This window comes from Channa argus, unplaced genomic scaffold (genome assembly GCF_033026475.1).
Source record: "Channa argus isolate prfri unplaced genomic scaffold, Channa argus male v1.0 Contig032, whole genome shotgun sequence".
NCBI lineage: Eukaryota > Metazoa > Chordata > Actinopteri > Anabantiformes > Channidae > Channa > Channa argus.
The window spans coordinates 1-461000 of NW_027125251.1; the positions used below are offsets into that span (position 1 = coordinate 1).

General features: G+C 42.2%; 366 pseudogenes; all 366 read left to right on the forward strand.

The window, feature by feature from the left end:
• Positions 1-3: 3 nt before the first annotated feature.
• On the forward strand, positions 4-122 carry LOC137116996 (5S ribosomal RNA; annotated as a pseudogene).
• An 857-nt stretch (positions 123-979) lies between these two features.
• LOC137117046 (5S ribosomal RNA) lies at positions 980-1088 on the forward strand (annotated as a pseudogene).
• A 1579-nt stretch (positions 1089-2667) lies between these two features.
• LOC137116845 (5S ribosomal RNA) lies at positions 2668-2786 on the forward strand (annotated as a pseudogene).
• An 856-nt stretch (positions 2787-3642) lies between these two features.
• On the forward strand, positions 3643-3761 carry LOC137116933 (5S ribosomal RNA; annotated as a pseudogene).
• Positions 3762-4628: 867 nt separating this feature from the next.
• On the forward strand, positions 4629-4747 carry LOC137116997 (5S ribosomal RNA; annotated as a pseudogene).
• Positions 4748-5614: 867 nt separating this feature from the next.
• On the forward strand, positions 5615-5733 carry LOC137116932 (5S ribosomal RNA; annotated as a pseudogene).
• Positions 5734-6600: 867 nt separating this feature from the next.
• On the forward strand, positions 6601-6719 carry LOC137116856 (5S ribosomal RNA; annotated as a pseudogene).
• Positions 6720-7576: 857 nt separating this feature from the next.
• Positions 7577-7695, forward strand: LOC137116935 (5S ribosomal RNA; annotated as a pseudogene).
• An 867-nt stretch (positions 7696-8562) lies between these two features.
• LOC137116939 (5S ribosomal RNA) lies at positions 8563-8681 on the forward strand (annotated as a pseudogene).
• A 7908-nt stretch (positions 8682-16589) lies between these two features.
• On the forward strand, positions 16590-16708 carry LOC137116972 (5S ribosomal RNA; annotated as a pseudogene).
• A 9525-nt stretch (positions 16709-26233) lies between these two features.
• LOC137116986 (5S ribosomal RNA) lies at positions 26234-26352 on the forward strand (annotated as a pseudogene).
• Positions 26353-27209: 857 nt separating this feature from the next.
• On the forward strand, positions 27210-27328 carry LOC137117012 (5S ribosomal RNA; annotated as a pseudogene).
• Positions 27329-28185: 857 nt separating this feature from the next.
• On the forward strand, positions 28186-28314 carry LOC137117034 (5S ribosomal RNA; annotated as a pseudogene).
• Positions 28315-29181: 867 nt separating this feature from the next.
• LOC137117026 (5S ribosomal RNA) lies at positions 29182-29299 on the forward strand (annotated as a pseudogene).
• An 857-nt stretch (positions 29300-30156) lies between these two features.
• Positions 30157-30275, forward strand: LOC137116806 (5S ribosomal RNA; annotated as a pseudogene).
• Positions 30276-31132: 857 nt separating this feature from the next.
• On the forward strand, positions 31133-31251 carry LOC137116807 (5S ribosomal RNA; annotated as a pseudogene).
• Positions 31252-32108: 857 nt separating this feature from the next.
• On the forward strand, positions 32109-32227 carry LOC137116917 (5S ribosomal RNA; annotated as a pseudogene).
• An 857-nt stretch (positions 32228-33084) lies between these two features.
• LOC137117021 (5S ribosomal RNA) lies at positions 33085-33203 on the forward strand (annotated as a pseudogene).
• A 251-nt stretch (positions 33204-33454) lies between these two features.
• On the forward strand, positions 33455-33573 carry LOC137117027 (5S ribosomal RNA; annotated as a pseudogene).
• Positions 33574-41139: 7566 nt separating this feature from the next.
• On the forward strand, positions 41140-41258 carry LOC137116975 (5S ribosomal RNA; annotated as a pseudogene).
• A 251-nt stretch (positions 41259-41509) lies between these two features.
• Positions 41510-41628, forward strand: LOC137116964 (5S ribosomal RNA; annotated as a pseudogene).
• Positions 41629-42495: 867 nt separating this feature from the next.
• LOC137116867 (5S ribosomal RNA) lies at positions 42496-42614 on the forward strand (annotated as a pseudogene).
• A 1823-nt stretch (positions 42615-44437) lies between these two features.
• LOC137116878 (5S ribosomal RNA) lies at positions 44438-44556 on the forward strand (annotated as a pseudogene).
• A 616-nt stretch (positions 44557-45172) lies between these two features.
• On the forward strand, positions 45173-45291 carry LOC137116909 (5S ribosomal RNA; annotated as a pseudogene).
• An 836-nt stretch (positions 45292-46127) lies between these two features.
• On the forward strand, positions 46128-46246 carry LOC137116821 (5S ribosomal RNA; annotated as a pseudogene).
• A 1822-nt stretch (positions 46247-48068) lies between these two features.
• LOC137116881 (5S ribosomal RNA) lies at positions 48069-48187 on the forward strand (annotated as a pseudogene).
• Positions 48188-48803: 616 nt separating this feature from the next.
• LOC137117023 (5S ribosomal RNA) lies at positions 48804-48922 on the forward strand (annotated as a pseudogene).
• A 1824-nt stretch (positions 48923-50746) lies between these two features.
• Positions 50747-50865, forward strand: LOC137116823 (5S ribosomal RNA; annotated as a pseudogene).
• Positions 50866-51701: 836 nt separating this feature from the next.
• Positions 51702-51820, forward strand: LOC137116979 (5S ribosomal RNA; annotated as a pseudogene).
• An 867-nt stretch (positions 51821-52687) lies between these two features.
• Positions 52688-52806, forward strand: LOC137116889 (5S ribosomal RNA; annotated as a pseudogene).
• Positions 52807-54367: 1561 nt separating this feature from the next.
• Positions 54368-54476, forward strand: LOC137117047 (5S ribosomal RNA; annotated as a pseudogene).
• Positions 54477-56309: 1833 nt separating this feature from the next.
• On the forward strand, positions 56310-56428 carry LOC137116822 (5S ribosomal RNA; annotated as a pseudogene).
• Positions 56429-57285: 857 nt separating this feature from the next.
• On the forward strand, positions 57286-57404 carry LOC137116819 (5S ribosomal RNA; annotated as a pseudogene).
• An 865-nt stretch (positions 57405-58269) lies between these two features.
• On the forward strand, positions 58270-58388 carry LOC137116951 (5S ribosomal RNA; annotated as a pseudogene).
• Positions 58389-65475: 7087 nt separating this feature from the next.
• LOC137116900 (5S ribosomal RNA) lies at positions 65476-65594 on the forward strand (annotated as a pseudogene).
• Positions 65595-66461: 867 nt separating this feature from the next.
• LOC137117006 (5S ribosomal RNA) lies at positions 66462-66580 on the forward strand (annotated as a pseudogene).
• An 867-nt stretch (positions 66581-67447) lies between these two features.
• Positions 67448-67566, forward strand: LOC137116825 (5S ribosomal RNA; annotated as a pseudogene).
• Positions 67567-68423: 857 nt separating this feature from the next.
• LOC137116941 (5S ribosomal RNA) lies at positions 68424-68542 on the forward strand (annotated as a pseudogene).
• An 846-nt stretch (positions 68543-69388) lies between these two features.
• LOC137116991 (5S ribosomal RNA) lies at positions 69389-69507 on the forward strand (annotated as a pseudogene).
• An 867-nt stretch (positions 69508-70374) lies between these two features.
• On the forward strand, positions 70375-70493 carry LOC137116902 (5S ribosomal RNA; annotated as a pseudogene).
• An 867-nt stretch (positions 70494-71360) lies between these two features.
• On the forward strand, positions 71361-71479 carry LOC137116896 (5S ribosomal RNA; annotated as a pseudogene).
• Positions 71480-72336: 857 nt separating this feature from the next.
• Positions 72337-72455, forward strand: LOC137116826 (5S ribosomal RNA; annotated as a pseudogene).
• An 867-nt stretch (positions 72456-73322) lies between these two features.
• On the forward strand, positions 73323-73441 carry LOC137116944 (5S ribosomal RNA; annotated as a pseudogene).
• Positions 73442-74308: 867 nt separating this feature from the next.
• LOC137116911 (5S ribosomal RNA) lies at positions 74309-74427 on the forward strand (annotated as a pseudogene).
• Positions 74428-75284: 857 nt separating this feature from the next.
• Positions 75285-75403, forward strand: LOC137116827 (5S ribosomal RNA; annotated as a pseudogene).
• Positions 75404-76260: 857 nt separating this feature from the next.
• LOC137116942 (5S ribosomal RNA) lies at positions 76261-76379 on the forward strand (annotated as a pseudogene).
• An 846-nt stretch (positions 76380-77225) lies between these two features.
• On the forward strand, positions 77226-77344 carry LOC137116992 (5S ribosomal RNA; annotated as a pseudogene).
• An 867-nt stretch (positions 77345-78211) lies between these two features.
• Positions 78212-78330, forward strand: LOC137116903 (5S ribosomal RNA; annotated as a pseudogene).
• An 867-nt stretch (positions 78331-79197) lies between these two features.
• LOC137116923 (5S ribosomal RNA) lies at positions 79198-79316 on the forward strand (annotated as a pseudogene).
• Positions 79317-80173: 857 nt separating this feature from the next.
• Positions 80174-80292, forward strand: LOC137116828 (5S ribosomal RNA; annotated as a pseudogene).
• An 867-nt stretch (positions 80293-81159) lies between these two features.
• Positions 81160-81278, forward strand: LOC137116946 (5S ribosomal RNA; annotated as a pseudogene).
• An 867-nt stretch (positions 81279-82145) lies between these two features.
• On the forward strand, positions 82146-82264 carry LOC137116934 (5S ribosomal RNA; annotated as a pseudogene).
• An 857-nt stretch (positions 82265-83121) lies between these two features.
• On the forward strand, positions 83122-83240 carry LOC137116829 (5S ribosomal RNA; annotated as a pseudogene).
• Positions 83241-84097: 857 nt separating this feature from the next.
• LOC137116947 (5S ribosomal RNA) lies at positions 84098-84216 on the forward strand (annotated as a pseudogene).
• An 867-nt stretch (positions 84217-85083) lies between these two features.
• Positions 85084-85202, forward strand: LOC137116945 (5S ribosomal RNA; annotated as a pseudogene).
• Positions 85203-86059: 857 nt separating this feature from the next.
• LOC137116830 (5S ribosomal RNA) lies at positions 86060-86178 on the forward strand (annotated as a pseudogene).
• An 857-nt stretch (positions 86179-87035) lies between these two features.
• LOC137116956 (5S ribosomal RNA) lies at positions 87036-87154 on the forward strand (annotated as a pseudogene).
• An 857-nt stretch (positions 87155-88011) lies between these two features.
• LOC137116831 (5S ribosomal RNA) lies at positions 88012-88130 on the forward strand (annotated as a pseudogene).
• An 857-nt stretch (positions 88131-88987) lies between these two features.
• LOC137116967 (5S ribosomal RNA) lies at positions 88988-89106 on the forward strand (annotated as a pseudogene).
• An 867-nt stretch (positions 89107-89973) lies between these two features.
• LOC137116832 (5S ribosomal RNA) lies at positions 89974-90092 on the forward strand (annotated as a pseudogene).
• An 857-nt stretch (positions 90093-90949) lies between these two features.
• LOC137116833 (5S ribosomal RNA) lies at positions 90950-91068 on the forward strand (annotated as a pseudogene).
• An 867-nt stretch (positions 91069-91935) lies between these two features.
• Positions 91936-92054, forward strand: LOC137116978 (5S ribosomal RNA; annotated as a pseudogene).
• An 857-nt stretch (positions 92055-92911) lies between these two features.
• LOC137116835 (5S ribosomal RNA) lies at positions 92912-93030 on the forward strand (annotated as a pseudogene).
• Positions 93031-93887: 857 nt separating this feature from the next.
• LOC137116836 (5S ribosomal RNA) lies at positions 93888-94006 on the forward strand (annotated as a pseudogene).
• An 867-nt stretch (positions 94007-94873) lies between these two features.
• On the forward strand, positions 94874-94992 carry LOC137116990 (5S ribosomal RNA; annotated as a pseudogene).
• An 867-nt stretch (positions 94993-95859) lies between these two features.
• LOC137117002 (5S ribosomal RNA) lies at positions 95860-95978 on the forward strand (annotated as a pseudogene).
• An 857-nt stretch (positions 95979-96835) lies between these two features.
• Positions 96836-96954, forward strand: LOC137116837 (5S ribosomal RNA; annotated as a pseudogene).
• An 865-nt stretch (positions 96955-97819) lies between these two features.
• On the forward strand, positions 97820-97938 carry LOC137116952 (5S ribosomal RNA; annotated as a pseudogene).
• Positions 97939-105025: 7087 nt separating this feature from the next.
• LOC137117013 (5S ribosomal RNA) lies at positions 105026-105144 on the forward strand (annotated as a pseudogene).
• An 867-nt stretch (positions 105145-106011) lies between these two features.
• On the forward strand, positions 106012-106130 carry LOC137117025 (5S ribosomal RNA; annotated as a pseudogene).
• An 867-nt stretch (positions 106131-106997) lies between these two features.
• Positions 106998-107116, forward strand: LOC137117038 (5S ribosomal RNA; annotated as a pseudogene).
• Positions 107117-107983: 867 nt separating this feature from the next.
• LOC137117050 (5S ribosomal RNA) lies at positions 107984-108102 on the forward strand (annotated as a pseudogene).
• An 854-nt stretch (positions 108103-108956) lies between these two features.
• On the forward strand, positions 108957-109075 carry LOC137116838 (5S ribosomal RNA; annotated as a pseudogene).
• An 857-nt stretch (positions 109076-109932) lies between these two features.
• On the forward strand, positions 109933-110051 carry LOC137116959 (5S ribosomal RNA; annotated as a pseudogene).
• Positions 110052-110897: 846 nt separating this feature from the next.
• On the forward strand, positions 110898-111016 carry LOC137116993 (5S ribosomal RNA; annotated as a pseudogene).
• Positions 111017-111883: 867 nt separating this feature from the next.
• LOC137117052 (5S ribosomal RNA) lies at positions 111884-112002 on the forward strand (annotated as a pseudogene).
• An 856-nt stretch (positions 112003-112858) lies between these two features.
• On the forward strand, positions 112859-112977 carry LOC137116839 (5S ribosomal RNA; annotated as a pseudogene).
• An 867-nt stretch (positions 112978-113844) lies between these two features.
• LOC137117003 (5S ribosomal RNA) lies at positions 113845-113963 on the forward strand (annotated as a pseudogene).
• Positions 113964-114830: 867 nt separating this feature from the next.
• Positions 114831-114949, forward strand: LOC137117053 (5S ribosomal RNA; annotated as a pseudogene).
• An 857-nt stretch (positions 114950-115806) lies between these two features.
• LOC137116840 (5S ribosomal RNA) lies at positions 115807-115925 on the forward strand (annotated as a pseudogene).
• An 857-nt stretch (positions 115926-116782) lies between these two features.
• On the forward strand, positions 116783-116901 carry LOC137117032 (5S ribosomal RNA; annotated as a pseudogene).
• An 867-nt stretch (positions 116902-117768) lies between these two features.
• LOC137116841 (5S ribosomal RNA) lies at positions 117769-117887 on the forward strand (annotated as a pseudogene).
• An 857-nt stretch (positions 117888-118744) lies between these two features.
• LOC137117054 (5S ribosomal RNA) lies at positions 118745-118863 on the forward strand (annotated as a pseudogene).
• An 867-nt stretch (positions 118864-119730) lies between these two features.
• LOC137117055 (5S ribosomal RNA) lies at positions 119731-119849 on the forward strand (annotated as a pseudogene).
• Positions 119850-120716: 867 nt separating this feature from the next.
• On the forward strand, positions 120717-120835 carry LOC137117056 (5S ribosomal RNA; annotated as a pseudogene).
• An 867-nt stretch (positions 120836-121702) lies between these two features.
• LOC137117057 (5S ribosomal RNA) lies at positions 121703-121821 on the forward strand (annotated as a pseudogene).
• An 857-nt stretch (positions 121822-122678) lies between these two features.
• LOC137116842 (5S ribosomal RNA) lies at positions 122679-122797 on the forward strand (annotated as a pseudogene).
• Positions 122798-123654: 857 nt separating this feature from the next.
• On the forward strand, positions 123655-123773 carry LOC137116971 (5S ribosomal RNA; annotated as a pseudogene).
• Positions 123774-124640: 867 nt separating this feature from the next.
• On the forward strand, positions 124641-124759 carry LOC137117058 (5S ribosomal RNA; annotated as a pseudogene).
• An 857-nt stretch (positions 124760-125616) lies between these two features.
• On the forward strand, positions 125617-125735 carry LOC137116843 (5S ribosomal RNA; annotated as a pseudogene).
• Positions 125736-126592: 857 nt separating this feature from the next.
• LOC137117059 (5S ribosomal RNA) lies at positions 126593-126711 on the forward strand (annotated as a pseudogene).
• An 857-nt stretch (positions 126712-127568) lies between these two features.
• On the forward strand, positions 127569-127687 carry LOC137117062 (5S ribosomal RNA; annotated as a pseudogene).
• Positions 127688-128544: 857 nt separating this feature from the next.
• LOC137116948 (5S ribosomal RNA) lies at positions 128545-128663 on the forward strand (annotated as a pseudogene).
• An 867-nt stretch (positions 128664-129530) lies between these two features.
• On the forward strand, positions 129531-129649 carry LOC137117063 (5S ribosomal RNA; annotated as a pseudogene).
• An 857-nt stretch (positions 129650-130506) lies between these two features.
• LOC137116844 (5S ribosomal RNA) lies at positions 130507-130625 on the forward strand (annotated as a pseudogene).
• Positions 130626-131482: 857 nt separating this feature from the next.
• Positions 131483-131601, forward strand: LOC137117064 (5S ribosomal RNA; annotated as a pseudogene).
• An 867-nt stretch (positions 131602-132468) lies between these two features.
• On the forward strand, positions 132469-132587 carry LOC137117065 (5S ribosomal RNA; annotated as a pseudogene).
• Positions 132588-133454: 867 nt separating this feature from the next.
• LOC137117066 (5S ribosomal RNA) lies at positions 133455-133573 on the forward strand (annotated as a pseudogene).
• Positions 133574-134440: 867 nt separating this feature from the next.
• LOC137116693 (5S ribosomal RNA) lies at positions 134441-134559 on the forward strand (annotated as a pseudogene).
• Positions 134560-135416: 857 nt separating this feature from the next.
• Positions 135417-135535, forward strand: LOC137116846 (5S ribosomal RNA; annotated as a pseudogene).
• An 857-nt stretch (positions 135536-136392) lies between these two features.
• LOC137116960 (5S ribosomal RNA) lies at positions 136393-136511 on the forward strand (annotated as a pseudogene).
• Positions 136512-137357: 846 nt separating this feature from the next.
• LOC137116994 (5S ribosomal RNA) lies at positions 137358-137476 on the forward strand (annotated as a pseudogene).
• Positions 137477-138343: 867 nt separating this feature from the next.
• Positions 138344-138462, forward strand: LOC137116694 (5S ribosomal RNA; annotated as a pseudogene).
• Positions 138463-139318: 856 nt separating this feature from the next.
• Positions 139319-139437, forward strand: LOC137116847 (5S ribosomal RNA; annotated as a pseudogene).
• An 867-nt stretch (positions 139438-140304) lies between these two features.
• Positions 140305-140423, forward strand: LOC137117004 (5S ribosomal RNA; annotated as a pseudogene).
• Positions 140424-141290: 867 nt separating this feature from the next.
• LOC137116695 (5S ribosomal RNA) lies at positions 141291-141409 on the forward strand (annotated as a pseudogene).
• Positions 141410-142276: 867 nt separating this feature from the next.
• LOC137116696 (5S ribosomal RNA) lies at positions 142277-142395 on the forward strand (annotated as a pseudogene).
• An 857-nt stretch (positions 142396-143252) lies between these two features.
• Positions 143253-143371, forward strand: LOC137116921 (5S ribosomal RNA; annotated as a pseudogene).
• Positions 143372-144228: 857 nt separating this feature from the next.
• Positions 144229-144347, forward strand: LOC137117061 (5S ribosomal RNA; annotated as a pseudogene).
• Positions 144348-145214: 867 nt separating this feature from the next.
• Positions 145215-145333, forward strand: LOC137116697 (5S ribosomal RNA; annotated as a pseudogene).
• Positions 145334-146191: 858 nt separating this feature from the next.
• Positions 146192-146310, forward strand: LOC137116848 (5S ribosomal RNA; annotated as a pseudogene).
• An 857-nt stretch (positions 146311-147167) lies between these two features.
• Positions 147168-147286, forward strand: LOC137116699 (5S ribosomal RNA; annotated as a pseudogene).
• Positions 147287-148143: 857 nt separating this feature from the next.
• LOC137116700 (5S ribosomal RNA) lies at positions 148144-148262 on the forward strand (annotated as a pseudogene).
• An 858-nt stretch (positions 148263-149120) lies between these two features.
• LOC137116701 (5S ribosomal RNA) lies at positions 149121-149239 on the forward strand (annotated as a pseudogene).
• Positions 149240-150096: 857 nt separating this feature from the next.
• Positions 150097-150215, forward strand: LOC137116949 (5S ribosomal RNA; annotated as a pseudogene).
• Positions 150216-151082: 867 nt separating this feature from the next.
• Positions 151083-151201, forward strand: LOC137116702 (5S ribosomal RNA; annotated as a pseudogene).
• Positions 151202-152058: 857 nt separating this feature from the next.
• Positions 152059-152177, forward strand: LOC137116849 (5S ribosomal RNA; annotated as a pseudogene).
• An 857-nt stretch (positions 152178-153034) lies between these two features.
• Positions 153035-153153, forward strand: LOC137116703 (5S ribosomal RNA; annotated as a pseudogene).
• An 867-nt stretch (positions 153154-154020) lies between these two features.
• LOC137116704 (5S ribosomal RNA) lies at positions 154021-154139 on the forward strand (annotated as a pseudogene).
• An 867-nt stretch (positions 154140-155006) lies between these two features.
• Positions 155007-155125, forward strand: LOC137116705 (5S ribosomal RNA; annotated as a pseudogene).
• Positions 155126-155992: 867 nt separating this feature from the next.
• LOC137116706 (5S ribosomal RNA) lies at positions 155993-156111 on the forward strand (annotated as a pseudogene).
• Positions 156112-156968: 857 nt separating this feature from the next.
• On the forward strand, positions 156969-157087 carry LOC137116850 (5S ribosomal RNA; annotated as a pseudogene).
• Positions 157088-157944: 857 nt separating this feature from the next.
• LOC137116961 (5S ribosomal RNA) lies at positions 157945-158063 on the forward strand (annotated as a pseudogene).
• An 846-nt stretch (positions 158064-158909) lies between these two features.
• Positions 158910-159028, forward strand: LOC137116995 (5S ribosomal RNA; annotated as a pseudogene).
• Positions 159029-159895: 867 nt separating this feature from the next.
• LOC137116931 (5S ribosomal RNA) lies at positions 159896-160014 on the forward strand (annotated as a pseudogene).
• An 856-nt stretch (positions 160015-160870) lies between these two features.
• On the forward strand, positions 160871-160989 carry LOC137116851 (5S ribosomal RNA; annotated as a pseudogene).
• Positions 160990-161856: 867 nt separating this feature from the next.
• On the forward strand, positions 161857-161975 carry LOC137117005 (5S ribosomal RNA; annotated as a pseudogene).
• An 867-nt stretch (positions 161976-162842) lies between these two features.
• On the forward strand, positions 162843-162961 carry LOC137116707 (5S ribosomal RNA; annotated as a pseudogene).
• An 867-nt stretch (positions 162962-163828) lies between these two features.
• LOC137116708 (5S ribosomal RNA) lies at positions 163829-163947 on the forward strand (annotated as a pseudogene).
• Positions 163948-164804: 857 nt separating this feature from the next.
• LOC137116922 (5S ribosomal RNA) lies at positions 164805-164923 on the forward strand (annotated as a pseudogene).
• Positions 164924-165780: 857 nt separating this feature from the next.
• Positions 165781-165899, forward strand: LOC137116698 (5S ribosomal RNA; annotated as a pseudogene).
• Positions 165900-166766: 867 nt separating this feature from the next.
• LOC137116710 (5S ribosomal RNA) lies at positions 166767-166885 on the forward strand (annotated as a pseudogene).
• An 858-nt stretch (positions 166886-167743) lies between these two features.
• On the forward strand, positions 167744-167862 carry LOC137116709 (5S ribosomal RNA; annotated as a pseudogene).
• Positions 167863-168729: 867 nt separating this feature from the next.
• LOC137116711 (5S ribosomal RNA) lies at positions 168730-168848 on the forward strand (annotated as a pseudogene).
• Positions 168849-169706: 858 nt separating this feature from the next.
• Positions 169707-169825, forward strand: LOC137116852 (5S ribosomal RNA; annotated as a pseudogene).
• An 857-nt stretch (positions 169826-170682) lies between these two features.
• Positions 170683-170801, forward strand: LOC137116720 (5S ribosomal RNA; annotated as a pseudogene).
• An 857-nt stretch (positions 170802-171658) lies between these two features.
• Positions 171659-171777, forward strand: LOC137116712 (5S ribosomal RNA; annotated as a pseudogene).
• An 867-nt stretch (positions 171778-172644) lies between these two features.
• On the forward strand, positions 172645-172763 carry LOC137116713 (5S ribosomal RNA; annotated as a pseudogene).
• An 867-nt stretch (positions 172764-173630) lies between these two features.
• On the forward strand, positions 173631-173749 carry LOC137116714 (5S ribosomal RNA; annotated as a pseudogene).
• Positions 173750-174606: 857 nt separating this feature from the next.
• LOC137116853 (5S ribosomal RNA) lies at positions 174607-174725 on the forward strand (annotated as a pseudogene).
• Positions 174726-175582: 857 nt separating this feature from the next.
• Positions 175583-175701, forward strand: LOC137116955 (5S ribosomal RNA; annotated as a pseudogene).
• An 856-nt stretch (positions 175702-176557) lies between these two features.
• Positions 176558-176686, forward strand: LOC137117031 (5S ribosomal RNA; annotated as a pseudogene).
• An 867-nt stretch (positions 176687-177553) lies between these two features.
• On the forward strand, positions 177554-177672 carry LOC137116963 (5S ribosomal RNA; annotated as a pseudogene).
• A 619-nt stretch (positions 177673-178291) lies between these two features.
• On the forward strand, positions 178292-178410 carry LOC137116966 (5S ribosomal RNA; annotated as a pseudogene).
• Positions 178411-179268: 858 nt separating this feature from the next.
• LOC137117036 (5S ribosomal RNA) lies at positions 179269-179397 on the forward strand (annotated as a pseudogene).
• Positions 179398-180264: 867 nt separating this feature from the next.
• LOC137116731 (5S ribosomal RNA) lies at positions 180265-180383 on the forward strand (annotated as a pseudogene).
• Positions 180384-187332: 6949 nt separating this feature from the next.
• On the forward strand, positions 187333-187451 carry LOC137116928 (5S ribosomal RNA; annotated as a pseudogene).
• Positions 187452-189265: 1814 nt separating this feature from the next.
• On the forward strand, positions 189266-189384 carry LOC137116887 (5S ribosomal RNA; annotated as a pseudogene).
• A 595-nt stretch (positions 189385-189979) lies between these two features.
• On the forward strand, positions 189980-190098 carry LOC137116854 (5S ribosomal RNA; annotated as a pseudogene).
• An 867-nt stretch (positions 190099-190965) lies between these two features.
• Positions 190966-191084, forward strand: LOC137116893 (5S ribosomal RNA; annotated as a pseudogene).
• A 595-nt stretch (positions 191085-191679) lies between these two features.
• LOC137117045 (5S ribosomal RNA) lies at positions 191680-191788 on the forward strand (annotated as a pseudogene).
• Positions 191789-192656: 868 nt separating this feature from the next.
• Positions 192657-192765, forward strand: LOC137117048 (5S ribosomal RNA; annotated as a pseudogene).
• An 857-nt stretch (positions 192766-193622) lies between these two features.
• LOC137117049 (5S ribosomal RNA) lies at positions 193623-193731 on the forward strand (annotated as a pseudogene).
• Positions 193732-194598: 867 nt separating this feature from the next.
• LOC137116834 (5S ribosomal RNA) lies at positions 194599-194717 on the forward strand (annotated as a pseudogene).
• Positions 194718-195574: 857 nt separating this feature from the next.
• LOC137116820 (5S ribosomal RNA) lies at positions 195575-195693 on the forward strand (annotated as a pseudogene).
• Positions 195694-196558: 865 nt separating this feature from the next.
• On the forward strand, positions 196559-196677 carry LOC137116953 (5S ribosomal RNA; annotated as a pseudogene).
• Positions 196678-203764: 7087 nt separating this feature from the next.
• LOC137116981 (5S ribosomal RNA) lies at positions 203765-203883 on the forward strand (annotated as a pseudogene).
• Positions 203884-204750: 867 nt separating this feature from the next.
• LOC137116954 (5S ribosomal RNA) lies at positions 204751-204869 on the forward strand (annotated as a pseudogene).
• Positions 204870-205736: 867 nt separating this feature from the next.
• Positions 205737-205855, forward strand: LOC137116855 (5S ribosomal RNA; annotated as a pseudogene).
• Positions 205856-206712: 857 nt separating this feature from the next.
• LOC137116943 (5S ribosomal RNA) lies at positions 206713-206831 on the forward strand (annotated as a pseudogene).
• Positions 206832-207677: 846 nt separating this feature from the next.
• LOC137116970 (5S ribosomal RNA) lies at positions 207678-207796 on the forward strand (annotated as a pseudogene).
• An 857-nt stretch (positions 207797-208653) lies between these two features.
• LOC137116715 (5S ribosomal RNA) lies at positions 208654-208772 on the forward strand (annotated as a pseudogene).
• Positions 208773-209639: 867 nt separating this feature from the next.
• Positions 209640-209758, forward strand: LOC137116716 (5S ribosomal RNA; annotated as a pseudogene).
• An 857-nt stretch (positions 209759-210615) lies between these two features.
• On the forward strand, positions 210616-210734 carry LOC137116920 (5S ribosomal RNA; annotated as a pseudogene).
• Positions 210735-211601: 867 nt separating this feature from the next.
• LOC137116950 (5S ribosomal RNA) lies at positions 211602-211720 on the forward strand (annotated as a pseudogene).
• Positions 211721-212587: 867 nt separating this feature from the next.
• LOC137116717 (5S ribosomal RNA) lies at positions 212588-212706 on the forward strand (annotated as a pseudogene).
• An 857-nt stretch (positions 212707-213563) lies between these two features.
• Positions 213564-213682, forward strand: LOC137116857 (5S ribosomal RNA; annotated as a pseudogene).
• An 857-nt stretch (positions 213683-214539) lies between these two features.
• LOC137116742 (5S ribosomal RNA) lies at positions 214540-214658 on the forward strand (annotated as a pseudogene).
• Positions 214659-215525: 867 nt separating this feature from the next.
• On the forward strand, positions 215526-215644 carry LOC137116718 (5S ribosomal RNA; annotated as a pseudogene).
• Positions 215645-216501: 857 nt separating this feature from the next.
• On the forward strand, positions 216502-216620 carry LOC137116858 (5S ribosomal RNA; annotated as a pseudogene).
• Positions 216621-217477: 857 nt separating this feature from the next.
• LOC137116859 (5S ribosomal RNA) lies at positions 217478-217596 on the forward strand (annotated as a pseudogene).
• Positions 217597-218453: 857 nt separating this feature from the next.
• Positions 218454-218572, forward strand: LOC137116753 (5S ribosomal RNA; annotated as a pseudogene).
• Positions 218573-219439: 867 nt separating this feature from the next.
• On the forward strand, positions 219440-219558 carry LOC137116895 (5S ribosomal RNA; annotated as a pseudogene).
• An 857-nt stretch (positions 219559-220415) lies between these two features.
• LOC137116765 (5S ribosomal RNA) lies at positions 220416-220534 on the forward strand (annotated as a pseudogene).
• Positions 220535-221391: 857 nt separating this feature from the next.
• On the forward strand, positions 221392-221510 carry LOC137116719 (5S ribosomal RNA; annotated as a pseudogene).
• An 868-nt stretch (positions 221511-222378) lies between these two features.
• LOC137116918 (5S ribosomal RNA) lies at positions 222379-222497 on the forward strand (annotated as a pseudogene).
• An 867-nt stretch (positions 222498-223364) lies between these two features.
• LOC137116940 (5S ribosomal RNA) lies at positions 223365-223483 on the forward strand (annotated as a pseudogene).
• An 867-nt stretch (positions 223484-224350) lies between these two features.
• LOC137116721 (5S ribosomal RNA) lies at positions 224351-224469 on the forward strand (annotated as a pseudogene).
• Positions 224470-225326: 857 nt separating this feature from the next.
• LOC137116860 (5S ribosomal RNA) lies at positions 225327-225445 on the forward strand (annotated as a pseudogene).
• An 857-nt stretch (positions 225446-226302) lies between these two features.
• LOC137116777 (5S ribosomal RNA) lies at positions 226303-226421 on the forward strand (annotated as a pseudogene).
• An 867-nt stretch (positions 226422-227288) lies between these two features.
• Positions 227289-227407, forward strand: LOC137116722 (5S ribosomal RNA; annotated as a pseudogene).
• An 868-nt stretch (positions 227408-228275) lies between these two features.
• LOC137116723 (5S ribosomal RNA) lies at positions 228276-228394 on the forward strand (annotated as a pseudogene).
• Positions 228395-229261: 867 nt separating this feature from the next.
• On the forward strand, positions 229262-229380 carry LOC137116724 (5S ribosomal RNA; annotated as a pseudogene).
• An 867-nt stretch (positions 229381-230247) lies between these two features.
• Positions 230248-230366, forward strand: LOC137116725 (5S ribosomal RNA; annotated as a pseudogene).
• An 857-nt stretch (positions 230367-231223) lies between these two features.
• LOC137116888 (5S ribosomal RNA) lies at positions 231224-231342 on the forward strand (annotated as a pseudogene).
• An 867-nt stretch (positions 231343-232209) lies between these two features.
• Positions 232210-232328, forward strand: LOC137116726 (5S ribosomal RNA; annotated as a pseudogene).
• An 867-nt stretch (positions 232329-233195) lies between these two features.
• Positions 233196-233314, forward strand: LOC137116727 (5S ribosomal RNA; annotated as a pseudogene).
• An 867-nt stretch (positions 233315-234181) lies between these two features.
• On the forward strand, positions 234182-234300 carry LOC137116728 (5S ribosomal RNA; annotated as a pseudogene).
• Positions 234301-235157: 857 nt separating this feature from the next.
• LOC137116729 (5S ribosomal RNA) lies at positions 235158-235276 on the forward strand (annotated as a pseudogene).
• An 857-nt stretch (positions 235277-236133) lies between these two features.
• LOC137116788 (5S ribosomal RNA) lies at positions 236134-236252 on the forward strand (annotated as a pseudogene).
• An 867-nt stretch (positions 236253-237119) lies between these two features.
• LOC137116861 (5S ribosomal RNA) lies at positions 237120-237238 on the forward strand (annotated as a pseudogene).
• Positions 237239-238095: 857 nt separating this feature from the next.
• On the forward strand, positions 238096-238214 carry LOC137116730 (5S ribosomal RNA; annotated as a pseudogene).
• An 868-nt stretch (positions 238215-239082) lies between these two features.
• LOC137116732 (5S ribosomal RNA) lies at positions 239083-239201 on the forward strand (annotated as a pseudogene).
• Positions 239202-240068: 867 nt separating this feature from the next.
• On the forward strand, positions 240069-240187 carry LOC137116733 (5S ribosomal RNA; annotated as a pseudogene).
• An 867-nt stretch (positions 240188-241054) lies between these two features.
• Positions 241055-241173, forward strand: LOC137116734 (5S ribosomal RNA; annotated as a pseudogene).
• Positions 241174-242030: 857 nt separating this feature from the next.
• On the forward strand, positions 242031-242149 carry LOC137116735 (5S ribosomal RNA; annotated as a pseudogene).
• An 867-nt stretch (positions 242150-243016) lies between these two features.
• LOC137116862 (5S ribosomal RNA) lies at positions 243017-243135 on the forward strand (annotated as a pseudogene).
• An 857-nt stretch (positions 243136-243992) lies between these two features.
• Positions 243993-244111, forward strand: LOC137116736 (5S ribosomal RNA; annotated as a pseudogene).
• Positions 244112-244978: 867 nt separating this feature from the next.
• LOC137116863 (5S ribosomal RNA) lies at positions 244979-245097 on the forward strand (annotated as a pseudogene).
• Positions 245098-245951: 854 nt separating this feature from the next.
• On the forward strand, positions 245952-246070 carry LOC137116799 (5S ribosomal RNA; annotated as a pseudogene).
• Positions 246071-246927: 857 nt separating this feature from the next.
• LOC137116864 (5S ribosomal RNA) lies at positions 246928-247046 on the forward strand (annotated as a pseudogene).
• An 857-nt stretch (positions 247047-247903) lies between these two features.
• Positions 247904-248022, forward strand: LOC137116811 (5S ribosomal RNA; annotated as a pseudogene).
• Positions 248023-248879: 857 nt separating this feature from the next.
• Positions 248880-248998, forward strand: LOC137116865 (5S ribosomal RNA; annotated as a pseudogene).
• An 857-nt stretch (positions 248999-249855) lies between these two features.
• On the forward strand, positions 249856-249974 carry LOC137116737 (5S ribosomal RNA; annotated as a pseudogene).
• An 868-nt stretch (positions 249975-250842) lies between these two features.
• LOC137116738 (5S ribosomal RNA) lies at positions 250843-250961 on the forward strand (annotated as a pseudogene).
• An 867-nt stretch (positions 250962-251828) lies between these two features.
• On the forward strand, positions 251829-251947 carry LOC137116739 (5S ribosomal RNA; annotated as a pseudogene).
• Positions 251948-252814: 867 nt separating this feature from the next.
• Positions 252815-252933, forward strand: LOC137116740 (5S ribosomal RNA; annotated as a pseudogene).
• Positions 252934-253800: 867 nt separating this feature from the next.
• LOC137116741 (5S ribosomal RNA) lies at positions 253801-253919 on the forward strand (annotated as a pseudogene).
• An 857-nt stretch (positions 253920-254776) lies between these two features.
• LOC137116743 (5S ribosomal RNA) lies at positions 254777-254895 on the forward strand (annotated as a pseudogene).
• Positions 254896-255762: 867 nt separating this feature from the next.
• Positions 255763-255881, forward strand: LOC137116866 (5S ribosomal RNA; annotated as a pseudogene).
• An 857-nt stretch (positions 255882-256738) lies between these two features.
• Positions 256739-256857, forward strand: LOC137116744 (5S ribosomal RNA; annotated as a pseudogene).
• Positions 256858-257724: 867 nt separating this feature from the next.
• LOC137116745 (5S ribosomal RNA) lies at positions 257725-257843 on the forward strand (annotated as a pseudogene).
• An 867-nt stretch (positions 257844-258710) lies between these two features.
• Positions 258711-258829, forward strand: LOC137116746 (5S ribosomal RNA; annotated as a pseudogene).
• Positions 258830-259686: 857 nt separating this feature from the next.
• LOC137117051 (5S ribosomal RNA) lies at positions 259687-259795 on the forward strand (annotated as a pseudogene).
• An 867-nt stretch (positions 259796-260662) lies between these two features.
• LOC137116747 (5S ribosomal RNA) lies at positions 260663-260781 on the forward strand (annotated as a pseudogene).
• An 867-nt stretch (positions 260782-261648) lies between these two features.
• On the forward strand, positions 261649-261767 carry LOC137116748 (5S ribosomal RNA; annotated as a pseudogene).
• Positions 261768-262624: 857 nt separating this feature from the next.
• Positions 262625-262733, forward strand: LOC137117041 (5S ribosomal RNA; annotated as a pseudogene).
• Positions 262734-263600: 867 nt separating this feature from the next.
• LOC137116868 (5S ribosomal RNA) lies at positions 263601-263719 on the forward strand (annotated as a pseudogene).
• An 857-nt stretch (positions 263720-264576) lies between these two features.
• LOC137117015 (5S ribosomal RNA) lies at positions 264577-264695 on the forward strand (annotated as a pseudogene).
• An 857-nt stretch (positions 264696-265552) lies between these two features.
• On the forward strand, positions 265553-265671 carry LOC137116924 (5S ribosomal RNA; annotated as a pseudogene).
• Positions 265672-266528: 857 nt separating this feature from the next.
• On the forward strand, positions 266529-266647 carry LOC137116749 (5S ribosomal RNA; annotated as a pseudogene).
• An 867-nt stretch (positions 266648-267514) lies between these two features.
• On the forward strand, positions 267515-267633 carry LOC137116750 (5S ribosomal RNA; annotated as a pseudogene).
• An 867-nt stretch (positions 267634-268500) lies between these two features.
• On the forward strand, positions 268501-268619 carry LOC137116751 (5S ribosomal RNA; annotated as a pseudogene).
• An 867-nt stretch (positions 268620-269486) lies between these two features.
• LOC137116752 (5S ribosomal RNA) lies at positions 269487-269605 on the forward strand (annotated as a pseudogene).
• Positions 269606-270462: 857 nt separating this feature from the next.
• Positions 270463-270581, forward strand: LOC137116754 (5S ribosomal RNA; annotated as a pseudogene).
• Positions 270582-271448: 867 nt separating this feature from the next.
• LOC137116869 (5S ribosomal RNA) lies at positions 271449-271567 on the forward strand (annotated as a pseudogene).
• Positions 271568-272424: 857 nt separating this feature from the next.
• LOC137116890 (5S ribosomal RNA) lies at positions 272425-272543 on the forward strand (annotated as a pseudogene).
• An 867-nt stretch (positions 272544-273410) lies between these two features.
• Positions 273411-273519, forward strand: LOC137117042 (5S ribosomal RNA; annotated as a pseudogene).
• Positions 273520-274386: 867 nt separating this feature from the next.
• LOC137116870 (5S ribosomal RNA) lies at positions 274387-274505 on the forward strand (annotated as a pseudogene).
• An 857-nt stretch (positions 274506-275362) lies between these two features.
• Positions 275363-275481, forward strand: LOC137117016 (5S ribosomal RNA; annotated as a pseudogene).
• Positions 275482-276338: 857 nt separating this feature from the next.
• LOC137116925 (5S ribosomal RNA) lies at positions 276339-276457 on the forward strand (annotated as a pseudogene).
• Positions 276458-277313: 856 nt separating this feature from the next.
• On the forward strand, positions 277314-277442 carry LOC137117033 (5S ribosomal RNA; annotated as a pseudogene).
• An 867-nt stretch (positions 277443-278309) lies between these two features.
• On the forward strand, positions 278310-278438 carry LOC137117008 (5S ribosomal RNA; annotated as a pseudogene).
• A 251-nt stretch (positions 278439-278689) lies between these two features.
• Positions 278690-278808, forward strand: LOC137116968 (5S ribosomal RNA; annotated as a pseudogene).
• Positions 278809-279675: 867 nt separating this feature from the next.
• Positions 279676-279794, forward strand: LOC137116871 (5S ribosomal RNA; annotated as a pseudogene).
• An 857-nt stretch (positions 279795-280651) lies between these two features.
• Positions 280652-280770, forward strand: LOC137116755 (5S ribosomal RNA; annotated as a pseudogene).
• An 867-nt stretch (positions 280771-281637) lies between these two features.
• Positions 281638-281756, forward strand: LOC137116756 (5S ribosomal RNA; annotated as a pseudogene).
• Positions 281757-282613: 857 nt separating this feature from the next.
• On the forward strand, positions 282614-282722 carry LOC137117043 (5S ribosomal RNA; annotated as a pseudogene).
• An 867-nt stretch (positions 282723-283589) lies between these two features.
• LOC137116757 (5S ribosomal RNA) lies at positions 283590-283708 on the forward strand (annotated as a pseudogene).
• Positions 283709-284575: 867 nt separating this feature from the next.
• Positions 284576-284694, forward strand: LOC137116758 (5S ribosomal RNA; annotated as a pseudogene).
• An 867-nt stretch (positions 284695-285561) lies between these two features.
• On the forward strand, positions 285562-285680 carry LOC137116759 (5S ribosomal RNA; annotated as a pseudogene).
• An 857-nt stretch (positions 285681-286537) lies between these two features.
• Positions 286538-286656, forward strand: LOC137116760 (5S ribosomal RNA; annotated as a pseudogene).
• An 867-nt stretch (positions 286657-287523) lies between these two features.
• On the forward strand, positions 287524-287642 carry LOC137116761 (5S ribosomal RNA; annotated as a pseudogene).
• Positions 287643-288509: 867 nt separating this feature from the next.
• LOC137116763 (5S ribosomal RNA) lies at positions 288510-288628 on the forward strand (annotated as a pseudogene).
• An 857-nt stretch (positions 288629-289485) lies between these two features.
• On the forward strand, positions 289486-289604 carry LOC137116882 (5S ribosomal RNA; annotated as a pseudogene).
• An 857-nt stretch (positions 289605-290461) lies between these two features.
• Positions 290462-290580, forward strand: LOC137116764 (5S ribosomal RNA; annotated as a pseudogene).
• Positions 290581-291447: 867 nt separating this feature from the next.
• LOC137116766 (5S ribosomal RNA) lies at positions 291448-291566 on the forward strand (annotated as a pseudogene).
• Positions 291567-292423: 857 nt separating this feature from the next.
• LOC137116767 (5S ribosomal RNA) lies at positions 292424-292542 on the forward strand (annotated as a pseudogene).
• Positions 292543-293409: 867 nt separating this feature from the next.
• Positions 293410-293528, forward strand: LOC137116768 (5S ribosomal RNA; annotated as a pseudogene).
• An 867-nt stretch (positions 293529-294395) lies between these two features.
• Positions 294396-294514, forward strand: LOC137116769 (5S ribosomal RNA; annotated as a pseudogene).
• Positions 294515-295381: 867 nt separating this feature from the next.
• LOC137116770 (5S ribosomal RNA) lies at positions 295382-295500 on the forward strand (annotated as a pseudogene).
• An 857-nt stretch (positions 295501-296357) lies between these two features.
• On the forward strand, positions 296358-296476 carry LOC137116872 (5S ribosomal RNA; annotated as a pseudogene).
• An 857-nt stretch (positions 296477-297333) lies between these two features.
• On the forward strand, positions 297334-297462 carry LOC137117039 (5S ribosomal RNA; annotated as a pseudogene).
• An 867-nt stretch (positions 297463-298329) lies between these two features.
• On the forward strand, positions 298330-298458 carry LOC137117009 (5S ribosomal RNA; annotated as a pseudogene).
• A 251-nt stretch (positions 298459-298709) lies between these two features.
• On the forward strand, positions 298710-298828 carry LOC137116969 (5S ribosomal RNA; annotated as a pseudogene).
• An 858-nt stretch (positions 298829-299686) lies between these two features.
• On the forward strand, positions 299687-299815 carry LOC137117037 (5S ribosomal RNA; annotated as a pseudogene).
• Positions 299816-300682: 867 nt separating this feature from the next.
• On the forward strand, positions 300683-300801 carry LOC137117010 (5S ribosomal RNA; annotated as a pseudogene).
• A 620-nt stretch (positions 300802-301421) lies between these two features.
• LOC137116926 (5S ribosomal RNA) lies at positions 301422-301540 on the forward strand (annotated as a pseudogene).
• An 856-nt stretch (positions 301541-302396) lies between these two features.
• LOC137116904 (5S ribosomal RNA) lies at positions 302397-302515 on the forward strand (annotated as a pseudogene).
• Positions 302516-303382: 867 nt separating this feature from the next.
• LOC137117040 (5S ribosomal RNA) lies at positions 303383-303511 on the forward strand (annotated as a pseudogene).
• Positions 303512-304378: 867 nt separating this feature from the next.
• LOC137117011 (5S ribosomal RNA) lies at positions 304379-304497 on the forward strand (annotated as a pseudogene).
• Positions 304498-305116: 619 nt separating this feature from the next.
• LOC137116927 (5S ribosomal RNA) lies at positions 305117-305235 on the forward strand (annotated as a pseudogene).
• Positions 305236-306092: 857 nt separating this feature from the next.
• LOC137116886 (5S ribosomal RNA) lies at positions 306093-306211 on the forward strand (annotated as a pseudogene).
• An 867-nt stretch (positions 306212-307078) lies between these two features.
• On the forward strand, positions 307079-307197 carry LOC137116873 (5S ribosomal RNA; annotated as a pseudogene).
• Positions 307198-308054: 857 nt separating this feature from the next.
• On the forward strand, positions 308055-308173 carry LOC137116771 (5S ribosomal RNA; annotated as a pseudogene).
• Positions 308174-309040: 867 nt separating this feature from the next.
• LOC137116772 (5S ribosomal RNA) lies at positions 309041-309159 on the forward strand (annotated as a pseudogene).
• An 867-nt stretch (positions 309160-310026) lies between these two features.
• Positions 310027-310145, forward strand: LOC137116774 (5S ribosomal RNA; annotated as a pseudogene).
• An 857-nt stretch (positions 310146-311002) lies between these two features.
• Positions 311003-311121, forward strand: LOC137116874 (5S ribosomal RNA; annotated as a pseudogene).
• An 857-nt stretch (positions 311122-311978) lies between these two features.
• Positions 311979-312097, forward strand: LOC137116983 (5S ribosomal RNA; annotated as a pseudogene).
• Positions 312098-312964: 867 nt separating this feature from the next.
• On the forward strand, positions 312965-313083 carry LOC137116775 (5S ribosomal RNA; annotated as a pseudogene).
• Positions 313084-313950: 867 nt separating this feature from the next.
• On the forward strand, positions 313951-314069 carry LOC137116875 (5S ribosomal RNA; annotated as a pseudogene).
• An 857-nt stretch (positions 314070-314926) lies between these two features.
• On the forward strand, positions 314927-315045 carry LOC137116929 (5S ribosomal RNA; annotated as a pseudogene).
• An 867-nt stretch (positions 315046-315912) lies between these two features.
• LOC137116876 (5S ribosomal RNA) lies at positions 315913-316031 on the forward strand (annotated as a pseudogene).
• Positions 316032-316888: 857 nt separating this feature from the next.
• Positions 316889-317007, forward strand: LOC137116776 (5S ribosomal RNA; annotated as a pseudogene).
• An 867-nt stretch (positions 317008-317874) lies between these two features.
• LOC137116778 (5S ribosomal RNA) lies at positions 317875-317993 on the forward strand (annotated as a pseudogene).
• An 857-nt stretch (positions 317994-318850) lies between these two features.
• On the forward strand, positions 318851-318969 carry LOC137116779 (5S ribosomal RNA; annotated as a pseudogene).
• Positions 318970-319836: 867 nt separating this feature from the next.
• Positions 319837-319955, forward strand: LOC137116780 (5S ribosomal RNA; annotated as a pseudogene).
• Positions 319956-320822: 867 nt separating this feature from the next.
• LOC137116781 (5S ribosomal RNA) lies at positions 320823-320941 on the forward strand (annotated as a pseudogene).
• Positions 320942-321798: 857 nt separating this feature from the next.
• On the forward strand, positions 321799-321917 carry LOC137116877 (5S ribosomal RNA; annotated as a pseudogene).
• Positions 321918-322774: 857 nt separating this feature from the next.
• On the forward strand, positions 322775-322893 carry LOC137116984 (5S ribosomal RNA; annotated as a pseudogene).
• Positions 322894-323760: 867 nt separating this feature from the next.
• On the forward strand, positions 323761-323879 carry LOC137116782 (5S ribosomal RNA; annotated as a pseudogene).
• An 867-nt stretch (positions 323880-324746) lies between these two features.
• Positions 324747-324865, forward strand: LOC137116879 (5S ribosomal RNA; annotated as a pseudogene).
• Positions 324866-325722: 857 nt separating this feature from the next.
• On the forward strand, positions 325723-325841 carry LOC137116930 (5S ribosomal RNA; annotated as a pseudogene).
• An 867-nt stretch (positions 325842-326708) lies between these two features.
• On the forward strand, positions 326709-326827 carry LOC137116880 (5S ribosomal RNA; annotated as a pseudogene).
• An 857-nt stretch (positions 326828-327684) lies between these two features.
• On the forward strand, positions 327685-327803 carry LOC137116919 (5S ribosomal RNA; annotated as a pseudogene).
• An 867-nt stretch (positions 327804-328670) lies between these two features.
• On the forward strand, positions 328671-328789 carry LOC137116783 (5S ribosomal RNA; annotated as a pseudogene).
• Positions 328790-329656: 867 nt separating this feature from the next.
• On the forward strand, positions 329657-329775 carry LOC137116784 (5S ribosomal RNA; annotated as a pseudogene).
• An 857-nt stretch (positions 329776-330632) lies between these two features.
• LOC137116936 (5S ribosomal RNA) lies at positions 330633-330751 on the forward strand (annotated as a pseudogene).
• An 867-nt stretch (positions 330752-331618) lies between these two features.
• On the forward strand, positions 331619-331737 carry LOC137116998 (5S ribosomal RNA; annotated as a pseudogene).
• Positions 331738-334028: 2291 nt separating this feature from the next.
• Positions 334029-334147, forward strand: LOC137116785 (5S ribosomal RNA; annotated as a pseudogene).
• Positions 334148-335002: 855 nt separating this feature from the next.
• LOC137116937 (5S ribosomal RNA) lies at positions 335003-335121 on the forward strand (annotated as a pseudogene).
• An 867-nt stretch (positions 335122-335988) lies between these two features.
• Positions 335989-336107, forward strand: LOC137116999 (5S ribosomal RNA; annotated as a pseudogene).
• A 2291-nt stretch (positions 336108-338398) lies between these two features.
• LOC137116786 (5S ribosomal RNA) lies at positions 338399-338517 on the forward strand (annotated as a pseudogene).
• An 855-nt stretch (positions 338518-339372) lies between these two features.
• LOC137116938 (5S ribosomal RNA) lies at positions 339373-339491 on the forward strand (annotated as a pseudogene).
• An 867-nt stretch (positions 339492-340358) lies between these two features.
• LOC137117000 (5S ribosomal RNA) lies at positions 340359-340477 on the forward strand (annotated as a pseudogene).
• A 2280-nt stretch (positions 340478-342757) lies between these two features.
• On the forward strand, positions 342758-342876 carry LOC137116787 (5S ribosomal RNA; annotated as a pseudogene).
• A 7861-nt stretch (positions 342877-350737) lies between these two features.
• Positions 350738-350856, forward strand: LOC137116973 (5S ribosomal RNA; annotated as a pseudogene).
• Positions 350857-357946: 7090 nt separating this feature from the next.
• Positions 357947-358065, forward strand: LOC137116987 (5S ribosomal RNA; annotated as a pseudogene).
• An 867-nt stretch (positions 358066-358932) lies between these two features.
• On the forward strand, positions 358933-359051 carry LOC137116692 (5S ribosomal RNA; annotated as a pseudogene).
• An 8007-nt stretch (positions 359052-367058) lies between these two features.
• LOC137116974 (5S ribosomal RNA) lies at positions 367059-367177 on the forward strand (annotated as a pseudogene).
• A 7965-nt stretch (positions 367178-375142) lies between these two features.
• Positions 375143-375261, forward strand: LOC137116805 (5S ribosomal RNA; annotated as a pseudogene).
• An 867-nt stretch (positions 375262-376128) lies between these two features.
• On the forward strand, positions 376129-376247 carry LOC137116962 (5S ribosomal RNA; annotated as a pseudogene).
• A 251-nt stretch (positions 376248-376498) lies between these two features.
• Positions 376499-376617, forward strand: LOC137117024 (5S ribosomal RNA; annotated as a pseudogene).
• A 14401-nt stretch (positions 376618-391018) lies between these two features.
• On the forward strand, positions 391019-391137 carry LOC137116884 (5S ribosomal RNA; annotated as a pseudogene).
• Positions 391138-391994: 857 nt separating this feature from the next.
• On the forward strand, positions 391995-392113 carry LOC137117014 (5S ribosomal RNA; annotated as a pseudogene).
• Positions 392114-392970: 857 nt separating this feature from the next.
• Positions 392971-393099, forward strand: LOC137117035 (5S ribosomal RNA; annotated as a pseudogene).
• Positions 393100-393966: 867 nt separating this feature from the next.
• On the forward strand, positions 393967-394085 carry LOC137117007 (5S ribosomal RNA; annotated as a pseudogene).
• Positions 394086-394953: 868 nt separating this feature from the next.
• LOC137116910 (5S ribosomal RNA) lies at positions 394954-395072 on the forward strand (annotated as a pseudogene).
• Positions 395073-395939: 867 nt separating this feature from the next.
• On the forward strand, positions 395940-396058 carry LOC137116789 (5S ribosomal RNA; annotated as a pseudogene).
• An 857-nt stretch (positions 396059-396915) lies between these two features.
• On the forward strand, positions 396916-397034 carry LOC137116790 (5S ribosomal RNA; annotated as a pseudogene).
• Positions 397035-397891: 857 nt separating this feature from the next.
• Positions 397892-398010, forward strand: LOC137117022 (5S ribosomal RNA; annotated as a pseudogene).
• Positions 398011-398261: 251 nt separating this feature from the next.
• Positions 398262-398380, forward strand: LOC137117029 (5S ribosomal RNA; annotated as a pseudogene).
• Positions 398381-404989: 6609 nt separating this feature from the next.
• LOC137116965 (5S ribosomal RNA) lies at positions 404990-405108 on the forward strand (annotated as a pseudogene).
• An 868-nt stretch (positions 405109-405976) lies between these two features.
• On the forward strand, positions 405977-406095 carry LOC137116912 (5S ribosomal RNA; annotated as a pseudogene).
• Positions 406096-406962: 867 nt separating this feature from the next.
• LOC137116791 (5S ribosomal RNA) lies at positions 406963-407081 on the forward strand (annotated as a pseudogene).
• An 857-nt stretch (positions 407082-407938) lies between these two features.
• Positions 407939-408057, forward strand: LOC137116808 (5S ribosomal RNA; annotated as a pseudogene).
• An 857-nt stretch (positions 408058-408914) lies between these two features.
• LOC137116883 (5S ribosomal RNA) lies at positions 408915-409033 on the forward strand (annotated as a pseudogene).
• An 857-nt stretch (positions 409034-409890) lies between these two features.
• On the forward strand, positions 409891-410009 carry LOC137116892 (5S ribosomal RNA; annotated as a pseudogene).
• Positions 410010-410866: 857 nt separating this feature from the next.
• LOC137116792 (5S ribosomal RNA) lies at positions 410867-410985 on the forward strand (annotated as a pseudogene).
• Positions 410986-411842: 857 nt separating this feature from the next.
• LOC137116913 (5S ribosomal RNA) lies at positions 411843-411961 on the forward strand (annotated as a pseudogene).
• An 867-nt stretch (positions 411962-412828) lies between these two features.
• LOC137116809 (5S ribosomal RNA) lies at positions 412829-412947 on the forward strand (annotated as a pseudogene).
• An 857-nt stretch (positions 412948-413804) lies between these two features.
• Positions 413805-413923, forward strand: LOC137116793 (5S ribosomal RNA; annotated as a pseudogene).
• Positions 413924-414780: 857 nt separating this feature from the next.
• On the forward strand, positions 414781-414899 carry LOC137116810 (5S ribosomal RNA; annotated as a pseudogene).
• An 857-nt stretch (positions 414900-415756) lies between these two features.
• LOC137116905 (5S ribosomal RNA) lies at positions 415757-415875 on the forward strand (annotated as a pseudogene).
• An 857-nt stretch (positions 415876-416732) lies between these two features.
• On the forward strand, positions 416733-416851 carry LOC137116794 (5S ribosomal RNA; annotated as a pseudogene).
• An 857-nt stretch (positions 416852-417708) lies between these two features.
• LOC137116897 (5S ribosomal RNA) lies at positions 417709-417827 on the forward strand (annotated as a pseudogene).
• An 857-nt stretch (positions 417828-418684) lies between these two features.
• Positions 418685-418803, forward strand: LOC137116916 (5S ribosomal RNA; annotated as a pseudogene).
• An 857-nt stretch (positions 418804-419660) lies between these two features.
• LOC137116901 (5S ribosomal RNA) lies at positions 419661-419779 on the forward strand (annotated as a pseudogene).
• Positions 419780-420636: 857 nt separating this feature from the next.
• LOC137116812 (5S ribosomal RNA) lies at positions 420637-420755 on the forward strand (annotated as a pseudogene).
• An 867-nt stretch (positions 420756-421622) lies between these two features.
• LOC137116795 (5S ribosomal RNA) lies at positions 421623-421741 on the forward strand (annotated as a pseudogene).
• An 857-nt stretch (positions 421742-422598) lies between these two features.
• LOC137116813 (5S ribosomal RNA) lies at positions 422599-422717 on the forward strand (annotated as a pseudogene).
• Positions 422718-423574: 857 nt separating this feature from the next.
• LOC137116894 (5S ribosomal RNA) lies at positions 423575-423693 on the forward strand (annotated as a pseudogene).
• Positions 423694-424550: 857 nt separating this feature from the next.
• LOC137116985 (5S ribosomal RNA) lies at positions 424551-424669 on the forward strand (annotated as a pseudogene).
• An 857-nt stretch (positions 424670-425526) lies between these two features.
• LOC137116814 (5S ribosomal RNA) lies at positions 425527-425645 on the forward strand (annotated as a pseudogene).
• An 857-nt stretch (positions 425646-426502) lies between these two features.
• On the forward strand, positions 426503-426621 carry LOC137116796 (5S ribosomal RNA; annotated as a pseudogene).
• An 857-nt stretch (positions 426622-427478) lies between these two features.
• Positions 427479-427597, forward strand: LOC137116815 (5S ribosomal RNA; annotated as a pseudogene).
• An 857-nt stretch (positions 427598-428454) lies between these two features.
• LOC137116906 (5S ribosomal RNA) lies at positions 428455-428573 on the forward strand (annotated as a pseudogene).
• An 857-nt stretch (positions 428574-429430) lies between these two features.
• LOC137116898 (5S ribosomal RNA) lies at positions 429431-429549 on the forward strand (annotated as a pseudogene).
• Positions 429550-430406: 857 nt separating this feature from the next.
• On the forward strand, positions 430407-430525 carry LOC137116797 (5S ribosomal RNA; annotated as a pseudogene).
• Positions 430526-431392: 867 nt separating this feature from the next.
• On the forward strand, positions 431393-431511 carry LOC137116914 (5S ribosomal RNA; annotated as a pseudogene).
• Positions 431512-432368: 857 nt separating this feature from the next.
• On the forward strand, positions 432369-432487 carry LOC137116957 (5S ribosomal RNA; annotated as a pseudogene).
• Positions 432488-433354: 867 nt separating this feature from the next.
• On the forward strand, positions 433355-433473 carry LOC137116798 (5S ribosomal RNA; annotated as a pseudogene).
• Positions 433474-433724: 251 nt separating this feature from the next.
• LOC137117019 (5S ribosomal RNA) lies at positions 433725-433843 on the forward strand (annotated as a pseudogene).
• An 867-nt stretch (positions 433844-434710) lies between these two features.
• LOC137116977 (5S ribosomal RNA) lies at positions 434711-434829 on the forward strand (annotated as a pseudogene).
• An 856-nt stretch (positions 434830-435685) lies between these two features.
• Positions 435686-435804, forward strand: LOC137116816 (5S ribosomal RNA; annotated as a pseudogene).
• An 857-nt stretch (positions 435805-436661) lies between these two features.
• Positions 436662-436780, forward strand: LOC137116817 (5S ribosomal RNA; annotated as a pseudogene).
• Positions 436781-437637: 857 nt separating this feature from the next.
• Positions 437638-437756, forward strand: LOC137116907 (5S ribosomal RNA; annotated as a pseudogene).
• Positions 437757-438613: 857 nt separating this feature from the next.
• Positions 438614-438732, forward strand: LOC137116899 (5S ribosomal RNA; annotated as a pseudogene).
• An 857-nt stretch (positions 438733-439589) lies between these two features.
• LOC137116800 (5S ribosomal RNA) lies at positions 439590-439708 on the forward strand (annotated as a pseudogene).
• Positions 439709-440575: 867 nt separating this feature from the next.
• LOC137116915 (5S ribosomal RNA) lies at positions 440576-440694 on the forward strand (annotated as a pseudogene).
• Positions 440695-441551: 857 nt separating this feature from the next.
• LOC137116958 (5S ribosomal RNA) lies at positions 441552-441670 on the forward strand (annotated as a pseudogene).
• A 251-nt stretch (positions 441671-441921) lies between these two features.
• On the forward strand, positions 441922-442040 carry LOC137117020 (5S ribosomal RNA; annotated as a pseudogene).
• An 867-nt stretch (positions 442041-442907) lies between these two features.
• LOC137116908 (5S ribosomal RNA) lies at positions 442908-443026 on the forward strand (annotated as a pseudogene).
• An 857-nt stretch (positions 443027-443883) lies between these two features.
• LOC137116976 (5S ribosomal RNA) lies at positions 443884-444002 on the forward strand (annotated as a pseudogene).
• A 251-nt stretch (positions 444003-444253) lies between these two features.
• LOC137117030 (5S ribosomal RNA) lies at positions 444254-444372 on the forward strand (annotated as a pseudogene).
• Positions 444373-450964: 6592 nt separating this feature from the next.
• Positions 450965-451083, forward strand: LOC137116988 (5S ribosomal RNA; annotated as a pseudogene).
• Positions 451084-451951: 868 nt separating this feature from the next.
• On the forward strand, positions 451952-452070 carry LOC137116801 (5S ribosomal RNA; annotated as a pseudogene).
• Positions 452071-452937: 867 nt separating this feature from the next.
• LOC137116982 (5S ribosomal RNA) lies at positions 452938-453056 on the forward strand (annotated as a pseudogene).
• Positions 453057-453923: 867 nt separating this feature from the next.
• Positions 453924-454042, forward strand: LOC137116802 (5S ribosomal RNA; annotated as a pseudogene).
• Positions 454043-454899: 857 nt separating this feature from the next.
• On the forward strand, positions 454900-455018 carry LOC137116803 (5S ribosomal RNA; annotated as a pseudogene).
• A 251-nt stretch (positions 455019-455269) lies between these two features.
• LOC137116885 (5S ribosomal RNA) lies at positions 455270-455388 on the forward strand (annotated as a pseudogene).
• Positions 455389-456244: 856 nt separating this feature from the next.
• LOC137117018 (5S ribosomal RNA) lies at positions 456245-456363 on the forward strand (annotated as a pseudogene).
• An 867-nt stretch (positions 456364-457230) lies between these two features.
• On the forward strand, positions 457231-457349 carry LOC137116891 (5S ribosomal RNA; annotated as a pseudogene).
• Positions 457350-458216: 867 nt separating this feature from the next.
• LOC137116804 (5S ribosomal RNA) lies at positions 458217-458335 on the forward strand (annotated as a pseudogene).
• A 1196-nt stretch (positions 458336-459531) lies between these two features.
• LOC137116989 (5S ribosomal RNA) lies at positions 459532-459650 on the forward strand (annotated as a pseudogene).
• Positions 459651-460518: 868 nt separating this feature from the next.
• LOC137116818 (5S ribosomal RNA) lies at positions 460519-460637 on the forward strand (annotated as a pseudogene).
• The last annotated feature ends 363 nt before the right edge of the window (positions 460638-461000 follow it).

The following is a 461000-nucleotide window of genomic DNA, read 5'->3' on the forward strand; positions in this document are numbered from 1 at the left end:
GCAGCTTACGGCCACACAGCTCTCTAAGCGCCCGATCTCGTCCGATCTCGGCAGCCAAATAGAGCCGGGCCTGGTTAGTACTTGGTAGGAAGACTGCCTGGGAATACCAGGTGCTGTAAGCTTTTTTTCTTGGGTTTACGGGCAGCACAAGCTGGTGTTACTGCCTATTTATTCATAGAAATTGTTCTATATTTTCATCAAATTTTGTTCTTTCATTGCTGTTTTGCTACTTTATTGGTTTGTCAACCATCGTGCTTCATTACTAGTAGACCATGTTACGGTCCTGGCCATATGTGTTGTTTTTGATTTGTTGTTCTTATAGGTGCCCTGCCTGATTGGCCGGATTGAGGGGCAGTACAGGAAGCTGATTGGTCCATCCTACACTTCCTGGAGTTTTAAAAGTACGGTTCCCAACAGCTAGCGAGGCTCTTTCTGGCAGCAGCACCTGTTTGCTGTTCTTAGTTTCCAAACCTTATTTAGCATTTTTGAATTGTTAGGTTTTGTGCCGTGGTTTTGTTTATAAATTGTATATTTTGTAAATAGTATTAAATCTGTAGGGGTGAACAGCCATTTTCTTTGGACTGTTTTCACATTAGGGAGTTAGGGTTAGCGACTGTCTTTTGGATTGTTTATTTCTATCAGGCTAGCTAGCACTTTCTGTGGGAAATGGCTTATTTTGTTTATTATGTTGGCCTTGGTTCGCCCTGAGTTGTAGTGTCATGTTTTGTTTGACACTTTCTTTCGTTTAAAATAAATATCATTCTGTTGGAACATCTCGATACTGGAGTTTGGTTTGGGGATCGGAGAGGGAACATGCTAATTTATCTTTGTATGTTGCACCCTGACTCCCTGGACAGGGGCGTAACAGACCAGTACAGATATAGTACTTTGTACTTTGCCACATTTATCTTCTTCTTAGCAAGTGTCATGCATTCTGCTTCTCCAGCGTTTTTAAGAGCTGTTGATGATGTCAAATGCAGCTTACGGCCACACCGCTCTCTAAGCGCCCGATCTCGGCAGCCAAATAGAGCCGGGCCTGGTTAGTACTTGGTAGGAAGACCGCCTGGGAATACCAGGTGCTGTAAACTTTTTTACTTGGGTTTACGGGCAGCACAAACTGGTGTTACTGCCTATTTATTCATAGAAATTGTTGTATATTTTCATCAAATTTTGTTCTTTCATTGCTGTTTTGCTACTTTATTGGTTTGTCAACCATCGTGCTTCATTACTAGTAGACCATGTTACGGTCCTGGCCATATCTGTTGTTTTTATTTTGTCGTTCTTATAGGTGCCCTGCCTGATTGGCCGGATTGAGGGGCAGTACAGGAAGCTGATTGGTCCATCCTACACTTCCTGGAGTTTTAAAAGTACGGTTCCCAACAACTAGCGAGGCTCCTTCTGGCATCAGCACCTGTTTGCTGTTCTTGGTTTCCAAACCTTATTTAGCATTTTTGAATTGTTAGGTTTTGTGCCGTGGTTTTGTTTATAAATTGTATATTTTGTAAATAGTATTAAATTTGTAGGGGTGAACAGCCATTTTCTTTTGATTGTTTTCTCTTTTTTTCACATTAGGGAGTTAGGGTTAGCGACTGTCTTTTGGATTGTTTATTTCTATCAGGCTAGCTAGCACTTTCTGTGGGAAATGGCTTATTTTGTTTATTATGTTGGCCTTGGTTCGCCCTGAGTTGTAGTTTCATGTTTTGTTTGACACTTTCTTTCGTTTAAAATAAATATCATTCTTTTGGAACATCTCGATACTGGATTTTGGTTTGGGGATCGGAGAGGGAACATGCTAATTTATCTTTGTATGTTGCACCCTGACCCCCTGGACAGGGGCGTAACAGACCAGTACAGTTATAGTAATATCAAATTTCATCAAATTTTGTTCTTTCATTGCTGTTTTGCTACTTTATTGGTTTGTCAACCATCGTGCTTCATTACTAGTAGACCATGTTACGGTCCTGGCCATATGTGTTGTTTTTATTTTGTTGTTCTTATAGGTGCCCTGCCTGATTGGCTGGGTTGGGGGGCAGTACAGGAAGCTGATTGGTCCATCCTACACTTCCTGGAGTTTTAAAAGTACGGTTCCCAACAGCTAGCGAGGCTCTTTCTGGCAGCAACACCTGTTTGCTGTTCTTGGTTTCCAAACCTTATTTAGCATTTTTGAATTGTTAGGTTTTGTGCCGTGGTTTTGTTTATAAATTGTATATTTTGTAATTCGTATTAAATCTGTAGGGGTGAACAGCCATTTTCTTTTGATTGTTTTCTCTTGTTTTCACATTAGGGAGTTAGGGTTAGCGACTGTCTTTTGGTTTGTTTATTTCTATCAGGCTAGCTAGCACTTTCTGTGGGAAATGGCTTATTTTGTTTATTATGTTGGCCTTGGTTCGCCCTGAGTTGTAGTGTCATGTTTTGTTTGACACTTTCTTTCGTTTAAAATAAATATCATTCTGTTGGAACATCTCGATCCTGGATTTTGGTTTGGGGATCGGAGAGGGAACATGCTAATTTATCTTTGTATGTTGCACCCTGACCCCCTGGACAGGGGCGTAACAGACCAGTACAGTTATAGTACTTTGTACTTTGCCACATTTATTTTCTTCTTAGCAAGTGTCATGCATTCTGCTTCTCCAGCGTTTTTAAGAGCTGTTGATGATGTCAAATGCAGCTTACGGCCACACCGCTCTCTAAGCGCCCGATCTCGTCCGATCTCGGCAGCCAAATAGAGCCGGGCCTGGTTAGTACTTGGTAGGAAGACCGCCTGGGAATACCAGGTGCTGTAAGCTTTTTTGCTTGGGTTTACGGGCAGCACAAGCTGGTGTTACTGCCTATTTATTCATAGAAATTGTGCTATATTTTCATCAAATTTTGTTCTTTCATTGCTGTTTTGCTACTTTATTGGTTTTTCAACCATCGTGCTTCATTACTAGTAGACCATGTTATGGTCCTGGCCATATGTGTTGTTTTTATTTTGTTGTTCTTATAGGTGCCCTGCCTGATTGGCCGGATTGGGGGGCAGTACAGGAAGCTGATTGGTCCATCCTACACTTCCTGGAGTTTTAAAAGTACGGTTCCCAACAGCTAGCGAGGCTCTTTCTGGCAGTAACACCTGTTTGCTGTTCTTGGTTTCCAAACCTTATTTAGCATTTTTGAATTGTTAGGTTTTATGCCGTGGTTTTGTTTATAAATTGTATATTTTGTAAATAGTATTAAATCTGTAGGGGTGAACTGCCATTTTCTTTGGATTGTTTTCACTTTGGGAGTTAGGGTTAGCGACTGTCTTTTGGTTTGTTTATTTCTGTCAGGCTAGCTAGCACTTTCTGTGGGAAATGGCTTATTTTGTTTATTATGTTGGCCTTGGTTCGCTCTGAGTTGTAGTGTCATGTTTTGTTTGACACTTTCTTTCGTTTAAAATAAATATCATTCTGTTGGAACATCTCGATCCTGGATTTTGGTTTGGGGATCGGAGAGGGAACATGCTAATTTATCTTTGTATGTTGCACCCTGACCCCCTTGACAGGGGCGTAACAGACCAGTACAGTTATAGTACTTTGTACTTTGCCACATTTATCTTCTTCTTAGCAAGTGTCATGCATTCTGCTTCTCCAGCGTTTTTAAGAGCTGTTGACGATGTCAAATGCAGCTTACGGCCACACCGCTCTCTAAGCGCCCGATCTCGTCCGATCTTGGCAGCCAAATAGAGCCGGGCCTGGTTAGTACTTGGTAGGAAGACCGCGTGGGAATACCAGGTGCTGTAAGCTTTTTTGCTTGGGTTTACGGGCAGCACAAGCTGGTGTTACTGCCTATTTATTCATAGAAATTGTTCTATATTTTCATCAAATTTTGTTCTTTCATTTCTGTTTTGCTACTTTATTGGTTTGTCAACCATCGTGCTTCATTACTAGTAGACCATGTTACGGTCCTGGCCATATGTGTTGTTTTTATTTTCTTGTTCTTATAGGTGCCCTGCCTGATTGGCCGGATTGGGGGGCAGTACAGGAAGCTGATTGGTCCATCCTACACTTCCTGGAGTTTTAAAAGTACGGTTCCCAACAGCTAGCGAGGCTCTTTCTGGCAGCAGCACCTGTTTGCTGTTCTTGGTTTCCAAACTTTATTTAGCATTTTTGAATTGTTAGGTTTTATGCCGTGGTTTTGTTTATAAATTGTATATTTTGTAAATAGTATTAAATCTGTAGGGGTGAACAGCCATTTTCTTTTGATTGTTTTCTCTTGTTTTCACATTAGGGAGTTAGGGTTAGCGACTGTCTTTTGGATTGTTTATTTCTATCAGGCTAGCTAGCACTTTCTGTGGGAAATGGCTTAATTTGTTTATTATGTTGGCCTTGGTTCGCCCTGAGTTGTAGTGTCATGTTTTGTTTGACACTTTCTTTCGTTTAAAATAAATATCATTCTGTTGGAACATCTCGATACTGGATTTTGGTTTGGGGATCGGAGAGGGAACATGCTAATTTATCTTTGTATGTTGCACCCTGACCCCCTAGACAGGGGCGTAACAGACCAGTACAGTTATAGTACTTTGTACATTGCCACATTTATCTTCTTCTTAGCAAGTGTCATGCATTCTGCTTCTCCAGCGTTTTTAAGAGCTGTTGATGATGTCAAATGCAGCTTACGGCCACACAGCTCTCTAAGCGCCCGATCTCGTCCGATCTCGGCAGCCAAATAGAGCCGGGCCTGGTTAGTACTTGGTAGGAAGACTGCCTGGGAATACCAGGTGCTGTAAGCTTTTTTTCTTGGGTTTACGGGCAGCACAAGCTGGTGTTACTGCCTATTTATTCATAGAAATTGTTCTATATTTTCATCAAATTTTGTTCTTTCATTGCTGTTTTGCTACTTTATTGGTTTTTCAACCATCGTGCTTCATTACTAGTAGACCATGTTACGGTCCTGGCCATATGTGTTGTTTTTATTTTGTTGTTCTTATAGGTGCCCTGCCTGATTGGCCGGGTTGGGGGGCAGTACAGGAAGCTGATTGGTCCATCCTACACTTCCTGGAGTTTTAAAAGTACGGTTCCCAACAGCTAGCGAGGCTCTTTCTGGCAGCAACACCTGTTTGCTGTTCTTGGTTTCCAAACCTTATTTAGCATTCTTGAATTGTTAGGTTTTGTGCCGTGGTTTTGTTTATAAATTGTATATTTTGTAATTCGTATTAAATCTGTAGGGGTGAACAGCCATTTTCTTTTGATTGTTTTCTCTTGTTTTCACATTAGGGAGTTAGGGTTAGCGACTGTCTTTTGGTTTGTTTATTTCTATCAGGCTAGCTAGCACTTTCTGTGGGAAATGGCTTATTTTGTTTATTATGTTGGCCTTGGTTCGCCCTGAGTTGTAGTGTCATGTTTTGTTTGACACTTTCTTTCGTTTAAAATAAATATCATTCTGTTGGAACATCTCGATCCTGGATTTTGGTTTGGGGATCGGAGAGGGAACATGCTAATTTATCTTTGTATGTTGCACCCTGACCCCCTGGACAGGGGCGTAACAGACCAGTACAGTTATAGTACTTTGTACTTTGCCACATTTATTTTCTTCTTAGCAAGTGTCATGCATTCTGCTTCTCCAGCGTTTTTAAGAGCTGTTGATGATGTCAAATGCAGCTTACGGCCACACCGCTCTCTAAGCGCCCGATCTTGTCCGATCTCGGCAGCCAAATAGAGCCGGGCCTGGTTAGTACTTGGTAGGAAGACCGCCTGGGAATACCAGGTGCTGTAAGCTTTTTTGCTTGGGTTTACGGGCAGCACAAGCTGGTGTTACTGCCTATTTATTCATAGAAATTGTGCTATATTTTCATCAAATTTTGTTCTTTCATTGCTGTTTTGCTACTTTATTGGTTTTTCAACCATCGTGCTTCATTACTAGTAGACCATGTTACGGTCCTGGCCATATGTGTTGTTTTTATTTTGTTGTTCTTATAGGTGCCCTGCCTGATTGGCCGGATTGGGGGGCAGTACAGGAAGCTGATTGGTCCATCCTACACTTCCTGGAGTTTTAAAAGTACGGTTCCCAACAGCTAGCGAGGCTCTTTCTGGCAGTAACACCTGTTTGCTGTTCTTGGTTTCCAAACCTTATTTAGCATTTTTGAATTGTTAGGTTTTGTGCCGTGGTTTTGTTTATAAATTGTATATTTTGTAATTCGTATTAAATCTGTAGGGGTGAACAGCCATTTTCTTTTGATTGTTTTCTCTTGTTTTCACATTAGGGAGTTAGGGTTAGCGACTGTCTTTTGGTTTGTTTATTTCTATCAGGCTAGCTAGCACTTTCTGTGGGAAATGGCTTATTTTGTTTATTATGTTGGCCTTGGTTCGCCCTGAGTTGTAGTGTCATGTTTTGTTTGACACTTTCTTTCGTTTAAAATAAATATCATTCTGTTGGAACATCTCGATACTGGATTTTGGTTTGGGGATCGGAGAGGGAACATGCTAATTTATCTTTGTATGTTGCACCCTGACCCCCTGGACAGGGGCGTAACAGACCAGTACAGTTATAGTACTTTGTACTTTGCCACATTTATCTTCTTCTTAGCAAGTGTCATGCATTCTGCTTCTCCAGCGTTTTTAAGAGCTGTTGACGATGTCAAATGCAGCTTACGGCCACACCGCTCTCTAAGCGCCCGATCTCGTCCGATCTCGGCAGCCAAATAGAGCCGGGCCTGGTTAGTACTTGGTAGGAAGACCGCCTGGGAATACCAGGTGCTGTAAGCTTTTTTGCTTGGGTTTACGGGCAGCACAAGCTGGTGTTACTGCCTATTTATTCATAGAAATTGTTCTATATTTTCATCAAATTTTGTTCTTTCATTGCTGTTTTGCTACTTTATTGGTTTTTCAACCATCGTGCTTCATTACTAGTAGACCATGTTACGGTCCTGGCCATATGTGTTGTTTTTATTTTCTCGTTCTTATAGGTGCCCTGCCTGATTGGCCGGATTGAGGGGCAGTACAGGAAGCTGATTGGTCCATCCTACACTTCCTGGAGTTTTAAAAGTACGGTTCCCAACAGCTAGCGAGGCTCTTTCTGGCAGCAGCACCTGTTTGCTGTTCTTGGTTTCCAAACCTTATTTAGCATTTTTGAATTGTTAGGTTTTATGCCGTGGTTTTGTTTATAAATTGTATATTTTGTAAATAGTATTAAATCTGTAGGGGTGAACTGCCATTTTCTTTGGATTGTTTTCACATTTGGGAGTTAGGGTTAGCGACTGTCTTTTGGTTTGTTTATTTCTATCAGGCTAGCTAGCACTTTCTGTGGGAAATGGCTTATTTTGTTTATTATGTTGGCCTTGGTTCGCCCTGAGTTGTAGTGTCATGTTTTGTTTGACACTTTCTTTCGTTTAAAATAAATATCATTCTGTTGGAACATCTCGATCCTGGATTTTGGTTTGGGGATCGGAGAGGGAACATGCTAATTTATCTTTGTATGTTGCACCCTGACCCCCTTGACAGGGGCGTAACAGACCAGTACAGTTATAGTACTTTGTACTTTGCCACATTTATCTTCTTCTTAGCAAGTGTCATGCATTCTGCTTCTCCAGCGTTTTTAAGAGCTGTTGACGATGTCAAATGCAGCTTACGGCCACACCGCTCTCTAAGCGCCCGATCTCGTCCGATCTTGGCAGCCAAATAGAGCCGGGCCTGGTTAGTACTTGGTAGGAAGACCGCGTGGGAATACCAGGTGCTGTAAGCTTTTTTGCTTGGGTTTACGGGCAGCACAAGCTGGTGTTACTGCCTATTTATTCATAGAAATTGTTCTATATTTTCATCAAATTTTGTTCTTTCATTACTGTTTTGCTACTTTATTGGTTTGTCAACCATCGTGCTTCATTACTAGTAGACCATGTTACGGTCCTGGCCATATGTGTTGTTTTTATTTTCTTGTTCTTATAGGTGCCCTGCCTGATTGGCCGGATTGGGGGGCAGTACAGGAAGCTGATTGGTCCATCCTACACTTCCTGGAGTTTTAAAAGTACGGTTCCCAACAGCTAGCGAGGCTCTTTCTGGCAGCAGCACCTGTTTGCTGTTCTTGGTTTCCAAACTTTATTTAGCATTTTTGAATTTTTAGGTTTTATGCCGTGGTTTTGTTTATAAATTGTATATTTTGTAAATAGTATTAAATCTGTAGGGGTGAACAGCCATTTTCTTTTGATTGTTTTCTCTTGTTTTCACATTAGGGAGTTAGGGTTAGCGACTGTCTTTTGGATTGTTTATTTCTATCAGGCTAGCTAGCACTTTCTGTGGGAAATGGCTTATTTTGTTTATTATGTTGGCCTTGGTTCGCCCTGAGTTGTAGTGTCATGTTTTGTTTGACACTTTCTTTCGTTTAAAATAAATATCATTCTGTTGGAACATCTCGATACTGGATTTTGGTTTGGGGATCGGAGAGGGAACATGCTAATTTATCTTTGTATGTTGCACCCTGACCCCCTAGACAGGGGCGTAACAGACCAGTACAGTTATAGTACTTTGTACTTTGCCACATTTATCTTCTTCTTAGCAAGTGTCATGCATTCTGCTTCTCCAGCGTTTTTAAGAGCTGTTGATGATGTCAAATGCAGCTTACGGCCACACCGCTCTCTAAGCGCCCGATCTCGTCCGACCTCGGCAGCCAAATTGAGCCGGGCCTGGTTAGTACTTGGTAGGAAGACCGCCTGGGAATACCAGGTGCTGTAAGCTTTTTTGCTTGGGTTTACGGGCAGCACAAGCTGGTGTTACTGCCTATTTATTCATAGAAATTGTGCTATATTTTCATCAAATTTTGTTCTTTCATTGCTGTTTTGCTACTTGATTGGTTTGCCAACCATCGTGCTTCATTACTAGTAGACCATGTTACGGTCCTGGCCATATGTGTTGTTTTTATTTTCTTGTTCTTATAGGTGGCCTGCCTGATTGGCCAGATTTGGGGGAAGTACAGGAAGCTGATTGGTCCATCCTACACTTCCTGGAGTTTTAAAAGTACGGTTCCCAACAGCTAGCGAGGCTCTTTCTGGAATCAGCACCTGTTTGCTGTTCTTGGTTTCCAAACCTTATTTAGCATTTTTGAATTGTTAGGTTTTGTGCCGTGGTTTTGTTTATAAATTGTATATTTTGTAAATAGTATTAAATCTGTAGGGGTGAACTGCCATTTTCTTTGGACTGTTTTCACATTAGGGAGTTAGGGTTAGCGACTGTCTTTTGGTTTGTTTATTTCTATCAGGCTAGCTAGCACTTTCTGTGGGAAATGGCTTATTTTGTTTATTATGTTGGCCTTGGTTCGCCCTGAGTTGTGTCATTTTTTGTTTGACACTTTCTTTCGTTTAAAATAAATATCATTCTGTTGGAACATCTCGATCCTGGATTTTGGTTTGGGGATCAGAGAGGGAACATACTAATTTATCTTTGTATGTTGCACCCTGAACCCCTAGACAGGGGCGTAACAGACCAGTACAGTTATAGTACTTTGTACTTTGCCACATTTATCTTCTTCTTAGCAAGTGTCATGCATTCTGCTTCTCCAGCGTTTTTAAGAGCTGTTGATGATGTCAAATGCAGCTTACGGCCACACCGCTCTCTAAGCGCCCGATTGGAGGAGGACAGGGGTATGGTCTTTCTGAGTCAGTGTGCTTTCAGGAAGGGACACGTATGTGAGCTGCTTCGCGTTTGACGTGCATTTTTCGTTTTCGTATTAGTGTTTTGCCTATCCAGTGTAGTGCGTTTGAGTTTGTATTCATTATTTTTATGAAACCCCCCGGCGGAGTTTCTCCGTTCGGGGGCGCCTTTATTTTTTGTGGTTTTTCTAGTTTTTGAACTTTTTTGGGTTTTCTTTTTCGCGCGATTTCTGATAGACTGCTCATAATGGAGAACGGCAGAGGCATGCGAGAAGAAGAAGCCTGTTTAACAGTGGCTGGAAAGAGTGGAAGGAGAAGAATGGATACGGAGAAAATTGGCGTCTATGGGGAAAGCGCATGGAGAGGGAATGAGCTGGAGCTGGCGGAGGAGACGAGGAAGTCGCTGAATAAGGGTGTCAAGCAGATTGAGAAAAGAATGGAGATTGCAAAGGAGCGGCCTGGACGGAGAATGGAGAATGACTGTTTGGCGGCAGATGAGAGACAACAGGGAGAACGGGTAAGCACGCGATCGGAGCCGGGTGGAGCGACAGAGACACGGAAAGAAATGCGGTATGATAGGGACTTGACTGTATTGGCTGAGGTGGTGGGAGAAGAGAAAGTTAAGACAATGGAACTGCTGAGAGCAATGCGTGATGTGTGTGGAGGCATCGTTGCATTGCGTGAGACGGGGCCGAATAAATATGAGGTGACGGTCAAGAGCGAAGCTGGAAAGAAAAGACTTTTAGATGGATTTAAAGTGGGTAGAGCAGTGGTGATGGTGAAAACTTTAGTTATCGATGAATTGGTGGTGTCATTTTTGAATTTGCCTGCCTATATTGCGGATGAGGACATTTTAGAAAAACTGGATGTGTGGGGAGTGAGAGCAATCTCTCCTATTAAAAGACGGTTGTGGCCTGGGACTGACGTGGCGGACGGAACAAGATATGTAAAAGTTAAATTTAATGAAACTGTGCAGTCATTACCATATTCCTCGAAATTTATGACGGCCACAGGGCCAGAATACTTCAGAGTTATTCATAATAATCAAGTTAAAGTGTGTAGGATGTGTTTACAGCCTGGGCATATAGTTAGAGATTGCCCAGATTTCACATGCTTTAAATGCAATAAACAGGGTCATTATGCACGTGAGTGTGATGCCTGGGTGCACAGGTGTGTTGCGTGCCATGCCCCAGCGGAGCAATGTAATTGCCATAATGCAGGTGAAGGGGAAGGGGAGGTAGACCGGGACTCCATCTCTGATGATGAGTGGAGTAATGTCAGGCCTGCAGAGGAGCCAGCCCTGGGTAGCAAGACAGAGAGTGGGAATGAGCTTGGAGATGAGGTGGTGTCACAGAGTGCTGACTTGTTGGTGCAAGAGGGCATAAGAAATGAGGGGGTCGATGAGCTAGGATCCAGTATGGATCATGTGCTGGCGGACTGGAGCGGGGATGCGGCGAGTCGCCCTGAAGGGGGCTGGCTAGGCTCACCACGGCCTGAGCCGAATGAGCCTCACTCTCAAAATGAAATAGAGTCCACCACTCGAATACCCACTTCTGATGTAGCCCTGCTGGCTCCCCAGGCTAGTAGCGTGGACTCAGATTTAGAGATGGATGTCCAATGGGTAAAACGGGTCAGGAAGAGGGCACAGCAGGGTAAGCCAAGTGGAACTGAGGGAGGGTATAGAAATAAAGGTAAGAAATATGCCAAAAAATGACAGGGCCGATTTTAGTTTTTTTTCTGGGAATGCTGCTTCTCTCTCAAAATTTGAATGGTCTTAAAAACTTTGAGAAAATTGAACAGCTTTGCGGGAAAATGCTGTGTGACATCCTGTGCGTCCAGGAATGCAGGTGGACCTCTGAGACAATAAAAAGCATAAAGTGCTTTTGGAGAGGGGATCTTTTTTATTCTCTCTCCCCAGACAAAACTGCAGGGGTAGCAATCTTTGTAAAGCCTGGATTGTTTGAGAGTGTCCTGCAAATTTCTAAGGATGATCAGGGAAGGCTACTGGTGATTGATGTAATTGAACAGAGTCAGAGATATAGAATTGTGAATTTATATGGGCCAAATAGGGAAGGAGAGAGGAGGGTTTTTTTCAGGCGCTGTAAAAGATGGACAGATGATCGCTCGGTGGTGATAGGGGACTGGAATTTGACACTGGCTAGGATAGATGTGGGTGTCAACAATAAATTTAAGAATGACACTAGTAGGTCGGCTGTGTTTGAATGGATGGAAGAGTGTGACTTGATGGATGCATGGAGAGTACTGAACCCCGGTACCCGTGCGTATTCGCGCAGGCAAGTGGTGTTGGGCAGGCTGAAACAATCTAGAATAGATTTGTGCTTGCTAGCGTCAGGTTTGGTTACGGTTTTAAATAACTGTAAATATGAGTTTTGCACTTGGAGTGATCATGCCTCTCTGAGAGTGGCTCTAGGGGAGGGCAGGGTGCAGAGGAATGGGGGCTTGTGGTGCTTTAATTCAAGCCTCTTAGAGGATGGATTTTTTAGAGCAAAAATGGAGTCTTTTCTCTCTGCTCTATGTGATCAAAGTGAGTTTGTGGTTGACATCATTGAGTGGTGGGAGCGCACTAAGTTAAAAATGAAGAAGCGCTGCATCGCATTGAGCAGAGAGAAAAGACAAAGAGAGAAAAGAGAGGAGGATGAGCAGAGGGACCGCCTGAAAAAGGAGCTTGAGTTGGTTGAGGCTGGGTGTGGACATCCGTTGGAGACGTATCTTGTGCTGAGGGAGCAGTTGAGACAGCTGGATGAGAGAAAATGCGGGGGTGCAATGATCCGCAGCAAAGCGCAGCATATGTTGAAAGGTGAGCGCTGTACTGCATTTTTTCTGGGTTTGGAAAAGAGGAAACAGACCAAAACATATATTTCTGAAATAAAGGACTCGGAGGGTAACACACATACTGATTCAGTGGATATTTTACAAACCGTGCAAGATTTCTATTCCAATTTGTTTAGTAGGCAAAAGATATCACAGATAAAGTTAAATCAAGTACTTGGGAAAATTAGCTGCTCCCTCAGTCACGAGGATGCGGCTTTGTGTGATGAAAACATCCAGCTGGAAGAAGTGAAAGAGGCAATCTTAGCCCTGAATACATCAAGGAGCCCAGGTTCGGACGGTCTCTAAGCTGAATTCTATCAGCATTTCAGTTACCTGCTTGCCCCTGTCCTCTGCAGACTGTTTTTGGCCATACAGGAGGAGGGCAGGTGCGCAGAGTCCTTCATGAGGGGAGTGATCACTCTAGTGTATAAAAATAAAGGGGAAAAATCTGACCTAGCAAACTATAGACCAATTAGCCTGCTCAACACTGACTATAAGATCCTGACTAAGGTACTGGGTTTTAGGCTCAAAGGAGTGATCGGCTCGATAATTGGGCCTACCCAGACTTACAGTATTCCTGGGAGGGATATTGCTGACTGCATCCTGTCAACAAAGTTGTCTTTTGAAAATCTAATGATGACAGGGGGCATATACCTCAGTGTTGACTTGGAGAAGGCATTTGACAGGGTCAGTCATGAGTTTCTCTTTGGATGTCTGGGGGTTTTTGGGTTCGGCCCAATTTTTCGAGAATGGGTGAAGTTGTTGTACAGCCGGGCTACTAGTGTCGTGAAATGTAACGGCCTCTTAACAGATCCTTTCCCCCTAGAGAGATCAGTAAGGCAGGGATGTCCGCTGTCTGCTATGCTATATGCAATTGTAGCAGAGCCTCTTGCACAATCCATTATAACCGATCCGCTTATCAAGGGGATAACATCTCCCAAAGGTAATGAGTTCAAAATAGCTCAGTATGCGGATGATATAAGTATTATGGTTAAGGATGGTGAGAGTTTACAACAGGTGCTAAAGCACCTTGAAGCATATGAGCAGGCGGCGGGAGCGCGAGTTAATAGGGAGAAATCCAGCCTTATTTGTGGGCCCGGGTCTGCTCTAGGGGATGTGGGTCTGAATTTTAAAAGGGGTGAGACTGAGGTCAAGCTACTTGGGATATATATTTGTCCTCAGCCGCTGGTCAGCGTCCGCAAAACCTGGGAGGAGAGGCTCGCGTGGTGTAGGTCCAGGCTTGGGCTGTGGAAGATGAGAGGTCTTGGGCTGAAGGGAAGAGTGGTCATTATAAACTCCATAATAGTGCCGGGGCTGGTCTATGCCATGCAGGTCTGTCACCTGCCGGGCGATGTACTGTCCGGGCTGTGCAGCGCTATCAGCGGTTTCTTGTGGAAAGGCAAGGCCTTCACTATTGCTCACAAGACACTAGTTGGGCCATACGCAAAAGGGGGTTTGAATCTCTGTGATTTGAAAACCAAATTAATATCTTTAAGACTGAAACTTTTTAAAAAATGGCTATATGATAAGACAGATTATATTTGGAAGGACTACTTGGACGCAGAGATAAGGAGGAGGGGTGCGTGTGGGGAGTACAATTTATGCAGCAGTGCGCTGGCACGGCCTGTGGCAGATGCAGACCCACTTTTCCAGGAGGCCGCTGAGGCGTGGGTTCAGGTCTTGCCACATCTAGAGTGCAAATTGATTTCGAAAGTAGATGTACTTAAGCAACCAATCTTTGGTAACCCGCGTCTCGGTGGCCGGGAGAGATTCCTGGTTAGCCGGGGGGCCTTAAATGGGGTGTTTCACCAAATTGGGGATGTTCTGGACCAGACAGGGGCCTTAAACCCTCTGGAAGTCCTTAAAAAAGTAAGAAGGACAGGTGTGAACATCAGATGGGCCAAGGTGTTACATTTCTGTACAGATATCTGTCAGAGAATGCCACTGGAATGGAGGGAGAAGTTGCAGGAAGCAGATGGTGAGCTGGTGGGGGATGGCAGAATTGATTTTTCACTCTCCTGTGATCTCAAAAATAGGGATTTCAAAGATTTACAGTCAAAATTTTGGTACAAGGTTCTAACTGACAAGATATTCAAACAGCCCACAGCAAACTCCTCATGGTCGCATGTGTTCCCTACCCGACCCACTTCTACAATCTGGACTAATATGCATGATAAATGGCTCCCCCCTGCGATAGCTAATACAAATTTCAGACTGCGTCACAGGAGAGTGCTTGTCTCTGTCGTCCTACACCAGATCAGTAAGCACACATATGTGAGAACATGTGCGGTCTGCGGGATGGAGGATGAGGATTTTAATCACTTGTTGTTGTGCTGTGCGGTCACACAAAAATTCAGGAATTGGGTAAAAAGTTTATTAAGAAATAAGTGTAAGGTGACTGGTTTGGAAGGTGAGGCATGGGATTGGGTGTGGTGTTTTGGGTTAGACAAGGGACATACAAAAATAAATGTGGGGTTAGTGAATTTCTTGTTGAGTGTAGCTCGTCATGTTGTGTATATAGCCAGGAATTATGCATTGTATGAAGGGAAAAAGATGAAGAGGGTGTTGATTTTTCAAAATATGGTGTCACATTATTTGAGTATTCTGTTTTCGGTTGATAATGAGGGGTTTCTCATTAAATGGGGGGTAAAAAATGATTTATGTGTGTTAGATGGGGAGGGTAGATTGCACTTTGATTTTGGGTGAATTTTATTGACCTATTATTGTATATGTATTTGTATGTATGTATGTGTGTGTGTATATATATTTATATATATATAAATATATATATATATGGGTATGTGTATGTGTATATGAATGTATATGTGTATAATGTATGTGTGTGTGTGTTTGTATATATGTTTGTATGTATATATGTATATATATAGATATGGATGTATATAGAGAGGTATATGTGTGTAAAAGTATGGGTGTATATATATAGATCTATATATATATATAGATATATAGATCTATATATATATAGATATATATAGATAGATAGATATATGACAGGTTTACAATGTGTGGTTATGGTTATCCCCCTATATTTATAAATATATGTATTTACATTAGAGAAATAGATCTTGCTTTAAGTTGTTTAATTTAGTTGAAAGGCCTATGGATGTAATGTTTTGTTTACTTATCTCTGTATATACCTAATTTCTTTTTGTAAAGTGTATTTTTGATAATAAAAAGATAAAAAAAAAAAAAAAAAAGAAGCGCCCGATCTCGGCCGATCTCGGCAGAAAATAGGGCCGGGCCTTGTTAGTACTTGGTAGGAAAACCGCCTGGGAATACCAGGTGCTGTAAGCTTTTTTGCTTGGGTTTACGGGCAGCACAAGCTGGTGTTACTGCCTATTTATTCATAGAAATTGTTCTATATTTTCATCAAATTTTGTTTTTTCATTGCTGTTTTGCTACTTTATTGGTTTGTCAATCATCGTGCTTCATTACTAGTAGACCATGTTACAGTCCTGGCCATATGTGTTGTTTTTATTTAGTTGTTCTTATAGGTGCCCTGCCTGATTGGCCAGATTGGGGGGCAGTGCAGGAAGCTGATTGGTGCATCCTACACTTCCTGGAGTTTTAAAAGTACGGTTCCCAACAGCTAGCGAGGCTCTTTCTGGCAACAGCACCTGTTTGCTGTTCTTGGTTTCCAAACCTTATTTAGCATTTTTGAATGGTTAGGTTTTGTGCTGTGGTTTTGTTTATAAATTGTATATTTTGTCAATAGTATTAAATCTGTAGGGGTGAACTGCCTTTTTCTTTGGACTGTTTTCACATTAGGGAGTTAGGGTTAGCGACTGTCTTTTGGTTTGTTTATTTCTATCAGGCTAGCTAGCACTTTCTGTGGGAAATGGCTTATTTTGTTTATTATGTTGGCCTTGGTTCGCCCTGAGTTGTAGTGTCATGTTTTGTTTGACACTTTCTTTCGTTTAAAATAAATATCAGTCTGTTGGAACATCTCGATCCTGGATTTTGGTTTGGGGATCGGAGAGGGAACATGCTAATTTATCTTTGTATGTTGCACCCTGACCCCCTAGACAGGGGCGTAACAGACCAGTACAGTTATAGTACTTTGCCACATTTATTTTCTTCTTAGCAAGTGTCATGCATTCTGCTTCTCCAGCGTTTTTAAGAGCTGTTGATGATGTCAAATGCAGCTTACGGCCACACCGCTCTCTAAGCGCCCGATCTCGTCCGATCACGGCAGCCAAATAGAGCCGGGCCTGGTTAGTACTTGGTAGGAAGACCGCCTGGGAATTCCAGGTGCTGTAAGCTTTTTTGCTTGGGTTTACAGGCAGCACAAGCTGGTGCTACTGCCTATTTATTCATAGAAATTGTTCTATATTTTCATCCAATTTTGTTCTTTCATTGCTGTTTTGCTACTTTATTGGTTTGTCAACCATCGTGCTTCTTTACTACTAGACCAGTACCGTTTTAGTACTTTGCCACATTTATCTTCTTCTTAGCGAGTGTCATGCTTTCCACTTCTCCAGCTGTTGCAATGATATTTCCATGATGAACTGAGTTGTTCTGGGTCAAATATGAAGGCAAACCCACTTTCCTTTCAGTATTTTTCTGCATTTAGCAGAAACAATCATATGTGCTCATTCGGCTTGAAAATGGTTTTAAGCGCATAAAAACTTACACTCTTGATTTCTGGCTAAATAAAAGCTGTAGCAATGATATTTCCATGATGAACTGAGTTGTTCTGGGTCAAATATGAAGGCAAACCCACTTTCCTTTCAGTATTTTGCTGCATTTGGCAGAAACAAGCATATTTGCTCATTCGGCCAGAAAATTATTTTAAGCGCATAAAAACTTCCACTCTTGATTTCTGGCTAAATAAAAGCTGTTATGATATTGCGATGCTGAACTGAGTTGTTATGGGTCAATTATGAAGGCAAACCCACTTTCCTTTCAGTATTTTGCTGCAATTGGCAGAAATCAGCTCATTCGGCTTGAAAATGCTTTTAAGCGCATAACAACTTCCACTCTTGATTTCTGGCTAAAAAAAAGCTGTAGCAATGATATTTCCATGCTGAACTGAGTTGTTCTGGGTCAAATATGAAGGCAAACCCACTTTCCTTTCAGTATTTTGTGTCACGTTTAGGTTAAGGGATGGACCCAAGAGAAGAGACAGAGCGAGGGTTTGCAAAATAAGGGGCTTTTATTGAAAGAGATGTAAAAGATGAACAGGACCAGCACACGAAAGGAGTTAACTTGAAAACAAGAGGGGAACCGAATTACCAGAAATAAACACAGCTCGGGCTCAGGGGACAAGTTAGAGAAAGAAGAAGAAAGAACTAACAGAGGCTACTGGGTAAATCAGGCACAGATAAACGTTAAACCACAAGAGCACATTAATACAAGGACTAAAGGCAGGCAGTCACAAACAAACTCAACATAAGGCACCGGCAAACCTAAACATGAAAGAAACCCGGATAAAACAAGCGGAGAAAAACTATGGACTAGACCAAAATACTGAATTAAACAAAAGGCAAAACCTCAGACCAAAACCACACAGGAAACAGAGTCCAGGATACCAAAGTCCAAGATGGAGGAGTCCAGATTTCCCAAGAGTTCGAGGAACGTAAGTTTCAGGCTTTACCAAAAGTCCAGAGTCTACTGTGGAGTTGGTGAGGGTATTAATGACAACAATGATGCCCGCGATGAAGACAGTGACCACAATAGCAGAGACCACATTAACAATGACGAGGATCTGGCAGGGGAGTGAAGGGAAGACTGAATTTAAATAGAGGGTGGAACAGGTGCAAACAATGAGGGACAACGAGGGCAAAGCTGGGGAAAAGAACCAAGGACAGGAAGTAAGGAGAAGGGGCCACAAAATAAAAGTCCAGGGACAGGAAGTGCAACAAGATCCTGACATTTTGCTGCAATTGGCAGAAATCAGCTCATTCGGCCTGAAGATGCTTTTAAGCACATAAAAACTTACACTTTTGATTTCTGGCTAAATAAAAGCTGTAGCAATGATATTTCCATGCTGAACTGAGTTGTTCTGGGTCAAATATGAAGGCAAACCCACTTTCCTTTCAGTATTTTGCTGCATTTAGCAGAAACAATCATATGTGCTCATTCGGCTTGAAAATGGTTTTAAGCGCATAAAAACTTACACTCTTGATTTCTGGCTAAATAAAAGCTGTAGCAATGATATTTCCATGATGAACTGAGTTGTTCTGGGTCAAATATGAAGGCAAACCCACTTTCCTTTCAGTATTTTGCTGCATTTGGCAGAAACAAGCATATTTGCTCATTCGGCCAGAAAATGCTTTTAAGCGCATAAAAACGTACACTCTTGATTTCTGGCTAAATAAAAGCTGTTGCAATGATATTTCCATGATGAACTGAGTTGTTCTGGGTCAAATATGAAGGCAAACCCACTTTCCTTTCAGTGTTTTGCTGCAATTGGCAGAAATCAGCTCATTCGGCCTGAAAATGCTTTTAAGCACATAAAAACTTACACTTTTGATTTCTGGCTAAATAAAAGCTGTAGCAATGATATTTCCATGCTGAACTGAGTTGTTCTGGGTCAAAAATAAAGGCAAACCCACTTTCCTTTCAGTATTTTGCTGCATTTGGCAGAAACAAGCATATTTGCTAATTAGGCCTGAATTTGCTTTTAAGCGCATAAAAACTTACACTCTTGATTTCTGGCTAAATAAAAGCTGTAGCAATGATATTTCCATGCTGAACTGAGTTGTTCTGGGTCAAATATGAAGGCAAACCCACTTTCCTTTGAGTATTTTGCTGCATTTGGCAGAAACAATCATATTTGCTCATTCGGCCAGAAAATTATTTTAAGCGCATAAAAACTTACACTCTTGATTTCTGGCTAAGTAAAAGCTGTTGTTATGATATTGCGATGCTGAACTGAGTTGTTCTGGGTCAAATATGAAGGTAAACCCACTTCCCTTTCAGTATTTTGCTGCAATTGGCAGAAATCAGCTCATTCGGCCTGAAAATGCTTTTAAGCGCATAAAAACTTACACTCTTGATTTCTGGCTAAATAAAAGCTGTAGCAATGATATTTCCATGCTGAACTGAGTTGTTCTGGGTCAAAAATGAAGGCAAACCCACTTTCCTTTCAGTATTTTGCTGCAATTGGCAGAAATCAGCTCATTCGGCCTGAAAATGCTTTTAAGCGCATAAAAACTTACACTCTTGATTTCTGGCTAAATAAAAGCTGTTGCAATGATATTTCCATGCTGAACTGAGTTGTTCTGCGTCAAATATGAAGGCAAACCCACTTTCCTTTCAGTATTTTGCTGCAATTGGCAGAAATCAGCTCATTCGGCCTGAAAATGCTTTTAAGCGCATAAAAACTTACACTCTTGATTTCTGTCTAAATAAAAGCTGTTGCAATGATATTTCCATGATGAACTGAGTTGTTCTGTGTCAAATATAAAGCCAAACCCACTTTCCTTTCAGTATTTTGCTGCAATTGGCAGAAATCAGCTCATTCGGCCTGAAAATGCTTTTAAGCGCATAAAAACGTACACTCTTGATTTCTGGCTAAATAAAAGCTGTAGCAATGATATTTCCATGCTGAACTGAGTTGTTCTGGCTCAAATATGAAGGCAAACCCACTTTCCTTTGAGTGTTTTGCTGCAATTGGCAGAAATCAGCTCATTCGGCCTGAAGATGCTTTTAAGCACATAAAAACTTACACTTTTGAATTCTGGCTAAATAAAAGCTGTAGCAATGATATTTCCATGCTGAACTGAGTTGTTCTGGGTCAAATATGAAGGCAAACCCACTTTCCTTTCAGTATTTTGCTGCATTTGGCAGAAACAAGCATATTTGCTCATTCGGCCTGAAAATGCTTTTAAGCACATAAAAACTTACACTCTTGATTTCTGGCTACATAAAAGATGTTGCGATGATATTTCCATGCTGAACTGAGTTGTTCTGGGTCAAATATGAAGGCAAACCCACTTTCCTTTCAGTATTTTGCTGCATTTGGCAGAAACAAGCTCATTCGGCCTGAAAATGCTTTTAAGCGCATAAAAACTTACACTCTTAATTTCTGAATAAATAAAAGCTGTTGCATGATATTTCCATGCTGAACTGAGTTGTTCTGGGTCAAAAATAAAGGCAAACCCACTTTCCTTTCAGTAATTTGCTACATTTGGCAGAAACAAGCATATTTGCACATTCGGCCTGAAAATGCTTTTAAGCGCATAAAATCTTACACTCTTGATTTCTGGCTAAATAAAACCTGTTGCAATGATATTTCCATGCTGAACTGAGTTGTTCGCGGTCAAATATGAAGGCGAACCCACTTTCCTTTTAGTATTTTGCTGCATTTGGCAGAAACAAGCATATTTGCACATTCGGCCTGAAAATGCTTTTAAGCGCAGAAACACTTCCACTCTTGATTTCTGGCTACATAAAATATGTTGCAATGATATTTCCATGCTGAACTGAGTTGTTCTGGCTCAAATATGAAGGCAAACCCACTTTCCTTTCAGTATTTTGCTGCATTTGGCAGAAATCAGCTCATTCGGCCTGAAAATGCTTTTAAGCGCATAAAAACTTACACTCTTGATTTCTGGCTGAATAAAAGCTGTTGCAATGATATTTCCATGCTGAACTGAGTTGTTCTGGCTCAAATATGAAGGCAAACCCACTTTCCTTTCAGTATTTTACTGCATTTGGCAGAAATCAGCTCATTCGGCCTGAAAATGCTTTTAAGCGCATAAAAACTTACACTCTTGATTTCTGGCTGAATAAAAGCTGTTGCAATGATGTTTCCATGCTGAACTGAGTTGTTCTGGGTCAAATATGAAGGCAAACCCACTTTCCTTTCAGTATTTTGCTGCATTTGGCAGAAACAGGCATATTTGCTCATTCGGCCTGAAAATGCTTTTAAGTGCATAAAAACTTACACTCTTGATTTCTGGCTAAATAAAAGCTGTTGCAATGATATTTCCATGCTGAACTGAGTTGTTCTGGCTCAAATATGAAGGCAAACCCACTTTCCTTTGAGTGTTTTGCTGCAATTGGCAGAAATCAGCTCATTCGGCCTGAAGATGCTTTTAAGCACATAAAAACTTACACTTTTGATTTCTGGCTAAATAAAAGCTGTAGCAATGATATTTCCATGCTGAACTGAGTTGTTCTGGGTCAAATATGAAGGCAAACCCACTTTCCTTTCAGTATTTTGCTGCATTTGGCAGAAACAAGCATATTTGCTCATTCGGCCTGAAAATGCTTTTAAGCACATAAAAACTTACACTCTTGATTTCTGGCTACATAAAAGATGTTGCGATGATATTTCCATGCTGAACTGAGTTGTTCTGGGTCAAATATGAAGGCAAACCCACTTTCCTTTCAGTATTTTGCTGCATTTGGCAGAAACAAGCTCATTCGGCCTGAAAATGCTTTTAAGCACATAAAAACTTACACTCTTAATTTCTGAATAAATAAAAGCTGTTGCATGATATTTCCATGCTGAACTGAGTTGTTCTGGGTCAAAAATAAAGGCAAACCCACTTTCCTTTCAGTATTTTGCTGCATTTGGCAGAAACAGGCATATTTGCTCATTTGGCCTGAAAATGCTTTTAAGCGCATAAAAACGTACACTCTTGATTTCTGGCTAAATAAAAGCTGTTGCTATGATATTGCGATGCTGAACTGAGTTGTTCTGGGTCAAATATGAAGGCAAACCCACTTTCCTTTCAGTATTTTGCTGCATTTGGCAGAAACAAGCATATTTGCTCATTCGGCCTGAAAATGCTTTTAAGCGCATAAAAACTTACACTCTTGATTTCTGGCTACATAAAAGATGTTGCGATGATATTTCCATGATGAACTGAGTTGTTCTAGGTCAAATATGAAAGCAAACCCACTTTCCTTTCAGTATTTTGCTGCATTTGGCAGAAACAAGCATATTTGCTAATTCGGCCTGAAAATGCTTTTAAGCGCATAAAAACTTCCACTCTTGATTTCTGGCTAAATAAAAGCTGTAGCAATGATATTTCCATGCTGAACTGAGTTTTTCTGGGTCAAAAATGAAGGCAAACCCACTTTCTTTTCAGTATTTTCCTGCAATTGGCAGAAATCAGCTCATTTGGCCTGAAAATGCTTTTAAGCACATAAAAACTTACACTCTTGATTTCTGGCTAAATAAAAGCTGTTGCAATGATATTTCCATGCTGAACTGAGTTGTTCTGGCTTAAATATGAAGGAAAACCCACTTTCCTTTCAGTATTTTGCTGCATTTGGCAGAAATCAGCTCATTCGGCCTGAAAATGCTTTTAAGCGCATAAAAACTTCCACTCTTGATTTCTGGCTAAATAAAAGCTGTAGCAATGATATTTCCATGCTGAACTGAGTTTTTCTGGGTCAAAAATGAAGGCAAACCCACTTTCCTTTCAGTATTTTCCTGCAATTGGCAGAAATCAGCTCATTCGGCCTGAAAATGCTTTTAAGCGCATAAAAACTTACACTCTTGATTATCTGGCTACATAAAAGATGTTGCGATGATATTTCCATGATGAACTGAGTTGTTCTAGGTCAAATATGAAAGCAAACCCACTTTCCTTTCAGTATTTTGCTGCATTTGGCAGAAACAAGCATATTTGTTGATTCGGCCTTCTTCTTCTTTTCCTTTCGGCTGCTCCCTTTCAGGGGTCGCCACAGCGAATCATGTGCCTCCATCTAACTCTGTCCTCTACATCCTCTTCTCTCACACCAACTAACTTCATGTCCTCCCTCACTACATCCATAAATCTCCTCTTTGGTCTTCCTCTAGACCTCCTGCCTGGCAGCTCCAACCTCAGCATCCTTCTACCGATATATTCACAGTTTCTCCTCTGAACATGTCCAAACCACCTCAATCTGGCCTCTCTGACTTTATCTCCAAAACATCTAACATGAGCTGTCCCTCTGATGTACTCACTCCTGATCCTGTCCATCCTCGTCACTCCCAAAGAGAACCTCAACATCTTAAGCTCTGCTACCTCCAGCTCTGCCTCCTGTCTTTTCTTCAGTGCCACTGTCTCTAAGCCGAACAACATTGCTGGTCTCACCACCGTCTTGAACACCTTTCCTTTCATTCTCGCTGAGACTCTTTTATCACACAACACACCTGACACTTTTCTCCACCACTCCATTCTGTCTTGCTGCGGCTAAGCTTCATTCCTCTGTTTTCCAGAGCAGACCTCCACCACTCTAGATTTTCCTCCACCTGCTCCCTGCTCTCACTACAAATAACAATGTCATCTGCAAACATCATAGTCCAGGGAGATTCTTGTCTAATCTCATCTGTCAGTCTGTCCATCACCAGAGCAAACAAGAAGGGGCTCAAAGCCGATCCTTGATGCAGACCCACCTCCACCTTGAACTCCTCTGTCACACCTACAGCACCTCACCACTGTCTTACAGCTCTCATACATGTCCTGCACCACTCTAACATACCTCTGACACTCCAGACGTCCTCATACAATACCACAGCTCCTCTCTCGGCACCCTGTCATACGCTTTCTCTAAATCTACGCAGACACAATGCAACTCCCTATGACCCTCTCTGTACTTCTCCATCAGCGTCCTCAAAGCAAATACTGCATCTGTTGTACTCTTTCTAGGCATGAAACCATATTGCTGCTCACAAATACTCACCTCTGCCCTTAGCCGAGCTTCCACTACTCTTTCCCATAACTTCATTGTGTGACTCATCAGCTTTATTCCTCTGTAGTTGCCACAGCTCTGCACATCTCCCTTGTTCTTAAAAATTGGTACCAGTACACTTTTCCTCCAGTCCTCTGGCATCCTCTCACTCTCCAAGATCTTGTTAAAAAAACTAGTCAAAAACTCTACTGCCGCCTCTCCTAGACACTTCCATACCTCCACAGGTATGTCATCAGGACCAACTGCCTTTCCACTCTTCATCCTCTTCAATGTCCTCCTCACTTCACTCTTACTAATCTTTGCTACTTCCTGCTCCACAACAGTCACCTCTTCTACTCTTCGTTCCCTTTCATTTTCCTCGTTCATCAACTCTTCAAAGTACTCCTTCCATCTTCCCATCACACTCCTGGCACCTGTCAATACATTTCCATCCTTATCTTTAATCACCCTAACCTGCTGCACATCCTTTCCATCTCTATCTCTTTGTCTGGCCAACCTGTACAAATCCACCTCTCCCTCTTTAGTGTCCAACCTAGCATACAAGTCCTCATATGCTCTTTGTTTGGCCTGTGCCACCTCTATCTTCACCTTACGCTGTATCTCCCTGTACTCCTGTCTACTCTCTTCAGTCCTCTCAGTGTCCCACTTCTTCTTAGCTAACCTCTTTCTCTGTATACACTCCTGAACTTCCTCGTTCCACCACCAAGTCTCCTTGTCCGCTTTCCTCTTTCCAGATGACACACCGAGTACCCTCCTACCTGTCTCCCTGATCAAATTAGCTGTAGTAGTCCAGTCATCTGGAAGCACCTCTAAACCACCCAGAGTCTGTCTCAGCTCCTCCCTGAAAACTAAACGACATTCTTCCTTTTTCAACTTCCACCACTTTGTCCGCTGCTCTGCCTTAGTCCTCCTTATCTTCCTCACCACCAGCATCATTTTACACACCACCATCCTGTGTTGTCTGGCTACACTCTCCCCTACCAATGCTTTACAGTCACTGATCTCTTTCAGATTACAACGTCTACACAAGATGTAGTCTACCTGAGTGCTTCTCCCTCCGCTCTTGTACGTCACCCTATGTTCCTGCCTCTTCTGAAAGAAAGTGTTTACTACAGCCATTTCCATCCTCTTTGCAAAGTCAACCACCATCTGACCTTCTGCGTTCCTGTCCTGAACACCAAACCTGCCCATAACAGTCTTATCACCTCTGTTCCCTTCACCTACATGCCCATTGAAATCTGCACCAATGACAACTCTCTCACCTCTGGGGATGCTCTGCATCACTTCATCTAACTCACTCCAGAATTTCTCCTTCTCTTCTAACTCACATCCTACCTGTGGGGCATAACCACTCACAACATTGAACATCACCCCTTCAACTTCCAGCTTCAGACTCATCAACCTGTCTGATACTCTTTTCACCTCTAGAACATTCCTCACAAAATCCTCTTTCAATATAACTCCTACTCCATTTCTCTTCCTATCTGACCCATGGTAAAACAACTTGAACCCTGCTCCTAAGCTTCTAGCCTTGCTACCTTTCCACCTGGTCTCCTGGACACACAGTATGTCCACCTTCCTTCTCTGCATCATGTCGATCAACTCCCTAGCCTTCCCTGTCATAGTACCAACATTCAAAGTCCCTACTGTCAGTCCTACATTCTTAGCTTTCCTCTTCTCTCTTTGCCTACGAACACACCTTCCTCCTCTTCTTCTTCGTCTTCGACCAACAGTAGTCCAATTTCCACCGGTACCCTGTAGGTCAACAGCACAGTTGGTTAGCGACTGTCTTTTGGTTTGTTTATTTCTATCAGGCTAGCTAGCACTTTCTGTGGGAAATGGCTTATTTTGTTTATTATGTTGGCCTTGGTTCGCCCTGAGTTGTAGTGTCATGTTTTGTTTGACACTTTCTTTCGTTTAAAATAAATATCATTCTGTTGGAACATCTCGATCCTGGATTTTGGTTTGGGGATCGGAGAGGGAACATGCTAATTTATCTTTGTATGTTGCACCCTGACCCCCTAGACAGGGGCGTAACAGACCTGTACAGTTATAGTACTTTGTACTTTGCAACATTTATCTTCTTCTTAGCAAGTGTCATGCATTCTGCTTCTCCAGCGTTTTTAAGAGCTGTTGATGATGTCAAATGCAGCTTACGGCCACACCGCTCTCTAAGCGCCCGATCACGTCCGATCTCGGCAGCCAAATAGAGCCGGGCCTGGTTAGTACTTGGTAGGAAGACAGCCTGGGAATACCAGGTGCTGTAAGCTTTTTTGCTTGGGTTTACGGGCAGCACAAGCTGGTGTTACTGCCTATTTATTCATAGAAATTGTTCTATATTTTCATCAAATTTTGTTCTTTCATTGCTGTTTTGCTACTTTATTGGTTTGTCAACCATCGTGCTTCATTACTAGTAGACCATGTTACGGTCCTGGCCATATGTGTTGTTTTTATTTTGTTGTTCTTATAGGTGCCCTGCCTGATTGGCCGGATTGGGGGGCAGTACAGGAAGCTGATTGGTCCATCCTACACTTCCTGGAGTTTTAAAAGTACGGTTCCCAACAGCTAGCGAGGCTCTTTCTGGCAGCAGCACCTGTTTGCTGTTCTTGGTTTCCAAACCTTATTTAGCATTTTTGAATTGTTAGGTTTTATGCCGTGGTTTTGTTTATAAATTGTATATTTTGTAAATAGTATTAAATCTGTAGGGGTGAACTGCCATTTTCTTTGGACTGTTTTCACATTAGGGAGTTAGGGTTAGCGACTGTCTTTTGGTTTGTTTATTTCTATCAGGCTAGCTAGCACTTTCTGTGGGAAATGGCTTATTTTGTTTATTATGTTGGCCTTGGTTCGCCCTGAGTTGTAGTGTCATGTTTTGTTTGATACTTTCTTTCGTTTAAAATAAATATCATTCTGTTGGAACATCTCGATCCTGGATTTTGGTTTGGGGATCGGAGAGGGAACATGCTAATTTATCTTTGTATGTTGCACCCTGACCCCCTAGACAGGGGCGTAACAGACCAGTACAATTATAGTACTTTGTACTTTGCCACATTTATCTTCTTCTTAGCAAGTGTCATGCATTCTGCTTCTCCAGCGTTTTTAAGAGCTGTTGATGATGTCAAATGCAGCTTACGGCCACACCGCTCTCTAAGCGCCCGATCTCGTCCGATCTCGGCAGCCAAATAGAGCCGGGCCTGGTTAGTACTTGGTAGGAAGACCGCCTGGGAATACCACATGCTGTAAGCTTCTTTGCTTGGGTTTACGGGCAGCACAAGCTGGTGTTACTGCCTATTTATTCATAGAAATTGTTCTATATTTTCATCAAATTTTGTTCTTTCATTGCTGTTTTGCTACTTTATTGGTTTGTCAACCATCGTGCTTCATTACTAGTAGACCATGTTACGGTCCTGGCCATATGTGTTGTTTTTATTTTGTTGTTCTTATAGGTGCCCTGCCTGATTGGCCGGATTGGGGGGCAGTACAGGAAGCTGATTGGTCCATCCTACACTTCCTGGAGTTTTAAAAGTACGGTTCCCAACAGCTAGCGAGGCTCTTTCTGGCATCAGCACCTGTTTGCTGTTCTTGGTTTCCAAACCTTATTTAGCATTTTTGAATTGTTAGGTTTTATGCCGTGGTTTTGTTTATAAATTGTATATTTTGTAAATAGTATTAAATCTGTAGGGGTGAACTGCCATTTTCTTTGGATTGTTTTCACATTAGGGAGTTAGGGTTAGCGACTGTCTTTTGGTTTGTTTATTTCTATCAGGCTAGCTAGCACTTTCTGTGGGAAATGGCTTATTTTGTTTATTATGTTGGCCTTGGTTCGCCCTGAGTTGTAGTGTCATGTTTTGTTTGACACTTTCTTTCGTTTAAAATAAATATCATTCTGTTGGAACATCTCAATCCTGGATTTTGGTTTGGGGATCGGAGAGGGAACATGCTAATTTATCTTTGTATGTTTCACCCTGACCCCCTAGACAGGGGCGTAACAGACCAGTACAGTCATAGTACTTTGTACTTTGCCACATTTATCTTCTTCTTAACAAGTGTCATGCATTCTGCTTCTCTAGCGTTTTTGAGAGCTGTTGATGATGTCAAATGCAGCTTACGGCCACCCCGCTCTCTAAGCGCCCGATCTCGCCCGATCTCGTCCGATCTCGGCAGCCAAATAGGGCCGGGCCTGGTTAGTACTTGGTAGGAAGACCGCCTGGGAATACCAGGTGCTGTAAGCTTTTTTGCTTGGGTTTACGGGCAGCACAAGCTGGTGTTACTGCCTATTTATTCATAGAAATTGTTCTATATTTTCATCAAATTTTGTTCTTTCATTGCTGTTTTGCTACTTTATTGGTTTGTCAACCATCGTGCTTCATTACTAATAGACCATGTTACCGTCCTGGCCATATGTGTTGTTTTTATTTTCTTGTTCTTATAGGTGCCCTGCCTGATTGGCCGGATTTGGGGGAAGTACAGGAAGCTGATTGGTCCATCCTACACTTCCTGGAGTTTTAAAAGTACGGTTCCCAACAGCTAGCGAGGCTCTTTCTGGCAGCAGCACCTGTTTGCTGTTCTTGCTTTCCAAACCTTATTTAGCATTTTTGAATTGTTTGGTTTTGTGCCGTGGTTTTGTTTATAAATTGTATATTTTGTAAATAGTATTAAATCTGTAGGGGTGGACTGCCATTTTCTTTTGATTGTTTTCTCTTGTTTTCACATTAGGGAGTTAGGGTTAGCGACTGTCTTTTGGTTTGTTTATTTCTATCAGGCTAGCTAGCACTTTCTGTGGGAAATGGCTTATTTTGTTTATTATGTTGGCCTTGGTTCGCCCTGAGTTGTAGTGTCATGTTTTGATTGACACTTTCTTTCGTTTAAAATAAATATCATTCTGTTGGAACATCTCGATCCTGGATTTTGGTTTGGGGATCGGAGAGGGAACATGCTAATTTATCTTTGTATGTTGCACCCTGAGCCCTTAGACAGGGGCGTAACCGACCAGTACAGTTATAGTACTTTGTACTTTGCCACATTTATCTTCTTCTTAGCAAGTGTCATGCATTCTGCTTCTCCAGCGTTTTTAAGAGCTGTTGATGATGTCAAATGCAGCTTACGGCCACACCGCTCTCTGAGCGCCCGATCTCGTCCGATCTCGGCAGCCAAATAGGGCCGGGCCTGGTTAGTACTTGTAGGAAGACCGCCTGGGAATACATGGTGCTGTAAGCTTTTTTGCTTGGGTTTACGGGCAGCACAAGCTGGTGTTACTGCCTATTTATTCATAGAAATTGTCCTATATTTTCATCAAATTTTGTTCTTTCATTGCTGTTTTGCTACTTTATTGGTTTGCCAACCATCGTGCTTCATTACTAGTAGACCATGTTACGGTCCTGGCCATATGTGTTGTTTTTATTTTCTTGTTCTTATAGGTGCCCTGCCTGATTGGCCGGATTTGGGGGCAGTACAGGAAGCTGATTGGTCCATCCTACACTTCCTGGAGTTTTAAAAGTACGGTTCCCAACAGCTAGCGAGGCTCTTTCTGGCATCAGCACCTGTTTGCTGTTCTTGGTTTCCAAATCTTATTTAGCATTTTTGAATTGTTAGGTTTTGTGCCGTGGTTTTGTTTTTAAATTGTATATTTTGTAAATAGTATTAAATCTGTAGGGGTGGACTGCCATTTTCTTTGGACTGTTTTCACATTAGGGAGTTAGGGTTAGCGACTGTCTTTTGGTTTGTTTATTTCTATCAGGCTAGCTAGCACTTTCTGTGGGAAATGGCTTATTTTGTTTATTATGTTGGCCTTGGTTCGCCCTGAGTTGTAGTGTCATGTTTTGTTTGACACTTTCTTTCGTTTAAAATAAATATCATTCTGTTGGAACATCTCGATCCTGGATTTTGGTTTGGGGATCGGAGAGGGAACATGCTAATTTATCTTTGTATGTTGCACCCTGAGCCCCTAGACAGGGGCGTAACAGACCAGTACAGTTATAGTACTTTGTACTTTGCCACATTTATCTTCTTCTTAGCAAGTGTCATGCATTCTGCTTCTCCAGCGTTTTTAAGAGCTGTTGATGATGTCAAATGCAGCTTACGGCCACACCGCTCTTTAAGCGCCCGATCTCGTCCGATCTCGGCAGCCAAATAGGGCCGGGCCTGGTTAGTACTTGGTAGGAAGACCGCCTGGGAATACCAGGTGCTGTAAGCTTTTTTGCTTGGGTTTACGGGCAGCACAAGCTGGTGTTACTGCCTATTTATTCATAGAAATTGTTCTATATTTTCATCAAATTTTGTTCTTTCATTGCTGTTTTGCTACTTTATTGGTTTGCCAACCATCGTGCTTCATTACTAGTAGACCATGTTACGGTCCTGGCCATATGTGTTGTTTTTATTTTCTTGTTCTTATAGGTGCCCTGCCTGATTGGCCGGATTTGGGGGAAGTACAGGAAGCTGATTGGTCCATCCTACACTTCCTGGAGTTTTAAAAGTACGGTTCCCAACAGCTAGCGAGGCTCTTTCTGGCATCAGCACCTGTTTGCTGTTCTTGGTTTCCAAACCTTATTTAGCATTTTTGAATTCTTAGGTTTTGTGCCGTGGTTTTGTTTATAAATTGTATATTTTGTAAATAGTATTAAATCTGTAGGGGTGAACTGCCATTTTCTTTGGACTGTTTTCACATTAGGGAGTTAGGGTTAGCGACTGTCTTTTGGTTTGTTTATTTCTATCAGGCTAGCTAGCGCTTTCTGTGGGAAATGGCTTATTTTGTTTATTATGTTGGCCTTGGTTCGCCCTGAGTTGTAGTGTCATGTTTTGTTTGACACTTTCTTTCGTTTAAAATAAATATCATTCTGTTGGAACATCTCGATCCTGGATTTTGGTTTGGGGATCGGAGAGGGAACATGCAAATTTATCTTTGTATGTTGCACCCTGAGCCCCTAGACAGGGGCGTAACAGACCAGTACAGTTATAGTACTTTGTACTTTGCCACATTTATCTTCTTCTTAGCAAGTGTCATGCATTCTGCTTCTCCAGCGTTTTTAAGAGCTGTTGATGATGTCAAATGCAGCTTACGGCCACACCGCTCTTTAAGCGCCCGATCTCGTCCGATCTCGGCAGCCAAATAGGGCCGGGCCTGGTTAGTACTTGGTAGGAAGACCGCCTGGGAATACCAGGTGCTGTAAGCTTTTTTGCTTGGGTTTACGGGCAGCACAAGCTGGTGTTACTGCCTATTTATTCATAGAAATTGTTCTATATTTTCATCAAATTTTGTTCTTTCATTGCTGTTTTGCTACTTTATTGGTTTGCCAACCATCGTGCTTCATTACTAGTAGACCATGTTACGGTCCTGGCCATATGTGTTGTTTTTATTTTCTTGTTCTTATAGGTGCCCTGCCTGATTGGCCGGATTTGGGGGAAGTACAGGAAGCTGATTGGTCCATCCTACACTTCCTGGAGTTTTAAAAGTACGGTTCCCAACAGCTAGCGAGGCTCTTTCTGGCATCAGCACCTGTTTGCTGTTCTTGGTTTCCAAACCTTATTTAGCATTTTTGAATTGTTAGGTTTTGTGCCGTGGTTTTGTTTATAAATTGTATATTTTGTAAATAGTATTAAATCTGTAGGGGTGAACTGCCATTTTCTTTGGACTGTTTTCACATTAGGGAGTTAGGGTTAGCGACTGTCTTTTGGTTTGTTTATTTCTATCAGGCTAGCTAGCGCTTTCTGTGGGAAATGGCTTATTTTGTTTATTATGTTGGCCTTGGTTCGCCCTGAGTTGTAGTGTCATGTTTTGTTTGACACTTTCTTTCGTTTAAAATAAATATCATTCTGTTGGAACATCTCGATCCTGGATTTTGGTTTGGGGATCGGAGAGGGAACATGCAAATTTATCTTTGTATGTTTCACCCTGACCCCCTAGACAGGGGCGTAAAAGACCAGTACAGTTATAGTACTTTGTACTTTGCCACATTTATCTTCTTCTTAGCAAGTGTCATGCATTCTGCTTCTCCAGCGTTTTTAAGAGCTGTTGATGATGTCAAATGCAGCTTACGGCCACACCGCTCTCTAAGCGCCCGATCTCGTCCGATCTCGGCAGCCAAATAGAGCCGGGCCTGGTTAGTACTTGGTAGGAAGACCACCTGGGAATACCAGGTGCTGTAAGCTTTTTTGCTTGGGTTTACGGGCAGCACAAGCTGGTGTTACTGCCTATTTATTCATAGAAATTGTTCTATATTTTCATCAAATTTTGTTCTTTCATTGCTGTTTTGCTACTTTATTGGTTTGCCAACCATCGTGCTTCATTACTAGTAGACCATGTTACGGTCCTGGCCATATGTGTTGTTTTTATTTTCTTGTTCTTATAGGTGCCCTGCCTGATTGGCCGGATTTGGGGGAAGTACAGGAAGCTGATTGGTCCATCCTACACTTCCTGGAGTTTTAAAAGTACGGTTCCCAACAGCTAGCGAGGCTCTTTCTGGCATCAGCACCTGTTTGCTGTTCTTGGTTTCCAAACCTTATTTAGCATTTTTGAATTGTTAGGTTTTGTGCCGTGGTTTTGTTTATAAATTGTATATTTTGTAAATAGTATTAAATCTGTAGGGGTGAACTGCCATTTTCTTTGGACTGTTTTCACATTAGGGAGTTAGGGTTAGCGACTGTCTTTTGGTTTGTCTATTTCTATCAGGCTACCTAGCGCTTTCTGTGGGAAATGGCTTATTTTGTTTATTATGTTGGCCTTGGTTCGGCCTGAGTTGTAGTGTCATGTTTTGTTTGACACTTTCTTTCGTTTAAAATAAATATCATTCTGTTGGAACATCTCAATCCTGGATTTTGGTTTGAGGATCGGAGAGGGAACATGCAAATTTATCTTTGTATGTTTCACCCTGACCCCCTAGACAGGGGCGTAACAGACCAGTACAGTTATAGTACTTTGTACTTTGCCACATTTATCTTCTTCTTAGCAAGTGTCATGCATTCTGCTTCTCCAGCGTTTTTAAGAGCTGTTGATGATGTCAAATGCAGCTTACGGCCACACCGCTCTCTAAGCGCCCGATCACGTCCGATCTCGGCAGCCAAATAGAGCCGGGCCTGGTTAGTACATGGTAGGAAGACAGCCTGGGAATACCAGGTGCTGTAAGCTTTTTTGCTTGGGTTTACGGGCAGCACAAGCTGGTGTTACTGCCTATTTATTCATAGAAATTGTTCTATATTTTCATCAAATTTTGTTATTTCATTGCTGTTTTGCTACTTTATTGGTTTGTCAACCATCATGCTTCTTTACTACTAGACCAGTACCGTTTTAGTACTTTGCCACATTTATCTTCTTCTTAGCGAGTGTCATGCATTCTGCTTCTCCAGCGTTTTTAGGAGCTGTTGATGATGTCAAATGCAGCTTACGGCCACACCGCTCTCTAAGCGCCCGATCTCGTCCGATCTCGGCAGCCAAATAAGGCCGGGCCTAGTTAGTACTTGGTTCGAAGACCGCCTGGGAATACCAGGTGCTGTAAGCTTTTTTGCTTGGGTTTACGGGCAGCACAAGCTGGTGTTACTGCCTATTTATTCATAGAAATTGTTCCATATTTTCATCAAATTTTGTTCTTTCATTGCTATTTTGATACTTTATTGGTTTGTCAACCATCGTGCTTCATTACTAGTAGACCATGTTACGGTCCTGGCCATATGTGTTTTTTTTTTTTTGTTGTTCTTATAGGTGCCCTGCCTGATTGGCCGGATTGGGGGGCAGTACAGGAAGCTGATTGGTCCATCCTACACTTCCTGGAGTTTTAAAAGTATGGTTCCCAACAGCTAGCGAGGCTCTTTCTGGCAGCAGCACCTGTTTGCTGTTTTTGGTTCCCAAACCTGGTTGCAGACAGAGGTGTGGTTTCTCTCTAGAGCGAGCAGTGACGGACCCGCGCATGAGCCTGTTTTGGCGGGCTTTTTCAGTTTGCTTGTGTTTTTTGTCGTAATTTAACTAAATAGTATAGAGATTTCGATTTTGTTTATGTTACTAATCCCCCCGGCGGATTTGCTCCGTTCGGGGGCGCTTTCATTTTGCCTTTTTCTTTTTTATTTTATTTTGGTTTTGTTTTTTTGCCGAGTGTTACTCGATTCGCCAAGCTACGTAAAATGGAGAATGGCGGAGAAAGACGAGGTAAATTGACGGAGGACGCTGTGAAAATTGTGGCTCCTACCATGAGATGTCGGGGGGAAACGGCAATGCCAGCCGAAATAGAGTACGGAGCGGGAGCAACCAAACGCCAGGCCGTGGAGCAGGGAGAGAAGAGAAATGGCGGGCAAGTTCCGGGCTTGTCAATGCAGAGGATTACTTCAGCAAAGAGGACGGGGAAAGGAGTGGATTTGGTCGGAGAGCAGCGGCAGAATAGGTTGGAGATTGATGGCATTTGTGTGGATGGAAAACATCAGGAGGAACGGGCGAGGATGCAGACGGAGATGAGCGGAAGACGGGAGACAATGAGAGAAAAAAGGTACGAAAAAGATTTGACTGTATTGGCAGAGGTGGTTGGTGAAGAGAAGGTGAAAACGATGGAACTGTTACGAGCAATACGTGATGTGTGTGGAGGCATAGTTGCGCTGCGTGAGACCGGATCGAATAAATATGAGGTGACGGTAAAAAGTGAAGCTGGAAAGAAAAGGCTACTGGATGGATTTAAAGTTGGTAAAGCGGTGGTAATGGTAAAAACATTAGCAATTGATGAACTGGTGGTGTCTTTTTTGAATTTGCCGGCGTATATAACGGACGAGGAAATTATGGAAAAACTGGACGTGTGGGGAGTGAGAGCGATCTCGCCTATTAAAAGGAGGATGTGGCCCGGGACTGATGTGGCGGACGGTACAAGATATATGAAGGTAAAGTTTAATGAAACTGTGCAGTCACTGCCCTACTCAGCGAAATTCATGACAGCTAATGGTCCGGAGTATTTTAGAGTAATTCACAATAATCAAGTGAAAGTTTGTCGGATGTGCTTACAGCCGGGACACATCGTGAGGGACTGTCCGGATTTCACCTGTTTTAAATGTAATAAACAGGGACATTATGCACGTGAGTGTGATGCCAGGATGCACAGATGTATGGAATGTCATAGCTCCACAGAGGAATGTCAATGTAAAAATATAGATGAAGGGAATGGGGAGGGTAGCAGGGAATCCATCTCCGAGGATGACAGGAGTGAGGTTAGACCTGTAGAGGAGCCAGAGCTGAATATGGGCAGCGAGAGTGAACAGGAGGATGAGGTGGTGTTGGAGACGCAGGGCGGTGACCTGCCTGTGCGGGAGGAACATGGGAGTGAAAGAGAGGATGTGTTGGGATCTAGTATGGATCAAGTGCTGGCAGAGTGGAGCGGGGATAGGGCGGGTCACCCTGAAGGGGGTTGGCTGAGCCCATCTTGGCTCGCTTCACAGAAGGTCCCCTCTCATAATGGAATACCACCCGCCCCTAGAGAGGAAGACTCGGATGCTGCCCTGCTGGCTCCCCAGGCTGACAGTATAGAGTCAGATTCGGAGATGGATGTTCAGCAGATAAAGCAGGTTAGAAAACGTCCACAGCAAGAGAAATCAGGGAGGAGTGAGGGAGGGAATAGAGGCAAAGGGAAAAAACAGCTTAGGAAATGACCTTTTTAATCGGTGTTTACTTGATAATGCTGCTTCAATCGCAAAATTTAAACGGGTTAACAAATATTGGGAAAATAGAGCAACTCTGTGGAGAAATGGCATGCGACATCTTGTGTGTCCAGGAATGTAGGTGGTCCATGGACAAAATAGACACTATAAAATCTTTTTGGAGAGGGGAGCTCTTTTACTCCCTCTCCTCAAACAAAACTGCTGGAGTGGCAATTTTTGTAAAGCCGGGTGTGTGTGAGAGTATTGTGGAGATTTTTAAGGATGGACAGGGTAGACTAATTGTTATTGATATAATACATTATAATAAAAAATATAGAATTCTGAATTTGTACGGTCCGAACAGTGAACCTGAAAGGAGAGGTTTCTTTGAGCGCTGCAAAAGGTGGACAGATGATCGCTCGGTAGTGATAGGAGATTGGAATGTTGCTCTGACTAAGGCGGACGTAGGAGTTAATAATAAATTTAAACAAGACATTAGTAGATCGGCTGTTTTTGTATGGATGGATGAGTGTGATTTGATAGATGCGTGGAGAGTGCTGAACCCCGGCACCCGGGCGTATTCGCGCAGGCAAGTGGTATTGGGCAGGCTAAAGCAATCCAGGATTGACCTGTGTTTGTTGGCGTCGAGTTTGGTGCAAGAATTAAATGAGTGTAAATATTGTTTTTGTTCCTGGAGTGATCATGCCTGTTTAAAGGTGACTCTAGGGGAGGGTGGTATGCAAAGGAATGGGGGCCTGTGGTGTTTTAACACTTCCCTCCTTGAAGATCAAGTTTTTAAAGATAAAATGAAGTCTTTTCTCTCTGCTCTATGTGATGAGAGTGATTATGTCGTGGATATCATTGAGTGGTGGGAGCGCACCAAATTTAAAATTAAAAAGCGTTGTATCGCTCTGAGCAGAGAGAAGAGGCTGAGGGAAAAGACAGAGGAGGCTGAGCTGAGACATCATCTAAAAGAGGAGCTTGAGCTTATTGAGGCTGAGTGTGACCGTCCCTTGGATGTCTATCTTGGATTGAGGGAGCAGCTGAGACGGTTAGATGAGAGAAAATGCAGAGGCGCAATGATCCGCAGTAAAGCACAACACATGTTGAAAGGGGAGCGCTGTACTGCTTTTTTTCTAGGTTTGGAAAAAAGGAAACAGGCAAAAACATACATACCAGAAATAAAAGACCTTGATGGAAACACACATACTGATATAGTGGATATTTTACAAGCAATACAAGACTACTACGCTAATTTGTTTAGCAAACAACATATTAAAAAAGCACAAATGGGCACAGTATTAGGAAAAATTGGCTGCTCCCTCAGTCACGAGGATGCGGCTCTGTGTGATGGTGACATTCAGATTGAAGAAGTGAGAGCAGCGATTGGAAGCCTTAATACATCTAAAAGCCCGGGTGTGGATGGTCTCTCAGCTGAGTTTTACCAACATTTCAGCAACATACTGGCCCCCGTCCTCTGCAGGCTATACTCTGCCATGCAGGAGGAGAACAGGTGCGCGGAGTCTTTTTTAAGGGGTGTGATCACTCTAGTTTATAAAAACAAAGGCGCCAGAGATGACCTGGCAAATTATAGGCCAATTAGTCTGCTCAATACTGACTATAAGATCCTCGCTAAGGTGCTAGGGTTCAGGCTTAAGGGAGTGATTGGCTCGATAGTTGGGCCTACCCAGACTTACAGCATTCCGGGGAGGGATATCGCTGACTGCATTTTGTCAACAAAATTCTCATTGGAGAATTTAATGGCTACAGGAGGTATATACCTTAATGTAGATCTAGAGAAGGCATTTGACAGAGTGAGTCACGATTTTCTCTTCGAGTGTCTGGGGGTTTTTGGGTTCGGCCCAACTTTTCGAGGGTGGATGAAGTTACTGTACAGCCGAGCTACTAGTGTCGTGAAGTGCAATGGCTTCGTGACAGATCCCGTCCCCTTAGAAAGATCAGTGAGACAGGGGTGCCCCCTATCAGCTATGCTCTATGCAATAGTGGCAGAACCTCTAGCACAGTCAATTATATCTGACTCTCAAATAATTGGGATCACGTCGCCCAGAGGAACTGATTTCAAAATAGCACAATATGCAGATGATATTAACATCATGGTCAGGGATGGGGATAGTTTGCGAAGGGTTTTGCAACATCTAGATGCATATGAGCAAGCTGCGGGAGCACGGGTAAATAAGGACAAATCGAGTTTGATCCTGGGGCCTGGTACTGTTCTTGGGGAGGAAGGCCAGCATTTTAAAAGGGGCGGGCCTGAGGTTAAAGTACTTGGTGTATATTTGGGCTCACAACCAGAAGACAGCAGTCGTAGATCCTGGGAAGAGCAGGTTGCGGGGTGTAGATCAAGGCTCGCACTGTGGAGAATGAGGGGATTAGGTTTAAAAGGGAAAATCACTGTAATAAATGCAGTAATTGTGCCGAGACTTGTCTACACCATGCAGGTTTGTCACCTGCCGAGTGATGTACTGGTACGCCTGAGCAGCGCTATTGAGGATTTTCTATGGAAGGGGAGAGCAATGAAAATTGCACATAAGACACTGGTCGGGCCGTACAAAAAGGGGGGACTCAAACTGTGTAATTTAAAAGCAAAATTGAAGTCATTAAGAATAAAACTGTTTAAGAAAATGCTGAGCCAGAAAACTAAAAACATATGGGAGGATTATTTGTATGATGATGTACTGAAAAGAGGTATGTGCGGCTTTTACAATCTATGTAGCGTCACACTCGGCCGGCCTATTGTGGGAACATGTCCACTCTTCCAGGAGGCGGCTGAGGCATGGGTGGAAATCCTGCCCCAGTTGGAGTGTGTAATTACATCAAAACAAAGTGTGTTAAACCAGCCCATCTTTGGGAACCCCTGCCTCAGCGGCCGAGAGGGATGTAAGGCCGGTCGGGGCATCTTGACTGAGGCGCTACATCAGATTAAAGATGTTTTAGACCAGACAGGGGCTCCTAGCCCTCTTGCGGTATTTAGTAAAATTAGGATGAAAGGGTTTAATATAAAAAAGGCTAGAGTTGTTCGATTTTGTGATGATTTATTAGAGCGAATGCCGCAAGAGTGGAAAGAGTGGTTGTCGGAAGTGGATGAGGATCGGGTGGAGGACGACGAGCTGGATTTTGCTCTGACCTGTGACGTCAAAAACAGAAAACTGCAAGATTTACAATCAAAATTTTGGTATAGGGTTTTAATTAACAAAATATTCCAAGAACCTACAGCAAACACTGCATGGTCTCATCTCTTTCTTACCCGTCCCGTCTCTGAAATTTGGTCAAATATACACAGTAAGTGGCTTCCCCCTGCAATAGCAAACTCAAACTTCCTGCTGCGTCACAGAAGGGTGCTGGTTTCTGTCGTCCTTCACCAGATAAGTAAAAGCACGTATGCGAGAACCTGTCCGGTCTGTAGGGTGGAAGATGAAGATTTTAACCACTTTATGCTATACTGTACAGTCACACGGGATTTCAGGGACTGGGTTAAAACGTTGTTAATCAATAAGTGTAAACTGCCTAAGTTAGAAGGGGAAGCATGGGACTGGGTGTGGTGCTTTGGGAAACAAAAAGGTGATAAAAGATGTAATGTTGGTTTAATCAATTTTTTATTGAGTGTAGCACGTCATGTGTTGTATGTTGGTAGAAATTATGCTTTGTATGGGGGGAAAAGGACAAACAGGGTGGGTTTTTTTCAAAATATGGTGACACATTACATGAGAATTCTGTTTTCAGTGGATGAGGATGAGTTTATAGCTAGGTGGGGGGCAAGGAATGATTTATGTGAGCTGGATGGGGAGGGTAGATTGCACTTCGATTTTGGGTGAATTTATTTAACCTTGTAGTATATGGGCGTATATATTTAAGAATGTATGTGTGTATGTAGGTGTATGTATATATGTATATATATGTGTGTATGTATATATATGTATGTATACATGTATATATGTGCATACAAATATGTGGAAAAAAGGGGAAGAGGCTTGCTTTGCTTTAATTTGTTTGATTTACTGTTAAAAAGACGAATGAATTTACTCTTTTTCTTTATGTTTCTCTGTATATAGTTAATTTTTATTTTGTAAAGTGTATTTTTGATAATAAAAAGATAAAAAAAAAAAAAAAAAAAAAAAAAAAAAAATAAGCGCCCGATCTCGTCCGATCTCGGCAGCCAAATAGAGCCGGGCCTGGTTAGTACTTGGTAGGAAGACCGCCTGGGAATACCAGGTGCTGTAAGCTTTTTTGCTTGGGTTTACGGGCAGCACAAGCTGGTGTTACTGCCTATTTATTCATAGAAATTGTTCTATATTTTCATCAAATTTTGTTCTTTCATTGCTGTTTTGCTGCTTTATTGGTTTGTCAACCATCGTGCTTCTTTACTACTAGACCGGTACCGTTTTAGTACTTTGCCACATGTATCTTCTTCTTAGCGAATGTCATGCATTCTGCTTCTCCAGCGTTTTTAGGAGCTGTTGATGATATCAAATGCAGCTTACGGCCACACTGCTCTCGAAGCGCCCGATCTCGGCAGCCAAATAGGGCCGGGCCTTGTTAGTACTTGGTAGGAAGACCGCCTGGGAATACCAGGTGCTGTAAGCTTTTTTGCTTAGGTTTACGGGCAGCACAAGCTGGTGTTACTGCCTATTTATTCATAGAAATTGTTCTATATTTTCATCAAATTTTGTTCTTTCATTGCTGTTTTGCTACATTATTGGTTTGTCAACCATCGTGCTTCATTACTAGTAGACCATGTTACGGTCCTGGCCATATGTGTTGTTTTTATTTTCTTGTTCTTATAGGTGCCCTGCCTGATTGGCCGGATTGGGAGGCAGTACAGGAAGCTGATTGGTCCATCCTACACTTCCTGGAGTTTTAAAAGTACGGTTCCCAACAGCTAGCAAGGCTCTTTCTGGCAGCAGCACCTGTTTGCTGTTCTTGGTTTCCAAACCTTATTTAGCATTTTTGAATTGTTAGGTTTTGTGCCGTGGTTTTGTTTATAAATTGTATATTTTGTAAATAGTATTAGATCTGTAGGGGTGAACTACCATTTTCTTTGGACTGTTTTCACATTTGGGAGTTAGGGTTAGCGACTGTCTTTTGGTTTGTTTATTTCTATCGGGCTAGCTAGCACTTTCTGTGGGAAATGGCAAATTTTGTTTATTATGTTGGCCTTGGTTCGCCCTGAGTTGTAGTGTCATGTTTTATTTGACACTTTCTTTCGTTTAAAATAAATATCATTCCGTTGGAACATCTCGATCCTGGATTTTGGTTTGGGGATCAGAGAGGGAACATGCTAATTTATCTTTGTATGTTGCACCCTGAGCCCCTAGACAGGGGCGTAACAGACCAGTACAGTTATAGTACTTTGTACTTTGCCACATTTATCTTCTTCTTAGCAAGTGTCATGCATTCTGCTTCTCCAGCGTTTTTAAGAGCTGTTGATGATGTCAAATGCAGCTTACGGCCACACCGCTCTCTAAGCGCCCGATCTCGTCTGATCTCGGCAGCCAAATAGAGCCAGGCCTGGTTAGTACTTGGTAGGAAGACCGTCTGGGAATACCAGGTGCTGTAAGCTTTTTTGCTTGGGTTTACGGGCAGCACAAGCTGGTGTTACTGCCTATTTATTCATAGAAATTGTTCTATATTTTCATCAAATTTTGTTCTTTCATTGCTGTTTTGCTGTTTTATTGGTTTGTCAACCATCGTGCTTCTTTACTACTAGACCGGTACCGTTTTAGTACTTTGCCACATTTATCTTCTTCTTAGCGAGTGTCATGCATTCTGCTTCTCCAGCGTTTTTAGGAGCTGTTGATGATATCAAATGCAGCTTACGGCCACACCGCTCTCGAAGCGCCCGATCTCGTCCGATCTCGGCAGCCAAATAGGGCCGGGCCTTGTTAGTACTTGGTAGGAAGACCGCCTGGGAATACCAGGTGCTGTAAGCTTTTTTGCTTGGGTTTACGGGCAGCACAAGCTGGTGTTACTGCCAATTTATTCATAGAAATTGTTCTATATTTTCATCAAATTTTGTTCTTTCATTGCGGTTTTGCTACTTTATTGGTTTGTCAACCATTGTGCTTCATTACTAGTAGACCATGTTACGGTCCTGGCCATATGTGTTGTTTTTATTTTGTTGTTCTTATAGGTGCCCTGCCTGATTGGCCGGATTGGGGGGCAGTACAGGAAGCTGATTGGTCCATCCTACACTTCCTGGAGTTTTAAAAGTACGGTTCCCAACAGCTAGCGAGGCTCTTTCTGGCAGCAGCACCTGTTTGCTGTTCTTGGTTTCCAAACCTTATTTAGCATTTTTTAATTGTTAGGTTTTGTGCCGTGGTTTTGTTTATAAATTGTATATTTTGTAAATAGTATTAGATCTGTAGGGGTGAACTGCCATTTTCTTTTGATTGTTTTCTCTTGTTTTCACATTAGGGAGTTAGGGTTAGCGACTGTCTTTTTGTTTGTTTATTTCTATCAGGCTAGCTAGCACTTTCTGTGGGAAATGGCTTATTTTGTTTATTATGTTGGCCTTGGTTCGCCCTGAGTTGTAGTGTCATGTTTTGTTTGACACTTTCTTTCGTTTAAAATAAATATCATTCTGTTGGAACATCTCGATCCTGGATTTTGGTTTGGGGATCAGAGAGGGAACATGCTAATTTATCTTTGTATGTTGCACCCTGAACCCCTAGACAGGGGCGTAACAGACCAGTACAGTTATAGTACTTTGTACTTTGCCACATTTATCTTCTTCTTAGCAAGTGTCATGCATTCTGCTTCTCCAGCGTTTTTAAGAGCTGTTGATGATGTCAAATGCAGCTTACGGCCACACCGCTCTCTAAGCGCCCGATCTCGTCCGATCTCGGCAGCCAAATAGAGCCGGGCCTGGTTAGTACTTGGTAGGAAGACCGCCTGGGAATACCAGGTGCTGTAAGCTTTTTTGCTTGGGTTTACGGGCAGCACAAGCTGGTGTTACTGCCTATTTATTCATAGAAATTGTTCTATATTTTCATCAAATTTTGTTCTTTCATTGCTGTTTTGCTACTTTATTGGTTTGTCAACCATCGTCCTTCATTACTAGTAGACCATGTTACGGTCCTGGCCATATGTGTTGTTTTTATTTTGTTGTTCTTATAGGTGCCCTGCCTGATTGGCCGGATTGGGGGGCAGTACAGGAAGCTGATTGGTCCATCCTACACTTCCTGGAGTTTTAAAAGTACGGTTCCCAACAGCTAGCAAGGCTCTTTCTGGCAGCAGCACCTGTTTGCTGTTCTTGGTTTCCAAACCTTATTTAGCATTTTTGAATTGTTAGGTTTTGTGCCGTGGTTTTGTTTATAAATTGTATATTTTGTAAATAGTATTAAATCTTTAGGGGTGAACAGCCATTTTCTTTTGATTGTTTTCTCTTGTTTTCACATTAGGAAGTTAGGGTTAGCGACTGTCTTTTGGTTTGTTTATTTCTATCAGGCTAGCTAGCACTTTCTATGGGAAATGGCTTATTTTGTTTATTATGTTGGCCTTGGTTCGCCCTGAGTTGTAGTGTCATGTTTTGTTTGACACTTTCTTTCGTTTAAAATAAATATCATTCTGTTGGAACATCTCGATCCTGGATTTTGGTTTGGGGATCGGAGAGGGAACATGCTAATTTATCTTTGTATGTTGCACCCTGACCCCCTGGACAGGGGCGTAACAGACCAGTACAGTTATAGTACTTTGTACTTTGCCACATTTATCTTCTTCTTAGCAAGTTTCATGCATTCTGCTTCTCCAACGTTTTTATGCAGCTTACGGCCACACCGCTCTCTAAGCGCCCGATCTCGGCAGCCAAATAGAGCCGGGCCTGGTTAGTACTTGGTAGGAAGACTGCCTGGGAATAAAAGGTGCTGTAAGCTTTTTTGCTTGGGTTTACGGGCAGCACAAGCTGGTGTTACTGCCTATTTATTCATAGAAATTGTTCTATATTTTCATCAAATTTTGTTCTTTCATTGCTGTTTTGCTACATTATTGGTTTGTCAACCATCGTGCTTCATTACTAGTAGACCATGTTACGGTCCTGGCCATATGTGTTGTTTTTATTTTGTTGTTCTTATAGGTGCCCTGCCTGATTGGCCGGATTGAGGGGCAGTACAGGAAGCTGATTGGTCCATCCTACACTTCCTGGAGTTTTAAAAGTACAGTTCCCAACAGCTAGCGAGGCTCTTTCTGGCAGCAGCACCTGTTTGCTGTTCTTGGTTTCCAAACCTTATTTAGCATTTTTGAATTGTTAGGTTTTGTGCCGTGGTTTTGTTTATAAATTGTATATTTTTGTAAATAGTATTAAATCTGTAGGGGTGAACAGCCATTTTCTTTTGATTGTTTTCTCTTGTTTTCACATTAGGGAGTTAGGGTTAGCGACTGTCTTTTGGTTTGTTTATTTCTATCAGGCTAGCTAGCACTTTCTGTGGGAAATGGCTTATTTTGTTTATTATGTTGGCCTTGGTTCGCCCTGAGTTGTAGTGTCATGTTTTGTTTGACACTTTCTTTCGTTTAAAATAAATATCATTCTGTTGGAACATCTCGATCCTGGATTTTGGTTTGGGGATTGGAGAGGGAACATGCTAATTTATCTTTGTATGTTGCACCCTGACCCCCTGGACAGGGGCGTAACAGAGCAGTACAGTTATAGTACTTTGTACTTTGCCACATTTATCTTCTTCTTAGCAAGTTTCATGCATTCTGCTTCTCCAAAGTTTTTAAGAGCTGTTGATGATGTCAAATGCAGCTTACGGCCACACCGCTCTCTAAGCGCCCGATCTCGTCCGATCTCGGCAGCCAAATAGAGCCGGGCCTGGTTAGTACTTGGTAGGAAGACCGCCTGGGAATACCAGGTGCTGTAAGCTTTCTTGCTTGGGTTTACGGGCAGCACAAGCTGGTGTTACTGCCTATTTATTCATAGAAATTGTTCTATATTTTCATCAAATTTTGTTCTTTCATTGCTGTTTTGCTACTTTATTGGTTTCTCAACCATCGTGCTTCATTACTAGTAGACCATGTTAAATAAATTGTATATTTTGTAAATAGTATTAAATCTGTAGGGGTGAACTGCCATTTTCTTGGACTGTTTTCACATTAGGGAGTTAGGGTTAGCGACTGTCTTTTGGTTTGTTTATTTCTATCAGGCTAGCTAGCACTTTCTGTGGGAAATGGCTTATTTTGTTTATTATGTTGGCCTTGGTTCGCCCTGAGTTGTAGTGTCATGTTTTGTTTGACACTTTCTTTCGTTTAAAATAAATATCATTCTGTTGGAACATCTCGATCCTGGATTTTGGTTTGGGGATTGGAGAGGGAACATGCTAATTTATCTTTGTATGTTGCACCCTGACCCCCTGGACAGGGGCGTAACAGACCAGTACAGTTATAGTACTTTGTACTTTGCCACATTTATCTTCTTCTTAGCAAGTTTCATGCATTCTGCTTCTCCAACGTTTTTAAGAGCTGTTGATGATGTCAAATGCAGCTTACGGCCACACCGCTCTCTAAGCGCCCGATCTCGTCCGATCTCGGCAGCCAAATAGAGCCGGGCCTGGTTAGTACTTGGTAGGAAGACCGCCTGGGAATACCAGGTGCTGTAAACTTTTTTGCTTGGGTTTACGGGCAGCACAAGCTGGTGTTACTGCCTATTTATTCATAGAAATTGTTGTATATTTTCATCAAATTTTGTTCTTTCATTACTGTTTTGCTACTTTATTGGTTTGTCAACCATCGTGCTTCATTACTAGTAGACCATGTTACGGTCCTGGCCATATGTGTTGTTTTTGATTTGTTGTTCTTATAGGTGCCCTGCCTGATTGGCCGGATTGAGGGGCAGTACAGGAAGCTGATTGGTCCATCCTACACTTCCTGGATTTTTAAAAGTACGGTTCCCAACAGCTAGCGAGGCTCTTTCTGGCACCAGCACCTGTTTGCTGTTCTTGGTTTCCAAACCTTATTTAGCATTTTTGAATTGTTAGGTTTTGTGCCGTGGTTTTGTTTATAAATTGTATATTTTGTAAATAGTATTAAATCTGTAGGGGTGAACAGCCATTTTCTTTGGACTGTTTTCACATTAGGGAGTTAGGGTTAGCGACTGTCTTTTGGATTGTTTATTTCTATCAGGCTAGCTAGCACTTTCTGTGGGAAATGGCTTATTTTGTTTATTATGTTGGCCTTGGTTCGCCCTGAGTTGTAGTGTCATGTTTTGTTTGACACTTTCTTTCGTTTAAAATAAATATCATTCTGTTGGAACATCTCGATACTGGAGTTTGGTTTGGGGATCGGAGAGGGAACATGCTAATTTATCTTTGTATGTTGCACCCTGACCCCCTGGACAGGGGCGTAACAGACCAGTACAGTTTTAGTACTTTGTACTTTGCCACATTTATCTTCTTCTTAGCAAGTTTCATGCATTCTGCTTCTCCAACGTTTTTATGCAGCTTACGGCCACACCGCTCTCTAAGCGCCCGATCTCGTCCGATCTCGGCAGCCAAATAGAGCCGGGCCTGGTTAGTACTTGGTAGGAAGACCGCGTGGGAATACCAGGTGCTGTAAGCTTTTTTGCTTGGGTTTACGGGCAGCACAAGCTGGCGTTACTGCCTATTTATTCATAGAAATTGTTCTATATATTCATCAAATTTTGTTCTTTCATTACTGTTTTGCTACTTTATTGGTTTGTCAACCATCGTGCTTCATTACTAGTAGACCATGTTACGGTCCTGGCCATATGTGTTGTTTTTATTTTCTTGTTCTTATAGGTGCCCTGCCTGATTGGCCGGATTGGGGGGCAGTACAGGAAGCTGATTGGTCCATCCTACACTTCCTGGAGTTTTAAAAGTACGGTTCCCAACAGCTAGCAAGGCTCTTTCTGGCAGCAGCACCTGTTTGCTGTTCTTGGTTTCCAAACCTTATTTAGCATTTTTGAATTGTTAGGTTTTGTGCCGTGGTTTTGTTTATAAATTGTATATTTTGTAAATAGTATTAAATCTTTAGGGGTGAACAGCCATTTTCTTTTGATTGTTTTCTCTTGTTTTCACATTAGGGAGTTAGGGTTAGCGACTGTCTTTTGGTTTGTTTATTTCTATCAGGCTAGCTAGCACTTTCTGTGGGAAATGGCTTATTTTGTTTATTATGTTGGCCTTGGTTCGCCCTGAGTTGTAGTGTCATGTTTTGTTTGACACTTTCTTTCGTTTAAAATAAATATCATTCTGTTGGAACATCTCGATACTGGATTTTGGTTTGGGGATTGGAGAGGGAACATGCTAATTTATCTTTGTATATTGCACCCTGACCCCCTGGACAGGGGCGTAACAGACCAGTACAGTTATAGTACTTTGTACTTTGCCACATTTATCTTCTTCTTAGCAAGTTTCATGCATTCTGCTTCTCCAACGTTTTTATGCAGCTTACGGCCACACCGCTCTCTAAGCGCCCGATCTCGGCAGCCAAATAGAGCCGGGCCTGGTTAGTACTTGGTAGGAAGACTGCCTGGGAATAAAAGGTGCTGTAAGCTTTTTTGCTTGGGTTTACGGGCAGCACAAGCTGGTGTTACTGCCTATTTATTCATAGAAATTGTTCTATATTTTCATCAAATTTTGTTCTTTCATTGCTGTTTTGCTACATTATTGGTTTGTCAACCATCGTGCTTCATTACTAGTAGACCATGTTACGGTCCTGGCCATATGTGTTGTTTTTATTTTCTTGTTCTTATAGGTGCCCTGCCTGATTGGCCGGATTGGGGGGCAGTACAGGAAGCTGATTGGTCCATCCTACACTTCCTGGAGTTTTAAAAGTACGGTTCCCAACAGCTAGCAAGGCTCTTTCTGGCAGCAGCACCTGTTTGCTGTTCTTGGTTTCCAAACCTTATTTAGCATTTTTGAATTGTTAGGTTTTGTGCCGTGGTTTTGTTTATAAATTGTATATTTTGTAAATAGTATTAAATCTTTAGGGGTGAACAGCCATTTTCTTTTGATTGTTTTCTCTTGTTTTCACATTAGGGAGTTAGGGTTAGCGACTGTCTTTTGGTTTGTTTATTTCTATCAGGCTAGCTAGCACTTTCTGTGGGAAATGGCTTATTTTGTTTATTATGTTGGCCTTGGTTCGCCCTGAGTTGTAGTGTCATGTTTTGTTTGACACTTTCTTTCGTTTAAAATAAATATCATTCTGTTGGAACATCTCGATACTGGAGTTTGGTTTGGGGATCGGAGAGGGAACATGCTAATTTACCTTTTTATGTTGCACCCTGACCCCCTGGACAGGGGCGTAACAGACCAGTACAGTTATAGTACTTTGTACTTTGCCACATTTATCTTCTTCTTAGCAAGTGTCATGCATTCTGCTTCTCCAGCGTTTTTAAGAGCTGTTGATGATGTCAAATGCAGCTTACGGCCACACCGCTCTCTAAGCGCCCGATCTCGTCCGATCTCGGCAGCCAAATAGAGCCGGGCCTGGTTAGTACTTTGTAGGAAGACCGCCTGGGAATACCAGGTGCTGTAAGCTTTTTTGCTTGGGTTTACGGGCAGCACAAGCTGGTGTTACTGCCTATTTATTCATAGAATTTGTTCTATATTTTCATCAAATTTTGTTCTTTCATTGCTGTTTTGCTACTTTATTGGTTTCTCAACCATCGTGCTTCATTACTAGTAGACCATGTTAAATAAATTGTATATTTTGTAAATAGTATTAAATCTGTAGGGGTGAACTGCCATTTTCTTGGACTGTTTTCACATTAGGGAGTAAGGGTTAGCGACTGTCTTTTGGTTTGTTTATTTCTATCAGGCTAGCTAGCACTTTCTATGGGAAATGGCTTATTTTGTTTATTATGTTGGCCTTGGTTCGCCCTGAGTTGTAGTGTCATGTTTTGTTTGACACTTTCTTTCGTTTAAAATAAATATCATTCTGTTGGAACATCTCGATCCTGGATTTTGGTTTGGGGATCGGAGAGGGAACATGCTAATTTATCTTTGTATGTTGCACCCTGACCCCCTGGACAGGGGCGTAACAGACCAGTACAGTTATAGTACTTTGTACTTTGCCACATTTATCTTCGTCTTAGCAAGTTTCATGCATTCTGCTTCTCCAACGTTTTTAAGAGCTGTTGATGATGTCAAATGCAGCTTACGGCCACACCGCTCTCTAAGCGCCCGATCTCGTCCGATCTCGGCAGCCAAATAGAGCCGGGCCTGGTTAGTACTTGGTAGGAAGACTGCCTGGGAATAAAAGGTGCTGTAAGCTTTTTTGCTTGGGTTTACGGGCAGCACAAGCTGGTGTTACTGCCTATTTATTCAAAGAAATTGTTCTATATTTTCATCAAATTTTGTTCTTTCATTGCTGTTTTGCTACATTATTGGTTTGTCAACCATCGTGCTTCATTACTAGTAGACCATGTTACGGTCCTGGCCATATGTGTTGTTTTTATTTTGTTGTTCTTATAGGTGCCCTGCCTGATTGGCCGGATTGAGGGGCAGTACAGGAAGCTGATTGGTCCATCCTACACTTCCTGGAGTTTTAAAAGTACAGTTCCCAACAGCTAGCGAGGCTCTTTCTGGCAGCAGCACCTGTTTGCTGTTCTTGGTTTCCAAACCTTATTTAGCATTTTTGAATTGTTAGGTTTTGTGCCGTGGTTTTGTTTATAAATTGTATATTTTTGTAAATAGTATTAAATCTGTAGGGGTGAACAGCCATTTTCTTTTGATTGTTTTCTCTTGTTTTCACATTAGGGAGTTAGGGTTAGCGACTGTCTTTTGGTTTGTTTATTTCTATCAGGCTAGCTAGCACTTTCTATGGGAAATGGCTTATTTTGTTTATTATGTTGGCCTTGGTTTGCCCTGAGTTGTAGTGTCATGTTTTGTTTGACACTTTCTTTCGTTTAAAATAAATATCATTCTGTTGGAACATCTCGATCCTGGATTTTGGTTTGGGGATTGGAGAGGGAACATGCTAATTTATCTTTGTATATTGCACCCTGACCCCCTGGACAGGGGCGTAACAGACCAGTACAGTTATAGTACTTTGTACTTTGCCACATTTATCTTCTTCTTAGCAAGTTTCATGCATTCTGCTTCTCCAACGTTTTTATGCAGCTTACGGCCACACCGCTCTCTAAGCGCCCGATCTCGGCAGCCAAATAGAGCCGGGCCTGGTTAGTACTTGGTAGGAAGACTGCCTGGGAATAAAAGGTGCTGTAAGCTTTTTTGCTTGGGTTTACGGGCAGCACAAGCTGGTGTTACTGCCTATTTATTCATAGAAATTGTTCTATATTTTCATCAAATTTTGTTCTTTCATTGCTGTTTTGCTACATTATTGGTTTGTCAACCATCGTGCTTCATTACTAGTAGACCATGTTACGGTCCTGGCCATATGTGTTGTTTTTATTTTGTTGTTCTTATAGGTGCCCTGCCTGATTGGCCGGATTGAGGGGCAGTACAGGAAGCTGATTGGTCCATCCTACACTTCCTGGAGTTTTAAAAGTACAGTTCCCAACAGCTAGCGAGGCTCTTTCTGGCAGCAGCACCTGTTTGCTGTTCTTGGTTTCCAAACCTTATTTAGCATTTTTGAATTGTTAGGTTTTGTGCCGTGGTTTTGTTTATAAATTGTATATTTTTGTAAATAGTATTAAATCTGTAGGGGTGAACAGCCATTTTCTTTTGATTGTTTTCTCTTGTTTTCACATTAGGGAGTTAGGGTTAGCGACTGTCTTTTGGTTTGTTTATTTCTATCAGGCTAGCTAGCACTTTCTGTGGGAAATGGCTTATTTTGTTTATTATGTTGGCCTTGGTTCGCCCTGAGTTGTAGTGTCATGTTTTGTTTGACACTTTCTTTCGTTTAAAATAAATATCATTCTGTTGGAACATCTCGATCCTGGATTTTGGTTTGGGGATTGGAGAGGGAACATGCTAATTTATCTTTGTATATTGCACCCTGACCCCCTGGACAGGGGCGTAACAGACCAGTACAGTTATAGTACTTTGTACTTTGCCACATTTATCTTCTTCTTAGCAAGTTTCATGCATTCTGCTTCTCCAACGTTTTTAAGAGCTGTTGATGATGTCAAATGCAGCTTACGGCCACACCGCTCTCTAAGCGCCCGATCTCGTCCGATCTCGGCAGCCAAATAGAGCCGGGCCTGGTTAGTACTTGGTAGGAAGACCGCGTGGGAATACCAGGTGCTGTAAGCTTTTTTGCTTGGGTTTACGGGCAGCACAAGCTGGTGTTACTGCCTATTTATTCATAGAAATTGTTCTATATTTTCGTCAAATTTTGTTCTTTCATTACTGTTTTGCTACTTTATTGGTTTGTCAACCATCGTGCTTCATTACTAGTAGACCATGTTACGGTCCTGGCCATATGTGTTGTTTTTATTTTCTTGTTCTTATAGGTGCCCTGCCTGATTGGCCGGATTGGGGGGCAGTACAGGAAGCTGATTGGTCCATCCTACACTTCCTGGAGTTTTAAAAGTACGGTTCCCAACAGCTAGCGAGGCTCTTTCTGGCAGCAGCACCTGTTTGCTGTTCTTGGTTTCCAAACTTTATTTAGCATTTTTGAATTGTTAGGTTTTATGCCGTGGTTTTGTTTATAAATTGTATATTTTGTAAATAGTATTAAATCTGTAGGGGTGAACTGCCATTTTCTTTGGATTGTTTTCACATTAGGGAGTTAGGGTTAGCGACTGTCTTTTGGTTTGTTTATTTCTATCAGGCTAGCTAGCACTTTCTATGGGAAATGGCTTATTTTGTTTATTATGTTGGCCTTGGTTCGCCCTGAGTTGTAGTGTCATGTTTTGTTTGACACTTTCTTTCGTTTAAAATAAATATCATTCTGTTGGAACATCTCGATCCTGGATTTTGGTTTGGGGATCGGAGAGGGAACATGCTAATTTATCTTTGTATGTTGCACCCTGACCCCCTGGACAGGGGCGTAACAGACCAGTACAGTTATAGTACTTTGTACTTTGCCACATTTATCTTCTTCTTAGCAAGTTTCATGCATTCTGCTTCTCCAACGTTTTTATGCAGCTTACGGCCACACAGCTCTCTAAGCGCCCGATCTCGTCCGATCTCGGCAGCCAAATAGAGCCGGGCCTGGTTAGTACTTGGTCGGAAGACCGCGTGGGAATACCAGGTGCTGTAAGCTTTTTTGCTTGGGTTTACGGGCAGCACAAGCTGGTGTTACTGCCTATTTATTCATAGAAATTGTTCTATATTTTCATCAAATTTTGTTCTTTCATTACTGTTTTGCTACTTTATTGGTTTGTCAACCATCGTGCTTCATTGCTAGTAGACCATGTTACGGTCCTGGCCATATGTGTTGTTTTTATTTTCTTGTTCTTATAGGTGCCCTGCCTGATTGGCCGGATTGGGGGGCAGTACAGGAAGCTGATTGGTCCATCCTACACTTCCTGGAGTTTTAAAAGTACGGTTCCCAACAGCTAGCAAGGCTCTTTCTGGCAGCAGCACCTGTTTGCAATTCTTGGTTTCCAAACTTTATTTAGCATTTTTGAATTGTTAGGTTTTATGCCGTGGTTTTGTTTATAAATTGTATATTTTGTAAATAGTATTAAATCTGTAGGGGTGAACTGCCATTTTCTTTTGATTGTTTTCTCTTGTTTTCACATTAGGGAGTTAGGGTTAGCGACTGTCTTTTGGTTTGTTTATTTCTATCAGGCTAGCTAGCACTTTCTGTGGGAAATGGCTTATTTTGTTTATTATGTTGGCCTTGGTTCGCCCTGAGTTGTAGTGTCATGTTTTGTTTGACACTTTCTTTCGTTTAAAATAAATATCATTCTGTTGGAACATCTCGATACTGGAGTTTGGTTTGGGGATCGGAGAGGGAACATGCTAATTTATCTTTGTATGTTGCACCCTGACCCCCTGGACAGGGGCGTAACAGACCAGTACAGTTATAGTACTTTGTACTTTGCCACATTTATCTTCTTCTTAGCAAGTGTCATGCATTCTGCTTCTCCAGCGTTTTTAAGAGCTGTTGATGATGTCAAATGCAGCTTACGGCCACACCGCTCTCTAAGCGCCCGATCTCGTCCGATCTCGGCAGCCAAATAGAGCCGGGCCTGGTTAGTACTTGGTAGGAAGACCGCCTGGGAATACCAGGTGCTGTAAGCTTTTTTGCTTGGGTTTACGGGCAGCACAAGCTGGTGTTACTGCCTATTTATTCATAGAAATTGTTCTATATTTTCATCAAATTTTGTTCTTTCATTGCTGTTTTGCTACTTTATTGGTTTCTCAACCATCGTGCTTCATTACTAGTAGACCATGTTAAATAAATTGTATATTTTGTAAATAGTATTAAATCTGTAGGGGTGAACTGCCATTTTCTTGGACTGTTTTCACATTAGGGAGTAAGGGTTAGCGACTGTCTTTTGGTTTGTTTATTTCTATCAGGCTAGCTAGCACTTTCTATGGGAAATGGCTTTTTTTGTTTATTATGTTGGCCTTGGTTCGCCCTGAGTTGTAGTGTCATGTTTTGTTTGACACTTTCTTTCGTTTAAAATAAATATCATTCTGTTGGAACATCTCGATCCTGGATTTTGGTTTGGGGATCGGAGAGGGAACATGCTAATTTATCTTTGTATGTTGCACCCTGACCCCCTGGACAGGGGCGTAACAGACCAGTACAGTTATAGTACTTTGTACTTTGCCACATTTATCTTCTTCTTAGCAAGTTTCATGCATTCTGCTTCTCCAACGTTTTTATGCAGCTTACGGCCACACCGCTCTCTAAGCGCCCGATCTCGGCAGCCAAATAGAGCCGGGCCTGGTTAGTACTTGGTAGGAAGACTGCCTGGGAATAAAAGGTGCTGTAAGCTTTTTTGCTTGGGTTTACGGGCAGCACAAGCTGGTGTTACTGCCTATTTATTCATAGTAATTGTTCTATATTTTCTTCAAATTTTGTTCTTTCATTGCTGTTTTGCTACATTATTGGTTTGTCAACCATCGTGCTTCATTACTAGTAGACCATGTTACGGTCCTGGCCATATGTGTTGTTTTTATTTTGTTGTTCTTATAGGTGCCCTGCCTGATTGGCCGGATTGAGGGGCAGTACAGGAAGCTGATTGGTCCATCCTACACTTCCTGGAGTTTTAAAAGTACAGTTCCCAACAGCTAGCGAGGCTCTTTCTGGCAGCAGCACCTGTTTGCTGTTCTTGGTTTCCAAACCTTATTTAGCATTTTTGAATTGTTAGGTTTTGTGCCGTGGTTTTGTTTATAAATTGTATATTTTGTAAATAGTATTAAATCTGTAGGGGTGAACTGCCATTTTCTTTGGATTGTTTTCACATTTGGGAGTTAGGGTTAGCGACTGTCTTTTGGTTTGTTTATTTCTATCAGGCTAGCTAGCACTTTCTGTGGGAAATGGCTTATTTTGTTTATTATGTTGGCCTTGGTTCGCCCTGAGTTGTAGTGTCATGTTTTGTTTGACACTTTCTTTCGTTTAAAATAAATATCATTCTGTTGGAACATCTCGATCCTGGATTTTGGTTTGGGGATCGGAGAGGGAACATGCTAATTTATCTTTGTATGTTGCACCCTGACCCCCTAGACAGGGGCGTAACAGACCAGTACAGTTATAGTACTTTGTACTTTGCCACATTTATCTTCTTCTTAGCAAGTGTCATGCATTCTGCTTCTCCAGCATTTTTAAGAGCTGTTGATGATGTCAAATGCAGCTTACGGCCACACCGCTCTCTAAGCGCCCGATCTCGGCAGCCAAATAGAGCCGGGCCTGGTTAGTACTTGGTAGGAAGACCGCCTGGGAATACCAGGTGCTGTAAACTTTTTTGCTTGGGTTTACGGGCAGCACAAGCTGGTGTTACTGCCTATTTATTCATAGAAATTGTTGTATATTTTCATCAAATTTTGTTCTTTCATTACTGTTTTGCTACTTTATTGGTTTGTCAACCATCGTGCTTCATTACTAGTAGACCATGTTACGGTCCTGGCCATATGTGTTGTTTTTGATTTGTTGTTCTTATAGGTGCCCTGCCTGATTGGCCGGATTGAGGGGCAGTACAGGAAGCTGATTGGTCCATCCTACACTTCCTGGATTTTTAAAAGTACGGTTCCCAACAGCTAGCGAGGCTCTTTCTGGCAGCAGCACCTGTTTGCTGTTCTTGGTTTCCAAACCTTATTTAGCATTTTTGAATTGTTAGGTTTTGTGCCGTGGTTTTGTTTATAAATTGTATATTTTGTAAATAGTATTAAATCTGTAGGGGTGAACAGCCTTTTTCTTTGGACTGTTTTCACATTAGGGAGTTAGGGTTAGCGACTGTCTTTTGGTTTGTTTATTTCTATCAGGCTAGCTAGCACTTTCTGTGGGAAATGGCTTATTTTGTTTATTATGTTGGCCTTGGTTCGCCCTGAGTTGTAGTGTCATGTTTTGTTTGACACTTTCTTTCGTTTAAAATAAATATCATTCTGTTGGAACATCTCGATCCTGGATTTTGGTTTGGGGATCGGAGAGGGAACATGCTAATTTATCTTTGTATGTTGCACCCTGACCCCCTAGACAGGGGCGTAACAGACCAGTACAGTTATAGTACTTTGTACTTTGCCACATTTATCTTCTTCTTAGCAAGTGTCATGCATTCTGCTTCTCCAGCATTTTTAAGAGCTGTTGATGATGTCAAATGCAACTTACGGCCACACCGCTCTCTAAGCGCCCGATCTCGGCAGCCAAATAGAGCAGGTCCTGGATAGTACTTGGTAGGAAGACCGCCTGGGAATACCAGGTGCTGTAAGCTTTTTTGCTTGGGTTTACGGGCAGCACAAGCTGGTGTTACTGCCTATTTATTCATAGAAATTGTTCTATATTTTCATCAAATTTTGTTCTTTCATTGCTGTTTTGCTACATTATTGGTTTGTCAACCACCGTGCTTCATTACTAGTAGACCATGTTACGGTCCTGGCCATATGTATTGTTTTTATTTTGTTGTTCTTATAGGTGCCCTGCCTGATTGGCCGGATTGAGGGGCAGTACAGGAAGCTGATTGGTCCATCCTACACTTCCTGGAGTTTTAAAAGTACGGTTCCCAACAGCTAGCGAGGCTCTTTCTGGCAGCAGCACCTGTTTGCTGTTCTTGGTTTCCAAACCTTATTTAGCATTTTTGAATTGTTAGGTTTTGTGCCGTGGTTTTGTTTATAAATTGTATATTTTGTAAATAGTATTAAATGTGTAGGGGTGAACAGCCATTTTCTTTTGATTGTTTTCTCTTGTTTTCACATTAGGGAGTTAGGGTTAGCGACTGTCTTTTGGTTTGTTTATTTCTATCAGGCTAGCTAGCACTTTCTGTGGAAAATGGCTTATTTTGTTTATTATGTTGGCCTTGGTTCGCCCTGAGTTGTAGTGTCATGTTTTGTTTGAGACTTTCTTTCGTTTAAAATAAATATCATTCTGTTGGAACATCTCGATCCTGGATTTTGGTTTGGGGATTGGAGAGGGAACATGCTAATTTATCTTTGTATGTTGCACCCTGACCCCCTGGACAGGGGCGTAACAGACCAGTACAGTTATAGTACTTTGTACTTTGCCACATTTATCTTCTTCTTAGCAAGTTTCATGCATTCTGCTTCTCCAACGTTTTTAAGAGCTGTTGATGATGTCAAATGCAGCTTACGGCCACACCGCTCTCTAAGCGCCCGATCTCGTCCGATCTCGGCAGCCAAATAGAGTCGGGCCTGGTTAGTACTTGGTAGGAAGACCGCGTGGGAATACCAGGTGCTGTAAGCTTTTTTGCTTGGGTTTACGGGCAGCACAAGCTGGTGTTACTGCCTATTTATTCATAGAAATTGTTCTATATTTTCATCAAATTTTGTTCTTTCATTACTGTTTTGCTACTTTATTGGTTTGTCAACCATCGTGCTTCATTACTAGTAGACCATGTTACGGTCCTGGCCATATGTGTTGTTTTTATTTTCTTGTTCTTATAGGTGCCCTGCCTGATTGGCCGGATTGGGGGGCAGTACAGGAAGCTGATTGGTCCATCTTACACTTCCTGGAGTTTTAAAAGTACGGTTCCCAAAAGCTAGCGAGGCTCTTTCTGGCAGCAGCACCTGTTTGCTGTTCTTGGTTTCCAAACTTTATTTAGCATTTTTGAATTGTTAGGTTTTATGCCGTGGTTTTGTTTATAAATTGTATATTTTGTAAATAGTATTAAATCTGTAGGGGTGAACTGCCATTTTCTTTGGATTGTTTTCACATTAGGGAGTTAGGGTTAGCGACTGTCTTTTGGTTTGTTTATTTCTATCAGGATAGCTAGCACTTTCTGTGGAAAATGGCTTATTTTGTTTATTATGTTGGCCTTGGTTCGCCCTGAGTTGTAGTGTCATGTTTTGTTTGACACTTTCTTTCGTTTAAAATAAATATCATTCTGTTGGAACATCTCGATCCTGGATTTTGGTTTGGGGATCGGAGAGGGAACATGCTAATTTATCTTTGTATGTTGCACCCTGACCCCCTGGACAGGGGCGTAACAGACCAGTACAGTTATAGTACTTTGTACTTTGCCACATTTATCTTCTTCTTAGCAAGTGTCATGCATTCTGCTTCTCCAGCGTTTTTAAGAGCTGTTGATGATGTCAAATGCAGCTTACGGCCACACCGCTCTCTAAGCGCCCGATCTCGTCCGATCTCGGCAGCCAAATAGAGCCGGGCCTGGTTAGTACTTGGTAGGAAGACCACGTGGGAATACCAGGTGCTGTAAGCTTTTTTGCTTGGGTTTACGGGCAGCACAAGCTGGTGTTACTGCCTATTTATTCATAGAAATTGTTCTATATTTTCATCAAATTTTGTTCTTTCATTACTGTTTTGCTACTTTATTGGTTTGTCAACCATCGTGCTTCATTACTAGTAGACCATGTTACGGTCCTGGCCATATGTTTTTTTTATTTTCTTGTTCTTATAGGTGCCCTGCCTGATTGGCCGGATTGGGGGGCAGTACAGGAAGCTGATTGGTCCATCCTACACTTCCTGGAGTTTTAAAAGTACGGTTCCCAACAGCTAGCGAGGCTCTTTCTGGCAGCAGCACCTGTTTGCTGTTCTTGGTTTCCAAACTTTATTTAGCATTTTTGAATTGTTAGGTTTTATGCCGTGGTTTTGTTTATAAATTGAATATTTTGTAAATAGTATTAAATCTGTAGGGGTGAACAGCCATTTTCTTTTGATTGTTTTCTCTTGTTTTCACATTAGGGAGTTAGGGTTAGCGACTGTCTTTTGGTTTGTTTATTTCTATCAGGCTAGCTAGCACTTTCTGTGGGAAATGGCTTATTTTGTTTATTATGTTGGCCTTGGTTCGCCCTGAGTTGTAGTGTCATGTTTTGTTTGACACTTTCTTACGTTTAAAATAAATATCATTCTGTTGGAACATCTCGATCCTGGATTTTGGTTTGGGGATCGGAGAGGGAACATGCTAATTTATCTTTGTATGTTGCAACCTGACCCCCTAGACAGGGGCGTAACAGACCAGTACAGTTATAGTACTTTATACTTTGCCACATTTATCTTCTTCTTAGCAAGTGTCATGCATTCTGCTTCTCCAGCGTTTTTAAGAGCTGTTGATGATGTCAAATGCAGCTTGCGGCCACACCGCTCTCTAAGCGCCCGATCTCGTCCGATCTCGGCAGCCAAATAGAGCCGGGCCTGGTTAGTACTTGGTAGGAAGACCGCCTGGGAATACCAGGTGCTGTAAACTTTTTTGCTTGGGTTTACGGGCAGCACAAGCTGGTGTTACTGCCTATTTATTCATAGAAATTGTTCTATATTTTCATCAAATTTTGTTCTTTCATTGCTGTTTTGCTACTTTATTGGTTTTTCAACCATCGTGCTTCATTACTAGTAGACCATGTTACGGTCCTGGCCATATGTGTTGTTTTTATTTTCTCGTTCTTATAGGTGCCCTGCCTGATTGGCCGGATTGAGGGGCAGTACAGGAAGCTGATTGGTCCATCCTACACTTCCTGGAGTTTTAAAAGTACGGTTCCCAACAGCTAGCGAGGCTCTTTCTGGCAGCAGCACCTGTTTGCTGTTGGTTGGGGGAGGAGGTGTGTTCTTTTTGAGAGTGTGCTGCAGGAAGCAGACCTGTGTGAGAGCTGCTGATTTTTTGGTTTGTGCTTTTTTTCTTGCTCTTCTTTTCCCCATACTAAATAGTGGTTTTTGGTTTTTGGCTTTTTGTTTTTTATCCCCCCGGCGGATTTCTGTCCGTACGGGGGCGCCTTTAGTTGGCTTCCATGCCTTATTTTTTTCTATCATTGTTTTTCTCGGCCAATGTCGGCACTTCCTGGTTTTTGTTTGAGAAATGAGAGGAGTTTTTCTTCACTGGAAAAATCAAGAGAGATGAAAGGAATAAGAGGAAATCTGATAGAGAACTGCAAGATGGTGGAAACTGGAGAACAACACCGTGATGTGGAAGATGGGGGAAGGAGGACGGCTGCAGGGGATACTGTGAGACCATGCGCCAGCAAAAGCACAGAACGGCTGCCGGAGAAGGCGTGGATTGTTGGGGAAAGGCAGAAGAGATGGCCGGCTGTTGGAGGTAATGCAGTTGCTGGAAAACAACATGAAGAGATGGCAAGAATAAAAGGAGAGATGAGCGGAAGACGAGAAGCGAGAAAGGAAACAAGGTATGAGAAAGAGTTGACTGTTTTGGCAGAAGTAATAGGGGAAGAGCGGCTAAAAACTATGGAACTATTACGAGCCATAAGAGAGGTGTGTGGCGGAATTGGGGCACTGAGAGAGACAGGACCAAATAAATTTGAAGTGACTGTGAAGAATGAAGCTGGGAAAAAGAGACTGTTGGATGGACTAAAAGTGGGGAGAGCAGTAGTGATGGTAAAGTCTTTGGCAATAGATGAGTTGGTGGTTTCCTTCTTAAACTTACCAGCTTATATTTCTGATGAAGAAATACTAGAGAAGCTTGATGTTTGGGGAGTAACAGCAATCTCCCCAATAAAAAGGAGACTGTGGCCAGGAACTGATGTGGCTGATGGCACCAGATATCTAAAAGTTAAGTTCAATGAGACTGTGCAATCACTGCCTTACTCCGCAAAGTTTATGACAGCAACTGGCCCAGAGTATTTCAGGGTAATGCATAATAATCAAGTTAAGGTATGCAGGATGTGTCTACAGCCTGGGCATATCGTCAGAGATTGCCCAGATTTCACTTGTTTTAAGTGTAACAGACAGGGTCATTATGCGAGGGAGTGTGATGCCCAGGAGCATAGATGTGACTCATGCCATAGTCCACAGGAGGAATGTGTGTGTCAAAACAATGCAATAGAGTCTGGAGAGGGGCACAGGGGACTGATCCCCAATGAGGATGCTGGAATAAGGCCTCCAGAGGAGGTAGGACTGGATCTTGACAGTGAAGGAGCAAGTGAATATGAGGAGGGGGGAGGAGAGTTAATGGAGACTCAGGCCAGTGAACTGGTCCTTTCAGAGAATAAAAAGGAAAACAATGTGAATGAGATTGGGTCAAGTCTGGATCTAGTGTTGGCGGAGTGGAGTGGAGAAGTAGCCAGTCACCCTGAAGAGGGCGAGAGGGGTATGCTTCAGGCTCCTCTGTCTAGACTTCCAATTCAAGGTGAGCCATTACCTGACCCCAGAGGTATTGCTCTAGAAATTGCTGTATCGACTCCTCAGGCTGACGGTGATGAATCAGAGGCAGAGATGGACTTTCAGCAAGTAAGGCACATGAGGAAAAGAGGACAAAAGAAGTCCGGGGAAAGTGTGGCAGAGGGCAAAGGGAAAGGGAAGAAACAGGCCAGAGATAGATGACCCCCTTTTGTGTGATCCTTTTCATGCATCTCCAGTCCCAAAACCTAAACGGCCTAGGAAAGGTATGGAAAATTAAAAGACTGTGTGAAGACATGGACTGTGACATCCTGTGCGTCCAGGAATGTAGATGGACTATGGAAAAAATAGACAAAATAAATACTTTTTGGAGAGGGGATTTGTTTTATTCCCTCTCTGCTGACAAAACCGCAGGTGTAGCAGTATTTGTAAAGCCAGGTGTTTTTGAGAATGTGACAGAGGTTTTTAAGGATAACCAAGGGAGACTGTTGGTTCTAGATACTGTATATCACAATAGAAACTACAGAATTCTAAATCTATATGGCCCAAACAGTGAGGGTGAAAGGAGGGTTTTTTTTGGCCGCTGTAAAAGGTGGACGGACGATCGCTCGGTAGTGGTGGGGGACTGGAATGTTGCTCTAACTGGGCTGGATGTGAGTGCAAACAACGTTTTCAAAACAGACACTAGTAGATCGGCTGTTTTTCAGTGGATGACTGAGGGTGATTTGATTGATGCTTGGAGAGTTCTGAACCCTGGCACCCGTGCGTATTCGCGCAGGCAAGTAGTATTGGGCAAACTAAAGCAGTCTAGGATAGACCTGTGTTTGCTGGCGTCGGGCTTGATTCCTATGTTAAAAAAGTGTGAATATAATTTCTGCACATGGAGTGATCATGCCTCGCTGAATGTGACTCTTGGGGAGGGTAGCATGCAGAGGAATGGAGGGGTGTGGTGTTTTAACTCAGCCCTCCTGGAGGATTCATTTTTTAAAGATAAAATGAAGTCTTTTCTCTCTGCTCTGTGTGAAGAAAGTGAATTTGTAGTAGATATCATTGAGTGGTGGGAGCACGCCAAGTTTAAAATTAGGAGGCGCTGCATTGCACTGAGCAGAGAGAAAAGGCTAAGGGAAAGAGCTAAGGAGGCTGAGTTGAGACACCGTCTGAAAAGGGAAATTGAGCTTGTTGAAGCTGGGCATGGCCATCCCCTGGATGGCTATCTTGGACTGAGAGAGCAACTAGCACGCCTAGATGAGGAAAAATGTAAAGGGGCAGTGATCCGCAGCAAAATACAACATGTAGTGGAGGGAGAGCGCTGTACAGCATACTTTTTGGGCTTAGAAAAGAGAAGGCAGACCAAAACATACATAACAGAAATACAGGATTCTGAAGGCAATACACACACCGATTTAGTAGATATATTACAAACTATACAGGATTTTTACTCTAATCTTTTCAGTAAACAAAATATAGGAAAAGCACAAAGAGATAAAATACTTGGTAATGTCGGCTGCTCTCTCGGTCCTGAGGACGCGGCTATGTGTGATGGCGACCTCCACCCGGAGGAAATCAGTGCAGCCATTGCTGAAATGCATAGAGCTAGAAGCCCGGGTCTGGACGGCCTCTCGGCAGAGTTCTATCAGTCCTATAAGGATTTGCTATCTCCGGTCCTCTGTAGGTTGTTCTCTGCCATGCAAACGGAGAACAGATGTGCGGAGTCTTTCGTGAGAGGCGTGATCACTCTGGTTTACAAGAATAAGGGAGCCAGGACCGACTTGGGGAATTATAGGCCCATTAGTTTGCTCAATACTGACTACAAGATCCTGGCTAAGGTGCTGGCGTCCAGACTCAAAAGAGTGATTGGGTCGATAGTTGGGCCTACCCAGACTTATAGCATTCCGGGGAGGGATATTGCTGATTGTATCCTGTCAACCAGATTCTCATTTCAACAGCTAATGGCCACAGGTGGCATCTACTTGAGTGTGGACCTAGAGAAGGCGTTTGACAGGGTGAGTCACGAGTTCCTCTTTGAGTGTCTGGGGGTTTTTGGGTTCGGCCCAACTTTTCGAGCATGGGTGGAGCTGTTGTATGGCCGAGCTACTAGTGTTGTCAAATGTAATGGCTTCCTGACTGATCCCTTCCCTTTGGAGAGGTCGGTTAGGCAGGGGTGCCCCCTGTCGGCTATGCTTTATGCAATAGTGGCCGAGCCCCTAGCGAAATTAATCTTAAGCGATACAAAAATAAATGGAATACAATCACCGACTGGCTCAGACTTTCGAATTGCACAATATGCAGATGATATTAACATAATGGTTAAAGATAGGAACAGCTTGCAACGGGTGCTCGGTCACCTAACTGCATATGAGCATGCCACAGGGGCGCGAGTCAATAACAATAAATCTAAACTAATTCTTGGCCCTGGGACTGATCTAGGTGGTGAGGGGCAGGGGTTCAAAATGGGAGAGGAGGAGTTTAAACTCCTGGGAGTCTACATGGGACCTCAAATGGAGGCAAGCATTCGAAGAACCTGGTTGGAGCATATTGCGTGGTGTAGATCTAGGCTCGGACTGTGGAAGATGAGAGGGTTGGGTTTGAGAGGGAAGGTAATAATAGTGAATTCTGTAATAGTACCGAGGCTGGTTTACGCCATGCAAGTCTGTCACCTGCCGGGCGATTTGTTGGTCCTCCTGAGCAGAGCCATAGAAGACTTCCTGTGGAAAGGAAGAGCGATGATGATTGCACATAATACACTGGTTGGGCCATATAAAAAAGGTGGGTTACAGCTGTGTGATTTAAAAACAAAAATTAAATCACTTAGAATTAAGCTATATAAGAAGCTTTTGGACAAGTCAGCATGTGGTATATGGCAGGACTATATGTGGTTAGACATAAGGAATAGGGGGACGGGTGGGATTTTCAACCTGTGCAGCGTCGAGCTGGCGCGGCATGTGCCCGGAGCGTGCATGCTATTCCAGGAGGCGGCAGAGGCATGGGCTGATGTCCTGCCTCACCTGCAGTGCATGGTGACTAATAAGTGGGATGTGTTGAACCAACCCATCTTTGGAAATCCCTGCCTGCAGGGTCGGGCAGGCCTCCTGAAGAACCGGGGTGTGCTGGGGAAAGCGGTGCAACAGGTGAGAGATCTTTTAAACCAAGACGGGGTGTTTGATGAGGATGAGGTGTTTTTTAGAGCGAAAGGAAAAGGATACAAAATCTCAAGGTCAGTTATCCGGGAATTAGGGAGAGAATTCCATCAGGGGTGGCCACAGAGATGGAGAGAAGTTTTACAGGGGACACAAGATGGTCTGGGGGGAGGGGATGGAATTGTTTTCACCTTGTCATGTGATATAAAGAACAGGAATCTGATAGAATTACCTACTAAATTCTGGTACTCAGTCCTATTAAAGAATATATTCAAACAACCTGCAGCCAACACAGCGTGGAGCCAGATTTTTCCCTCCCGTTCCATTACTGATATATGGGAAAATGTATACATGCACTGGATGACGCCAGCCATTGCTAACACAAATTTTCTGTTGATGCACAGAAGAGTGTTGGTGTCTGTCGTCCTCCACCGAATTAATTGTGATATACATTCAAGAACGTGTGCGGTGTGTGAATGGGAGGATGAAGACTTTGATCATCTTATGCTGCATTGTAGGGTAGCACGGGTTTTTAGAGATTGGGTGAGGACAGTTCTAACTGAGAAATGTAAAGTGATCGGGTTGGAAGGAGTGAAATGGAGCTGGGTGTGGTGTTTTGGGGTTGAGAAAACGGAAAAAGGCATAAACCTGGATATGGTGAATTTGGTATTGAGTGTGGCGCGTCATGTTTTATATATTGCAAGAAACCATGCACTTTTTGGGGGTAAAATAATAAGTAGAACGGCACTGTGTAAGAATTTGGTTAAATGCTATTTGAAAATCTTTTATGAAGCGGATAAGGATGGTTTTGAAAGAAGGTGGGGGGCGAAGAATGATCTATGTGGTGTAGATAGAGAAGGGCGGATGGTGGTGGATTTTGGTTAATGGTAGGTTGGGATAAAATGGGTAGGGGTTTACTCCTGTTTGGGTCTTTTTGTGTTTAATATGTGTGTATAATTTGAGATGTTTTTTCATAATTTTGTTCTGTTTTGAAATGGGAAATGAATATACAAATGTAAAATATGTATGTTATTTTCTGATTTTAAGCACCTTTGTATTTGTCTTCACCAAAATGTAAAAGAGTATTTTTGATAATAAAAAGAGAAAAAAAAAAAAAATAAGCGCCCGATCTCGTCCGATCTCGGCAGCCAAATAGAGCCGGGCCTGGTTAGTACTTGGTAGGAAGACCGCCTGGGAATACCAGGTGCTGTAAGCTTTTTTGCTTGGGTTTACGGGCAGCACAAGCTGGTGTTACTGCCTATTTATTCATAGAAATTGTTCTATATTTTCATCAAATTTTGTTCTTTCATTGCTGTTTTGCTACTTTATTGGTTTGTCAACCATCGTGCTTCATTACTAGTAGACCATGTTACGGTCCTGGCCATATGTGTTGTTTTTATTTTGTTGTTCTTATAGGTGCCCTGCCTGATTGGCCGGATTGGGGGGCAGTACAGGAAGCTGATTGGTCCATCCTACACTTCCTGGAGTTTTAAAAGTACGGTTCCCAACAGCTAGCGAGGCTCTTTCTGGCAGCAGCACCTGTTTGCTGTTCTTGGTTTCCAAACTTTATTTAGCATTTTTGAATTGTTAGGTTTTATGCCGTCGTTTTGTTTATAAATTGTATATTTTGTAAATAGTATTAAATCTGTAGGGGTGAACTGCCATTTTCTTTGGATTGTTTTCACATTTGGGAGTTAGGGTTAGCGACTGTCTTTTGGTTTGTTTATTTCTATCAGGCTAGCTAGCACTTTCTGTGGGAAATGGCTTATTTTGTTTATTATGTTGGCCTTGGTTCGCCCTGAGTTGTAGTGTCATGTTTTGTTTGACACTTTCTTTCGTTTAAAATGAATATCATTCTGTTGGAACATCTCGATCCTGGATTTTGGTTTGGGGATCGGAGAGGGAACATGCTAATTTATCTTTGTATGTTGCACCCTGACCCCCTGGACAGGGGCGTAACAGACCAGTACAGTTATAGTACTTTGTACTTTGCCACATTTATCTTCTTCTTAGCAAGTGTCATGCCTTCTGCTTCTCCAGCGTTTTTAAGAGCTGTTGATGATGTCAAATGCAGCTTACGGCCACACCGCTCTCTAAGCGCCCGATCTCGTCCGATCTCGGCAGCCAAATAGAGCCGGGCCTGGTTAGTACTTGGTAGGAAGACCGCCTGGGAATACCAGGTGCTGTAAGCTTTTTTGCTTGGGTTTACGGGCAGCACAAGCTGGTGTTACTGCCTATTTATTCATAGAAATTGTTCTATATTTTCATCAAATTTTGTTCTTTCATTGCTGTTTTGCTACTTTATTGGTTTGTCAACCATCGTGCTTCATTACTAGTAGACCATGTTACGGTCCTGGCCATATGTGTTGTTTTTATTTTCTCATTCTTATAGGTGCCCTGCCTGATTGGCCGGATTGAGGGGCAGTACAGGAAGCTGATTGGTCCATCCTACACTTCCTGGAGTTTTAAAAGTACGGTTCCCAACAGCTAGCGAGGCTCTTTCTGGCAGCAGCACCTGTTTGCTGTTCTTGGTTTCCAAACCTTATTTAGCATTTTTGAATTCTTAGGTTTTGTGCCGTGGTTTTGTTTATAAATTGTATATTTTGTAATTCGTATTAAATCTGTAGGGGTGAACAGCCATTTTCTTTTGATTGTTTTCTCTTGTTTTCACATTAGGGAGTTAGGGTTAGCGACTGTCTTTTGGATTGTTTATTTCTATCAGGCTAGCTAGCACTTTCTGTGGGAAATGGCTTATTTTGTTTATTATGTTGGCCTTGGTTTGCCCTGAGTTGTAGTGTCATGTTTTGTTTGACACTTTCTTTCGTTTAAAATAAATATCATTCTGTTGGAACATCTCGATACTGGAGTTTGGTTTGGGGATCGGAGAGGGAACATGCTAATTTATCTTTGTATGTTGCACCCTGACCCCCTGGACAGGGGCGTAACAGACCAGTACAGTTATAGTACTTTGTACTTTGCCACATTTATCTTCTTCTTAGCAAGTGTCATGCATTCTGCTTCTCCAGCGTTTTTAAGAGCTGTTGATGATGTCAAATGCAGCTTACGGCCACACCGCTCTCTAAGCGCCCGATCTCGTCCGATCTCCGCAGCCAAATAGAGCCGGGCCTGGTTAGTACATGGTAGGAAGACCGCCTGGGAATACCAGGTGCTGTAAGCTTTTTTGCTTGGGTTTACGGGCAGCACAAGCTGGTGTTACTGCCTATTTATTCATAGAAATTGTTCTATATTTTCATCAAATTTTGTTCTTTCATTGCTGTTTTGCTACTTTATTGGTTTTTCAACCATCGTGCTTCATTACTAGTAGACCATGTTACGGTCCTGGCCATATGTGTTGTTTTTATTTTCTCGTTCTTATAGGTGCCCTGCCTGATTGGCCGGATTGAGGGGCAGTACAGGAAGCTGATTGGTCCATCCTACACTTCCTGGAGTTTTAAAAGTACGGTTCCCAACAGCTAGCGAGGCTCTTTCTGGCAGCAGCACCTGTTTGCTGTTCTTGGTTTCCAAACCTTATTTAGCATTTTTGAATTCTTAGGTTTTGTGCCGTGGTTTTGTTTATAAATTGTATATTTTGTAATTCGTATTAAATCTGTAGGGGTGAACAGCCATTTTCTTTTGATTGTTTTCTCTTGTTTTCACATTAGGGAGTTAGGGTTAGCGACTGTCTTTTGGTTTGTTTATTTCTATCAGGCTAGCTAGCACTTTCTGTGGGAAATGGCTTATTTTGTTTATTATGTTGGCCTTGGTTCGCCCTGAGTTGTAGTGTCATGTTTTGTTTGACACTTTCTTTCGTTTAAAATAAATATCATTCTGTTGGAACATCTCGATACTGGAGTTTGGTTTGGGGATCGGAGAGGGAACATGCTAATTTATCTTTGTATGTTGCACCCTGACCCCCTGGACAGGGGCGTAACAGACCAGTACAGTTATAGTACTTTGTACTTTGCCACATTTATCTTCGTCTTAGCAAGTTTCATGCATTCTGCTTCTCCAACGTTTTTAAGAGCTGTTGATGATGTCAAATGCAGCTTACGGCCACACCGCTCTCTAAGCGCCCGATCTCGTCCGATCTCGGCAGCCAAATAGAGCCGGGCCTGGTTAGTACTTGGTAGGAAGACCGCGTGGGAATACCAGGTGCTGTAAGCTTTTTTGCTTGGGTTTACGGGCAGCACAAGCTGGTGTTACTGCCTATTTATTCATAGAAATTGTTCTATATTTTCATCAAATTTTGTTCTTTCATTACTGTTTTGCTACTTTATTGGTTTGTCAACCATCGTGCTTCATTACTAGTAGACCATGTTACGGTCCTGGCCATATGTGTTGTTTTTGATATGTTGTTCTTATAGGTGCCCTGCCTGATTGGCCGGATTGAGGGGCAGTACAGGAAGCTGATTGGTCCATCCTACACTTCCTGGAGTTTTAAAAGTACGGTTCCCAACAGCTAGCGAGGCTCTTTCTGGCAGTAACACCTGTTTGCTGTTCTTGGTTTCCAAACCTTATTTAGCATTTTTGAATTGTTAGGTTTTGTGCCGTGGTTTTGTTTATAAATTGTATATTTTGTAAATAGTATTAAATCTGTAGGGGTGAACAGCCATTTTCTTTGGACTGTTTTCACATTAGGGAGTTAGGGTTAGCGACTGTCTTTTGGTTTGTTTATTTCTATCAGGCTAGCTAGCACTTTCTGTGGGAAATGGCTTATTTTGTTTATTATGTTGGCCTTGGTTCGCCCTGAGTTGTAGTGTCATGTTTTGTTTGACACTTTCTTTCGTTTAAAATGAATATCATTCTGTTGGAACATCTCGATCCTGGATTTTGGTTTGGGGATCGGAGAGGGAACATGCTAATTTATCTTTGTATGTTGCACCCTGACCCCCTGGACAGGGGCGTAACAGACCAGTACAGTTATAGTACTTTGTACTTTGCCACATTTATCTTCTTCTTAGCAAGTGTCATGCCTTCTGCTTCTCCAGCGTTTTTAAGAGCTGTTGATGATGTCAAATGCAGCTTACGGCCACACCGCTCTCTAAGCGCCCGATCTCGTCCGATCTCGGCAGCCAAATAGAGCCGGGCCTGGTTAGTACTTGGTAGGAAGACCGCCTGGGGATACCAGGTGCTGTAAGCTTTTTTGCTTGGGTTTACGGGCAGCACAAGCTTGTGTTACTGCCTATTTATTCATAGAAATTGTTCTATATTTTCATCAAATTTTGTTCTTTCATTGCTGTTTTGCTACTTTATTGGTTTGTCAACCATCGTGCTTCATTACTAGTAGACCATGTTACGGTCCTGGCCATATGTGTTGTTTTTATTTTCTCATTCTTATAGGTGCCCTGCCTGATTGGCCGGATTGAGGGGCAGTACAGGAAGCTGATTGGTCCATCCTACACTTCCTGGAGTTTTAAAAGTACGGTTCCCAACAGCTAGCGAGGCTCTTTCTGGCAGCAGCACCTGTTTGCTGTTCTTGGTTTCCAAACCTTATTTAGCATTTTTGAATTCTTAGGTTTTGTGCCGTGGTTTTGTTTATAAATTGTATATTTTGTAATTCGTATTAAATCTGTAGGGGTGAACAGCCATTTTCTTTTGATTGTTTTCTCTTGTTTTCACATTAGGGAGTTAGGGTTAGCGACTGTCTTTTGGTTTGTTTATTTCTATCAGGCTAGCTAGCACTTTCTGTGGGAAATGGCTTATTTTGTTTATTATGTTGGCCTTGGTTCGCCCTGAGTTGTAGTGTCATGTTTTGTTTGACACTTTCTTTCGTTTAAAATAAATATCATTCTGTTGGAACATCTCGATCCTGGATTTTGGTTTGGGGATCGGAGAGGGAACATGCTAATTTATCTTTGTATGTTGCACCCTGACCCCCTGGACAGGGGCGTAACAGACCAGTACAGTTATAGTACTTTGTACTTTGCCACATTTATCTTCTTCTTAGCAAGTTTCATGCATTCTGCTTCTCCAACGTTTTTATGCAGCTTACGGCCACACAGCTCTCTAAGCGCCCGATCTCGTCCGATCTCGGCAGCCAAATAGAGCCGGGCCTGGTTAGTACTTGGTAGGAAGGCCGCCTGGGAATACCAGGTGCTGTAAGCTTTTTTGCTTGGGTTTACGGGCAGCACAAGCTGGTGTTACTGCCTATTTATTCATAGAAATTGTTCTATATTTTCATCAAATTTTGTTCTTTCATTGCTGTTTTGCTACTTTATTGGTTTGTCAACCATCGTGCTTCATTACTAGTAGACCATGTTACGGTCCTGGCCATATGTGTTGTTTTTATTTTGTTGTTCTTATAGGTGCCCTGCCTGATTGGCCGGATTGGGGGGCAGTACAGGAAGCTGATTGGTCCATCCTACACTTCCTGGAGTTTTAAAAGTACGGTTCCCAACAGCTAGCGAGGCTCTTTCTGGCAGCAGCACCTGTTTGCTGTTCTTGGTTTCCAAACTTTATTTAGCATTTTTGAATTGTTAGGTTTTATGCCGTGGTTTTGTTTATAAATTGTATATTTTGTAAATAGTATTAAATCTGTAGGGGTGAACAGCCATTTTCTTTTGATTGTTTTCTCTTGTTTTCACATTAGGGAGTTAGGGTTAGCGACTGTCTTTTGGTTTGTTTATTTCTATCAGGCTAGCTAGCACTTTCTGTGGGAAATGGCTTATTTTGTTTATTATGTTGGCCTTGGTTCGCCCTGAGTTGTAGTGTCATGTTTTGTTTGACACTTTCTTTCGTTTAAAATAAATATCATTCTGTTGGAACATCTCGGTCCTGGATTTTGGTTTGGGGATCGGAGAGGGAACATGCTAATTTATCTTTGTATGTTGCACCCTGACCCCCTGGACAGGGGCGTAACAGACCAGTACAGTTATAGTACTTTGTACTTTGCCACATTTATCTTCTTCTTAGCAAGTGTCATGCATTCTGCTTCTCCAGCGTTTTTAAGAGCTGTTGATGATGTCAAATGCAGCTTACGGCCACACCGCTCTCTAAGCGCCCGATCTCGTCCGATCTCGGCAGCCAAATAGAGCCGGGCCTGGTTAGTACTTGGTAGGAAGGCCGCCTGGGAATACCAGGTGCTGTAAGCTTTTTTGCTTGGGTTTACGGGCAGCACAAGCTGGTGTTACTGCCTATTTATTCATAGAAATTGTTCTATATTTTCATCAAATTTTGTTCTTTCATTGCTGTTTTGCTACTTTATTGGTTTGTCAACCATCGTGCTTCATTACTAGTAGACCATGTTACGGTCCTGGCCATATGTGTTGTTTTTATTTTGTTGTTCTTATAGGTGCCCTGCCTGATTGGCCGGATTGGGGGGCAGTACAGGAAGCTGATTGGTCCATCCTACACTTCCTGGAGTTTTAAAAGTACGGTTCCCAACAGCTAGCGAGGCTCTTTCTGGCAGCAGCACCTGTTTGCTGTTCTTGGTTTCCAAACTTTATTTAGCATTTTTGAATTGTTAGGTTTTATGCCGTGGTTTTGTTTATAAATTGTATATTTTGTAATTCGTATTAAATCTGTAGGGGTGAACAGCCATTTTCTTTTGATTGTTTTCTCTTGTTTTCACATTAGGGAGTTAGGGTTAGCGACTGTCTTTTGGTTTGTTTATTTCTATCAGGCTAGCTAGCACTTTCTGTGGGAAATGGCTTATTTTGTTTATTATGTTGGCCTTGGTTCGCCCTGAGTTGTAGTGTCATGTTTTGTTTGACACTTTCTTTCGTTTAAAATAAATATCATTCTGTTGGAACATCTCGGTCCTGGATTTTGGTTTGGGGATCGGAGAGGGAACATGCTAATTTATCTTTGTATGTTGCACCCTGACCCCCTGGACAGGGGCGTAACAGACCAGTACAGTTATAGTACTTTGTACTTTGCCACATTTATCTTCTTCTTAGCAAGTGTCATGCATTCTGCTTCTCCAGCGTTTTTAAGAGCTGTTGATGATGTCAAATGCAGCTTACGGCCACACCGCTCTCTAAGCGCCTGATCTCGTCCGATCTCGGCAGCCAAATAGAGCCGGGCCTGGTTAGTACTTGGTAGGAAGACCGCCTGGGAATACCAGGTGCTGTAAGCTTTTTTGCTTGGGTTTACGGGCAGCACAAGCTGGTGTTACTGCCTATTTATTCATAGAAATTGTTCTATATTTTCATCAAATTTTGTTCTTTCATTGCTGTTTTGCTACTTTATTGGTTTGTCAACCATCGTGCTTCATTACTAGTAGACCATGTTACGGTCCTGGCCATATGTGTTGTTTTTATTTTGTTGTTCTTATAGGTGCCCTGCCTGATTGGCCGGATTGGGGGGCAATACAGGAAGCTGATTGGTCCATCCTACACTTCCTGGAGTTTTAAAAGTACGGTTCCCAACAGCTAGCGAGGCTCTTTCTGGCAGCAGCACCTGTTTGCTGTTCTTGGTTTCCAAACTTTATTTAGCATTTTTGAATTGTTAGGTTTTATGCCGTGGTTTTGTTTATAAATTGTATATTTTGTAAATAGTATTAAATCTGTAGGGGTGAACTGCCATTTTCTTTGGATTGTTTTCACATTTGGGAGTTAGGGTTAGCGACTGTCTTTTGGTTTGTTTATTTCTATCAGGCTAGCTAGCACTTTCTGTGGGAAATGGCTTATTTTGTTTATTATGTTGGCCTTGGTTCGCCCTGAGTTGTAGTGTCATGTTTTGTTTGACACTTTCTTTCGTTTAAAATGAATATCATTCTGTTGGAACATCTCGATCCTGGATTTTGGTTTGGGGATCGGAGAGGGAACATGCTAATTTATCTTTGTATGTTGCACCCTGACCCCCTGGACAGGGGCGTAACAGACCAGTACAGTTATAGTACTTTGTACTTTGCCACATTTATCTTCTTCTTAGCAAGTGTCATGCATTCTGCTTCTCCAGCGTTTTTAAGAGCTGTTGATGATGTCAAATGCAGCTTACGGCCACACCGCTCTCTAAGCGCCCGATCTCGTCCGATCTCGGCAGCCAAATAGAGCCGGGCCTGGTTAGTACTTGGTAGGAAGACCGCGTGGGAATACCAGGTGCTGTAAGCTTTTTTGCTTGGGTTTACGGGCAGCACAAGCTGGTGTTACTGCCTATTTATTCATAGAAATTGTTCTATATTTTCATCAAATTTTGTTCTTTCATTGCTGTTTTGCTACTTTATTGGTTTGTCAACCATCGTGCTTCATTACTAGTAGACCATGTTACGGTCCTGGCCATATGTGTTGTTTTTATTTTCTCGTTCTTATAGGTGCCCTGCCTGATTGGCCGGATTGAGGGGCAGTACAGGAAGCTGATTGGTCCATCCTACACTTCCTGGAGTTTTAAAAGTACGGTTCCCAACAGCTAGCGAGGCTCTTTCTGGCAGCAGCACCTGTTTGCTATTCTTGGTTTCCAAACCTTATTTAGCATTTTTGAATTCTTAGGTTTTGTGCCGTGGTTTTGTTTATAAATTGTATATTTTGTAATTCGTATTAAATCTGTAGGGGTGAACAGCCATTTTCTTTTGATTGTTTTCTCTTGTTTTCACATTAGGGAGTTAGGGTTAGCGACTGTCTTTTGGTTTGTTTATTTCTATCAGGCTAGCTAGCACTTTCTGTGGGAAATGGCTTATTTTGTTTATTATGTTGGCCTTGGTTCGCCCTGAGTTGTAGTGTCATGTTTTGTTTGACACTTTCTTTCGTTTAAAATAAATATCATTCTGTTGGAACATCTCGATCCTGGATTTTGGTTTGGGGATCGGAGAGGGAACATGCTAATTTATCTTTGTATGTTGCACCCTGACCCCCTGGACAGGGGCGTAACAGACCAGTACAGTTATAGTACTTTGTACTTTGCCACATTTGTCTTTTTCTTAGCAAGTGTCATGCATTCTGCTTCTCCAGTGTTTTTAAGAGCTGTTGATGATGTCAAATGCAGCTTACGGCCACACCGCTCTCTAAGCGCCCAATCTCGTCCGATCTCGGCAGCCAAATAGAGCCGGGCCTGGTTAGTACTTGGTAGGAAGACCACCTGGGAATACCAGGTGCTGTAAGCTTTTTTGCTTGGGTTTACGGGCAGCACAAGCCGGTGTTACTGCCTATTTATTCATAGAAATTGTTCTATATTTTCATCAAATTTTGTTCTTTCATTGCTGTTTTGCTACTTTATTGGTTTTTCAACCATCGTGCTTCATTACTAGTAGACCATGTTACGGTCCTGGCCATATGTGTTGTTTTTATTTTCTCGTTCTTATAGGTGCCCTGCCTGATTGGCCGGATTGAGGGGCAGTACAGGAAGCTGATTGGTCCATCCTACACTTCCTGGAGTTTTAAAAGTACGGTTCCCAACAGCTAGCGAGGCTCTTTCTGGCAGTAACACCTGTTTGCTGTTCTTGGTTTCCAAACCTTATTTAGCATTTTTGAATTGTTAGGTTTTGTGCCGTGGTTTTGTTTATAAATTGTATATTTTGTAATTCGTATTAAATCTGTAGGGGTGAACAGCCATTTTCTTTTGATTGTTTTCTCTTGTTTTCACATTAGGGAGTTAGGGTTAGCGACTGTCTTTTGGTTTGTTTATTTCTATCAGGCTAGCTAGCACTTTCTGTGGGAAATGGCTTATTTTGTTTATTATGTTAGCCTTGGTTCGCCCTGAGTTGTAGTGTCATGTTTTGTTTGACACTTTCTTTCGTTTAAAATAAATATCATTCTGTTGGAACATCTCGGTCCTGGATTTTGGTTTGGGGATCGGAGAGGGAACATGCTAATTTATCTTTGTATGTTGCACCCTGACCCCCTGGACAGGGGCGTAACAGACCAGTACAGTTATAGTACTTTGTACTTTGCCACATTTATCTTCTTCTTAGCAAGTGTCATGCATTCTGCTTCTCCAGCGTTTTTAAGAGCTGTTGATGATATCAAATGCAGCTTACGGCCACACCGCTCTCTAAGCGCCCGATCTCGTCCGATCTCGGCAGCCAAATAGAGCCGGGCCTGGTTAGTACTTGGTAGGAAGACCGCCTGGGAATACCAGGTGCTGTAAGCTTTTTTGCTTGGGTTTACGGGCAGCACAAGCTGGTGTTACTGCCTATTTATTCATAGAAATTGTTCTTTATTTTCATCAAATTTTGTTCTTTCATTGCTGTTTTGCTACTTTATTGGTTTTTCAACCATCGTGCTTCATTACTAGTAGACCATGTTACGGTCCTGGCCATATGTGTTGTTTTTATTTTGTTGTTCTTATAGGTGCCCTGCCTGATTGGCCGGATTGGGGGGCAGTACAGGAAGCTGATTGGTCCATCCTACACTTCCTGGAGTTTTAAAAGTACGGTTCCCAACAGCTAGCGAGGCTCTTTCTGGCAGCAGCACCTGTTTGCTGTTCTTGGTTTCCAAACTTTATTTAGCATTTTTGAATTGTTAGGTTTTATGCCGTGGTTTTGTTTATAAATTGTATATTTTGTAAATAGTATTAAATCTGTAGGGGTGAACAGCCATTTTCTTTGGACTGTTTTCACATTAGGGAGTTAGGGTTAGCGACTGTGTTTTGGTTTGTTTATTTCTATCAGGCTAGCTAGCACTTTCTGTGGGAAATGGCTTATTTTGTTTATTATGTTGGCCTTGGTTCGCCCTGAGTTGTAGTGTCATGTTTTGTTTGACACTTTCTTTCGTTTAAAATAAATATCATTCTGTTGGAACATCTCGATACTGGAGTTTGGTTTGGGGATCGGAGAGGGAACATGCTAATTTATCTTTGTATGTTGCACCCTGACCCCCTGGACAGGGGCGTAACAGACCAGTACAGTTATAGTACTTTGTACTTTGCCACATTTATCTTCGTCTTAGCAAGTTTCATGCATTCTGCTTCTCCAACGTTTTTAAGAGCTGTTGATGATGTCAAATGCAGCTTACGGCCACACCGCTCTCTAAGCGCCCGATCTCGTCCGATCTCGGCAGCCAAATAGAGCCGGGCCTGGTTAGTACTTGGTAGGAAGACCGCGTGGGAATACCAGGTGCTGTAAGCTTTTTTGCTTGGGTTTACGGGCAGCACAAGCTGGTGTTACTGCCTATTTATTCATAGAAATTGTTCTATATTTTCATCAAATTTTGTTCTTTCATTACTGTTTTGCTACTTTATTGGTTTGTCAACCATCGTGCTTCATTACTAGTAGACCATGTTACGGTCCTGGCCATATGTGTTGTTTTTGATATGTTGTTCTTATAGGTGCCCTGCCTGATTGGCCGGATTGAGGGGCAGTACAGGAAGCTGATTGGTCCATCCTACACTTCCTGGAGTTTTAAAAGTACGGTTCCCAACAGCTAGCGAGGCTCTTTCTGGCAGTAACACCTGTTTGCTGTTCTTGGTTTCCAAACCTTATTTAGCATTTTTGAATTGTTAGGTTTTGTGCCGTGGTTTTGTTTATAAATTGTATATTTTGTAAATAGTATTAAATCTGTAGGGGTGAACAGCCATTTTCTTTGGACCGTTTTCACATTAGGGAGTTAGGGTTAGCGACTGTCTTTTGGTTTGTTTATTTCTATCAGGCTAGCTAGCACTTTCTGTGGGAAATGGCTTATTTTGTTTATTATGTTGGCCTTGGTTCGCCCTGAGTTGTAGTGTCATGTTTTGTTTGACACTTTCTTTCGTTTAAAATGAATATCATTCTGTTGGAACATCTCGATCCTGGATTTTGGTTTGGGGATCGGAGAGGGAACATGCTAATTTATCTTTGTATGTTGCACCCTGACCCCCTGGACAGGGACGTAACAGACCAGTACAGTTATAGTACTTTGTACTTTGCCACATTTATCTTCTTCTTAGCAAGTGTCATGCCTTCTGCTTCTCCAGCGTTTTTAAGAGCTGTTGATGATGTCAAATGCAGCTTACGGCCACACCGCTCTCTAAGCGCCCGATCTCGTCCGATCTCGGCAGCCAAATAGAGCCGGGCCTGGTTAGTACTTGGTAGGAAGACCGCCTGGGGATACCAGGTGCTGTAAGCTTTTTTGCTTGGGTTTACGGGCAGCACAAGCTGGTGTTACTGCCTATTTATTCATAGAAATTGTTCTATATTTTCATCAAATTTTGTTCTTTCATTGCTGTTTTGCTACTTTATTGGTTTGTCAACCATCGTGCTTCATTACTAGTAGACCATGTTACGGTCCTGGCCATATGTGTTGTTTTTATTTTCTCATTCTTATAGGTGCCCTGCCTGATTGGACGGATTGAGGGGCAGTACAGGAAGCTGATTGGTCCATCCTACACTTCCTGGAGTTTTAAAAGTACGGTTCCCAACAGCTAGCGAGGCTCTTTCTGGCAGCAGCACCTGTTTGCTGTTCTTGGTTTCCAAACCTTATTTAGCATTTTTGAATTCTTAGGTTTTGTGCCGTGGTTTTGTTTATAAATTGTATATTTTGTAATTCGTATTAAATCTGTAGGGGTGAACAGCCATTTTCTTTTGATTGTTTTCTCTTGTTTTCACATTAGGGAGTTAGGGTTAGCGACTGTCTTTTGGTTTGTTTATTTCTATCAGGCTAGCTAGCACTTTCTGTGGGAAATGGCTTATTTTGTTTATTATGTTGGCCTTGGTTCGCCCTGAGTTGTAGTGTCATGTTTTGTTTGACACTTTCTTTCGTTTAAAATAAATATCATTCTGTTGGAACATCTCGATCCTGGATTTTGGTTTGGGGATCGGAGAGGGAACATGCTAATTTATCTTTGTATGTTGCACCCTGACCCCCTGGACAGGGGCGTAACAGACCAGTACAGTTATAGTACTTTGTACTTTGCCACATTTATCTTCTTCTTAGCAAGTTTCATGCATTCTGCTTCTCCAACGTTTTTATGCAGCTTACGGCCACACAGCTCTCTAAGCGCCCGATCTCGTCCGATCTCGGCAGCCAAATAGAGCCGGGCCTGGTTAGTACTTGGTAGGAAGGCCGCCTGGGAATACCAGGTGCTGTAAGCTTTTTTGCTTGGGTTTACGGGCAGCACAAGCTGGTGTTACTGCCTATTTATTCATAGAAATTGTTCTATATTTTCATCAAATTTTGTTCTTTCATTGCTGTTTTGCTACTTTATTGGTTTGTCAACCATCGTGCTTCATTACTAGTAGACCATGTTACGGTCCTGGCCATATGTGTTGTTTTTATTTTGTTGTTCTTATAGGTGCCCTGCCTGATTGGCCGGATTGGGGGGCAGTACAGGAAGCTGATTGGTCCATCCTACACTTCCTGGAGTTTTAAAAGTACGGTTCCCAACAGCTAGCGAGGCTCTTTCTGGCAGCAGCACCTGTTTGCTGTTCTTGGTTTCCAAACTTTATTTAGCATTTTTGAATTGTTAGGTTTTATGCCGTGGTTTTGTTTATAAATTGTATATTTTGTAAATAGTATTAAATCTGTAGGGGTGAACAGCCATTTTCTTTTGATTGTTTTCTCTTGTTTTCACATTAGGGAGTTAGGGTTAGCGACTGTCTTTTGGTTTGTTTATTTCTATCAGGCTAGCTAGCACTTTCTGTGGGAAATGGCTTATTTTGTTTATTATGTTGGCCTTGGTTCGCCCTGAGTTGTAGTGTCATGTTTTGTTTGACACTTTCTTTCGTTTAAAATAAATATCATTCTGTTGGAACATCTCGGTCCTGGATTTTGGTTTGGGGATCGGAGAGGGAACATGCTAATTTATCTTTGTATGTTGCACCCTGACCCCCTGGACAGGGGCGTAACAGACCAGTACAGTTATAGTACTTTGTACTTTGCCACATTTATCTTCTTCTTAGCAAGTGTCATGCCTTCTGCTTCTCCAGCGTTTTTAAGAGCTGTTGATGATGTCAAATGCAGCTTACGGCCACACCGCTCTCTAAGCGCCCGATCTCGTCCGATCTCGGCAGCCAAATAGAGCCGGGCCTGGTTAGTACTTGGTAGGAAGGCCGCCTGGGAATACCAGGTGCTGTAAGCTTTTTTGCTTGGGTTTACGGGCAGCACAAGCTGGTGTTACTGCCTATTTATTCATAGAAATTGTTCTATATTTTCATCAAATTTTGTTCTTTCATTGCTGTTTTGCTACTTTATTGGTTTGTCAACCATCGTGCTTCATTACTAGTAGACCATGTTACGGTCCTGGCCATATGTGTTGTTTTTATTTTGTTGTTCTTATAGGTGCCCTGCCTGATTGGCCGGATTGGGGGGCAGTACAGGAAGCTGATTGGTCCATCCTACACTTCCTGGAGTTTTAAAAGTACGGTTCCCAACAGCTAGCGAGGCTCTTTCTGGCAGCAGCACCTGTTTGCTGTTCTTGGTTTCCAAACTTTATTTAGCATTTTTGAATTGTTAGGTTTTATGCCGTGGTTTTGTTTATAAATTGTATATTTTGTAATTCGTATTAAATCTGTAGGGGTGAACAGCCATTTTCTTTTGATTGTTTTCTCTTGTTTTCACATTAGGGAGTTAGGGTTAGCGACTGTCTTTTGGTTTGTTTATTTCTATCAGGCTAGCTAGCACTTTCTGTGGGAAATGGCTTATTTTGTTTATTATGTTGGCCTTGGTTCGCCCTGAGTTGTAGTGTCATGTTTTGTTTGACACTTTCTTTCGTTTAAAATAAATATCATTCTGTTGGAACATCTCGGTCCTGGATTTTGGTTTGGGGATCGGAGAGGGAACATGCTAATTTATCTTTGTATGTTGCACCCTGACCCCCTGGACAGGGGCGTAACAGACCAGTACAGTTATAGTACTTTGTACTTTGCCACATTTATCTTCTTCTTAGCAAGTGTCATGCATTCTGCTTCTCCAGCGTTTTTAAGAGCTGTTGATGATGTCAAATGCAGCTTACGGCCACACCGCTCTCTAAGCGCCCGATCTCGTCCGATCTCGGCAGCCAAATAGAGCCGGGCCTGGTTAGTACTTGGTAGGAAGACCGCCTGGGAATACCAGGTGCTGTAAGCTTTTTTGCTTGGGTTTACGGGCAGCACAAGCTGGTGTTACTGCCTATTTATTCATAGAAATTGTTCTATATTTTCATCAAATTTTGTTCTTTCATTGCTGTTTTGCTACTTTATTGGTTTGTCAACCATCGTGCTTCATTACTAGTAGACCATGTTACGGTCCTGGCCATATGTGTTGTTTTTATTTTGTTGTTCTTATAGGTGCCCTGCCTGATTGGCCGGATTGGGGGGCAATACAGGAAGCTGATTGGTCCATCCTACACTTCCTGGAGTTTTAAAAGTACGGTTCCCAACAGCTAGCGAGGCTCTTTCTGGCAGCAGCACCTGTTTGCTGTTCTTGGTTTCCAAACTTTATTTAGCATTTTTGAATTGTTAGGTTTTATGCCGTGGTTTTGTTTATAAATTGTATATTTTGTAAATAGTATTAAATCTGTAGGGGTGAACTGCCATTTTCTTTGGATTGTTTTCACATTTGGGAGTTAGGGTTAGCGACTGTCTTTTGGTTTGTTTATTTCTATCAGGCTAGCTAGCACTTTCTGTGGGAAATGGCTTATTTTGTTTATTATGTTGGCCTTGGTTCGCCCTGAGTTGTAGTGTCATGTTTTGTTTGACACTTTCTTTCGTTTAAAATGAATATCATTCTGTTGGAACATCTCGATCCTGGATTTTGGTTTGGGGATCGGAGAGGGAACATGCTAATTTATCTTTGTATGTTGCACCCTGACCCCCTGGACAGGGGCGTAACAGACCAGTACAGTTATAGTACTTTGTACTTTGCCACATTTATCTTCTTCTTAGCAAGTGTCATGCATTCTGCTTCTCCAGCGTTTTTAAGAGCTGTTGATGATGTCAAATGCAGCTTACGGCCACACCGCTCTCTAAGCGCCCGATCTCGTCCGATCTCGGCAGCCAAATAGAGCCGGGCCTGGTTAGTACTTGGTAGGAAGACCGCGTGGGAATACCAGGTGCTGTAAGCTTTTTTGCTTGGGTTTACGGGCAGCACAAGCTGGTGTTACTGCCTATTTATTCATAGAAATTGTTCTATATTTTCATCAAATTTTGTTCTTTCATTGCTGTTTTGCTACTTTATTGGTTTGTCAACCATCGTGCTTCATTACTAGTAGACCATGTTACGGTCCTGGCCATATGTGTTGTTTTTATTTTCTCGTTCTTATAGGTGCCCTGCCTGATTGGCCGGATTGAGGGGCAGTACAGGAAGCTGATTGGTCCATCCTACACTTCCTGGAGTTTTAAAAGTACGGTTCCCAACAGCTAGCGAGGCTCTTTCTGGCAGCAGCACCTGTTTGCTATTCTTGGTTTCCAAACCTTATTTAGCATTTTTGAATTCTTAGGTTTTGTGCCGTGGTTTTGTTTATAAATTGTATATTTTGTAATTCGTATTAAATCTGTAGGGGTGAACAGCCATTTTCTTTTGATTGTTTTCTCTTGTTTTCACATTAGGGAGTTAGGGTTAGCGACTGTCTTTTGGTTTGTTTATTTCTATCAGGCTAGCTAGCACTTTCTGTGGGAAATGGCTTATTTTGTTTATTATGTTGGCCTTGGTTCGCCCTGAGTTGTAGTGTCATGTTTTGTTTGACACTTTCTTTCGTTTAAAATAAATATCATTCTCTTGGAACATCTCGATCCTGGATTTTGGTTTGGGGATCGGAGAGGGAACATGCTAATTTATCTTTGTATGTTGCACCCTGACCCCCTGGACAGGGGCGTAACAGACCAGTACAGTTATAGTACTTTGTACTTTGCCACATTTGTCTTTTTCTTAGCAAGTGTCATGCATTCTGCTTCTCCAGTGTTTTTAAGAGCTGTTGATGATGTCAAATGCAGCTTACGGCCACACCGCTCTCTAAGCGCCCAATCTCGTCCGATCTCGGCAGCCAAATAGAGCCGGGCCTGGTTAGTACTTGGTAGGAAGACCACCTGGGAATACCAGGTGCTGTAAGCTTTTTTGCTTGGGTTTACGGGCAGCACAAGCTGGTGTTACTGCCTATTTATTCATAGAAATTGTTCTATATTTTCATCAAATTTTGTTCTTTCATTGCTGTTTTGCTACTTTATTGGTTTTTCAACCATCGTGCTTCATTACTAGTAGACCATGTTACGGTCCTGGCCATATGTGTTGTTTTTATTTTCTCGTTCTTATAGGTGCCCTGCCTGATTGGCCGGATTGAGGGGCAGTACAGGAAGCTGATTGGTCCATCCTACACTTCCTGGAGTTTTAAAAGTACGGTTCCCAACAGCTAGCGAGGCTCTTTCTGGCAGTAACACCTGTTTGCTGTTCTTGGTTTCCAAACCTTATTTAGCATTTTTGAATTGTTAGGTTTTGTGCCGTGGTTTTGTTTATAAATTGTATATTTTGTAATTCGTATTAAATCTGTAGGGGTGAACAGCCATTTTCTTTTGATTGTTTTCTCTTGTTTTCACATTAGGGAGTTAGGGTTAGCGACTGTCTTTTGGTTTGTTTATTTCTATCAGGCTAGCTAGCACTTTCTGTGGGAAATGGCTTATTTTGTTTATTATGTTAGCCTTGGTTCGCCCTGAGTTGTAGTGTCATGTTTTGTTTGACACTTTCTTTCGTTTAAAATAAATATCATTCTGTTGGAACATCTCGGTCCTGGATTTTGGTTTGGGGATCGGAGAGGGAACATGCTAATTTATCTTTGTATGTTGCACCCTGACCCCCTGGACAGGGGCGTAACAGACCAGTACAGTTATAGTACTTTGTACTTTGCCACATTTATCTTCTTCTTAGCAAGTGTCATGCATTCTGCTTCTCCAGCGTTTTTAAGAGCTGTTGATGATATCAAATGCAGCTTACGGCCACACCGCTCTCTAAGCGCCCGATCTCGTCCGATCTCGGCAGCCAAATAGAGCCGGGCCTGGTTAGTACTTGGTAGGAAGACCGCCTGGGAATACCAGGTGCTGTAAGCTTTTTTGCTTGGGTTTACGGGCAGCACAAGCTGGTGTTACTGCCTATTTATTCATAGAAATTGTTCTTTATTTTCATCAAATTTTGTTCTTTCATTGCTGTTTTGCTACTTTATTGGTTTTTCAACCATCGTGCTTCATTACTAGTAGACCATGTTACGGTCCTGGCCATATGTGTTGTTTTTATTTTGTTGTTCTTATAGGTGCCCTGCCTGATTGGCCGGATTGGGGGGCAGTACAGGAAGCTGATTGGTCCATCCTACACTTCCTGGAGTTTTAAAAGTACGGTTCCCAACAGCTAGCGAGGCTCTTTCTGGCAGCAGCACCTGTTTGCTGTTCTTGGTTTCCAAACTTTATTTAGCATTTTTGAATTGTTAGGTTTTATGCCGTGGTTTTGTTTATAAATTGTATATTTTGTAAATAGTATTAAATCTGTAGGGGTGAACAGCCATTTTCTTTGGACTGTTTTCACATTAGGGAGTTAGGGTTAGCGACTGTGTTTTGGTTTGTTTATTTCTATAAGGCTAGCTAGCACTTTCTGTGGGAAATGGCTTATTTTGTTTATTATGTTGGCCTTGGTTCGCCCTGAGTTGTAGTGTCATGTTTTGTTTGACACTTTCTTTCGTTTAAAATAAATATCATTCTGTTGGAACATCTCGATCCTGGATTTTGGTTTGGGGATCGGAGAGGGAACATGCTAATTTATCTTTGTATGTTGCACCCTGACCCCCTGGACAGGGGCGTAACAGACCAGTACAGTTATAGTACTTTGTACTTTGCCACATTTATCTTCGTCTTAGCAAGTTTCATGCATTCTGCTTCTCCAACGTTTTTAAGAGCTGTTGATGATGTCAAATGCAGCTTACGGCCACACCGCTCTCTAAGCGCCCGATCTCGTCCGATCTCGGCAGCCAAATAGAGCCGGGCCTGGTTAGTACTTGGTAGGAAGACCGCGTGGGAATACCAGGTGCTGTAAGCTTTTTTGCTTGGGTTTACGGGCAGCACAAGCTGGTGTTACTGCCTATTTATTCATAGAAATTGTTCTATATTTTCATCAAATTTTGTTCTTTCATTACTGTTTTGCTACTTTATTGGTTTGTCAACCATCGTGCTTCATTACTAGTAGACCATGTTACGGTCCTGGCCATATGTGTTGTTTTTGATATGTTGTTCTTATAGGTGCCCTGCCTGATTGGCCGGATTGAGGGGCAGTACAGGAAGCTGATTGGTCCATCCTACACTTCCTGGAGTTTTAAAAGTACGGTTCCCAACAGCTAGCGAGGCTCTTTCTGGCAGCAGCACCTGTTTGCTGTTCTTGGTTTCCAAACCTTATTTAGCATTTTTGAATTGTTAGGTTTTGTGCCGTGGTTTTGTTTATAAATTGTATATTTTGTAAATAGTATTAAATCTGTAGGGGTGAACAGCCATTTTCTTTGGACTGTTTTCACATTAGGGAGTTAGGGTTAGCGACTGTCTTTTGGTTTGTTTATTTCTATCAGGCTAGCTAGCACTTTCTGTGGGAAATGGCTTATTTTGTTTATTATGTTGGCCTTGGTTCGCCCTGAGTTGTAGTGTCATGTTTTGTTTGACACTTTCTTTCGTTTAAAATAAATATCATTCTGTTGGAACATCTCGATCCTGGATTTTGGTTTGGGGATCGGAGAGGGAACATGCTAATTTATCTTTGTATGTTGCACCCTGACCCCCTGGACAGGGGCGTAACAGACCAGTACAGTTATAGTACTTTGTACTTTGCCACATTTGTCTTCTTCTTAGCAAGTGTCATGCTTTCTGCTTCTCCAGTGTTTTTAAGAGCTGTTGATGATGTCAAATGCAGCTTACGGCCACACCGCTCTCTAAGCGCCCAATCTCGTCCGATCTCGGCAGCCAAATAGAGCCGGGCCTGGTTAGTACTTGGTAGGAAGACCACCTGGGAATACCAGGTGCTGTAAGCTTTTTTGCTTGGGTTTACGGGCAGCACAAGCTGGTGTTACTGCCTATTTATTCATAGAAATTGTTCTATATTTTCATCAAATTTTGTTCTTTCATTGCTGTTTTGCTACTTTATTGGTTTTTCAACCATCGTGCTTCATTACTAGTAGACCATGTTACGGTCCTGGCCATATGTGTTGTTTTTATTTTCTCGTTCTTATAGGTGCCCTGCCTGATTGGCCGGATTGAGGGGCAGTACAGGAAGCTGATTGGTCCATCCTACACTTCCTGGAGTTTTAAAAGTACGGTTCCCAACAGCTAGCGAGGCTCTTTCTGGCAGTAACACCTGTTTGCTGTTCTTGGTTTCCAAACCTTATTTAGCATTTTTGAATTGTTAGGTTTTGTGCCGTGGTTTTGTTTATAAATTGTATATTTTGTAATTCGTATTAAATCTGTAGGGGTGAACAGCCATTTTCTTTTGATTGTTTTCTCTTGTTTTCACATTAGGGAGTTAGGGTTAGCGACTGTCTTTTGGTTTGTTTATTTCTATCAGGCTAGCTAGCACTTTCTGTGGGAAATGGCTTATTTTGTTTATTATGTTGGCCTTGGTTCGCCCTGAGTTGTAGTGTCATGTTTTGTTTGACACTTTCTTTCGTTTAAAATAAATATCATTCTGTTGGAACATCTCGGTCCTGGATTTTGGTTTGGGGATCGGAGAGGGAACATGCTAATTTATCTTTGTATGTTGCACCCTGACCCCCTGGACAGGGGCGTAACAGACCAGTACAGTTATAGTACTTTGTACTTTGCCACATTTATCTTCTTCTTAGCAAATGTCATGCATTCTGCTTCTCCAGCGTTTTTAAGAGCTGTTGATGATGTCAAATGCAGCTTACGGCCACACCGCTCTCTAAGCGCCCGATCTCGTCCGATCTCGGCAGCCAAATAGAGCCGGGCCTGGTTAGTACTTGGTAGGAAGACCGCCTGGGAATACCAGGTGCTGTAAGCTTTTTTGCTTGGGTTTACGGGCAGCACAAGCTGGTGTTACTGCCTATTTATTCATAGAAATTGTTCTTTATTTTCATCAAATTTTGTTCTTTCATTGCTGTTTTGCTACTTTATTGGTTTTTCAACCATCGTGCTTCATTACTAGTAGACCATGTTACGGTCCTGGCCATATGTGTTGTTTTTATTTTGTTGTTCTTATAGGTGCCCTGCCTGATTGGCCGGATTGGGGGGCAGTACAGGAAGCTGATTGGTCCATCCTACACTTCCTGGAGTTTTAAAAGTACGGTTCCCAACAGCTAGCGAGGCTCTTTCTGGCAGCAGCACCTGTTTGCTGTTCTTGGTTTCCAAACTTTATTTAGCATTTTTGAATTGTTAGGTTTTATGCCGTGGTTTTGTTTATAAATTGTATATTTTGTAAATAGTATTAAATCTGTAGGGGTGAACAGCCATTTTCTTTGGACTGTTTTCACATTAGGGAGTTAGGGTTAGCGACTGTGTTTTGGTTTGTTTATTTCTATCAGGCTAGCTAGCACTTTCTGTGGGAAATGGCTTATTTTGTTTATTATGTTGGCCTTGGTTCGCCCTGAGTTGTAGTGTCATGTTTTGTTTGACACTTTCTTTCGTTTAAAATAAATATCATTCTGTTGGAACATCTCGATCCTGGATTTTGGTTTGGGGATCGGAGAGGGAACATGCTAATTTATCTTTGTATGTTGCACCCTGACCCCCTGGACAGGGGCGTAACAGACCAGTACAGTTATAGTACTTTGTACTTTGCCACATTTATCTTCGTCTTAGCAAGTTTCATGCATTCTGCTTCTCCAACGTTTTTAAGAGCTGTTGATGATGTCAAATGCAGCTTACGGCCACACCGCTCTCTAAGCGCCCGATCTCGTCCGATCTCGGCAGCCAAATAGAGCCGGGCCTGGTTAGTACTTGGTAGGAAGACCGCGTGGGAATACCAGGTGCTGTAAGCTTTTTTGCTTGGGTTTACGGGCAGCACAAGCTGGTGTTACTGCCTATTTATTCATAGAAATTGTTCTATATTTTCATCAAATTTTGTTCTTTCATTACTGTTTTGCTACTTTATTGGTTTGTCAACCATCGTGCTTCATTACTAGTAGACCATGTTACGGTCCTGGCCATATGTGTTGTTTTTGATATGTTGTTCTTATAGGTGCCCTGCCTGATTGGCCGGATTGAGGGGCAGTACAGGAAGCTGATTGGTCCATCCTACACTTCCTGGAGTTTTAAAAGTACGGTTCCCAACAGCTAGCGAGGCTCTTTCTGGCAGCAGCACCTGTTTGCTGTTCTTGGTTTCCAAACCTTATTTAGCATTTTTGAATTGTTAGGTTTTGTGCCGTTGTTTTGTTTATAAATTGTATATTTTGTAAATAGTATTAAATCTGTAGGGGTGAACAGCCATTTTCTTTGGACTGTTTTCACATTAGGGAGTTAGGGTTAGCGACTGTCTTTTGGTTTGTTTATTTCTATCAGGCTAGCTAGCACTTTCTGTGGGAAATGGCTTATTTTGTTTATTATGTTGGCCTTGGTTCGCCCTGAGTTGTAGTGTCATGTTTTGTTTGACACTTTCTTTCGTTTAAAATAAATATCATTCTGTTGGAACATCTCGGTCCTGGATTTTGGTTTGGGGATCGGAGAGGGAACATGCTAATTTATCTTTGTATGTTGCACCCTGACCCCCTGGACAGGGGCGTAACAGACCAGTACAGTTATAGTACTTTGTACTTTGCCACATTTATCTTCTTCTTAGCAAGTGTCATGCATTCTGCTTCTCCAGCGTTTTTAAGAGCTGTTGATGATGTCAAATGCAGCTTACGGCCACACCGCTCTCTAAGCGCCCGATCTCGTCCGATCTCGGCAGCCAAATAGAGCCGGGCCTGGTTAGTACTTGGTAGGAAGACCGCCTGGGAATACCAGGTGCTGTAAGCTTTTTTGCTTGGGTTTACGGGCAGCACAAGCTGGTGTTACTGCCTATTTATTCATAGAAATTGTTCTTTATTTTCATCAAATTTTGTTCTTTCATTGCTGTTTTGCTACTTTATTGGTTTTTCAACCATCGTGCTTCATTACTAGTAGACCATGTTACGGTCCTGGCCATATGTGTTGTTTTTATTTTGTTGTTCTTATAGGTGCCCTGCCTGATTGGCCGGATTGGGGGGCAGTACAGGAAGCTGATTGGTCCATCCTACACTTCCTGGAGTTTTAAAAGTACGGTTCCCAACAGCTAGCGAGGCTCTTTCTGGCAGCAGCACCTGTTTGCTGTTCTTGGTTTCCAAACTTTATTTAGCATTTTTGAATTGTTAGGTTTTATGCCGTGGTTTTGTTTATAAATTGTATATTTTGTAAATAGTATTAAATCTGTAGGGGTGAACAGCCATTTTCTTTGGACTGTTTTCACATTAGGGAGTTAGGGTTAGCGACTGTGTTTTGGTTTGTTTATTTCTATCAGGCTAGCTAGCACTTTCTGTGGGAAATGGCTTATTTTGTTTATTATGTTGGCCTTGGTTCGCCCTGAGTTGTAGTGTCATGTTTTGTTTGACACTTTCTTTCGTTTAAAATAAATATCATTCTGTTGGAACATCTCGATCCTGGATTTTGGTTTGGGGATCGGAGAGGGAACATGCTAATTTATCTTTGTATGTTGCACCCTGACCCCCTGGACAGGGGCGTAACAGACCAGTACAGTTATAGTACTTTGTACTTTGCCACATTTATCTTCGTCTTAGCAAGTTTCATGCATTCTGCTTCTCCAACGTTTTTAAGAGCTGTTGATGATGTCAAATGCAGCTTACGGCCACACCGCTCTCTAAGCGCCCGATCTCGTCCGATCTCGGCAGCCAAATAGAGCCGGGCCTGGTTAGTACTTGGTAGGAAGACCGCGTGGGAATACCAGGTGCTGTAAGCTTTTTTGCTTGGGTTTACGGGCAGCACAAGCTGGTGTTACTGCCTATTTATTCATAGAAATTGTTCTATATTTTCATCAAATTTTGTTCTTTCATTACTGTTTTGCTACTTTATTGGTTTGTCAACCATCGTGCTTCATTACTAGTAGACCATGTTACGGTCCTGGCCATATGTGTTGTTTTTATTTTGTTGTTCTTATAGGTGCCCTGCCTGATTGGCCGGATTGGGGGGCAGTACAGGAAGCTGATTGGTCCATCCTACACTTCCTGGAGTTTTAAAAGTACGGTTCCCAACAGCTAGCGAGGCTCTTTCTGGCAGCAGCACCTGTTTGCTGTTCTTGGTTTCCAAACTTTATTTAGCATTTTTGAATTGTTAGGTTTTATGCCGTCGTTTTGTTTATAAATTGTATATTTTGTAAATAGTATTAAATCTGTAGGGGTGAACTGCCATTTTCTTTGGATTGTTTTCACATTTGGGAGTTAGGGTTAGCGACTGTCTTTTGGTTTGTTTATTTCTATCAGGCTAGCTAGCACTTTCTGTGGGAAATGGCTTATTTTGTTTATTATGTTGGCCTTGGTTCGCCCTGAGTTGTAGTGTCATGTTTTGTTTGACACTTTCTTTCGTTTAAAATAAATATCATTCTGTTGGAACATCTCGATCCTGGATTTTGGTTTGGGGATCGGAGAGGGAACATGCTAATTTATCTTTGTATGTTGCACCCTGACCCCCTGGACAGGGGCGTAACAGACCAGTACAGTTATAGTACTTTGTACTTTGCCACATTTATCTTCTTCTTAGCAAGTGTCATGCATTCTGCTTCTCCAGCGTTTTTAAGAGCTGTTGATGATGTCAAATGCAGCTTACGGCCACACCGCTCTCTAAGCGCCCGATCTCGTCCGATCTCGGCAGCCAAATAGAGCCGGGCCTGGTTAGTACTTGGTAGGAAGACCGCCTGGGAATACCAGGTGCTGTAAGCTTTTTTGCTTGGGTTTACGGGCAGCACAAGCTGGTGTTACTGCCTATTTATTCATAGAAATTGTTCTATATTTTCATCAAATTTTGTTCTTTCATTGCTGTTTTGCTACTTTATTGGTTTTTCAACCATCGTGCTTCATTACTAGTAGACCATGTTACGGTCCTGGCCATATGTGTTGTTTTTGATTTGTTGTTCTTATAGGTGCCCTGCCTGATTGGCCGGATTGGGGGGCAGTACAGGAAGCTGATTGGTCCATCCTACACTTCCTGGAGTTTTAAAAGTACGGTTCCCAACAGCTAGCGAGGCTCTTTCTGGCAGCAGCACCTGTTTGCTGTTCTTGGTTTCCAAACCTTATTTAGCATTTTTGATTTGTTAGGTTTTTTGCCGTGGTTTTGTTTATAAATTGTATATTTTGTAATTCGTATTAAATCTGTAGGGGTGAACAGCCATTTTCTTTTGATTGTTTTCTCTTGTTTTCACATTAGGGAGTTAGGGTTAGCGACTGTCTTTTGGTTTGTTTATTTCTATCAGGCTAGCTAGCACTTTCTGTGGGAAATGGCTTATTTTGTTTATTATGTTGGCCTTGGTTCGCCCTGAGTTGTAGTGTCATGTTTTGTTTGACACTTTCTTTCGTTTAAAATAAATATCATTCTGTTGGAACATCTCGATCCTGGATTTTGGTTTGGGGATCGGAGAGGGAACATGCTAATTTATCTTTGTATGTTGCACCCTGACCTCCTGGACAGGGGCGTAACAGACCAGTACAGTTATAGTACTTTGTACTTTGCCACATTTATCTTCGTCTTAGCAAGTTTCATGCATTCTGCTTCTCCAACGTTTTTAAGAGCTGTTGATGATGTCAAATGCAGCTTACGGCCACACCGCTCTCTAAGCGCCCGATCTCGTCCGATCTCGGCAGCCAAATAGAGCCGGGCCTGGTTAGTACTTGGTAGGAAGACCGCGTGGGAATACCAGGTGCTGTAAGCTTTTTTGCTTGGGTTTACGGGCAGCACAAGCTGGTGTTACTGCCTATTTATTCATAGAAATTGTTCTATATTTTCATCAAATTTTGTTCTTTCATTACTGTTTTGCTACTTTATTGGTTTGTCAACCATCGTGCTTCATTACTAGTAGACCATGTTACGGTCCTGGCCATATGTGTTGTTTTTGATATGTTGTTCTTATAGGTGCCCTGCCTGATTGGCCGGATTGAGGGGCAGTACAGGAAGCTGATTGGTCCATCCTACACTTCCTGGAGTTTTAAAAGTACGGTTCCCAACAGCTAGCGAGGCTCTTTCTGGCAGTAACACCTGTTTGCTGTTCTTGGTTTCCAAACCTTATTTAGCATTTTTGAATTGTTAGGTTTTGTGCCGTGGTTTTGTTTATAAATTGTATATTTTGTAAATAGTATTAAATCTGTAGGGGTGAACAGCCATTTTCTTTGGACTGTTTTCACATTAGGGAGTTAGGGTTAGCGACTGTCTTTTGGTTTGTTTATTTCTATCAGGCTAGCTAGCACTTTCTGTGGGAAATGGCTTATTTTGTTTATTATGTTGGCCTTGGTTCGCCCTGAGTTGTAGTGTCATGTTTTGTTTGACACATTCTTTCGTTTAAAATGAATATCATTCTGTTGGAACATCTCGATCCTGGATTTTGGTTTGGGGATCGGAGAGGGAACATGCTAATTTATCTTTGTATGTTGCACCCTGACCCCCTGGACAGGGGCGTAACAGACCAGTACAGTTATAGTACTTTGTACTTTGCCACATTTATCTTCTTCTTAGCAAGTGTCATGCATTCTGCTTCTCCAGCGTTTTTAAGAGCTGTTGATGATGTCAAATGCAGCTTACGGCCACACCGCTCTCTAAGCGCCCGATCTCGTCCGATCTCGGCAGCCAAATAGAGCCGGGCCTGGTTAGTACTTGGTAGGAAGACCGCGTGGGAATACCAGGTGCTGTAAGCTTTTTTGCTTGGGTTTACGGGCAGCACAAGCTGGTGTTACTGCCTATTTATTCATAGAAATTGTTCTATATTTTCATCAAATTTTGTTCTTTCATTGCTGTTTTGCTACTTTATTGGTTTGTCAACCATCGTGCTTCATTACTAGTAGACCATGTTACGGTCCTGGCCATATGTGTTGTTTTTATTTTCTCGTTCTTATAGGTGCCCTGCCTGATTGGCCGGATTGAGGGGCAGTACAGGAAGCTGATTGGTCCATCCTACACTTCCTTGAGTTTTAAAAGTACGGTTCCCAACAGCTAGCGAGGCTCTTTCTGGCAGCAGCACCTGTTTGCTATTCTTGGTTTCCAAACCTTATTTAGCATTTTTGAATTCTTAGGTTTTGTGCCGTGGTTTTGTTTATAAATTGTATATTTTGTAATTCGTATTAAATCTGTAGGGGTGAACACCCATTTTCTTTTGATTGTTTTCTCTTGTTTTCACATTAGGGAGTTAGGGTTAGCGACTGTCTTTTGGTTTGTTTATTTCTATCAGGCTAGCTAGCACTTTCTGTGGGAAATGGCTTATTTTGTTTATTATGTTGGCCTTGGTTCGCCCTGAGTTGTAGTGTCATGTTTTGTTTGACACTTTCTTTCGTTTAAAATAAATATCATTCTGTTGGAACATCTCGGTCCTGGATTTTGGTTTGGGGATCGGAGAGGGAACATGCTAATTTATCTTTGTATGTTGCACCCTGACCCCCTGGACAGGGGCGTAACAGACCAGTACAGTTATAGTACTTTGTACTTTGCCACATTTATCTTCTTCTTAGCAAGTGTCATGCATTCTGCTTCTCCAGCGTTTTTAAGAGCTGTTGATGATGTCAAATGCAGCTTACGGCCACACCGCTCTCTAAGCGCCCGATCTCGTCCGATCTCGGCAGCCAAATAGAGCCGGGCCTGGTTAGTACTTGGTAGGAAGACCGCCTGGGAATACCAGGTGCTGTAAGCTTTTTTGCTTGGGTTTACGGGCAGCACAAGCTGGTGTTACTGCCTATTTATTCATAGAAATTGTTCTATATTTTCATCAAATTTTGTTCTTTCATTGCTGTTTTGCTACTTTATTGGTTTTTCAACCATCGTGCTTCATTACTAGTAGACCATGTTACGGTCCTGGCCATATGTGTTGTTTTTATTTTGTTGTTCTTATAGGTGCCCTGCCTGATTGGCCGGATTGGGGGGCAGTACAGGAAGCTGATTGGTCCATCCTACACTTCCTGGAGTTTTAAAAGTACGGTTCCCAACAGCTAGCGAGGCTCTTTCTGGCAGCAGCACCTGTTTGCTGTTCTTGGTTTCCAAACTTTATTTAGCATTTTTGAATTGTTAGGTTTTATGCCGTGGTTTTGTTTATAAATTGTATATTTTGTAAATAGTATTAAATCTGTAGGGGTGAACAGCCATTTTCTTTGGACTGTTTTCACATTAGGGAGTTAGGGTTAGCGACTGTGTTTTGGTTTGTTTATTTCTATCAGGCTAGCTAGCACTTTCTGTGGGAAATGGCTTATTTTGTTTATTATGTTGGCCTTGGTTCGCCCTGAGTTGTAGTGTCATGTTTTGTTTGACACTTTCTTTCGTTTAAAATAAATATCATTCTGTTGGAACATCTCGATCCTGGATTTTGGTTTGGGGATCGGAGAGGGAACATGCTAATTTATCTTTGTATGTTGCACCCTGACCTCCTGGACAGGGGCGTAACAGACCAGTACAGTTATAGTACTTTGTACTTTGCCACATTTATCTTCGTCTTAGCAAGTTTCATGCATTCTGCTTCTCCAACGTTTTTAAGAGCTGTTGATGATGTCAAATGCAGCTTACGGCCACACCGCTCTCTAAGCGCCCGATCTCGTCCGATCTCGGCAGCCAAATAGAGCCGGGCCTGGTTAGTACTTGGTAGGAAGACCGCGTGGGAATACCAGGTGCTGTAAGCTTTTTTGCTTGGGTTTACGGGCAGCACAAGCTGGTGTTACTGCCTATTTATTCATAGAAATTGTTCTATATTTTCATCAAATTTTGTTCTTTCATTACTGTTTTGCTACTTTATTGGTTTGTCAACCATCGTGCTTCATTACTAGTAGACCATGTTACGGTCCTGGCCATATGTGTTGTTTTTGATATGTTGTTCTTATAGGTGCCCTGCCTGATTGGCCGGATTGAGGGGCAGTACAGGAAGCTGATTGGTCCATCCTACACTTCCTGGAGTTTTAAAAGTACGGTTCCCAACAGCTAGCGAGGCTCTTTCTGGCAGTAACACCTGTTTGCTGTTCTTGGTTTCCAAACCTTATTTAGCATTTTTGAATTGTTAGGTTTTGTGCCGTGGTTTTGTTTATAAATTGTATATTTTGTAAATAGTATTAAATCTGTAGGGGTGAACAGCCATTTTCTTTGGACTGTTTTCACATTAGGGAGTTAGGGTTAGCGACTGTCTTTTGGTTTGTTTATTTCTATCAGGCTAGCTAGCACTTTCTGTGGGAAATGGCTTATTTTGTTTATTATGTTGGCCTTGGTTCGCCCTGAGTTGTAGTGTCATGTTTTGTTTGACACATTCTTTCGTTTAAAATGAATATCATTCTGTTGGAACATCTCGATCCTGGATTTTGGTTTGGGGATCGGAGAGGGAACATGCTAATTTATCTTTGTATGTTGCACCCTGACCCCCTGGACAGGGGCGTAACAGACCAGTACAGTTATAGTACTTTGTACTTTGCCACATTTATCTTCTTCTTAGCAAGTGTCATGCATTCTGCTTCTCCAGCGTTTTTAAGAGCTGTTGATGATGTCAAATGCAGCTTACGGCCACACCGCTCTCTAAGCGCCCGATCTCGTCCGATCTCGGCAGCCAAATAGAGCCGGGCCTGGTTAGTACTTGGTAGGAAGACCGCGTGGGAATACCAGGTGCTGTAAGCTTTTTTGCTTGGGTTTACGGGCAGCACAAGCTGGTGTTACTGCCTATTTATTCATAGAAATTGTTCTATATTTTCATCAAATTTTGTTCTTTCATTGCTGTTTTGCTACTTTATTGGTTTGTCAACCATCGTGCTTCATTACTAGTAGACCATGTTACGGTCCTGGCCATATGTGTTGTTTTTATTTTCTCGTTCTTATAGGTGCCCTGCCTGATTGGCCGGATTGAGGGGCAGTACAGGAAGCTGATTGGTCCATCCTACACTTCCTTGAGTTTTAAAAGTACGGTTCCCAACAGCTAGCGAGGCTCTTTCTGGCAGCAGCACCTGTTTGCTATTCTTGGTTTCCAAACCTTATTTAGCATTTTTGAATTCTTAGGTTTTGTGCCGTGGTTTTGTTTATAAATTGTATATTTTGTAATTCGTATTAAATCTGTAGGGGTGAACACCCATTTTCTTTTGATTGTTTTCTCTTGTTTTCACATTAGGGAGTTAGGGTTAGCGACTGTCTTTTGGTTTGTTTATTTCTATCAGGCTAGCTAGCACTTTCTGTGGGAAATGGCTTATTTTGTTTATTATGTTGGCCTTGGTTCGCCCTGAGTTGTAGTGTCATGTTTTGTTTGACACTTTCTTTCGTTTAAAATAAATATCATTCTGTTGGAACATCTCGATCCTGGATTTTGGTTTGGGGATCGGAGAGGGAACATGCTAATTTATCTTTGTATGTTGCACCCTGACCCCCTGGACAGGGGCGTAACAGACCAGTACAGTTATAGTACTTTGTACTTTGCCACATTTATCTTCTTCTTAGCAAGTGTCATGCAATCTGCTTCTCCAGCGTTTTTAAGAGCTGTTGATGATGTCAAATGCAGCTTACGGCCACACCGCTCTCTAAGCGCCCGATCTCGTCCGATCTCGGCAGCCAAATAGAGCCGGGCCTGGTTAGTACTTGGTAGGAAGACCGCCTGGGAATACCAGGTGCTGTAAGCTTTTTTGCTTGGGTTTACGGGCAGCACAAGCTGGTGTTACTGCCTATTTATTCATAGAAATTGTTCTATATTTTCATCAAATTTTGTTCTTTCATTGCTGTTTTGCTACTTTATTGGTTTTTCAACCATCGTGCTTCATTACTAGTAGACCATGTTACGGTCCTGGCCATATGTGTTGTTTTTATTTTCTCGTTCTTATAGGTGCCCTGCCTGATTGGCCGGATTGAGGGGCAGTACAGGAAGCTGATTGGTCCATCCTACACTTCCTGGAGTTTTAAAAGTACGGTTCCCAACAGCTAGCGAGGCTCTTTCTGGCAGCAGCACCTGTTTGCTGTTCTTGGTTTCCAAACCTTATTTAGCATTTTTGAATTGTTAGGTTTTGTGCCGTGGTTTTGTTTATAAATTGTATATTTTGTAATTCGTATTAAATCTGTAGGGGTGAACAGCCATTTTCTTTTGATTGTTTTCTCTTGTTTTCACATTAGGGAGTTAGGGTTAGCGACTGTCTTTTGGTTTGTTTATTTCTATCAGGCTAGCTAGCACTTTCTGTGGGAAATGGCTTATTTTGTTTATTATGTTGGCCTTGGTTCGCCCTGAGTTGTAGTGTCATGTTTTGTTTGACACTTTCTTTCGTTTAAAATAAATATCATTCTGTTGGAACATCTCGGTCCTGGATTTTGGTTTAGGGATCGGAGAGGGAACATGCTAATTTATCTTTGTATGTTGCACCCTGACCCCCTGGACAGGGGCGTAACAGACCAGTACAGTTATAGTACTTTGTACTTTGCCACATTTATCTTCTTCTTAGCAAGTGTCATGCATTCTGCTTCTCCAGCGTTTTTAAGAGCTGTTGATGATGTCAAATGCAGCTTACGGCCACACCGCTCTCTAAGCGCCCGATCTCGTCCGATCTCGGCAGCCAAATAGAGCCGGGCCTGGTTAGTACTTGGTAGGAAGACCGCCTGGGAATACCAGGTGCTGTAAGCTTTTTTGCTTGGGTTTACGGGCAGCACAAGCTGGTGTTACTGCCTATTTATTCATAGAAATTGTTCTATATTTTCATCAAATTTTGTTCTTTCATTGCTGTTTTGCTACTTTATTGGTTTTTCAACCATCGTGCTTCATTACTAGTAGACCATGTTACGGTCCTGGCCATATGTGATGTTTTTATTTTGTTGTTCTTATAGGTGCCCTGCCTGATTGGCCGGATTGGGGGGCAGTACAGGAAGCTGATTGGTCCATCCTACACTTCCTGGAGTTTTAAAAGTACGGTTCCCAACAGCTAGCGAGGCTCTTTCTGGCAGCAGCACCTGTTTGCTGTTCTTGGTTTCCAAACTTTATTTAGCATTTTTGAATTGTTAGGTTTTATGCCGTGGTTTTGTTTATAAATTGTATATTTTGTAAATAGTATTAAATCTGTAGGGGTGAACAGCCATTTTCTTTGGACTGTTTTCACATTAGGGAGTTAGGGTTAGCGACTGTGTTTTGGTTTGTTTATTTCTATCAGGCTAGCTAGCACTTTCTGTGGGAAATGGCTTATTTTGTTTATTATGTTGGCCTTGGTTCGCCCTGAGTTGTAGTGTCATGTTTTGTTTGACACTTTCTTTCGTTTAAAATAAATATCATTCTGTTGGAACATCTCGATCCTGGATTTTGGTTTGGGGATCGGAGAGGGAACATGCTAATTTATCTTTGTATGTTGCACCCTGACCCCCTGGACAGGGGCGTAACAGACCAGTACAGTTATAGTACTTTGTACTTTGCCACATTTATCTTCGTCTTAGCAAGTTTCATGCATTCTGCTTCTCCAACGTTTTTAAGAGCTGTTGATGATGTCAAATGCAGCTTACGGCCACACCGCTCTCTAAGCGCCCGATCTCGTCCGATCTCGGCAGCCAAATAGAGCCGGGCCTGGTTAGTACTTGGTAGGAAGACCGCGTGGGAATACCAGGTGCTGTAAGCTTTTTTGCTTGGGTTTACGGGCAGCACAAGCTGGTGTTACTGCCTATTTATTCATAGAAATTGTTCTATATTTTCATCAAATTTTGTTCTTTCATTACTGTTTTGCTACTTTATTGGTTTGTCAACCATCGTGCTTCATTACTAGTAGACCATGTTACGGTCCTGGCCATATGTTTTTTTTATTTTCTTGTTCTTATAGGTGCCCTGCCTGATTGGCCGGATTGGGGGGCAGTACAGGAAGCTGATTGGTCCATCCTACACTTCCTGGAGTTTTAAAAGTACGGTTCCCAACAGCTAGCGAGGCTCTTTCTGGCAGCAGCACCTGTTTGCTGTTCTTGGTTTCCAAACTTTATTTAGCATTTTTGAATTGTTAGGTTTTATGCCGTGGTTTTGTTTATAAATTGAATATTTTGTAAATAGTATTAAATCTGTAGGGGTGAACAGCCATTTTCTTTTGATTGTTTTCTCTTGTTTTCACATTAGGGAGTTAGGGTTAGCGACTGTCTTTTGGTTTGTTTATTTCTATCAGGCTAGCTAGCACTTTCTGTGGGAAATGGCTTATTTTGTTTATTATGTTGGCCTTGGTTCGCCCTGAGTTGTAGTGTCATGTTTTGTTTGACACTTTCTTACGTTTAAAATAAATATCATTCTGTTGGAACATCTCGATCCTGGATTTTGGTTTGGGGATCGGAGAGGGAACATGCTAATTTATCTTTGTATGTTGCAACCTGACCCCCTAGACAGGGGCGTAACAGACCAGTACAGTTATAGTACTTTATACTTTGCCACATTTATCTTCTTCTTAGCAAGTGTCATGCATTCTGCTTCTCCAGCGTTTTTAAGAGCTGTTGATGATGTCAAATGCAGCTTGCGGCCACACCGCTCTCTAAGCGCCCGATCTCGTCCGATCTCGGCAGCCAAATAGAGCCGGGCCTGGTTAGTACTTGGTAGGAAGACCGCCTGGGAATACCAGGTGCTGTAAACTTTTTTGCTTGGGTTTACGGGCAGCACAAGCTGGTGTTACTGCCTATTTATTCATAGAAATTGTTCTATATTTTCATCAAATTTTGTTCTTTCATTGCTGTTTTGCTACTTTATTGGTTTTTCAACCATCGTGCTTCATTACTAGTAGACCATGTTACGGTCCTGGCCATATGTGTTGTTTTTATTTTCTCGTTCTTATAGGTGCCCTGCCTGATTGGCCGGATTGAGGGGCAGTACAGGAAGCTGATTGGTCCATCCTACACTTCCTGGAGTTTTAAAAGTACGGTTCCCAACAGCTAGCGAGGCTCTTTCTGGCAGCAGCACCTGTTTGCTGTTGGTTGGGGGAGGAGGTGTGTTCTTTTTGAGATTGTGCTGCAGGAAGCAGACCTGTGTGAGAGCTGCTGATTTTTTGGTTTGTGCTTTTTTTCTTGCTCTTCTTTTCCCCATACTAAATAGTGGTTTTTGGTTTTTGGCTTTTTGTTTTTTATCCCCCCGGCGGATTTCTGTCCGTACGGGGGCGCCTTTAGTTGGCTTCCATGCCTTATTTTTTTCTATCATTGTTTTTCTCGGCCAATGTCGGCACTTCCTGGTTTTTGTTTGAGAAATGAGAGGAGTTTTTCTTCACTGGAAAAATCAAGAGAGATGAAAGGAATAAGAGGAAATCTGATAGAGAACTGCAAGATGGTGGAAACTGGAGAACAACACCGTGATGTGGAAGATGGGGGAAGGAGGACGGCTGCAGGGGATACTGTGAGACCATGCGCCAGCAAAAGCACAGAACGGCTGCCGGAGAAGGCGTGGATTGTTGGGGAAAGGCAGAAGAGATGGCCGGCTGTTGGAGGTAATGCAGTTGCTGGAAAACAACATGAAGAGATGGCAAGAATAAAAGGAGAGATGAGCGGAAGACGAGAAGCGAGAAAGGAAACAAGGTATGAGAAAGAGTTGACTGTTTTGGCAGAAGTAATAGGGGAAGAGCGGCTAAAAACTATGGAACTATTACGAGCCATAAGAGAGGTGTGTGGCGGAATTGGGGCACTGAGAGAGACAGGACCAAATAAATTTGAAGTGACTGTGAAGAATGAAGCTGGGAAAAAGAGACTGTTGGATGGACTAAAAGTGGGGAGAGCAGTAGTGATGGTAAAGTCTTTGGCAATAGATGAGTTGGTGGTTTCCTTCTTAAACTTACCAGCTTATATTTCTGATGAAGAAATACTAGAGAAGCTTGATGTTTGGGGAGTAACAGCAATCTCCCCAATAAAAAGGAGACTGTGGCCAGGAACTGATGTGGCTGATGGCACCAGATATCTAAAAGTTAAGTTCAATGAGACTGTGCAATCACTGCCTTACTCCGCAAAGTTTATGACAGCAACTGGCCCAGAGTATTTCAGGGTAATGCATAATAATCAAGTTAAGGTATGCAGGATGTGTCTACAGCCTGGGCATATCGTCAGAGATTGCCCAGATTTCACTTGTTTTAAGTGTAACAGACAGGGTCATTATGCGAGGGAGTGTGATGCCCAGGAGCATAGATGTGACTCATGCCATAGTCCACAGGAGGAATGTGTGTGTCAAAACAATGCAATAGAGTCTGGAGAGGGGCACAGGGGACTGATCCCCAATGAGGATGCTGGAATAAGGCCTCCAGAGGAGGTAGGACTGGATCTTGACAGTGAAGGAGCAAGTGAATATGAGGAGGGGGGAGGAGAGTTAATGGAGACTCAGGCCAGTGAACTGGTCCTTTCAGAGAATAAAAAGGAAAACAATGTGAATGAGATTGGGTCAAGTCTGGATCTAGTGTTGGCGGAGTGGAGTGGAGAAGTAGCCAGTCACCCTGAAGAGGGCGAGAGGGGTATGCTTCAGGCTCCTCTGTCTAGACTTCCAATTCAAGGTGAGCCATTACCTGACCCCAGAGGTATTGCTCTAGAAATTGCTGTATCGACTCCTCAGGCTGACGGTGATGAATCAGAGGCAGAGATGGACTTTCAGCAAGTAAGGCACATGAGGAAAAGAGGACAAAAGAAGTCCGGGGAAAGTGTGGCAGAGGGCAAAGGGAAAGGGAAGAAACAGGCCAGAGATAGATGACCCCCTTTTGTGTGATCCTTTTCATGCATCTCCAGTCCCAAAACCTAAACGGCCTAGGAAAGGTATGGAAAATTAAAAGACTGTGTGAAGACATGGACTGTGACATCCTGTGCGTCCAGGAATGTAGATGGACTATGGAAAAAATAGACAAAATAAATACTTTTTGGAGAGGGGATTTGTTTTATTCCCTCTCTGCTGACAAAACCGCAGGTGTAGCAGTATTTGTAAAGCCAGGTGTTTTTGAGAATGTGACAGAGGTTTTTAAGGATAACCAAGGGAGACTGTTGGTTCTAGATACTGTATATCACAATAGAAACTACAGAATTCTAAATCTATATGGCCCAAACAGTGAGGGTGAAAGGAGGGTTTTTTTTGGCCGCTGTAAAAGGTGGACGGACGATCGCTCGGTAGTGGTGGGGGACTGGAATGTTGCTCTAACTGGGCTGGATGTGAGTGCAAACAACGTTTTCAAAACAGACACTAGTAGATCGGCTGTTTTTCAGTGGATGACTGAGGGTGATTTGATTGATGCTTGGAGAGTTCTGAACCCTGGCACCCGTGCGTATTCGCGCAGGCAAGTAGTATTGGGCAAACTAAAGCAGTCTAGGATAGACCTGTGTTTGCTGGCGTCGGGCTTGATTCCTATGTTAAAAAAGTGTGAATATAATTTCTGCACATGGAGTGATCATGCCTCGCTGAATGTGACTCTTGGGGAGGGTAGCATGCAGAGGAATGGAGGGGTGTGGTGTTTTAACTCAGCCCTCCTGGAGGATTCATTTTTTAAAGATAAAATGAAGTCTTTTCTCTCTGCTCTGTGTGAAGAAAGTGAATTTGTAGTAGATATCATTGAGTGGTGGGAGCACGCCAAGTTTAAAATTAGGAGGCGCTGCATTGCACTGAGCAGAGAGAAAAGGCTAAGGGAAAGAGCTAAGGAGGCTGAGTTGAGACACCGTCTGAAAAGGGAAATTGAGCTTGTTGAAGCTGGGCATGGCCATCCCCTGGATGGCTATCTTGGACTGAGAGAGCAACTAGCACGCCTAGATGAGGAAAAATGTAAAGGGGCAGTGATCCGCAGCAAAATACAACATGTAGTGGAGGGAGAGCGCTGTACAGCATACTTTTTGGGCTTAGAAAAGAGAAGGCAGACCAAAACATACATAACAGAAATACAGGATTCTGAAGGCAATACACACACCGATTTAGTAGATATATTACAAACTATACAGGATTTTTACTCTAATCTTTTCAGTAAACAAAATATAGGAAAAGCACAAAGAGATAAAATACTTGGTAATGTCGGCTGCTCTCTCGGTCCTGAGGACGCGGCTATGTGTGATGGCGACCTCCACCCGGAGGAAATCAGTGCAGCCATTGCTGAAATGCATAGAGCTAGAAGCCCGGGTCTGGACGGCCTCTCGGCAGAGTTCTATCAGTCCTATAAGGATTTGCTATCTCCGGTCCTCTGTAGGTTGTTCTCTGCCATGCAAACGGAGAACAGATGTGCGGAGTCTTTCGTGAGAGGCGTGATCACTCTGGTTTACAAGAATAAGGGAGCCAGGACCGACTTGGGGAATTATAGGCCCATTAGTTTGCTCAATACTGACTACAAGATCCTGGCTAAGGTGCTGGCGTCCAGACTCAAAAGAGTGATTGGGTCGATAGTTGGGCCTACCCAGACTTATAGCATTCCGGGGAGGGATATTGCTGATTGTATCCTGTCAACCAGATTCTCATTTCAACAGCTAATGGCCACAGGTGGCATCTACTTGAGTGTGGACCTAGAGAAGGCGTTTGACAGGGTGAGTCACGAGTTCCTCTTTGAGTGTCTGGGGGTTTTTGGGTTCGGCCCAACTTTTCGAGCATGGGTGGAGCTGTTGTATGGCCGAGCTACTAGTGTTGTCAAATGTAATGGCTTCCTGACTGATCCCTTCCCTTTGGAGAGGTCGGTTAGGCAGGGGTGCCCCCTGTCGGCTATGCTTTATGCAATAGTGGCCGAGCCCCTAGCGAAATTAATCTTAAGCGATACAAAAATAAATGGAATACAATCACCGACTGGCTCAGACTTTCGAATTGCACAATATGCAGATGATATTAACATAATGGTTAAAGATAGGAACAGCTTGCAACGGGTGCTCGGTCACCTAACTGCATATGAGCATGCCACAGGGGCGCGAGTCAATAACAATAAATCTAAACTAATTCTTGGCCCTGGGACTGATCTAGGTGGTGAGGGGCAGGGGTTCAAAATGGGAGAGGAGGAGTTTAAACTCCTGGGAGTCTACATGGGACCTCAAATGGAGGCAAGCATTCGAAGAACCTGGTTGGAGCATATTGCGTGGTGTAGATCTAGGCTCGGACTGTGGAAGATGAGAGGGTTGGGTTTGAGAGGGAAGGTAATAATAGTGAATTCTGTAATAGTACCGAGGCTGGTTTACGCCATGCAAGTCTGTCACCTGCCGGGCGATTTGTTGGTCCTCCTGAGCAGAGCCATAGAAGACTTCCTGTGGAAAGGAAGAGCGATGAAGATTGCACATAATACACTGGTTGGGCCATATAAAAAAGGTGGGTTACAGCTGTGTGATTTAAAAACAAAAATTAAATCACTTAGAATTAAGCTATATAAGAAGCTTTTGGACAAGTCAGCATGTGGTATATGGCAGGACTATATGTGGTTAGACATAAGGAATAGGGGGACGGGTGGGATTTTCAACCTGTGCAGCGTCGAGCTGGCGCGGCATGTGCCCGGAGCGTGCATGCTATTCCAGGAGGCGGCAGAGGCATGGGCTGATGTCCTGCCTCACCTGCAGTGCATGGTGACTAATAAGTGGGATGTGTTGAACCAACCCATCTTTGGAAATCCCTGCCTGCAGGGTCGGGCAGGCCTCCTGAAGAACCGGGGTGTGCTGGGGAAAGCGGTGCAACAGGTGAGAGATCTTTTAAACCAAGACGGGGTGTTTGATGAGGATGAGGTGTTTTTTAGAGCGAAAGGAAAAGGATACAAAATCTCAAGGTCAGTTATCCGGGAATTAGGGAGAGAATTCCATCAGGGGTGGCCACAGAGATGGAGAGAAGTTTTACAGGGGACACAAGATGGTCTGGGGGGAGGGGATGGAATTGTTTTCACCTTGTCATGTGATATAAAGAACAGGAATCTGATAGAATTACCTACTAAATTCTGGTACTCAGTCCTATTAAAGAATATATTCAAACAACCTGCAGCCAACACAGCGTGGAGCCAGATTTTTCCCTCCCGTTCCATTACTGATATATGGGAAAATGTATACATGCACTGGATGACGCCAGCCATTGCTAACACAAATTTTCTGTTGATGCACAGAAGAGTGTTGGTGTCTGTCGTCCTCCACCGAATTAATTGTGATATACATTCAAGAACGTGTGCGGTGTGTGAATGGGAGGATGAAGACTTTGATCATCTTATGCTGCATTGTAGGGTAGCACGGGTTTTTAGAGATTGGGTGAGGACAGTTCTAACTGAGAAATGTAAAGTGATCGGGTTGGAAGGAGTGAAATGGAGCTGGGTGTGGTGTTTTGGGGTTGAGAAAACGGAAAAAGGCATAAACCTGGATATGGTGAATTTGGTATTGAGTGTGGCGCGTCATGTTTTATATATTGCAAGAAACCATGCACTTTTTGGGGGTAAAATAATAAGTAGAACGGCACTGTGTAAGAATTTGGTTAAATGCTATTTGAAAATCTTTTATAAAGCGGATAAGGATGGTTTTGAAAGAAGGTGGGGGGCGAAGAATGATCTATGTGGTGTAGATAGAGAAGGGCGGATGGTGGTGGATTTTGGTTAATGGTAGGTTGGGATAAAATGGGTAGGGGTTTACTCCTGTTTGGGTCTTTTTGTGTTTAATATGTGTGTATAATTTGAGATGTTTTTTCATAATTTTGTTCTGTTTTGAAATGGGAAATGAATATACAAATGTAAAATATGTATGTTATTTTCTGATTTTAAGCACCTTTGTATTTGTCTTCACCAAAATGTAAAAGAGTATTTTTGATAATAAAAAGAGAAAAAAAAAAAAAATAAGCGCCCGATCTCGTCCGATCTCGGCAGCCAAATAGAGCCGGGCCTGGTTAGTACTTGGTAGGAAGACCGCCTGGGAATACCAGGTGCTGTAAGCTTTTTTGCTTGGGTTTACGGGCAGCACAAGCTGGTGTTACTGCCTATTTATTCATAGAAATTGTTCTATATTTTCATCAAATTTTGTTCTTTCATTGCTGTTTTGCTACTTTATTGGTTTGTCAACCATCGTGCTTCATTACTAGTAGACCATGTTACGGTCCTGGCCATATGTGTTGTTTTTATTTTGTTGTTCTTATAGGTGCCCTGCCTGATTGGCCGGATTGGGGGGCAGTACAGGAAGCTGATTGGTCCATCCTACACTTCCTGGAGTTTTAAAAGTACGGTTCCCAACAGCTAGCGAGGCTCTTTCTGGCAGCAGCACCTGTTTGCTGTTCTTGGTTTCCAAACTTTATTTAGCATTTTTGAATTGTTAGGTTTTATGCCGTCGTTTTGTTTATAAATTGTATATTTTGTAAATAGTATTAAATCTGTAGGGGTGAACTGCCATTTTCTTTGGATTGTTTTCACATTAGGGAGTTAGGGTTAGCGACTGTCTTTTGGTTTGTTTATTTCTATCAGGCTAGCTAGCACTTTCTGTGGGAAATGGCTTATTTTGTTTATTATGTTGGCCTTGGTTCGCCCTGAGTTGTAGTGTCATGTTTTGTTTGACACTTTCTTTCGTTTAAAATGAATATCATTCTGTTGGAACATCTCGATCCTGGATTTTGGTTTGGGGATCGGAGAGGGAACATGCTAATTTATCTTTGTATGTTGCACCCTGACCCCCTGGACAGGGGCGTAACAGACCAGTACAGTTATAGTACTTTGTACTTTGCCACATTTATCTTCTTCTTAGCAAGTGTCATGCCTTCTGCTTCTCCAGCGTTTTTAAGAGCTGTTGATGATGTCAAATGCAGCTTACGGCCACACCGCTCTCTAAGCGCCCGATCTCGTCCGATCTCGGCAGCCAAATAGAGCCGGGCCTGGTTAGTACTTGGTAGGAAGACCGCCTGGGAATACCAGGTGCTGTAAGCTTTTTTGCTTGGGTTTACGGGCAGCACAAGCTGGTGTTACTGCCTATTTATTCATAGAAATTGTTCTATATTTTCATCAAATTTTGTTCTTTCATTGCTGTTTTGCTACTTTATTGGTTTGTCAACCATCGTGCTTCATTACTAGTAGACCATGTTACGGTCCTGGCCATATGTGTTGTTTTTATTTTCTCATTCTTATAGGTGCCCTGCCTGATTGGCCGGATTGAGGGGCAGTACAGGAAGCTGATTGGTCCATCCTACACTTCCTGGAGTTTTAAAAGTACGGTTCCCAACAGCTAGCGAGGCTCTTTCTGGCAGCAGCACCTGTTTGCTGTTCTTGGTTTCCAAACCTTATTTAGCATTTTTGAATTCTTAGGTTTTGTGCCGTGGTTTTGTTTATAAATTGTATATTTTGTAATTCGTATTAAATCTGTAGGGGTGAACAGCCATTTTCTTTTGATTGTTTTCTCTTGTTTTCACATTAGGGAGTTAGGGTTAGCGACTGTCTTTTGGTTTGTTTATTTCTATCAGGCTAGCTAGCACTATCTGTGGGAAATGGCTTATTTTGTTTATTATGTTGGCCTTGGTTCGCCCTGAGTTGTAGTGTCATGTTTTGTTTGACACTTTCTTTCGTTTAAAATACATATCATTCTGTTGGAACATCTCGATCCTGGATTTTGGTTTGGGGATCGGAGAGGGAACATGCTAATTTATCTTTGTATGTTGCACCCTGACCCCCTGGACAGGGGCGTAACAGACCAGTACAGTTATAGTACTTTGTACTTTGCCACATTTATCTTCTTCTTAGCAAGTGTCATGCATTCTGCTTCTCCAGCGTTTTTAAGAGCTGTTGATGATGTCAAATGCAGCTTACGGCCACACCGCTCTCTAAGCGCCCGATCTCGTCCGATCTCGGCAGCCAAATAGAGCCGGGCCTGGTTAGTACTTGGTAGGAAGACCGCCTGGGAATACCAGGTGCTGTAAGCTTTTTTGCTTGGGTTTACGGGCAGCACAAGCTGGTGTTACTGCCTATTTATTCATAGAAATTGTTCTATATTTTCATCAAATTTTGTTCTTTCATTGCTGTTTTGCTACTTTATTGGTTTTTCAACCATCGTGCTTCATTACTAGTAGACCATGTTACGGTCCTGGCCATATGTGTTGTTTTTGATTTGTTGTTCTTATAGGTGCCCTGCCTGATTGGCCGGATTGGGGGGCAGTACAGGAAGCTGATTGGTCCATCCTACACTTCCTGGAGTTTTAAAAGTACGGTTCCCAACAGCTAGCGAGGCTCTTTCTGGCAGCAGCACCTGTTTGCTGTTCTTGGTTTCCAAACCTTATTTAGCATTTTTGATTTGTTAGGTTTTTTGCCGTGGTTTTGTTTATAAATTGTATATTTTGTAATTCGTATTAAATCTGTAGGGGTGAACAGCCATTTTCTTTTGATTGTTTTCTCTTGTTTTCACATTAGGGAGTTAGGGTTAGCGACTGTCTTTTGGATTGTTTATTTCTATCAGGCTAGCTAGCACTTTCTGTGGGAAATGGCTTATTTTGTTTATTATGTTGGCCTTGGTTTGCCCTGAGTTGTAGTGTCATGTTTTGTTTGACACTTTCTTTCGTTTAAAATAAATATCATTCTGTTGGAACATCTCGATACTGGAGTTTGGTTTGGGGATCGGAGAGGGAACATGCTAATTTATCTTTGTATGTTGCACCCTGACCCCCTGGACAGGGGCGTAACAGACCAGTACAGTTATAGTACTTTGTACTTTGCCACATTTATCTTCTTCTTAGCAAGTGTCATGCATTCTGCTTCTCCAGCGTTTTTAAGAGCTGTTGATGATGTCAAATGCAGCTTACGGCCACACCGCTCTCTAAGCGCCCGATCTCGTCCGATCTCGGCAGCCAAATAGAGCCGGGCCTGGTTAGTACTTGGTAGGAAGACCGCCTGGGAATACCAGGTGCTGTAAGCTTTTTTGCTTGGGTTTACGGGCAGCACAAGCTGGTGTTACTGCCTATTTATTCATAGAAATTGTTCTATATTTTCATCAAATTTTGTTCTTTCATTGCTGTTTTGCTACTTTATTGGTTTTTCAACCATCGTGCTTCATTACTAGTAGACCATGTTACGGTCCTGGCCATATGTGTTGTTTTTATTTTCTCGTTCTTATAGGTGCCCTGCCTGATTGGCCGGATTGAGGGGCAGTACAGGAAGCTGATTGGTCCATCCTACACTTCCTGGAGTTTTAAAAGTACGGTTCCCAACAGCTAGCGAGGCTCTTTCTGGCAGCAGCACCTGTTTGCTGTTCTTGGTTTCCAAACCTTATTTAGCATTTTTGAATTCTTAGGTTTTGTGCCGTGGTTTTGTTTATAAATTGTATATTTTGTAATTCGTATTAAATCTGTAGGGGTGAACAGCCATTTTCTTTTGATTGTTTTCTCTTGTTTTCACATTAGGGAGTTAGGGTTAGCGACTGTCTTTTGGTTTGTTTATTTCTATCAGGCTAGCTAGCACTTTCTGTGGGAAATGGCTTATTTTGTTTATTATGTTGGCCTTGGTTCGCCCTGAGTTGTAGTGTCATGTTTTGTTTGACACTTTCTTTCGTTTAAAATAAATATCATTCTGTTGGAACATCTCGGTCCTGGATTTTGGTTTGGGGATCGGAGAGGGAACATGCTAATTTATCTTTGTATGTTGCACCCTGACCCCCTGGACAGGGGCGTAACAGACCAGTACAGTTATAGTACTTTGTACTTTGCCACATTTATCTTCTTCTTAGCAAGTGTCATGCATTCTGCTTCTCCAGCGTTTTTAAGAGCTGTTGATGATGTCAAATGCAGCTTACGGCCACACCGCTCTCTAAGCGCCCGATCTCGTCCGATCTCGGCAGCCAAATAGAGCCGGGCCTGGTTAGTACTTGGTAGGAAGACCGCCTGGGAATACCAGGTGCTGTAAGCTTTTTTGCTTGGGTTTACGGGCAGCACAAGCTGGTGTTACTGCCTATTTATTCATAGAAATTGTTCTATATTTTCATCAAATTTTGTTCTTTCATTGCTGTTTTGCTACTTTATTGGTTTTTCAACCATCGTGCTTCATTACTAGTAGACCATGTTACGGTCCTGGCCATATGTGTTGTTTTTATTTTGTTGTTCTTATAGGTGCCCTGCCTGATTGGCCGGATTGGGGGGCAGTACAGGAAGCTGATTGGTCCATCCTACACTTCCTGGAGTTTTAAAAGTACGGTTCCCAACAGCTAGCGAGGCTCTTTCTGGCAGCAGCACCTGTTTGCTGTTCTTGGTTTCCAAACTTTATTTAGCATTTTTGAATTGTTAGGTTTTATGCCGTGGTTTTGTTTATAAATTGTATATTTTGTAAATAGTATTAAATCTGTAGGGGTGAACAGCCATTTTCTTTGGACTGTTTTCACATTAGGGAGTTAGGGTTAGCGACTGTGTTTTGGTTTGTTTATTTCTATCAGGCTAGCTAGCACTTTCTGTGGGAAATGGCTTATTTTGTTTATGTTGGCCTTGGTTCGCCCTGAGTTGTAGTGTCATGTTTTGTTTGACACTTTCTTTCGTTTAAAATAAATATCATTCTGTTGGAACATCTCGATCCTGGATTTTGGTTTGGGGATCGGAGAGGGAACATGCTAATTTATCTTTGTATGTTGCACCCTGACCCCCTGGACAGGGGCGTAACAGACCAGTACAGTTATAGTACTTTGTACTTTGCCACATTTATCTTCGTCTTAGCAAGTTTCATGCATTCTGCTTCTCCAACGTTTTTAAGAGCTGTTGATGATGTCAAATGCAGCTTACGGCCACACCGCTCTCTAAGCGCCCGATCTCGTCCGATCTCGGCAGCCAAATAGAGCCGGGCCTGGTTAGTACTTGGTAGGAAGACCGCGTGGGAATACCAGGTGCTGTAAGCTTTTTTGCTTGGGTTTACGGGCAGCACAAGCTGGTGTTACTGCCTATTTATTCATAGAAATTGTTCTATATTTTCATCAAATTTTGTTCTTTCATTACTGTTTTGCTACTTTATTGGTTTGTCAACCATCGTGCTTCATTACTAGTAGACCATGTTACGGTCCTGGCCATATGTGTTGTTTTTGATATGTTGTTCTTATAGGTGCCCTGCCTGATTGGCCGGATTGAGGGGCAGTACAGGAAGCTGATTGGTCCATCCTACACTTCCTGGAGTTTTAAAAGTACGGTTCCCAACAGCTAGCGAGGCTCTTTCTGGCAGCAGCACCTGTTTGCTGTTCTTGGTTTCCAAACCTTATTTAGCATTTTTGAATTGTTAGGTTTTGTGCCGTGGTTTTGTTTATAAATTGTATATTTTGTAAATAGTATTAAATCTGTAGGGGTGAACAGCCATTTTCTTTGGACTGTTTTCACATTAGGGAGTTAGGGTTAGCGACTGTCTTTTGGTTTGTTTATTTCTATCAGGCTAGCTAGCACTTTCTGTGGGAAATGGCTTATTTTGTTTATTATGTTGGCCTTGGTTCGCCCTGAGTTGTAGTGTCATGTTTTGTTTGACACTTTCTTTCGTTTAAAATGAATATCATTCTGTTGGAACATCTCGATCCTGGATTTTGGTTTGGGGATCGGAGAGGGAACATGCTAATTTATCTTTGTATGTTGCACCCTGACCCCCTGGACAGGGGCGTAACAGACCAGTACAGTTATAGTACTTTGTACTTTGCCACATTTATCTTCTTCTTAGCAAGTGTCATGCCTTCTGCTTCTCCAGCGTTTTTAAGAGCTGTTGATGATGTCAAATGCAGCTTACGGCCACACCGCTCTCTAAGCGCCCGATCTCGTCCGATCTCGGCAGCCAAATAGAGCCGGGCCTGGTTAGTACTTGGTAGGAAGACCGCGTGGGGATACCAGGTGCTGTAAGCTTTTTTGCTTGGGTTTACGGGCAGCACAAGCTGGTGTTACTGCCTATTTATTCATAGAAATTGTTCTATATTTTCATCAAATTTTGTTCTTTCATTGCTGTTTTGCTACTTTATTGGTTTGTCAACCATCGTGCTTCATTACTAGTAGACCATGTTACGGTCCTGGCCATATGTGTTGTTTTTATTTTCTCATTCTTATAGGTGCCCTGCCTGATTGGCCGGATTGAGGGGCAGTACAGGAAGCTGATTGGTCCATCCTACACTTCCTGGAGTTTTAAAAGTACGGTTCCCAACAGCTAGCGAGGCTCTTTCTGGCAGCAGCACCTGTTTGCTGTTCTTGGTTTCCAAACCTTATTTAGCATTTTTGAATTCTTAGGTTTTGTGCCGTGGTTTTGTTTATAAATTGTATATTTTGTAATTCGTATTAAATCTGTAGGGGTGAACAGCCATTTTCTTTTGATTGTTTTCTCTTGTTTTCACATTAGGGAGTTAGGGTTAGCGACTGTCTTTTGGTTTGTTTATTTCTATCAGGCTAGCTAGCACTTTCTGTGGGAAATGGCTTATTTTGTTTATTATGTTGGCCTTGGTTCGCCCTGAGTTGTAGTGTCATGTTTTGTTTGACACTTTCTTTCGTTTAAAATAAATATCATTCTGTTGGAACATCTCGATCCTGGATTTTGGTTTGGGGATCGGAGAGGGAACATGCTAATTTATCTTTGTATGTTGCACCCTGACCCCCTGGACAGGGGCGTAACAGACCAGTACAGTTATAGTACTTTGTACTTTGCCACATTTATCTTCTTCTTAGCAAGTTTCATGCATTCTGCTTCTCCAACGTTTTTATGCAGCTTACGGCCACACAGCTCTCTAAGCGCCCGATCTCGTCCGATCTCGGCAGCCAAATAGAGCCGGGCCTGGTTAGTACTTGGTAGGAAGGCCGCCTGGGAATACCAGGTGCTGTAAGCTTTTTTGCTTGGGTTTACGGGCAGCACAAGCTGGTGTTACTGCCTATTTATTCATAGAAATTGTTCTATATTTTCATCAAATTTTGTTCTTTCATTGCTGTTTTGCTACTTTATTGGTTTGTCAACCATCGTGCTTCATTACTAGTAGACCATGTTACGGTCCTGGCCATATGTGTTGTTTTTATTTTGTTGTTCTTATAGGTGCCCTGCCTGATTGGCCGGATTGGGGGGCAGTACAGGAAGCTGATTGGTCCATCCTACACTTCCTGGAGTTTTAAAAGTACGGTTCCCAACAGCTAGCGAGGCTCTTTCTGGCAGCAGCACCTGTTTGCTGTTCTTGGTTTCCAAACTTTATTTAGCATTTTTGAATTGTTAGGTTTTATGCCGTGGTTTTGTTTATAAATTGTATATTTTGTAAATAGTATTAAATCTGTAGGGGTGAACAGCCATTTTCTTTTGATTGTTTTCTCTTGTTTTCACATTAGGGAGTTAGGGTTAGCGACTGTCTTTTGGTTTGTTTATTTCTATCAGGCTAGCTAGCACTTTCTGTGGGAAATGGCTTATTTTGTTTATTATGTTGGCCTTGGTTCGCCCTGAGTTGTAGTGTCATGTTTTGTTTGACACTTTCTTTCGTTTAAAATAAATATCATTCTGTTGGAACATCTCGGTCCTGGATTTTGGTTTGGGGATCGGAGAGGGAACATGCTAATTTATCTTTGTATGTTGCACCCTGACCCCCTGGACAGGGGCGTAACAGACCAGTACAGTTATAGTACTTTGTACTTTGCCACATTTATCTTCTTCTTAGCAAGTGTCATGCATTCTGCTTCTCCAGCGTTTTTAAGAGCTGTTGATGATGTCAAATGCAGCTTACGGCCACACCGCTCTCTAAGCGCCCGATCTCGTCCGATCTCGGCAGCCAAATAGAGCCGGGCCTGGTTAGTACTTGGTAGGAAGACCGCCTGGGAATACCAGGTGCTGTAAGCTTTTTTGCTTGGGTTTACGGGCAGCACAAGCTGGTGTTACTGCCTATTTATTCATAGAAATTGTTCTATATTTTCATCAAATTTTGTTCTTTCATTGCTGTTTTGCTACTTTATTGGTTTGTCAACCATCGTGCTTCATTACTAGTAGACCATGTTACGGTCCTGGCCATATGTGTTGTTTTTATTTTGTTGTTCTTATAGGTGCCCTGCCTGATTGGCCGGATTGGGGGGCAATACAGGAAGCTGATTGGTCCATCCTACACTTCCTGGAGTTTTAAAAGTACGGTTCCCAACAGCTAGCGAGGCTCTTTCTGGCAGCAGCACCTGTTTGCTGTTCTTGGTTTCCAAACTTTATTTAGCATTTTTGAATTGTTAGGTTTTATGCCGTGGTTTTGTTTATAAATTGTATATTTTGTAAATAGTATTAAATCTGTAGGGGTGAACTGCCATTTTCTTTGGATTGTTTTCACATTTGGGAGTAGGGTTAGCGACTGTCTTTTGGTTTGTTTATTTCTATCAGGCTAGCTAGCACTTTCTGTGGGAAATGGCTTATTTTGTTTATTATGTTGGCCTTGGTTCGCCCTGAGTTGTAGTGTCATGTTTTGTTTGACACTTTCTTTCGTTTAAAATGAATATCATTCTGTTGGAACATCTCGATCCTGGATTTTGGTTTGGGGATCGGAGAGGGAACATGCTAATTTATCTTTGTATGTTGCACCCTGACCCCCTGGACAGGGGCGTAACAGACCAGTACAGTTATAGTACTTTGTACTTTGCCACATTTATCTTCTTCTTAGCAAGTGTCATGCATTCTGCTTCTCCAGCGTTTTTAAGAGCTGTTGATGATGTCAAATGCAGCTTACGGCCACACCGCTCTCTAAGCGCCCGATCTCGTCCGATCTCGGCAGCCAAATAGAGCCGGGCCTGGTTAGTACTTGGTAGGAAGACCGCGTGGGAATACCAGGTGCTGTAAGCTTTTTTGCTTGGGTTTACGGGCAGCACAAGCTGGTGTTACTGCCTATTTATTCATAGAAATTGTTCTATATTTTCATCAAATTTTGTTCTTTCATTGCTGTTTTGCTACTTTATTTGTTTGTCAACCATCGTGCTTCATTACTAGTAGACCATGTTACGGTCCTGGCCATATGTGTTGTTTTTATTTTCTCGTTCTTATAGGTGCCCTGCCTGATTGGCCGGATTGAGGGGCAGTACAGGAAGCTGATTGGTCCATCCTACACTTCCTGGAGTTTTAAAAGTACGGTTCCCAACAGCTAGCGAGGCTCTTTCTGGCAGCAGCACCTGTTTGCTATTCTTGGTTTCCAAACCTTATTTAGCATTTTTGAATTCTTAGGTTTTGTGCCGTGGTTTTGTTTATAAATTGTATATTTTGTAATTCGTATTAAATCTGTAGGGGTGAACAGCCATTTTCTTTTGATTGTTTTCTCTTGTTTTCACATTAGGGAGTTAGGGTTAGCGACTGTCTTTTGGTTTGTTTATTTCTATCAGGCTAGCTAGCACTTTCTGTGGGAAATGGCTTATTTTGTTTATTATGTTGGCCTTGGTTCGCCCTGAGTTGTAGTGTCATGTTTTGTTTGACACTTTCTTTCGTTTAAAATAAATATCATTCTGTTGGAACATCTCGATCCTGGATTTTGGTTTGGGGATCGGAGAGGGAACATGCTAATTTATCTTTGTATGTTGCACCCTGACCCCCTGGACAGGGGCGTAACAGACCAGTACAGTTATAGTACTTTGTACTTTGCCACATTTGTCTTCTTCTTAGCAAGTGTCATGCTTTCTGCTTCTCCAGTGTTTTTAAGAGCTGTTGATGATGTCAAATGCAGCTTACGGCCACACCGCTCTCTAAGCGCCCAATCTTGTCCGATCTCGGCAGCCAAATAGAGCCGGGCCTGGTTAGTACTTGGTAGGAAGACCACCTGGGAATACCAGGTGCTGTAAGCTTTTTTGCTTGGGTTTACGGGCAGCACAAGCTGGTGTTACTGCCTATTTATTCATAGAAATTGTTCTATATTTTCATCAAATTTTGTTCTTTCATTGCTGTTTTGCTACTTTATTGGTTTTTCAACCATCGTGCTTCATTACTAGTAGACCATGTTACGGTCCTGGCCATATGTGTTGTTTTTATTTTCTCGTTCTTATAGGTGCCCTGCCTGATTGGCCGGATTGAGGGGCAGTACAGGAAGCTGATTGGTCCATCCTACACTTCCTGGAGTTTTAAAAGTACGGTTCCCAACAGCTAGCGAGGCTCTTTCTGGCAGTAACACCTGTTTGCTGTTCTTGGTTTCCAAACCCTATTTAGCATTTTTGAATTGTTAGGTTTTGTGCCGTGGTTTTGTTTATAAATTGTATATTTTGTAATTCGTATTAAATCTGTAGGGGTGAACAGCCATTTTCTTTTGATTGTTTTCTCTTGTTTTCACATTAGGGAGTTAGGGTTAGCGACTGTCTTTTGGTTTGTTTATTTCTATCAGGCTAGCTAGCACTTTCTGTGGGAAATGGCTTATTTTGTTTATTATGTTGGCCTTGGTTCGCCCTGAGTTGTAGTGTCATGTTTTGTTTGACACTTTCTTTCGTTTAAAATAAATATCATTCTGTTGGAACATCTCGGTCCTGGATTTTGGTTTGGGGATCGGAGAGGGAACATGCTAATTTATCTTTGTATGTTGCACCCTGACCCCCTGGACAGGGGCGTAACAGACCAGTACAGTTATAGTACTTTGTACTTTGCCACATTTATCTTCTTCTTAGCAAGTGTCATGCATTCTGCTTCTCCAGCGTTTTTAAGAGCTGTTGATGATGTCAAATGCAGCTTACGGCCACACCGCTCTCTAAGCGCCCGATCTCGTCCGATCTCGGCAGCCAAATAGAGCCGGGCCTGGTTAGTACTTGGTAGGAAGACCGCCTGGGAATACCAGGTGCTGTAAGCTTTTTTGCTTGGGTTTACGGGCAGCACAAGCTGGTGTTACTGCCTATTTATTCATAGAAATTGTTCTTTATTTTCATCAAATTTTGTTCTTTCATTGCTGTTTTGCTACTTTATTGGTTTTTCAACCATCGTGCTTCATTACTAGTAGACCATGTTACGGTCCTGGCCATATGTGTTGTTTTTATTTTGTTGTTCTTATAGGTGCCCTGCCTGATTGGCCGGATTGGGGGGCAGTACAGGAAGCTGATTGGTCCATCCTACACTTCCTGGAGTTTTAAAAGTACGGTTCCCAACAGCTAGCGAGGCTCTTTCTGGCAGCAGCACCTGTTTGCTGTTCTTGGTTTCCAAACTTTATTTAGCATTTTTGAATTGTTAGGTTTTATGCCGTGGTTTTGTTTATAAATTGTATATTTTGTAAATAGTATTAAATCTGTAGGGGTGAACAGCCATTTTCTTTGGACTGTTTTCACATTAGGGAGTTAGGGTTAGCGACTGTGTTTTGGTTTGTTTATTTCTATCAGGCTAGCTAGCACTTTCTGTGGGAAATGGCTTATTTTGTTTATTATGTTGGCCTTGGTTCGCCCTGAGTTGTAGTGTCATGTTTTGTTTGACACTTTCTTTCGTTTAAAATAAATATCATTCTGTTGGAACATCTCGATCCTGGATTTTGGTTTGGGGATCGGAGAGGGAACATGCTAATTTATCTTTGTATGTTGCACCCTGACCCCCTGGACAGGGGCGTAACAGACCAGTACAGTTATAGTACTTTGTACTTTGCCACATTTATCTTCGTCTTAGCAAGTTTCATGCATTCTGCTTCTCCAACGTTTTTAAGAGCTGTTGATGATGTCAAATGCAGCTTACGGCCACACCGCTCTCTAAGCGCCCGATCTCGTCCGATCTCGGCAGCCAAATAGAGCCGGGCCTGGTTAGTACTTGGTAGGAAGACCGCGTGGGAATACCAGGTGCTGTAAGCTTTTTTGCTTGGGTTTACGGGCAGCACAAGCTGGTGTTACTGCCTATTTATTCATAGAAATTGTTCTATATTTTCATCAAATTTTGTTCTTTCATTACTGTTTTGCTACTTTATTGGTTTGTCAACCATCGTGCTTCATTACTAGTAGACCATGTTACGGTCCTGGCCATATGTGTTGTTTTTGATATGTTGTTCTTATAGGTGCCCTGCCTGATTGGCCGGATTGAGGGGCAGTACAGGAAGCTGATTGGTCCATCCTACACTTCCTGGAGTTTTAAAAGTACGGTTCCCAACAGCTAGCGAGGCTCTTTCTGGCAGCAGCACCTGTTTGCTGTTCTTGGTTTCCAAACCTTATTTAGCATTTTTGAATTGTTAGGTTTTGTGCCGTGGTTTTGTTTATAAATTGTATATTTTGTAAATAGTATTAAATCTGTAGGGGTGAACAGCCATTTTCTTTGGACTGTTTTCACATTAGGGAGTTAGGGTTAGCGACTGTCTTTTGGTTTGTTTATTTCTATCAGGCTAGCTAGCACTTTCTGTGGGAAATGGCTTATTTTGTTTATTATGTTGGCCTTGGTTCGCCCTGAGTTGTAGTGTCATGTTTTGTTTGACACTTTCTTTCGTTTAAAATAAATATCATTCTGTTGGAACATCTCGATCCTGGATTTTGGTTTGGGGATCGGAGAGGGAACATGCTAATTTATCTTTGTATGTTGCACCCTGACCCCCTGGACAGGGGCGTAACAGACCAGTACAGTTATAGTACTTTGTACTTTGCCACATTTGTCTTCTTCTTAGCAAGTGTCATGCATTCTGCTTCTCCAGTGTTTTTAAGAGCTGTTGATGATGTCAAATGCAGCTTACGGCCACACCGCTCTCTAAGCGCCCGATCTCGTCCGATCTCGGCAGCCAAATAGAGCCGGGCCTGGTTAGTACTTGGTAGGAAGACCACCTGGGAATACCAGGTGCTGTAAGCTTTTTTGCTTGGGTTTACGGGCAGCACAAGCTGGTGTTACTGCCTATTTATTCATAGAAATTGTTCTATATTTTCATCAAATTTTGTTCTTTCATTGCTGTTTTGCTACTTTATTGGTTTTTCAACCATCGTGCTACATTACTAGTAGACCATGTTACGGTCCTGGCCATATGTGTTGTTTTTATTTTCTCGTTCTTATAGGTGCCCTGCCTGATTGGCCGGATTGAGGGGCAGTACAGGAAGCTGATTGGTCCATCCTACACTTCCTGGAGTTTTAAAAGTACGGTTCCCAACAGCTAGCGAGGCTCTTTCTGGCAGTAACACCTGTTTGCTGTTCTTGGTTTCCAAACCTTATTTAGCATTTTTGAATTGTTAGGTTTTGTGCCGTGGTTTTGTTTATAAATTGTATATTTTGTAATTCGTATTAAATCTGTAGGGGTGAACAGCCATTTTCTTTTGATTGTTTTCTCTTGTTTTCACATTAGGGAGTTAGGGTTAGCGACTGTCTTTTGGTTTGTTTATTTCTATCAGGCTAGCTAGCACTTTCTGTGGGAAATGGCTTATTTTGTTTATTATGTTGGCCTTGGTTCGCCCTGAGTTGTAGTGTCATGTTTTGTTTGACACTTTCTTTCGTTTAAAATAAATATCATTCTGTTGGAACATCTCGGTCCTGGATTTTGGTTTGGGGATCGGAGAGGGAACATGCTAATTTATCTTTGTATGTTGCACCCTGACCCCCTGGACAGGGGCGTAACAGACCAGTACAGTTATAGTACTTTGTACTTTGCCACATTTATCTTCGTCTTAGCAAGTTTCATGCATTCTGCTTCTCCAACGTTTTTAAGAGCTGTTGATGATGTCAAATGCAGCTTACGGCCACACCGCTCTCTAAGCGCCCGATCTCGTCCGATCTCGGCAGCCAAATAGAGCCGGGCCTGGTTAGTACTTGGTAGGAAGACCGCGTGGGAATACCAGGTGCTGTAAGCTTTTTTGCTTGGGTTTACGGGCAGCACAAGCTGGTGTTACTGCCTATTTATTCATAGAAATTGTTCTATATTTTCATCAAATTTTGTTCTTTCATTACTGTTTTGCTACTTTATTGGTTTGTCAACCATCGTGCTTCATTACTAGTAGACCATGTTACGGTCCTGGCCATATGTGTTGTTTTTATTTTGTTGTTCTTATAGGTGCCCTGCCTGATTGGCCGGATTGGGGGGCAGTACAGGAAGCTGATTGGTCCATCCTACACTTCCTGGAGTTTTAAAAGTACGGTTCCCAACAGCTAGCGAGGCTCTTTCTGGCAGCAGCACCTGTTTGCTGTTCTTGGTTTCCAAACTTTATTTAGCATTTTTGAATTGTTAGGTTTTATGCCGTCGTTTTGTTTATAAATTGTATATTTTGTAAATAGTATTAAATCTGTAGGGGTGAACTGCCATTTTCTTTGGATTGTTTTCACATTTGGGAGTTAGGGTTAGCGACTGTCTTTTGGTTTGTTTCTTTCTATCAGGCTAGCTAGCACTTTCTGTGGGAAATGGCTTATTTTGTTTATTATGTTGGCCTTGGTTCGCCCTGAGTTGTAGTGTCATGTTTTGTTTGACACTTTCTTTCGTTTAAAATGAATATCATTCTGTTGGAACATCTCGATCCTGGATTTTGGTTTGGGGATCGGAGAGGGAACATGCTAATTTATCTTTGTATGTTGCACCCTGACCCCCTGGACAGGGGCGTAACAGACCAGTACAGTTATAGTACTTTGTACTTTGCCACATTTATCTTCTTCTTAGCAAGTGTCATGCCTTCTGCTTCTCCAGCGTTTTTAAGAGCTGTTGATGATGTCAAATGCAGCTTACGGCCACACCGCTCTCTAAGCGCCCGATCTCGTCCGATCTCGGCAGCCAAATAGAGCCGGGCCTGGTTAGTACTTGGTAGGAAGACCGCCTGGGAATACCAGGTGCTGTAAGCTTTTTTGCTTGGGTTTACGGGCAGCACAAGCTGGTGTTACTGCCTATTTATTCATAGAAATTGTTCTATATTTTCATCAAATTTTGTTCTTTCATTGCTGTTTTGCTACTTTATTGGTTTGTCAACCATCGTGCTTCATTACTAGTAGACCATGTTACGGTCCTGGCCATATGTGTTGTTTTTATTTTCTCATTCTTATAGGTGCCCTGCCTGATTGGCCGGATTGAGGGGCAGTACAGGAAGCTGATTGGTCCATCCTACACTTCCTGGAGTTTTAAAAGTACGGTTCCCAACAGCTAGCGAGGCTCTTTCTGGCAGCAGCACCTGTTTGCTGTTCTTGGTTTCCAAACCTTATTTAGCATTTTTGAATTCTTAGGTTTTGTGCCGTGGTTTTGTTTATAAATTGTATATTTTGTAATTCGTATTAAATCTGTAGGGGTGAACAGCCATTTTCTTTTGATTGTTTTCTCTTGTTTTCACATTAGGGAGTTAGGGTTAGCGACTGTCTTTTGGTTTGTTTATTTCTATCAGGCTAGCTAGCACTTTCTGTGGGAAATGGCTTATTTTGTTTATTATGTTGGCCTTGGTTCGCCCTGAGTTGTAGTGTCATGTTTTGTTTGACACTTTCTTTCGTTTAAAATAAATATCATTCTGTTGGAACATCTCGATCCTGGATTTTGGTTTGGGGATCGGAGAGGGAACATGCTAATTTATCTTTGTATGTTGCACCCTGACCCCCTGGACAGGGGCGTAACAGACCAGTACAGTTATAGTACTTTGTACTTTGCCACATTTATCTTCTTCTTAGCAAGTGTCATGCATTCTGCTTCTCCAGCGTTTTTAAGAGCTGTTGATGATGTCAAAAGCAGCTTACGGCCACACCGCTCTCTAAGCGCCCGATCTCGTCCGATCTCGGCAGCCAAATAGAGCCGGGCCTGGTTAGTACTTGGTAGGAAGACCGCCTGGGAATACCAGGTGCTGTAAGCTTTTTTGCTTGGGTTTACGGGCAGCACAAGCTGGTGTTACTGCCTATTTATTCATAGAAATTGTTCTATATTTTCATCAAATTTTGTTCTTTCATTGCTGTTTTGCTACTTTATTGGTTTTTCAACCATCGTGCTTCATTACTAGTAGACCATGTTACGGTCCTGGCCATATGTGTTGTTTTTATTTTCTCGTTCTTATAGGTGCCCTGCCTGATTGGCCGGATTGAGGGGCAGTACAGGAAGCTGATTGGTCCATCCTACACTTCCTGGAGTTTTAAAAGTACGGTTCCCAACAGCTAGCGAGGCTCTTTCTGGCAGCAGCACCTGTTTGCTGTTCTTGGTTTCCAAACCTTATTTAGCATTTTTGAATTCTTAGGTTTTGTGCCGTGGTTTTGTTTATAAATTGTATATTTTGTAATTCGTATTAAATCTGTAGGGGTGAACAGCCATTTTCTTTTGATTGTTTTCTCTTGTTTTCACATTAGGGAGTTAGGGTTAGCGACTGTCTTTTGGTTTGTTTATTTCTATCAGGCTAGCTAGCACTTTCTGTGGGAAATGGCTTATTTTGTTTATTATGTTGGCCTTGGTTTGCCCTGAGTTGTAGTGTCATGTTTTGTTTGACACTTTCTTTCGTTTAAAATAAATATCATTCTGTTGGAACATCTCGATCCTGGATTTTGGTTTGGGGATCGGAGAGGGAACATGCTAATTTATCTTTGTATGTTGCACCCTGACCCCCTGGACAGGGGCGTAACAGACCAGTACAGTTATAGTACTTTGTACTTTGCCACATTTATCTTCTTCTTAGCAAGTGTCATGCATTCTGCTTCTCCAGCGTTTTTAAGAGCTGTTGATGATGTCAAATGCAGCTTACGGCCACACCGCTCTCTAAGCGCCCGATCTCGTCCGATCTCGGCAGCCAAATAGAGCCGGGCCTGGTTAGTACTTGGTAGGAAGACCGCCTGGGAATACCAGGTGCTGTAAGCTTTTTTGCTTGGGTTTACGGGCAGCACAAGCTGGTGTTACTGCCTATTTATTCATAGAAATTGTTCTATATTTTCATCAAATTTTGTTCTTTCATTGCTGTTTTGCTACTTTATTGGTTTTTCAACCATCGTGCTTCATTACTAGTAGACCATGTTACGGTCCTGGCCATATGTGTTGTTTTTATTTTCTCGTTCTTATAGGTGCCCTGCCTGATTGGCCGGATTGAGGGGCAGTACAGGAAGCTGATTGGTCCATCCTACACTTCCTGGAGTTTTAAAAGTACGGTTCCCAACAGCTAGCGAGGCTCTTTCTGGCAGCAGCACCTGTTTGCTGTTCTTGGTTTCCAAACCTTATTTAGCATTTTTGAATTCTTAGGTTTTGTGCCGTGGTTTTGTTTATAAATTGTATATTTTGTAATTCGTATTAAATCTGTAGGGGTGAACAGCCATTTTCTTTTGATTGTTTTCTCTTGTTTTCACATTAGGGAGTTAGGGTTAGCGACTGTCTTTTGGTTTGTTTATTTCTATCAGGCTAGCTAGCACTTTCTGTGGGAAATGGCTTATTTTGTTTATTATGTTGGCCTTGGTTCGCCCTGAGTTGTAGTGTCATGTTTTGTTTGACACTTTCTTTCGTTTAAAATAAATATCATTCTGTTGGAACATCTCGGTCCTGGATTTTGGTTTGGGGATCGGAGAGGGAACATGCTAATTTATCTTTGTATGTTGCACCCTGACCCCCTGGACAGGGGCGTAACAGACCAGTACAGTTATAGTACTTTGTACTTTGCCACATTTATCTTCTTCTTAGCAAGTGTCATGCATTCTGCTTCTCCAGCGTTTTTAAGAGCTGTTGATGATGTCAAATGCAGCTTACGGCCACACCGCTCTCTAAGCGCCCGATCTCGTCCGATCTCGGCAGCCAAATAGAGCCGGGCCTGGTTAGTACTTGGTAGGAAGACCGCCTGGGAATACCAGGTGCTGTAAGCTTTTTTGCTTGGGTTTACGGGCAGCACAAGCTGGTGTTACTGCCTATTTATTCATAGAAATTGTTCTATATTTTCATCAAATTTTGTTCTTTCATTGCTGTTTTGCTACTTTATTGGTTTTTCAACCATCGTGCTTCATTACTAGTAGACCATGTTACGGTCCTGGCCATATGTGTTGTTTTTATTTTGTTGTTCTTATAGGTGCCCTGCCTGATTGGCCGGATTGGGGGGCAGTACAGGAAGCTGATTGGTCCATCCTACACTTCCTGGAGTTTTAAAAGTACGGTTCCCAACAGCTAGCGAGGCTCTTTCTGGCAGCAGCACCTGTTTGCTGTTCTTGGTTTCCAAACTTTATTTAGCATTTTTGAATTGTTAGGTTTTATGCCGTGGTTTTGTTTATAAATTGTATATTTTGTAAATAGTATTAAATCTGTAGGGGTGAACAGCCATTTTCTTTGGACTGTTTTCACATTAGGGAGTTAGGGTTAGCGACTGTGTTTTGGTTTGTTTATTTCTATCAGGCTAGCTAGCACTTTCTGTGGGAAATGGCTTATTTTGTTTATTATGTTGGCCTTGGTTCGCCCTGAGTTGTAGTGTCATGTTTTGTTTGACACTTTCTTTCGTTTAAAATAAATATCATTCTGTTGGAACATCTCGATCCTGGATTTTGGTTTGGGGATCGGAGAGGGAACATGCTAATTTATCTTTGTATGTTGCACCCTGACCCCCTGGACAGGGGCGTAACAGACCAGTACAGTTATAGTACTTTGTACTTTGCCACATTTATCTTCGTCTTAGCAAGTTTCATGCATTCTGCTTCTCCAACGTTTTTAAGAGCTGTTGATGATGTCAAATGCAGCTTACGGCCACACCGCTCTCTAAGCGCCCGATCTCGTCCGATCTCGGCAGCCAAATAGAGCCGGGCCTGGTTAGTACTTGGTAGGAAGACCGCGTGGGAATACCAGGTGCTGTAAGCTTTTTTGCTTGGGTTTACGGGCAGCACAAGCTGGTGTTACTGCCTATTTATTCATAGAAATTGTTCTATATTTTCATCAAATTTTGTTCTTTCATTACTGTTTTGCTACTTTATTGGTTTGTCAACCATCGTGCTTCATTACTAGTAGACCATGTTACGGTCCTGGCCATATGTGTTGTTTTTGATATGTTGTTCTTATAGGTGCCCTGCCTGATTGGCCGGATTGAGGGGCAGTACAGGAAGCTGATTGGTCCATCCTACACTTCCTGGAGTTTTAAAAGTACGGTTCCCAACAGCTAGCGAGGCTCTTTCTGGCAGTAACACCTGTTTGCTGTTCTTGGTTTCCAAACCTTATTTAGCATTTTTGAATTGTTAGGTTTTGTGCCGTGGTTTTGTTTATAAATTGTATATTTTGTAAATAGTATTAAATCTGTAGGGGTGAACAGCCATTTTCTTTGGACTGTTTTCACATTAGGGAGTTAGGGTTAGCGACTGTCTTTTGGTTTGTTTATTTCTATCAGGCTAGCTAGCACTTTCTGTGGGAAATGGCTTATTTTGTTTATTATGTTGGCCTTGGTTCGCCCTGAGTTGTAGTGTCATGTTTTGTTTGACACTTTCTTTCGTTTAAAATGAATATCATTCTGTTGGAACATCTCGATCCTGGATTTTGGTTTGGGGATCGGAGAGGGAACATGCTAATTTATCTTTGTATGTTGCACCCTGACCCCCTGGACAGGGGCGTAACAGACCAGTACAGTTATAGTACTTTGTACTTTGCCACATTTATCTTCTTCTTAGCAAGTGTCATGCATTCTGCTTCTCCAGCGTTTTTAAGAGCTGTTGATGATGTCAAATGCAGCTTACGGCCACACCGCTCTCTAAGCGCCGGATCTCGTCCGATCTCGGCAGCCAAATAGAGCCGGGCCTGGTTAGTACTTGGTAGGAAGACCGCGTGGGAATACCAGGTGCTGTAAGCTTTTTTGCTTGGGTTTACGGGCAGCACAAGCTGGTGTTACTGCCTATTTATTCATAGAAATTGTTCTATATTTTCATCAAATTTTGTTCTTTCATTGCTGTTTTGCTACTTTATTGGTTTGTCAACCATCGTGCTTCATTACTAGTAGACCATGTTACGGTCCTGGCCATATGTGTTGTTTTTATTTTCTCGTTCTTATAGGTGCCCTGCCTGATTGGCCGGATTGAGGGGCAGTACAGGAAGCTGATTGGTCCATCCTACACTTCCTGGAGTTTTAAAAGTACGGTTCCCAACAGCTAGCGAGGCTCTTTCTGGCAGCAGCACCTGTTTGCTGTTCTTGGTTTCCAAACCTTATTTAGCATTTTTGAATTGTTAGGTTTTGTGCCGTGGTTTTGTTTATAAATTGTATATTTTGTAATTCGTATTAAATCTGTAGGGGTGAACAGCCATTTTCTTTTGATTGTTTTCTCTTGTTTTCACATTAGGGAGTTAGGGTTAGCGACTGTCTTTTGGTTTGTTTATTTCTATCAGGCTAGCTAGCACTTTCTGTGGGAAATGGCTTATTTTGTTTATTATGTTGGCCTTGGTTCGCCCTGAGTTGTAGTGTCATGTTTTGTTTGACACTTTCTTTCGTTTAAAATAAATATCATTCTGTTGGAACATCTCGGTCCTGGATTTTGGTTTGGGGATCGGAGAGGGAACATGCTAATTTATCTTTGTATGTTGCACCCTGACCCCCTGGACAGGGGCGTAACAGACCAGTACAGTTATAGTACTTTGTACTTTGCCACATTTATCTTCTTCTTAGCAAGTGTCATGCATTCTGCTTCTCCAGCGTTTTTAAGAGCTGTTGATGATGTCAAATGCAGCTTACGGCCACACCGCTCTCTAAGCGCCCGATCTCGTCCGATCTCGGCAGCCAAATAGAGCCGGGCCTGGTTAGTACTTGGTAGGAAGACCGCCTGGGAATACCAGGTGCTGTAAGCTTTTTTGCTTGGGTTTACGGGCAGCACAAGCTGGTGTTACTGCCTATTTATTCATAGAAATTGTTCTATATTTTCATCAAATTTTGTTCTTTCATTGCTGTTTTGCTACTTTATTGGTTTTTCAACCATCGTGCTTCATTACTAGTAGACCATGTTACGGTCCTGGCCATATGTGATGTTTTTATTTTGTTGTTCTTATAGGTGCCCTGCCTGATTGGCCGGATTGGGGGGCAGTACAGGAAGCTGATTGGTCCATCCTACACTTCCTGGAGTTTTAAAAGTACGGTTCCCAACAGCTAGCGAGGCTCTTTCTGGCAGCAGCACCTGTTTGCTGTTCTTGGTTTCCAAACTTTATTTAGCATTTTTGAATTGTTAGGTTTTATGCCGTGGTTTTGTTTATAAATTGTATATTTTGTAAATAGTATTAAATCTGTAGGGGTAAACAGCTATTTTCTTTGGACTGTTTTCACATTAGGGAGTTAGGGTTAGCGACTGTGTTTTGGTTTGTTTATTTCTATCAGGCTAGCTAGCACTTTCTGTGGGAAATGGCCTGTTTTGTTTATTATGTTGGCCTTGGTTCGCCCTGAGTTGTAGTGTCATGTTTTGTTTGACACTTTCTTTCGTTTAAAATAAATATCATTCTGTTGGAACATCTCGATCCTGGATTTTGGTTTGGGGATCGGAGAGGGAACATGCTAATTTATCTTTGTATGTTGCACCCTGACCCCCTGGACAGGGGCGTAACAGACCAGTACAGTTATAGTACTTTGTACTTTGCCACATTTATCTTCGTCTTAGCAAGTTTCATGCATTCTGCTTCTCCAACGTTTTTAAGAGCTGTTGATGATGTCAAATGCAGCTTACGGCCACACCGCTCTCTAAGCGCCCGATCTCGTCCGATCTCGGCAGCCAAATAGAGCCGGGCCTGGTTAGTACTTGGTAGGAAGACCGCGTGGGAATACCAGGTGCTGTAAGCTTTTTTGCTTGGGTTTACGGGCAGCACAAGCTGGTGTTACTGCCTATTTATTCATAGAAATTGTTCTATATTTTCATCAAATTTTGTTCTTTCATTACTGTTTTGCTACTTTATTGGTTTGTCAACCATCGTGCTTCATTACTAGTAGACCATGTTACGGTCCTGGCCATATGTGTTGTTTTTGATATGTTGTTCTTATAGGTGCCCTGCCTGATTGGCCGGATTGAGGGGCAGTACAGGAAGCTGATTGGTCCATCCTACACTTCCTGGAGTTTTAAAAGTACGGTTCCCAACAGCTAGCGAGGCTCTTTCTGGCAGCAGCACCTGTTTGCTGTTCTTGGTTTCCAAACCTTATTTAGCATTTTTGAATTGTTAGGTTTTGTGCCGTGGTTTTGTTTATAAATTGTATATTTTGTAAATAGTATTAAATCTGTAGGGGTGAACAGCCATTTTCTTTGGACTGTTTTCACATTAGGGAGTTAGGGTTAGCGACTGTCTTTTGGTTTGTTTATTTCTATCAGGCTAGCTAGCACTTTCTGTGGGAAATGGCTTATTTTGTTTATTATGTTGGCCTTGGTTCGCCCTGAGTTGTAGTGTCATGTTTTGTTTGACACTTTCTTTCGTTTAAAATAAATATCATTCTGTTGGAACATCTCGGTCCTGGATTTTGGTTTGGGGATCGGAGAGGGAACATGCTAATTTATCTTTGTATGTTGCACCCTGACCCCCTGGACAGGGGCGTAACAGACCAGTACAGTTATAGTACTTTGTACTTTGCCACATTTATCTTCTTCTTAGCAAGTGTCATGCATTCTGCTTCTCCAGCGTTTTTAAGAGCTGTTGATGATATCAAATGCAGCTTACGGCCACACCGCTCTCTAAGCGCCCGATCTCGTCCGATCTCGGCAGCCAAATAGAGCCGGGCCTGGTTAGTACTTGGTAGGAAGACCGCCTGGGAATACCAGGTGCTGTAAGCTTTTTTGCTTGGGTTTACGGGCAGCACAAGCTGGTGTTACTGCCTATTTATTCATAGAAATTGTTCTTTATTTTCATCAAATTTTGTTCTTTCATTGCTGTTTTGCTACTTTATTGGTTTTTCAACCATCGTGCTTCATTACTAGTAGACCATGTTACGGTCCTGGCCATATGTGTTGTTTTTATTTTGTTGTTCTTATAGGTGCCCTGCCTGATTGGCCGGTTTGGGGGGCAGTACAGGAAGCTGATTGGTCCATCCTACACTTCCTGGAGTTTTAAAAGTACGGTTCCCAACAGCTAGCGAGGCTCTTTCTGGCAGCAGCACCTGTTTGCTGTTCTTGGTTTCCAAACTTTATTTAGCATTTTTGAATTGTTAGGTTTTATGCCGTGGTTTTGTTTATAAATTGTATATTTTGTAAATAGTATTAAATCTGTAGGGGTGAACAGCCATTTTCTTTGGACTGTTTTCACATTAGGGAGTTAGGGTTAGCGACTGTGTTTTGGTTTGTTTATTTCTATCAGGCTAGCTAGCACTTTCTGTGGGAAATGGCTTATTTTGTTTATTATGTTGGCCTTGGTTCGCCCTGAGTTGTAGTGTCATGTTTTGTTTGACACTTTCTTTCGTTTAAAATAAATATCATTCTGTTGGAACATCTCGATCCTGGATTTTGGTTTGGGGATCGGAGAGGGAACATGCTAATTTATCTTTGTATGTTGCACCCTGACCCCCTGGACAGGGGCGTAACAGACCAGTACAGTTATAGTACTTTGTACTTTGCCACATTTATCTTCTTCTTAGCAAGTGTCATGCATTCTGCTTCTCCAGCGTTTTTAAGAGCTGTTGATGATGTCAAATGCAGCTTACGGCCACACCGCTCTCTAAGCGCCCGATCTCGTCCGATCTCGGCAGCCAAATAGAGCCGGGCCTGGTTAGTACTTGGTAGGAAGACCGCCTGGGAATACCAGGTGCTGTAAGCTTTTTTGCTTGGGTTTACGGGCAGCACAAGCTGGTGTTACTGCCTATTTATTCATAGAAATTGTTCTATATTTTCATCAAATTTTGTTCTTTCATTGCTGTTTTGCTACTTTATTGGTTTTTCAACCATCGTGCTTCATTACTAGTAGACCATGTTACGGTCCTGGCCATATGTGTTGTTTTTATTTTGTTGTTCTTATAGGTGCCCTGCCTGATTGGCCGGATTGGGGGGCAGTACAGGAAGCTGATTGGTCCATCCTACACTTCCTGGAGTTTTAAAAGTACGGTTCCCAACAGCTAGCGAGGCTCTTTCTGGCAGTAGCACCTGTTTGCTGTTCTTGGTTTCCAAACTTTATTTAGCATTTTTGAATTGTTAGGTTTTATGCCGTGGTTTTGTTTATAAATTGTATATTTTGTAAATAGTATTAAATCTGTAGGGGTGAACAGCCATTTTCTTTGGACTGTTTTCACATTAGGGAGTTAGGGTTAGCGACTGTGTTTTGGTTTGTTTATTTCTATCAGGCTAGCTAGCACTTTCTGTGGGAAATGGCTTATTTTGTTTATTATGTTGGCCTTGGTTCGCCCTGAGTTGTAGTGTCATGTTTTGTTTGACACTTTCTTTCGTTTAAAATAAATATCATTCTGTTGGAACATCTCGATCCTGGATTTTGGTTTGGGGATCGGAGAGGGAACATGCTAATTTATCTTTGTATGTTGCACCCTGACCCCCTGGACAGGGGCGTAACAGACCAGTACAGTTATAGTACTTTGTACTTTGCCACATTTGTCTTCTTCTTAGCAAGTGTCATGCATTCTGCTTCTCCAGTGTTTTTAAGAGCTGTTGATGATGTCAAATGCAGCTTACGGCCACACCGCTCTCTAAGCGCCCAATCTCGTCCGATCTCGGCAGCCAAATAGAGCCGGGCCTGGTTAGTACTTGGTAGGAAGACCACCTGGGAATACCAGGTGCTGTAAGCTTTTTTGCTTGGGTTTACGGGCAGCACAAGCTGGTGTTACTGCCTATTTATTCATAGAAATTGTTCTATATTTTCATCAAATTTTGTTCTTTCATTGCTGTTTTGCTACTTTATTGGTTTTTCAACCATCGTGCTTCATTACTAGTAGACCATGTTACGGTCCTGGCCATATGTGTTGTTTTTATTTTCTCGTTCTTATAGGTGCCCTGCCTGATTGGCCGGATTGAGGGGCAGTACAGGAAGCTGATTGGTCCATCCTACACTTCCTGGAGTTTTAAAAGTACGGTTCCCAACAGCTAGCGAGGCTCTTTCTGGCAGTAACACCTGTTTGCTGTTCTTGGTTTCCAAACCTTATTTAGCATTTTTGAATTGTTAGGTTTTGTGCCGTGGTTTTGTTTATAAATTGTATATTTTGTAATTCGTATTAAATCTGTAGGGGTGAACAGCCATTTTCTTTTGATTGTTTTCTCTTGTTTTTACATTAGGGAGTTAGGGTTAGCGACTGTCTTTTGGTTTGTTTATTTCTATCAGGCTAGCTAGCACTTTCTGTGGGAAATGGCTTATTTTGTTTATTATGTTGGCCTTGGTTCGCCCTGAGTTGTAGTGTCATGTTTTGTTTGACACTTTCTTTCGTTTAAAATAAATATCATTCTGTTGGAACATCTCGGTCCTGGATTTTGGTTTGGGGATCGGAGAGGGAACATGCTAATTTATCTTTGTATGTTGCACCCTGACCCCCTGGACAGGGGCGTAACAGACCAGTACAGTTATAGTACTTTGTACTTTGCCACATTTATCTTCTTCTTAGCAAGTGTCATGCATTCTGCTTCTCCAGCGTTTTTAAGAGCTGTTGATGATGTCAAATGCAGCTTACGGCCACACCGCTCTCTAAGCGCCCGATCTCGTCCGATCTCGGCAGCCAAATAGAGCCGGGCCTGGTTAGTACTTGGTAGGAAGACCGCCTGGGAATACCAGGTGCTGTAAGCTTTTTTGCTTGGGTTTACGGGCAGCACAAGCTGGTGTTACTGCCTATTTATTCATAGAAATTGTTCTTTATTTTCATCAAATTTTGTTCTTTCATTGCTGTTTTGCTACTTTATTGGTTTTTCAACCATCGTGCTTCATTACTAGTAGACCATGTTACGGTCCTGGCCATATGTGTTGTTTTTATTTTGTTGTTCTTATAGGTGCCCTGCCTGATTGGCCGGATTGGGGGGCAGTACAGGAAGCTGATTGGTCCATCCTACACTTCCTGGAGTTTTAAAAGTACGGTTCCCAACAGCTAGCGAGGCTCTTTCTGGCAGCAGCACCTGTTTGCTGTTCTTGGTTTCCAAACTTTATTTAGCATTTTTGAATTGTTAGGTTTTATGCCGTGGTTTTGTTTATAAATTGTATATTTTGTAAATAGTATTAAATCTGTAGGGGTGAACAGCCATTTTCTTTGGACTGTTTTCACATTAGGGAGTTAGGGTTAGCGACTGTGTTTTGGTTTGTTTATTTCTATCAGGCTAGCTAGCACTTTCTGTGGGAAATGGCTTATTTTGTTTATTATGTTGGCCTTGGTTCGCCCTGAGTTGTAGTGTCATGTTTTGTTTGACACTTTCTTTCGTTTAAAATAAATATCATTCTGTTGGAACATCTCGATCCTGGATTTTGGTTTGGGGATCGGAGAGGGAACATGCTAATTTATCTTTGTATGTTGCACCCTGACCCCCTGGACAGGGGCGTAACAGACCAGTACAGTTATAGTACTTTGTACTTTGCCACATTTATCTTCGTCTTAGCAAGTTTCATGCATTCTGCTTCTCCAACGTTTTTAAGAGCTGTTGATGATGTCAAATGCAGCTTACGGCCACACCGCTCTCTAAGCGCCCGATCTCGTCCGATCTCGGCAGCCAAATAGAGCCGGGCCTGGTTAGTACTTGGTAGGAAGACCGCGTGGGAATACCAGGTGCTGTAAGCTTTTTTGCTTGGGTTTACGGGCAGCACAAGCTGGTGTTACTGCCTATTTATTCATAGAAATTGTTCTATATTTTCATCAAATTTTGTTCTTTCATTACTGTTTTGCTACTTTATTGGTTTGTCAACCATCGTGCTTCATTACTAGTAGACCATGTTACGGTCCTGGCCATATGTGTTGTTTTTATTTTGTTGTTCTTATAGGTGCCCTGCCTGATTGGCCGGATTGGGGGGCAGTACAGGAAGCTGATTGGTCCATTCTACACTTCCTGGAGTTTTAAAAGTACGGTTCCCAACAGCTAGCGAGGCTCTTTCTGGCAGCAGCACCTGTTTGCTGTTCTTGGTTTCCAAACTTTATTTAGCATTTTTGAATTGTTAGGTTTTATGCCGTCGTTTTGTTTATAAATTGTATATTTTGTAAATAGTATTAAATCTGTAGGGGTGAACTGCCATTTTCTTTGGATTGTTTTCACATTTGGGAGTTAGGGTTAGCGACTGTCTTTTGGTTTGTTTCTTTCTATCAGGCTAGCTAGCACTTTCTGTGGGAAATGGCTTATTTTGTTTATTATGTTGGCCTTGGTTCGCCCTGAGTTGTAGTGTCATGTTTTGTTTGACACTTTCTTTCGTTTAAAATGAATATCATTCTGTTGGAACATCTCGATCCTGGATTTTGGTTTGGGGATCGGAGAGGGAACATGCTAATTTATCTTTGTATGTTGCACCCTGACCCCCTGGACAGGGGCGTAACAGACCAGTACAGTTATAGTACTTTGTACTTTGCCACATTTATCTTCTTCTTAGCAAGTGTCATGCCTTCTGCTTCTCCAGCGTTTTTAAGAGCTGTTGATGATGTCAAATGCAGCTTACGGCCACACCGCTCTCTAAGCGCCCGATCTCGTCCGATCTCGGCAGCCAAATAGAGCCGGGCCTGGTTAGTACTTGGTAGGAAGACCGCCTGGGAATACCAGGTGCTGTAAGCTTTTTTGCTTGGGTTTACGGGCAGCACAAGCTGGTGTTACTGCCTATTTATTCATAGAAATTGTTCTATATTTTCATCAAATTTTGTTCTTTCATTGCTGTTTTGCTACTTTATTGGTTTGTCAACCATCGTGCTTCATTACTAGTAGACCATGTTACGGTCCTGGCCATATGTGTTGTTTTTATTTTCTCATTCTTATAGGTGCCCTGCCTGATTGGCCGGATTGAGGGGCAGTACAGGAAGCTGATTGGTCCATCCTACACTTCCTGGAGTTTTAAAAGTACGGTTCCCAACAGCTAGCGAGGCTCTTTCTGGCAGCAGCACCTGTTTGCTGTTCTTGGTTTCCAAACCTTATTTAGCATTTTTGAATTCTTAGGTTTTGTGCCGTGGTTTTGTTTATAAATTGTATATTTTGTAATTCGTATTAAATCTGTAGGGGTGAACAGCCATTTTCTTTTGATTGTTTTCTCTTGTTTTCACATTAGGGAGTTAGGGTTAGCGACTGTCTTTTGGTTTGTTTATTTCTATCAGGCTAGCTAGCACTTTCTGTGGGAAATGGCTTATTTTGTTTATTATGTTGGCCTTGGTTCGCCCTGAGTTGTAGTGTCATGTTTTGTTTGACACTTTCTTTCGTTTAAAATAAATATCATTCTGTTGGAACATCTCGATCCTGGATTTTGGTTTGGGGATCGGAGAGGGAACATGCTAATTTATCTTTGTATGTTGCACCCTGACCCCCTGGACAGGGGCGTAACAGACCAGTACAGTTATAGTACTTTGTACTTTGCCACATTTATCTTCTTCTTAGCAAGTGTCATGCATTCTGCTTCTCCAGCGTTTTTAAGAGCTGTTGATGATGTCAAATGCAGCTTACGGCCACACCGCTCTCTAAGCGCCCGATCTCGTCCGATCTCGGCAGCCAAATAGAGCCGGGCCTGGTTAGTACTTGGTAGGAAGACCGCCTGGGAATACCAGGTGCTGTAAGCTTTTTTGCTTGGGTTTACGGGCAGCACAAGCTGGTGTTACTGCCTATTTATTCATAGAAATTGTTCTATATTTTCATCAAATTTTGTTCTTTCATTGCTGTTTTGCTACTTTATTGGTTTTTCAACCATCGTGCTTCATTACTAGTAGACCATGTTACGGTCCTGGCCATATGTGTTGTTTTTATTTTCTCGTTCTTATAGGTGCCCTGCCTGATTGGCCGGATTGAGGGGCAGTACAGGAAGCTGATTGGTCCATCCTACACTTCCTGGAGTTTTAAAAGTACGGTTCCCAACAGCTAGCGAGGCTCTTTCTGGCAGCAGCACCTGTTTGCTGTTCTTGGTTTCCAAACCTTATTTAGCATTTTTGAATTCTTAGGTTTTGTGCCGTGGTTTTGTTTATAAATTGTATATTTTGTAATTCGTATTAAATCTGTAGGGGTGAACAGCCATTTTCTTTTGATTGTTTTCTCTTGTTTTCACATTAGGGAGTTAGGGTTAGCGACTGTCTTTTGGTTTGTTTATTTCTATCAGGCTAGCTAGCACTTTCTGTGGGAAATGGCTTATTTTGTTTATTATGTTGGCCTTGGTTTGCCCTGAGTTGTAGTGTCATGTTTTGTTTGACACTTTCTTTCGTTTAAAATAAATATCATTCTGTTGGAACATCTCGATCCTGGATTTTGGTTTGGGGATCGGAGAGGGAACATGCTAATTTATCTTTGTATGTTGCACCCTGACCCCCTGGACAGGGGCGTAACAGACCAGTACAGTTATAGTACTTTGTACTTTGCCACATTTATCTTCTTCTTAGCAAGTGTCATGCATTCTGCTTCTCCAGCGTTTTTAAGAGCTGTTGATGATGTCAAATGCAGCTTACGGCCACACCGCTCTCTAAGCGCCCGATCTCGTCCGATCTCGGCAGCCAAATAGAGCCGGGCCTGGTTAGTACTTGGTAGGAAGACCGCCTGGGAATACCAGGTGCTGTAAGCTTTTTTGCTTGGGTTTACGGGCAGCACAAGCTGGTGTTACTGCCTATTTATTCATAGAAATTGTTCTATATTTTCATCAAATTTTGTTCTTTCATTGCTGTTTTGCTACTTTATTGGTTTTTCAACCATCGTGCTTCATTACTAGTAGACCATGTTACGGTCCTGGCCATATGTGTTGTTTTTATTTTCTCGTTCTTATAGGTGCCCTGCCTGATTGGCCGGATTGAGGGGCAGTACAGGAAGCTGATTGGTCCATCCTACACTTCCTGGAGTTTTAAAAGTACGGTTCCCAACAGCTAGCGAGGCTCTTTCTGGCAGCAGCACCTGTTTGCTGTTCTTGGTTTCCAAACCTTATTTAGCATTTTTGAATTCTTAGGTTTTGTGCCGTGGTTTTGTTTATAAATTGTATATTTTGTAATTCGTATTAAATCTGTAGGGGTGAACAGCCATTTTCTTTTGATTGTTTTCTCTTGTTTTCACATTAGGGAGTTAGGGTTAGCGACTGTCTTTTGGTTTGTTTATTTCTATCAGGCTAGCTAGCACTTTCTGTGGGAAATGGCTTATTTTGTTTATTATGTTGGCCTTGGTTCGCCCTGAGTTGTAGTGTCATGTTTTGTTTGACACTTTCTTTCGTTTAAAATAAATATCATTCTGTTGGAACATCTCGGTCCTGGATTTTGGTTTGGGGATCGGAGAGGGAACATGCTAATTTATCTTTGTATGTTGCACCCTGACCCCCTGGACAGGGGCGTAACAGACCAGTACAGTTATAGTACTTTGTACTTTGCCACATTTATCTTCTTCTTAGCAAGTGTCATGCATTCTGCTTCTCCAGCGTTTTTAAGAGCTGTTGATGATGTCAAATGCAGCTTACGGCCACACCGCTCTCTAAGCGCCCGATCTCGTCCGATCTCGGCAGCCAAATAGAGCCGGGCCTGGTTAGTACTTGGTAGGAAGACCGCCTGGGAATACCAGGTGCTGTAAGCTTTTTTGCTTGGGTTTACGGGCAGCACAAGCTGGTGTTACTGCCTATTTATTCATAGAAATTGTTCTATATTTTCATCAAATTTTGTTCTTTCATTGCTGTTTTGCTACTTTATTGGTTTTTCAACCATCGTGCTTCATTACTAGTAGACCATGTTACGGTCCTGGCCATATGTGTTGTTTTTATTTTGTTGTTCTTATAGGTGCCCTGCCTGATTGGCCGGATTGGGGGGCAGTACAGGAAGCTGATTGGTCCATCCTACACTTCCTGGAGTTTTAAAAGTACGGTTCCCAACAGCTAGCGAGGCTCTTTCTGGCAGCAGCACCTGTTTGCTGTTCTTGGTTTCCAAACTTTATTTAGCATTTTTGAATTGTTAGGTTTTATGCCGTGGTTTTGTTTATAAATTGTATATTTTGTAAATAGTATTAAATCTGTAGGGGTGAACAGCCATTTTCTTTGGACTGTTTTCACATTAGGGAGTTAGGGTTAGCGACTGTGTTTTGGTTTGTTTATTTCTATCAGGCTAGCTAGCACTTTCTGTGGGAAATGGCTTATTTTGTTTATTATGTTGGCCTTGGTTCGCCCTGAGTTGTAGTGTCATGTTTTGTTTGACACTTTCTTTCGTTTAAAATAAATATCATTCTGTTGGAACATCTCGATCCTGGATTTTGGTTTGGGGATCGGAGAGGGAACATGCTAATTTATCTTTGTATGTTGCACCCTGACCCCCTGGACAGGGGCGTAACAGACCAGTACAGTTATAGTACTTTGTACTTTGCCACATTTATCTTCGTCTTAGCAAGTTTCATGCATTCTGCTTCTCCAACGTTTTTAAGAGCTGTTGATGATGTCAAATGCAGCTTACGGCCACACCGCTCTCTAAGCGCCCGATCTCGTCCGATCTCGGCAGCCAAATAGAGCCGGGCCTGGTTAGTACTTGGTAGGAAGACCGCGTGGGAATACCAGGTGCTGTAAGCTTTTTTGCTTGGGTTTACGGGCAGCACAAGCTGGTGTTACTGCCTATTTATTCATAGAAATTGTTCTATATTTTCATCAAATTTTGTTCTTTCATTACTGTTTTGCTACTTTATTGGTTTGTCAACCATCGTGCTTCATTACTAGTAGACCATGTTACGGTCCTGGCCATATGTGTTGTTTTTGATATGTTGTTCTTATAGGTGCCCTGCCTGATTGGCCGGATTGAGGGGCAGTACAGGAAGCTGATTGGTCCATCCTACACTTCCTGGAGTTTTAAAAGTACGGTTCCCAACAGCTAGCGAGGCTCTTTCTGGCAGCAGCACCTGTTTGCTGTTCTTGGTTTCCAAACCTTATTTAGCATTTTTGAATTGTTAGGTTTTGTGCCGTGGTTTTGTTTATAAATTGTATATTTTGTAAATAGTATTAAATCTGTAGGGGTGAACAGCCATTTTCTTTGGACTGTTTTCACATTAGGGAGTTAGGGTTAGCGACTGTCTTTTGGTTTGTTTATTTCTATCAGGCTAGCTAGCACTTTCTGTGGGAAATGGCTTATTTTGTTTATTATGTTGGCCTTGGTTCGCCCTGAGTTGTAGTGTCATGTTTTGTTTGACACTTTCTTTCGTTTAAAATGAATATCATTCTGTTGGAACATCTCGATCCTGGATTTTGGTTTGGGGATCGGAGAGGGAACATGCTAATTTATCTTTGTATGTTGCACCCTGACCCCCTGGACAGGGGCGTAACAGACCAGTACAGTTATAGTACTTTGTACTTTGCCACATTTATCTTCTTCTTAGCAAGTGTCATGCCTTCTGCTTCTCCAGCGTTTTTAAGAGCTGTTGATGATGTCAAATGCAGCTTACGGCCACACCGCTCTCTAAGCGCCCGATCTCGTCCGATCTCGGCAGCCAAATAGAGCCGGGCCTGGTTAGTACTTGGTAGGAAGACCGCGTGGGGATACCAGGTGCTGTAAGCTTTTTTGCTTGGGTTTACGGGCAGCACAAGCTGGTGTTACTGCCTATTTATTCATAGAAATTGTTCTATATTTTCATCAAATTTTGTTCTTTCATTGCTGTTTTGCTACTTTATTGGTTTGTCAACCATCGTGCTTCATTACTAGTAGACCATGTTACGGTCCTGGCCATATGTGTTGTTTTTATTTTCTCATTCTTATAGGTGCCCTGCCTGATTGGCCGGATTGAGGGGCAGTACAGGAAGCTGATTGGTCCATCCTACACTTCCTGGAGTTTTAAAAGTACGGTTCCCAACAGCTAGCGAGGCTCTTTCTGGCAGCAGCACCTGTTTGCTGTTCTTGGTTTCCAAACCTTATTTAGCATTTTTGAATTCTTAGGTTTTGTGCCGTGGTTTTGTTTATAAATTGTATATTTTGTAATTCGTATTAAATCTGTAGGGGTGAACAGCCATTTTCTTTTGATTGTTTTCTCTTGTTTTCACATTAGGGAGTTAGGGTTAGCGACTGTCTTTTGGTTTGTTTATTTCTATCAGGCTAGCTAGCACTTTCTGTGGGAAATGGCTTATTTTGTTTATTATGTTGGCCTTGGTTCGCCCTGAGTTGTAGTGTCATGTTTTGTTTGACACTTTCTTTCGTTTAAAATAAATATCATTCTGTTGGAACATCTCGATCCTGGATTTTGGTTTGGGGATCGGAGAGGGAACATGCTAATTTATCTTTGTATGTTGCACCCTGACCCCCTGGACAGGGGCGTAACAGACCAGTACAGTTATAGTACTTTGTACTTTGCCACATTTATCTTCTTCTTAGCAAGTTTCATGCATTCTGCTTCTCCAACGTTTTTATGCAGCTTACGGCCACACAGCTCTCTAAGCGCCCGATCTCGTCCGATCTCGGCAGCCAAATAGAGCCGGGCCTGGTTAGTACTTGGTAGGAAGGCCGCCTGGGAATACCAGGTGCTGTAAGCTTTTTTGCTTGGGTTTACGGGCAGCACAAGCTGGTGTTACTGCCTATTTATTCATAGAAATTGTTCTATATTTTCATCAAATTTTGTTCTTTCATTGCTGTTTTGCTACTTTATTGGTTTGTCAACCATCGTGCTTCATTACTAGTAGACCATGTTACGGTCCTGGCCATATGTGTTGTTTTTATTTTGTTGTTCTTATAGGTGCCCTGCCTGATGGGCCGGATTGGGGGGCAGTACAGGAAGCTGATTGGTCCATCCTACACTTCCTGGAGTTTTAAAAGTACGGTTCCCAACAGCTAGCGAGGCTCTTTCTGGCAGCAGCACCTGTTTGCTGTTCTTGGTTTCCAAACTTTATTTAGCATTTTTGAATTGTTAGGTTTTATGCCGTGGTTTTGTTTATAAATTGTATATTTTGTAAATAGTATTAAATCTGTAGGGGTGAACAGCCATTTTCTTTTGATTGTTTTCTCTTGTTTTCACATTAGGGAGTTAGGGTTAGCGACTGTCTTTTGGTTTGTTTATTTCTATCAGGCTAGCTAGCACTTTCTGTGGGAAATGGCTTATTTTGTTTATTATGTTGGCCTTGGTTCGCCCTGAGTTGTAGTGTCATGTTTTGTTTGACACTTTCTTTCGTTTAAAATAAATATCATTCTGTTGGAACATCTCGGTCCTGGATTTTGGTTTGGGGATCGGAGAGGGAACATGCTAATTTATCTTTGTATGTTGCACCCTGACCCCCTGGACAGGGGCGTAACAGACCAGTACAGTTATAGTACTTTGTACTTTGCCACATTTATCTTCTTCTTAGCAAGTGTCATGCATTCTGCTTCTCCAGCGTTTTTAAGAGCTGTTGATGATGTCAAATGCAGCTTACGGCCACACCGCTCTCTAAGCGCCCGATCTCGTCCGATCTCGGCAGCCAAATAGAGCCGGGCCTGGTTAGTACTTGGTAGGAAGACCGCCTGGGAATACCAGGTGCTGTAAGCTTTTTTGCTTGGGTTTACGGGCAGCACAAGCTGGTGTTACTGCCTATTTATTCATAGAAATTGTTCTATATTTTCATCAAATTTTGTTCTTTCATTGCTGTTTTGCTACTTTATTGGTTTGTCAACCATCGTGCTTCATTACTAGTAGACCATGTTACGGTCCTGGCCATATGTGTTGTTTTTATTTTGTTGTTCTTATAGGTGCCCTGCCTGATTGGCCGGATTGGGGGGCAATACAGGAAGCTGATTGGTCCATCCTACACTTCCTGGAGTTTTAAAAGTACGGTTCCCAACAGCTAGCGAGGCTCTTTCTGGCAGCAGCACCTGTTTGCTGTTCTTGGTTTCCAAACTTTATTTAGCATTTTTGAATTGTTAGGTTTTATGCCGTGGTTTTGTTTATAAATTGTATATTTTGTAAATAGTATTAAATCTGTAGGGGTGAACTGCCATTTTCTTTGGATTGTTTTCACATTTGGGAGTAGGGTTAGCGACTGTCTTTTGGTTTGTTTATTTCTATCAGGCTAGCTAGCACTTTCTGTGGGAAATGGCTTATTTTGTTTATTATGTTGGCCTTGGTTCGCCCTGAGTTGTAGTGTCATGTTTTGTTTGACACTTTCTTTCGTTTAAAATGAATATCATTCTGTTGGAACATCTCGATCCTGGATTTTGGTTTGGGGATCGGAGAGGGAACATGCTAATTTATCTTTGTATGTTGCACCCTGACCCCCTGGACAGGGGCGTAACAGACCAGTACAGTTATAGTACTTTGTACTTTGCCACATTTATCTTCTTCTTAGCAAGTGTCATGCATTCTGCTTCTCCAGCGTTTTTAAGAGCTGTTGATGATGTCAAATGCAGCTTACGGCCACACCGCTCTCTAAGCGCCCGATCTCGTCCGATCTCGGCAGCCAAATAGAGCCGGGCCTGGTTAGTACTTGGTAGGAAGACCGCGTGGGAATACCAGGTGCTGTAAGCTTTTTTGCTTGGGTTTACGGGCAGCACAAGCTGGTGTTACTGCCTATTTATTCATAGAAATTGTTCTATATTTTCATCAAATTTTGTTCTTTCATTGCTGTTTTGCTACTTTATTTGTTTGTCAACCATCGTGCTTCATTACTAGTAGACCATGTTACGGTCCTGGCCATATGTGTTGTTTTTATTTTCTCGTTCTTATAGGTGCCCTGCCTGATTGGCCGGATTGAGGGGCAGTACAGGAAGCTGATTGGTCCATCCTACACTTCCTGGAGTTTTAAAAGTACGGTTCCCAACAGCTAGCGAGGCTCTTTCTGGCAGCAGCACCTGTTTGCTATTCTTGGTTTCCAAACCTTATTTAGCATTTTTGAATTCTTAGGTTTTGTGCCGTGGTTTTGTTTATAAATTGTATATTTTGTAATTCGTATTAAATCTGTAGGGGTGAACAGCCATTTTCTTTTGATTGTTTTCTCTTGTTTTCACATTAGGGAGTTAGGGTTAGCGACTGTCTTTTGGTTTGTTTATTTCTATCAGGCTAGCTAGCACTTTCTGTGGGAAATGGCTTATTTTGTTTATTATGTTGGCCTTGGTTCGCCCTGAGTTGTAGTGTCATGTTTTGTTTGACACTTTCTTTCGTTTAAAATAAATATCATTCTGTTGGAACATCTCGATCCTGGATTTTGGTTTGGGGATCGGAGAGGGAACATGCTAATTTATCTTTGTATGTTGCACCCTGACCCCCTGGACAGGGGCGTAACAGACCAGTACAGTTATAGTACTTTGTACTTTGCCACATTTGTCTTCTTCTTAGCAAGTGTCATGCTTTCTGCTTCTCCAGTGTTTTTAAGAGCTGTTGATGATGTCAAATGCAGCTTACGGCCACACCGCTCTCTAAGCGCCCAATCTTGTCCGATCTCGGCAGCCAAATAGAGCCGGGCCTGGTTAGTACTTGGTAGGAAGACCACCTGGGAATACCAGGTGCTGTAAGCTTTTTTGCTTGGGTTTACGGGCAGCACAAGCTGGTGTTACTGCCTATTTATTCATAGAAATTGTTCTATATTTTCATCAAATTTTGTTCTTTCATTGCTGTTTTGCTACTTTATTGGTTTTTCAACCATCGTGCTTCATTACTAGTAGACCATGTTACGGTCCTGGCCATATGTGTTGTTTTTATTTTCTCGTTCTTATAGGTGCCCTGCCTGATTGGCCGGATTGAGGGGCAGTACAGGAAGCTGATTGGTCCATCCTACACTTCCTGGAGTTTTAAAAGTACGGTTCCCAACAGCTAGCGAGGCTCTTTCTGGCAGTAACACCTGTTTGCTGTTCTTGGTTTCCAAACCTTATTTAGCATTTTTGAATTGTTAGGTTTTGTGCCGTGGTTTTGTTTATAAATTGTATATTTTGTAATTCGTATTAAATCTGTAGGGGTGAACAGCCATTTTCTTTTGATTGTTTTCTCTTGTTTTCACATTAGGGAGTTAGGGTTAGCGACTGTCTTTTGGTTTGTTTATTTCTATCAGGCTAGCTAGCACTTTCTGTGGGAAATGGCTTATTTTGTTTATTATGTTGGCCTTGGTTCGCCCTGAGTTGTAGTGTCATGTTTTGTTTGACACTTTCTTTCGTTTAAAATAAATATCATTCTGTTGGAACATCTCGGTCCTGGATTTTGGTTTGGGGATCGGAGAGGGAACATGCTAATTTATCTTTGTATGTTGCACCCTGACCCCCTGGACAGGGGCGTAACAGACCAGTACAGTTATAGTACTTTGTACTTTGCCACATTTATCTTCTTCTTAGCAAGTGTCATGCATTCTGCTTCTCCAGCGTTTTTAAGAGCTGTTGATGATGTCAAATGCAGCTTACGGCCACACCGCTCTCTAAGCGCCCGATCTCGTCCGATCTCGGCAGCCAAATAGAGCCGGGCCTGGTTAGTACTTGGTAGGAAGACCGCCTGGGAATACCAGGTGCTGTAAGCTTTTTTGCTTGGGTTTACGGGCAGCACAAGCTGGTGTTACTGCCTATTTATTCATAGAAATTGTTCTTTATTTTCATCAAATTTTGTTCTTTCATTGCTGTTTTGCTACTTTATTGGTTTTTCAACCATCGTGCTTCATTACTAGTAGACCATGTTACGGTCCTGGCCATATGTGTTGTTTTTATTTTGTTGTTCTTATAGGTGCCCTGCCTGATTGGCCGGATTGGGGGGCAGTACAGGAAGCTGATTGGTCCATCCTACACTTCCTGGAGTTTTAAAAGTACGGTTCCCAACAGCTAGCGAGGCTCTTTCTGGCAGCAGCACCTGTTTGCTGTTCTTGGTTTCCAAACTTTATTTAGCATTTTTGAATTGTTAGGTTTTATGCCGTGGTTTTGTTTATAAATTGTATATTTTGTAAATAGTATTAAATCTGTAGGGGTGAACAGCCATTTTCTTTTGATTGTTTTCTTTTGTTTTTACATTAGGGAGTTAGGGTTAGCGACTGTCTTTTGGTTTGTTTATTTCTATCAGGCTAGCTAGCACTTTCTGTGGGAAATGGCTTATTTTGTTTATTATGTTGGCCTTGGTTCGCCCTGAGTTGTAGTGTCATGTTTTGTTTGACACTTTCTTTCGTTTAAAATAAATATCATTCTGTTGGAACATCTCGGTCCTGGATTTTGGTTTGGGGATCGGAGAGGGAACATGCTAATTTATCTTTGTATGTTGCACCCTGACCCCCTGGACAGGGGCGTAACAGACCAGTACAGTTATAGTACTTTGTACTTTGCCACATTTATCTTCTTCTTAGCAAGTGTCATGCATTCTGCTTCTCCAGCGTTTTTAAGAGCTGTTGATGATGTCAAATGCAGCTTACGGCCACACCGCTCTCTAAGCGCCCGATCTCGTCCGATCTCGGCAGCCAAATAGAGCCGGGCCTGGTTAGTACTTGGTAGGAAGACCGCCTGGGAATACCAGGTGCTGTAAGCTTTTTTGCTTGGGTTTACGGGCAGCACAAGCTGGTGTTACTGCCTATTTATTCATAGAAATTGTTCTTTATTTTCATCAAATTTTGTTCTTTCATTGCTGTTTTGCTACTTTATTGGTTTTTCAACCATCGTGCTTCATTACTAGTAGACCATGTTACGGTCCTGGCCATATGTGTTGTTTTTATTTTGTTGTTCTTATAGGTGCCCTGCCTGATTGGCCGGATTGGGGGGCAGTACAGGAAGCTGATTGGTCCATCCTACACTTCCTGGAGTTTTAAAAGTACGGTTCCCAACAGCTAGCGAGGCTCTTTCTGGCAGCAGCACCTGTTTGCTGTTCTTGGTTTCCAAACTTTATTTAGCATTTTTGAATTGTTAGGTTTTATGCCGTGGTTTTGTTTATAAATTGTATATTTTGTAAATAGTATTAAATCTGTAGGGGTGAACAGCCATTTTCTTTGGACTGTTTTCACATTAGGGAGTTAGGGTTAGCGACTGTGTTTTGGTTTGTTTATTTCTATCAGGCTAGCTAGCACTTTCTGTGGGAAATGGCTTATTTTGTTTATTATGTTGGCCTTGGTTCGCCCTGAGTTGTAGTGTCATGTTTTGTTTGACACTTTCTTTCGTTTAAAATAAATATCATTCTGTTGGAACATCTCGATCCTGGATTTTGGTTTGGGGATCGGAGAGGGAACATGCTAATTTATCTTTGTATGTTGCACCCTGACCCCCTGGACAGGGGCGTAACAGACCAGTACAGTTATAGTACTTTGTACTTTGCCACATTTATCTTCGTCTTAGCAAGTTTCATGCATTCTGCTTCTCCAACGTTTTTAAGAGCTGTTGATGATGTCAAATGCAGCTTACGGCCACACCGCTCTCTAAGCGCCCGATCTCGTCCGATCTCGACAGCCAAATAGAGCCGGGCCTGGTTAGTACTTGGTAGGAAGACCGCGTGGGAATACCAGGTGCTGTAAGCTTTTTTGCTTGGGTTTACGGGCAGCACAAGCTGGTGTTACTGCCTATTTATTCATAGAAATTGTTCTATATTTTCATCAAATTTTGTTCTTTCATTACTGTTTTGCTACTTTATTGGTTTGTCAACCATCGTGCTTCATTACTAGTAGACCATGTTTCGGTCCTGGCCATATGTGTTGTTTTTGATATGTTGTTCTTATAGGTGCCCTGCCTGATTGGCCGGATTGAGGGGCAGTACAGGAAGCTGATTGGTCCATCCTACACTTCCTGGAGTTTTAAAAGTACGGTTCCCAACAGCTAGCGAGGCTCTTTCTGGCAGCAGCACCTGTTTGCTGTTCTTGGTTTCCAAACCTTATTTAGCATTTTTGAATTGTTAGGTTTTGTGCCGTGGTTTTGTTTATAAATTGTATATTTTGTAAATAGTATTAAATCTGTAGGGGTGAACAGCCATTTTCTTTGGACTGTTTTCACATTAGGGAGTTAGGGTTAGCGACTGTCTTTTGGTTTGTTTATTTCTATCAGGCTAGCTAGCACTTTCTGTGGGAAATGGCTTATTTTGTTTATTATGTTGGCCTTGGTTCGCCCTGAGTTGTAGTGTCATGTTTTGTTTGACACTTTCTTTCGTTTAAAATAAATATCATTCTGTTGGAACATCTCGATCCTGGATTTTGGTTTGGGGATCGGAGAGGGAACATGCTAATTTATCTTTGTATGTTGCACCCTGACCCCCTGGACAGGGGCGTAACAGACCAGTACAGTTATAGTACTTTGTACTTTGCCACATTTGTCTTCTTCTTAGCAAGTGTCATGCATTCTGCTTCTCCAGTGTTTTTAAGAGCTGTTGATGATGTCAAATGCAGCTTACGGCCACACCGCTCTCTAAGCGCCCGATCTCGTCCGATCTCGGCAGCCAAATAGAGCCGGGCCTGGTTAGTACTTGGTAGGAAGACCACCTGGGAATACCAGGTGCTGTAAGCTTTTTTGCTTGGGTTTACGGGCAGCACAAGCTGGTGTTACTGCCTATTTATTCATAGAAATTGTTCTATATTTTCATCAAATTTTGTTCTTTCATTGCTGTTTTGCTACTTTATTGGTTTTTCAACCATCGTGCTACATTACTAGTAGACCATGTTACGGTCCTGGCCATATGTGTTGTTTTTATTTTCTCGTTCTTATAGGTGCCCTGCCTGATTGGCCGGATTGAGGGGCAGTACAGGAAGCTGATTGGTCCATCCTACACTTCCTGGAGTTTTAAAAGTACGGTTCCCAACAGCTAGCGAGGCTCTTTCTGGCAGTAACACCTGTTTGCTGTTCTTGGTTTCCAAACCTTATTTAGCATTTTTGAATTGTTAGGTTTTGTGCCGTGGTTTTGTTTATAAATTGTATATTTTGTAATTCGTATTAAATCTGTAGGGGTGAACAGCCATTTTCTTTTGATTGTTTTCTCTTGTTTTCACATTAGGGAGTTAGGGTTAGCGACTGTCTTTTGGTTTGTTTATTTCTATCAGGCTAGCTAGCACTTTCTGTGGGAAATGGCTTATTTTGTTTATTATGTTGGCCTTGGTTCGCCCTGAGTTGTAGTGTCATGTTTTGTTTGACACTTTCTTTCGTTTAAAATAAATATCATTCTGTTGGAACATCTCGATCCTGGATTTTGGTTTGGGGATCGGAGAGGGAACATGCTAATTTATCTTTGTATGTTGCACCCTGACCCCCTGGACAGGGGCGTAACAGACCAGTACAGTTATAGTACTTTGTACTTTGCCACATTTATCTTCTTCTTAGCAAGTGTCATGCATTCTGCTTCTCCAGCGTTTTTAAGAGCTGTTGATGATGTCAAATGCAGCTTACGGCCACACCGCTCTCTAAGCGCCCGATCTCGTCCGATCTCGGCAGCCAAATAGAGCCGGGCCTGGTTAGTACTTGGTAGGAAGACCGCCTGGGAATACCAGGTGCTGTAAGCTTTTTTGCTTGGGTTTACGGGCAGCACAAGCTGGTGTTACTGCCAATTTATTCATAGAAATTGTTCTATAGTTTCATCAAATTTTGTTCTTTCATTGCTGTTTTGCTACTTTATTGGTTTTTAAAACCATCGTGCTTCATTACTAGTAGACCATGTTACGGTCCTGGCCATATGTGTTGTTTTTATTTTGTTGTTCTTATAGGTGCCCTGCCTGATTGGCCGGATTGGGGGGCAGTACAGGAAGCTGATTGGTCCATCCTACACTTCCTGGAGTTTTAAAAGTACGGTTCCCAACAGCTAGCGAGGCTCTTTCTGGCAGCAGCACCTGTTTGCTGTTCTTGGTTTCCAAACTTTATTTAGCATTTTTGAATTGTTAGGTTTTATGCCGTGGTTTTGTTTATAAATTGTATATTTTGTAAATAGTATTAAATCTGTAGGGGTGAACAGCCATTTTCTTTGGACTGTTTTCACATTAGGGAGTTAGGGTTAGCGACTGTGTTTTGGTTTGTTTATTTCTATCAGGCTAGCTAGCACTTTCTGTGGGAAATGGCTTATTTTGTTTATTATGTTGGCCTTGGTTCGCCCTGAGTTGTAGTGTCATGTTTTGTTTGACACTTTCTTTCGTTTAAAATAAATATCATTCTGTTGGAACATCTCGATCCTGGATTTTGGTTTGGGGATCGGAGAGGGAACATGCTAATTTATCTTTGTATGTTGCACCCTGACCCCCTGGACAGGGGCGTAACAGACCAGTACAGTTATAGTACTTTGTACTTTGCCACATTTATCTTCGTCTTAGCAAGTTTCATGCATTCTGCTTCTCCAACGTTTTTAAGAGCTGTTGATGATGTCAAATGCAGCTTACGGCCACACCGCTCTCTAAGCGCCCGATCTCGTCCGATCTCGGCAGCCAAATAGAGCCGGGCCTGGTTAGTACTTGGTAGGAAGACCGCGTGGGAATACCAGGTGCTGTAAGCTTTTTTGCTTGGGTTTACGGGCAGCACAAGCTGGTGTTACTGCCTATTTATTCATAGAAATTGTTCTATATTTTCATCAAATTTTGTTCTTTCATTACTGTTTTGCTACTTTATTGGTTTGTCAACCATCGTGCTTCATTACTAGTAGACCATGTTACGGTCCTGGCCATATGTGTTGTTTTTGATATGTTGTTCTTATAGGTGCCCTGCCTTATTGGCCGGATTGAGGGGCAGTACAGGAAGCTGATTGGTCCATCCTACACTTCCTGGAGTTTTAAAAGTACGGTTCCCAACAGCTAGCGAGGCTCTTTCTGGCAGCAGCACCTGTTTGCTGTTCTTGGTTTCCAAACCTTATTTAGCATTTTTGAATTGTTAGGTTTTGTGCCGTGGTTTTGTTTATAAATTGTATATTTTGTAAATAGTATTAAATCTGTAGGGGTGAACAGCCATTTTCTTTGGACTGTTTTCACATTAGGGAGTTAGGGTTAGCGACTGTCTTTTGGTTTGTTTATTTCTATCAGGCTAGCTAGCACTTTCTGTGGGAAATGGCTTATTTTGTTTATTATGTTGGCCTTGGTTCGCCCTGAGTTGTAGTGTCATGTTTTGTTTGACACTTTCTTTCGTTTAAAATAAATATCATTCTGTTGGAACATCTCGGTCCTGGATTTTGGTTTGGGGATCGGAGAGGGAACATGCTAATTTATCTTTGTATGTTGCACCCTGACCCCCTGGACAGGGGCGTAACAGACCAGTACAGTTATAGTACTTTGTACTTTGCCACATTTATCTTCTTCTTAGCAAGTGTCATGCATTCTGCTTCTCCAGCGTTTTTAAGAGCTGTTGATGATATCAAATGCAGCTTACGGCCACACCGCTCTCTAAGCGCCCGATCTCGTCCGATCTCGGCAGCCAAATAGAGCCGGGCCTGGTTAGTACTTGGTAGGAAGACCGCCTGGGAATACCAGGTGCTGTAAGCTTTTTTGCTTGGGTTTACGGGCAGCACAAGCTGGTGTTACTGCCTATTTATTCATAGAAATTGTTCTTTATTTTCATCAAATTTTGTTCTTTCATTGCTGTTTTGCTACTTTATTGGTTTTTCAACCATCGTGCTTCATTACTAGTAGACCATGTTACGGTCCTGGCCATATGTGTTGTTTTTATTTTGTTGTTCTTATAGGTGCCCTGCCTGATTGGCCGGTTTGGGGGGCAGTACAGGAAGCTGATTGGTCCATCCTACACTTCCTGGAGTTTTAAAAGTACGGTTCCCAACAGCTAGCGAGGCTCTTTCTGGCAGCAGCACCTGTTTGCTGTTCTTGGTTTCCAAACTTTATTTAGCATTTTTGAATTGTTAGGTTTTATGCCGTGGTTTTGTTTATAAATTGTATATTTTGTAAATAGTATTAAATCTGTAGGGGTGAACAGCCATTTTCTTTGGACTGTTTTCACATTAGGGAGTTAGGGTTAGCGACTGTGTTTTGGTTTGTTTATTTCTATCAGGCTAGCTAGCACTTTCTGTGGGAAATGGCTTATTTTGTTTATTATGTTGGCCTTGGTTCGCCCTGAGTTGTAGTGTCATGTTTTGTTTGACACTTTCTTTCGTTTAAAATAAATATCATTCTGTTGGAACATCTCGATCCTGGATTTTGGTTTGGGGATCGGAGAGGGAACATGCTAATTTATCTTTGTATGTTGCACCCTGACCCCCTGGACAGGGGCGTAACAGACCAGTACAGTTATAGTACTTTGTACTTTGCCACATTTATCTTCTTCTTAGCAAGTGTCATGCATTCTGCTTCTCCAGCGTTTTTAAGAGCTGTTGATGATGTCAAATGCAGCTTACGGCCACACCGCTCTCTAAGCGCCCGATCTCGTCCGATCTCGGCAGCCAAATAGAGCCGGGCCTGGTTAGTACTTGGTAGGAAGACCGCCTGGGAATACCAGGTGCTGTAAGCTTTTTTGCTTGGGTTTACGGGCAGCACAAGCTGGTGTTACTGCCAATTTATTCATAGAAATTGTTCTATAGTTTCATCAAATTTTGTTCTTTCATTGCTGTTTTGCTACTTTATTGGTTTTTAAAACCATCGTGCTTCATTACTAGTAGACCATGTTACGGTCCTGGCCATATGTGTTGTTTTTATTTTGTTGTTCTTATAGGTGCCCTGCCTGATTGGCCGGATTGGGGGGCAGTACAGGAAGCTGATTGGTCCATCCTACACTTCCTGGAGTTTTAAAAGTACGGTTCCCAACAGCTAGCGAGGCTCTTTCTGGCAGCAGCACCTGTTTGCTGTTCTTGGTTTCCAAACTTTATTTAGCATTTTTGAATTGTTAGGTTTTATGCCGTGGTTTTGTTTATAAATTGTATATTTTGTAAATAGTATTAAATCTGTAGGGGTGAACAGCCATTTTCTTTGGACTGTTTTCACATTAGGGAGTTAGGGTTAGCGACTGTGTTTTGGTTTGTTTATTTCTATCAGGCTAGCTAGCACTTTCTGTGGGAAATGGCTTATTTTGTTTATTATGTTGGCCTTGGTTCGCCCTGAGTTGTAGTGTCATGTTTTGTTTGACACTTTCTTTCGTTTAAAATAAATATCATTCTGTTGGAACATCTCGATCCTGGATTTTGGTTTGGGGATCGGAGAGGGAACATGCTAATTTATCTTTGTATGTTGCACCCTGACCCCCTGGACAGGGGCGTAACAGACCAGTACAGTTATAGTACTTTGTACTTTGCCACATTTATCTTCTTCTTAGCAAGTGTCATGCATTCTGCTTCTCCAGCGTTTTTAAGAGCTGTTGATGATGTCAAATGCAGCTTACGGCCACACCGCTCTCTAAGCGCCCGATCTCGTCCGATCTCGGCAGCCAAATAGAGCCGGGCCTGGTTAGTACTTGGTAGGAAGACCGCCTGGGAATACCAGGTGCTGTAAGCTTTTTTGCTTGGGTTTACGGGCAGCACAAGCTGGTGTTACTGCCTATTTATTCATAGAAATTGTTCTATATTTTCATCAAATTTTGTTCTTTCATTGCTGTTTTGCTACTTTATTGGTTTTTCAACCATCGTGCTTCATTACTAGTAGACCATGTTACGGTCCTGGCCATATGTGTTGTTTTTATTTTGTTGTTCTTATAGGTGCCCTGCCTGATTGGCCGGATTGGGGGGCAGTACAGGAAGCTGATTGGTCCATCCTACACTTCCTGGAGTTTTAAAAGTACGGTTCCCAACAGCTAGCGAGGCTCTTTCTGGCAGTAGCACCTGTTTGCTGTTCTTGGTTTCCAAACTTTATTTAGCATTTTTGAATTGTTAGGTTTTATGCCGTGGTTTTGTTTATAAATTGTATATTTTGTAAATAGTATTAAATCTGTAGGGGTGAACAGCCATTTTCTTTGGACTGTTTTCACATTAGGGAGTTAGGGTTAGCGACTGTGTTTTGGTTTGTTTATTTCTATCAGGCTAGCTAGCACTTTCTGTGGGAAATGGCTTATTTTGTTTATTATGTTGGCCTTGGTTCGCCCTGAGTTGTAGTGTCATGTTTTGTTTGACACTTTCTTTCGTTTAAAATAAATATCATTCTGTTGGAACATCTCGATCCTGGATTTTGGTTTGGGGATCGGAGAGGGAACATGCTAATTTATCTTTGTATGTTGCACCCTGACCCCCTGGACAGGGGCGTAACAGACCAGTACAGTTATAGTACTTTGTACTTTGCCACATTTGTCTTCTTCTTAGCAAGTGTCATGCATTCTGCTTCTCCAGTGTTTTTAAGAGCTGTTGATGATGTCAAATGCAGCTTACGGCCACACCGCTCTCTAAGCGCCCAATCTCGTCCGATCTCGGCAGCCAAATAGAGCCGGGCCTGGTTAGTACTTGGTAGGAAGACCACCTGGGAATACCAGGTGCTGTAAGCTTTTTTGCTTGGGTTTACGGGCAGCACAAGCTGGTGTTACTGCCTATTTATTCATAGAAATTGTTCTATATTTTCATCAAATTTTGTTCTTTCATTGCTGTTTTGCTACTTTATTGGTTTTTCAACCATCGTGCTTCATTACTAGTAGACCATGTTACGGTCCTGGCCATATGTGTTGTTTTTATTTTCTCGTTCTTATAGGTGCCCTGCCTGATTGGCCGGATTGAGGGGCAGTACAGGAAGCTGATTGGTCCATCCTACACTTCCTGGAGTTTTAAAAGTACGGTTCCCAACAGCTAGCGAGGCTCTTTCTGGCAGTAACACCTGTTTGCTGTTCTTGGTTTCCAAACCTTATTTAGCATTTTTGAATTGTTAGGTTTTGTGCCGTGGTTTTGTTTATAAATTGTATATTTTGTAATTCGTATTAAATCTGTAGGGGTGAACAGCCATTTTCTTTTGATTGTTTTCTCTTGTTTTTACATTAGGGAGTTAGGGTTAGCGACTGTCTTTTGGTTTGTTTATTTCTATCAGGCTAGCTAGCACTTTCTGTGGGAAATGGCTTATTTTGTTTATTATGTTGGCCTTGGTTCGCCCTGAGTTGTAGTGTCATGTTTTGTTTGACACTTTCTTTCGTTTAAAATAAATATCATTCTGTTGGAACATCTCGGTCCTGGATTTTGGTTTGGGGATCGGAGAGGGAACATGCTAATTTATCTTTGTATGTTGCACCCTGACCCCCTGGACAGGGGCGTAACAGACCAGTACAGTTATAGTACTTTGTACTTTGCCACATTTATCTTCTTCTTAGCAAGTGTCATGCATTCTGCTTCTCCAGCGTTTTTAAGAGCTGTTGATGATGTCAAATGCAGCTTACGGCCACACCGCTCTCTAAGCGCCCGATCTCGTCCGATCTCGGCAGCCAAATAGAGCCGGGCCTGGTTAGTACTTGGTAGGAAGACCGCCTGGGAATACCAGGTGCTGTAAGCTTTTTTGCTTGGGTTTACGGGCAGCACAAGCTGGTGTTACTGCCTATTTATTCATAGAAATTGTTCTTTATTTTCATCAAATTTTGTTCTTTCATTGCTGTTTTGCTACTTTATTGGTTTTTCAACCATCGTGCTTCATTACTAGTAGACCATGTTACGGTCCTGGCCATATGTGTTGTTTTTATTTTGTTGTTCTTATAGGTGCCCTGCCTGATTGGCCGGATTGGGGGGCAGTACAGGAAGCTGATTGGTCCATCCTACACTTCCTGGAGTTTTAAAAGTACGGTTCCCAACAGCTAGCGAGGCTCTTTCTGGCAGCAGCACCTGTTTGCTGTTCTTGGTTTCCAAACTTTATTTAGCATTTTTGAATTGTTAGGTTTTATGCCGTGGTTTTGTTTATAAATTGTATATTTTGTAAATAGTATTAAATCTGTAGGGGTGAACAGCCATTTTCTTTGGACTGTTTTCACATTAGGGAGTTAGGGTTAGCGACTGTGTTTTGGTTTGTTTATTTCTATCAGGCTAGCTAGCACTTTCTGTGGGAAATGGCTTATTTTGTTTATTATGTTGGCCTTGGTTCGCCCTGAGTTGTAGTGTCATGTTTTGTTTGACACTTTCTTTCGTTTAAAATAAATATCATTCTGTTGGAACATCTCGATCCTGGATTTTGGTTTGGGGATCGGAGAGGGAACATGCTAATTTATCTTTGTATGTTGCACCCTGACCCCCTGGACAGGGGCGTAACAGACCAGTACAGTTATAGTACTTTGTACTTTGCCACATTTATCTTCGTCTTAGCAAGTTTCATGCATTCTGCTTCTCCAACGTTTTTAAGAGCTGTTGATGATGTCAAATGCAGCTTACGGCCACACCGCTCTCTAAGCGCCCGATCTCGTCCGATCTCGGCAGCCAAATAGAGCCGGGCCTGGTTAGTACTTGGTAGGAAGACCGCGTGGGAATACCAGGTGCTGTAAGCTTTTTTGCTTGGGTTTACGGGCAGCACAAGCTGGTGTTACTGCCTATTTATTCATAGAAATTGTTCTATATTTTCATCAAATTTTGTTCTTTCATTACTGTTTTGCTACTTTATTGGTTTGTCAACCATCGTGCTTCATTACTAGTAGACCATGTTACGGTCCTGGCCATATGTGTTGTTTTTATTTTGTTGTTCTTATAGGTGCCCTGCCTGATTGGCCGGATTGGGGGGCAGTACAGGAAGCTGATTGGTCCATCCTACACTTCCTGGAGTTTTAAAAGTACGGTTCCCAACAGCTAGCGAGGCTCTTTCTGGCAGCAGCACCTGTTTGCTGTTCTTGGTTTCCAAACTTTATTTAGCATTTTTGAATTGTTAGGTTTTATGCCGTCGTTTTGTTTATAAATTGTATATTTTGTAAATAGTATTAAATCTGTAGGGGTGAACTGCCATTTTCTTTGGATTGTTTTCACATTTGGGAGTTAGGGTTAGCGACTGTCTTTTGGTTTGTTTCTTTCTATCAGGCTAGCTAGCACTTTCTGTGGGAAATGGCTTATTTTGTTTATTATGTTGGCCTTGGTTCGCCCTGAGTTGTAGTGTCATGTTTTGTTTGACACTTTCTTTCGTTTAAAATGAATATCATTCTGTTGGAACATCTCGATCCTGGATTTTGGTTTGGGGATCGGAGAGGGAACATGCTAATTTATCTTTGTATGTTGCACCCTGACCCCCTGGACAGGGGCGTAACAGACCAGTACAGTTATAGTACTTTGTACTTTGCCACATTTATCTTCTTCTTAGCAAGTGTCATGCCTTCTGCTTCTCCAGCGTTTTTAAGAGCTGTTGATGATGTCAAATGCAGCTTACGGCCACACCGCTCTCTAAGCGCCCGATCTCGTCCGATCTCGGCAGCCAAATAGAGCCGGGCCTGGTTAGTACTTGGTAGGAAGACCGCCTGGGAATACCAGGTGCTGTAAGCTTTTTTGCTTGGGTTTACGGGCAGCACAAGCTGGTGTTACTGCCTATTTATTCATAGAAATTGTTCTATATTTTCATCAAATTTTGTTCTTTCATTGCTGTTTTGCTACTTTATTGGTTTGTCAACCATCGTGCTTCATTACTAGTAGACCATGTTACGGTCCTGGCCATATGTGTTGTTTTTATTTTCTCATTCTTATAGGTGCCCTGCCTGATTGGCCGGATTGAGGGGCAGTACAGGAAGCTGATTGGTCCATCCTACACTTCCTGGAGTTTTAAAAGTACGGTTCCCAACAGCTAGCGAGGCTCTTTCTGGCAGCAGCACCTGTTTGCTGTTCTTGGTTTCCAAACCTTATTTAGCATTTTTGAATTCTTAGGTTTTGTGCCGTGGTTTTGTTTATAAATTGTATATTTTGTAATTCGTATTAAATCTGTAGGGGTGAACAGCCATTTTCTTTTGATTGTTTTCTCTTGTTTTCACATTAGGGAGTTAGGGTTAGCGACTGTCTTTTGGTTTGTTTATTTCTATCAGGCTAGCTAGCACTTTCTGTGGGAAATGGCTTATTTTGTTTATTATGTTGGCCTTGGTTCGCCCTGAGTTGTAGTGTCATGTTTTGTTTGACACTTTCTTTCGTTTAAAATAAATATCATTCTGTTGGAACATCTCGATCCTGGATTTTGGTTTGGGGATCGGAGAGGGAACATGCTAATTTATCTTTGTATGTTGCACCCTGACCCCCTGGACAGGGGCGTAACAGACCAGTACAGTTATAGTACTTTGTACTTTGCCACATTTATCTTCTTCTTAGCAAGTGTCATGCATTCTGCTTCTCCAGCGTTTTTAAGAGCTGTTGATGATGTCAAATGCAGCTTACGGCCACACCGCTCTCTAAGCGCCCGATCTCGTCCGATCTCGGCAGCCAAATAGAGCCGGGCCTGGTTAGTACTTGGTAGGAAGACCGCCTGGGAATACCAGGTGCTGTAAGCTTTTTTGCTTGGGTTTACGGGCAGCACAAGCTGGTGTTACTGCCTATTTATTCATAGAAATTGTTCTATATTTTCATCAAATTTTGTTCTTTCATTGCTGTTTTGCTACTTTATTGGTTTTTCAACCATCGTGCTTCATTACTAGTAGACCATGTTACGGTCCTGGCCATATGTGTTGTTTTTATTTTCTCGTTCTTATAGGTGCCCTGCCTGATTGGCCGGATTGAGGGGCAGTACAGGAAGCTGATTGGTCCATCCTACACTTCCTGGAGTTTTAAAAGTACGGTTCCCAACAGCTAGCGAGGCTCTTTCTGGCAGCAGCACCTGTTTGCTGTTCTTGGTTTCCAAACCTTATTTAGCATTTTTGAATTCTTAGGTTTTGTGCCGTGGTTTTGTTTATAAATTGTATATTTTGTAATTCGTATTAAATCTGTAGGGGTGAACAGCCATTTTCTTTTGATTGTTTTCTCTTGTTTTCACATTAGGGAGTTAGGGTTAGCGACTGTCTTTTGGTTTGTTTATTTCTATCAGGCTAGCTAGCACTTTCTGTGGGAAATGGCTTATTTTGTTTATTATGTTGGCCTTGGTTTGCCCTGAGTTGTAGTGTCATGTTTTGTTTGACACTTTCTTTCGTTTAAAATAAATATCATTCTGTTGGAACATCTCGATCCTGGATTTTGGTTTGGGGATCGGAGAGGGAACATGCTAATTTATCTTTGTATGTTGCACCCTGACCCCCTGGACAGGGGCGTAACAGACCAGTACAGTTATAGTACTTTGTACTTTGCCACATTTATCTTCTTCTTAGCAAGTGTCATGCATTCTGCTTCTCCAGCGTTTTTAAGAGCTGTTGATGATGTCAAATGCAGCTTACGGCCACACCGCTCTCTAAGCGCCCGATCTCGTCCGATCTCGGCAGCCAAATAGAGCCGGGCCTGGTTAGTACTTGGTAGGAAGACCGCCTGGGAATACCAGGTGCTGTAAGCTTTTTTGCTTGGGTTTACGGGCAGCACAAGCTGGTGTTACTGCCTATTTATTCATAGAAATTGTTCTATATTTTCATCAAATTTTGTTCTTTCATTGCTGTTTTGCTACTTTATTGGTTTTTCAACCATCGTGCTTCATTACTAGTAGACCATGTTACGGTCCTGGCCATATGTGTTGTTTTTATTTTCTCGTTCTTATAGGTGCCCTGCCTGATTGGCCGGATTGAGGGGCAGTACAGGAAGCTGATTGGTCCATCCTACACTTCCTGGAGTTTTAAAAGTACGGTTCCCAACAGCTAGCGAGGCTCTTTCTGGCAGCAGCACCTGTTTGCTGTTCTTGGTTTCCAAACCTTATTTAGCATTTTTGAATTCTTAGGTTTTGTGCCGTGGTTTTGTTTATAAATTGTATATTTTGTAATTCGTATTAAATCTGTAGGGGTGAACAGCCATTTTCTTTTGATTGTTTTCTCTTGTTTTCACATTAGGGAGTTAGGGTTAGCGACTGTCTTTTGGTTTGTTTATTTCTATCAGGCTAGCTAGCACTTTCTGTGGGAAATGGCTTATTTTGTTTATTATGTTGGCCTTGGTTCGCCCTGAGTTGTAGTGTCATGTTTTGTTTGACACTTTCTTTCGTTTAAAATAAATATCATTCTGTTGGAACATCTCGGTCCTGGATTTTGGTTTGGGGATCGGAGAGGGAACATGCTAATTTATCTTTGTATGTTGCACCCTGACCCCCTGGACAGGGGCGTAACAGACCAGTACAGTTATAGTACTTTGTACTTTGCCACATTTATCTTCTTCTTAGCAAGTGTCATGCATTCTGCTTCTCCAGCGTTTTTAAGAGCTGTTGATGATGTCAAATGCAGCTTACGGCCACACCGCTCTCTAAGCGCCCGATCTCGTCCGATCTCGGCAGCCAAATAGAGCCGGGCCTGGTTAGTACTTGGTAGGAAGACCGCCTGGGAATACCAGGTGCTGTAAGCTTTTTTGCTTGGGTTTACGGGCAGCACAAGCTGGTGTTACTGCCTATTTATTCATAGAAATTGTTCTATATTTTCATCAAATTTTGTTCTTTCATTGCTGTTTTGCTACTTTATTGGTTTTTCAACCATCGTGCTTCATTACTAGTAGACCATGTTACGGTCCTGGCCATATGTGTTGTTTTTATTTTGTTGTTCTTATAGGTGCCCTGCCTGATTGGCCGGATTGGGGGGCAGTACAGGAAGCTGATTGGTCCATCCTACACTTCCTGGAGTTTTAAAAGTACGGTTCCCAACAGCTAGCGAGGCTCTTTCTGGCAGCAGCACCTGTTTGCTGTTCTTGGTTTCCAAACTTTATTTAGCATTTTTGAATTGTTAGGTTTTATGCCGTGGTTTTGTTTATAAATTGTATATTTTGTAAATAGTATTAAATCTGTAGGGGTGAACAGCTATTTTCTTTGGACTGTTTTCACATTAGGGAGTTAGGGTTAGCGACTGTGTTTTGGTTTGTTTATTTCTATCAGGCTAGCTAGCACTTTCTGTGGGAAATGGCTTATTTTGTTTATTATGTTGGCCTTGGTTCGCCCTGAGTTGTAGTGTCATGTTTTGTTTGACACTTTCTTTCGTTTAAAATAAATATCATTCTGTTGGAACATCTCGATCCTGGATTTTGGTTTGGGGATCGGAGAGGGAACATGCTAATTTATCTTTGTATGTTGCACCCTGACCCCCTGGACAGGGGCGTAACAGACCAGTACAGTTATAGTACTTTGTACTTTGCCACATTTATCTTCGTCTTAGCAAGTTTCATGCATTCTGCTTCTCCAACGTTTTTAAGAGCTGTTGATGATGTCAAATGCAGCTTACGGCCACACCGCTCTCTAAGCGCCCGATCTCGTCCGATCTCGGCAGCCAAATAGAGCCGGGCCTGGTTAGTACTTGGTAGGAAGACCGCGTGGGAATACCAGGTGCTGTAAGCTTTTTTGCTTGGGTTTACGGGCAGCACAAGCTGGTGTTACTGCCTATTTATTCATAGAAATTGTTCTATATTTTCATCAAATTTTGTTCTTTCATTACTGTTTTGCTACTTTATTGGTTTGTCAACCATCGTGCTTCATTACTAGTAGACCATGTTACGGTCCTGGCCATATGTGTTGTTTTTGATATGTTGTTCTTATAGGTGCCCTGCCTGATTGGCCGGATTGAGGGGCAGTACAGGAAGCTGATTGGTCCATCCTACACTTCCTGGAGTTTTAAAAGTACGGTTCCCAACAGCTAGCGAGGCTCTTTCTGGCAGCAGCACCTGTTTGCTGTTCTTGGTTTCCAAACCTTATTTAGCATTTTTGAATTGTTAGGTTTTGTGCCGTGGTTTTGTTTATAAATTGTATATTTTGTAAATAGTATTAAATCTGTAGGGGTGAACAGCCATTTTCTTTGGACTGTTTTCACATTAGGGAGTTAGGGTTAGCGACTGTCTTTTGGTTTGTTTATTTCTATCAGGCTAGCTAGCACTTTCTGTGGGAAATGGCTTATTTTGTTTATTATGTTGGCCTTGGTTCGCCCTGAGTTGTAGTGTCATGTTTTGTTTGACACTTTCTTTCGTTTAAAATGAATATCATTCTGTTGGAACATCTCGATCCTGGATTTTGGTTTGGGGATCGGAGAGGGAACATGCTAATTTATCTTTGTATGTTGCACCCTGACCCCCTGGACAGGGGCGTAACAGACCAGTACAGTTATAGTACTTTGTACTTTGCCACATTTATCTTCTTCTTAGCAAGTGTCATGCCTTCTGCTTCTCCAGCGTTTTTAAGAGCTGTTGATGATGTCAAATGCAGCTTACGGCCACACCGCTCTCTAAGCGCCCGATCTCGTCCGATCTCGGCAGCCAAATAGAGCCGGGCCTGGTTAGTACTTGGTAGGAAGACCGCGTGGGGATACCAGGTGCTGTAAGCTTTTTTGCTTGGGTTTACGGGCAGCACAAGCTGGTGTTACTGCCTATTTATTCATAGAAATTGTTCTATATTTTCATCAAATTTTGTTCTTTCATTGCTGTTTTGCTACTTTATTGGTTTGTCAACCATCGTGCTTCATTACTAGTAGACCATGTTACGGTCCTGGCCATATGTGTTGTTTTTATTTTCTCATTCTTATAGGTGCCCTGCCTGATTGGCCGGATTGAGGGGCAGTACAGGAAGCTGATTGGTCCATCCTACACTTCCTGGAGTTTTAAAAGTACGGTTCCCAACAGCTAGCGAGGCTCTTTCTGGCAGCAGCACCTGTTTGCTGTTCTTGGTTTCCAAACCTTATTTAGCATTTTTGAATTCTTAGGTTTTGTGCCGTGGTTTTGTTTATAAATTGTATATTTTGTAATTCGTATTAAATCTGTAGGGGTGAACAGCCATTTTCTTTTGATTGTTTTCTCTTGTTTTCACATTAGGGAGTTAGGGTTAGCGACTGTCTTTTGGTTTGTTTATTTCTATCAGGCTAGCTAGCACTTTCTGTGGGAAATGGCTTATTTTGTTTATTATGTTGGCCTTGGTTCGCCCTGAGTTGTAGTGTCATGTTTTGTTTGACACTTTCTTTCGTTTAAAATAAATATCATTCTGTTGGAACATCTCGATCCTGGATTTTGGTTTGGGGATCGGAGAGGGAACATGCTAATTTATCTTTGTATGTTGCACCCTGACCCCCTGGACAGGGGCGTAACAGACCAGTACAGTTATAGTACTTTGTACTTTGCCACATTTATCTTCTTCTTAGCAAGTTTCATGCATTCTGCTTCTCCAACGTTTTTATGCAGCTTACGGCCACACAGCTCTCTAAGCGCCCGATCTCGTCCGATCTCGGCAGCCAAATAGAGCCGGGCCTGGTTAGTACTTGGTAGGAAGGCCGCCTGGGAATACCAGGTGCTGTAAGCTTTTTTGCTTGGGTTTACGGGCAGCACAAGCTGGTGTTACTGCCTATTTATTCATAGAAATTGTTCTATATTTTCATCAAATTTTGTTCTTTCATTGCTGTTTTGCTACTTTATTGGTTTGTCAACCATCGTGCTTCATTACTAGTAGACCATGTTACGGTCCTGGCCATATGTGTTGTTTTTATTTTGTTGTTCTTATAGGTGCCCTGCCTGATGGGCCGGATTGGGGGGCAGTACAGGAAGCTGATTGGTCCATCCTACACTTCCTGGAGTTTTAAAAGTACGGTTCCCAACAGCTAGCGAGGCTCTTTCTGGCAGCAGCACCTGTTTGCTGTTCTTGGTTTCCAAACTTTATTTAGCATTTTTGAATTGTTAGGTTTTATGCCGTGGTTTTGTTTATAAATTGTATATTTTGTAAATAGTATTAAATCTGTAGGGGTGAACAGCCATTTTCTTTTGATTGTTTTCTCTTGTTTTCACATTAGGGAGTTAGGGTTAGCGACTGTCTTTTGGTTTGTTTATTTCTATCAGGCTAGCTAGCACTTTCTGTGGGAAATGGCTTATTTTGTTTATTATGTTGGCCTTGGTTCGCCCTGAGTTGTAGTGTCATGTTTTGTTTGACACTTTCTTTCGTTTAAAATAAATATCATTCTGTTGGAACATCTCGGTCCTGGATTTTGGTTTGGGGATCGGAGAGGGAACATGCTAATTTATCTTTGTATGTTGCACCCTGACCCCCTGGACAGGGGCGTAACAGACCAGTACAGTTATAGTACTTTGTACTTTGCCACATTTATCTTCTTCTTAGCAAGTGTCATGCATTCTGCTTCTCCAGCGTTTTTAAGAGCTGTTGATGATGTCAAATGCAGCTTACGGCCACACCGCTCTCTAAGCGCCCGATCTCGTCCGATCTCGGCAGCCAAATAGAGCCGGGCCTGGTTAGTACTTGGTAAGAAGACCGCCTGGGAATACCAGGTGCTGTAAGCTTTTTTGCTTGGGTTTACGGGCAGCACAAGCTGGTGTTACTGCCTATTTATTCATAGAAATTGTTCTATATTTTCATCAAATTTTGTTCTTTCATTGCTGTTTTGCTACTTTATTGGTTTGTCAACCATCGTGCTTCATTACTAGTAGACCATGTTACGGTCCTGGCCATATGTGTTGTTTTTATTTTGTTGTTCTTATAGGTGCCCTGCCTGATTGGCCGGATTGGGGGGCAATACAGGAAGCTGATTGGTCCATCCTACACTTCCTGGAGTTTTAAAAGTACGGTTCCCAACAGCTAGCGAGGCTCTTTCTGGCAGCAGCACCTGTTTGCTGTTCTTGGTTTCCAAACTTTATTTAGCATTTTTGAATTGTTAGGTTTTATGCCGTGGTTTTGTTTATAAATTGTATATTTTGTAAATAGTATTAAATCTGTAGGGGTGAACTGCCATTTTCTTTGGATTGTTTTCACATTTGGGAGTAGGGTTAGCGACTGTCTTTTGGTTTGTTTATTTCTATCAGGCTAGCTAGCACTTTCTGTGGGAAATGGCTTATTTTGTTTATTATGTTGGCCTTGGTTCGCCCTGAGTTGTAGTGTCATGTTTTGTTTGACACTTTCTTTCGTTTAAAATGAATATCATTCTGTTGGAACATCTCGATCCTGGATTTTGGTTTGGGGATCGGAGAGGGAACATGCTAATTTATCTTTGTATGTTGCACCCTGACCCCCTGGACAGGGGCGTAACAGACCAGTACAGTTATAGTACTTTGTACTTTGCCACATTTATCTTCTTCTTAGCAAGTGTCATGCATTCTGCTTCTCCAGCGTTTTTAAGAGCTGTTGATGATGTCAAATGCAGCTTACGGCCACACCGCTCTCTAAGCGCCCGATCTCGTCCGATCTCGGCAGCCAAATAGAGCCGGGCCTGGTTAGTACTTGGTAGGAAGACCGCGTGGGAATACCAGGTGCTGTAAGCTTTTTTGCTTGGGTTTACGGGCAGCACAAGCTGGTGTTACTGCCTATTTATTCATAGAAATTGTTCTATATTTTCATCAAATTTTGTTCTTTCATTGCTGTTTTGCTACTTTATTTGTTTGTCAACCATCGTGCTTCATTACTAGTAGACCATGTTACGGTCCTGGCCATATGTGTTGTTTTTATTTTCTCGTTCTTATAGGTGCCCTGCCTGATTGGCCGGATTGAGGGGCAGTACAGGAAGCTGATTGGTCCATCCTACACTTCCTGGAGTTTTAAAAGTACGGTTCCCAACAGCTAGCGAGGCTCTTTCTGGCAGCAGCACCTGTTTGCTATTCTTGGTTTCCAAACCTTATTTAGCATTTTTGAATTCTTAGGTTTTGTGCCGTGGTTTTGTTTATAAATTGTATATTTTGTAATTCGTATTAAATCTGTAGGGGTGAACAGCCATTTTCTTTTGATTGTTTTCTCTTGTTTTCACATTAGGGAGTTAGGGTTAGCGACTGTCTTTTGGTTTGTTTATTTCTATCAGGCTAGCTAGCACTTTCTGTGGGAAATGGCTTATTTTGTTTATTATGTTGGCCTTGGTTCGCCCTGAGTTGTAGTGTCATGTTTTGTTTGACACTTTCTTTCGTTTAAAATAAATATCATTCTGTTGGAACATCTCGATCCTGGATTTTGGTTTGGGGATCGGAGAGGGAACATGCTAATTTATCTTTGTATGTTGCACCCTGACCCCCTGGACAGGGGCGTAACAGACCAGTACAGTTATAGTACTTTGTACTTTGCCACATTTGTCTTCTTCTTAGCAAGTGTCATGCTTTCTGCTTCTCCAGTGTTTTTAAGAGCTGTTGATGATGTCAAATGCAGCTTACGGCCACACCGCTCTCTAAGCGCCCAATCTTGTCCGATCTCGGCAGCCAAATAGAGCCGGGCCTGGTTAGTACTTGGTAGGAAGACCACCTGGGAATACCAGGTGCTGTAAGCTTTTTTGCTTGGGTTTACGGGCAGCACAAGCTGGTGTTACTGCCTATTTATTCATAGAAATTGTTCTATATTTTCATCAAATTTTGTTCTTTCATTGCTGTTTTGCTACTTTATTGGTTTTTCAACCATCGTGCTTCATTACTAGTAGACCATGTTACGGTCCTGGCCATATGTGTTGTTTTTATTTTCTCGTTCTTATAGGTGCCCTGCCTGATTGGCCGGATTGAGGGGCAGTACAGGAAGCTGATTGGTCCATCCTACACTTCCTGGAGTTTTAAAAGTACGGTTCCCAACAGCTAGCGAGGCTCTTTCTGGCAGTAACACCTGTTTGCTGTTCTTGGTTTCCAAACCTTATTTAGCATTTTTGAATTGTTAGGTTTTGTGCCGTGGTTTTGTTTATAAATTGTATATTTTGTAATTCGTATTAAATCTGTAGGGGTGAACAGCCATTTTCTTTTGATTGTTTTCTCTTGTTTTCACATTAGGGAGTTAGGGTTAGCGACTGTCTTTTGGTTTGTTTATTTCTATCAGGCTAGCTAGCACTTTCTGTGGGAAATGGCTTATTTTGTTTATTATGTTGGCCTTGGTTCGCCCTGAGTTGTAGTGTCATGTTTTGTTTGACACTTTCTTTCGTTTAAAATAAATATCATTCTGTTGGAACATCTCGGTCCTGGATTTTGGTTTGGGGATCGGAGAGGGAACATGCTAATTTATCTTTGTATGTTGCACCCTGACCCCCTGGACAGGGGCGTAACAGACCAGTACAGTTATAGTACTTTGTACTTTGCCACATTTATCTTCTTCTTAGCAAGTGTCATGCATTCTGCTTCTCCAGCGTTTTTAAGAGCTGTTGATGATGTCAAATGCAGCTTACGGCCACACCGCTCTCTAAGCGCCCGATCTCGTCCGATCTCGGCAGCCAAATAGAGCCGGGCCTGGTTAGTACTTGGTAGGAAGACCGCCTGGGAATACCAGGTGCTGTAAGCTTTTTTGCTTGGGTTTACGGGCAGCACAAGCTGGTGTTACTGCCTATTTATTCATAGAAATTGTTCTTTATTTTCATCAAATTTTGTTCTTTCATTGCTGTTTTGCTACTTTATTGGTTTTTCAACCATCGTGCTTCATTACTAGTAGACCATGTTACGGTCCTGGCCATATGTGTTGTTTTTATTTTGTTGTTCTTATAGGTGCCCTGCCTGATTGGCCGGATTGGGGGGCAGTACAGGAAGCTGATTGGTCCATCCTACACTTCCTGGAGTTTTAAAAGTACGGTTCCCAACAGCTAGCGAGGCTCTTTCTGGCAGCAGCACCTGTTTGCTGTTCTTGGTTTCCAAACTTTATTTAGCATTTTTGAATTGTTAGGTTTTATGCCGTGGTTTTGTTTATAAATTGTATATTTTGTAAATAGTATTAAATCTGTAGGGGTGAACAGCCATTTTCTTTTGATTGTTTTCTCTTGTTTTTACATTAGGGAGTTAGGGTTAGCGACTGTCTTTTGGTTTGTTTATTTCTATCAGGCTAGCTAGCACTTTCTGTGGGAAATGGCTTATTTTGTTTATTATGTTGGCCTTGGTTCGCCCTGAGTTGTAGTGTCATGTTTTGTTTGACACTTTCTTTCGTTTAAAATAAATATCATTCTGTTGGAACATCTCGGTCCTGGATTTTGGTTTGGGGATCGGAGAGGGAACATGCTAATTTATCTTTGTATGTTGCACCCTGACCCCCTGGACAGGGGCGTAACAGACCAGTACAGTTATAGTACTTTGTACTTTGCCACATTTATCTTCTTCTTAGCAAGTGTCATGCATTCTGCTTCTCCAGCGTTTTTAAGAGCTGTTGATGATGTCAAATGCAGCTTACGGCCACACCGCTCTCTAAGCGCCCGATCTCGTCCGATCTCGGCAGCCAAATAGAGCCGGGCCTGGTTAGTACTTGGTAGGAAGACCGCCTGGGAATACCAGGTGCTGTAAGCTTTTTTGCTTGGGTTTACGGGCAGCACAAGCTGGTGTTACTGCCTATTTATTCATAGAAATTGTTCTTTATTTTCATCAAATTTTGTTCTTTCATTGCTGTTTTGCTACTTTATTGGTTTTTCAACCATCGTGCTTCATTACTAGTAGACCATGTTACGGTCCTGGCCATATGTGTTGTTTTTATTTTGTTGTTCTTATAGGTGCCCTGCCTGATTGGCCGGATTGGGGGGCAGTACAGGAAGCTGATTGGTCCATCCTACACTTCCTGGAGTTTTAAAAGTACGGTTCCCAACAGCTAGCGAGGCTCTTTCTGGCAGCAGCACCTGTTTGCTGTTCTTGGTTTCCAAACTTTATTTAGCATTTTTGAATTGTTAGGTTTTATGCCGTGGTTTTGTTTATAAATTGTATATTTTGTAAATAGTATTAAATCTGTAGGGGTGAACAGCCATTTTCTTTGGACTGTTTTCACATTAGGGAGTTAGGGTTAGCGACTGTGTTTTGGTTTGTTTATTTCTATCAGGCTAGCTAGCACTTTCTGTGGGAAATGGCTTATTTTGTTTATTATGTTGGCCTTGGTTCGCCCTGAGTTGTAGTGTCATGTTTTGTTTGACACTTTCTTTCGTTTAAAATAAATATCATTCTGTTGGAACATCTCGATCCTGGATTTTGGTTTGGGGATCGGAGAGGGAACATGCTAATTTATCTTTGTATGTTGCACCCTGACCCCCTGGACAGGGGCGTAACAGACCAGTACAGTTATAGTACTTTGTACTTTGCCACATTTATCTTCGTCTTAGCAAGTTTCATGCATTCTGCTTCTCCAACGTTTTTAAGAGCTGTTGATGATGTCAAATGCAGCTTACGGCCACACCGCTCTCTAAGCGCCCGATCTCGTCCGATCTCGACAGCCAAATAGAGCCGGGCCTGGTTAGTACTTGGTAGGAAGACCGCGTGGGAATACCAGGTGCTGTAAGCTTTTTTGCTTGGGTTTACGGGCAGCACAAGCTGGTGTTACTGCCTATTTATTCATAGAAATTGTTCTATATTTTCATCAAATTTTGTTCTTTCATTACTGTTTTGCTACTTTATTGGTTTGTCAACCATCGTGCTTCATTACTAGTAGACCATGTTACGGTCCTGGCCATATGTGTTGTTTTTGATATGTTGTTCTTATAGGTGCCCTGCCTGATTGGCCGGATTGAGGGGCAGTACAGGAAGCTGATTGGTCCATCCTACACTTCCTGGAGTTTTAAAAGTACGGTTCCCAACAGCTAGCGAGGCTCTTTCTGGCAGCAGCACCTGTTTGCTGTTCTTGGTTTCCAAACCTTATTTAGCATTTTTGAATTGTTAGGTTTTGTGCCGTGGTTTTGTTTATAAATTGTATATTTTGTAAATAGTATTAAATCTGTAGGGGTGAACAGCCATTTTCTTTGGACTGTTTTCACATTAGGGAGTTAGGGTTAGCGACTGTCTTTTGGTTTGTTTATTTCTATCAGGCTAGCTAGCACTTTCTGTGGGAAATGGCTTATTTTGTTTATTATGTTGGCCTTGGTTCGCCCTGAGTTGTAGTGTCATGTTTTGTTTGACACTTTCTTTCGTTTAAAATAAATATCATTCTGTTGGAACATCTCGATCCTGGATTTTGGTTTGGGGATCGGAGAGGGAACATGCTAATTTATCTTTGTATGTTGCACCCTGACCCCCTGGACAGGGGCGTAACAGACCAGTACAGTTATAGTACTTTGTACTTTGCCACATTTGTCTTCTTCTTAGCAAGTGTCATGCATTCTGCTTCTCCAGTGTTTTTAAGAGCTGTTGATGATGTCAAATGCAGCTTACGGCCACACCGCTCTCTAAGCGCCCGATCTCGTCCGATCTCGGCAGCCAAATAGAGCCGGGCCTGGTTAGTACTTGGTAGGAAGACCACCTGGGAATACCAGGTGCTGTAAGCTTTTTTGCTTGGGTTTACGGGCAGCACAAGCTGGTGTTACTGCCTATTTATTCATAGAAATTGTTCTATATTTTCATCAAATTTTGTTCTTTCATTGCTGTTTTGCTACTTTATTGGTTTTTCAACCATCGTGCTACATTACTAGTAGACCATGTTACGGTCCTGGCCATATGTGTTGTTTTTATTTTCTCGTTCTTATAGGTGCCCTGCCTGATTGGCCGGATTGAGGGGCAGTACAGGAAGCTGATTGGTCCATCCTACACTTCCTGGAGTTTTAAAAGTACGGTTCCCAACAGCTAGCGAGGCTCTTTCTGGCAGTAACACCTGTTTGCTGTTCTTGGTTTCCAAACCTTATTTAGCATTTTTGAATTGTTAGGTTTTGTGCCGTGGTTTTGTTTATAAATTGTATATTTTGTAATTCGTATTAAATCTGTAGGGGTGAACAGCCATTTTCTTTTGATTGTTTTCTCTTGTTTTCACATTAGGGAGTTAGGGTTAGCGACTGTCTTTTGGTTTGTTTATTTCTATCAGGCTAGCTAGCACTTTCTGTGGGAAATGGCTTATTTTGTTTATTATGTTGGCCTTGGTTCGCCCTGAGTTGTAGTGTCATGTTTTGTTTGACACTTTCTTTCGTTTAAAATAAATATCATTCTGTTGGAACATCTCGATCCTGGATTTTGGTTTGGGGATCGGAGAGGGAACATGCTAATTTATCTTTGTATGTTGCACCCTGACCCCCTGGACAGGGGCGTAACAGACCAGTACAGTTATAGTACTTTGTACTTTGCCACATTTATCTTCTTCTTAGCAAGTGTCATGCATTCTGCTTCTCCAGCGTTTTTAAGAGCTGTTGATGATGTCAAATGCAGCTTACGGCCACACCGCTCTCTAAGCGCCCGATCTCGTCCGATCTCGGCAGCCAAATAGAGCCGGGCCTGGTTAGTACTTGGTAGGAAGACCGCCTGGGAATACCAGGTGCTGTAAGCTTTTTTGCTTGGGTTTACGGGCAGCACAAGCTGGTGTTACTGCCAATTTATTCATAGAAATTGTTCTATAGTTTCATCAAATTTTGTTCTTTCATTGCTGTTTTGCTACTTTATTGGTTTTTAAAACCATCGTGCTTCATTACTAGTAGACCATGTTACGGTCCTGGCCATATGTGTTGTTTTTATTTTGTTGTTCTTATAGGTGCCCTGCCTGATTGGCCGGATTGGGGGGCAGTACAGGAAGCTGATTGGTCCATCCTACACTTCCTGGAGTTTTAAAAGTACGGTTCCCAACAGCTAGCGAGGCTCTTTCTGGCAGCAGCACCTGTTTGCTGTTCTTGGTTTCCAAACCTTATTTAGCATTTTTGAATTGTTAGGTTTTGTGCCGTGGTTTTGTTTATAAATTGTATATTTTGTAAATAGTATTAAATCTGTAGGGGTGAACAGCCATTTTCTTTGGACTGTTTTCACATTAGGGAGTTAGGGTTAGCGACTGTCTTTTGGTTTGTTTATTTCTATCAGGCTAGCTAGCACTTTCTGTGGGAAATGGCTTATTTTGTTTATTATGTTGGCCTTGGTTCGCCCTGAGTTGTAGTGTCATGTTTTGTTTGACACTTTCTTTCGTTTAAAATAAATATCATTCTGTTGGAACATCTCGATCCTGGATTTTGGTTTGGGGATCGGAGAGGGAACATGCTAATTTATCTTTGTATGTTGCACCCTGACCCCCTGGACAGGGGCGTAACAGACCAGTACAGTTATAGTACTTTGTACTTTGCCACATTTGTCTTCTTCTTAGCAAGTGTCATGCATTCTGCTTCTCCAGTGTTTTTAAGAGCTGTTGATGATGTCAAATGCAGCTTACGGCCACACCGCTCTCTAAGCGCCCGATCTCGTCCGATCTCGGCAGCCAAATAGAGCCGGGCCTGGTTAGTACTTGGTAGGAAGACCACCTGGGAATACCAGGTGCTGTAAGCTTTTTTGCTTGGGTTTACGTGCAGCACAAGCTGGTGTTACTGCCTATTTATTCATAGAAATTGTTCTATATTTTCATCAAATTTTGTTCTTTCATTGCTGTTTTGCTACTTTATTGGTTTTTCAACCATCGTGCTACATTACTAGTAGACCATGTTACGGTCCTGGCCATATGTGTTGTTTTTATTTTCTCGTTCTTATAGGTGCCCTGCCTGATTGGCCGGATTGAGGGGCAGTACAGGAAGCTGATTGGTCCATCCTACACTTCCTGGAGTTTTAAAAGTACGGTTCCCAACAGCTAGCGAGGCTCTTTCTGGCAGTAACACCTGTTTGCTGTTCTTGGTTTCCAAACCTTATTTAGCATTTTTGAATTGTTAGGTTTTGTGCCGTGGTTTTGTTTATAAATTGTATATTTTGTAATTCGTATTAAATCTGTAGGGGTGAACAGCCATTTTCTTTTGATTGTTTTCTCTTGTTTTCACATTAGGGAGTTAGGGTTAGCGACTGTCTTTTGGTTTGTTTATTTCTATCAGGCTAGCTAGCACTTTCTGTGGGAAATGGCTTATTTTGTTTATTATGTTGGCCTTGGTTCGCCCTGAGTTGTAGTGTCATGTTTTGTTTGACACTTTCTTTCGTTTAAAATAAATATCATTCTGTTGGAACATCTCGATCCTGGATTTTGGTTTGGGGATCGGAGAGGGAACATGCTAATTTATCTTTGTATGTTGCACCCTGACCCCCTGGACAGGGGCGTAACAGACCAGTACAGTTATAGTACTTTGTACTTTGCCACATTTATCTTCTTCTTAGCAAGTGTCATGCATTCTGCTTCTCCAGCGTTTTTAAGAGCTGTTGATGATGTCAAATGCAGCTTACGGCCACACCGCTCTCTAAGCGCCCGATCTCGTCCGATCTCGGCAGCCAAATAGAGCCGGGCCTGGTTAGTACTTGGTAGGAAGACCGCCTGGGAATACCAGGTGCTGTAAGCTTTTTTGCTTGGGTTTACGGGCAGCACAAGCTGGTGTTACTGCCAATTTATTCATAGAAATTGTTCTATAGTTTCATCAAATTTTGTTCTTTCATTGCTGTTTTGCTACTTTATTGGTTTTTAAAACCATCGTGCTTCATTACTAGTAGACCATGTTACGGTCCTGGCCATATGTGTTGTTTTTATTTTGTTGTTCTTATAGGTGCCCTGCCTGATTGGCCGGATTGGGGGGCAGTACAGGAAGCTGATTGGTCCATCCTACACTTCCTGGAGTTTTAAAAGTACGGTTCCCAACAGCTAGCGAGGCTCTTTCTGGCAGCAGCACCTGTTTGCTGTTCTTGGTTTCCAAACTTTATTTAGCATTTTTGAATTGTTAGGTTTTATGCCGTGGTTTTGTTTATAAATTGTATATTTTGTAAATAGTATTAAATCTGTAGGGGTGAACAGCCATTTTCTTTGGACTGTTTTCACATTAGGGAGTTAGGGTTAGCGACTGTGTTTTGGTTTGTTTATTTCTATCAGGCTAGCTAGCACTTTCTGTGGGAAATGGCTTATTTTGTTTATTATGTTGGCCTTGGTTCGCCCTGAGTTGTAGTGTCATGTTTTGTTTGACACTTTCTTTCGTTTAAAATAAATATCATTCTGTTGGAACATCTCGATCCTGGATTTTGGTTTGGGGATCGGAGAGGGAACATGCTAATTTATCTTTGTATGTTGCACCCTGACCCCCTGGACAGGGGCGTAACAGACCAGTACAGTTATAGTACTTTGTACTTTGCCACATTTATCTTCGTCTTAGCAAGTTTCATGCATTCTGCTTCTCCAACGTTTTTAAGAGCTGTTGATGATGTCAAATGCAGCTTACGGCCACACCGCTCTCTAAGCGCCCGATCTCGTCCGATCTCGGCAGCCAAATAGAGCCGGGCCTGGTTAGTACTTGGTAGGAAGACCGCGTGGGAATACCAGGTGCTGTAAGCTTTTTTGCTTGGGTTTACGGGCAGCACAAGCTGGTGTTACTGCCTATTTATTCATAGAAATTGTTCTATATTTTCATCAAATTTTGTTCTTTCATTACTGTTTTGCTACTTTATTGGTTTGTCAACCATCGTGCTTCATTACTAGTAGACCATGTTACGGTCCTGGCCATATGTGTTGTTTTTGATATGTTGTTCTTATAGGTGCCCTGCCTTATTGGCCGGATTGAGGGGCAGTACAGGAAGCTGATTGGTCCATCCTACACTTCCTGGAGTTTTAAAAGTACGGTTCCCAACAGCTAGCGAGGCTCTTTCTGGCAGCAGCACCTGTTTGCTGTTCTTGGTTTCCAAACCTTATTTAGCATTTTTGAATTGTTAGGTTTTGTGCCGTGGTTTTGTTTATAAATTGTATATTTTGTAAATAGTATTAAATCTGTAGGGGTGAACAGCCATTTTCTTTGGACTGTTTTCACATTAGGGAGTTAGGGTTAGCGACTGTCTTTTGGTTTGTTTATTTCTATCAGGCTAGCTAGCACTTTCTGTGGGAAATGGCTTATTTTGTTTATTATGTTGGCCTTGGTTCGCCCTGAGTTGTAGTGTCATGTTTTGTTTGACACTTTCTTTCGTTTAAAATAAATATCATTCTGTTGGAACATCTCGATCCTGGATTTTGGTTTGGGGATCGGAGAGGGAACATGCTAATTTATCTTTGTATGTTGCACCCTGACCCCCTGGACAGGGGCGTAACAGACCAGTACAGTTATAGTACTTTGTACTTTGCCACATTTATCTTCTTCTTAGCAAGTGTCATGCATTCTGCTTCTCCAGCGTTTTTAAGAGCTGTTGATGATGTCAAATGCAGCTTACGGCCACACCGCTCTCTAAGCGCCCGATCTCGTCCGATCTCGGCAGCCAAATAGAGCCGGGCCTGGTTAGTACTTGGTAGGAAGACCACCTGGGAATACCAGGTGCTGTAAGCTTTTTTGCTTGGGTTTACGGGCAGCACAAGCTGGTGTTACTGCCTATTTATTCATAGAAATTGTTCTATATTTTCATCAAATTTTGTTCTTTCATTGCTGTTTTGCTACTTTATTGGTTTGTCAACCATCGTGCTTCATTACTAGTAGACCATGTTACGGTCCTGGCCATATGTGTTGTTTTTATTTTGTTGTTCTTATAGGTGCCCTGCCTGATTGGCCGGATTGGGGGGCAGTACAGGAAGCTGATTGGTCCATCCTACACTTCCTGGAGTTTTAAAAGTACGGTTCCCAACAGCTAGCGAGGCTCTTTCTGGCAGCAGCACCTGTTTGCTGTTCTTGGTTTCCAAACTTTATTTAGCATTTTTGAATTGTTAGGTTTTATGCCGTGGTTTTGTTTATAAATTGTATATTTTGTAAATAGTATTAAATCTGTAGGGGTGAACTGCCATTTTCTTTGGATTGTTTTCACATTTGGGAGTTAGGGTTAGCGACTGTCTTTTGGTTTGTTTATTTCTATCAGGCTAGCTAGCACTTTCTGTGGGAAATGGCTTATTTTGTTTATTATGTTGGCCTTGGTTCGCCCTGAGTTGTAGTGTCATGTTTTGTTTGACACTTTCTTTCGTTTAAAATAAATATCATTCTGTTGGAACATCTCGATCCTGGATTTTGGTTTGGGGATCGGAGAGGGAACATGCTAATTTATCTTTGTATGTTGCACCCTGACCCCCTGGACAGGGGCGTAACAGACCAGTACAGTTATAGTACTTTGTACTTTGCCACATTTATCTTCTTCTTAGCAAGTGTCATGCATTCTGCTTCTCCAGCGTTTTTAAGAGCTGTTGATGATGTCAAATGCAGCTTACGGCCACACCGCTCTCTAAGCGCCCGATCTCGTCCGATCTCGGCAGCCAAATAGAGCCGGGCCTGGTTAGTACTTGGTAGGAAGACCGCCTGGGAATACCAGGTGCTGTAAGCTTTTTTGCTTGGGTTTACGGGCAGCACAAGCTGGTGTTACTGCCAATTTATTCATAGAAATTGTTCTATATTTTCATCAAATTTTGTTCTTTCATTGCTGTTTTGCTACTTTATTGGTTTTTCAACCATTGTGCTTCATTACTAGTAGACCATGTTACGGTCCTGGCCATATGTGTTGTTTTTGATTTGTTGTTCTTATAGGTGCCCTGCCTGATTGGCCGGATTGGGGGGCAGTACAGGAAGCTGATTGGTCCATCCTACACTTCCTGGAGTTTTAAAAGTACGGTTCCCAACAGCTAGCGAGGCTCTTTCTGGCAGCAGCACCTGTTTGCTGTTCTTGGTTTCCAAACCTTATTTAGCATTTTTGAATTGTTAGGTTTTGTGCCGTGGTTTTGTTTATAAATTGTATATTTTGTAATTCGTATTAAATCTGTAGGGGTGAACAGCCATTTTCTTTTGATTGTTTTCTCTTGTTTTCACATTAGGGAGTTAGGGTTAGCGACTGTCTTTTGGATTGTTTATTTCTATCAGGCTAGCTAGCACTTTCTGTGGGAAATGGCTTATTTTGTTTATTATGTTGGCCTTGGTTTACCCTGAGTTGTAGTGTCATGTTTTGTTTGACACTTTCTTTCGTTTAAAATAAATATTATTCTGTTGGAACATCTCGATACTGGAGTTTGGTTTGGGGATCGGAGAGGGAACATGCTAATTTATCTTTGTATGTTGCACCCTGACCCCCTGGACAGGGGCGTAACAGACCAGTACAGTTATAGTACTTTGTACTTTGCCACATTTATCTTCTTCTTAGCAAGTGTCATGCATTCTGCTTCTCCAGCGTTTTTAAGAGCTGTTGATGATGTCAAATGCAGCTTACGGCCACACCGCTCTCTAAGCGCCCGATCTCGTCCGATCTCGGCAGCCAAATAGAGCCGGGCCTGGTTAGTACTTGGTAGGAAGACCGCCTGGGAATACCAGGTGCTGTAAGCTTTTTTGCTTGGGTTTACGGGCAGCACAAGCTGGTGTTACTGCCTATTTATTCATAGAAATTGTTCTATATTTTCATCAAATTTTGTTCTTTCATTGCTGTTTTGCTACTTTATTGGTTTTTCAACCATCGTGCTTCATTACTAGTAGACCATGTTACGGTCCTGGCCATATGTGTTGTTTTTATTTTCTCGTTCTTATAGGTGCCCTGCCTGATTGGCCGGATTGAGGGGCAGTACAGGAAGCTGATTGGTCCATCCTACACTTCCTGGAGTTTTAAAAGTACGGTTCCCAACAGCTAGCGAGGCTCTTTCTGGCAGCAGCACCTGTTTGCTGTTCTTGGTTTCCAAACCTTATTTAGCATTTTTGAATTGTTAGGTTTTGTGCCGTGGTTTTGTTTATAAATTGTATATTTTGTAATTCGTATTAAATCTGTAGGGGTGAACAGCCATTTTCTTTTGATTGTTTTCTCTTGTTTTCACATTAGGGAGTTAGGGTTAGCGACTGTCTTTTGGTTTGTTTATTTCTATCAGGCTAGCTAGCACTTTCTGTGGGAAATGGCTTATTTTGTTTATTATGTTGGCCTTGGTTCGCCCTGAGTTGTAGTGTCATGTTTTGTTTGACACTTTCTTTCGTTTAAAATAAATATCATTCTGTTGGAACATCTCGATCCTGGATTTTGGTTTGGGGATCGGAGAGGGAACATGCTAATTTATCTTTGTATGTTGCACCCTGACCCCCTGGACAGGGGCGTAACAGACCAGTACAGTTATAGTACTTTGTACTTTGCCACATTTATCTTCTTCTTAGCAAGTGTCATGCATTCTGCTTCTCCAGCGTTTTTAAGAGCTGTTGATGATGTCAAATGCAGCTTACGGCCACACCGCTCTCTAAGCGCCCGATCTCGTCCGATCTCGGCAGCCAAATAGAGCCGGGCCTGGTTAGTACTTGGTAGGAAGACCGCCTGGGAATACCAGGTGCTGTAAGCTTTTTTGCTTGGGTTTACGGGCAGCACAAGCTGGTGTTACTGCCTATTTATTCATAGAAATTGTTCTTTATTTTCATCAAATTTTGTTCTTTCATTGCTGTTTTGCTACTTTATTGGTTTGTCAACCATCGTGCTTCATTACTAGTAGACCATGTTACGGTCCTGGCCATATGTGTTGTTTTTATTTTGTTGTTCTTATAGGTGCCCTGCCTGATTGGCCGGATTGGGGGGCAGTACAGGAAGCTGATTGGTCCATCCTACACTTCCTGGAGTTTTAAAAGTACGGTTCCCAACAGCTAGCGAGGCTCTTTCTGGCAGCAGCACCTGTTTGCTGTTCTTGGTTTCCAAACTTTATTTAGCATTTTTGAATTGTTAGGTTTTATGCCGTGGTTTTGTTTATAAATTGTATATTTTGTAAATAGTATTAAATCTGTAGGGGTGAACAGCCATTTTCTTTGGACTGTTTTCACATTAGGGAGTTAGGGTTAGCGACTGTGTTTTGGTTTGTTTATTTCTATCAGGCTAGCTAGCACTTTCTGTGGGAAATGGCTTATTTTGTTTATTATGTTGGCCTTGGTTCGCCCTGAGTTGTAGTGTCATGTTTTGTTTGACACTTTCTTTCGTTTAAAATAAATATCATTCTGTTGGAACATCTCGATCCTGGATTTTGGTTTGGGGATCGGAGAGGGAACATGCTAATTTATCTTTGTATGTTGCACCCTGACCCCCTGGACAGGGGCGTAACAGACCAGTACAGTTATAGTACTTTGTACTTTGCCACATTTATCTTCGTCTTAGCAAGTTTCATGCATTCTGCTTCTCCAACGTTTTTAAGAGCTGTTGATGATGTCAAATGCAGCTTACGGCCACACCGCTCTCTAAGCGCCCGATCTCGTCCGATCTCGGCAGCCAAATAGAGCCGGGCCTGGTTAGTACTTGGTAGGAAGACCGCGTGGGAATACCAGGTGCTGTAAGCTTTTTTGCTTGGGTTTACGGGCAGCACAAGCTGGTGTTACTGCCTATTTATTCATAGAAATTGTTCTATATTTTCATCAAATTTTGTTCTTTCATTACTGTTTTGCTACTTTATTGGTTTGTCAACCATCGTGCTTCATTACTAGTAGACCATTTTACGGTCCTGGCCATATGTGTTGTTTTTGATATGTTGTTCTTATAGGTGCCCTGCCTGATTGGCCGGATTGAGGGGCAGTACAGGAAGCTGATTGGTCCATCCTACACTTCCTGGAGTTTTAAAAGTACGGTTCCCAACAGCTAGCGAGGCTCTTTCTGGCAGCAGCACCTGTTTGCTGTTCTTGGTTTCCAAACCTTATTTAGCATTTTTGAATTGTTAGGTTTTGTGCCGTGGTTTTGTTTATAAATTGTATATTTTGTAAATAGTATTAAATCTGTAGGGGTGAACAGCCATTTTCTTTGGACTGTTTTCACATTAGGGAGTTAGGGTTAGCGACTGTCTTTTGGTTTGTTTATTTCTATCAGGCTAGCTAGCACTTTCTGTGGGAAATGGCTTATTTTGTTTATTATGTTGGCCTTGGTTCGCCCTGAGTTGTAGTGTCATGTTTTGTTTGACACTTTCTTTCGTTTAAAATAAATATCATTCTGTTGGAACATCTCGATCCTGGATTTTGGTTTGGGGATCGGAGAGGGAACATGCTAATTTATCTTTGTATGTTGCACCCTGACCCCCTGGACAGGGGCGTAACAGACCATTACAGTTATAGTACTTTGTACTTTGCCACATTTGTCTTCTTCTTAGCAAGTGTCATGCATTCTGCTTCTCCAGTGTTTTTAAGAGCTGTTGATGATGTCAAATGCAGCTTACGGCCACACCGCTCTCTAAGCGCCCAATCTCGTCCGATCTCGGCAGCCAAATAGAGCCGGGCCTGGTTAGTACTTGGTAGGAAGACCGCCTGGGAATACCAGGTGCTGTAAGCTTTTTTGCTTGGGTTTACGGGCAGCACAAGCTGGTGTTACTGCCTATTTATTCATAGAAATTGTTCTATATTTTCATCAAATTTTGTTCTTTCATTGCTGTTTTGCTACTTTATTGGTTTTTCAACCATCGTGCTTCATTACTAGTAGACCATGTTACGGTCCTGGCCATATGTGTTGTTTTTATTTTCTCGTTCTTATAGGTGCCCTGCCTGATTGGCCGGATTGAGGGGCAGTACAGGAAGCTGATTGGTCCATCCTACACTTCCTGGAGTTTTAAAAGTACGGTTTCCAACAGCTAGCGAGGCTCTTTCTGGCAGCAGCACCTGTTTGCTGTTCTTGGTTTCCAAACCTTATTTAGCATTTTTGAATTGTTAGGTTTTGTGCCGTGGTTTTGTTTATAAATTGTATATTTTGTAAATAGTATTAAATCTGTAGGGGTGAACTGCCATTTTCTTGGACTGTTTTCCCATTAGGGAGTAAGGGTTAGCGACTGTCTTTTGGTTTGTTTATTTCTATCAGGCTAGCTAGCACTTTCTGTGGGAAATAGCTTATTTTGTTTATTATGTTGGCCTTGGTTCGCCCTGAGTTGTAGTGTCATGTTTTGTTTGACACTTTCTTTCGTTTAAAATAAATATCATTCTGTTGGAACATCTCGATCCTGGATTTTGGTTTGGGGATCGGAGAGGGAACATGCTAATTTATCTTTGTATGTTGCACCCTGACCCCCTAGACAGGGGCGTAACAGACCAGTACAGTTATAGTACTTTGTACTTTGCCACATTTATCTTCTTCTTAGCGAGTGTCATGCATTCTGGTTCTCCAGCGTTTTTAAGAGCTGTTGATGATGTCAAATGCAGCTTACGGCCGCACCGCTCTCTAAGCGCCCGATCTCGTCCGATCTCGTCCGATCTCGGCAGCCAAATAGAGCCGGGCCTGGTTAGTACTTGGTAGGAAGACCGCCTGGGAATACCAGGTGCTGTAAGCTTTTTTGCTTGGGTTTACGGGCAGCACAAGCTGGTGTTACTGCCTATTTATTCATAGGAATTGTTCCATATTTTCATCAAATTTTGTTCTTTCATTGCTATTTTGCTACTTTATTGGTTTGTCAACCATCGTGCTTCATTACTAGTAGACCATGTTACGGTCCTGGCCATATGTGTTGTTTTTATTTTCTTGTTCTTATAGGTGCCCTGCCTGATTGGCCGGATTGGGGGGCAGTACAGGAAGCTGATTGGTCCATCCTACACTTCCTGGAGTTTTAAAAGTACGGTTCCCAACAGCTAGCGAGGCTCTTTCTGGCATCAGCACCTGTTTGCTGTTCTTGGTTTCCAAACCTTATTTAGCATTTTTGAATTGTTAGGTTTTGTGCCGTGGTTTTGTTTATAAATTGTATATTTTGTAAATAGTATTAAATCTGTAGTGGTGAACAGCCATTTTCTTTTGATTGTTTTCTCTTGTTTTCACATTAGGGAGTTAGGGTTAGCGACTGTCTTTTGGTTTGTTTATTTCTATCAGGCTAGCTAGCACTTTCTGTGGGAAATGGCTTATTTTGTTTATTATGTTGGCCTTGGTTCGCCCTGAGTTGTAGTGTCATGTTTTGTTTGACACTTTCTTTCGTTTAAAATAAATATCATTCTGTTGGAACATCTCGATACTGGAGTTTGGTTTGGGGATCGGAGAGGGAACATGCTAATTTATCTTTGTATGTTGCACCCTGACCCCCTGGACAGGGGCGTAACAGACCAGTACAGTTATATTACTTTGTACTTTGCCACATTTATCTTCTTCTTAGCAAGTGTCATGCATTCTGCTTCTCCAGCGTTTTTAAGAGCTGTTGATGATGTCAAATGCAGCTTACGGCCACACCGCTCTCTAAGCGCCCGATCTCGTCCGATCTCGGCAGCCAAATAGAGCCGGGCCTGGTTAGTACTTGGTAGGAAGACCGCCTGGGAATACCAGGTGCTTTAAGCTTTTTTGCTTGGGTTTACGGGCAGCACAAGCTGGTGTTACTGCCTATTTATTCATAGAAATTGTTCTATATTTTCATCAAATTTTGTTCTTTCATTGCTGTTGTTTTGCTACTTTATTGGTTTCTCAACCATCGTGCTTCATTACTAGTAGACCATGTTAAATAAATTGTATATTTTGTAAATAGTATTAAATCTGTAGGGGTGAACTGCCATTTTCTTGGACTGTTTTCACATTAGGGAGTAAGGGTTAGCGACTGTCTTTTGGTTTGTTTATTTCTATCAGGCTAGCTAGCACTTTCTATGGGAAATGGCTTATTTTGTTTATTATGTTGGCCTTGGTTCGCCCTTAGTTGTAGTGTCATGTTTTGTTTGACACTTTCTTTCGTTTAAAATAAATATCATTCTGTTGGAACATCTCGATCCTGGATTTTGGTTTGGGGATCGGAGAGGGAACATGCTAATTTATCTTTGTATGTTGCACCCTGACCCCCTGGACAGGGGCGTAACAGACCAGTGCAGTTATAGTACTTTGTACTTTGCCACATTTATCTTCTTCTTAGCAAGTGTCATGCATTCTGCTTCTCCAGCGTTTTTAGGAGCTGTTGATGATGTCAAATGCAGCTTACGGCCACACCGCTCTCTAAGCGCCCGATCTCGTCCGATCTCGGCAGCCAAATAAGGCCGGGCCTAGTTAGTACTTGGTTGGAAGACCGCCTGGGAATACCAGGTGCTGTAAGCTTTTTTGCTTGGGTTTACGGGCAGCACAAGCTGGTGTTACTGCCTATTTATTCATAGAAATTGTTCCATATTTTCATCAAATTTTGTTCTTTCATTGCTATTTTGATAATTTATTGGTTTGTCAACCATCGTGCTTCATTACTAGTAGACCATGTTACGGTCCTGGCCATATGTGTTGTTTTTTTTTTGTTGTTCTTATAGGTGCCCTGCCTGATTGGCCGGATTGGGGGGCAGTACAGGAAGCTGATTGGTCCATCCTACACTTCCTGGAGTTTTAAAAGTACGGTTCCCAACAGCTAGCGAGGCTCTTTCTGGCAGCAGCACCTGTTTGCTGTTCTTGGTTTCCAAACCTTATTTAGCATTTTTGAATTGTTAGGTTTTGTGCCGTGGTTTTGTCTATAAATTGTATATTTTGTAAATAGTATTAAATCTGTAGGGGTGAACTGTCATTTTCTTTGGATTGTTTTCACATTTGGGAGTTAGGGTTAGCGACTGTCTTTTGGTTTGTTTATTTCTATCAGGCTAGCTAGCACTTTCTGTGGGAAATGGCTTAATTTGTTTATTATGTTGGTCCTTGGTTCGCCCTGAGTTGTAGTGTCATGTTTTGTTTGACACTTTCTTTCGTTTAAAATAAATATCATTCTGTTGGAACATCTCGATCCTGGATTTTGGTTTGGGGATCGGAGAGGGAACATGCTAATTTATCTTTGTATGTTGCACCCTGACCCCCTAGACAGGGGCGTAACAGACCAGTACAGTTATAGTACTTTGTACTTTGCCACATTTATCTTCTTCTTAGCAAGTGTCATGCATTCTGCTTCTCCAGCGTTTTTAAGAGCTTTTGATGATGTCAAATGCAGCTTACGGCCACACTGCTCTCTAAGCGCCCGATCTCGTCTGATCTCGTCCGATCTCGGCAGCCAAATAAAGCCGGGCCTGGTTAGTACTTGGTAGGAAGACCGCGTGGGAATACCAGGTGCTGTAAGCTTTTTTGCTTGGGTTTACGGGCAGCACAAGCTGGTGTTACTGCCTATTTATTCATAGAAATTGTTCTATATTTTCATCAAATTTTGTTCTTTCATTACTGTTTTGCTACTTTATTGGTTTGTCAACCATCGTGCTTCATTACTAGTAGACCATGTTACGGTCCTGGCCATATGTGTTGTTTTTATTTTCTTGTTCTTATAGGTGCCCTGCCTGATTGGCCGGATTGGGGGGCAGTACAGGAAGCTGATTGGTCCATCCTACACTTCCTGGAGTTTTAAAAGTACGGTTCCCAACAGCTAGCGAGGCTCTTTCTGGCAGCAGCACCTGTTTGCTGTTCTTGGTTTCCAAACCTTATTTAGCATTTTTGAATTGTTAGGTTTTGTGCCGTGGTTTTGTTTATAAATTGTATATTTTGTAAATAGTATTAAATCTTTAGGGGTGAACAGCCATTTTCTTTTGATTGTTTTCTCTTGTTTTCACATTAGGGAGTTAGGGTTAGCGAGTGTCTTTTGGTTTGTTTATTTCTATCAGGCTAGCTAGCACTTTCTGTGGGAAATGGCTTATTTTGTTTATTATGTTGGCCTTGGTTCGCCCTGAGTTGTAGTGTCATGTTTTGTTTGACACTTTCTTTCGTTTAAAATAAATATCATTCTGTTGGAACATCTCGATACTGGAGTTTGGTTTGGGGATCGGAGAGGGAACATGCTAATTTATCTTTGTATGTTGCACCCTGACCCCCTGGACAGGGGCATAATAGACCAGTACAGTTATAGTACTTTGTACTTTGCCACATTTATCTTCTTCTTAGCAAGTGTCATGCATTCTGCTTCTCCAGCGTTTTTAAGAGCTGTTGATGATGTCAAATGCAGCTTACGGCCACACCGCTCTCTAAGCGCCCGATCTCGTCCGATCTCGGCAGCCAAATAGAGCCGGGCCTGGTTAGTACTTGGTAGGAAGACCACCTGGGAATACCAGGTGCTGTAAGCTTTTTTGCTTGGGTTTACGGGCAGCACAAGCTGGTGTTACTGCCTATTTATTCATAGAAATTGTTCTATATTTTCATCAAATTTTGTTCTTTCATTGCTGTTTTGCTACTTTATTGGTTTTTCAACCATCGTGCTTCATTACTAGTAGACCATGTTACGGTCCTGGCCATATGTGTTGTTTTTATTTTCTCGTTCTTATAGGTGCCCTGCCTGATTGGCCGGATTGAGGGGCAGTACAGGAAGCTGATTGGTCCATCCTACACTTCCTGGAGTTTTAAAAGTACGGTTCCCAACAGCTAGCGAGGCTCTTTCTGGCAGCAGCACCTGTTTGCTGTTTTTGGTTCCCAAACCTGGTTGCAGACAGAGGTGTGGTTTCTCTCTAGAGCGAGCAGTGACGGACCCGCGCATGAGCCTGTTTTGGCGGGCTTTTTCAGTTTGCTTGTGTTTTTTGTCGTAATTTAACTAAATAGTATAGAGATTTCGATTTTGTTTATGTTACTAATCCCCCCGGCGGATTTGCTCCGTTCGGGGGCGCTTTCATTTTGCCTTTTTCTTTTTTATTTTATTTTGGTTTTGTTTTTTTGCCGAGTGTTACTCGATTCGCCAAGCTACGTAAAATGGAGAATGGCGGAGAAAGACGAGGTAAATTGACGGAGGACGCTGTGAAAATTGTGGCTCCTACCATGAGATGTCGGGGGGAAACGGCAATGCCAGCCGAAATAGAGTACGGAGCGGGAGCAACCAAACGCCAGGCCGTGGAGCAGGGAGAGAAGAGAAATGGCGGGCAAGTTCCGGGCTTGTCAATGCAGAGGATTACTTCAGCAAAGAGGACGGGGAAAGGAGTGGATTTGGTCGGAGAGCAGCGGCAGAATAGGTTGGAGATTGATGGCATTTGTGTGGATGGAAAACATCAGGAGGAACGGGCGAGGATGCAGACGGAGATGAGCGGAAGACGGGAGACAATGAGAGAAAAAAGGTACGAAAAAGATTTGACTGTATTGGCAGAGGTGGTTGGTGAAGAGAAGGTGAAAACGATGGAACTGTTACGAGCAATACGTGATGTGTGTGGAGGCATAGTTGCGCTGCGTGAGACCGGATCGAATAAATATGAGGTGACGGTAAAAAGTGAAGCTGGAAAGAAAAGGCTACTGGATGGATTTAAAGTTGGTAAAGCGGTGGTAATGGTAAAAACATTAGCAATTGATGAACTGGTGGTGTCTTTTTTGAATTTGCCGGCGTATATAACGGACGAGGAAATTATGGAAAAACTGGACGTGTGGGGAGTGAGAGCGATCTCGCCTATTAAAAGGAGGATGTGGCCCGGGACTGATGTGGCGGACGGTACAAGATATATGAAGGTAAAGTTTAATGAAACTGTGCAGTCACTGCCCTACTCAGCGAAATTCATGACAGCTAATGGTCCGGAGTATTTTAGAGTAATTCACAATAATCAAGTGAAAGTTTGTCGGATGTGCTTACAGCCGGGACACATCGTGAGGGACTGTCCGGATTTCACCTGTTTTAAATGTAATAAACAGGGACATTATGCACGTGAGTGTGATGCCAGGATGCACAGATGTATGGAATGTCATAGCTCCACAGAGGAATGTCAATGTAAAAATATAGATGAAGGGAATGGGGAGGGTAGCAGGGAATCCATCTCCGAGGATGACAGGAGTGAGGTTAGACCTGTAGAGGAGCCAGAGCTGAATATGGGCAGCGAGAGTGAACAGGAGGATGAGGTGGTGTTGGAGACGCAGGGCGGTGACCTGCCTGTGCGGGAGGAACATGGGAGTGAAAGAGAGGATGTGTTGGGATCTAGTATGGATCAAGTGCTGGCAGAGTGGAGCGGGGATAGGGCGGGTCACCCTGAAGGGGGTTGGCTGAGCCCATCTTGGCTCGCTTCACAGAAGGTCCCCTCTCATAATGGAATACCACCCGCCCCTAGAGAGGAAGACTCGGATGCTGCCCTGCTGGCTCCCCAGGCTGACAGTATAGAGTCAGATTCGGAGATGGATGTTCAGCAGATAAAGCAGGTTAGAAAACGTCCACAGCAAGAGAAATCAGGGAGGAGTGAGGGAGGGAATAGAGGCAAAGGGAAAAAACAGCTTAGGAAATGACCTTTTTAATCGGTGTTTACTTGATAATGCTGCTTCAATCGCAAAATTTAAACGGGTTAACAAATATTGGGAAAATAGAGCAACTCTGTGGAGAAATGGCATGCGACATCTTGTGTGTCCAGGAATGTAGGTGGTCCATGGACAAAATAGACACTATAAAATCTTTTTGGAGAGGGGAGCTCTTTTACTCCCTCTCCTCAAACAAAACTGCTGGAGTGGCAATTTTTGTAAAGCCGGGTGTGTGTGAGAGTATTGTGGAGATTTTTAAGGATGGACAGGGTAGACTAATTGTTATTGATATAATACATTATAATAAAAAATATAGAATTCTGAATTTGTACGGTCCGAACAGTGAACCTGAAAGGAGAGGTTTCTTTGAGCGCTGCAAAAGGTGGACAGATGATCGCTCGGTAGTGATAGGAGATTGGAATGTTGCTCTGACTAAGGCGGACGTAGGAGTTAATAATAAATTTAAACAAGACATTAGTAGATCGGCTGTTTTTGTATGGATGGATGAGTGTGATTTGATAGATGCGTGGAGAGTGCTGAACCCCGGCACCCGGGCGTATTCGCGCAGGCAAGTGGTATTGGGCAGGCTAAAGCAATCCAGGATTGACCTGTGTTTGTTGGCGTCGAGTTTGGTGCAAGAATTAAATGAGTGTAAATATTGTTTTTGTTCCTGGAGTGATCATGCCTGTTTAAAGGTGACTCTAGGGGAGGGTGGTATGCAAAGGAATGGGGGCCTGTGGTGTTTTAACACTTCCCTCCTTGAAGATCAAGTTTTTAAAGATAAAATGAAGTCTTTTCTCTCTGCTCTATGTGATGAGAGTGATTATGTCGTGGATATCATTGAGTGGTGGGAGCGCACCAAATTTAAAATTAAAAAGCGTTGTATCGCTCTGAGCAGAGAGAAGAGGCTGAGGGAAAAGACAGAGGAGGCTGAGCTGAGACATCATCTAAAAGAGGAGCTTGAGCTTATTGAGGCTGAGTGTGACCGTCCCTTGGATGTCTATCTTGGATTGAGGGAGCAGCTGAGACGGTTAGATGAGAGAAAATGCAGAGGCGCAATGATCCGCAGTAAAGCACAACACATGTTGAAAGGGGAGCGCTGTACTGCTTTTTTTCTAGGTTTGGAAAAAAGGAAACAGGCAAAAACATACATACCAGAAATAAAAGACCTTGATGGAAACACACATACTGATATAGTGGATATTTTACAAGCAATACAAGAATACTACGCTAATTTGTTTAGCAAACAACATATTAAAAAAGCACAAATGGGCACAGTATTAGGAAAAATTGGCTGCTCCCTCAGTCACGAGGAAGCGGCTCTGTGTGATGGTGACATTCAGATTGAAGAAGTGAGAGCAGCGATTGGAAGCCTTAATACATCTAAAAGCCCGGGTGTGGATGGTCTCTCAGCTGAGTTTTACCAACATTTCAGCAACATACTGGCCCCCGTCCTCTGCAGGCTATACTCTGCCATGCAGGAGGAGAACAGGTGCGCGGAGTCTTTTTTAAGGGGTGTGATCACTCTAGTTTATAAAAACAAAGGCGCCAGAGATGACCTGGCAAATTATAGGCCAATTAGTCTGCTCAATACTGACTATAAGATCCTCGCTAAGGTGCTAGGGTTCAGGCTTAAGGGAGTGATTGGCTCGATAGTTGGGCCTACCCAGACTTACAGCATTCCGGGGAGGGATATCGCTGACTGCATTTTGTCAACAAAATTCTCATTGGAGAATTTAATGGCTACAGGAGGTATATACCTTAATGTAGATCTAGAGAAGGCATTTGACAGAGTGAGTCACGATTTTCTCTTCGAGTGTCTGGGGGTTTTTGGGTTCGGCCCAACTTTTCGAGGGTGGATGAAGTTACTGTACAGCCGAGCTACTAGTGTCGTGAAGTGCAATGGCTTCGTGACAGATCCCGTCCCCTTAGAAAGATCAGTGAGACAGGGGTGCCCCCTATCAGCTATGCTCTATGCAATAGTGGCAGAACCTCTAGCACAGTCAATTATATCTGACTCTCAAATAATTGGGATCACGTCGCCCAGAGGAACTGATTTCAAAATAGCACAATATGCAGATGATATTAACATCATGGTCAGGGATGGGGATAGTTTGCGAAGGGTTTTGCAACATCTAGATGCATATGAGCAAGCTGCGGGAGCACGGGTAAATAAGGACAAATCGAGTTTGATCCTGGGGCCTGGTACTGTTCTTGGGGAGGAAGGCCAGCATTTTAAAAGGGGCGGGCCTGAGGTTAAAGTACTTGGTGTATATTTGGGCTCACAACCAGAAGACAGCAGTCGTAGATCCTGGGAAGAGCAGGTTGCGGGGTGTAGATCAAGGCTCGCACTGTGGAGAATGAGGGGATTAGGTTTAAAAGGGAAAATCACTGTAATAAATGCAGTAATTGTGCCGAGACTTGTCTACACCATGCAGGTTTGTCACCTGCCGAGTGATGTACTGGTACGCCTGAGCAGCGCTATTGAGGATTTTCTATGGAAGGGGAGAGCAATGAAAATTGCACATAAGACACTGGTCGGGCCGTACAAAAAGGGGGGACTCAAACTGTGTAATTTAAAAGCAAAATTGAAGTCATTAAGAATAAAACTGTTTAAGAAAATGCTGAGCCAGAAAACTAAAAACATATGGGAGGATTATTTGTATGATGATGTACTGAAAAGAGGTATGTGCGGCTTTTACAATCTATGTAGCGTCACACTCGGCCGGCCTATTGTGGGAACATGTCCACTCTTCCAGGAGGCGGCTGAGGCATGGGTGGAAATCCTGCCCCAGTTGGAGTGTGTAATTACATCAAAACAAAGTGTGTTAAACCAGCCCATCTTTGGGAACCCCTGCCTCAGCGGCCGAGAGGGATGTAAGGCCGGTCGGGGCATCTTGACTGAGGCGCTACATCAGATTAAAGATGTTTTAGACCAGACAGGGGCTCCTAGCCCTCTTGCGGTATTTAGTAAAATTAGGATGAAAGGGTTTAATATAAAAAAGGCTAGAGTTGTTCGATTTTGTGATGATTTATTAGAGCGAATGCCGCAAGAGTGGAAAGAGTGGTTGTCGGAAGTGGATGAGGATCGGGTGGAGGACGACGAGCTGGATTTTGCTCTGACCTGTGACGTCAAAAACAGAAAACTGCAAGATTTACAATCAAAATTTTGGTATAGGGTTTTAATTAACAAAATATTCCAAGAACCTACAGCAAACACTGCATGGTCTCATCTCTTTCTTACCCGTCCCGTCTCTGAAATTTGGTCAAATATACACAGTAAGTGGCTTCCCCCTGCAATAGCAAACTCAAACTTCCTGCTGCGTCACAGAAGGGTGCTGGTTTCTGTCGTCCTTCACCAGATAAGTAAAAGCACGTATGCGAGAACCTGTCCGGTCTGTAGGGTGGAAGATGAAGATTTTAACCACTTTATGCTATACTGTACAGTCACACGGGATTTCAGGGACTGGGTTAAAACGTTGTTAATCAATAAGTGTAAACTGCCTAAGTTAGAAGGGGAAGCATGGGACTGGGTGTGGTGCTTTGGGAAACAAAAAGGTGATAAAAGATGTAATGTTGGTTTAATCAATTTTTTATTGAGTGTAGCACGTCATGTGTTGTATGTTGGTAGAAATTATGCTTTGTATGGGGGGAAAAGGACAAACAGGGTGGGTTTTTTTCAAAATATGGTGACACATTACATGAGAATTCTGTTTTCAGTGGATGAGGATGAGTTTATAGCTAGGTGGGGGGCAAGGAATGATTTATGTGAGCTGGATGGGGAGGGTAGATTGCACTTCGATTTTGGGTGAATTTATTTAACCTTGTAGTATATGGGCGTATATATTTAAGAATGTATGTGTGTATGTAGGTGTATGTATATATGTATATATATGTGTGTATGTATATATATGTATGTATACATGTATATATGTGCATACAAATATGTGGAAAAAAGGGGAAGAGGCTTGCTTTGCTTTAATTTGTTTGATTTACTGTTAAAAAGACGAATGAATTTACTCTTTTTCTTTATGTTTCTCTGTATATAGTTAATTTTTATTTTGTAAAGTGTATTTTTGATAATAAAAAGATAAAAAAAAAAAAAATAAGCGCCCGATCTCGTCCGATCTCGGCAGCCAAATAGAGCCGGGCCTGGTTAGTACTTGGTAGGAAGACCGCCTGGGAATACAAGGTGCTGTAAGCTTTTTTGCTTGGGTTTACGGGCAGCACAAGCTGGTGTTACTGCCTATTTATTCATAGAAATTGTTCTATATTTTCATCAAATTTTGTTCTTTCATTGCTGTTTTGCTACTTTATTGGTTTTCTCAACCATCGTGCTTCATTACTAGTAGACCATGTTAAATAAATTGTATATTTTGTAAATAGTATTAAATCTGTAGGGGTGAACTGCCATTTTCTTGGACTGTTTTCACATTAGGGAGTAAGGGTTAGCGACTGTCTTTTGGTTTGTTTATTTCTATCAGGCTAGCTAGCACTTTCTGTGGGAAATGGCTTATTTTGTTTATTATGTTGGCCTTGGTTCGCCCTGAGTTGTAGTGTCATGTTTTGTTTGACACTTTCTTTCGTTTAAAATAAATATCATTCTGTTGGAACATCTCGACCCTGGATTTTGGTTTGGGGATCGGAGAGGGAACATGCTAATTTATCTTTGTATGTTGCACCCTGACCCCCTAGACAGGGGCGTAACAGACCAGTACAAGTATAGTACTTTGTACTTTGCCACATTTATCTTCTTCTTAGCAAGTGTCATGCATTCTGCTTCTCCAGCGTTTTTAAGAGCTGTTGATGATGTCAAATGCAGCTTACAGCCACACCGCTCTCTAAGCGCCCGATCTCGTCCGATCTCGGCAGCCAAATAGAGCAGGTCCTGGATAGTACTTGGTAGGAAGACCGCCTGGGAATACCAGGTGCTGTAAGCTTTTTTGCTTGGGTTTACGGGCAGCACAAGCTGGTGTTACTGCCTATTTTTTCATAGAAATTGTTCTATATTTTCATCAAATTTTGTTCTTTTATTGCTGTTTTGCTACTTTATTGGTTTGTCAACCATCGTGCTTCATTACTATTAGACCATGTTACGGTCCTGGCCATATGTGTTGTTTTTTTTTTTGTTGTTCTTATAGGTGCCCTGCCTGATTGGCCGGATTGGGGGGCAGTACAGGAAGCTGATTGGTCCATCCTACACTTCCTGGAGTTTTAAAAGTACGGTTCCCAACAGCTAGCGAGGCTCTTTCTGGCAGCAGCACCTGTTTGCTGTTCTTGGTTTCCAAACCTTATTTAGCATTTTTGAATTGTTAGGTTTTGTGCCGTGGTTTTCTTTATAAATTGTATATTTTGTAAATAGTATTAAATCTGTAGGGGTGAACAGCCATTTTCTTTGGACTGTTTTCACATTAGGGAGTTAGGGTTAGCGACTGTCTTTTGGATTGTTTATTTCTATCAGGCTAGCTAGCACTTTCTGTGGGAAATGGCTTATTTTGTTTATTATGTTGGCCTTGGTTCGCCCTGAGTTGTAGTGTCATGTTTTGTTTGACACTTTCTTTCGTTTAAAATAAATATCATTCTGTTGGAACATCTCGATACTGGAGTTTGGTTTGGGGATCGGAGAGGGAACATGCTAATTTATCTTTGTATGTTGCACCCTGACCCCCTGGACAGGGGCGTAACAGACCAGTACAGTTATAGTACTTTGTACTTTGCCATATTTATCTTCTTCTTAGCAAGTGTCATGCATTCTGCTTCTCCAACGTTTTTATGCAGCTTACGGCCACACCGCTCTCTAAGCGCCCGATCTCGGCAGCCAAATAGAGCCGGGCCTGGTTAGTACTTGGTAGGAAGACTGCCTGGGAATAAAAGGTGCTGTAAGCTTTTTTGCTTGGGTTTACGGGCAGCACAAGCTGGTGTTACTGCCTATTTATTCATAGAAATTGTTCTATATTTTCATCAAATTTTGTTCTTTCATTGCTGTTTTGCTACATTATTGGTTTGTCAACCATCGTGCTTCATTACTAGTAGACCATGTTACGGTCCTGGCCTTATGTGTTGTTTTTATTTTTTTGTTCTTATAGGTGCCCTGCCTGATTGGCCGGATTGAGGGGCAGTACAGGAAGCTGATTGGTCCATCCTACACTTCCTGGAGTTTTAAAAGTACAGTTCCCAACAGCTAGCGAGGCTCTTTCTGGCAGCAGCACCTGTTTGCTGTTCTTGGTTTCCAAACCTTATTTAGCATTTTTGAATTGTTAGGTTTTGTGCCGTGGTTTTGTTTATAAATTGTATATTTTTGTAAATAGTATTAAATCTGTAGGGGTGAACAGCCATTTTCTTTTGATTGTTTTCTCTTGTTTTCACATTAGGGAGTTAGGGTTAGCGACTGTCTTTTGGTTTGTTTATTTCTATCAGGCTAGCTAGCACTTTCTGTGGGAAATGGCTTATTTAGTTTATTATGTTGGCCTTGGTTCGCCCTGAGTTGTAGTGTCATGTTTTGTTTGACACTTTCTTTCGTTTAAAATAAATATCATTCTGTTGGAACATCTCGATCCTGGATTTTGGTTTGGGGATTGGAGAGGGAACATGCTAATTTATCTTTGTATGTTGCACCCTGACCCCCTGGACAGGGGCGTAACAGAGCAGTACAGTTATAGTACTTTGTACTTTGCCACATTTATCTTCTTCTTAGCAAGTTTCATGCATTCTGCTTCTCCAAAGTTTTTAAGAGCTGTTGATGATGTCAAATGCAGCTTACGGCCACACCGCTCTCTAAGCGCCCGATCTCGTCCGATCTCGGCAGCCAAATAGAGCCGGGCCTGGTTAGTACTTGGTAGGAAGACCGCCTGGGAATACCAGGTGTTGTAAGCTTTTTTGCTTGGGTTTACGGGCAGCACAAGCTGGTGTTACTGCATATTTATTCATAGAAATTGTTCTATATTTTCATCAAATTTTGTTCTTTCATTGCTGTTTTGCTACTTTATTGGTTTCTCAACCATCGTGCTTCATTACTAGTAGACCATGTTAAATAAATTGTATATTTTGTAAATAGTATTAAATCTGTAGGGGTGAACTGCCATTTTCTTGGACTGTTTTCACATTAGGGAGTAAGGGTTAGCGACTGTCTTTTGGTTTGTTTATTTCTATCAGGCTAGCTAGCACTTTCTGTGGGAAATGGCTTATTTTGTTTATTATGTTGGCCTTGGTTCGCCCTGAGTTGTAGTGTCATGTTTTGTTTGACACTTTCTTTCGTTTAAAATAAATATCATTCTGTTGGAACATCTCGATCCTGGATTTTGGTTTGGGGATCGGAGAGGGAACATGCTAATTTATCTTTGTATGTTGCACCCTGACCCCCTGGACAGGGGCGTAACAGACCAGTACAGTTATAGTACTTTGTACTTTGCCACATTTATCTTCTTCTTAGCAAGTTTCATGCATTCTGCTTCTCCAACGTTTTTATGCAGCTTACGGCCACACCGCTCTCTAAGCGCCCGATCTCGTCCGATCTCGGCAGCCAAATAGAGCCGGGCCTGGTTAGTACTTGGTAGGAAGACCGCGTGGGAATACCAGGTGCTGTAAGCTTTTTTGCTTGGGTTTACGGGCAGCACAAGCTGGTGTTACTGCCTATTTATTCATAGAAATTGTTCTATATTTTCATCAAATTTTGTTCTTTCATTACTGTTTTGCTACTTTATTGGTTTGTCAACCATCGTGCTTCATTACTAGTAGACCATGTTACGGTCCTGGCCATATGTGTTGTTTTTACTTTCTTGTTCTTATAGGTGCCCTGCCTGATTGGCCGGATTGGGGGGCAGTACAGGAAGCTGATTGGTCCATCCTACACTTCCTGGAGTTTTAAAAGTACGGTTCCCAACAGCTAGCAAGGCTCTTTCTGGCAGCAGCACCTGTTTGCTGTTCTTGGTTTCCAAACCTTATTTAGCATTTTTGAATTGTTAGGTTTTGTGCCGTGGTTTTGTTTATAAATTGTATATTTTGTAAATAGTATTAAATCTTTAGGGGTGAACAGCCATTTTCTTTTGATTATTTTCTCTTGTTTTCACATTAGGGAGTTAGGGTTAGCGACTGTCTTTTGGTTTGTTTATTTCTATCAGGCTAGCTAGCACTTTCTGTGGGAAATGGCTTATTTTGTTTATTATGTTGGCCTTGGTTCGCCCTGAGTTGTAGTGTCATGTTTTTTTTGACACTTTCTTTCGTTTAAAATAAATATCATTCTGTTGGAACATCTCGATACTGGAGTTTGGTTTGGGGATCGGAGAGGGAACATGCTAATTTATCTTTGTATGTTGCACCCTGACCCCCTGGACAGGGGCGTAACAGACCAGTACAGTTATAGTACTTTGTACTTTGCCACATTTATCTTCTTCTTAGCAAGTGTCATGCATTCTGCTTCTCCAGCGTTTTTAAGAGCTGTTGATGATGTCAAATGCAGCTTACGGCCACACCGCTCTCTAAGCGCCCGATCTCGTCCGATCTCGGCAGCCAAATAGAGCCGGGCCTGGTTTGTACTTGGTAGGAAGACCGCCTGGGAATACCAGGTGCTGTAAGCTTTTTTGCTTGGGTTTACGGGCAGCACAAGCTGGTGTTACTGCCTATTTATTCATAGAAATTGTTCTATATTTTCATCAAATTTTGTTCTTTCATTGCTGTTTTGCTACTTTATTGGTTTCTCAACCATCGTGCTTCATTACTAGTAGACCATGTTAAATAAATTGTATATTTTGTAAATAGTATTAAATCTGTAGGGGTGAACTGCCATTTTCTTGGACTGTTTTCACATTAGGGAGTAAGGGTTAGCGACTGTCTTTTGGTTTGTTTATTTCTATCAGGCTAGCTAGCACTTTCTATGGGAAATGGCTTTTTTTGTTTATTATGTTGGCCTTGGTTCGCCCTGAGTTGTAGTGTCATGTTTTGTTTGACACTTTCTTTCGTTTAAAATAAATATCATTCTGTTGGAACATCTCGATCCTGGATTTTGGTTTGGGGATCGGAGAGGGAACATGCTAATTTATCTTTGTATGTTGCACCCTGACCCCCTGGACAGGGGCGTAACAGACCAGTACAGTTATAGTACTTTGTACTTTGCCACATTTATCTTCTTCTTAGCAAGTTTCATGCATTCTGCTTCTCCAACGTTTTTATGCAGCTTACGGCCACACCGCTCTCTAAGCGCCCGATCTCGGCAGCCAAATAGAGCCGGGCCTGGTTAGTACTTGGTAGGAAGACTGCCTGGGAATACCAGGTGCTGTAAGCTTTTTTGCTTGGGTTTACGGGCAGCACAAGCTGGTGTTACTGCCTATTTATTCATAGAAATTGTTCTATATTTTCATCAAATTTTGTTCTTTCATTGCTGTTTTGCTACATTATTGGTTTGTCAACCATCGTGCTTCATTACTAGTAGACCATGTTACGGTCCTGGCCATATGTGTTGTTTTTATTTTGTTGTTCTTATAGGTGCCCTGCCTGATTGGCCGGATTGAGGGGCAGTACAGGAAGCTGATTGGTCCATCCTACACTTCCTGGAGTTTTAAAAGTACAGTTCCCGACAGCTAGCGAGGCTCTTTCTGGCAGCAGCACCTGTTTGCTGTTCTTGGTTTCCAAACCTTATTTAGCATTTTTGAATTGTTAGGTTTTGTGCCGTGGTTTTGTTTATAAATTGTATATTTTTGTAAATAGTATTAAATCTGTAGGGGTGAACAGCCATTTTCTTTTGATTGTTTTCTCTTGTTTTCACATTAGGGAGTTAGGGTTAGCGACTGTCTTTTGGTTTGTTTATTTCTATCAGGCTAGCTAGCACTTTCTGTGGGAAATGGGTTTTTTTGTTTATTATGTTGGCCTTGGTTCGCCCTGAGTTGTAGTGTCATGTTTTGTTTGACACTTTCTTTCGTTTAAAATAAATATCATTCTGTTGGAACATCTCGATCCTGGATTTTGGTTTGGGGATTGGAGAGGGAACATGCTAATTTATCTTTGTATATTGCACCCTGACCCCCTGGACAGGGGCGTAACAGACCAGTACAGTTATAGTACTTTGTACTTTGCCACATTTATCTTCTTCTTAGCAAGTTTCATGCATTCTGCTTCTCCAACGTTTTTAAGAGCTGTTGATGATGTCAAATGCAGCTTACGGCCACACCGCTCTCTAAGCGCCCGATCTCGGCAGCCAAATAGAGCCGGGCCTGGTTAGTACTTGGTAGGAAGACCGCCTGGGAATACCAGGTGCTGTAAACTTTTTTGCTTGGGTTTACGGGCAGCACAAGCTGGTGTTACTGCCTATTTATTCATAGAAATTGTTGTATATTTTCATCAAATTTTGTTCTTTCATTACTGTTTTGCTACTTTATTGGTTTGTCAACCATCGTGCTTCATTACTAGTAGACCATGTTACGGTCCTGGCCATATGTGTTGTTTTTGATTTGTTGTTCTTATAGGTGCCCTGCCTGATTGGCCGGATTGAGGGGCAGTACAGGAAGCTGATTGGTCCATCCTACACTTCCTGGATTTTTAAAAGTACGGTTCCCAACAGCTAGCGAGGCTCTTTCTGGCAGCAGCACCTGTTTGCTGTTCTTGGTTTCCAAACCTTATTTAGCATTTTTGAATTGTTAGGTTTTGTGCCGTGGTTTTGTTTATAAATTGTATATTTTGTAAATAGTATTAAATCTGTAGGGGTGAACAGCCTTTTTCTTTGGACTGTTTTCACATTAGGGAGTTAGGGTTAGCGACTGTCTTTTGGTTTGTTTATTTCTATCAGGCTAGCTAGCACTTTCTGTGGGAAATGGCTTATTTTGTTTATTATGTTGGCCTTGGTTCGCCCTGAGTTGTAGTGTCATGTTTTGTTTGACACTTTCTTTCGTTTAAAATAAATATCATTCTGTTGGAACATCTCGAGCCTGGATTTTGGTTTGGGGATCGGAGAGGGAACATGCTAATTTATCTTTGTATGTTGCACCCTGACCCCCTAGACAGGGGCGTAACAGACCAGTACAGTTATAGTACTTTGTACTTTGCCACATTTATCTTCTTCTTAGCAAGTGTCATGCATTCTGCTTCTCCAGCATTTTTAAGAGCTGTTGATGATGTCAAATGCAGCTTACGGCCACACCGCTCTCTAAGCGCCCGATCTCGGCAGCCAAATAGAGCAGGTCCTGGATAGTACTTGGTAGGAAGACCGCCTGGGAATACCAGGTGCTGTAAGCTTTTTTGCTTGGGTTTACGGGCAGCACAAGCTGGTGTTACTGCCTATTTATTCATAGAAATTGTTCTATATTTTCATCAAATTTTGTTCTTTCATTGCTGTTTTGCTACATTATTGGTTTGTCAACCACCGTGCTTCATTACTAGTAGACCATGTTACGGTCCTGGCCATATGTATTGTTTTTATTTTGTTGTTCTTATAGGTGCCCTGCCTGATTGGCCGGATTGAGGGGCAGTACAGGAAGCTGATTGGTCCATCCTACACTTCCTGGAGTTTTAAAAGTACGGTTCCCAACAGCTAGCGAGGCTCTTTCTGGCAGCAGCACCTGTTTGCTGTTCTTGGTTTCCAAACCTTATTTAGCATTTTTGAATTGTTAGGTTTTGTGCCGTGGTTTTGTTTATAAATTGTATATTTTGTAAATAGTATTAAATGTGTAGGGGTGAACAGCCATTTTCTTTTGATTGTTTTCTCTTGTTTTCACATTAGGGAGTTAGGGTTAGCGACTGTCTTTTGGTTTGTTTATTTCTATCAGGCTAGCTAGCACTTTCTGTGGAAAATGGCTTATTTTGTTTATTATGTTGGCCTTGGTTCGCCCTGAGTTGTAGTGTCATGTTTTGTTTGAGACTTTCTTTCGTTTAAAATAAATATCATTCTGTTGGAACATCTCGATCCTGGATTTTGGTTTGGGGATTGGAGAGGGAACATGCTAATTTATCTTTGTATGTTGCACCCTGACCCCCTGGACAGGGGCGTAACAGACCAGTACAGTTATAGTACTTTGTACTTTGCCACATTTATCTTCTTCTTAGCAAGTTTCATGCATTCTGCTTCTCCAACGTTTTTAAGAGCTGTTGATGATGTCAAATGCAGCTTACGGCCACACCGCTCTCTAAGCGCCCGATCTCGTCCGATCTCGGCAGCCAAATAGAGTCGGGCCTGGTTAGTACTTGGTAGGAAGACCGCGTGGGAATACCAGGTGCTGTAAGCTTTTTTGCTTGGGTTTACGGGCAGCACAAGCTGGTGTTACTGCCTATTTATTCATAGAAATTGTTCTATATTTTCATCAAATTTTGTTCTTTCATTACTGTTTTGCTACTTTATTGGTTTGTCAACCATCGTGCTTCATTACTAGTAGACCATGTTACGGTCCTGGCCATATGTGTTGTTTTTATTTTCTTGTTCTTATAGGTGCCCTGCCTGATTGGCCGGATTGGGGGGCAGTACAGGAAGCTGATTGGTCCATCTTACACTTCCTGGAGTTTTAAAAGTACGGTTCCCAACAGCTAGCGAGGCTCTTTCTGGCAGCAGCACCTGTTTGCTGTTCTTGGTTTCCAAACTTTATTTAGCATTTTTGAATTGTTAGGTTTTATGCCGTGGTTTTGTTTATAAATTGTATATTTTGTAAATAGTATTAAATCTGTAGGGGTGAACTGCCATTTTCTTTGGATTGTTTTCACATTTGGGAGTTAGGGTTAGCGACTGTCTTTTGGTTTGTTTATTTCTATCAGGCTAGCTAGCACTTTCTGTGGAAAATGGCTTATTTTGTTTATTATGTTGGCCTTGGTTCGCCCTGAGTTGTAGTGTCATGTTTTGTTTGACACTTTCTTTCGTTTAAAATAAATATCATTCTGTTGGAACATCTCGATCCTGGATTTTGGTTTGGGGATCGGAGAGGGAACATGCTAATTTATCTTTGTATGTTGCACCCTGACCCCCTGGACAGGGGCGTAACAGACCAGTACAGTTATAGTACTTTGTACTTTGCCACATTTATCTTCTTCTTAGCAAGTGTCATGCATTCTGCTTCTCCAGCGTTTTTAAGAGCTGTTGATGATGTCAAATGCAGCTTACGGCCACACCGCTCTCTAAGCGCCCGATCTCGTCCGATCTCGGCAGCCAAATAGAGCCGGGCCTGGTTAGTACTTGGTAGGAAGACCACGTGGGAATACCAGGTGCTGTAAGCTTTTTTGCTTGGGTTTACGGGCAGCACAAGCTGGTGTTACTGCCTATTTATTCATAGAAATTGTTCTATATTTTCATCAAATTTTGTTCTTTCATTACTGTTTTGCTACTTTATTGGTTTGTCAACCATCGTGCTTCATTACTAGTAGACCATGTTACGGTCCTGGCCATATGTTTTTTTTATTTTCTTGTTCTTATAGGTGCCCTGCCTGATTGGCCGGATTGGGGGGCAGTACAGGAAGCTGATTGGTCCATCCTACACTTCCTGGAGTTTTAAAAGTACGGTTCCCAACAGCTAGCGAGGCTCTTTCTGGCAGCAGCACCTGTTTGCTGTTCTTGGTTTCCAAACTTTATTTAGCATTTTTGAATTGTTAGGTTTTATGCCGTGGTTTTGTTTATAAATTGAATATTTTGTAAATAGTATTAAATCTGTAGGGGTGAACAGCCATTTTCTTTTGATTGTTTTCTCTTGTTTTCACATTAGGGAGTTAGGGTTAGCGACTGTCTTTTGGTTTGTTTATTTCTATCAGGCTAGCTAGCACTTTCTGTGGGAAATGGCTTATTTTGTTTATTATGTTGGCCTTGGTTCGCCCTGAGTTGTAGTGTCATGTTTTGTTTGACACTTTCTTACGTTTAAAATAAATATCATTCTGTTGGAACATCTCGATCCTGGATTTTGGTTTGGGGATCGGAGAGGGAACATGCTAATTTATCTTTGTATGTTGCAACCTGACCCCCTAGACAGGGGCGTAACAGACCAGTACAGTTATAGTACTTTATACTTTGCCACATTTATCTTCTTCTTAGCAAGTGTCATGCATTCTGCTTCTCCAGCGTTTTTAAGAGCTGTTGATGATGTCAAATGCAGCTTGCGGCCACACCGCTCTCTAAGCGCCCGATCTCGTCCGATCTCGGCAGCCAAATAGAGCCGGGCCTGGTTAGTACTTGGTAGGAAGACCGCCTGGGAATACCAGGTGCTGTAAACTTTTTTGCTTGGGTTTACGGGCAGCACAAGCTGGTGTTACTGCCTATTTATTCATAGAAATTGTTCTATATTTTCATCAAATTTTGTTCTTTCATTGCTGTTTTGCTACTTTATTGGTTTTTCAACCATCGTGCTTCATTACTAGTAGACCATGTTACGGTCCTGGCCATATGTGTTGTTTTTATTTTCTCGTTCTTATAGGTGCCCTGCCTGATTGGCCGGATTGAGGGGCAGTACAGGAAGCTGATTGGTCCATCCTACACTTCCTGGAGTTTTAAAAGTACGGTTCCCAACAGCTAGCGAGGCTCTTTCTGGCAGCAGCACCTGTTTGCTGTTGGTTGGGGGAGGAGGTGTGTTCTTTTTGAGAGTGTGCTGCAGGAAGCAGACCTGTGTGAGAGCTGCTGATTTTTTGGTTTGTGCTTTTTTTCTTGCTCTTCTTTTCCCCATACTAAATAGTGGTTTTTGGTTTTTGGCTTTTTGTTTTTTATCCCCCCGGCGGATTTCTGTCCGTACGGGGGCGCCTTTAGTTGGCTTCCATGCCTTATTTTTTTCTATCATTGTTTTTCTCGGCCAATGTCGGCACTTCCTGGTTTTTGTTTGAGAAATGAGAGGAGTTTTTCTTCACTGGAAAAATCAAGAGAGATGAAAGGAATAAGAGGAAATCTGATAGAGAACTGCAAGATGGTGGAAACTGGAGAACAACACCGTGATGTGGAAGATGGGGGAAGGAGGACGGCTGCAGGGGATACTGTGAGACCATGCGCCAGCAAAAGCACAGAACGGCTGCCGGAGAAGGCGTGGATTGTTGGGGAAAGGCAGAAGAGATGGCCGGCTGTTGGAGGTAATGCAGTTGCTGGAAAACAACATGAAGAGATGGCAAGAATAAAAGGAGAGATGAGCGGAAGACGAGAAGCGAGAAAGGAAACAAGGTATGAGAAAGAGTTGACTGTTTTGGCAGAAGTAATAGGGGAAGAGCGGCTAAAAACTATGGAACTATTACGAGCCATAAGAGAGGTGTGTGGCGGAATTGGGGCACTGAGAGAGACAGGACCAAATAAATTTGAAGTGACTGTGAAGAATGAAGCTGGGAAAAAGAGACTGTTGGATGGACTAAAAGTGGGGAGAGCAGTAGTGATGGTAAAGTCTTTGGCAATAGATGAGTTGGTGGTTTCCTTCTTAAACTTACCAGCTTATATTTCTGATGAAGAAATACTAGAGAAGCTTGATGTTTGGGGAGTAACAGCAATCTCCCCAATAAAAAGGAGACTGTGGCCAGGAACTGATGTGGCTGATGGCACCAGATATCTAAAAGTTAAGTTCAATGAGACTGTGCAATCACTGCCTTACTCCGCAAAGTTTATGACAGCAACTGGCCCAGAGTATTTCAGGGTAATGCATAATAATCAAGTTAAGGTATGCAGGATGTGTCTACAGCCTGGGCATATCGTCAGAGATTGCCCAGATTTCACTTGTTTTAAGTGTAACAGACAGGGTCATTATGCGAGGGAGTGTGATGCCCAGGAGCATAGATGTGACTCATGCCATAGTCCACAGGAGGAATGTGTGTGTCAAAACAATGCAATAGAGTCTGGAGAGGGGCACAGGGGACTGATCCCCAATGAGGATGCTGGAATAAGGCCTCCAGAGGAGGTAGGACTGGATCTTGACAGTGAAGGAGCAAGTGAATATGAGGAGGGGGGAGGAGAGTTAATGGAGACTCAGGCCAGTGAACTGGTCCTTTCAGAGAATAAAAAGGAAAACAATGTGAATGAGATTGGGTCAAGTCTGGATCTAGTGTTGGCGGAGTGGAGTGGAGAAGTAGCCAGTCACCCTGAAGAGGGCGAGAGGGGTATGCTTCAGGCTCCTCTGTCTAGACTTCCAATTCAAGGTGAGCCATTACCTGACCCCAGAGGTATTGCTCTAGAAATTGCTGTATCGACTCCTCAGGCTGACGGTGATGAATCAGAGGCAGAGATGGACTTTCAGCAAGTAAGGCACATGAGGAAAAGAGGACAAAAGAAGTCCGGGGAAAGTGTGGCAGAGGGCAAAGGGAAAGGGAAGAAACAGGCCAGAGATAGATGACCCCCTTTTGTGTGATCCTTTTCATGCATCTCCAGTCCCAAAACCTAAACGGCCTAGGAAAGGTATGGAAAATTAAAAGACTGTGTGAAGACATGGACTGTGACATCCTGTGCGTCCAGGAATGTAGATGGACTATGGAAAAAATAGACAAAATAAATACTTTTTGGAGAGGGGATTTGTTTTATTCCCTCTCTGCTGACAAAACCGCAGGTGTAGCAGTATTTGTAAAGCCAGGTGTTTTTGAGAATGTGACAGAGGTTTTTAAGGATAACCAAGGGAGACTGTTGGTTCTAGATACTGTATATCACAATAGAAACTACAGAATTCTAAATCTATATGGCCCAAACAGTGAGGGTGAAAGGAGGGTTTTTTTTGGCCGCTGTAAAAGGTGGACGGACGATCGCTCGGTAGTGGTGGGGGACTGGAATGTTGCTCTAACTGGGCTGGATGTGAGTGCAAACAACGTTTTCAAAACAGACACTAGTAGATCGGCTGTTTTTCAGTGGATGACTGAGGGTGATTTGATTGATGCTTGGAGAGTTCTGAACCCTGGCACCCGTGCGTATTCGCGCAGGCAAGTAGTATTGGGCAAACTAAAGCAGTCTAGGATAGACCTGTGTTTGCTGGCGTCGGGCTTGATTCCTATGTTAAAAAAGTGTGAATATAATTTCTGCACATGGAGTGATCATGCCTCGCTGAATGTGACTCTTGGGGAGGGTAGCATGCAGAGGAATGGAGGGGTGTGGTGTTTTAACTCAGCCCTCCTGGAGGATTCATTTTTTAAAGATAAAATGAAGTCTTTTCTCTCTGCTCTGTGTGAAGAAAGTGAATTTGTAGTAGATATCATTGAGTGGTGGGAGCACGCCAAGTTTAAAATTAGGAGGCGCTGCATTGCACTGAGCAGAGAGAAAAGGCTAAGGGAAAGAGCTAAGGAGGCTGAGTTGAGACACCGTCTGAAAAGGGAAATTGAGCTTGTTGAAGCTGGGCATGGCCATCCCCTGGATGGCTATCTTGGACTGAGAGAGCAACTAGCACGCCTAGATGAGGAAAAATGTAAAGGGGCAGTGATCCGCAGCAAAATACAACATGTAGTGGAGGGAGAGCGCTGTACAGCATACTTTTTGGGCTTAGAAAAGAGAAGGCAGACCAAAACATACATAACAGAAATACAGGATTCTGAAGGCAATACACACACCGATTTAGTAGATATATTACAAACTATACAGGATTTTTACTCTAATCTTTTCAGTAAACAAAATATAGGAAAAGCACAAAGAGATAAAATACTTGGTAATGTCGGCTGCTCTCTCGGTCCTGAGGACGCGGCTATGTGTGATGGCGACCTCCACCCGGAGGAAATCAGTGCAGCCATTGCTGAAATGCATAGAGCTAGAAGCCCGGGTCTGGACGGCCTCTCGGCAGAGTTCTATCAGTCCTATAAGGATTTGCTATCTCCGGTCCTCTGTAGGTTGTTCTCTGCCATGCAAACGGAGAACAGATGTGCGGAGTCTTTCGTGAGAGGCGTGATCACTCTGGTTTACAAGAATAAGGGAGCCAGGACCGACTTGGGGAATTATAGGCCCATTAGTTTGCTCAATACTGACTACAAGATCCTGGCTAAGGTGCTGGCGTCCAGACTCAAAAGAGTGATTGGGTCGATAGTTGGGCCTACCCAGACTTATAGCATTCCGGGGAGGGATATTGCTGATTGTATCCTGTCAACCAGATTCTCATTTCAACAGCTAATGGCCACAGGTGGCATCTACTTGAGTGTGGACCTAGAGAAGGCGTTTGACAGGGTGAGTCACGAGTTCCTCTTTGAGTGTCTGGGGGTTTTTGGGTTCGGCCCAACTTTTCGAGCATGGGTGGAGCTGTTGTATGGCCGAGCTACTAGTGTTGTCAAATGTAATGGCTTCCTGACTGATCCCTTCCCTTTGGAGAGGTCGGTTAGGCAGGGGTGCCCCCTGTCGGCTATGCTTTATGCAATAGTGGCCGAGCCCCTAGCGAAATTAATCTTAAGCGATACAAAAATAAATGGAATACAATCACCGACTGGCTCAGACTTTCGAATTGCACAATATGCAGATGATATTAACATAATGGTTAAAGATAGGAACAGCTTGCAACGGGTGCTCGGTCACCTAACTGCATATGAGCATGCCACAGGGGCGCGAGTCAATAACAATAAATCTAAACTAATTCTTGGCCCTGGGACTGATCTAGGTGGTGAGGGGCAGGGGTTCAAAATGGGAGAGGAGGAGTTTAAACTCCTGGGAGTCTACATGGGACCTCAAATGGAGGCAAGCATTCGAAGAACCTGGTTGGAGCATATTGCGTGGTGTAGATCTAGGCTCGGACTGTGGAAGATGAGAGGGTTGGGTTTGAGAGGGAAGGTAATAATAGTGAATTCTGTAATAGTACCGAGGCTGGTTTACGCCATGCAAGTCTGTCACCTGCCGGGCGATTTGTTGGTCCTCCTGAGCAGAGCCATAGAAGACTTCCTGTGGAAAGGAAGAGCGATGAAGATTGCACATAATACACTGGTTGGGCCATATAAAAAAGGTGGGTTACAGCTGTGTGATTTAAAAACAAAAATTAAATCACTTAGAATTAAGCTATATAAGAAGCTTTTGGACAAGTCAGCATGTGGTATATGGCAGGACTATATGTGGTTAGACATAAGGAATAGGGGGACGGGTGGGATTTTCAACCTGTGCAGCGTCGAGCTGGCGCGGCATGTGCCCGGAGCGTGCATGCTATTCCAGGAGGCGGCAGAGGCATGGGCTGATGTCCTGCCTCACCTGCAGTGCATGGTGACTAATAAGTGGGATGTGTTGAACCAACCCATCTTTGGAAATCCCTGCCTGCAGGGTCGGGCAGGCCTCCTGAAGAACCGGGGTGTGCTGGGGAAAGCGGTGCAACAGGTGAGAGATCTTTTAAACCAAGACGGGGTGTTTGATGAGGATGAGGTGTTTTTTAGAGCGAAAGGAAAAGGATACAAAATCTCAAGGTCAGTTATCCGGGAATTAGGGAGAGAATTCCATCAGGGGTGGCCACAGAGATGGAGAGAAGTTTTACAGGGGACACAAGATGGTCTGGGGGGAGGGGATGGAATTGTTTTCACCTTGTCATGTGATATAAAGAACAGGAATCTGATAGAATTACCTACTAAATTCTGGTACTCAGTCCTATTAAAGAATATATTCAAACAACCTGCAGCCAACACAGCGTGGAGCCAGATTTTTCCCTCCCGTTCCATTACTGATATATGGGAAAATGTATACATGCACTGGATGACGCCAGCCATTGCTAACACAAATTTTCTGTTGATGCACAGAAGAGTGTTGGTGTCTGTCGTCCTCCACCGAATTAATTGTGATATACATTCAAGAACGTGTGCGGTGTGTGAATGGGAGGATGAAGACTTTGATCATCTTATGCTGCATTGTAGGGTAGCACGGGTTTTTAGAGATTGGGTGAGGACAGTTCTAACTGAGAAATGTAAAGTGATCGGGTTGGAAGGAGTGAAATGGAGCTGGGTGTGGTGTTTTGGGGTTGAGAAAACGGAAAAAGGCATAAACCTGGATATGGTGAATTTGGTATTGAGTGTGGCGCGTCATGTTTTATATATTGCAAGAAACCATGCACTTTTTGGGGGTAAAATAATAAGTAGAACGGCACTGTGTAAGAATTTGGTTAAATGCTATTTGAAAATCTTTTATGAAGCGGATAAGGATGGTTTTGAAAGAAGGTGGGGGGCGAAGAATGATCTATGTGGTGTAGATAGAGAAGGGCGGATGGTGGTGGATTTTGGTTAATGGTAGGTTGGGATAAAATGGGTAGGGGTTTACTCCTGTTTGGGTCTTTTTGTGTTTAATATGTGTGTATAATTTGAGATGTTTTTTCATAATTTTGTTCTGTTTTGAAATGGGAAATGAATATACAAATGTAAAATATGTATGTTATTTTCTGATTTTAAGCACCTTTGTATTTGTCTTCACCAAAATGTAAAAGAGTATTTTTGATAATAAAAAGAGAAAAAAAAAAAAAATAAGCGCCCGATCTCGTCCGATCTCGGCAGCCAAATAGAGCCGGGCCTGGTTAGTACTTGGTAGGAAGACCGCCTGGGAATACCAGGTGCTGTAAGCTTTTTTGCTTGGGTTTACGGGCAGCACAAGCTGGTGTTACTGCCTATTTATTCATAGAAATTGTTCTATATTTTCATCAAATTTTGTTCTTTCATTGCTGTTTTGCTACTTTATTGGTTTGTCAACCATCGTGCTTCATTACTAGTAGACCATGTTACGGTCCTGGCCATATGTGTTGTTTTTATTTTGTTGTTCTTATAGGTGCCCTGCCTGATTGGCCGGATTGGGGGGCAGTACAGGAAGCTGATTGGTCCATCCTACACTTCCTGGAGTTTTAAAAGTACGGTTCCCAACAGCTAGCGAGGCTCTTTCTGGCAGCAGCACCTGTTTGCTGTTCTTGGTTTCCAAACTTTATTTAGCATTTTTGAATTGTTAGGTTTTATGCCGTCGTTTTGTTTATAAATTGTATATTTTGTAAATAGTATTAAATCTGTAGGGGTGAACTGCCATTTTCTTTGGATTGTTTTCACATTTGGGAGTTAGGGTTAGCGACTGTCTTTTGGTTTGTTTATTTCTATCAGGCTAGCTAGCACTTTCTGTGGGAAATGGCTTATTTTGTTTATTATGTTGGCCTTGGTTCGCCCTGAGTTGTAGTGTCATGTTTTGTTTGACACTTTCTTTCGTTTAAAATAAATATCATTCTGTTGGAACAACTCGATCCTGGATTTTGGTTTGGGGATCGGAGAGGGAACATGCTAATTTATCTTTGTATGTTGCACCCTGACCCCCTGGACAGGGGCGTAACAGACCAGTACAGTTATAGTACTTTGTACTTTGCCACATTTATCTTCTTCTTAGCAAGTGTCATGCATTCTGCTTCTCCAGCGTTTTTAAGAGCTGTTGATGATGTCAAATGCAGCTTACGGCCACACCGCTCTCTAAGCGCCCGATCTCGTCCGATCTCGGCAGCCAAATAGAGCCGGGCCTCGTTAGTACTTGGTAGGAAGACCGCCTGGGAATACCAGGTGCTGTAAGCTTTTTTGCTTGGGTTTACGGGCAGCACAAGCTGGTGTTACTGCCTATTTATTCATAGAAATTGTTCTATATTTTCATCAAATTTTGTTCTTTCATTGCTGTTTTGCTACTTTATTGGTTTTTCAACCATCGTGCTTCATTACTAGTAGACCATGTTACGGTCCTGGCCATATGTGTTGTTTTTGATTTGTTGTTCTTATAGGTGCCCTGCCTGATTGGCCGGATTGGGGGGCAGTACAGGAAGCTGATTGGTCCATCCTACACTTCCTGGAGTTTTAAAAGTACGGTTCCCAACAGCTAGCGAGGCTCTTTCTGGCAGCAGCACCTGTTTGCTGTTCTTGGTTTCCAAACCTTATTTAGCATTTTTGATTTGTTAGGTTTTTTGCCGTGGTTTTGTTTATAAATTGTATATTTTGTAATTCGTATTAAATCTGTAGGGGTGAACAGCCATTTTCTTTTGATTGTTTTCTCTTGTTTTCACATTAGGGAGTTAGGGTTAGCGACTGTCTTTTGGATTGTTTATTTCTATCAGGCTAGCTAGCACTTTCTGTGGGAAATGGCTTATTTTGTTTATTATGTTGGCCTTGGTTTGCCCTGAGTTGTAGTGTCATGTTTTGTTTGACACTTTCTTTCGTTTAAAATAAATATCATTCTGTTGGAACATCTCGATACTGGAGTTTGGTTTGGGGATCGGAGAGGGAACATGCTAATTTATCTTTGTATGTTGCACCCTGACCCCCTGGACAGGGGCGTAACAGACCAGTACAGTTATAGTACTTTGTACTTTGCCACATTTATCTTCTTCTTAGCAAGTGTCATGCATTCTGCTTCTCCAGCGTTTTTAAGAGCTGTTGATGATGTCAAATGCAGCTTACGGCCACACCGCTCTCTAAGCGCCCGATCTCGTCCAATCTCGGCAGCCAAATAGAGCCGGGCCTGGTTAGTACTTGGTAGGAAGACCGCCTGGGAATACCAGGTGCTGTAAGCTTTTTTGCTTGGGTTTACGGGCAGCACAAGCTGGTGTTACTGCCTATTTATTCATAGAAATTGTTCTATATTTTCATCAAATTTTGTTCTTTCATTGCTGTTTTGCTACTTTATTGGTTTTTCAACCATCGTGCTTCATTACTAGTAGACCATGTTACGGTCCTGGCCATATGTGTTGTTTTTATTTTCTCGTTCTTATAGGTGCCCTGCCTGATTGGCCGGATTGAGGGGCAGTACAGGAAGCTGATTGGTCCATCCTACACTTCCTGGAGTTTTAAAAGTACGGTTCCCAACAGCTAGCGAGGCTCTTTCTGGCAGCAGCACCTGTTTGCTGTTCTTGGTTTCCAAACCTTATTTAGCATTTTTGAATTCTTAGGTTTTGTGCCGTGGTTTTGTTTATAAATTGTATATTTTGTAATTCGTATTAAATCTGTAGGGGTGAACAGCCATTTTCTTTTGATTGTTTTCTCTTGTTTTCACATTAGGGAGTTAGGGTTAGCGACTGTCTTTTGGTTTGTTTATTTCTATCAGGCTAGCTAGCACTTTCTGTGGGAAATGGCTTATTTTGTTTATTATGTTGGCCTTGGTTCGCCCTGAGTTGTAGTGTCATGTTTTGTTTGACACTTTCTTTCGTTTAAAATAAATATCATTCTGTTGGAACATCTCGGTCCTGGATTTTGGTTTGGGGATCGGAGAGGGAACATGCTAATTTATCTTTGTATGTTGCACCCTGACCCCCTGGACAGGGGCGTAACAGACCAGTACAGTTATAGTACTTTGTACTTTGCCACATTTATCTTCTTCTTAGCAAGTGTCATGCATTCTGCTTCTCCAGCGTTTTTAAGAGCTGTTGATGATGTCAAATGCAGCTTACGGCCACACCGCTCTCTAAGCGCCCGATCTCGTCCGATCTCGGCAGCCAAATAGAGCCGGGCCTGGTTAGTACTTGGTAGGAAGACCGCGTGGGAATACCAGGTGCTGTAAGCTTTTTTGCTTGGGTTTACGGGCAGCACAAGCTGGTGTTACTGCCTATTTATTCATAGAAATTGTTCTATATTTTCATCAAATTTTGTTCTTTCATTACTGTTTTGCTACTTTATTGGTTTGTCAACCATCGTGCTTCATTACTAGTAGACCATGTTACGGTCCTGGCCATATGTGTTGTTTTTGATATGTTGTTCTTATAGGTGCCCTGCCTGATTGGCCGGATTGAGGGGCAGTACAGGAAGCTGATTGGTCCATCCTACACTTCCTGGAGTTTTAAAAGTACGGTTCCCAACAGCTAGCGAGGCTCTTTCTGGCAGTAACACCTGTTTGCTGTTCTTGGTTTCCAAACCTTATTTAGCATTTTTGAATTGTTAGGTTTTGTGCCGTGGTTTTGTTTATAAATTGTATATTTTGTAAATAGTATTAAATCTGTAGGGGTGAACAGCCATTTTCTTTGGACTGTTTTCACATTAGGGAGTTAGGGTTAGCGACTGTCTTTTGGTTTGTTTATTTCTATCAGGCTAGCTAGCACTTTCTGTGGGAAATGGCTTATTTTGTTTATTATGTTGGCCTTGGTTCGCCCTGAGTTGTAGTGTCATGTTTTGTTTGACACTTTCTTTCGTTTAAAATGAATATCATTCTGTTGGAACATCTCGATCCTGGATTTTGGTTTGGGGATCGGAGAGGGAACATGCTAATTTATCTTTGTATGTTGCACCCTGACCCCCTGGACAGGGGCGTAACAGACCAGTACAGTTATAGTACTTTGTACTTTGCCACATTTATCTTCTTCTTAGCAAGTGTCATGCCTTCTGCTTCTCCAGCGTTTTTAAGAGCTGTTGATGATGTCAAATGCAGCTTACGGCCACACCGCTCTCTAAGCGCCCGATCTCGTCCGATCTCGGCAGCCAAATAGAGCCGGGCCTGGTTAGTACTTGGTAGGAAGACCGCCTGGGGATACCAGGTGCTGTAAGCTTTTTTGCTTGGGTTTACGGGCAGCACAAGCTGGTGTTACTGCCTATTTATTCATAGAAATTGTTCTATATTTTCATCAAATTTTGTTCTTTCATTGCTGTTTTGCTACTTTATTGGTTTGTCAACCATCGTGCTTCATTACTAGTAGACCATGTTACGGTCCTGGCCATATGTGTTGTTTTTATTTTCTCATTCTTATAGGTGCCCTGCCTGATTGGCCGGATTGAGGGGCAGTACAGGAAGCTGATTGGTCCATCCTACACTTCCTGGAGTTTTAAAAGTACGGTTCCCAACAGCTAGCGAGGCTCTTTCTGGCAGCAGCACCTGTTTGCTGTTCTTGGTTTCCAAACCTTATTTAGCATTTTTGAATTCTTAGGTTTTGTGCCGTGGTTTTGTTTATAAATTGTATATTTTGTAATTCGTATTAAATCTGTAGGGGTGAACAGCCATTTTCTTTTGATTGTTTTCTCTTGTTTTCACATTAGGGAGTTAGGGTTAGCGACTGTCTTTTGGTTTGTTTATTTCTATCAGGCTAGCTAGCACTTTCTGTGGGAAATGGCTTATTTTGTTTATTATGTTGGCCTTGGTTCGCCCTGAGTTGTAGTGTCATGTTTTGTTTGACACTTTCTTTCGTTTAAAATAAATATCATTCTGTTGGAACATCTCGATCCTGGATTTTGGTTTGGGGATCGGAGAGGGAACATGCTAATTTATCTTTGTATGTTGCACCCTGACCCCCTGGACAGGGGCGTAACAGACCAGTACAGTTATAGTACTTTGTACTTTGCCACATTTATCTTCTTCTTAGCAAGTTTCATGCATTCTGCTTCTCCAACGTTTTTATGCAGCTTACGGCCACACAGCTCTCTAAGCGCCCGATCTCGTCCGATCTCGGCAGCCAAATAGAGCCGGGCCTGGTTAGTACTTGGTAGGAAGACCGCCTGGGAATACCAGGTGCTGTAAGCTTTTTTGCTTGGGTTTACGGGCAGCACAAGCTGGTGTTACTGCCTATTTATTCATAGAAATTGTTCTATATTTTCATCAAATTTTGTTCTTTCATTGCTGTTTTGCTACTTTATTGGTTTGTCAACCATCGTGCTTCATTACTAGTAGACCATGTTACGGTCCTGGCCATATGTGTTGTTTTTATTTTGTTGTTCTTATAGGTGCCCTGCCTGATTGGCCGGATTGGGGGGCAGTACAGGAAGCTGATTGGTCCATCCTACACTTCCTGGAGTTTTAAAAGTACGGTTCCCAACAGCTAGCGAGGCTCTTTCTGGCAGCAGCACCTGTTTGCTGTTCTTGGTTTCCAAACTTTATTTAGCATTTTTGAATTGTTAGGTTTTATGCCGTGGTTTTGTTTATAAATTGTATATTTTGTAAATAGTATTAAATCTGTAGGGGTGAACTGCCATTTTCTTTGGATTGTTTTCACATTAGGGAGTTAGGGTTAGCGACTGTCTTTTGGTTTGTTTATTTCTATCAGGCTAGCTAGCACTTTCTGTGGGAAATGGCTTATTTTGTTTATTATGTTGGCCTTGGTTCGCCCTGAGTTGTAGTGTCATGTTTTGTTTGACACTTTCTTTCGTTTAAAATAAATATCATTCTGTTGGAACATCTCGATCCTGGATTTTGGTTTGGGGATCGGAGAGGGAACATGCTAATTTATCTTTGTATGTTGCACCCTGACCCCCTGGACAGGGGCGTAACAGACCAGTACAGTTATAGTACTTTGTACTTTGCCACATTTATCTTCTTCTTAGCAAGTGTCATGCAATCTGCTTCTCCAGCGTTTTTAAGAGCTGTTGATGATGTCAAATGCAGCTTACGGCCACACCGCTCTCTAAGCGCCCGATCTCGTCCGATCTCGGCAGCCAAATAGAGCCGGGCCTGGTTAGTACTTGGTAGGAAGACCGCCTGGGAATACCAGGTGCTGTAAGCTTTTTTGCTTGGGTTTACGGGCAGCACAAGCTGGTGTTACTGCCTATTTATTCATAGAAATTGTTCTATATTTTCATCAAATTTTGTTCTTTCATTGCTGTTTTGCTACTTTATTGGTTTTTCAACCATCGTGCTTCATTACTAGTAGACCATGTTACGGTCCTGGCCATATGTGTTGTTTTTATTTTCTCGTTCTTATAGGTGCCCTGCCTGATTGGCCGGATTGAGGGGCAGTACAGGAAGCTGATTGGTCCATCCTACACTTCCTGGAGTTTTAAAAGTACGGTTCCCAACAGCTAGCGAGGCTCTTTCTGGCAGCAGCACCTGTTTGCTGTTCTTGGTTTCCAAACCTTATTTAGCATTTTTGAATTGTTAGGTTTTGTGCCGTGGTTTTGTTTATAAATTGTATATTTTGTAATTCGTATTAAATCTGTAGGGGTGAACAGCCATTTTCTTTTGATTGTTTTCTCTTGTTTTCACATTAGGGAGTTAGGGTTAGCGACTGTCTTTTGGTTTGTTTATTTCTATCAGGCTAGCTAGCACTTTCTGTGGGAAATGGCTTATTTTGTTTATTATGTTGGCCTTGGTTCGCCCTGAGTTGTAGTGTCATGTTTTGTTTGACACTTTCTTTCGTTTAAAATAAATATCATTCTGTTGGAACATCTCGGTCCTGGATTTTGGTTTGGGGATCGGAGAGGGAACATGCTAATTTATCTTTGTATGTTGCACCCTGACCCCCTGGACAGGGGCGTAACAGACCAGTACAGTTATAGTACTTTGTACTTTGCCACATTTATCTTCTTCTTAGCAAGTGTCATGCATTCTGCTTCTCCAGCGTTTTTAAGAGCTGTTGATGATGTCAAATGCAGCTTACGGCCACACCGCTCTCTAAGCGCCCGATCTCGTCCGATCTCGGCAGCCAAATAGAGCCGGGCCTGGTTAGTACTTGGTAGGAAGACCGCCTGGGAATACCAGGTGCTGTAAGCTTTTTTGCTTGGGTTTACGTGCAGCACAAGCTGGTGTTACTGCCTATTTATTCATAGAAATTGTTCTATATTTTCATCAAATTTTGTTCTTTCATTGCTGTTTTGCTACTTTATTGGTTTGTCAACCATCGTGCTTCATTACTAGTAGACCATGTTACGGTCCTGGCCATATGTGTTGTTTTTATTTTGTTGTTCTTATAGGTGCCCTGCCTGATTGGCCGGATTGGGGGGCAGTACAGGAAGCTGATTGGTCCATCCTACACTTCCTGGAGTTTTAAAAGTACGGTTCCCAACAGCTAGCGAGGCTCTTTCTGGCAGCAGCACCTGTTTGCTGTTCTTGGTTTCCAAACTTTATTTAGCATTTTTGAATTGTTAGGTTTTATGCCGTGGTTTTGTTTATAAATTGTATATTTTGTAAATAGTATTAAATCTGTAGGGGTGAACTGCCATTTTCTTTGGATTGTTTTCACATTTGGGAGTTAGGGTTAGCGACTGTCTTTTGGTTTGTTTATTTCTATCAGGCTAGCTAGCACTTTCTGTGGGAAATGGCTTATTTTGTTTATTATGTTGGCCTTGGTTCGCCCTGAGTTGTAGTGTCATGTTTTGTTTGACACTTTCTTTCGTTTAAAATGAATATCATTCTGTTGGAACATCTCGATCCTGGATTTTGGTTTGGGGATCGGAGAGGGAACATGCTAATTTATCTTTGTATGTTGCACCCTGACCCCCTGGACAGGGGCGTAACAGACCAGTACAGTTATAGTACTTTGTACTTTGCCACATTTATCTTCTTCTTAGCAAGTGTCATGCATTCTGCTTCTCCAGCGTTTTTAAGAGCTGTTGATGATGTCAAATGCAGCTTACGGCCACACCGCTCTCTAAGCGCCCGATCTCGTCCGATCTCGGCAGCCAAATAGAGCCGGGCCTGGTTAGTACTTGGTAGGAAGACCGCGTGGGAATACCAGGTACTGTAAGCTTTTTTGCTTGGGTTTACGGGCAGCACAAGCTGGTGTTACTGCCTATTTATTCATAGAAATTGTTCTATATTTTCATCAAATTTTGTTCTTTCATTGCTGTTTTGCTACTTTATTGGTTTGTCAACCATCGTGCTTCATTACTAGTAGACCATGTTACGGTCCTGGCCATATGTGTTGTTTTTATTTTCTCGTTCTTATAGGTGCCCTGCCTGATTGGCCGGATTGAGGGGCAGTACAGGAAGCTGATTGGTCCATCCTACACTTCCTGGAGTTTTAAAAGTACGGTTCCCAACAGCTAGCGAGGCTCTTTCTGGCAGCAGCACCTGTTTGCTATTCTTGGTTTCCAAACCTTATTTAGCATTTTTGAATTCTTAGGTTTTGTGCCGTGGTTTTGTTTATAAATTGTATATTTTGTAATTCGTATTAAATCTGTAGGGGTGAACAGCCATTTTCTTTTGATTGTTTTCTCTTGTTTTCACATTAGGGAGTTAGGGTTAGCGACTGTCTTTTGGTTTGTTTATTTCTATCAGGCTAGCTAGCACTTTCTGTGGGAAATGGCTTATTTTGTTTATTATGTTGGCCTTGGTTCGCCCTGAGTTGTAGTGTCATGTTTTGTTTGACACTTTCTTTCGTTTAAAATAAATATCATTCTGTTGGAACATCTCGATCCTGGATTTTGGTTTGGGGATCGGAGAGGGAACATGCTAATTTATCTTTGTATGTTGCACCCTGACCCCCTGGACAGGGGCGTAACAGACCAGTACAGTTATAGTACTTTGTACTTTGCCACATTTGTCTTTTTCTTAGCAAGTGTCATGCATTCTGCTTCTCCAGTGTTTTTAAGAGCTGTTGATGATGTCAAATGCAGCTTACGGCCACACCGCTCTCTAAGCGCCCAATCTCGTCCGATCTCGGCAGCCAAATAGAGCCGGGCCTGGTTAGTACTTGGTAGGAAGACCACCTGGGAATACCAGGTGCTGTAAGCTTTTTTGCTTGGGTTTACGGGCAGCACAAGCTGGTGTTACTGCCTATTTATTCATAGAAATTGTTCTATATTTTCATCAAATTTTGTTCTTTCATTGCTGTTTTGCTACTTTATTGGTTTTTCAACCATCGTGCTTCATTACTAGTAGACCATGTTACGGTCCTGGCCATATGTGTTGTTTTTATTTTCTCGTTCTTATAGGTGCCCTGCCTGATTGGCCGGATTGAGGGGCAGTACAGGAAGCTGATTGGTCCATCCTACACTTCCTGGAGTTTTAAAAGTACGGTTCCCAACAGCTAGCGAGGCTCTTTCTGGCAGTAACACCTGTTTGCTGTTCTTGGTTTCCAAACCTTATTTAGCATTTTTGAATTGTTAGGTTTTGTGCCGTGGTTTTGTTTATAAATTGTATATTTTGTAATTCGTATTAAATCTGTAGGGGTGAACAGCCATTTTCTTTTGATTGTTTTCTCTTGTTTTCACATTAGGGAGTTAGGGTTAGCGACTGTCTTTTGGTTTGTTTATTTCTATCAGGCTAGCTAGCACTTTCTGTGGGAAATGGCTTATTTTGTTTATTATGTTAGCCTTGGTTCGCCCTGAGTTGTAGTGTCATGTTTTGTTTGACACTTTCTTTCGTTTAAAATAAATATCATTCTGTTGGAACATCTCGGTCCTGGATTTTGGTTTGGGGATCGGAGAGGGAACATGCTAATTTATCTTTGTATGTTGCACCCTGACCCCCTGGACAGGGGCGTAACAGACCAGTACAGTTATAGTACTTTGTACTTTGCCACATTTATCTTCTTCTTAGCAAGTGTCATGCATTCTGCTTCTCCAGCGTTTTTAAGAGCTGTTGATGATATCAAATGCAGCTTACGGCCACACCGCTCTCTAAGCGCCCGATCTCGTCCGATCTCGGCAGCCAAATAGAGCCGGGCCTGGTTAGTACTTGGTAGGAAGACCGCCTGGGAATACCAGGTGCTGTAAGCTTTTTTGCTTGGGTTTACGGGCAGCACAAGCTGGTGTTACTGCCTATTTATTCATAGAAATTGTTCTTTATTTTCATCAAATTTTGTTCTTTCATTGCTGTTTTGCTACTTTATTGGTTTTTCAACCTTCGTGCTTCATTACTAGTAGACCATGTTACGGTCCTGGCCATATGTGTTGTTTTTATTTTGTTGTTCTTATAGGTGCCCTGCCTGATTGGCCGGATTGGGGGGCAGTACAGGAAGCTGATTGGTCCATCCTACACTTCCTGGAGTTTTAAAAGTACGGTTCCCAACAGCTAGCGAGGCTCTTTCTGGCAGCAGCACCTGTTTGCTGTTCTTGGTTTCCAAACTTTATTTAGCATTTTTGAATTGTTAGGTTTTATGCCGTGGTTTTGTTTATAAATTGTATATTTTGTAAATAGTATTAAATCTGTAGGGGTGAACAGCCATTTTCTTTGGACTGTTTTCACATTAGGGAGTTAGGGTTAGCGACTGTGTTTTGGTTTGTTTATTTCTATCAGGCTAGCTAGCACTTTCTGTGGGAAATGGCTTATTTTGTTTATTATGTTGGCCTTGGTTCGCCCTGAGTTGTAGTGTCATGTTTTGTTTGACACTTTCTTTCGTTTAAAATAAATATCATTCTGTTGGAACATCTCGATCCTGGATTTTGGTTTGGGGATCGGAGAGGGAACATGCTAATTTATCTTTGTATGTTGCACCCTGACCCCCTGGACAGGGGCGTAACAGACCAGTACAGTTATAGTACTTTGTACTTTGCCACATTTATCTTCGTCTTAGCAAGTTTCTTGCATTCTGCTTCTCCAACGTTTTTAAGAGCTGTTGATGATGTCAAATGCAGCTTACGGCCACACCGCTCTCTAAGCGCCCGATCTCGTCCGATCTCGGCAGCCAAATAGAGCCGGGCCTGGTTAGTACTTGGTAGGAAGACCGCGTGGGAATACCAGGTGCTGTAAGCTTTTTTGCTTGGGTTTACGGGCAGCACAAGCTGGTGTTACTGCCTATTTATTCATAGAAATTGTTCTATATTTTCATCAAATTTTGTTCTTTCATTACTGTTTTGCTACTTTATTGGTTTGTCAACCATCGTGCTTCATTACTAGTAGACCATGTTACGGTCCTGGCCATATGTGTTGTTTTTGATATGTTGTTCTTATAGGTGCCCTGCCTGATTGGCCGGATTGAGGGGCAGTACAGGAAGCTGATTGGTCCATCCTACACTTCCTGGAGTTTTAAAAGTACGGTTCCCAACAGCTAGCGAGGCTCTTTCTGGCAGCAGCACCTGTTTGCTGTTCTTGGTTTCCAAACCTTATTTAGCATTTTTGAATTGTTAGGTTTTGTGCCGTGGTTTTGTTTATAAATTGTATATTTTGTAAATAGTATTAAATCTGTAGGGGTAAACAGCCATTTTCTTTGGACTGTTTTCACATTAGGGAGTTAGGGTTAGCGACTGTCTTTTGGTTTGTTTATTTCTATCAGGCTAGCTAGCACTTTCTGTGGGAAATGGCTTATTTTGTTTATTATGTTGGCCTTGGTTCGCCCTGAGTTGTAGTGTCATGTTTTGTTTGACACTTTCTTTCGTTTAAAATAAATATCATTCTGTTGGAACATCTCGATCCTGGATTTTGGTTTGGGGATCGGAGAGGGAACATGCTAATTTATCTTTGTATGTTGCACCCTGACCCCCTGGACAGGGGCGTAACAGACCAGTACAGTTATAGTACTTTGTACTTTGCCACATTTGTCTTCTTCTTAGCAAGTGTCATGCATTCTGCTTCTCCAGTGTTTTTAAGAGCTGTTGATGATGTCAAATGCAGCTTACGGCCACACCGCTCTCTAAGCGCCCGATCTCGTCCGATCTCGGCAGCCAAATAGAGCCGGGCCTGGTTAGTACTTGGTAGGAAGACCACCTGGGAATACCAGGTGCTGTAAGCTTTTTTGCTTGGGTTTACGGGCAGCACAAGCTGGTGTTACTGCCTATTTATTCATAGAAATTGTTCTATATTTTCATCAAATTTTGTTCTTTCATTGCTGTTTTGCTACTTTATTGGTTTTTCAACCATCGTGCTACATTACTAGTAGACCATGTTACGGTCCTGGCCATATGTGTTGTTTTTATTTTCTCGTTCTTATAGGTGCCCTGCCTGATTGGCCGGATTGAGGGGCAGTACAGGAAGCTGATTGGTCCATCCTACACTTCCTGGAGTTTTAAAAGTACGGTTCCCAACAGCTAGCGAGGCTCTTTCTGGCAGTAACACCTGTTTGCTGTTCTTGGTTTCCAAACCTTATTTAGCATTTTTGAATTGTTAGGTTTTGTGCCGTGGTTTTGTTTATAAATTGTATATTTTGTAATTCGTATTAAATCTGTAGGGGTGAACAGCCATTTTCTTTTGATTGTTTTCTCTTGTTTTCACATTAGGGAGTTAGGGTTAGCGACTGTCTTTTGGTTTGTTTATTTCTATCAGGCTAGCTAGCACTTTCTGTGGGAAATGGCTTATTTTGTTTATTATGTTGGCCTTGGTTCGCCCTGAGTTGTAGTGTCATGTTTTGTTTGACACTTTCTTTCGTTTAAAATAAATATCATTCTGTTGGAACATCTCGGTCCTGGATTTTGGTTTGGGGATCGGAGAGGGAACATGCTAATTTATCTTTGTATGTTGCACCCTGACCCCCTGGACAGGGGCGTAACAGACCAGTACAGTTATAGTACTTTGTACTTTGCCACATTTATCTTCTTCTTAGCAAGTGTCATGCATTCTGCTTCTCCAGCGTTTTTAAGAGCTGTTGATGATGTCAAATGCAGCTTACGGCCACACCGCTCTCTAAGCGCCCGATCTCGTCCGATCTCGGCAGCCAAATAGAGCCGGGCCTGGTTAGTACTTGGTAGGAAGACCGCCTGGGAATACCAGGTGCTGTAAGCTTTTTTGCTTGGGTTTACGGGCAGCACAAGCTGGTGTTACTGCCTATTTATTCATAGAAATTGTTCTTTATTTTCATCAAATTTTGTTCTTTCATTGCTGTTTTGCTACTTTATTGGTTTTTCAACCATCGTGCTTCATTACTAGTAGACCATGTTACGGTCCTGGCCATATGTGTTGTTTTTATTTTGTTGTTCTTATAGGTGCCCTGCCTGATTGGCCGGATTGGGGGGCAGTACAGGAAGCTGATTGGTCCATCCTACACTTCCTGGAGTTTTAAAAGTACGGTTCCCAACAGCTAGCGAGGCTCTTTCTGGCAGCAGCACCTGTTTGCTGTTCTTGGTTTCCAAACTTTATTTAGCATTTTTGAATTGTTAGGTTTTATGCCGTGGTTTTGTTTATAAATTGTATATTTTGTAAATAGTATTAAATCTGTAGGGGTGAACAGCCATTTTCTTTGGACTGTTTTCACATTAGGGAGTTAGGGTTAGCGACTGTGTTTTGGTTTGTTTATTTCTATCAGGCTAGCTAGCACTTTCTGTGGGAAATGGCTTATTTTGTTTATTATGTTGGCCTTGGTTCGCCCTGAGTTGTAGTGTCATGTTTTGTTTGACACTTTCTTTCGTTTAAAATAAATATCATTCTGTTGGAACATCTCGATCCTGGATTTTGGTTTGGGGATCGGAGAGGGAACATGCTAATTTATCTTTGTATGTTGCACCCTGACCCCCTGGACAGGGGCGTAACAGACCAGTACAGTTATAGTACTTTGTACTTTGCCACATTTATCTTCGTCTTAGCAAGTTTCATGCATTCTGCTTCTCCAACGTTTTTAAGAGCTGTTGATGATGTCAAATGCAGCTTACGGCCACACCGCTCTCTAAGCGCCCGATCTCGTCCGATCTCGGCAGCCAAATAGAGCCGGGCCTGGTTAGTACTTGGTAGGAAGACCGCGTGGGAATACCAGGTGCTGTAAGCTTTTTTGCTTGGGTTTACGGGCAGCACAAGCTGGTGTTACTGCCTATTTATTCATAGAAATTGTTCTATATTTTCATCAAATTTTGTTCTTTCATTACTGTTTTGCTACTTTATTGGTTTGTCAACCATCGTGCTTCATTACTAGTAGACCATGTTACGGTCCTGGCCATATGTGTTGTTTTTGATATGTTGTTCTTATAGGTGTCCTGCCTGATTGGCCGGATTGAGGGGCAGTACAGGAAGCTGATTGGTCCATCCTACACTTCCTGGAGTTTTAAAAGTACGGTTCCCAACAGCTAGCGAGGCTCTTTCTGGCAGCAGCACCTGTTTGCTGTTCTTGGTTTCCAAACCTTATTTAGCATTTTTGAATTGTTAGGTTTTGTGCCGTGGTTTTGTTTATAAATTGTATATTTTGTAAATAGTATTAAATCTGTAGGGGTGAACAGCCATTTTCTTTGGACTGTTTTCACATTAGGGAGTTAGGGTTAGCGACTGTGTTTTGGTTTGTTTATTTCTATCAGGCTAGCTAGCACTTTCTGTGGGAAATGGCTTATTTTGTTTATTATGTTGGCCTTGGTTCGCCCTGAGTTGTAGTGTCATGTTTTGTTTGACACTTTCTTTCGTTTAAAATAAATATCATTCTGTTGGAACATCTCGATCCTGGATTTTGGTTTGGGGATCGGAGAGGGAACATGCTAATTTATCTTTGTATGTTGCACCCTGACCCCCTGGACAGGGGCGTAACAGACCAGTACAGTTATAGTACTTTGTACTTTGCCACATTTATCTTCGTCTTAGCAAGTTTCATGCATTCTGCTTCTCCAACGTTTTTAAGAGCTGTTGATGATGTCAAATGCAGCTTACGGCCACACCGCTCTCTAAGCGCCCGATCTCGTCCGATCTCGGCAGCCAAATAGAGCCGGGCCTGGTTAGTACTTGGTAGGAAGACCGCGTGGGAATACCAGGTGCTGTAAGCTTTTTTGCTTGGGTTTACGGGCAGCACAAGCTGGTGTTACTGCCTATTTATTCATAGAAATTGTTCTATATTTTCATCAAATTTTGTTCTTTCATTACTGTTTTGCTACTTTATTGGTTTGTCAACCATCGTGCTTCATTACTAGTAGACCATGTTACGGTCCTGGCCATATGTGTTGTTTTTGATATGTTGTTCTTATAGGTGTCCTGCCTGATTGGCCGGATTGACGGGCAGTACAGGAAGCTGATTGGTCCATCCTACACTTCCTGGAGTTTTAAAAGTACGGTTCCCAACAGCTAGCGAGGCTCTTTCTGGCAGCAGCACCTGTTTGCTGTTCTTGGTTTCCAAACCTTATTTAGCATTTTTGAATTGTTAGGTTTTGTGCCGTGGTTTTGTTTATAAATTGTATATTTTGTAAATAGTATTAAATCTGTAGGGGTGAACAGCCATTTTCTTTGGACTGTTTTCACATTAGGGAGTTAGGGTTAGCGACTGTCTTTTGGTTTGTTTATTTCTATCAGGCTAGCTAGCACTTTCTGTGGGAAATGGCTTATTTTGTTTATTATGTTGGCCTTGGTTCGCCCTGAGTTGTAGTGTCATGTTTTGTTTGACACTTTCTTTCGTTTAAAATAAATATCATTCTGTTGGAACATCTCGATCCTGGATTTTGGTTTGGGGATCGGAGAGGGAACATGCTAATTTATCTTTGTATGTTGCACCCTGACCCCCTGGACAGGGGCGTAACAGACCAGTACAGTTATAGTACTTTGTACTTTGCCACATTTGTCTTCTTCTTAGCAAGTGTCATGCATTCTGCTTCTCCAGTGTTTTTAAGAGCTGTTGATGATGTCAAATGCAGCTTACGGCCACACCGCTCTCTAAGCGCCCGATCTCGTCCGATCTCGGCAGCCAAATAGAGCCGGGCCTGGTTAGTACTTGGTAGGAAGACCACCTGGGAATACCAGGTGCTGTAAGCTTTTTTGCTTGGGTTTACGGGCAGCACAAGCTGGTGTTACTGCCTATTTATTCATAGAAATTGTTCTATATTTTCATCAAATTTTGTTCTTTCATTGCTGTTTTGCTACTTTATTGGTTTTTCAACCATCGTGCTACATTACTAGTAGACCATGTTACGGTCCTGGCCATATGTGTTGTTTTTATTTTCTCGTTCTTATAGGTGCCCTGCCTGATTGGCCGGATTGAGGGGCAGTACAGGAAGCTGATTGGTCCATCCTACACTTCCTGGAGTTTTAAAAGTACGGTTCCCAACAGCTAGCGAGGCTCTTTCTGGCAGTAACACCTGTTTGCTGTTCTTGGTTTCCAAACCTTATTTAGCATTTTTGAATTGTTAGGTTTTGTGCCGTGGTTTTGTTTATAAATTGTATATTTTGTAATTCGTATTAAATCTGTAGGGGTGAACAGCCATTTTCTTTTGATTGTTTTCTCTTGTTTTCACATTAGGGAGTTAGGGTTAGCGACTGTCTTTTGGTTTGTTTATTTCTATCAGGCTAGCTAGCACTTTCTGTGGGAAATGGCTTATTTTGTTTATTATGTTGGCCTTGGTTCGCCCTGAGTTGTAGTGTCATGTTTTGTTTGACACTTTCTTTCGTTTAAAATAAATATCATTCTGTTGGAACATCTCGGTCCTGGATTTTGGTTTGGGGATCGGAGAGGGAACATGCTAATTTATCTTTGTATGTTGCACCCTGACCCCCTGGACAGGGGCGTAACAGACCAGTACAGTTATAGTACTTTGTACTTTGCCACATTTATCTTCTTCTTAGCAAGTGTCATGCATTCTGCTTCTCCAGCGTTTTTAAGAGCTGTTGATGATGTCAAATGCAGCTTACGGCCACACCGCTCTCTAAGCGCCCGATCTCGTCCGATCTCGGCAGCCAAATAGAGCCGGGCCTGTTTAGTACTTGGTAGGAAGACCGCCTGGGAATACCAGGTGCTGTAAGCTTTTTTGCTTGGGTTTACGGGCAGCACAAGCTGGTGTTACTGCCTATTTATTCATAGAAATTGTTCTTTATTTTCATCAAATTTTGTTCTTTCATTGCTGTTTTGCTACTTTATTGGTTTTTCAACCATCGTGCTTCATTACTAGTAGACCATGTTACGGTCCTGGCCATATGTGTTGTTTTTATTTTGTTGTTCTTATAGGTGCCCTGCCTGATTGGCCGGATTGGGGGGCAGTACAGGAAGCTGATTGGTCCATCCTACACTTCCTGGAGTTTTAAAAGTACGGTTCCCAACAGCTAGCGAGGCTCTTTCTGGCAGCAGCACCTGTTTGCTGTTCTTGGTTTCCAAACTTTATTTAGCATTTTTGAATTGTTAGGTTTTATGCCGTGGTTTTGTTTATAAATTGTATATTTTGTAAATAGTATTAAATCTGTAGGGGTGAACAGCCATTTTCTTTGGACTGTTTTCACATTAGGGAGTTAGGGTTAGCGACTGTGTTTTGGTTTGTTTATTTCTATCAGGCTAGCTAGCACTTTCTGTGGGAAATGGCTTATTTTGTTTATTATGTTGGCCTTGGTTCGCCCTGAGTTGTAGTGTCATGTTTTGTTTGACACTTTCTTTCGTTTAAAATAAATATCATTCTGTTGGAACATCTCGATCCTGGATTTTGGTTTGGGGATCGGAGAGGGAACATGCTAATTTATCTTTGTATGTTGCACCCTGACCCCCTGGACAGGGGCGTAACAGACCAGTACAGTTATAGTACTTTGTACTTTGCCACATTTATCTTCTTCTTAGCAAGTGTCATGCATTCTGCTTCTCCAGCGTTTTTAAGAGCTGTTGATGATGTCAAATGCAGCTTACGGCCACACCGCTCTCTAAGCGCCCGATCTCGTCCGATCTCGGCAGCCAAATAGAGCCGGGCCTGGTTAGTACTTGGTAGGAAGACCACCTGGGAATACCAGGTGCTGTAAGCTTTTTTGCTTGGGTTTACGGGCAGCACAAGCTGGTGTTACTGCCTATTTATTCATAGAAATTGTTCTATATTTTCATCAAATTTTGTTCTTTCATTGCTGTTTTGCTACTTTATTGGTTTGTCAACCATCGTGCTTCATTACTAGTAGACCATGTTACGGTCCTGGCCATATGTGTTGTTTTTATTTTGTTGTTCTTATAGGTGCCCTGCCTGATTGGCCGGATTGGGGGGCAGTACAGGAAGCTGATTGGTCCATCCTACACTTCCTGGAGTTTTAAAAGTACGGTTCCCAACAGCTAGCGAGGCTCTTTCTGGCAGCAGCACCTGTTTGCTGTTCTTGGTTTCCAAACTTTATTTAGCATTTTTGAATTGTTAGGTTTTATGCCGTGGTTTTGTTTATAAATTGTATATTTTGTAAATAGTATTAAATCTGTAGGGGTGAACTGCCATTTTCTTTGGATTGTTTTCACATTTGGGAGTTAGGGTTAGCGACTGTCTTTTGGTTTGTTTATTTCTATCAGGCTAGCTAGCACTTTCTGTGGGAAATGGCTTATTTTGTTTATTATGTTGGCCTTGGTTCGCCCTGAGTTGTAGTGTCATGTTTTGTTTGACACTTTCTTTCGTTTAAAATAAATATCATTCTGTTGGAACATCTCGATCCTGGATTTTGGTTTGGGGATCGGAGAGGGAACATGCTAATTTATCTTTGTATGTTGCACCCTGACCCCCTGGACAGGGGCGTAACAGACCAGTACAGTTATAGTACTTTGTACTTTGCCACATTTATCTTCTTCTTAGCAAGTGTCATGCATTCTGCTTCTCCAGCGTTTTTAAGAGCTGTTGATGATGTCAAATGCAGCTTACGGCCACACCGCTCTCTAAGCGCCCGATCTCGTCCGATCTCGGCAGCCAAATAGAGCCGGGCCTGGTTAGTACTTGGTAGGAAGACCGCCTGGGAATACCAGGTGCTGTAAGCTTTTTTGCTTGGGTTTACGGGCAGCACAAGCTGGTGTTACTGCCAATTTATTCATAGAAATTGTTCTATATTTTCATCAAATTTTGTTCTTTCATTGCTGTTTTGCTACTTTATTGGTTTTTAAAACCATCGTGCTTCATTACTAGTAGACCATGTTACGGTCCTGGCCATATGTGTTGTTTTTATTTTCTCGTTCTTATAGGTGCCCTGCCTGATTGGCCGGATTGAGGGGCAGTACAGGAAGCTGATTGGTCCATCCTACACTTCCTGGAGTTTTAAAAGTACGGTTCCCAACAGCTAGCGAGGCTCTTTCTGGCAGCAGCACCTGTTTGCTGTTCTTGGTTTCCAAACCTTATTTAGCATTTTTGAATTCTTAGGTTTTGTGCCGTGGTTTTGTTTATAAATTGTATATTTTGTAATTCGTATTAAATCTGTAGGGGTGAACAGCCATTTTCTTTTGATTGTTTTCTCTTGTTTTCACATTAGGGAGTTAGGGTTAGCGACTGTCTTTTGGTTTGTTTATTTCTATCAGGCTAGCTAGCACTTTCTGTGGGAAATGGCTTATTTTGTTTATTATGTTGGCCTTGGTTCGCCCTGAGTTGTAGTGTCATGTTTTGTTTGACACTTTCTTTCGTTTAAAATAAATATCATTCTGTTGGAACATCTCGATCCTGGATTTTGGTTTGGGGATCGGAGAGGGAACATGCTAATTTATCTTTGTATGTTGCACCCTGACCCCCTGGACAGGGGCGTAACAGACCAGTACAGTTATAGTACTCTGTACTTTGCCACATTTATCTTCTTCTTAGCAAGTGTCATGCATTCTGCTTCTCCAGCGTTTTTAAGAGCTGTTGATGATGTCAAATGCAGCTTACGGCCACACCGCTCTCTAAGCGCCCGATCTCGTCCGATCTTGGCAGCCAAATAGAGCCGGGCCTGGTTAGTACTTGGTAGGAAGACCGCCTGGGAATACCAGGTGCTGTAAGCTTTTTTGCTTGGGTTTACGGGCAGCACAAGCTGGTGTTACTGCCTATTTATTCATAGAAATTGTTCTATATTTTCATCAAATTTTGTTCTTTCATTGCTGTTTTGCTACTTTATTGGTTTTTCAACCATCGTGCTTCATTACTAGTAGACCATGTTACGGTCCTGGCCATATGTGTTGTTTTTGATTTGTTGTTCTTATAGGTGCCCTGCCTGATTGGCCGGATTGGGGGGCAGTACAGGAAGCTGATTGGTCCATCCTACACTTCCTGGAGTTTTAAAAGTACGGTTCCCAACAGCTAGCGAGGCTCTTTCTGGCAGCAGCACCTGTTTGCTGTTCTTGGTTTCCAAATCTTATTTAGCATTTTTGAATTGTTAGGTTTTGTGCCGTGGTTTTGTTTATAAATTGTATATTTTGTAATTCGTATTAAATCTGTAGGGGTGAACAGCCATTTTCTTTTGATTGTTTTCTCTTGTTTTCACATTAGGGAGTTAGGGTTAGCGACTGTCTTTTGGATTGTTTATTTCTATCAGGCTAGCTAGCACTTTCTGTGGGAAATGGCTTATTTTGTTTATTATGTTGGCCTTGGTTTGCCCTGAGTTGTAGTGTCATGTTTTGTTTGACACTTTCTTTCGTTTAAAATAAATATTATTCTGTTGGAACATCTCGATACTGGAGTTTGGTTTGGGGATCGGAGAGGGAACATGCTAATTTATCTTTGTATGTTGCACCCTGACCCCCTGGACAGGGGCGTAACAGACCAGTACAGTTATAGTACTTTGTACTTTGCCACATTTATCTTCTTCTTAGCAAGTGTCATGCATTCTGCTTCTCCAGCGTTTTTAAGAGCTGTTGATGATGTCAAATGCAGCTTACGGCCACACCGCTCTCTAAGCGCCCGATCTCGTCCGATCTCGGCAGCCAAATAGAGCCAGGCCTGGTTAGTACTTGGTAGGAAGACCGCCTGGGAATACCAGGTGCTGTAAGCTTTTTTGCTTGGGTTTACGGGCAGCACAAGCTGGTGTTACTGCCTATTTATTCATAGAAATTGTTCTATATTTTCATCAAATTTTGTTCTTTCATTGCTGTTTTGCTACTTTATTGGTTTTTCAACCATCGTGCTTCATTACTAGTAGACCATGTTACGGTCCTGGCCATATGTGTTGTTTTTATTTTCTCGTTCTTATAGGTGCCCTGCCTGATTGGCCGGATTGAGGGGCAGTACAGGAAGCTGATTGGTCCATCCTACACTTCCTGGAGTTTTAAAAGTACGGTTCCCAACAGCTAGCGAGGCTCTTTCTGGCAGCAGCACCTGTTTGCTGTTCTTGGTTTCCAAACCTTATTTAGCATTTTTGAATTGTTAGGTTTTGTGCCGTGGTTTTGTTTATAAATTGTATATTTTGTAATTCGTATTAAATCTGTAGGGGTGAACAGCCATTTTCTTTTGATTGTTTTCTCTTGTTTTCACATTAGGGAGTTAGGGTTAGCGACTGTCTTTTGGTTTGTTTATTTCTATCAGGCTAGCTAGCACTTTCTGTGGGAAATGGCTTATTTTGTTTATTATGTTGGCCTTGGTTCGCCCTGAGTTGTAGTGTCATGTTTTGTTTGACACTTTCTTTCGTTTAAAATAAATATCATTCTGTTGGAACATCTCGATCCTGGATTTTGGTTTGGGGATCGGAGAGGGAACATGCTAATTTATCTTTGTATGTTGCACCCTGACCCCCTGGACAGGGGCGTAACAGACCAGTACAGTTATAGTACTTTGTACTTTGCCACATTTATCTTCTTCTTAGCAAGTGTCATGCATTCTGCTTCTCCAGCGTTTTTAAGAGCTGTTGATGATGTCAAATGCAGCTTACGGCCACACCGCTCTCTAAGCGCCCGATCTCGTCCGATCTCGGCAGCCAAATAGAGCCGGGCCTGGTTAGTACTTGGTAGGAAGACCGCCTGGGAATACCAGGTGCTGTAAGCTTTTTTGCTTGGGTTTACGGGCAGCACAAGCTGGTGTTACTGCCTATTTATTCATAGAAATTGTTCTTTATTTTCATCAAATTTTGTTCTTTCATTGCTGTTTTGCTACTTTATTGGTTTTTCAACCATCGTGCTTCATTACTAATAGACCATGTTACGGTCTTGGCCATATGTGTTGTTTTTATTTTGTTGTTCTTATAGGTGCCCTGCCTGATTGGCCGGATTGGGGGGCAGTACAGGAAGCTGATTGGTCCATCCTACACTTCCTGGAGTTTTAAAAGTACGGTTCCCAACAGCTAGCGAGGCTCTTTCTGGCAGCAGCACCTGTTTGCTGTTCTTGGTTTCCAAACTTTATTTAGCATTTTTGAATTGTTAGGTTTTATGCCGTGGTTTTGTTTATAAATTGTATATTTTGTAAATAGTATTAAATCTGTAGGGGTGAACAGCCATTTTCTTTGGACTGTTTTCACATTAGGGAGTTAGGGTTAGCGACTGTGTTTTGGTTTGTTTATTTCTATCAGGCTAGCTAGCACTTTCTGTGGGAAATGGCTTATTTTGTTTATTATGTTGGCCTTGGTTCGCCCTGAGTTGTAGTGTCATGTTTTGTTTGACACTTTCTTTCGTTTAAAATAAATATCATTCTGTTGGAACATCTCGATCCTGGATTTTGGTTTGGGGATCGGAGAGGGAACATGCTAATTTATCTTTGTATGTTGCACCCTGACCCCCTGGACAGGGGCGTAACAGACCAGTACAGTTATAGTACTTTGTACTTTGCCACATTTATCTTCGTCTTAGCAAGTTTCATGCATTCTGCTTCTCCAACGTTTTTAAGAGCTGTTGATGATGTCAAATGCAGCTTACGGCCACACCGCTCTCTAAGCGCCCGATCTCGTCCGATCTCGGCAGCCAAATAGAGCCGGGCCTGGTTAGTACTTGGTAGGAAGACCGCGTGGGAATACCAGGTGCTGTAAGCTTTTTTGCTTGGGTTTACGGGCAGCACAAGCTGGTGTTACTGCCTATTTATTCATAGAAATTGTTCTATATTTTCATCAAATTTTGTTCTTTCATTACTGTTTTGCTACTTTATTGGTTTGTCAACCATCGTGCTTCATTACTAGTAGACCATGTTACGGTCCTGGCCATATGTGTTGTTTTTGATATGTTGTTCTTATAGGTGCCCTGCCTGATTGGCCGGATTGAGGGGCAGTACAGGAAGCTGATTGGTCCATCCTACACTTCCTGGAGTTTTAAAAGTACGGTTCCCAACAGCTAGCGAGGCTCTTTCTGGCAGCAGCACCTGTTTGCTGTTCTTGGTTTCCAAACCTTATTTAGCATTTTTGAATTGTTAGGTTTTGTGCCGTGGTTTTGTTTATAAATTGTATATTTTGTAAATAGTATTAAATCTGTAGGGGTGAACAGCCATTTTCTTTGGACTGTTTTCACATTAGGGAGTTAGGGTTAGCGACTGTCTTTTGGTTTGTTTATTTCTATCAGGCTAGCTAGCACTTTCTGTGGGAAATGGCTTATTTTGTTTATTATGTTGGCCTTGGTTCGCCCTGAGTTGTAGTGTCATGTTTTGTTTGACACTTTCTTTCGTTTAAAATAAATATCATTCTGTTGGAACATCTCGATCCTGGATTTTGGTTTGGGGATCGGAGAGGGAACATGCTAATTTATCTTTGTATGTTGCACCCTGACCCCCTGGACAGGGGCGTAACAGACCAGTACAGTTATAGTACTTTGTACTTTGCCACATTTGTCTTCTTCTTAGCAAGTGTCATGCATTCTGCTTCTCCAGTGTTTTTAAGAGCTGTTGATGATGTCAAATGCAGCTTACGGCCACACCGCTCTCTAAGCGCCCGATCTCGTCCGATCTCGGCAGCCAAATAGAGCCGGGCCTGGTTAGTACTTGGTAGGAAGACCACCTGGGAATACCAGGTGCTGTAAGCTTTTTTGCTTGGGTTTACGGGCAGCACAAGCTGGTGTTACTGCCTATTTATTCATAGAAATTGTTCTATATTTTCATCAAATTTTGTTCTTTCATTGCTGTTTTGCTACTTTATTGGTTTTTCAACCATCGTGCTACATTACTAGTAGACCATGTTACGGTCCTGGCCATATGTGTTGTTTTTATTTTCTCGTTCTTATAGGTGCCCTGCCTGATTGGCCGGATTGAGGGGCAGTACAGGAAGCTGATTGGTCCATCCTACACTTCCTGGAGTTTTAAAAGTACGGTTCCCAACAGCTAGCGAGGCTCTTTCTGGCAGTAACACCTGTTTGCTGTTCTTGGTTTCCAAACCTTATTTAGCATTTTTGAATTGTTAGGTTTTGTGCCGTGGTTTTGTTTATAAATTGTATATTTTGTAATTCGTATTAAATCTGTAGGGGTGAACAGCCATTTTCTTTTGATTGTTTTCTCTTGTTTTCACATTAGGGAGTTAGGGTTAGCGACTGTCTTTTGGTTTGTTTATTTCTATCAGGCTAGCTAGCACTTTCTGTGGGAAATGGCTTATTTTGTTTATTATGTTGGCCTTGGTTCGCCCTGAGTTGTAGTGTCATGTTTTGTTTGACATTTTCTTTCGTTTAAAATAAATATCATTCTGTTGGAACATCTCGATCCTGGATTTTGGTTTGGGGATCGGAGAGGGAACATGCTAATTTATCTTTGTATGTTGCACCCTGACCCCCTGGACAGGGGCGTAACAGACCAGTACAGTTATAGTACTTTGTACTTTGCCACATTTATCTTCTTCTTAGCAAGTGTCATGCATTCTGCTTCTCCAGCGTTTTTAAGAGCTGTTGATGATGTCAAATGCAGCTTACGGCCACACCGCTCTCTAAGCGCCCGATCTCGTCCGATCTCGGCAGCCAAATAGAGCCGGGCCTGGTTAGTACTTGGTAGGAAGACCGCCTGGGAATACCAGGTGCTGTAAGCTTTTTTGCTTGGGTTTACGGGCAGCACAAGCTGGTGTTACTGCCAATTTATTCATAGAAATTGTTCTATAGTTTCATCAAATTTTGTTCTTTCATTGCTGTTTTGCTACTTTATTGGTTTTTAAAACCATCGTGCTTCATTACTAGTAGACCATGTTACGGTCCTGGCCATATGTGTTGTTTCTATTTTGTTGTTCTTATAGGTGCCCTGCCTGATTGGCCGGATTGGGGGGCAGTACAGGAAGCTGATTGGTCCATCCTACACTTCCTGGAGTTTTAAAAGTACGGTTCCCAACAGCTAGCGAGGCTCTTTCTGGCAGCAGCACCTGTTTGCTGTTCTTGGTTTCCAAACTTTATTTAGCATTTTTGAATTGTTAGGTTTTATGCCGTGGTTTTGTTTATAAATTGTATATTTTGTAATTCGTATTAAATCTGTAGGGGTGAACAGCCATTTTCTTTTGATTGTTTTCTCTTGTTTTCACATTAGGGAGTTAGGGTTAGCGACTGTCTTTTGGTTTGTTTATTTCTATCAGGCTAGCTAGCACTTTCTGTGGGAAATGGCTTATTTTGTTTATTATGTTGGCCTTGGTTCGCCCTGAGTTGTAGTGTCATGTTTTGTTTGACACTTTCTTTCGTTTAAAATAAATATCATTCTGTTGGAACATCTCGATCCTGGATTTTGGTTTGGGGATCGGAGAGGGAACATGCTAATTTATCTTTGTATGTTGCACCCTGACCCCCTGGACAGGGGCGTAACAGACCAGTACAGTTATAGTACTCTGTACTTTGCCACATTTATCTTCTTCTTAGCAAGTGTCATGCATTCTGCTTCTCCAGCGTTTTTAAGAGCTGTTGATGATGTCAAATGCAGCTTACGGCCACACCGCTCTCTAAGCGCCCGATCTCGTCCGATCTCGGCAGCCAAATAGAGCCGGGCCTGGTTAGTACTTGGTAGGAAGACCGCCTGGGAATACCAGGTGCTGTAAGCTTTTTTGCTTGGGTTTACGGGCAGCACAAGCTGGTGTTACTGCCTATTTATTCATAGAAATTGTTCTATATTTTCATCAAATTTTGTTCTTTCATTGCTGTTTTGCTACTTTATTGGTTTTTCAACCATCGTGCTTCATTACTAGTAGACCATGTTACGGTCCTGGCCATATGTGTTGTTTTTGATTTGTTGTTCTTATAGGTGCCCTGCCTGATTGGCCGGATTGGGGGGCAGTACAGGAAGCTGATTGGTCCATCCTACACTTCCTGGAGTTTTAAAAGTACGGTTCCCAACAGCTAGCGAGGCTCTTTCTGGCAGCAGCACCTGTTTGCTGTTCTTGGTTTCCAAACCTTATTTAGCATTTTTGAATTGTTAGGTTTTGTGCCGTGGTTTTGTTTATAAATTGTATATTTTGTAATTCGTATTAAATCTGTAGGGGTGAACAGCCATTTTCTTTTGATTGTTTTCTCTTGTTTTCACATTAGGGAGTTAGGGTTAGCGACTGTCTTTTGGATTGTTTATTTCTATCAGGCTAGCTAGCACTTTCTGTGGGAAATGGCTTATTTTGTTTATTATGTTGGCCTTGGTTTGCCCTGAGTTGTAGTGTCATGTTTTGTTTGACACTTTCTTTCGTTTAAAATAAATATTATTCTGTTGGAACATCTCGATACTGGAGTTTGGTTTGGGGATCGGAGAGGGAACATGCTAATTTATCTTTGTATGTTGCACCCTGACCCCCTGGACAGGGGCGTAACAGACCAGTACAGTTATAGTACTTTGTACTTTGCCACATTTATCTTCTTCTTAGCAAGTGTCATGCATTCTGCTTCTCCAGCGTTTTTAAGAGCTGTTGATGATGTCAAATGCAGCTTACGGCCACACCGCTCTCTAAGCGCCCGATCTCGTCCGATCTCGGCAGCCAAATAGAGCCGGGCCTGGTTAGTACTTGGTAGGAAGACCGCCTGGGAATACCAGGTGCTGTAAGCTTTTTTGCTTGGGTTTACGGGCAGCACAAGCTGGTGTTACTGCCTATTTATTCATAGAAATTGTTCTATATTTTCATCAAATTTTGTTCTTTCATTGCTGTTTTGCTACTTTATTGGTTTTTCAACCATCGTGCTTCATTACTAGTAGACCATGTTACGGTCCTGGCCATATGTGTTGTTTTTATTTTCTCGTTCTTATAGGTGCCCTGCCTGATTGGCCGGATTGAGGGGCAGTACAGGAAGCTGATTGGTCCATCCTACACTTCCTGGAGTTTTAAAAGTACGGTTCCCAACAGCTAGCGAGGCTCTTTCTGGCAGCAGCACCTGTTTGCTGTTCTTGGTTTCCAAACCTTATTTAGCATTTTTGAATTGTTAGGTTTTGTGCCGTGGTTTTGTTTATAAATTGTATATTTTGTAATTCGTATTAAATCTGTAGGGGTGAACAGCCATTTTCTTTTGATTGTTTTCTCTTGTTTTCACATTAGGGAGTTAGGGTTAGCGACTGTCTTTTGGTTTGTTTATTTCTATCAGGCTAGCTAGCACTTTCTGTGGGAAATGGCTTATTTTGTTTATTATGTTGGCCTTGGTTCGCCCTGAGTTGTAGTGTCATGTTTTGTTTGACACTTTCTTTCGTTTAAAATAAATATCATTCTGTTGGAACATCTCGATCCTGGATTTTGGTTTGGGGATCGGAGAGGGAACATGCTAATTTATCTTTGTATGTTGCACCCTGACCCCCTGGACAGGGGCGTAACAGACCAGTACAGTTATAGTACTTTGTACTTTGCCACATTTATCTTCTTCTTAGCAAGTGTCATGCATTCTGCTTCTCCAGCGTTTTTAAGAGCTGTTGATGATGTCAAATGCAGCTTACGGCCACACCGCTCTCTAAGCGCCCGATCTCGTCCGATCTCGGCAGCCAAATAGAGCCGGGCCTGGTTAGTACTTGGTAGGAAGACCGCCTGGGAATACCAGGTGCTGTAAGCTTTTTTGCTTGGGTTTACGGGCAGCACAAGCTGGTGTTACTGCCTATTTATTCATAGAAATTGTTCTATATTTTCATCAAATTTTGTTCTTTCATTGCTGTTTTGCTACTTTATTGGTTTTTCAACCATCGTGCTTCATTACTAGTAGACCATGTTACGGTCCTGGCCATATGTGTTGTTTTTATTTTCTCGTTCTTATAGGTGCCCTGCCTGATTGGCCGGATTGAGGGGCAGTACAGGAAGCTGATTGGTCCATCCTACACTTCCTGGAGTTTTAAAAGTACGGTTCCCAACAGCTAGCGAGGCTCTTTCTGGCAGCAGCACCTGTTTGCTGTTCTTGGTTTCCAAACCTTATTTAGCATTTTTGAATTGTTAGGTTTTGTGCCGTGGTTTTGTTTATAAATTGTATATTTTGTAAATAGTATTAAATCTGTAGGGGTGAACAGCCATTTTTTTTGGACTGTTTTCACATTAGGGAGTTAGGGTTAGCGACTGTCTTTTGGTTTGTTTATTTCTATCAGGCTAGCTAGCACTTTCTGTGGGAAATGGCTTATTTTGTTTATTATGTTGGCCTTGATTCGCCCTGAGTTGTAGTGTCATGTTTTGTTTGACACTTTCTTTCGTTTAAAATAAATATCATTCTGTTGGAACATCTCGATCCTGGATTTTGGTTTGGGGATCGGAGAGGGAACATGCTAATTTATCTTTGTATGTTGCACCCTGACCCCCTGGACAGGGGCGTAACAGACCAGTACAGTTATAGTACTTTGTACTTTGCCACATTTGTCTTCTTCTTAGCAAGTGTCATGCATTCTGCTTCTCCAGTGTTTTTAAGAGCTGTTGATGATGTCAAATGCAGCTTACGGCCACACCGCTCTCTAAGCGCCCGATCTCGTCCGATCTCGGCAGCCAAATAGAGCCGGGCCTGGTTAGTACTTGGTAGGAAGACCGCCTGGGAATACCAGGTGTTGTAAGCTTTTTTGCTTGGGTTTACGGGCAGCACAAGCTGGTGTTACTGCCTATTTATTCATAGAAATTGTTCTATATTTTCATCAAATTTTGTTCTTTCATTGCTGTTTTGCTACTTTATTGGTTTTTCAACCATCGTGCTTCATTACTAGTAGACCATGTTAGGGTCCTGGCCATATGTGTTGTTTTTGATTTGTTGTTCTTATAGGTGCCCTGCCTGATTGGCCGGATTGGGGGGCAGTACAGGAAGCTGATTGGTCCATCCTACACTTCCTGGAGTTTTAAAAGTACGGTTCCCAACAGCTAGCGAGGCTCTTTCTGGCAGCAGCACCTGTTTGCTGTTCTTGGTTTCCAAACCTTATTTAGCATTTTTGAATTGTTAGGTTTTGTGCCGTGGTTTTGTTTATAAATTGTATATTTTGTAATTCGTATTAAATCTGTAGGGGTGAACAGCCATTTTCTTTTGATTGTTTTCTCTTGTTTTCACATTAGGGAGTTAGGGTTAGCGACTGTCTTTTGGTTTGTTTATTTCTATCAGGCTAGCTAGCACTTTCTGTGGGAAATGGCTTATTTTGTTTATTATGTTGGCCTTGGTTCGCCCTGAGTTGTAGTGTCATGTTTTGTTTGACACTTTCTTTCGTTTAAAATAAATATCATTCTGTTGGAACATCTCGATCCTGGATTTTGGTTTGGGGATCGGAGAGGGAACATGCTAATTTATCTTTGTATGTTGCACCCTGACCCCCTGGACAGGGGCGTAACAGACCAGTACAGTTATAGTACTTTGTACTTTGCCACATTTATCTTCTTCTTAGCAAGTGTCATGCATTCTGCTTCTCCAGCGTTTTTAAGAGCTGTTGATGATGTCAAATGCAGCTTACGGCCACACCGCTCTCTAAGCGCCCGATCTCGTCCGATCTCGGCAGCCAAATAGAGCCGGGCCTGGTTAGTACTTGGTAGGAAGACCGCCTGGGAATACCAGGTGCTGTAAGCTTTTTTGCTTGGGTTTACGGGCAGCACAAGCTGGTGTTACTGCCTATTTATTCATAGAAATTGTTCTATATTTTCATCAAATTTTGTTCTTTCATTGCTGTTTTGCTACTTTATTGGTTTTTCAACCATCGTGCTTCATTACTAGTAGACCATGTTACGGTCCTAGCCATATGTGTTGTTTTAATTTTCTCGTTCTTATAGGTGCCCTGCCTGATTGGCCGGATTGAGGGGCAGTACAGGAAGCTGATTGGTCCATCCTACACTTCCTGGAGTTTTAAAAGTACGGTTCCCAACAGCTAGCGAGGCTCTTTCTGGCAGCAGCACCTGTTTGCTGTTCTTGGTTTCCAAACCTTATTTAGCATTTTTGAATTCTTAGGTTTTGTGCCGTGGTTTTGTTTATAAATTGTATATTTTGTAATTCGTATTAAATCTGTAGGGGTGAACAGCCATTTTCTTTTGATTGTTTTCTCTTGTTTTCACATTAGGGAGTTAGGGTTAGCGACTGTCTTTTGGTTTTTTTATTTCTATCAGGCTAGCTAGCACTTTCTGTGGGAAATGGCTTATTTTGTTTATTATGTTGGCCTTGGTTCGCCCTGAGTTGTAGTGTCATGTTTTGTTTGACACTTTCTTTCGTTTAAAATAAATATCATTCTGTTGGAACATCTCGATCCTGGATTTTGGTTTGGGGATCGGAGAGGGAACATGCTAATTTATCTTTGTATGTTGCACCCTGACCCCCTGGACAGGGGCGTAACAGACCAGTACAGTTATAGTACTTTGTACTTTGCCACATTTATCTTCTTCTTAGCAAGTGTCATGCATTCTGCTTCTCCAGCGTTTTTAAGAGCTGTTGATGATGTCAAATGCAGCTTACGGCCACACCGCTCTCTAAGCGCCCGATCTCGTCCGATCTCGGCAGCCAAATAGAGCCGGGCCTGGTTAGTACTTGGTAGGAAGACCGCCTGGGAATACCAGGTGCTGTAAGCTTTTTTGCTTGGGTTTACGGGCAGCACAAGCTGGTGTTACTGCCTATTTATTCATAGAAATTGTTGTATATTTTCATCAAATTTTGTTCTTTCATTGCTGTTTTGCTACTTTATTGGTTTTTCAACCATCGTGCTTCATTACTAGTAGACCATGTTACGGTCCTGGCCATATGTGTTGTTTTTATTTTCTCGTTCTTATAGGTGCCCTGCCTGATTGGCCGGATTGAGGGGCAGTACAGGAAGCTGATTGGTCCATCCTACACTTCCTGGAGTTTTAAAAGTACGGTTCCCAACAGCTAGCGAGGCTCTTTCTGGCAGCAGCACCTGTTTGCTGTTCTTGGTTTCCAAACCTTATTTAGCATTTTTGAATTGTTAGGTTTTGTGCCGTGGTTTTGTTTATAAATTGTATATTTTGTAATTCGTATTAAATCTGTAGGGGTGAACAGCCATTTTCTATTGATTGTTTTCTCTTGTTTTCACATTAGGGAGTTAGGGTTAGCGACTGTGTTTTGGTTTGTTTATTTCTATCAGGCTAGCTAGCACTTTCTGTGGGAAATGGCTTATTTTGTTTATTATGTTGGCCTTGGTTCGCCCTGAGTTGTAGTGTCATGTTTTGTTTGACACTTTCTTTCGTTTAAAATAAATATCATTCTGTTGGAACATCTCGATCCTGGATTTTGGTTTGGGGATCGGAGAGGGAACATGTTAATTTATCTTTGTATGTTGCACCCTGACCCCCTGGACAGGGGCGTAACAGACCAGTACAGTTATAGTACTTTGTACTTTGCCACATTTATCTTCTTCTTAGCAAGTGTCATGCATTCTGCTTCTCCAGCGTTTTTAAGAGCTGTTGATGATGTCAAATGCAGCTTACGGCCACACCGCTCTCTAAGCGCCCGATCTCGTCCGATCTCGGCAGCCAAATAGAGCCGGGCCTGGTTAGTACTTGGTAGGAAGACCGCCTGGGAATACCAGGTGCTGTAAGCTTTTTTGCTTGGGTTTACGGGCAGCACAAGCTGGTGTTACTGCCTATTTATTCATAGAAATTGTTCTATATTTTCATCAAATTTTGTTCTTTCATTGCTGTTTTGCTACTTTATTGGTTTGTCAACCATCGTGCTTCATTACTAGTAGACCATGTTAAGGTCCTGGCCATATGTGTTGTTTTTATTTTGTTGTTCTTATAGGTGCCCTGCCTGATTGGCCGGATTGGGGGGCAGTACAGGAAGCTGATTGGTCCATCCTACACTTCCTGGAGTTTTAAAAGTACGGTTCCCAACAGCTAGCGAGGCTCTTTCTGGCAGCAGCACCTGTTTGCTGTTCTTGGTTTCCAAACTTTATTTAGCATTTTTGAATTGTTAGGTTTTATGCCGTGGTTTTGTTTATAAATTGTATATTTTGTAAATAGTATTAAATCTGTAGGGGTGAACTGCCATTTTCTTTGGATTGTTTTCACATTTGGGAGTTAGGGTTAGCGACTGTCTTTTGGTTTGTTTATTTCTATCAGGCTAGCTAGCACTTTCTGTGGGAAATGGCTTATTTTGTTTATTATGTTGGCCTTGGTTCGCCCTGAGTTGTAGTGTCATGTTTTGTTTGACATTTTCTTTCGTTTAAAATAAATATCATTCTGTTGGAACATCTCGATCCTGGATTTTGGTTTGGGGATCGGAGAGGGAACATGCTAATTTATCTTTGTATGTTGCACCCTGACCCCCTGGACAGGGGCGTAACAGACCAGTACAGTTATAGTACTTTGTACTTTGCCACATTTATCTTCTTCTAAGCAAGTGTCATGCATTCTGCTTCTCCAGCGTTTTTAAGAGCTGTTGATGATGTCAAATGCAGCTTACGGCCACACCGCTCTCTAAGCGCCCGATCTCGTCCGATCTCGGCAGCCAAATAGAGCCGGGCCTGGTTAGTACTTGGTAGGAAGACCGCCTGGGAATACCAGGTGCTGTAAGCTTTTTTGCTTGGGTTTACGGGCAGCACAAGCTGGTGTTACTGCCTATTTATTCATAGAAATTGTTCTATATTTTCATCAAATTTTGTTCTTTCATTGCTGTTTTGCTACTTTATTGGTTTGTCAACCATCGTGCTTCATTACTAGTAGACCATGTTAAGGTCCTGGCCATATGTGTTGTTTTTATTTTGTTGTTCTTATAGGTGCCCTGCCTGATTGGCCGGATTGGGGGGCAGTACAGGAAGCTGATTGGTCCATCCTACACTTCCTGGAGTTTTAAAAGTACGGTTCCCAACAGCTAGCGAGGCTCTTTCTGGCAGCAGCACCTGTTTGCTGTTCTTGGTTTCCAAACTTTATTTAGCATTTTTGAATTGTTAGGTTTTATGCCGTGGTTTTGTTTATAAATTGTATATTTTGTAAATAGTATTAAATCTGTAGGGGTGAACTGCCATTTTCTTTGGATTGTTTTCACATTTGGGAGTTAGGGTTAGCGACTGTCTTTTGGTTTGTTTATTTCTATCAGGCTAGCTAGCACTTTCTGTGGGAAATGGCTTATTTTGTTTATTATGTTGGCCTTGGTTCGCCCTGAGTTGTAGTGTCATGTTTTGTTTGACATTTTCTTTCGTTTAAAATAAATATCATTCTGTTGGAACATCTCGATCCTGGATTTTGGTTTGGGGATCGGAGAGGGAACATGCTAATTTATCTTTGTATGTTGCACCCTGACCCCCTGGACAGGGGCGTAACAGACCAGTACAGTTATAGTACTTTGTACTTTGCCACATTTATCTTCTTCTAAGCAAGTGTCATGCATTCTGCTTCTCCAGCGTTTTTAAGAGCTGTTGATGATGTCAAATGCAGCTTACGGCCACACCGCTCTCTAAGCGCCCGATCTCGTCCGATCTCGGCAGCCAAATAGAGCCGGGCCTGGTTAGTACTTGGTAGGAAGACCACCTGGGAATACCAGGTGCTGTAAGCTTTTTTGCTTGGGTTTACGGGCAGCACAAGCTGGTGTTACTGCCTATTTATTCATAGAAATTGTTCTATATTTTCATCAAATTTTGTTCTTTCATTGCTGTTTTGCTACTTTATTGGTTTTTCAACCATCGTGCTACATTACTAGTAGACCATGTTACGGTCCTGGCCATATGTGTTGTTTTTATTTTCTCGTTCTTATAGGTGCCCTGCCTGATTGGCCGGATTGAGGGGCAGTACAGGAAGCTGATTGGTCCATCCTACACTTCCTGGAGTTTTAAAAGTACGGTTCCCAACAGCTAGCGAGGCTCTTTCTGGCAGCAGCACCTGTTTGCTGTTCTTGGTTTCCAAACCTTATTTAGCATTTTTGAATTGTTAGGTTTTGTGCCGTGGTTTTGTTTATAAATTGTATATTTTGTAATTCGTATTAAATCTGTAGGGGTGAACAGCCATTTTCTTTTGATTGTTTTCTCTTGTTTTCACATTAGGGAGTTAGGGTTAGCGACTGTCTTTTGGTTTGTTTATTTCTATCAGGCTAGCTAGCACTTTCTGTGGGAAATGGCTTATTTTGTTTATTATGTTGGCCTTGGTTCGCCCTGAGTTGTAGTGTCATGTTTTGTTTGACACTTTCTTTCGTTTAAAATAAATATCATTCTGTTGGAACATCTCGATCCTGGATTTTGGTTTGGGGATCGGAGAGGGAACATGCTAATTTATCTTTGTATGTTGCACCCTGACCCCCTGGACAGGGGCGTAACAGACCAGTACAGTTATAGTACTTTGTACTTTGCCACATTTATCTTCGTCTTAGCAAGTTTCATGCATTCTGCTTCTCCAACGTTTTTAAGAGCTGTTGATGATGTCAAATGCAGCTTACGGCCACACCGCTCTCTAAGCGCCCGATCTCGTCCGATCTCGGCAGCCAAATAGAGCCGGGCCTGGTTAGTACTTGGTAGGAAGACCGCGTGGGAATACCAGGTGCTGTAAGCTTTTTTGCTTGGGTTTACGGGCAGCACAAGCTGGTGTTACTGCCTATTTATTCATAGAAATTGTTCTATATTTTCATCAAATTTTGTTCTTTCATTACTGTTTTGCTACTTTATTGGTTTGTCAACCATCGTGCTTCATTACTAGTAGACCATGTTACGGTCCTGGCCATATGTGTTGTTTTTGATATGTTGTTCTTATAGGTGCCCTGCCTGATTGGCCGGATTGAGGGGCAGTACAGGAAGCTGATTGGTCCATCCTACACTTCCTGGAGTTTTAAAAGTACGGTTCCCAACAGCTAGCGAGGCTCTTTCTGGCAGCAGCACCTGTTTGCTGTTCTTGGTTTCCAAACCTTATTTAGCATTTTTGAATTGTTAGGTTTTATGCCGTGGTTTTGTTTATAAATTGTATATTTTGTAAATAGTATTAAATCTGTAGGGGTGGACTGCCATTTTCTTTGGATTGTTTTCACATTTGGGAGTTAGGGTTAGCGACTGTCTTTTGGTTTGTTTATTTCTATCAGGCTAGCTAGCACTTTCTGTGGGAAATGGCTTATTTTGTTTATTATGTTGGCCTTGGTTCGCCCTGAGTTGTAGTGTCATGTTTTGTTTGACATTTTCTTTCGTTTAAAATAAATATCATTCTGTTGGAACATCTCGATCCTGGATTTTGGTTTGGGGATCGGAGAGGGAACATGCTAATTTATCTTTGTATGTTGCACCCTGACCCCCTGGACAGGGGCGTAACAGACCAGTACAGTTATAGTACTTTGTACTTTGCCACATTTATCTTCTTCTTAGCAAGTGTCATGCATTCTGCTTCTCCAGCGTTTTTAAGAGCTGTTGATGATGTCAAATGCAGCTTACGGCCACACCGCTCTCTAAGCGCCCGATCTCGTCCGATCTCGGCAGCCAAATAGAGCCGGGCCTGGTTAGTACTTGGTAGGAAGACCGCCTGGGAATACCAGGTGCTGTAAGCTTTTTTGCTTGGGTTTACGGGCAGCACAAGCTGGTGTTACTGCCAATTTATTCATAGAAATTGTTCTATATTTTCATCAAATTTTGTTCTTTCATTGCTGTTTTGCTACTTTATTGGTTTTTAAAACCATCGTGCTTCATTACTAGTAGACCATGTTACGGTCCTGGCCATATGTGTTGTTTTTATTTTCTCGTTCTTATAGGTGCCCTGCCTGATTGGCCGGATTGAGGGGCAGTACAGGAAGCTGATTGGTCCATCCTACACTTCCTGGAGTTTTAAAAGTACGGTTCCCAACAGCTAGCGAGGCTCTTTCTGGCAGCAGCACCTGTTTGCTGTTCTTGGTTTCCAAACCTTATTTAGCATTTTTGAATTCTTAGGTTTTGTGCCGTGGTTTTGTTTATAAATTGTATATTTTGTAATTCGTATTAAATCTGTAGGGGTGAACAGCCATTTTCTTTTGATTGTTTTCTCTTGTTTTCACATTAGGGAGTTAGGGTTAGCGACTGTCTTTTGGTTTGTTTATTTCTATCAGGCTAGCTAGCACTTTCTGTGGGAAATGGCTTATTTTGTTTATTATGTTGGCCTTGGTTCGCCCTGAGTTGTAGTGTCATGTTTTGTTTGACACTTTCTTTCGTTTAAAATAAATATCATTCTGTTGGAACATCTCGATCCTGGATTTTGGTTTGGGGATCGGAGAGGGAACATGCTAATTTATCTTTGTATGTTGCACCCTGACCCCCTGGACAGGGGCGTAACAGACCAGTACAGTTATAGTACTCTGTACTTTGCCACATTTATCTTCTTCTTAGCAAGTGTCATGCATTCTGCTTCTCCAGCGTTTTTAAGAGCTGTTGATGATGTCAAATGCAGCTTACGGCCACACCGCTCTCTAAGCGCCCGATCTCGTCCGATCTCGGCAGCCAAATAGAGCCGGGCCTGGTTAGTACTTGGTAGGAAGACCGCCTGGGAATACCAGGTGCTGTAAGCTTTTTTGCTTGGGTTTACGGGCAGCACAAGCTGGTGTTACTGCCTATTTATTCATAGAAATTGTTCTATATTTTCATCAAATTTTGTTCTTTCATTGCTGTTTTGCTACTTTATTGGTTTTTCAACCATCGTGCTTCATTACTAGTAGACCATGTTACGGTCCTGGCCATATGTGTTGTTTTTATTTTCTCGTTCTTATAGGTGCCCTGCCTGATTGGCCGGATGGAGGGGCAGTACAGGAAGCTGATTGGTCCATCCTACACTTCCTGGAGTTTTAAAAGTACGGTTCCCAACAGCTAGCGAGGCTCTTTCTGGCAGCAGCACCTGTTTGCTGTTCTTGGTTTCCAAACCTTATTTAGCATTTTTGAATTGTTAGGTTTTGTGCCGTGGTTTTGTTTATAAATTGTATATTTTGTAATTCGTATTAAATCTGTAGGGGTGAACAGCCATTTTCTTTTGATTGTTTTCTCTTGTTTTCACATTAGGGAGTTAGGGTTAGCGACTGTCTTTTGGTTTGTTTATTTCTATCAGGCTAGCTAGCACTTTCTGTGGGAAATGGCTTATTTTGTTTATTATGTTGGCCTTGGTTCGCCCTGAGTTGTAGTGTCATGTTTTGTTTGACACTTTCTTTCGTTTAAAATAAATATCATTCTGTTGGAACATCTCGATCCTGGATTTTGGTTTGGGGATCGGAGAGGGAACATGCTAATTTATCTTTGTATGTTGCACCCTGACCCCCTGGACAGGGGCGTAACAGACCAGTACAGTTATAGTACTTTGTACTTTGCCACATTTATCTTCTTCTTAGCAAGTGTCATGCATTCTGCTTCTCCAGCGTTTTTAAGAGCTGTTGATGATGTCAAATGCAGCTTACGGCCACACCGCTCTCTAAGCGCCCGATCTCGTCCGATCTCGGCAGCCAAATAGAGCCGGGCCTGGTTAGTACTTGGTAGGAAGACCGCCTGGGAATACCAGGTGCTGTAAGCTTTTTTGCTTGGGTTTACGGGCAGCACAAGCTGGTGTTACTGCCTATTTATTCATAGAAATTGTTGTATATTTTCATCAAATTTTGTTCTTTCATTGCTGTTTTGCTACTTTATTGGTTTTTCAACCATCGTGCTTCATTACTAGTAGACCATGTTACGGTCCTGGCCATATGTGTTGTTTTTATTTTCTCGTTCTTATAGGTGCCCTGCCTGATTGGCCGGATTGAGGGGCAGTACAGGAAGCTGATTGGTCCATCCTACACTTCCTGGAGTTTTAAAAGTACGGTTCCCAACAGCTAGCGAGGCTCTTTCTGGCAGCAGCACCTGTTTGCTGTTCTTGGTTTCCAAACCTTATTTAGCATTTTTGAATTGTTAGGTTTTGTGCCGTGGTTTTGTTTATAAATTGTATATTTTGTAATTCGTATTAAATCTGTAGGGGTGAACAGCCATTTTCTATTGATTGTTTTCTCTTGTTTTCACATTAGGGAGTTAGGGTTAGCGACTGTGTTTTGGTTTGTTTATTTCTATCAGGCTAGCTAGCACTTTCTGTGGGAAATGGCTTATTTTGTTTATTATGTTGGCCTTGGTTCGCCCTGAGTTGTAGTGTCATGTTTTGTTTGACACTTTCTTTCGTTTAAAATAAATATCATTCTGTTGGAACATCTCGATCCTGGATTTTGGTTTGGGGATCGGAGAGGGAACATGTTAATTTATCTTTGTATGTTGCACCCTGACCCCCTGGACAGGGGCGTAACAGACCAGTACAGTTATAGTACTTTGTACTTTGCCACATTTATCTTCTTCTTAGCAAGTGTCATGCATTCTGCTTCTCCAGCGTTTTTAAGAGCTGTTGATGATGTCAAATGCAGCTTACGGCCACACCGCTCTCTAAGCGCCCGATCTCGTCCGATCTCGGCAGCCAAATAGAGCCGGGCCTGGTTAGTACTTGGTAGGAAGACCGCCTGGGAATACCAGGTGCTGTAAGCTTTTTTGCTTGGGTTTACGGGCAGCACAAGCTGGTGTTACTGCCTATTTATTCATAGAAATTGTTCTATATTTTCATCAAATTTTGTTCTTTCATTGCTGTTTTGCTACTTTATTGGTTTTTCAACCATCGTGCTTCATTACTAGTAGACCATGTTACGGTCCTGGCCATATGTGTTGTTTTTATTTTGTTGTTCTTATAGGTGCCCTGCCTGATTGGCCGGATTGAGGGGCAGTACAGGAAGCTGATTGGTCCATCCTACACTTCCTGGAGTTTTAAAAGTACGGTTCCCAACAGCTAGCGTGGCTCTTTCTGGCAGCAGCACCTGTTTGCTGTTCTTGGTTTCCAAACTTTATTTAGCATTTTTGAATTGTTAGGTTTTATGCCGTGGTTTTGTTTATAAATTGTATATTTTGTAAATAGTATTAAATCTGTAGGGGTGAACAGCCATTTTCTTTGGACTGTTTTCACATTAGGGAGTTAGGGTTAGCGACTGTGTTTTGGTTTGTTTATTTCTATCAGGCTAGCTAGCACTTTCTGTGGGAAATGGCTTATTTTGTTTATTATGTTGGCCTTGGTTCGCCCTGAGTTGTAGTGTCATGTTTTGTTTGACACTTTCTTTCGTTTAAAATAAATATCATTCTGTTGGAACATCTCGATCCTGGATTTTGGTTTGGGGATCGGAGAGGGAACATGCTAATTTATCTTTGTATGTTGCACCGTGACCCCCTGGACAGGGGCGTAACAGACCAGTACAGTTATAGTACTTTGTACTTTGCCACATTTATCTTCTTCTTAGCAAGTGTCATGCATTCTGCTTCTCCAGCGTTTTTAAGAGCTGTTGATGATGTCAAATGCAGCTTACGGCCACACCGCTCTCTAAGCGCCCGATCTCGTCCGATCTCGGCAGCCAAATAGAGCCGGGCCTGGTTAGTACTTGGTAGGAAGACCGCCTGGGAATACCAGGTGCTGTAAGCTTTTTTGCTTGGGTTTACGGGCAGCACAAGCTGGTGTTACTGCCTATTTATTCATAGACATTGTTCTATATTTTCATCAAATTTTGTTCTTTCATTGCTGTTTTGCTACTTTATTGGTTTTTCAACCATCGTGCTTCATTACTAGTAGACCATGTTACGGTCCTGGCCATATGTGTTGTTTTTATTTTCTCGTTCTTATAGGTGCCCTGCCTGATTGGCCGGATTGAGGGGCAATACAGGAAGCTGATTGGTCCATCCTACACTTCCTGGAGTTTTAAAAGTACGGTTTCCAACAGCTAGCGAGGCTCTTTCTGGCAGCAGCACCTGTTTGCTGTTCTTGGTTTCCAAACCTTATTTAGCATTTTTGAATTGTTAGGTTTTGTGCCGTGGTTTTGTTTATAAATTGTATATTTTGTAATTCGTATTAAATCTGTAGGGGTGAACAGCCATTTTCTTTTGATTGTTTTCTCTTGTTTTCACATTAGGGAGTTAGGGTTAGCGACTGTCTTTTGGTTTGTTTATTTCTATCAGGCTAGCTAGCACTTTCTGTGGGAAATGGCTTATTTTGTTTATTATGTTGGCCTTGGTTCGCCCTGAGTTGTAGTGTCATGTTTTGTTTGACACTTTCTTTCGTTTAAAATAAATATCATTCTGTTGGAACATCTCGATCCTGGATTTTGGTTTGGGGATCGGAGAGGGAACATGCTAATTTATCTTTGTATGTTGCACCCTGACCCCCTGGACAGGGGCGTAACAGACCAGTACAGTTATAGTACTTTGTACTTTGCCACATTTATCTTCGTCTTAGCAAGTTTCATGCATTCTGCTTCTCCAACGTTTTTAAGAGCTGTTGATGATGTCAAATGCAGCTTACGGCCACACCGCTCTCTAAGCGCCCGATCTCGTCCGATCTCGGCAGCCAAATAGAGCCGGGCCTGGTTAGTACTTGGTAGGAAGACCGCGTGGGAATACCAGGTGCTGTAAGCTTTTTTGCTTGGGTTTACGGGCAGCACAAGCTGGTGTTACTGCCTATTTATTCATAGAAATTGTTCTATATTTTCATCAAATTTTGTTCTTTCATTACTGTTTTGCTACTTTATTGGTTTGTCAACCATCGTGCTTCATTACTAGTAGACCATGTTACGGTCCTGGCCATATGTGTTGTTTTTATTTTCTTGTTCTTATATGTGCCCTGCCTGATTGGCCGGATTGGGGGGCAGTACAGGAAGCTGATTGGTCCATCCTACACTTCCTGGAGTTTTAAAAGTACGGTTCCCAACAGCTAGCGAGGCTCTTTTTGGCAGCAGCACCTGTTTGCTGTTCTTGGTTTCCAAACTTTATTTAGCATTTTTGAATTGTTAGGTTTTATGCCGTGGTTTTGTTTATAAATTGTATATTTTGTAAATAGTATTAAATCTGTAGGGGTGAACTGCCATTTTCTTTGGATTGTTTTCACATTTGGGAGTTAGGGTTAGCGACTGTCTTTTGGTTTGTTTATTTCTATCAGGCTAGCTAGCACTTTCTGTGGGAAATGGCTTATTTTGTTTATTATGTTGGCCTTGGTTCGCCCTGAGTTGTAGTGTCATGTTTTGTTTGACACTTTCTTTCGTTTAAAATAAATATCATTCTGTTGGAACATCTCGATCCTGGATTTTGGTTTGGGGATCGGAGAGGGAACATGCTAATTTATCTTTGTATGTTGCACCCTGACCCCCTGGACAGGGGCATAACAGACCAGTACAGTTATAGTACTTTGTACTTTGCCACATTTATCTTCTTCTTAGCAAGTGTCATGCATTCTGCTTCTCCAGCGATTTTAAGAGCTGTTGATGATGTCAAATGCAGCTTACGGCCACACCGCTCTCTAAGCGCCCGATCTCGTCCGATCTCGGCAGCCAAATAGAGCCGGGCCTGGTTAGTACTTGGTAGGAAGACCGCCTGGGAATACCAGGTGCTGTAAGCTTTTTTGCTTGGGTTTACGGGCAGCACAAGCTGGTGTTACTGCCTATTTATTCATAGAAATTGTTCTATATTTTTATCAAATTTTGTTCTTTCATTGCTGTTTTGCTACTTTATTGGTTTGTCAACCATCGTGCTTCATTACTAGTAGACCATGTTACGGTCCTGGCCATATGTGTTGTTTTTATTTTGTTGTTCTTATAGGTGCCCTGCCTGATTGGCCGGGTTGGGGGGCAGTACAGGAAGCTGATTGGTCCATCCTACACTTCCTGGAGTTTTAAAAGTACGGTTCCCAACAGCTAGCGAGGCTCTTTCTGGCAGCAACACCTGTTTGCTGTTCTTGGTTTCCAAACCTTATTTAGCATTTTTGAATTGTTAGGTTTTGTGCCGTGGTTTTTTTTATAAATTGTATATTTTGTAATTCGTATTAAATCTGTAGGGGTGAACAGCCATTTTCTTTTGATTGTTTTCTCTTGTTTTCACATTAGGGAGTTAGGGTTAGCGACTGTGTTTTGGTTTGTTTATTTCTATCAGGCTAGCTAGCACTTTCTGTGGGAAATGGCTTATTTTGTTTATTATGTTGGCCTTGGTTCGCCCTGAGTTGTAGTGTCATGTTTTGTTTGACACTTTCTTTCGTTTAAAATAAATATCATTCTGTTGGAACATCTCGATCCTGGATTTTGGTTTGGGGATCGGAGAGGGAACATGCTAATTTATCTTTGTATGTTGCACCCTGACCCCCTGGACAGGGGCGTAACAGACCAGTACAGTTATAGTACTTTGTACTTTGCCACATTTATCTTCGTCTTAGCAAGTTTCATGCATTCTGCTTCTCCAACGTTTTTAAGAGCTGTTGATGATGTCAAATGCAGCTTACGGCCACACCGCTCTCTAAGCGCCCGATCTCGTCCGATCTCGGCAGCCAAATAGAGCCGGGCCTGGTTAGTACTTGGTAGGAAGACCGCGTGGGAATACCAGGTGCTGTAAGCTTTTTTGCTTGGGTTTACGGGCACAAGCTGGTGTTACTGCCTATTTATTCATAGAAATTGTTCTATATTTTCATCAAATTTTGTTCTTTCATTACTGTTTTGCTACTTTATTGGTTTGTCAACCATCGTGCTTCATTACTAGTAGACCATGTTACGGTCCTGGCCATATGTGTTGTTTTTGATATGTTGTTCTTATAGGTGCCCTGCCTGATTGGCCGGATTGAGGGGCAGTACAGGAAGCTGATTGGTCCATCCTACACTTCCTGGAGTTTTAAAAGTACGGTTCCCAACAGCTAGCGAGGCTCTTTCTGGCAGCAGCACCTGTTTGCTGTTCTTGGTTTCCAAACCTTATTTAGCATTTTTGAATTGTTAGGTTTTGTGCCGTGGTTTTGTTTATAAATTGTATATTTTGTAAATAGTATTAAATCTGTAGGGGTGAACAGCCATTTTCTTTGGACTGTTTTCACATTAGGGAGTTAGGGTTAGCGACTGTCTTTTGGTTTGTTTATTTCTATCAGGCTAGCTAGCACTTTCTGTGGGAAATGGCTTATTTTGTTTATTATGTTGGCCTTGGTTCGCCCTGAGTTGTAGTGTCATGTTTTGTTTGACATTTTCTTTCGTTTAAAATAAATATCATTCTGTTGGAACATCTCGATCCTGGATTTTGGTTTGGGGATCGGAGAGGGAACATGCTAATTTATCTTTGTATGTTGCACCCTGACCCCCTGGACAGGGGCGTAACAGACCAGTACAGTTATAGTACTTTGTACTTTGCCACATTTATCTTCTTCTTAGCAAGTGTCATGCATTCTGCTTCTCCAGCGTTTTTAAGAGCTGTTGATGATGTCAAATGCAGCTTACGGCCACACCGCTCTCTAAGCGCCCGATCTCGTCCGATCTCGGCAGCCAAATAGAGCCGGGCCTGGTTAGTACTTGGTAGGAAGACCACCTGGGAATACCAGGTGCTGTAAGCTTTTTTGCTTGGGTTTACGGGCAGCACAAGCTGGTGTTACTGCCTATTTATTCATAGAAATTGTTCTATATTTTCATCAAATTTTGTTCTTTCATTGCTGTTTTGCTACTTTATTGGTTTGTCAACCATCGTGCTTCATTACTAGTAGACCATGTTAAGGTCCTGGCCATATGTGTTGTTTTTATTTTGTTGTTCTTATAGGTGCCCTGCCTGATTGGCCGGATTGGGGGGCAGTACAGGAAGCTGATTGGTCCATCCTACACTTCCTGGAGTTTTAAAAGTACGGTTCCCAACAGCTAGCGAGGCTCTTTCTGGCAGCAGCACCTGTTTGCTGTTCTTGGTTTCCAAACTTTATTTAGCATTTTTGAATTGTTAGGTTTTATGCCGTGGTTTTGTTTATAAATTGTATATTTTGTAAATAGTATTAAATCTGTAGGGGTGAACTGCCATTTTCTTTGGATTGTTTTCACATTTGGGAGTTAGGGTTAGCGACTGTCTTTTGGTTTGTTTATTTCTATCAGGCTAGCTAGCACTTTCTGTGGGAAATGGCTTATTTTGTTTATTATGTTGGCCTTGGTTCGCCCTGAGTTGTAGTGTCATGTTTTGTTTGACACTTTCTTTCGTTTAAAATAAATATCATTCTGTTGGAACATCTCGATCCTGGATTTTGGTTTGGGGATCGGAGAGGGAACATGCTAATTTATCTTTGTATGTTGCACCCTGACCCCCTGGACAGGGGCGTAACAGACCAGTACAGTTATAGTACTTTGTACTTTGCCACATTTATCTTCGTCTTAGCAAGTTTCATGCATTCTGCTTCTCCAACGTTTTTAAGAGCTGTTGATGATGTCAAATGCAGCTTACGGCCACACCGCTCTCTAAGCGCCCGATCTCGTCCGATCTCGGCAGCCAAATAGAGCCGGGCCTGGTTAGTACTTGGTAGGAAGACCGCGTGGGAATACCAGGTGCTGTAAGCTTTTTTGCTTGGGTTTACGGGCAGCACAAGCTGGTGTTACTGCCTATTTATTCATAGAAATTGTTCTATATTTTCATCAAATTTTGTTCTTTCATTACTGTTTTGCTACTTTATTGGTTTGTCAACCATCGTGCTTCATTACTAGTAGACCATGTTACGGTCCTGGCCATATGTGTTGTTTTTGATATGTTGTTCTTATAGGTGCCCTGCCTGATTGGCCGGATTGAGGGGCAGTACAGGAAGCTGATTGGTCCATCCTACACTTCCTGGAGTTTTAAAAGTACGGTTCCCAACAGCTAGCGAGGCTCTTTCTGGCAGCAGCACCTGTTTGCTGTTCTTGGTTTCCAAACCTTATTTAGCCTTTTTGAATTGTTAGGTTTTGTGCCGTGGTTTTGTTTATAAATTGTATATTTTGTAAATAGTATTAAATCTGTAGGGGTGAACAGCCATTTTCTTTGGACTGTTTTCACATTAGGGAGTTAGGGTTAGCGACTGTCTTTTGGTTTGTTTATTTCTATCAGGCTAGCTAGCACTTTCTGTGGGAAATGGCTTATTTTGTTTATTATGTTGGCCTTGGTTCGCCCTGAGTTGTAGTGTCATGTTTTGTTTGACATTTTCTTTCGTTTAAAATAAATATCATTCTGTTGGAACATCTCGATCCTGGATTTTGGTTTGGGGATCGGAGAGGGAACATGCTAATTTATCTTTGTATGTTGCACCCTGACCCCCTGGACAGGGGCGTAACAGACCAGTACAGTTATAGTACTTTGTACTTTGTCACATTTATCTTCTTCTTAGCAAGTGTCATGCATTCTGCTTCTCCAGCGTTTTTAAGAGCTGTTGATGATGTCAAATGCAGCTTACGGCCACACCGCTCTCTAAGCGCCCGATCTCGTCCGATCTCGGCAGCCAAATAGAGCCGGGCCTGGTTAGTACTTGGTAGGAAGACCACCTGGGAATACCAGGTGCTGTAAGCTTTTTTGCTTGGGTTTACGGGCAGCACAAGCTGGTGTTACTGCCTATTTATTCATAGAAATTGTTCTATATTTTCATCAAATTTTGTTCTTTCATTGCTGTTTTGCTACTTTATTGGTTTGTCAACCATCGTGCTTCATTACTAGTAGACCATGTTAAGGTCCTGGCCATATGTGTTGTTTTTATTTTGTTGTTCTTATAGGTGCCCTGCCTGATTGGCCGGATTGGGGGGCAGTACAGGAAGCTGATTGGTCCATCCTACACTTCCTGGAGTTTTAAAAGTACGGTTCCCAACAGCTAGCGAGGCTCTTTCTGGCAGCAGCACCTGTTTGCTGTTCTTGGTTTCCAAACTTTATTTAGCATTTTTGAATTGTTAGGTTTTATGCCGTGGTTTTGTTTATAAATTGTATATTTTGTAAATAGTATTAAATCTGTAGGGGTGAACTGCCATTTTCTTTGGATTGTTTTCACATTTGGGAGTTAGGGTTAGCGACTGTCTTTTGGTTTGTTTATTTCTATCAGGCTAGCTAGCACTTTCTGTGGGAAATGGCTTATTTTGTTTATTATGTTGGCCTTGGTTCGCCCTGAGTTGTAGTGTCATGTTTTGTTTGACACTTTCTTTCGTTTAAAATAAATATCATTCTGTTGGAACATCTCGATCCTGGATTTTGGTTTGGGGATCGGAGAGGGAACATGCTAATTTATCTTTGTATGTTGCACCCTGACCCCCTGGACAGGGGCGTAACAGACCAGTACAGTTATAGTACTTTGTACTTTGCCACATTTATCTTCGTCTTAGCAAGTTTCATGCATTCTGCTTCTCCAACGTTTTTAAGAGCTGTTGATGATGTCAAATGCAGCTTACGGCCACACCGCTCTCTAAGCGCCCGATCTCGTCCGATCTCGGCAGCCAAATAGAGCCGGGCCTGGTTAGTACTTGGTAGGAAGACCGCGTGGGAATACCAGGTGCTGTAAGCTTTTTTGCTTGGGTTTACGGGCAGCACAAGCTGGTGTTACTGCCTATTTATTCATAGAAATTGTTCTATATTTTCATCAAATTTTGTTCTTTCATTACTGTTTTGCTACTTTATTGGTTTGTCAACCATCGTGCTTCATTACTAGTAGACCATGTTACGGTCCTGGCCATATGTGTTGTTTTTGATATGTTGTTCTTATAGGTGCCCTGCCTGATTGGCCGGATTGAGGGGCAGTACAGGAAGCTGATTGGTCCATCCTACACTTCCTGGAGTTTTAAAAGTACGGTTCCCAACAGCTAGCGAGGCTCTTTCTGGCAGCAGCACCTGTTTGCTGTTCTTGGTTTCCAAACCTTATTTAGCATTTTTGAATTGTTAGGTTTTATGCCGTGGTTTTGTTTATAAATTGTATATTTTGTAAATAGTATTAAATCTGTAGGGGTGAACTGCCATTTTCTTTGGATTGTTTTCACATTTGGGAGTTAGGGTTAGCGACTGTCTTTTGGTTTGTTTATTTCTATCAGGCTAGCTAGCACTTTCTGTGGGAAATGGCTTATTTTGTTTATTATGTTGGCCTTGGTTCGCCCTGAGTTGTAGTGTCATGTTTTGTTTGACATTTTCTTTCGTTTAAAATAAATATCATTCTGTTGGAACATCTCGATCCTGGATTTTGGTTTGGGGATCGGAGAGGGAACATGCTAATTTATCTTTGTATGTTGCACCCTGACCCCCTGGACAGGGGCGTAACAGACCAGTACAGTTATAGTACTTTGTACTTTGCCACATTTATCTTCTTCTTAGCAAGTGTCATGCATTCTGCTTCTCCAGCGTTTTTAAGAGCTGTTGATGATGTCAAATGCAGCTTACGGCCACACCGCTCTCTAAGCGCCCGATCTCGTCCGATCTCGGCAGCCAAATAGAGCCGGGCCTGGTTAGTACTTGGTAGGAAGACCGCCTGGGAATACCAGGTGCTGTAAGCTTTTTTGCTTGGGTTTACGGGCAGCACAAGCTGGTGTTACTGCCAATTTATTCATAGAAATTGTTCTATATTTTCATCAAATTTTGTTCTTTCATTGCTGTTTTGCTACTTTATTGGTTTTTAAAACCATCGTGCTTCATTACTAGTAGACCATGTTACGGTCCTGGCCATATGTGTTGTTTTTATTTTCTCGTTCTTATAGGTGCCCTGCCTGATTGGCCGGATTGAGGGGCAGTACAGGAAGCTGATTGGTCCATCCTACACTTCCTGGAGTTTTAAAAGTACGGTTCCCAACAGCTAGCGAGGCTCTTTCTGGCAGCAGCACCTGTTTGCTGTTCTTGGTTTCCAAACCTTATTTAGCATTTTTGAATTCTTAGGTTTTGTGCCGTGGTTTTGTTTATAAATTGTATATTTTGTAATTCGTATTAAATCTGTAGGGGTGAACAGCCATTTTCTTTTGATTGTTTTCTCTTGTTTTCACATTAGGGAGTTAGGGTTAGCGACTGTCTTTTGGTTTGTTTATTTCTATCAGGCTAGCTAGCACTTTCTGTGGGAAATGGCTTATTTTGTTTATTATGTTGGCCTTGGTTCGCCCTGAGTTGTAGTGTCATGTTTTGTTTGACACTTTCTTTCGTTTAAAATAAATATCATTCTGTTGGAACATCTCGATCCTGGATTTTGGTTTGGGGATCGGAGAGGGAACATGCTAATTTATCTTTGTATGTTGCACCCTGACCCCCTGGACAGGGGCGTAACAGACCAGTACAGTTATAGTACTCTGTACTTTGCCACATTTATCTTCTTCTTAGCAAGTGTCATGCATTCTGCTTCTCCAGCGTTTTTAAGAGCTGTTGATGATGTCAAATGCAGCTTACGGCCACACCGCTCTCTAAGCGCCCGATCTCGTCCGATCTCGGCAGCCAAATAGAGCCGGGCCTGGTTAGTACTTGGTAGGAAGACCGCCTGGGAATACCAGGTGCTGTAAGCTTTTTTGCTTGGGTTTACGGGCAGCACAAGCTGGTGTTACTGCCTATTTATTCATAGAAATTGTTCTATATTTTCATCAAATTTTGTTCTTTCATTGCTGTTTTGCTACTTTATTGGTTTTTCAACCATCGTGCTTCATTACTAGTAGACCATGTTACGGTCCTGGCCATATGTGTTGTTTTTGATTTGTTGTTCTTATAGGTGCCCTGCCTGATTGGCCGGATTGGGGGGCAGTACAGGAAGCTGATTGGTCCATCCTACACTTCCTGGAGTTTTAAAAGTACGGTTCCCAACAGCTAGCGAGGCTCTTTCTGGCAGCAGCACCTGTTTGCTGTTCTTGGTTTCCAAACCTTATTTAGCATTTTTGAATTGTTAGGTTTTGTGCCGTGGTTTTGTTTATAAATTGTATATTTTGTAATTCGTATTAAATCTGTAGGGGTGAACAGCCATTTTCTTTTGATTGTTTTCTCTTGTTTTCACATTAGGGAGTTAGGGTTAGCGACTGTCTTTTGGATTGTTTATTTCTATCAGGCTAGCTAGCACTTTCTGTGGGAAATGGCTTATTTTGTTTATTATGTTGGCCTTGGTTTGCCCTGAGTTGTAGTGTCATGTTTTGTTTGACACTTTCTTTCGTTTAAAATAAATATTATTCTGTTGGAACATCTCGATACTGGAGTTTGGTTTGGGGATCGGAGAGGGAACATGCTAATTTATCTTTGTATGTTGCACCCTGACCCCCTGGACAGGGGCGTAACAGACCAGTACAGTTATAGTACTTTGTACTTTGCCACATTTATCTTCTTCTTAGCAAGTGTCATGCATTCTGCTTCTCCAGCGTTTTTAAGAGCTGTTGATGATGTCAAATGCAGCTTACGGCCACACCGCTCTCTAAGCGCCCGATCTCGTCCGATCTCGGCAGCCAAATAGAGCCGGGCCTGGTTAGTACTTGGTAGGAAGACCGCCTGGGAATACCAGGTGCTGTAAGCTTTTTTGCTTGGGTTTACGGGCAGCACAAGCTGGTGTTACTGCCTATTTATTCATAGAAATTGTTCTATATTTTCATCAAATTTTGTTCTTTCATTGCTGTTTTGCTACTTTATTGGTTTTTCAACCATCGTGCTTCATTACTAGTAGACCATGTTACGGTCCTGGCCATATGTGTTGTTTTTATTTTCTCGTTCTTATAGGTGCCCTGCCTGATTGGCCGGATTGAGGGGCAGTACAGGAAGCTGATTGGTCCATCCTACACTTCCTGGAGTTTTAAAAGTACGGTTCCCAACAGCTAGCGAGGCTCTTTCTGGCAGCAGCACCTGTTTGCTGTTCTTGGTTTCCAAACCTTATTTAGCATTTTTGAATTGTTAGGTTTTGTGCCGTGGTTTTGTTTATAAATTGTATATTTTGTAATTCGTATTAAATCTGTAGGGGTGAACAGCCATTTTCTTTTGATTGTTTTCTCTTGTTTTCACATTAGGGAGTTAGGGTTAGCGACTGTCTTTTGGTTTGTTTATTTCTATCAGGCTAGCTAGCACTTTCTGTGGGAAATGGCTTATTTTGTTTATTATGTTGGCCTTGGTTCGCCCTGAGTTGTAGTGTCATGTTTTGTTTGACACTTTCTTTCGTTTAAAATAAATATCATTCTGTTGGAACATCTCGATCCTGGATTTTGGTTTGGGGATCGGAGAGGGAACATGCTAATTTATCTTTGTATGTTGCACCCTGACCCCCTGGACAGGGGCGTAACAGACCAGTACAGTTATAGTACTTTGTACTTTGCCACATTTATCTTCTTCTTAGCAAGTGTCATGCATTCTGCTTCTCCAGCGTTTTTAAGAGCTGTTGATGATGTCAAATGCAGCTTACGGCCACACCGCTCTCTAAGCGCCCGATCTCGTCCGATCTCGGCAGCCAAATAGAGCCGGGCCTGGTTAGTACTTGGTAGGAAGACCGCCTGGGAATACCAGGTGCTGTAAGCTTTTTTGCTTGGGTTTACGGGCAGCACAAGCTGGTGTTACTGCCTATTTATTCATAGAAATTGTTGTATATTTTCATCAAATTTTGTTCTTTCATTGCTGTTTTGCTACTTTATTGGTTTTTCAACCATCGTGCTTCATTACTAGTAGACCATGTTACGGTCCTGGCCATATGTGTTGTTTTTATTTTCTCGTTCTTATAGGTGCCCTGCCTGATTGGCCGGATTGAGGGGCAGTACAGGAAGCTGATTGGTCCATCCTACACTTCCTGGAGTTTTAAAAGTACGGTTCCCAACAGCTAGCGAGGCTCTTTCTGGCAGCAGCACCTGTTTGCTGTTCTTGGTTTCCAAACCTTATTTAGCATTTTTGAATTGTTAGGTTTTGTGCCGTGGTTTTGTTTATAAATTGTATATTTTGTAATTCGTATTAAATCTGTAGGGGTGAACAGCCATTTTCTATTGATTGTTTTCTCTTGTTTTCACATTAGGGAGTTAGGGTTAGCGACTGTGTTTTGGTTTGTTTATTTCTATCAGGCTAGCTAGCACTTTCTGTGGGAAATGGCTTATTTTGTTTATTATGTTGGCCTTGGTTCGCCCTGAGTTGTAGTGTCATGTTTTGTTTGACACTTTCTTTCGTTTAAAATAAATATCATTCTGTTGGAACATCTCGATCCTGGATTTTGGTTTGGGGATCGGAGAGGGAACATGTTAATTTATCTTTGTATGTTGCACCCTGACCCCCTGGACAGGGGCGTAACAGACCAGTACAGTTATAGTACTTTGTACTTTGCCACATTTATCTTCTTCTTAGCAAGTGTCATGCATTCTGCTTCTCCAGCGTTTTTAAGAGCTGTTGATGATGTCAAATGCAGCTTACGGCCACACCGCTCTCTAAGCGCCCGATCTCGTCCGATCTCGGCAGCCAAATAGAGCCGGGCCTGGTTAGTACTTGGTAGGAAGACCGCCTGGGAATACCAGGTGCTGTAAGCTTTTTTGCTTGGGTTTACGGGCAGCACAAGCTGGTGTTACTGCCTATTTATTCATAGAAATTGTTCTATATTTTCATCAAATTTTGTTCTTTCATTGCTGTTTTGCTACTTTATTGGTTTTTCAACCATCGTGCTTCATTACTAGTAGACCATGTTACGGTCCTGGCCATATGTGTTGTTTTTATTTTGTTGTTCTTATAGGTGCCCTGCCTGATTGGCCGGATTGAGGGGCAGTACAGGAAGCTGATTGGTCCATCCTACACTTCCTGGAGTTTTAAAAGTACGGTTCCCAACAGCTAGCGTGGCTCTTTCTGGCAGCAGCACCTGTTTGCTGTTCTTGGTTTCCAAACTTTATTTAGCATTTTTGAATTGTTAGGTTTTATGCCGTGGTTTTGTTTATAAATTGTATATTTTGTAAATAGTATTAAATCTGTAGGGGTGAACAGCCATTTTCTTTGGACTGTTTTCACATTAGGGAGTTAGGGTTAGCGACTGTGTTTTGGTTTGTTTATTTCTATCAGGCTAGCTAGCACTTTCTGTGGGAAATGGCTTATTTTGTTTATTATGTTGGCCTTGGTTCGCCCTGAGTTGTAGTGTCATGTTTTGTTTGACACTTTCTTTCGTTTAAAATAAATATCATTCTGTTGGAACATCTCGATCCTGGATTTTGGTTTGGGGATCGGAGAGGGAACATGCTAATTTATCTTTGTATGTTGCACCCTGACCCCCTGGACAGGGGCGTAACAGACCAGTACAGTTATAGTACTTTGTACTTTGCCACATTTATCTTCTTCTTAGCAAGTGTCATGCATTCTGCTTCTCCAGCGTTTTTAAGAGCTGTTGATGATGTCAAATGCAGCTTACGGCCACACCGCTCTCTAAGCGCCCGATCTCGTCCGATCTCGGCAGCCAAATAGAGCCGGGCCTGGTTAGTACTTGGTAGGAAGACCGCCTGGGAATACCAGGTGCTGTAAGCTTTTTTGCTTGGGTTTACGGGCAGCACAAGCTGGTGTTACTGCCTATTTATTCATAGAAATTGTTCTATATTTTCATCAAATTTTGTTCTTTCATTGCTGTTTTGCTACTTTATTGGTTTTTCAACCATCGTGCTTCATTACTAGTAGACCATGTTACGGTCCTGGCCATATGTGTTGTTTTTATTTTCTCGTTCTTATAGGTGCCCTGCCTGATTGGCCGGATTGAGGGGCAATACAGGAAGCTGATTGGTCCATCCTACACTTCCTGGAGTTTTAAAAGTACGGTTTCCAACAGCTAGCGAGGCTCTTTCTGGCAGCAGCACCTGTTTGCTGTTCTTGGTTTCCAAACCTTATTTAGCATTTTTGAATTCTTAGGTTTTGTGCCGTGGTTTTGTTTATAAATTGTATATTTTGTAATTCGTATTAAATCTGTAGGGGTGAACAGCCATTTTCTTTTGATTGTTTTCTCTTGTTTTCACATTAGGGAGTTAGGGTTAGCGACTGTCTTTTGGTTTGTTTATTTCTATCAGGCTAGCTAGCACTTTCTGTGGGAAATGGCTTATTTTGTTTATTATGTTGGCCTTGGTTCGCCCTGAGTTGTAGTGTCATGTTTTGTTTGACACTTTCTTTCGTTTAAAATAAATATCATTCTGTTGGAACATCTCGATCCTGGATTTTGGTTTGGGGATCGGAGAGGGAACATGCTAATTTATCTTTGTATGTTGCACCCTGACCCCCTGGACAGGGGCGTAACAGACCAGTACAGTTATAGTACTTTGTACTTTGCCACATTTATCTTCGTCTTAGCAAGTTTCATGCATTCTGCTTCTCCAACGTTTTTAAGAGCTGTTGATGATGTCAAATGCAGCTTACGGCCACACCGCTCTCTAAGCGCCCGATCTCGTCCGATCTCGGCAGCCAAATAGAGCCGGGCCTGGTTAGTACTTGGTAGGAAGACCGCGTGGGAATACCAGGTGCTGTAAGCTTTTTTGCTTGGGTTTACGGGCAGCACAAGCTGGTGTTACTGCCTATTTATTCATAGAAATTGTTCTATATTTTCATCAAATTTTGTTCTTTCATTACTGTTTTGCTACTTTATTGGTTTGTCAACCATCGTGCTTCATTACTAGTAGACCATGTTACGGTCCTGGCCATATGTGTTGTTTTTGATATGTTGTTCTTATAGGTGCCCTGCCTGATTGGCCGGATTGAGGGGCAGTACAGGAAGCTGATTGGTCCATCCTACACTTCCTGGAGTTTTAAAAGTACGGTTCCCAACAGCTAGCGAGGCTCTTTCTGGCAGCAGCACCTGTTTGCTGTTCTTGGTTTCCAAACCTTATTTAGCATTTTTGAATTGTTAGGTTTTGTGCCGTGGTTTTGTTTATAAATTGTATATTTTGTAAATAGTATTAAATCTGTAGGGGTGAACAGCCATTTTCTTTGGACTGTTTTCACATTAGGGAGTTAGGGTTAGCGACTGTCTTTTGGTTTGTTTATTTCTATCAGGCTAGCTAGCACTTTCTGTGGGAAATGGCTTATTTTGTTTATTATGTTGGCCTTGGTTCGCCCTGAGTTGTAGTGTCATGTTTTGTTTGACACTTTCTTTCGTTTAAAATAAATATCATTCTGTTGGAACATCTCGATCCTGGATTTTGGTTTGGGGATCGGAGAGGGAACATGCTAATTTATCTTTGTATGTTGCACCCTGACCCCCTGGACAGGGGCGTAACAGACCAGTACAGTTATAGTACTTTGTACTTTGCCACATTTATCTTCTTCTTAGCAAGTGTCATGCATTCTGCTTCTCCAGCGTTTTTAAGAGCTGTTGATGATGTCAAATGCAGCTTACGGCCACACCGCTCTCTAAGCGCCCGATCTCGTCCGATCTCGGCAGCCAAATAGAGCCGGGCCTGGTTAGTACTTGGTAGGAAGACCGCCTGGGAATACCAGGTGCTGTAAGCTTTTTTGCTTGGGTTTACGGGCAGCACAAGCTGGTGTTACTGCCTATTTATTCATAGAAATTGTTCTATATTTTCATCAAATTTTGTTCTTTCATTACTGTTTTGCTACTTTATTGGTTTTTCAACCATCGTGCTTCATTACTAGTAGACCATGTTACGGTCCTGGCCATATGTGTTGTTTTTATTTTCTCGTTCTTATAGGTGCCCTGCCTGATTGGCCGGATTGAGGGGCAGTACAGGAAGCTGATTGGTCCATCCTACACTTCCTGGAGTTTTAAAAGTACGGTTCCCAACAGCTAGCGAGGCTCTTTCTGGCAGCAGCACCTGTTTGCTGTTCTTGGTTTCCAAACCTTATTTAGCATTTTTGAATTCTTAGGTTTTGTGCCGTGGTTTTGTTTATAAATTGTATATTTTGTAATTCGTATTAAATCTGTAGGGGTGAACAGCCATTTTCTTTTGATTGTTTTCTCTTGTTTTCACATTAGGGAGTTAGGGTTAGCGACTGTCTTTTGGTTTTTTTATTTCTATCAGGCTAGCTAGCACTTTCTGTGGGAAATGGCTTATTTTGTTTATTATGTTGGCCTTGGTTCGCCCTGAGTTGTAGTGTCATGTTTTGTTTGACACTTTCTTTCGTTTAAAATAAATATCATTCTGTTGGAACATCTCGATCCTGGATTTTGGTTTGGGGATCGGAGAGGGAACATGCTAATTTATCTTTGTATGTTGCACCCTGACCCCCTGGACAGGGGCGTAACAGACCAGTACAGTTATAGTACTTTGTACTTTGCCACATTTATCTTCTTCTTAGCAAGTGTCATGCATTCTGCTTCTCCAGCGTTTTTAAGAGCTGTTGATGATGTCAAATGCAGCTTACGGCCACACCGCTCTCTAAGCGCCCGATCTCGTCCGATCTCGGCAGCCAAATAGAGCCGGGCCTGGTTAGTACTTGGTAGGAAGACCGCCTGGGAATACCAGGTGCTGTAAGCTTTTTTGCTTGGGTTTACGGGCAGCACAAGCTGGTGTTACTGCCTATTTATTCATAGAAATTGTTCTATATTTTCATCAAATTTTGTTCTTTCATTGCTGTTTTGCTACTTTATTGGTTTTTCAACCATCGTGCTTCATTACTAGTAGACCATGTTACGGTCCTGGCCATATGTGTTGTTTTTATTTTCTCGTTCTTATAGGTGCCCTGCCTGATTGGCCGGATTGAGGGGCAGTACAGGAAGCTGATTGGTCCATCCTACACTTCCTGGAGTTTTAAAAGTACGGTTCCCAACAGCTAGCGAGGCTCTTTCTGGCAGCAGCACCTGTTTGCTGTTCTTGGTTTCCAAACCTTATTTAGCATTTTTGAATTGTTAGGTTTTGTGCCGTGGTTTTGTTTATAAATTGTATATTTTGTAATTCGTATTAAATCTGTAGGGGTGAACAGCCATTTTCTATTGATTGTTTTCTCTTGTTTTCACATTAGGGAGTTAGGGTTAGCGACTGTGTTTTGGTTTGTTTATTTCTATCAGGCTAGCTAGCACTTTCTGTGGGAAATGGCTTATTTTGTTTATTATGTTGGCCTTGGTTCGCCCTGAGTTGTAGTGTCATGTTTTGTTTGACACTTTCTTTCGTTTAAAATAAATATCATTCTGTTGGAACATCTCGATCCTGGATTTTGGTTTGGGGATCGGAGAGGGAACATGTTAATTTATCTTTGTATGTTGCACCCTGACCCCCTGGACAGGGGCGTAACAGACCAGTACAGTTATAGTACTTTGTACTTTGCCACATTTATCTTCTTCTTAGCAAGTGTCATGCATTTTGCTTCTCCAGCGTTTTTAAGAGCTGTTGATGATGTCAAATGCAGCTTACGGCCACACCGCTCTCTAAGCGCCCGATCTCGTCCGATCTCGGCAGCCAAATAGAGCCGGGCCTGGTTAGTACTTGGTAGGAAGACCGCCTGGGAATACCAGGTGCTGTAAGCTTTTTTGCTTGGGTTTACGGGCAGCACAAGCTGGTGTTACTGCCTATTTATTCATAGAAATTGTTCTATATTTTCATCAAATTTTGTTCTTTCATTGCTGTTTTGCTACTTTATTGGTTTGTCAACCATCGTGCTTCATTACTAGTAGACCATGTTACGGTCCTGGCCATATGTGTTGTTTTTGATATGTTGTTCTTATAGGTGCCCTGCCTGATTGGCCGGATTGGGGGGCAGTACAGGAAGCTGATTGGTCCATCCTACACTTCCTGGAGTTTTAAAAGTACGGTTCCCAACAGCTAGCGAGGCTCTTTCTGGCAGCAGCACCTGTTTGCTGTTCTTGGTTTCCAAACTTTATTTAGCATTTTTGAATTGTTAGGTTTTATGCCGTGGTTTTGTTTATAAATTGTATATTTTGTAAATAGTATTAAATCTGTAGGGGTGAACAGCCATTTTCTTTGGACTGTTTTCACATTAGGGAGTTAGGGTTAGCGACTGTCTTTTGGATTGTTTATTTCTATCAGGCTAGCTAGCACTTTCTGTGGGAAATGGCTTATTTTGTTTATTATGTTGGCCTTGGTTTGCCCTGAGTTGTAGTGTCATGTTTTGTTTGACACTTTCTTTCGTTTAAAATAAATATCATTCTGTTGGAACATCTCGATACTGGAGTTTGGTTTGGGGATCGGAGAGGGAACATGCTAATTTGTCTTTGTATGTTGCACCCTGACCCCCTGGACAGGGGCGTAACAGACCAGTACAGTTATAGTACTTTGTACTTTGCCACATTTATCTTCTTCTTAGCAAGTGTCATGCATTCTGCTTCTCCAGCGTTTTTAAGAGCTGTTGATGATGTCAAATGCAGCTTACGGCCACACCGCTCTCTAAGCGCCCGATCTCGGCAGCCAAATAGAGCCGGGCCTGGTTAGTACTTGGTAGGAAGACCGCCTGGGAATACCAGGTGTTGTAAGTTTTTTTGCTTGGGTTTACGGGCAGCACAAGCTGGTGTTACTGCCTATTTATTCATAGAAATTGTTCTATATTTTCATCAAATTTTGTTCTTTCATTGCTGTTTTGCTACTTTATTGGTTTTTCAACCATCTTGCTTCATTACTAGTAGACCATGTTACGGTCCTGGCCATATGTGTTGTTTTTATTTTCTCGTTCTTATAGGTGCCCTGCCTGATTGGCCGGATTGAGGGGCAGTACAGGAAGCTGATTGGTCCATCCTACACTTCCTGGAGTTTTAAAAGTACGGTTCCCAACAGCTAGCGAGGCTCTTTCTGGCAGCAGCACCTGTTTGCTGTTCTTGGTTTCCAAACCTTATTTAGCATTTTTGAATTGTTAGGTTTTGTGCCGTGGTTTTGTTTATAAATTGTATATTTTGTAATTCGTATTAAATCTGTAGGGGTGAACAGCCATTTTCTTTTGATTGTTTTCTCTTGTTTTCACATTAGGGAGTTAGGGTTAGCGACTGTCTTTTGGTTTGTTTATTTCTATCAGGCTAGCTAGCACTTTCTGTGGGAAATGGCTTATTTTGTTTATTATGTTGGCCTTGGTTCGCCCTGAGTTGTAGTGTAATGTTTTGTTTGACACTTTCTTTCGTTTAAAATAAATATCATTCTGTTGGAACATCTCGACCCTGGATTTTGGTTTGGGGATCGGAGAGGGAACATGCTAATTTATCTTTGTATGTTGCACCCTGACCCCCTGGACAGGGGCGTAACAGACCAGTACAGTTATAGTACTTTGTACTTTGCCACATTTATCTTCTTCTTAGCAAGTGTCATGCATTCTGCTTCTCCAGCGTTTTTAAGAGCTGTTGATGATGTCAAATGCAGCTTACGGCCACACCGCTCTCTAAGCGCCCGATCTCGTCCGATCTCGGCAGCCAAATAGAGCCGGGCCTGGTTAGTACTTGGTAGGAAGACCGCCTGGGAATACCAGGTGCTGTAAGCTTTTTTGCTTGGGTTTACGGGCAGCACAAGCTGGTGTTACTGCCTATTTATTCATAGAAATTGTTCTATATTTTCATCAAATTTTGTTCTTTCATTGCTGTTTTGCTACTTTATTGGTTTTTCAACCATCGTGCTTCATTACTAGTAGACCATGTTACGGTCCTGGCCATATGTGTTGTTTTTATTTTCTCGTTCTTATAGGTGCCCTGCCTGATTGGCCGGATTGAGGGGCAGTACAGGAAGCTGATTGGTCCATCCTACACTTCCTGGAGTTTTAAAAGTACGGTTCCCAACAGCTAGCGAGGCTCTTTCTGGCAGCAGCACCTGTTTGCTGTTCTTGGTTTCCAAACCTTATTTAGCATTTTTGAATTCTTAGGTTTTGTGCCGTGGTTTTGTTTATAAATTGTATATTTTGTAATTCGTATTAAATCTGTAGGGGTGAACAGCCATTTTCTTTTGATTGTTTTCTCTTGTTTTCACATTAGGGAGTTAGGGTTAGCGACTGTCTTTTGGTTTTTTTATTTCTATCAGGCTAGCTAGCACTTTCTGTGGGAAATGGCTTATTTTGTTTATTATGTTGGCCTTGGTTCGCCCTGAGTTGTAGTGTCATGTTTTGTTTGACACTTTCTTTCGTTTAAAATAAATATCATTCTGTTGGAACATCTCGATCCTGGATTTTGGTTTGGGGATCGGAGAGGGAACATGCTAATTTATCTTTGTATGTTGCACCCTGACCCCCTGGACAGGGGCGTAACAGACCAGTACAGTTATAGTACTTTGTACTTTGCCACATTTATCTTCTTCTTAGCAAGTGTCATGCATTCTGCTTCTCCAGCGTTTTTAAGAGCTGTTGATGATGTCAAATGCAGCTTACGGCCACACCGCTCTCTAAGCGCCCGATCTCGTCCGATCTCGGCAGCCAAATAGAGCCGGGCCTGGTTAGTACTTGGTAGGAAGACCGCCTGGGAATACCAGGTGCTGTAAGCTTTTTTGCTTGGGTTTACGGGCAGCACAAGCTGGTGTTACTGCCTATTTATTCATAGAAATTGTTCTATATTTTCATCAAATTTTGTTCTTTCATTGCTGTTTTGCTACTTTATTGGTTTTTCAACCATCGTGCTTCATTACTAGTAGACCATGTTACGGTCCTGGCCATATGTGTTGTTTTTGATATGTTCTTCTTATAGGTGCCCTGCCTGATTGGCCGGATTGGGGGGCAGTACAGGAAGCTGATTGGTCCATCCTACACTTCCTGGAGTTTTAAAAGTACGGTTCCCAACAGCTAGCGAGGCTCTTTCTGGCAGCAGCACCTGTTTGCTGTTCTTGGTTTCCAAACTTTATTTAGCATTTTTGAATTGTTAGGTTTTATGCCGTGGTTTTGTTTATAAATTGTATATTTTGTAAATAGTATTAAATCTGTAGGGGTGAACAGCCATTTTCATTGGACTGTTTTCACATTAGGGAGTTAGGGTTAGCGACTGTCTTTTGGATTGTTTATTTCTATCAGGCTAGCTAGCACTTTCTGTGGGAAATGGCTTATTTTGTTTATTATGTTGGCCTTGGTTTGCCCTGAGTTGTAGTGTCATGTTTTGTTTGACACTTTCTTTCGTTTAAAATAAATATCATTCTGTTGGAACATCTCGATACTGGAGTTTGGTTTGGGGATCGGTGAGGGAACATGCTAATTTGTCTTTGTATGTTGCACCCTGACCCCCTGGACAGGGGCGTAACAGACCAGTACAGTTATAGTACTTTGTACTTTGCCACATTTATCTTCTTCTTAGCAAGTGTCATGCATTCTGCTTCTCCAGCGTTTTTAAGAGCTGTTGATGATGTCAAATGCAGCTTACGGCCACACCGCTCTCTAAGCGCCCGATCTCGGCAGCCAAATAGAGCCGGGCCTGGTTAGTACTTGGTAGGAAGACCGCCTGGGAATACCAGGTGTTGTAAGCTTTTTTGCTTGGGTTTACGGGCAGCACAAGCTGGTGTTACTGCCTATTTATTCATAGAAATTGTTCTATATTTTCATCAAATTTTGTTCTTTCATTGCTGTTTTGCTACTTTATTGGTTTTTCAACCATCTTGCTTCATTACTAGTAGACCATGTTACGGTCCTGGCCATATGTGTTGTTTTTATTTTCTCGTTCTTATAGGTGCCCTGCCTGATTGGCCGGATTGAGGGGCAGTACAGGAAGCTGATTGGTCCATCCTACACTTCCTGGAGTTTTAAAAGTACGGTTCCCAACAGCTAGCGAAGCTCTTTCTGGCAGCAGCACCTGTTTGCTGTTCTTGGTTTCCAAACCTTATTTAGCATTTTTGAATTGTTAGGTTTTGTGCCGTGGTTTTGTTTATAAATTGTATATTTTGTAATTCGTATTAAATCTGTAGGGGTGAACAGCCATTTTCTTTTGATTGTTTTCTCTTGTTTTCACATTAGGGAGTTAGGGTTAGCGACTGTCTTTTGGTTTGTTTATTTCTATCAGGCTAGCTAGCACTTTCTGTGGGAAATGGCTTATTTTGTTTATTATGTTGGCCTTGGTTCGCCCTGAGTTGTAGTGTCATGTTTTGTTTGACACTTTCTTTCGTTTAAAATAAATATCATTCTGTTGGAACATCTCGACCCTGGATTTTGGTTTGGGGATCGGAGAGGGAACATGCTAATTTATCTTTGTATGTTGCACCCTGACCCCCTGGACAGGGGCGTAACAGACCAGTACAGTTATAGTACTTTGTACTTTGCCACATTTATCTTCTTCTTAGCAAGTTTCATGCATTCTGCTTCTCCAACGTTTTTAAAAGCTGTTGATGATGTCAAATGCAGCTTACGGCCACACCGCTCTCTAAGCGCCCGATCTCGTCCGATCTCGGCAGCCAAATAGAGCCGGGCCTGGTTAGTACTTGGTAGGAAGACCGCGTGGGAATACCAGGTGCTGTAAGCTTTTTTGCTTGGGTTTACGGGCAGCACAAGCTGGTGTTACTGCCTATTTATTCATAGAAATTGTTCTATATTTTCATCAAATTTTGTTCTTTCATTACTGTTTTGCTACTTTATTGGTTTGTCAACCATCGTGCTTCATTACTAGTAGACCATGTTACGGTCCTGGCCATATGTGTTGTTTTTATTTTCTTGTTCTTATATGTGCCCTGCCTGATTGGCCGGATTGGGGGGCAGTACAGGAAGCTGATTGGTCCATCCTACACTTCCTGGAGTTTTAAAAGTACGGTTCCCAACAGCTAGCGAGGCTCTTTCTGGCAGCAGCACCTGTTTGCTGTTCTTGGTTTCCAAACTTTATTTAGCATTTTTGAATTGTTAGGTTTTATGCCGTGGTTTTGTTTATAAATTGTATATTTTGTAAATAGTATTAAATCTGTAGGGGTGAACTGCCATTTTCTTTGGATTGTTTTCACATTTGGGAGTTAGGGTTAGCGACTGTCTTTTGGTTTGTTTATTTCTATCAGGCTAGCTAGCACTTTCTGTGGGAAATGGCTTATTTTGTTTATTATGTTGGCCTTGGTTCGCCCTGAGTTGTAGTGTCATGTTTTGTTTGACACTTTCTTTCGTTTAAAATAAATATCATTCTGTTGGAACATCTCGATCCTGGATTTTGGTTTGGGGATCGGAGAGGGAACATGCTAATTTATCTTTGTATGTTGCACCCTGACCCCCTGGACAGGGGCGTAACAGACCAGTACAGTTATAGTACTTTGTACTTTGCCACATTTATCTTCTTCTTAGCAAGTTTCATGCATTCTGCTTCTCCAACGTTTTTAAGAGCTGTTGATGATGTCAAATGCAGCTTACGGCCACACCGCTCTCTAAGCGCCCGATCTCGTCCGATCTCGGCAGCCAAATAAAGCCGGGCCTGGTTTCTACTTGGTAGGAAGACCGCGTGGGAATACCAGGTGCTGTAAGCTTTTTTGCTTGGGTTTACGGGCAGCACAAGCTGGTGTTACTGCCTATTTATTCATAGAAATTGTTCTATATTTTCATCAAATTTTGTTCTTTCATTACTATTTTGCTACTTTATTGGTTTGTCAACCATCGTGCTTCATTACTAGTAGACCATGTTACGGTCCTGGCCATATGTGTTGTTTTTATTTTCTTGTTCTTATAGGTGCCCTGCCTGATTGGCCGGATTGGGGGGCAGTACAGGAAGCTGATTGGTCCATCCTACACTTCCTGGAGTTTTAAAAGTACGGTTCCCAACAGCTAGCGAGGCTCTTTCTGGCAGCAGCACCTGTTTGCTGTTCTTGGTTTCCAAACTTTATTTAGCATTTTTGAATTGTTAGGTTTTATGCCGTGGTTTTGTTTATAAATTGTATATTTTGTAAATAGTATTAAATCTGTAGGGGTGAACTGCCATTTTCTTTGGATTGTTTTCACATTTGGGAGTTAGGGTTAGCGACTGTCTTTTGGTTTGTTTATTTCCATCAGGCTAGCTAGCACTTTCTGTGGGAAATGGCTTATTTTGTTTATTATGTTGGCCTTGGTTCGCCCTGAGTTGTAGTGTCATGTTTTGTTTGACACTTTCTTTCGTTTAAAATAAATATCATTCTGTTGGAACATCTCGATCCTGGATTTTGGTTTGGGGATCGGAGAGGGAACATGCTAATTTATCTTTGTATGTTGCACCCTGACCCCCTGGACAGGGGCGTAACAGACCAGTACAGTTATAGTACTTTGTACTTTGCCACATTTATTTTCTTCTTAGCAAGTGTCATGCATTCTGCTTCTCCAGCGTTTTTAAGAGCTGTTGATGATGTCAAATGCAGCTTACGGCCACACCGCTCTCTAAGCGCCCGATCTCGTCCGATCTCGGCAGCCAAATAGAGCCGGGCCTGGTTAGTACTTGGTAGGAAGACCGCCCAGGAATACCAGGTGCTGTAAGCTTTTTTGCTTGGGTTTACGGGCAGCACAAGCTGGTGTTACTGCCTATTTATTCATAGAAATTGTTCTATATTTTCATCAAATTTTGTTCTTTCATTGCTGTTTTGCTACTTTATTGTTTTTTCAACCATCGTGCTTCATTACTAGTAGACCATGTTACGGTCCTGGCCATATGTGTTGTTTTTTTTTTCTCGTTCTTATAGGTGCCCTGCCTGATTGGCCGGATTGAGGGGCAGTACAGGAAGCTGATTGGTCCATCCTACACTTCCTGGAGTTTTAAAAGTACGGTTCCCAACAGCTAGCGAGGCTCTTTCTGGCAGCAGCACCTGTTTGCTGTTCTTGGTTTCCAAACCTTATTTAGCATTTTTGAATTGTTAGGTTTTGTGCCGTGGTTTTGTTTATAAATTGTATATTTTGTAAATAGTATTAAATCTGTAGGGGTGAACAGCCATTTTCTTTGGACTGTTTTCACATTAGGGAGTTAGGGTTAGCGACTGTCTTTTGGTTTGTTTATTTCTATCAGGCTAGCTAGCACTTTCTGTGGGAAATGGCTTATTTTGTTTATTATGTTGGCCTTGGTTCGCCCTGAGTTGTAGTGTCATGTTTTGTTTGACACTTTCTTTCGTTTAAAATAAATATAATTCTGTTGGAACATCTCGATCCTGGATTTTGGTTTGGGGATCGGAGAGGGAACATGCTAATTTATCTTTGTATGTTGCACCCTGACCCCCTGGACAGGGGCGTAACAGACCAGTACAGTTATAGTACTTTGTACTTTGCCACATTTATCTTCTTCTTAGCAAGTGTCATGCATTCTGCTTCTCCAGCGTTTTTAAGAGCTGTTGATGATGTCAAATGCAGCTTACGGCCACACCGCTCTCTAAGCGCCCGATCTCGTCCGATCTCGGCAGCCAAATAGAGCCGGGCCTGGTTAGTACTTGGTAGGAAGACCGCCTGGGAATACCAGGTGCTGTAAGCTTTTTTGCTTGGGTTTACGGGCAGCACAAGCTGGTGTTACTGCCTATTTATTCATAGAAATTGTTCTATATTTTCATCAAATTTTGTTCTTTCATTGCTGTTTTGCTACTTTATTGGTTTTTCAACCATCGTGCTTCATTACTAGTAGACCATGTTACGGTCCTGGCCATATGTGTTGTTTTTATTTTCTCGTTCTTATAGGTGCCCTGCCTGATTGGCCGGATTGAGGGGCAGTACAGGAAGCTGATTGGTCCATCCTACACTTCCTGGAGTTTTAAAAGTACGGTTCCCAACAGCTAGCGAGGCTCTTTCTGGCAGCAGCACCTGTTTGCTGTTCTTGGTTTCCAAACCTTATTTAGCATTTTTGAATTGTTAGGTTTTGTGCCGTGGTTTTGTTTATAAATTGTATATTTTGTAATTCGTATTAAATCTGTAGGGGTGAACAGCCATTTTCTATTGATTGTTTTCTCTTGTTTTCACATTAGGGAGTTAGGGTTAGCGACTGTGTTTTGGTTTGTTTATTTCTATCAGGCTAGCTAGCACTTTCTGTGGGAAATGGCTTATTTTGTTTATTATGTTGGCCTTGGTTCGCCCTGAGTTGTAGTGTCATGTTTTGTTTGACACTTTCTTTCGTTTAAAATAAATATCATTCTGTTGGAACATCTCGATCCTGGATTTTGGTTTGGGGATCGGAGAGGGAACATGCTAATTTATCTTTGTATGTTGCACCCTGACCCCCTGGACAGGGGCGTAACAGACCAGTACAGTTATAGTACTCTGTACTTTGCCACATTTATCTTCTTCTTAGCAAGTGTCATGCATTCTGCTTCTCCAGCGTTTTTAAGAGCTGTTGATGATGTCAAATGCAGCTTACGGCCACACCGCTCTCTAAGCGCCCGATCTCGTCCGATCTCGGCAGCCAAATAGAGCCGGGCCTGGTTAGTACTTGGTAGGAAGACCGCCTGGGAATACCAGGTGCTGTAAGCTTTTTTGCTTGGGTTTACGGGCAGCACAAGCTGGTGTTACTGCCTATTTATTCATAGAAATTGTTCTATATTTTCATCAAATTTTGTTCTTTCATTGCTGTTTTGCTACTTTATTGGTTTTTCAACCATCGTGCTTCATTACTAGTAGACCATGTTACGGTCCTGGCCATATGTGTTGTTTTTGATTTGTTGTTCTTATAGGTGCCCTGCCTGATTGGCCGGATTGGGGGGCAGTACAGGAAGCTGATTGGTCCATCCTACACTTCCTGGAGTTTTAAAAGTACGGTTCCCAACAGCTAGCGAGGCTCTTTCTGGCAGCAGCACCTGTTTGCTGTTCTTGGTTTCCAAACCTTATTTAGCATTTTTGAATTGTTAGGTTTTGTGCCGTGGTTTTGTTTATAAATTGTATATTTTGTAATTCGTATTAAATCTGTAGGGGTGAACAGCCATTTTCTTTTGATTGTTTTCTCTTGTTTTCACATTAGGGAGTTAGGGTTAGCGACTGTCTTTTGGATTGTTTATTTCTATCAGGCTAGCTAGCACTTTCTGTGGGAAATGGCTTATTTTGTTTATTATGTTGGCCTTGGTTTGCCCTGAGTTGTAGTGTCATGTTTTGTTTGACACTTTCTTTCGTTTAAAATAAATATTATTCTGTTGGAACATCTCGATACTGGAGTTTGGTTTGGGGATCGGAGAGGGAACATGTTAATTTATCTTTGTATGTTGCACCCTGACCCCCTGGACAGGGGCGTAACAGACCAGTACAGTTATAGTACTTTGTACTTTGCCACATTTATCTTCTTCTTAGCAAGTGTCATGCATTCTGCTTCTCCAGCGTTTTTAAGAGCTGTTGATGATGTCAAATGCAGCTTACGGCCACACCGCTCTCTAAGCGCCCGATCTCGTCCGATCTCGGCAGCCAAATAGAGCCGGGCCTGGTTAGTACTTGGTAGGAAGACCGCCTGGGAATACCAGGTGCTGTAAGCTTTTTTGCTTGGGTTTACGGGCAGCACAAGCTGGTGTTACTGCCTATTTATTCATAGAAATTGTTGTATATTTTCATCAAATTTTGTTCTTTCATTGCTGTTTTGCTACTTTATTGGTTTTTCAACCATCGTGCTTCATTACTAGTAGACCATGTTACGGTCCTGGCCATATGTGTTGTTTTTATTTTCTCGTTCTTATAGGTGCCCTGCCTGATTGGCCGGATTGAGGGGCAGTACAGGAAGCTGATTGGTCCATCCTACACTTCCTGGAGTTTTAAAAGTACGGTTCCCAACAGCTAGCGAGGCTCTTTCTGGCAGCAGCACCTGTTTGCTGTTCTTGGTTTCCAAACCTTATTTAGCATTTTTGAATTGTTAGGTTTTGTGCCGTGGTTTTGTTTATAAATTGTATATTTTGTAATTCGTATTAAATCTGTAGGGGTGAACAGCCATTTTCTATTGATTGTTTTCTCTTGTTTTCACATTAGGGAGTTAGGGTTAGCGACTGTGTTTTGGTTTGTTTATTTCTATCAGGCTAGCTAGCACTTTCTGTGGGAAATGGCTTATTTTGTTTATTATGTTGGCCTTGGTTCGCCCTGAGTTGTAGTGTCATGTTTTGTTTGACACTTTCTTTCGTTTAAAATAAATATCATTCTGTTGGAACATCTCGATCCTGGATTTTGGTTTGGGGATCGGAGAGGGAACATGTTAATTTATCTTTGTATGTTGCACCCTGACCCCCTGGACAGGGGCGTAACAGACCAGTACAGTTATAGTACTTTGTACTTTGCCACATTTATCTTCTTCTTAGCAAGTGTCATGCATTCTGCTTCTCCAGCGTTTTTAAGAGCTGTTGATGATGTCAAATGCAGCTTACGGCCACACCGCTCTCTAAGCGCCCGATCTCGTCCGATCTCGGCAGCCAAATAGAGCCGGGCCTGGTTAGTACTTGGTAGGAAGACCGCCTGGGAATACCAGGTGCTGTAAGCTTTTTTGCTTGGGTTTACGGGCAGCACAAGCTGGTGTTACTGCCTATTTATTCATAGAAATTGTTCTATATTTTCATCAAATTTTGTTCTTTCATTGCTGTTTTGCTACTTTATTGGTTTTTCAACCATCGTGCTTCATTACTAGTAGACCATGTTACGGTCCTGGCCATATGTGTTGTTTTTATTTTGTTGTTCTTATAGGTGCCCTGCCTGATTGGCCGGATTGAGGGGCAGTACAGGAAGCTGATTGGTCCATCCTACACTTCCTGGAGTTTTAAAAGTACGGTTCCCAACAGCTAGCGTGGCTCTTTCTGGCAGCAGCACCTGTTTGCTGTTCTTGGTTTCCAAACTTTATTTAGCATTTTTGAATTGTTAGGTTTTATGCCGTGGTTTTGTTTATAAATTGTATATTTTGTAAATAGTATTAAATCTGTAGGGGTGAACAGCCATTTTCTTTGGACTGTTTTCACATTAGGGAGTTAGGGTTAGCGACTGTGTTTTGGTTTGTTTATTTCTATCAGGCTAGCTAGCACTTTCTGTGGGAAATGGCTTATTTTGTTTATTATGTTGGCCTTGGTTCGCCCTGAGTTGTAGTGTCATGTTTTGTTTGACACTTTCTTTCGTTTAAAATAAATATCATTCTGTTGGAACATCTCGATCCTGGATTTTGGTTTGGGGATCGGAGAGGGAACATGCTAATTTATCTTTGTATGTTGCACCCTGACCCCCTGGACAGGGGCGTAACAGACCAGTACAGTTATAGTATTTTGTACTTTGCCACATTTATCTTCTTCTTAGCAAGTGTCATGCATTCTGCTTCTCCAGCGTTTTTAAGAGCTGTTGATGATGTCAAATGCAGCTTACGGCCACACCGCTCTCTAAGCGCCCGATCTCGTCCGATCTCGGCAGCCAAATAGAGCCGGGCCTGGTTAGTACTTGGTAGGAAGACCGCCTGGGAATACCAGGTGCTGTAAGCTTTTTTGCTTGGGTTTACGGGCAGCACAAGCTGGTGTTACTGCCTATTTATTCATAGAAATTGTTCTATATTTTCATCAAATTTTGTTCTTTCATTGCTGTTTTGCTACTTTATTGGTTTTTCAACCATCGTGCTTCATTACTAGTAGACCATGTTACGGTCCTGGCCATATGTGTTGTTTTTATTTTCTCGTTCTTATAGGTGCCCTGCCTGATTGGCCGGATTGAGGGGCAATACAGGAAGCTGATTGGTCCATCCTACACTTCCTGGAGTTTTAAAAGTACGGTTTCCAACAGCTAGCGAGGCTCTTTCTGGCAGCAGCACCTGTTTGCTGTTCTTGGTTTCCAAACCTTATTTAGCATTTTTGAATTGTTAGGTTTTGTGCCGTGGTTTTGTTTATAAATTGTATATTTTGTAATTCGTATTAAATCTGTAGGGGTGAACAGCCATTTTCTTTTGATTGTTTTCTCTTGTTTTCACATTAGGGAGTTAGGGTTAGCGACTGTCTTTTGGTTTGTTTATTTCTATCAGGCTAGCTAGCACTTTCTGTGGGAAATGGCTTATTTTGTTTATTATGTTGGCCTTGGTTCGCCCTGAGTTGTAGTGTCATGTTTTGTTTGACACTTTCTTTCGTTTAAAATAAATATCATTCTGTTGGAACATCTCGATCCTGGATTTTGGTTTGGGGATCGGAGAGGGAACATGCTAATTTATCTTTGTATGTTGCACCCTGACCCCCTGGACAGGGGCGTAACAGACCAGTACAGTTATAGTACTTTGTACTTTGCCACATTTATCTTCGTCTTAGCAAGTTTCATGCATTCTGCTTCTCCAACGTTTTTAAGAGCTGTTGATGATGTCAAATGCAGCTTACGGCCACACCGCTCTCTAAGCGCCCGATCTCGTCCGATCTCGGCAGCCAAATAGAGCCGGGCCTGGTTAGTACTTGGTAGGAAGACCGCGTGGGAATACCAGGTGCTGTAAGCTTTTTTGCTTGGGTTTACGGGCAGCACAAGCTGGTGTTACTGCCTATTTATTCATAGAAATTGTTCTATATTTTCATCAAATTTTGTTCTTTCATTACTGTTTTGCTACTTTATTGGTTTGTCAACCATCGTGCTTCATTACTAGTAGACCATGTTACGGTCCTGGCCATATGTGTTGTTTTTGATATGTTGTTCTTATAGGTGCCCTGCCTGATTGGCCGGATTGAGGGGCAGTACAGGAAGCTGATTGGTCCATCCTACACTTCCTGGAGTTTTAAAAGTACGGTTCCCAACAGCTAGCGAGGCTCTTTCTGGCAGCAGCACCTGTTTGCTGTTCTTGGTTTCCAAACCTTATTTAGCATTTTTGAATTGTTAGGTTTTGTGCCGTGGTTTTGTTTATAAATTGTATATTTTGTAAATAGTATTAAATCTGTAGGGGTGAACAGCCATTTTCTTTGGACTGTTTTCACATTAGGGAGTTAGGGTTAGCGACTGTCTTTTGGTTTGTTTATTTCTATCAGGCTAGCTAGCACTTTCTGTGGGAAATGGCTTATTTTGTTTATTATGTTGGCCTTGGTTCGCCCTGAGTTGTAGTGTCATGTTTTGTTTGACACTTTCTTTCGTTTAAAATAAATATCATTCTGTTGGAACATCTCGATCCTGGATTTTGGTTTGGGGATCGGAGAGGGAACATGCTAATTTATCTTTGTATGTTGCACCCTGACCCCCTGGACAGGGGCGTAACAGACCAGTACAGTTATAGTACTTTGTACTTTGCCACATTTATCTTCTTCTTAGCAAGTGTCATGCATTCTGCTTCTCCAGCGTTTTTAAGAGCTGTTGATGATGTCAAATGCAGCTTACGGCCACACCGCTCTCTAAGCGCCCGATCTCGTCCGATCTCGGCAGCCAAATAGAGCCGGGCCTGGTTAGTACTTGGTAGGAAGACCGCCTGGGAATACCAGGTGTTGTAAGCTTTTTTGCTTGGGTTTACGGGCAGCACAAGCTGGTGTTACTGCCTATTTATTCATAGAAATTGTTCTATATTTTCATCAAATTTTGTTCTTTCATTGCTGTTTTGCTACTTTATTGGTTTTTCAACCATCTTGCTTCATTACTAGTAGACCATGTTACGGTCCTGGCCATATGTGTTGTTTTTATTTTCTCGTTCTTATAGGTGCCCTGCCTGATTGGCCGGATTGAGGGGCAGTACAGGAAGCTGATTGGTCCATCCTACACTTCCTGGAGTTTTAAAAGTACGGTTCCCAACAGCTAGCGAGGCTCTTTCTGGCAGCAGCACCTGTTTGCTGTTCTTGGTTTCCAAACCTTATTTAGCATTTTTGAATTGTTAGGTTTTGTGCCGTGGTTTTGTTTATAAATTGTATATTTTGTAATTCGTATTAAATCTGTAGGGGTGAACAGCCATTTTCTTTTGATTGTTTTCTCTTGTTTTCACATTAGGGAGTTAGGGTTAGCGACTGTCTTTTGGTTTGTTTATTTCTATCAGGCTAGCTAGCACTTTCTGTGGGAAATGGCTTATTTTGTTTATTATGTTGGCCTTGGTTCGCCCTGAGTTGTAGTGTCATGTTTTGTTTGACACTTTCTTTCGTTTAAAATAAATATCATTCTGTTGGAACATCTCGACCCTGGATTTTGGTTTGGGGATCGGAGAGGGAACATGCTAATTTATCTTTGTATGTTGCACCCTGACCCCCTGGACAGGGGCGTAACAGACCAGTACAGTTATAGTACTTTGTACTTTGCCACATTTATCTTCTTCTTAGCAAGTGTCATGCATTCTGCTTCTCCAGCGTTTTTAAGAGCTGTTGATGATGTCAAATGCAGCTTACGGCCACACCGCTCTCTAAGCGCCCGATCTCGGCAGCCAAATAGAGCCGGGCCTGGTTAGTACTTGGTAGGAAGACCGCCTGGGAATACCAGGTGTTGTAAGCTTTTTTGCTTGGGTTTACGGGCAGCACAAGCTGGTGTTACTGCCTATTTATTCATAGAAATTGTTCTATATTTTCATCAAATTTTGTTCTTTCATTGCTGTTTTGCTACTTTATTGGTTTTTCAACCATCTTGCTTCATTACTAGTAGACCATGTTACGGTCCTGGCCATATGTGTTGTTTTTATTTTCTCGTTCTTATAGGTGCCCTGCCTGATTGGCCGGATTGAGGGGCAGTACAGGAAGCTGATTGGTCCATCCTACACTTCCTGGAGTTTTAAAAGTACGGTTCCCAACAGCTAGCGAGGCTCTTTCTGGCAGCAGCACCTGTTTGCTGTTCTTGGTTTCCAAACCTTATTTAGCATTTTTGAATTGTTAGGTTTTGTGCCGTGGTTTTGTTTATAAATTGTATATTTTGTAATTCGTATTAAATCTGTAGGGGTGAACAGCCATTTTCTTTTGATTGTTTTCTCTTGTTTTCACATTAGGGAGTTAGGGTTAGCGACTGTCTTTTGGTTTGTTTATTTCTATCAGGCTAGCTAGCACTTTCTGTGGGAAATGGCTTATTTTGTTTATTATGTTGGCCTTGGTTCGCCCTGAGTTGTAGTGTCATGTTTTGTTTGACACTTTCTTTCGTTTAAAATAAATATCATTCTGTTGGAACATCTCGACCCTGGATTTTGGTTTGGGGATCGGAGAGGGAACATGCTAATTTATCTTTGTATGTTGCACCCTGACCCCCTGGACAGGGGCGTAACAGACCAGTACAGTTATAGTACTTTGTACTTTGCCACATTTATCTTCTTCTTAGCAAGTTTCATGCATTCTGCTTCTCCAACGTTTTTAAGAGCTGTTGATGATGTCAAATGCAGCTTACGGCCACACCGCTCTCTAAGCGCCCGATCTCGTCCGATCTCGGCAGCCAAATAGAGCCGGGCCTGGTTAGTACTTGGTAGGAAGACCGCGTGGGAATACCAGGTGCTGTAAGCTTTTTTGCTTGGGTTTACGGGCAGCACAAGCTGGTGTTACTGCCTATTTATTCATAGAAATTGTTCTATATTTTCATCAAATTTTGTTCTTTCATTACTGTTTTGCTACTTTATTGGTTTGTCAACCATCGTGCTTCATTACTAGTAGACCATGTTACGGTCCTGGCCATATGTGTTGTTTTTATTTTCTTGTTCTTATATGTGCCCTGCCTGATTGGCCGGATTGGGGGGCAGTACAGGAAGCTGATTGGTCCATCCTACACTTCCTGGAGTTTTAAAAGTACGGTTCCCAACAGCTAGCGAGGCTCTTTCTGGCAGCAGCACCTGTTTGCTGTTCTTGGTTTCCAAACTTTATTTAGCATTTTTGAATTGTTAGGTTTTATGCCGTGGTTTTGTTTATAAATTGTATATTTTGTAAATAGTATTAAATCTGTAGGGGTGAACTGCCATTTTCTTTGGATTGTTTTCACATTTGGGAGTTAGGGTTAGCGACTGTCTTTTGGTTTGTTTATTTCTATCAGGCTAGCTAGCACTTTCTGTGGGAAATGGCTTATTTTGTTTATTATGTTGGCCTTGGTTCGCCCTGAGTTGTAGTGTCATGTTTTGTTTGACACTTTCTTTCGTTTAAAATAAATATCATTCTGTTGGAACATCTCGATCCTGGATTTTGGTTTGGGGATCGGAGAGGGAACATGCTAATTTATCTTTGTATGTTGCACCCTGACCCCCTGGACAGGGGCGTAACAGACCAGTACAGTTATAGTACTTTGTACTTTGCCACATTTATCTTCTTCTTAGCAAGTTTCATGCATTCTGCTTCTCCAACGTTTTTAAGAGCTGTTGATGATGTCAAATGCAGCTTACGGCCACACCGCTCTCTAAGCGCCCGATCTCGTCCGATCTCGGCAGCCAAATAAAGCCGGGCCTGGTTTCTACTTGGTAGGAAGACCGCGTGGGAATACCAGGTGCTGTAAGCTTTTTTGCTTGGGTTTACGGGCAGCACAAGCTGGTGTTACTGCCTATTTATTCATAGAAATTGTTCTATATTTTCATCAAATTTTGTTCTTTCATTACTGTTTTGCTACTTTATTGGTTTGTCAACCATCGTGCTTCATTACTAGTAGACCATGTTACGGTCCTGGCCATATGTGTTGTTTTTATTTTCTTGTTCTTATAGGTGCCCTGCCTGATTGGCCGGATTGGGGGGCAGTACAGGAAGCTGATTGGTCCATCCTACACTTCCTGGAGTTTTAAAAGTACGGTTCCCAACAGCTAGCGAGGCTCTTTCTGGCAGCAGCACCTGTTTGCTGTTCTTGGTTTCCAAACTTTATTTAGCATTTTTGAATTGTTAGGTTTTATGCCGTGGTTTTGTTTATAAATTGTATATTTTGTAAATATTATTAAATCTGTAGGGGTGAACTGCCATTTTCTTTGGATTGTTTTCACATTTGGGAGTTAGGGTTAGCGACTGTCTTTTGGTTTGTTTATTTCCATCAGGCTAGCTAGCACTTTCTGTGGGAAATGGCTTATTTTGTTTATTATGTTGGCCTTGGTTCGCCCTGAGTTGTAGTGTCATGTTTTGTTTGACACTTTCTTTCGTTTAAAATAAATATCATTCTGTTGGAACATCTCGATCCTGGATTTTGGTTTGGGGATCGGAGAGGGAACATGCTAATTTATCTTTGTATGTTGCACCCTGACCCCCTGGACAGGGGCGTAACAGACCAGTACAGTTATAGTACTTTGTACTTTGCCACATTTATTTTCTTCTTAGCAAGTGTCATGCATTCTGCTTCTCCAGCGTTTTTAAGAGCTGTTGATGATGTCAAATGCAGCTTACGGCCACACCGCTCTCTAAGCGCCCGATCTCGTCCGATCTCGGCAGCCAAATAGAGCCGGGCCTGGTTAGTACTTGGTAGGAAGACCGCCCAGGAATACCAGGTGCTGTAAGCTTTTTTGCTTGGGTTTACGGGCAGCACAAGCTGGTGTTACTGCCTATTTATTCATAGAAATTGTTCTATATTTTCATCAAATTTTGTTCTTTCATTGCTGTTTTGCTACTTTATTGTTTTTTCAACCATCGTGCTTCATTACTAGTAGACCATGTTACGGTCCTGGCCATATGTGTTGTTTTTTTTTTCTCGTTCTTATAGGTGCCCTGCCTGATTGGCCGGATTGAGGGGCAGTACAGGAAGCTGATTGGTCCATCCTACACTTCCTGGAGTTTTAAAAGTACGGTTCCCAACAGCTAGCGAGGCTCTTTCTGGCAGCAGCACCTGTTTGCTGTTCTTGGTTTCCAAACCTTATTTAGCATTTTTGAATTGTTAGGTTTTGTGCCGTGGTTTTGTTTATAAATTGTATATTTTGTAAATAGTATTAAATCTGTAGGGGTGAACTGCCATTTTCTTGGACTGTTTTCCCATTAGGGAGTAAGGGTTAGCGACTGTCTTTTGGTTTGTTTATTTCTATCAGGCTAGCTAGCACTTTCTGTGGGAAATAGCTTATTTTGTTTATTATGTTGGCCTTGGTTCGCCCTGAGTTGTAGTGTCATGTTTTGTTTGACACTTTCTTTCGTTTAAAATAAATATCATTCTGTTGGAACATCTCGATCCTGGATTTTGGTTTGGGGATCGGAAAGGGAACATGCTAATTTATCTTTGTATGTTGCACCCTGACCCCCTAGACAGGGGCGTAACAGACCAGTACAGTTATAGTACTTTGTACTTTGCCACATTTATTTTCTTCTTAGCGAGTGTCATGCATTCTGCTTCTCCAGCGTTTTTAAGAGCTGTTGATGATGTCAAATGCAGCTTACGGCCGCACCGCTCTCTAAGCGCCCGATCTCGTCCGATCTCGTCCGATCTCGGCAGCCAAATAGAGCCGGGCCTGGTTAGTACTTGGTAGGAAGACCGCCTGGGAATACCAGGTGCTGTAAGCTTTTTTGCTTGGGTTTACGGGCAGCACAAGCTGGTGTTACTGCCTATTTATTCATAGGAATTGTTCCATATTTTCATCAAATTTTGTTCTTTCATTGCTATTTTGCTACTTTATTGGTTTGTCAACCATCGTGCTTCATTACTAGTAGACCATGTTACGGTCCTGGCCATATGTGTTGTTTTTATTTTCTTGTTCTTGTAGGTGCCCTGCCTGATTGGCCGGATTGGGGGGCAGTACAGGAAGCTGATTGGTCCATCCTACACTTCCTGGAGTTTTAAAAGTACGGTTCCCAACAGCTAGCGAGGCTCTTTCTGGCATCAGCACCTGTTTGCTGTTCTTGGTTTCCAAACCTTATTTAGCATTTTTGAATTGTTAGGTTTTGTGCCGTGGTTTTGTTTATAAATTGTATATTTTGTAAATAGTATTAAATCTGTAGTGGTGAACAGCCATTTTCTTTTGATTGTTTTCTCTTGTTTTCACATTAGGGAGTTAGGGTTAGCGACTGTCTTTTGGTTTGTTTATTTCTATCAGGCTAGCTAGCACTTTCTGTGGGAAATGGCTTATTTTGTTTATCATGTTGGCCTTGGTTCGCCCTGAGTTGTAGTGTCATGTTTTGTTTGACACTTTCTTTCGTTTAAAATAAATATCATTCTGTTGGAACATCTCGATCCTGGATTTTGGTTTGGGGATCGGAGAGGGAACATGCTAATTTATCTTTGTATGTTGCACCCTGACCCCCTGGACAGGGGCGTAACAGACCAGTACAGTTATAGTACTTTGTACTTTGCCACATTTATCTTCGTCTTAGCAAGTTTCATGCATTCTGCTTCTCCAACGTTTTTAAGAGCTGTTGATGATGTCAAATGCAGCTTACGGCCACACCGCTCTCTAAGCGCCCGATCTCGTCCGATCTCGTCCGATCTCGGCAGCCAAATAGAGCCGGGCCTGGTTAGTACTTGGTAGGAAGACCGCCTGGGAATACCAGGTGCTGTAAGCTTTTTTGCTTGGGTTTACGGGCAGCACAAGCTGGTGTTACTGCCTATTTATTCCTAGAAATTGTTCTATATTTTCATCAAATTTTGTTCTTTCATTGCTGTTTTGCTACTTTATTGGTTTGTCAACCATCGTGCTTCTTTACTACTAGACCAGTACCGTTTTAGTACTTTGCCACATTTATCTTCTTCTTAGCGAGTGTCATGCATTCTGCTTCTCCAGCGTTTTTAGGAGCTGTTGATGATGTCAAATGCAGCTTACGGCCACACCGCTCTCTAAGCGCCCGATCTCGTCCGATCTCGGCAGCCAAATAAGGCCGGGCCTAGTTAGTACTTGGTTGGAAGACCGCCTGGGAATACCAGGTGCTGTAAGCTTTTTTGCTTGGGTTTACGGGCAGCACAAGCTGGTGTTACTGCCTATTTATTCATAGAAATTGTTCCATATTTTCATCAAATTTTGTTCTTTCATTGCTGTTTTGCTACTTTATTGGTTTTTCAACCATCGTGCTTCATTACTAGTAGACCATGTTACGGTCCTGGCCATATGTGTTGTTTTTATTTTCTCGTTCTTATAGGTGCCCTGCCTGATTGGCCGGATTGAGGGGCAGTACAGGAAGCTGATTGGTCCATCCTACACTTCCTGGAGTTTTAAAAGTACGGTTTCCAACAGCTAGCGAGGCTCTTTCTGGCAGCAGCACCTGTTTGCTGTTCTTGGTTTCCAAACCTTATTTAGCATTTTTGAATTGTTAGGTTTTGTGCCGTGGTTTTGTTTATAAATTGTATATTTTGTAATTCGTATTAAATCTGTAGGGGTGAACAGCCATTTTCTTTTGATTGTTTTCTCTTGTTTTCACATTAGGGAGTTAGGGTTAGCGACTGTCTTTTGGTTTGTTTATTTCTATCAGGCTAGCTAGCACTTTCTGTGGGAAATGGCTTATTTTGTTTATTATGTTGGCCTTGGTTCGCCCTGAGTTGTAGTGTCATGTTTTGTTTGACACTTTCTTTCGTTTAAAATAAATATCATTCTGTTGGAACATCTCGATCCTGGATTTTGGTTTGGGGATCGGAGAGGGAACATGCTAATTTATCTTTGTATGTTGCACCCTGACCCCCTGGACAGGGGCGTAACAGACCAGTACAGTTATAGTACTTTGTACTTTGCCACATTTATCTTCGTCTTAGCAAGTTTCATGCATTCTGCTTCTCCAACGTTTTTAAGAGCTGTTGATGATGTCAAATGCAGCTTACGGCCACACCGCTCTCTAAGCGCCCGATCTCGTCCGATCTCGGCAGCCAAATAGAGCCGGGCCTGGTTAGTACTTGGTAGGAAGACCGCGTGGGAATACCAGGTGCTGTAAGCTTTTTTGCTTGGGTTTACGGGCAGCACAAGCTGGTGTTACTGCCTATTTATTCATAGAAATTGTTCTATATTTTCATCAAATTTTGTTCTTTCATTACTGTTTTGCTACTTTATTGGTTTGTCAACCATCGTGCTTCATTACTAGTAGACCATGTTACGGTCCTGGCCATATGTGTTGTTTTTGATATGTTGTTCTTATAGGTGCCCTGCCTGATTGGCCGGATTGAGGGGCAGTACAGGAAGCTGATTGGTCCATCCTACACTTCCTGGAGTTTTAAAAGTACGGTTCCCAACAGCTAGCGAGGCTCTTTCTGGCAGCAGCACCTGTTTGCTGTTCTTGGTTTCCAAACCTTATTTAGCATTTTTGAATTGTTAGGTTTTGTGCCGTGGTTTTGTTTATAAATTGTATATTTTGTAAATAGTATTAAATCTGTAGGGGTGAACAGCCATTTTCTTTGGACTGTTTTCACATTAGGGAGTTAGGGTTAGCGACTGTCTTTTGGTTTGTTTATTTCTATCAGGCTAGCTAGCACTTTCTGTGGGAAATGGCTTATTTTGTTTATTATGTTGGCCTTGGTTCGCCCTGAGTTGTAGTGTCATGTTTTGTTTGACACTTTCTTTCGTTTAAAATAAATATCATTCTGTTGGAACATCTCGATCCTGGATTTTGGTTTGGGGATCGGAGAGGGAACATGCTAATTTATCTTTGTATGTTGCACCCTGACCCCCTGGACAGGGGCGTAACAGACCAGTACAGTTATAGTACTTTGTACTTTGCCACATTTATCTTCTTCTTAGCAAGTGTCATGCATTCTGCTTCTCCAGCGTTTTTAAGAGCTGTTGATGATGTCAAATGCAGCTTACGGCCACACCGCTCTCTAAGCGCCCGATCTCGTCCGATCTCGGCAGCCAAATAGAGCCGGGCCTGGTTAGTACTTGGTAGGAAGACCGCCTGGGAATACCAGGTGCTGTAAGCTTTTTTGCTTGGGTTTACGGGCAGCACAAGCTGGTGTTACTGCCTATTTATTCATAGAAATTGTTGTATATTTTCATCAAATTTTGTTCTTTCATTGCTGTTTTGCTACTTTATTGGTTTTTCAACCATCGTGCTTCATTACTAGTAAACCATGTTACGGTCCTGGCCATATGTGTTGTTTTTATTTTCTCGTTCTTATAGGTGCCCTGCCTGATTGGCCGGATTGAGGGGCAGTACAGGAATCGGATTGGTCCATCCTACACTTCCTGGAGTTTTAAAAGTACGGTTCCCAACAGCTAGCGAGGCTCTTTCTGGCAGCAGCACCTGTTTGCTGTTCTTGGTTTCCAAACCTTATTTAGCATTTTTGAATTGTTAGGTTTTGTGCCGTGGTTTTGTTTATAAATTGTATATTTTGTAATTCGTATTAAATCTGTAGGGGTGAACAGCCATTTTCTATTGATTGTTTTCTCTTGTTTTCACATTAGGGAGTTAGGGTTAGCGACTGTGTTTTGGTTTGTTTATTTCTATCAGGCTAGCTAGCACTTTCTGTGGGAAATGGCTTATTTTGTTTATTATGTTGGCCTTGGTTCGCCCTGAGTTGTAGTGTCATGTTTTGTTTGACACTTTCTTTCGTTTAAAATAAATATCATTCTGTTGGAACATCTCGATCCTGGATTTTGGTTTGGGGATCGGAGAGGGAACATGTTAATTTATCTTTGTATGTTGCACCCTGACCCCCTGGACAGGGGCGTAACAGACCAGTACAGTTATAGTACTTTGTACTTTGCCACATTTATCTTCTTCTTAGCAAGTGTCATGCATTCTGCTTCTCCAGCGTTTTTAAGAGCTGTTGATGATGTCAAATGCAGCTTACGGCCACACCGCTCTCTAAGCGCCCGATCTCGTCCGATCTCGGCAGCCAAATAGAGCCGGGCCTGGTTAGTACTTGGTAGGAAGACCGCCTGGGAATACCAGGTGCTGTAAGCTTTTTTGCTTGGGTTTACGGGCAGCACAAGCTGGTGTTACTGCCTATTTATTCATAGAAATTGTTCTATATTTTCATCAAATTTTGTTCTTTCATTGCTGTTTTGCTACTTTATTGGTTTGTCAACCATCGTGCTTCATTACTAGTAGACCATGTTACGGTCCTGGCCATATGTGTTGTTTTTGATATGTTGTTCTTATAGGTGCCCTGCCTGATTGGCCGGATTGGGGGGCAGTACAGGAAGCTGATTGGTCCATCCTACACTTCCTGGAGTTTTAAAAGTACGGTTCCCAACAGCTAGCGAGGCTCTTTCTGGCAGCAGCACCTGTTTGCTGTTCTTGGTTTCCAAACTTTATTTAGCATTTTTGAATTGTTAGGTTTTATGCCGTGGTTTTGTTTATAAATTGTATATTTTGTAAATAGTATTAAATCTGTAGGGGTGAACAGCCATTTTCTTTGGACTGTTTTCACATTAGGGAGTTAGGGTTAGCGACTGTCTTTTGGATTGTTTATTTCTATCAGGCTAGCTAGCACTTTCTGTGGGAAATGGCTTATTTTGTTTATTATGTTGGCCTTGGTTTGCCCTGAGTTGTAGTGTCATGTTTTGTTTGACACTTTCTTTCGTTTAAAATAAATATCATTCTGTTGGAACATCTCGATACTGGAGTTTGGTTTGGGGATCGGAGAGGGAACATGCTAATTTGTCTTTGTATGTTGCACCCTGACCCCCTGGACAGGGGCGTAACAGACCAGTACAGTTATAGTACTTTGTACTTTGCCACATTTATCTTCTTCTTAGCAAGTGTCATGCATTCTGCTTCTCCAGCGTTTTTAAGAGCTGTTGATGATGTCAAATGCAGCTTACGGCCACACCGCTCTCTAAGCGCCCGATCTCGGCAGCCAAATAGAGCCGGGCCTGGTTAGTACTTGGTAGGAAGACCGCCTGGGAATACCAGGTGTTGTAAGCTTTTTTGCTTGGGTTTACGGGCAGCACAAGCTGGTGTTACTGCCTATTTATTCATAGAAATTGTTCTATATTTTCATCAAATTTTGTTCTTTCATTGCTGTTTTGCTACTTTATTGGTTTTTCAACCATCTTGCTTCATTACTAGTAGACCATGTTACGGTCCTGGCCATATGTGTTGTTTTTATTTTCTCGTTCTTATAGGTGCCCTGCCTGATTGGCCGGATTGAGGGGCAGTACAGGAAGCTGATTGGTCCATCCTACACTTCCTGGAGTTTTAAAAGTACGGTTCCCAACAGCTAGCGAGGCTCTTTCTGGCAGCAGCACCTGTTTGCTGTTCTTGGTTTCCAAACCTTATTTAGCATTTTTGAATTGTTAGGTTTTGTGCCGTGGTTTTGTTTATAAATTGTATATTTTGTAATTCGTATTAAATCTGTAGGGGTGAACAGCCATTTTCTTTTGATTGTTTTCTCTTGTTTTCACATTAGGGAGTTAGGGTTAGCGACTGTCTTTTGGTTTGTTTATTTCTATCAGGCTAGCTAGCACTTTCTGTGGGAAATGGCTTATTTTGTTTATTATGTTGGCCTTGGTTCGCCCTGAGTTGTAGTGTCATGTTTTGTTTGACACTTTCTTTCGTTTAAAATAAATATCATTCTGTTGGAACATCTCGACCCTGGATTTTGGTTTGGGGATCGGAGAGGGAACATGCTAATTTATCTTTGTATGTTGCACCCTGACCCCCTGGACAGGGGCGTAACAGACCAGTACAGTTATAGTACTTTGTACTTTGCCACATTTATCTTCTTCTTAGCAAGTGTCATGCCTTCTGCTTCTCCAGCGTTTTTAAGAGCTGTTGATGATGTCAAATGCAGCTTACGGCCACACCGCTCTCTAAGCGCCCGATCTCGTCCGATCTCGGCAGCCAAATAGAGCCGGGCCTGGTTAGTACTTGGTAGGAAGACCGCCTGGGAATACCAGGTGCTGTAAGCTTTTTTGCTTGGGTTTACGGGCAGCACAAGCTGGTGTTACTGCCTATTTATTCATAGAAATTGTTCTATATTTTCATCAAATTTTGTTCTTTCATTGCTGTTTTGCTACTTTATTGGTTTGTCAACCATCGTGCTTCATTACTAGTAGACCATGTTACGGTCCTGGCCATATGTGTTGTTTTTATTTTCTCGTTCTTATAGGTGCCCTGCCTGATTGGCCGGATTGAGGGGCAGTACAGGAAGCTGATTGGTCCATCCTACACTTCCTGGAGTTTTAAAAGTACGGTTCCCAACAGCTAGCGAGGCTCTTTCTGGCAGCAGCACCTGTTTGCTGTTCTTGGTTTCCAAACCTTATTTAGCATTTTTGAATTCTTAGGTTTTGTGCCGTGGTTTTGTTTATAAATTGTATATTTTGTAATTCGTATTAAATCTGTAGGGGTGAACAGCCATTTTCTTTTGATTGTTTTCTCTTGTTTTCACATTAGGGAGTTAGGGTTAGCGACTGTCTTTTGGTTTTTTTATTTCTATCAGGCTAGCTAGCACTTTCTGTGGGAAATGGCTTATTTTGTTTATTATGTTGGCCTTGGTTCGCCCTGAGTTGTAGTGTCATGTTTTGTTTGACACTTTCTTTCGTTTAAAATAAATATCATTCTGTTGGAACATCTCGATCCTGGATTTTGGTTTGGGGATCGGAGAGGGAACATGCTAATTTATCTTTGTATTTTGCACCCTGACCCCCTGGACAGGGGCGTAACAGACCAGTACAGTTATAGTACTTTGTACTTTGCCACATTTATCTTCTTCTTAGCAAGTGTCATGCATTCTGCTTCTCCAGCGTTTTTAAGAGCTGTTGATGATGTCAAATGCAGCTTACGGCCACACCGCTCTCTAAGCGCCCGATCTCGTCCGATCTCGGCAGCCAAATAGAGCCGGGCCTGGTTAGTACTTGGTAGGAAGACCGCCTGGGAATACCAGGTGCTGTAAGCTTTTTTGCTTGGGTTTACGGGCAGCACAAGCTGGTGTTACTGCCTATTTATTCATAGAAATTGTTCTATATTTTCATCAAATTTTGTTCTTTCATTGCTGTTTTGCTACTTTATTGGTTTTTCAACCATCGTGCTTCATTACTAATAGACCATGTTACGGTCCTGGCCATATGTGTTGTTTTTATTTTCTCGTTCTTATAGGTGCCCTGCCTGATTGGCCGGATTGAGGGGCAGTACAGGAAGCTGATTGGTCCATCCTACACTTCCTGGAGTTTTAAAAGTACGGTTCCCAACAGCTAGCGAGGCTCTTTCTGGCAGTAACACCTGTTTGCTGTTCTTGGTTTCCAAACCTTATTTAGCATTTTTGAATTGTTAGGTTTTGTGCCGTGGTTTTGTTTATAAATTGTATATTTTGTAATTCGTATTAAATCTGTAGGGGTGAACAGCCATTTTCTTTTGATTGTTTTCTCTTGTTTTCACATTAGGGAGTTAGGGTTAGCGACTGTCTTTTGGTTTGTTTATTTCTATCAGGCTAGCTAGCACTTTCTGTGGGAAATGGCTTATTTTGTTTATTATGTTGGCCTTGGTTCGCCCTGAGTTGTAGTGTCATGTTTTGTTTGACACTTTCTTTCGTTTAACATAAATATCATTCTGTTGGAACATCTCGATCCTGGATTTTGGTTTGGGGATCGGAGAGGGAACATGCTAATTTATCTTTGTATGTTGCACCCTGACCCCCTGGACAGGGGCGTAACAGACCAGTACAGTTATAGTACTTTGTACTTTGCCACATTTATCTTCTTCTTAGCAAGTGTCATGCATTCTGCTTCTCCAGCGTTTTTAAGAGCTGTTGATGATGTCAAATGCAGCTTACGGCCACACCGCTCTCTAAGCGCCCGATCTCGTCCGATCTCGGCAGCCAAATAGAGCCGGGCCTGGTTAGTACTTGGTAGGAAGACCGCCTGGGAATACCAGGTGCTGTAAGCTTTTTTGCTTGGGTTTACGGGCAGCACAAGCTGGTGTTACTGCCTATTTATTCATAGAAATTGTTCTATATTTTCATCAAATTTTGTTCTTTCATTGCTGTTTTGCTACTTTATTGGTTTGTCAACCATCGTGCTTCATTACTAGTAGACCATGTTACGGTCCTGGCCATATGTGTTGTTTTTATTTTGTTGTTCTTATAGGTGCCCTGCCTGATTGGCCGGATTGGGGGGCAGTACAGGAAGCTGATTGGTCCATCCTACACTTCCTGGAGTTTTAAAAGTACGGTTCCCAACAGCTAGCGAGGCTCTTTCTGGCAGCAGCACCTGTTTGCTGGTCTTGGTTTCCAAACTTTATTTAGCATTTTTGAATTGTTAGGTTTTGTGCCGTGGTTTTGTTTATAAATTGTATATTTTGTAAATAGTATTAAATCTGTAGGGGTTAACTGCCATTTTCTTTGGATTGTTTTCACATTTGGGAGTTAGGGTTAGCGACTGTCTTTTGGTTTGTTTATTTCTATCAGGCTAGCTAGCACTTTCTGTGGGAAATGGCTTATTTTGTTTATTATGTTGGCCTTGGTTCGCCCTGAGTTGTAGTGTCATGTTTTGTTTGACACTTTCTTTCGTTTAAAATGAATATCATTCTGTTGGAACATCTCGATCCTGGATTTTGGTTTGGGGATCGGAGAGGGAACATGCTAATTTATCTTTGTATGTTGCACCCTGACCCCCTGGACAGGGGCGTAACAGACCAGTACAGTTATAGTACTTTGTACTTTGCCACATTTATCTTCTTCTTAGCAAGTGTCATGCATTCTGCTTCTCCAGCGTTTTTAAGAGCTGTTGATGATGTCAAATGCAGCTTACGGCCACACCGCTCTCTAAGCGCCCGATCTCGTCCGATCTCGGCAGCCAAATAGAGCCGGGCCTGGTTAGTACTTGGTAGGAAGACCGCCTGGGAATACCAGGTGCTGTAAGCTTTTTTGCTTGGGTTTACGGGCAGCACAAGCTGGTGTTACTGCCTATTTATTCATAGAAATTGTTCTATATTTTCATCAAATTTTGTTCTTTCATTGCTGTTTTGCTACTTTATTGGTTTTTCAACCATCGTGCTTCATTACTAGTAGACCATGTTACGGTCCTGGCCATATGTGTTGTTTTTATTTTCTCGTTCTTATAGGTGCCCTGCCTGATTGGCCGGATTGAGGGGCAGTACAGGAAGCTGATTGGTCCATCCTACACTTCCTGGAGTTTTAAAAGTACGGTTCCCAACAGCTAGCGAGGCTCTTTCTGGCAGCAGCACCTGTTTGCTGTTCTTGGTTTCCAAACCTTATTTAGCATTTTTGAATTCTTAGGTTTTGTGCCGTGGTTTTGTTTATAAATTGTATATTTTGTAATTCGTATTAAATCTGTAGGGGTGAACAGCCATTTTCTTTTGATTGTTTTCTCTTGTTTTCACATTAGGGAGTTAGGGTTAGCGACTGTCTTTTGGTTTGTTTATTTCTATCAGGCTAGCTAGCACTTTCTGTGGGAAATGGCTTATTTTGTTTATTATGTTGGCCTTGGTTCGCCCTGAGTTGTAGTGTCATGTTTTGTTTGACACTTTCTTTCGTTTAAAATAAATATCATTCTGTTGGAACATCTCGATCCTGGATTTTGGTTTGGGGATCGGAGAGGGAACATGCTAATTTATCTTTGTATGTTGCACCCTGACCCCCTGGACAGGGGCGTAACAGACCAGTACAGTTATAGTACTTTGTACTTTGCCACATTTATCTTCTTCTTAGCAAGTGTCATGCATTCTGCTTCTCCAGCGTTTTTAAGAGCTGTTGATGATGTCAAATGCAGCTTACGGCCACACCGCTCTCTAAGCGCCCGATCTCGTCCGATCTCGGCAGCCAAATAGAGCCGGGCCTGGTTAGTACTTGGTAGGAAGACCGCCTGGGAATACCAGGTGCTGTAAGCTTTTTTGCTTGGGTTTACGGGCAGCACAAGCTGGTGTTACTGCCTATTTATTCATAGAAATTGTTCTATATTTTCATCAAATTTTGTTCTTTCATTGCTGTTTTGCTACTTTATTGGTTTTTCAACCATCGTGCTTCATTACTAGTAGACCATGTTACGGTCCTGGCCATATGTGTTGTTTTTGATTTGTTGTTCTTATAGGTGCCCTGCCTGATTGGCCGGATTGGGGGGCAGTACAGGAAGCTGATTGGTCCATCCTACACTTCCTGGAGTTTTAAAAGTACGGTTCCCAACAGCTAGCGAGGCTCTTTCTGGCAGCAGCACCTGTTTGCTGTTCTTGGTTTCCAAACCTTATTTAGCATTTTTGAATTGTTAGGTTTTGTGCCGTGGTTTTGTTTATAAATTGTATATTTTGTAATTCGTATTAAATCTGTAGGGGTGAACAGCCATTTTCTTTTGATTGTTTTCTCTTGTTTTCACATTAGGGAGTTAGGGTTAGCGACTGTCTTTTGGTTTGTTTATTTCTATCAGGCTAGCTAGCACTTTCTGTGGGAAATGGCTTATTTTGTTTATTATGTTGGCCTTGGTTCGCCCTGAGTTGTAGTGTCATGTTTTGTTTGACACTTTCTTTCGTTTAAAATAAATATCATTCTGTTGGAACATCTCGATCCTGGATTTTGGTTTGGGGATCGGAGAGGGAACATGCTAATTTATCTTTGTATGTTGCACCCTGACCCCCTGGACAGGGGCGTAACAGACCAGTACAGTTATAGTACTTTGTACTTTGCCACATTTATCTTCTTCTTAGCAAGTGTCATGCAATCTGCTTCTCCAGCGTTTTTAAGAGCTGTTGATGATGTCAAATGCAGCTTACGGCCACACCGCTCTCTAAGCGCCCGATCTCGTCCGATCTCGGCAGCCAAATAGAGCCGGGCCTGGTTAGTACTTGGTAGGAAGACCGCCTGGGAATACCAGGTGCTGTAAGCTTTTTTGCTTGGGTTTACGGGCAGCACAAGCTGGTGTTACTGCCTATTTATTCATAGAAATTGTTCTATATTTTCATCAAATTTTGTTCTTTCATTGCTGTTTTGCTACTTTATTGGTTTTTCAACCATCGTGCTTCATTACTAGTAGACCATGTTACGGTCCTGGCCATATGTGTTGTTTTTATTTTGTTGTTCTTATAGGTGCCCTGCCTGATTGGCCGGATTGGGGGGCAGTACAGGAAGCTGATTGGTCCATCCTACACTTCCTGGAGTTTTAAAAGTACGGTTCCCAACAGCTAGCGAGGCTCTTTCTGGCAGCAGCACCTGTTTGCTGTTCTTGGTTTCCAAACCTTATTTAGCATTTTTGAATTCTTAGGTTTTGTGCCGTGGTTTTGTTTATAAATTGTATATTTTGTAAATAGTATTAAATCTGTAGGGGTGAACAGCCATTTTCTTTGGACTGTTTTCACATTAGGGAGTTAGGGTTAGCGACTGTCTTTTGGTTTGTTTATTTCTATCAGGCTAGCTAGCACTTTCTGTGGGAAATGGCTTATTTTGTTTATTATGTTGGCCTTGGTTCGCCCTGAGTTGTAGTGTCATGTTTTGTTTGACACTTTCTTTCGTTTAAAATAAATATCATTCTGTTGGAACATCTCGATCCTGGATTTTGGTTTGGGGATCGGAGAGGGAACATGCTAATTTATCTTTGTATGTTGCACCCTGACCCCCTGGACAGGGGCGTAACAGACCAGTACAGTTATAGTACTTTGTACTTTGCCACATTTATCTTCTTCTTAGCAAGTTTCATGCATTCTGCTTCTCCAACGTTTTTAAGAGCTGTTGATGATGTCAAATGCAGCTTACGGCCACACCGCTCTCTAAGCTCCCGATCTCGTCCGATCTCGGCAGCCAAATAGAGCCGGGCCTGGTTAGTACTTGGTAGGAAGACCGCGTGGGAATACCAGGTGCTGTAAGCTTTTTTGCTTGGGTTTACGGGCAGCACAAGCTGGTGTTACTGCCTATTTATTCATAGAAATTGTTCTATATTTTCATCAAATTTTGTTCTTTCATTACTGTTTTGCTACTTTATTGGTTTGTCAACCATCGTGCTTCATTACTAGTAGACCATGTTACGGTCCTGGCCATATGTGTTGTTTTTATTTTCTTGTTCTTATATGTGCCCTGCCTGATTGGCCGGATTGGGGGGCAGTACAGGAAGCTGATTGGTCCATCCTACACTTCCTGGAGTTTTAAAAGTACGGTTCCCAACAGCTAGCGAGGCTCTTTCTGGCAGCAGCACCTGTTTGCTGTTCTTGGTTTCCAAACTTTATTTAGCATTTTTGAATTGTTAGGTTTTATGCCGTGGTTTTGTTTATAAATTGTATATTTTGTAAATAGTATTAAATCTGTAGGGGTGAACTGCCATTTTCTTTGGATTGTTTTCACATTTGGGAGTTAGGGTTAGCGACTGTCTTTTGGTTTGTTTATTTCTATCAGGCTAGCTAGCACTTTCTGTGGGAAATGGCTTATTTTGTTTATTATGTTGGCCTTGGTTCGCCCTGAGTTGTAGTGTCATGTTTTGTTTGACACTTTCTTTCGTTTAAAATAAATATCATTCTGTTGGAACATCTCGATCCTGGATTTTGGTTTGGGGATCGGAGATGGAACATGCTAATTTATCTTTGTATGTTGCACCCTGACCCCCTGGACAGGGGCATAACAGACCAGTACAGTTATAGTACTTTGTACTTTGCCACATTTATCTTCTTCTTAGCAAGTGTCATGCATTCTGCTTCTCCAGCGATTTTAAGAGCTGTTGATGATGTCAAATGCAGCTTACGGCCACACCGCTCTCTAAGCGCCCGATCTCGTCCGATCTCGGCAGCCAAATAGAGCCGGGCCTGGTTAGTACTTGGTAGGAAGACCGCCTGGGAATACCAGGTGCTGTAAGCTTTTTTGCTTGGGTTTACGGGCAGCACAAGCTGGTGTTACTGCCTATTTATTCATAGGAATTGTTCCATATTTTCATCAAATTTTGTTCTTTCATTGCTATTTTGCTACTTTATTGGTTTGTCAACCATCGTGCTTCATTACTAGTAGACCATGTTACGGTCCTGGCCATATGTGTTGTTTTTATTTTCTTGTTCTTATAGGTGCCCTGCCTGATTGGCCGGATTGGGGGGCAGTACAGGAAGCTGATTGGTCCATCCTACACTTCCTGGAGTTTTAAAAGTACGGTTCCCAACAGCTAGCGAGGCTCTTTCTGGCATCAGCACCTGTTTGCTGTTCTTGGTTTCCAAACCTTATTTAGCATTTTTGAATTGTTAGGTTTTGTGCCGTGGTTTTGTTTATAAATTGTATATTTTGTAATTCGTATTAAATCTGTAGGGGTGAACAGCCATTTTCTTTTGATTGTTTTCTCTTGTTTTCACATTAGGGAGTTAGGGTTAGCGACTGTCTTTTGGTTTGTTTATTTCTATCAGGCTAGCTAGCACTTTCTGTGGGAAATGGCTTATTTTGTTTATTATGTTGGCCTTGGTTCGCCCTGAGTTGTAGTGTCATGTTTTGTTTGACACTTTCTTTCGTTTAAAATAAATATCATTCTGTTGGAACATCTCGATCCTGGATTTTGGTTTGGGGATCGGAGAGGGAACATGCTAATTTATCTTTGTATGTTGCACCCTGACCCCCTGGACAGGGGCGTAACAGACCAGTACAGTTATAGTACTTTGTACTTTGCCACATTTATCTTCTTCTTAGCAAGTGTCATGCATTCTGCTTCTCCAGCGTTTTTAAGAGCTGTTGATGATGTCAAATGCAGCTTACGGCCACACCGCTCTCTAAGCGCCCGATCTCGTCCGATCTCGGCAGCCAAATAGAGCCGGGCCTGGTTAGTACTTGGTAGGAAGACCGCCTGGGAATACCAGGTGCTGTAAGCTTTTTTGCTTGGGTTTACGGGCAGCACAAGCTGGTGTTACTGCCTATTTATTCATAGAAATTGTTCTATATTTTCATCAAATTTTGTTCTTTCATTGCTGTTTTGCTACTTTATTGGTTTGTCAACCATCGTGCTTCATTACTAGTAGACCATGTTACGGTCCTGGCCATATGTGTTGTTTTTATTTTGTTGTTCTTATAGGTGCCCTGCCTGATTGGCCGGATTGGGGGGCAGTACAGGAAGCTGATTGGTCCATCCTACACTTCCTGGAGTTTTAAAAGTACGGTTCCCAACAGCTAGCGAGGCTCTTTCTGGCAGCAGCACCTGTTTGCTGGTCTTGGTTTCCAAACTTTATTTAGCATTTTTGAATTGTTAGGTTTTGTGCCGTGGTTTTGTTTATAAATTGTATATTTTGTAAATAGTATTAAATCTGTAGGGGTGAACTGCCATTTTCTTTGGATTGTTTTCACATTTGGGAGTTAGGGTTAGCGACTGTCTTTTGGTTTGTTTATTTCTATCAGGCTAGCTAGCACTTTCTGTGGGAAATGGCTTATTTTGTTTATTATGTTGGCCTTGGTTCGCCCTGAGTTGTAGTGTCATGTTTTGTTTGACACTTTCTGTCGTTTAAAATGAATATCATTCTGTTGGAACATCTCGATCCTGGATTTTGGTTTGGGGATCGGAGAGGGAACATGCTAATTTATCTTTGTATGTTGCACCCTGACCCCCTGGACAGGGGCGTAACAGACCAGTACAGTTATAGTACTTTGTACTTTGCCACATTTATCTTCTTCTTAGCAAGTGTCATGCATTCTGCTTCTCCAGCGTTTTTAAGAGCTGTTGATGATGTCAAATGCAGCTTACGGCCACACCGCTCTCTAAGCGCCCGATCTCGTCCGATCTCGGCAGCCAAATAGAGCCGGGCCTGGTTAGTACTTGGTAGGAAGACCGCCTGGGAATACCAGGTGCTGTAAGCTTTTTTGCTTGGGTTTACGGGCAGCACAAGCTGGTGTTACTGCCTATTTATTCATAGAAATTGTTCTATATTTTCATCAAATTTTGTTCTTTCATTGCTGTTTTGCTACTTTATTGGTTTTTCAACCATCGTGCTACATTACTAGTAGACCATGTTACGGTCCTGGCCATATGTGTTGTTTTTATTTTCTCGTTCTTATAGGTGCCCTGCCTGATTGGCCGGATTGAGGGGCAGTACAGGAAGCTGATTGGTCCATCCTACACTTCCTGGAGTTTTAAAAGTACGGTTCCCAACAGCTAGCGAGGCTCTTTCTGGCAGCAGCACCTGTTTGCTGTTCTTGGTTTCCAAACCTTATTTAGCATTTTTGAATTCTTAGGTTTTGTGCCGTGGTTTTGTTTATAAATTGTATATTTTGTAATTCGTATTAAATCTGTAGGGGTGAACAGCCATTTTCTTTTGATTGTTTTCTCTTGTTTTCACATTAGGGAGTTAGGGTTAGCGACTGTCTTTTGGTTTGTTTATTTCTATCAGGCTAGCTAGCACTTTCTGTGGGAAATGGCTTATTTTGTTTATTATGTTGGCCTTGGTTCGCCCTGAGTTGTAGTGTCATGTTTTGTTTGACACTTTCTTTCGTTTAAAATAAATATCATTCTGTTGGAACATCTCGATCCTGGATTTTGGTTTGGGGATCGGAGAGGGAACATGCTAATTTATCTTTGTATGTTGCACCCTGACCCCCTGGACAGGGGCGTAACAGACCAGTACAGTTATAGTACTTTGTACTTTGCCACATTTATCTTCTTCTTAGCAAGTGTCATGCATTCTGCTTCTCCAGCGTTTTTAAGAGCTGTTGATGATGTCAAATGCAGCTTACGGCCACACCGCTCTCTAAGCGCCCGATCTCGTCCGATCTCGGCAGCCAAATAGAGCCGGGCCTGGTTAGTACTTGGTAGGAAGACCGCCTGGGAATACCAGGTGCTGTAAGCTTTTTTGCTTGGGTTTACGGGCAGCACAAGCTGGTGTTACTGCCTATTTATTCATAGAAATTGTTCTATATTTTCATCAAATTTTGTTCTTTCATTGCTGTTTTGCTACTTTATTGGTTTTTCAACCATCGTGCTTCATTACTAGTAGACCATGTTACGGTCCTGGCCATATGTGTTGTTTTTGATTTGTTGTTCTCATAGGTGCCCTGCCTGATTGGCCGGATTGGGGGGCAGTACAGGAAGCTGATTGGTCCATCCTACACTTCCTGGAGTTTTAAAAGTACGGTTCCCAACAGCTAGCGAGGCTCTTTCTGGCAGCAGCACCTGTTTGCTGTTCTTGGTTTCCAAACCTTATTTAGCATTTTTGAATTGTTAGGTTTTGTGCCGTGGTTTTGTTTATAAATTGTATATTTTGTAATTCGTATTAAATCTGTAGGGGTGAACAGCCATTTTCTTTTGATTGTTTTCTCTTGTTTTCACATTAGGGAGTTAGGGTTAGCGACTGTCTTTTGGTTTGTTTATTTCTATCAGGCTAGCTAGCACTTTCTGTGGGAAATGGCTTATTTTGTTTATTATGTTGGCCTTGGTTCGCCCTGAGTTGTAGTGTCATGTTTTGTTTGACACTTTCTTTCGTTTAAAATAAATATCATTCTGTTGGAACATCTCGATCCTGGATTTTGGTTTGGGGATCGGAGAGGGAACATGCTAATTTATCTTTGTATGTTGCACCCTGACCCCCTGGACAGGGGCGTAACAGACCAGTACAGTTATAGTACTTTGTACTTTGCCACATTTATCTTCTTCTTAGCAAGTGTCATGCAATCTGCTTCTCCAGCGTTTTTAAGAGCTGTTGATGATGTCAAATGCAGCTTACGGCCACACCGCTCTCTAAGCGCCCGATCTCGTCCGATCTCGGCAGCCAAATAGAGCCGGGCCTGGTTAGTACTTGGTAGGAAGACCGCCTGGGAATACCAGGTGCTGTAAGCTTTTTTGCTTGGGTTTACGGGCAGCACAAGCTGGTGTTACTGCCTATTTATTCATAGAAATTGTTCTATATTTTCATCAAATTTTGTTCTTTCATTGCTGTTTTGCTACTTTATTGGTTTTTCAACCATCGTGCTTCATTACTAGTAGACCATGTTACGGTCCTGGCCATATGTGTTGTTTTTATTTTGTTGTTCTTATAGGTGCCCTGCCTGATTGGCCGGATTGGGGGGCAGTACAGGAAGCTGATTGGTCCATCCTACACTTCCTGGAGTTTTAAAAGTACGGTTCCCAACAGCTAGCGAGGCTCTTTCTGGCAGCAGCACCTGTTTGCTGTTCTTGGTTTCCAAACTTTATTTAGCATTTTTGAATTGTTAGGTTTTATGCCGTGGTTTTGTTTATAAATTGTATATTTTGTAATTCGTATTAAATCTGTAGGGGTGAACAGCCATTTTCTTTTGATTGTTTTCTCTTGTTTTCACATTAGGGAGTTAGGGTTAGCGACTGTCTTTTGGTTTGTTTATTTCTATCAGGCTAGCTAGCACTTTCTGTGGGAAATGGCTTATTTTGTTTATTATGTTGGCCTTGGTTCGCCCTGAGTTGTAGTGTCATGTTTTGTTTGACACTTTCTTTCGTTTAAAATAAATATCATTCTGTTGGAACATCTCGATCCTGGATTTTGGTTTGGGGATCGGAGAGGGAACATGCTAATTTATCTTTGTATGTTGCACCCTGACCCCCTGGACAGGGGCGTAACAGACCAGTACAGTTATAGTACTTTGTACTTTGCCACATTTATCTTCTTCTTAGCAAGTGTCATGCAATCTGCTTCTCCAGCGTTTTTAAGAGCTGTTGATGATGTCAAATGCAGCTTACGGCCACACCGCTCTCTAAGCGCCCGATCTCGTCCGATCTCGGCAGCCAAATAGAGCCGGGCCTGGTTAGTACTTGGTAGGAAGACCGCCTGGGAATACCAGGTGCTGTAAGCTTTTTTGCTTGGGTTTACGGGCAGCACAAGCTGGTGTTACTGCCTATTTATTCATAGAAATTGTTCTATATTTTCATCAAATTTTGTTCTTTCATTGCTGTTTTGCTACTTTATTGGTTTTTCAACCATCGTGCTTCATTACTAGTAGACCATGTTACGGTCCTGGCCATATGTGTTGTTTTTATTTTGTTGTTCTTATAGGTGCCCTGCCTGATTGGCCGGATTGGGGGGCAGTACAGGAAGCTGATTGGTCCATCCTACACTTCCTGGAGTTTTAAAAGTACGGTTCCCAACAGCTAGCGAGGCTCTTTCTGGCAGCAGCACCTGTTTGCTGTTCTTGGTTTCCAAACTTTATTTAGCATTTTTGAATTGTTAGGTTTTATGCCGTGGTTTTGTTTATAAATTGTATATTTTGTAATTCGTATTAAATCTGTAGGGGTGAACAGCCATTTTCTTTGGACTGTTTTCACATTAGGGAGTTAGGGTTAGCGACTGTGTTTTGGTTTGTTTATTTCTATCAGGCTAGCTAGCACTTTCTGTGGGAAATGGCTTATTTTGTTTATTATGTTGGCCTTGGTTCGCCCTGAGTTGTAGTGTCATGTTTTGTTTGACACTTTCTTTCGTTTAAAATAAATATCATTCTGTTGGAACATCTCGATCCTGGATTTTGGTTTGGGGATCGGAGAGGGAACATGCTAATTTATCTTTGTATGTTGCACCCTGACCCCCTGGACAGGGGCGTAACAGACCAGTACACTTATAGTACTTTGTACTTTGCCACATTTATCTTCGTCTTAGCAAGTTTCATGCATTCTGCTTCTCCAACGTTTTTAAGAGCTGTTGATGATGTCAAATGCAGCTTACGGCCACACCGCTCTCTAAGCGCCCGATCTCGTCCGATCTCGGCAGCCAAATAGAGCCGGGCCTGGTTAGTACTTGGTAGGAAGACCGCGTGGGAATACCAGGTGCTGTAAGCTTTTTTGCTTGGGTTTACGGGCAGCACAAGCTGGTGTTACTGCCTATTTATTCATAGAAATTGTTCTATATTTTCATCAAATTTTGTTCTTTCATTACTGTTTTGCTACTTTATTGGTTTGTCAACCATCGTGCTTCATTACTAGTAGACCATGTTACGGTCCTGGCCATATGTGTTGTTTTTGATATGTTGTTCTTATAGGTGCCCTGCCTGATTGGCCGGATTGAGGGGCAGTACAGGAAGCTGATTGGTCCATCCTACACTTCCTGGAGTTTTAAAAGTACGGTTCCCAACAGCTAGCGAGGCTCTTTCTGGCAGCAGCACCTGTTTGCTGTTCTTGGTTTCCAAACCTTATTTAGCATTTTTGAATTGTTAGGTTTTGTGCCGTGGTTTTGTTTATAAATTGTATATTTTGTAAATAGTATTAAATCTGTAGGGGTGAACAGCCATTTTCTTTGGACTGTTTTCACATTAGGGAGTTAGGGTTAGCGACTGTCTTTTGGTTTGTTTATTTCTATCAGGCTAGCTAGCACTTTCTGTGGGAAATGGCTTATTTTGTTTATTATGTTGGCCTTGGTTCGCCCTGAGTTGTAGTGTCATGTTTTGTTTGACACTTTCTTTCGTTTAAAATAAATATCATTCTGTTGGAACATCTCGATCCTGGATTTTGGTTTGGGGATCGGAGAGGGAACATGCTAATTTATCTTTGTATGTTGCACCCTGACCCCCTGGACAGGGGCGTAACAGACCATTACAGTTATAGTACTTTGTACTTTGCCACATTTGTCTTCTTCTTAGCAAGTGTCATGCATTCTGCTTCTCCAGTGTTTTTAAGAGCTGTTGATGATGTCAAATGCAGCTTACGGCCACACCGCTCTCTAAGCGCCCAATCTCGTCCGATCTCGTCCGATCTCGGCAGCCAAATAGAGCCGGGCCTGGTTAGTACTTGGTAGGAAGACCGCCTGGGAATACCAGGTGCTGTAACCTTTTTTGCTTGGGTTTACGGGCAGCACAAGCTGGTGTTACTGCCTATTTATTCATAGGAATTGTTCCATATTTTCATCAAATTTTGTTCTTTCATTGCTATTTTGCTACTTTATTGGTTTGTCAACCATCGTGCTTCATTACTAGTAGACCATGTTACGGTCCTGGCCATATGTGTTGTTTTTATTTTCTTGTTCTTATAGGTGCCCTGCCTGATTGGCCGGATTGGGGGGCAGTACAGGAAGCTGATTGGTCCATCCTACACTTCCTGGAGTTTTAAAAGTACGGTTCCCAACAGCTAGCGAGGCTCTTTCTGGCATCAGCACCTGTTTGCTGTTCTTGGTTTCCAAACCTTATTTAGCATTTTTGAATTGTTAGGTTTTGTGCCGTGGTTTTGTTTATAAATTGTATATTTTGTAAATAGTATTAAATCTGTAGTGGTGAACAGCCATTTTCTTTTGATTGTTTTCTCTTGTTTTCACATTAGGGAGTTAGGGTTAGCGACTGTCTTTTGGTTTGTTTATTTCTATCAGGCTAGCTAGCACTTTCTGTGGGAAATGGCTTATTTTGTTTATTATGTTGGCCTTGGTTCGCCCTGAGTTGTAGTGTCATGTTTTGTTTGACACTTTATGTTGTTTAAAATAAATATAATTCTGTTGGAACATCTCGATCCTGGATTATGGTTTGGAGACCGGAGAGGGAACATCCTAATTTATCTTTGTATGTTGCACCCTGACCCCCTAGACAGGGGCGTAACAGACCAGTACAGTTATAGTACTTTGTACTTTGCCACATTTATCTTCTTCTTAGCAAGTGTTATGCATTCTGCTTCTACAGTGTTTTTAGGAGCTGTTGATGATATCAAATGCAGCTTACGGCCACACCGCTCTCTAAGCGCCCGATCTCGTCCGATCTCGTCCGATCTCGGCAGCCAAATAGAGCCGGGCCTGGTTAGTACTTGGTAGGAAGACCGCCTGGGAATACCAGGTGCTGTAAGCTTTTTTGCTTGGGTTTACGGGCAGCACAAGCTGGTGTTACTGCCTATTTATTCCTAGAAATTGTTCTATATTTTCATCAAATTTTGTTCTTTCATTGCTGTTTTGCTACTTTATTGGTTTGTCAACCATCGTGCTTCTTTACTACTAGACCAGTACCGTTTTAGTACTTTGCCACATTTATCTTCTTCTTAGCGAGTGTCATGCATTCTGCTTCTCCAGCGTTTTTAGGAGCTGTTGATGATGTTAAATGCAGCTTACGGCCACACCGCTCTCTAAGCGCCCGATCTCGTCCGATCTCGGCAGCCAAATAAGGCCGGGCCTAGTTAGTACTTGGTTGGAAGACCGCCTGGGAATACCAGGTGCTGTAAGCTTTTTTGCTTGGGTTTACGGGCAGCACAAGCTGGTGTTACTGCCTATTTATTCATAGAAATTGTTCCATATTTTCATCAAATTTTGTTCTTTCATTGCTATTTTGATAATTTATTGGTTTGTCAACCATCGTGCTTCATTACTAGTAGACCATGTTACGGTCCTGGCCATATGTGTTGTTTTTTTTTTGTTGTTCTTATAGGTGCCCTGCCTGATTGGCCGGATTGGGGGGCAGTACAGGAAGCTGATTGGTCCATCCTACACTTCCTGGAGTTTTAAAAGTACGGTTCCCAACAGCTAGCGAGGCTCTTTCTGGCAGCAGCACCTGTTTGCTGTTCTTGGTTTCCAAACCTTATTTAGCATTTTTGAATTGTTAGGTTTTGTGCCGTGGTTTTGTCTATAAATTGTATATTTTGTAAATAGTATTAAATCTGTAGGGGTGAACTGTCATTTTCTTTGGATTGTTTTCACATTTGGGAGTTAGGGTTAGCGACTGTCTTTTGGTTTGTTTATTTCTATCAGGCTAGCTAGCACTTTCTGTGGGAAATGGCTTAATTTGTTTATTATGTTGGTCCTTGGTTCGCCCTGAGTTGTAGTGTCATGTTTTGTTTGACACTTTCTTTCGTTTAAAATAAATATCATTCTGTTGGAACATCTCGATCCTGGATTTTGGTTTGGGGATCGGAGAGGGAACATGCTAATTTATCTTTGTATGTTGCACCCTGACCCCCTAGACAGGGGCGTAACAGACCAGTACAGTTATAGTACTTTGTACTTTGCCACATTTATCTTCTTCTTAGCAAGTGTCATGCATTCTGCTTCTCCAGCGTTTTTAAGAGCTTTTGATGATGTCAAATGCAGCTTACGGCCACACTGCTCTCTAAGCGCCCGATCTCGTCTGATCTCGTCCGATCTCGGCAGCCAAATAAAGCCGGGCCTGGTTAGTACTTGGTAGGAAGACCGCGTGGGAATACCAGGTGCTGTAAGCTTTTTTGCTTGGGTTTACGGGCAGCACAAGCTGGTGTTACTGCCTATTTATTCATAGAAATTGTTCTATATTTTCATCAAATTTTGTTCTTTCATTACTGTTTTGCTACTTTATTGGTTTGTCAACCATCGTGCTTCATTACTAGTAGACCATGTTACGGTCCTGGCCATATGTGTTGTTTTTATTTTCTTGTTCTTATAGGTGCCCTGCCTGATTGGACGGATTGGGGGGCAGTACAGGAAGCTGATTGGTCCATCCTACACTTCCTGGAGTTTTCAAAGTACGGTTCCCAACAGCTAGCGAGGCTCTTTCTGGCAGCAGCACCTGTTTGCTGTTCTTGGTTTCCAAACCTTATTTAGCATTTTTGAATTGTTAGGTTTTGTGCCGTGGTTTTGTTTATAAATTGTATATTTTGTAAATAGTATTAAATCTTTAGGGGTGAACAGCCATTTTCTTTTGATTGTTTTCTCTTGTTTTCACATTAGGGAGTTAGGGTTAGCGAGTGTCTTTTGGTTTGTTTATTTCTATCAGGCTAGCTAGCACTTTCTGTGGGAAATGGCTTATTTTGTTTATTATGTTGGCCTTGGTTCACCCTGAGTTGTAGTGTCATGTTTTGTTTGACACTTTCTTTCGTTTAAAATAAATATCATTCTGTTGGAACATCTCGATACTGGAGTTTGGTTTGGGGATCGGAGAGGGAACATGCTAATTTATCTTTGTATGTTGCACCCTGACCCCCTGGACAGGGGCGTAACAGACCAGTACAGTTATATTACTTTGTACTTTGCCACATTTATCTTCTTCTTAGCAAGTGTCATGCATTCTGCTTCTCCAGCGTTTTTAAGAGCTGTTGATGATGTCAAATGCAGCTTACGGCCACACCGCTCTCTAAGCGCCGGATCTCGTCCGATCTCGGCAGCCAAATAGAGCCGGGCCTGGTTAGTACTTGGTAGGAAGACCGCCTGGGAATACCAGGTGCTTTAAGCTTTTTTGCTTGGGTTTACGGGCAGCACAAGCTGGTGTTACTGCCTATTTATTCATAGAAATTGTTCTATATTTTCATCAAATTTTGTTCTTTCATTGCTGTTGTTTTGCTACTTTATTGGTTTCTCAACCATCGTGCTTCATTACTAGTAGACCATGTTAAATAAATTGTATATTTTGTAAATAGTATTAAATCTGTAGGGGTGAACTGCCATTTTCTTTGGATTGTTTTCACATTTGGGAGTTAGGGTTAGCGACTGTCTTTTGGTTTGTTTATTTCCATCAGGCTAGCTAGCACTTTCTGTGGGAAATGGCTTATTTTGTTTATTATGTTGGCCTTGGTTCGCCCTGAGTTGTAGTGTCATGTTTTGTTTGACACTTTCTTTCGTTTAAAATAAATATCATTCTGTTGGAACATCTCGATCCTGGATTTTGGTTTGGGGATCGGAGAGGGAACATGCTAATTTATCTTTGTATGTTGCACCCTGACCCCCTGGACAGGGGCGTAACAGACCAGTACAGTTATAGTACTTTGTACTTTGCCACATTTATCTTCTTCTTAGCAAGTGTCATGCATTCTGCTTCTCCAGCGTTTTTAAGAGCTGTTGATGATGTCAAATGCAGCTTACGGCCACACCGCTCTCTAAGCGCCCGATCTCGTCCGATCTCGGCAGCCAAATAGAGCCGGGCCTGGTTAGTACTTGGTAGGAAGACCGCCCAGGAATACCAGGTGCTGTAAGCTTTTTTGCTTGGGTTTACGGGCAGCACAAGCTGGTGTTACTGCCTATTTATTCATAGAAATTGTTCTATATTTTCATCAAATTTTGTTCTTTCATTGCTGTTTTGCTACTTTATTGTTTTTTCAACCATCGTGCTTCATTACTAGTAGACCATGTTACGGTCCTGGCCATATGTGTTGTTTTTTTTTTCTCGTTCTTATAGGTGCCCTGCCTGATTGGCCGGATTGAGGGGCAGTACAGGAAGCTGATTGGTCCATCCTACACTTCCTGGAGTTTTAAAAGTACGGTTCCCAACAGCTAGCGAGGCTCTTTCTGGCAGCAGCACCTGTTTGCTGTTCTTGGTTTCCAAACCTTATTTAGCATTTTTGAATTGTTAGGTTTTGTGCCGTGGTTTTGTTTATAAATTGTATATTTTGTAAATAGTATTAAATCTGTAGGGGTGAACTGCCATTTTCTTGGACTGTTTTCCCATTAGGGAGTAAGGGTTAGCGACTGTCTTTTGGTTTGTTTATTTCTATCAGGCTAGCTAGCACTTTCTGTGGGAAATAGCTTATTTTGTTTATTATGTTGGCCTTGGTTCGCCCTGAGTTGTAGTGTCATGTTTTGTTTGACACTTTCTTTCGTTTAAAATAAATATCATTCTGTTGGAACATCTCGATCCTGGATTTTGGTTTGGGGATCGGAGAGGGAACATGCTAATTTATCTTTGTATGTTGCACCCTGACCCCCTAGACAGGGGCGTAACAGACCAGTACAGTTATAGTACTTTGTACTTTGCCACATTTATCTTCTTCTTAGCGAGTGTCATGCATTCTGCTTCTCCAGCGTTTTTAAGAGCTGTTGATGATGTCAAATGCAGCTTACGGCCGCACCGCTCTCTAAGCGCCCGATCTCGTCCGATCTCGGCAGCCAAATAGAGCCGGGCCTGGTTAGTACTTGGTAGGAAGACCGCCTGGGAATACCAGGTGCTGTAAGCTTTTTTGCTTGGGTTTACGGGCAGCACAAGCTGGTGTTACTGCCTATTTATTCATAGGAATTGTTCCATATTTTCATCAAATTTTGTTCTTTCATTGCTATTTTGCTACTTTATTGGTTTGTCAACCATCGTGCTTCATTACTAGTAGACCATGTTACGGTCCTGGCCATATGTGTTGTTTTTATTTTCTTGTTCTTATAGGTGCCCTGCCTGATTGGCCGGATTGGGGGGCAGTACAGGAAGCTGATTGGTCCATCCTACACTTCCTGGAGTTTTAAAAGTACGGTTCCCAACAGCTAGCGAGGCTCTTTCTGGCATCAGCACCTGTTTGCTGTTCTTGGTTTCCAAACCTTATTTAGCATTTTTGAATTGTTAGGTTTTGTGCCGTGGTTTTGTTTATAAATTGTATATTTTGTAATTCGTATTAAATCTGTAGGGGTGAACAGCCATTTTCTTTTGATTGTTTTCTCTTGTTTTCACATTAGGGAGTTAGGGTTAGCGACTGTCTTTTGGTTTGTTTATTTCTATCAGGCTAGCTAGCACTTTCTGTGGGAAATGGCTTATTTTGTTTATTATGTTGGCCTTGGTTCGCCCTGAGTTGTAGTGTCATGTTTTGTTTGACACTTTCTTTCGTTTAAAATAAATATCATTCTGTTGGAACATCTCGATCCTGGATTTTGGTTTGGGGATCGGAGAGGGAACATGCTAATTTATCTTTGTATGTTGCACCCTGACCCCCTGGACAGGGGCGTAACAGACCATTACAGTTATAGTACTTTGTACTTTGCCACATTTGTCTTCTTCTTAGCAAGTGTCATGCATTCTGCTTCTCCAGTGTTTTTAAGAGCTGTTGATGATGTCAAATGCAGCTTACGGCCACACCGCTCTCTAAGCGCCCAATCTCGTCCGATCTCGTCCGATCTCGGCAGCCAAATAGAGCCGGGCCTGGTTAGTACTTGGTAGGAAGACCGCCTGGGAATACCAGGTGCTGTAACCTTTTTTGCTTGGGTTTACGGGCAGCACAAGCTGGTGTTACTGCCTATTTATTCATAGGAATTGTTCCATATTTTCATCAAATTTTGTTCTTTCATTGCTATTTTGCTACTTTATTGGTTTGTCAACCATCGTGCTTCATTACTAGTAGACCATGTTACGGTCCTGGCCATATGTGTTGTTTTTATTTTCTTGTTCTTATAGGTGCCCTGCCTGATTGGCCGGATTGGGGGGCAGTACAGGAAGCTGATTGGTCCATCCTACACTTCCTGGAGTTTTCAAAGTACGGTTCCCAACAGCTAGCGAGGCTCTTTCTGGCAGCAGCACCTGTTTGCTGTTCTTGGTTTCCAAACCTTATTTAGCATTTTTGAATTGTTAGGTTTTGTGCCGTGGTTTTGTTTATAAATTGTATATTTTGTAAATAGTATTAAATCTTTAGGGGTGAACAGCCATTTTCTTTTGATTGTTTTCTCTTGTTTTCACATTAGGGAGTTAGGGTTAGCGAGTGTCTTTTGGTTTGTTTATTTCTATCAGGCTAGCTAGCACTTTCTGTGGGAAATGGCTTATTTTGTTTATTATGTTGGCCTTGGTTCGCCCTGAGTTGTAGTGTCATGTTTTGTTTGACACTTTCTTTCGTTTAAAATAAATATCATTCTGTTGGAACATCTCGATACTGGAGTTTGGTTTGGGGATCGGAGAGGGAACATGCTAATTTATCTTTGTATGTTGCACCCTGACCCCCTGGACAGGGGCGTAACAGACCAGTACAGTTATATTACTTTGTACTTTGCCACATTTATCTTCTTCTTAGCAAGTGTCATGCATTCTGCTTCTCCAGCGTTTTTAAGAGCTGTTGATGATGTCAAATGCAGCTTACGGCCACACCGCTCTCTAAGCGCCGGATCTCGTCCGATCTCGGCAGCCAAATAGAGCCGGGCCTGGTTAGTACTTGGTAGGAAGACCGCCTGGGAATACCAGGTGCTTTAAGCTTTTTTGCTTGGGTTTACGGGCAGCACAAGCTGGTGTTACTGCCTATTTATTCATAGAAATTGTTCTATATTTTCATCAAATTTTGTTCTTTCATTGCTGTTGTTTTGCTACTTTATTGGTTTCTCAACCATCGTGCTTCATTACTAGTAGACCATGTTAAATAAATTGTATATTTTGTAAATAGTATTAAATCTGTAGGGGTGAACTGCCATTTTCTTGGACTGTTTTCAAATTAGGGAGTAAGGGTTAGCGACTGTCTTTTGGTTTGTTTATTTCTATCAGGCTAGCTAGCACTTTCTATGGGAAATGGCTTATTTTGTTTATTATGTTGGCCTTGGTTCGCCCTGAGTTGTAGTGTCATGTTTTGTTTGACACTTTCTTTCGTTTAAAATAAATATCATTCTGTTGGAACATCTCGATCCTGGATTTTGGTTTGGGGATCGGAGAGGGAACATGCTAATTTATCTTTGTATGTTGCACCCTGACCCCCTGGACAGGGGCGTAACAGACCAGTACAGTTATAGTACTTTGTACTTTGCCACATTTATCTTCTTCTTAGCAAGTGTCATGCATTCTGCTTCTCCAGCGTTTTTAAGAGCTGTTGATGATGTCAAATGCAGCTTACGGCCACACCGCTCTCTAAGCGCCCGATCTCGTCCGATCTCGGCAGCCAAATAGAGCCGGGCCTGGTTAGTACTTGGTAGGAAGACCGCCCAGGAATACCAGGTGCTGTAAGCTTTTTTGCTTGGGTTTACGGGCAGCACAAGCTGGTGTTACTGCCTATTTATTCATAGAAATTGTTCTATATTTTCATCAAATTTTGTTCTTTCATTACTGTTTTGCTACTTTATTGGTTTGTCAACCATCGTGCTTCATTACTAGTAGACCATGTTACGGTCCTGGCCATATGTGTTGTTTTTATTTTCTTGTTCTTATAGGTGCCCTGCCTGATTGGCCGGATTGGGGGGCAGTACAGGAAGCTGATTGGTCCATCCTACACTTCCTGGAGTTTTAAAAGTACGGTTCCCAACAGCTAGCGAGGCTCTTTCTGGCAGCAGCACCTGTTTGCTGTTCTTGGTTTCCAAACTTTATTTAGCATTTTTGAATTGTTAGGTTTTATGCCGTGGTTTTGTTTATAAATTGTATATTTTGTAAATAGTATTAAATCTGTAGGGGTGAACAGCCATTTTCTTTGGATTGTTTTCACATTTGGGAGTTAGGGTTAGCGACTGTCTTTTGGTTTGTTTATTTCTATCAGGCTAGCTAGCACTTTCTGTGGGAAATGGCTTATTTTGTTTATTATGTTGGCCTTGGTTCGCCCTGAGTTGTAGTGTCATGTTTTGTTTGACACTTTCTTTCGTTTAAAATAAATATCATTCTGTTGGAACATCTCGATCCTGGATTTTGGTTTGGGGATCGGAGATGGAACATGCTAATTTATCTTTGTATGTTGCACCCTGACCCCCTGGACAGGGGCATAATAGACCAGTACAGTTATAGTACTTTGTACTTTGCCACATTTATCTTCTTCTTAGCAAGTGTCATGCATTCTGCTTCTCCAGCGTTTTTAAGAGCTGTTGATGATGTCAAATGCAGCTTACGGCCACACCGCTCTCTAAGCGCCCGATCTCGTCCGATCTCGGCAGCCAAATAGAGCCGGGCCTGGTTAGTACTTGGTAGGAAGACCGCCCGGGAATACCAGGTGCTGTAAGCTTTTTTGCTTGGGTTTACGGGCAGCACAAGCTGGTGTTACTGCCTATTTATTCATAGAAATTGTTCTATATTTTCATCAAATTTTGTTCTTTCATTGCTGTTTTGCTACTTTATTGGTTTTTCAACCATCGTGCTTCATTACTAGTAGACCATGTTATGGTCCTGGCCATATGTGTTGTTTTTATTTTCTCGTTCTTATAGGTGCCCTGCCTGATTGGCCGGATTGAGGGGCAGTACAGGAAGCTGATTGGTCCATCCTACACTTCCTGGAGTTTTAAAAGTACGGTTCCCAACAGCTAGCGAGGCTCTTTCTGGCAGCAGCACCTGTTTGCTGTTCTTGGTTTCCAAACCTTATTTAGCATTTTTGAATTCTTAGGTTTTGTGCCGTGGTTTTGTTTATAAATTGTATATTTTGTAATTCGTATTAAATCTGTAGGGGAGAACAGCCATTTTCTTTTGATTGTTTTCTCTTGTTTTCACATTAGGGAGTTAGGGTTAGCGACTGTCTTTTGGTTTGTTTATTTCTATCAGGCTAGCTAGCACTTTCTGTGGGAAATGGCTTATTTTGTTTATTATGTTGGCCTTGGTTCGCCCTGAGTTGTAGTGTCATGTTTTGTTTGACACTTTCTTTCGTTTAAAATAAATATCATTCTGTTGGAACATCTCGACCCTGGATTTTGGTTTGGGGATCGGAGAGGGAACATGCTAATTTATCTTTGTATGTTGCACCCTGACCCCCTGGACAGGGGCGTAACAGACCAGTACAGTTATAGTACTTTGTACTTTGCCACATTTATCTTCTTCTTAGCAAGTTTCATGCATTCTGCTTCTCCAACGTTTTTAAGAGCTGTTGATGATGTCAAATGCAGCTTACGGCCACACCGCTCTCTAAGCGCCCGATCTCGTCCGATCTCGGCAGCCAAATAGAGCCGGGCCTGGTTAGTACTTGGTAGGAAGACCGCGTGGGAATACCAGGTGCTGTAAGCTTTTTTGCTTGGGTTTACGGGCAGCACAAGCTGGTGTTACTGCCTATTTATTCATAGAAATTGTTCTATATTTTCATCAAATTTTGTTCTTTCATTACTGTTTTGCTACTTTATTGGTTTGTCAACCATCGTGCTTCATTACTAGTAGACCATGTTACGGTCCTGGCCATATGTGTTGTTTTTATTTTCTTGTTCTTATAGGTGCCCTGCCTGATTGGCCGGATTGGGGGGCAGTACAGGAAGCTGATTGGTCCATCCTACACTTCCTGGAGTTTTAAAAGTACGGTTCCCAACAGCTAGCGAGGCTCTTTCTGGCAGCAGCACCTGTTTGCTGTTCTTGGTTTCCAAACTTTATTTAGCATTTTTGAATTGTTAGGTTTTGTGCCGTGGTTTTGTTTATAAATTGTATATTTTGTAAATAGTATTAAATCTGTAGGGGTGAACTGCCATTTTCTTTGGATTGTTTTCACATTTGGGAGTTAGGGTTAGCGACTGTCTTTTGGTTTGTTTATTTCTATCAGGCTAGCTAGCACTTTCTGTGGGAAATGGCTTATTTTGTTTATTATGTTGGCCTTGGTTCGCCCTGAGTTGTAGTGTCATGTTTTGTTTGACACTTTCTTTCGTTTAAAATGAATATCATTCTGTTGGAACATCTCGATCCTGGATTTTGGTTTGGGGATCGGAGAGGGAACATGCTAATTTATCTTTGTATGTTGCACCCTGACCCCCTGGACAGGGGCGTAACAGACCAGTACAGTTATAGTACTTTGTACTTTGCCACATTTATCTTCTTCTTAGCAAGTGTCATGCATTCTGCTTCTCCAGCGTTTTTAAGAGCTGTTGATGATGTCAAATTCAGCTTACGGCCACACCGCTCTCTAAGCGCCCGATCTCGTCCGATCTCGGCAGCCAAATAGAGCCGGGCCTGGTTAGTACTTGGTAGGAAGACCGCCTGGGAATACCAGGTGCTGTAAGCTTTTTTGCTTGGGTTTACGGGCAGCACAAGCTGGTGTTACTGCCTATTTATTCATAGAAATTGTTCTATATTTTCATCAAATTTTGTTCTTTCATTGCTGTTTTGCTACTTTATTGGTTTTTCAACCATCGTGCTTCATTACTAGTAGACCATGTTACGGTCCTGGCCATATGTGTTGTTTTTATTTTCTCGTTCTTATAGGTGCCCTGCCTGATTGGCCGGATTGAGGGGCAGTACAGGAAGCTGATTGGTCCATCCTACACTTCCTGGAATTTTAAAAGTACGGTTCCCAACAGCTAGCGAGGCTCTTTCTGGCAGCAGCACCTGTTTGCTGTTCTTGGTTTCCAAACCTTATTTAGCATTTTTGAATTCTTAGGTTTTGTGCCGTGGTTTTGTTTATAAATTGTATATTTTGTAATTCGTATTAAATCTGTAGGGGTGAACAGCCATTTTCTTTTGATTGTTTTCTCTTGTTTTCACATTAGGGAGTTAGGGTTAGCGACTGTCTTTTGGTTTGTTTATTTCTATCAGGCTAGCTAGCACTTTCTGTGGAAAATGGCTTATTTTGTTTATTATGTTGGCCTTGGTTCGCCCTGAGTTGTAGTGTCACGTTTTGTTTGACACTTTCTTTCGTTTAAAATAAATATCATTCTGTTGGAACATCTCGATCCTGGATTTTGGTTTGGGGATCGGAGAGGGAACATGCTAATTTATCTTTGTATGTTGCACCCTGACCCCCTGGACAGGGGCGTAACAGACCAGTACAGTTATAGTACTTTGTACTTTGCCACATTTATCTTCTTCTTAGCAAGTGTCATGCATTCTGCTTCTCCAGCGTTTTTAAGAGCTGTTGATGATGTCAAATGCAGCTTACGGCCACACCGCTCTCTAAGCGCCCGATCTCGTCCGATCTCGGCAGCCAAATAGAGCCGGGCCTGGTTAGTACTTGGTAGGAAGACCGCCTGGGAATACCAGGTGCTGTAAGCTTTTTTGCTTGGGTTTACGGGCAGCACAAGCTGGTGTTACTGCCTATTTATTCATAGAAATTGTTCTATATTTTCATCAAATTTTGTTCTTTCATTGCTGTTTTGCTACTTTATTGGTTTTTCAACCATCGTGCTTCATTACTAGTAGACCATGTTACGGTCCTGGCCATATGTGTTGTTTTTGATTTGTTGTTCTTATAGGTGCCCTGCCTGATTGGCCGGATTGGGGGGCAGTACAGGAAGCTGATTGGTCCATCCTACACTTCCTGGAGTTTTAAAAGTACGGTTCCCAACAGCTAGCGAGGCTCTTTCTGGCAGCAGCACCTGTTTGCTGTTCTTGGTTTCCAAACCTTATTTAGCATTTTTGAATTGTTAGGTTTTGTGCCGTGGTTTTGTTTATAAATTGTATATTTTGTAATTCGTATTAAATCTGTAGGGGTGAACAGCCATTTTCTTTTGATTGTTTTCTCTTGTTTTCACTTTAGGGAGTTAGGGTTAGCGACTGTCTTTTGGTTTGTTTATTTCTATCAGGCTAGCTAGCACTTTCTGTGGGAAATGGCTTATTTTGTTTATTATGTTGGCCTTGGTTCGCCCTGAGTTGTAGTGTCATGTTTTGTTTGACACTTTCTTTCGTTTAAAATAAATATCATTCTGTTGGAACATCTCGATCCTGGATTTTGGTTTGGGGATCGGAGAGGGAACATGCTAATTTATCTTTGTATGTTGCACCCTGACCCCCTGGACAGGGGCGTAACAGACCAGTACAGTTATAGTACTTTGTACTTTGCCACATTTATCTTCTTCTTAGCAAGTGTCATGCAATCTGCTTCTCCAGCGTTTTTAAGAGCTGTTGATGATGTCAAATGCAGCTTACGGCCACACCGCTCTCTAAGCGCCCGATCTCGTCCGATCTCGGCAGCCAAATAGAGCCGGGCCTGGTTAGTACTTGGTAGGAAGACCGCCTGGGAATACCAGGTGCTGTAAGCTTTTTTGCTTGGGTTTACGGGCAGCACAAGCTGGTGTTACTGCCTATTTATTCATAGAAATTGTTCTATATTTTCATCAAATTTTGTTCTTTCATTGCTGTTTTGCTACTTTATTGGTTTTTCAACCATCGTGCTTCATTACTAGTAGACCATGTTACGGTCCTGGCCATATGTGTTGTTTTTATTTTGTTGTTCTTATAGGTGCCCTGCCTGATTGGCCGGATTGGGGGGCAGTACAGGAAGCTGATTGGTCCATCCTACACTTCCTGGAGTTTTAAAAGTACGGTTCCCAACAGCTAGCGAGGCTCTTTCTGGCAGCAGCACCTGTTTGCTGTTCTTGGTTTCCAAACTTTATTTAGCATTTTTGAATTGTTAGGTTTTATGCCGTGGTTTTGTTTATAAATTGTATATTTTGTAAATAGTATTAAATCTGTAGGGGTGAACAGACATTTTCTTTGGACTGTTTTCACATTAGGGAGTTAGGGTTAGCGACTGTGTTTTGGTTTGTTTATTTCTATCAGGCTAGCTAGCACTTTCTGTGGGAAATGGCTTATTTTGTTTATTATGTTGGCCTTGGTTCGCCCTGAGTTGTAGTGTCATGTTTTGTTTGACACTTTCTTTCGTTTAAAATAAATATCATTCTGTTGGAACATCTCGATCCTGGATTTTGGTTTGGGGATCGGAGAGGGAACATGCTAATTTATCTTTGTATGTTGCACCCTGACCCCCTGGACAGGGGCGTAACAGACCAGTACACTTATAGTACTTTGTACTTTGCCACATTTATCTTCGTCTTAGCAAGTTTCATGCATTCTGCTTCTCCAACGTTTTTAAGAGCTGTTGATGATGTCAAATGCAGCTTACGGCCACACCGCTCTCTAAGCGCCCGATCTCGTCCGATCTCGGCAGCCAAATAGAGCCGGGCCTGGTTAGTACTTGGTAGGAAGACCGCGTGGGAATACCAGGTGCTGTAAGCTTTTTTGCTTGGGTTTACGGGCAGCACAAGCTGGTGTTACTGCCTATTTATTCATAGAAATTGTTCTATATTTTCATCAAATTTTGTTCTTTCATTACTGTTTTGCTACTTTATTGGTTTGTCAACCATCGTGCTTCATTACTAGTAGACCATGTTACGGTCCTGGCCATATGTGTTGTTTTTGATATGTTGTTCTTATAGGTGCCCTGCCTGATTGGCCGGATTGAGGGGCAGTACAGGAAGCTGATTGGTCCATCCTACACTTCCTGGAGTTTTAAAAGTACGGTTCCCAACAGCTAGCGAGGCTCTTTCTGGCAGCAGCACCTGTTTGCTGTTCTTGGTTTCCAAACCTTATTTAGCATTTTTGAATTGTTAGGTTTTGTGCCGTGGTTTTGTTTATAAATTGTATATTTTGTAATTCGTATTAAATCTGTAGGGGTGAACAGCCATTTTCTTTGGACTGTTTTCACATTAGGGAGTTAGGGTTAGCGACTGTCTTTTGGTTTGTTTATTTCTATCAGGCTAGCTAGCACTTTCTGTGGGAAATGGCTTATTTTGTTTATTATGTTGGCCTTGGTTCGCCCTGAGTTGTAGTGTCATGTTTTGTTTGACACTTTCTTTCGTTTAAAATAAATATCATTCTGTTGGAACATCTCGATCCTGGATTTTGGTTTGGGGATCGGAGAGGGAACATGCTAATTTATCTTTGTATGTTGCACCCTGACCCCCTGGACAGGGGCGTAACAGACCATTACAGTTATAGTACTTTGTACTTTGCCATATTTGTCTTCTTCTTAGTAAGTGTCATGCATTCTGCTTCTCCAGTGTTTTTAAGAGCTGTTGATGATGTCAAATGCAGCTTACGGCCACACCGCTCTCTAAGCGCCCAATCTCGTCCGATCTCGGCAGCCAAATAGAGCCGGGCCTGGTTAGTACTTGGTAGGAAGACCGCCTGGGAATACCAGGTGTTGTAAGCTTTTTTGCTTGGGTTTACGGGCAGCACAAGCTGGTGTTACTGCCTATTTATTCATAGAAATTGTTCTATATTTTCATCAAATTTTGTTCTTTCATTGCTGTTTTGCTACTTTATTGGTTTTTCAACCATCGTGCTTCATTACTAGTAGACCATGTTAGGGTCCTGGCCATATGTGTTGTTTTTGATTTGTTGTTCTTATACGTGCCCTGCCTGATTGGCCGGATTGGGGGGCAGTACAGGAAGCTGATTGGTCCATCCTACACTTCCTGGAGTTTTAAAAGTACGGTTCCCAACAGCTAGCGAGGCTCTTTCTGGCAGCAGCACCTGTTTGCTGTTCTTGGTTTCCAAACCTTATTTAGCATTTTTGAATTGTTAGGTTTTGTGCCGTGGTTTTGTTTATAAATTGTATATTTTGTAATTCGTATTAAATCTGTAGGGGTGAACAGCCTTTTTCTTTTGATTGTTTTCTCTTGTTTTCACATTAGGGAGTTAGGGTTAGCGACTGTCTTTTGGATTGTTTATTTCTATCAGGCTAGCTAGCACTTTCTGTGGGAAATGGCTTATTTTGTTTATTATGTTGGCCTTGGTTTGCCCTGAGTTGTAGTGTCATGTTTTGTTTGACACTTTCTTTCGTTTAAAATAAATATCATTCTGTTGGAACATCTCGATACTGGAGTTTGGTTTGGGGATCGGAGAGGGAACATGCTAATTTATCTTTGTATGTTGCACCCTGACCCCCTGGACAGGGGCGTAACAGACCAGTACAGTTATAGTACTTTGTACTTTGCCACATTTATCTTCTTCTTAGCAAGTGTCATGCATTCTGCTTCTCCAGCGTTTTTAAGAGCTGTTGATGATGTCAAATGCAGCTTACGGCCACACCGCTCTCTAAGCGCCCGATCTCGTCCGATCTCGGCAGCCAAATAGAGCCGGGCCTGGTTAGTACTTGGTAGGAAGACCGCCTGGGAATACCAGGTGCTGTAAGCTTTTTTGCTTGGGTTTACGGGCAGCACAAGCTGGTGTTACTGCCTATTTATTCATAGAAATTGTTCTATATTTTCATCAAATTTTGTTCTTTCATTGCTGTTTTGCTACTTTATTGGTTTTTCAACCATCGTGCTTCATTACTAGTAGACCATGTTACGGTCCTGGCCATATGTGTTGTTTTTATTTTCTCGTTCTTATAGGTGCCCTGCCTGATTGGCCGGATTGAGGGGCAGTACAGGAAGCTGATTGGTCCATCCTACACTTCCTGGAGTTTTAAAAGTACGGTTTCCAACAGCTAGCGAGGCTCTTTCTGGCAGCAGCACCTGTTTGCTGTTCTTGGTTTCCAAACCTTATTTAGCATTTTTGAATTGTTAGGTTTTGTGCCGTGGTTTTGTTTATAAATTGTATATTTTGTAATTCGTATTAAATCTGTAGGGGTGAACAGCCATTTTCTTTTGATTGTTTTCTCTTGTTTTCACATTAGGGAGTTAGGGTTAGCGACTGTCTTTTGGTTTGTTTATTTCTATCAGGCTAGCTAGCACTTTCTGTGGGAAATGGCTTATTTTGTTTATTATGTTGGCCTTGGTTCGCCCTGAGTTGTAGTGTCATGTTTTGTTTGACACTTTCTTTCGTTTAAAATAAATATCATTCTGTTGGAACATCTCGATCCTGGATTTTGGTTTGGGGATCGGAGAGGGAACATGCTAATTTATCTTTGTATGTTGCACCCTGACCCCCTGGACAGGGGCGTAACAGACCAGTACAGTTATAGTACTTTGTACTTTGCCACATTTATCTTCTTCTTAGCAAGTTTCATGCATTCTGCTTCTCCAACGTTTTTAAGAGCTGTTGATGATGTCAAATGCAGCTTACGGCCACACCGCTCTCTAAGCGCCCGATCTCGTCCGATCTCGGCAGCCAAATAGAGCCGGGCCTGGTTAGTACTTGGTAGGAAGACCGCGTGGGAATACCAGGTGCTGTAAGCTTTTTTGCTTGGGTTTACGGGCAGCACAAGCTGGTGTTACTGCCTATTTATTCATAGAAATTGTTCTATATTTTCATCAAATTTTGTTCTTTCATTACTGTTTTGCTACTTTATTGGTTTGTCAACCATCGTGCTTCATTACTAGTAGACCATGTTACGGTCCTGGCCATATGTGTTGTTTTTGATATGTTGTTCTTATAGGTGCCCTGCCTGATTGGCCGGATTGAGGGGCAGTACAGGAAGCTGATTGGTCCATCCTACACTTCCTGGAGTTTTAAAAGTACGGTTCCCAACAGCTAGCGAGGCTCTTTCTGGCAGCAGCACCTGTTTGCTGTTCTTGGTTTCCAAACCTTATTTAGCATTTTTGAATTGTTAGGTTTTGTGCCGTGGTTTTGTTTATAAATTGTATATTTTGTAAATAGTATTAAATCTGTAGGGGTGAACAGCCATTTTCTTTGGATTGTTTTCACATTTGGGAGTTAGGGTTAGCGACTGTCTTTTGGTTTGTTTATTTCTATCAGGCTAGCTAGCACTTTCTGTGGGAAATGGCTTATTTTGTTTATTATGTTGGCCTTGGTTCGCCCTGAGTTGTAGTGTCATGTTTTGTTTGACACTTTCTTTCGTTTAAAATAAATATCATTCTGTTGGAACATCTCGATCCTGGATTTTGGTTTGGGGATCGGAGATGGAACATGCTAATTTATCTTTGTATGTTGCACCCTGACCCCCTGGACAGGGGCGTAACAGACCAGTACAGTTATAGTACTTTATACTTTGCCACATTTATCTTCTTCTTAGCAAGTGTCATGCATTCTGCTTCTCCAGCGTTTTTAAGAGCTGTTGATGATGTCAAATGCAGCTTGCGGCCACACCGCTCTCTAAGCGCCCGATCTCGTCCGATCTCGGCAGCCAAATAGAGCCGGGCCTGGTTAGTACTTGGTAGGAAGACCGCCTGGGAATACCAGGTGTTGTAAGCTTTTTTGCTTGGGTTTACGGGCAGCACAAGCTGGTGTTACTGCCTATTTATTCATAGAAATTGTTCTATATTTTCATCAAATTTTGTTCTTTCATTGCTGTTTTGCTACTTTATTGGTTTTTCAACCATCTTGCTTCATTACTAGTAGACCATGTTACGGTCCTGGCCATATGTGTTGTTTTTATTTTCTCGTTCTTATAGGTGCCCTGCCTGATTGGCCGGATTGAGGGGCAGTACAGGAAGCTGATTGGTCCATCCTACACTTCCTGGAGTTTTAAAAGTACGGTTCCCAACAGCTAGCGAGGCTCTTTCTGGCAGCAGCACCTGTTTGCTGTTCTTGGTTTCCAAACCTTATTTAGCATTTTTGAATTGTTAGGTTTTGTGCCGTGGTTTTGTTTATAAATTGTATATTTTGTAATTCGTATTAAATCTGTAGGGGTGAACAGCCATTTTCTTTTGATTGTTTTCTCTTGTTTTCACATTAGGGAGTTAGGGTTAGCGACTGTCTTTTGGTTTGTTTATTTCTATCAGGCTAGCTAGCACTTTCTGTGGGAAATGGCTTATTTTGTTTATTATGTTGGCCTTGGTTCGCCCTGAGTTGTAGTGTCATGTTTTGTTTGACACTTTCTTTCGTTTAAAATAAATATCATTCTGTTGGAACATCTCGACCCTGGATTTTGGTTTGGGGATCGGAGAGGGAACATGCTAATTTATCTTTGTATGTTGCACCCTGACCCCCTGGACAGGGGCGTAACAGACCAGTACAGTTATAGTACTTTGTACTTTGCCACATTTATCTTCTTCTTAGCAAGTTTCATGCATTCTGCTTCTCCAACGTTTTTAAGAGCTGTTGATGATGTCAAATGCAGCTTACGGCCACACCGCTCTCTAAGCGCCCGATCTCGTCCGATCTCGGCAGCCAAATAGAGCCGGGCCTGGTTAGTACTTGGTAGGAAGACCGCGTGGGAATACCAGGTGCTGTAAGCTTTTTTGCTTGGGTTTACGGGCAGCACAAGCTGGTGTTACTGCCTATTTATTCATAGAAATTGTTCTATATTTTCATCAAATTTTGTTCTTTCATTACTGTTTTGCTACTTTATTGGTTTGTCAACCATCGTGCTTCATTACTAGTAGACCATGTTACGGTCCTGGCCATATGTGTTGTTTTTATTTTCTTGTTCTTATAGGTGCCCTGCCTGATTGGCCGGATTGGGGGGCAGTACAGGAAGCTGATTGGTCCATCCTACACTTCCTGGAGTTTTAAAAGTACGGTTCCCAACAGCTAGCGAGGCTCTTTCTGGCAGCAGCACCTGTTTGCTGTTCTTGGTTTCCAAACTTTATTTAGCATTTTTGAATTGTTAGGTTTTATGCCGTGGTTTTGTTTATAAATTGTATATTTTGTAAATAGTATTAAATCTGTAGGGGTGAACTGCCATTTTCTTTGGATTGTTTTCACATTTGGGAGTTAGGGTTAGCGACTGTGTTTTGGTTTGTTTATTTCTATCAGGCTAGCTAGCACTTTCTGTGGGAAATGGCTTATTTTGTTTATTATGTTGGCCTTGGTTCGCCCTGAGTTGTAGTGTCATGTTTTGTTTGACACTTTCTTTCGTTTAAAATAAATATCATTCTGTTGGAACATCTCGATCCTGGATTTTGGTTTGGGGATCGGAGAGGGAACATGCTAATTTATCTTTGTATGTTGCACCCTGACCCCCTGGACAGGGGCGTAACAGACCAGTACAGTTATAGTACTTTGTACTTTGCCACATTTATCTTCTTCTTAGCAAGTGTCATGCATTCTGCTTCTCCAGCGTTTTTAAGAGCTGTTGATGATGTCAAATGCAGCTTACGGCCACACCGCTCTCTAAGCGCCCGATCTCGTCCGATCTCGGCAGCCAAATAGAGCCGGGCCTGGTTAGTACTTGGTAGGAAGACCGCCTGGGAATACCAGGTGCTGTAAGCTTTTTTGCTTGGGTTTACGGGCAGCACAAGCTGGTGTTACTGCCTATTTATTCATAGAAATTGTTCTATATTTTCATCAAATTTTGTTCTTTCATTGCTGTTTTGCTACTTTATTGGTTTTTCAACCATCGTGCTTCATTACTAATAGACCATGTTACGGTCCTGGCCATATGTGTTGTTTTTATTTTCTCGTTCTTATAGGTGCCCTGCCTGATTGGCCGGATTGAGGGGCAGTACAGGAAGCTGATTGGTCCATCCTACACTTCCTGGAGTTTTAAAAGTACGGTTCCCAACAGCTAGCGAGGCTCTTTCTGGCAGTAACACCTGTTTGCTGTTCTTGGTTTCCAAACCTTATTTAGCATTTTTGAATTGTTAGGTTTTGTGCCGTGGTTTTGTTTATAAATTGTATATTTTGTAATTCGTATTAAATCTGTAGGGGTGAACAGCCATTTTCTTTTGATTGTTTTCTCTTGTTTTCACATTAGGGAGTTAGGGTTAGCGACTGTCTTTTGGTTTGTTTATTTCTATCAGGCTAGCTAGCACTTTCTGTGGGAAATGGCTTATTTTGTTTATTATGTTGGCCTTGGTTCGCCCTGAGTTGTAGTGTCATGTTTTGTTTGACACTTTCTTTCGTTTAAAATAAATATCATTCTGTTGGAACATCTCGATCCTGGATTTTGGTTTGGGGATCGGAGAGGGAACATGCTAATTTATCTTTGTATGTTGCACCCTGACCCCCTGGACAGGGGCGTAACAGACCAGTACAGTTATAGTACTTTGTACTTTGCCACATTTATCTTCTTCTTAGCAAGTGTCATGCATTCTGCTTCTCCAGCGTTTTTAAGAGCTGTTGATGATGTCAAATGCAGCTTACGGCCACACCGCTCTCTAAGCGCCCGATCTCGTCCGATCTCGGCAGCCAAATAGAGCCGGGCCTGGTTAGTACTTGGTAGGAAGACCGCCTGGGAATACCAGGTGCTGTAAGCTTTTTTGCTTGGGTTTACGGGCAGCACAAGCTGGTGTTACTGCCTATTTATTCATAGAAATTGTTCTATATTTTCATCAAATTTTGTTCTTTCATTGCTGTTTTGCTACTTTATTGGTTTGTCAACCATCGTGCTTCATTACTAGTAGACCATGTTACGGTCCTGGCCATATGTGTTGTTTTTATTTTGTTGTTCTTATAGGTGCCCTGCCTGATTGGCCGGATTGGGGGGCAGTACAGGAAGCTGATTGGTCCATCCTACACTTCCTGGAGTTTTAAAAGTACGGTTCCCAACAGCTAGCGAGGCTCTTTCTGGAAGCAGCACCTGTTTGCTGGTCTTGGTTTCCAAACTTTATTTAGCATTTTTGAATTGTTAGGTTTTGTGCCGTGGTTTTGTTTATAAATTGTATATTTTGTAAATAGTATTAAATCTGTAGGGGTGAACTGCCATTTTCTTTGGATTGTTTTCACATTTGGGAGTTAGGGTTAGCGACTGTCTTTTGGTTTGTTTATTTCTATCAGGCTAGCTAGCACTTTCTGTGGGAAATGGCTTATTTTGTTTATTATGTTGGCCTTGGTTCGCCCTGAGTTGTAGTGTCATGTTTTGTTTGACACTTTCTTTCGTTTAAAATGAATATCATTCTGTTGGAACATCTCGATCCTGGATTTTGGTTTGGGGATCGGAGAGGGAACATGCTAATTTATCTTTGTATGTTGCACCCTGACCCCCTGGACAGGGGCGTAACAGACCAGTACAGTTATAGTACTTTGTACTTTGCCACATTTATCTTCTTCTTAGCAAGTGTCATGCATTCTGCTTCTCCAGCGTTTTTAAGAGCTGTTGATGATGTCAAATTCAGCTTACGGCCACACCGCTCTCTAAGCGCCCGATCTCGTCCGATCTCGGCAGCCAAATAGAGCCGGGCCTGGTTAGTACTTGGTAGGAAGACCGCCTGGGAATACCAGGTGCTGTAAGCTTTTTTGCTTGGGTTTACGGGCAGCACAAGCTGGTGTTACTGCCTATTTATTCATAGAAATTGTTCTATATTTTCATCAAATTTTGTTCTTTCATTGCTGTTTTGCTACTTTATTGGTTTTTCAACCATCGTGCTTCATTACTAGTAGACCATGTTACGGTCCTGGCCATATGTGTTGTTTTTATTTTCTCGTTCTTATAGGTGCCCTGCCTGATTGGCCGGATTGAGGGGCAGTACAGGAAGCTGATTGGTCCATCCTACACTTCCTGGAGTTTTAAAAGTACGGTTCCCAACAGCTAGCGAGGCTCTTTCTGGCAGCAGCACCTGTTTGCTGTTCTTGGTTTCCAAACCTTATTTAGCATTTTTGAATTCTTAGGTTTTGTGCCGTGGTTTTGTTTATAAATTGTATATTTTGTAATTCGTATTAAATCTGTAGGGGTGAACAGCCATTTTCTTTTGATTGTTTTCTCTTGTTTTCACATTAGGGAGTTAGGGTTAGCGACTGTCTTTTGGTTTGTTTATTTCTATCAGGCTAGCTAGCACTTTCTGTGGGAAATGGCTTATTTTGTTTATTATGTTGGCCTTGGTTCGCCCTGAGTTGTAGTGTCACGTTTTGTTTGACACTTTCTTTCGTTTAAAATAAATATCATTCTGTTGGAACATCTCGATCCTGGATTTTGGTTTGGGGATCGGAGAGGGAACATGCTAATTTATCTTTGTATGTTGCACCCTGACCCCCTGGACAGGGGCGTAACAGACCAGTACAGTTATAGTACTTTGTACTTTGCCACATTTATCTTCTTCTTAGCAAGTGTCATGCATTCTGCTTCTCCAGCGTTTTTAAGAGCTGTTGATGATGTCAAATGCAGCTTACGGCCACACCGCTCTCTAAGCGCCCGATCTCGTCCGATCTCGGCAGCCAAATAGAGCCGGGCCTGGTTAGTACTTGGTAGGAAGACCGCCTGGGAATACCAGGTGCTGTAAGCTTTTTTGCTTGGGTTTACGGGCAGCACAAGCTGGTGTTACTGCCTATTTATTCATAGAAATTGTTCTATATTTTCATCAAATTTTGTTCTTTCATTGCTGTTTTGCTACTTTATTGGTTTTTCAACCATCGTGCTTCATTACTAGTAGACCATGTTACGGTCCTGGCCATATGTGTTGTTTTTGATTTGTTGTTCTTATAGGTGCCCTGCCTGATTGGCCGGATTGGGGGGCAGTACAGGAAGCTGATTGGTCCATCCTACACTTCCTGGAGTTTTAAAAGTACGGTTCCCAACAGCTAGCGAGGCTCTTTCTGGCAGCAGCACCTGTTTGCTGTTCTTGGTTTCCAAACCTTATTTAGCATTTTTGAATTGTTAGGTTTTGTGCCGTGGTTTTGTTTATAAATTGTATATTTTGTAATTCGTATTAAATCTGTAGGGGTGAACAGCCATTTTCTTTTGATTGTTTTCTCTTGTTTTCACATTAGGGAGTTAGGGTTAGCGACTGTCTTTTGGTTTGTTTATTTCTATCAGGCTAGCTAGCACTTTCTGTGGGAAATGGCTTATTTTGTTTATTATGTTGGCCTTGGTTCGCCCTGAGTTGTAGTGTCATGTTTTGTTTGACACTTTCTTTCGTTTAAAATAAATATCATTCTGTTGGAACATCTCGATCCTGGATTTTGGTTTGGGGATCGGAGAGGGAACATGCTAATTTATCTTTGTATGTTGCACCCTGACCCCCTGGACAGGGGCGTAACAGACCAGTACAGTTATAGTACTTTGTACTTTGCCACATTTATCTTCTTCTTAGCAAGTGTCATGCAATCTGCTTCTCCAGCGTTTTTAAGAGCTGTTGATGATGTCAAATGCAGCTTACGGCCACACCGCTCTCTAAGCGCCCGATCTCGTCCGATCTCGGCAGCCAAATAGAGCCGGGCCTGGTTAGTACTTGGTAGGAAGACCGCCTGGGAATACCAGGTGCTGTAAGCTTTTTTGCTTGGGTTTACGGGCAGCACAAGCTGGTGTTACTGCCTATTTATTCATAGAAATTGTTCTATATTTTCATCAAATTTTGTTCTTTCATTGCTGTTTTGCTACTTTATTGGTTTTTCAACCATCGTGCTTCATTACTAGTAGACCATGTTACGGTCCTGGCCATATGTGTTGTTTTTATTTTGTTGTTCTTATAGGTGCCCTGCCTGATTGGCCGGATTGGGGGGCAGTACAGGAAGCTGATTGGTCCATCCTACACTTCCTGGAGTTTTAAAAGTACGGTTCCCAACAGCTAGCGAGGCTCTTTCTGGCAGCAGCACCTGTTTGCTGTTCTTGGTTTCCAAACTTTATTTAGCATTTTTGAATTGTTAGGTTTTATGCCGTGGTTTTGTTTATAAATTGTATATTTTGTAAATAGTATTAAATCTGTAGGGGTGAACAGACATTTTCTTTGGACTGTTTTCACATTAGGGAGTTAGGGTTAGCGACTGTGTTTTGGTTTGTTTATTTCTATCAGGCTAGCTAGCACTTTCTGTGGGAAATGGCTTATTTTGTTTATTATGTTGGCCTTGGTTCGCCCTGAGTTGTAGTGTCATGTTTTGTTTGACACTTTCTTTCGTTTAAAATAAATATCATTCTGTTGGAACATCTCGATCCTGGATTTTGGTTTGGGGATCGGAGAGGGAACATGCTAATTTATCTTTGTATGTTGCACCCTGACCCCCTGGACAGGGGCGTAACAGACCAGTACACTTATAGTACTTTGTACTTTGCCACATTTATCTTCGTCTTAGCAAGTTTCATGCATTCTGCTTCTCCAACGTTTTTAAGAGCTGTTGATGATGTCAAATGCAGCTTACGGCCACACCGCTCTCTAAGCGCCCGATCTCGTCCGATCTCGGCAGCCAAATAGAGCCGGGCCTGGTTAGTACTTGGTAGGAAGACCGCGTGGGAATACCAGGTGCTGTAAGCTTTTTTGCTTGGGTTTACGGGCAGCACAAGCTGGTGTTACTGCCTATTTATTCATAGAAATTGTTCTATATTTTCATCAAATTTTGTTCTTTCATTACTGTTTTGCTACTTTATTGGTTTGTCAACCATCGTGCTTCATTACTAGTAGACCATGTTACGGTCCTGGCCATATGTGTTGTTTTTGATATGTTGTTCTTATAGGTGCCCTGCCTGATTGGCCGGATTGAGGGGCAGTACAGGAAGCTGATTGGTCCATCCTACACTTCCTGGAGTTTTAAAAGTACGGTTCCCAACAGCTAGCGAGGCTCTTTCTGGCAGCAGCACCTGTTTGCTGTTCTTGGTTTCCAAACCTTATTTAGCATTTTTGAATTGTTAGGTTTTGTGCCGTGGTTTTGTTTATAAATTGTATATTTTGTAATTCGTATTAAATCTGTAGGGGTGAACAGCCATTTTCTTTGGACTGTTTTCACATTAGGGAGTTAGGGTTAGCGACTGTCTTTTGGTTTGTTTATTTCTATCAGGCTAGCTAGCACTTTCTGTGGGAAATGGCTTATTTTGTTTATTATGTTGGCCTTGGTTCGCCCTGAGTTGTAGTGTCATGTTTTGTTTGACACTTTCTTTCGTTTAAAATAAATATCATTCTGTTGGAACATCTCGATCCTGGATTTTGGTTTGGGGATCGGAGAGGGAACATGCTAATTTATCTTTGTATGTTGCACCCTGACCCCCTGGACAGGGGCGTAACAGACCATTACAGTTATAGTACTTTGTACTTTGCCACATTTGTCTTCTTCTTAGTAAGTGTCATGCATTCTGCTTCTCCAGTGTTTTTAAGAGCTGTTGATGATGTCAAATGCAGCTTACGGCCACACCGCTCTCTAAGCGCCCAATCTCGTCCGATCTCGGCAGCCAAATAGAGCCGGGCCTGGTTAGTACTTGGTAGGAAGACCGCCTGGGAATACCAGGTGTTGTAAGCTTTTTTGCTTGGGTTTACGGGCAGCACAAGCTGGTGTTACTGCCTATTTATTCATAGAAATTGTTCTATATTTTCATCAAATTTTGTTCTTTCATTGCTGTTTTGCTACTTTATTGGTTTTTCAACCATCGTGCTTCATTACTAGTAGACCATGTTAGGGTCCTGGCCATATGTGTTGTTTTTGATTTGTTGTTCTTATACGTGCCCTGCCTGATTGGCCGGATTGGGGGGCAGTACAGGAAGCTGATTGGTCCATCCTACACTTCCTGGAGTTTTAAAAGTACGGTTCCCAACAGCTAGCGAGGCTCTTTCTGGCAGCACCACCTGTTTGCTGTTCTTGGTTTCCAAACCTTATTTAGCATTTTTGAATTGTTAGGTTTTGTGCCGTGGTTTTGTTTATAAATTGTATATTTTGTAATTCGTATTAAATCTGTAGGGGTGAACAGCCTTTTTCTTTTGATTGTTTTCTCTTGTTTTCACATTAGGGAGTTAGGGTTAGCGACTGTCTTTTGGATTGTTTATTTCTATCAGGCTAGCTAGCACTTTCTGTGGGAAATGGCTTATTTTGTTTATTATGTTGGCCTTGGTTTGCCCTGAGTTGTAGTGTCATGTTTTGTTTGACACTTTCTTTCGTTTAAAATAAATATCATTCTGTTGGAACATCTCGATACTGGAGTTTGGTTTGGGGATCGGAGAGGGAACATGCTAATTTATCTTTGTATGTTGCACCCTGACCCCCTGGACAGGGGCGTAACAGACCAGTACAGTTATAGTACTTTGTACTTTGCCACATTTATCTTCTTCTTAGCAAGTGTCATGCATTCTGCTTCTCCAGCGTTTTTAAGAGCTGTTGATGATGTCAAATGCAGCTTACGGCCACACCGCTCTCTAAGCGCCCGATCTCGTCCGATCTCGGCAGCCAAATAGAGCCGGGCCTGGTTAGTACTTGGTAGGAAGACCGCCTGGGAATACCAGGTGCTGTAAGCTTTTTTGCTTGGGTTTACGGGCAGCACAAGCTGGTGTTACTGCCTATTTATTCATAGAAATTGTTCTATATTTTCATCAAATTTTGTTCTTTCATTGCTGTTTTGCTACTTTATTGGTTTTTCAACCATCGTGCTTCATTACTAGTAGACCATGTTACGGTCCTGGCCATATGTGTTGTTTTTATTTTCTCGTTCTTATAGGTGCCCTGCCTGATTGGCCGGATTGAGGGGCAGTACAGGAAGCTGATTGGTCCATCCTACACTTCCTGGAGTTTTAAAAGTACGGTTTCCAACAGCTAGCGAGGCTCTTTCTGGCAGCAGCACCTGTTTGCTGTTCTTGGTTTCCAAACCTTATTTAGCATTTTTGAATTGTTAGGTTTTGTGCCGTGGTTTTGTTTATAAATTGTATATTTTGTAATTCGTATTAAATCTGTAGGGGTGAACAGCCATTTTCTTTTGATTGTTTTCTCTTGTTTTCACATTAGGGAGTTAGGGTTAGCGACTGTCTTTTGGTTTGTTTATTTCTATCAGGCTAGCTAGCACTTTCTGTGGGAAATGGCTTATTTTGTTTATTATGTTGGCCTTGGTTCGCCCTGAGTTGTAGTGTCATGTTTTGTTTGACACTTTCTTTCGTTTAAAATAAATATCATTCTGTTGGAACATCTCGATCCTGGATTTTGGTTTGGGGATCGGAGAGGGAACATGCTAATTTATCTTTGTATGTTGCACCCTGACCCCCTGGACAGGGGCGTAACAGACCAGTACAGTTATAGTACTTTGTACTTTGCCACATTTATCTTCTTCTTAGCAAGTTTCATGCATTCTGCTTCTCCAACGTTTTTAAGAGCTGTTGATGATGTCAAATGCAGCTTACGGCCACACCGCTCTCTAAGCGCCCGATCTCGTCCGATCTCGGCAGCCAAATAGAGCCGGGCCTGGTTAGTACTTGGTAGGAAGACCGCGTGGGAATACCAGGTGCTGTAAGCTTTTTTGCTTGGGTTTACGGGCAGCACAAGCTGGTGTTACTGCCTATTTATTCATAGAAATTGTTCTATATTTTCATCAAATTTTGTTCTTTCATTACTGTTTTGCTACTTTATTGGTTTGTCAACCATCGTGCTTCATTACTAGTAGACCATGTTACGGTCCTGGCCATATGTGTTGTTTTTGATATGTTGTTCTTATAGGTGCCCTGCCTGATTGGCCGGATTGAGGGGCAGTACAGGAAGCTGATTGGTCCATCCTACACTTCCTGGAGTTTTAAAAGTACGGTTCCCAACAGCTAGCGAGGCTCTTTCTGGCAGCAGCACCTGTTTGCTGTTCTTGGTTTCCAAACCTTATTTAGCATTTTTGAATTGTTAGGTTTTGTGCCGTGGTTTTGTTTATAAATTGTATATTTTGTAAATAGTATTAAATCTGTAGGGGTGAACAGCCATTTTCTTTGGATTGTTTTCACATTTGGGAGTTAGGGTTAGCGACTGTCTTTTGGTTTGTTTATTTCTATCAGGCTAGCTAGCACTTTCTGTGGGAAATGGCTTATTTTGTTTATTATGTTGGCCTTGGTTCGCCCTGAGTTGTAGTGTCATGTTTTGTTTGACACTTTCTTTCGTTTAAAATAAATATCATTCTGTTGGAACATCTCGATCCTGGATTTTGGTTTGGGGATCGGAGATGGAACATGCTAATTTATCTTTGTATGTTGCACCCTGACCCCCTGGACAGGGGCGTAACAGACCAGTACAGTTATAGTACTTTATACTTTGCCACATTTATCTTCTTCTTAGCAAGTGTCATGCATTCTGCTTCTCCAGCGTTTTTAAGAGCTGTTGATGATGTCAAATGCAGCTTGCGGCCACACCGCTCTCTAAGCGCCCGATCTCGTCCGATCTCGGCAGCCAAATAGAGCCGGGCCTGGTTAGTACTTGGTAGGAAGACCGCCTGGGAATACCAGGTGTTGTAAGCTTTTTTGCTTGGGTTTACGGGCAGCACAAGCTGGTGTTACTGCCTATTTATTCATAGAAATTGTTCTATATTTTCATCAAATTTTGTTCTTTCATTGCTGTTTTGCTACTTTATTGGTTTTTCAACCATCTTGCTTCATTACTAGTAGACCATGTTACGGTCCTGGCCATATGTGTTGTTTTTATTTTCTCGTTCTTATAGGTGCCCTGCCTGATTGGCCGGATTGAGGGGCAGTACAGGAAGCTGATTGGTCCATCCTACACTTCCTGGAGTTTTAAAAGTACGGTTCCCAACAGCTAGCGAGGCTCTTTCTGGCAGCAGCACCTGTTTGCTGTTCTTGGTTTCCAAACCTTATTTAGCATTTTTGAATTGTTAGGTTTTGTGCCGTGGTTTTGTTTATAAATTGTATATTTTGTAATTCGTATTAAATCTGTAGGGGTGAACAGCCATTTTCTTTTGATTGTTTTCTCTTGTTTTCACATTAGGGAGTTAGGGTTAGCGACTGTCTTTTGGTTTGTTTATTTCTATCAGGCTAGCTAGCACTTTCTGTGGGAAATGGCTTATTTTGTTTATTATGTTGGCCTTGGTTCGCCCTGAGTTGTAGTGTCATGTTTTGTTTGACACTTTCTTTCGTTTAAAATAAATATCATTCTGTTGGAACATCTCGACCCTGGATTTTGGTTTGGGGATCGGAGAGGGAACATGCTAATTTATCTTTGTATGTTGCACCCTGACCCCCTGGACAGGGGCGTAACAGACCAGTACAGTTATAGTACTTTGTACTTTGCCACATTTATCTTCTTCTTAGCAAGTTTCATGCATTCTGCTTCTCCAACGTTTTTAAGAGCTGTTGATGATGTCAAATGCAGCTTACGGCCACACCGCTCTCTAAGCGCCCGATCTCGTCCGATCTCGGCAGCCAAATAGAGCCGGGCCTGGTTAGTACTTGGTAGGAAGACCGCGTGGGAATACCAGGTGCTGTAAGCTTTTTTGCTTGGGTTTACGGGCAGCACAAGCTGGTGTTACTGCCTATTTATTCATAGAAATTGTTCTATATTTTCATCAAATTTTGTTCTTTCATTACTGTTTTGCTACTTTATTGGTTTGTCAACCATCGTGCTTCATTACTAGTAGACCATGTTACGGTCCTGGCCATATGTGTTGTTTTTATTTTCTTGTTCTTATAGGTGCCCTGCCTGATTGGCCGGATTGGGGGGCAGTACAGGAAGCTGATTGGTCCATCCTACACTTCCTGGAGTTTTAAAAGTACGGTTCCCAACAGCTAGCGAGGCTCTTTCTGGCAGCAGCACCTGTTTGCTGTTCTTGGTTTCCAAACTTTATTTAGCATTTTTGAATTGTTAGGCTTTATGCCGTGGTTTTGTTTATAAATTGTATATTTTGTAAATAGTATTAAATCTGTAGGGGTGAACTGCCATTTTCTTTGGATTGTTTTCACATTTGGGAGTTAGGGTTAGCGACTGTGTTTTGGTTTGTTTATTTCTATCAGGCTAGCTAGCACTTTCTGTGGGAAATGGCTTATTTTGTTTATTATGTTGGCCTTGGTTCGCCCTGAGTTGTAGTGTCATGTTTTGTTTGACACTTTCTTTCGTTTAAAATAAATATCATTCTGTTGGAACATCTCGATCCTGGATTTTGGTTTGGGGATCGGAGAGGGAACATGCTAATTTATCTTTGTATGTTGCACCCTGACCCCCTTGACAGGGGCGTAACAGACCAGTACAGTTATAGTACTTTGTACTTTGCCACATTTATCTTCTTCTTAGCAAGTGTCATGCATTCTGCTTCTCCAGCGTTTTTAAGAGCTGTTGACGATGTCAAATGCAGCTTACGGCCACACCGCTCTCTAAGCGCCCGATCTCGTCCGATCTTGGCAGCCAAATAGAGCCGGGCCTGGTTAGTACTTGGTAGGAAGACCGCCTGGGAATACCAGGTGCTGTAAGCTTTTTTGCTTGGGTTTACGGGCAGCACAAGCTGGTGTTACTGCCTATTTATTCATAGAAATTGTTCTATATTTTCATCAAATTTTGTTCTTTCATTACTGTTTTGCTACTTTATTGGTTTGTCAACCATCGTGCTTCATTACTAGTAGACCATGTTACGGTCCTGGCCATATGTGTTGTTTTTATTTTCTTGTTCTTATAGGTGCCCTGCCTGATTGGCCGGATTGGGGGGCAGTACAGGAAGCTGATTGGTCCATCCTACACTTCCTGGAGTTTTAAAAGTACGGTTCCCAACAGCTAGCGAGGCTCTTTCTGGCAGCAGCACCTGTTTGCTGTTCTTGGTTTCCAAACTTTATTTAGCATTTTTGAATTGTTAGGTTTTATGCCGTGGTTTTGTTTATAAATTGTATATTTTGTAAATAGTATTAAATCTGTAGGGGTGAACAGCCATTTTCTTTTGATTGTTTTCTCTTGTTTTCACATTAGGGAGTTAGGGTTAGCGACTGTCTTTTGGTTTGTTTATTTCTATCAGGCTAGCTAGCACTTTCTGTGAGAAATGGCTTATTTTGTTTATTATGTTGGCCTTGGTTCGCCCTGAGTTGTAGTGTCATGTTTTGTTTGACACTTTCTTTCGTTTAAAATAAATATCATTCTGTTGGAACATCTCGATCCTGGATTTTGGTTTGGGGATCGGAGAGGGAACATGCTAATTTATCTTTGTATGTTGCACCCTGACCCCCTGGACAGGGGCGTAACAGACCAGTACAGTTATAGTACTTTGTACTTTGCCACATTTATCTTCTTCTTAGCAAGTGTCATGCATTCTGCTTCTCCAGCGTTTTTAAGAGCTGTTGATGATGTCAAATGCAGCTTACGGCCACACCGCTCTCTAAGCGCCCGATCTCGTCCGATCTCGGCAGCCAAATAGAGCCGGGCCTGGTTAGTACTTGGTAGGAAGACCGCCTGGGAATACCAGGTGCTGTAAGCTTTTTTGCTTGGGTTTACGGGCAGCACAAGCTGGTGTTACTGCCTATTTATTCATAGAAATTGTGCTATATTTTCATCAAATTTTGTTCTTTCATTGCTGTTTTGCTACTTTATTGGTTTTTCAACCATCGTGCTTCATTACTAGTAGACCATGTTACGGTCCTGGCCATATGTGTTGTTTTTATTTTGTTGTTCTTATAGGTGCCCTGCCTGATTGGCCGGATTGGGGGGCAGTACAGGAAGCTGATTGGTCCATCCTACACTTCCTGGAGTTTTAAAAGTACGGTTCCCAACAGCTAGCAAGGCTCTTTCTGGCAGTAACACCTGTTTGCTGTTCTTGGTTTCCAAACCTTATTTAGCATTTTTGAATTGTTAGGTTTTGTGCCGTGGTTTTGTTTATAAATTGTATATTTTGTAATTCGTATTAAATCTGTAGGGGTGAACAGCCATTTTCTTTTGATTGTTTTCTCTTGTTTTCACATTAGGGAGTTAGGGTTAGCGACTGTCTTTTGGTTTGTTTATTTCTATCAGGCTAGCTAGCACTTTCTGTGGGAAATGGCTTATTTTGTTTATTATGTTGGCCTTGGTTCGCCCTGAGTTGTAGTGTCATGTTTTGTTTGACACTTTCTTTCGTTTAAAATAAATATCATTCTGTTGGAACATCTCGATCCTGGATTTTGGTTTGGGGATCGGAGAGGGAACATGCTAATTTATCTTTGTATGTTGCACCCTGACCCCCTGGACAGGGGCGTAACAGACCAGTACAGTTATAGTACTTTGTACTTTGCCACATTTATCTTCTTCTTAGCAAGTGTCATGCATTCTGCTTCTCCAGCGTTTTTAAGAGCTGTTGATGATGTCAAATGCAGCTTACGGCCACACCGCTCTCTAAGCGCCCGATCTCGTCCGATCTCGGCAGCCAAATAGAGCCGGGCCTGGTTAGTACTTGGTAGGAAGACCGCCTGGGAATACCAGGTGCTGTAAGCTTTTTTGCTTGGGTTTACGGGCAGCACAAGCTGGTGTTACTGCCTATTTATTCATAGAAATTGTGCTATATTTTCATCAAATTTTGTTCTTTCATTGCTGTTTTGCTACTTTATTGGTTTGTCAACCATCGTGCTTCATTACTAGTAGACCATGTTACGGTCCTGGCCATATGTGTTGTTTTTATTTTCTCGTTCTTATAGGTGCCCTGCCTGATTGGCCGGATTGAGGGTCAGTACAGGAAGCTGATTGGTCCATCCTACACTTCCTGGAGTTTTAAAAGTACGGTTCCCAACAGCTAGCGAGGCTCTTTCTGGCAGCAGCACCTGTTTGCTGTTCTTGGTTTCCAAACCTTATTTAGCATTTTTGAATTGTTAGGTTTTATGCCGTGGTTTTGTTTATAAATTGTATATTTTGTAAATAGTATTAAATCTGTAGGGGTGAACTGCCATTTTCTTTGGATTGTTTTCACATTTGGGAGTTAGGGTTAGCGACTGTCTTTTGGTTTGTTTATTTCTATCAGGCTAGCTAGCACTTTCTGTGGGAAATGGCTTATTTTGTTTATTATGTTGGCCTTGGTTCGCTCTGAGTTGTAGTGTCATGTTTTGTTTGACACTTTCTTTCGTTTAAAATAAATATCATTCTGTTGGAACATCTCGATCCTGGATTTTGGTTTGGGGATCGGAGAGGGAACATGCTAATTTATCTTTGTATGTTGCACCCTGACCCCCTTGACAGGGGCGTAACAGACCAGTACAGTTATAGTACTTTGTACTTTGCCACATTTATCTTCTTCTTAGCAAGTGTCATGCATTCTGCTTCTCCAGCGTTTTTAAGAGCTGTTGACGATGTCAAATGCAGCTTACGGCCACACCGCTCTCTAAGCGCCCGATCTCGTCCGATCTTGGCAGCCAAATAGAGCCGGGCCTGGTTAGTACTTGGTAGGAAGACCGCGTGGGAATACCAGGTGCTGTAAGCTTTTTTGCTTGGGTTTACGGGCAGCACAAGCTGGTGTTACTGCCTATTTATTCATAGAAATTGTTCTATATTTTCATCAAATTTTGTTCTTTCATTACTGTTTTGCTACTTTATTGGTTTGTCAACCATCGTGCTTCATTACTAGTAGACCATGTTACGGTCCTGGCCATATGTGTTGTTTTTATTTTCTTGTTCTTATAGGTGCCCTGCCTGATTGGCCGGATTGGGGGGCAGTACAGGAAGCTGATTGGTCCATCCTACACTTCCTGGAGTTTTAAAAGTACGGTTCCCAACAGCTAGCGAGGCTCTTTCTGGCAGCAGCACCTGTTTGCTGTTCTTGGTTTCCAAACTTTATTTAGCATTTTTGAATTGTTAGGTTTTATGCCGTGGTTTTGTTTATAAATTGTATATTTTGTAAATAGTATTAAATCTGTAGGGGTGAACAGCCATTTTCTTTTGATTGTTTTCTCTTGTTTTCACATTAGGGAGTTAGGGTTAGCGACTGTCTTTTGGATTGTTTATTTCTATCAGGCTAGCTAGCACTTTCTGTGGGAAATGGCTTATTTTGTTTATTATGTTGGCCTTGGTTCGCCCTGAGTTGTAGTGTCATGTTTTGTTTGACACTTTCTTTCGTTTAAAATAAATATCATTCTGTTGGAACATCTCGATACTGGATTTTGGTTTGGGGATCGGAGAGGGAACATGCTAATTTATCTTTGTATGTTGCACCCTGACCCCCTAGACAGGGGCGTAACAGACCAGTACAGTTATAGTACTTTGTACATTGCCACATTTATCTTCTTCTTAGCAAGTGTCATGCATTCTGCTTCTCCAGCGTTTTTAAGAGCTGTTGATGATGTCAAATGCAGCTTACGGCCACACAGCTCTCTAAGCGCCCGATCTCGTCCGATCTCGGCAGCCAAATAGAGCCGGGCCTGGTTAGTACTTGGTAGGAAGACTGCCTGGGAATACCAGGTGCTGTAAGCTTTTTTTCTTGGGTTTACGGGCAGCACAAGCTGGTGTTACTGCCTATTTATTCATAGAAATTGTTCTATATTTTCATCAAATTTTGTTCTTTCATTGCTGTTTTGCTACTTTATTGGTTTGTCAACCATCGTGCTTCATTACTAGTAGACCATGTTACGGTCCTGGCCATATGTGTTGTTTTTGATTTGTTGTTCTTATAGGTGCCCTGCCTGATTGGCCGGATTGAGGGGCAGTACAGGAAGCTGATTGGTCCATCCTACACTTCCTGGAGTTTTAAAAGTACGGTTCCCAACAGCTAGCGAGGCTCTTTCTGGCAGCAGCACCTGTTTGCTGTTCTTGGTTTCCAAACCTTATTTAGCATTTTTGAATTGTTAGGTTTTGTGCCGTGGTTTTGTTTATAAATTGTATATTTTGTAATTCGTATTAAATCTGTAGGGGTGAACAGCCATTTTCTTTTGATTGTTTTCTCTTGTTTTCACATTAGGGAGTTAGGGTTAGCGACTGTCTTTTGGTTTGTTTATTTCTATCAGGCTAGCTAGCACTTTCTGTGGGAAATGGCTTATTTTGTTTATTATGTTGGCCTTGGTTCGCCCTGAGTTGTAGTGTCATGTTTTGTTTGACACTTTCTTTCGTTTAAAATAAATATCATTCTGTTGGAACATCTCGATACTGGATTTTGGTTTGGGGATCGGAGAGGGAACATGCTAATTTATCTTTGTATGTTGCACCCTGACCCCCTGGACAGGGGCGTAACAGACCAGTACAGTTATAGTAATATCAAATTTCATCAAATTTTGTTCTTTCATTGCTGTTTTGCTACTTTATTGGTTTTTCAACCATCGTGCTTCATTACTAGTAGACCATGTTACGGTCCTGGCCATATGTGTTGTTTTTATTTTCTCGTTCTTATAGGTGCCCTGCCTGATTGGCCGGATTGAGGGGCAGTACAGGAAGCTGATTGGTCCATCCTACACTTCCTGGAGTTTTAAAAGTACGGTTCCCAACAGCTAGCGAGGCTCTTTCTGGCAGCAGCACCTGTTTGCTGTTCTTGGTTTCCAAACCTTATTTAGCATTTTTGAATTGTTAGGTTTTGTGCCGTGGTTTTGTTTATAAATTGTATATTTTGTAATTCGTATTAAATCTGTAGGGGTGAACAGCCATTTTCTTTTGATTGTTTTCTCTTGTTTTCACATTAGGGAGTTAGGGTTAGCGACTGTCTTTTGGTTTGTTTATTTCTATCAGGCTAGCTAGCACTTTCTGTGGGAAATGGCTTATTTTGTTTATTATGTTGGCCTTGGTTCGCCCTAAGTTGTAGTGTCATGTTTTGTTTGACACTTTCTTTCGTTTAAAATAAATATCATTCTGTTGGAACATCTCGATACTGGATTTTGGTTTGGGGATCGGAGAGGGAACATGCTAATTTATCTTTGTATGTTGCACCCTGACCCCCTGGACAGGGGCGTAACAGACCAGTACAGTTATAGTAATATCAAATTTCATCAAATTTTGTTCTTTCATTGCTGTTTTGCTACTTTATTGGTTTGTCAACCATCGTGCTTCATTACTAGTAGACCATGTTACGGTCCTGGCCATATGTGTTGTTTTTATTTTGTTGTTCTTATAGGTGCCCTGCCTGATTGGCCGGGTTGGGGGGCAGTACAGGAAGCTGATTGGTCCATCCTACACTTCCTGGAGTTTTAAAAGTACGGTTCCCAACAGCTAGCGAGGCTCTTTCTGGCAGCAACACCTGTTTGCTGTTCTTGGTTTCCAAACCTTATTTAGCATTTTTGAATTGTTAGGTTTTGTGCCGTGGTTTTGTTTATAAATTGTATATTTTGTAATTCGTATTAAATCTGTAGGGGTGAACAGCCATTTTCTTTTGATTGTTTTCTCTTGTTTTCACATTAGGGAGTTAGGGTTAGCGACTGTCTTTTGGTTTGTTTATTTCTATCAGGCTAGCTAGCACTTTCTGTGGGAAATGGCTTATTTTGTTTATTATGTTGGCCTTGGTTCGCCCTGAGTTGTAGTGTCATGTTTTGTTTGACACTTTCTTTCGTTTAAAATAAATATCATTCTGTTGGAACATCTCGATCCTGGATTTTGGTTTGGGGATCGGAGAGGGAACATGCTAATTTATCTTTGTATGTTGCACCCTGACCCCCTGGACAGGGGCGTAACAGACCAGTACAGTTATAGTACTTTGTACTTTGCCACATTTATTTTCTTCTTAGCAAGTGTCATGCATTCTGCTTCTCCAGCGTTTTTAAGAGCTGTTGATGATGTCAAATGCAGCTTACGGCCACACCGCTCTCTAAGCGCCCGATCTCGTCCGATCTCGGCAGCCAAATAGAGCCGGGCCTGGTTAGTACTTGGTAGGAAGACCGCCTGGGAATACCAGGTGCTGTAAGCTTTTTTGCTTGGGTTTACGGGCAGCACAAGCTGGTGTTACTGCCTATTTATTCATAGAAATTTGCTATATTTTCATCAAATTTTGTTCTTTCATTGCTGTTTTGCTACTTTATTGGTTTTTCAACCATCGTGCTTCATTACTAGTAGACCATGTTACGGTCCTGGCCATATGTGTTGTTTTTATTTTGTTGTTCTTATAGGTGCCCTGCCTGATTGGCCGGATTGGGGGGCAGTACAGGAAGCTGATTGGTCCATCCTACACTTCCTGGAGTTTTAAAAGTACGGTTCCCAACAGCTAGCGAGGCTCTTTCTGGCAGTAACACCTGTTTGCTGTTCTTGGTTTCCAAACCTTATTTAGCATTTTTGAATTGTTAGGTTTTATGCCGTGGTTTTGTTTATAAATTGTATATTTTGTAAATAGTATTAAATCTGTTGGGGTGAACTGCCATTTTCTTTGGATTGTTTTCACTTTGGGAGTTAGGGTTAGCGACTGTCTTTTGGTTTGTTTATTTCTATCAGGCTAGCTAGCACTTTCTGTGGGAAATGGCTTATTTTGTTTATTATGTTGGCCTTGGTTCGCTCTGAATTGTAGTGTCATGTTTTGTTTGACACTTTCTTTCGTTTAAAATAAATATCATTCTGTTGGAACATCTCGATCCTGGATTTTGGTTTGGGGATCGGAGAGGGAACATGCTAATTTATCTTTGTATGTTGCACCCTGACCCCCTTGACAGGGGCGTAACAGACCAGTACAGTTATAGTACTTTGTACTTTGCCACATTTATCTTCTTCTTAGCAAGTGTCATGCATTCTGCTTCTCCAGCGTTTTTAAGAGCTGTTGACGATGTCAAATGCAGCTTACGGCCACACCGCTCTCTAAGCGCCCGATCTCGTCCGATCTTGGCAGCCAAATAGAGCCGGGCCTGGTTAGTACTTGGTAGGAAGACCGCGTGGGAATACCAGGTGCTGTAAGCTTTTTTGCTTGGGTTTACGGGCAGCACAAGCTGGTGTTACTGCCTATTTATTCATAGAAATTGTTCTATATTTTCATCAAATTTTGTTCTTTCATTACTGTTTTGCTACTTTATTGGTTTGTCAACCATCGTGCTTCATTACTAGTAGACCATGTTACGGTCCTGGCCATATGTGTTGTTTTTATTTTCTTGTTCTTATAGGTGCCCTGCCTGATTGGCCGGATTGGGGGGCAGTACAGGAAGCTGATTGGTCCATCCTACACTTCCTGGAGTTTTAAAAGTACGGTTCCCAACAGCTAGCGAGGCTCTTTCTGGCAGCAGCACCTGTTTGCTGTTCTTGGTTTCCAAACTTTATTTAGCATTTTTGAATTGTTAGGTTTTATGCCGTGGTTTTGTTTATAAATTGTATATTTTGTAAATAGTATTAAATCTGTAGGGGTGAACAGCCATTTTCTTTTGATTGTTTTCTCTTGTTTTCACATTAGGGAGTTAGGGTTAGCGACTGTCTTTTGGATTGTTTATTTCTATCAGGCTAGCTAGCACTTTCTGTGGGAAATGGCTTATTTTGTTTATTATGTTGGCCTTGGTTCGCCCTGAGTTGTAGTGTCATGTTTTGTTTGACACTTTCTTTCGTTTAAAATAAATATCATTCTGTTGGAACATCTCGATACTGGATTTTGGTTTGGGGATCGGAGAGGGAACATGCTAATTTATCTTTGTATGTTGCACCCTGACCCCCTAGACAGGGGCGTAACAGACCAGTACAGTTATAGTACTTTGTACATTGCCACATTTATCTTCTTCTTAGCAAGTGTCATGCATTCTGCTTCTCCAGCGTTTTTAAGAGCTGTTGATGATGTCAAATGCAGCTTACGGCCACACAGCTCTCTAAGCGCCCGATCTCGTCCGATCTCGGCAGCCAAATAGAGCCGGGCCTGGTTAGTACTTGGTAGGAAGACTGCCTGGGAATACCAGGTGCTGTAAGCTTTTTTTCTTGGGTTTACGGGCAGCACAAGCTGGTGTTACTGCCTATTTATTCATAGAAATTGTTCTATATTTTCATCAAATTTTGTTCTTTCATTGCTGTTTTGCTACTTTATTGGTTTGTCAACCATCGTGCTTCATTACTAGTAGACCATGTTACGGTCCTGGCCATATGTGTTGTTTTTGATTTGTTGTTCTTATAGGTGCCCTGCCTGATTGGCCGGATTGAGGGGCAGTACAGGAAGCTGATTGGTCCATCCTACACTTCCTGGAGTTTTAAAAGTACGGTTCCCAACAGCTAGCGAGGCTCTTTCTGGCAGCAGCACCTGTTTGCTGTTCTTGGTTTCCAAACCTTATTTAGCATTTTTGAATTGTTAGGTTTTGTGCCGTGGTTTTGTTTATAAATTGTATATTTTGTAATTCGTATTAAATCTGTAGGGGTGAACAGCCATTTTCTTTTGATTGTTTTCTCTTGTTTTCACATTAGGGAGTTAGGGTTAGCGACTGTCTTTTGGTTTGTTTATTTCTATCAGGCTAGCTAGCACTTTCTGTGGGAAATGGCTTATTTTGTTTATTATGTTGGCCTTGGTTCGCCCTGAGTTGTAGTGTCATGTTTTGTTTGACACTTTCTTTCGTTTAAAATAAATATCATTCTGTTGGAACATCTCGATACTGGATTTTGGTTTGGGGATCGGAGAGGGAACATGCTAATTTATCTTTGTATGTTGCACCCTGACCCCCTGGACAGGGGCGTAACAGACCAGTACAGTTATAGTAATATCAAATTTCATCAAATTTTGTTCTTTCATTGCTGTTTTGCTACTTTATTGGTTTTTCAACCATCGTGCTTCATTACTAGTAGACCATGTTACGGTCCTGGCCATATGTGTTGTTTTTATTTTCTCGTTCTTATAGGTGCCCTGCCTGATTGGCCGGATTGAGGGGCAGTACAGGAAGCTGATTGGTCCATCCTACACTTCCTGGAGTTTTAAAAGTACGGTTCCCAACAGCTAGCGAGGCTCTTTCTGGCAGCAGCACCTGTTTGCTGTTCTTGGTTTCCAAACCTTATTTAGCATTTTTGAATTGTTAGGTTTTGTGCCGTGGTTTTGTTTATAAATTGTATATTTTGTAATTCGTATTAAATCTGTAGGGGTGAACAGCCATTTTCTTTTGATTGTTTTCTCTTGTTTTCACATTAGGGAGTTAGGGTTAGCGACTGTCTTTTGGTTTGTTTATTTCTATCAGGCTAGCTAGCACTTTCTGTGGGAAATGGCTTATTTTGTTTATTATGTTGGCCTTGGTTCGCCCTAAGTTGTAGTGTCATGTTTTGTTTGACACTTTCTTTCGTTTAAAATAAATATCATTCTGTTGGAACATCTCGATACTGGATTTTGGTTTGGGGATCGGAGAGGGAACATGCTAATTTATCTTTGTATGTTGCACCCTGACCCCCTGGACAGGGGCGTAACAGACCAGTACAGTTATAGTAATATCAAATTTCATCAAATTTTGTTCTTTCATTGCTGTTTTGCTACTTTATTGGTTTGTCAACCATCGTGCTTCATTACTAGTAGACCATGTTACGGTCCTGGCCATATGTGTTGTTTTTATTTTGTTGTTCTTATAGGTGCCCTGCCTGATTGGCCGGGTTGGGGGGCAGTACAGGAAGCTGATTGGTCCATCCTACACTTCCTGGAGTTTTAAAAGTACGGTTCCCAACAGCTAGCGAGGCTCTTTCTGGCAGCAACACCTGTTTGCTGTTCTTGGTTTCCAAACCTTATTTAGCATTTTTGAATTGTTAGGTTTTGTGCCGTGGTTTTGTTTATAAATTGTATATTTTGTAATTCGTATTAAATCTGTAGGGGTGAACAGCCATTTTCTTTTGATTGTTTTCTCTTGTTTTCACATTAGGGAGTTAGGGTTAGCGACTGTCTTTTGGTTTGTTTATTTCTATCAGGCTAGCTAGCACTTTCTGTGGGAAATGGCTTATTTTGTTTATTATGTTGGCCTTGGTTCGCCCTGAGTTGTAGTGTCATGTTTTGTTTGACACTTTCTTTCGTTTAAAATAAATATCATTCTGTTGGAACATCTCGATCCTGGATTTTGGTTTGGGGATCGGAGAGGGAACATGCTAATTTATCTTTGTATGTTGCACCCTGACCCCCTGGACAGGGGCGTAACAGACCAGTACAGTTATAGTACTTTGTACTTTGCCACATTTATTTTCTTCTTAGCAAGTGTCATGCATTCTGCTTCTCCAGCGTTTTTAAGAGCTGTTGATGATGTCAAATGCAGCTTACGGCCACACCGCTCTCTAAGCGCCCGATCTCGTCCGATCTCGGCAGCCAAATAGAGCCGGGCCTGGTTAGTACTTGGTAGGAAGACCGCCTGGGAATACCAGGTGCTGTAAGCTTTTTTGCTTGGGTTTACGGGCAGCACAAGCTGGTGTTACTGCCTATTTATTCATAGAAATTTGCTATATTTTCATCAAATTTTGTTCTTTCATTGCTGTTTTGCTACTTTATTGGTTTTTCAACCATCGTGCTTCATTACTAGTAGACCATGTTACGGTCCTGGCCATATGTGTTGTTTTTATTTTGTTGTTCTTATAGGTGCCCTGCCTGATTGGCCGGATTGGGGGGCAGTACAGGAAGCTGATTGGTCCATCCTACACTTCCTGGAGTTTTAAAAGTACGGTTCCCAACAGCTAGCGAGGCTCTTTCTGGCAGTAACACCTGTTTGCTGTTCTTGGTTTCCAAACCTTATTTAGCATTTTTGAATTGTTAGGTTTTATGCCGTGGTTTTGTTTATAAATTGTATATTTTGTAAATAGTATTAAATCTGTTGGGGTGAACTGCCATTTTCTTTGGATTGTTTTCACTTTGGGAGTTAGGGTTAGCGACTGTCTTTTGGTTTGTTTATTTCTATCAGGCTAGCTAGCACTTTCTGTGGGAAATGGCTTATTTTGTTTATTATGTTGGCCTTGGTTCGCTCTGAATTGTAGTGTCATGTTTTGTTTGACACTTTCTTTCGTTTAAAATAAATATCATTCTGTTGGAACATCTCGATCCTGGATTTTGGTTTGGGGATCGGAGAGGGAACATGCTAATTTATCTTTGTATGTTGCACCCTGACCCCCTTGACAGGGGCGTAACAGACCAGTACAGTTATAGTACTTTGTACTTTGCCACATTTATCTTCTTCTTAGCAAGTGTCATGCATTCTGCTTCTCCAGCGTTTTTAAGAGCTGTTGACGATGTCAAATGCAGCTTACGGCCACACCGCTCTCTAAGCGCCCGATCTCGTCCGATCTTGGCAGCCAAATAGAGCCGGGCCTGGTTAGTACTTGGTAGGAAGACCGCGTGGGAATACCAGGTGCTGTAAGCTTTTTTGCTTGGGTTTACGGGCAGCACAAGCTGGTGTTACTGCCTATTTATTCATAGAAATTGTTCTATATTTTCATCAAATTTTGTTCTTTCATTTCTGTTTTGCTACTTTATTGGTTTGTCAACCATCGTGCTTCATTACTAGTAGACCATGTTACGGTCCTGGCCATATGTGTTGTTTTTATTTTCTTGTTCTTATAGGTGCCCTGCCTGATTGGCCGGATTGGGGGGCAGTACAGGAAGCTGATTGGTCCATCCTACACTTCCTGGAGTTTTAAAAGTACGGTTCCCAACAGCTAGCGAGGCTCTTTCTGGCAGCAGCACCTGTTTGCTGTTCTTGGTTTCCAAACCTTATTTAGCATTTTTGAATTGTTAGGTTTTGTGCCGTGGTTTTGTTTATAAATTGTATATTTTGTAATTCGTATTAAATCTGTAGGGGTGAACAGCCATTTTCTTTTGATTGTTTTCTCTTGTTTTCACATTAGGGAGTTAGGGTTAGCGACTGTCTTTTGGATTGTTTATTTCTATCAGGCTAGCTAGCACTTTCTGTGGGAAATGGCTTATTTTGTTTATTATGTTGGCCTTGGTTCGCCCTGAGTTGTAGTGTCATGTTTTGTTTGACACTTTCTTTCGTTTAAAATAAATATCATTCTGTTGGAACATCTCGATACTGGATTTTGGTTTGGGGATCGGAGAGGGAACATGCTAATTTATCTTTGTATGTTGCACCCTGACCCCCTAGACAGGGGCGTAACAGACCAGTACAGTTATAGTACTTTGTACTTTGCCACATTTATCTTCTTCTTAGCAAGTGTCATGCATTCTGCTTCTCCAGCGTTTTTAAGAGCTGTTGATGATGTCAAATGCAGCTTACGGCCACACAGCTCTCTAAGCGCCCGATCTCGTCCGATCTCGGCAGCCAAATAGAGCCGGGCCTGGTTAGTACTTGGTAGGAAGACTGCCTGGGAATACCAGGTGCTGTAAGCTTTTTTTCTTGGGTTTACGGGCAGCACAAGCTGGTGTTACTGCCTATTTATTCATAGAAATTGTTCTATATTTTCATAAAATTTTGTTCTTTCATTGCTGTTTTGCTACTTTATTGGTTTGTCAACCATCGTGCTTCATTACTAGTAGACCATGTTACGGTCCTGGCCATATGTGTTGTTTTTGATTTGTTGTTCTTATAGGTGCCCTGCCTGATTGGCCGGATTGAGGGGCAGTACAGGAAGCTGATTGGTCCATCCTACACTTCCTGGAGTTTTAAAAGTACGGTTCCCAACAGCTAGCGAGGCTCTTTCTGGCAGCAGCACCTGTTTGCTGTTCTTGGTTTCCAAACCTTATTTAGCATTTTTGAATTGTTAGGTTTTGTGCCGTGGTTTTGTTTATAAATTGTATATTTTGTAATTCGTATTAAATCTGTAGGGGTGAACAGCCATTTTCTTTTGATTGTTTTCTCTTGTTTTCACATTAGGGAGTTAGGGTTAGCGACTGTCTTTTGGTTTGTTTATTTCTATCAGGCTAGCTAGCACTTTCTGTGGGAAATGGCTTATTTTGTTTATTATGTTGGCCTTGGTTCGCCCTGAGTTGTAGTGTCATGTTTTGTTTGACACTTTCTTTCGTTTAAAATAAATATCATTCTGTTGGAACATCTCGATACTGGATTTTGGTTTGGGGATCGGAGAGGGAACATGCTAATTTATCTTTGTATGTTGCACCCTGACCCCCTGGACAGGGGCGTAACAGACCAGTACAGTTATAGTAATATCAAATTTCATCAAATTTTGTTCTTTCATTGCTGTTTTGCTACTTTATTGGTTTTTCAACCATCGTGCTTCATTACTAGTAGACCATGTTACGGTCCTGGCCATATGTGTTGTTTTTATTTTGTTGTTCTTATAGGTGCCCTGCCTGATTGGCCGGGTTGGGGGGCAGTACAGGAAGCTGATTGGTCCATCCTACACTTCCTGGAGTTTTAAAAGTACGGTTCCCAACAGCTAGCGAGGCTCTTTCTGGCAGCAACACCTGTTTGCTGTTCTTGGTTTCCAAACCTTATTTAGCATTTTTGAATTGTTAGGTTTTGTGCCGTGGTTTTGTTTATAAATTGTATATTTTGTAATTCGTATTAAATCTGTAAGGGTGAACAGCCATTTTCTTTTGATTGTTTTCTCTTGTTTTCACATTAGGGAGTTAGGCTTAGCGACTGTCTTTTGGTTTGTTTATTTCTATCAGGCTAGCTAGCACTTTCTGTGGGAAATGGCTTATTTTGTTTATTATGTTGGCCTTGGTTCGCCCTGAGTTGTAGTGTCATGTTTTGTTTGACACTTTCTTTCGTTTAAAATAAATATCATTCTGTTGGAACATCTCGATACTGGATTTTTGTTTGGGGATCGGAGAGGGAACATGCTAATTTATCTTTGTATGTTGCACCCTGACCCCCTGGACAGGGGCGTAACAGACCAGTACAGTTATAGTAATATCAAATTTCATCAAATTTTATTCTTTCATTGCTGTTTTGCTACTTTATTGGTTTTTCAACCATCGTGCTTCATTACTAGTAGACCATGTTACGGTCCTGGCCATATGTGTTGTTTTTATTTTGTTGTTCTTATAGGTGCCCTGCCTGATTGGCCGGGTTGGGGGGCAGTACAGGAAGCTGATTGGTCCATCCTACACTTCCTGGAGTTTTAAAAGTACGGTTCCCAACAGCTAGCGAGGCTCTTTCTGGCAGCAACACCTGTTTGCTGTTCTTGGTTTCCAAACCTTATTTAGCATTTTTGAATTGTTAGGTTTTGTGCCGTGGTTTTGTTTATAAATTGTATATTTTGTAATTCGTATTAAATCTGTAGGGGTGAACTGCCATTTTCTTTGGATTGTTTTCACTTTGGGAGTTAGGGTTAGCGACTGTCTTTTGGTTTGTTTATTTCTATCAGGCTAGCTAGCACTTTCTGTGGGAAATGGCTTATTTTGTTTATTATGTTGGCCTTGGTTCGCCCTGAGTTGTAGTGTCATGTTTTGTTTGACACTTTCTTTCGTTTAAAATAAATATCATTCTGTTGGAACATCTCGATACTGGATTTTGGTTTGGGGATCGGAGAGGGAACATGCTAATTTATCTTTGTATGTTGCACCCTGACCCCCTGGACAGGGGCGTAACAGACCAGTACAGTTATAGTACTTTGTACTTTGCCACATTTATCTTCTTCTTAGCAAGTGTCATGCATTCTGCTTCTCCAGCGTTTTTAAGAGCTGTTGACTATGTCAAATGCAGCTTACGGCCACACCGCTCTCTAAGCGCCCGATCTCGTCCGATCTCGGCAGCCAAATAGAGCCGGGCCTGGTTAGTACTTGGTAGGAAGACCGCCTGGGAATACCAGGTGCTGTAAGCTTTTTTACTTGGGTTTACGGGCAGCACAAACTGGTGTTACTGCCTATTTATTCATAGAAATTGTTGTATATTTTCATCAAATTTTGTTCTTTCATTGCTGTTTTGCTACTTTATTGGTTTGTCAACCATCGTGCTTCATTACTAGTAGACCATGTTACGGTCCTGGCCATATGTGTTGTTTTTATTTTGTCGTTCTTATAGGTGCCCTGCCTGATTGGCCGGATTGAGGGGCAGTACAGGAAGCTGATTGGTCCATCCTACACTTCCTGGAGTTTTAAAAGTACGGTTCCCAACAGCTAGCGAGGCTCCTTCTGGCATCAGCACCTGTTTGCTGTTCTTGGTTTCCAAACCTTATTTAGCATTTTTGAATTGTTAGGTTTTGTGCCGTGGTTTTGTTTATAAATTGTATATTTTGTAAATAGTATTAAATCTGTAGGGGTGAACAGCCATTTTCTTTTGATTGTTTTCTCTTTTTTTCACATTAGGGAGTTAGGGTTAGCGACTGTCTTTTGGTTTGTTTATTTCTATCGGGCTAGCTAGCACTTTCTGTGGGAAATGTTCGTTTAAAATAAATATCATTCTGTTGGAACATCTCGATCCTGGATTTTGGTTTGGGGATCAGAGAGGGAACATACTAATTTATCTTTGTATGTTGCACCCTGAACCCCTAGACAGGGGCGTAACAGACCAGTACAGTTATAGTACTTTGTACTTTGCCACATTTATCTTCTTCTTAGCAAGTGTCATGCATTCTGCTTCTCCAGCGTTTTTAAGAGCTGTTGATGATGTCAAATGCAGCTTACGGCCACACCGCTCTCTAAGCGCCCGATTGGAGGAGGACAGGGGTATGGTCTTTCTGAGTCAGTGTGCTTTCAGGAAGGGACACGTATGTGAGCTGCTTCGCGTTTGACGTGCATTTTTCGTTTTCGTATTAGTGTTTGGCCTATCCAGTGTAGTGCGTTTGAGTTTGTATTCATTATTTTTATGAAACCCCCCGGCGGAGTTTCTCCGTTCGGGGGCGCCTTTATTTTTTGTGGTTTTTCTAGTTTTTGAACTTTTTTGGGTTTTCTTTTTCGCGCGATTTCTGATAGACTGCTCATAATGGAGAACGGCAGAGGCATGCGAGAAGAAGAAGCCTGTTTAACAGTGGCTGGAAAGAGTGGAAGGAGAAGAATGGATACGGAGAAAATTGGCGTCTATGGGGAAAGCGCATGGAGAGGGAATGAGCTGGAGCTGGCGGAGGAGACGAGGAAGTCGCTGAATAAGGGTGTCAAGCAGATTGAGAAAAGAATGGAGATTGCAAAGGAGCGGCCTGGACGGAGAATGGAGAATGACTGTTTGGCGGCAGATGAGAGACAACAGGGAGAACGGGTAAGCACGCGATCGGAGCCGGGTGGAGCGACAGAGACACGGAAAGAAATGCGGTATGATAGGGACTTGACTGTATTGGCTGAGGTGGTGGGAGAAGAGAAAGTTAAGACAATGGAACTGCTGAGAGCAATGCGTGATGTGTGTGGAGGCATCGTTGCATTGCGTGAGACGGGGCCGAATAAATATGAGGTGACGGTCAAGAGCGAAGCTGGAAAGAAAAGACTTTTAGATGGATTTAAAGTGGGTAGAGCAGTGGTGATGGTGAAAACTTTAGTTATCGATGAATTGGTGGTGTCATTTTTGAATTTGCCTGCCTATATTGCGGATGAGGACATTTTAGAAAAACTGGATGTGTGGGGAGTGAGAGCAATCTCTCCTATTAAAAGACGGTTGTGGCCTGGGACTGACGTGGCGGACGGAACAAGATATGTAAAAGTTAAATTTAATGAAACTGTGCAGTCATTACCATATTCCTCGAAATTTATGACGGCCACAGGGCCAGAATACTTCAGAGTTATTCATAATAATCAAGTTAAAGTGTGTAGGATGTGTTTACAGCCTGGGCATATAGTTAGAGATTGCCCAGATTTCACATGCTTTAAATGCAATAAACAGGGTCATTATGCACGTGAGTGTGATGCCTGGGTGCACAGGTGTGTTGCGTGCCATGCCCCAGCGGAGCAATGTAATTGCCATAATGCAGGTGAAGGGGAAGGGGAGGTAGACCGGGACTCCATCTCTGATGATGAGTGGAGTAATGTCAGGCCTGCAGAGGAGCCAGCCCTGGGTAGCAAGACAGAGAGTGGGAATGAGCTTGGAGATGAGGTGGTGTCACAGAGTGCTGACTTGTTGGTGCAAGAGGGCATAAGAAATGAGGGGGTCGATGAGCTAGGATCCAGTATGGATCATGTGCTGGCGGACTGGAGCGGGGATGCGGCGAGTCGCCCTGAAGGGGGCTGGCTAGGCTCACCACGGCCTGAGCCGAATGAGCCTCACTCTCAAAATGAAATAGAGTCCACCACTCGAATACCCACTTCTGATGTAGCCCTGCTGGCTCCCCAGGCTAGTAGCGTGGACTCAGATTTAGAGATGGATGTCCAATGGGTAAAACGGGTCAGGAAGAGGGCACAGCAGGGTAAGCCAAGTGGAACTGAGGGAGGGTATAGAAATAAAGGTAAGAAATATGCCAAAAAATGACAGGGCCGATTTTAGTTTTTTTTCTGGGAATGCTGCTTCTCTCTCAAAATTTGAATGGTCTTAAAAACTTTGAGAAAATTGAACAGCTTTGCGGGAAAATGCTGTGTGACATCCTGTGCGTCCAGGAATGCAGGTGGACCTCTGAGACAATAAAAAGCATAAAGTGCTTTTGGAGAGGGGATCTTTTTTATTCTCTCTCCCCAGACAAAACTGCAGGGGTAGCAATCTTTGTAAAGCCTGGATTGTTTGAGAGTGTCCTGCAAATTTCTAAGGATGATCAGGGAAGGCTACTGGTGATTGATGTAATTGAACAGAGTCAGAGATATAGAATTGTGAATTTATATGGGCCAAATAGGGAAGGAGAGAGGAGGGTTTTTTTCAGGCGCTGTAAAAGATGGACAGATGATCGCTCGGTGGTGATAGGGGACTGGAATTTGACACTGGCTAGGATAGATGTGGGTGTCAACAATAAATTTAAGAATGACACTAGTAGGTCGGCTGTGTTTGAATGGATGGAAGAGTGTGACTTGATGGATGCATGGAGAGTACTGAACCCCGGTACCCGTGCGTATTCGCGCAGGCAAGTGGTGTTGGGCAGGCTGAAACAATCTAGAATAGATTTGTGCTTGCTAGCGTCAGGTTTGGTTACGGTTTTAAATAACTGTAAATATGAGTTTTGCACTTGGAGTGATCATGCCTCTCTGAGAGTGGCTCTAGGGGAGGGCAGGGTGCAGAGGAATGGGGGCTTGTGGTGCTTTAATTCAAGCCTCTTAGAGGATGGGTTTTTTAGGGCAAAAATGGAGTCTTTTCTCTCTGCTCTATGTGATCAAAGTGAGTTTGTGGTTGACATCATTGAGTGGTGGGAGCGCACTAAGTTAAAAATCAAGAAGCGCTGCATCGCATTGAGCAGAGAGAAAAGACAAAGAGAGAAAAGAGAGGAGGATGAGCAGAGGGACCGCCTGAAAAAGGAGCTTGAGTTGGTTGAGGCTGGGTGTGGACATCCGTTGGAGACGTATCTTGTGCTGAGGGAGCAGTTGAGACAGCTGGATGAGAGAAAATGCGGGGGTGCAATGATCCGCAGCAAAGCGCAGCATATGTTGAAAGGTGAGCGCTGTACTGCATTTTTTCTGGGTTTGGAAAAGAGGAAACAGACCAAAACATATATTTCTGAAATAAAGGACTCGGAGGGTAACACACATACTGATTCAGTGGATATTTTACAAACCGTGCAAGATTTCTATTCCAATTTGTTTAGTAGGCAAAAGATATCACAGATAAAGTTAAATCAAGTACTTGGGAAAATTAGCTGCTCCCTCAGTCACGAGGATGCGGCTTTGTGTGATGAAAACATCCAGCTGGAAGAAGTGAAAGAGGCAATCTTAGCCCTGAATACATCAAGGAGCCCAGGTTCGGACGGTCTCTAAGCTGAATTCTATCAGCATTTCAGTTACCTGCTTGCCCCTGTCCTCTGCAGACTGTTTTTGGCCATACAGGAGGAGGGCAGGTGCGCAGAGTCCTTCATGAGGGGAGTGATCACTCTAGTGTATAAAAATAAAGGGGAAAAATCTGACCTAGCAAACTATAGACCAATTAGCCTGCTCAACACTGACTATAAGATCCTGACTAAGGTACTGGGTTTTAGGCTCAAAGGAGTGATCGGCTCGATAATTGGGCCTACCCAGACTTACAGTATTCCTGGGAGGGATATTGCTGACTGCATCCTGTCAACAAAGTTGTCTTTTGAAAATCTAATGATGACAGGGGGCATATACCTCAGTGTTGACTTGGAGAAGGCATTTGACAGGGTCAGTCATGAGTTTCTCTTTGGATGTCTGGGGGTTTTTGGGTTCGGCCCAATTTTTCGAGAATGGGTGAAGTTGTTGTACAGCCGGGCTACTAGTGTCGTGAAATGTAACGGCCTCTTAACAGATCCTTTCCCCCTAGAGAGATCAGTAAGGCAGGGATGTCCGCTGTCTGCTATGCTATATGCAATTGTAGCAGAGCCTCTTGCACAATCCATTATAACCGATCCGCTTATCAAGGGGATAACATCTCCCAAAGGTAATGAGTTCAAAATAGCTCAGTATGCGGATGATATAAGTATTATGGTTAAGGATGGTGAGAGTTTACAACAGGTGCTAAAGCACCTTGAAGCATATGAGCAGGCGGCGGGAGCGCGAGTTAATAGGGAGAAATCCAGCCTTATTTGTGGGCCCGGGTCTGCTCTAGGGGATGTGGGTCTGAATTTTAAAAGGGGTGAGACTGAGGTCAAGCTACTTGGGATATATATTTGTCCTCAGCCGCTGGTCAGCGTCCGCAAAACCTGGGAGGAGAGGCTCGCGTGGTGTAGGTCCAGGCTTGGGCTGTGGAAGATGAGAGGTCTTGGGCTGAAGGGAAGAGTGGTCATTATAAACTCCATAATAGTGCCGGGGCTGGTCTATGCCATGCAGGTCTGTCACCTGCCGGGCGATGTACTGTCCGGGCTGTGCAGCGCTATCAGCGGTTTCTTGTGGAAAGGCAAGGCCTTCACTATTGCTCACAAGACACTAGTTGGGCCATACGCAAAAGGGGGTTTGAATCTCTGTGATTTGAAAACCAAATTAATATCTTTAAGACTGAAACTTTTTAAAAAATGGCTATATGATAAGACAGATTATATTTGGAAGGACTACTTGGACGCAGAGATAAGGAGGAGGGGTGCGTGTGGGGAGTACAATTTATGCAGCAGTGCGCTGGCACGGCCTGTGGCAGATGCAGACCCACTTTTCCAGGAGGCCGCTGAGGCGTGGGTTCAGGTCTTGCCACATCTAGAGTGCAAATTGATTTCGAAAGTAGATGTACTTAAGCAACCAATCTTTGGTAACCCGCGTCTCGGTGGCCGGGAGAGATTCCTGGTTAGCCGGGGGGCCTTAAATGGGGTGTTTCACCAAATTGGGGATGTTCTGGACCAGACAGGGGCCTTAAACCCTCTGGAAGTCCTTAAAAAAGTAAGAAGGACAGGTGTGAACATCAGATGGGCCAAGGTGTTACATTTCTGTACAGATATCTGTCAGAGAATGCCACTGGAATGGAGGGAGAAGTTGCAGGAAGCAGATGGTGAGCTGGTGGGGGATGGCAGAATTGATTTTTCACTCTCCTGTGATCTCAAAAATAGGGATTTCAAAGATTTACAGTCAAAATTTTGGTACAAGGTTCTAACTGACAAGATATTCAAACAGCCCACAGCAAACTCCTCATGGTCGCATGTGTTCCCTACCCGACCCACTTCTACAATCTGGACTAATATGCATGATAAATGGCTCCCCCCTGCGATAGCTAATACAAATTTCAGACTGCGTCACAGGAGAGTGCTTGTCTCTGTCGTCCTACACCAGATCAGTAAGCACACATATGTGAGAACATGTGCGGTCTGCGGGATGGAGGATGAGGATTTTAATCACTTGTTGTTGTGCTGTGCGGTCACACAAAAATTCAGGAATTGGGTAAAAAGTTTATTAAGAAATAAGTGTAAGGTGACTGGTTTGGAAGGTGAGGCATGGGATTGGGTGTGGTGTTTTGGGTTAGACAAGGGACATACAAAAATAAATGTGGGGTTAGTGAATTTCTTGTTGAGTGTAGCTCGTCATGTTGTGTATATAGCCAGGAATTATGCATTGTATGAAGGGAAAAAGATGAAGAGGGTGTTGATTTTTCAAAATATGGTGTCACATTATTTGAGTATTCTGTTTTCGGTTGATAATGAGGGGTTTCTCATTAAATGGGGGGTAAAAAATGATTTATGTGTGTTAGATGGGGAGGGTAGATTGCACTTTGATTTTGGGTGAATTTTATTGACCTATTATTGTATATGTATTTGTATGTATGTATGTGTGTGTGTATATATATTTATATATATATAAATATATATATATATGGGTATGTGTATGTGTATATGAATGTATATGTGTATAATGTATGTGTGTGTGTGTTTGTATATATGTTTGTATGTATATATATGTATATATATAGATATGGATGTATATAGAGAGGTATATGTGTGTAAAAGTATGGGTGTATATATATATATATAGATCTATATATATATATAGATATATAGATCTATATATATATAGATATATATAGATAGATAGATATATGACAGGTTTACAATGTGTGGTTATGGTTATCCCCCTATATTTATAAATATATGTATTTACATTAGAGAAATAGATCTTGCTTTAAGTTGTTTAATTTAGTTGAAAGGCCTATGGATGTAATGTTTTGTTTACTTATCTCTGTATATACCTAATTTCTTTTTGTAAAGTGTATTTTTGATAATAAAAAGATAAAAAAAAAAAAAAAAAAAAGAAGCGCCCGATCTCGGCCGATCTCGGCAGCCAAATAGGGCCGGGCCTGGTTAGTACTTGGTAGGAAGACCGCCTGGGAATACCAGGTGCTGTAAGCTTTTTTGCTTGGGTTTACGGGCAGCACAAGCTGGTGTTACTGCCTATTTATTCATAGAAATTGTTCTATATTTTCATCAAATTTTGTTTTTTCATTGCTGTTTTGCTACTTTATTGGTTTGTCAATCATCGTGCTTCATTACTAGTAGACCATGTTACAGTCCTGGCCATATGTGTTGTTTTTATTTAGTTGTTCTTATAGGTGCCCTGCCTGATTGGCCAGATTGGGGGGCAGTGCAGGAAGCTGATTGGTGCATCCTACACTTCCTGGAGTTTTAAAAGTACGGTTCCCAACAGCTAGCGAGGCTCTTTCTGGCAACAGCACCTGTTTGCTGTTCTTGGTTTCCAAACCTTATTTAGCATTTTTGAATGGTTAGGTTTTGTGCTGTGGTTTTGTTTATAAATTGTATATTTTGTCAATAGTATTAAATCTGTAGGGGTGAACTGCCTTTTTCTTTGGACTGTTTTCACATTAGGGAGTTAGGGTTAGCGACTGTCTTTTGGTTTGTTTATTTCTATCAGGCTAGCTAGCACTTTCTGTGGGAAATGGCTTATTTTGTTTATTATGTTGGCCTTGGTTCGCCCTGAGTTGTAGTGTCATGTTTTGTTTGACACTTTCTTTCGTTTAAAATAAATATCAGTCTGTTGGAACATCTCGATCCTGGATTTTGGTTTGGGGATCGGAGAGGGAACATGCTAATTTATCTTTGTATGTTGCACCCTGACCCCCTAGACAGGGGCGTAACAGACCAGTACAGTTATAGTACTTTGCCACATTTATTTTCTTCTTAGCAAGTGTCATGCATTCTGCTTCTCCAGCGTTTTTAAGAGCTGTTGATGATGTCAAATGCAGCTTACGGCCACACCGCTCTCTAAGCGCCCGATCTCGTCCGATCACGGCAGCCAAATAGAGCCGGGCCTGGTTAGTACTTGGTAGGAAGACCGCCTGGGAATTCCAGGTGCTGTAAGCTTTTTTGCTTGGGTTTACGGGCAGCACAAGCTGGTGCTACTGCCTATTTATTCATAGAAATTGTTCTATATTTTCATCCAATTTTGTTCTTTCATTGCTGTTTTGCTACTTTATTGGTTTGTCAACCATCGTGCTTCTTTACTACTAGACCAGTACCGTTTTAGTACTTTGCCACATTTATCTTCTTCTTAGCGAGTGTCATGCTTTCCACTTCTCCAGCTGTTGCAATGATATTTCCATGCTGAACTGAGTTGTTCTGGCTCAAATATGAAGGCAAACCCACTTTCCTTTCAGTATTTTGCTGCATTTAGCAGAAACAATCATATGTGCTCATTCGGCTTGAAAATGCTTTTAAGCGCATAAAAACTTCCACTCTTGATTTCTGGCTAAATAAAAGCTGTAGCAATGATATTTCCATGCTGAACTGAGTTGTTCTGGGTCAAATATGAAGGCAAACCCACTTTCCTTTCAGTATTTTGTGTCACGTTTAGGTTAAGGGATGGACCCAAGAGAAGAGACAGAGCGAGGGTTTGCAAAATAAGGGGCTTTTATTGAAAGAGATGTAAAAGATGAACAGGACCAGCACACGAAAGGAGTTAACTTGAAAACAAGAGGGGAACCGAATTACCAGAAATAAACACAGCTCGGGCTCAGGGGACAAGTTAGAGAAAGAAGAAGAAAGAACTAACAGAGGCTACTGGGTAAATCAGGCACAGATAAACGTTAAACCACAAGAGCACATTAATACAAGGACTAAAGGCAGGCAGTCACAAACAAACTCAACATAAGGCACCGGCAAACCTAAACATGAAAGAAACCCGGATAAAACAAGCGGAGAAAAACTATGGACTAGACCAAAATACTGAATTAAACAAAAGGCAAAACCTCAGACCAAAACCACACAGGAAACAGAGTCCAGGATACCAAAGTCCAAGATGGAGGAGTCCAGATTTCCCAAGAGTTCGAGGAACGTAAGTTTCAGGCTTTACCAAAAGTCCAGAGTCTACTGTGGAGTTGGTGAGGGTATTAATGACAACAATGATGCCCGCGATGAAGACAGTGACCACAATAGCAGAGACCACATTAACAATGACGAGGATCTGGCAGGGGAGTGAAGGGAAGACTGAATTTAAATAGAGGGTGGAACAGGTGCAAACAATGAGGGACAACGAGGGCAAAGCTGGGGAAAAGAACCAAGGACAGGAAGTAAGGAGAAGGGGCCACAAAATAAAAGTCCAGGGACAGGAAGTGCAACAAGATCCTGACATTTTGCTGCAATTGGCAGAAATCAGCTCATTCGGCCTGAAAATGCTTTTAAGCGCATAAAAACGTACACTCTTGATTTCTGGCTAAATAAAAGCTGTTGCAATGATATTTCCATGATGAACTGAGTTGTTCTGGGTCAAATATGAAGGCAAACCCACTTTCCTTTCAGTGTTTTGCTGCAATTGGCAGAAATCAGCTCATTCGGCCTGAAAATGCTTTTAAGCACATAAAAACTTACACTTTTGATTTCTGGCTAAATAAAAGCTGTAGCAATGATATTTCCATGCTGAACTGAGTTGTTCTGGGTCAAAAATAAAGGCAAACCCACTTTCCTTTCAGTATTTTGCTGCATTTGGCAGAAACAAGCATATTTGCTAATTAGGCCTGAATTTGCTTTTAAGCGCATAAAAACTTACACTCTTGATTTCTGGCTAAATAAAAGCTGTAGCAATGATATTTCCATGCTGAACTGAGTTGTTCTGGGTCAAATATGAAGGCAAACCCACTTTCCTTTCAGTATTTTGCTGCATTTGGCAGAAACAAGCATATTTGCCATTCGGCCTGAAAATGCTTTTAAGCGCATAAAAACTTACACTCTTGATTTCTGGCTAAATAAAAGCTGTAGCAATGATATTTCCATGCTGAACTGAGTTGTTCTGGGTCAAAAATGAAGGCAAACCCACTTTCCTTTCAGTATTTTCCTGCAATTGGCAGAAATCAGCTCATTCGGCCTGAAAATGCTTTTAAGCGCATAAAAACTTACACTCTTGATTTCTGGCTAAATAAAAGCTGTTGCAATGATATTTCCATGATGAACTGAGTTGTTCTGTGTCAAATATAAAGCCAAACCCACTTTTCTTTTCAGTATTTTGCTGCAATTGGCAGAAATCAGCTCATTCGGCCTGAAAATGCTTTTAAGCGCATAAAAACGTACACTCTTGATTTCTGGCTAAATAAAAGCTGTAGCAATGATATTTCCATGCTGAACTGAGTTGTTCTGGGTCAAATATGAAGGCAAACCCACTTTCCTTTCAGTAATTTGCTACATTTGGCAGAAACAAGCATATTTGCTCATTAGGCCTGAAAATGCTTTTAAGCGCATAAAATCTTACACTCTTGATTTCTGGCTAAATAAAACCTGTTGCAATGATATTTCCATGCTGAACTGAGTTGTTCGCGGTCAAATATGAAGGCGAACCCACTTTCCTTTTAGTATTTTGCTGCATTTGGCAGAAACAAGCATATTTGCACATTCGGCCTGAAAATGCTTTTAAGCGCATAAACACTTCCACTCTTGATTTCTGGCTACATAAAATATGTTGCAATGATATTTCCATGCTGAACTGAGTTGTTCTGGGTCAAATATGAAGGCAAACCCACTTTCCTTTCAGTATTTTGCTGCATTTGGCAGAAACAGGCATATTTGCTCATTCGGCCTGAAAATGCTTTTAAGTGCATAAAAACTTACACTCTTGATTTCTGGCTAAATAAAAGCTGTTGCAATGATATTTCCATGCTGAACTGAGTTGTTCTGGCTCAAATATGAAGGCAAACCCACTTTCCTTTGAGTGTTTTGCTGCAATTGGCAGAAATCAGCTCATTCGGCCTGAAGATGCTTTTAAGCACATAAAAACTTACACTTTTGATTTCTGGCTAAATAAAAGCTGTAGCAATGATATTTCCATGCTGAACTGAGTTGTTCTGGGTCAAATATGAAGGCAAACCCACTTTCCTTTCAGTATTTTGCTGCATTTGGCAGAAACAAGCATATTTGCTCATTCGGCCTGAAAATGCTTTTAAGCACATAAAAACTTACACTCTTGATTTCTGGCTACATAAAAGATGTTGCGATGATATTTCCATGCTGAACTGAGTTGTTCTGGGTCAAATATGAAGGCAAACCCACTTTCCTTTCAGTATTTTGCTGCATTTGGCAGAAACAAGCATATTTGCTCATTAGGCCTGAAAATGCTTTTAAGCGCATAAAAACGTACACTCTTGATTTCTGAATAAATAAAAGCTGTTGCATGATATTTCTATGCTGAACTGAGTTGTTCTGGGTCAAATATGAATGCAAACCCACTTTCCTTTCAGTATTTTGCTGCATTTGGCAGAAACAAGCATATTTGCTAATTCGGCCTGAAAATGCTTTTAAGCGCATAAAAACTTCCACTCTTGATTTCTGGCTAAATAAAAGCTGTAGCAATGATATTTCCATGCTGAACTGAGTTTTTCTGGGTCAAAAATGAAGGCAAACCCACTTTCCTTTCAGTATTTTCCTGCAATTGGCAGAAATCAGCTCATTCGGCCTGAAAATGCTTTTAAGCGCATAAAAACTTACACTCTTGATTATCTGGCTACATAAAAGATGTTGCGATGATATTTCCATGATGAACTGAGTTGTTCTAGGTCAAATATGAAAGCAAACCCACTTTCCTTTCAGTATTTTGCTGCATTTGGCAGAAACAAGCATATTTGTTGATTCGGCCTTCTTCTTCTTTTCCTTTCGGCTGCTCCCTTTCAGGGGTCGCCACAGCGAATCATGTGCCTCCATCTAACTCTGTCCTCTACATCCTCTTCTCTCACACCAACTAACTTCATGTCCTCCCTCACTACATCCATAAATCTCCTCTTTGGTCTTCCTCTAGACCTCCTGCCTGGCAGCTCCAACCTCAGCATCCTTCTACCGATATATTCACAGTTTCTCCTCTGAACATGTCCAAACCACCTCAATCTGGCCTCTCTGACTTTATCTCCAAAACATCTAACATGAGCTGTCCCTCTGATGTACTCACTCCTGATCCTGTCCATCCTCGTCACTCCCAAAGAGAACCTCAACATCTTAAGCTCTGCTACCTCCAGCTCTGCCTCCTGTCTTTTCTTCAGTGCCACTGTCTCTAAGCCGAACAACATTGCTGGTCTCACCACCGTCTTGAACACCTTTCCTTTCATTCTCGCTGAGACTCTTTTATCACACAACACACCTGACACTTTTCTCCACCCGTTCCAACCTGCCTGCACTCGCCTCTTCACCTCTTTTCCACACTCACCGTTGCTCTGAACCGTTGACCCTAAATACTTAAAGTCCTGCACCTTCTTCACCTCTGCTCCCTGTAACCTCACCGTTCCACCTGGGTCCCTCTCATTCACACACATGTATTCTGTCTTGCTGCGGCTAAGCTTCATTCCTCTGTTTTCCAGAGCAGACCTCCACCACTCTAGATTTTCCTCCACCTGCTCCCTGCTCTCACTACAAATAACAATGTCATCTGCAAACATCATAGTCCAGGGAGATTCTTGTCTAATCTCATCTGTCAGTCTGTCCATCACCAGAGCAAACAAGAAGGGGCTCAAAGCCGATCCTTGATGCAGACCCACCTCCACCTTGAACTCCTCTGTCACACCTACAGCACCTCACCACTGTCTTACAGCTCTCATACATGTCCTGCACCACTCTAACATACCTCTGACACTCCAGACGTCCTCATACAATACCACAGCTCCTCTCTCGGCACCCTGTCATACGCTTTCTCTAAATCTACGCAGACACAATGCAACTCCCTATGACCCTCTCTGTACTTCTCCATCAGCGTCCTCAAAGCAAATACTGCATCTGTTGTACTCTTTCTAGGCATGAAATCATATTGCTGCTCACAAATACTCACCTCTGCCCTTAGCCGAGCTTCCACTACTCTTTCCCACAACTTCATTGTGTGACTCATCAGCTTTATTCCTCTGTAGTTGCCACAGCTCTGCACATCTCCCTTGTTCTTAAAAATTGGTACCAGTACACTTTTCCTCCAGTCCTCTGGCATCCTCTCACTCTCCAAGATCTTGTTAAACAAACTAGTCAAAAACTCTACTGCCGCCTCTCCTAGACACTTCCATACCTCCACAGGTATGTCATCAGGACCAACTGCCTTTCCACTCTTCATCCTCTTCAATGTCCTCCTCACTTCACTCTTACTAATCTTTGCTACTTCCTGCTCCACAACAGTCACCTCTTCTACTCTTCGTTCCCTTTCATTTTCCTCGTTCATCAACTCTTCAAAGTACTCCTTCCATCTTCCCATCACACTCCTGGCACCTGTCAATACATTTCCATCCTTATCTTTAATCACCCTAACCTGCTGCACATCCTTTCCATCTCTATCTCTTTGTCTGGCCAACCTGTACAAATCCACCTCTCCCTCTTTAGTGTCCAACCTAGCATACAAGTCCTCATATGCTCTTTGTTTGGCCTGTGCCACCTCTATCTTCACCTTACGCTGTATCTCCCTGTACTCCTGTCTACTCTCTTCAGTCCTCTCAGTGTCCCACTTCTTCTTAGCTAACCTCTTTCTCTGTATACACTCCTGAACTTCCTCGTTCCACCACCAAGTCTCCTTGTCCGCTTTCCTCTTTCCAGATGACACACCGAGTACCCTCCTACCTGTCTCCCTGATCAAATTAGCTGTAGTAGTCCAGTCATCTGGAAGCACCTCTAAACCACCCAGAGTCTGTCTCAGCTCCTCCCTGAAAACTAAACGACATTCTTCCTTTTTCAACTTCCACCACTTTGTCCGCTGCTCTGCCTTAGTCCTCCTTATCTTCCTCACCACCAGCATCATTTTACACACCACCATCCTGTGTTGTCTGGCTACACTCTCCCCTACCAATGCTTTACAGTCACTGATCTCTTTCAGATTACAACGTCTACACAAGATGTAGTCTACCTGAGTGCTTCTCCCTCCGCTCTTGTACGTCACCCTATGTTCCTGCCTCTTCTGAAAGAAAGTGTTTACTACAGCCATTTCCATCCTCTTTGCAAAGTCAACCACCATCTGACCTTCTGCGTTCCTGTCCTGAACACCAAACCTGCCCATAACAGTCTTATCACCTCTGTTCCCTTCACCTACATGCCCATTGAAATCTGCACCAATGACAACTCTCTCACCTCTGGGGATGCTCTGCATCACTTCATCTAACTCACTCCAGAATTTCTCCTTCTCTTCTAACTCACATCCTACCTGTGGGGCATAACCACTCACAACATTGAACATCACCCCTTCAACTTCCAGCTTCAGACTCATCAACCTGTCTGATACTCTTTTCACCTCTAGAACATTCCTCACAAAATCCTCTTTCAATATAACTCCTACTCCATTTCTCTTCCTATCTGACCCATGGTAAAACAACTTGAACCCTGCTCCTAAGCTTCTAGCCTTGCTACCTTTCCACCTGGTCTCCTGGACACACAGTATGTCCACCTTCCTTCTCTGCATCATGTCGATCAACTCCCTAGCCTTCCCTGTCATAGTACCAACATTCAAAGTCCCTACTGTCAGTCCTACATTCTTAGCTTTCCTCTTCTCTCTTTGCCTACGAACACACCTTCCTCCTCTTCTTCTTCGTCTTCGACCAACAGTAGTCCAATTTCCACCGGTACCCTGTAGGTCAACAGCACAGTTGGTTAGCGACTGTCTTTTGGTTTGTTTATTTCTATCAGGCTAGCTAGCACTTTCTGTGGGAAATGGCTTATTTTGTTTATTATGTTGGCCTTGGTTCGCCCTGAGTTGTAGTGTCATGTTTTGTTTGACACTTTCTTTCGTTTAAAATAAATATCATTCTGTTGGAACATCTCGATCCTGGATTTTGGTTTGGGGATCGGAGAGGGAACATGCTAATTTATCTTTGTATGTTGCACCCTGACCCCCTAGACAGGGGCGTAACAGACCTGTACAGTTATAGTACTTTGTACTTTGCAACATTTATCTTCTTCTTAGCAAGTGTCATGCATTCTGCTTCTCCAGCGTTTTTAAGAGCTGTTGATGATGTCAAATGCAGCTTACGGCCACACCGCTCTCTAAGCGCCCGATCACGTCCGATCTCGGCAGCCAAATAGAGCCGGGCCTGGTTAGTACTTGGTAGGAAGACAGCCTGGGAATACCAGGTGCTGTAAGCTTTTTTGCTTGGGTTTACGGGCAGCACAAGCTGGTGTTACTGCCTATTTATTCATAGAAATTGTTCTATATTTTCATCAAATTTTGTTCTTTCATTGCTGTTTTGCTACTTTATTGGTTTGTCAACCATCGTGCTTCATTACTAGTAGACCATGTTACGGTCCTGGCCATATGTGTTGTTTTTATTTTGTTGTTCTTATAGGTGCCCTGCCTGATTGGCCGGATTGGGGGGCAGTACAGGAAGCTGATTGGTCCATCCTACAGTTCCTGGAGTTTTAAAAGTACGGTTCCCAACAGCTAGCGAGGCTCTTTCTGGCAGCAGCACCTGTTTGCTGTTCTTGGTTTCCAAACCTTATTTAGCATTTTTGAAATATTAGGTTTTGTGTCGTGGTTTTGTTTATAAATTGTATATTTTGTAAATAGTATTAGATCTGTAGGGGTGAACTGCCATTTTCTTTTGATTGTTTTCTCTTGTTTTCACAATAGGGAGTTAGGGTTAGCGACTGTCTTTTGGTTTGTTTATTTCTATCAGGCTAGCTAGCACTTTCTGTGGGAAATGGCTTATTTTGTTTGTTATGTTGGCCTTGGTTCGCCCTGAGTTGTAGTGTCATGTTTTGTTTGACACTTTCTTTCATTTAAAATAAATATCATTCTGTTGGAACATCTCGATCCTGGATTTTGGTTTGGGGATCGGAGAGGGAACATGCTAATTTATCTTTGTATGTTGCACCCTGACCCCCTAGACAGGGGCGTAACAGACCAGTACAGTTATAGTACTTTGTACTTTGCCACATTTATCTTCTTCTTAGCAAGTGTCATGCATTCTGCTTCTCCAGCGTTTTTAAGAGCTGTTGATGATGTTAAATGCAGCTTACGGCCACACCGCTCTCTAAGCGCCCGATCTCGTCCGATCTCGGCAGCCAAATAGAGCTGGGCCTGGTTAGTACTTGGTAGGAAGACCGCCTGGGAATACCAGGTGCTGTAAGCTTTTTTGCTTGGGTTTACGGGCAGCACAAGCTGGTGTTACTGCCTATTTATTCATAGAAATTGTTCTATATTTTCATCAAATTTTGTTCTTTCATTGCTGTTTTGCTACTTTATTGGTTTGTCAACCATCGTGCTTCATTACTAGTAGACCATGTTACGGTCCTGGCCATATGTGTTGTTTTTATTTTGTTGTTCTTATAGGTGCCCTGCCTGATTGGCCGGATTGGGGGGCAGTACAGGAAGCTGATTGGTCCATCCTACACTTCCTGGAGTTTTAAAAGTACGGTTCCCAACAGCTAGCGAGGCTCTTTCTGGCAGCAGCACCTGTTTGCTGTTCTTGGTTTCCAAACCTTATTTAGCATTTTTGAATTGTTAGGTTTTGTGCCGTGGTTTTGTTTATAAATTGTATATTTTGTAAATAGTATTAGATCTGTAGGGGTGAACTGCCATTTTCTTTTGATTGTTTTCTCTTGTTTTCACAATAGGGAGTTAGGGTTAGCAACTGTCTTTTGGATTGTTTATTTCTATCAGGCTAGCTAGCACTTTCTGTGGGAAATGGCTTATTTTGTTTATTATGTTGGCCTTGGTTCGCCCTGAGTTGTAGTGTCATGTTTTGTTTGACACTTTCTTTCGTTTAAAATAAATATCATTCCGTTGGAACATCTCGATCCTGGATTTTGGTTTGGGGATCAGAGAGGGAACATGCTAATTTATCTTTGTATGTTGCACCCTGACCCCCTAGACAGGGGCGTAACAGACCAGTACAGTTATAGTACTTTGTACTTTGCCACATTTATCTTCTTCTTAGCAAGTGTCATGCATTCTGCTTCTCCAGCGTTTTTAAGAGCTGTTGATGATGTCAAATGCAGCTTACGGCCACACCGCTCTCTAAGCGCCCGATTGGAGGAGGACAGGGGTATGGTCTTTCTGAGTCAGTGTGCTTTCAGGAAGGGACACGTATGTGAGCTGCTTCGCGTTTGACGTGCATTTTTCGTTTTCGTATTAGTGTTTGGCCTATCCAGTGTAGTGCGTTTGAGTTTGTATTCATTATTTTTATGAAACCCCCCGGCGGAGTTTCTCCGTTCGGGGGCGCCTTTATTTTTTGTGGTTTTTCTAGTTTTTGAACTTTTTTGGGTTTTCTTTTTCGCGCGATTTCTGATAGACTGCTCATAATGGAGAACGGCAGAGGCATGCGAGAAGAAGAAGCCTGTTTAACAGTGGCTGGAAAGAGTGGAAGGAGAAGAATGGATACGGAGAAAATTGGCGTCTATGGGGAAAGCGCATGGAGAGGGAATGAGCTGGAGCTGGCGGAGGAGACGAGGAAGTCGCTGAATAAGGGTGTCAAGCAGATTGAGAAAAGAATGGAGATTGCAAAGGAGCGGCCTGGACGGAGAATGGAGAATGACTGTTTGGCGGCAGATGAGAGACAACAGGGAGAACGGGTAAGCACGCGATCGGAGCCGGGTGGAGCGACAGAGACACGGAAAGAAATGCGGTATGATAGGGACTTGACTGTATTGGCTGAGGTGGTGGGAGAAGAGAAAGTTAAGACAATGGAACTGCTGAGAGCAATGCGTGATGTGTGTGGAGGCATCGTTGCATTGCGTGAGACGGGGCCGAATAAATATGAGGTGACGGTCAAGAGCGAAGCTGGAAAGAAAAGACTTTTAGATGGATTTAAAGTGGGTAGAGCAGTGGTGATGGTGAAAACTTTAGTTATCGATGAATTGGTGGTGTCATTTTTGAATTTGCCTGCCTATATTGCGGATGAGGACATTTTAGAAAAACTGGATGTGTGGGGAGTGAGAGCAATCTCTCCTATTAAAAGACGGTTGTGGCCTGGGACTGACGTGGCGGACGGAACAAGATATGTAAAAGTTAAATTTAATGAAACTGTGCAGTCATTACCATATTCCTCGAAATTTATGACGGCCACAGGGCCAGAATACTTCAGAGTTATTCATAATAATCAAGTTAAAGTGTGTAGGATGTGTTTACAGCCTGGGCATATAGTTAGAGATTGCCCAGATTTCACATGCTTTAAATGCAATAAACAGGGTCATTATGCACGTGAGTGTGATGCCTGGGTGCACAGGTGTGTTGCGTGCCATGCCCCAGCGGAGCAATGTAATTGCCATAATGCAGGTGAAGGGGAAGGGGAGGTAGACCGGGACTCCATCTCTGATGATGAGTGGAGTAATGTCAGGCCTGCAGAGGAGCCAGCCCTGGGTAGCAAGACAGAGAGTGGGAATGAGCTTGGAGATGAGGTGGTGTCACAGAGTGCTGACTTGTTGGTGCAAGAGGGCATAAGAAATGAGGGGGTCGATGAGCTAGGATCCAGTATGGATCATGTGCTGGCGGACTGGAGCGGGGATGCGGCGAGTCGCCCTGAAGGGGGCTGGCTAGGCTCACCACGGCCTGAGCCGAATGAGCCTCACTCTCAAAATGAAATAGAGTCCACCACTCGAATACCCACTTCTGATGTAGCCCTGCTGGCTCCCCAGGCTAGTAGCGTGGACTCAGATTTAGAGATGGATGTCCAATGGGTAAAACGGGTCAGGAAGAGGGCACAGCAGGGTAAGCCAAGTGGAACTGAGGGAGGGTATAGAAATAAAGGTAAGAAATATGCCAAAAAATGACAGGGCCGATTTTAGTTTTTTTTCTGGGAATGCTGCTTCTCTCTCAAAATTTGAATGGTCTTAAAAACTTTGAGAAAATTGAACAGCTTTGCGGGAAAATGCTGTGTGACATCCTGTGCGTCCAGGAATGCAGGTGGACCTCTGAGACAATAAAAAGCATAAAGTGCTTTTGGAGAGGGGATCTTTTTTATTCTCTCTCCCCAGACAAAACTGCAGGGGTAGCAATCTTTGTAAAGCCTGGATTGTTTGAGAGTGTCCTGCAAATTTCTAAGGATGATCAGGGAAGGCTACTGGTGATTGATGTAATTGAACAGAGTCAGAGATATAGAATTGTGAATTTATATGGGCCAAATAGGGAAGGAGAGAGGAGGGTTTTTTTCAGGCGCTGTAAAAGATGGACAGATGATCGCTCGGTGGTGATAGGGGACTGGAATTTGACACTGGCTAGGATAGATGTGGGTGTCAACAATAAATTTAAGAATGACACTAGTAGGTCGGCTGTGTTTGAATGGATGGAAGAGTGTGACTTGATGGATGCATGGAGAGTACTGAACCCCGGTACCCGTGCGTATTCGCGCAGGCAAGTGGTGTTGGGCAGGCTGAAACAATCTAGAATAGATTTGTGCTTGCTAGCGTCAGGTTTGGTTACGGTTTTAAATAACTGTAAATATGAGTTTTGCACTTGGAGTGATCATGCCTCTCTGAGAGTGGCTCTAGGGGAGGGCAGGGTGCAGAGGAATGGGGGCTTGTGGTGCTTTAATTCAAGCCTCTTAGAGGATGGATTTTTTAGAGCAAAAATGGAGTCTTTTCTCTCTGCTCTATGTGATCAAAGTGAGTTTGTGGTTGACATCATTGAGTGGTGGGAGCGCACTAAGTTAAAAATCAAGAAGCGCTGCATCGCATTGAGCAGAGAGAAAAGACAAAGAGAGAAAAGAGAGGAGGATGAGCAGAGGGACCGCCTGAAAAAGGAGCTTGAGTTGGTTGAGGCTGGGTGTGGACATCCGTTGGAGACGTATCTTGTGCTGAGGGAGCAGTTGAGACAGCTGGATGAGAGAAAATGCGGGGGTGCAATGATCCGCAGCAAAGCGCAGCATATGTTGAAAGGTCAGCGCTGTACTGCATTTTTTCTGGGTTTGGAAAAGAGGAAACAGACCAAAACATATATTTCTGAAATAAAGGACTCGGAGGGTAACACACATACTGATTCAGTGGATATTTTACAAACCGTGCAAGATTTCTATTCCAATTTGTTTAGTAGGCAAAAGATATCACAGATAAAGTTAAATCAAGTACTTGGGAAAATTAGCTGCTCCCTCAGTCACGAGGATGCGGCTTTGTGTGATGAAAACATCCAGCTGGAAGAAGTGAAAGAGGCAATCTTAGCCCTGAATACATCAAGGAGCCCAGGTTCGGACGGTCTCTAAGCTGAATTCTATCAGCATTTCAGTTACCTGCTTGCCCCTGTCCTCTGCAGACTGTTTTTGGCCATACAGGAGGAGGGCAGGTGCGCAGAGTCCTTCATGAGGGGAGTGATCACTCTAGTGTATAAAAATAAAGGGGAAAAATCTGACCTAGCAAACTATAGACCAATTAGCCTGCTCAACACTGACTATAAGATCCTGACTAAGGTACTGGGTTTTAGGCTCAAAGGAGTGATCGGCTCGATAATTGGGCCTACCCAGACTTACAGTATTCCTGGGAGGGATATTGCTGACTGCATCCTGTCAACAAAGTTGTCTTTTGAAAATCTAATGATGACAGGGGGCATATACCTCAGTGTTGACTTGGAGAAGGCATTTGACAGGGTCAGTCATGAGTTTCTCTTTGGATGTCTGGGGGTTTTTGGGTTCGGCCCAATTTTTCGAGAATGGGTGAAGTTGTTGTACAGCCGGGCTACTAGTGTCGTGAAATGTAACGGCCTCTTAACAGATCCTTTCCCCCTAGAGAGATCAGTAAGGCAGGGATGTCCGCTGTCTGCTATGCTATATGCAATTGTAGCAGAGCCTCTTGCACAATCCATTATAACCGATCCGCTTATCAAGGGGATAACATCTCCCAAAGGTAATGAGTTCAAAATAGCTCAGTATGCGGATGATATAAGTATTATGGTTAAGGATGGTGAGAGTTTACAACAGGTGCTAAAGCACCTTGAAGCATATGAGCAGGCGGCGGGAGCGCGAGTTAATAGGGAGAAATCCAGCCTTATTTGTGGGCCCGGGTCTGCTCTAGGGGATGTGGGTCTGAATTTTAAAAGGGGTGAGACTGAGGTCAAGCTACTTGGGATATATATTTGTCCTCAGCCGCTGGTCAGCGTCCGCAAAACCTGGGAGGAGAGGCTCGCGTGGTGTAGGTCCAGGCTTGGGCTGTGGAAGATGAGAGGTCTTGGGCTGAAGGGAAGAGTGGTCATTATAAACTCCATAATAGTGCCGGGGCTGGTCTATGCCATGCAGGTCTGTCACCTGCCGGGCGATGTACTGTCCGGGCTGTGCAGCGCTATCAGCGGTTTCTTGTGGAAAGGCAAGGCCTTCACTATTGCTCACAAGACACTAGTTGGGCCATACGCAAAAGGGGGTTTGAATCTCTGTGATTTGAAAACCAAATTAATATCTTTAAGACTGAAACTTTTTAAAAAATGGCTATATGATAAGACAGATTATATTTGGAAGGACTACTTGGACGCAGAGATAAGGAGGAGGGGTGCGTGTGGGGAGTACAATTTATGCAGCAGTGCGCTGGCACGGCCTGTGGCAGATGCAGACCCACTTTTCCAGGAGGCCGCTGAGGCGTGGGTTCAGGTCTTGCCACATCTAGAGTGCAAATTGATTTCGAAAGTAGATGTACTTAAGCAACCAATCTTTGGTAACCCGCGTCTCGGTGGCCGGGAGAGATTCCTGGTTAGCCGGGGGGCCTTAAATGGGGTGTTTCACCAAATTGGGGATGTTCTGGACCAGACAGGGGCCTTAAACCCTCTGGAAGTCCTTAAAAAAGTAAGAAGGACAGGTGTGAACATCAGATGGGCCAAGGTGTTACATTTCTGTACAGATATCTGTCAGAGAATGCCACTGGAATGGAGGGAGAAGTTGCAGGAAGCAGATGGTGAGCTGGTGGGGGATGGCAGAATTGATTTTTCACTCTCCTGTGATCTCAAAAATAGGGATTTCAAAGATTTACAGTCAAAATTTTGGTACAAGGTTCTAACTGACAAGATATTCAAACAGCCCACAGCAAACTCCTCATGGTCGCATGTGTTCCCTACCCGACCCACTTCTACAATCTGGACTAATATGCATGATAAATGGCTCCCCCCTGCGATAGCTAATACAAATTTCAGACTGCGTCACAGGAGAGTGCTTGTCTCTGTCGTCCTACACCAGATCAGTAAGCACACATATGTGAGAACATGTGCGGTCTGCGGGATGGAGGATGAGGATTTTAATCACTTGTTGTTGTGCTGTGCGGTCACACAAAAATTCAGGAATTGGGTAAAAAGTTTATTAAGAAATAAGTGTAAGGTGACTGGTTTGGAAGGTGAGGCATGGGATTGGGTGTGGTGTTTTGGGTTAGACAAGGGACATACAAAAATAAATGTGGGGTTAGTGAATTTCTTGTTGAGTGTAGCTCGTCATGTTGTGTATATAGCCAGGAATTATGCATTGTATGAAGGGAAAAAGATGAAGAGGGTGTTGATTTTTCAAAATATGGTGTCACATTATTTGAGTATTCTGTTTTCGGTTGATAATGAGGGGTTTCTCATTAAATGGGGGGTAAAAAATGATTTATGTGTGTTAGATGGGGAGGGTAGATTGCACTTTGATTTTGGGTGAATTTTATTGACCTATTATTGTATATGTATTTGTATGTATGTATGTGTGTGTGTATATATATTTATATATATATAAATATATATATATATGGGTATGTGTATGTATGTATGTATGTATGTATGTATGTGTGTGTGTATATATATTTATATATATATATAAATATATATATATATGGGTATGTGTATGTGTATATGAATGTATATGTGTATAATGTATGTGTGTGTGTGTTTGTATATATGTTTGTATGTATATATGTATATATATAGATATGGATGTATATAGAGAGGTATATGTGTGTAAAAGTATGGGTGTATATATATATATCTATATATATATATAGATATATAGATCTATATATATATAGATATATATAGATAGATAGATATATGACAGGTTTACAATGTGTGGTTATGGTTATCCCCCTATATTTATAAATATATGTATTTACATTAGAGAAATAGATCTTGCTTTAAGTTGTTTAATTTAGTTGAAAGGCCTATGGATGTAATGTTTTGTTTACTTATCTCTGTATATACCTAATTTCTTTTTGTAAAGTGTATTTTTGATAATAAAAAGATAAAAAAAAAAAAAAAAAAAAGAAGCGCCCGATCTCGGCCGATCTCGGCAGAAAATAGGGCCGGGCCTTGTTAGTACTTGGTAGGAAAACCGCCTGGGAATACCAGGTGCTGTAAGCTTTTTTGCTTGGGTTTACGGGCAGCACAAGCTGGTGTTACTGCCTATTTATTCATAGAAATTGTTCTATATTTTCATCAAATTTTGTTTTTTCATTGCTGTTTTGCTACTTTATTGGTTTGTCAATCATCGTGCTTCATTACTAGTAGACCATGTTACAGTCCTGGCCATATGTGTTGTTTTTATTTAGTTGTTCTTATAGGTGCCCTGCCTGATTGGCCAGATTGGGGGGCAGTGCAGGAAGCTGATTGGTGCATCCTACACTTCCTGGAGTTTTAAAAGTACGGTTCCCAACAGCTAGCGAGGCTCTTTCTGGCAACAGCACCTGTTTGCTGTTCTTGGTTTCCAAACCTTATTTAGCATTTTTGAATGGTTAGGTTTTGTGCTGTGGTTTTGTTTATAAATTGTATATTTTGTCAATAGTATTAAATCTGTAGGGGTGAACTGCCTTTTTCTTTGGACTGTTTTCACATTAGGGAGTTAGGGTTAGCGACTGTCTTTTGGTTTGTTTATTTCTATCAGGCTAGCTAGCACTTTCTGTGGGAAATGGCTTATTTTGTTTATTATGTTGGCCTTGGTTCGCCCTGAGTTGTAGTGTCATGTTTTGTTTGACACTTTCTTTCGTTTAAAATAAATATCAGTCTGTTGGAACATCTCGATCCTGGATTTTGGTTTGGGGATCGGAGAGGGAACATGCTAATTTATCTTTGTATGTTGCACCCTGACCCCCTAGACAGGGGCGTAACAGACCAGTACAGTTATAGTACTTTGCCACATTTATTTTCTTCTTAGCAAGTGTCATGCATTCTGCTTCTCCAGCGTTTTTAAGAGCTGTTGATGATGTCAAATGCAGCTTACGGCCACACCGCTCTCTAAGCGCCCGATCTCGTCCGATCACGGCAGCCAAATAGAGCCGGGCCTGGTTAGTACTTGGTAGGAAGACCGCCTGGGAATTCCAGGTGCTGTAAGCTTTTTTGCTTGGGTTTACGGGCAGCACAAGCTGGTGCTACTGCCTATTTATTCATAGAAATTGTTCTATATTTTCATCCAATTTTGTTCTTTCATTGCTGTTTTGCTACTTTATTGGTTTGTCAACCATCGTGCTTCTTTACTACTAGACCAGTACCGTTTTAGTACTTTGCCACATTTATCTTCTTCTTAGCGAGTGTCATGCTTTCCACTTCTCCAGCTGTTGCAATGATATTTCCATGCTGAACTGAGTTGTTCTGGCTCAAATATGAAGGCAAACCCACTTTCCTTTCAGTATTTTGCTGCATTTAGCAGAAACAATCATATGTGCTCATTCGGCTTGAAAATGCTTTTAAGCGCATAAAAACTTACACTCTTGATTTCTGGCTAAATAAAAGCTGTAGCAATGATATTTCCATGATGAACTGAGTTGTTCTGGGTCAAATATGAAGGCAAACCCACTTTCCTTTCAGTATTTTGTGTCACGTTTAGGTTAAGGGATGGACCCAAGAGAAGAGACAGAGCGAGGGTTTGCAAAATAAGGGGCTTTTATTGAAAGAGATGTAAAAGATGAACAGGACCAGCACACGAAAGGAGTTAACTTGAAAACAAGAGGGGAACCGAATTACCAGAAATAAACACAGCTCGGGCTCAGGGGACAAGTTAGAGAAAGAAGAAGAAAGAACTAACAGAGGCTACTGGGTAAATCAGGCACAGATAAACGTTAAACCACAAGAGCACATTAATACAAGGACTAAAGGCAGGCAGTCACAAACAAACTCAACATAAGGCACCGGCAAACCTAAACATGAAAGAAACCCGGATAAAACAAGCGGAGAAAAACTATGGACTAGACCAAAATACTGAATTAAACAAAAGGCAAAACCTCAGACCAAAACCACACAGGAAACAGAGTCCAGGATACCAAAGTCCAAGATGGAGGAGTCCAGATTTCCCAAGAGTTCGAGGAACGTAAGTTTCAGGCTTTACCAAAAGTCCAGAGTCTACTGTGGAGTTGGTGAGGGTATTAATGACAACAATGATGCCCGCGATGAAGACAGTGACCACAATAGCAGAGACCACATTAACAATGACGAGGATCTGGCAGGGGAGTGAAGGGAAGACTGAATTTAAATAGAGGGTGGAACAGGTGCAAACAATGAGGGACAACGAGGGCAAAGCTGGGGAAAAGAACCAAGGACAGGAAGTAAGGAGAAGGGGCCACAAAATAAAAGTCCAGGGACAGGAAGTGCAACAAGATCCTGACATTTTGCTGCAATTGGCAGAAATCAGCTCATTCGGCCTGAAAATGCTTTTAAGCGCATAAAAACGTACACTCTTGATTTCTGGCTAAATAAAAGCTGTTGCAATGATATTTCCATGATGAACTGAGTTGTTCTGGGTCAAATATGAAGGCAAACCCACTTTCCTTTCAGTGTTTTGCTGCAATTGGCAGAAATCAGCTCATTCGGCCTGAAAATGCTTTTAAGCACATAAAAACTTACACTTTTGATTTCTGGCTAAATAAAAGCTGTAGCAATGATATTTCCATGCTGAACTGAGTTGTTCTGGGTCAAAAATAAAGGCAAACCCACTTTCCTTTCAGTATTTTGCTGCATTTGGCAGAAACAAGCATATTTGCTAATTAGGCCTGAATTTGCTTTTAAGCGCATAAAAACTTACACTCTTGATTTCTGGCTAAATAAAAGCTGTAGCAATGATATTTCCATGCTGAACTGAGTTGTTCTGGGTCAAATATGAAGGCAAACCCACTTTCCTTTGAGTATTTTGCTGCATTTGGCAGAAACAATCATATTTGCTCATTCGGCCAGAAAATTATTTTAAGCGCATAAAAACTTACACTCTTGATTTCTGGCTAAGTAAAAGCTGTTGTTATGATATTGCGATGCTGAACTGAGTTGTTCTGGGTCAAATATGAAGGTAAACCCACTTTCCTTTCAGTATTTTGCTGCAATTGGCAGAAATCAGCTCATTCGGCCTGAAAATGCTTTTAAGCGCATAAAAACTTACACTCTTGATTTCTGGTTAAATAAAAGCTGTTGCAATGATATTTCCATGATGAACTGAGTTGTTCTGTGTCAAATATGAAGGCAAACCCACTTTCCTTTCAGTATTTTGCTGCATTTGGCAGAAACAAGCATATTTGCCATTCGGCCTGAAAATGCTTTTAAGCGCATAAAAACTTACACTCTTGATTTCTGGCTAAATAAAAGCTGTAGCAATGATATTTCCATGCTGAACTGAGTTGTTCTGGGTCAAAAATGAAGGCAAACCCACTTTCCTTTCAGTATTTTCCTGCAATTGGCAGAAATCAGCTCATTCGGCCTGAAAATGCTTTTAAGCGCATAAAAACTTACACTCTTGATTTCTGGCTAAATAAAAGCTGTTGCAATGATATTTCCATGCTGAACTGAGTTGTTCTGCGTCAAATATGAAGGCAAACCCACTTTCCTTTCAGTATTTTGCTGCAATTGGCAGAAATCAGCTCATTCGGCCTGAAAATGCTTTTAAGCGCATAAAAACTTACACTCTTGATTTCTGGCTAAATAAAAGCTGTTGCAATGATATTTCCATGATGAACTGAGTTGTTCTGTGTCAAATATAAAGCCAAACCCACTTTCCTTTCAGTGTTTTGCTGCAATTGGCAGAAATCAGCTCATTCGGCCTGAAAATGCTTTTAAGCGCATAAACACTTCCACTCTTGATTTCTGGCTACATAAAATATGTTGCAATGATATTTCCATGCTGAACTGAGTTGTTCTGGGTCAAATATGAAGGCAAACCCACTTTCCTTTCAGTATTTTGCTGCATTTGGCAGAAACAGGCATATTTGCTCATTCGGCCTGAAAATGCTTTTAAGTGCATAAAAACTTACACTCTTGATTTCTGGCTAAATAAAAGCTGTTGCAATGATATTTCCATGCTGAACTGAGTTGTTCTGGCTCAAATATGAAGGCAAACCCACTTTCCTTTGAGTGTTTTGCTGCAATTGGCAGAAATCAGCTCATTCGGCCTGAAGATGCTTTTAAGCACATAAAAACTTACACTTTTGATTTCTGGCTAAATAAAAGCTGTAGCAATGATATTTCCATGCTGAACTGAGTTGTTCTGGGTCAAATATGAAGGCAAACCCACTTTCCTTTCAGTATTTTGCTGCATTTGGCAGAAACAAGCATATTTGCTCATTCGGCCTGAAAATACTTTTAAGCACATAAAAACTTACACTCTTGATTTCTGGCTACATAAAAGCTGTTGCAATGATATTTCCATGCTGAACTGAGTTGTTGTGGGTCAAATATTAAGGCAAACCCACTTTCCTTTCAGTATTTTGCTGCATTTGGCAGAAACAAGCATATTTGCTCATTAGGCCTGAAAATGCTTTTAAGCGCATAAAAACGTACACTCTTGATTTCTGAATAAATAAAAGCTGTTGCATGATATTTCTATGCTGAACTGAGTTGTTCTGGGTCAAATATGAATGCAAACCCACTTTCCTTTCAGTATTTTGCTGCAATTGGCAGAAGTCAGCTCATTCGGCCTGAAAGTGCTTTTAAGCGCATAAAAACTTACACTCTTGATTTCTGGCTAAATAAAAGCTGTAGCAAAGATATTTCCATGCTGAACTGAGTTGTTCTGGGTCAAAAATGAAGGCAAACCCACTTTCCTTTCAGTATTTTCCTGCAATTGGCAGAAATCAGCTCATTCGGCCTGAAAATGCTTTTAAGCGCATAAAAACTTACACTCTTAATTTCTGAATAAATAAAAGCTGTTGCATGATATTTCCATGCTGAACTGAGTTTTTCTGGGTCAAAAATAAAGGCAAACCCACTTTCCTTTCAGTATTTTGCTGCATTTGGCAGAAACAGGCATATTTGCTCATTCGGCCTGAAAATGCTTTTAAGCGCATAAAAACTTACACTCTTGATTTCTGGCTAAATAAAAGCTGTTGCAATGATATTTCCATGCTGAACTGAGTTGTTCTGGCTCAAATATGAAGGCAAACCCACTTTCCTTTCAGTATTTTGCTGCAATTGGCAGAAATCAGCTCATTCGGCCTGACAATGCTTTTAAGCGCATAAAAACGTACACTCTTGATTTCTGGCTAAATAAAAGCTGTTGCTATGATATTGCGATGCTGAACTGAGTTGTTCTGGGTCAAATATGAAGGCAAACCCACTTTCCTTTCAGTATTTTGCTGCATTTGGCAGAAACAAGCATATTTGCTCATTCGGCCTGAAAATGCTTTTAAGCGCATAAAAACTTACACTCTTGATTTCTGGCTACATAAAAGATGTTGCGATGATATTTCCATGATGAACTGAGTTGTTCTAGGTCAAATATGAAAGCAAACCCACTTTCCTTTCAGTATTTTGCTGCATTTGGCAGAAACAAGCATATTTGCTAATTCGGCCTGAAAATGCTTTTAAGCGCATAAAAACTTCCACTCTTGATTTCTGGCTAAATAAAAGCTGTAGCAATGATATTTCCATGCTGAACTGAGTTTTTCTGGGTCAAAAATGAAGGCAAACCCACTTTCCTTTCAGTATTTTCCTGCAATTGGCAGAAATCAGCTCATTCGGCCTGAAAATGCTTTTAAGCGCATAAAAACTTACACTCTTGATTATCTGGCTACATAAAAGATGTTGCGATGATATTTCCATGATGAACTGAGTTGTTCTAGGTCAAATATGAAAGCAAACCCACTTTCCTTTCAGTATTTTGCTGCATTTGGCAGAAACAAGCATATTTGTTGATTCGGCCTTCTTCTTCTTTTCCTTTCGGCTGCTCCCTTTCAGGGGTCGCCACAGCGAATCATGTGCCTCCATCTAACTCTGTCCTCTACATCCTCTTCTCTCACACCAACTAACTTCATGTCCTCCCTCACTACATCCATAAATCTCCTCTTTGGTCTTCCTCTAGACCTCCTGCCTGGCAGCTCCAACCTCAGCATCCTTCTACCGATATATTCACAGTTTCTCCTCTGAACATGTCCAAACCACCTCAATCTGGCCTCTCTGACTTTATCTCCAAAACATCTAACATGAGCTGTCCCTCTGATGTACTCACTCCTGATCCTGTCCATCCTCGTCACTCCCAAAGAGAACCTCAACATCTTAAGCTCTGCTACCTCCAGCTCTGCCTCCTGTCTTTTCTTCAGTGCCACTGTCTCTAAGCCGAACAACATTGCTGGTCTCACCACCGTCTTGAACACCTTTCCTTTCATTCTCGCTGAGACTCTTTTATCACACAACACACCTGACACTTTTCTCCACCACTCCATTCTGTCTTGCTGCGGCTAAGCTTCATTCCTCTGTTTTCCAGAGCAGACCTCCACCACTCTAGATTTTCCTCCACCTGCTCCCTGCTCTCACTACAAATAACAATGTCATCTGCAAACATCATAGTCCAGGGAGATTCTTGTCTAATCTCATCTGTCAGTCTGTCCATCACCAGAGCAAACAAGAAGGGGCTCAAAGCCGATCCTTGATGCAGACCCACCTCCACCTTGAACTCCTCTGTCACACCTACAGCACCTCACCACTGTCTTACAGCTCTCATACATGTCCTGCACCACTCTAACATACCTCTGACACTCCAGACGTCCTCATACAATACCACAGCTCCTCTCTCGGCACCCTGTCATACGCTTTCTCTAAATCTACGCAGACACAATGCAACTCCCTATGACCCTCTCTGTACTTCTCCATCAGCGTCCTCAAAGCAAATACTGCATCTGTTGTACTCTTTCTAGGCATGAAACCATATTGCTGCTCACAAATACTCACCTCTGCCCTTAGCCGAGCTTCCACTACTCTTTCCCATAACTTCATTGTGTGACTCATCAGCTTTATTCCTCTGTAGTTGCCACAGCTCTGCACATCTCCCTTGTTCTTAAAAATTGGTACCAGTACACTTTTCCTCCAGTCCTCTGGCATCCTCTCACTCTCCAAGATCTTGTTAAACAAACTAGTCAAAAACTCTACTGCCGCCTCTCCTAGACACTTCCATACCTCCACAGGTATGTCATCAGGACCAACTGCCTTTCCACTCTTCATCCTCTTCAATGTCCTCCTCACTTCACTCTTACTAATCTTTGCTACTTCCTGCTCCACAACAGTCACCTCTTCTACTCTTCGTTCCCTTTCATTTTCCTCGTTCATCAACTCTTCAAAGTACTCCTTCCATCTTCCCATCACACTCCTGGCACCTGTCAATACATTTCCATCCTTATCTTTAATCACCCTAACCTGCTGCACATCCTTTCCATCTCTATCTCTTTGTCTGGCCAACCTGTACAAATCCACCTCTCCCTCTTTAGTGTCCAACCTAGCATACAAGTCCTCATATGCTCTTTGTTTGGCCTGTGCCACCTCTATCTTCACCTTACGCTGTATCTCCCTGTACTCCTGTCTACTCTCTTCAGTCCTCTCAGTGTCCCACTTCTTCTTAGCTAACCTCTTTCTCTGTATACACTCCTGAACTTCCTCGTTCCACCACCAAGTCTCCTTGTCCGCTTTCCTCTTTCCAGATGACACACCGAGTACCCTCCTACCTGTCTCCCTGATCAAATTAGCTGTAGTAGTCCAGTCATCTGGAAGCACCTCTAAACCACCCAGAGTCTGTCTCAGCTCCTCCCTGAAAACTAAACGACATTCTTCCTTTTTCAACTTCCACCACTTTGTCCGCTGCTCTGCCTTAGTCCTCCTTATCTTCCTCACCACCAGCATCATTTTACACACCACCATCCTGTGTTGTCTGGCTACACTCTCCCCTACCAATGCTTTACAGTCACTGATCTCTTTCAGATTACAACGTCTACACAAGATGTAGTCTACCTGAGTGCTTCTCCCTCCGCTCTTGTACGTCACCCTATGTTCCTGCCTCTTCTGAAAGAAAGTGTTTACTACAGCCATTTCCATCCTCTTTGCAAAGTCAACCACCATCTGACCTTCTGCGTTCCTGTCCTGAACACCAAACCTGCCCATAACAGTCTTATCACCTCTGTTCCCTTCACCTACATGCCCATTGAAATCTGCACCAATGACAACTCTCTCACCTCTGGGGATGCTCTGCATCACTTCATCTAACTCACTCCAGAATTTCTCCTTCTCTTCTAACTCACATCCTACCTGTGGGGCATAACCACTCACAACATTGAACATCACCCCTTCAACTTCCAGCTTCAGACTCATCAACCTGTCTGATACTCTTTTCACCTCTAGAACATTCCTCACAAAATCCTCTTTCAATATAACTCCTACTCCATTTCTCTTCCTATCTGACCCATGGTAAAACAACTTGAACCCTGCTCCTAAGCTTCTAGCCTTGCTACCTTTCCACCTGGTCTCCTGGACACACAGTATGTCCACCTTCCTTCTCTGCATCATGTCGATCAACTCCCTAGCCTTCCCTGTCATAGTACCAACATTCAAAGTCCCTACTGTCAGTCCTACATTCTTAGCTTTCCTCTTCTCTCTTTGCCTACGAACACACCTTCCTCCTCTTCTTCTTCGTCTTCGACCAACAGTAGTCCAATTTCCACCGGTACCCTGTAGGTCAACAGCACAGTTGGTTAGCGACTGTCTTTTGGTTTGTTTATTTCTATCAGGCTAGCTAGCACTTTCTGTGGGAAATGGCTTATTTTGTTTGTTATGTTGGCCTTGGTTCGCCCTGAGTTGTAGTGTCATGTTTTGTTTGACACTTTCTTTCATTTAAAATAAATATCATTCTGTTGGAACATCTCGATCCTGGATTTTGGTTTGGGGATCGGAGAGGGAACATGCTAATTTATCTTTGTATGTTGCACCCTGACCCCCTAGACAGGGGCGTAACAGACCAGTACAGTTATAGTACTTTGTACTTTGCCACATTTATCTTCTTCTTAGCAAGTGTCATGCATTCTGCTTCTCCAGCGTTTTTAAGAGCTGTTGATGATGTTAAATGCAGCTTACGGCCACACCGCTCTCTAAGCGCCCGATCTCGTCCGATCTCGGCAGCCAAATAGAGCTGGGCCTGGTTAGTACTTGGTAGGAAGACCGCCTGGGAATACCAGGTGCTGTAAGCTTTTTTGCTTGGGTTTACGGGCAGCACAAGCTGGTGTTACTGCCTATTTATTCATAGAAATTGTTCTATATTTTCATCAAATTTTGTTCTTTCATTGCTGTTTTGCTACTTTATTGGTTTGTCAACCATCGTGCTTCATTACTAGTAGACCATGTTACGGTCCTGGCCATATGTGTTGTTTTTATTTTGTTGTTCTTATAGGTGCCCTGCCTGATTGGCCGGATTGGGGGGCAGTGCAGGAAGCTGATTGGTCCATCCTACACTTCCTGGAGTTTTAAAAGTACGGTTCCCAACAGCTAGCGAGGCTCTTTCTGGCAGCAGCACCTGTTTGCTGTTCTTGGTTTCCAAACCTTATTTAGCATTTTTGAATTGTTAGGTTTTGTGCCGTGGTTTTGTTTATAAATTGTATATTTTGTAAATAGTATTAGATCTGTAGGGGTGAACTGCCATTTTCTTTTGATTGTTTTCTCTTGTTTTCACAATAGGGAGTTAGGGTTAGCAACTGTCTTTTGGATTGTTTATTTCTATCAGGCTAGCTAGCACTTTCTGTGGGAAATGGCTTATTTTGTTTATTATGTTGGCCTTGGTTCGCCCTGAGTTGTAGTGTCATGTTTTGTTTGACACTTTCTTTCGTTTAAAATAAATATCATTCCATTGGAACATCTCGATCCTGGATTTTGGTTTGGGGATCAGAGAGGGAACATGCTAATTTATCTTTGTATGTTGCACCCTGACCCCCTAGACAGGGGCGTAACAGACCAGTACAGTTATAGTACTTTGTACTTTGCCACATTTATCTTCTTCTTAGCAAGTGTCATGCATTCTGCTTCTCCAGCGTTTTTAAGAGCTGTTGATGATGTCAAATGCAGCTTACGGCCACACCGCTCTCTAAGCGCCCGATCTCGTCCGATCTCGGCACCCAAATAGAGCCGGGCCTGGTTAGTACTTGGTAGGAAGACCGCCTGGGAATACCAGGTGCTGTAAGCTTTTTTGCTTGGGTTTACGGGCAGCACAAGCTGGTGTTACTGCCTATTTATTCATAGAAATTGTTCTATATTTTCATCAAATTTTGTTCTTTCATTGCTGTTTTGCTGCTTTATTGGTTTGTCAACCATCGTGCTTCTTTACTACTAGACCGGTACCGTTTTAGTACTTTGCCACATTTATCTTCTTCTTAGCGAGTGTCATGCATTCTGCTTCTCCAGCGTTTTTAGGAGCTGTTGATGATATCAAATGCAGCTTACGGCCACACTGCTCTCGAAGCGCCCGATCTCGTCCGATCTCGGCTGCCAAATAGGGCCGGGCCTTGTTAGTACTTGGTAGGAAGACCGCCTGGGAATACCAGGTGCTGTAAGCTTTTTTGCTTGGGTTTACGGGCAGCACAAGCTGGTGTTACTGCCAATTTATTCATAGAAATTGTTCTATATTTTCATCAAATTTTGTTCTTTCATTGCGGTTTTGCTACTTTATTGGTTTGTCAACCATTGTGCTTCATTACTAGTAGACCATGTTACGGTCCTGGCCATATGTGTTGTTTTTATTTTGTTGTTCTTATAGGTGCCCTGCCTGATTGGCCGGATTGGGGGGCAGTACAGGAAGCTGATTGGTCCATCCTACACTTCCTGGAGTTTTAAAAGTACGGTTCCCAACAGCTAGCGAGGCTCTTTCTGGCAGCAGCACCTGTTTGCTGTTCTTGGTTTCCAAACCTTATTTAGCATTTTTGAATTGTTAGGTTTTGTGCCGTGGTTTTGTTTATAAATTGTATATTTTGTAAATAGTATTAGATCTGTAGGGGTGAACTACCATTTTCTTTGGACTGTTTTCACATTTGGGAGTTAGGGTTAGCGACTGTCTTTTGGTTTGTTTATTTCTATCGGGCTAGCTAGCACTTTCTGTGGGAAATGTTCGTTTAAAATAAATATCATTCTGTTGGAACATCTCGATCCTGGATTTTGGTTTGGGGATCAGAGAGGGAACATACTAATTTATCTTTGTATGTTGCACCCTGAACCCCTAGACAGGGGCGTAACAGACCAGTACAGTTATAGTACTTTGTACTTTGCCACATTTATCTTCTTCTTAGCAAGTGTCATGCATTCTGCTTCTCCAGCGTTTTTAAGAGCTGTTGATGATGTCAAATGCAGCTTACGGCCACACCGCTCTCTAAGCGCCCGATTGGAGGAGGACAGGGGTATGGTCTTTCTGAGTCAGTGTGCTTTCAGGAAGGGACACGTATGTGAGCTGCTTCGCGTTTGACGTGCATTTTTCGTTTTCGTATTAGTGTTTGGCCTATCCAGTGTAGTGCGTTTGAGTTTGTATTCATTATTTTTATGAAACCCCCCGGCGGAGTTTCTCCGTTCGGGGGCGCCTTTATTTTTTGTGGTTTTTCTAGTTTTTGAACTTTTTTGGGTTTTCTTTTTCGCGCGATTTCTGATAGACTGCTCATAATGGAGAACGGCAGAGGCATGCGAGAAGAAGAAGCCTGTTTAACAGTGGCTGGAAAGAGTGGAAGGAGAAGAATGGATACGGAGAAAATTGGCGTCTATGGGGAAAGCGCATGGAGAGGGAATGAGCTGGAGCTGGCGGAGGAGACGAGGAAGTCGCTGAATAAGGGTGTCAAGCAGATTGAGAAAAGAATGGAGATTGCAAAGGAGCGGCCTGGACGGAGAATGGAGAATGACTGTTTGGCGGCAGATGAGAGACAACAGGGAGAACGGGTAAGCACGCGATCGGAGCCGGGTGGAGCGACAGAGACACGGAAAGAAATGCGGTATGATAGGGACTTGACTGTATTGGCTGAGGTGGTGGGAGAAGAGAAAGTTAAGACAATGGAACTGCTGAGAGCAATGCGTGATGTGTGTGGAGGCATCGTTGCATTGCGTGAGACGGGGCCGAATAAATATGAGGTGACGGTCAAGAGCGAAGCTGGAAAGAAAAGACTTTTAGATGGATTTAAAGTGGGTAGAGCAGTGGTGATGGTGAAAACTTTAGTTATCGATGAATTGGTGGTGTCATTTTTGAATTTGCCTGCCTATATTGCGGATGAGGACATTTTAGAAAAACTGGATGTGTGGGGAGTGAGAGCAATCTCTCCTATTAAAAGACGGTTGTGGCCTGGGACTGACGTGGCGGACGGAACAAGATATGTAAAAGTTAAATTTAATGAAACTGTGCAGTCATTACCATATTCCTCGAAATTTATGACGGCCACAGGGCCAGAATACTTCAGAGTTATTCATAATAATCAAGTTAAAGTGTGTAGGATGTGTTTACAGCCTGGGCATATAGTTAGAGATTGCCCAGATTTCACATGCTTTAAATGCAATAAACAGGGTCATTATGCACGTGAGTGTGATGCCTGGGTGCACAGGTGTGTTGCGTGCCATGCCCCAGCGGAGCAATGTAATTGCCATAATGCAGGTGAAGGGGAAGGGGAGGTAGACCGGGACTCCATCTCTGATGATGAGTGGAGTAATGTCAGGCCTGCAGAGGAGCCAGCCCTGGGTAGCAAGACAGAGAGTGGGAATGAGCTTGGAGATGAGGTGGTGTCACAGAGTGCTGACTTGTTGGTGCAAGAGGGCATAAGAAATGAGGGGGTCGATGAGCTAGGATCCAGTATGGATCATGTGCTGGCGGACTGGAGCGGGGATGCGGCGAGTCGCCCTGAAGGGGGCTGGCTAGGCTCACCACGGCCTGAGCCGAATGAGCCTCACTCTCAAAATGAAATAGAGTCCACCACTCGAATACCCACTTCTGATGTAGCCCTGCTGGCTCCCCAGGCTAGTAGCGTGGACTCAGATTTAGAGATGGATGTCCAATGGGTAAAACGGGTCAGGAAGAGGGCACAGCAGGGTAAGCCAAGTGGAACTGAGGGAGGGTATAGAAATAAAGGTAAGAAATATGCCAAAAAATGACAGGGCCGATTTTAGTTTTTTTTCTGGGAATGCTGCTTCTCTCTCAAAATTTGAATGGTCTTAAAAACTTTGAGAAAATTGAACAGCTTTGCGGGAAAATGCTGTGTGACATCCTGTGCGTCCAGGAATGCAGGTGGACCTCTGAGACAATAAAAAGCATAAAGTGCTTTTGGAGAGGGGATCTTTTTTATTCTCTCTCCCCAGACAAAACTGCAGGGGTAGCAATCTTTGTAAAGCCTGGATTGTTTGAGAGTGTCCTGCAAATTTCTAAGGATGATCAGGGAAGGCTACTGGTGATTGATGTAATTGAACAGAGTCAGAGATATAGAATTGTGAATTTATATGGGCCAAATAGGGAAGGAGAGAGGAGGGTTTTTTTCAGGCGCTGTAAAAGATGGACAGATGATCGCTCGGTGGTGATAGGGGACTGGAATTTGACACTGGCTAGGATAGATGTGGGTGTCAACAATAAATTTAAGAATGACACTAGTAGGTCGGCTGTGTTTGAATGGATGGAAGAGTGTGACTTGATGGATGCATGGAGAGTACTGAACCCCGGTACCCGTGCATATTCGCGCAGGCAAGTGGTGTTGGGCAGGCTGAAACAATCTAGAATAGATTTGTGCTTGCTAGCGTCAGGTTTGGTTACGGTTTTAAATAACTGTAAATATGAGTTTTGCACTTGGAGTGATCATGCCTCTCTGAGAGTGGCTCTAGGGGAGGGCAGGGTGCAGAGGAATGGGGGCTTGTGGTGCTTTAATTCAAGCCTCTTAGAGGATGGATTTTTTAGAGCAAAAATGGAGTCTTTTCTCTCTGCTCTATGTGATCAAAGTGAGTTTGTGGTTGACATCATTGAGTGGTGGGAGCGCACTAAGTTAAAAATCAAGAAGCGCTGCATCGCATTGAGCAGAGAGAAAAGACAAAGAGAGAAAAGAGAGGAGGATGAGCAGAGGGACCGCCTGAAAAAGGAGCTTGAGTTGGTTGAGGCTGGGTGTGGACATCCGTTGGAGACGTATCTTGTGCTGAGGGAGCAGTTGAGACAGCTGGATGAGAGAAAATGCGGGGGTGCAATGATCCGCAGCAAAGCGCAGCATATGTTGAAAGGTGAGCGCTGTACTGCATTTTTTCTGGGTTTGGAAAAGAGGAAACAGACCAAAACATATATTTCTGAAATAAAGGACTCGGAGGGTAACACACATACTGATTCAGTGGATATTTTACAAACCGTGCAAGATTTCTATTCCAATTTGTTTAGTAGGCAAAAGATATCACAGATAAAGTTAAATCAAGTACTTGGGAAAATTAGCTGCTCCCTCAGTCACGAGGATGCGGCTTTGTGTGATGAAAACATCCAGCTGGAAGAAGTGAAAGAGGCAATCTTAGCCCTGAATACATCAAGGAGCCCAGGTTCGGACGGTCTCTAAGCTGAATTCTATCAGCATTTCAGTTACCTGCTTGCCCCTGTCCTCTGCAGACTGTTTTTGGCCATACAGGAGGAGGGCAGGTGCGCAGAGTCCTTCATGAGGGGAGTGATCACTCTAGTGTATAAAAATAAAGGGGAAAAATCTGACCTAGCAAACTATAGACCAATTAGCCTGCTCAACACTGACTATAAGATCCTGACTAAGGTACTGGGTTTTAGGCTCAAAGGAGTGATCGGCTCGATAATTGGGCCTACCCAGACTTACAGTATTCCTGGGAGGGATATTGCTGACTGCATCCTGTCAACAAAGTTGTCTTTTGAAAATCTAATGATGACAGGGGGCATATACCTCAGTGTTGACTTGGAGAAGGCATTTGACAGGGTCAGTCATGAGTTTCTCTTTGGATGTCTGGGGGTTTTTGGGTTCGGCCCAATTTTTCGAGAATGGGTGAAGTTGTTGTACAGCCGGGCTACTAGTGTCGTGAAATGTAACGGCCTCTTAACAGATCCTTTCCCCCTAGAGAGATCAGTAAGGCAGGGATGTCCGCTGTCTGCTATGCTATATGCAATTGTAGCAGAGCCTCTTGCACAATCCATTATAACCGATCCGCTTATCAAGGGGATAACATCTCCCAAAGGTAATGAGTTCAAAATAGCTCAGTATGCGGATGATATAAGTATTATGGTTAAGGATGGTGAGAGTTTACAACAGGTGCTAAAGCACCTTGAAGCATATGAGCAGGCGGCGGGAGCGCGAGTTAATAGGGAGAAATCCAGCCTTATTTGTGGGCCCGGGTCTGCTCTAGGGGATGTGGGTCTGAATTTTAAAAGGGGTGAGACTGAGGTCAAGCTACTTGGGATATATATTTGTCCTCAGCCGCTGGTCAGCGTCCGCAAAACCTGGGAGGAGAGGCTCGCGTGGTGTAGGTCCAGGCTTGGGCTGTGGAAGATGAGAGGTCTTGGGCTGAAGGGAAGAGTGGTCATTATAAACTCCATAATAGTGCCGGGGCTGGTCTATGCCATGCAGGTCTGTCACCTGCCGGGCGATGTACTGTCCGGGCTGTGCAGCGCTATCAGCGGTTTCTTGTGGAAAGGCAAGGCCTTCACTATTGCTCACAAGACACTAGTTGGGCCATACGCAAAAGGGGGTTTGAATCTCTGTGATTTGAAAACCAAATTAATATCTTTAAGACTGAAACTTTTTAAAAAATGGCTATATGATAAGACAGATTATATTTGGAAGGACTACTTGGACGCAGAGATAAGGAGGAGGGGTGCGTGTGGGGAGTACAATTTATGCAGCAGTGCGCTGGCACGGCCTGTGGCAGATGCAGACCCACTTTTCCAGGAGGCCGCTGAGGCGTGGGTTCAGGTCTTGCCACATCTAGAGTGCAAATTGATTTCGAAAGTAGATGTACTTAAGCAACCAATCTTTGGTAACCCGCGTCTCGGTGGCCGGGAGAGATTCCTGGTTAGCCGGGGGGCCTTAAATGGGGTGTTTCACCAAATTGGGGATGTTCTGGACCAGACAGGGGCCTTAAACCCTCTGGAAGTCCTTAAAAAAGTAAGAAGGACAGGTGTGAACATCAGATGGGCCAAGGTGTTACATTTCTGTACAGATATCTGTCAGAGAATGCCACTGGAATGGAGGGAGAAGTTGCAGGAAGCAGATGGTGAGCTGGTGGGGGATGGCAGAATTGATTTTTCACTCTCCTGTGATCTCAAAAATAGGGATTTCAAAGATTTACAGTCAAAATTTTGGTACAAGGTTCTAACTGACAAGATATTCAAACAGCCCACAGCAAACTCCTCATGGTCGCATGTGTTCCCTACCCGACCCACTTCTACAATCTGGACTAATATGCATGATAAATGGCTCCCCCCTGCGATAGCTAATACAAATTTCAGACTGCGTCACAGGAGAGTGCTTGTCTCTGTCGTCCTACACCAGATCAGTAAGCACACATATGTGAGAACATGTGCGGTCTGCGGGATGGAGGATGAGGATTTTAATCACTTGTTGTTGTGCTGTGCGGTCACACAAAAATTCAGGAATTGGGTAAAAAGTTTATTAAGAAATAAGTGTAAGGTGACTGGTTTGGAAGGTGAGGCATGGGATTGGGTGTGGTGTTTTGGGTTAGACAAGGGACATACAAAAATAAATGTGGGGTTAGTGAATTTCTTGTTGAGTGTAGCTCGTCATGTTGTGTATATAGCCAGGAATTATGCATTGTATGAAGGGAAAAAGATGAAGAGGGTGTTGATTTTTCAAAATATGGTGTCACATTATTTGAGTATTCTGTTTTCGGTTGATAATGAGGGGTTTCTCATTAAATGGGGGGTAAAAAATGATTTATGTGTGTTAGATGGGGAGGGTAGATTGCACTTTGATTTTGGGTGAATTTTATTGACCTATTATTGTATATGTATTTGTATGTATGTATGTGTGTGTGTATATATATTTATATATATATAAATATATATATATATGGGTATGTGTATGTGTATATGAATGTATATGTGTATAATGTATGTGTGTGTGTGTTTGTATATATGTTTGTATGTATATATATGTATATATATAGATATGGATGTATATAGAGAGGTATATGTGTGTAAAAGTATGGGTGTATATATATATATCTATATATATATATAGATATATAGATCTATATATATATAGATATATATAGATAGATAGATATATGACAGGTTTACAATGTGTGGTTATGGTTATCCCCCTATATTTATAAATATATGTATTTACATTAGAGAAATAGATCTTGCTTTAAGTTGTTTAATTTAGTTGAAAGGCCTATGGATGTAATGTTTTGTTTACTTATCTCTGTATATACCTAATTTCTTTTTGTAAAGTGTATTTTTGATAATAAAAAGATAAAAAAAAAAAAAAAAAAGAAGCGCCCGATCTCGGCCGATCTCGGCAGAAAATAGGGCCGGGCCTTGTTAGTACTTGGTAGGAAAACCGCCTGGGAATACCAGGTGCTGTAAGCTTTTTTGCTTGGGTTTACGGGCAGCACAAGCTGGTGTTACTGCCTATTTATTCATAGAAATTGTTCTATATTTTCATCCAATTTTGTTCTTTCATTGCTGTTTTGCTACTTTATTGGTTTGTCAACCATCGTGCTTCTTTACTACTAGACCAGTACCGTTTTAGTACTTTGCCACATTTATCTTCTTCTTAGCGAGTGTCATGCTTTCCACTTCTCCAGCTGTTGCAATGATATTTCCATGATGAACTGAGTTGTTCTGGGTCAAATATGAAGGCAAACCCACTTTCCTTTCAGTATTTTGCTGCATTTGGCAGAAACAAGCATATTTGCTCATTCGGCCAGAAAATTATTTTAAGCGCATAAAAACTTCCACTCTTGATTTCTGGCTAAATAAAAGCTGTTATGATATTGCGATGCTGAACTGAGTTGTTCTGGGTCAATTATGAAGGCAAACCCACTTTCCTTTCAGTATTTTGCTGCAATTGGCAGAAATCAGCTCATTCGGCCTGAAAATGCTTTTAAGCGCATAACAACTTCCACTCTTGATTTCTGGCTAAAAAAAAGCTGTAGCAATGATATTTCCATGCTGAACTGAGTTGTTCTGGGTCAAATATGAAGGCAAACCCACTTTCCTTTCAGTATTTTGTGTCACGTTTAGGTTAAGGGATGGACCCAAGAGAAGAGACAGAGCGAGGGTTTGCAAAATAAGGGGCTTTTATTGAAAGAGATGTAAAAGATGAACAGGACCAGCACACGAAAGGAGTTAACTTGAAAACAAGAGGGGAACCGAATTACCAGAAATAAACACAGCTCGGGCTCAGGGGACAAGTTAGAGAAAGAAGAAGAAAGAACTAACAGAGGCTACTGGGTAAATCAGGCACAGATAAACGTTAAACCACAAGAGCACATTAATACAAGGACTAAAGGCAGGCAGTCACAAACAAACTCAACATAAGGCACCGGCAAACCTAAACATGAAAGAAACCCGGATAAAACAAGCGGAGAAAAACTATGGACTAGACCAAAATACTGAATTAAACAAAAGGCAAAACCTCAGACCAAAACCACACAGGAAACAGAGTCCAGGATACCAAAGTCCAAGATGGAGGAGTCCAGATTTCCCAAGAGTTCGAGGAACGTAAGTTTCAGGCTTTACCAAAAGTCCAGAGTCTACTGTGGAGTTGGTGAGGGTATTAATGACAACAATGATGCCCGCGATGAAGACAGTGACCACAATAGCAGAGACCACATTAACAATGACGAGGATCTGGCAGGGGAGTGAAGGGAAGACTGAATTTAAATAGAGGGTGGAACAGGTGCAAACAATGAGGGACAACGAGGGCAAAGCTGGGGAAAAGAACCAAGGACAGGAAGTAAGGAGAAGGGGCCACAAAATAAAAGTCCAGGGACAGGAAGTGCAACAAGATCCTGACATTTTGCTGCAATTGGCAGAAATAAGCTCATTCGGCCTGAAAATGCTTTTAAGCGCATAAAAACGTACACTCTTGATTTCTGGCTAAATAAAAGCTGTTGCAATGATATTTCCATGATGAACTGAGTTGTTCAGGGTCAAATATGAAGGCAAACCCACTTTCCTTTCAGTGTTTTGCTGCAATTGGCAGAAATCAGCTCATTCGGCCTGAAAATGCTTTTAAGCACATAAAAACTTACACTTTTGATTTCTGGCTAAATAAAAGCTGTAGCAATGATATTTCCATGCTGAACTGAGTTGTTCTGGGTCAAAAATAAAGGCAAACCCACTTTCCTTTCAGTATTTTGCTGCATTTGGCAGAAACAAGCATATTTGCTAATTAGGCCTGAATTTGCTTTTAAGCGCATAAAAACTTACACTCTTGATTTCTGGCTAAATAAAAGCTGTAGCAATGATATTTCCATGCTGAACTGAGTTGTTCTGGGTCAAATATGAAGGCAAACCCACTTTCCTTTGAGTATTTTGCTGCATTTGGCAGAAACAATCATATTTGCTCATTCGGCCAGAAAATTATTTTAAGCGCATAAAAACTTACACTCTTGATTTCTGGCTAAGTAAAAGCTGTTGTTATGATATTGCGATGCTGAACTGAGTTGTTCTGGGTCAAATATGAAGGTAAACCCACTTTCCTTTCAGTATTTTGCTGCAATTGGCAGAAATCAGCTCATTCGGCCTGAAAATGCTTTTAAGCGCATAAAAACTTACACTCTTGATTTCTGGCTAAATAAAAGCTGTAGCAATGATATTTCCATGCTGAACTGAGTTGTTCTGGGTCAAAAATGAAGGCAAACCCACTTTCCTTTCAGTATTTTGCTGCAATTGGCAGAAATCAGCTCATTCGGCCTGAAAATGCTTTTAAGCGCATAAAAACTTACACTCTTGATTTCTGGCTAAATAAAAGCTGTTGCAATGATATTTCCATGCTGAACTGAGTTGTTCTGCGTCAAATATGAAGGCAAACCCACTTTCCTTTCAGTATTTTGCTGCAATTGGCAGAAATCAGCTCATTCGGCCTGAAAATGCTTTTAAGCGCATAAAAACTTACACTCTTGATTTCTGTCTAAATAAAAGCTGTTGCAATGATATTTCCATGATGAACTGAGTTGTTCTGTGTCAAATATAAAGCCAAACCCACTTTCCTTTCAGTATTTTGCTGCAATTGGCAGAAATCAGCTCATTCGGCCTGAAAATGCTTTTAAGCGCATAAAAACGTACACTCTTGATTTCTGGCTAAATAAAAGCTGTAGCAATGATATTTCCATGCTGAACTGAGTTGTTCTGGCTCAAATATGAAGGCAAACCCACTTTCCTTTGAGTGTTTTGCTGCAATTGGCAGAAATCAGCTCATTCGGCCTGAAGATGCTTTTAAGCACATAAAAACTTACACTTTTGATTTCTGGCTAAATAAAAGCTGTAGCAATGATATTTCCATGCTGAACTGAGTTGTTCTGGGTCAAATATGAAGGCAAACCCACTTTCCTTTCAGTATTTTGCTGCATTTGGCAGAAACAAGCATATTTGCTCATTCGGCCTGAAAATGCTTTTAAGCACATAAAAACTTACACTCTTGATTTCTGGCTACATAAAAGATGTTGCGATGATATTTCCATGCTGAACTGAGTTGTTCTGGGTCAAATATGAAGGCAAACCCACTTTCCTTTCAGTATTTTGCTGCATTTGGCAGAAACAAGCTCATTCGGCCTGAAAATGCTTTTAAGCGCATAAAAACTTACACTCTTAATTTCTGAATAAATAAAAGCTGTTGCATGATATTTCCATGCTGAACTGAGTTGTTCTGGGTCAAAAATAAAGGCAAACCCACTTTCCTTTCAGTAATTTGCTACATTTGGCAGAAACAAGCATATTTGCTCATTAGGCCTGAAAATGCTTTTAAGCGCATAAAATCTTACACTCTTGATTTCTGGCTAAATAAAACCTGTTGCAATGATATTTCCATGCTGAACTGAGTTGTTCGCGGTCAAATATGAAGGCGAACCCACTTTCCTTTTAGTATTTTGCTGCATTTGGCAGAAACAAGCATATTTGCACATTCGGCCTGAAAATGCTTTTAAGCGCATAAAAACGTACACTCTTGATTTCTGGCTAAATAAAAGCTGTTGCTATGATATTGCGATGCTGAACTGAGTTGTTCTGGGTCAAATATGAAGGCAAACCCACTTTCCTTTCAGTATTTTGCTGCATTTGGCAGAAACAAGCATATTTGCTCATTCGGCCTGAAAATGCTTTTAAGCGCATAAAAACTTACACTCTTGATTTCTGGCTACATAAAAGATGTTGCGATGATATTTCCATGATGAACTGAGTTTTTCTGGGTCAAAAATGAAGGCAAACCCACTTTCCTTTCAGTATTTTCCTGCAATTGGCAGAAATCAGCTCATTCGGCCTGAAAATGCTTTTAAGCGCATAAAAACTTCCACTCTTGATTTCTGGCTAAATAAAAGCTGTTGCAATGATATTTCTATGCTGAACTGAGTTGTTCTGGGTCAAATATGAAGGTAAACCCACTTTCCTTTCAGTATTTTGCTGCATTTGGCAGAAACAAGCATATTTGTTGATTCGGCCTTCTTCTTCTTTCCTTTCGGCTGCTCCCTTTCAGGGGTCGCCACAGCGAATCATGTGCCTCCATCTAACTCTGTCCTCTACATCCTCTTCTCTCACACCAACTAACTTCATGTCCTCCCTCACTACATCCATAAATCTCCTCTTTGGTCTTCCTCTAGACCTCCTGCCTGGCAGCTCCAACCTCAGCATCCTTCTACCGATATATTCACAGTTTCTCCTCTGAACATGTCCAAACCACCTCAATCTGGCCTCTCTGACTTTATCTCCAAAACATCTAACATGAGCTGTCCCTCTGATGTACTCACTCCTGATCCTGTCCATCCTCGTCACTCCCAAAGAGAACCTCAACATCTTAAGCTCTGCTACCTCCAGCTCTGCCTCCTGTCTTTTCTTCAGTGCCACTGTCTCTAAGCCGAACAACATTGCTGGTCTCACCACCGTCTTGAACACCTTTCCTTTCATTCTCGCTGAGACTCTTTTATCACACAACACACCTGACACTTTTCTCCACCCGTTCCAACCTGCCTGCACTCGCCTCTTCACCTCTTTTCCACACTCACCGTTGCTCTGAACCGTTGACCCTAAATACTTAAAGTCCTGCACCTTCTTCACCTCTGCTCCCTGTAACCTCACCGTTCCACCTGGGTCCCTCTCATTCACACACATGTATTCTGTCTTGCTGCGGCTAAGCTTCATTCCTCTGTTTTCCAGAGCAGACCTCCACCACTCTAGATTTTCCTCCACCTGCTCCCTGCTCTCACTACAAATAACAATGTCATCTGCAAACATCATAGTCCAGGGAGATTCTTGTCTAATCTCATCTGTCAGTCTGTCCATCACCAGAGCAAACAAGAAGGGGCTCAAAGCCGATCCTTGATGCAGACCCACCTCCACCTTGAACTCCTCTGTCACACCTACAGCACCTCACCACTGTCTTACAGCTCTCATACATGTCCTGCACCACTCTAACATACCTCTGACACTCCAGACGTCCTCATACAATACCACAGCTCCTCTCTCGGCACCCTGTCATACGCTTTCTCTAAATCTACGCAGACACAATGCAACTCCCTATGACCCTCTCTGTACTTCTCCATCAGCGTCCTCAAAGCAAATACTGCATCTGTTGTACTCTTTCTAGGCATGAAATCATATTGCTGCTCACAAATACTCACCTCTGCCCTTAGCCGAGCTTCCACTACTCTTTCCCACAACTTCATTGTGTGACTCATCAGCTTTATTCCTCTGTAGTTGCCACAGCTCTGCACATCTCCCTTGTTCTTAAAAATTGGTACCAGTACACTTTTCCTCCAGTCCTCTGGCATCCTCTCACTCTCCAAGATCTTGTTAAACAAACTAGTCAAAAACTCTACTGCCGCCTCTCCTAGACACTTCCATACCTCCACAGGTATGTCATCAGGACCAACTGCCTTTCCACTCTTCATCCTCTTCAATGTCCTCCTCACTTCACTCTTACTAATCTTTGCTACTTCCTGCTCCACAACAGTCACCTCTTCTACTCTTCGTTCCCTTTCATTTTCCTCGTTCATCAACTCTTCAAAGTACTCCTTCCATCTTCCCATCACACTCCTGGCACCTGTCAATACATTTCCATCCTTATCTTTAATCACCCTAACCTGCTGCACATCCTTTCCATCTCTATCTCTTTGTCTGGCCAACCTGTACAAATCCACCTCTCCCTCTTTAGTGTCCAACCTAGCATACAAGTCCTCATATGCTCTTTGTTTGGCCTGTGCCACCTCTATCTTCACCTTACGCTGTATCTCCCTGTACTCCTGTCTACTCTCTTCAGTCCTCTCAGTGTCCCACTTCTTCTTAGCTAACCTCTTTCTCTGTATACACTCCTGAACTTCCTCGTTCCACCACCAAGTCTCCTTGTCCGCTTTCCTCTTTCCAGATGACACACCGAGTACCCTCCTACCTGTCTCCCTGATCAAATTAGCTGTAGTAGTCCAGTCATCTGGAAGCACCTCTAAACCACCCAGAGTCTGTCTCAGCTCCTCCCTGAAAACTAAACGACATTCTTCCTTTTTCAACTTCCACCACTTTGTCCGCTGCTCTGCCTTAGTCCTCCTTATCTTCCTCACCACCAGCATCATTTTACACACCACCATCCTGTGTTGTCTGGCTACACTCTCCCCTACCAATGCTTTACAGTCACTGATCTCTTTCAGATTACAACGTCTACACAAGATGTAGTCTACCTGAGTGCTTCTCCCTCCGCTCTTGTACGTCACCCTATGTTCCTGCCTCTTCTGAAAGAAAGTGTTTACTACAGCCATTTCCATCCTCTTTGCAAAGTCAACCACCATCTGACCTTCTGCGTTCCTGTCCTGAACACCAAACCTGCCCATAACAGTCTTATCACCTCTGTTCCCTTCACCTACATGCCCATTGAAATCTGCACCAATGACAACTCTCTCACCTCTGGGGATGCTCTGCATCACTTCATCTAACTCACTCCAGAATTTCTCCTTCTCTTCTAACTCACATCCTACCTGTGGGGCATAACCACTCACAACATTGAACATCACCCCTTCAACTTCCAGCTTCAGACTCATCAACCTGTCTGATACTCTTTTCACCTCTAGAACATTCCTCACAAAATCCTCTTTCAATATAACTCCTACTCCATTTCTCTTCCTATCTGACCCATGGTAAAACAACTTGAACCCTGCTCCTAAGCTTCTAGCCTTGCTACCTTTCCACCTGGTCTCCTGGACACACAGTATGTCCACCTTCCTTCTCTGCATCATGTCGATCAACTCCCTAGCCTTCCCTGTCATAGTACCAACATTCAAAGTCCCTACTGTCAGTCCTACATTCTTAGCTTTCCTCTTCTCTCTTTGCCTACGAACACACCTTCCTCCTCTTCTTCTTCGTCTTCGACCAACAGTAGTCCAATTTCCACCGGTACCCTGTAGGTCAACAGCACAGTTGGTTAGCGACTGTCTTTTGGTTTGTTTATTTCTATCAGGCTAGCTAGCACTTTCTGTGGGAAATGGCTTATTTTGTTTATTATGTTGGCCTTGGTTCGCCCTGAGTTGTAGTGTCATGTTTTGTTTGACACTTTCTTTCGTTTAAAATAAATATCATTCTGTTGGAACATCTCGATCCTGGATTTTGGTTTGGGGATCGGAGAGGGAACATGCTAATTTATCTTTGTATGTTGCACCCTGACCCCCTAGACAGGGGCGTAACAGACCTGTACAGTTATAGTACTTTGTACTTTGCAACATTTATCTTCTTCTTAGCAAGTGTCATGCATTCTGCTTCTCCAGCGTTTTTAAGAGCTGTTGATGATGTCAAATGCAGCTTACGGCCACACCGCTCTCTAAGCGCCCGATCACGTCCGATCTCGGCAGCCAAATAGAGCCGGGCCTGGTTAGTACTTGGTAGGAAGACCGCCTGGGAATACCAGGTGCTGTAAGCTTTTTTGCTTGGGTTTACGGGCAGCACAAGCTGGTGTTACTGCCTATTTATTCATAGAAATTGTTCTATATTTTCATCAAATTTTGTTCTTTCATTGCTGTTTTGCTACTTTATTGGTTTGTCAACCATCGTGCTTCATTACTAGTAGACCATGTTACGGTCCTGGCCATATGTGTTGTTTTTATTTTGTTGTTCTTATAGGTGCCCTGCCTGATTGGCCGGATTGGGGGGCAGTACAGGAAGCTGATTGGTCCATCCTACACTTCCTGGAGTTTTAAAAGTACGGTTCCCAACAGCTAGCGAGGCTCTTTCTGGCAGCAGCACCTGTTTGCTGTTCTTGGTTTCCAAACCTTATTTAGCATTTTTGAATTGTTAGGTTTTATGCCGTGGTTTTGTTTATAAATTGTATATTTTGTAAATAGTATTAAATCTGTAGGGGTGAACTGCCATTTTCTTTGGACTGTTTTCACATTAGGGAGTTAGGGTTAGCGACTGTCTTTTGGTTTGTTTATTTCTATCAGGCTAGCTAGCACTTTCTGTGGGAAATGGCTTATTTTGTTTATTATGTTGGCCTTGGTTCGCCCTGAGTTGTAGTGTCATGTTTTGTTTGATACTTTCTTTCGTTTAAAATAAATATCATTCTGTTGGAACATCTCGATCCTGGATTTTGGTTTGGGGATCGGAGAGGGAACATGCTAATTTATCTTTGTATGTTGCACCCTGACCCCCTAGACAGGGGCGTAAAGGACCAGTACAATTATAGTACTTTGTACTTTGCCACATTTATCTTCTTCTTAGCAAGTGTCATGCATTCTGCTTCTCCAGCGTTTTTAAGAGCTGTTGATGATGTCAAATGCAGCTTACGGCCACACCGCTCTCTAAGCGCCCGATCTCGTCCGATCTCGGCAGCCAAATAGAGCCGGGCCTGGTTAGTACTTGGTAGGAAGACCGCCTGGGAATACCACATGCTGTAAGCTTCTTTGCTTGGGTTTACGGGCAGCACAAGCTGGTGTTACTGCCTATTTATTCATAGAAATTGTTCTATATTTTCATCAAATTTTGTTCTTTCATTGCTGTTTTGCTACTTTATTGGTTTGTCAACCATCGTGCTTCATTACTAGTAGACCATGTTACGGTCCTGGCCATATGTGTTGTTTTTATTTTGTTGTTCTTATAGGTGCCCTGCCTGATTGGCCGGATTGGGGGGCAGTACAGGAAGCTGATTGGTCCATCCTACACTTCCTGGAGTTTTAAAAGTACGGTTCCCAACAGCTAGCGAGGCTCTTTCTGGCAGCAGCACCTGTTTGCTGTTCTTGGTTTCCAAACCTTATTTAGCATTTTTGAATTGTTAGGTTTTATGCCGTGGTTTTGTTTATAAATTGTATATTTTGTAAATAGTATTAAATCTGTAGGGGTGAACTGCCATTTTCTTTGGACTGTTTTCACATTAGGGAGTTAGGGTTAGCGACTGTCTTTTGGTTTGTTTATTTCTATCAGGCTAGCTAGCACTTTCTGTGGGAAATGGCTTATTTTGTTTATTATGTTGGCCTTGGTTCGCCCTGAGTTGTAGTGTCATGTTTTGTTTGACACTTTCTTTCGTTTAAAATAAATATCATTCTGTTGGAACATCTCAATCCTGGATTTTGGTTTGGGGATCGGAGAGGGAACATGCTAATTTATCTTTGTATGTTTCACCCTGACCCCCTAGACAGGGGCGTAACAGACCAGTACAGTCATAGTACTTTGTACTTTGCCACATTTATCTTCTTCTTAACAAGTGTCATGCATTCTGCTTCTCTAGCGTTTTTGAGAGCTGTTGATGATGTCAAATGCAGCTTACGGCCACCCCGCTCTCTAAGCGCCCGATCTCGCCCGATCTCGTCCGATCTCGGCAGCCAAATAGGGCCGGGCCTGGTTAGTACTTGGTAGGAAGACCGCCTGGGAATACCAGGTGCTGTAAGCTTTTTTGCTTGGGTTTACGGGCAGCACAAGCTGGTGTTACATCCTATTTATTCATAGAAATTGTTCTATATTTTCATCAAATTTTGTTCTTTCATTGCTGTTTTGCTACTTTATTGGTTTGTCAACCATCGTGCTTCATTACTAATAGACCATGTTACCGTCCTGGCCATATGTGTTGTTTTTATTTTCTTGTTCTTATAGGTGCCCTGCCTGATTGGCCGGATTTGGGGGAAGTACAGGAAGCTGATTGGTCCATCCTACACTTCCTGGAGTTTTAAAAGTACGGTTCCCAACAGCTAGCGAGGCTCTTTCTGGCAGCAGCACCTGTTTGCTGTTCTTGCTTTCCAAACCTTATTTAGCATTTTTGAATTGTTTGGTTTTGTGCCGTGGTTTTGTTTATAAATTGTATATTTTGTAAATAGTATTAAATCTGTAGGGGTGGACTGCCATTTTCTTTTGATTGTTTTCTCTTGTTTTCACATTAGGGAGTTAGGGTTAGCGACTGTCTTTTGGTTTGTTTATTTCTATCAGGCTAGCTAGCACTTTCTGTGGGAAATGGCTTATTTTGTTTATTATGTTGGCCTTGGTTCGCCCTGAGTTGTAGTGTCATGTTTTGATTGACACTTTCTTTCGTTTAAAATAAATATCATTCTGTTGGAACATCTCGATCCTGGATTTTGGTTTGGGGATCGGAGAGGGAACATGCTAATTTATCTTTGTATGTTGCACCCTGAGCCCTTAGACAGGGGCGTAACCGACCAGTACAGTTATAGTACTTTGTACTTTGCCACATTTATCTTCTTCTTAGCAAGTGTCATGCATTCTGCTTCTCCAGCGTTTTTAAGAGCTGTTGATGATGTCAAATGCAGCTTACGGCCACACCGCTCTCTGAGCGCCCGATCTCGTCCGATCTCGGCAGCCAAATAGGGCCGGGCCTGGTTAGTACTTGGTAGGAAGACCGCCTGGGAATACATGGTGCTGTAAGCTTTTTTGCTTGGGTTTACGGGCAGCAGAAGCTGGTGTTACTGCCTATTTATTCATAGAAATTGTCCTATATTTTCATCAAATTTTGTTCTTTCATTGCTGTTTTGCTACTTTATTGGTTTGCCAACCATCGTGCTTCATTACTAGTAGACCATGTTACGGTCCTGGCCATATGTGTTGTTTTTATTTTCTTGTTCTTATAGGTGCCCTGCCTGATTGGCCGGATTTGGGGGCAGTACAGGAAGCTGATTGGTCCATCCTACACTTCCTGGAGTTTTAAAAGTACGGTTCCCAACAGCTAGCGAGGCTCTTTCTGGCATTAGCACCTGTTTGCTGTTCTTGGTTTCCAAATCTTATTTAGCATTTTTGAATTGTTAGGTTTTGTGCCGTGGTTTTGTTTATAAATTGTATATTTTTGTAAATAGTATTAAATCTGTAGGGGTGAACAGCCATTTTCTTTTGATTGTTTTCTCTTGTTTTCACATTAGGGAGTTAGGGTTAGCGACTGTCTTTTGGTTTGTTTATTTCTATCAGGCTAGCTAGCACTTTCTGTGGGAAATGGCTTATTTTGTTTATTATGTTGGCCTTGGTTCGCCCTGAGTTGTAGTGTCATGTTTTGTTTGACACTTTCTTTCTTTTAAAATAAATATCATTCTGTTGGAACATCTCGATCCTGGATTTTGGTTTGGGGATTGGAGAGGGAACATGCTAATTTATCTTTGTATGTTGCACCCTGAGCCCCTAGACAGGGGCGTAACCGACCAGTACAGTTATAGTACTTTGTACTTTGCCACATTTATCTTCTTCTTAGCAAGTGTCATGCATTCTGCTTCTCCAGCGTTTTTAAGAGCTGTTGATGATGTCAAATGCAGCTTACGGCCACACCGCTCTCTGAGCGCCCGATCTCGTCCGATCTCGGCAGCCAAATAGGGCCGGGCCTGGTTAGTACTTGGTAGGAAGACCGCCTGGGAATACCAGGTGCTGTAAGCTTTTTTGCTTGGGTTTACGGGCAGCACAAGCTGGTGTTACTGCCTATTTATTCATAGAAATTGTTCTATATTTTCATCAAATTTTGTTCTTTCATTGCTGTTTTGCTACTTTAATGGTTTGCCAACCATCGTGCTTCATTACTAGTAGACCATGTTACGGTCCTGGCCATATGTGTTGTTTTTATTTTCTTGTTCTTATAGGTGCCCTGCCTGATTGGCCGGATTTGGGGGAAGTACAGGAAGCTGATTGGTCCATGCTACACTTCCTGGAGTTTTAAAAGTACGGTTCCCAACAGCTAGCGAGGCTCTTTCTGGCAGTAGCACCTGTTTGCTGTTCTTGGTTTCCAAATCTTATTTAGCATTTTTGAATTGTTAGGTTTTGTGCCGTGGTTTTGTTTATAAATTGTATATTTTGTAAATAGTATTAAATCTGTAGGGGTGGACTGCCATTTTCTTTTGATTGTTTTCTCTTGTTTTCACATTAGGGAGTTAGGGTTAGCGACTGTCTTTTGGTTTGTTTATTTCTATCATGCTAGCTAGCACTTTCTGTGGGAAATGGATTATTTTGTTTATTATGTTGGCCTTGGTTCGCCCTGAGTTGTAGTGTCATGTTTTGTTTGACACTTTCTTTCGTTTAAAATAAATATCATTCTGTTGGAACATCTCAATCCTGGATTTTGGTTTGAGGATCGGAGAGGGAACATGCAAATTTATCTTTGTATGTTTCACCCTGACCCCCTAGACAGGGGCGTAACAGACCAGTACAGTTATAGTACTTTGTACTTTGCCACATTTATCTTCTTCTTAGCAAGTGTCATGCATTCTGCTTCTCCAGCGTTTTTAAGAGCTGTTGATGATGTCAAATGCAGCTTACGGCCACACCGCTCTCTAAGCGCCCGATCTCGTCCGATCTCGGCAGCCAAATAGAGCCGGGCCTGGTTAGTACTTGGTAGGAAGACCGCCTGGGAATACCAGGTGCTGTAAGCTTTTTTGCTTGGGTTTACGGGCAGCACAAGCTGGTGTTACTGCCTATTAATTCATAGAAATTGTTCTATATTTTCATCAAATTTTGTTCTTTCATTGCTGTTTTGCTACTTTATTGGTTTGCCAACCATCGTGCTTCATTACTAGTAGACCATGTTACGGTCCTGGCCATATGTGTTGTTTTTATTTTCTTGTTCTTATAGGTGCCCTGCCTGATTGGCCGGATTGGGGGGCAGTACAGGAAGCTGATTGGTCCATCCTACACTTCCTGGAGTTTTAAAAGTACGGTTCCCAACAGCTAGCGAGGCTCTTTCTGGCATCAGCACCTGTTTGCTGTTCTTGGTTTCTAAACCTTATTTAGCATTTTTGAATTGTTAGGTTTTGTGCCGTGGTTTTGTTTATAAATTGTATATTTTGTAAATAGTATTAAATCTGTAGGGGTGAACTGCCATTTTCTTTGGACTGTTTTCACATTAGGGAGTTAGGGTTAGCGACTGTCTTTTGGTTTGTTTATTTCTATCAGGCTAGCTAGCACTTTCTGTGGGAAATGGCTTATTTTGTTTATTATGTTGGCCTTGGTTCGCCCTGAGTTGTAGTGTCATGTTTTGTTTGACACTTTCTTTCGTTTAAAATAAATATCATTCTGTTGGAACATCTCGATCCTGGATTTTGGTTAGGGGATCGGAGAGGGAACATGCAAATTTATCTTTGTATGTTGCACCCTGAGCCCCTAGACAGGGGCGTAACAGACCAGTACAGTTATAGTACTTTGTACTTTGCCACATTTATCTTCTTCTTAGCAAGTGTCATGCATTCTGCTTCTCCAGCGTTTTTAAGAGCTGTTGATGATGTCAAATGCAGCTTACGGCCACACCGCTCTCTAAGCGCCCGATCTCGTCCGATCTCGGCAGCCAAATAGAGCCGGGCCTGGTTAGTACTTGGTAGGAAGACCGCCTGGGAATACCAGGTGCTGTAAGCTTTTTTGCTTGGGTTTACGGGCAGCACAAGCTGGTGTTACTGCCTATTTATTCATAGAAATTGTTCTATATTTTCATCAAATTTTGTTCTTTCATTGCTGTTTTGCTACTTTATTGGTTTGCCAACCATCGTGCTTCATTACTAGTAGACCATGTTACGGTCCTGGCCATATGTGTTGTTTTTATTTTCTTGTTCTTATAGGTGCCCTGCCTGATTGGCCGGATTTGGGGGAAGTACAGGAAGCTGATTGGTCCATCCTACACTTCCTGGAGTTTTAAAAGTACGGTTCCCAACAGCTAGCGAGGCTCTTTCTGGCATCAGCACCTGTTTGCTGTTCTTGGTTTCCAAACCTTATTTAGCATTTTTGAATTGTTAGGTTTTGTGCCGTGGTTTTGTTTATAAATTGTATATTTTGTAAATAGTATTAAATCTGTAGGGGTGAACTGCCATTTTCTTTGGACTGTTTTCACATTAGGGAGTTAGGGTTAGCGACTGTCTTTTGGTTTGTCTATTTCTATCAGGCTACCTAGCGCTTTCTGTGGGAAATGGCTTATTTTGTTTATTATGTTGGCCTTGGTTCGCCCTGAGTTGTAGTGTCATGTTTTGTTTGACACTTTCTTTCGTTTAAAATAAATATCATTCTGTTGGAACATCTCAATCCTGGATTTTGGTTTGAGGATCGGAGAGGGAACATGCAAATTTATCTTTGTATGTTTCACCCTGACCCCCTAGACAGGGGCGTAACAGACCAGTACAGTTATAGTACTTTGTACTTTGCCACATTTATCTTCTTCTTAGCAAGTGTCATGCATTCTGCTTCTCCAGCGTTTTTAAGAGCTGTTGATGATGTCAAATGCAGCTTACGGCCACACCGCTCTCTAAGCGCCCGATCACGTCCGATCTCGGCAGCCAAATAGAGCCGGGCCTGGTTAGTACATGGTAGGAAGACAGCCTGGGAATACCAGGTGCTGTAAGCTTTTTTGCTTGGGTTTACGGGCAGCACAAGCTGGTGTTACTGCCTATTTATTCATAGAAATTGTTCTATATTTTCATCAAATTTTGTTATTTCATTGCTGTTTTGCTACTTTATTGGTTTGTCAACCATTATGCTTCTTTACTACTAGACCAGTACCGTTTTAGTACTTTGCCACATTTATCTTCTTCTTAGCGAGTGTCATGCATTCTGCTTCTCCAGCGTTTTTAGGAGCTGTTGATGATGTCAAATGCAGCTTACGGCCACACCGCTCTCTAAGCGCCCGATCTCGTCCGATCTCGGCAGCCAAATAAGGCCGGGCCTAGTTAGTACTTGGTTCGAAGACCGCCTGGGAATACCAGGTGCTGTAAGCTTTTTTGCTTGGGTTTACGGGCAGCACAAGCTGGTGTTACTGCCTATTTATTCATAGAAATTGTTCCATATTTTCATCAAATTTTGTTCTTTCATTGCTATTTTGATACTTTATTGGTTTGTCAACCATCGTGCTTCATTACTAGTAGACCATGTTACGGTCCTGGCCATATGTGTTTTTTTTTTTTTGTTGTTCTTATAGGTGCCCTGCCTGATTGGCCGGATTGGGGGGCAGTACAGGAAGCTGATTGGTCCATCCTACACTTCCTGGAGTTTTAAAAGTACGGTTCCCAACAGCTAGCGAGGCTCTTTCTGGCAGCAGCACCTGTTTGCTGTTTTTGGTTCCCAAACCTGGTTGCAGACAGAGGTGTGGTTTCTCTCTAGAGCGAGCAGTGACGGACCCGCGCATGAGCCTGTTTTGGCGGGCTTTTTCAGTTTGCTTGTGTTTTTTGTCGTAATTTAACTAAATAGTATAGAGATTTCGATTTTGTTTATGTTACTAATCCCCCCGGCGGAGTTGCTCCGTTCGGGGGCGCTTTCATTTTGCCTTTTTCTTTTTTATTTTATTTTGGTTTTGTTTTTTTGCCGAGTGTTACTCGATTCGCCAAGCTACGTAAAATGGAGAATGGCGGAGAAAGACGAGGTAAATTGACGGAGGACGCTGTGAAAATTGTGGCTCCTACCATGAGATGTCGGGGGGAAACGGCAATGCCAGCCGAAATAGAGTACGGAGCGGGAGGAAGCAAACGCCAGGCCGTGGAGCAGGGAGAGAAGAGAAATGGCGGGCAAGTTCCGGGCTTGTCAATGCAGAGGATTACTTCAGCAAAGAGGACGGGGAAAGGAGTGGATTTGGTCGGAGAGCAGCGGCAGAATAGGTTGGAGATTGATGGCATTTGTGTGGATGGAAAACATCAGGAGGAACGGGCGAGGATGCAGACGGAGATGAGCGGAAGACGGGAGACAATGAGAGAAAAAAGGTACGAAAAAGATTTGACTGTATTGGCAGAGGTGGTTGGTGAAGAGAAGGTGAAAACGATGGAACTGTTACGAGCAATACGTGATGTGTGTGGAGGCATAGTTGCGCTGCGTGAGACCGGATCGAATAAATATGAGGTGACGGTAAAAAGTGAAGCTGGAAAGAAAAGGCTACTGGATGGATTTAAAGTTGGTAAAGCGGTGGTAATGGTAAAAACATTAGCAATTGATGAACTGGTGGTGTCTTTTTTGAATTTGCCGGCGTATATAACGGACGAGGAAATTATGGAAAAACTGGACGTGTGGGGAGTGAGAGCGATCTCGCCTATTAAAAGGAGGATGTGGCCCGGGACTGATGTGGCGGACGGTACAAGATATATGAAGGTAAAGTTTAATGAAACTGTGCAGTCACTGCCCTACTCAGCGAAATTCATGACAGCTAATGGTCCGGAGTATTTTAGAGTAATTCACAATAATCAAGTGAAAGTTTGTCGGATGTGCTTACAGCCGGGACACATCGTGAGGGACTGTCCGGATTTCACCTGTTTTAAATGTAATAAACAGGGACATTATGCACGTGAGTGTGATGCCAGGATGCACAGATGTATGGAATGTCATAGCTCCACAGAGGAATGTCAATGTAAAAATATAGATGAAGGGAATGGGGAGGGTAGCAGGGAATCCATCTCCGAGGATGACAGGAGTGAGGTTAGACCTGTAGAGGAGCCAGAGCTGAATATGGGCAGCGAGAGTGAACAGGAGGATGAGGTGGTGTTGGAGACGCAGGGCGGTGACCTGCCTGTGCGGGAGGAACATGGGAGTGAAAGAGAGGATGTGTTGGGATCTAGTATGGATCAAGTGCTGGCAGAGTGGAGCGGGGATAGGGCGGGTCACCCTGAAGGGGGTTGGCTGAGCCCATCTTGGCTCGCTTCACAGAAGGTCCCCTCTCATAATGGAATACCACCCGCCCCTAGAGAGGAAGACTCGGATGCTGCCCTGCTGGCTCCCCAGGCTGACAGTATAGAGTCAGATTCGGAGATGGATGTTCAGCAGATAAAGCAGGTTAGAAAACGTCCACAGCAAGAGAAATCAGGGAGGAGTGAGGGAGGGAATAGAGGCAAAGGGAAAAAACAGCTTAGGAAATGACCTTTTTAATCGGTGTTTACTTGATAATGCTGCTTCAATCGCAAAATTTAAACGGGTTAACAAATATTGGGAAAATAGAGCAACTCTGTGGAGAAATGGCATGCGACATCTTGTGTGTCCAGGAATGTAGGTGGTCCATGGACAAAATAGACACTATAAAATCTTTTTGGAGAGGGGAGCTCTTTTACTCCCTCTCCTCAAACAAAACTGCTGGAGTGGCAATTTTTGTAAAGCCGGGTGTGTGTGAGAGTATTGTGGAGATTTTTAAGGATGGACAGGGTAGACTAATTGTTATTGATATAATACATTATAATAAAAAATATAGAATTCTGAATTTGTACGGTCCGAACAGTGAACCTGAAAGGAGAGGTTTCTTTGAGCGCTGCAAAAGGTGGACAGATGATCGCTCGGTAGTGATAGGAGATTGGAATGTTGCTCTGACTAAGGCGGACGTAGGAGTTAATAATAAATTTAAACAAGACATTAGTAGATCGGCTGTTTTTGTATGGATGGATGAGTGTGATTTGATAGATGCGTGGAGAGTGCTGAACCCCGGCACCCGGGCGTATTCGCGCAGGCAAGTGGTATTGGGCAGGCTAAAGCAATCCAGGATTGACCTGTGTTTGTTGGCGTCGAGTTTGGTGCAAGAATTAAATGAGTGTAAATATTGTTTTTGTTCCTGGAGTGATCATGCCTGTTTAAAGGTGACTCTAGGGGAGGGTGGTATGCAAAGGAATGGGGGCCTGTGGTGTTTTAACACTTCCCTCCTTGAAGATCAAGTTTTTAAAGATAAAATGAAGTCTTTTCTCTCTGCTCTATGTGATGAGAGTGATTATGTCGTGGATATCATTGAGTGGTGGGAGCGCACCAAATTTAAAATTAAAAAGCGTTGTATCGCTCTGAGCAGAGAGAAGAGGCTGAGGGAAAAGACAGAGGAGGCTGAGCTGAGACATCATCTAAAAGAGGAGCTTGAGCTTATTGAGGCTGAGTGTGACCGTCCCTTGGATGTCTATCTTGGATTGAGGGAGCAGCTGAGACGGTTAGATGAGAGAAAATGCAGAGGCGCAATGATCCGCAGTAAAGCACAACACATGTTGAAAGGGGAGCGCTGTACTGCTTTTTTTCTAGGTTTGGAAAAAAGGAAACAGGCAAAAACATACATACCAGAAATAAAAGACCTTGATGGAAACACACATACTGATATAGTGGATATTTTACAAGCAATACAAGACTACTACGCTAATTTGTTTAGCAAACAACATATTAAAAAAGCACAAATGGGCACAGTATTAGGAAAAATTGGCTGCTCCCTCAGTCACGAGGATGCGGCTCTGTGTGATGGTGACATTCAGATTGAAGAAGTGAGAGCAGCGATTGGAAGCCTTAATACATCTAAAAGCCCGGGTGTGGATGGTCTCTCAGCTGAGTTTTACCAACATTTCAGCAACATACTGGCCCCCGTCCTCTGCAGGCTATACTCTGCCATGCAGGAGGAGAACAGGTGCGCGGAGTCTTTTTTAAGGGGTGTGATCACTCTAGTTTATAAAAACAAAGGCGCCAGAGATGACCTGGCAAATTATAGGCCAATTAGTCTGCTCAATACTGACTATAAGATCCTCGCTAAGGTGCTAGGGTTCAGGCTTAAGGGAGTGATTGGCTCGATAGTTGGGCCTACCCAGACTTACAGCATTCCGGGGAGGGATATCGCTGACTGCATTTTGTCAACAAAATTCTCATTGGAGAATTTAATGGCTACAGGAGGTATATACCTTAATGTAGATCTAGAGAAGGCATTTGACAGAGTGAGTCACGATTTTCTCTTCGAGTGTCTGGGGGTTTTTGGGTTCGGCCCAACTTTTCGAGGGTGGATGAAGTTACTGTACAGCCGAGCTACTAGTGTCGTGAAGTGCAATGGCTTCGTGACAGATCCCGTCCCCTTAGAAAGATCAGTGAGACAGGGGTGCCCCCTATCAGCTATGCTCTATGCAATAGTGGCAGAACCTCTAGCACAGTCAATTATATCTGACTCTCAAATAATTGGGATCACGTCGCCCAGAGGAACTGATTTCAAAATAGCACAATATGCAGATGATATTAACATCATGGTCAGGGATGGGGATAGTTTGCGAAGGGTTTTGCAACATCTAGATGCATATGAGCAAGCTGCGGGAGCACGGGTAAATAAGGACAAATCGAGTTTGATCCTGGGGCCTGGTACTGTTCTTGGGGAGGAAGGCCAGCATTTTAAAAGGGGCGGGCCTGAGGTTAAAGTACTTGGTGTATATTTGGGCTCACAACCAGAAGACAGCAGTCGTAGATCCTGGGAAGAGCAGGTTGCGGGGTGTAGATCAAGGCTCGCACTGTGGAGAATGAGGGGATTAGGTTTAAAAGGGAAAATCACTGTAATAAATGCAGTAATTGTGCCGAGACTTGTCTACACCATGCAGGTTTGTCACCTGCCGAGTGATGTACTGGTACGCCTGAGCAGCGCTATTGAGGATTTTCTATGGAAGGGGAGAGCAATGAAAATTGCACATAAGACACTGGTCGGGCCGTACAAAAAGGGGGGACTCAAACTGTGTAATTTAAAAGCAAAATTGAAGTCATTAAGAATAAAACTGTTTAAGAAAATGCTGAGCCAGAAAACTAAAAACATATGGGAGGATTATTTGTATGATGATGTACTGAAAAGAGGTATGTGCGGCTTTTACAATCTATGTAGCGTCACACTCGGCCGGCCTATTGTGGGAACATGTCCACTCTTCCAGGAGGCGGCTGAGGCATGGGTGGAAATCCTGCCCCAGTTGGAGTGTGTAATTACATCAAAACAAAGTGTGTTAAACCAGCCCATCTTTGGGAACCCCTGCCTCAGCGGCCGAGAGGGATGTAAGGCCGGTCGGGGCATCTTGACTGAGGCGCTACATCAGATTAAAGATGTTTTAGACCAGACAGGGGCTCCTAGCCCTCTTGCGGTATTTAGTAAAATTAGGATGAAAGGGTTTAATATAAAAAAGGCTAGAGTTGTTCGATTTTGTGATGATTTATTAGAGCGAATGCCGCAAGAGTGGAAAGAGTGGTTGTCGGAAGTGGATGAGGATCGGGTGGAGGACGACGAGCTGGATTTTGCTCTGACCTGTGACGTCAAAAACAGAAAACTGCAAGATTTACAATCAAAATTTTGGTATAGGGTTTTAATTAACAAAATATTCCAAGAACCTACAGCAAACACTGCATGGTCTCATCTCTTTCTTACCCGTCCCGTCTCTGAAATTTGGTCAAATATACACAGTAAGTGGCTTCCCCCTGCAATAACAAACTCAAACTTCCTGCTGCGTCACAGAAGGGTGCTGGTTTCTGTCGTCCTTCACCAGATAAGTAAAAGCACGTATGCGAGAACCTGTCCGGTCTGTAGGGTGGAAGATGAAGATTTTAACCACTTTATGCTATACTGTACAGTCACACGGGATTTCAGGGACTGGGTTAAAACGTTGTTAATCAATAAGTGTAAACTGCCTAAGTTAGAAGGGGAAGCATGGGACTGGGTGTGGTGCTTTGGGAAACAAAAAGGTGATAAAAGATGTAATGTTGGTTTAATCAATTTTTTATTGAGTGTAGCACGTCATGTGTTGTATGTTGGTAGAAATTATGCTTTGTATGGGGGGAAAAGGACAAACAGGGTGGGTTTTTTTCAAAATATGGTGACACATTACATGAGAATTCTGTTTTCAGTGGATGAGGATGAGTTTATAGCTAGGTGGGGGGCAAGGAATGATTTATGTGAGCTGGATGGGGAGGGTAGATTGCACTTCGATTTTGGGTGAATTTATTTAACCTTGTAGTATATGGGCGTATATATTTAAGAATGTATGTGTGTATGTAGGTGTATGTATATATGTATATATATGTGTGTATGTATATATATGTATGTATACATGTATATATGTGCATACAAATATGTGGAAAAAAGGGGAAGAGGCTTGCTTTGCTTTAATTTGTTTGATTTACTGTTAAAAAGACGAATGAATTTACTCTTTTTCTTTATGTTTCTCTGTATATAGTTAATTTTTATTTTGTAAAGTGTATTTTTGATAATAAAAAGATAAAAAAATAAAAAAATAAAAAAAAAATAAAAAAAAAAAAATAAGCGCCCGATCTCGTCCGATCTCGGCAGCCAAATAGAGCCGGGCCTGGTTAGTACTTGGTAGGAAGACCGCCTGGGAATACCAGGTGCTGTAAGCTTTTTTGCTTGGGTTTACGGGCAGCACAAGCTGGTGTTACTGCCTATTTATTCATAGAAATTGTTCTATATTTTCATCAAATTTTGTTCTTTCATTGCTGTTTTGCTGCTTTATTGGTTTGTCAACCATCGTGCTTCTTTACTACTAGACCGGTACCGTTTTAGTACTTTGCCACATGTATCTTCTTCTTAGCGAATGTCATGCATTCTGCTTCTCCAGCGTTTTTAGGAGCTGTTGATGATATCAAATGCAGCTTACGGCCACACCGCTCTCGAAGCGCCCGATCTCGTCCGATCTCGGCAGCCAAATAGGGCCGGGCCTTGTTAGTACTTGGTAGGAAGACCGCCTGGGAATACCAGGTGCTGTAAGCTTTTTTGCTTGGGTTTACGGGCAGCACAAGCTGGTGTTACTGCCTATTTATTCATAGAAATTGTTCTATATTTTCATCAAATTTTGTTCTTTCATTGCTGTTTTGCTACATTATTGGTTTGTCAACCATCGTGCTTCATTACTAGTAGACCATGTTACGGTCCTGGCCATATGTGTTGTTTTTATTTTGTTGTTCTTATAGGTGCCCTGCCTGATTGGCCGGATTGAGGGGCAGTACAGGAAGCTGATTGGTCCATCCTACACTTCCTGGAGTTTTAAAAGTACAGTTCCCAACAGCTAGCGAGGCTCTTTCTGGCAGCAGCACCTGTTTGCTGTTCTTGGTTTCCAAACCTTATTTAGCATTTTTGAATTGTTAGGTTTTGTGCCGTGGTTTTGTTTATAAATTGTATATTTTTGTAAATAGTATTAAATCTGTAGGGGTGAACAGCCATTTTCTTTTGATTGTTTTCTCTTGTTTTCACATTAGGGAGTTAGGGTTAGCGACTGTCTTTTGGTTTGTTTATTTCTATCAGGCTAGCTAGCACTTTCTGTGGGAAATGGCTTATTTTGTTTATTATGTTGGCCTTGGTTCGCCCTGAGTTGTAGTGTCATGTTTTGTTTGACACTTTCTTTCTTTTAAAATAAATATCATTCTGTTGGAACATCTCGATCCTGGATTTTGGTTTGGGGATTGGAGAGGGAACATGCTAATTTATCTTTGTATGTTGCACCCTGAGCCCCTAGACAGGGGCGTAACCGACCAGTACAGTTATAGTACTTTGTACTTTGCCACATTTATCTTCTTCTTAGCAAGTGTCATGCATTCTGCTTCTCCAGCGTTTTTAAGAGCTGTTGATGATGTCAAATGCAGCTTACGGCCACACCGCTCTCTGAGCGCCCGATCTCGTCCGATCTCGGCAGCCAAATAGGGCCGGGCCTGGTTAGTACTTGGTAGGAAGACCGCCTGGGAATACCAGGTGCTGTAAGCTTTTTTGCTTGGGTTTACGGGCAGCACAAGCTGGTGTTACTGCCTATTTATTCATAGAAATTGTCCTATATTTTCATCAAATTTTGTTCTTTCATTGCTGTTTTGCTACTTTATTGGTTTGCCAACCATCGTGCTTCATTACTAGTAGACCATGTTACGGTCCTGGCCATATGTGTTGTTTTTATTTTCTTGTTCTTATAGGTGCCCTGCCTGATTGGCCGGATTTGGGGGCAGTACAGGAAGCTGATTGGTCAATCCTACACTTCCTGGAGTTTTAAAAGTACGGTTCCCAACAGCTAGCGAGGCTCTTTCTGGCATCAGCACCTGTTTGCTGTTCTTGGTTTCCAAATCTTATTTAGCATTTTTGAATTGTTAGGTTTTGTGCCGTGGTTTTGTTTATAAATTGTATATTTTGTAAATAGTATTAAATCTGTAGGGGTGGACTGCCATTTTCTTTTGATTGTTTTCTCTTGTTTTCACATTAGGGAGTTAGGGTTAGCGACTGTCTTTTGGTTTGTTTATTTCTATCAGGCTAGCTAGCGCTTTCTGTGGGAAATGGCTTATTTTGTTTATTATGTTGGCCTTGGTTCGCCCTGAGTTGTAGTGTCATGTTTTGTTTGACACTTTCTTTCGTTTAAAATAAATATCATTCTGTTGGAACATCTCAATCCTGGATTTTGGTTTGAGGATCGGAGAGGGAACATGCAAATTTATCTTTGTATGTTTCACCCTGACCCCCTAGACAGGGGCGTAACAGACCAGTACAGTTATAGTACTTTGTACTTTGCCACATTTATCTTCTTCTTAGCAAGTGTCATGCATTCTGCTTCTCCAGCGTTTTTAAGAGCTGTTGATGATGTCAAATGCAGCTTACGGCCACACCGCTCTCTAAGCGCCCGATCTCGTCCGATCTCGGCAGCCAAATAGAGCCGGGCCTGGTTAGTACTTGGTAGGAAGACCGCCTGGGAATACCAGGTGCTGTAAGCTTTTTTGCTTGGGTTTACGGGCAGCACAAGCTGGTGTTACTGCCTATTTATTCATAGAAATTGTTCTATATTTTCATCAAATTTTGTTCTTTCATTGCTGTTTTGCTACTTTATTGGTTTGCCAACCATCGTGCTTCATTACTAGTAGACCATGTTACGGTCCTGGCCATATGTGTTGTTTTTATTTTCTTGTTCTTATAGGTGCCCTGCCTGATTGGCCGGATTTGGGGGAAGTACAGGAAGCTGATTGGTCCATCCTACACTTCCTGGAGTTTTAAAAGTACGGTTCCCAACAGCTAGCGAGGCTCTTTCTGGCATCAGCACCTGTTTGCTGTTCTTGGTTTCCAAACCTTATTTAGCATTTTTGAATTGTTAGGTTTTGTGCCGTGGTTTTGTTTATAAATTGTATATTTTGTAAATAGTATTAAATCTGTAGGGGTGAACTGCCATTTTCTTTGGACTGTTTTCACATTAGGGAGTTAGGGTTAGCGACTGTCTTTTGGTTTGTTTATTTCTATCAGGCTAGCTAGCGCTTTCTGTGGGAAATGGCTTATTTTGTTTATTATGTTGGCCTTGGTTCGCCCTGAGTTGTAGTGTCATGTTTTGTTTGACACTTTCTTTCGTTTAAAATAAATATCATTCTGTTGGAACATCTCGATCCTGGATTTTGGTTTGGGGATCGGAGAGGGAACATGCTAATTTATCTTTGTATGTTGCACCCTGAGCCCCTAGACAGGGGCGTAACAGACCAGTACAGTTATAGTACTTTGTACTTTGCCACATTTATCTTCTTCTTAGCAAGTGTCATGCATTCTGCTTCTCCAGCGTTTTTAAGAGCTGTTGATGATGTCAAATGCAGCTTACGGCCACACCGCTCTTTAAGCGCCCGATCTCGTCCGATCTCGGCAGCCAAATAGGGCCGGGCCTGGTTAGTACTTGGTAGGAAGACCGCCTGGGAATACCAGGTGCTGTAAGCTTTTTTGCTTGGGTTTACGGGCAGCACAAGCTGGTGTTACTGCCTATTTATTCATAGAAATTGTTCTATATTTTCATCAAATTTTGTTCTTTCATTGCTGTTTTGCTACTTTATTGGTTTGCCAACCATCGTGCTTCATTACTAGTAGACCATGTTACGGTCCTGGCCATATGTGTTGTTTTTATTTTCTTGTTCTTATAGGTGCCCTGCCTGATTGGCCGGATTTGGGGGAAGTACAGGAAGCTGATTGGTCCATCCTACACTTCCTGGAGTTTTAAAAGTACGGTTCCCAACAGCTAGCGAGGCTCTTTCTGGCATCAGCACCTGTTTGCTGTTCTTGGTTTCCAAACCTTATTTAGCATTTTTGAATTGTTAGGTTTTGTGCCGTGGTTTTGTTTATAAATTGTATATTTTGTAAATAGTATTAAATCTGTAGGGGTGAACTGCCATTTTCTTTGGACTGTTTTCACATTAGGGAGTTAGGGTTAGCGACTGTCTTTTGGTTTGTTTATTTCTATCAGGCTAGCTAGCACTTTCTGTGGGAAATGGCTTATTTTGTTTATTATGTTGGCCTTGGTTCGCCCTGAGTTGTAGTGTCATGTTTTGTTTGACACTTTCTTTCGTTTAAAATAAATATCATTCTGTTGGAACATCTCGATCCTGGATTTTGGTTTGGGGATCGGAGAGGGAACATGCTAATTTATCTTTGTATGTTGCACCCTGAGCCCCTAGACAGGGGCGTAACAGACCAGTACAGTTATAGTACTTTGTACTTTGCCACATTTATCTTCTTCTTAGCAAGTGTCATGCATTCTGCTTCTCCAGCGTTTTTAAGAGCTGTTGATGATGTCAAATGCAGCTTACGGCCACACCGCTCTCTAAGCGCCCGATCTCGTCCGATCTCGGCAGCCAAATAGGGCCGGGCCTGGTTAGTACTTGGTAGGAAGACCGCCTGGGAATACCAGGTGCTGTAAGCTTTTTTGCTTGGGTTTACGGGCAGCACAAGCTGGTGTTACTGCCTATTTATTCATAGAAATTGTTCTATATTTTCATCAAATTTTGTTCTTTCATTGCTGTTTTGCTACTTTATTGGTTTGCCAACCATCGTGCTTCATTACTAGTAGACCATGTTACGGTCCTGGCCATATGTGTTGTTTTTATTTTCTTGTTCTTATAGGTGCCCTGCCTGATTGGCCGGATTGGGGGGCAGTACAGGAAGCTGATTGGTCCATCCTACACTTACTGGAGTTTTAAAAGTACGGTTCCCAACAGCTAGCGAGGCTCTTTCTGGCATCAGCACCTGTTTGCTGTTCTTGGTTTCTAAACCTTATTCAGCATTTTTGAATTGTTAGGTTTTGTGCCGTGGTTTTGTTTATAAATTGTATATTTTGTAAATAGTATTAAATCTGTAGGGGTGAACTGCCATTTTCTTTGGACTGTTTTCACATTAGGGAGTTAGGGTTAGCGACTGTCTTTTGGTTTGTTTATTTCTATCAGGCTAGCTAGCACTTTCTGTGGGAAATGGCTTATTTTGTTTATTATGTTGGCCTTGGTTCGCCCTGAGTTGTAGTGTCATGTTTTGTTTGACACTTTCTTTCGTTTAAAATAAATATCATTCTGTTGGAACATCTCGATCCTGGATTTTGGTTTGGGGATCGGAGAGGGAACATGCTAATTTATCTTTGTATGTTGCACCCTGAGCCCCTAGACAGGGGCGTAACAGACCAGTACAGTTATAGTACTTTGTACTTTGCCACATTTATCTTCTTCTTAGCAAGTGTCATGCATTCTGCTTCTCCAGCGTTTTTAAGAGCTGTTGATGATGTCAAATGCAGCTTACGGCCACACCGCTCTTTAAGCGCTCGATCTCGTCCGATCTCGGCAGCCAAATAGGGCCGGGCCTGGTTAGTACTTGGTAGGAAGACCGCCTGGGAATACCAGGTGCTGTAAGCTTTTTTGCTTGGGTTTACGGGCAGCACAAGCTGGTGTTACTGCCTATTTATTCATAGAAATTGTTCTATATTTTCATCAAATTTTGTTCTTTCATTGCTGTTTTGCTACTTTATTGGTTTGCCAACCATCGTGCTTCATTACTAGTAGACCATGTTACGGTCCTGGCCATATGTGTTGTTTTTATTTTCTTGTTCTTATAGGTGCCCTGCCTGATTGGCCGGATTTGGGGGAAGTACAGGAAGCTGATTGGTCCATCCTACACTTCCTGGAGTTTTAAAAGTACGGTTCCCAACAGCTAGCGAGGCTCTTTCTGGCATCAGCACCTGTTTGCTGTTCTTGGTTTCCAAACCTTATTTAGCATTTTTGAATTGTTAGGTTTTGTGCCGTGGTTTTGTTTATAAATTGTATATTTTGTAAATAGTATTAAATCTGTAGGGGTGAACTGCCATTTTCTTTGGACTGTTTTCACATTAGGGAGTTAGGGTTAGCGACTGTCTTTTGGTTTGTTTATTTCTATCAGGCTAGCTAGCGCTTTCTGTGGGAAATGGCTTATTTTGTTTATTATGTTGGCCTTGGTTCGCCCTGAGTTGTAGTGTCATGTTTTGTTTGACACTTTCTTTCGTTTAAAATAAATATCATTCTGTTGGAACATCTCAATCCTGGATTTTGGTTTGAGGATCGGAGAGGGAACATGCAAATTTATCTTTGTATGTTTCACCCTGACCCCCTAGACAGGGGCGTAACAGACCAGTACAGTTATAGTACTTTGTACTTTGCCACATTTATCTTCTTCTTAGCAAGTGTCATGCATTCTGCTTCTCCAGCGTTTTTAAGAGCTGTTGATGATGTCAAATGCAGCTTACGGCCACACCGCTCTCTAAGCGCCCGATCTCGTCCGATCTCGGCAGCCAAATAGAGCCGGGCCTGGTTAGTACTTGGTAGGAAGACCGCCTGGGAATACCAGGTGCTGTAAGCTTTTTTGCTTGGGTTTACGGGCAGCACAAGCTGGTGTTACTGCCTATTTATTCATAGAAATTGTTCTATATTTTCATCAAATTTTGTTCTTTCATTGCTGTTTTGCTACTTTATTGGTTTGCCAACCATCGTGCTTCATTACTAGTAGACCATGTTACGGTCCTGGCCATATGTGTTGTTTTTATTTTCTTGTTCTTATAGGTGCCCTGCCTGATTGGCCGGATTTGGGGGAAGTACAGGAAGCTGATTGGTCCATCCTACACTTCCTGGAGTTTTAAAAGTACGGTTCCCAACAGCTAGCGAGGCTCTTTCTGGCATCAGCACCTGTTTGCTGTTCTTGGTTTCCAAACCTTATTTAGCATTTTTGAATTGTTAGGTTTTGTGCCGTGGTTTTGTTTATAAATTGTATATTTTGTAAATAGTATTAAATCTGTAGGGGTGAACTGCCATTTTCTTTGGACTGTTTTCACATTAGGGAGTTAGGGTTAGCGACTGTCTTTTGGTTTGTTTATTTCTATCAGGCTAGCTAGCACTTTCTGTGGGAAATGGCTTATTTTGTTTATTATGTTGGCCTTGGTTCGCCCTGAGTTGTAGTGTCATGTTTTGTTTGACACTTTCTTTCTTTTAAAATAAATATCATTCTGTTGGAACATCTCGATCCTGGATTTTGGTTTGGGGATCGGAGAGGGAACATGCTAATTTATCTTTGTATGTTGCACCCTGAGCCCCTAGACAGGGGCGTAACCGACCAGTACAGTTATAGTACTTTGTACTTTGCCACATTTATCTTCTTCTTAGCAAGTGTCATGCATTCTGCTTCTCGAGCGTTTTTAAGAGCTGTTGATGATGTCAAATGCAGCTTACGGCCACACCGCTCTCTGAGCGCCCGATCTCGTCCGATCTCGGCAGCCAAATAGGGCCGGGCCTGGTTAGTACTTGGTAGGAAGACCGCCTGGGAATACCAGGTGCTGTAAGCTTTTTTGCTTGGGTTTACGGGCAGCACAAGCTGGTGTTACTGCCTATTTATTCATAGAAATTGTCCTATATTTTCATCAAATTTTGTTCTTTCATTGCTGTTTTGCTACTTTATTGGTTTGCCAACCATCGTGCTTCATTACTAGTAGACCATGTTACGGTCCTGGCCATATGTGTTGTTTTTATTTTCTTGTTCTTATAGGTGCCCTGCCTGATTGGCCGGATTTGGGGGCAGTACAGGAAGCTGATTGGTCCATCCTACACTTCCTGGAGTTTTAAAAGTACGGTTCCCAACAGCTAGCGAGGCTCTTTCTGGCATCAGCACCTGTTTGCTGTACTTGGTTTCCAAATCTTATGTAGCATTTTTGAATTGTTAGGTTTTGTGCCGTGGTTTTGTTTATAAATTGTATATTTTGTAAATAGTATTAAATCTGTAGGGGTGGACTGCCATTTTCTTTTGATTGTTTTCTCTTGTTTTCACATTAGGGAGTTAGGGTTAGCGACTGTCTTTTGGTTTGTTTATTTCTATCAGGCTAGCTAGCGCTTTCTGTGGGAAATGGCTTATTTTGTTTATTATGTTGGCCTTGGTTCGCCCTGAGTTGTAGTGTCATGTTTTGTTTGACACTTTCTTTTGTTTAAAATAAATATCATTCTGTTGGAACATCTCAATCCTGGATTTTGGTTTGAGGATCGGAGAGGGAACATGCAAATTTATCTTTGTATGTTTCACCCTGACCCCCTAGACAGGGGCGTAACAGACCAGTACAGTTATAGTACTTTGTACTTTGCCACATTTATCTTCTTCTTAGCAAGTGTCATGCATTCTGCTTCTCCAGCGTTTTTAAGAGCTGTTGATGATGTCAAATGCAGCTTACGGCCACACCGCTCTTTAAGCGCCCGATCTCGTCCGATCTCGGCAGCCAAATAGGGCCGGGCCTGGTTAGTACTTGGTAGGAAGACCGCCTGGGAATACCAGGTGCTGTAAGCTTTTTTGCTTGGGTTTACGGGCAGCACAAGCTGGTGTTACTGCCTATTTATTCATAGAAATTGTTCTATATTTTCATCAAATTTTGTTCTTTCATTGCTGTTTTGCTACTTTATTGGTTTGCCAACCATCGTGCTTCATTACTAGTAGACCATGTTACGGTCCTGGCCATATGTGTTGTTTTTATTTTCTTGTTCTTATAGGTGCCCTGCCTGATTGGCCGGATTTGGGGGAAGTACAGGAAGCTGATTGGTCCATCCTACACTTCCTGGAGTTTTAAAAGTACGGTTCCCAACAGCTAGCGAGGCTCTTTCTGGCATCAGCACCTGTTTGCTGTTCTTGGTTTCCAAACCTTATTTAGCATTTTTGAATTGTTAGGTTTTGTGCCGTGGTTTTGTTTATAAATTGTATATTTTGTAAATAGTATTAAATCTGTAGGGGTGAACTGCCATTTTCTTTGGACTGTTTTCACATTAGGGAGTTAGGGTTAGCGACTGTCTTTTGGTTTGTTTATTTCTATCAGGCTAGCTAGCGCTTTCTGTGGGAAATGGCTTATTTTGTTTATTATGTTGGCCTTGGTTCGCCCTGAGTTGTAGTGTCATGTTTTGTTTGACACTTTCTTTCGTTTAAAATAAATATCATTCTGTTGGAACATCTCAATCCTGGATTTTGGTTTGAGGATCGGAGAGGGAACATGCAAATTTATCTTTGTATGTTTCACCCTGACCCCCTAGACAGGGGCGTAACAGACCAGTACAGTTATAGTACTTTGTACTTTGCCACATTTATCTTCTTCTTAGCAAGTGTCATGCATTCTGCTTCTCCAGCGTTTTTAAGAGCTGTTGATGATGTCAAATGCAGCTTACGGCCACACCGCTCTCTAAGCGCCCGATCTCGTCCGATCTCGGCAGCCAAATAGAGCCGGGCCTGGTTAGTACTTGGTAGGAAGACCGCCTGGGAATACCAGGTGCTGTAAGCTTTTTTGCTTGGGTTTACGGGCAGCACAAGCTGGTGTTACTGCCTATTTATTCATAGAAATTGTTCTATATTTTCATCAAATTTTGTTCTTTCATTGCTGTTTTGCTACTTTATTGGTTTGCCAACCATCGTGCTTCATTACTAGTAGACCATGTTACGGTCCTGGCCATATGTGTTGTTTTTATTTTCTTGTTCTTATAGGTGCCCTGCCTGATTGGCCGGATTTGGGGGAAGTACAGGAAGCTGATTGGTCCATCCTACACTTCCTGGAGTTTTAAAAGTACAGTTCCCTACAGCTAGCGAGGCTCTTTCTGGCATCAGCACCTGTTTGCTGTTCTTGGTTTCCAAACCTTATTTAGCAGTTTTGAATTGTTAGGTTTTGTGCCGTGGTTTTGTTTATAAATTGTATATTTTGTAAATAGTATTAAATCTGTAGGGGTGAACTGCCATTTTCTTTGGACTGTTTTCACATTAGGGAGTTAGGGTTAGCGACTGTCTTTTGGTTTGTTTATTTCTATCAGGCTAGCTAGCACTTTCTGTGGGAAATGGCTTATTTTGTTTATTATGTTGGCCTTGGTTCGCCCTGAGTTGTAGTGTCATGTTTTGTTTGACACTTTCTTTCGTTTAAAATAAATATCATTCTGTTGGAACATCTCGATCCTGGATTTTGGTTTGGGGATCGGAGAGGGAACATGCTAATTTATCTTTGTATGTTGCACCCTGAGCCCCTAGACAGGGGCGTAACCGACCAGTACAGTTATAGTACTTTGTACTTTGCCACATTTATCTTCTTCTTAGCAAGTGTCATGCATTCTGCTTCTCCAGCGTTTTTAAGAGCTGTTGATGATGTCAAATGCAGCTTACGGCCACACCGCTCTTTAAGCGCCCGATCTCGTCCGATCTCGGCAGCCAAATAGGGCCGGGCCTGGTTAGTACTTGGTAGGAAGACCGCCTGGGAATACCAGGTGCTGTAAGCTTTTTTGCTTGGGTTTACGGGCAGCACAAGCTGGTGTTACTGCCTATTTATTCATAGAAATTGTTCTATATTTTCATCAAATTTTGTTCTTTCATTGCTGTTTTGCTACTTTATTGGTTTGCCAACCATCGTGCTTCATTACTAGTAGACCATGTTACGGTCCTGGCCATATGTGTTGTTTTTATTTTCTTGTTCTTATAGGTGCCCTGCATGATTGGCCGGATTTGGGGGAAGTACAGGAAGCTGATTGGTCCATCCTACACTTCCTGGAGTTTTAAAAGTACGGTTCCCAACAGCTAGCGAGGCTCTTTCTGGCATCAGCACCTGTTTGCTGTTCTTGGTTTCCAAACCTTATTTAGCATTTTTGAATTGTTAGGTTTTGTGCCGTGGTTTTGTTTATAAATTGTATATTTTGTAAATAGTATTAAATCTGTAGGGGTGAACTGCCATTTTCTTTGGACTGTTTTCACATTAGGGAGTTAGGGTTAGCGACTGTCTTTTGGTTTGTTTATTTCTATCAGGCTAGCTAGCGCTTTCTGTGGGAAATGGCTTATTTTGTTTATTATGTTGGCCTTGGTTCGCCCTGAGTTGTAGTGTCATGTTTTGTTTGACACTTTCTTTCGTTTAAAATAAATATCATTCTGTTGGAACATCTCAATCCTGGATTTTGGTTTGGGGATCGGAGAGGGAACATGCAAATTTATCTTTGTATGTTTCACCCTGACCCCCTAGACAGGGGCGTAACAGACCAGTACAGTTATAGTACTTTGTACTTTGCCACATTTATCTTCTTCTTAGCAAGTGTCATGCATTCTGCTTCTCCAGCGTTTTTAAGAGCTGTTGATGATGTCAAATGCAGCTTACGGCCACACCGCTCTCTAAGCGCCCGATCTCGTCCGATCTCGGCAGCCAAATAGAGCCGGGCCTGGTTAGTACTTGGTAGGAAGACTGCCTGGGAATACCAGGTGCTGTAAGCTTTTTTGCTTGGGTTTACGGGCAGCACAAGCTGGTGTTACTGCCTATTTATTCATAGAAATTGTTCTATATTTTCATCAAATTTTGTTCTTTCATTGCTGTTTTGCTACTTTATTGGTTTGCCAACCATCGTGCTTCATTACTAGTAGACCATGTTACGGTCCTGGCCATATGTGTTGTTTTTATTTTCTTGTTCTTATAGGTGCCCTGCCTGATTGGCCGGATTTGGGGGAAGTACAGGAAGCTGATTGGTCCATCCTACACTTCCTGGAGTTTTAAAAGTACAGTTCCCAACAGCTAGCGAGGCTCTTTCTGGCATCAGCACCTGTTTGCTGTTCTTGGTTTCCAAACCTTATTTAGCATTTTTGAATTGTTAGGTTTTGTGCCGTGGTTTTGTTTATAAATTGTATATTTTGTAAATAGTATTAAATCTGTAGGGGTGAACTGCCATTTTCTTTGGACTGTTTTCACATTAGGGAGTTAGGGTTAGCGACTGTCTTTTGGTTTGTTTATTTCTATCAGGCTAGCTAGCGCTTTCTGTGGGAAATGGCTTATTTTGTTTATTATGTTGGCCTTGGTTCGCCCTGAGTTGTAGTGTCATGTTTTGTTTGACACTTTCTTTCGTTTAAAATAAATATCATTCTGTTGGAACATCTCAATCCTGGATTTTGGTTTGAGGATCGGAGAGGGAACATGCAAATTTATCTTTGTATGTTTCACCCTGACCCCCTAGACAGGGGCGTAACAGACCAGTACAGTTATAGTACTTTGTACTTTGCCACATTTATCTTCTTCTTAGCAAGTGTCATGCATTCTGCTTCTCCAGCGTTTTTAAGAGCTGTTGATGATGTCAAATGCAGCTTACGGCCACACCGCTCTCTAAGCGCCCGATCTCGTCCGATCTCGGCAGCCAAATAGAGCCGGGCCTGGTTAGTACTTGGTAGGAAGACCGCCTGGGAATACCAGGTGCTGTAAGCTTTTTTGCTTGGGTTTACGGGCAGCACAAGCTGGTGTTACTGCCTATTTATTCATAGAAATTGTTCTATATTTTCATCAAATTTTGTTCTTTCATTGCTGTTTTGCTACTTTATTGGTTTGCCAACCATCGTGCTTCATTACTAGTAGACCATGTTACGGTCCTGGCCATATGTGTTGTTTTTATTTTCTTGTTCTTATAGGTGCCCTGCCTGATTGGCCGGATTTGGGGGAAGTACAGGAAGCTGATTGGTCCATCCTACACTTCCTGGAGTTTTAAAAGTACGGTTCCCAACAGCTAGCGAGGCTCTTTCTGGCATCAGCACCTGTTTGCTGTTCTTGGTTTCCAAACCTTATTTAGCATTTTTGAATTGTTAGGTTTTGTGCCGTGGTTTTGTTTATAAATTGTATATTTTGTAAATAGTATTAAATCTGTAGGGGTGAACTGCCATTTTCTTTGGACTGTTTTCACATTAGGGAGTTAGGGTTAGCGACTGTCTTTTGGTTTGTTTATTTCTATCAGGCTAGCTAGCGCTTTCTGTGGGAAATGGCTTATTTTGTTTATTATGTTGGCCTTGGTTCGCCCTGAGTTGTAGTGTCATGTTTTGTTTGACACTTTCTTTCGTTTAAAATAAATATCATTCTGTTGGAACATCTCAATCCTGGATTTTGGTTTGGGGATCGGAGAGGGAACATGCAAATTTATCTTTGTATGTTTCACCCTGACCCCCTAGACAGGGGCGTAACAGACCAGTACAGTTATAGTACTTTGTACTTTGCCACATTTATCTTCTTCTTAGCAAGTGTCATGCATTCTGCTTCTCCAGCGTTTTTAAGAGCTGTTGATGATGTCAAATGCAGCTTACGGCCACACCGCTCTCTAAGCGCCCGATCTCGTCCGATCTCGGCAGCCAAATAGAGCCGGGCCTGGTGAGTACTTGGTAGGAAGACCGCCTGGGAATACCAGGTGCTGTAAGCTTTTTTGCTTGGGTTTACGGGCAGCACAAGCTGGTGTTACTGCCTATTTATTCATAGAAATTGTTCTATATTTTCATCAAATTTTGTTCTTTCATTGCTGTTTTGCTACTTTATTGGTTTGCCAACCATCGTGCTTCATTACTAGTAGACCATGTTACGGTCCTGGCCATATGTGTTGTTTTTATTTTCTTGTTCTTATGGGTGCCCTGCCTGATTGGCCGGATTTGGGGGAAGTACAGGAAGCTGATTGGTCCATCCTACACTTCCTGGAGTTTTAAAAGTACGGTTCCCAACAGCTAGCGAGGCTCTTTCTGGCATCAGCACCTGTTTGCTGTTCTTGGTTTCCAAACCTTATTTAGCATTTTTGAATTGTTAGGTTTTGTGCCGTGGTTTTGTTTATAAATTGTATATTTTGTAAATAGTATTAAATCTGTAGGGGTGAACTGCCATTTTCTTTGGACTGTTTTCACATTAGGGAGTTAGGGTTAGCGACTGTCTTTTGGTTTGTTTATTTCTATCAGGCTAGCTAGCGCTTTCTGTGGGAAATGGCTTATTTTGTTTATTATGTTGGCCTTGGTTCGCCCTGAGTTGTAGTGTCATGTTTTGTTTGACACTTTCTTTCGTTTAAAATAAATATCATTCTGTTGGAACATCTCGATCCTGGATTTTGGTTTGGGGATCGGAGAGGGAACATGCTAATTTATCTTTGTATGTTGCACCCTGAGCCCCTAGACAGGGGCGTAACAGACCAGTACAGTTATAGTACTTTGTACTTTGCCACATTTATCTTCTTCTTAGCAAGTGTCATGCATTCTGCTTCTCCAGCGTTTTTAATAGCTGTTGATGATGTCAAATGCAGCATACGGCCACACCGCTCTTTAAGCGCCCGATCTCGTCCGATCTCGGCAGCCAAATAGGGCCGGGCCTGGTTAGTACTTGGTAGGAAGACCGCCTGGGAATACCAGGTGCTGTAAGCTTTTTTGCTTGGGTTTACGGGCAGCACAAGCTGGTGTTACTGCCTATTTATTCATAGAAATTGTTCTATATTTTCATCAAATTTTGTTCTTTAATTGCTGTTTTGCTACTTTATTGGTTTGCCAACCATCGTGCTTCATTACTAGTAGACCATGTTACGGTCCTGGCCATATGTGTTGTTTTTATTTTCTTGTTCTTATAGGTGCCCTGCCTGATTGGCCGGATTTGGGGGAAGTACAGGAAGCTGATTGGTCCATCCTACACTTCCTGGAGTTTTAAAAGTACGGTTCCCAACAGCTAGCGAGGCTCTTTCTGGCATCAGCACCTGTTTGCTGTTCTTGGTTTCCAAACCTTATTTAGCATTTTTGAATTGTTAGGTTTTGTGCCGTGGTTTAGTTTATAAATTGTATATTTTGTAAATAGTATTAAATCTGTAGGGGTGAACTGCCATTTTCTTTGGACTGTTTTCACATTAGGGAGTTAGGGTTAGCGACTGTCTTTTGGTTTGTTTATTTCTATCAGGCTAGCTAGCGCTTTCTGTGGGAAATGGCTTATTTTGTTTATTATGTTGGCCTTGGTTCGCCCTGAGTTGTAGTGTCATGTTTTGTTTGACACTTTCTTTCGTTTAAAATAAATATCATTCTGTTGGAACATCTCGATCCTGGATTTTGGTTTGGGGATCGGAGAGGGAACATGCTAATTTATCTTTGTATGTTGCACCCTGAGCCCCTAGACAGGGGCGTAACAGACCAGTACAGTTATAGTACTTTGTACTTTGCCACATTTATCTTCTTCTTAGCAAGTGTCATGCATTCTGCTTCTCCAGCGTTTTTAAGAGCTGTTGATGATGTCAAATGCAGCTTACGGCCACACCGCTCTCTGAGCGCCCGATCTCGTCCGATCTCGGCAGCCAAATAGGGCAGGGCCTGGTTAGTACTTGGTAGGAAGACCGCCTGGGAATACCAGGTGCTGTAAGCTTTTTTGCTTGGGTTTACGGGCAGCACAAGCTGGTGTTACTGCCTATTTATTCATAGAAATTGTTCTATATTTTCATCAAATTTTGTTCTTTCATTGCTGTTTTGCTACTTTATTGGTTTGCCAACCATCGTGCTTCATTACTAGTAGACCATGTTACGGTCCTGGCCATATGTGTTGTTTTTATTTTCTTGTTCTTATAGGTGCCCTGCCTGATTGGCCGGATTTGGGGGAAGTACAGGAAGCTGATTGGTCCATCCTACACTTCCTGGAGTTTTAAAAGTACGGTTCCCAACAGCTAGCGAGGCTCTTTCTGGCATCAGCACCTGTTTGCTGTTCTTGGTTTCCAAACCTTATTTAGCATTTTTGAATTGTTAGGTTTTGTGCCGTGGTTTTGTTTATAAATTGTATATTTTGTAAATAGTATTAAATCTGTAGGGGTGAACTGCCATTTTCTTTGGACTGTTTTCACATTAGGGAGTTAGGGTTAGCGACTGTCTTTTGGTTTGTTTATTTCTATCAGGCTAGCTAGCGCTTTCTGTGGGAAATGGCTTATTTTGTTTATTATGTTGGCCTTGGTTCGCCCTGAGTTGTAGTGTCATGTTTTGTTTGACACTTTCTTTCGTTTAAAATAAATATCATTCTGTTGGAACATCTCAATCCTGGATTTTGGTTTGAGGATCGGAGAGGGAAAATGCAAATTTATCTTTGTATGTTTCACCCTGACCCCCTAGACAGGGGCGTAACAGACCAGTACAGTTATAGTACTTTGTACTTTGCCACATTTATCTTCTTCTTAGCAAGTGTCATGCATTCTGCTTCTCCAGCGTTTTTAAGAGCTGTTGATGATGTCAAATGCAGCTTACGGCCACACCGCTCTTTAAGCGCCCGATCTCGTCCGATCTCGGCAGCCAAATAGGGCCGGGCCTGGTTAGTACTTGGTAGGAAGACCGCCTGGGAATACCAGGTGCTGTAAGCTTTTTTGCTTGGGTTTACGGGCAGCACAAGCTGGTGTTACTGCCTATTTATTCATAGAAATTGTTCTATATTTTCATCAAATTTTGTTCTTTCATTGCTGTTTTGCTACTTTAATGGTTTGCCAACCATCGTGCTTCATTACTAGTAGACCATGTTACGGTCCTGGCCATATGTGTTGTTTTTATTTTCTTGTTCTTATAGGTGCCCTGCCTGATTGGCCGGATTTGGGGGAAGTACAGGAAGCTGATTGGTCCATGCTACACTTCCTGGAGTTTTAAAAGTACGGTTCCCAACAGCTAGCGAGGCTCTTTCTGGCAGTAGCACCTGTTTGCTGTTCTTGGTTTCCAAATCTTATTTAGCATTTTTGAATTGTTAGGTTTTGTGCCGTGGTTTTGTTTATAAATTGTATATTTTGTAAATAGTATTAAATCTGTAGGGGTGGACTGCCATTTTCTTTTGATTGTTTTCTCTTGTTTTCACATTAGGGAGTTAGGGTTAGCGACTGTCTTTTGGTTTGTTTATTTCTATCATGCTAGCTAGCACTTTCTGTGGGAAATGGATTATTTTGTTTATTATGTTGGCCTTGGTTCGCCCTGAGTTGTAGTGTCATGTTTTGTTTGACACTTTCTTTCGTTTAAAATAAATATCATTCTGTTGGAACATCTCAATCCTGGATTTTGGTTTGAGGATCGGAGAGGGAACATGCAAATTTATCTTTGTATGTTTCACCCTGACCCCCTAGACAGGGGCGTAACAGACCAGTACAGTTATAGTACTTTGTAGTTTGCCACATTTATCTTCTTCTTAGCAAGTGTCATGCATTCTGCTTCTCCAGCGTTTTTAAGAGCTGTTGATGATGTCAAATGCAGCTTACGGCCACACCGCTCTCTAAGCGCCCGATCTCGTCCGATCTCGGCAGCCAAATAGAGCCGGGCCTGGTTAGTACTTGGTAGGAAGACCGCCTGGGAATACCAGGTGCTGTAAGCTTTTTTGCTTGGGTTTACGGGCAGCACAAGCTGGTGTTACTGCCTATTAATTCATAGAAATTGTTCTATATTTTCATCAAATTTTGTTCTTTCATTGCTGTTTTGCTACTTTATTGGTTTGCCAACCATCGTGCTTCATTACTAGTAGACCATGTTACGGTCCTGGCCATATGTGTTGTTTTTATTTTCTTGTTCTTATAGGTGCCCTGCCTGATTGGCCGGATTGGGGGGCAGTACAGGAAGCTGATTGGTCCATCCTACACTTCCTGGAGTTTTAAAAGTACGGTTCCCAACAGCTAGCGAGGCTCTTTCTGGCATCAGCACCTGTTTGCTGTTCTTGGTTTCTAAACCTTATTTAGCATTTTTGAATTGTTAGGTTTTGTGCCGTGGTTTTGTTTATAAATTGTATATTTTGTAAATAGTATTAAATCTGTAGGGGTGAACTGCCATTTTCTTTGGACTGTTTTCACATTAGGGAGTTAGGGTTAGCGACTGTCTTTTGGTTTGTTTATTTCTATCAGGCTAGCTAGCACTTTCTGTGGGAAATGGCTTATTTTGTTTATTATGTTGGCCTTGGTTCGCCCTGAGTTGTAGTGTCATGTTTTGTTTGACACTTTCTTTCGTTTAAAATAAATATCATTCTGTTGGAACATCTCGATCCTGGATTTTGGTTTGGGGATCGGAGAGGGAACATGCAAATTTATCTTTGTATGTTGCACCCTGAGCCCCTAGACAGGGGCGTAACAGACCAGTACAGTTATAGTACTTTGTACTTTGCCACATTTATCTTCTTCTTAGCAAGTGTCATGCATTCTGCTTCTCCAGCGTTTTTAAGAGCTGTTGATGATGTCAAATGCAGCTTACGGCCACACCGCTCTTTAAGCGCCCGATCTCGTCCGATCTCGGCAGCCAAATAGGGCCGGGCCTGGTTAGTACTTGGTAGGAAGACCGCCTGGGAATACCAGGTGCTGTAAGCTTTTTTGCTTGGGTTTACGGGCAGCACAAGCTGGTGTTACTGCCTATTTATTCATAGAAATTGTTCTATATTTTCATCAAATTTTGTTCTTTCATTGCTGTTTTGCTACTTTATTGGTTTGCCAACCATCGTGCTTCATTACTAGTAGACCATGTTACGGTCCTGGCCATATGTGTTGTTTTTATTTTCTTGTTCTTATAGGTGCCCTGCCTGATTGGCCGGATTTGGGGGAAGTACAGGAAGCTGATTGGTCCATCCTACACTTCCTGGAGTTTTAAAAGTACGGTTCCCAACAGCTAGCGAGGCTCTTTCTGGCATCAGCACCTGTTTGCTGTTCTTGGTTTCCAAACCTTATTTAGCATTTTTGAATTGTTAGGTTTTGTGCCGTGGTTTTGTTTATAAATTGTATATTTTGTAAATAGTATTAAATCTGTAGGGGTGAACTGCCATTTTCTTTGGACTGTTTTCACATTAGGGAGTTAGGGTTAGCGACTGTCTTTTGGTTTGTTTATTTCTATCAGGCTAGCTAGCGCTTTCTGTGGGAAATGGCTTATTTTGTTTATTATGTTGGCCTTGGTTCGCCCTGAGTTGTAGTGTCATGTTTTGTTTGACACTTTCTTTCGTTTAAAATAAATATCATTCTGTTGGAACATCTCGATCCTGGATTTTGGTTTGGGGATCGGAGAGGGAACATGCTAATTTATCTTTGTATGTTGCACCCTGAGCCCCTAGACAGGGGCGTAACAGACCAGTACAGTTATAGTACTTTGTACTTTGCCACATTTATCTTCTTCTTAGCAAGTGTCATGCATTCTGCTTCTCCAGCGTTTTTAAGAGCTGTTGATGATGTCAAATGCAGCTTACGGCAACACCGCTCTTTAAGCGCCCGATCTCGTCCGATCTCGGCAGCCAAATAGGGCCGGGCCTGGTTAGTACTTGGTAGGAAGACCGCCTGGGAATACCAGGTGCTGTAAGCTTTCTGGCTTGGGTTTACGGGCAGCACAAGCTGGTGTTACTGCCTATTTATTCATAGAAATTGTTCTATATTTTCATCAAATTTTGTTCTTTCATTGCTGTTTTGCTACTTTATTGGTTTGCCAACCATCGTGCTTCATTACTAGTAGACCATGTTACGGTCCTGGCCATATGTGTTGTTTTTATTTTCTTGTTCTTATAGGTGCCCTGCCTGATTGGCCGGATTTGGGGGAAGTACAGGAAGCTGATTGGTCCATCCTACACTTCCTGGAGTTTTAAAAGTACGGTTCCCAACAGCTAGCGAGGCTCTTTCTGGCATCAGCACCTGTTTGCTGTTCTTGGTTTCCAAACCTTATTTAGCATTTTTGAATTGTTAGGTTTTGTGCCGTGGTTTTGTTTATAAATTGTATATTTTGTAAATAGTATTAAATCTGTAGGGGTGAACTGCCATTTTCTTTGGACTGTTTTCACATTAGGGAGTTAGGGTTAGCGACTGTCTTTTGGTTTGTTTATTTCTATCAGGCTAGCTAGCGCTTTCTGTGGGAAATGGCTTATTTTGTTTATTATGTTGGCCTTGGTTCGCCCTGAGTTGTAGTGTCATGTTTTGTTTGACACTTTCTTTCGTTTAAAATAAATATCATTCTGTTGGAACATCTCAATCCTGGATTTTGGTTTGAGGATCGGAGAGGGAACATGCAAATTTATCTTTGTATGTTTCACCCTGACCCCCTAGACAGGGGCGTAACAGACCAGTACAGTTATAGTACTTTGTACTTTGCCACATTTATCTTCTTCTTAGCAAGTGTCATGCATTCTGCTTCTCCAGCGTTTTTAAGAGCTGTTGATGATGTCAAATGCAGCTTACGGCCACACCGCTCTCTGAGCGCCCGATCTCGTCCGATCTCGGCAGCCAAATAGGGCCGGGCCTGGTTAGTACTTGGTAGGAAGACCGCCTGGGAATACCAGGTGCAGTAAGCTTTTTTGCTTGGGTTTACGGGCAGCACAAGCTGGTGTTACTGCCTATTTATTCATAGAAATTGTCCTATATTTTCATCAAATTTTGTTCTTTCATTGCTGTTTTGCTACTTTATTGGTTTGCCAACCATCGTGCTTCATTACTAGTAGACCATGTTACGGTCCTGGCCATATGTGTTGTTTTTATTTTCTTGTTCTTATAGGTGCCCTGCCTGATTGGCCGGATTTTGGGGCAGTACAGGAAGCTGATTGGTCCATCCTACACTTCCTGGAGTTTTAAAAGTACGGTTCCCAACAGCTAGCGAGGCTCTTTCTGGCATCAGCACCTGTTTGCTGTACTTGGTTTCCAAATCTTATGTAGCATTTTTGAATTGTTAGGTTTTGTGCCGTGGTTTTGTTTATAAATTGTATATTTTGTAAATAGTATTAAATCTGTAGGGGTGAACTGCCATTTTCTTTGGACTGTTTTCACATTAGGGAGTTAGGGTTAGCGACTGTCTTTTGGTTTGTTTATTTCTATCAGGCTAGCTAGCACTTTCTGTGGGAAATGGCTTATTTTGTTTATTATGTTGGCCTTGGTTCGCCCTGAGTTGTAGTGTCATGTTTTGTTTGACACTTTCTTTCGTTTAAAATAAATATCATTCTGTTGGAACATCTCGATCCTGGATTTTGGTTTGGGGATCGGAGAGGGAACATGCTAATTTATCTTTGTATTTTGCACCCTGAGCCCCTAGACAGGGGCGTAACCGACCAGTACAGTTATAGTACTTTGTACTTTGCCACATTTATCTTCTTCTTAGCAAGTGTCATGCATTCTGCTTCTCCAGCGTTTTTAAGAGCTGTTGATGATGTCAAATGCAGCTTACGGCCACACCGCTCTTTAAGCGCCCGATCTCGTCCGATCTCGGCAGCCAAATAGGGCCGGGCCTGGTTAGTACTTGGTAGGAAGACCGCCTGGGAATACCAGGTGCTGTAAGCTTTTTTGCTTGGGTTTACGGGCAGCACAAGCTGGTGTTACTGCCTATTTATTCATAGAAATTGTTCTATATTTTCATCAAATTTTGTTCTTTCATTGCTGTTTTGCTACTTTATTGGTTTGCCAACCATCGTGCTTCATTACTAGTAGACCATGTTACGGTCCTGGCCATATGTGTTGTTTTTATTTTCTTGTTCTTATAGGTGCCCTGCCTGATTGGCCGGATTTGGGGGAAGTACAGGAAGCTGATTGGTCCATCCTACACTTCCTGGAGTTTTAAAAGTACGGTTCCCAACAGCTAGCGAGGCTCTTTCTGGCATCAGCACCTGTTTGCTGTTCTTGGTTTCCAAACCTTATTTAGCATTTTTGAATTGTTAGGTTTTGTGCCGTGGTTTTGTTTATAAATTGTATATTTTGTAAATAGTATTAAATCTGTAGGGGTGAACTGCCATTTTCTTTGGACTGTTTTCACATTAGGGAGTTAGGGTTAGCGACTGTCTTTTGGTTTGTTTATTTCTATCAGGCTAGCTAGCGCTTTCTGTGGGAAATGGCTTATTTTGTTTATTATGTTGGCCTTGGTTCGCCCTGAGTTGTAGTGTCATGTTTTGTTTGACACTTTCTTTCGTTTAAAATAAATATCATTCTGTTGGAACATCTCAATCCTGGATTTTGGTTTGAGGATCGGAGAGGGAACATGCAAATTTATCTTTGTATGTTTCACCCTGACCCCCTAGACAGGGGCGTAACAGACCAGTACAGTTATAGTACTTTGTACTTTGCCACATTTATCTTCTTCTTAGCAAGTGTCATGCATTCTGCTTCTCCAGCGTTTTTAAGAGCTGTTGATGATGTCAAATGCAGCTTACGGCCACACCGCTCTCTAAGCGCCCGATCTCGTCCGATCTCGGCAGCCAAATAGAGCCGGGCCTGGTTAGTACTTGGTAGGAAGACCGCCTGGGAATACCAGGTGCTGTAAGCTTTTTTGCTTGGGTTTACGGGCAGCACAAGCTGGTGTTACTGCCTATTTATTCATAGAAATTGTTCTATATTTTCATCAAATTTTGTTCTTTCATTGCTGTTTTGCTACTTTATTGGTTTGCCAACCATCGTGCTTCATTACTAGTAGACCATGTTACGGTCCTGGCCATATGTGTTGTTTTTATTTTCTTGTTCTTATAGGTGCCCTGCCTGATTGGCCGGATTTGGGGGAAGTACAGGAAGCTGATTGGTCCATCCTACACTTCCTGGAGTTTTAAAAGTACAGTTCCCAACAGCTAGCGAGGCTCTTTCTGGCATCAGCACCTGTTTGCTGTTCTTGGTTTCCAAACCTTATTTAGCAGTTTTGAATTGTTAGGTTTTGTGCCGTGGTTTTGTTTATAAATTGTATATTTTGTAAATAGTATTAAATCTGTAGGGGTGAACTGCCATTTTCTTTGGACTGTTTTCACATTAGGGAGTTAGGGTTAGCGACTGTCTTTTGGTTTGTTTATTTCTATCAGGCTAGCTAGCACTTTCTGTGGGAAATGGCTTATTTTGTTTATTATGTTGGCCTTGGTTCGCCCTGAGTTGTAGTGTCATGTTTTGTTTGACACTTTCTTTCGTTTAAAATAAATATCATTCTGTTGGAACATCTCGATCCTGGATTTTGGTTTGGGGATCGGAGAGGGAACATGCTAATTTATCTTTGTATGTTGCACCCTGAGCCCCTAGACAGGGGCGTAACCGACCAGTACAGTTATAGTACTTTGTACTTTGCCACATTTATCTTCTTCTTAGCAAGTGTCATGCATTCTGCTTCTCCAGCGTTTTTAAGAGCTGTTGATGATGTCAAATGCAGCTTACGGCCACACCGCTCTTTAAGCGCCCGATCTCGTCCGATCTCGGCAGCCAAATAGGGCCGGGCCTGGTTAGTACTTGGTAGGAAGACCGCCTGGGAATACCAGGTGCTGTAAGCTTTTTTGCTTGGGTTTACGGGCAGCACAAGCTGGTGTTACTGCCTATTTATTCATAGAAATTGTTCTATATTTTCATCAAATTTTGTTCTTTCATTGCTGTTTTGCTACTTTATTGGTTTGCCAACCATCGTGCTTCATTACTAGTAGACCATGTTACGGTCCTGGCCATATGTGTTGTTTTTATTTTCTTGTTCTTATAGGTGCCCTGCCTGATTGGCCGGATTTGGGGGAAGTACAGGAAGCTGATTGGTCCATCCTACACTTCCTGGAGTTTTAAAAGTACGGTTCCCAACAGCTAGCGAGGCTCTTTCTGGCATCAGCACCTGTTTGCTGTTCTTGGTTTCCAAACCTTATTTAGCATTTTTGAATTGTTAGGTTTTGTGCCGTGGTTTTGTTTATAAATTGTATATTTTGTAAATAGTATTAAATCTGTAGGGGTGAACTGCCATTTTCTTTGGACTGTTTTCACATTAGGGAGTTAGGGTTAGCGACTGTCTTTTGGTTTGTTTATTTCTATCAGGCTAGCTAGCGCTTTCTGTGGGAAATGGCTTATTTTGTTTATTATGTTGGCCTTGGTTCGCCCTGAGTTGTAGTGTCATGTTTTGTTTGACACTTTCTTTCGTTTAAAATAAATATCATTCTGTTGGAACATCTCAATCCTGGATTTTGGTTTGAGGATCGGAGAGGGAACATGCAAATTTATCTTTGTATGTTTCACCCTGACCCCCTAGACAGGGGCGTAACAGACCAGTACAGTTATAGTACTTTGTACTTTGCCACATTTATCTTCTTCTTAGCAAGTGTCATGCATTCTGCTTCTCCAGCGTTTTTAAGAGCTGTTGATGATGTCAAATGCAGCTTACGGCCACACCGCTCTCTAAGCGCCCGATCTCGTCCGATCTCGGCAGCCAAATAGAGCCGGGCCTGGTTAGTACTTGGTAGGAAGACTGCCTGGGAATACCAGGTGCTGTAAGCTTTTTTGCTTGGGTTTACGGGCAGCACAAGCTGGTGTTACTGCCTATTTATTCATAGAAATTGTTCTATATTTTCATCAAATTTTGTTCTTTCATTGCTGTTTTGCTACTTTATTGGTTTGCCAACCATCGTGCTTCATTACTAGTAGACCATGTTACGGTCCTGGCCATATGTGTTGTTTTTATTTTCTTGTTCTTATAGGTGCCCTGCCTGATTGGCCGGATTTGGGGGAAGTACAGGAAGCTGATTGGTCCATCCTACACTTCCTGGAGTTTTAAAAGTACAGTTCCCAACAGCTAGCGAGGCTCTTTCTGGCATCAGCACCTGTTTGCTGTTCTTGGTTTCCAAACCTTATTTAGCATTTTTGAATTGTTAGGTTTTGTGCCGTGGTTTTGTTTATAAATTGTATATTTTGTAAATAGTATTAAATCTGTAGGGGTGAACTGCCATTTTCTTTGGACTGTTTTCACATTAGGGAGTTAGGGTTAGCGACTGTCTTTTGGTTTGTTTATTTCTATCAGGCTAGCTAGCGCTTTCTGTGGGAAATGGCTTATTTTGTTTATTATGTTGGCCTTGGTTCGCCCTGAGTTGTAGTGTCATGTTTTGTTTGACACTTTCTTTCGTTTAAAATAAATATCATTCTGTTGGAACATCTCAATCCTGGATTTTGGTTTGAGGATCGGAGAGGGAACATGCAAATTTATCTTTGTATGTTTCACCCTGACCCCCTAGACAGGGGCGTAACAGACCAGTACAGTTATAGTACTTTGTACTTTGCCACATTTATCTTCTTCTTAGCAAGTGTCATGCATTCTGCTTCTCCAGCGTTTTTAAGAGCTGTTGATGATGTCAAATGCAGCTTACGGCCACACCGCTCTCTAAGCGCCCGATCTCGTCCGATCTCGGCAGCCAAATAGAGCCGGGCCTGGTGAGTACTTGGTAGGAAGACCGCCTGGGAATACCAGGTGCTGTAAGCTTTTTTGCTTGGGTTTACGGGCAGCACAAGCTGGTGTTACTGCCTATTTATTCATAGAAATTGTTCTATATTTTCATCAAATTTTGTTCTTTCATTGCTGTTTTGCTACTTTATTGGTTTGCCAACCATCGTGCTTCATTACTAGTAGACCATGTTACGGTCCTGGCCATATGTGTTGTTTTTATTTTCTTGTTCTTATAGGTGCCCTGCCTGATTGGCCGGATTTGGGGGAAGTACAGGAAGCTGATTGGTCCATCCTACACTTCCTGGAGTTTTAAAAGTACGGTTCCCAACAGCTAGCGAGGCTCTTTCTGGCATCAGCACCTGTTTGCTGTTCTTGGTTTCCAAACCTTATTTAGCATTTTTGAATTGTTAGGTTTTGTGCCGTGGTTTTGTTTATAAATTGTATATTTTGTAAATAGTATTAAATCTGTAGGGGTGAACTGCCATTTTCTTTGGACTGTTTTCACATTAGGGAGTTAGGGTTAGCGACTGTCTTTTGGTTTGTTTATTTCTATCAGGCTAGCTAGCGCTTTCTGTGGGAAATGGCTTATTTTGTTTATTATGTTGGCCTTGGTTCGCCCTGAGTTGTAGTGTCATGTTTTGTTTGACACTTTCTTTCGTTTAAAATAAATATCATTCTGTTGGAACATCTCAATCCTGGATTTTGGTTTGAGGATCGGAGAGGGAACATGCAAATTTATCTTTGTATGTTTCACCCTGACCCCCTAGACAGGGGCGTAACAGACCAGTACAGTTATAGTACTTTGTACTTTGCCACATTTATCTTCTTCTTAGCAAGTGTCATGCATTCTGCTTCTCCAGCGTTTTTAAGAGCTGTTGATGATGTCAAATGCAGCTTACGGCCACACCGCTCTCTAAGCGCCCGATCTCGTCCGATCTCGGCAGCCAAATAGAGCCGGGCCTGGTTAGTACTTGGTAGGAAGACCGCCTGGGAATACCAGGTGCTGTAAGCTTTTTTGCTTGGGTTTACGGGCAGCACAAGCTGGTGTTACTGCCTATTTATTCATAGAAATTGTTCTATATTTTCATCAAATTTTGTTCTTTCATTGCTGTTTTGCTACTTTATTGGTTTGCCAACCATCGTGCTTCATTACTAGTAGACCATGTTACGGTCCTGGCCATATGTGTTGTTTTTATTTTCTTGTTCTTATAGGTGCCCTGCCTGATTGGCCGGATTTGGGGGCAGTACAGGAAGCTGATTGGTCCATCCTACACTTCCTGGAGTTTTAAAAGTACGGTTCCCAACAGCTAGCGAGGCTCTTTCTGGCATCAGCACCTGTTTGCTGTTCTTGGTTTCCAAATCTTATTTAGCATTTTTGAATTGTTAGGTTTTGTGCCGTGGTTTTGTTTATAAATTGTATATTTTGTAAATAGTATTAAATCTGTAGGGGTGGACTGCCATTTTCTTTTGATTGTTTTCTCTTGTTTTCACATTAGGGAGTTAGGGTTAGCGACTGTCTTTTGGTTTGTTTATTTCTATCAGGCTAGCTAGCGCTTTCTGTGGGAAATGGCTTATTTTGTTTATTATGTTGGCCTTGGTTCGCCCTGAGTTGTAGTGTCATGTTTTGTTTGACACTTTCTTTCGTTTAAAATAAATATCATTCTGTTGGAACATCTCAATCCTGGATTTTGGTTTGAGGATCGGAGAGGGAACATGCAAATTTATCTTTGTATGTTTCACCCTGACCCCCTAGACAGGGGCGTAACAGACCAGTACAGTTATAGTACTTTGTACTTTGCCACATTTATCTTCTTCTTAGCAAGTGTCATGCATTCTGCTTCTCCAGCGTTTTTAAGAGCTGTTGATGATGTCAAATGCAGCTTACGGCCACACCGCTCTCTGAGCGCCCGATCTCGTCCGATCTCGGCAGCCAAATAGGGCCGGGCCTGGTTAGTACTTGGTAGGAAGACCGCCTGGGAATACCAGGTGCTGTAAGCTTTTTTGCTTGGGTTTACGGGCAGCACAAGCTGGTGTTACTGCCTATTTATTCATAGAAATTGTTCTATATTTTCATCAAATTTTGTTCTTTCATTGCTGTTTTGCTACTTTATTGGTTTGCCAACCATCGTGCTTCATTACTAGTAGACCATGTTACGGTCCTGGCCATATGTGTTGTTTTTATTTTCTTGTTCTTATAGGTGCCCTGCCTGATTGGCCGGATTTGGGGGAAGTACAGGAAGCTGATTGGTCCATCCTACACTTCCTGGAGTTTTAAAAGTACGGTTCACAACAGCTAGCGAGGCTCTTTCTGGCATCAGCACCTGTTTGCTGTTCTTGGTTTCCAAACCTTATTTAGCATTTTTGAATTGTTAGGTTTTGTGCCGTGGTTTTGTTTATAAATTGTATATTTTGTAAATAGTATTAAATCTGTAGGGGTGAACTGCCATTTTCTTTGGACTGTTTTCACATTAGGGAGTTAGGGTTAGCGACTGTCTTTTGGTTTGTTTATTTTTATCAGGCTAGCTAGCACTTTCTGTGGGAAATGGCTTATTTTGTTTATTATGTTGGCCTTGGTTCGCCCTGAGTTGTAGTGTCATGTTTTGTTTGACACTTTCTTTCGTTTAAAATAAATATCATTCTGTTGGAACATCTCGATCCTGGATTTTGGTTTGGGGATCGGAGAGGGAACATGCTAATTTATCTTTGTATGTTGCACCCTGAGCCCCTAGACAGGGGCGTAACAGACCAGTACAGTTATAGTACTTTGTACTTTGCCACATTTATCTTCTTCTTAGCGAGTGTCATGCATTCTGCTTCTCCAGCGTTTTTAAGAGCTGTTGATGATGTCAAATGCAGCTTACGGCCACACCGCTCTCTAAGCGCCCGATCTCGTCCGATCTCGGCAGCCAAATAGAGCTTGGCCTGATTAGTACTTGGTAGGAAGACCGCCTGGGAATACCAGGTGCTGTAAGCTTTTTTGCTTGGGTTTACGGGCAGCACAAGCTGGTGTTACTGCCTATTTATTCATAGAAATTGTTCTACATTTTCATCAAATTTTGTTCTTTCATTGCTGTTTTGCTACTTTATTGGTTTGCCAACCATCGTGCTTCATTACTAGTAGACCATGTTACGGTCCTGGCCATATGTGTTGTTTTTATTTTCTTGTTCTTATAGGTGCCCTGCCTGATTGGCCGGATTGGGGGGCAGTACAGGAAGCTGATTGGTCCATCCTACACTTCCTGGAGTTTTAAAAGTACGGTTCCCAACAGCTAGCGAGGCTCTTTCTGGCATCAGCACCTGTTTGCTGTTCTTGGTTTCTAAACCTTATTTAGCGTTTTTGAATTGTTAGGTTTTGTGCCGTGGTTTTGTTTATAAATTGTATATTTTGTAAATAGTATTAAATCTGTAGGGGTGGACTGCCATTTTCTTTTGATTGTTTTCTCTTGTTTTCACATTAGGGAGTTAGGGTTAGCGAATGTCTTTTGGTTTGTTTATTTCTATCAGGCTAGCTAGCACTTTCTGTGGGAAATGGCTTATTTTGTTTATTATGTTGGCCTTGGTTCGCCCTGAGTTGTAGTGTCATGTTTTGTTTGACACTTTCTTTCGTTTAAAATAAATATCATTCTGTTGGAACATCTCGATCCTGGATTTTGGTTTGGGGATCGGAGAGGGAACATGCTAATTTATCTTTGTATGTTGCACCCTGACCCCCTAGACAGGGGCGTAACAGACCAGTACAGTTATAGTACTTTGTACTTTGCCACATTTATCTTCTTCTTAGCAAGTGTCATGCATTCTGCTTCTCCAGCGTTTTTAAGAGCTGTTGATGATGTCAAATGCAGCTTACGGCCACACCGCTCTCTAAGCGCCCGATCTCGTCCGATCTCGGCAGCCAAATAGAGCCGGGCCTGGTTAGTACTTGGTAGGAAGACCGCCTGGGAATACCAGGTGCTGTAAGCTTTTTTGCTTGGGTTTACGGGCAGCACAAGCTGGTGTTACTGCCTATTTATTCATAGAAATTGTTCTATATTTTCATCAAATTTTGTTCTTTCATTGCTGTTTTGCAACTTTATTGGTTTGTCAACCATCGTGCTTCTTTACTACTAGACCGGTACCGTTTTAGTACTTTGCCACATGTATCTTCTTCTTAGCGAATGTCATGCATTCTGCTTCTCCAGCGTTTTTAGGAGCTGTTGATGATATCAAATGCAGCTTACGGCCACACTGCTCTCGAAGCGCCCGATCTCGTCCGATCTCGGCAGCCAAATAGGGCCGGGCCTTGTTCGTACTTGGTAGGAAGACCGCCTGGGAATACCAGGTGCTGTAAGCTTTTTTGCTTGGGTTTACGGGCAGCACAAGCTGGTGTTACTGCCTATTTATTCATAGAAATTGTTCTATAATTTCATCAAATTTTGTTCTTTCATTGCGGTTTTGCTACTTTATTGGTTTTTCAACCATCGTGCTTCATTACTAGTAGACCATGTTACGGTCCTGGCCATATGTGTTGTTTTTATTTTGTTGTTCTTATAGGTGCCCTGCCTGATTGGCCGGATTGGGGGGCAGTACAGGAAGCTGATTGGTCCATCCTACACTTCCTGGAGTTTTAAAAGTACGGTTCCCAACAGCTAGCGAGGCTCTTTCTGGCAGCAGCACCTGTTTGCTGTTCTTGGTTTCCAAACCTTATTTAGCATTTTTGAATTGTTAGGTTTTGTGCCGTGGTTTTGTTTATAAATTGTATATTTTGTAAATAGTATTAGATCTGTAGGGGTGAACTGCCATTTTCTTTTGATTGTTTTCTCTTGTTTTCACAATAGGGAGTTAGGGTTAGCGACTGTTTTTTGGATTGTTTATTTCTATCAGGCTAGCTAGCACTTTCTGTGGGAAATGGCTTATTTTGTTTATTATGTTGGCCTTGGTTCGCCCTGAGTTGTAGTGTCATGTTTTGTTTGACACTTTCTTTCGTTTAAAATAAATATCATTCTGTTGGAACATCTCAATCCTGGATTTTGGTTTGGGGATCAGAGAGGGAACATGCTAATTTATCTTTGTATGTTGCACCCTGACCCCCTAGACAGGGGCGTAACAGACCAGTACAGTTATAGTACTTTGTACTTTGCCACATTTATCTTCTTCTTAGCGAGTGTCATGCATTCTGCTTCTCCAGCATTTTTAGGAGCTGTTGATGATATCAAATGCAGCTTACGGCCACACTGCTCTCGAAGCGCCCGATCTCGTCTGATCTCGGCAGCCAAATAGAGCCGGGCCTGGTTAGTACTTGGTAGGAAGACCGCCTGGGAATACCAGGTGCAGTAAGCTTTTTTGCTTGGGTTTACGGGCAGCACAAGCTGGTGTTACTGCCTATTTATTCATAGAAATTGTTCTATATTTTCATCAAATTTGTTCTTTCATTGCGGTTTTGCTACTTTATTGGTTTGTCAACCATCGTGCTTCATTACTAGTAGACCATGTTACGGTCCTGGCCATATGTGTTGTTTTTATTTTGTTGTTCTTATAGGTGCCCTGCCTGATTGGCCGGATTGGGGGGCAGTACAGGAAGCTGATTGGTCCATCCTACACTTCCTGGAGTTTTAAAAGTACGGTTCCCAACAGCTAGCGAGGCTCTTTCTGGCATCAGCACCTGTTTGCTGTACTTGGTTTCCAAATCTTATGTAGCATTTTTGAATTGTTAGGTTTTGTGCCGTGGTTTTGTTTATAAATTGTATATTTTGTAAATAGTATTAAATCTGTAGGGGTGAACTGCCATTTTCTTTGGACTGTTTTCACATTAGGGAGTTAGGGTTAGCGACTGTCTTTTGGTTTGTTTATTTCTATCAGGCTAGCTAGCACTTTCTGTGGGAAATGGCTTATTTTGTTTATTATGTTGGCCTTGGTTCGCCCTGAGTTGTAGTGTCATGTTTTGTTTGACACTTTCTTTCGTTTAAAATAAATATCATTCTGTTGGAACATCTCGATCCTGGATTTTGGTTTGGGGATCGGAGAGGGAACATGCTAATTTATCTTTGTATGTTGCACCCTGAGCCCCTAGACAGGGGCGTAACCGACCAGTACAGTTATAGTACTTTGTACTTTGCCACATTTATCTTCTTCTTAGCAAGTGTCATGCATTCTGCTTCTCCAGCGTTTTTAAGAGCTGTTGATGATGTCAAATGCAGCTTACGGCCACACCGCTCTTTAAGCGCCCGATCTCGTCCGATCTCGGCAGCCAAATAGGGCCGGGCCTGGTTAGTACTTGGTAGGAAGACCGCCTGGGAATACCAGGTGCTGTAAGCTTTTTTGCTTGGGTTTACGGGCAGCACAAGCTGGTGTTACTGCCTATTTATTCATAGAAATTGTTCTATATTTTCATCAAATTTTGTTCTTTCATTGCTGTTTTGCTACTTTATTGGTTTGCCAACCATCGTGCTTCATTACTAGTAGACCATGTTACGGTCCTGGCCATATGTGTTGTTTTTATTTTCTTGTTCTTATAGGTGCCCTGCCTGATTGGCCGGATTTGGGGGAAGTACAGGAAGCTGATTGGTCCATCCTACACTTCCTGGAGTTTTAAAAGTACGGTTCCCAACAGCTAGCGAGGCTCTTTCTGGCATCAGCACCTGTTTGCTGTTCTTGGTTTCCAAACCTTATTTAGCATTTTTGAATTGTTAGGTTTTGTGCCGTGGTTTTGTTTATAAATTGTATATTTTGTAAATAGTATTAAATCTGTAGGGGTGAACTGCCATTTTCTTTGGACTGTTTTCACATTAGGGAGTTAGGGTTAGCGACTGTCTTTTGGTTTGTTTATTTCTATCAGGCTAGCTAGCACTTTCTGTGGGAAATGGCTTATTTTGTTTATTATGTTGGCCTTGGTTCGCCCTGAGTTGTAGTGTCATGTTTTGTTTGACACTTTCTTTCGTTTAAAATAAATATCATTCTGTTGGAACATCTCGATCCTGGATTTTGGTTTGGGGATCGGAGAGGGAACATGCTAATTTATCTTTGTATGTTGCACCCTGAGCCCCTAGACAGGGGCGTAACCGACCAGTACAGTTATAGTACTTTGTACTTTGCCACATTTATCTTCTTCTTAGCAAGTGTCATGCATTCTGCTTCTCCAGCGTTTTTAAGAGCTGTTGATGATGTCAAATGCAGCTTACGGCCACACCGCTCTTTAAGCGCCCGATCTCGTCCGATCTCGGCAGCCAAATAGGGCCGGGCCTGGTTAGTACTTGGTAGGAAGACCGCCTGGGAATACCAGGTGCTGTAAGCTTTTTTGCTTGGGTTTACGGGCAGCACAAGCTGGTGTTACTGCCTATTTATTCATAGAAATTGTTCTATATTTTCATCAAATTTTGTTCTTTCATTGCTGTTTTGCTAATTTATTGGTTTGCCAACCATCGTGCTTCATTACTAGTAGACCATGTTACGGTCCTGGCCATATGTGTTGTTTTTATTTTCTTGTTCTTATAGGTGCCCTGCCTGATTGGCCGGATTTGGGGGAAGTACAGGAAGCTGATTGGTCCATCCTACACTTCCTGGAGTTTTAAAAGTACGGTTCCCAACAGCTAGCGAGGCTCTTTCTGGCATCAGCACCTGTTTGCTGTTCTTGGTTTCCAAACCTTATTTAGCATTTTTGAATTGTTAGGTTTTGTGCCGTGGTTTTGTTTATAAATTGTATATTTTGTAAATAGTATTAAATCTGTAGGGGTGAACTGCCATTTTCTTTGGACTGTTTTCACATTAGGGAGTTAGGGTTAGCGACTGTCTTTTGGTTTGTTTATTTCTATCAGGCTAGCTAGCGCTTTCTGTGGGAAATGGCTTATTTTGTTTATTATGTTGGCCTTGGTTCGCCCTGAGTTGTAGTGTCATGTTTTGTTTGACACTTTCTTTCGTTTAAAATAAATATCATTCTGTTGGAACATCTCAATCCTGGATTTTGGTTTGAGGATCGGAGAGGGAACATGCAAATTTATCTTTGTATGTTTCACCCTGACCCCCTAGACAGGGGCGTAACAGACCAGTACAGTTATAGTACTTTGTACTTTGCCACATTTATCTTCTTCTTAGCAAGTGTCATGCATTCTGCTTCTCCAGCGTTTTTAAGAGCTGTTGATGATGTCAAATGCAGCTTACGGCCACACCGCTCTCTAAGCGCCCGATCTCGTCCGATCTCGGCAGCCAAATAGAGCCGGGCCTGGTTAGTACTTGGTAGGAAGACTGCCTGGGAATACCAGGTGCTGTAAGCTTTTTTGCTTGGGTTTACGGGCAGCACAAGCTGGTGTTACTGCCTATTTATTCATAGAAATTGTTCTATATTTTCATCAAATTTTGTTCTTTCATTGCTGTTTTGCTACTTTATTGGTTTGCCAACCATCGTGCTTCATTACTAGTAGACCATGTTACGGTCCTGGCCATATGTGTTGTTTTTATTTTCTTGTTCTTATAGGTGCCCTGCCTGATTGGCCGGATTTGGGGGAAGTACAGGAAGCTGATTGGTCCATCCTACACTTCCTGGAGTTTTAAAAGTACAGTTCCCAACAGCTAGCGAGGCTCTTTCTGGCATCAGCACCTGTTTGCTGTTCTTGGTTTCCAAACCTTATTTAGCATTTTTGAATTGTTAGGTTTTGTGCCGTGGTTTTGTTTATAAATTGTATATTTTGTAAATAGTATTAAATCTGTAGGGGTGAACTGCCATTTTCTTTGGACTGTTTTCACATTAGGGAGTTAGGGTTAGCGACTGTCTTTTGGTTTGTTTATTTCTATCAGGCTAGCTAGCGCTTTCTGTGGGAAATGGCTTATTTTGTTTATTATGTTGGCCTTGGTTCGCCCTGAGTTGTAGTGTCATGTTTTGTTTGACACTTTCTTTCGTTTAAAATAAATATCATTCTGTTGGAACATCTCAATCCTGGATTTTGGTTTGAGGATCGGAGAGGGAACATGCAAATTTATCTTTGTATGTTTCACCCTGACCCCCTAGACAGGGGCGTAACAGACCAGTACAGTTATAGTACTTTGTACTTTGCCACATTTATCTTCTTCTTAGCAAGTGTCATGCATTCTGCTTCTCCAGCGTTTTTAAGAGCTGTTGATGATGTCAAATGCAGCTTACGGCCACACCGCTCTCTAAGCGCCCGATCTCGTCCGATCTCGGCAGCCAAATAGAGCCGGGCCTGGTGAGTACTTGGTAGGAAGACCGCCTGGGAATACCAGGTGCTGTAAGCTTTTTTGCTTGGGTTTACGGGCAGCACAAGCTGGTGTTACTGCCTATTTATTCATAGAAATTGTTCTATATTTTCATCAAATTTTGTTCTTTCATTGCTGTTTTGCTACTTTATTGGTTTGCCAACCATCGTGCTTCATTACTAGTAGACCATGTTACGGTCCTGGCCATATGTGTTGTTTTTATTTTCTTGTTCTTATAGGTGCCCTGCCTGATTGGCCGGATTTGGGGGAAGTACAGGAAGCTGATTGGTCCATCCTACACTTCCTGGAGTTTTAAAAGTACGGTTCCCAACAGCTAGCGAGGCTCTTTCTGGCATCAGCACCTGTTTGCTGTTCTTGGTTTCCAAACCTTATTTAGCATTTTTGAATTGTTAGGTTTTGTGCCGTGGTTTTGTTTATAAATTGTATATTTTGTAAATAGTATTAAATCTGTAGGGGTGAACTGCCATTTTCTTTGGACTGTTTTCACATTAGGGAGTTAGGGTTAGCGACTGTCTTTTGGTTTGTTTATTTCTATCAGGCTAGCTAGCGCTTTCTGTGGGAAATGGCTTATTTTGTTTATTATGTTGGCCTTGGTTCGCCCTGAGTTGTAGTGTCATGTTTTGTTTGACACTTTCTTTGGTTTAAAATAAATATCATTCTGTTGGAACATCTCAATCCTGGATTTTGGTTTGAGGATCGGAGAGGGAACATGCAAATTTATCTTTGTATGTTTCACCCTGACCCCCTAGACAGGGGCGTAACAGACCAGTACAGTTATAGTACTTTGTACTTTGCCACATTTATCTTCTTCTTAGCAAGTGTCATGCATTCTGCTTCTCCAGCGTTTTTAAGAGCTGTTGATGATGTCAAATGCAGCTTACGGCCACACCGCTCTCTAAGCGCCCGATCTCGTCCGATCTCGGCAGCCAAATAGAGCCGGGCCTGGTTAGTACTTGGTAGGAAGACCGCCTGGGAATACCAGGTGCTGTAAGCTTTTTTGCTTGGGTTTACGGGCAGCACAAGCTGGTGTTACTGCCTATTTATTCATAGAAATTGTTCTATATTTTCATCAAATTTTGTTCTTTCATTGCTGTTTTGCTACTTTATTGGTTTGCCAACCATCGTGCTTCATTACTAGTAGACCATGTTACGGTCCTGGCCATATGTGTTGTTTTTATTTTCTTGTTCTTATAGGTGCCCTGCCTGATTGGCCGGATTTGGGGGCAGTACAGGAAGCTGATTGGTCCATCCTACACTTCCTGGAGTTTTAAAAGTACGGTTCCCAACAGCTAGCGAGGCTCTTTCTGGCATCAGCACCTGTTTGCTGTTCTTGGTTTCCAAATCTTATTTAGCATTTTTGAATTGTTAGGTTTTGTGCCGTGGTTTTGTTTATAAATTGTATATTTTGTAAATAGTATTAAATCTGTAGGGGTGGACTGCCATTTTCTTTTGATTGTTTTCTCTTGTTTTCACATTAGGGAGTTAGGGTTAGCGACTGTCTTTTGGTTTGTTTATTTCTATCAGGCTAGCTAGCGCTTTCTGTGGGAAATGGCTTATTTTGTTTATTATGTTGGCCTTGGTTCGCCCTGAGTTGTAGTGTCATGTTTTGTTTGACACTTTCTTTCGTTTAAAATAAATATCATTCTGTTGGAACATCTCAATCCTGGATTTTGGTTTGAGGATCGGAGAGGGAACATGCAAATTTATCTTTGTATGTTTCACCCTGACCCCCTAGACAGGGGCGTAACAGACCAGTACAGTTATAGTACTTTGTACTTTGCCACATTTATCTTCTTCTTAGCAAGTGTCATGCATTCTGCTTCTCCAGCGTTTTTAAGAGCTGTTGATGATGTCAAATGCAGCTTACGGCCACACCGCTCTCTGAGCGCCCGATCTCGTCCGATCTCGGCAGCCAAATAGGGCCGGGCCTGGTTAGTACTTGGTAGGAAGACCGCCTGGGAATACCAGGTGCTGTAAGCTTTTTTGCTTGGGTTTACGGGCAGCACAAGCTGGTGTTACTGCCTATTTATTCATAGAAATTGTTCTATATTTTCATCAAATTTTGTTCTTTCATTGCTGTTTTGCTACTTTATTGGTTTGCCAACCATCGTGCTTCATTACTAGTAGACCATGTTACGGTCCTGGCCATATGTGTTGTTTTTATTTTCTTGTTCTTATAGGTGCCCTGCCTGATTGGCCGGATTTGGGGGAAGTACAGGAAGCTGATTGGTCCATCCTACACTTCCTGGAGTTTTAAAAGTACGGTTCCCAACAGCTAGCGAGGCTCTTTCTGGCATCAGCACCTGTTTGCTGTTCTTGGTTTCCAAACCTTATTTAGCATTTTTGAATTGTTAGGTTTTGTGCCGTGGTTTTGTTTATAAATTGTATATTTTGTAAATAGTATTAAATCTGTAGGGGTGAACTGCCATTTTCTTTGGACTGTTTTCACATTAGGGAGTTAGGGTTAGCGACTGTCTTTTGGTTTGTTTATTTTTATCAGGCTAGCTAGCACTTTCTGTGGGAAATGGCTTATTTTGTTTATTATGTTGGCCTTGGTTCGCCCTGAGTTGTAGTGTCATGTTTTGTTTGACACTTTCTTTCGTTTAAAATAAATATCATTCTGTTGGAACATCTCGATCCTGGATTTTGGTTTGGGGATCGGAGAGGGAACATGCTAATTTATCTTTGTATGTTGCACCCTGAGCCCCTAGACAGGGGCGTAACAGACCAGTACAGTTATAGTACTTTGTACTTTGCCACATTTATCTTCTTCTTAGCGAGTGTCATGCATTCTGCTTCTCCAGCATTTTTAAGAGCTGTTGATGATGTCAAATGCAGCTTACGGCCACACCGCTCTCTAAGCGCCCGATCTCGTCCGATCTCGGCAGCCAAATAGAGCTTGGCCTGATTAGTACTTGGTAGGAAGACCGCCTGGGAATACCAGGTGCTGTAAGCTTTTTTGCTTGGGTTTACGGGCAGCACAAGCTGGTGTTACTGCCTATTTATTCATAGAAATTGTTCTACATTTTCATCAAATTTTGTTCTTTCATTGCTGTTTTGCTACTTTATTGGTTTGTCAACCATCGTGCTTCTTTACTACTAGACCGGTACCGTTTTAGTACTTTGCCACATGTATCTTCTTCTTAGCGAATGTCATGCATTCTGCTTCTCCAGCGTTTTTAGGAGCTGTTGATGATATCAAATGCAGCTTACGGCCACACTGCTCTCGAAGCGCCCGATCTCGTCCGATCTCGGCAGCCAAATAGGGCCGGGCCTTGTTCGTACTTGGTAGGAAGACCGCCTGGGAATACCAGGTGCTGTAAGCTTTTTTGCTTGGGTTTACGGGCAGCACAAGCTGGTGTTACTGCCTATTTATTCATAGAAATTGTTCTATAATTTCATCAAATTTTGTTCTTTCATTGCGGTTTTGCTACTTTATTGGTTTTTCAACCATCGTGCTTCATTACTAGTAGACCATGTTACGGTCCTGGCCATATGTGTTGTTTTTATTTTGTTGTTCTTATAGGTGCCCTGCCTGATTGGCCGGATTGGGGGGCAGTACAGGAAGCTGATTGGTCCATCCTACACTTCCTGGAGTTTTAAAAGTACGGTTCCCAACAGCTAGCGAGGCTCTTTCTGGCAGCAGCACCTGTTTGCTGTTCTTGGTTTCCAAACCTTATTTAGCATTTTTGAATTGTTAGGTTTTGTGCCGTGGTTTTGTTTATAAATTGTATATTTTGTAAATAGTATTAGATCTGTAGGGGTGAACTGCCATTTTCTTTTGATTGTTTTCTCTTGTTTTCACAATAGGGAGTTAGGGTTAGCGACTGTTTTTTGGATTGTTTATTTCTATCAGGCTAGCTAGCACTTTCTGTGGGAAATGGCTTATTTTGTTTATTATGTTGGCCTTGGTTCGCCCTGAGTTGTAGTGTCATGTTTTGTTTGACACTTTCTTTCGTTTAAAATAAATATCATTCTGTTGGAACATCTCAATCCTGGATTTTGGTTTGGGGATCAGAGAGGGAACATGCTAATTTATCTTTGTATGTTGCACCCTGACCCCCTAGACAGGGGCGTAACAGACCAGTACAGTTATAGTACTTTGTACTTTGCCACATTTATCTTCTTCTTAGCAAGTGTCATGCATTTTGCTTCTCCAGGGTTTTTAAGAGCTGTTGATGATGTCAAATGCAGCTTACGGCCACACCGCTCTCTAAGCGCCCGATCTCGTCCGATCTCGACAGCCAAATAGAGCCGGGCCTGGTTAGTACTTGGTAGGAAGACCGCCTGGGAATACCAGGTGCTGTAAGCTTTTTTGCTTGGGTTTACGGGCAGCACAAGCTGGTGTTACTGCCCATTTATTCATAGAAATTGTTCTATATTTTCATCAAATTTTGTTCTTTCATTGCTGTTTTTCTACTTTATTGGTTTGTCAACCATCGTGCTTCATTACTAGTAGACCATGTTACGGTCCTGGCCATATGTGTTGTTTTTATTTTGTTGTTCTTATAGGTGCCCTGCCTGATTGGCCGGATTGGGGGGCAGTACAGGAAGCTGATTGGTCCATCCTACACTTCCTGGAGTTTTAAAAGTACGGTTCCCAACAGCTAGCGAGGCTCTTTCTGGCAGCAGCACCTGTTTGCTGTTCTTGGTTTCCAAACCTTATTTAGCATTTTTGAATTGTTAGGTTGTGTGCCGTGGTTTTGTTTATAAATTGTATATTTTGTAAATAGTATTAGATCTGTAGGGGTGAACTGCCATTTTCTTTGGACTGTTTTCACATTTGGGAGTTAGGGTTAGCGACTGTCTTTTGGATTGTTTATTTCTATCGGGCTAGCTAGCACTTTCTGTGGGAAATGGCTTATTTTGTTTATTATGTTGGCCTTGGTTCGCCCTGAGTTGTAGTGTCATGTTTTGTTTGACACTTTCTTTCGTTTAAAATAAATATCATTCTGTTGGAACATCTCGATCCTGGATTTTGGTTTGGGGATCAGAGAGGGAACATGCTAATTTACCTTTGTATGTTGCACCCTGACCCCCTAGACAGGGGCGTAACAGACCAGTACAGTTATAGTACTTTGTACTTTGCCACATTTATCTTCTTCTTAGCAAGTGTCATGCATTCTGCTTCTCCAGCGTTTTTAAGAGCTGTTGATGATGTCAAATGCAGCTTTTGGCCACACCGCTGTCTAAGCGCCCGATCTCGTCCGATCTCGGCAGCTAAATAGAGCCGGGCCTGGTTAGTACTTGGTAGGAAGACCGCCTGGGAATACCAGGTGCTGTAAGCTTTTTTGCTTGGGTTTACGGGCAGCACAAGCTGGTGTTACTGCCTATTTATTCATAGAAATTGTTCTATATTTTCATCAAATTTTGTTATTTCATTGCTGTTTTGCTACTTTATTGGTTTGTAAACCATCATGCTTCTTTACTACTAGACCAGTACCGTTTTAGTACTTTGCCACATTTATCTTCTTCTTAGCGAGTGTCATGCATTCTGCTTCTCCAGCGTTTTTAGGAGCTGTTGATGATGTCAAATGCAGCTTACGGCCACACCGCTCTCTAAGCGCCCGATCTCGTCCGATCTCGGCAGCCAAATAAGGCCGGGCCTAGTTAGTACTTGGTTCGAAGACCGCCTGGGAATACCAGGTGCTGTAAGCTTTTTTGCTTGGGTTTACGGGCAGCACAAGCTGGTGTTACTGCCTATTTATTCATAGAAATTGTTCCATATTTTCATCAAATTTTGTTCTTTCATTGCTATTTTGATACTTTATTGGTTTGTCAACCATCGTGCTTCATTACTAGTAGACCATGTTACGGTCCTGGCCATATGTGTTTTTTTTTTTTTGTTGTTCTTATAGGTGCCCTGCCTGATTGGCCGGATTGGGGGGCAGTACAGGAAGCTGATTGGTCCATCCTACACTTCCTGGAGTTTTAAAAGTACGGTTCCCAACAGCTAGCGAGGCTCTTTCTGGCAGCAGCACCTGTTTGCTGTTTTTGGTTCCCAAACCTGGTTGCAGACAGAGGTGTGGTTTCTCTCTAGAGCGAGCAGTGACGGACCCGCGCATGAGCCTGTTTTGGCGGGCTTTTTCAGTTTGCTTGTGTTTTTTGTCGTAATTTAACTAAATAGTATAGAGATTTCGATTTTGTTTATGTTACTAATCCCCCCGGCGGATTTGCTCCGTTCGGGGGCGCTTTCATTTTGCCTTTTTCTTTTTTATTTTATTTTGGTTTTGTTTTTTTGCCGAGTGTTACTCGATTCGCCAAGCTACGTAAAATGGAGAATGGCGGAGAAAGACGAGGTAAATTGACGGAGGACGCTGTGAAAATTGTGGCTCCTACCATGAGATGTCGGGGGGAAACGGCAATGCCAGCCGAAATAGAGTACGGAGCGGGAGCAACCAAACGCCAGGCCGTGGAGCAGGGAGAGAAGAGAAATGGCGGGCAAGTTCCGGGCTTGTCAATGCAGAGGATTACTTCAGCAAAGAGGACGGGGAAAGGAGTGGATTTGGTCGGAGAGCAGCGGCAGAATAGGTTGGAGATTGATGGCATTTGTGTGGATGGAAAACATCAGGAGGAACGGGCGAGGATGCAGACGGAGATGAGCGGAAGACGGGAGACAATGAGAGAAAAAAGGTACGAAAAAGATTTGACTGTATTGGCAGAGGTGGTTGGTGAAGAGAAGGTGAAAACGATGGAACTGTTACGAGCAATACGTGATGTGTGTGGAGGCATAGTTGCGCTGCGTGAGACCGGATCGAATAAATATGAGGTGACGGTAAAAAGTGAAGCTGGAAAGAAAAGGCTACTGGATGGATTTAAAGTTGGTAAAGCGGTGGTAATGGTAAAAACATTAGCAATTGATGAACTGGTGGTGTCTTTTTTGAATTTGCCGGCGTATATAACGGACGAGGAAATTATGGAAAAACTGGACGTGTGGGGAGTGAGAGCGATCTCGCCTATTAAAAGGAGGATGTGGCCCGGGACTGATGTGGCGGACGGTACAAGATATATGAAGGTAAAGTTTAATGAAACTGTGCAGTCACTGCCCTACTCAGCGAAATTCATGACAGCTAATGGTCCGGAGTATTTTAGAGTAATTCACAATAATCAAGTGAAAGTTTGTCGGATGTGCTTACAGCCGGGACACATCGTGAGGGACTGTCCGGATTTCACCTGTTTTAAATGTAATAAACAGGGACATTATGCACGTGAGTGTGATGCCAGGATGCACAGATGTATGGAATGTCATAGCTCCACAGAGGAATGTCAATGTAAAAATATAGATGAAGGGAATGGGGAGGGTAGCAGGGAATCCATCTCCGAGGATGACAGGAGTGAGGTTAGACCTGTAGAGGAGCCAGAGCTGAATATGGGCAGCGAGAGTGAACAGGAGGATGAGGTGGTGTTGGAGACGCAGGGCGGTGACCTGCCTGTGCGGGAGGAACATGGGAGTGAAAGAGAGGATGTGTTGGGATCTAGTATGGATCAAGTGCTGGCAGAGTGGAGCGGGGATAGGGCGGGTCACCCTGAAGGGGGTTGGCTGAGCCCATCTTGGCTCGCTTCACAGAAGGTCCCCTCTCATAATGGAATACCACCCGCCCCTAGAGAGGAAGACTCGGATGCTGCCCTGCTGGCTCCCCAGGCTGACAGTATAGAGTCAGATTCGGAGATGGATGTTCAGCAGATAAAGCAGGTTAGAAAACGTCCACAGCAAGAGAAATCAGGGAGGAGTGAGGGAGGGAATAGAGGCAAAGGGAAAAAACAGCTTAGGAAATGACCTTTTTAATCGGTGTTTACTTGATAATGCTGCTTCAATCGCAAAATTTAAACGGGTTAACAAATATTGGGAAAATAGAGCAACTCTGTGGAGAAATGGCATGCGACATCTTGTGTGTCCAGGAATGTAGGTGGTCCATGGACAAAATAGACACTATAAAATCTTTTTGGAGAGGGGAGCTCTTTTACTCCCTCTCCTCAAACAAAACTGCTGGAGTGGCAATTTTTGTAAAGCCGGGTGTGTGTGAGAGTATTGTGGAGATTTTTAAGGATGGACAGGGTAGACTAATTGTTATTGATATAATACATTATAATAAAAAATATAGAATTCTGAATTTGTACGGTCCGAACAGTGAACCTGAAAGGAGAGGTTTCTTTGAGCGCTGCAAAAGGTGGACAGATGATCGCTCGGTAGTGATAGGAGATTGGAATGTTGCTCTGACTAAGGCGGACGTAGGAGTTAATAATAAATTTAAACAAGACATTAGTAGATCGGCTGTTTTTGTATGGATGGATGAGTGTGATTTGATAGATGCGTGGAGAGTGCTGAACCCCGGCACCCGGGCGTATTCGCGCAGGCAAGTGGTATTGGGCAGGCTAAAGCAATCCAGGATTGACCTGTGTTTGTTGGCGTCGAGTTTGGTGCAAGAATTAAATGAGTGTAAATATTGTTTTTGTTCCTGGAGTGATCATGCCTGTTTAAAGGTGACTCTAGGGGAGGGTGGTATGCAAAGGAATGGGGGCCTGTGGTGTTTTAACACTTCCCTCCTTGAAGATCAAGTTTTTAAAGATAAAATGAAGTCTTTTCTCTCTGCTCTATGTGATGAGAGTGATTATGTCGTGGATATCATTGAGTGGTGGGAGCGCACCAAATTTAAAATTAAAAAGCGTTGTATCGCTCTGAGCAGAGAGAAGAGGCTGAGGGAAAAGACAGAGGAGGCTGAGCTGAGACATCATCTAAAAGAGGAGCTTGAGCTTATTGAGGCTGAGTGTGACCGTCCCTTGGATGTCTATCTTGGATTGAGGGAGCAGCTGAGACGGTTAGATGAGAGAAAATGCAGAGGCGCAATGATCCGCAGTAAAGCACAACACATGTTGAAAGGGGAGCGCTGTACTGCTTTTTTTCTAGGTTTGGAAAAAAGGAAACAGGCAAAAACATACATACCAGAAATAAAAGACCTTGATGGAAACACACATACTGATATAGTGGATATTTTACAAGCAATACAAGAATACTACGCTAATTTGTTTAGCAAACAACATATTAAAAAAGCACAAATGGGCACAGTATTAGGAAAAATTGGCTGCTCCCTCAGTCACGAGGAAGCGGCTCTGTGTGATGGTGACATTCAGATTGAAGAAGTGAGAGCAGCGATTGGAAGCCTTAATACATCTAAAAGCCCGGGTGTGGATGGTCTCTCAGCTGAGTTTTACCAACATTTCAGCAACATACTGGCCCCCGTCCTCTGCAGGCTATACTCTGCCATGCAGGAGGAGAACAGGTGCGCGGAGTCTTTTTTAAGGGGTGTGATCACTCTAGTTTATAAAAACAAAGGCGCCAGAGATGACCTGGCAAATTATAGGCCAATTAGTCTGCTCAATACTGACTATAAGATCCTCGCTAAGGTGCTAGGGTTCAGGCTTAAGGGAGTGATTGGCTCGATAGTTGGGCCTACCCAGACTTACAGCATTCCGGGGAGGGATATCGCTGACTGCATTTTGTCAACAAAATTCTCATTGGAGAATTTAATGGCTACAGGAGGTATATACCTTAATGTAGATCTAGAGAAGGCATTTGACAGAGTGAGTCACGATTTTCTCTTCGAGTGTCTGGGGGTTTTTGGGTTCGGCCCAACTTTTCGAGGGTGGATGAAGTTACTGTACAGCCGAGCTACTAGTGTCGTGAAGTGCAATGGCTTCGTGACAGATCCCGTCCCCTTAGAAAGATCAGTGAGACAGGGGTGCCCCCTATCAGCTATGCTCTATGCAATAGTGGCAGAACCTCTAGCACAGTCAATTATATCTGACTCTCAAATAATTGGGATCACGTCGCCCAGAGGAACTGATTTCAAAATAGCACAATATGCAGATGATATTAACATCATGGTCAGGGATGGGGATAGTTTGCGAAGGGTTTTGCAACATCTAGATGCATATGAGCAAGCTGCGGGAGCACGGGTAAATAAGGACAAATCGAGTTTGATCCTGGGGCCTGGTACTGTTCTTGGGGAGGAAGGCCAGCATTTTAAAAGGGGCGGGCCTGAGGTTAAAGTACTTGGTGTATATTTGGGCTCACAACCAGAAGACAGCAGTCGTAGATCCTGGGAAGAGCAGGTTGCGGGGTGTAGATCAAGGCTCGCACTGTGGAGAATGAGGGGATTAGGTTTAAAAGGGAAAATCACTGTAATAAATGCAGTAATTGTGCCGAGACTTGTCTACACCATGCAGGTTTGTCACCTGCCGAGTGATGTACTGGTACGCCTGAGCAGCGCTATTGAGGATTTTCTATGGAAGGGGAGAGCAATGAAAATTGCACATAAGACACTGGTCGGGCCGTACAAAAAGGGGGGACTCAAACTGTGTAATTTAAAAGCAAAATTGAAGTCATTAAGAATAAAACTGTTTAAGAAAATGCTGAGCCAGAAAACTAAAAACATATGGGAGGATTATTTGTATGATGATGTACTGAAAAGAGGTATGTGCGGCTTTTACAATCTATGTAGCGTCACACTCGGCCGGCCTATTGTGGGAACATGTCCACTCTTCCAGGAGGCGGCTGAGGCATGGGTGGAAATCCTGCCCCAGTTGGAGTGTGTAATTACATCAAAACAAAGTGTGTTAAACCAGCCCATCTTTGGGAACCCCTGCCTCAGCGGCCGAGAGGGATGTAAGGCCGGTCGGGGCATCTTGACTGAGGCGCTACATCAGATTAAAGATGTTTTAGACCAGACAGGGGCTCCTAGCCCTCTTGCGGTATTTAGTAAAATTAGGATGAAAGGGTTTAATATAAAAAAGGCTAGAGTTGTTCGATTTTGTGATGATTTATTAGAGCGAATGCCGCAAGAGTGGAAAGAGTGGTTGTCGGAAGTGGATGAGGATCGGGTGGAGGACGACGAGCTGGATTTTGCTCTGACCTGTGACGTCAAAAACAGAAAACTGCAAGATTTACAATCAAAATTTTGGTATAGGGTTTTAATTAACAAAATATTCCAAGAACCTACAGCAAACACTGCATGGTCTCATCTCTTTCTTACCCGTCCCGTCTCTGAAATTTGGTCAAATATACACAGTAAGTGGCTTCCCCCTGCAATAGCAAACTCAAACTTCCTGCTGCGTCACAGAAGGGTGCTGGTTTCTGTCGTCCTTCACCAGATAAGTAAAAGCACGTATGCGAGAACCTGTCCGGTCTGTAGGGTGGAAGATGAAGATTTTAACCACTTTATGCTATACTGTACAGTCACACGGGATTTCAGGGACTGGGTTAAAACGTTGTTAATCAATAAGTGTAAACTGCCTAAGTTAGAAGGGGAAGCATGGGACTGGGTGTGGTGCTTTGGGAAACAAAAAGGTGATAAAAGATGTAATGTTGGTTTAATCAATTTTTTATTGAGTGTAGCACGTCATGTGTTGTATGTTGGTAGAAATTATGCTTTGTATGGGGGGAAAAGGACAAACAGGGTGGGTTTTTTTCAAAATATGGTGACACATTACATGAGAATTCTGTTTTCAGTGGATGAGGATGAGTTTATAGCTAGGTGGGGGGCAAGGAATGATTTATGTGAGCTGGATGGGGAGGGTAGATTGCACTTCGATTTTGGGTGAATTTATTTAACCTTGTAGTATATGGGCGTATATATTTAAGAATGTATGTGTGTATGTAGGTGTATGTATATATGTATATATATGTGTGTATGTATATATATGTATGTATACATGTATATATGTGCATACAAATATGTGGAAAAAAGGGGAAGAGGCTTGCTTTGCTTTAATTTGTTTGATTTACTGTTAAAAAGACGAATGAATTTACTCTTTTTCTTTATGTTTCTCTGTATATAGTTAATTTTTATTTTGTAAAGTGTATTTTTGATAATAAAAAGATAAAAAAAAAAAAAAAAAAAAAAATAAGCGCCCGATCTCGTCCGATCTCGGCAGCCAAATAGAGCCGGGCCTGGTTAGTACTTGGTAGGAAGACCGCCTGGGAATACCAGGTGCTGTAAGCTTTTTTGCTTGGGTTTACGGGCAGCACAAGCTGGTGTTACTGCCTATTTATTCATAGAAATTGTTCTATATTTTCATCAAATTTTGTTCTTTCATTGCTGTTTTGCTGCTTTATTGGTTTGTCAACCATCGTGCTTCTTTACTACTAGACCGGTACCGTTTTAGTACTTTGCCACATGTATCTTCTTCTTAGCGAATGTCATGCATTCTGCTTCTCCAGCGTTTTTAGGAGCTGTTGATGATATCAAATGCAGCTTACGGCCACACTGCTCTCGAAGCGCCCGATCTCGTCCGATCTCGGCAGCCAAATAGGGCCGGGCCTTGTTAGTACTTGGTAGGAAGACCGCCTGGGAATACCAGGTGCTGTAAGCTTTTTTGCTTGGGTTTACGGGCAGCACAAGCTGGTGTTACTGCCTATTTATTCATAGAAATTGTTCTATATTTTCATCAAATTTTGTTCTTTCATTGCTGTTTTGCTACATTATTGGTTTGTCAACCATCGTGCTTCATTACTAGTAGACCATGTTACGGTCCTGGCCATATGTGTTGTTTTTATTTTGTTGTTCTTATAGGTGCCCTGCCTGATTGGCCGGATTGAGGGGCAGTACAGGAAGCTGATTGGTCCATCCTACACTTCCTGGAGTTTTAAAAGTACAGTTCCCAACAGCTAGCGAGGCTCTTTCTGGCAGCAGCACCTGTTTGCTGTTCTTGGTTTCCAAACCTTATTTAGCATTTTTGAATTGTTAGGTTTTGTGCCGTGGTTTTGTTTATAAATTGTATATTTTTGTAAATAGTATTAAATCTGTAGGGGTGAACAGCCATTTTCTTTTGATTGTTTTCTCTTGTTTTCACATTAGGGAGTTAGGGTTAGCGACTGTCTTTTGGTTTGTTTATTTCTATCAGGCTAGCTAGCACTTTCTGCGGGAAATGGCTTATTTTGTTTATTATGTTGGCCTTGGTTCGCCCTGAGTTGTAGTGTCATGTTTTGTTTGACACTTTCTTTCGTTTAAAATAAATATCATTCTGTTGGAACATCTCGATCCTGGATTTTGGTTTGGGGATCAGAGAGGGAACATGCTAATTTATCTTTGTATGTTGCACCCTGACCCCCTAGACAGGGGCGTAACAGACCAGTACAGTTATAGTACTTTGTACTTTGCCACATTTATCTTCTTCTTAGCAAGTGTCATGCATTCTGCTTCTCCAGCGTTTTTAAGAGCTGTTGATGATGTCAAATGCAGCTTACGGCCACACCGCTCTCTAAGCGCCCGATCTCGTCCGATCTCGGCAGCCAAATAGAGCCGGGCCTGGTTAGTACTTGGTAGGAAGACCGCCTGGGAATACCAGGTGCTGTAAGCTTTTTTGCTTGGGTTTACGGGCAGCACAAGCTGGTGTTACTGCCTATTTATTCATAGAAATTGTTGTATATTTTCATCAAATTTTGTTCTTTCATTGCTGTTTTGCAACTTTATTGGTTTGTCAACCATCGTGCTTCATTACTAGTAGACCATGTTACGGTCCTGGCTATATGTGTTGTTTTTATTTTATTGTTCTTATAGGTGCCCTGCCTGATTGGCCGGATTGGGGGGCAGTACAGGAAGCTGATTGGTCCATCCTACACTTCCTGGAGTTTTAAAAGTACGGTTCCCAACAGCTAGCGAGGCTCTTTCTGGCAGCAGCACCTATTTGCTGTTCTTGGTTTCCAAACCTTATTTAGCATTTTTGAATTGTTAGGTTTTGTGCCGTGGTTTTGTTTATAAATTGTATATTTTGTAAATAGTATTAGATCTGTAGGGGTGAATTGCCATTTTCTTTTGATTGTTTTCTCTTGTTTTCACAATAGGGAGTTAGGGTTAGCGACTGTCTTTTGGTTTGTTTATTTCTATCAGGCTAGCTAGCACTTTCTGTGGGAAATGGCTTATTTTGTTTATTATGTTGGCCTTGGTTCGCCCTGAGTTGTAGTGTCATGTTTTGTTTGACACTTTCTTTCGTTTAAAATAAATATCATTCTGTTGGAACATCTCGATCCTGGATTTTGGTTTGGGGATCGGAGAGGGAACATGCTAATTTATCTTTGTATGTTGCACCCTGAGCCCCTAGACAGGGGCGTAACAGACCAGTACAGTTATAGTACTTTGTACTTTGCCACATTTATCTTCTTCTTAGCAAGTGTCATGCATTCTGCTTCTCCAGCGTTTTTAAGAGCTGTTGATGATGTCAAATGCAGCTTACAGCCACACCGCTCTCTGAGCGCCCGATCTCGTCCGATCTTGGCAGCCAAATAGGGCCGGGCCTGGTTAGTACTTGGTAGGAAGACCGCCTGGGAATACCAGGTGCTGTAAGCTTTTTTGCTTGGGTTTACGGGCAGCACAAGCTGGTGTTACTGCCTATTTATTCATAGAAATTGTTCTATATTTTCATCAAATTTTGTTCTTTCATTGCTGTTTTGCTACTTTATTGGTTTGCCAACCATCGTGCTTCATTACTAGTAGACCATGTTACGGTCCTGGCCATATGTGTTGTTTTTATTTTCTTGTTCTTATAGGTGCCCTGCCTGATTGGCCGGATTGGGAGGCAGTACAGGAAGCTGATTGGTCCATCCTACACTTCCTGGAGTTTTAAAAGTACGGTTCCCAACAGCTAGCAAGGCTCTTTCTGGCAGCAGCACCTGTTTGCTGTTCTTGGTTTCCAAACCTTATTTAGCATTTTTGAATTGTTAGGTTTTGTGCCGTGGTTTTGTTTATAAATTGTATATTTTGTAAATAGTATTAGATCTGTAGGGGTGAACTGCCATTTTCTTTTGATTGTTTTCTCTTGTTTTCACATTAGGGAGTTAGGGTTAGCGACTGTCTTTTTGTTTGTTTATTTCTATCAGGCTAGCTAGCACTTTCTGTGGGAAATGGCTTATTTTGTTTATTATGTTGGCCTTGGTTCGCCCTGAGTTGTAGTGTCATGTTTTGTTTGACACTTTCTTTCGTTTAAAATAAATATCATTCTGTTGGAACATCTCGATCCTGGATTTTGGTTTGGGGATCAGAGAGGGAACATGCTAATTTATCTTTGTATGTTGCACCCTGAACCCCTAGACAGGGGCGTAACAGACCAGTACAGTTATAGTACTTTGTACTTTGCCACATTTATCTTCTTCTTAGCAAGTGTCATGCATTCTGCTTCTCCAGCGTTTTTAAGAGCTGTTGATGATGTCAAATGCAGCTTACGGCCACACCGCTCTCTAAGCGCCCGATCTCGTCCGATCTCGGCAGCCAAATAGAGCCGGGCCTGGTTAGTACTTGGTAGGAAGACCGCCTGGGAATACCAGGTGCTGTAAGCTTCTTTGCTTGGGTTTACGGGCAGCACAAGCTGGTGTTACTGCCTATTTATTCATAGAAATTGTTCTATATTTTCATCAAATTTTGTTCTTTCATTGCTGTTTTGCTACTTTATTGGTTTGTCAACCATCGTCCTTCATTACTAGTAGACCATGTTACGGTCCTGGCCATATGTGTTGTTTTTATTTTGTTGTTCTTATAGGTGCCCTGCCTGATTGGCCGGATTGGGGGGCAGTACAGGAAGCTGATTGGTCCATCCTACACTTCCTGGAGTTTTAAAAGTACGGTTCCCAACAGCTAGCAAGGCTCTTTCTGGCAGCAGCACCTGTTTGCTGTTCTTGGTTTCCAAACCTTATTTAGCATTTTTGAATTGTTAGGTTTTGTGCCGTGGTTTTGTTTATAAATTGTATATTTTGTAAATAGTATTAGATCTGTAGGGGTGAACTACCATTTTCTTTGGACTGTTTTCACATTTGGGAGTTAGGGTTAGCGACTGTCTTTTTGTTTGTTTATTTCTATCGGGCTAGCTAGCACTTTCTGTGGGAAATGGCAAATTTTGTTTATTATGTTGGCCTTGGTTCGCCCTGAGTTGTAGTGTCATGTTTTGTTTGACACTTTCTTTCGTTTAAAATAAATATCATTCCGTTGGAACATCTCGATCCTGGATTTTGGTTTGGGGATCAGAGAGGGAACATGCTAATTTATCTTTGTATGTTGCACCCTGACCCCCTAGACAGGGGCGTAACAGACCAGTACAGTTATAGTACTTTGTACTTTGCCACATTTATTTTCTTCTTAGCAAGTGTCATGCATTCTGCTTCTCCAGCGTTTTTAAGAGCTGTTGATGATGTCAAATGCAGCTTACGGCCACACCGCTCTCTAAGCGCCCGATCTCGTCCGATCTCGGCAGCCAAATAGAGCCGGGCCTGGTTAGTACTTGGTAGGAAGACCGCCTGGGAATACCAGGTGCTGTAAGCTTTTTTGCTTGGGTTTACGGGCAGCACAAGCTGGTGTTACTGCCTATTTATTCATAGAAATTGTTCTATATTTTCATCAAATTTTGTTCTTTCATTGCTGTTTTGCTGCTTTATTGGTTTGTCAACCATCGTGCTTCTTTACTACTAGACCGGTACCGTTTTAGTACTTTGCCACATTTATCTTCTTCTTAGCGAGTGTCATGCATTCTGCTTCTCCAGCGTTTTTAGGAGCTGTTGATGATATCAAATGCAGCTTACGGCCACACCGCTCTCTAAGCGCCCGATCTCGTCCGATCTCGGCAGCCAAATAGAGCCGGGCCTGGTTAGTACTTGGTAGGAAGACCGTCTGGGAATACCAGGTGCTGTAAGCTTTTTTGCTTGGGTTTACGGGCAGCACAAGCTGGTGTTACTGCCAATTTATTCATAGAAATTGTTCTATATTTTCATCAAATTTTGTTCTTTCATTGCGGTTTTGCTACTTTATTGGTTTGTCAACCATTGTGCTTCATTACTAGTAGACCATGTTACGGTCCTGGCCATATGTGTTGTTTTTATTTTGTTGTTCTTATAGGTGCCCTGCCTGATTGGCCGGATTGGGGGAAGTACAGGAAGCTGATTGGTCCATCCTACACTTCCTGGAGTTTTAAAAGTACGGTTCCCAACAGCTAGCGAGGCTGTTTCTGGCAGCAGCACCTGTTTGCTGTTCTTGGTTTCCAAACCTTATTTAGCATTTTTGAATTGTTAGGTTTTGTGCCGTGGTGTTGTTTATAAATTGTATATTTTGTAAATAGTATTAGATCTGTAGGGGTGAACTACCATTTTCTTTGGATTGTTTTCACATTTGGGAGTTAGGGTTAGCGACTGTCTTTTGGTTTGTTTATTTCTATCGGGCTAGCTAGCACTTTCTGTGGGAAATGGCAAATTTTGTTTATTATGTTGGCCTTGGTTCGCCCTGAGTTGTAGTGTCATGTTTTGTTTGACACTTTCTTTCGTTTAAAATAAATATCATTCCGTTGGAACATCTCGATCCTGGATTTTGGTTTGGGGATCAGAGAGGGAACATGCTAATTTATCTTTGTATGTTGCACCCTGACCCCCTAGACAGGGGCGTAACAGACCAGTACAGTTATAGTACTTTGTACTTTGCCACATTTATCTTCTTCTTAGCAAGTGTCATGCATTCTGATTCTCCAGCGTTTTTAAGAGCTGTTGATGATGTCAAATGCAGCTTACAGCCACACCGCTCTCTAAGCGTCCGATCTCGTCAGATCTCGGCAGCCAAATAGAGCCGGGCCTGGTTAGTACTTGGTAAGAAGACCGCCTGGGAATACCAGGTGCTGTAAACTTTTTTGCTTGGGTATACGGACAGCACAAGCTGGTGTTACTGCCTATTTATTCATAGAAATTGTTCTATATTTTCATCAAATTTTGTTCTTTCATTGCTGTTTTGCTGCTTTATTGGTTTGCCAACCATCGTGCTTCATTACTAGTAGACCATGTTACGGTCCTGGCCATATGTGTTGTTTTTATTTTCTTGTTCTTATAGGTGCCCTGCCTGATTGGCCGGATTTGGGGGCAGTACAGGAAGCTGATTGGTCCATCCTACACTTCCTGGAGTTTTAAAAGTACGGTTCCCAACAGCTAGCGAGGCTCTTTCTGGCATCAGCACCTGTTTGCTGTTCTTGGTTTCCAAATCTTATTTAGCATTTTTGAATTGTTAGGTTTTGTGCCGTGGTTTTGTTTATAAATTGTATATTTTGTAAATAGTATTAAATCTGTAGGGGTGGACTGCCATTTTCTTTTGATTGTTTTCTCTTGTTTTCACATTAGGGAGTTAGGGTTAGCGACTGTCTTTTGGTTTGTTTATTTCTATCAGGCTAGCTAGCGCTTTCTGTGGGAAATGGCTTATTTTGTTTATTATGTTGGCCTTGGTTCGCCCTGAGTTGTAGTGTCATGTTTTGTTTGACACTTTCTTTCGTTTAAAATAAATATCATTCTGTTCGAACATCTCGATCCTGGATTTTGGTTTGGGGATCGGAGAGGGAACATGCTAATTTATCTTTGTATGTTGCACCCTGAGCCCCTAGACAGGGGCGTAACAGACCAGTACAGTTATAGTACTTTGTACTTTGCCACATTTATCTTCTTCTTAGCAAGTGTCATGCATTCTGCTTCTCCAGCGTTTTTAAGAGCTGTTGATGATGTCAAATGCAGCTTACGGCCACACCGCTCTCTGAGCGCCCGATCTCGTCCGATCTCGGCAGCCAAATAGAGCCGGGCCTGGTTAGTACTTGGTAGGAAGACCGCCTGGGAATACCAGGTGCTGTAAGCTTTTTTGCTTGGGTTTACGGGCAGCACAAGCTGGTGTTACTGCCTATTTATTCATAGAAATTGTCCTATATTTTCATCAAATTTTGTTCTTTCATTGCTGTTTTGCTACTTTATTGGTTTGCCAACCATCGTGCTTCATTACTAGTAGACCATGTTACGGTCCTGGCCATATGTGTTGTTTTTATTTTCTTGTTCTTATAGGTGCCCTGCCTGATTGGCCGGATTTGGGGGCAGTACAGGAAGCTGATTGGTCCATCCTACACTTCCTGGAGTTTTAAAAGTACGGTTCCCAACAGCTAGCGAGGCTCTTTCTGGCATCAGCACCTGTTTGCTGTTCTTGGTTTCCAAATCTTATTTAGCATTTTTGAATTGTTAGGTTTTGTGCCGTGGTTTTGTTTATAAATTGTATATTTTGTAAATAGTATTAAATCTGTAGGGGTGGACTGCCATTTTCTTTTGATTGTTTTCTCTTGTTTTCACATTAGGGAGTTAGGGTTAGCGACTGTCTTTTGGTTTGTTTATTTCTATCAGGCTAGCTAGCGCTTTCTGTGGGAAATGGCTTATTTTGTTTATTATGTTGGCCTTGGTTCGCCCTGAGTTGTAGTGTCATGTTTTGTTTGACACTTTCTTTCGTTTAAAATAAATATCATTCTGTTGGAACATCTCAATCCTGGATTTTGGTTTGAGGATCGGAGAGGGAACATGCAAATTTATCTTTGTATGTTTCACCCTGACCCCCTAGAAAGGGGCGTAACAGACCAGTACAGTTATAGTACTTTGTACTTTGCCACATTTATCTTCTTCTTAGCAAGTGTCATGCATTCTGCTTCTCCAGCGTTTTTAAGAGCTGTTGATGATGTCAAATGCAGCTTACGGCCACACCGCTCTCTAAGCGCCCGATCTCGTCCGATCTCGGCAGCCAAATAGAGCCGGGCCTGGTTAGTACTTGGTAGGAAGACCGCCTGGGAATACCAGGTGCTGTAAGCTTTTTTGCTTGGGTTTACGGGCAGCACAAGCTGGTGTTACTGCCTATTTATTCATAGAAATTGTTCTATATTTTCATCAAATTTTGTTCTTTCATTGCTGTTTTGCTACTTTATTGGTTTGCCAACCATCGTGCTTCATTACTAGTAGACCATGTTACGGTCCTGGCCATATGTGTTGTTTTTATTTTCTTGTTCTTATAGGTGCCCTGCCTGATTGGCCGGATTGGGGGGCAGTACAGGAAGCTGATTGGTCCATCCTACACTTACTGGAGTTTTAAAAGTACGGTTCCCAACAGCTAGCGAGGCTCTTTCTGGCATCAGCACCTGTTTGCTGTTCTTGGTTTCTAAACCTTATTCAGCATTTTTGAATTGTTAGGTTTTGTGCCGTGGTTTTGTTTATAAATTGTATATTTTGTAAATAGTATTAAATCTGTAGGGGTGAACTGCCATTTTCTTTGGACTGTTTTCACATTAGGGAGTTAGGGTTAGCGACTGTCTTTTGGTTTGTTTATTTCTATCAGGCTAGCTAGCACTTTTTGTGGGAAATGGCTTATTTTGTTTATTATGTTGGCCTTGGTTCGCCCTGAGTTGTAGTGTCATGTTTTGTTTGACACTTTCTTTCGTTTAAAATAAATATCATTCTGTTGGAACATCTCGATCCTGGATTTTGGTTTGGGGATCGGAGAGGGAACATGCTAATTTATCTTTGTATGTTGCACCCTGACCCCCTGGACAGGGGCGTAACAGACCAGTACAGTTATAGTACTTTGTACTTTGCCACATTTATCTTCTTCTTAGCAAGTTTCATGCATTCTGCTTCTCCAACGTTTTTATGCAGCTTACGGCCACACCGCTCTCTAAGCGCCCGATCTCGGCAGCCAAATAGAGCCGGGCCTGGTTAGTACTTGGTAGGAAGACTGCCTGGGAATAAAAGGTGCTGTAAGCTTTTTTGCTTGGGTTTACGGGCAGCACAAGCTGGTGTTACTGCCTATTTATTCATAGAAATTGTTCTATATTTTCATCAAATTTTGTTCTTTCATTGCTGTTTTGCTGCTTTATTGGTTTGTCAACCATCGTGCTTCTTTACTACTAGACCGGTACCGTTTTAGTACTTTGCCACATTTATCTTCTTCTTAGCGAGTGTCATGCATTCTGCTTCTCCAGCGTTTTTAGGAGCTGTTGATGATATCAAATGCAGCTTACGGCCACACTGCTCTCGAAGCGCCCGATCTCGTCCGATCTCGGCAGCCAAATAGGGCCGGGCCTTGTTAGTACTTGGTAGGAAGACCGCCTGGGAATACCAGGTGCTGTAAGCTTTTTTGCTTGAGTTTACGGGCAGCACAAGCTGGTGTTACTGCCTATTTATTCATAGAAATTGTTCTATATTTTCATCAAATTTTGTTCTTTCATTGCGGTTTTGCTACTTTATTGGTTTGTCAACCATCGTGCTTCATTACTAGTAGACCATGTTACGGTCCTGGCCATATGTGTTGTTTTTATTTTGTTGTTCTTATAGGTGCCCTGCCTGATTGGCCGGATTGGGGGGCAGTACAGGAAGCTGATTGGTCCATCCTACACTTCCTGGAGTTTTAAAAGTACAGTTCCCAACAGCTAGCGAGGCTCTTTCTGGCATCAGCACCTGTTTGCTGTTCTTGGTTTACCAAACCTTATTTAGCATTTTTGAATTGTTAGGTTTTGTGCCGTGGTTTTGTTTATAAATTGTATATTTTGTAAATAGTATTAAATCTGTAGGGGTGGACTGCCATTTTCTTTTGATTGTTTTCTCTTGTTTTCACATTAGGGAGTTAGGGTTAGCGACTGTCTTTTGGTTTGTTTATTTCTATCAGGCTAGCTAGCGCTTTCTGTGGGAAATGGCTTATTTTGTTTATTATGTTGGCCTTGGTTCGCCCTGAGTTGTAGTGTCATGTTTTGTTTGACACTTTCTTTCGTTTAAAATAAATATCATTCTGTTGGAACATCTCGATCCTGGATTTTGGTTTGGGGATCGGAGAGGGAACATGCTAATTTATCTTTGTATGTTGCACCCTGAGCCCCTAGACAGGGGCGTAACAGACCAGTACAGTTATAGTACTTTGTACTTTGCCACATTTATCTTCTTCTTAGCAAGTGTCATGCATTCTGCTTCTCCAGCGTTTTTAAGAGCTGTTGATGATGTCAAATGCAGCTTACGGCCACACCGCTCTTTAAGCGCCCGATCTCGTCCGATCTCGGCAGCCAAATAGGGCCGGGCCTGGTTAGTACTTGGTAGGAAGACCGCCTGGGAATACCAGGTGCTGTAAGCTTTTTTGCTTGGGTTTACGGGCAGCACAAGCTGGTGTTACTGCCTATTTATTCATAGAAATTGTTCTATATTTTCATCAAATTTTGTTCTTTCATTGCTGTTTTGCTACTTTATTGGTTTGCCAACCATCGTGCTTCATTACTAGTAGACCATGTTACGGTCCTGGCCATATGTGTTGTTTTTATTTTCTTGTTCTTATAGGTGCCCTGCCTGATTGGCCGGATTTGGGGGAAGTACAGGAAGCTGATTGGTCCATCCTACACTTCCTGGAGTTTTAAAAGTACGGTTCCCAACAGCTAGCGAGGCTCTTTCTGGCATCAGCACCTGTTTGCTGTTCTTGGTTTCCAAACCTTATTTAGCATTT